At 46.4% G+C, this 575,168-nt stretch overlaps 8 protein-coding genes and 4 long non-coding RNA genes across 36 annotated transcripts; 4 read left to right on the top strand and 8 right to left on the bottom strand.

Moving 5' to 3' along the window:
- Positions 1 to 4,768: 4,768 nt before the first annotated feature.
- Positions 4,769 to 84,097, bottom strand: GTF2I (general transcription factor IIi). Of its 6 annotated transcripts, none has more exons than XM_026107171.2 (35): positions 83,795 to 84,097; positions 74,394 to 74,499; positions 72,812 to 72,950; positions 59,157 to 59,291; positions 58,281 to 58,464; positions 58,073 to 58,101; positions 56,811 to 56,859; positions 56,007 to 56,050; positions 54,459 to 54,536; positions 47,497 to 47,556; positions 46,656 to 46,712; positions 43,276 to 43,338; positions 41,255 to 41,356; positions 36,205 to 36,270; positions 32,535 to 32,718; positions 30,608 to 30,666; positions 27,239 to 27,310; positions 26,291 to 26,474; positions 25,906 to 25,964; positions 23,678 to 23,749; positions 22,966 to 23,149; positions 22,404 to 22,462; positions 21,698 to 21,781; positions 21,154 to 21,249; positions 19,466 to 19,531; positions 18,461 to 18,644; positions 17,774 to 17,826; positions 16,404 to 16,514; positions 15,564 to 15,647; positions 14,559 to 14,742; positions 13,433 to 13,461; positions 11,969 to 12,034; positions 10,639 to 10,677; positions 7,856 to 7,931; positions 4,769 to 5,837 (listed from the first exon to the last, which is right to left on the bottom strand). In XM_026107171.2, exons 2-34 carry the CDS (start codon positions 74,490 to 74,492, stop codon positions 7,873 to 7,875), a joined length of 3,033 nt encoding a protein of 1,010 aa, XP_025962956.1. In that variant the 5' UTR covers positions 74,493 to 74,499; positions 83,795 to 84,097; the 3' UTR covers positions 4,769 to 5,837; positions 7,856 to 7,872. The 6 variants fall into 6 exon arrangements, with proteins under 6 accessions (XP_025962956.1, XP_064379517.1, XP_064379514.1 ...); XM_064523447.1 differs by lacking the exon at positions 83,795 to 84,097 and adding an exon at positions 77,779 to 77,821; XM_064523444.1 differs by lacking the exon at positions 83,795 to 84,097 and adding an exon at positions 77,779 to 77,797 and having other exon boundaries at positions 47,497 to 47,553.
- Positions 66,363 to 70,083, bottom strand: LOC112987326 (uncharacterized). Its single transcript, XR_003260245.2, has 2 exons — positions 69,272 to 70,083; positions 66,363 to 68,951 (listed from the first exon to the last, which is right to left on the bottom strand). It is a non-coding gene; the product is annotated as an uncharacterized LOC112987326 (long non-coding RNA).
- Positions 84,098 to 95,529: 11,432 nt separating the features above from the next.
- On the bottom strand, positions 95,530 to 193,806 carry GTF2IRD1 (GTF2I repeat domain containing 1). Of its 5 annotated transcripts, none has more exons than XM_064523439.1 (29): positions 193,536 to 193,806; positions 174,166 to 174,273; positions 155,991 to 156,119; positions 153,102 to 153,243; positions 146,260 to 146,406; positions 141,455 to 141,638; positions 139,750 to 140,060; positions 138,842 to 138,931; positions 137,858 to 137,941; positions 136,898 to 137,081; positions 134,950 to 134,975; positions 132,559 to 132,679; positions 126,848 to 126,885; positions 125,209 to 125,289; positions 123,221 to 123,310; positions 122,462 to 122,524; positions 120,378 to 120,443; positions 118,417 to 118,600; positions 116,884 to 116,942; positions 116,603 to 116,665; positions 114,988 to 115,071; positions 113,689 to 113,872; positions 112,741 to 112,769; positions 105,897 to 105,944; positions 101,673 to 101,750; positions 98,021 to 98,213; positions 97,166 to 97,203; positions 96,401 to 96,537; positions 95,530 to 95,780 (listed from the first exon to the last, which is right to left on the bottom strand). In XM_064523439.1, the coding sequence occupies exons 2-29, from the start codon at positions 174,253 to 174,255 to the stop codon at positions 95,712 to 95,714; spliced, it is 3,012 nt and encodes a 1,003-aa protein (XP_064379509.1). In that variant the 5' UTR covers positions 174,256 to 174,273; positions 193,536 to 193,806; the 3' UTR covers positions 95,530 to 95,711. The 5 variants fall into 5 exon arrangements, with proteins under 5 accessions (XP_064379509.1, XP_064379510.1, XP_064379511.1 ...); XM_064523440.1 differs by having other exon boundaries at positions 122,462 to 122,521; positions 193,536 to 193,805; XM_064523441.1 differs by lacking the exon at positions 105,897 to 105,944.
- An 11,298-nt stretch (positions 193,807 to 205,104) lies between these two features.
- CLIP2 (CAP-Gly domain containing linker protein 2) lies at positions 205,105 to 293,703 on the bottom strand. Of its 7 annotated transcripts, none has more exons than XM_026107185.2 (17): positions 293,652 to 293,703; positions 275,642 to 275,862; positions 250,006 to 250,544; positions 238,810 to 238,934; positions 233,360 to 233,573; positions 232,147 to 232,344; positions 230,739 to 230,842; positions 228,477 to 228,537; positions 223,365 to 223,469; positions 220,800 to 221,744; positions 217,558 to 217,615; positions 215,841 to 215,924; positions 215,186 to 215,342; positions 214,490 to 214,649; positions 213,539 to 213,724; positions 209,880 to 209,942; positions 205,105 to 208,953 (listed from the first exon to the last, which is right to left on the bottom strand). In XM_026107185.2, exons 2-17 carry the CDS (start codon positions 275,751 to 275,753, stop codon positions 208,942 to 208,944), a joined length of 3,123 nt encoding a protein of 1,040 aa, XP_025962970.1. In that variant the 5' UTR covers positions 275,754 to 275,862; positions 293,652 to 293,703; the 3' UTR covers positions 205,105 to 208,941. The 7 variants fall into 7 exon arrangements, with proteins under 7 accessions (XP_025962970.1, XP_064379504.1, XP_064379500.1 ...); XM_064523434.1 differs by having other exon boundaries at positions 293,640 to 293,658; XM_064523430.1 differs by lacking the exon at positions 293,652 to 293,703 and adding an exon at positions 293,220 to 293,428.
- A 41-nt stretch (positions 293,704 to 293,744) lies between these two features.
- LOC135330335 (uncharacterized) lies at positions 293,745 to 296,075 on the top strand. Its single transcript, XR_010392306.1, has 2 exons — positions 293,745 to 294,391; positions 295,194 to 296,075. It is a non-coding gene; the product is annotated as an uncharacterized LOC135330335 (long non-coding RNA).
- Positions 296,076 to 298,048: 1,973 nt separating this feature from the next.
- Positions 298,049 to 313,819, bottom strand: LOC112987334 (uncharacterized). 4 transcript variants are annotated; one of them, XR_010392303.1, is made up of 7 exons: positions 311,402 to 313,819; positions 310,362 to 310,437; positions 309,699 to 309,854; positions 308,509 to 308,651; positions 303,289 to 303,431; positions 298,800 to 299,429; positions 298,049 to 298,332 (listed from the first exon to the last, which is right to left on the bottom strand). It is a non-coding gene; the product is annotated as an uncharacterized LOC112987334 (long non-coding RNA). The 4 variants fall into 4 exon arrangements; XR_010392304.1 differs by having other exon boundaries at positions 298,049 to 299,111; positions 299,339 to 299,429; positions 311,402 to 313,778; XR_010392305.1 differs by having other exon boundaries at positions 299,339 to 299,429; positions 311,402 to 313,778.
- Positions 313,820 to 313,890: 71 nt separating this feature from the next.
- RFC2 (replication factor C subunit 2) lies at positions 313,891 to 323,902 on the top strand. 2 transcript variants are annotated; one of them, XM_064523436.1, is made up of 11 exons: positions 313,891 to 314,106; positions 314,680 to 314,749; positions 315,408 to 315,449; positions 315,834 to 315,940; positions 317,181 to 317,282; positions 317,887 to 317,987; positions 318,622 to 318,779; positions 319,147 to 319,212; positions 319,652 to 319,732; positions 319,942 to 320,055; positions 323,257 to 323,902. In XM_064523436.1, the coding sequence occupies exons 1-11, from the start codon at positions 313,991 to 313,993 to the stop codon at positions 323,329 to 323,331; spliced, it is 1,032 nt and encodes a 343-aa protein (XP_064379506.1). In that variant the 5' UTR covers positions 313,891 to 313,990; the 3' UTR covers positions 323,332 to 323,902. The 2 variants fall into 2 exon arrangements, with proteins under 2 accessions (XP_064379506.1, XP_025963042.1); XM_026107257.2 differs by lacking the exon at positions 323,257 to 323,902 and adding an exon at positions 320,774 to 321,088 and having other exon boundaries at positions 313,893 to 314,106.
- LAT2 (linker for activation of T cells family member 2) lies at positions 322,889 to 340,828 on the bottom strand. 2 transcript variants are annotated; one of them, XM_064523437.1, is made up of 13 exons: positions 340,309 to 340,828; positions 335,672 to 335,778; positions 335,189 to 335,228; positions 333,334 to 333,404; positions 332,329 to 332,386; positions 331,674 to 331,717; positions 331,031 to 331,069; positions 330,863 to 330,893; positions 330,628 to 330,683; positions 328,082 to 328,147; positions 327,157 to 327,225; positions 326,262 to 326,334; positions 322,889 to 323,758 (listed from the first exon to the last, which is right to left on the bottom strand). In XM_064523437.1, exons 2-13 carry the CDS (start codon positions 335,757 to 335,759, stop codon positions 323,740 to 323,742), a joined length of 654 nt encoding a protein of 217 aa, XP_064379507.1. In that variant the 5' UTR covers positions 335,760 to 335,778; positions 340,309 to 340,828; the 3' UTR covers positions 322,889 to 323,739. The 2 variants fall into 2 exon arrangements, with proteins under 2 accessions (XP_064379507.1, XP_064379508.1); XM_064523438.1 differs by having other exon boundaries at positions 333,361 to 333,404; positions 340,309 to 340,826.
- A 7,057-nt stretch (positions 340,829 to 347,885) lies between these two features.
- Positions 347,886 to 360,169, bottom strand: EIF4H (eukaryotic translation initiation factor 4H). 2 transcript variants are annotated; one of them, XM_026107191.2, is made up of 7 exons: positions 360,023 to 360,168; positions 354,069 to 354,250; positions 352,998 to 353,062; positions 352,793 to 352,892; positions 352,047 to 352,112; positions 349,928 to 350,086; positions 347,886 to 349,800 (listed from the first exon to the last, which is right to left on the bottom strand). In XM_026107191.2, exons 1-7 carry the CDS (start codon positions 360,079 to 360,081, stop codon positions 349,664 to 349,666), a joined length of 768 nt encoding a protein of 255 aa, XP_025962976.1. In that variant the 5' UTR covers positions 360,082 to 360,168; the 3' UTR covers positions 347,886 to 349,663. The 2 variants fall into 2 exon arrangements, with proteins under 2 accessions (XP_025962976.1, XP_025962977.1); XM_026107192.2 differs by lacking the exon at positions 352,047 to 352,112 and having other exon boundaries at positions 360,023 to 360,169.
- Positions 360,170 to 362,228: 2,059 nt separating this feature from the next.
- Positions 362,229 to 423,290, top strand: MYBBP1A (MYB binding protein 1a). Its single transcript, XM_026107313.2, has 27 exons — positions 362,229 to 362,500; positions 362,632 to 362,727; positions 363,406 to 363,489; positions 363,891 to 363,965; positions 364,675 to 364,782; positions 365,855 to 366,045; positions 366,327 to 366,494; positions 367,836 to 367,953; positions 370,331 to 370,620; positions 371,369 to 371,476; positions 372,109 to 372,234; positions 373,476 to 373,682; positions 374,350 to 374,458; positions 374,854 to 374,941; positions 375,747 to 375,898; positions 376,612 to 376,704; positions 377,370 to 377,510; positions 378,094 to 378,258; positions 379,303 to 379,460; positions 380,339 to 380,473; positions 381,761 to 381,872; positions 384,138 to 384,269; positions 386,135 to 386,203; positions 407,627 to 407,740; positions 419,282 to 419,383; positions 420,582 to 420,706; positions 422,683 to 423,290. Exons 1-27 carry the CDS (start codon positions 362,291 to 362,293, stop codon positions 423,167 to 423,169), a joined length of 3,963 nt encoding a protein of 1,320 aa, XP_025963098.2. The 5' UTR covers positions 362,229 to 362,290; the 3' UTR covers positions 423,170 to 423,290.
- A 3,996-nt stretch (positions 423,291 to 427,286) lies between these two features.
- On the top strand, positions 427,287 to 431,482 carry LOC112987340 (uncharacterized). The gene is made up of 2 exons (XR_010392301.1): positions 427,287 to 428,028; positions 428,818 to 431,482. It is a non-coding gene; the product is annotated as an uncharacterized LOC112987340 (long non-coding RNA).
- LOC112987339 (SPNS lysolipid transporter 2, sphingosine-1-phosphate) lies at positions 430,163 to 574,902 on the bottom strand. Of its 4 annotated transcripts, XR_010392299.1 has the most exons (14): positions 574,480 to 574,902; positions 537,984 to 538,049; positions 507,830 to 507,966; positions 487,122 to 487,273; positions 484,815 to 484,881; positions 481,834 to 481,976; positions 480,501 to 480,653; positions 478,719 to 478,908; positions 471,447 to 471,512; positions 463,834 to 463,932; positions 452,689 to 452,852; positions 452,029 to 452,111; positions 437,474 to 437,520; positions 430,163 to 434,957 (listed from the first exon to the last, which is right to left on the bottom strand). XR_010392299.1 is itself a non-coding variant. In XM_026107199.2 (13 exons), exons 1-12 carry the CDS (start codon positions 574,772 to 574,774, stop codon positions 437,478 to 437,480), a joined length of 1,575 nt encoding a protein of 524 aa, XP_025962984.1. In that variant the 5' UTR covers positions 574,775 to 574,902; the 3' UTR covers positions 430,163 to 434,957; positions 437,474 to 437,477. The 4 variants fall into 4 exon arrangements, 2 of the variants coding, with proteins under 2 accessions (XP_025962984.1, XP_064379499.1); XR_010392300.1 differs by lacking the exon at positions 471,447 to 471,512; XM_026107199.2 differs by lacking the exon at positions 452,029 to 452,111.
- Between the last annotated feature and the right edge of the window lie 266 nt (positions 574,903 to 575,168).

Raw genomic sequence — 575,168 nt, 5'->3', positions numbered from 1 at the left:
CAAGCGCATCCCAGCCTGCGGGTCCACTGGTGGGCCCGAGCGCTTGCAGCGAGTCCCCCGCTGCTTTTCCGCCTGCCTGGCTTTGCACCGTGGCCGTAACCGCCTGATCCTACCTCTCACAGTCAGTTTCCCGCAGAAACACCTCTAGGACTTTAAAGCCATCTGTATCCGCTGAGATATCATTAAAGCTCACCTGTTTCAACACCACTTCTGACAGGAAAGCGCAAGGCTCGTTTCTCAACCCCGGCAGCAGCGTTATTAGCGACATCCACAACAGTACAATTTTCGGCCCTCTGTGGCGTTTCGCCGCCCAGCGCGAGAGCCGGCCGTGGGCGCAGCCGGGTGCCCTCGCCCCGGGTGCAGCGGGAAGGCGCCGGGCCCCGGGACGCCCCCGGCCGAGGGCTGCTGCTCCCGGTGCAGCCGGGCTCGGCCGCTGAACGGCTCACAGCTGGGTAGTGTAAACCAGAATTGTTTTCCCACCTTGGGATAGCGGTTTGGGCCGGGGGTGGGATGGTGGACAGGGACTGTCCGCACTGCCACCTCCGCAGGATCGCTGGCGCAGGCGCTGGCATGGGGCAGGGTGTTTTCCCCCGGCAAGTCCGCTGGGATTTCCCCCTTCGCTCCCTGGCGCAGGGGAACATCCCCCGTAGCGTCTGCCTCGACTCCTGACAAAAGCACGGTAGCCGGGATAACAACAAACCCGGCCGCGTGGCAACTTCCCTGGTGTTGCAATAACCAGAAAAGCCATGGGAATGCCACCAGCACTGACAAGTGCACCGTGACCGTGGCGACGTAGGAACAGGAAATTTAAAGAAAACAGCCCAGGGAGCTATTTTTTCCCTTCCGGCCCCATGCCTGCAACCCGAAGCCCTGCCCTGGCTCTGCGGCCTCCCGCCTCCCGCCAGCATGCCCCGTGGAGCGGCCGGTGCGCGAGGTGGGCAGGACCGGCCTTGCCGACCCCCGCTGCCCGTCCCCTTCGCTCCTGCAACATGGAAGAGGGTGCAACGCCGGGGAGCGAGGCCTGTCTTGCCGCGCTGAAGGTGCCCAGCACAGCGGATAACATGCTCCCCAGCTCAGGGAAACCAGCACCGGCCTCTGCCCTGCCCGGGGACTGTCCAAGCTCGCGCGGGGCTAACTGCCCCAGCCAAAACGGCTGCAGGCAGGACAAGGCAGCAACTAGCCACGTGTGCAAGGTCCCTGGCCCTTGCACCGGTTTCCTTTCAGGTACCTGAAGCTTCTCAAAAAAGCATCCCACGGGATCTGCTGCCATCCCCCTTCCTTGGGAAGGGCAAGAAAGCTGTTTAGTCCCCGCCCTGGGCACCCTCGGCTACAACAGGCGCCAGCGCTGTCCCGCGAGGCGATCGCAGACCCCGTGCCCCCTGCCCACGCCGCGGGCGAAGAGCCTGGCACAGCCCCCGGGATACGGTACCCAGCCTCTTGGGGGTGATGCTACCCGCCACAGTCGCAGAGAGGCAGCGCCCACAGGGACAGCGTGCCAGACCACGCAACCGTGCCGTAGTACACACCACGGGCTCGCGATTGCATTCAGGGATATCAGAGGAAAAACCTGAAACGATCAATTTTCCAACGCTGCAAGCAGTGACTTGATGCTGCGACTCTCGACCCAGGAGCTTTACCCACGCTGCTGGATGGGCTAATACCCTCGTTAGTGCCTAAGACAAAAAAAACCCTTGCTTCAGCTGCAATAAAAAGATTAAACACTAACCACAGCTTTCCCCTGAATCTCAGGCATGGTGCTTTGCAGCTGTCAAGACGCTGAGACACAAATACGCTAATTTAAAATCGGCTTCTTATTATTTTAATATGCAGCAGACTTCTCTGTACCTGAGGAAAATCATGCAACAATGTAACGTTAAAAAAGAAAAACAAAAAACCCTCCAGGTCTATTTGGCTTCTGCTGTTAATAGCTGCATTGCTGCTTCATATGCAGAACTACCAGCAACTTTTTCATGAAAGCTAATTTCATAATTACCATTGTTTGTACTAAATTTATAGCTGAGTTACATACAGTTAGTCCATTACTGGAAACCACTTAATTCACATGTTTCTCCCCGTTTCCTCATTCTTCATCTTGTGATATGAGAAATGAAACAGCCTGTAGGCTCTGCTTGGTGATGGGTTAGTTTACTGTGAGATGCAACATGCAACTCGGTATGATACACAGCTCAGCTTCTCCACTATGTCCAGTAGTTACGAGACAGGAAGTAAGATAATTTTAGAAGAAAACTCTTAGAGGACCATCTGAAAAATAAGCTGTTCCTTGTACACTAAGCCCAAATGATTCATGTTTTGAAATCTGGGAAACTGAAGGTTGGCATCTGAATACAGATTTTGAGAGCTACCAAGAACTTCCCTTAGTCTCAAGAGCTTTACATTGCTGCACTATGAAGAAACGGGCTACTCATCTCAGGGGCATGTCAGACTTGGTTTAAAATACTACTTCCTTCCTCAGTCTGGAGCACAGGATTAATAAAAGTGTTTTGCAGCAATGCACAACTGCTTTAGAGTGAGAACGGTGAATACAGGACTGAGGCTGACAGATTTCTGTACAATTAACAAGGTCATTGAAGACAAAGTGCTGGAGGTCTAAAATTTCTTAGGAGAACGGACTATCTTCTTTTTTGCAGTGCCACATCCCTAACTAGTACCAAAAACTCCTGGAAATTAAAAGCTGAAAAATGAAACGCTACCCAGTTTTGTTCAACAAGTAGTTTTTGATTTTCAGTAGTTTAAGCTTAACTCAATCCACAGTAAAGGGAACCCTTGTTTATGTCACTGATGACAAACTGTTCTGTGTACGGAAAGTATTAAACGCTCTGCTGCAAAATTACCAAAATTTGGAGACGAAAGCCTGTCCTCTTCCTCAGTCACTGATGAGACAGATATAAAAAAAAAAAAAGAAAAGAAAAGAGTTCAAGTTTTGTGTACGGAAATCTTTACATCTCAAAGGAAAAACACCGGCCAGCAGCGGCGCAGTGGAAGTGCTGGACCTCATCTGACACCTAGCGGTCACCACGGGGACAAGCCCCGGGCGGTGCCATGCTCGAGAACGGCCAAGCTCTGCTCTAAAAACCTTGAATCCTACACTATTTAGAGTCAAAACTCATATTCAAGAGAAAGGATCTGGCTTAAGGAGCACGACTGACACTTAGAGCTCAGTCTTACATGGACAACACATCCGTGACATCTACTCCGTCACCACAGAGTTTCTCTGCTGGAACAAAAAATATTCAGAGTCCTGGTAGGTTGTCGCAACTTCATTTATTTACGTGTTTATTAGTACAGCCAAGGCTTTTCGTAGGGCATGATCACTCAATACCCGACGAATTGAAATACCTCATGTGTTACTGGTTTGGAAATGAGTGTGATTTTCATACACGGTCAACATCTTAAGTTTGCTACCTGTTATGACTATATGTAGAGATAGATAGATAATACTTTTATACAAAATTGATATTTGGAAGGTATAAATATCGGTGCAACTATTTTGTCAGTCCAATTTCCTTCTACTGGATATAACTCAAAATGTCTAAGACCAAAAAGAGAATTCAGTGTTGAACGCTGATGTGTACAGCAGCCTTACCACAAAGCCATCAGAGGGATGGACACAGTGCACCACTACCCTAATTCCCAATATTACACAACTACTGCAGTACTTCCAGTAAAGCCACTGCATTGGTTGTTCTTTCTTTTTTTTTAGCTCTTGTATGTGTGTTACATGATACACCTGCAGGATCCCCACACTCTGCCATTTTATACTTGACCAAGGCCTTAGCCGGAGGCACTAGTATTTACAGTTCTTTCAACATGCTGCCAGTCCCACATTTTGAGTCAGCACTCAATTCCACTAGCAATACATAGCCTTGCCAGAGGGACAGCTGTGCAAACAGTGCCTGCCAAAGACAGCTGAAGGATGAAGAAAGGATGGACCATCCTTCCCCTTTTGAAAAAAGGAGAAGTCGAGTGCCAGCTCAAAACTCAGGGAGAGCTGTATTAATGTATTTCCCCATTCTAAAAACTTCTAGCAGCAATCAAGAAACTGGCCTTTGCTCTGACAACAGCATTTATCATGGTAGGTTAACGGAGCACGTCTACGAAAGTAATCAGCAGTGAAATACTTCAGTGGTTATAATTTGGGACAGTACTCATACAGTTTAGAGTTAACAGTTAGCAAATTCGATGGGCGAATTCACATGGGACAGAGAGAGAGGCTGTCTGCTGAGCCAGAAAGGCAGCGCTCCCTTCAGTTGCCACTGATTCCCATCCGGAGAGCTCGCTTTGCAGCACTGTGCACTCAGACAAGCGTTTTCAGAATGACTCGGCATGGAGCTAACGCCACTCCTACTGACACCAGGAGCACAACTTCCATGTGTTTAAGCGGCAGCATCTAGACCTGCACTGAGCAATTTTGAAAGAGCGAGCACATGTTTTACAGCAATCCCATGCCTCTAGAACTGCAGAGCCTGCCTCGTTCTGCACCATTCGCAGAATCTCACGGCGCTTCTGCCGGATGTTCCTGGGGAACATACAGTATATCCTGTTGAATTCAAGGCTCAAAAAATTTTCCTTAAAGATGCAACAACCTCAGCCACTCAGAGCTCAATTTTTGTCTGAAAGGCATGACTGGAACTTACTTCTTTCACTTGAATTAGCAACTATACTAAAAGCATATCCTACCTGCCTACAAAATTACTGCCAGAACGTCATTTGTTGTAAAGTATATAAATGTATACTGCATGGACAGTCATGAAAACATCAGAAATGCCTTTATTTCTTTATCAGGGAATAAGGTTTACCATTTGTGCATAATGCAGTCATCCCAAACTCATGCCAATGAAAGAGAAACCTTTACAATAATCTGTATTTTCTCTACAGAGGTTATCATATAGCCAGAACTTTACATCTCCTATGGTTTGTGAAGCTTCAAAAAATGCTTACATTTGTCTCTTACATGATGTGGGGCGCAATCAGGACTATAGGGGACTTACTTTGACATAGTAGGACTTACAGCAGCTTAATTGCGTATGTTTCCATAACTAGTTCTAGATGAACAGAAGGGCATTACCCCACAGTCTTCAGCAGGAAAGCTCTCACAGGTCCATGTGAGTTTTACCTACATTAGGACTGCAAAACCAGACCCATCATACATAAACCATGTGATATTGATAAAACATGCAATTACTACTTTGAATTAGCGGAGCAAACTGTAACAGGGTTTCATATAAATTGGTTCCTAATCCACACGCTGACATACTGACCATTTCACAGTCCATTTCATCAATGCATACTAACGGTCAGGTGAACCAGTTTATCTTTTATTTATGAAAAACATATTAATTGTGATAGATACCATAGGAAAAATTAGTTCAAATATACAGATACTATTGTCCAATCAGCCATTAAAGGAGTAAGAACCAAAAATTAATTACTTTTTTTCAAAGTAAAACTAACAAACTGAACTACTGCAGGAACTCTTCTTCATTATAAAAGCTGAGATGCGTTCAGATACAGTAAAATTCAGCTTTATTGGGAAATGTAGACAGCCTCTGTTTAGTCTCCGTTGATTTTAATCCCTGTCATCTCTCCAGCAATGCTGCATCGAATTTAGTCCTTACAATATATTCCAAAGTAAAATCAGCCATTCCACATCTACAGTCTTTCTTTGCTTTAAGTCAATTCACAGAACTGCTGAAAAAGTAGACATTTCTATCTAAAAGTACAAAAAGGGTTTGTATAGAAGGTACTTCTCTTATACAGTTATATTACACAGCTGAAGACAGTCCCAGCAAGCTCTTCTCAGAACTGGATGCTTCTGACTAGATAAGAAAAATTACGGAAGTGAGTTAGTTTCATTGCAGCTCTGTATCTTATTGCAAATACTAGTAGTTGGGACACATTTTTGAGTTCTTTAGGCCTAGATTTGGAAAGCACCTAGAAGATGAATATTGACCTCAGTAAACGTGAGACTAAATGTGTGTTTGAGTGCTCTCTGTAAGAATTTAAACGAAGTATTTGCTTTGGTATAAATTCGCTAGGTAGCAGATAGCTTAGAGTATCCGGAAATCCAAACCACTGCAGCATCAAATTGTGCAGCCATTGCTCAAGACAAAATTTTGATAAAATGTAATGGTCAAGTCAGATAGCTTTATATACCTCCACCCAATGAAGTACTTCCAATTACAAACAGAAAGTTTTTCTTTAATTTATTTTCTAACGCCATGTTCAGATCTATGAAAAATATTTCCAAAGCAGACTTCACCAATTTATTTAAAAGATACTGATGTATTTACAATTCTCAGGACACGGACAGTTGCCTCTTTGCCAGACTAAAATGACCAAACTCAACCTTCCCTGGCAGGTCATGTGCTCTAGCATCCTGACTGCTCATGTCTTATGTTCAGTCAGGCTGTTCAGCTGACCTTGCTGATTTGACAACCAGGTCATTCATCCAGGCCATCGAGATGTGTCAGGAGCACTTGAGAGTTGCTTTCTGGGAGCCCAGACACATTGTTCCAAATCCCAAGGGAAGTGGAAGACCAGAGAGAGAAAAATTTGCTTTCCCTTAGCTGAAACCCATCAACTTGGATGTACCTAAGCATACTGCCTTCACCTGGGTGCTAGAAGCACCAAGAGCAGACAGAGGACATCTGCCAGGGAGCACCGTTTCCTGGAGGACACTGTGGTTACGCTGCACCTGACAGAGGACATGGCCTGGGCTGTCCTTGATTCCAGAAAAGCCAGAAGGTGCCAGGAGACAAAATCCACGTGCTCCCCCAACCACTGCCTCAGATGAGCTGGCAAATTGCAAAATTAATGCCAAAATTAATGGTGAACCACTGGAGTTTGGTTTTGCCAAGTGCTCGTCTGTGCCCTCAGAACTGGAATAGTATTCACAATTTTTCTTCTCTGTGATGAAGACAATCTTTGTGTCTTACTACAGCTAGACAGATTACAGCTTGAACATACCCGATCTTACGTCAATCAAATCAAACTACCAAAGTATCAAAAAATAAACAAGGAAGAAAATACTTGGTTCAGAGTATGATCAAAAACCTGAAATTGGAAAAACTAATACAGATCTGCTACTGCTTAAAATTGCCATTTTTTCTGAATGAAGTACAGTTCTAAACTAACAACTGTGTGGGTAAACCTCCTTATATTTGGTTACGTGCCAAAGTCCCTTGCACTGTCTCCACCTCCACCAAAATTTCATTTTAGCAATGAGTGAAGGAAAAACAGTTGAAGAAAAGATACAGACACATTTTTGGATAAACTAAGCTTTTTGTAAAGTTTATAAAAAAGAAACAAAACTTTTAAAGCAGGTTGATTTTTCATCACAGCTATTATTTTACCAAGTGTCCCAAGGTTAGACAATATTGAAATCCTAGTGAACAGCTTTCCTGCACAATTACAAGTTGGAAATATATAGCCTCTACCAGAAACAATTATAATACTCTTTCACACAGGCATGTCACAGCTCTTCATAAACATTAATCCCCTAAGCTTTCATTTACACTGCCTCTAAGATATGTAATTACCATCATCCATTTTTATTTATAGGCTGTATTATAGCCCTCATTTTCCTAAGACTGACTGTCTCACAAATTCTAACACGGTATGCTTTACATTACATTTGCATGACGTAGTTAAAATGTTCTACATTTTACAGTTATGAGAACTGAGACAAACAAAATAATTCGTAAGTCAAGCAAAGCATTGGTGTCTTCTGGCATTCAGTCCTGTATTTCAACCATCCCTCTTCCCCCCACCCCAAAATATAAAAATACTATTCCTTAACAAGTGTTGACTCCCAACAAGCAATAAATCATTTTACCCTAGTATTGATGAGGTCTACCACGTTGGGTCCGGTTCTTGTTTTATTTGAGAATTTTCTTCTGTTTCTGTAACATCTGTTGAAAAAGCAGTAACGAATGAAGAAAAAAATAAAAATTCTTTACCAGTTCTGTTGTCATTGTTGTACTTAATAAGAAAAATTACAGAACAAATAAGAAAAGCATTCATTTACCATTTTATACTATTAATGATAAATTAATATCTATTCAAAATAATCTGATTCTATGGAAATTACCATGTTGACTTCAATGTAAAGCAGCCTGGAATCAAAGAGAACTCTATTTTTTAAAGAATAGAAATAAAAATTGGTATTGGAAGTGTATGAAACTTAAAAATGCTTTCTATGTAGCTGAAATACTCACTGGGTGAGAAAGGAACTTAATCCAAAAATGAAACAAAACATAATCAGTTAAAAAACATCAGATATATCACAGTTTTGGTCTGCAAACATATATTACAGCTTTGTCTGTATCCTCACTGTTCTTCAGTCCTCCCCTTTCTTCTTTGTCATTCCTCAGGGTCGTTCTTTCTTCCATTCACTTCACTTGATATGCAGTGTTTGGAGAAGCTTTTACAAATGCTCACAGGTAAATCTATAGCCCATGACCACTAATGTAGTCTCAGGTAGGGCTTCCTTTACTAGAAGCTTAGGGTATGACCACTGCTTCACATTTTTTAAGATGCGGTCTTCCAAAGCTAGTAAACAGCATCTCAACCTAGCTGTGCTCAAGTTACGCCTTCTGCAATAATGATCGAATCAACATTCATTGCATGAACTCTTTTTTTCCCAGCATTGACCAATTTTCAGAATTTTTTTTTCCATCTGCAGGACTGCTTCTCTTCTCAGTTAGATACAGACTTCTTCGTAACTGTATTTCAATCTGTCCAAAACAAATTCTGACTCTAGCTAATTTCTCTTCTTCAACACACAGTATCAAACAGAGAGGTATTATCACATGCTTTAAAAAAAAAAAGAAAAAGAAATCTGGTCTTGTTGGCTACAGCATTCATTGTCTTTTGATACAATTTTTTTCATTTCCAGGAGACTTCATTGCACAATCTTTGCCTTTTCTTGTTCACAGTGACATTCGGAGGTAAATCAAAGAAATCCTGTGTCTGTACAGCACTGCCTGTGTGACTCAGAACTTCATTTTGTTCTTTTATAAACAGAGAATATGATGCTGGAAGGAAACTGGTTTTTCACTGAAGCTGTTTGGAAGGTTTGGGGCTAGGCTAATTCACCACTACTAAGCCACACCACTTCACCACATGATTGTTTTATACCTCCCAGACTAGTTCTGAAGTGATTTTGAGTTCTTTAGCAATTGCATACCTTTTTTTCAAGATCGTTTCTCTGGTAACTGGATCTGAATCCAGTTTTGGATGACAAATTCAAAGAGGTGTTTGTTTATTTCTTCAAAACTATTACTTCAAAGGCCCATAGCCAGATTTCCTCTGCATGAAGGTACTCAGGAACAACTGTCTCACTCCTCCATCACCTAACATTTTCATTGACCCCAGATACTTGGCAGCATAAAGACTGTTTGATGTTTCGGCTTTTAATAACTTGTGAGCTTAAAATCTGCATCTTAGCTGTTTTGTTACTAATGCTTGCTTCCTTTTCAACAGGTTCTTTTCTTCTTGATTACTGCAGCAAGATTAATCTATGTTTAGAGAAAAAACCACTGAAAACACTCAGAGTGAACCTGTAGCTGAGCTTATAACCAGTTTTGGTTGAGCATTTTGGATTGTCTCAGAGTTCAGTGACATTTTCAGGGAAACTGAAGCAACAGAGATGGCAAAGGGCATTTCCCTGGAAAAAGGACAAAAAATGGGAGTGCTACGGCTTGCTATTTGCTTTTCTGGGGGAATCTAAGCAAGATTAGAGAGTGAACTCGAGAGTTTTAAGAAGACAAGTACTGATGCCCAGCAGCCTCCATCCCACTGCTGCTGGCTATGATGCTGTCAAGCTGTTACGAAAACTTCTGAGAGATGTCAGATCCCACAGCCCTTCAAAGTGACACATTCAAAGTGACATAGCACTTTCTGATGACCAAAGTCCACCACTGCAGAGGCAGACACAGCCATTTAGGGCCATAAAGAAAAGCTGAGGTTAGCCAAGGCAGCATTTACAGGACCAGAGCACACAACAGACACCAGAACCCAAATTCTAAGATCAACTCAGTATTTTAATGCGCCAAGACTATATGCAAAGGCATAAAGGGAGTAGAACTACTACACTCTATCTGGCCTCACATATATCAACATCTGAGAAAGAAACAACTCAAGTATATTCTTGGACAATAGGAAGGTTGGATATTTTTCAGAGCTTAAGTTCTGGAAGAACAATACCCCTTCTCCCGACAAACACTCACAGTAAATTCAGGCCAATATGTCGTTTAAATTTCCTGAGGATGCCAATCATTCAGTTGCACAAACTGTGGAAACTACTGCTCTTAATAATAGCTAGATGCATCGCTCAGGATATGAACAATCACCAAAACCCTATATATAGCCATGATTCACCAACCAAGAATAACAATTCATAAAACTCTTTTGTAAAATTATGTGAATAACAACTTCTGCTGCGGAGTATTTTTCACATGATGCAGTATGATATTAATATAGACAAAAACATTTCCTGGGAACCAATAAGGCCCTTCTTTTTGTTTTGATTGACCCTCCTCCTCTAAAAAAAGGATGCAGCTTTGTTCAAAACAATTTAAAAATACTTGTTGATAGTAACTGAAGACAAAGACTTACCTCCTACAGATACTTCTATTTGGCTTGGTTCAGCTGGCTCTTAAATGAAAAAGTATACAGCCAAATGAATATGTATATAGTTTTAACACTATGAATCAGACAAGTATCTTAGCAAAACTTGGAGAAAATAAATTTTCCCTGAAAAAACCCTCATTGTTTTTCTCTGATAATCAGACTCAAATATGTTTGTCTGAGATACAGATCTGTAACTTGATATACAGTCTACAGAAAAACATAAAAAAATTCAAACATTTATTATAATACAGTAAGTAACATTTCCTCTTCAAAGTGTGATTCACTGTGGTGGGCATATAACTGAGTCCTAGCAGAACACAACATGTGCTTGTACAGAACATAAGAAGTTTGGACCAGTTGTATTTAAACCTCTTAAATATAAATCTACTACTGTTAGGTCTTCAATGGTGAGTGAGTGTGTTTTGGGGCAGAGTGGGAAGGTGAAGAATAGAGGGCAAAGAGCATATTTTGATTCCATAATGTTTTTTCTATTACCTGTGTAGATAAACAGGTGTTGGGAAAGCTTCACAACTTATTAACTGCTGCATTTAAATTAACTACAGATAGACTACAGGAATTTCATTAATAATCAACAGCTGGTTTTTTTCCTTCCCATCACTTCCAAATATAAACAGAGGCAGCAGTAGTTTCCTTTATAATTATGTCTACCATACAAGTGGTCACTTGTCCCTTATTCTTAAAATGTTTATTGAATTGTTTTCACTCTCTTAGTTTCTCAGTTTCGTTTGATAACAGTTTATTTAGCCAATTGCAGAAGTCTTTCCTTCACTACAGGCAACCTTATTTATTTATTTATTTATTTTAACAGGCATATTTTTAAAAGCCTTTTTAAAATCCCAGCAGTGGTATTGTGCGGGGTAGTGGACAGAAATTCAATCAAAACTTCCATTCCGGGTTCCTACGTATTACACAGGCAAACTTAACTTGGCTGAACTTCTATCTGACACAGGGACAGACATGCACATACTTTGAGTTACACAGGTACTAATAAAGAGATACTGAATTAGCTTTATGTATTGCTTCTACTAGTCCTTCTTTTCAGCTCACTCATCATCTGCAAAAATCATATCAAGAAAAACACCAATGATGCAGCTTGAACGAAGCAGTTTTTTTTTCTGTTAATCTATTAATATTTAACAGCTACAAAAGTCACCATTGCACAATCTTTCAAAATAAAACGGCTCATCATGAGCAGTGCATACCCAAGGCATGACTGCTAATATCGTCTGTCAGTAAGATCTTGAATTCCACACCCTACCCACTCTGAAAGGATGTGTGCTACCCTCTGCATCACCTGGGAGTACTGGCGCTGGGGCTGGTGCCGCTGGTGGCGCTTCTGCTTCAGCTTTCTCCATCAGCTCTAAGATTAGATATGATCACTGTTTAGCTTTACAACGAAAATGGTCCCACACATTCAACACAATGGCAATTTTACTTCACTGTACATTCAAATCCTGAAACTGTTGCATGAAGAGGTTGCATTCACTGTAATGGAGTCGCAGTTCAATTTCTTTTTTTTTTTTTTAAACAGAAAAAATATTCCATATCTTGCCTTCAAGCACCATAAACTTCCTCATATGTTCTTTAGAACAAGAATAATGCATTATAAGCAGTAGGCTCAGAGGCTTTCAATAATTCACCTCACTATCTATCAATATCAGTTCATCTTGACCATAATGAATGGACATGGATACTGCACAAAAATTACTTGTTCCAATGACCAATCCCCCCACTCCAGTGATGGAAGATGATCAGACATCTGTGTTGTTCTTGTTCAGCTAGCCTCAGTCCCATTGCCAATTACATGCTGACAGTCGGTTTTTCATAGATCCTTTCATTCCTAATTCAATTCTCTGGAAATACTATGAACTATTTATCTGCCTGGAAGGTTCCCTCTACAAAGTGACATCTTCCCCACCTACAAAGGTGTGCCTAGGACTGATGAGCAGGTCAATGCAAGTTATTAACTAGAATATCTTCCCGAGATAACGTCACACTTTCAGTTCATACATCTCGGCACATCAGCTGGAATATACTGGTGGCTGGATGCAAACCAATGAATACTAGATCACTCCGGCTTAATCATGATAAGGCGAAACTAATGACACTAGATTATTTGGCCTCTGACTCTCTAATCTCACATTGGCTCAGAAACTACATGACACAAGGGACACTGTAATGACTGTATTTTTCAGTTTGCTTTTTTTCTTTAAATAAGATCTAGAAAACAAGGTCACAACTATTTTAGGCAACTGAAAATACGAAGACATCATTTTCGCAACATGGCCAAATTCCACTTCAGCTAATTACACTCTGCCTCTCTAAACTCTTACTATTTCAGCAGAATGCAGATTTTTTCACTGGAACACAGTTGTGCAGCTATCGGAAAGTTCTTGCTTATTAAGTGCTACTGCCATGGATCCAAACCTAAAATGTAGAGACTCCCATGCAAGTCAGTTGCTCAGTCAGGGTCCTAAATCTCTTTGTGACTCTGCAGCTGAAAAATACAAAATCACTAGCTTGCATTTTCATATCAAAGTTAACACTAATCTTACACCATTCTGCAGATGTATCGCTCTGCTCTCGTGTTAACTGAGCATGCGTGTTTAGTCAGGAAATTTCAATGAGATAGAAACAGACAAGAGAGATATACTTAGAACTTACTGCTGTGGAGCCTCTGCTACTAAGCCAAAATGTGGAAACTAATCTTGGTAAGTGACAAAAATGCATTTGACATCGATGTCTCATAAATACTTACGGTTGTTAATCACAAGTCCTGGAAATGGTCTGTAAAAAACAGAACACAACATTCACTTATTCTAAGATCTGTTGCATAAGGCGTCCCTCCCAAGGCAGCCTCACCTAACAGTTCCTAACAGAGGTCATACCAAAAGAAGGAACAGAAAGTAGACGAGAGAGGAAGGAACCGCCAGAGTATCTCTTGGGCACTGTGGTTTGGTCGCTCGCATTTTAAAAAGTGACATGCACAGAAAGACCTAAGTCCTTCCCTCGGTCACAACTAGTTAACAGGGGAGTCACCTCTTCTTCATAGCCCAATTAATCCAAAACTGATAGTGAGGAAGAGTCCTTCCAGTTTGGAACTTTTCAGAGATTAACAGTCAAGAATTCAGACTTCTTAGTAAAATTACATTTTAAAAATTTCTCTCTAATGAAAGTAAAGCTTTTAAACTCTTGTGAGGTGGTCTGTAATTTGAGGAGTTACACAAATTGCGGAATTTTTGCTTTCAACTCCTGAACTCCTTTTTAGTGTGGTTCCAAAGTTCTTTCTATTCTGCTTCATGAATGAAAATATCTCCTGATAAAATTCACTTACACTGTAATCGGACAATATTAGATTGTTCAAATACTGTAGATAAATTGATTTTAGAGGAAAACACATTTATCAAAAAGATTATGTTAATTCAAGTATCTTAACACAACTGAAGCACTTTAAAAATATTATTAGTAATACCACCACAAACATACTATTCACTGTCAAAAGCCAACAAGTTCTGGACCACTGAACTGTCTTGTATGAAGCAAAGTCAAAGCTTGATCAAGGTTATGGGACAGCAAGGCCCACTACATGTTAGGACCGTGTTATATAATATGAATAAATTGCAATTCAAATGATAGCTTGCTGTAACATGCAATATTAATGCTATAACTTTTGTCATACCTAATTGGGCACATCCTCCAAAAAGTTAGCATCTTCACTCATGCTATGGATATCTGGGCTTCATTTGACCTGCTTTAGTTATTCAAAACAGTCAACTTCTTCCACTAGAGGAACTGAAATTTCTGTTCTTTTGAATCTCTATTTATTCAAGTTACAGGGCTGTCCTCACAATACGTGTACAATCTAATCAATGACAACTACATACCGAATGACAGTAAACTTGATAAACTCTGCTGATTCCAAAATCTTCCTCATTGAGCTGATTTCCAGATAACTGGGAGCTTTAAATGCCACACCAGGAGGCATTCCATCCACCACCACACAGCCAGGGTTGATGGTGATTTTTCTGTATGGGACTTTCACAGGGAAATTCATACCAATTGCTTCACCTAAGTGAGAAAATTAGGTCATGTTTATTTTCAAGTCTACATATTCATGATTAAATTGAGGGAAAAATTCTCAGACAATTAAGAAACTAAATGCAAAACCAAGCCATTTTATCAGATCTGTAACTATAAAAATCTACTTGATGATTAAATAATTACAGTGTTATTTTTCAAACAAATAGATGTTTTGGATTACACTCATGAATACCACTAAGAGATCCCTAGTTCCAACTCCAATTCTAACATGTTCACCATATAAAGAACCAAGATTTTGCTTTTACTAAAAACGGTATAGAACAGGATATCTAAGAAAAAAACTACAAGAATGGAAAACAAAGCAATTCTGGTAAGGCACACAAAAATGCACACATCCAGATAAAGAATCTCACTAAGTTGTTACTGGTGTCCAAAGCAAATACACAGTAAAATTAAAAAAAAGCTATACACAGGAAAAAGATAAGTTGGATTTAAAAAATTACTTCAGTTTTGAGTATTAATAGGTCAGGACTACATAGTCCTAAGAAGAATCATAGTTTGCAAGCAAAATAAACATTTCATCCATGTTTACACAGAAAAGAGGGAGGAGCAGGAAGGGAAAGAACATAAAGCAATCTATATGCGTACGACTTCCTTTGTTTAAAACACCAAGCAACCTACGTCCCTTATAAAAGATTCTTTTTGAAGTTAAAACACAACATACATATGCAATTCTCACATTTGTTCATTTTAATGATTGCATATATCATCCACTGTAAGTGACAACTCAGTAACATCAACATGAACAACATTAGTTACATTCACATCTGTGTAAAAATGGGAATTACCAAATTTCCGGCTAAACAGATCATTTACTTGTTCTCTCAGTTGTCTGGCCTTTTCTACTTTTGACAATCGTTCACTTTCATCATCTGAAAGAAATTGTTAGAATAGCATCAGAATTAAGAACTTTTTTTTTTCCTGAAGGTTTAGCAATGCATTAACGTGTACTTGAAGCAGGTATACCTGAATGCTTTGAAACAGGCACTTTGTTCCTAGTTTTATCATTAACACAGAATTGCATAAATAAACAAAAATGCACAGCTGTTCAGAAATCTATAAAAGGCTTCAAATTATTTACATGACGAACATTAGATATATTATCTAAAAACGACTTTCTAAACTTATGTAAAAACACGAAGTACATCTAATGGTGGGCAAAGGTAAGAGTAAACTGACATTCAATAGGTAGACGTGGTGTTCAAGGTTCCCCAGTTTCTAATGAACATAACATATGTCCAGGTAAGTAGTAATCAGTATTGTTTAAGACAAAGCAGTTCAGCCTGCATGGTTATTAAATTCAGTCCAAGTCCTGGTCTCCTGAAGTTGCCACACAAGTTGCAAATCAATATTTAATTTATTACATGAGGAATAAATGGAAAAATAAGGATACTTCTTAACTTGGGACTGGACCAAGAATGTTCTAGAGATGTCACTGAACTGACAGTCATAACAGTTAGAAAATATTTAACTTTTCAGGAAAAGCAGACCACTAAATTATGCTCTTTATATACTGCACTTGTATTTCAGTAAACCAACTCGACTGTAGGAAGAAAACTTCAGCAGACAAAACAAATATAAAAATAAGAGCACAAAAGGTAAGATGTGTAACCAGACAGTATACACACCTGGTATAGTTACTTGAATGATGTTAAGATCTTCAACACCAGCGGCTGTGTTCACCACTGTATTGGTTGTGGTGCTTGCTGTAATGGCCATACTGGATGAGTTATTTTTTCCTAGATGTAAGAGAATGAATTTCAAAGACAGTTGTGGAGAGCCCAAAATCTTGCAAGCCATATACAAAGAAAATATTGCAAAGTAACAGATACAAGGCAACATTTTCAAAACAGACCCACTCCCATTTTCAAAATCGGACCAGCTTTCAATGAGACACACCATACCTACTGTGGGTACACAGTAGGTAGTGTGTACAGTGTGCATCTTTCCCGTTACCAACCCAAGAGGAGAAAGGACTAGATTAAAGCTTATGCTAATCATGATCTAGCAGGTTTTCTGAAAAGACTTCAAAAAACAGGAAAAAAGTCTATGTGAATCACATATTTTGTTCTTTTTAGTAAAGAGGAAAAAATCATAGGACTTGTGGTTAATTTAGTAACATCTACTGATCCGTTTATTCACTGCATGAAATCCTTTAGAGTTATATTTGTGAGTCGCACTGTCCCGGGGCATAAACCAGCATAGTTCAACTAACTCAGTAGAGTTTTGCCAACCCCTAATAACAGATAACAATATGACTCAATTCATTTAATCCATGACATGCCTTTTGCTGACACAATATTCTACTGGCCATCTTCACTCATTTCTATGGAGCACTTCTCATTTAGAATCACCTAGGCATCAGGAGTAATTAATTCTTCTATAGACCTGAATTACTTCTGCAAATCGCACACCATTTGTCACATTTTGATAAGAGGCAGTAAAACACAGATTAGAGATAAGATTATTTTATTGTGAATAACTCAAAAATCTTACTACTCCCTTGCCAAAGCTATATGCAAACTGGCAATGGTTATTGCCTTCCCCATCTCATCAGTGTAATTCAGAAGCTACGATTTTTGATATACCACATTCTTTTGTTAGAATGAAAGCACCGTAACATCTGTATAGAACATAAGCAGTGCATCTAATACTGTTGTAAAGTATTCAATTACAAAAAGCTGATCAGAAAACCAGAAAGACATGTCAGAAGATGGAATAATGCAAGAGTTAGGGAACTATGCAGAAGACAAGAAAATATAGTAGTCTTACAGTCCTGAAAGTAGAGAGATCTACTACAGATAGGAGCCAGTGGCACATAAGACTGTGCCTTGAATTCAGCTTGTTAATGCTTTTCTTTCATCTAAAACACCCCCAAATCAACCACAATATAGAATGAAATTTTCAGGAATTCATTAACACCAAGCAGCACTTCTCATTTGTATTTAATCCCTGAAAGAGACTATTATCTAGAATGTTAAGCACTCATAAAACTCACTTTGGGGGCTTCTAGCAGAACTTTCCTTAAGTGCTGCCTCAAACATCTCAGGCCTGCAAACAAACAGATTGAAGATTTCAGGTACAACAAAATTACGTTCATTTCATCAACAGTAAAAAAAAAAAAAAAAAAAAAAGCAATATTCTAATATTTATATTTTAAAGACGGGAACTGATACTGTACACACAGCATTCTTCTAGGCCAAACAGACGATCTAGGATGCAATGGTTAAGTCTCCAGAACTTCTCTTGCCACTGCCTCTACACTGGAACACAGATTTAAGCCTATTCTAGATGAGAAAAATCAGTTCTTACAACCCCAAATATATGAATCTACACTTCTCTGCCCTTAATATATTGCTGCCAAGTTTTAGCTAAGAGTAGCCTCTAGGCGCTCCATGTAATAGGAACTAAACAGTGATGTGATAACCGAAGTGAACTCAGAAATCTGGACTGGCTCTTCCTCACTAAACAGGCTGCGACTATCTTTCAGAACAAGAGAGATGAATGTGTCTTGCTCCACATATATAAATGCTTTCTGAAAATTTCCTGGGTTACCAAAAATATTCCAGTGTGTATTTTAGACCATTCAGAAAGGAAATTAGCAATTCAAGGAAATGAATTTTATTTCTCAGGCTACAGTTCAGTTCTCATAGAACAGATTATCAGAGACACATGGGAGTCTTACTTTTTAATAATGAATTTTATCTTAGATTTGTTTCTCAGGATCTTCTCTAGTCTTGGAATTCCAAAGGTAGAAGGTCGACGGAATGGCACTCCCTCCGGTAAGCCTTCCACAAAGAAATCTTCTGGGTAGGATTCAAATAACGCAAATGGGACCTTCACTGGTTCAGTCAGCCCCAGTGCTTCCCCTGAAATGCAACAGAGCAAATAAGCTACCAGCTAGACCACTGATGTGTCTTATAAACAAAACATATCAGGTAGAAACTGTACATAATAGTTGGCACATACATACTAGATTAGATGGAACAAGCAGGCTTTGTTTTTTTTGCTGATAGCTTTGAATAGGCAGGAACAAAATGCACATGTGGTACCTTGAACATAACTCATTCTCTTGTGATAAATTAAACCACAATTTGCTTTTCAAAATATTAATATTTATAGACAGCTTATGCCCCTGGCTTGGTCTACATTCAAGACTTTCCCATCTGCACTCTGCTTTATTACAGACAAGGTATCCTGTCTCTATGATAGAGGACTGCACCAAAACCAGGTGACATTACTGCTACTGTTCCAAAAACTGCACTCACAAGAGTGAAGACCTTAGTTTCCAAACAGCGTGCAGCAGAAAGAGACTGAATATGATGGGTTAGATGTTTCTCCAGATACCATCCATGACGAATGAAGTCATGCAGCAGCTGAAATCATGCAAATTCTCATTCGTAAGTAGAATGAAGAATTCTTAGAGAGATGTGCCAGGATGGGCAATGACTAGGTCTCCGGGTCATTAAAAAAGTAGCAATCAAACCACAACTTCTCCATTTCCAAGCCCAAATAAAGTAAGTGGAAATTTGACACAGAACTGCAAGCAAGCTATGCAAGAATGAGAGAACATAGCCTAGAGCATGCAAGGATTGTAGGACTTTTGAAATAAGTGTATGAACATATCCATGACACGTCCAACTGCGTGTTCATAAGAAAGGCATCTCAGTAAAGGAACTGGTAAACTTACCACATTTTTCATTAAAAAGATTTTCAACTTTCTGCTTTAGGTCAGTAATTTTGGCATTCCAAGCCTCTGGCAAGAGAAAATGGGAAGAAGTAAATCAACATTCACAGAGTGAATCTGTCCCCAAATAAGGTTTTTATAAATGTTTAATAAATTACTTATTATGCCTGATAACGGATTATCATTAAATTAAAATGAACAAAATGGCTATCATTCTGCAAACAGCATAGAAACATTCTGCCCCAGTCTAAACCTATATCCATACAAAGCTTCATTTCCCTAAAGCTTTGAAAAATACTAATAGATAAAGGAAGGGCATTTACTGAAATTAATCCAAAGGCAATTCAAATTTACAGGATCAGGAGACTACAAATTACTTACCCAAACCAGCACCCAAATTACTGACAGAAAGCTCTTCATTTATTCAATGACCTAACCCTAAGACACATGCTTCCCCCAGGAAAACTAAGCTCTAGAATAATTTCAGCCACAGTGGTAAGATTAAACATCCACCTAGCTAGACATTTTGCTGCTGACACTGGTCAGCAGCAATTCCTAAATTGGTTTTCTTGTGGCTGTAGTAAGTGATCCACAGCTGCTCTACAAAACTAAAAATTCAGTGGAAAGTTTCAAATGGTTGCAGAATAACACTTAAAAAATCTTAAGTTTGACAATGATGAGAATATTGGAAACAACTGTGAACAGTAACATTGTCCATGCCAACAGAAATAGCCATTCCAAAGCAATATCTTACATGCATTCTAAACTCTGGCTGAGTATGAGTAAGGAATTCTTTTATGACCATAGGGCCAAAAAGAAACTGTGGGGGACAAAACAAAGAACAACAACAAATTCCTATATATGATTTGGGTGATGAACTCAGGATGTAAGCATGCTGTAAAAAAGATTTGACGACACTTGTGAACTGTTTACAATTACTCTGAATTCAGTGGGGGAAGCTACAGGTATGGCAAAGTAACCTTGCTGTAGCTGTAAAGATGTCTGTGCTAGACGAGTGTACAAACAGATCTGGTCCTGCATGGTGAAAAAGCTCAGACCCAAAGCTCATAAACACAACTATATGGCTTCCAGTGCTATCTGGCTTCTCCTTTACCGATTTTCTGGAGTTAGCAGCAGTGGAGAGGTGTAATCGTGATCTCCCCAAATCAGCTCTAATAGATCACGGCTTATTAATGTTAGTTCAGATCATCCTACTTCCCACATAGCTACTCGGCTATCTCTACACAGTGATCCTTAATATTCAGGTGTGGGGGGTCTTAAGCTTACGCACAATATGAGATCTGAGCTGGGTGTCTGCACTCTGGTGGTACAGTGCACCAGGCAGCAAAGCCTTGAGGAATCTGAAGCATTGTGAAATAACGTAGCAGCCACCCACATATTCGCCAGGAGACAGCAAAAGCCTGGAAGGGGTGATTCTGAACAGATTCTGAAAGGACCTCATGGACCTTGCTGCATTTGTACAGCATTCTCTGTACATCACCCAGAACTTCTCAGATGCACATTACTCTAGATGATGGAGAACTGAATGTACATGAAAACAAGAACTTCAGTCATTCGCTAACTGCAGAATAAAACATAAATGCAAATAATCTCTGATACTACAAAATTGCCAAAATTGTCAATGCTGATATTAATAGAATGTATGCATGCTAAATCCCATAAGTATTTACCAAAAGAAAACTCTCTTCCTCGTGGCTTGAAACCCATATTGGATCCATTTGTTTGAGAATTAGTTCGAATGTCTGTTGTTTGTGGTTTATTAGGACCTGTAGAAACACATTACATACATATATGCAGAGAGCAGAAGCAAGCCATCATATGAAAAGGATAATATATCACACTACTAGAGAGAACTTAAATTCTGGATTAAGAGTGGAATAAAAACCTTCTTCAAAAAGTCTTTTAGGGTTGGAATTAAGCATATCATACTGTTCCTCACATCTGTCATTCTCTGCTCAGGACTTCATCAGTCCCACATCACTACTTGGAATAAAAGGCCCAAGAAAGCTGTCAAACTTGACAAAAACATCACTTTCTCAGAATCTAGTATTATTCAGAAATGAGAAATAAAACTGTATCTAAGTTGGAGTGTATCTGGAGTCCTGAAATGAAACAGTCTGCTACATGAGGTAAAGATTAGAACTTGCATAAGTTAATTATGGGGTATGAAAACTTCTTCCACTAAAATAGTATATATTAATATTTGTTCCATACCTTCTTCAACAGTAACTTCAATCTCTGGGACCTTTGAATTGCTTGCAGGACTTCGTGACCTTTTTGAACTCTTTGGACTCATTGCTAAAAATCAACATAATACAAGCTGTAATGAACAAACTTTCTGTAAAGTGTACTCTACATAGCCAACAAAAACTATCTGTATTCTGAAAATTTCATCAGACTAAATAACTTGTGCCTGTACTTAGTATAGTCTGCATTGTAAAATCTGAACAATACAGTGACATTGGGAAAGCTGTGTTTAAGTGTAAGGGAGAGCTTTAGCACATTTTATTATCTAAAAAATTCAGAAGTTAGTAATTCAGAAGTAATTTTGTTATTATTAGAGAAAACTTAATTTAAAAGACTTTTTAAAAATTATTTCCGTAAGAAACTTCATTGTTATTTACTTCAATTCACAGGTAAGTTAAATAACGCTTTTAATAAGCAAAACAGAAGTTGTAGAAATTGTATAAATTCCATTTTCTGCATTTGAATAGTCTCAAGTTAAAAAATCCAAATTTATTGTTTTGAGTAAATTTTTTGATAATAGTTAGTTTAGAGGCTACTATGCACGTTCATCTTAAGTAATGCCTTTTGTCTGCAATCCCTGTATTTTCAACACATAAAGATCCCTCAGTCTGCTAAGAAAGCAGAAAGTGCGTATTTGTAAAGTGACAGCAACAAATAATACTTAAGCATTTACCTTTAGTGTTTATTTTACTAGCCAATCCTGGAGGCAAATAGGAAGTGACAAGCTCAGGCCTAGGAGTTGAACAGAATACAATCCAATCAATTACACATGCAAGAAAAATACAGCATAATACTACATATTTACTGGAATTCAGATGAGTTCAAATTTATATAACACCAACTGTCTATAAACTCCTACTAGAAGTAGAATAGTGACTCTCCATATACTATAACCAGGAGAAGTTAGAAAATATTAAGCTACATATTCTACTCTACAATTTTCTTCTGAGCTTTTTTCAGGCAAAAAAAAAAGGGGGGGAGGGGAAAAAGAAGGAAAAAAAGCTTCCAGGTACAGGGCCATTTTTTTCTCCTAGATCCATGACTCATGCACACAAATTATGCATTTATTTAAATTTATAAGGAGGGTATATCCTTTCACAAGATAAAACATATGCAAAATGTTCTTTCTGTTTCATGGAAACAGAGTTTCGGTAGCATTTAAAACTTAAAATTGCTGAGAAGAAAATCAAATAATTTCAAAATCAGGAGTAAAAATAACTGAATTACAAACATACTTTTTAACAACAAATTTGATTTTGCCACTCCCACGGACAATTCTTTCAAGGCGTGGAATTCCAAACCATGTGGGACTCCGGAAGGGGATTCCTTCTGGCAAGCCTTCGACGTACAAGTACTCAGGGTTTGATTCAAATACAGGATAGGGAACTTTCACTGCCTCTGAAAGCCCCAGAGCTTGGGCTGAAAATAAAGATTTAATGATAGTTTACACACTCAAATGGGTGGTATTTTATATTAAGTGATTTTAAGAAGCCTGGCTTACAGAAGCTCTTCTACTCAGAGATAACAAAAAAAAAAAAAAAAAAAAAAAAGAGAGAAACCTTTAATCAGATTTTCCACCATTTTCTGTAGAATCACTGCAAATGGGGACGTTGTCCATCTTGTTACAGTCTCCTTACAGCTGTCTAAATCTGCAGTATCTACTATTTTCCTCACTGAGAACTTCTTTGATCCAAAATCCTTTTGTATACATACCACTATCACTGTCCTACAATTGAAGAAGTATGGCCTAGGATGGTGTTATAAAGTCATTAAAGTCAGTTATAGGGAAAAGTCAGTAAAAATTAGGTAAGAGAAGTCAAGATTTCCTTTCTCCCATTCTAGCACACTTTTAATCTTTAATTATGTACAGTAAAATTTAAAACTCTTTTACAGAAGAGTTTTAATCAAAGCAGCATTATAATATAGTTAATTTAATATTTAACTTACCAAATTTCATATTAAATATCTCTTCTACTTGCTTTCTCAGTTTTGTGATTCTGACATTCCAATCTTCTTTCACTGAAAACAACAAACGGATACATGTTATAGAGTATTATCCAATTTCTAGATAAAGTAGTACATTTGAACACATTTCTTTCAATCCAAGAACTTGGAAACTTTCAACACAATCACATCAGAGTAGACAAGGGCATGCATGAGTAATGATTATTAACAGCAGCTTAAGTGATGTATGTAATTCCCTATACATAATGGAAGATCTGTCTAAATGTAGTTACAAATTTCAATCATGGTCCCAAGTGGGAGAACTTGCTCTTCAGAGCCTTTCGATGCAGGGAAGTATTATGCTAGTAGCTCTGATACAGTTGGAATTAGTAATGAATTCCAGTGCATAAGAAAAACACTCCTTAAACAGAACATGAAGATTTAAGGAGTGCTTTGCTGAACATTTTGATTAACATAAAAAATCATCTTCAATCCCATTTTCTGCTATAAATGAAAGTCGATTATAGGAGTGCCAGCCAGAGCAGACAATTTGTAGCTCAGGTGGAGAAGGAAGCAAAGGACACACTAGCAGAAATAAAAGGCACTTCTTTCCTGACAAACAGCATTAAGCTCATTACTTTTTGTCATCACCCACAGATAACAATTAACTGCTACTGAGCGAATACCACTCAGAGCTGTAAAAAAAACATAAATGAAGGAAGGTATACAGAATTTTTTAGGTTCCAAATTATATTTTCAACTAACAAATTACATGATCTGGTTTATTTCTAGCTTTTTATATTATCAAGGTGAGTAGCATTAATACTGTTTGCAATCTACTCTGCTTATTTCATAGATTTCACGTGAGCCCCTGTTCTGCCAGTGTTTAACATTTGCATGTATGTTTATACCTATTCATTGGTTGGAGTCTAACTGGCAATGGAATTAGACTGAATAATTTACTTAAAAAATAAAAATGCTGTTTGTAAGCTATCTGTTGGGGGCACCAGATTATTACTTTGCAACAGAACAATACTTTGCTTTAAAAAAGGTTAATATTATTCTTTAGCCAGGTTTGCATCAGCACATAAGAAGATCCCTGGCCTTTGCCTGAGGAAATGACTTGCACTGGGTTCTAAGCATAAGGGAACATTTGCTGTGTTTCCCTGTCTGACATCAAACCCTAGACCCTGCAAAGGTTTGTGGGCAACGGCACTACCAGACTTACCTAAAAGGTAATGAAAAATATGATAATCAGTATGAAATAAGAAAGCTATTCTGAACATTCAAATAGTTTGGATTTTAAGAATCATGACCACTGCATGTCAGTTCTTTCAGAAAGATGATTTTGCTTTCGTTACTGCTATCATGTCTACTTACTGCTATCGCTATATTGTCAGACTGTCAGTTACACTGTTGTATTTGACAATATTCAGGGTTTTAGAGAGCTGAAAAAACAGGTGCTGCTTTTCTCTTTTGCTCCACATTTAACACAATCTTTTCCACTGAGCTACCCTCTTGCTGAATATCAACCCTTTCCTAAAGTCTAAACAGAATCCACAATATGTTGTGATGGTATAAGGAGACTACCGACTACATGATTATATCACATTCTCTCCTTTTTCTTCCGCAGAAACCTCAACAGTTATCTCCTGAAATCACACTTTGTTTATCCAGTGGCGGGAAAAAGCTAGGAAGCCCTGGATCTTGGTTTGTTATTACCACAAGCAGATTCATTCTCTTAAAAAAAATAACAGGATCTGGGTTATACATTTCTACAGTAAGAGAACATCAATACGCTAAGTCATAACGCTCTCTTGTGTCAGGAAATAAAAGAAAGGATTAATATGGATTCTCCTCCTATTTTAAAAGCACTTCATGTTTTCAGCAGTCATTATAATTCCTTACCAACAGAGGCCTCAAAATGCCCAACACAATCAGTGGTAAAATGCTACAGGACTTCAGAGCTTTAGATCAGGCCACAGTAGTAACTCTAGTTCTCTTAGGTTGCAAATGTGATCCATTCTAGTAATTCAAAGACAGTTGGACTTTAGCATAATTCAGAAAGCCATTCATCTGCATAATGATCAATTTAGGCTCTTAAAACCTCATGAAGAGCATGGCATACACTCGCCGCAGAAGGATTACTTCTTTAAAAAATGATTTATTGATCCACATTTGTTGTCCAACCAATTCCTTACGTTCCCTTTTGGAGACAATATCTTCCTTACCTGGTGTGTTTGACCTTGGTTGAGTAACTTCGGTTGGACTGACAGTTAGCAGTTCTGGCCTGTAATGAGAAAGTACATAATCTATCCACTCTTAACACAAATTAAATAGTACATACTTTTTATGCTAGTAATTGAAAAGTTTGGATTTTTCTATTATATATCTCACCCTCTTGTAAAAATGCTATAAGGACAGTTCGGGAGATTCTTATCTGGACTGCAAATATCCACTTCCTTTATAACACAGAATATTTAATCTGCCCATCTGGTAGCCAAAGACTGAATGCTTTATGACTTAATGAAAGCAAGTGCCTGATTAAACACAAGACAAGTTTGTTTGCTCCCCCCTCTTCTTTTTTTAAGTTTAGGCATTAAACCAAATACTTACCTTTTGATTACAAATTTGATTCTGTTGCCTACTTGAATTATTTTTTCAAGGCGAGGGATCCCATACCAGGATGGGCTCCTAAATGGAATGTTCTCGGGCAGACCTTCGACATAGAGGTCAGTAGGATGTGCCTCAAATTTCTGGTACGGAACAGCTTTAGGCTCAGTGCTCCCCAAGGCCTCGGCTGTTAAAACAAAATAAATCTAGTAACTGGACAGTTTGGCCATTTATCTTTATTAAAAGCCAGCTAAACTGCAAAACCTCCAGGCTATTACAATCATAACATTAGAACCTGGAACAATACAGAATATTGAAATCCAACAGACTCCAAGCTTCAGCACATCAAAAACATAAAGAGTTATCACATTGTATTATGTTACATTTCACATTTTATTATGTTACATTGGGCAGTCACAATGCCAGACTGAAGATTAATAGGTTCTTCACTGGGACATAATGCAGTGGTTTTATCCAAAGTTTTAAATCTATTATACAGCATCATGAAACAACATTTTATTCTAGCTCTTAGGAAGCTGACCATTTTTTATACTGAGGAGGACATAAAAATTCAACAAACCCAGAAATGTTCCAATTCTAATTTGAATGCTACTGCAATGGATATAGATAAGTAAATGGTCCTTTCTTCTTCAGAGAAAAAAAATCCAAATAGGAAAGAATTGAAAGCAAATAGAAGAACTTTACATATGAGATTTAGAAATCTTTCTTTTACTATGAATTTAGCTTGTTGTATAAACAGTAGAGTAATACTTTGTTTTTTCACTCAACTGCCAGGATTTTAAATATTTGGAAATCATTGGATCAAATTGGATATTTGGAAATATTTGGATCAAAGGTCTAACTGATATCGATGTTCAAGGGAAGTAATGAAAGCAACCTTCAAAAAACAGAAAGCCAAGAGAGAAAAGAAAGTAATAGTATTGTGCTCACCAAACTTTTTACAGAAGAGTTGATCTACCATCTTCCTCAGCTTGGTGATTCTGGCATACCACTCCTCCTTCACTATATTTGAGAATGACACAGAACAAAGACAACACTCCCTAATTATTCCGGTTATCATTTTCAGTCCTGCAGTTTATACCAGGCCTATCCAATCTCCTTTAAAATACTGCTTTTTAAACACAAATACTCTCAATAAACTATGTTTTCAGGTAACCCAAGTAATACTATGCTAAAGTACAGATTTAACTAGGAACCAGAAAAAAATGATCATAATTCTGTGAAAGATGATCAAATTTTAAAACTGTAGAAAATTTTCAATCAAGTCCATCGAACCAGAGACACCACTCTTGTTGCAAAACACACCCTGCACACTGGCATCCAGAACTGCAATGCTTTCACCATCGCCTCCGATCTGCAGGTCCCATTTGGCACTGGAAATAGTTTTTTCCCAGTTTCACTTTCTAAAAATTTATCTAGATATTCGATGCACAATTTGGCATGCAGAGGTGATGGAAACCTGCTTTCATGCAATTTTCTCTACGCACCAACAACCCAAATGCAAGTTTTTACAATAGCAGCACATTTCATCTTGCTTCTTGCTGTATATTCATGTTGAACTTCCTGCATCCATTTCTCTCAGTTTTTGTGGATAGTATTTTTAAAACAGAGATTAATGGCTACATCAAATGACTAATAATTTTGTCCTTCTTTGGAAGACAAAAAGCGTGTTCTAACTCTCTGAAATGTTTCCTTGACACTATTTAAGACATGAATTAAGACATAAACGTGACAGCTCTGTAGATCAGCATATCCTGGGTGAATAAAACAAGTTTAAATCCAGTTTGTCATCATTTAATCCCTTGACCATTTCTGCTCATTGGCTCACACCTAAGCATCTTCAGTAGCGTTCTTGAGACAATGCTTTCCACCTGAAGATAATCATGGCTTTGAGTTTTGCTCCTCCAGCAGAACAACAGCACAAAGATAAAGTTAGCTTTGTCATATTCAGTAGTAGGGATGGTAACAGCTTTTGTTCCTGTTTTGTCAAGTGTGCTGTCGTTTGGGATCAAAGCACCGGGAATTTGGTCCGTATCATACAAATTGCTTCCTTCTTCTGAATATTTGCTTGTCACTAACAAGTGGAAGCTCATCAGTCTTTCTAACAAGCTACCAGCGAGCTGCCATGCTATGGGTTTTAATTAGCATGCACATGCAACAGCTTCTGCTCCAGAAATGCATGGCACCAGCCTCGGCCATCTTTATAGTCACCCACTTGCACTTCCTCAGCCATTTCCTGAGCCTTCAGACAAATCATCACTGCTTGACCAGTTTGTCTTGGAGCCAGTATCGTTCTTCTCGGGGCTTCGGGGCTGAGGCTATGTAATAGAACCATCTTGATCATCTTTCTCCTGCCAGTCACAAACACAGCTTTCATCCCCACGGCATTTCCCTCCCGTGAGGAGGTGTGAGCTAGCCGAGGCTGTTAAGAAAGCAGGACCTTGGTGGTCCACAGCTCTCCCTCTCCTGAGATGGCCATGGGACCTGCTCTCCCCAGCAGGGATGAGGAGCAGCAGAGGGGACGACGAACTACGGGGAAAGAGGGAATCCAAATAGGGAGGAAACCGAGGGAAAGGAAGCTCAGAGCCAGCTGCTGGGTTCTGAGATGGGTTCCCAAACTGTTATCAACAGCTCTCACACATTTGCTGTTCTCTCAGAAATAACCCACAGGTTACACATGAAAAGACAGTCGTTCCAAATTTGTAAAGACAGGCAACATAAAGTGACTGTTCATAACACAGTGCAATCAAAATGGGTTATCACTAGTTTTCTTAGCCGCAGGGTTTTTATGGGATATATAATGTACCTGATTTGTCTTCATAATCAGTATAACCATATTAAATATGGCACAAACAACAGAAGAGGACTAATTTAAAAACCCACATAAGACAACAGTTAAGTATAGGACTCAGTCATTAACCTAGCTACTATTTTTATAGTCAGATTTGGTGCTCTAAGGAACAGTAGGTTATTAAGATTTAAAACAGTAGGTTAACTTATAGCACAGGAAAACCTTAATTCCTGCACACACCTTAAAGACAGACATAATTTACTTGCTTAATTTAGATCCTAATGTTCACTTTAAGCACAGTCTTTGATATTCTTTTTATAACAGAAGATTATGAGTATATAATATAACATAACAGTGCTTCAGTAATACAGATAGTACCATTTTTATGCTCTTGTATCCCTGTCTGAACTAAGAATTTCTCAGATATTACTGAAAATTCACAATTCCACCAGGTCAAGCTTGCCAGTCTACATTCTGGGGTTGGGAGCAATTTGTTTTTTACCACAGCTTCAAGCTTTCAAAACTCAGCTTACTAGGACAATCAACAAAACGCAGCCCTGAAGGACTGAGAATAAAACTGACAGGAGAATAAAACCGAAGAGGAAAACAAGTCCGGGGAAGTAATTTACCAACTATGACCCATGCAAAGCCATAATTCCTTCAAAACTCGATTTTTTTCCATACTAAGCATTTTTTTTATTCCAGCTTGAGGCAAAATGAATTTATGGATGCAACTGTAACAAAAATCAATTCTTGCAGTCTTGTTTTTACTTGGCAATTTTTGTTACCTTTAGATGCACACTAAGTGGAAGCAAAAAATGTAAGAGCATGCACCTGCTGAAAAGTATTACTTTCAGCAGTATGTAAGTCAAGTGGTCAGAAAGTGCAAAGGCACTAGTGCATGAAAATAAAGACTCATCATCCAAGCAAGTCACATCCTACAACAATAAATGTCACTATAACCAGAACGTTCATTACTGCAGTTCAGCTAATCTTATTTTAGCAAATACCAAATGTAAGCAAATGGTGCAGACAGTTCCCTACCCAGTAAACTTTGTCAGCTATGGAAACTATTGCCTTTTCTCAATATCTCAACAGACTAACAGCTCACTGGTTTTCTTTCTGGACAGCTGAATCAAGTCAGCTGGTGGAGTGTTAGTATTAGTACAGTACTTTTAAAGACAAAAAGACAGGCAAGGCAATATAATTTTTCATATCCTACTTGATCTTCCTCACTTTCCTTTAAACATTTCTAAGTCACCATAATTACATTAATTTAGAAAAATGTACTCTTGAATAAAGGACAAACATTGAGAATAACTGCTAGACTTTCAAAATATTTTCAGGATTTGGGAATTTTACTGGAAAATTGCTAAGTTGTACCTAAAGAAAATTCAAAACAAGAGGAATTATTTGCAATGTGCTATTAGTAAAAACCAGACGGTAGCTGCTACAGACAAGTAGAAAATCATACTGTATTCATATAACTCACACATTTGAAGACCTACCTCCTGCAACTGGCTTGTCCAACGGTACGTCTTCACGTGTTGAATTCAAAAGCTCATGCCTACAAGATTCAAGATACATGCTTCAACAGTGATATACACTTTTATAAACCAGCAGTCACAGCCTATAGTTCTTTAGCAAAGACAACTACCAAATACAACTTACCACTGCAGGATTAAAAAAAAAAGGGGGGGGGGGGGCTATTGATCCCCAACATTAAATTACAATTCACACCAAGAAATTATCAGAGCTGGTTGGAATCCTTCTGACAAAAACACTTCTTATTCCTGAGATACCCATATCTGACTGAACCATAATATTTCTTGGTAACATACAGATTTCATTAAAGTTATCTCTGAGGTTCAAGATGCACTCCCCAGTCAAAACTACCATCAGAAACTAAGATCCAAATTGAAAATTTAACTGTTAAAAATAAAAATTTAATAGCAGATGTTTCTGTTTTGCAAATACATATAGTTTTATCCACACTAGAATTAAGAAAAGCTTAGAAAGCTTAGAAAACTGGCATTTGTCACAGAGCTGAAATGGTTTTTGACCTGCTCTGGTTACCACTGATCACTGGACTGATGAACAGCATAAATGAGTTACTGTGAATAACTAAGACAAATTTGACAGGAACAGGCACCAGCATTACATACATACCTAAATCTGTGCATATTGTCTGATTTTAAGTGAGACAAAAAGTGGCAGATTAACATCTCTTCCTCTCTTCTGGTTATCTGCAAGCTTTAGAATTTAGACAGAAACCAAACACATAAGCTCCAAATTTGAAAAATTAACATCAGTGCTAAAGGTGACATGCACAGAGGCAAAGGCTGTCATTTCCACTGATGAGGGGCTTGACCACTGCAATCAGCAGATTCCTATCTACTTCAAAAACTTTGGGATTAAGCCTGACACCATTGAACAATAATAAAGTGTCAGCTGTTACTCACAGTAACTTCATTATACTGTAAATACATACCTGTGGTATGTACCACCACATTTGCCTGAAGCAAAGCACCAAACTATAAAAGGTAAGTATCTGCACTCTACCAAATTTGCATACCAGTCTATGCCAAAGTTGTGCCCGCTATGCTGGACCTTCAGGTGCTCTGCAGCCCAGGCTACCACTGAGATCCAGCACTCAGCATCCATATAGTCTCTCCCTGCGTATTCTGAATTCAAGATGGTTTCAGGCTCCCTTCAAATTCCATCTGCCTTTGTAGCAAGCAAAGTCAGAGATCTTCTAGGAAAGACACCAGGGTGAGAAAGGAGAAAAGGATAAAGACAAAAGCCCAGATATCACATAAGTCGGACATCCTCACTTCAAAGGCAGATGATACACTGCCTAGCCAGACATGGCAGGCAAGTAAGTGCTCTAGCAGCCTCTACACACATATAAGGTCTACCTTCACATATACTACCTGACATATCTCATGATGACCCCAAGGATGCATATGCAACTAAATCATAAGAACCAGTAACTATTTTGGCCTCAAGCCTGCCCTGGGCAATATTCTATATAGATAGGAACATAGACACCTTGAAACAATATATCAGCAAGAGAAAAATAAAAGCACAAGTGAAAATTAGGCCAGGATCCCCAGCTACCATAAAATGGGACAGTCCCAAAGTCAATGGCTTTCAGCACATATTACAGTAGCTGAGACGAAATATTACGAAGAGATCTGCCCGTGATGTAAAGTCCCTAATATTCAGGAGATCTGCCCAGGTCTCAGCCACCACTGTGGTGCTTTAGTGATCTGATAAGCTGAACTTATCATCAGAGTGAACCTGAACTAAAAATTACTCATCAGTACTGCAAAAGAATGAAATTGATTTGGAATTCTTGAAGACCAAATGAAGCAGACTAGAACCAGAAGAAAATAATGTGTAAAATAGAGACAAAAATGCAAAATTCCTTACTTCTTAATCACAAAGCGGATCCGCTCCTTTGCTAGAAGTATCCTCTCAAGACGGGGAATCCCATAGGTGGATGGCCTTCTGAAGGGAATTCCTTCTGGCAGTCCTTCCACATATAAGTCTTCCACGTGTGACTGGAAAAGCGGGTATGGGATAGACACTGGACCTTTTGCTTTTATAGCTTGAGCTTTAAGAGGAAAGGAAAATACGAATGTTAGACTAGCTTGTAACCTTACCCAAACTATCTGTTTGATACCACTCTGAAAAGCATTAAAACTAGCAGACAGACAATAACCATCTCATCACTTTCAAACACTGATACTTGCATTTTCTTTTCTTTTTTCTTTTTTTAAGCAAAATCACTCTAATTCACAGTAAACAAGGTGCAGGTCTACACACATATGAACCCATATATATATACAGCTTCTCCTCTTCTCCCTTTAGTCTGTAAATGTTGACTAACAAACTAAACTATTAGAGTGAAGTTTCACACTATTTTGATTTTGTTTAAGAAAACATTTTGAAACATGAAATTATCAAAAATCTTAATTACAAACCAAAGGGGTTTCAATTCAATAGCTCTGATTATTGTTATTTATTACAATTATTGGTTTACAAGACTCATTAATGCCTTGTGGGAAGGGTGCACATCCACTTTTTTGGTTGAATTCTTTGGTGCATTTTAGAAATTCCAGTATAGTGAATTCAATATACTTTAGGAATTCTAATCACTAACGAAGAAAAACAACACACTTTATAACACCATCACAAAAAGCATGGCCCTACTAATAAAATCTTCAAAGCGAAAGAAGAGCAAACAATAGATTCACCCACAGGAAGAAAGCAACCTCAATGTATTTTTAATTCTAAATTAGAGGACCACATCAATACACCTATCATAATGGCAAATACTGGAAGATGGCATGATGGTTTGTAAACATAAGGAGGGCTAATTTCTTTATACTCGCAAGGGTACATTAATTTTGCAGGCCATGCAAGGACAATTCTCTATGACCATCTGACTGATCTGCAAGTAGTTTAGTATGTTCTGTTGTTTTGTCACAAAAATTAGATGCAAGAAATTAACTGAGGAGCAAAAGACTTAAATGGACCAAAAAGATGCCCTTTGATAACTAAATACAACTTGTTGAATTCAATTATGCATCTGAGGGGCAGCATTTGACCTTTAAAGTGCACAGCAGCATGGTTACTGAAGTAACCACGCTTTGAAGATAGTTATCAAACCATAAAGCTTCTCAAGGATTTTTAAATTAACAAGGACAGTGCACTCATAAATAGGTTTGTAGTGATTTATCCCAAGTGGCTAACTCAGCACTTCACGGCTCCTACGACTTGTCAGAAAGGCCAGATTCTTACAGCAGAGAAGTCGGCAAGGGCAGGACAACACGAACAGGCTACACTCGTCCCTTCAGTCCTTGTATTGCCTCACTCCAGCAAAACTTTACACGAAGCAATTTTGTTACACTGGACATTTTGCCAGTAATTTAAAGGGAGTCTAGATGAGGTCTAATATCTGATCACAGAGTTAACTGCAAAATGAAGCAATCCAAGTAAACGCCAGATTAGAGTACGGTGATGCTGCGGCAGGATTTCTGAAAGCAAACCTACCCAGGACACCTTTTCAAGCAACATAATTCAACGTGGAAACAGCCAGTGGTTCAGACATACAAAATGTTCACAGTAATCACAAATTCTCAAGAGCAATAAAACAATTAAGGTTTTAAAAGCATTTGGCTAACATCGTTTCAAACATTTAGAAGCAAAATGGTTCTAGGTATGTTTATCAAACAAAAGAGGAAGCTTTTACTTTATATATCTTAGTCTTATATTCTGATAAGCACAGACTATAACAATGTTAGAAAATTGTTAGAAAAATGTTAGAAAATTGGTTCCAACTGCTAAGCATGAGATGGTCAAAACCACTGACAGAGAATATACATACATATATATATACACAAAGAGAGGAATATGAGCCTGAAGATGTCTCTTTGCAAACAGACTAAAAAAACCTATTAAACCTGACTGTCAGAGAAAGTTTCAGGACAATGACCAGATGTGGTGTTGTGTATGATACTAGTTCTTCATTAAAGTAGATTTTTATTATGGTCATCTATCTCTTCCCAGAAATTCAAAAAAGAAAAAAAGACCATCACAATGCCCAGGAGGCTGTTGGGAAAACCAGTGAAAAGCACAATGAATCCAGCAGACAAGCTTCAGATGGAAATAAGTGTTTGTGAACAACAGTTGGCCACAGGGAAAAAAATCAAGTGCATCACTAAAATCTAAATCACTACACAGCATCAAGTGAAAACAGCTTCAGAGTAACAAAAATCCTGTTTGTTTAAATAACTAACTAACAACAGGTAAATTTTTACAAGCAGAAGTCTTTATTTTTCTTAAATCAGCAAATGTTTTAGCAAATACTCTTCAGACAGACTAAAGACAATCAGCGTTACAGTCTGCAGTGAGATTTGGAAACTTAAAAGATTTTGTATAGAAATCCTAATGTATATAGATTTTGTTTTTATAAACTAGTCTATACTAGTGAGCCAATATCTTGTATTTACACTGTAAAACATAATTTCTTTTACTTGACATATAAACACAAAAATGAAAATATTTTCAGACATGTCAGTAATGACTCACACTGATATAATACCTTGCAGCTCCAGAAGCTCACAAGTCTGAGGAGCATTCTGGGAATTCCGGACATCCATAACTCATTTCAATAAATGAGAAATGTGTGCCCATACAGATAGAAATGAACTGAAATCTGAAATGGAATCGGTTTATTAATCAATGAAATGTTGTCACCCACAGGGAAAAAGAGGGTGATTTAATATTAGACAGTCTGCTATGGAAAGCCGGGAATAGCTCTGTATTCAACAGGCACTACAGATTTTTCAGGGAGGCTATGTGCAAACAGCAAATTCAAAATTGAGGCACTTCATCGAGACTGATGCTCCTTTCTAAAGCAAAAATGTACTAAGAATCACATTCTGAGCTGTTTTTACTTGGTGTAGGTTGCTTTAAACGGGCTGCTTAAAGGCCAGCTGATTCTCAAGGCCAAAATACATAGTAACTCCAACAGATCATGGGTTCAGTTCTGAAGATATCTCCACTTTTTATGACAGAAAAGTTGTCATAAACTATTTATTATGAAATTTTAACTAATGTTGTTTGATTCTGTGTTATGTGGACACAAAATACATCTAGATGTAACATCTGGAGACAAATTCCAAAGTCTAACATGTGTGCTTCTTTTTCTCTCCAAGAATCACTACCGTATAAATATTTCTTCATTGCAAATCAATCACGATCAGAAACAGAATCCATCAGTGGTAACCTCCCCAAAAAGGCCAACTCTCTTAAAAGTGGGTGCCCAAGACGTGAGCACATGGGAGCTCTTGGAAACTGAGCACAAGTGAAAAAGAAATTCCAAGTTTCAAACTTAGGTGCCAAATATAGGCATGCAATTTTGAAAATACTCTCTGCTCATCAAAGAAGCTACTCTCCCTAGTTTCTGTGATATTTAACCCTTTGGTGCTGTCAGTCCTGGTCTGCTCCAGAGCCAACAACAAGATGCATGCCAAAATGCTGTGACTTCCGACATCAAAAGACTAGATTGTTTGGAAAGCAGTGTAACACATACCATATTTTTTTTCAAACAGTTCTTCAACTTGCTTTCTCAAGTCTGTAATTCGCGCATTCCATTTCTCTGCAAGGAAAAGAAGAGGACCTGTCAGATTACAGATGAAACTGAGAATCTCTTGCAAAATTTATGTTACTACTAACTGAAATATGCAGCGTGCTTTTGCTGCTCACATGCATACAGATGCCTGCAGGGTATGGTATAAGCTATATCTCAAAATATATGCACACATTGAGAAAGAAAAAAGATAGAATAAAATGTTTAAGATTACCTCCAAAACTTGTGCAGGTGTTAAATCAAGTTTTAAAAAAATAAAAAGACAAAACCCAGGCTAAATAAGTCCAAAAGTGGTTTCTCTTTGACAGCTCAGTCAGCAGCTCTCACCACCATCAGGGGTAAACTCAATTTCCAACCACTTGTGATAGTTATCTAAATCCAGGAACTGAAAAGCTTAATTAAGGGAAGCTTGATAAAGCTTACAGTGAGCACATGAAGTTGTTTTGGTGCAAATCTGTACAACTATATGGGTCAGGAGGCATCATGCCATCCTCTTCCTTAATCCCATATTTCCCCAAATCCTGATGTTGCAAGACATCCACATAATTCCTATTTCTGAAAGAAGATGCAGGCTGCAAGAGAGAAGTTATCCAAATCCAACTGTGTGGTCCATGGAGAACTGGATTTAATGGCAGTATTTTAACATCTTATTTTCTGCCTGCAACACTTTCTTCTCACAGCTTTTTGTACCATCTGAATTCCTTTAGGAAAATGTCACAACTCTTTTGTAGACTGTACCAGATGCTGGCTGGACTTTAAGAACAAGTTAATAAGCAAGCATAGTTACACCAAGATTTTAGTCTAGTAACTGGAAAGTTCAAAAAGTGAGGCCATTCAAGCTATTACACTTGCTGTTGTCAAAAAATTCTTGTATTAAACAAGACAAAATATTGAGTCCATATCAAAAGGGTTTTAAATATTCATTTTCAGACCGATGTATACAACTTCGGTCACCACGTTTAAGCTTAAAATTTTTTAATGCAATTTCATGGATATCAAGAGGACAGTGTGCTTCAGATGTGGGAAAGAATAAGGCCTTGTCTACAGGGAAAGGGTTTTTCTGGCGTGCTGCCTTGCATCCACACATAAACTCCTCATTCTAATTACCTGGTGTACCTCCTACATCAATTAAGCTGTTTGGAAAGCAAAATTATTCTATTCCAGAAACAATTTTATATTTTAAAATAACACCCTTGTGAATAAATCTATCTACATGCCTCTGACACCTTTCCTACTGCTATCCAGCACTGCATGGCTTCTTAGCTGATAGACATGTCTTCAGCTGAATATTTTCTACTCCAGTGTCACTTTGACCAAACAATATTGCAGTCTTTAATGGCAGATGCATAGCCAAAGGAACTTCTTTCTCATTCTAGCAGAACCACAGACTGCATTTTGTGTTGACCTATAGGAACAATGCATTAAAGGCAGCTCTACCAGGAAGAGTCGGGAAAATGGGAATTAGAGTTTACTGAGCTAAAGGTGAAACCCTGCCTTAACCAACTGAGCTGGTGAACACACATGGACAGTCCTGGGACTGGGTTTGGAGGGGCACCAGACTGCAGCCCTGGGGAAACTGTCACAGAGCTGAGATCTCTTCAGTTCATCAAGCTCAGAGGCAGGCTCAGCAAAAGACCTCCTCTAAAACGCGGGCTGGTTTTCTTCAGAGGGAGAACAGCCAGAAAGAATGTCATGCCATGCTACAATGCAACCGTATAAAAGTATTTAAAATAACATTGTTCTCAATAGCGGTTGTTGCTATTATATTATATTATATTATATTATAATTTTGAGAGAAGTTGCTCATACCCAGCTTCTCTCCTCTGGTCCTCTTAGCATGATCAAGAGAGCATTCTTATATGAACCATGAAGTTGTCAAGGGTTTATTTTTCTCAGTTTTTATATTCTACAACCATGGACCAAATATTCAACACCCCCTTTCCTGATGGAAACACTACATGGGTTAACAGTCAAACACACTGCAATGCAAGCATGTTTATTTGTAATGGTGGATACAGAGAGAATAGGCAACTGAAAAAAAACATAATTTTTGCTCACATTTTGATCAGCACACTGACCTTCTGATCAGCACACTGACCTTCTAGCTACTTCTGTATTTTACAAGTAAATTGCCAGAACTAGGGTAGAGAGACATTATAAAATTGAGAGGGATTATAGGTAACTAGGGTTATTTTTAATCAAACTGTCAGCATTATTAACCCCTTGGATTCAGACCAGTTACTGAAAAAAATCCACGCTTCTGTCACACACTTTTTGCTTGTGTAGCAGAACTGAAGACCTAACAGAAAGCTAAGCTGATATTCTGTTTTGGTAATCACTCTGCAAAGCAGTTTAGCTTTCTTGTAGACACCAAGATAAGTGGTGTTTTTCTTCCACTCCTATACCTTCTGATACCTGGGAAACACCATTCTAGCTTAATACCAGTCCTGAACTCTTCCCCAGCCTATCCACAGTCTTTTCGATTTAGACCACTCTCTGCTACTTGGGGCATGCTCCAGATAACACCCACTGGAGTAAGGGCAGCCTGCACAGTGCATACAAAAATATGCAGTTACTAAGCACGTTCCTATTCCCGTTGATAGGCCACTGAGTAACTGCTGCAGGGAAGTAAAACAGAAAACACACACCAAGTGTAAGTACACAGCCAGACTGCAAAAAACAGTGTTCAAATGCATTTCAAAATGTGGAAAAACTATATAGACTTTCCATCACTCTTCGCACATTGCTCTCAGAGAGATCACCTTGAGACTACAGGTAAGGGGATTTCTTTCCTCTAAAATGCCATGACACAAGTGATCAGAGGTTTTGATCCTTGAAGCTTCTGAGCTTTAGATAAAGTCTTTAAGTAAAGCAAAAAAAAGTTGTAGGAAGAGATTTTCACTGACAATGTTAGCACCTTTCAGAAAAGGTATTTTTCACCATAAATGGTTGGCTCAGAAATATATTTGAAATTCAACCTTCCTTTCCAAAGATTATCAATTTCTAACACACATTTTACCAGACATTTTTCATTCCTTCCCCTGGTTAAAATAATTTGGTTTTCCACTGACTCTGTTGGCATGAAATGAAGAGCACAGCTCATCACTGGCCTGTTTCGCTTGCCACTTGGGGTACCTGACCTCTGACTCCATCAAGACACACAGGAAGTCTCTGCAACCCACAGCTATCAAACTTCTGGGTCACATTAATGGTATTGAAAATACTGAAAGCACTTATCAGATGAGACAGGACTTCTCTCTCATGCATCTATACATCATTTTCAGTCTTTTATGTGCCCATGCTATTGTCATTCTGCAGCTACTCATGATATAATTAAACATTTCCTTACTCCTGTCTAGTTGTCTAAGAAAAGACTTCATTAGACGGGCATGCAAGGTCTTCTAAAATGTTCAAACAGCAGCACTGTAACCACCAAAAGTTGCTTTTTCCTATTACAGCAAATGAAGTCTATTTCTCCAAACCATCTCAAGTTGATTTTGTGGTTTAACCGGACTTGTTGCACCACAGAGAAATACCACTTTCTGTAGAAGCCCAGAAGTTAATAGGAGGTGCAAGAACCTCAATGCAATTTAGGAAGCCTGGTCATAAAGATCTGCAAATAAACTCCTGTGAGCTGCAAAACATTATAATCTGGCTGAATAGCACGTGGTTAAAAGCAAGATTTTCCTGAGAACAACCCAGAGAAGTAACCTACCAAAGTCAACTTGGAAGCAACCGTGAGTAGGCAAGCTGGGAGACGCTAAATAGCCATGCTGTTCTTTAACTGGCATTCCAACACTGCAAGCTCAGCACAAGCTTCTACCATCCTAACGTTTTATTACCTTTGCTGTCCATGTTTAGTCAACATCATGATCTATTCCCTTCAAACACTGCTGGCCTGCCAAGCTTAGATGCTGTCTTCTACTAAATGAATATATTTTAGGAAAAGCTCCTGAAGTATAAACTACTCCATATTCTCATACTAATGTCGCCGTAATGTTTTCCTGACCCAACCAAAACTAACTAATGCTACGTGTGGAACTACCTATTCATATTAATGATCTCTTGAGAATACAGCTCTCAGCAATGTTTTATTCATGTTTGCTGAAACTTGCATGAAATTGTACATGGTTCACGCAAAACAGATGTCAGAATAGGTTCCATGAGGATTATTCATTAGACCCCAAATTCCAGAATTCCTAATAAGCATCTCCCAAACACTGTGGCAAAGGACAGATTCCTGATTGCACAGGACCTTATAGAAGAACACATAACCATGGGATATCTGCCCAGAAACCAGTCCAGAAAAAAAAGCCGAAAGGAGAGATACGGGTTTGCAACAATTTACATGGGAAATGTCTTAAACTAGAATACCTACAGCACGTGGATGTATTTCTGCAGTGAGAATGCTACATGAGGTACTATGAACGAACACTGCTAAAATACTCCAACTTTTTTGTGCCCACAAGGATCAACCAGGCTACTGGGTCTAATGGAGTACTTTCATTCCTTGAGTACTTTCCCGAATGTGGTTCCCCTCAGCACACCTTTATTGTTCACAGGATGTATCAAGAAAAAACAGCTAAGACAGGCTGCTGACCTAGGGTCTGCTGTAATTCAGTATGCTTGTGATCTCAGTCTGATCTTCCCATCCAAGAAATCAGTGGAAAAAATTCTAAACTTGTCTTTATTTTGTTATGTTATCCTGTTTCCAACCTTTAAATTGTTTCTTTTTCATATACAGCAACTTCTAATGGCTCACATGCTGCATTGACTAGTTTGCAGTGACTATATTAGATGGTCACTCACTTTGACTAATGAGAAACAAAAGAGGTAGCCTAAAAATCATTCTACTGCTGCAATACATCTACAAAGAGCCCTGGGCTCTTAAATGAATACTGCCACTGATGTGTCTCACTGCTGCAGTGTGAAGTTGTCTAATACCATTTTAGAAACAAGAAAGAGACAAAATAAGCTTTAATTTTAACCTTACCAAAATTGAACTCTCTCACTTTTCTTCTCCCAGTATTGGCTGCTTCATTTGCTGACTCGGTGTTCTTCGGTCTCTTGTTAGGGGGCAAGTAGTCTTCATCGTCTTAAAGAGACGTAAAATACATCACTGTTTTAATGTCCAGACAACTATGTGCAATGTTGGAACTGTTTCAAACTTCAAAGCTCTAATGCAAGCATTGATCTGTGCTTCATTAGAGGGCCAAATTTTGCAACAAATTACTTATCTGAGTAGCTTTTGAAAGCTACTGGCCTGTGTATGAACAATCTGTGTAAGTCAGGGAATCAGCACAAGGCAAAAGTTGGCAAAAGCAAAGGTTTGTCTCTATCTCCTAAGGAAGACAGTATCATTTTCTGAAACACAAGTGGTCATTTCATGACAACAAAATGACTATACAACAGCAAAGGAAACTGGAAAGGAATTGTGCAGATGTAGATTTGACTTTTTATCTAATTGGAAGTATCATTCTACCAACAAGTCTTGGAACACACTACCTATGTTTGATCTTAAAGAGCTCAAAAGCTGTAAAAACAGTTTCAAACCAATATAACTCTGATGGACATAAATGAAATTCATTTAACAAAAGGTCAGCCCTACCCCAAACACACAAAAGAGAGGGAGGGGAGAACTTCTCTGTAACTCTTAATTCCTGGAGATTCACAATATTACTGCAACGAAGCAGGAATGCAAGATTCTGACTTTCTCCTTTGTGTGTCATAGAGCTCCCTTCTGGGAGACTGGTTTTGATCCTGAAGCCAAATTCACCTATCAAACAAAAATGTGGCCAAGTCAAGCAGCTGAAGACAGACTTCAAATCTTTTCGCTATAACGAAAACCAAGCAGACATAGAAATGTTGGTTAGAAGAGATCTCTGGAGGACATCTAGTCCAATCTTTCATTTAAAGTAGCGTTATCATCAGTGCTATTTTAGGTCAGCCATGGCTTTGTCCAGCCAAATTTTGACACCTGCCATGGATGGAGATTCTATCACTTCTCTGGATGACTTGTTTCAGTGCCTCACTGCCCTCCTAGTGAAGAACCTTCTCCTAATGTCCAGTCTGCACCTCCTAATACGCAAGGGACCATTGCTCCTTGCCATATCATAAGCCACTACCAGAAAGTGTTTGTTCTTTCACCCAACTCCCTTTCAAGTAGCCATAGGCTCTCACTAGACCACTGCTTGCATCCTTTTCACTCCACTAAACAAGCCAAGCTTCCTCAACCTCTCCTCATGGGCCCTTTGCTCTAGACTCCACACCACCTTCACAGCCTTCTGCTGACCTTCAAGGTTCTCAACATCCACGTTGAACTGGGGAGCCCAAAAGTGGACATAGTATTCCAGGTGTGACCTCACCAGTGCCAAGCAGAGGGGCACAATAATCTCTCAATCCGGATGGTCATGCTTCTTCTAATGTAGCACAGTTACGTGGTTTGCCTTATAAATGATCAGAGCACATGATTGGCTGATATTCAAATTGGCATCCACTGTAACTAGGCCTGTCCACTGCAACCCCCTGCCATCAGTATCAGACAAACTGAAGCTTCACTTAGACCCCCTGCAACACATCACTTCTGTTATGGTATGATTCTTCCCAGAAGCTAGTGTTAACTAGAAATTTTACATAACTACAGTATGTTTACAAAATGACATGTTCTTCAGAATGCATGTTGTAAAAGCTTTTTAAAATCTAAATTAATTGCTTTTAAATAATGAGTATTCTTCAATACTAATGCTTGAAAAATATGTGAAAGATGAACATCTGTCAGTCATCATTTCAAAACTGGCCCAATGAGTCCAATATGTTTTAAGTATGCTGTGGTTTTCTAAAGCTTCTGGACTAGATATGTTGATGAAGCAGTGCACACTTCAGACTGCAGTCAACATTGGCACATAATCCTATTCATTCAGTGCCAAGAAATACAGACATGGGTGGGTGATTGTGAAACGCTTCTTTGACGTGAAAATGCCCAACAGACGGAAATCATGGGACCAGAGAACTAACCTTCAATGGTGACTTCAACTTCAGGATCCTCACTTGTTTCTGAAGGTGCATGCTGGGAGGAGTCTGAAGGGAGAAAAACAGTACTGTTGAGTGCTGGACACAGGAAAGATTTTTAACCAACCATTCAGTGATTTTGTATTTAAACTTACACTTGTCAAAGCAGCCCTCAGGCTCAGTGAAATATTTTGCATTCACAGCATGCAACGAAAACAGGAGCAAAGATACTTTACCCTAAGCCTTTAAGCAGTTCTAGACAAGGCTAAGGAGGTAGGGATTATACATGCTAAATTGTGTGTGCAGCAGTGCAGAGTTGGCATTGATGGCAACAGGAAATTCCTTAGTCCTGGCTTAATAGCATTAATAGAATCATAAATATTTTTCTCTTTGTTATCAAGAATTGTTGAAAACATAAACAAAGACTGTGTGCCATTGCCAGATGATGTATTTCTTTATCATTTATAACAACTCAGAGTGGTAACAATGATTTTCACAACAGGTTGCAAGGCCAACAGTGAAAAATGACAGGGAAATTCATAGTCACAGTGCTTTTGTTGGGGTGGTGTGCACCAATATAATAAGCAGGATTAGGCCTATCAACACTCAGTGGCAGAAGGAGCAATCTGAATTTAATTTCAGTAAGGTTAAAACAGTGAAGCCGATTATATTAGAAACTATTGGAAAACTTAAGTATGAGCGTATACAAGAATACATGCTAATTTTTCTGGCAGGAGGAATATTTTCTTTCAGATCTCTAAGCTGGTAGTTTAGTGTCACGTTGGTAGCAAGTCTGAAGGAATCTCCCTTTTTCACCGCTCTTCACATAACACCATGTATGGTAGAGAATCAGCAGTATCTACTGAGATTATCTTAGCTGGAGTACATTTGAACTATGCCAAATATATCATCTAGTTCTTGGAAAACATAGTATGATGTTTTGATTGCACTCAGATCGAGTACAGGGTAGGTAACTCAACAAATGCAAAGCAGAACAAAAGGAAAGAATTATGAGGTAATGGTCTTTCAGCATATATGAACAGAAAGTATGCTCACAGAAATAACTATCACATAAACTGATCATTTAGAGCCTTTTTTGAGAGCATCAGAAAAGTTTCATATTTTTTATATAGTTGTACATATGAAAGAAGTACAATTTTGGTAAATTTTGTGGAAATTTAAGAATAGCCACAAAGACTGACAAATAGTCCATCTAGCCAGTACCAAATCCCTGATGAATGGTCATAATTCAGAGAAACATGCAAAAAAAGTCAAAGCAGATGGTAACAAAGTTCAGGAACAAAGTTCTCAGATAGGACATTCCTTCTTAAACCATATCCAACTGACTGGTTTTAACACTGAAGTAAATCTTTTCTAATATAGCAGTATCATCACTAGATTTTTTTTGACCTCTTAGTAGTTCATGGCGCCAGCAGAAGGTTATGGTAATAAGTTAAATACAGCAATTCTAAGCAGCAGCCTTCTTTACAGTTCTAAATGTTGTCATTCACTGGCACTGTCTCCTCTTACTTGCATGATTATAAGAAAAAGAAATTGTAAACACTGAGTTTACTTCTCCTGTATCCTTCACTGCTTTGTCTCCTACCTAAACTAAAGAACAGCAGTGCTTTCAATTTTTGATCATACAGAAGCTCTCCAGCTTTCTAATCATTTTTGTTGCCTCTCCATATTATGCTGCAGACAGGCCACCATTGAACATAACCTTCCAAGTGAAGACATACTACCTATTAATATCATATGAGCACCGTATTTCCATTCCCAAGCTTTATGCATGCAAAAACTGGGGTTTGCCTGAGAGAAGAAAGAGGACAATCACTGCCAGCTGGACACATCCACCAAGGTATCTCTAATGATACTACCGTGTCTCCAATGCGATTTCATTCAGTTTAAAACAACTATTTTTGATGCACATAACCTTGACTTTGTGAAGATTGAACTTGAACCACATCTTTCTGCCCACTCATCCAGCCTTACTAAGACCTCAGAAACTTGCATCAGCTACAGCTAACCCGGGGAATCCTGTCTACATGTGAATTTTGCCACTTCCTTGTTCACCATCTTGTCAAGATTACTGGAGAGAAAAAACAGTGAAAACCACCATTGACATACATCGAAAGATACTCTATTATATCCCTCTGGGGGGTAAGGTATCTGCAAATCTTCTGCATTATACTCTGTAGCTTTCAGAGCAACCCTCAGAAGAACTTTAAATATCTATTAAATGCATTTCTTTAACAACAGTTAAAAGGATATTTGTCAAAGACTACATAAAATCCAAACACTATCAAATGCTTTTTCTTCCTCAGTCATTTCTGTGAGGATCAGGAATAAATAATTTCCTTTTACAGAATCCAGGCAAGACTGTCCACACTGTATGCTGATTTAAACAATAAATTAAACTTAAGTCAGACTGTTGCCTGAAATTTTTAGAACTGCCTGTAGACTTTTTCACAAATGCTAACCTTCAGAAACAACAGATTTTTTACTATTTAGCAGTAACAGGGTGTAACTGTCCATATTTCTTTGACATAAAATCATAAAAGAGAACATATTTATGAAAAGCATGTGTAAAAAAATCATATTCTGACACACAGGGCCACACTCAGCATCTGTACCCATAAAATTCTAAATAGCCAAAAATAAAGCAAAGTCAGAGTCTCGGTCCTTTCACATCACTCTTTCCTTTCCTCAGGCTTTCTCTTCGTAATTGGGCATGAACAGGTCATGGCATTACGCTTAGGAAAGTGAAGTACTCAGATTCTTTCTTTTCAAATAAGGAGTGTTAATAATGCACTCAGGAAGAGCAGAGAATCTTATTCTCCTTTATCAAGAGACATACTTCTAAATTTCATATAATGGTTCCATTAACTACTGTGATTATTTACCTTCAAAGCGAAAAAAGTGAGATTTGCAAGAGTGAGTATTGCTGCCACCATAACTTGCCTCAACACCCAAAAATACTCATGAAACTGGTTTGAGAGTCAGGTGCATAGAATGAAAATAGCTGGAGTATGATGCACGTTTGACGTCATGTAAAAGCATTAAATGCTGGGTGACAGGCACCTTATTAATGCAATTTATGGTTTAAAAGAATGACCGCTTCCATCACAACTTGCCTACAGCAAGCCACAGGGTGTCATGATTTAGGAGACTAAAAAAAAAAAAAACCAAACAAAAATAAAGCCAGAAAAAACCAACCATGCGGAAATGTGGAAAGAGAATGGTTGGAGGAGGAGATAAATGTACAACTTTAATTAAGGCACCACCTTTTCTTTAAAAATATTTATTTAAATAAATAATATTTCTTTAAAAAAACATCCAACGATGTTAATTCATTTTCAAGAAAAACGTGTCATATCTCTAACCTTCTACCGGTATTTCCACATCTGTTCCTTCACTGCAATCGGAACCCTGGTGGCTTCCTTTAGACAAATATAAAGTAAAAAACATACCATAATAAAAATACAAAAGGAACTTCTTTTAACATCGACTATTCAAAGCAAGAATTTTCATAGGCCAAACATCTAGAGCTATAATGTTCTCACAAACGACATAAAGAAGGCTCAATTTCCAAATCTTAAAAATTCATGACAGCAGGACCACTCTGACCTTATCAAATAATTCAAAGCTTGAAATGCAGATTAGTTTTTTCTAACATTTGCAAATGGGCAAAACAGTATTTTTAATACAAATCTGAAAAGGCTGAAAAAAAGCATAGAATTTTTGAACAAAATCATTTCAGATGTTGTTCAGATCCTGTAAAGAACTCCTTCCACTAAACACAGACTTCCCATACACTTGTGTTCTGTATGCGCCCGTTCATCTCACACAGAGCTAAATGAAAGAAATGATCAAGTTGTAGTCAAAACACATAAGCAGAGGTTTATTAAAGGTTATAACAAATTACAAAACAGACTGAATTTCACAGGAAACATATAAACCTTCGGACTTTCAAGAATCACCAGTGCTTTAAAGTAATCAACCTGATGATCCAGAGATCTTTTCTAATTTAGAAAAGAAAGCAATTAGTTTTCCTTTTGTATGTATCTTTAATTGGAAATCTGAAAATTAAAGCAAATGAAATTTCCAATTGTTTTAAAATTTAAGTTCCAGTACCCTAACTCAAACAAGCAGAGCCCTGAAAAGTAAAACTCACATATTCAACTTCCAAAACAGATGTGAGAAAAATACAACTAAAAGATCTACCTGTGTAAGTTTTCGCAAGAGCAATTTTTTCATCAATCTCTGATGTTTCTGAAGGGCCTGCTTGGGAACAAAGAGAACATCTTTTAAATTGTGTCTCACAACAAACACACTTTCCCAGTCCATAAAGGAATTTGTCAAATAACTCTAAACTTCGTATATCGTGTGCGTATTTCATACTTTCCAGAAAGGTGGACTGGGGGAAGACTGAAAAATAATCTGTAAATCCTTACTCAGTTCAACAAAATAAAAACTTTGAGAGGCCAATGGAAGAAGGTGTGTACATTTCTTGGATTACTGAACAGTCAGAGACACTCATGCAGAACAGCAGGTTTGGGATTTTTTTGTGTGTTAATAACCTAAAACTTCTTTTCAAACATGAAACATTGATAGTTATACCTTTTTAATGAATTTTTAATCAGCTAAGTCTTTCTCCTGTGATTCGTTAAAATCTGCATTCCTAGGGAGTCCCTTTTGACTAATTTGTATCTACATTAAAAAGACAAATTCTGAGAGATTAAAATCATTTACAACACTGCAAATTTATTTGCTTTTAATCACAACAGCTCCTTCATTGGCAATGTATGAACCACTTTAAAAAGGCTTCTAAGGAAACCAGCACACAACCATTCGAACGACACTTAAAAGATTAAATTAACACCACCGAAACTCCATTGCTTAATGCCTTGGCACTACTGCGGTTAAACTGAAAGACTGAACTCCTTACAGCACAATTTGCTTCACGCTGAGCAAAAGATCATTTTATACAACAGAAACGGCATAAGCATATCAAACTAGCGTTGTGTGTGGCATATGGGAATATCATTCTAGACCTAACTAGAACGGAAGGATTTGGACTAATTGTTCTGGGTAAATGGCATCATTGCTGGGATCATTTGCGAATACAGTCTGCAGGATCATACAGCTCCCCAGAAATTATGGCCATATAGTGGCAAGTTTAAAAGCTTGTTAACAATGGATATGAATAGTTTCACAATAGGAAAAAACTATTGTTACACATAAGGCAAACAATATTTTAAACTCGCTTTTTCATATACATACTATATACATACATACAAAATAATAGAGCAGAAAACTGCTGTCATGAACAGGCTTAATGAATATTTCATTTAACTGAATGACACATAGTTCATTAAATACCATGAGCTGTTCAAGAAAATGGAGTATTTAGGGATTATATTTTTTAAAGGAAGATAGCTCTGCTTAATTTGACTGGTCAGATTTTCAAAAGGATTTTAAATGAATGGGATTTCAAGCGAGGAATCTATACAAGGTTCTTCTATTGATGGGATTCCAACATTACTAACACTGAAGTTTTACATGCATTTCTTACACTAAGTGCTGTTTTAAGCAGCTCCTGCCACTTCTTTGCTGGGTGCAGGGCCTGGGGTTATTTTTGGTTTGTTTAACCCAAAGAAGCTCCCTGATTTGGTTCGAAACATGGCTCCACCAAGAGCTGTACTGGCACAACTCAGATGAAAGTCCATAGAGAGGAAAAAGCAAAGGGAGGAAAAGGAACAAGGCAGATGCCAGAGGATATTGGCACTGTTGTAAGACGCAAGGTAAGAAGTTCTCATCAAACTAGACTGTGATTTGCAACTCTTATGGGTGGGTAGGAGTAGAACATAATCCATTAGATGTCCTGGAAAATGCTTCCATGGCCTAAATTCGCTTTTATTTAAATAAATATATTCAGTGCATGCAGCCAGACAGTCATGTCATTTCCTAACATTTCTATAACATGCAGTCACTATAATTCATAATGCACTGAGACATTGAAGCATGCACCCCATTACAAGCAAATGTCCTATTGTAAAGCATTTATTTTTGTGTCGTATTCCTTATTTCAGAAATCTTGGACAGGTCTGTTTTACCTACATATTCTTCAATAGTCTCTATTTTGCATTATCTTTATAGCAAATGCATGTTTCAACACACATAAAAATGGCAAAATAAAAATCTTCGTCTTGTTCCTGATGTGAAAAAAGATTTATTTCATTTAAAAGAAACACTTACTAGGCTTACAGCCCCTGGGATTAAGCACAGAAAACTCAATCCTCTCAGCTTTAATGTCAATAGAAGTATTTGTAGTAAATCCATCAGATTTTAAAAAGTGACTCATATAGACTGTTTCATGGAACTTGAAACAACAGCTCTTTTTCATATAAGGAAACTTTGGCAGAGAAAGAAACAGTATGAAAGAATTGTTTCAGAAAAATGATACATTCTGCTGGTTTAACTTAGTAAAAACTAGAAGATGGTATTTACAAAGAACTCTGAAATTTCTATGACCAGGAGATGTTAAAAAATCTGATACACTTCAATTTTAAAGCATTCATTTACATGACAGGCAGATACACACGCATCACATTTTCTTACTAATAAAAATAGCTAGAACCAAGTAAGGTGCTGCCTAGCTCCAGAAAAAAGAGCTCCATCCAGGGATAAAACTATGTAGGAAATCATAAAAATGAAAGCCAAGTCCAAAAAACCCCCAACAACAACAGAAAACTCAAGAGATGAGAACTTAATTCCACTGCAGTAAGTACAGTGGAGGAAGGATGGTCACAAAGGTGGGAAGTCTAGTTACTAAAACCACCAGACTCTCACATCAGAAGTACCATCTTCCAGCAGGGCTAAGCCTTAGAGCCTAAGCTAGAAGATCGGAGGACAGAGCCAAAGCAGTTATATTTCATACCAAAGAAAATCCGAGGTACAGTTTTCACATAACTCCCAATTTTCCTAGGCAACACAGACCCACTTAGAAGTTCTGTAACATTCAGTTAGATTAAAATTTTACCTTTCCTGAGTAGATAAAATACCCAAAAGACCAGTATGCCCAAGTCATATATTTGGGCTGAGATGCTATATTGAAGTTAAATCTTTCTAATGAATAGCTACTGCCATAAATGGCAAACCTCTGAAATGCAGCCACTATTTTAGCTTTTAGAATTTATTTTAAATTATATTCTCATACATATTAAATAGAAATTTTAATAATATGTTTAAATTTTCATCATGCAATTTATTTTTCTCTATGCCAATTTTATTTTTAACACCAGCAGAAAAAGAAAGCCGCAAGAGAAATTTTACAAATTTCTTTTGTGCAGCATGCTTGTAAAGCAGTAGGGCAGACAGAACATTCACTGGCACTCATGTCAATATTTTTTATTCTCAAATGGAAGGTACCAAAGATTTTTTTCATTCAGATGTTGTTCCTTCTGGTGTTGATTACACTTTTGAACATATGCAAAATTCTACAGTAAAATTACAGCTGTGATACTCTTATTGTTTTGCAGCTATTGATCTTGGAATAAAAGGCTGTTTTTGTTAGGCTTGCTTTTAGAAAAAATATTATTTCTTGCTTGAAATACTCTGTGTTCATTTACTTATATCTTGCCAGAAAGTACAGCTATTTGATAGTTACTTAATTTCCTCAGGAAGCACCTTGCAACATTGTGGTTTGTTGTTTCTTCTCTGCATATTCCAGCTTTCTGGATTTTTTTTTTTTTTGAGATAGTATCTACAGGCTGAGTCTTACACTACTGCGGTTTAGGTGTTGCCAACTTGGATTTGCAGTTTTAGCTATATTAAAACGGACATGAATTCTAGTATTTTGCGCAATCTCCAGTTGGGAAATACTGTTGTCAGAGACATACTAAAAGATGTTCACAACTTCCAGTGCTCCCGAGTGAGAATAAAAGTACAGTTTATATTCCAAATTTGGGCTGTTTTTCAAACTGAAGATACTTTCATCCAATTTCATTTGGTTTTGGATGAATGTCCCATATTTTAACTGGCTCACTCTAGCATTTCCTGAAATCCCCAAACTGATAGTACTATTCAACCACGGAGTATTTTAAAGAGAAAAGATGTTAGCAGTCATTTACTCATTTCTATCTGGTTTATAAACCGAACCGGTCAGTTCCTAGGACACATTGTTTACAGCCCTTTTCTTTTTGCTTTCAGTTCTCTGTTCTAATTTCAAGGCATCACTGGTAACTTTGAAGACTGGCATCCATAAAACTGATGGGATAACCTGCTTCTTGCAGGTAGTGTTCAATACTTAGTCAGCAAATTACTCAGTACAAGCGGCGTGACTCCAAAAATCCTTGTTTTACTCTGTGCTGAAGAAAAGGAATGAAGATGGTACATATCCCTGAGGAGTTTTCTTAACATATTCCTGCTTCTTTGCAAAATGAAAAACATATTATGTATAGCTCTTAATTCTATTCTGTTAATTGATTCAGAATTGATTTGATTCAGAACCGTTCTCGTTTTGGCACTCATTTTTGCCAGGAAAAGTTTTCATCAGGATAGCTTGGGTCTTGCGGACAGCCTTCTGGTAAGAAGCCAAGCAGCGTGTTTGCTGCTGGTCCAACACTAACTTTTTTTCTGAAACAGGCAGTCTTTGGTGTCATCCAAAGCATTTAATATTGCAGTGACCTTCTAAGACACTGCAAAGAACACCCACTGACAGACTGCTAATATGCACGGACAGAAAACTGCTCCGATACTCTATCAAAACACCCACCTCAAGTTTCTATGGACAAAATTCCTATTCCCCAGTCTTCTTACCATGTACTGGTAGAACATTTCTAAATTTAGTAATTCAGTACTAACTGCTGGCAACATGTAAATGCTGCAGCCTACCAGACATTTCTTTAATCTCCTCTTACCTCCCATCTACAGTTGTAATTCTCCTCCTGTTTGATTAACTGAGGAATTTTGTGTGCTACCAGGGAGCACACAATTTCAGTTAGCATTACAGATTGGTGAGAGGAAGCGAATGTTCATAGAAAAACAAAAAGCTGTGAAATGTCACTGGTAAAGCATATTATCCAGCAAGCCTTGGGCACGTTGCTCTACTCTAACAGTTAAGTTCTTTCTTCTCATAAACCAATAAGCACGGCTACAGCTGGGGCTTTGAACTCTTTTGGTAAGGTACTTTTAGTAAGAACAATTACCCTAGTCATTTTTTGCTGCAGCAGGTCTCTACAAAGATGTTTGCACATATTTATGCCACCCCTCAAAGCCACAGCTTAGTCTATAACTTTTCTAAGGTTTACTTCTCTGCACAACACCATACACAACTTGAACGCCCTACGTGCCTCTTGAATTTGTAACTGAATGCACTTGGTACAACCTTTGCTTCGAATCTTAGTGGTAGGATCTCCAGGAAATGAAGGGGAAGCTACCTTACCTTCCAGGGAAAGCGACACAACATGACAACTTTTCTTTTTGGCTCACAGCACCCCATTCCTTCTACCAGTACGCTCAGTTTTGTTTCATTCTAAATGCGAATCTGAAGAACTAAACTGGGTGTGGGGAAAGTGACAGTTGTTAATCGAGCATCAACTTAATCTGAAAAAATACATATTTAACTCTTCACCAATCAGAAGATTTAGAAGTCTGAAAAAAAAGACAACCAAAAACCCTCAACAAAAAGCTACATTACTTAGACTTCACCTCACTGCATAAATGGATTTTTTTTAGCTCAGACAAATGTGCTGCATTACAATGGGTTACTATTTTATAAGTAACTAATTTCAGTATGGATTCTTCTCAAACGGGATCAGATTACACTTCAGGCTACTGGCCAAATTCTGACATTGTTACTAGGCATGAAATGGAAACCCGCGAGGGGCTGGAAGGCAGAAAGATGACAGGACTTGGGACTTGGCTTTGGAAAGCAATGCTGATTCGGAGGTCTTCAAAATATGATCTGTTTTTATTACATTATATTATACCTGTAAGCCCATGGCCCCTAAGGCTAGGCAATGTACAAATATGAAGAAAAGATAATCCTAACCCCAGAGAATTTATCTGTCAAATTATGAACATGGATAGTGTCATTTCGCAATACTGTGTGGTTAAGATCTCACTGCGCAATGTTCATATGTTACGTAAAATTTGTCAGTAACAGACTATTCATTCTACCTATTCTATTCTATTCATTCTACTTAATCCTATTAATACATATGTTGGAAAGTGACCTAGATAATATTTGTGTCTAAATATGCACAAAAATGTTATTTTGATAATATATACCATTACAAAAACAAAAGAAAGTGGTGGTTTACACTTCTCTGGTGAAAATACAGCTATCCCTCAGAGATTTGTGATAGCTTTACTGTGTTCTTTTGTATTGCTCAGATAATTAACTTAAAGACAAATGCAAACAGGCTGAAATAATAAATTTAGGGTTTTAGTTATTTTATATTACCATTTGCAGTCAGTCCTTCTTAATTACTGTTCATTTCCACCTACAGAACTAATGATTTGTTTTGTTTTTCAGTCCTAGTTGAGGTTAACATGCAGTATTTCAGCCAGATATACAGAGCTGAGGCCAAGTTATAAGTAACCGAAAGATACTTTAAATCATACATAGAGCCTGAACCACAGACATCACGAATGTTGCTACGTTTTGTCTATATAAATAGACCTTTCGAAACAACTTTGACGCATATTGCTCACTCCATACAAGGAAAGTGATTGATATACTATGAAATTTATTGAAACTCTAAACTAAAGAAAAGGTCCAACCAGCTCTGTAGCTACTATCATTTGCAAGGCTTCTTTGCTGTTTAAACAGGTCTTTGGAATTGCTGTCTGCATATTGGACCCTTAGAAAAAAACAAAGGGTTCAAAGACTTTTGCCACACATTTTCCAGGGAAAATGGGTCTACTAGAGTAAGTTCACCTGCAATTTCTCCTTCAACCTAAACACACGCATATGGGTTTGCTGAAATTGTACCTGAGATCTCTTCCTGTTCTTCAGATTAACTTTAATGATAGCCAGCATGGAAATTTTGTATCCAAATAAACCTAAGCAGTTACATTTTTAACAGAACAGGAGAAAGCAAAGAGAGGTACAGCAAGAATAACACTTAAGCAATCAAGCATTTTTTGAGATAACCCCATACGAAAGTTAGTATCATTACCTGGAATATTATATTGATAGTAGTCAGGATCCTCCGATTCCTCCTTCACTGTTACTGTTGCCATTTCCAAAGAAATTCCTGTAGAAGCAACAGAGGAATCAAATATGGACACTAATGAGAACTGGATTCTTAAACAAAAAAACAAGCCCCCAGGATTCCAGCTGGTCTCTATTCCAAAAAAGAAAAATGATTTGCAAGTGCTGAAACGAATGACTACAACAACAAAAGCAAAATGACATTCTGGTGGTTCTGTTTTCATGTCCGGTCTGTATCAGAAGGGACTCAGGGACACCTTCCTACAAACTAGGCATCCTTGCAAACACCATCTCAGATATGAGGAATTAAAACCCTGTTCTTCCTTTTTGCCCACCATCACAGCCAAAAAGGGAAAGATTTTATGACCTTTCATGCTAAAAGCACTACTTGACCTACTCCTGCTCACTTCTCTATACATCCAAGTTCAAATACACTCTAGATCAAATTGCACTGCTGAAGGCAGTAACACTACCAGCCTTAAACCGCTCTTGGTTTCATTAAGCTGAGCTATTCTCTCCATATGCCTTCACAGCATTCCCTAAATGTTTTCAAAACATTCTGACAAAAGAAGAAATTACTTAAAGTGTCTACAAAGCAGCACTGGAAAGCATTTACCTATCAACACAGACAGTAAAGAGTTGATTCCTCAGAATCTTTTTTGATGGACTTCACAAAAAGCTAAAGTTAACTCTTTGTATATGTTAAGCTAAAGCATGTAAGTGTGATAAGTGTGAAGGCTTAACCTATTAAAGATAGCCATTAAGGGTTATCAAACCGCAAGTTTAAAGTTATGAAGTGCTAAGAACTAAGGCAGAAAACAGGGCAAAACATTAACAGCTTAGCTCTGCAAAGTGCTGAGGAGCGTAGCCCAACCCAACAAAATACAAAGTCAGAAGCTTATCTTCCAGGCACACCTGCAGTCTCACTGGCTTTAATGGGATTATCCATGCATTTATTTTAAAGCATACACTTTAGTATTGCTCTGCTACACACCGTAGCGCCTTGCAGGATCATGTCCTAACTGCACAGGAACTTATGAATGCCTGATCTTTTTTTTACAGTAAACAACACATTTTATTATTTATTTCCATTTTAGCTACAAAATGGTATTCAGAGTTCTGGCACTTTCTGTATTTTAGCAATATTAAATAAATCAAAATTTTCTCTCCACATCAGAGATAAAATCATCTTGAATTAAAACAAAATAGAAATCAGGAATTTCCTCTTATCATTTAAAACTAAATTATTTACAAAGATAAAATTATTTAGCCTACAAAATTTTACAAATCTTCTCCATCTAGAAAATGGATCCTTTGGCTAAGCTTAAATACTTGATAAAGTCTGCAACTGAAAACTGGCCTTTTGTTAGGAGAGAAAAGCTTCTCTTTCTCACAAAGGATGGCTTTTTGCTGCTTTTTTTGTTGGTGCTTCCTATCCTTGCTTAAATATAGCCTTCTGAACAGAAACTGATTATTCAGTGTTTTGCAAAGAAGGACAAAATATTGAACATACCAGAATCCTCATTTGGTTCCGTTTTTACTTGAATAGGAGGGCAACTACAAAAATAGACAAACAAATCAAACACATTTACAATATAAAGAGTAAATGTCACATTTTGGGACGGTTCCTTAGTTATACATGCTGTCTAGTAACATCAAACCCACTGTATTGCTTTAAAACTAGGAAAACAAAAGTAAAAGATACTGCATGTTGGCTTATCTGAATTAACTGAAGGGAATTGCCAGGAATCTCCTTAGACACATTCTCAGGACATGCACAATATTCACAGCGTGTTTACCATTTCGTGAGAAGTGCACTCAGAAGCACAGAAACATTTGCTGTTTGCTCCCTGTTTTCACATTAGTCGATTTCTGATTTATTCCAGATATAATCTGTTAATTTGCTAAAAAAAATTTCTTATTTTTTTTTTTAACTGAAGGGGAAGGAAGGAACATTACATCTGTTCCCCATCACTGCTCTATCATAAAAGATGACAAACTTATCACTGACTAACAGACTTGAATTAAGAACGCTCACTGGACTAATTAAACTGAGGGGAAACTTTGTCATCTGTTTAACTCATAACCATTTCCCTACAAACAATGGTCAAAAAAAGAAAATTCAGCTCCGTGCTTTTTATGATCCCAGGCAAGCAAAAGTTATCCAAAAGTCAGTTGGACAAAAAAAGCACATTACAAGAAAGATGTCGTGTGAAAATACACAGCTGATACCAACTCACACTACACAAACTCATCTGTTTTTCAGTAGATGAAATACTTGAAGACGGACAAAAAAACTACATTATTTTAAATTCACCTTCCACCTGGAGGTATAATTGAATGTGAAGGATCTGTCACATGAGCTCCTAAAAAATTAAAAGACAATCTGTGAGTTTCCAGTACTCCATTTACCTTAAAAACAAATTGAAAAACATCAATTTCATGAAGAAGTAAACCTGTTCACATCTTACAAGTATCTGTGCATATTTTCTGTATTTACATAACTAAAGGATACATCTCTCATTAAATTGCTTTATTAATCTATAAAACAACTCCAATTAAAAATTACTTCAAATGTGCACAATCACTGTGCTTTTCACCACACTGGCGTGATGCTAAGTGAAAATCTTTGGAAAAAATCTAAAGAAATCCTTCATGTACACTCTGCTAAAAGACAATGGATGATTTAATATTCCTTATCTCTATGTTACAGCTAGACACAAATAGATTATGTTTTTGCAAAGTCATTTAGCACACTGAAACCCTGCCTTGTCTTTTCAATATAAATATTATTGGAATCTCTGTAATTTCTCATTCTCTAGTCTTCTTACTGGGCACAGACAACACATTTCTAATTTTATGAATTCAGCAACAACAGCTGGCTACCTGTTTCATCTCAGAAAGCAAAACTTTTCTCTTTTGACTATATGCCTACAGAGATTCTGGTAACGAGCATTCTTCATCTTCTTCATAAAACAAATTCTCATATTTATGAATGTTGCAAGCAAAGCAATGTCATAAAAGGAACATAAAGGGACTTCTTCTAAGCTAGAAGTGAATCTTTTCAGTTTCATAAAAGTCATTCTAGCTCAGACTTCTGTAAATATATAGGCTTTCATAGGCACTGTAACACCTAACCACTTTAGAAGATTAAATCAATTTTTAAAATGAGACATAAATATCAAAATCAGCTATGTATTGGAACACTTAGCACAGCAAAAATCTATGCATCTTCTAAAAATGCAGTGCACAGTCTTTCATCAGTTCAATTCTCCTTTCCCTAAAATGAGGCTACTATTTAATTCATATTAAGCTTAAATTCTGCAAAAGGACAAAGAATGCAACAGAATAAATTTTCTAATTAGCTACTCACAGCAGAATGCATAAAGGAAAAGGTTATAGTTCCAAAAGTAAGGCAAACCACAGTCCAAGAATTCCTGCAATATTTGGCACCCTATCCAAATGTTCACATCTTGTATCACTATTGCTTCCCTGCTAATTACTGGACACAATATTAATGTATATTTAAAAGCAAAATTCTAATCTGTTTCTGTTTAGTCCAAATAAGTGCTAACTTACCTAGGTGCTTCTTCGGCTCTAGGAAAGGCCTGTATTTAAACAAAAAAGAAAAATCTATAGCTTTAGCAAAGACACCATTACTTACTTGGTAGTATAACATTAAAGAGGTGGCACTCCTGTTCAAGTGAAACAGGCTGCACTATATTTAACTAATAATTTAAGTCCAAAAAAGTAAGTGAACAGACCAGTAGAAGGGTGAGTAAATAACCTTTTGATGATAAATGAGATCCCTGACTTGTTTTCTAAAATCCATTTCAGGGTTGAAACATCATAATTTGCTGGATGTTTAAATGCAAGTCCTTCTGGCAGGCCCTGCACTACCACAGCAGACTGGTCCCGTTGAATCTTCTCATATGGCACAGGAACTACTGTTGACTTTCCTAAAGCTTTACCTAGAAACCAAAGGAAATTTGTGAGCAGTCAAAAGTACGCAAGTTACCAAAAATTCATGTTTAATCTCTCCCCACTGTTATTTCCAAGCCCTACAGTTTAGAAGCATGGCAAAAGAAGTGCTCCTTGTCTAGTAGAACTTGTTTTCTGCTTCAGTGAGGAAGGCATGAAGCTATGCCTTTAGAGCCATTGACCAAAGGCAGGATCCATGGAAGAAAAACAAAACAAAACAAAACCCAACCCAATGCACACCCATAATGCTGTGACTTCTTTGCTAGAAGATGAATCCTTCAAAAAAACCCTTACTTTGCAGAGGAAACAAGCCTCCCCTTCAGCAAACCAAAACCTTGATATCTGTGCTAAAGGTAGAAAAAGAAAAGATGCTTATCTGTACAAGAAACCAAGTATTGCAGGTGTTAACATGCAGTGGAACCAACTGAGACACAGGCTTTCTTAAAAGAAAACTAAATACACTGTTCTCTGCAATATTCTCAAAGTTCACATCCTGCAAAACATGCACAAGAATGAAAACTATCCAAAATATAGGTGTGTTTTGGAATTGATATTAAACGTTAAGCTTATCACATTGACGGCAGTAGAGTTGGAAGGCCAAGACCATACAGTACTTTCCCTCCAACTCAAGCGAAAATTTAGAAAGCTAGAACAGCTATTCCAAAGACTTAAAAGCACTCACCATAGCAAAAGCAGAAAAAGTCCTCCACAGACTTTCTGAGAGCTTCCAGCTCCACAATATCCACTGTCAGTCTGTTTACAGGTGATACAGTCTTTGTTTTCTGCAGCTCTGCAGCCCTCTCCTCTTCTGTAACACCTAGAAGTTATTTATAAAAATAAAATCAAATAAAAAGTAATTAAAAACCCCAGTACCAAGTTGCTTGAATTTGGAACGGACACTTTACAGGGTTTCCTGCTGGAGATCCATAAAAACTTATTTGCCTTAGGGGCAAATGTACTGATCTATGCTGATAATATATGGGCAAAGGGTAAATTTACATTTACACCCTAATTATTATATGCTGTTTATGACCTTCACAAATATCACCCTCTGAGGTATAAAAATGATGATGAATTAAGGGACACATTCAAGTAGACTGTTTTTGCATGAAGAGGTAGAAAAGACTGTATTAATCCCAGGAGGACATAATACAGCAGGAAAAAAATGCAAAGCTGACAAGAAACAAGGACTGAGACAGCCACTGGAGGAAAGTTAAAATGCCTGTATAGAGGGTCTCATAGCTCTCTAGCGCTACTCTTGATGTCTTATTCAGCAGTTGTGTTATATCCTGTTCTGTTTATGCTGTATGTGCTTAACTGAATTTTTTATGCAAGGGATCTGACTTTTGGTACAACAGCTCTTTCATCTTTCAAAAGATGTTTTTAAGTACATATCTCTAATGGCTGGATAGGAGGAGTTGCAATCAAGCTGTTAGCACACAGCACAGATAATGAGGAGATCTAAGCCCCCTATACCTTCTTCTTTCAGCAAGTCGTTGCAAAAGGAGTGAATGAGTAACAACTCTTTGAATCTTAAACAGCAAAAGGAAGTGATCCGTTTCAGGCTGTAGCCTTTGCTTTGTATCACTCAGCTCTTGTAAAGATTTACTGAGAATCACCCAGCAAAAATGGGCAAAAATAACCCAGATATACTCTGCATATGAAAGAAAAAGCAAGGAAGATTCATGTTCATATAGGCAACAGAATGCTCGATGTTTAACTTGTGTCATGATTTCACAGTGAGCAACACAGTGATAAGTTTGAAATACTGCAATTTGCATTATAAACACTGCTAGCATAGTAATTTTAGGCTAATGCAAGAAAGCAAACATTAATTTGAAAACTGATAGTAAACACATTGTGAAATGAGTTGAAGAGGCAATACATTTAGTAAAAACGCATTTATCATTTTAAAAACTCGTAACTTCGATAAAAACATCTATTCCTTCCTCTACAGATCACGTGTCTGCTTTGTGCCCTGCAAATCCACCTCCAAATGACTTAAATCTCCAGCTCTTCGAGCCTGAAACTATTGCAGTCTCTGGGGATAAAGCACACGGGCTATGGTAGGGCCTACCATGACACCAAAAACGATGCAAAAGGGAAATACTATTTACCCATGACACAGGGGCTTAATTAATGAGAGTTCATAAGATCTGCCTGTAGACTCAAGGATAGACTATCAAAATTTCCACATACCGTTACATCCAATATTGCTCTATGCTTTTTCACATAAAAGACTAATTCACTGAAAAAGCCTTTATTGTCAGTAACTTTTCAAAAGCATACCAACATATTCTAAAAAAATAAAACAAAATCAGGAAGATGACACTACTCATGTGCTATTAAAAATAAAAAAGATGAGACACGAGAGCTTTCCTTCTTATCTAGAAAAAGGCATTATTGTTGATTTTTATTACATGATCTTTATCCAATTTCCCGAGCTCACACGGTGCACGTTTGCCCCCCTAATCTCTATTAAATTTGTCAGCCAGTTGCAGTCAAATTTGACAAATGAGATCAAGTCCCAAAGATAATAAGTTTGTAGAAGAGCTCTGCACAACAGATCAAACCCAGGAACCATTTGTTTCCTCCTCCTCCCCTCTCCAGCAGCAAAATCCAGTTCAATCGACTTGGCCCACTTGCCGGCCGAGGGAGAGCGGCTAGCTGGCCAACAGCAATGCAGTAACACTTGGCCAACTAAGCATGTTCATACAGGCTAGTCGACCACCATACAAAACGCCTAGGAGCAGCCAAAGTTCATACTGCCTCTTGTCTAGCTGGAGGCCAAAACTGATAGCAAGCATTGAAGTATTATTCAATTGGGTAGGCAACCTCTTTCAGAATTGTAAAAGAGGGTTATCAATGTATTATTGAACACACAGGTTTAATAATGTCAGTAAAATCTTAAGGTGACTAAATTCAGATGCTTTTATTGTAGACAGGGATGTCCTGCTGGAGTCTTCCAGTTCAAATCTGATCTAGATGGTCATTTTATCCAGTCCCAAAAACATCAGTTTAAGCAAATGCACACAGAGATCTTGCCACTCGAACAGCACAAAAAGTTGGTAGCACTGGCAGGGAGCAGCAACTGCTCTTCTGTTGTGGCTTCCCTCATCTCTTACTGGAGGACGCACAACTTGCAGGCTGTGTAGAAGCTCTCATCACAATTACTAGAGCACCAAGAGGAGATGCCTGAAGCAGGAGCCAGGCTAGATTCAGAAGAGGGGACACCCTGGGCACATGTTTGGTCAATCTCACCAGGAAGTTAACTAAGGTCAGAGCATCTGTGCTTCACAGCAGCTGTCTAAAAGAGCTAAGCCACAGCCCTATGGTGGTGACACTAGGGCAGGACAGGGGATTTGGAGACATCGTCAAGCCCAGGGTAGCTGCCCCCTTCCTCTTCCCCTGCAACCCAAGAGATTCATGGCAAAGAGGGGGATGGAAAGAGTAAAGGACCGAAACATTTCTGCAACAAGAGCTAGAAGGCAAGTAGGGGAAGGCTATGCTTGGCAGCTGTATTTATAGGGTATGTGGTTTGGTAAGGGGGGAAGGTTTTATGGTGAAAGAATCACATTGCACACAGCTGGGAACACACCATGGTGCTAGTCCAATTGCTCTGCAAAAGCTAATCCAGAACCAGCAGGACTACAATGACCCAACTACCAACCATCTCAGATGGCTGAGTGTCTCTTATCTTCTTGCATTATCAAGGTGGTTTGGTTATTTAGAACGTCCTACCCTCTTACTTGTCTTGAGCAACAACAGACTGGTTTTCATAGTCCAGTCTACCCTTGGGCTAGGAAAAGAATCAGTCGAGTAGCATGCAGCTTTTACCAGCCTTATGAAAAGGACAGGCTTTTTTAAAAGCCTGAATAGGCTGTTTTAAAAGGAAAGAGTTCTCTTACAAAAATTCTAAGTATAATTTGTGATAGCACAGAAAATGGAATACTTGGAGTGATAAAATTTCAATGTGACCATTCTTTCCTGTAGTATGGCAGCAATTAGATAGCTACATACTGACCTCTGCACAGTCAGACTCTCTAACTTCCTGTCTTAAATAGTGACTATTATGCTTATAACTCAATGAAAAGATTTATAGCTCAGAAATATTATAAGAAACCTATTTTGAAGGTCCACTAAAGCAAAAGACATTCTCCAAATACAGCAGAGTAAATCAGACCCTAAAGTACATGCGTCTTCAAAACACAAGGGAGAAGCTGCTCTTTGGAGGGGGAATGCTGCATTTTTCCTATGGAGCAAAGCATGCCAAGCAGGATATGCTGTAGACAGACAACGTCGAAGGAGCACTGTCCACACCTCACCCAAGAATCTGAGACAAAAACCTCAAGTGTTAGCAGATGAAGAGTTTAATCAACTGAAAAGCTCCTCAAGAATGTGACTTGATGATGAGATGCCTCACAAACTACAGAGAAAAGGTGGCAGGACTGAGTAGCTGAAGTTTACAGAGCTCCACGCTCCTCTAACAAGAGTTAGTCCCATGGTATGTAACGCATCCTGTAATAGTATCAGAAGGTTTTTAATCTCCCAGGTGCATGTCCAGAAAACCTGAAAGTGATTATAAGAATATGAATGTCATCTATGTGGAGATGCTCTTGGAGGGAAATTCAGAAAAAAAAATATTAAAAAAAAAAATTCCTGCATATATATTTTATCATTTGCGCTTAAGGAAAACTACTCCCTGAAAACTGTCAACCACCAAAGACAGAAAGTGTGTGCACATATGTAAAATAGTGTTTTGCTTTGTTTTGTAACACGTCAGCCCAGGTCATCTGCAAACTTTAGAGGCCATCTGATTCTGTAGCTACAGAAATTGGACATTAACCTCAAATTAAAGACAAATCATGTTATGGTTATCAAAGGTTCACTTAAACCACAAGCAAAGCAAAACTCCCGAGGCAGATAGCTGATATCTGGCTCCTGTATCTACAACAACTTTGTTTGTTTGCAACTCAGAGAAGCAACAAGCTGGGTGGTCTCCACTGAAATATTAGTGAACTTCCTTAGCAGCCTTTTTAAACTCTTCCCTTCATAACCCTTCACTAGCTAGCCAGAGACAGAAACATGGAAGGTTTCTACTAATCAACCCAAGCAACCCCATCTCCAGTAAGGTCTCAGAGCCTGCCTTTGCAAGAGAGGTCAGGTACCCAGATCTGAAACAAACCTACAGAGCGTAGAGCCTTGAGCAAGCCAGGGCATGGTTAGAGCCAAAGGTGCTGGAAAGAAAAGGAGACTGAACTGGCACATGAACAAGAGGAATCACTGTTCCTGACATAGCCACGTATCTAGAGAGACAGAAGATGCCCAAATTGTCAATGCTTAATTGGGCTTGCAGGTCAAAAAGGCGGGCTGGCATCCAAAGGCAGTGAAACCTGCACCTTGTTACAGCAAAGCAAGCACTCTTGAGGAAGGCAGGCAGAAAATGATCTTTTGAAATTCTTTAAATGTAACTTGTGTCTATCCTATATAACAGAAATCTTGAAAAATGCTTTTGAACACTTGGGAAAAGAGGTAAAATTAGTTGTAAGACAAGGCAAACCACCAGCAAAGTAAACCTTAAGAGAAACAGATTAATTCAACCCTCCTACTATGAGAAGAGGGCTGCAAAGGAGACTGCCAAAGAAACAGATGGCTAGCCAGGACTGACCATCACCCACTTCAGGTAAAGCCCTTTTACCAACTTGGGAAGTGTGGGGGGTGGGGGGGGTGGGAAACAGCTCAAAAGTTACATTACATTTCAAGCTGAACCATTTAAGTGATGGAGACCCCGGGGGGGCGGGGAGAAAAAGCAGATCTAGCTCAATAACAAAGACAACGGATATTTGCTTTGTATTTATTGTTACTAATTGTAAACTACAACTATTTGGTAAGTGCTAGGAACGTTATCTTATGTTTCATCTGGACTACATCTTGAAATAAAGATAAGCTGTCATTTATTTTGAAAAAACTGACCCAGCCATTAAGGGTAGATGATGTACTAATAGCTACATTTTGCAAACAGGAAACAAAGTGGTTGAAACATAAACCTTATATAAGGAGTCTTGTGGATTTCAAGACTAAACACAGCTCAGTTTTAAGACTGCAACAGGAAAAACAAATAACCCTGCTCCAAACTAAGGGAAAGAGTGGAAACAGAGGCCAAATGTGAACTAATGCCTCTGCTAAACAAAATGACATAAATGCTTTGAGGCTGGGACAGCAGTAGTCTGGAGTGCTGGAGGTGGTTGTGATGCTTGCAGAAAGTCTAAGCTTTCCAGTAGTAACATTAGAAACTGCATAATTTTTATTAAAAAAAATGGAGAAGGTACCTTGCAAACTTGAGTGATGAGGACACTCCATACATCTTTGTAACATCCTAGGAACATAGGAACTCCCACAACTAACCCACTGTGCTAGGATTTTAATCACATAGAGGCCTAGGCACAAACACCAAAGACCACCTTACACAGACAGCTGCAGAAGAGCAGGAAAGGAGATAGACGAGAGCGCCTGCAGTCACCATGCCCACAACTTTGCAAAGCAAAAAGGATTACAAAACTCCAGGCAGTCAACCAGGTTAGCGTAACGCATCGCTGAACAGGCATGGTGCAACCCAGCTGACAACATAAAATGGACAAGGGAACACTTACACGATCCCTTCCACTAAAAGGAGATGCAAGGTCTCTACTCCTAAGCGACGAGCATGGTAGGAGCAAATGCGTTACATTAACCAGTGCAGTAAGCCCGGGAAAGGGTGATGGGCTGCAGTCAGGTGGCCAGGAGCAGCTGTCTACATCTCTTCCCACGAATTGCAGAAGTGCAAATTATTCCAAGCCATCTGTTGCAAAAAGGGAAGTGAAACTAAGGAACATAACTGAGAGCCAGAGCTGAATAAGCTCCCATGAAAACCGACGGGGAAGGGCTTGTTCCAGCAGATACTCAAAACAAAACAAGCATTCAGCAGAGGTTGCTTTAAAGAGGCCACTCCCAAATAGCCGAAAGGAAATCTGGCACGAAAAGAGCCCGAGAGTGAGAGGTGTAAAACCGCTCTGGTTTGGCAATATTAAAGCACCTAGATAGTTTCACTTTTTAAAAGCCACTATACCAACATCTTTTCTTTTTGGGAAGTATTGTTAAAGTGTCCCCATTTTAAACTGCACTGGAACAGCAAAGCTGAAACAAGAGGCAGAGTAGATTCAGCCCCCAATCTTCATTTAAAATAGGTAACATTAGTGATGGCAGGCATGCAAACTCCACTAGTGTTTTGTCAGGATTAATTTTCAGCCTGACTCTTACTGTTTTTCTTTCACAGACGATGTATGTCTAGTGATTTAATGAATCCTTTCTCTTCCAAAATACTCTGTAGCTTCAGGAGCAGCAAAGCCACACAAGTCTCAGCTGACCACAAAACAGTTCAGGGGCCAAACAAGGGACTGTGGGAAACCCATTTCCCCACTGACACATCATCAAAGAAAACCAGTATTTTTAACTAGCTACATTAGTATCAAGGGATTAACCTCCAAGTGACATAAGGGCAGGGAAGAGAGGGAATGTTGACTAGTTACAGAATGGTATTTTCACTATTTGCTCTGGCATATAATCAAAGACAGAAGTGAAGATGAAGATTGTCCTTTAGGTGTTATAACAAGGACAAGCAAATCTGAATCAATAGCAATTAGACCCACTAACAACTTCTACTATTAAAATATTGAAAAGAATTTTTCATGCAGGTCAGTGGATCTGTTCTGCACTTGATTTCAAGTCACATACATCCCACTTAATAGATGAAAGGCTAAACATCCCATTTATTTATTATTGTTTCTGAATTAACACAGGCAAGACAAGCAAGAAATATAGAACAGAGTCACAATTGTTAGGAAGAAGCAAATCAGCTGTTCTAATGCTTTATTTACATCATTGCTACAGCATGCAAAGAAAGTATCATAGAAGGACTCCGTACAGACCAGCAGTGGTAAGCAGCAAAGCCGCAGTGTTAGGGACTATCTTAGCAGACTTAATCAGAGACATTTTTAAGCACAAGTCTAAAATTCACCTGATGCTACTGAGTTAATAAAAATATTCACACCACTGTAGCTCAACTCCCACATACCATCTTCCAAACACATAAGGTATACACATGATACTCAGGCCTGCAGCAGCAGTCTGTTCAGCTTTGCATATGGCCAAAGTACATTGACAATACACAGCTAGGATCAAACATGTAAATAAATTCATCCATTAGAAAAAAAAGCAGCAAACCATGCCAATCACAGCTTCAGCATCTTAAAACTGTATATTTGTAAACAATACAGTATGAGGATATAAAGTTTAGAGCTCTAGTTAAACAAAAAAACAAAAAACCCCACACATCTGTACCTACACCGTGCTTTTTTTTGCATACCAACAGCTGCAAGGGCGGGTCCAGAGAGGAACACTACAGTTCAAGACAAAATACAGGATTTATGAGCTATTTAGATGCCTACAGATAAGTGTCATGGAGACTTTCAGAAGCACTGCTCTACATTTTTTAGGCACCTAAATAGCTTTGTAAATCTGGCCCTGTTGGCTAGCATTGCTTTTTTTATTGCCAATACTGGAAGTATTTGCAGCTGTGGTCACGCAGTGGAGAATATTAACACCTTTTAAACCTCAACTGCAAGAGAGTATCAACTGGATTTCACCCAATACATATAGTTTAAAAGAGGGAAAAAAAACCCCACGAGACCAACACTTATTATGCAGGCTATTTGCAGTGCATGTACCTTTTGTCACTAATAGATGGCATACAAGAGGTTGTGACAAGCAAATAACAGAAGGAAGCTGCATGGAAGCAACTGGAATTTTTGGGTGTACTATCCATGTGTACTTTTCCACTGGGGATGACTCCAGCTAGTGCCACAAATTCCTCCGGAAGAAAGTCATCATGCAGACAGCAACCACAGAGCTTGTACTCACTGCTGCCGAGATCTCTTGAAGGAAGCAATGCCATCACTGCTGATGAAAGCACATCCGGAGTGTTAAAAAAATTCCCTTGCAGCTGTCCAGGATCTAGACATCATATATGTCATACCACCAAGCTGGCCCAAGTCCTGGTGGAGGGCACTCTGTTCACTGGTAACAGTTCCCCTGTGCCTGTGAATATTATCACTAGAGACAGAAGACCACCTCTTAGGACATCTGAACAGCTTTGTCCTGTGCAGTCGTATTTTAAACATTAATGTAAGGGCAACCCAGTTCTGTCACTCAAAGAACGGCAAGAGTAAGATTTCATAAGAAGAACCCCTAGAAACAAAGAAAGCAAGCAAGAGAGGAAAACTGAAATAAAGAAGCGATACATTCTGTTTTCGGTGTCCAGTACAGACAGCCCCCAGTCTAGCAAAATTCTAGCACTGAAGCAAACACAGAAAGCAAAGACAAAAGTAGTGAGTTATACCCCTCTGGCACAGCTGCCTGGAAGACAAAAGCAGAAAAGGAAGTCAAGGCAGCATCCGACTTGCATCTAGTCCTACATAGGCACCCTCCAGGCTATGGGGATGAACAACTAGGGATGAAGCTGACAGGCTCTCCAGCGTAGCCGATAGATCTACATACTGACTACTCAAAAGCCAGTACACACGTCTAAGATTAAAGGATTGCTCTACAGTCCTTCCGTGCATTAGAAACCTTATTAAAGCTAAAAAGCTCGCTCTTTACCGAGAAGGAACCCTGCAAAGCAAACAGCAGCTTCTGTGGAAACCAAAATATGAAGTCTGGATTGTCACTGCATAGCCATAGTTACAGGAATGGAGCAGGAAGCCAGCATCCAGCAGAGCAAGACCCTGGACATTATGTGACCTTCTGCCAGAGAGATGCTTAATTCTCTCGGGAACCTAGCGGAAGCTACTATATAGACGAGGAACGCCAACTTCACAAATTACAGTAGGATCCCTGAAGTCCAACAGTTGGCAAACCAAATGAAGACTTGCCATGTTTTATGTTTGCTTTTTACACCAGTAAGATCCAGTCTTTCAGGGTTCTCTTTTGTTTGCTTTTTGTGCTCTAAACTGCTGAAGCTTTTCACAAGCTACAAAATCAGAGAGATAAGGGAATGCAATGTCAGAATAAGAGAGAAAAAAGAAAGGGCAAAAATAATCCACTCTAATCCCCAGAGAACCTGATACTTTATATTTGTTCAGAGATGAGGAGGAGTCAAGAAGATAGAAGCCTAGTCACAGATCTTCAAGCAGGTCCACAATAGCCTAAATTATGAGAAGAGTCTTTTTACTTGCCTGCAGAAGATCGTAGAGGATATCCAAAAAGGAACAGTAATCCAGTGACCAAAGATATTGGGGAGCCAAAGCTGAGTACTCTTTTCCATAATGTCTTTGGAGCACCTTGTGTCATTTGTTCATCATGAGCAGGAAGAACAGCTGTGCCCATTACAAACATTCAGATTCTGATCATTCTCAAAGCTACAAGGAATTCTTGCAACCTGTGGCTGGATGGACATGGAGGTACAGATGAGAAAAGTGAAAGACTCTGGGCCAAAGTCTCTAGCTGGACTTGAAGCAGAACTCTGGCCCATACCAGACGCATTGCTAAAATCAGCACGGAACCCCGAGGCCATGAGAAGGAGAACCAAGGCTTCTGAAATAAAGGACTTATCATCCAGGATGAATAGCCTGCAGATGTAAGATGGCCCCACCTCAGGCAAGTGAGCCCAGAGCCCTGACACCAAAGAAGAAAGAAACAGCGTGACTGGCAGAGGTGAGAAAGCTGCAGAGCTAGCAGGACTGTGCTTCAGTGCAGCCTACATACCAATGGTGCAACAGCTGGTGCCAGTGGAAATGCTAGCAGAGGCAACCAGAACTCTTGGAGAATAATCAGGTCCTTCGGAGATGCAACGGAACACACAGTGCTGGGCGATCTCTTTCAAAGTCCAGAGCAGATGACCAAAGAGGCGTTTCCATGTCAGAAGGCCCATTTCTGCCAAGCAAATACGACCAGTGGATGAGCTGATGGCTCTTTTGCTTTTTACCACCTCCAGCTCCATTTGAATGACAGCCAGTTCCACAGAGCTGGCATCAACCTTGATCAAACCTCAAGGGAAACTGCCAGGATGATAAGGACAAAGACATGAAGGGAAGAGTGCTCTTGAGATATCCCAGGCATAAGTCTCCTGTTCAGGATGGCTCATAATCCACAATTCCACAGCAATCCGAAGACAGCAACAAGGCATTTCATCTTGCTGCAGACCATCCAAGAGGAACTGAGGACCAAATAATACGCTTCAGCATGAAACAGCAGCTAAAACAAAGGGGTACTGGCAGGGTAAGAGGTGTATAACGACCCCGATAGCTTACAGTGCTCAAGCATCCATGTTTGTTCATATTCTGTATGTGAACAGGCACTCAAAGAATATATTCTTTTTATGTACAACAGAAACTTATACAGGCTTAGTATAACTGCCATTGCAAGTTACATATCATGCATACAAGTACACACATAGTTTTATACTATGAGGTGTGACTGATACCATTTCACTGTAGCATAGTGTTCACAGCCATCTTAATTGAGCACAATTCAAAATATATTGTCTGACCTCATTTTAAAATCAATGCCTATTGTCTGTTTCTTCAACATTCAGTACGTAGCACACACTAATGCTAAAAATGCATATTGATATGTGTCATTTATTATAAATGTATTTATTAAAAATAAGTAACCAGCATTTTTTTTTTAAAGGTAAGAAGGTACACAAGATGCATGCGTCTCCTTCCTCCCCATGCAACTAGACGTTAAAAAATCTACGTGGGAGAAAGTCGTTATGAATGAAAGCCACAGGAAACCAGACTTCAGTTCTGAACCAATGTTATTTTTAATCAGACCTATACTGCTAGAAAACACACATGCTACTTCCTTCATAAACCTGTTTCATAATACATATTCCAATTTAACCCACTAAATCATACTCATTACTAAAAATAAACAGCATGTCTGAAACCTTAGCCCTCCAAATTCTGAAAACTCTTCATATTTGCATGAAATAAGATGGGGCTATGAGAAAAGTAGAAATAAAGACTGAAAAGGGCTTTTAACAGAAGGAAAAAAGTCAGACATTACCAGAGGAATACTTAGTAACTACACTACCGTTTACATACTTAAAAAGGAGAGATCCACACAAGTGCTCTATGCATAGATAATTCTCAATTTTGTCAGCAGCACAACACATGTTTCAAAGACTGAAGTTGCAGCTGAACTTGTTAAAGTTTAACAGCAATGGTAAGAATCTCTTGGAGGCCTTTATTAATCATAAGGGAACAAAAAGGGCATGATTCCAGCTTATAAAAAACAGCACAGAACTGCTACCTTCCTGATTTTTCTGAAAAAACCCTAATAAAACAGCAGCTGACATAGTCTACTGCTAACTTTCACATTTAAGTAAAGAAACAAGGTGTGAGGGAAAAGGACCTGTTGCCTCCACAGTTCCAAACTTTAGATCAGCTGTTAAACTATAAGCTTCATGACCAGCTCAAAGTTGTCAAAAGTGGTGATGGAATCAACATTACCAGAAATATACGACACTTATTTCTAGAAACTGATGTTCTGAAATCAACTTTTCTGGAATATCAACATCACAATGAGCAACATCTTTGTTAGCAGCAGGGGAAAACGAACTCTAGCATCACAATTCCCAGGAACTATGGGGGATATGCACTTAATGGAACATGAATGCCTTGAATGTGAAGTTAGTCAGCTTCACTCACATAGACCTATACAGTAGCAGTGTTCTGGGGAAAGTATAATGAAAGCACTGTTTTCAAAGTGGATATTGTTTAATCTGGTCTACCTGGCAGTATAAAAACGCTTTCCAAACATAAATATCCTGTAACTAAAGGAACACAAAGGATCTGGATTATCAGAACTAACAGAAGATTTAAACATATGCATGTATCTATAGAAACCACAGCTGATACAGTCAAAACACAAGCATAGATAGGATGCCAGGACCTCCCATGGTACAGAACCAGAACTAAGACTGCTCTCTCTCCCTTAATCACAGATCTAGCCGGGAAGATCAGACACGAGTTACCAGATCTTCCAGATTCCTGCTCTACAGAAGATGTCCCCAGTTTCACTATGTAAGTATACAGAGCCCCTGGTATATCAGGATCTAGGAAGTGCCACTGAACTGTCAGTAAAACAGTATCTCTAGGCTTTCAGGGAAGCCCATTAGGAAAATAAGGTCAGGTGAAAAACTGAAATCCCCATAATTCAGAAAGTTACTATCCAAGCATGTATGACAATGGCAAAATCCAGAGCCCCACCATGAACAAGTGAACCCTCCAAACAAACTCTTCAGGAGAATTTTAGCTCCCAGCAAACACATTTTTAGGAGCAAATTTCTGTTATAGATTAAACACAGTTGCCTTTCAAGCAGTATTTAATTAGTCAAGGCACAACATTTTACAGCTATTGTTTTTAAATCCCCTCACAGACTGATTCCTCCCTCATACCCTGCTCTGGACCTGTATCTTCTCCCTTCTCTTAGGCAGATGAACAAACATTTCTTTAATGAATAAGAAGTGTCCCTCAGCAATACTTTCCTAAATGAGCACAGCAACACTGCCCCAAAGAGTCACTAAATCTGTGAAAGCTTGCTCTTAAAAGATTGCCTTGTACTCAATGCACCATGCCTTATATGCACAAAAACTTCACAATTTTACTGTAGCAATGCATTTAAAAAACAAGTTGTTAAAACAGTACAGACATAATACAGATGTAATCTTATGTATCCATACCATAATGGCTTATTTCTGTCTACTAAACTACAGTGACAGAAAAAGCCCAATGTTAAAAATAATAATAGTAATGGCAATAATAGATCCAAAATATGCATCTGCTTTAAGGAAACAAGAAGTGATCTGAAGAACAAGGACCATTTGAGTTAAGTCCTCCACTATCTATTCAATGCCCTGACTAACCTTAATGAGAAGAAAAAAGGTTGGGGAGACAGGAGGGGAGGATGCAAAGGTGAATTAACATGCACTAACAAACAAAAAAAATACTGTTAGGGTGGACAGTCTAATACTTACTGTTATACTAGTTTGTCATATTCTTTAAAAAAATAAAAGAGAAAGGAAAACCCAAAAACATTGTCAGCCAAAGTTGAAATAACACTCTAAACAAGACCACTGTTAATCACGATTTTTTTTAATGTTCTTGAACAGCTGGTTTTGCCACAGCTAACATAGCATGTGGCCACGATACACTGAACTGTGCTCCCAAAAGATACTAGTATGATGCAATATACATGAGGTAGCTTGTGAAATACAAAAATGCAATGTTGAAACTTACAGTATTTAACAAAATCCTTCTGAAAATCTTTCCTAGAATTGACAAAGGCTCTTCCTCTCTCAGTTCCAACTACAAACACATCTGTTTCATATACAGCAATACAGGCAACTTCTGCCTTGGACTTGGCAAGTTCTTTACACTACAAAGAGAAAAACAAAAAAGCTTTCATTACCATAGTTAAGAGTACAGTTAATGGAAATGTATGCAGAATCAAGTAAAACAGTTTATTACTTCTGCAGCCACCATCCACCCCTCAGAAGGTGCTGCAAGTAACACATCACCACCCATTAGGTAAAGGATAATTTATACCTCTGGAGTGCTTTTCATCAAGAATCTTACAGCATTTCAGAAGCATTCATAAAATTAATGCCTCGTCTAGACCGAGCAATTGTACTGGTTTTAATTAAAATGATTTATTAAGTCAGTCCATTAGAAATTATCACTTCCCCTTTGCACAGTCATATTGCGTGCTTTATACCAATTTCAGCTTTCAACAGAGCACATATGAGTTTTGTTCGTTCACAGCACACCGTGCTAACACAAGTTGTGTTCTGCTCGGAAAGGTGTGGTTGCAAGCAGGAAGGCTGCCTGCAGTCTGCCTTACTCTGCCTGCTGCGTTCTGGCTCAACTGAAGTCTCTAGAGAAAGGGAAAGATTGCACCTTCCCCATAAATAACGAGGTGTGTTCTGCTGGGAGAAACTTCCAGCAGGCAAGTGAGGCAGGAAGCCTGCAGCGCAAGGGTCAGACAGGAAGATCCTGAGAAAATCAGTGAGATCATCATGAAGTGACCACAGAAAGTCCACTTCTGCTAGGAACTCAATGATCAGAGTTTGCTGCAACCTAGAATGACACCAACAGTTGCTGCACCGAGAGAAAAGCCTGACACACAAGGGCTGTAGAAACAGAACATACCCATTGGGAAAAAGAGTTTGAAGCCAGTTTTCTTATTTATAACCATACCATTCCAAGTTTCATGCTAAAAAGAAAAGCTTGTTCTTGTTTGTTTTCTGAAATTGTTGTATTAAACAATAAAGTCTTTGACAGCGTCTCAACTTTAAGGAAACAGTGCAGGCATTTCCCCCTCAAAGTTCTGACCAACCTGAAGTCCCACCACACAGTGGGACTAAATTTCCACAAAACAGGGGATATGCCAACTTAAATACAAGCATTTTTTTGAACAAACTTTATGGAAGTGTTATAGCATCTGAGGACAAGGCACAAACCTCCAGACTGATTATCCATTCTATTTTACAGATGACAAAAAGTGCAAGGTCACACCAGAATACATTCTTGCCTTTTAACTATCCTCTGATCAATCAAGAAGTATTTCTAGTTTGTTTCTCATTATGCTGTGATTGTTTTAACAATTCTTGTGTCAAATAAACAAGGCAGCTGTTAAGATCACTCTTAGCATGGATTTCCACAAGCAGAGAATCAATAACAGGCAATTATGTAGCACACCCTAAGGTACAGGTATAACATCACACTTTTTCCCCCACCCCAGCAGGAGACAAGACACTGGTGTAATCTCGCATGTGCCAAGACAGGGGTGTGACACAGCTGCTTAGCTGTCTCTACTAACCATTGACTCAAGTGCCGACATGAGAAACGTAACCACCATTCTGCTTTCAGAGGAGTCCTCATCGTGGATGGACATCGCCGGTGCGGTAGCTTGGGCCATTTTCCCCCTATAAAATGAAATATAAAACCTATTCAGATATACACAACAGTGCAAGAAAACTAAATCCTCTTACGCAAATAAACAAGGGGGATAAAAAAGCCCTTTAAAAATCCAGAATGCCCCCGCATGAGCAAACATACAGAGAAAGTAACAGAAAGAAGGGCTCACTTTTCCATTCTTTCATACTTCCTGCCGTTTCAGGCAAAGCCAGAAGTAGGTGTTCAAAAGTTATAACATTATATCATGATGAGACCGCAAACCCTTTGTGCCTAGAAAGATGCATATTAATCGATTGGGTGATTTTACATTGATTTTTCTTTCTAAGCATGCTTGCAACTCCAACAGTCTAGATAAGCAGTGCAAAAAAATTCTTTTAAAAAACAGGTCAATGGTATAGTAATGGTATAGTATTGCAAAAGGAATAACAAAAAAAAAATGCAGTTATGACATAGGTATTAGAACAACCTTCCCTATAATTTATACCATACATTTATCACAGTGTGGCAAAAACTATGGCATCAGAGACTACAGTATCAGCAACCAGAATGTGACATTTTTATCTGCACGGTATTCAGTTGTGGGATTAGTTTCAAAGCTAAGTAGTCCCAATTAAAGTGCTAAAATTAAAAACTGAGTTTTGGAAGTGATACAAAAAAAAAAAAGAGAGATTTAAACCTATTTTCTGTGTGTCATTCAGGAGACTTTCGGCTTACTTAAGACACAAGTAATAATCAGGACTTGTTTATGCTTTTGCTGGCAGAATTATCTATAGAAAAGAATGAATATCATGAGAATGAAGTCTGAACAGCTGCTAAGAGCACATTTTTCTTTTGGAGTGTTGCAACTTGTTATGTTTACATGTATTTAATGCAATATCCTAATATGCCTGGAGGATGAAAGAACTGGTAGAGATTTAGCTGTTACAACTCCATGTGCAAGTCTTAAGAAAATCCCCTCAAAATTCGAGATAGCTCAGATAAATAAGACACTTCCCAACACGTCTCAAACACTTTGCTGCTCCTGCAGCGTTCGGACCCACAGCATGGCTCAAGATTTTAAAGGTGTATCCTGTGAAACATGCAGACAAGTCAGGGCAGCACAAACAACCACTGCATGTGATAATACATGCATAGTTTGGAGAAAAATGGTACTTCGTTGTTTGAAAGGATTTAGAGCACTTCAGATTACATTAGGAAAAAAATACTAGCACTCATGAAGGAGCTGAAGAGCCTCATTTCAAATGGATTAAGCCATGCAGCGTTTTTCCTTCAACATTGACCCTGCAAGCTGACAACAACAAACACCCAGAAGCCTTCCAACTTGCTAGACACAAGTCAGCAAGGTTTAAACAGCTTTAAAAGTACGTTATGGATAAATTGGCAGTGACACAATCAGCAGCCATCTGAAGATGTAGGCAATAAAAGGTTTAAATAATAAGTAGTAGAGTAGATGCACAAGTCCTCCTTCGGGTCTGAAAGAGAAGCTATCCTCCAAGACTGAGTATAAAGGGAAGAACAGATGTTGAACAAAGTTGATCACTTTGATGACCTGCGATAAGGTCCCCCTCTCCCCCTTTCCTCCTGTGCCTCTACTCACCATCTGATGCCGTCCTTCTGATCACTTTAATACCTCCTAAGCTAGCGGGGCCTGGAAAATATGCAACCGGCCCATTTCAAAGAGACCTTGCTCCCATTCCTGGAAGGTTGTTTCTGCTCGGCAGAAACACAGTTAATCGAGTCAGGCAGCTTATCCAGGGAACAGGGGAGGAGAAGGGCTCTGCAGGACCAGGCCCTGACCTCATTCACTGCACACAACTGTCCTGGCACATCCTAAGCAGCCCTGCTGTCAACTGCAAGGCCACAACCTCAGCATCTGGGACTTTCATGTGGGTCAGAAGTTGAGTATAGGACTAATTTTCTAATACAAGTGGGAAGGCTCTTTCCAAAAATTATGAAGTCTAGCGTGCTGTATGTTTAAGATAGTCATTCTTGTTTAACCAGATTGCACAGCGACAGATGAATACTGGATCTAGAGACATCCTGTTGCACTGTGGCAGCATAAGAATATTTATTCCTACTCACTCAACAGCAAGTCACATGTGAAAGATTTTTCAAATTTCACCAGTTTCTCCCTTTCAAACATAAGTTTTTCTCCATTATCCCCATCTATACCATTGGGACACTATTTTTAGAAAGAGTAGGATACAGTTCAGTAGATCTAATGAACCTGGCTGTGTTTCCAAGATTAGGCCCTTAAATGTATGTGACAACATGATTGCCCAATGCAAATCCCCAGTGCAAAGCCATCAAAAACCATAATACCTTATCCATTATCAAAGTACTACACAAAGAGCAACTTAAATTCCTTCTTTGAACAATTATAAGCTGGCAGCTGCTTATGATGCACCCATTAGCCTTAATCACGTATTGCCAAAAAAGAACTTCCAGATCAGTTAATATTCATTATAAATATCCATAAATCCTTTGGTGTAACTGTGCCAAGATCGCCCTTTGCCCAAGTAAGGGCTTGTCACAAAGAATAAACCATTACAAAAAACACCGGTAGATGACCAAGGATGTAGCACCTGGAGCCATCCCTGCCTGATAAGGTGGTCACCATGCCACGGAGTTCATAAATCTGTGGTTTTCCTTTTACAAGGGGTAAAACAATAACAAAAACAGTAGCTTTCAGGATGTTAAATCAAACCAAGATGTATCTCATTCCACATGCTGCTTGCTTGCTTCTGCTTTGGGAGCCAAGAAATAAAAATATTTGAGGCAAGCAAAAACTAAACCACAAGACAGAGTTACTTTCCATCTTCCTTATGCTCATACAAGAGCACACACACACCAATCTCGATAATCCCACCAGTAACAGATACCCTCTCTAACAGTCGCTCAGCAGACACACAGGGAAGCAAAAGAAAGATATCAGCTTCATGAAGAAAAGTTATTTAAGCATACAGAAAATACGCATGGAAAAATTAGGGGGGAAAAAAAAGGAATATGCTCTTCTTAGAAAAAAATTTTAATACACAACAGCAAAGTATTTTTACCCTTCACCAGATATAATGCAAATGAGTATTCCCAAAATGACAAACTGTCTCTCCGCTGTCTGCTACTCTCTAGAAAACTAGCTGTTTAATCACAAAGCACATTTCCCTCTACTAACCCATCGCCTCCCATTAGAAACACTAAAACAAACCCTGCCACACTCGTAGAAAGGACGCAGTTCCCGAGAACGCCAAGATACATCTGGATGCGAGTCTGTCTGAGCTCATCCTTACATGCCACTGAAAGATTTGCTGCTCCCTGGGAGATAGAAATGCAGTCACTGCTAGACCACCATGGACCAATTTTGCTCCTGGAAGGGAAGTATGCACTTCATTACAAAACTGCAACAAGAAGCAATATAACAAAATACATCATTAAAAATATAACTGGAAGCCAGACTGGGTCTTGGCTTCTTGGCACAGATTTCATCGCTCAACTTCTTCACTTTCTGGGTCTAAACATACTTTCAGTGTATTTACTCTGGCCAAATATTGCCCCTCTGATGAAGGACTGAGGTTGGTTCTTTCCCATAACAGCACAGATTAATACTCACAAGCTAACTGTTCAGTGCAAATGAATCTTGTTAACAGACTGAGCTCCGAATTTGTATTTTTTTTCTTCAGTATAGATCAGTGATACTATGTTTCAGTAAGAGTTAAATCTGACATTTCTTAGCTAACCTAGCACAGAAGCTTTGCTGGCGTGTGAGCCTACCACCATTGTTTTCTCCGGTTTCACCTAACACATTCACTCCAGCTGCAGGAAAACCAGGGTTAGAAATTTCTCACCTTCACCCCCCAAGAGTTTGTTCATAGCTGACCCATGCAGTCTAGATAAAATGATTTCTTTTTGCTTGTCATGACATTTCATGAATCATCTTAAAATTACACAAATCTCATATGCAGTTTTCAGTTCATTCCTAGCACTAGTGAGCTCATGCGCAGCACAAATGCGGCAAACTTGATGACAGCAGTGCTTAGACTGACGACACCACTTCCAAATACACACAACTTTTTTGAAAGAAAAATATTCTCACTAGCCATAACCCAAGAGAAATAAAAGCAAAGTATCTGGGAATTCCTTCACAAAAACACTGCCAATTCTTCACTACCTGCATTCAGCTCATCCGGATTATGAATCAACTTGGATAAGCAACATCCAAGTTGCCTCTGTGGAGAGCTAGCCTGGCCTGCAATATAAATCCCACTGGACCACACCAAACAAAAGCAGCTACAGATGTTCCAGAGGCAGCTCATAGCCAAAGCAAAGAAGCAGAAGTAGGTCTGCCAAGGTATAGCTTTACCTACAACCTACACCAATAACAAGAGGGAGAATCAGGAACAGCAAGGAGAGGCAATGTGCAGATACGAGGCCGCACGTAGTCAGCTCAGATCCATCAGGGTTTATCTCCTCTGGTTTAACGTCAACAATTCCAGACATGAGCTGGCTCATTTGGCAGTACCTGGGTGTCTCTGCAGCACGTACCTCAAGAACCTGGGCCCATCAGCTGAAGAGCAGTGTCACGTAAATGCACGGGGCCAGCTCCTAGCTAGTACTGCACCCAGGCTAGTAACCCCTGCTGCAAAACCACACTCCCAGGGAGAGCAGAGCAGCCCTGAAGAAGGGCTAGCGTGCTGGGGAGGCTCCACACATACTCCCTGAGGCATCTACATTAGCTTTTTTTTCCCCCCAGCCTCTGTTATCAGGAACAACAGAGTGGCTGATTCAGAAGTCTGCAGACCACAATTAAAGCCAACCTTCTTGCTCCTTTCCTAAAAATTACGCATCTCTCTAATCTTAAGCTGTGTTGCTTTTGATACTGCGATACCAGGAACGCAGACACACAGCACCAGTATTCACCAATTTGATCCAAGTAGCAGGTTTCTTGGTAAGCACGCTCTTACTGCTCATATATGACACCATTACAAGCTCAGCAACAGTGACCCATTAAACGCAGCAGCTGGGACATTTGCTGTCGCCATTTCAATCCAACTCCCACTGCAGGGATTTAACCCGCAGCAGCAGAACCAGCGAGACGCGGCACTGCGTGAAGGTGGCTTACCCAAACAAATCAGGCCAGCAGCGCTCCTTACAATACCCTGTCCTGATGAAATTCATGAAACAATTCACAGAATCGTGCCAGCCACAGAAATACGATCTTTCTGTAAACCAATACGCTGCCCTAAATCCCTGCTGTAGTGTTCACAGATTGAAACTTTCATTCTTTTTCTCCTAGGGCAGTCAAGCAGAAGGTTAGTAACCAAAGGCAATTAGGAAAGAACAAGGGCCCCTAACGTCCCAAGATCCTAGGGGAGACACCTGGTGCTCGGCACACCCAGTAACGCGAAATAGCAGAAAATTACACTAAAACAGCAGCGCTTTGCTGGGGGAAGGGGTTGACATGGTTCATTACATAGCTCCAAGACTCACATAAAAAGAAAAAAAAGAATTAGTTCCCATTCTGCTAGGTACTCTTAGGACACTCAGTAACATGCAGTGACTTTTTAAGCCAGCTTAGATGATTCCTATCTTTGCTACCCTTAAGAAGCATTAAAAGAATAAAATGCATCTCCAACAGCAGTTACTTTAAATGCACCTCCGATTTCTCTCATTCATAAGCCTGCATAACCATGTTTGCAAAGAGATACTTACATTTGATTTTCACTATTTCTAGCTGTTCTGATACAAACTTCATAATCACAAGATTTCAGATAAAATTAAAATTCAGCATCTAACTGATACCTCGCTAGGCAATTAAGTAAAAATGGATGCATCACCTAATTTGGAGTAACTAAGACGTTAGCTGTTAAGATAGAACTTCATTTCTGTATTAACGCCAGACAGACTCAGAGAACAAATCCACTTTAAGCATGCAGACTGTCCTACAGCAGCACCCACATATTCATGAATTATAGTTAAACCATGTAAACAAAATGAAATATTAATCACAGCAGTCTCGAGCATCTGATAATTTCTGTCTTTACCAGTGTAATTATATTTACTTAGCCAACATGATGATCATGTTAAATAATTATTAGTTTAGTTCTTTGTGTCCATCAGCACTAACACATAATATTTGAGAAGTGAATTAGTCTAAACTTTACTGCTATTTATCTAATTATAACAAAATTGTCTCTGGCACCTTTTGCAGTGTGAGAAATTTTTGTCCTCACCGGTGCAAGCCAGTCCTTCGGATTTCTGTGTCATACTGCAACGTTCACAGGAACAAAGGCTCCATCAGTCTAAGGGAAACTGGAAATCCCTTTAATTCCTCTGGGGTTCTCACAAAGAGCAAATCAACACTAAACAGCCAGTCGTGTTTTAATGCCTCGCATTTAAAAAAATATATATATATCTTCCAAGGAGTTTTTAAGCCAACATCTGAACAGCACACCTTTGCACAAAAACTTGGTTTAGTTCAGCTCAAGTGCCCATAGCATGCTGTGCTGTCTATCACTGCACATACTAGTGCACTCTGGGAAAATCCGTGAAAACAGTATTCCTATCACTTCAGCAGCAACCAGTCCCCTCGATTTGGTCATTTAATTCCTTCTGCATCTCTCTCCTCTTTTCCTATTATCGTGCATTTAACCAAATGAACCAGAACACTGATTCCCATGGCATCAATTACACATGTTCTTCCTTGAATCGCAGCATCTACCTTGGTCCTATTAGAAATTTCTCTTTCACCTTGCTAATAGGATCTAAGACACACACACACACACAACGGCAATTTCATAAGCAACAGTTGGAGAATTTGTCAATAATTTTTTGTCAGAAAAATACAAATTCACACCCTTTTCAGAAGGGCACAAGTTGCAACCAAACTTCTCCAAAAAGGTTCTTATGTCCAAACAAGAGGACAAGGAGTGGCCGACAGCCTATCACCAGGCAATACACTCAGGTGATGAGAGGTCCTGGACCAAGCCACTGAGCTGAGTGAAGCACAGAAAAGACGTAATGTCTGATTTTCCAAGCTGTAGAAGCACCAGGACTGCCACGTTGGCTAGTCTGAAGCACTACACTATGTTTTTGTTTTTTTTTTTTAATCTTTAAAAGACCTTGATTTTGAACTGATGCACAACAGGAGAGGTTTGTTGTTTCTCTCCTTTTTTTTTTTCTTTTTTTTTGGGGGGGGGAGTGTTTGCAATTGCATAGGTAAATAAAACATTGTTGCTAAATTCCAGAAATTCTCTATACTGCAACATTTTGCTACTCTTCAACAAATGGCTCAAGCAGTTTAGTAAGAGATAAGCTTTTTCAAGATTTGTATACAATATTCTCAAAGCAGTAGAATTTTAATACACAGCAAATACTAGAAATATCTTTCCCCACCCCTGTTAAATTGCTTGCCTCTATGGAAATCTCAAACTCCCAAAACAAGTGTTCTATCTTTAGCAATAGATTTAACCATCACATTTACGGGGATAAACTTTTCTGCCGTCAAATTCACTTAACAGATTCACAAGCTCTCTTTTTCTGTATATTTTATGGAGCTCTATTATTTTAATTGCATAGTGAAGTTTAGACAAGCAGAAACAAAAATTACGCACATTTAAAAAAAACATAGCCTAAAGTTCCTCCTTCTTATGAGATATTAACCCAAAGATTTATCCACACTGACAACGATGCGGTTGCAAGATTAGCTTATGAAGGGGAGGTTGCATTCATTAAACAATCACCGTGCAGGTGTTTCATGCGACTTCCGCACCAAACCTTTGATAGAAGTCTGCAAATAAAGAACTGGAACACAAAAGGTCATACCCAAAACATGATGACGTTTAAGAACATTGTGACAAGTCCCAGAGAGGTAGCTAACGTAACATATCCAGACAGGGGTACGACTGGCATATTGACCTCCCTCAGACATCAGGTTGAGAGACTTCAGTACCAGCTCTTCACTGCTGGCTGTGGAAGACCTTGCTGCTGGCTACTTCGCTGCACAGAGAGAGTCTTTGCAGGATTTCTGCCTCAAACACCCCAGTTCCCAGAAGTGAACTCTCAAGTCTCCTAGCAGAGCTCTCCTCTCCTCATATTTTCCCCCCGGGATCTGCTCTCCTTGACAATTTGCTTGCACGTAGATTTGCCACCTGCAAGGTGAAACCTAAGTGCTAGACTGAATTCACAGCTAAGCTGCCTCGTATATAGAAAGTTAAAAGCTAAACAGCTCTAGATTTTAAGGTGAAGAAAGATAAAACCCTCTAGGTACTATCTGTAATAGCATGTACTCCATACCGTATATGACCGTACTTCTTCTGTCGACATAGCCTAAATAGTTCAGACTTTCCCAGGGGAGGGGGCTCAGTTTTCATCCCTGTACTCACATGCACAAATACACTTTTTTTCTCCCCTAAGTGACATCATTTGAACCGCTACCATCAGAAACTAGAGGACAGAACGATATTAAAATAAACAGGCCAGCACACTCCACACGTCCAACCCCAGCTGCAACTGGCATTAACACTAAGAGCATCTGGTGATTTCATACTTTAAGCGCTTGTCCAAAGGAACAACTTGAATTTTGAGTGTTTTTTAAGTGGGAAAGCCAGGCACCAACAGGTCCTCAGGAAGCGGGAGGAGGGCGGCCAGCTCTGGGCAAGCGAGGAGAAGTCTGCGCCCCGCTCAGCGAGGCCTGCGCCCCCACAGCCCCCCGCCCCCCCGAGCCGGGCACCCCGGGGTTCCTGCCGCCCCGCCCCCCGCCTGCTTTGCATACTCCGCCCCGCCCCTTCCCGCCCGCACCCAATCGCCGCCGCCACGCGCCGGGATTCCGCACGTGCGCGCCCCCCTCCAGCCAATGGGAGGCGGCAGCACCCTGGCAGCGCCCCGTCCTCCCAACGGCCGGGGACCCCGGGGGAGGGGGCGGGGAGGAGGGGTCCGGGACCCGCGGGGGGCGGGGCGCGCCCCGGGGGAGCCCCAGAGCTCCGCCCCCGCGCGCGGAGCTGAGGGACGGGGGTGCCGCCCCCCCCCGCACCGCACCGCACACAAAGTGGCGGGGAAGGGCCGCGGAGGCAGCACCACCCGCCCCGGGCCGCGAGGGGCGGCGGAGGAGGAGGGAGCGCCCGGCGCTGCGAGCCCCCGCCGCGCGCGGTGCCCGGGGCAGATGTCCGCCCCCACCCCGCCCCTCGCGGACCCCTCTCCGCGCTCCCGGGAGCGACTAACGGCCGCGGAGGGGGGAGCCGCGCCCGGACAGCAGCCCCCCGCCCCCGCCCCGGCGTGCGCGGGGCTCGGCCCAGCCCGCGCTCCACTCACTCGCTGCCGGGAGCGGACAGCCCGCGTCCTGCTGGCTCGAGGCGAGAAGGCGCCGCCGCCGGGCGCAGAGGGAGGCCGGGCGCAGCGGAGCCGCTCTGCGAAGGCGCTTTCCCCTCGCGCCCCGCGGCCTCTCAGCGGCTCATCGGGCGCCAGGCGAGGCGAGGCGCTGGGATCGGCCCGGCCCGCACGCGGCCCCTTTCTCCCCCTCACCGCCTCTCAACCCGAACCCAGCACCGCTCCGGGGGAGGGAAGGGGGGAGGTTTTTTGTTCGAGGAGCCCCAACTGCGCACGCGCCCCCCTCGCGGTGCCTGCCGGGAGCCGTAGTCCGGCGGGGGCTGCCGCGCCGCGCTGCGGCGGGGCGGCGGGCGGGGCGGCGGACTACAGCTCCCGTGGTGCCCTGCGCGGGCAGGGAGGCGGGGGCGGCCCGAGGCGTGCGCCGCGCAGGGGAGCGCGGCGAGAGCGGCGCTGGCCTCTCGGGCGGGCGCAGGCGAGGGGGCCTGGGCGGAAGATGGCCGTGTGCGGGGGGGCCGCCGCGGGCCTTGGCGGCCTGGCCGCTGTCTTCCGCCGCCGCCCCCGGCCGCTGCGTCCCCCGGGCGGGGAGGGAGGGAGGAAGGGGCCTGGCGCCTGGCGCCGCTGGGCCTCGGCGGAGGCCATTTCCCTCCCTCCTTGCCTCCGGCCTGGCCCGAGGCGGCGGCGGGGTTTGTGTCACTGCTCGGCCCGCTGCGGCCCAGCGGTGCGGGCACGGCGGAGGAGCGAGATTGGGCCTCGGCTGCCGCCTTCCCGGGCGCAGCTCGGCTTCTCGTGGCCGGAGGTGCTGTCTGGCGGGGCGCTTGCGCTGCCTGCTGAACGCACTCTCCATCTGTGAAGGTGTCTCTACGCTGAAGCATAAAATGATGCTTTCCAGTCTGCTGTGCTGGACCTTACTGCACGAGTTGTGCCCAAGCCGTGTCATGTAGCAGGAACCCCGCACGGCCTGAGCTCTGTTGACCCATAACGTTCATTCTCTCTATTTACTACTGCAAAAATCAGCCACGTTTAACGTAGAGAGTTGTTCCCAAACACAGTGCTCTCAGGAATCGACACGGACAGCAACAATTTCCCTTCAAGCGCGAAGCCTGGCTTTGGTTAGAATAAACTGTAATAACATAATACAAAAATAAATTTTCCATTGCTGTGAGTTATGCTATTACTTTTCCCCAAAGGTGCTAAGCATAATTGATACCATCTATTTTTAGAGGTCATTCATAACCAGGCAAATGTTTTAGCTGACATAACTTTTATTTGCCTGGGAGTTCAGGCTTGATGCGGTAACTTTGGATGGAAAATGAAGTTTCCATTCAAAGGGAAATGTTGCATTTCAAAATTTGTTCTGAATCAAAAAGCTGAATGCTATTAAAAATAGCAAAAAAACCCTCAATATTAAACTATCATTTTGATAAATGTCAGAATTTTGTTTAGATTCTTGTTTTAGTTTTGATTTTGTTTATTCATTTCATTTGGACCACTACAATGTGTATAAAACCATTAACTATTTTGGGAATGTTAACAATTTGTTTACAGTTGGTTAAGAGTAACCACAAAACATTAAGATTTCAAGTAAATTTCATTTTTAAAGGGACTTGAAAAGTGTTCAATTGAAAGCATTTAGCTTCCTTCTCGTTACAATAAATACAGATAAATCAAACTAGGGAATAAAACTAAGACACTATCTGCTGCAAAAGTATCTCTGCAGGAGAAGTTACAGGTTTTCACTGTCTTTGGTAATTTTGACTGTTAGTTTCCATACTGTCGCTGTTAGGGCAATAGACTTTGTGCAAAACAAACGCCTATCCACAAACCCCACAGCTGGAGTGGTTTAAGGCATCGTGGCACTCTCAGTGGTTCCTTACCAGTTTTCTGGTGGACATATCTGCTTGAGAGTGGGGAAGAAAACACAACCATTCAGCAGTGGCCTGGCATAAAACCCATATTCATCACCACCTAACCCAGAAGCTTTGGCCCTGCAGCATGCAGGTGGTTCCTTTTTCCAAGGACAAGGCATAACCTCTAGCGAAGGACTACCCTAAGTGGGGACCATGACTTCCTAAGCTGCCAGAACATACTTATTTTCTAAGTAAGTATGCCAGTGCCCCAAATCCCAACATCACTGCTGGGATTTTGTTCGGGAGCTGTGCCCTGACCCTTATCCCACAGGTACGGGCTGCTCCTGGTTGCAGGGCAAATATGTTTTTGTTATACAGCACCATGTCATGATTTATGATGAGTGGTATGTTGCAGCTGCTTCCTGCTGGCAAGCCCATAGTTACCATGGCTCATTTGCTCCTATGTGGATCTTCTGAAGAGTAGGAATTTGGTATTCGGGGGGGGGGGGGGGGGGGGGGAGATTCTTCCCACTCCTCCATATCCTTCTCCACCACCTGACCCAGCCACATGAGCTATGGTACTGGTTACTGTTTAGGAAAAAAAGATACATAATGAGAGTTAACTTAAGTCACGCTTTATTTGGAATAATGTTTACCCATTGTGGTTACAAGATGACTAACCGAAAAATTAGTTCCTTAAGGCTGCTAACTGCATCAGAGACATCCCTTCCAGCCACTGGATGTTATGAATCAGTACTCAGACTAGAAATAGCTTGTATGTTTTTAGTAGCTAGAGTAATTAACAACTGCAACATATTACCATGGACATATAAGCAGCTTCCTTCTAAAAGAGACACTTGACTTGTTGCAGAGCCTCCATGAATTTTTAGCAGCAGATTCCTGAATAGACTGTTACCTTTAACATGAGACTAGCTAATCCTGATATTCTTTCTAGGTTTAAAAGTTAAGGAGCAGTTTCTGGAGGGAAATACTTTCATCTAAATTCCTTGGGTTAAAGAATTTTGTATCATATCACTTTTCCCTCTACTAGTTAACCAGCTGGGCTTCAACTACAGATTGAACAAGATTTTCACACAGCTACAAGGCAAGCAAAACATTTCTCTTAAACAAGGAAGCCAGACTGTAAAAGCACAAACATTGGAAAAGACAAGTAGACTTCAGAGTTATTTTTATCATCATTAAAAAAAGACAAATTCCATTTCAAGTTCCTACTCTCCTTCCGAAAACAAATTGAAACCAATACATACAATTTTTTTTCACTTACTCATTAGTTTTGGAAATTATTCTGTTTCATCCCCAGAAACATGTATTATTCTCTTTAGAATTTAAAAGTTTTAGGCCGTCTTTATCAGAAAGTTTCACTGCAATACATGCAATGAGTTATAAATGTAACCTCAAGCTAAACATAGCGTACAGGATTTCAGTCAACTCACATTTAAAGTTTCTGTGGGTAAATCTAAAGATTCTTGACAGCTTACATCTAAACATAAAACATCTAAGAGTCCTAAAATCTGAGCAAATGCCAGTTGAAACTATTGGAGTCCTTACAAATTTGTGAAGGGGCGTTATGCCTGAAGGCAGTGATAGCAGTTGAAAGCAGCCGGTCTTTCCCTGATCATCATGCACCTGCTTTTCCAAGCAGTCACCTCTTCCCTGAAAAACTTCCTGTGTGTCTGTCGGGGCGAGGGCTTGGATCAGATCCTAACTCTTTTCCCCTTGTATTGCCTTATCTTTGTGCAGCACGGGATATTTGCCTCAGTTTGCCGGCCTTTACTTGGTGTTTTGCCATCTCTTTCTCTAAGAGGTTTAGTTTCAGGATTCACTGCATAACCTTTGAATAGAGAGGAAGGGGGGGAAGAAAGGAGGGATGAAGTCCCAACCTCTCAGAAAAGAACAGTACAGAACTATATTGTGCTTTACATTTTGTGTAGGAATTAAACTTCAGTGTCTGGAAGCCACGTGCAAATCTCATAGACCCTTAGAGCATGGAGTTCATAGTTCCCTGATGTCCACTGATTCTTTTATATGTAGATATAAACACTTCCTTTCTTCCAAATTATGTTTAAATTTCAACTCCGCAAACAGTATAGCTCCACTATACCCCAGGAACAGCAAAGTACTCTTTGTATCAGAGACCATTAGCGATGATGGACTAAATAAGACTGTGCATTGATGGACTATGCAACCCACATTTTTCCAGAGCAAACCTCCAGATAAGCTTATGTCATGCTCCTTCATCAAATTTTCCTATGCTCCAGTTTTCTAGATTCCTCTGCAGTTTTCTTTCACTAAGCTTTTCCTCTGTTAAAAAGTAAATAAAGACATCCTTTATCTTTACTTTGAACATGGTACTCATAATAAGGCTGGTGAACACCTCTACAACACAAATATTTGGACAGTAAAAGCACAGGCACTGTTTTCTCCTATTATTTACTCCTCCGTGCTCAGTTCATGATGTTCTGGGAAGTTTAACATGAATGGCTCTACTAGCCCTAAACATCTGAAAGCTCTTGGTTCCCTCCCACCAAATGTTTGCCCCGCTCTTCCCTCCTCATCCTCCCAAAGTGATGATCTTAAATCAGGAGCCTTCTCTTATTATTGTTTTTATATAACTATATAAACTCTACAGAGCAGGCACAAATTCTGCACCTGCTTGCATACTGCAGTTTTTCAAGAGGACAAGGAAGCATTTAAAAATAACTCACTTTCTGTGATAGAGGATTACAGCGGTAGTAAATATGCATCGTTCCAAGTGTCAGGATTAAAAAAAAAAACCCTTTATGCTATCCAAAATGTTAGGCACCAGCAATAGGTCACGGGTACTCCCCTCAATGCGTTTATTTATAGCACAAAAGATGTTGCCTCTTTGAAAATACTTGGCAAAGCTGCAATAAGATGCTCTGACGAGCACAGCAGTGAATACGGGCATTAAAAGTATCGGCGGCTGCTGAGTGGTTGTGCGTGTCTCAAAATGATCACTGCACTTGCGGGCTTGTACCGCATCACCTGGTGTTTCCCAAAGCCTCCTCCGGCCACAGCAGGCAGGGAGCGAGCGTTTCTAAAATGACAGCCGAGGCAGTGGCGCACAAGATGGCAGAGCGGGAGAGGTGCCAGCATCCCGCCACGCGCTCCCGGGGCCCCTCCAGCCAAGCCCCGCGCCGAGGCTTCGGTCTGGCGCTGCAGCCGAGGCCCGGGCAGCAGAAAGGACAAAGTGATCGAGCACGAAACCTGATAGTGCAGATCCAGCACGGGCGCACGACAAATTAATTCAGCGAGAGACCCAGTGTCTCGAGTAACGCAGAAGCCAGCAGCACTTCTGCCTCGTGTGTGCAGCCAGTCCCTCGAACAAACTCAGCTAGGCGAAATTATTTTTTTGCTCCTAGGAGGAAATTAGATGGGGATTTTGCCAGCGAAGCTTTGTCATCCAAGTGAGGGATTTTTTCCCCCCGCTCCGTGCTCCTGACCAAGAAATCTTTGCCAGCATAACTGTGGAGCCTAGACCAAGCTGTTGACAAACCGACCAGCAATTTGAGCGTATTCAATATGAATACCCATAACAGCAAAGTCTGCAAAGGAACTCTTGTGTTTGTTTGCAATAAGAGAAGAACAATATTTCTCCCTGACCTGCCTTTCTAGAAGAAAAGGGTTTAGGAGCATTTTTGCCTTACATTACAGAACTATTTCACTGGGAGCTGAACTGTAAAAATGTGTTTATATGAAAGCCAAAAAAAAAGAAAAAAACACCCAACAAAACCAACAAACAATTATGGGAATTTGCCTGTATTGGGTGTATGAATTGCAGTCTGCTTTTTTTCGGATGCTGTCTCTCCCCCCCGCCCGCGCCTGCATTCACGAGGAGGCCGGGAGGAGGGCGCAGGGCAGCGCGGAGGCGGGCAGCCGTCGGCCTTTGCGCCGGATGAGCCTTTGAGACGAGCACACACGAGCCGGGCTGCTCTAAAGCAGCAGCCAGAAGCCCCCCCAGAGCAGAGGTGACGGCATTCGACGCTGAGGAGCGGGGCAAGGCCGGAGCGGGCAGGAGCGGAGGCCGGCCTGGGAGCACGGCACTGACGCACCGCCCTCCGCAGCGGCTTCCTCAGCCGCACCCCCCCGCGTTTACTTTCTTATTTCTGGCTGAACACTGCCAGCTCTCGCTGTCGCTGACCCGACTGCAGCTCCGTCAGCGCGTCCAGGCGTGAGCAGCCTCGTGCGTCCTTGTCGCCCGTTACTCTGCGCTCCGGTCTAGCGACACTCGGGCCCGAAGAGGAGGATGGCTTTTGCTGTCCCGACCGCAACGCAAGGCAGATTTACTGACGCAGACATCAGCAACCTACACAGCGGCTTAAAACAAGCCGTTAATATCATTAGAGGAGCTGCCGGGAAGCTTGCCGCCGTAGACAGCGCGGCAGACACGGCTCTTCCCAAGGATTTTACCACCTGAGACCTGGGGCCTGCAGGCAGCTCCTCACGTTTTCTTCCCTTCTGGGTTTGGAGACCGCTTTGCAGCGGGACGGCAGGCGAGAGCATCGTCACGGGCTGCGCGTCTGGAGAACCGGGGAGAGCAGGCGTCAGCCCGGCCGGTCTTTGCCTTTCTAAGAGCCGCTAAGCGAAAGGAGACAGGGGCCGGGCATCCCTTCGAGCACATCGACTGAACCCGGAGAGAGACCCCTCTCCCAGCCGAACGCAAGCCGGGGGGGTTCGGCCCGTCCATCTTCGGGGTGCCCCTTTCGTAAGCTGATTGGGGAAAAGAATTAATAAATAACTGTAATGACGCGTCACAGAAGTTCCTTCCGTGCTTAAACGCTACCAAAAAAAATTACCACTCAAGAAAAGATGTTAATCTTACTTGAAGACTGCGCCAGTTCGGTTCAGCTACATCAATCTGCCTTTATACCCCACGGATCTGTTAATTTGAGCCTGAGACAGCTGTTTAATATATTCATTTAACAGAAGATTTAGACACTGCACTGGTAGAGTCCTCACGAGACACTGGAAAACCTCCATGGCTGTGTGAGTTTATCCCCACCGCATTAGGAGCGGTTTTACTGCTGAATTCCCTATTTTTCCTCCCTGTGCAACGAGACACTGAGCAGAGAGTCATCCAGCTCCCCGCGGTCCCTCCCGCAGCTCTGCTCGGAGCTGCCACCACCGGCAGCAGCAGCAGCGGGGTGATTTTTCCCTTTCCGCATCCCGGATCCCAAGCAGGTGCTGGCGCACGGCGCTGCACGGAGGAGACACCGGCGCGTGTGTACCAGCCGTTTTCCCACAGCACCTTTCCCCGCTGATGTCTAACCAGCATCGTTAGCGGCTTGAGACGGGGGCGGCGGTGCGGGCGTGCTGGGCAGAGGTGCTGCTCCCCGGCTTGGCGCTCGCCGTCATCTCGGAGGCAGCTCGCCGAGGAAGGGCTGCTCGCGCTGGCGGGTTGCTTGCCGAAATGCTCACGGCTCCGATGCCCCGCTCGCCCCGTTGGAAACCAGCCCGGGAGAGGGAAGGCCCTGCCAGCGCAGCCTCCGCGCCTGGAGGTGCTCTCCACCACCGCTTCTCTTTTCCAAGATACACGGTCCCAGGAACAGCCGGGCTTCTCCACAGGGCTGGCGTTCAGCGGCTCTGTTACAGCGCTGCGCCTCCATCCACCCCGGTCTGTGCCGGCGCCTCTGCTCTCGCTGCCAGCCCTCGGCGCCGGGATCAGGCCTCCCCTCCAGCCGCACGCTCGCACGAACATCCCTGCTTTTTTTTTTTTTCCCTCCGGATGAATCACTAGGATTCCCTGCTTGAGGGAGCCAAACCGTGTTTGAGCCATTAACTGGCGAAAATAATCTGGAGGGGGGAACGGGAAGCTCCAACCATCCTGCGGGGTCTGAGCCGCAGAAAAGCACCTCCCCGGCGGTGCGGGATCGGGGGCTGCCTGGGCCCGGCTGGCTGTCGGCCACGGACCTGGACCGTCCTCGCAGCTCGCAGGGAGAAGCGAGCCGTGTCTCACGGTCACAAAACTTGCAGCGTGTGAAGCAAATACAGTCCCTGAAAAACCGCGTCGCCGCCGAGCTGCTGCCACCCCCTGGAAAGGCTCCGGCTGTGCTCCCTGCCGGGGAGGCAGCCCGCGCAGAAGCCTCTGCCCGTTTCTCCACCGTGACCACAGGCATTTCAGCACGGAAAAGCATCCTCGGGGCCTTCCTCCCCCTTGCACTGGCCTTCACACCGGCACAAAGCAGCCTTAAACAGCACTATGGCCCAGAGAGCTGCCCAAGTCCCGATGCACAGAGCTACCAAGGTACCGAATCCCTCTGAAATCCGCGGAGCTGCCGCGTCGGCCCGTCCCGGGCGAACCCGCTCGGGTTTGGCTCGGTGGAAATGCCAGGGCCCAGCCTCGAGCCGGTCCGAAACGCCCCGGGGGCTGCCGCTTCGCAGCACCGCTACCCCCGGGGGGAGGCCAGGCTGCGATGAGCTGCGTGCTATAAAGTACCGCACGTAGCAGTGATGTTAGTCGCCTTGTTCAGCGCGGGCCGGACAGGGCTGGTCACTGCGGGGAGGAGGGAGGTGCAACGACACCCAGCAAACAGAATGGGACTTGACTGCACTTGTGTCTCGCATCAAAGCTCGCTTTGGCATCAGCTGAATTCTTCAAAACAATTAAAAAAACCTCAAAAAGCTGCTGCACTCAGCTAAAGAACCAACACAAACTCTCTCTTGGTTGCACTATTAGTTTTCTAGGGACTTACCATACCGTCCGGGGGGGAGGCTGTCTGCACGCCGCCCCGCCGACAGCTCCAGCCTGGCGAGTTGTAGCTGACAAACTCGTGATTTCACGGAAATGCTTTGCAAAGTGTTTCCTTGCAAATGGATTCTGGGGTCTAAATAAAAGCACAGATGCTGTTTATGCTGTTCTCTAGCATCTCAGTGCACTATATTTTTAAAAAATGATTTGAATCAAAGCTCTCATTCTTTAATTAAACTTCATTTAGATGCCATCTGCCTGGGATCAAGATGGCTTCATGTTTTGCAACTCTTAATGAGGATTGTTATTGGATTTGTAAACACACAAACAACACCCCCCCCCCCACCAAATTCTTTGAAAAGTAATAAATGAGAAACGTGGCGCAAGTGTTAAGATCTGCTTCTTCAGGCTTCTAATTGTAATGGAACAGACTCCACGCAGCAGATAATCACGTTATACACAAAACCGGGGTATAAAAATACCCTGCAACTGCAGGATCAAGATTAGGGAAAGTGCTAGAATTGCAGCTGAGCGAAAACAGTAATAAAGCAGTAATTGTCACTTTTCCAGTGCGGGAAGGGTCTGAACTCCTGTCGCACGTCCCTTCGTCTCCCACAGCTACGCTGGCTGCAGCGGTGGGAATCTTCTATGCTGGCCGTGGAAACCGGGAAGTTGAGTCCCCCTAACTCCCAGAAATCACAGAGGGAATTACTGCTGTCCACTTCAGAAAATAAAACTCTTAGGAGAGAAGGGGAAAGGAGGAGGAAGCAGGGGGTTTGGCGGCGGTGGGCCGGGGTGCAGGGCAGGGGCACCCCGCGCAGCCCCCCAGCAGGGACAGAGCAAAGGCAGAGCAGGGTAACGGCCGCGTGCTCCGTCCTTTCTTAACTTCCCTTTTTTTTCCCCCCACCTTTTACAGCCTTTATGATTCCATCAGGCTTTCTGAACTAAATCATTAGTCCCTAGTGTAGCTCTGATGCCCTAATTTAACTCGACTGCCTGACTTCACCCTTGCCTTTCAGCACAAGTAATTAGGGCCCCGTGTACTAGGCAGCGCATTAGGTCTGCATCCTGCGAGAAGCCTCCCCCCACCGCGCGTTCAAGGGAGCACCGAAACCTGGAGCAGACCCAGGGCAACGTCAAAGAGCTTCACTCATTACCGAGCCACTCCACTGCCTTCAGTGTCACCGTATCAGATTCTTTCTTTTTTTCTGTTAAAAAAAAAGTCAAAATATAATGAATGTGCCCTATTAGGAGACACCTATGTGTGGCTTGATCTGTGAATAAACCCATTTCAGACATTTCAGAAGGGAAAATTGTATTTTTACCTCTGAATCACATTTCTTTGTTTCCTAATTGGAGATGCCATGGGTCTGAGCATCAGGCAGAAACATGAAAGACTTCAGATTTTGACGCCTTCCGTTCAGATGTCAAACTCTATTTCTAATTGGGGTCACTGATATAGATTTTTGCCCTTCCTTTGGCTGCCAGCTTTGTGCCTTCTCTTACATTTATTTGGGCTTTTATTATCTCGTGTGATCATTTGCATCTAACTCAACGGCAAATGGAAGTCAAGAACATGCAAATAAAATTGCAGCTACTTTGAGTTCTGCCCATGATCAAAATCCTCTGGTGGATGAAAAGACAAGGACTCAAGCAGATTGAAAACCCATAAAGCAAATAAAGAAGTGCATTACACCAGGAAGAGCTGCCACAAGTGACTCTGAGCCCTGCATCTGCCACCGTCCCCTTCCTCCCCGAGCACATGCAGAAGCCCTGATGACCGAGGCAGCTGCTGTTCAGGGCAGCAGACTTGCTCAGTGGAAAAAGCTGCAATTTGTCCTGAAGCCTGTACGGACATCTGACGAGCAGAGCCCAAGCTGAGCAATGGTTACCCAAAAGTAATTCAGCGTTTTGTCATTTGGGCAAAACAGAAGCAAGCCAGAGGCATCTTGCTTTACCGGGTGGTACGAGATTTAGTGGGGAACGTGTCTGCTGGATGCGCTGCCTTTCCTCATCTTCCCCATCACAACTGATCCTCAGGCTAAGATACAACCCGCAACTGCCCTTTCGGAGAGGGCCAGGTCGTTCCTACCGTGCTGGCTCAGCGTGTGGGAGCCACTTCTTTCAGCGCCGCATTCGGTATTTACTTCCCAAGCCGTTACATTTATTCGAGTTGGCTTCTTACACCACTCTCATGCCCAAAGCACCCGAGCGTTAGCCACCACGCTGTCTCACCTGTGCGCAGGTCTCCTCCGATGTAAAACACCAGTTAAAGATGCGTGCGGGTGAGTAATAGCAGTTGGCCGCATTAGCCTCTGCTGCCAAAATCCACTGGTGATATTAAAGTATAACTGCAGAGAATTTAAATCAATTTACAAATTAAGATAACTTAAAATTATTTATTTTCCTCAATTTACTGGGCTGCTTCTTTTTGTTCTTACGGGGCAAACTGGACCCAGACATGCAGCGGAGACGCCGGGGCTGCAGGAAGCACGTTCCCGCATGTCTTTTAGGAACAACATGAGCAACTTTTGGTCCAGCGTTACCAAACTAGTCTAGCATCAGAGAGGACAATCTGTATTTACTCTACTAGTTCTCCTCACTCCTCAAGGCACCAAAATGTTTTGGGAAATCACAGATGGCGAAGAACGTCATGAAATGAAAATCTTGTACCGTTTCAGAGGATGGTTAAATGCACGTAACAGAAACTGCTTCTGAGTTTCTAAGTCAGGTGGGTGCTAGACACGACACCAAACAGGGCATCTCACTCCTTGGTGGGGATAACGTGGCCTTAAACCTTCTTTCTGCTCAAAACCTTTCTGCTAAAACCACTTCTGTGCTACTCACGGGCCCAGGTCTTTGACGCTTGCAAGCATTTGGTCCCTCATCTTCCACAGCAGTGCGATTTTGCACCAATCCTCTTGCATCTCTGTAAGCAAATTTTTACTGAAGACATCAGTAGCAAAGGAAGCATTAAAGCGTGTCAAATCTCCTGGTTTCAAACACCGACGACACTAAAGACTTTATTGAGCAGCCAAAGCATGACAAGAAGGTTTGTAGCTGTCTGTCCGCAGATGCCCTCCTGTACTTACTCTTACCTACAAATGCAATTCATAATTCAATAATATGCGTAATAAAATAAGTACTTTTAAGAGCAAGGCAACACTTTTTATTTTTATTTAAAAAGGCCTTGATGGCAGGAATATAGTGTAAAAATCATTGGAAAAACTAAAAGGCATTGATACATATTGGAATATACACTTTTTACATAAATTACATTTATTTATTTATTCTTTCATTTGAGGTTCTTATTCGGTATTGAGGTCTAATAGTTAATAGGTCCTGGGATCTGGACGTTTAGACCACCATAGTCTAACATGTACATGGGCCATTGCTGAAAGAGAGGGAGAGAAAAGAAGGCAAAAGTCTCTGTTAGGACACAACACAAAAACATGCATGCATCAAATCTCCAACACGTTCAGACACGGGCTGTTGCTCCCACTTTCCAGATAAGATTAAAGAACCAACCCAAAATCAAAACACCACCAGGAAACCCGACAAAAACCTTTAAGTTGGTATTTCTCTCTCTCTTTTTTTTTTTCTTTAGCATTTGGCATCACACACGCCTGAAGCCAAACCCTGAGAACAGGTTGCACATCCACTGATTCCACTGACTGTTTTTACAGCTGTGATCCGCTACCTGACGCAAGGTTTAGTTTTTTCTCTCTCCCAGAACAACCTGAGCCCGAGCGATGCCGCGGCTGGGCCGCGGGGGCCCCTGCTCGCCGGAGACCACTCCACTGACAACCCCCTAGAAAGCCAGGAAGAAAAGGCAGCTCCAAAGCTGCGTCCCCCTCCTTCGCCAAACCTGGTCGGGCCATTTTACATCGCACTTTACAGCGTTTGTCAGGTCAAGCGAAGGGAAGTGGTGCTGGTTCGTAGAGAGCAGAGAGCAGCATCCTGAAGCGGAAAGATAGGTAGGCAGTAACCCGCTTAATATTTGGAAGGCTTTACCACAAGTGAGATCTGATTTGTGGATGATGTAGACTCCATATTGGAAGAGGAGGAGGAGGAAGAGGAGGAAGAGGAAGACACGGAGTTCCCTTCGGAGATCCTCTTCCGCTTCCGCTTGGGAACGCTGCTGTCTCTGTCTGCAGGGAAAGAAGAGAGACATGGGACATCCGAACCCCGAGAAAGCGCTGCAGGTGGGTGGGCTGTTTCCATGGCCTCCTACGGAAACACACTGAAATCTTTTCAAAGCCTGGCCGTCAGGCACCTCACCTCCACTTGTAGGATCTTAATTATCTGTAGGGGACGCTAATTCTGACACATTGGGTTAAAACCAGGCTGAAATTTATTGGGGAGGATGGGACAGACATAAACACACACAGAGATCACAGAGACCTTGTCTCCTCAGAAGCTCACATGATAAATGAAGAGTCAAATTAAGGCGTTTATCCAGTGAATAAACTGCTAACGGGACAAGGACAACCAAATCTCCAGAACACGGCAAAAATTTTAATCAAACAGTACATGTCTCTCCCCAACTCACAAAACCACAATCATCTACGAGGACGATTCGTGCCTGAACGGATGCTGACTCGGTGAGGGTTTTTTCCCCCAGGTAGGATCTTTCTCCCAGCCTCGGCTGGCGATGCCGCAGAGACAAGCACCTCTGCACGGTGCCGTCTGCCGCCCCGCGCGTTTCGTGGCACAGCCCCTATATTCTCCCTGCCCACCACAGCAGAGCCACCAGCACTCTTTTAGCAGCCCGCTTACCTGTTTGTTTGGCCTCAGTGCAGATTTCGGCAAATGGTCTGCAAGAGGAATGGAGGGAGGATTAGAGCGTGCACGTGGCCAGGCAGACACCCGCGTTTCTCCCAGCCACGTCTCCGCGGGAGGTTTCTGCTGCCCAAGCGTGGGGACGCAGCCCAGACCCCGGACTTTGAGCGCAGATGTGGGGCTGCCTCCCTGTATGGCAATGGGAAAAGGGAGCTTCCCCTGCTGCCCAGGGCAACCTGTGGTAGCTCCGTGGGTCTCTGAACTGTCCCCTGGTCCTTCTTGGGGACGGGAACTGCATGGCCAAGCAAAAAGTCACGGTCAGGGTCTCCATTTCAGATTCTGAGGATGTCGGGCTCCCTGCCCTCGGTGGGCAGACACCGCTTCCAGTGAGGAATGGGCACCTCTCACCTGGGCAAGCTGCCCCGCGGCTGCCCCAGCTCTCCCATCTCCCCAGGGTCCCCTGAGCCCATTTCTGCTGTTCCTCGCTCCCACTCAGGCCAGCCTGCGGGTCCTGCAGCAACCCCAGGTCAGCAGGAGCAAAAAGACTCCTTCGCTCAGACTCCTGGACTACCTCAATGAATCTACCAGATGCCTTGGCACTACGTCCATATGAGCCCACCTTCTCTGAATCGAAACAGGGCTATCACATTCGCAATGGCAGTACAGCCCTGTCCAAGCTCTGAGCTCCTTAGCAATGTGGTCATCTCAAACAGTGGGAAGAAACTCACTGGGCCCCGCATCTCGAGGCGATAAATTGGGACCGCAGTGGTTTACCGGACTAGCAGCTGGAGAAACGAGGGTGACATTTAACGAACAGAACAATTCCCAAGTCCCAGAACTAGAGAAACTTACTGGAGCTGGTTTATAACCACCATCCGGATGTTCTCGCGGGCCTTCAGGATCTTCTCCAGCCGATGGATGTCGTAGGTGTTGGGGTTTCTAAACGGGATGTCGTCTGGCAGGCCAGTAACCTCCACGGCATCAGGGCTGTCCCGGATGAGTTTATAGGGCACCATGACGGGCCGGTTCAACCCCAGAGCTTCTCCTGTAAGGGCAGAGCAGGGGACAACGAACCAGTGACCATGTGCCGACCAGCTGACCTGCCCTGAAGCTTTACCACACTCTTCTCAACACCAGATATCTTGCTCCATGAGCTTTCCTTGAAATTTAAAAAGGAAAGCGCTTGCTAGAGAGCACAGATGTATCACACAGAACAAGACCTGCCATCAGTGGCTGGAAAGCCTTCCCACGTTTCAGCTATTTCCGCAGATATTCAGCCTTCTCACAATGAATCCCCTCCCAATGACCACCGCAGGGCGCGGGATCAAGCCGACTGCAGGAGCGAGAGGCCCGGGAGGAGACTGGGAAGCCAAGGCTGCCTTCACCACGCGTTCCCAGCCCTGCTGGGGCTTTGTCCTGGTGACCATTGTGCTGCTGAATTGCCAAGGCTGACCTTTGCCGCAGTACACCAATTTATTGCCTGCTCCATTAATCCTTAGCTAAAATCTTGCTATGAAGCTCGCAAGGGCTATTTTACTAGACCTATAGCCTAGTACTTATATACGCATCTCTGCTCTGTAAAAGACCACCATTGCCATCTTTGGCCAACCCAGCAAGCCCAGCACCCTGCCTTCGGCTGAGTCAGGAGCCAGAGCCTGGGAAAGGCATAGGAAATAGGGCAAATGAGAGACATCTGCCTATCCCTTGCTTATCTCATCTCAGCTTCCAGCTAGCAGCACTTTGGGGGCTGCAGCCCTGTGCTGCAGAAATCTGTCTCACCCGTTTTTTCAGCCCCCTTATTCCTTTGGCCTCCACAGCATCCTGCAGCAATGCAACACCACAGTTTAATTACGTGCTGTGTAAAAAGTACTTCCTTTAGCACACCGCTGCCGATTTCTCCAGGTACCCCGTGTAATTCCTGCACAGTGCAAAATAGCAAATTCTCTCACATGAGGAAAGGCTGAAAGAGCTGAGAGGAGAAGACTGAGGGGGGAGCTTATCAATGTGTGTAAGTATCTGAAGGGAGGGTGTAGAGAGGATGGGGCCAGACTCTTCTCTGTGGTGCCCAGTGACAGGACAAGAGGCAACGGGCACAAACTGTAACATGGGAAGCTCTGTCTGAACACAAGGAAAAAATTCTTTACTGTGAGGGTGACTGAGCACTGGAGCAGGTTGCCCAAAGAGGTTGTGGAGTCTCCTTCCTTGGAGATATTCAAAAGCCACCTGGACACAACCCTGGGCAACGTGATGTAGGTGACCCTCCTTGAGCAGAGGGGTTGGACTAGATGATCTCCAGAGGTCCCTTCCAACCTCAATCATTCTGTGAATCTGTGACTCCCACCCTCCTCGCACTCTCCGGGCCATTTCTGATTTTAAAGACCTGTCATCTCCAGCCATGCACACACCTATGGGTGCCAACAACATGCTCTGCTGCCAACGCTGCCCTCCGGCCAGAGCCACGAGGCTGGATCCCAGCCCCAACCCAGCTGCTTGGTGGAGCAAAGCTTTCCAGTCTCCCTCATTTCCCACTAATGTTCTCAGCCTTCCCTGGAGCCTGCTGTGAAGCAGAAAGGGAAGGGGAGGAGTAGTTAGACCTGCTCTTGCCTCACGTTTTTGCAAGCCCCAAACCTACGCGCTGAAGGTGTGAGTTGCTACTCAGCCAGATTTCTTTACAGAGAGTTCATCTCTGATCTCCACCTAGCATGAGCCCACCTGGCACTTCGTGTTTGATCAGCACGTTTGCGCAAGGCACAGCTGCGGGTTCGGAAGCATTTGGATTAGATTCATAACCCATCTGACGCGTATCGTGTCTCTGACACTTGCCGGTAAAAACAACTTGGGAGAAAAAAAGATGCAAAAACTCTGCAAAGCAGACACTTTGAAACAACCTGGTCACCAGAGGCTAAAGCAAGCCTGCAGGGATTGCTAAGCAGGACCCGAACTCTCAGAGCTGCATTTTGACCTTAAACACCCAGCGCACGTGAGCACAGCCCCTAGCGACTTCGGCGCAGTTACCTCCCCTTCGCACTTCTGCAGCTGGGGCATGACTCAAGTCCTGTGCCTCAGTCTCTTAACACGCGATAAACACATTATACAGATAGATTATGAGCAATAAATAGAGAGTGGGACAGTGATTATTTAGCAAACAGCTGTTGATTTTTCAGCTGGAAGGCTTCCAGCAGCAGCCAGATTGCATGTGCGTGCGCACATAGGGGGAGCGGGGCTCTCCCATGGCTGCTGCTGGGAGAGCACACCCTTTCCATCACGCCCCGTCTTTCTCAGCAGACACAAGCGCTCAAAACAAGAGCCTGCCTGCTCCCCTCCCTGGCCCCCAGCTCCTTATGCTTCACTTCTTTTTTTTATTTGGTTTTTCTCTGCAGCTGTTGCAAGCCAACGTGCTGTGTCAGAGCTCTGTTACTCCACGTGCAACCTCAGTCCAAGGTTTGCTCTCCATTAGGACAAGCCCAAGGCTGTGCAAGCAGGTGCAGAGGGGCAGCTGGGAAGAGCCTACACAGCCTGGTCACTGGGACGTGTTGCGTGCAGCATTAAGCCAGGGTGATGGCACAAGGCATGTTTCCCTATGCTTTTACAAGCCATGGATGTAATAAAAAGTTCTCATAGGAAAACTGTGCTTATCAGAAGCTAAGAACAGCACAGCCTGACTTGAATGTTTTGAAGCCCAACAGCAGAAGGAGACCATTGCCGAGTTAGGAGGGCTAGTTACACCAGAAGTCACGAGGCACTTCTTCTCCAACTGCATCTAGAATAAAAACCTAAGCTTGGGCTAGGCAATGCTGTGTGCAATGCCAGGACTTGTATGGAAACGCAGGCTCCTCTGAAATGCAGGGCGATTGCTGCCAAGACAGACTGGCTGGGGTGTCCAACTGGGACAAGCCAAGCTCAGGAGATGACATCAACAACATTTCACCAACAACTGGTGAGGAAGGATGTTCCTTTTGACTAGGCACACAGAGAGCCTGAGAACTGCATTTCCAAATCTTCTTCAGTGTCTTGACCTGCTTTTCTGCTGCACCTCCAGCAGACACCAATGCCCCATCTCTGCACGCACCGCGCTGGGCTTTATGCTGCTCTGCAGCCAAGAGGCAGAGCGGGTGGGAGAAGCTGCCTGCCAGGAGCTCGGCGCACAGCCGGCATGTTCAGTGCACACACTGCTGCTTGCACTGGCTCAGGGCGTGTTAAAAATGCATTCGAGGTTGACACCAGACTGAACAAATCCTATTCTTTGGATGCATTTTTCCTTCCTCCCTCCCTTCTTCAAGGAGGAGATGTCAACGAGAAGGTCACGGTCCCAACTGTCAGCACTAGATGTGGGAACATCCCTAGGGACAAGCTGCAACGTGAAGCAGTGAGAAGATACCTGTGCTGCAGCAGGCTGCTGTGAGCTTGTCCTATAAATAGAGGCCTTCGATGTAATTAATTTTAACTACGGCTGCTGTCAGCAAAAACAAACTCTCTTTGCTATGTGTGCAGAGGGGAAACTCACCGTATTTTTCATTGAAAAGCTCTTTCACTTGTTCCCGGAGAATCACCTTCTCTCCAAGCCTATTTGCATCATCCTCATCTGCAAAGCAATAAGGGGCAAGGAGTAAAACAGCCTGCTTCATTTTGACCCCTGCAAGACCCACCCCACTGCCGTACACAAGAACGCACTGCCGCACGTCAAGGCCCTCCTCTGCCCCGGTGCAACGCGGGGACTCCTCGGACGCGGCCGTTCTTTGCTTGCACCTTGTGTCACCTTTCAGAGCTGTGCAACGTGGCTATAAAATGCTGCCAGATCTGCATTTGCCACGCACTTACACAGTTGATAGCATTTTACATCCACTTTGCGGTGCTGTAAATGACTGCAAAATACGCAAAGCAACAGAGACTCAGGCCCTTAGTGCCACAAATGCTCCCACAAGTGATATCAAGGAATGAGATAGCAGTTTTATAGCTAGGCTCCTAAGTACAGTATTGTTTTATAATATGCCATATAATCAGCTTGGCTTTACTAGCTTTTTTAATTATCCTCATCATGCCAAACAGTTTCTTCTCTATTCTCTCATTTTAAACGATGTGATTGTGTCAGTAGACTTCTCCCCAGCTATTCAGCATCCTCGGGGAGGCGCCGGGAAAAAATGACTGCATCGATACCTGCCCCCTTTAAAGCTTTTCCACCCCACAGATAGAAAGGACCAACTGGAATAATCTTTTCCGTCTCTCCTTGCGGTTCACCTATACAGCTCTGAGATACACAGCCACATCTAGCATCCAAGGTGTGCCGGCACGCGCAGGCCTCTGTGCAGCGCCAGACGGGAGCTCCCGCTGCGAGGAAGCAGAGGCCGGTGAACTGGGACGTGCATCTGTCAAGATTACACGGGCTTTTAATTTGGCTACTTATTTACGGTCTGCTCAGCGGAGAGCGCAGCCCAGCAGCGCCGCAGCAAACCTCGCTGCACCCACGGCAAGCATTTTGGGGGCTGCTCTGGACCCACGGCAAGCATTTTGGGGGTTGCCCTTCCTCCCTACTTACGCCTGCGTCCTTGGCGCAGCTGCAGAAGCAGTGCTGGCCCGGCAGTCGTGCTGCCGGCGGTGCAATAAGCTTTTTGCACCGGACCGCGGGCGTTGGGGTAAGCTGGGCTGGTGGCAGGGGACGGCCGCCCTGCAGCGGGACGGGCGAGCGGAGCCGCAGCACGCCGCAGCCCTGTGCCCCCCGGGCGGCTGCCGAGCCCGAGCCCAAGCCCAAGCCCCGCGACGGCACCGCTGCCCAGGCCGCTCGGAGAGGCTGCGGGGTCTCCGGCCACCGTGCCGAAAAGGCAGAAAGCCGGGTGCCTCCCTGCTGCGGGGCGGCTTTCCAGGTTGCTCCCAAAGCAGAGGCAAGATCAGTCCTTCCAAATCCCTCAATTTTGGTGCTGCACGAAACGTGAGCTTAATAACAACAGCAATAATGCTAACAACAATAATAGACATGATTTAAATTTTTTTGCCTTGCCTTTATGCTGCCCTACACTACATCTTTAAGGTCACTGAACAACCACACGGCTTGAAATCTTGTTTTAAATACAAGCTGACAACCTTGCACGAGCCCCTGCCTCCCGGAGCTGGGCTTCCGAGCAGGACGCTAACGCCACCGGCCTCGCGACACGAATCCCGCGGTTCGGCAGCGCCGCGGCTCGCGCTCCTGGAAAGAAGGGGGTTATCCCTACGGCAGGGTACGGCCTCCCGAAAGCTGCTTCTCTGAGCAGCTGTGCCTGGAAAATAGTAGTTTGGTAAGTCCACGTGCAACTAGGAGAAAGGGAGACGTTTCTGTGAAGGAACCTCAAGGCCAAGTAGCACTTCAAATTCAGAAACTGCAGCAAAGGAGCTTGAAAGGGAGCTAGCGAAAAACCAAATAGAATAGAATAAAATAAAGTAAAATAAAAGTCCCTGCGGAGCTCTGATTTCAAGAAAGAAGCAAGACTCTCCTCTCCGCCGCCCGCGTATGGGTGCCGTTCCCGGGGCTGCAGCGGGCCCGGGGCACCCGGCCGGCCCCCGCGGGCTCCCTCTGCGACCTCCGCGTCACTTATGCTCAGCTCCTTGCACGTGTATGTACAGCCGTATGGATGTATAGATGGTAGCAGACAAAGAAAGAAACGGCAGAATGAAGCATTTCCACTTGCTTGATTTCGCAGTGGTTCCATTTCCCTGAGACTGAAAAACGCCAGAGCTCTTTCCCTGCCGCTAATGCTCCGGGCGACCCAGCTGAATTTCTTCCCTGCCTTGCCTCCGTCCTCAGACATCTTTGGGCGAGAGAGATCTTGCGCTATCGTTTTAGACCTTTGACACTGTACAACGGTTGATGGAAGGAGGCCCCCGGCACCCCTTGGATGTGCCAAGTCCCTGCCGTAAAGCGGGGTGATGCACGCTCTCGGGTTCGGATCTGTGCTGTCAGCTTTTCTTTTTTTGTTGTTTTTAAATTAGAATAAAATACGGTAGCCAGTTTGCTGAGTTTCTCCAATCCTGCTTGCCTGGACTGGGACCCCCGTTCCCTCCGTAGACACTTATATGGAAGCGATCATGTTTTTAAAGCACCATTTGCTGGTTTTCAGTAGGGCTTGTCGGAGCTCAACGTTTCTTTTAGAAATGCCAAGTCCTACTCAGTGGGCATTAAAAAATGTAGCTTAGGTGTCTTATTAGGATCCAAAATGTAACCTATTTTTCTAGTCACTTTAAGAAAACCCAACAAAACCACATCCAACGTGTTCCACTGGTAAATAACATCTCTGTTGGCGATGTCTCTTCATGCCCCATGCAGAGACCTGGTCTCCACGGTGAAACCTTAGCATGGCCAAACGGAGAGAGCACCTGCGACCCGGGTCTCCCGCGGCCGAGCCGAGCAGCCACCAGTCCTGGCCGCCCACTGTGGGTGCTGCTTGGAAAGGGGGCGAGGGCTCAGGGTCCGCTTCTTGGCCATGCACATCTGTCCATGGGTCCCTACCAACGCGTTAACCCCTTGCCTTGCTCCCGTTAGAGACCAGGGAGAGGCAGCTCAGAAAATCTTGCCTGTTACAGTTTTCTCAGCAGATCAATACATCTTTCATCTCACGCTTAACTTCGTGACTTATGCTTACACCTGCACTAAGCGCGGCCACAAACGTACCAGGCAATGGCTTGGCTACTACCAACGTCAGCAACGCCAGGGGCAATCGTAACCCCGCGGCACAGGGGCGAGCAGAAGTGGCTGGCAGTCTTCCCGACGCTCCAAATAACCATCCGCCACCGTCCGCGAGGCTTGGGCGCCCACGCTTCACAACTTCCCGTCAACTGAATAACCATCGCCCGACGCACCTTACAGCGGCAGCGGCTCAGATTCTGACACCCTCGTCCGCAAGCCGGCAAGTCTCCTTCAGGCACCGACCGCACTCGTTTCAGAGGAACACGCAGCCGAGCTGGGCAATCGGCATGCTCGAGGGTGTCAGAATTTGGCCCTGAATCGCAAGAGGATAAATACGCATCTCCTCTCGTCTTCCAGCGTCTTGTCAGAGCGCGATTCAATTACACCAGTGTGAATCTGGAATAAACCCGCTAACTGTAATGAGCCTATTCCACAGCGACACTGCTTTAAATACAATTAGAATTAGCCTGACATATGCATGTTTGCTACGTGCAACTATAAACTCGGAGGAGCATGCAATTAACATCCAGACACGGGGCCAGGAACACAGCTGACAGGAATAAGCCCAGCTCTGCCGAAGCCAGCTGCACTGATATACCTTGCCGTGCAAGATCTGCAAAGCAGGCGAGCTCTTCCTTACTCCTGTAAATTATTATATACGTTAAATGCATGGAGCCTGCCCTTCCGTGCACCAGCTCCGGCCCACCGTGTGCATTAAAGCAAAGAATCCCCCAAAGTGCTTGCTGTGAATTGCAGATGGACTTTTTAATAAATTCATTGCTTGGACACGCGGAGGAGCCAAGCGTAACTTGTCAGGGCAGTTTGTCTAGAGCGGAGCTGGCCCCGACGCTGGGGCCTGCAGCACCAGGGGCTCAGAAACACATGGGGGATTAGCAAGAACAGCCACTGTTAAACACATCCTGCATCGTTCAGTTCTTGGTATCACTGGGAAACAGAGCAGGGAGGAAAAAATACCTGGAATCGGGGCCTTTTAAGATATTTTCATTCCCACATTAAAACACAAGCGCATTTCTTGTCTGCTACCATCTACGATGCATCAGCTGAGCTACGTACCATTCAAGGCAGCATACGCTTTTTCCAATGACGTTATCCGTCTAGGGGCTACAGCACGAGTTAAAAGAAGAAAAAAAAAGGAGAGAAAGAAAAAGAGAGCAATGAGTGCTACAGCTTGGTTTTCTTGTTCACAAACAAAAGCAAAACCCAGGATGACCCTGTTCTTAACCGCTTAAAATTGCTCCGCTCCCAAGGCCATTTGGCATCAAGATCAGTTGTCCCACTGATTTTTGCTGAGCTATTTTTGCTGCTTGTCCGCGCACCAGCCCCGCGGGCACCCCGCACGCCCACCCCGCCGTCCTGGCAATTTACGGCCGGGCAGGGAGAGGTGGGCGGCAGCGAGGGCTGGAAGGCACCGAGCACGTGTCACCCCGTCCCGTCCCGTCCCCCGCGGTCACTCGGGGGCCAGGGCTCACCCACGCTCCGGACAAACCCGCTGCGGGTGCTCGGGGGAACCATGTGCCCCCCAGCCCAGCACCTGAATCGCACCCCAAGAGCAAAGAGAGAGCTCCCATCCTGGATGCGACATCCAGAGCAAAGCCTCCAATGGGAGGTTGCAAAAAAGAAAAAAGAGAAGCAAATTCACGGGTTAAAGTGGATGAGGAGTAACCAGGGTGACTGTGTCAGTTCTGCAGCAACGGGGAGGAAAACGGAGAAAAAGGGACCCCTGCGGAGATGCTGGCTCCAGCCACCGGCTACAAAACGACGAGGGATATCAAAAGGAAACGGATTTCCTGGGGAAAACCAACAAGCTTAAGAGAACCAGCCATCACAGCAAACAAGATAAAACAGCTCTGCCCAACGCACACGTTTCCATAAGCTTGTGCCTAGCCATTCGACGGGGAATCTTAGTTCAGTAGCATCAAATCGAACAGAAAAGCCTGGTTTTGGGGCCAGGCAGCTGCAATCAGACATTTCAGTGCAGAAACAACTCAGCTCGGACCCGTGGCGAGCCGCGCCGGCCACAGCACAAACGAGGACGGATCGACCGGGAAAACGCGAAACGCCGACGCTGCGGGGTACAGCAAGGAGCAGCGGGGCGGCCGGGCGCTGTGCGGCCCAGCCCTGCACGCAGCCGGCTTCTCAGGAGCCTGAACCAAACGGTTTGGAAGGGGCGGGGGTGGCGCTTCGTTTGGCGGAAAGGCGCTCGGACAAAGGCGTTTTTGTCACTTCACCTGAAAATTTCAAGGTGCCTCTATTAAAGCAAGCTGATTAAGAAAGATAATTGAATTTTTTGTCCTGGTAACCCACATGTGCTGCACCTTAAGCCTGGGAGTCATCTCACCAAAGTGGCTGCAGATGCTCCTGGCAGCCAGGGAGAGCGTGTGCGCAGGCAGAAGCACGGTCCCACCACCACCATCACATGTGGGCAGGAGCAGGGTCCCACCACTGCCATGTGTGCGCAGGAGCACGGTCCCACCACTGCCATGCACGTGGACAGGAGCATGGTCCCACCGCTGGCACGTGTGCGGGCAGGAGCACGGTCCTACCACCACCATGTATGTGGGCTGGAGCACGGTCCTACCACCACCATGTATGTGGGCAGGCATATGGTCCCACTGCCACCACATGCATGGGCAGAGCCATGGTCCCACCACCACGTGCAGGCAGAAGCACAGTCCCACCACCACCACGTGTGTGGGCAGGAGCACGGTCCCACCACCATGCGCATGGGCAGGAGCATGGTCCCACCACCACGTGTGCAGGCAGGAGCACGGTCCCACCACTGCACGCAACGGCAGTGTGAGAGAAAAGGGGCTTTCGGGGTTCTCCGAAGGACACGGAGTCGGGAAGAGCAAAGGGACTCCGGTGCCTGGGACCGGCTGGCCCCGTGGCGCTACCCTCCGACGCGGGCGAAGAGGCGGCACGGGCACGCGAAAGTGAGAAGCAGCAGCAAAGGCGCAGAAAAGGGTGATGGGAATGGCAGAGGACGAGGGCTAGGTGCTTAAAAAAAGGCTTTGGAGTCACACCACTATTTACACTCGCTGTTCGATTTTCCACCTTCGGACCAAAACCAGTAATCGATCACCTTAGCATCACCCCGGATAAAAGGAACGCAGATAAGAAGCAGCAATAATCCGACTGCCCTCGCACGGGTTAAGCATCGGGACGGAGGGAGGGAGGGAGGAAGGAAGCGCGGGGGTCTGTGCTCCACACAGCAAACAGGCGAAGGGACGAAGCCCGCTCCGCTCGGGTCGCCGTCGCATCAAGTGCTTTTCCCTTTCCATTTGGAGTTTCGAATGTGAGGCACGGCTCATCAAAGTCTTGCTGAGGATTGTGCTCTTGTGATTAAAAAAAAAAAAAAAAGGATGCCTGGATGTGTGGTTTTTTAATTAAAGAACACTGCCTGCCCTACTTTATTAATTGGAGTACGGGAAATAATCTATCAGTGCGGTAGGGAGTTTGGGGAATAGGACAGATGGAGCCGATGTACATTTTCAAATCAAAGCACATAAAAATTAACATACAGAAAGATTTTTTTTTTTTGCTAAATTACTTACGCTTGATATTTTTTTCAAAGGCTCAAATTAAGCCTGTTTTGTATCTCCGCGCCTCGGGAAAGAAGAAAAGAAAGGAAAGTGTGCATTTACGGTGCTGGAATTTCAACCCTGCTCTCCTACCGCTGTTACGACGCTGAAAGCTCGTGTCGTTTTAAAAAGCATTTTGAAGGTCTTTTGCGCAGAGCCGATAGCATTGGCAGAGAGAAGAAAAAATGGAAAACAAAATGAAAATCTCTAAAGGCCAAGGGGGTTGTGCTCGCTCGGAGGGCTTTGCCCAGAGCGCCGGGGCCCTCCGTCCCCAGTGCCGGTGCCACCACTCTGCCCGGGACTCTGTACGCCACAGCTCCTAAATCTACTTTGTTTTCTCCAGAAATGGCCTCACTCTCAAAAACACCTTCTTCTGAAGGCAGAAAATACAGGCTACGCACATGAACGCTCCCTCCAGTCGTCTCGGAGCTGATAGGATTGGAGTCTCACCCACGCGATTGCGACCCATTAGGGGAGAGATATCATCTTGACAGCAAAATTACAGATAATCGCGAGGAAAAGAAGGCGAGGCGCTCAAGATTGCATTGCAATCCTGTTATCCGCCGCTGCAGCGTTTAAAAAATTGCTGCCCCAAAAGAGGCAGCGAAGGAGCCCGGCTCTGCGCAGTCCTGCAGCTATTTGCACTGCGCCCGGGAGCCAAGCCACGGCAAGGCGGCCCAACGCGGTTACAGCGAACAAACTCAGCAGTTTAACTTCCAGGCAACTACTATCCCCCAAAGTGGTTTTAAAAAATACATACATATGAAATTTTCCTTCTCCTTTACAATATGTATTATTCCCGCCATTTCTAGCTAAGCTGAACCCCAAAGGTGTAACTTCGGGTACATCTATAAAGAAGCCTCCTGGACTTTCCAGCTCTTACCGGCTTTGGCAAGCTGTCTGGGGAGTAAATGTTGCTTTTATTTTACCATTCTTTTGAAAAATAAAATGATTCCCATCGATTTTCTTTTAATGCCAAGGATGCACTTCTGTTGGGCTTGATTTTATATAACAGGGTTTTAATACAAGAGATGGAGGTAAAAAGAGCATGACAACTTCCCTTATATTTTGATTTTTTATGGTCTACGGCTATTTTGAAATTAGTAATTTTGTTGAGGCAGATGAAAAGCGATCAAAGCAAAAGCGATATATGTACCACTGTGTTGCTACCCTCAACTCAGGTGTAATAGGATGGTACAGCGGCAGAGAGGTTAATTGCTGTCAACGGGGTTTTAGGGGGGAAGATAAAAAATAACCTTTTTATTGAAGACACATTCCAGTGGTAGTCTCGTTATTATAAAATAATTTCAAGTTCTTGAATCGCCTCCTAAGATTTAGCAAAAATATGAATAGTCTATAACAAATTGAGATGTCGGGTAAGAAAAAAAATCACTCGTCTGTAACCGTTCTTACTCAAAATGTGCTGCCTACACCTAGGAACTGTGAGGAAGGGACATAAAGCTGGTGCGAGGGAAAGAAAAAAAAGCTCTCCGTAGAAAATAAAATTAATTTCCTCTACATCTCTTTTTATCATATTGCGTTTCCAACTGAGCTGGCAGGTTGAAATATTTGCCTTCTGATGCGCTCCTTGTTAATGGCATGATTTGTGTCAGATCAGTGTCCCTTAATGTAATTATACAGATTACTGCAGAGGAACGGAAAGACAAGACATGGCTGGAGGATCAGATACATCCTTGGGTTACTCCAAAAGTATATCCCTGTAATTCCATGGAAAACTGGAGCTCTGCAACACTTGCACTTTACCGCAGTCTCATTAGAGATCCAGCCGATGTGAACTGTCTGGGAACATGGCGCTCTGGAACCAAAAGCATCAAGTTTAATCCAAAGCCTGAGGAGGTCTCTGGGGACCTCTCCAGGGACTAGGCTGGGCAATAAATCGCGTTCCACAGGATCAACCCATAGACCATGCCCTGGACTGAATTTCTCAGACAGATCATCTTCTGTCAGAGCTGTCTCTGGAGTCTAACACCTCTTTTTCAGATCCCAATAACAGTATATAAATGTTTTCCTGTCTGCCGTATTTTTCTTCCCTAAATTGTGCCATCTCCATGGAGGCTGGCCAAGGAAATGGAAAGCCATCAATACAGAAGACAACATTTTTTGCACCCATCTGTACTCCTCCAACAGTTGTAATTACACACATTTAGAACAGAGACAGGCTTTTAACCACATTTCTAACAGCAAGCTATCTTTTCTGGGGAGTCGGGAAGCAGGAGACTGAGTTATTGCAATGGTGCACGGGCAAGGAGAAGTTCCCTGCAAGGCCATTTCCGCAGTTTGGCTTCTGAAGCCTGGCGCGAGTTTTGCTCAGCTTGTCGAGGTAAAATCTGAGGATGGGGTCAAAGTTGGGGCGACCAGAAAAATGGGGCCACAAGTCCCATTGCACCAAGGGAAGGCACCAGCGCGGGAGCACTGCAAAGGGCAAGGCTGACCCGGGGGGAAGACAACTCCTTGTTTCCTTTTCTGGAGATGTTCAAAACCCACCTGGACGCGATCCTGTGCAACGCGCTCTAGGTGATCCTGCCTTGAGCAGGGGGGTTGGACTAGATGGTCTCCAGAGGTCCCTTCCAACCTCACTTCTGTGATTGTGTGAACTCCTGGGACAAGCTGAAATAAGCTGAGTTGGGAACTTCACATCCCAGGGCACAGGGACTGTAATTCATTTACAGGTTGAAATGGGGAAAGCAGTAAATTCAGAGAGGCAGAGGTCAAAGGGGTGACTGGACGAGTCAGGATCAGCGAAGATAACTTGCATGTTCCCAAAAATGGAGCAGAGGATTCCCACGAAGCTTCAGAGGAGCTTCAGCTCCACACGCACCAGCGCCCCTTCTCCCTCTCCGAGCACAAGTTCAGCAGCCGCCCTGCTGCCCTTCAATACACCTTCACCGACTCTACGGAGCTGGGAAAAAAGAGCCCTGGAAACACTCGGTTCACGTGACGCTTCAGCGCGACCCACCAGCAGGACCCGTCTCCGGCCAGCGCCTCGTGCCCGCGGCTCCGCGCTCCCCCGCTTCTCCCACCGCAGCAGAGGGACGAAGGGGACAAGTCCCGCGAGAAAAATCCAGGAGACAGCGAGGAGCGCCAGAGACCCGCTGCCGAAGCCGCGCCAACCGGCGAGCCCAGCGAAAGCCCTGCCGTATGGACAGATTTTGGGGCACCGTATAGCGAGGCCGCCTTCCACGCTAACCCTCCCAGGAGAGAGGGGCAAGCGCCAGCCTCGGAGGAGCCTTGTCTTGCTCGGCACGAGCAGTCCCAACGCTCCCAACAGGCACCGGGGAGCCCAGTCTTGAGCCCACTGCGGCCCGGCTGGCTTCGACGGCGCGATACCCAGCCACGATGCGAGAGCGGCAGCGACGGGGGCCCACGGTGGGAAATGCTGCCGGAATAAGGGAGCAGCGGACGGGACAGCGATGGGGATCCCGATCCCCCGGGCTTCAAGAGAGGTTCGAGGCCTCTCACACACCTTCCACTGGGCATTTGTACAGCGTGAGCAGGGAAATGCAGGCAGCAGCTTCAAGTCTTAGTGGTCAGTGCTTTCTTTTTTCCGCCTAATGCCTGCATTTGAGTTTTTCCACCCAGTTTTAAAGCCCAGCAAGAAACAGCTCACCGAAAGCAGAGCGGGAGAACCGAGCTCTTTGCTACACGGCCGACATCCCCTCCGGGCGCGCCAAACCTGCCCCTGGGTCCCCAGCACCCGATCCAGCCACGTCCCGCGCCCACCCGGGGCGGCAGAGGAGAAACAGAGACTTACAGAGCCCACCCAGGACCCCGCTCCCAGCGCCTCCTCCCCGCCCCTCACCCCCACGTTTCACGCCGCTCTCCCGGGCACGGGACGCTCGTAAATCGGAGGGGGCTTTCGCCTTCACTTCGCCGCCCAGCGCTTCCCGCGGCTTGATAAACAGCCCTGCCGCACACGCAAGCAACCCGCTGCTTTTTATAACGCAGCTCCGCCGCTTAATCAAGCGGCAACGCTCATCGCCGCCCCCGGCCCGCCGACGAACCTCCCTCTCCAGCGAATCTGCCAGCTAATTGCAACAGATATTTATTTTTAAGAGCGTGCACTCTCTTAAATGCAGAACACTGATTCCTGCCCTACACCAGCTCTTGAAAAATGCAAGGCAACAGCAACAGGGGAAACCTCGAGTGCCCCGAACGCGCGAACCGGGGAGCACGGAGAGGTGCGGTGAGGGCCGCTTCCCCCCAGCTGAAGAAGGGAGCACACCACGCGAATCCTGCGACTCCCTCACCACCAATAAACACTGAATCGGTGCGTTGCTTAGGCAAAAAACGCTTACCGGGTTTGGGGATGAGTCCTTGAAAAGGCCTGTAAAAAATAAGGAAAAGGGAAGATTTAAAATGAAGCGCCAGGAAGGGGACGCGTCCGGACTGAGCACCCTCCCGGGCGGCGGGGGCTGCACCAGGCCCTGCTCCGCGCTTCGGGCCAAGGTCCCCCCGGATCCGTGGGGCCCTGTGGGGCGGCGCTCCGGCAGCCCCGCCGGCTCACTCCCCACACCGGGGAGCACGTATGTAATTTGTAAGAAGTCGGGCCCAGCCGAAATAGTGATGGATTTGTACTTAAAGCGTCTTGTTCCCACCCCCAGCTCTGGCAGCGACCTGCTTGGATCATCCCACGCAAGCACCTTCCCGCCCGTCTCCCCTCCCCGCTGGTGTCCGCCCGGCTTGGCTGCAAACCCTCCGGGACGGCGACCGCCTCTCCTCCGCTGCGAGCGGGGTCTCCGAGCTCGGGGCATCTCAGCACTGCTCAGGCAAGCAACGCTTTTCTTTTTCCAATCTCGAGCCTCTCACACAAGAGGCCAGGATTTCTCTGCTGCCCTTTACAGCCGAGGAGACGGGGTGCCGTTTCCCGCAGCAGGACCCCCCGGACCCCACGTGCCTCATCACGCCAGTGTTGCGTTTTCCTCCTCCAACCCACCTCCCGGGGGGCTGTGGACCCGCCGTGCCGCTCTCGGCGCCTTCCCGGGCCCCGCGCTGCTGCCGCCTCCTCTGCACCCACCTCCGCCCCGGGCAGCGGTGCGGCCCACGGGCAAAAAGCAGGAGGACCCTCTAGTTTGCAGTTCACTCCTTTCCGGCAAATTATTGGCTTCCAACTTGGTTGGTGCCTCTTGGCCGGCTGCAAGGCTGCGTTTAGCCCTGGAGCGAGCAGGGGCACGGAAACCCTGCCGTGGTGCCTCCCTCTCCCCCCGCGGCCAGGCAGGGCGGCGAGCCGCTCTGCGGGAACCCACCTCGTCACGGTGAACTTGATTTTGTCGGCCACGGCCAATATCCTCTCCAGGTTCTGCGAGCCGAAGGTGCACGGCTTGCGGAAGGGGATCCCGGGGGGCAGCCCCTCGATGATCACCGAGCCCGGGTTGCTCTTGATGCGCTTGTAGGGCACTTGCACGGGGTACTTAATTCCCAAGGCCTCCCCTGGAAGAGAAGCGAGGTGCGAACACACGTGACGCTGGGGCTCAGCGGTGGCTCCTGTCCCCGTCCCCCAAAGCGCCGCGCTGAACCAAATGAGCCGCCTGCTTGACGCGGCACGTCAGGCTTTGGGTGAAGGACCAACATTTTCAGGCCGTCGCCCCAGGGATGATGGGAACGGAGGGGTCAAAGGCAGCCGCGCGGGTGCAGAGCGGCAGCACGGCCAAGAGCGGACGGGACGGAGGAGAGGCACGATCGGCTCCCGGGGCCGGAGACGCCCCGCAGGACAGCAACACTGCTGCGTGGCAGGAGGGACGGAGAGGTGGGTGCCATGTGCTTCGGGACATTATTTGGACATAGTCTCCGCTCCGTATCCCCTCTCTGATGTCTGGCTGCAGGACTAAGGGCAGAGATTTCCTTGCAAGGAAATGCTCTTGCTTGCTGGCTGCTGCGAGCAGATACCTGGGGACCAGAGCAAGAGTCACTCTCACTCCTGTCTATAAAATGAGGACAACAGCCTCTCCCTACCTTGCTTAATAAATACCAGATACTCCTGAAGGAGGCCACAAGAACGCCTTGCAGAGCCCAAGCGGGCTCCCTAAGAAGCCTCCAGGCGAGCAGGAAGCACGTTATCTACCTGCCTCCGGTGGCTCTTCCGAGCGCTCGCCACGGTCCCTCTTTATTCTCCTTCCAACCTCCTCCGCCTCCTTCCCCTCCACCCCCTCTTCCAGGCGTTCAGACAAATCTCTCTGGCTCTACAATGCTCCGCTAATGAAATTAGCATCTTTGTTCTTCACGGAAGGGGGGGGGAAAAAAAGAATCTGTCTAGGAACGGCAGGCAGCGTTAACAAATGCCGCCAGCTCCTAATCACGAGGATCTTCCTTGCTGCGCAAGAGCCACCTACGCAACGAGAGCCTTCGGCAAAAGCCACTTATTTCCCACCTCGGGAAAGGGAAACATCGCCACCTCCTAATCCCCAACCGGAGCACCGCGTCCCGCGTGCGCCCCACAAAACAGCCGCAAATTCAAAAAGAAATCGAGGGGATGGGGACAGAAAGGGAGGGAGGAAAAAGATTTAGGGAAGAGGGGAATAAAACCAACTCCCACCCTGCTTTCTCACCGTATTTCTTATTGAACAGGTCCTGGACTTGTTCCCTTAGTGTGTTAGCAATGTCTATTCTGGAAAGCCTGGCATCATAATTTTCTGTAAAATAAAGAAACAATTATGGACTTCTGCTGTTAAATTAAAAGGCACTCTGTGACTTTTAAGTAATACGATTTTCTAATTATAGGAAAGTCCTTATCTTGCAATTAGCTAATCTCTGGAGTAGGCCATTCAAAGTCCTTAAAAATAATCTAAACAGAAATATGGTCCCCCCCTCCATTTGCCATGAATAAAAGCTGCATGAAATCGAAGATTCAATTGCGATAATTGCTGACATTAAAACAAAACGAAATGAAAAGCATATCCAAAAATCCTTTGCGGGCCAGGGCCGCTGGTGCTCTCTGCCAACCCTGGCGATGGCCGGCTGGCGCCCGTGGGATGGTGGATTGCCCTGGCACGGGCTGGGGAAAGGGAAAAGGCGCTAGGAAAAGGGGCGCTCGAGCTCTGCGGCACTCATCTTTCCCAAGCTCCTTCCCAAATCCTGTGCTTTAAATCCCCAGCTCTTCCTCCCTCACATTTTCGAAGAAGCAACGGCTTCAAAAGCAAAGCCGTACGTGGTGGGGGAAGGCGAGGGACGCGCTTCGTGCGACAGGTCCGCGAGGTCTGTGCCGAGCGGACAATGCGCCGTAGATGGGATTTATACAAACATCATCTGGGTGCAGAAGCCACAAAAAGGCAAACTGCGAGGCTTAGAAGACTTAATTACACATCTCGCAAGGTCAGATGGCAAGATAACCAAAGCTGTTTAATTAGGACACCATGCAGAGCACTTCTCCAGTCGCTGGTCCGGACCCGTGAGACTGCCCGCCCCGGCGGCGTCTGGCTCCGTCTTGACTTTTGGTTGTCCAGTCTCTCCTATCCTCTCACCCTCTCTCTTCCTTTTCTTTTCTCCTTCCCATCCTTGCCTTGAGTTTCTCCTCTACCAACCTGCCAAGCCCCCAAATCTCACAACTGCTCCTTTTCCGCATTTGTGTTTAGGCAGCACTGCCCCGGCCCGCACCCAAACGGCACGTGCACTGCGGGGAGAACGCGGCAAGCGAGACGAAGAGTTTGGGGCTGAAGGCAGCAGGGCAGCCCGGGGCCACGTGTGCCAGATTCTGCTCCGCAGTCGGCTCTGTACAGTCCCGGAAAAGTCACGCAGTGTTTCAAGGCCTGAGTGTCCCCACCAGGGAAAAGGGGATGATAAAACGTCCTACCCTCCCTGGCAGGCACCTCCCCTGGGCTGGGAAAGGATGACTGCCGCTGCGTCACCGGTGCCTGCGATGGGCACAGACACCAGGTGTGATCTGGGTGTGCATCCGTGCACCCATAGCGGGACTAGCTCTTGTTCTGCAAATGCGATTGCTTGATCACTCATTAAAAACCAAACAATGACGTATCAACTCTTTCATTTCATTTTCCCCACCAGAAAAACAAACTTCCTACTTATGATTCAATTTTCTGTTTGCTCAACAAGAGCTCCATGGCCTAACTCTGACCAAGCGTCCTCTGCAGCCAGGCCATGACGGCTCTGCAGCGGTCGGCACACGGGGCCGTGACCTGCCGGCTCACAGACCCTGCCCGTCCTCACCTTGAAAGCCCTGTCTCTTCACAGCGTCGTCCACGAGCGAGTCGCTGGTGTCCCTCTCGCCGGCTGCCAAGACAGGGGACATAACAGGAATTAGGATTTGCTGCACAACCAAAGGAGATGAAGCAAGAAAGTGATTTCAGGAGGCCCCAAATACCAGGGCTCTCTTTGCACAGGCCAAAAGTGACGTGGCAAGGGAAGGAATGATGGGCTGCAGCAAATGATTTCATTCCCGTTGCAGCTCATTAGTAATGGCCTGGCTGCTGCACGTTTCGGGAGCCTACCTTTGGCTCCTGGGCTGTCAGAAGCAGTCTCCTTAATTCCCTCAGCCAGAAGCTCTGGCCTGGAAAACAGCAAAAAGCAGACGAAGTGCCAGTGAGCTTCCATTCCAGTAAACCATCAACATTTTACTACTCCATCTATCACCTAGGATAACACTCCTCCATCCGCAAACCCACTAAACATATCTGGCTAATGCAATTTTAAAGCTGCTGCAATACAGCAGGGGAACTTTGGAAATAATTTTCACGCTGACAGACTCTTTAGTGAGCCAACGTAACACTCTATGGGATAAGATTAAGCTCTTGATGGCTGAGTATCTTAAATCATCAGCCAGGAACGGTTACAAGGTGCAGCCTCCCCTGCCAGGGAGCGCGGTTTTCCCAGCCGGCGCTGCCCGGAGCGGCCGACGGTGCCCAGCGGCACCCGCGAGCCCATGCCTGGCCAAGGAGCAGCCACACGCGCCGGGAGAGAGCATGCGCCCGCACCTATGGGTACTGCTTTTCAACGTACTTTAGGCACAAAAAACATCTCTTGGGCATCTAAAGATAAAAACACACAAAGATCTGATACTAAGACTGGTTACAAGCCCTTCAGACCTATGTTTGAAGCTATGCTGCAAAGAAACAGGTCTGGGAACGGGAGAGGATGGGGAGAAATCCCAAACCCACTGCTGGTCTCACATGAGAATTACTGGTCTGATGCCACAAAATCTCCATGCTCCCAACTTTTATTTTCTGTTTCAGCTGCCAGCCAGAGCTGATTACATTGCTTCTCTCCTCTGTAAGGGAGAAGTTTTTCCAACATTGCTGCTAGCCAGAACTGAACCTGTGTTCATGAGCCAGAGGACAAAGAGCCTGGAATTACTCAAAGCAACAGCAGGAAGCATCTGAGACAAAAATGCCAACCCACACCTGAAGTGTGCAAGGCCAGGGAACTTGTTCCTTCTCACCTAATCAAGCTTCAGTGCCTCAGGGGCTTTAAGTTAAACCCATGAAGAAGAGCAGATCAGGTTGCTCAAGCAGAACAGGGTTGGACTGAGGTAGCATTTGGGTGAGAAACCTCCACAAAACACCTGGAGGTATTTTAAAATCCAGGTCACTTGTGCTGGATACCTTTCCTTCACCTGGACAATAGCAGGGAACTGCATAGGGGCTGCACTCAACCCTCCTCTTTGCACAACGATGCTTTATTGAGATACCAAAGATGTAAGCGCCAGGTGAGACCTGAAGGCTAAAGGTTTGTACCCTATTACCCATCCTTTGGCATACCCTTCTGTTAAGGCTGTGCCTTTGCAAAGGCAAGTTAAAAAACAAAAAGATGAAGAGAGAGAGACTGACAATAACACCGCTCCTTGTTGGGAACAGCTCCAACAAGGTAACGTCATCTGATCGCTTTTAATCAAGCAAATTTATTGAATGTGACCACCTGATGGATGTTTTCCAGGACTCTTACTCAACACCTGTTGCAGCCCCAGAAGCGAAAGCTCAAAACAATAAAGTCCTCGCCAGAGGTTTTGGCTAATCGGCTCTTCTTACCTTTTAATGACAAACTGGATGTTGTTGCTAGCTTGTAGGATCTTCTTCAGCTTTGCAATACCAAAGCAGTTCGGGCGCCGCAGTAGGATGCCTTCTGGCAAGCCCACAACAAACAGGTCCTCGGGGTACATCAGGAACTTGGAGTAGGGCACTTTGACCGGCTCTGAAATTCCTATGGCTTTCGCTGAGTGAGGACCAAATCTCGTTAGTTTGTTAAGCCTCCCAGTTGGGTGAAACCAAAACAGTCATGATACATTATGGCTGAGTTTCATTACTCTATCCATGGATGCAGCGCGCTCCAAGGATTCGAGGGAAAATCTATGCAGGAATCAGGAGCTGTCTTTGAATTTGCTGGTTTAATGTAACCTGCCTCTCAGCGACATTCTTGTCAAAAGGGCTTTCTCAAAATGCTGCAAGCATCTTTCCACAAGAAAGAGGGGACTCCATGTCTAAACCTTCAGGGACATCCCTCTGCAGCTGCCAGACTTGGGCACGGCAGGCAGAAGACGGGGGAAATCGGCTGCACCACCATGGCACCGCAGCACCTGAGGGTTGTTAGCCCTACCTGCCATGGGAACTTGCTGATGAGGACCCTCCCCTCTTAGAGACTGGCCTGAAAACATGTAAACTCACTACATGTAAGGCTGGACTTTCAACAGCAATGCTTGGCATTGACAGCTCCTGGTCCCCATCCCCTGAGGACGCACCTGGGCTTCCCCACTGGCCACTCAACAGGGCTTTTGCTTGCTCTTCTAAACTTTGTCAATAGGCAAATGGACAGTCACTGTCAAGTAACAATTTTTGGTCAAAGATGAAAAAACAGGACCAAAACCCATGTTGAATTTGGACAAAGACTCCCAGTCTATTACTAAACTGGGAACAAGCAAGTACTGGGCAGCAGCCCATTGCTTGGTCCACAGCTTTTAGCTTGTATCACCGGAGCACAGCTCTGCCCAGGGAGCGTCTCAGCCGTTCCTGAGGACAGCAAACCCAAGCTGCTTCAACACATCTTTCCAATGGGCTCCACTTATTTTGAAGATTTCTTCTGATTTGAAGCTACAGTATTCAAAATCAAATGAAACGCTTCTAAATTTAGGAAAAAACCCTCTCCTCTTGGACAAATCACCTCCAAATCCAATCCGCTTATAATTTCTCAGAGGAATGAGGGCTTAATGTTTGCAAAAAACCATTTTCTCATCCAACATAACTGAAGCCCTTGCTGCCACGAAGGGCAATTCTCCTTTTAAAGGAAAGCCCAGAGCAACTCCTGCAGCCTGAGGACCGCAGCTCCCAGCTCTGCCTCTGGCATTTCTGGCTTCTTCATCAGCCCTGGGGACGGACGAAGAGAGCTTTGTCCCAGCTCCTGACAGGCTGAGGAAACTTTCTGCCAGCTCTCAAAACGCATGTGTGATTTCCCTTGCATTTTTTCTGGGTTAAGCAAGCTTTACAAAAAGGGAAGGGACATTACATATTTTTAACTGTACCCCTCCAACACCCTCCTGAACCCAATTAAGGCATGAGACAAATCCCTAGGCAAGAAAAGCAGGTAACACCTCGGGGGCTGTTATGCAGCCCAACAGCGTACGCTCCCCTCCCGCACCACGACACCAGCCAGGGCCGTCGAATGGAAAAAGCCCTCTCCGATATTTCAAACAACTGGAGGGGAAACCGCTTTAGTCCTTTCCCTCCGCAGGAGAAGGACTGAAGGTCACCGAGGCAGTTCCTGGGCAATAGCCAGCTAAAAGGCATCGAGGAAGCCAAGAGGAAGAGCTGCAATAACAAGGCCCGGTGAGACTTCAGATGCATTTGTAAGCCCGGCAGACAGCAAATGAACAAATTAGATTGCACCTTTAGTCAGCAACTGGTCTGGAAATAGTAGGTGACAGTTCTCAGCAATTAGAAGCTCCCTAAGGCAGAGACCAGCATTCAGCTTTAAGAGCATTTGTTAATGACAATCTTACCATATCTGGTGTTGAACAAAATCTCAACTTGTTTCCTCAAATGACTTAAAACGTCCCCTACACCATCTGCAGAAAAGAGAGAAATATACTGAGAAACCAGCTGCCTCCAAGGCAGGAAGCACACAGCAAGATGAGGATTGCCTCGGCCTTGGCTGGGCTGGTGACATGTTCTTCGCTCCCTCTTGGGGCCTCCAAAAGCAGTGCCGGCCCTTGGGCAGCTGCCTCCAAACTCACCGCCCCAGCCCGTGGCAGCGCAGAAACACTGGCCATGCCCCACACTTGATGAAGGAGCAGAAAAATCAGAAGGCTTTTGAAGGCAGCAAGGCTTGCAGGACCTCCCAGGCCGGACAGCCCTTTCCAGCCTTCCTCCATCCTCTGCCAACATCCAAGTCCCTGCAAGGCACCATGAGACCGGTGGGACGGTAAGTTATAGCTGCCGCCTTTGGTGCTGCACCGGACAAAGCAGAAAGCCTGGGGTGGCAACAGGCGCGTGGAGGGGCAGAACAGATTTCTTAATGAAACGTTTCACATCTGCATCAATCTTGGTGGTAACATGACTTATTTCCCTTCTCGTGCTCTATTTTATACGCCTAGTAGTGGACATAAATATGTACTGATATCCTTTTATCTCCCCGTCAAGTCATATGACGGAGATCTAATAAATAGAAAAGGTCTTGCTTTTCTCTGGAGATCCTCCGTATTTTCTGCCCACGCTGCTGCTGTTTAAACGGCCTGTCTCCCCCGCTGGGTGCCACCGGTCGATATTTCTGGGACGAGGACCGGTGGCTGTTATTATTCATCCAGCACAGTGCTGTTAGTCACGCTGCTCTCCTCTGGCTAACTAAAGGCAGAGAAAAACCTTCCATGGAGCAGCACTAGCAACCGTCTACGACCCCCTCCAGTGCCCAGCAGCAAGGCGAAGAAGAAAAAGCATAGAAAACCCAGATAAAAGTCACCAGCAATTGGAGAGAGGTAAAGATATAGACCTCCTCCTCTCGCGTTTAGGAGTCCTGCATGGAAACAGTTTTTTAAGACAATTACTAAGGGACAACGGGCAGATGGAAAATAATTGGGAAGGGGCAATGGGATCAGAGCAGCTCTGCTACTGAGGTGCAGCGGGTATCTTTTCCCCAGGATTCGCTTTGTATCGCACCGTATCTTCAGGCCTGCTGGGCTCCAGGGCCATGAGCCACGCGGTGCCTGGGGACCTCCCTGCAGCCCGGGGAGGCAGTCGCGGGTCCCCGCTCCAATATCAGCGCTCCGGGGCGTTGACAGCGCGGAGCAATGCGCACCTGCGGGTGACAGTCCCCGTGCGAGTGTTCACCAGCCTCCGTAGGGGTTCACCAAAAGCACGGGAGGGGGAAGGAAGGGCTCAATTACAGATTTCACGTGGCCTCAATTGAAGTTTGCAATTTTATCACATTCGTCTCTGATCTCGCTTCTCTCTTCCCATGTGATCCCGCCTCAAAGCGAGAAGACTTCACTCTTTGACCCACTTAGGAGTGAAAAGGCCAGGGATGATCTGAGCAAAGCTGAGAAGTTGTGTTCCAAGCCACAAACAGTTGTTCACACTTCTGTTGCTCATTTAATCTGCGCGCAGCAGCGGTGAGGAACGTGTCTGCGGCACTGCAGCTAGCCCTGGACCCTCCTTGGCCATGGGCGAGCCTCCTCCTCCAAAGGGCTGGGCAGTGCTGCTCACTCGGAGCTGGCTCCCACTTACGGGCAGCTCCACCACGGAAAGGAGCGGGCACAGGATCAGGGAAACATCCCAGACGCATCCACAAAAGGAAACAGCTTCATGAAAAATGCAGTCCTACCTCTGGCACCAGCACTGGGAGTGTGAATGCACTGGGACCCTCTCCCAGCTTGGTTGCATGTGCCACCAGGTGATACCAACGCCCATCAGCTGAGCATCAGGCCCCCGAAATACAGAAGTGCCCCTCTGCCCTGAGCTCTTTGGCGGCTGAATATTTTGCAAACCACCAGAAAGCCCACCAGCCTCAACTCAAAGCACATCTGCGTTCCTCAGGCTTCTAACACCCTGGCAGAGTATCAGATGCTACTCGGGCTCATCGCAGACTCACCTGATCCCTCCATCTGCTTTTCTTCGTGCCGCGAATCCTCACTGGGCCCCTTCTCCGTACCTGCTGGCGAAGAGAAGGGTTGGCAGCGCCCACAGCAGAGGGTGTCAGAGCCTCTTGGCGCACGTGGGAACGTGCCCGAGCCGGGAGGGAAGGGGAAGGTGCCGTCACGGCGCTTCCCAGCACGGGCTAATCTGGGAATAGCGCTCGCTTGCGACAACGCAAAGCTGGAAGACACAGGCCATGCTCTTGGAAATGTTTTTGCCTGATCTCCAGCAAGCGCCTTGTCAATCAGCTCAGGACCAGGTGCATAAAAGTGGGACTAGATGTGAAAAGTCACTGTTTGGGGGGAAAAGCTCATGAATATACTTCCCCTCGGACCATCTGGTATCCCATTCCTCTCTCCTCGTCACCCAGCAATCACCCAACTCTCCCCCCTTTGCCTTGTCGAGGCAGGTGAGGCCCAGCTGTACCACAAATAATGGCACAAAACACCTTACTGGGGAGAAAACCACATTTCTGACAAGTATTTTGTGCAGATTCTTGGACTGGGCTACCAGTGCTCCTGGTTCGAACGCAGCTGTCCACCCCGGTGATAAAAGTTTAGCAAACACGGAGATGTCAGAGCACTTATTGGGACCACAGCTTGGGAACAGGGCTCCTGACTCGGAAATTGTGGCTTATAACAAATACTCTGCTCACTAATACATGCATGAATACCAGTGCTTCTGCACAGTATCCCTGATGACTTAATTTTTTTACCTGTTACTGTTTCTAGGATGTAGTTTGACTCCTCTGAAGCCATGTGTGTGGCCACCGGGTCATGCATTTCATCCGAACTGGGCGATCGGTCTGTGGACAAAGCACCAAAGGCAGTTTGTGCTTTGCTGCTGGGGGCACCACCCCTCAAAACCCATCTCAGAGGGAGCTGGTCCATCAGCAAGGAGTGCGCGCGCTCCACCCCACCGGCACGCTCGCCCGCACGGTGCTTGGGTGAGGAACGCCGCGTCGCCTCGCAGGCGTGGGACACCAGACCCTGGTCCACAGCCCAAATGTCTGGCTGGCAAATCTGCCCACTTCCTCTCAAATGCCTATGAGGCAACACCAAGAGCTCTTCCAAAAACACATCCAAACTCCCAGACTGAGGGAAAAGAGCATCATCTGCAAAAGCTTGTTCCTAAACTCCACAGAAGGTGAACAGCAAAAATAGTTCAAAATGACTTAACTGGCTTAATTCCATCTAGCTACTCAATTCTGGCTTAAAAAATTAATGCTACTTGACTTAACTACTCCACCTTAGGAAGACCATTCTACAGATTTGCTGCCTTTCTCCACAAAATAACACCTCCTTAAATTTCTTTTGCATATGTCTGTGGGCCCTCTTAATTTAAACCTGTATCTCCTAATGCTGGACTCTCCGGTGCCCTCCAAGAGATATCCAAATTTAGTTTTAAATAGTTTAGCTAGTTTAAATACTTCAATCGGGTCACTTCTTAATCACCTTTTCACAGGAGAAATAATCCAAATTTCATCAATTTCTCCCTGTAAGTGAGCACCTCTTCTCTATTAATCATCTTCAGTGCCCCAAGCTGTACTTGCTCTGATTTAACTATATCTATCGTCACATAAGGTAATAAAAAGTGGACTCTGGACTTCAAGTGAGATCTAACCGGCCCCAGAGAAGTGATAACACCTCTTCCTTACACGTCCTGCCAGCTCCCCACATATTAACTTTCCTCCCTCCCATTACCTGCAAAGTCGAAAATTAAAATGTTTGATCTAACAATATGCCTAGCTCCTTCTCCCTTCTCTGTATTAACTAAAATTTAAGTCCATTCTAGTATAATTCCAGCGTGACTCCCTGGATATCGTCATATTAACCCCAGCGCAGTGGGGAGTGGTGCAATTTGGCCGCAATTCAGACCCGCACAGGCTCCGGTCGGGCTGGGCATCATTTCTAGCCCGAGCATCGCTTGGCGCTCAGACACACTCAGAGTCATGTTCCCACTCAAAGTCTAGCGAGATTATTAATTAATGTTTGTAAAGCACACTGAAAATGCAAAGTGCTAACTAACCACTTGCTAAATCCGTATGATCGCTCTACCGTTCGGTTCACTATCCAGCTCAGGTAACGGCTCTAGAAACAGCAGACCAAAGACGGTTGGGTCTCAGGAAAGCTAATCTCTCGGCTGGCCCGCAGGAACACAACCATTTCCATGTCCTGCCGCAGGGACCACTCGTGGGAAGAAACCGGGGGAAATACCTCAGTGTCACCAAATCCAGTACATTTTCAGCATATGCTTAACACTAAACCTGTTCTTATGAGCTCTTCGTGAACAGACTGTTTTTCTAAATTAGGGACCTCATCAAAACACCGCGCACTTGCTATCTGAGATCCTCCAAACCTATACTTCAAGGAAAGCCACTGACGCTCGCTGTCTCTAGCTCCCAGCTTAGGGAAAGACAACATTAAAAAGCAGCCAAGGAGAGAAAAAGAGCTGAGAAAGAACGAAACAACCGACAACCCTGGAACACCCTTCGTTATCCCCAGGAAATCAGCTGACTTCTGATGTGCCTCTTAAATTCACTTTCAGAGTAGAAAGATCAGTGCACACACACGGGGGGATCGATAGCACAGGGAGAAACGCTGCAGACGTGTCTTTCAGCGTTCAGGTGCCACGACACATGAGACCAGGCATCCTTAGCAATCCTTAGCGATTGCTCAAGTGCCAGACGAGCGCAACATCTACCTGGAACAGTGATTTGAATGATGTCTAACTCATCCGGCTCTATTTTGATCTGTCTGATCCCACTCAGCTCTCCTGAGGTACCTAACGGGGAAAGAAAGAGAGAGAAAATCTCAGACACGAACCGGGGCTGCAGCGTCTGCCCGCGAACCCTCCCGGCGGGCGGCGAGAGCTTCGCTGCCGGCGAGCGAAATTCTCGACAGCGGCGGATAGCAGCGCACAGCGTTTCTGATCTCGGGCCGCTCGGCAGCGGCACTTTGGCACCGTTAAGCCCGTGGCCCAGAGGGAGAAACTCGGGGCGGCCGCAGCACAGGATCCGACGCAGCCGGCCAGAACCCGGCGGGATTCGCGCCCACGCGCGAGGGTGCTGCCGACCTTCTCCCCGGCGGCGAGGCGGGCTGGCAGCCCAGCGGGTGCTGCGGCTGCGTGTCCAAGGATATTAATCACGGTGATAAGGTGAGCTGTCGCTTATCGCAAGGCAAATTTCCTCTGCTTAGGGTGGGACTAATTCACTCCAAGGGGCTGAATCATGCCTTGCCGCCTGTACGCTCGGCTTGCCGCGGCTTCACCTATCCAGGCATCGGTCGGGCATTTAACCCAGGATCATTCCTTAGGCCCAGGCCCCGGAGTGAATTAGCCGTCTGTGTGACAACCTTATCCTAAGGGAAAACATGTTAATTTGAACCTCAGGGCACTTACTGCTCGTTTGCAGTGGTCAGAGCATTCACAGTCGATCCCTACCGTTCAGCTGATGTGCTTTGATGCAATCATGTGTCTGCTTTTAGGTAGAAGGGAACTTAGAGATTAAAGACTTCATTTAGCATCACGTTTAAGCACATGCTTAAGCCCCTAGTCTCATTCTTTTCAATTCATGCATTGTTTGGACCCAACTGGAGGGTCATATGATAAGAACCTTTATCTCCGTACCTATCAGACAGGGATAAAATACTGAAAACTGCCCCTGGGGATACCCTATAACTAATGTCACGTTTCCAATTACATTTATAGGCTACTTTCTCTTACGGCTCTTCATCACAAATTTATTCTGGCTGCCAATACAACCAAGCTGTCAGACCACCCAGACACAGAAAAGGTTTAGCCTGTTTTCCCAGGCTTTCACCCACATTTATTTTGCTGCATTAGAGGGGGGCAATCTCTTTGTTACTGCCCTTTGCATTTTGTTTTAATTTTTTTTTAAATGACACCTCCTTGCACAGCGGGCCACCAGACGACTACGTGTGGGAGGTACCACGCGCGTGCTTCACATCAGCGCGTGCGTGCAGCCCTGTCCGGTTTTGGCTGCGTTTGCGCACGGACGCGCACGGCGCTCACCAGAAGCTCGGCCGCAGCGATAGCACGCTGCCCACGCACGTCCTCCTCCCGGGGACGCGGCTCTTCCTAGAAAGCACTCGATAAAGCTCGTGCTGCCTCCCTGCCTGCTGTGGTTCAAAAGGCTCCGGCACGACGGCTCCGGCACGACAGCTCCGACCGCCCCGCGCCGCAGCGAGGCCGGGTGCACGGCCAACCGTGTCCCGCGACATGCCGCCACCATCGCATTTATCCGCTCACAGGGTTAGGCGTAAAAGCCTCCCCTACCCTGCATCGCCGTTTTCCAGCAGAAAAGGAGTACTTCTTTGCTCACCTGGTTCACAGCTTTCAGAAACGCTACACTTCTCAGCCCTGCAAGGGAAAGGCAGACAAAAAACATGGTAATGGAGCGATTAAATGAAGCTTAAAACCGATGTGCACGCACGTAGCGCTGCTGGATGAACCCGGAGGCGCCGCGGCGGCCGTTTGCGTGAGCGCCGTCACCGCAGCGCGGCTGGCTGAGCCCCCCCTTCCCAATGTGTCCGCCCGGGAAATCAGGGCTGGGATAGTTTTCCGAGTGTGGAAACCACAGAGGCAATTTTTGGAAACGCTCTCAAGGTAGGTAGCTTGTAAACTGAGCTTGGTTTTCTCCCATAACGTGTTAATTTACGCTCGAGTCCCCAGAAGGACTGGGCTATCTCCATTCCCCATGTCTAAAGTGTTGCAGGTGCCCAGGCCCTGTCTGAAGATAATCTTCCAGCCGTTGCCTGCTCCCGACTCTTCCCTCGGTCACACACCAACACTAATCACAGCCAGATCCCTAGGGACCAATGGATATAACCTCAGCGAAAGGCTCCTGAAAGCAAGAGGAGTTTTAACAGCCCGAAACCTTGCAGGCTCCATCACTTTGTGGTAGGGAGAAGTGCATAAAGTATCATTACAATGTGGTTACTCATGCAGCTAAAGCAAATATGGAGAAAGGAAAAAAGTCAATTGATTTGGTAAATATTTATTCTGCTCAAAGCTTTTCTCCCCTGAATACTGGGCACCATCCCAAACTTGTGTCTACAGTTAACTTAGCACACTTAGAAATTTATACAAGGTATTCAGCATCTAAATTAGATTACTTTGCATGCTCAGGACTGATTTTCTCTCTCTCTTTCTTCTTAAAGAAGAACTATGGCACTTTGGCAATATAGGAACCAAGGAACGGCACTGGGAAACGCAGTCCACCACGATGCCGGTCCTTCAAGGGCAAGGAAGAAACAGCCGAGTAGCTCCACATCCATGTTTGTTCAGGGGGATTTTCAAAGCGCTCCTCGCTTGCATAAACCCACTCTCAACAGCAGAACACACTACTGACAAGGTTAGATTAACATGAAGCACTCTTGAAATTGCCTTCCTAAAGGTACCGTAAGGACCAATGGGCAAAAAGGAACTCTAGACTAACAAATACTACATACATACAAAACAGGAGCTATGGGAAAGGTTTTCAACTCATATTTCAGGTCAAAGTCAACTTTTCACTACGGAAATTTGGGAGTAGATCGTCCCCGAGGAACAGATTACCCCTCTGCGATATCTAGCACCTTTCCCTTGAGTATTTGGTCCTGCCCTTTCTCTGAAAGTGGACTCTGAACTGGGTGGACCACTGGTATGGAAATTGGTGCGTTCCTATCAGGGAACAGAAGTTTCCTCGTGTACAGGAAGGAGGAATAAAATGGGATTTGAATATCTTTCAAGTATACCTATTCTTTTCATGCAGATATGTGTTATCAATACATTTGGAGGTTTAACTTACACATGCAAAAGAGCAGGGCAAGTTTTGCACCACGACTGCACTTTGCAATTCCCTTTGTAACATGTCAGAAGTTAACCGTGGTGCGCACAAAATTCAGGATACGCAGCCCAATTCATGCACACAGCATAAGTCAGGACCAACGTAAGCCAACTAAGAGAAATTCAAAGGTGACCCCAGTGACTTCTGTGGGTTGCGCCAGATTTGCCTAGATGGAAGAAGGGGACGGCCCTGCGGGGCCCACATCAGAGCAGCATCACGGGACACGAGATCCGACTCAGGCTTGGCACAAACCACCCCGCAAAATCTATTTTTCCTCCACGTGATCTTCTAAAGCGGTTTTATTGTTCTGCGTTACCCCTAAGTGGCTCCTGGCAGGGAGCACCCAGCACGCGGCTGGGCCAAGACGGGGACCATGCCATGCCGGCGAGGGCTGTCCCTGGACCGCGAGCCTTCCACTGTCCTTGATGCCCACGGCAGCACATCTTGGGCCAGGCACCAGCCGTGACATCGCCAGCATGCTCCGACAGACATGCGGCCGTGGGTTTTCTATCTATTGCTTTGCACAAATTAACTCGGCATCCCTCATATCCTGTCTCTCTGCCTGCTGGTCTTCAGTCACACCAATTTAAGTGCACGGTGGTATTTTCTGTGGCAAACACTAAAATGCACTAATTGCAAATGTTAACAAATGAAACGAGAACCAACAGGCCAGATTTAAGACCCGCGGCATGCTTTGAGGCCAGCGGTGTTTGAGACCTTAGGTTTTCCCCTGGCATCAGCAGCGCAGCAGATGCTCAGCTGTGCCGCGAGCCTAAACACTTCCAGCACTCAGCAATACGGCGAGGTGAGGAGAGAAATCCAGAGCGGGCTGAGAGACGGTTTCACGGCTAAGCCCTAGCTCAGGTTTCTGGAGATCTGGGTTCGGTTCCCACTCTGACACCGGCTCCCGTAACTTCAGCCAGGTAATTCAGGCCTGGCTTCGCCCCAGCCGAGTTTCGCTCTCTGCAATGCAGACGTCTCCGGCTGAGGCTGCCAGCTGGACTCCCTCTGCCATCAGTGGAGAGGAACAGGCACTTTGGGGTGCAACTCCCCTACCTGGACCTAAATGCCTGCCTGGGAGAGAGATGACTCACCCTCGGGGCGCTCAGCTCTCTTCGTTGATGATAAAAGGAGGCTCAGCGACTCACTCAGACCCACAGATGCCACGTGCAACGGTGCAACGAAGCGGGGCCGGCGTCCGCGAAGCACAGGGAGCAGCACTGCAGCACTGCGCAGGGCATGACTGACACCCACCCCGGTGCCACCAGCACCCCTGTCCCTGCCAGCCCTGCACAGAGCGGGGCACAGAGGCCCAGGGGAGCACTGGAAGAATTTGGCTTGTTTCATTTGGCAAAATGACGCCTGAGAGAGGACATGGTTGGTGTCCCTCAGCAGGAGAGCAGCAAAGTTGGGAAGACAGATCAAACCAGTGGAGAAAAATACCCACGCAGGATGGATATGAGCTCCAGCGGCAAGGCGGGGGCTTCACAACGTCAGAGGTCTCGGCCATCCCAGCTGCTTTCCTATGGGGCAGGAGAAGTCCTAACCTGGGGGTGAAGCCAGCACTCAAAACACGCAAACTCTTGAAGAAGGGCCGTGGCGTCCCCTCCTGCTGCTTGTAAACTGCCACCTGCAAGCACACAACTCTACATGCTGGACGTCAACCAAGTTCTCATTCCTCGAACGACAGAAAGGACCTGGACAGCCTGCCGAGGCCCAGGAAAGCTGCAGCTCCCTTGCCTCGCTCCTGGCACCCATCCGTGTCCTGCGAGAGCAGCCACAGAAGGGGGATCTCTTCCACCCCAGCGCATAAAATGGCTGGGCAAAGGGCCACCCAGCTCTGCCAACACCGCAGCACCTCCCAGTACTGTCAGACACATCTCGTCAACCTCCAGTGCCACAACACTCAGAGATTTCAGCGCTCAGCATGTGACAGCAACCCCCGACAAAGAGGCATTGACATCACGGCATCACAACATCGCACTCGCACCGACCACGTGCCTCCTTGCTTGCTGTTAGCTCCTTGCTCAAACACCGCCTTTACTGACGTGGTGGCTTTACCCATCTTGGACAAGCACGACTCTAGGTGCCTGTGGTAACCACATCCAAGGAGACATACCTGAAACGCAGCCGGGGAATCCCCGATCCTGAAGCACACTTGAATCTGTCACAGACTCATTTCCATTAAGAACCAAGGAGAGAGGGGAGTCAAACATGCCATGGAAAAGGCTGGAGCAAGTTAAGACATCTCCCCTACCTGGCTTGCAGAAGTTTCTGACCCAACAGCAGTCAGTCTGGCAGCCCTGGCCGAACGGCTGATGAAGGTGTCGATGCTGTGCTGCGAGACTTTGCGCTGCGGCGGCTGAGGAGCGCTCCTACATCCCGTTTCACCAACCCTCCTTGGAGATGGCGACCTCCAGCACAGGGGCAGGAAGGACAGCAGAGGAAGACAACTTCTTAAACTGCTCCCCTCTGTCTGCCAGAGTTGTGTCTATAAATGATATCTATGCTGCTCATTTATCTTGAGTTAAGCCCAAGTTTAACTTGGGACTTGCAGCAAAGCATGTAGATAATGTTAGAAGAGCACCCAACTTCACCCCTGACTTTACGCTCATGGTTTTCGCATTTGCCTGCAGGTGCCCTGTCCCACTAGAGCAGGGCTGGTCTGTCCCATGATGGGAACCCCGGGAAGAGCTCTGGAGGAATATCAGCCTTCAAGTAATTTAGTCTGCAGCCTCACAAAAGCTACCAGGGAAATGCAGTCTGAGTTGAAGTAGGACTTCTATCTCACCTGCAGACATCCCAGCAAAGCTCGTTTTGCTGTAAGTACTTCTAAACCCACAGAAATCTGTGACCTACTTGGACGAGCGGAGGCTAGGAGGCAAGGCCAGGGAAAGCATCCTTCACCTGCGGCACAGCCATGCCCGCGAGCACCTGGCAGATCACAGCGACAAACTTGTTTCCTGGAGTTTCACCACTGCAAAGCGCTGCATCACCTCTCCCATTCAGAGGGATTTAAAGGTAAATGTCGGGGCTAAATGCTGCCTGGCTCCTGATCAACTGAAGCTAAAACGAAGGAAATAACTGGCTTGCTGTCTTCTGGCTCTCCCTTTTGCAACCAAGCTGGATTTCTGGTCTCGGCCAGCAGGTCCGGTGTGAGGGCTACGGGAAGGCGAGCTCCGTGGGCACTGCAAGCACGGTACAGACCTGCCCGGCTTGCAGTGCGGCCAGCTCCTAACCGCGCCAGAAACGGGTGCTCTCACAAAAAGCGTACTGACCTGCTGAACTCCGTAACCCTGCCCTTCATTAAAACATCAGTCAATCTGCTATTAGTCTCCCTGCGAGCTCTTTATAAACAAATAACACTTAATTAGCAGGGTGTTTTGTTACGATGCCGGCTGGGGGTGAATCCTTAGGCCATGCTTTAAACACCACAGACCGCTCCTGCAGATAACCGCATGCGGCTTGTCTGGGCATGGCATCGATTTCATCATTTTTGTACGAAACCAATGATTCCCAACGTTGCGATTTTGGCATAAGCTCGCTAAAGGATGGGAATGCTCTGTCTCCTCCTGTGCTTGCTAATTGTACAATCAAAGCCGATTTTTACGGAGACAGTGAAGCAACGCCCTTAAGGCAGCTGGCTTATGCGCCACGTTATCTGCACCATCTTTCTGACGCTGCATCTTTCTGAACTGCACCCGTTGCGATTCTCCTTAGTCATCCGTCCTTCTGCTGCCATGAAGCAGCCCTGCGCGCCGGGATGCCAGCCCGTCCGCGGCGTTTGCAACGCCGGTGGAGCAGGAGGCAAAGCATGGACCTGCCACCCCTCACTTCCCCAGCCCAGTGGACGATGACGTGTCCCGTGATGGGCAGGAGAGCAGCCAAAGCTGCTGCTGGTGTCCCTTGTCCCCGTGTGAACTGTTGTGCCTACGAGGACCGCCGAGGTCCAGCCAGCGAGGCTCCCGCAGCTCACCCCGTGGGAAGAGGCGGCGACGGGGCTCGCGAGACGGCGTTTCCCCTTGGCATCACTGTGGGAACGAAGGCAATTCCGCTCTCCCAGAAGCAGAGGGTTTCCACAGTGTTTGAATTAATGAGAAGCAAAGGTACTTCAGGAGGGGTATTTCACAGGGAACCAAGCCGCCTCCGGCGGGAGAGCTCCCGGGGCAGCCGGGCGACGGGCGCGGGGCGAGGAGCGCCGTTACCTGCTGTTCGCCTGCGACGTCCCCGCCAGGTCCAGGGCGGCCGTGCGGTGCGGCTCGGGAGAGATCTCCCCCGGCGGGCTGGCCGGCTCCAGCTTCGTTGGATCTTTGGTAAATTTGCTTCCTGGTCCCCATTGCGCAGCGAGGTGGTGTAATTAAAAGCAAAGCCAGAATTAACGACCCGACAACTCCAGCGCTAGCAATGCAGCTTTTCCGCCGCCGCTTCGCCCCGCTCTGCACCGCGGCCCCGAGGAGTTAAGGAAGGGGCTCCCGGGATGGAGGCCGGCCAAACGCAGAGCGGCCGCCGGAGCGCACCAGCGGCCCTGCTGCGAAAGGGAGCCCCGTTCCCGGGTGCAGGAGGGAGGTGGGAGACGGCACCGAGCCCCAAAAGCGGTCCTCTGTGCACGCAGCGGGAGAAAGGATGCCATAAACCGACAGGGAGGGGGAAAACAAGCATCTAGTCACCACGAGAAACCTCCTCCTTCCCTTCCCCGTCCCTCAGCAACCTGGAAGGTGCTGTAACGAAGCCCCAGCAATGACCCTGGAGCTGAAAAGCGTGCTCCGAAGACGGGGTAGGAAATGAAAATCGGGCAGGGAAGGTGAAGGAAGAGCTGGAGGATTTGTGCTGGGGGAAGGTGGGAGTGAAATTTGGCTGCATGAGGCCCTTCACTGGCCTCGCAGCCCCTTGGTGACATCCCCACCCTTCTCCTGAGAGATCCCACCCATGGGAACACGAAGCCCTTCTGCCTTTGGGCTCCAGCCTGCGAGGAAGGGCAGGGCTCTGGCAACAGGAGCAGCAGCCGTATAAAGCCTTAAAGACACTATTTATCTACCGACAGTCAGAAGGCTCCTTTTAATTTGTGCTTTTTATGGACCAAATCTTCTTCTCGGAGCAACGAAGCCTGCCTGAAGCAGCTACCCAGGGGAGCAGCAAAAATAGGTTTCCCAGCAGTGGCGGGTATTTTAATTAAAGGGTGAACAAAACTGCACGGGGAAGCTTTGGGATACGTTAGCGACAGCGACGTGAACGGCAGCTCCGCTCCGGAAAAGTGTCTGTGCAAAAATGGCACCTCCTGACTCAGCAGACCTGCCCTTCGCGCTGCTGACTCGAATCACAACAACACAGTTTTAACGCGTTCTGCTGCCGCCGGCCCTGCGGGGACCACGCGGCAAGGGGGATGGGAAGCTGCCTCGGCTGCGGATGGCAGCCCCGGGATCGCTTCCCAGTTTCCCTGCCCGCCACGGTGCCTCTCACCGGCCACGATGGAGAGCCGTGGCATCACCCCACCGTGCAGCTGGGGGACGGCGGGAGCCCGGCTGGGATACTCGCCCTGGGACACCGTGCGGAGCGATGATGGATTTACGAGGACAAACCCAGCACGTCCCGAGAGACAGCTCAGCACGCCGTCCTCCAGGCGACAGGGCTGGGCCGAGGCTTTCAGAGCCTTTTCTTGAGCAAGACGGCAGTAACGGGGCTGCGGGGGGAGAAACCTCCCAGCCTGCTCCCCGCTCGGCTCCGGGGCTGGGGGGAAGCCGCCGGCCGCCCCAAAGGCTGCGGCAGTGCCAGTTCACCCTGGTGGGACCCCCGTTATCTTACTTGCAAAGCCACCAGCTTGCGGGGTTGGCAGCTTGGGGGGACCCCAAGCCTTCACTCGTGAGCCAGGCCCCAAAGATCGGGGACCAGCGAGGGGTGATTAAATTCAGGAGCAGGGGGTGCCACTTTTGCAGCCACTTCTCGGATCGGCGTCAGCAGCTCGGGACGGCGGAGGCCGCGGCAGTGAGCTTTTCTCTGCCTCCCAAAGGCAGGGTCAGGGCTTATCAATACCTGTCTCATTTTATTTGCTAGGAACCACTTCGAATGGCTGCTCTTCAACTTAAAACAGAAGGATTAAACGTGTGTGGGGTGTGTGGGGGGGAGCAGAAAAAAATCCCCAGGATATTATCCCCGATAACACTGATTATTGTTCTTTTATTTTAAAAACAGTAGAGTAGCTGGATAACGTTAGCACTTTCTAGCCCCCCAGAAAGGGACTAATTTACCAGTGAGGAACCCAGCAGTGATTTTTCTTCCTCATGAAAGCACAGAAATATGTCATGTGCTCCCTGTAGATGAAATTCGCCCTGGCGCAGAGAGCCAACCCAGCCTCACGCACCGTGTATTTCTCACTTAAACCTTCAAAACGCTATTTAAGTGGTGCACAGTGCTTGCACTGATCCCAGGCAAAGGCAATCTTACCAGGCCTGGGTGTGATGCACAGACGAGGCTTCTCCTCGCTGAACATAATTACATATGTCCTGCACTTTTGCTGTTTACAGGCAACATTATTTCAACTCTACTTTTCTGGGCAATCTGTCAATTTGCAGGCAATAAATCAAAGAAAGTGAAGAACATACCTGTAAAAATTCTCTCATCGAACATCCTAGGAGGGAAGAGGAAAAAAAAAAAAGGAGAAAAAAGAAAAGGAAAGAAATACGTGCTTCTAATGACTCAATTTTAGATTTTATTTATGAACAGCATTAAACCAAGTCAAAATAGTGTTATTTTACTCATCCCATAAAAAAACCCTTCTAGCTTGTTGTGCAACCAAGTAATCTTACAGCATGTGCTTTTTAACTAAAGTACCTTTACATCTGCTTATAAGTCATTCTCTTCATTTAATTAACTTATTTAATGAGGCTGTTAGAAGCTGGCTTTACCAAAAAGGGAACCAAAGTAGCTGTTGCTGGATTTTTAATTCAGCTATTCATTGTAGACTATTTACCAACCTCCATTACAGCAAAGCAGAAATATTCACGCTCTCTTCCATCTTCGGTACATACACTATTTTGGACATCAAGTTTCTCCTGAAGGTGGTATTTTAGAGCCACCCAAGAGGACCTGCGCAAAAGCGCGCAGAAAAGCAAAGTGCGTTCAGATAGGAACTGGCAGTGAAAGCGGGAAGGAATCGAATCCCAACCGAGTATACAGGTCACTTGAAACACTTATCAAGAAAGATACGTTTTGGCCAAAATTTCTTTTTTGAGAAAAAAGATGATGTCTGCAATGAGATGTTTTGTTTTTTCCATTCAAAATTGCAGTCCCCAATAGGAAGCAGTAATCGCTTTTTGAAGTTGATTGACAGAAAGCATTTCCACCTTCTTTAAAAAAAAAAAAAAAAAACACAACAATACACCCTAAAAAATGTTCACGCTCACTACAAAGGAGCTTTGTGGCTTGTTTCCCTGTTCAGGAAAAAGCCAAATGCTGACAACCCTCATGGAAAGGATCGTCCCGTCCAGCCCATCTCTTGCTGCGGGGACCTGCCTTGGTGCGCTTTTAAGGATGCCTAATTCCTACTGATTGCAGTGATTTTAGTACCCTTGAGAACCTTCACCTTGTTTTTTCCGCGCCTTAGTTGCACACCTCTAACATGGGAACAACACTACTTCGGCACAGGTGGGGACCAATTAAATATATTACGAAACAGGTCTCTCCAATGGAGAAGTAAAGAGGGACTGCACTTTGCACGCACAATTGGGAAAGCTCCCACTCTCTTCCTAGGCCAGTGCAAAAGTAGAAACTAGGATACAACACGCTATACTTATATAATGAAAAATATCCAAAATATGGGAAAATATCACCCCACAAAAACACGAGGTGGAGGGGAATTCACTCTATGTGTTTCCATCTGGAGGCTGACTGTCAGCTGACAGCACAAGCTGCGCTGCAATCGAAGGGTCTTGTGGCCATCCGAAACGCTTAGGGTGGCAAAATCATTGTCTGCCCAGCCTTACAACCGCATTACCGCGTCCGCGGGTGTCACTGCAGGGGCGATTGTGCTCATGGGGCTACTGACAGCCGTGTGACTCGGCTGCATCATTAACAAAAAGGGAAAGAGAAAGGGCAAACCAGAGGTCCAGGGGAAAAAAAAAAATTTAGTCCCCTACTTATTTCTGCCTAATGGCCATTTAACTCTTTCCCATAAAGAAGGACAGAACAAGCTTTGGGTGGAAAACACAAACTCTGAGCAGAGAGGGAATAGAGTTTTTATTCCCGAGCCGCCCCGAGGCCTGGGCAATTCCCACCCTGGGCCGAGGACATGGAGCCATCTCCCAGGACGTCGTTCCCCAGGTGCCTGGGCAGCAAGCTGGCTAAGCCAGAGCCTGACAGCCAAACAGAGGGGAAGAACTAGACAAAGTGAGCCAAATGCGCTGTAATTATGACATTAATGTTGAATATATCACCACCTAGCTAATGCCTAGAGACTACATTCGGAATAGATTACTTGCGACAGACGACGGCTAATGCAGAGGACAGAATTCCCCGCGCCGCTGCCTGCAGCGTGTCTGGCTCGCCACGTACCTTTTGATGACAAAATGGATGTTGTGCCTCTCCTCCAGGATCCGTTTGAGTTTGGGGACGCCGTAGGTACAAGGTCTTTTGAACGGTATTTTATCAGGGATCCCAATGATTTCTACCGCCTCTGGGTCGCACGCAATCTTCCGGTACGGTACAGGAACCATGTGGTCTAACCCCAAGGCTTCAGCTGGAAGGTGAACACATGGCTTTAGCTTAAACACGCACTTTTTCTTTTGCAGATGATAAAGAGAAGTTCAAAAAGCTTTAATTCAAGTAGGTCTGAAAAGCAGAGCAATGCCTGCTGTCCTGTTATCCCTTTGCCTGTCCCAGAAACGGATCCCCAGGGGGATGCGGGGAGCAGCATGGCCTGCCTCACCTTCCCCGCTCCGCACGCGGGGAAGCGAAAGCAAGCGCTGCCAAACCGTGCGTGCTCAGACACCCCTCGAATGCACCCCGGGGTGCTCAGGCCAGGCGAGAGCCGCCCTGCAGCCCCCCAGCACCTCCGCGATTCCCGCGGCTCGGAGCAACATCCACGAATCGAACCTCCTCGGCCAGGCGGCCCCTTTGCAACAGATTTCCCGCGCTTGCAGGTGAAAAGAAAGCAGCTGGAATAATTACAGTCTTCTGGTTTTCTGCCACGTTAATTTAAAATGGTGGCAGCAATGCCTCCCCCGCGAGCGCTGGCGGAGCTCCGGCGCGCTGACCCCCCGTGCCCCGTTTCGGACCCGGGCCATTTTACAGCCAACTTATGAATTCCTCGACATGGGGGATTCCAGAGGGAAATATTGACATAACCTTAAATAGGCAAAGATTGGAAGCTGCTGGGCTAAAAGCGTTAAAAAGAGAAGGGAGCTCTAGCATATGGCTTCTGCTGCTGTGTTAGGGAACAAAAATGATTGCTATATAATGATATGCAAACCACAAGCGCTGCAGATGCATAATGGGATATTAACTCCTACTCACCATATCTGCTGTTAAACAGAATTTGCACGCACTCCCTAAGGGTGTTGATATCTTCAGTTTCTTTTATAAAACTGTCCCACTTATCTATCAAAACAAAATATAAGAAATAAGGAACTTCCATATGGTTCATACACAGCAGATGCACTTTTCTCTTGCGAGGTGTTAAGAACCAGGAACAAGATTTTGCTGCTTTAAAAATAATTATTTCCCCCTTCCTGCGCAAACTCTGCCAGCCTGGCAGATAAGGTCCGGGCTTCCCCATCCCCGGCCCAAAGCAACCTCCTCTGCAGCCGTGCACGGGCCGAGCAGATTCCTGAGAAATGACCCCATGAAACATTTCAACCCTGAAGCGAAAGACCCTTGAGGAGAGAACAAACTCAAGCTGCAACGCACCCTTGAAGCACACAGCGATTTCACAAAGCAGCTTTTTCGTGCCTTCTCTTTCTCAACTTTCCCTTTTTTTTTTTTTTATTTATTTATTTATTTATTTTTTAAGCGCAGGGGCGAGGGTTTTGATGTAAACACGTCAGCATTTTTAAATTGCATGTTCCTTGGGTGGGGCCGAGGTGGGCAAGTGGAACAGTCTCCTCCTCCCAGGAAACTGCTGCTCATCCTCCAGGCACTGCTGGGGACCAATACCCGGGGTCAGTGGGTTTCAATCATTTTGAAATAATGCCAAGGTCACGGCTGGTATTTGCTGTTTTGCAGAGCCAGGCAGGCCCTGGGCGAAAGACGTGGCCTGCGCTGTGTCCCTGTTTCTCATGTAGGAAGCAGGGGTGGCATCTCCCTACCTCCTTGGAGCAACAGGAGGAAAATTAATGCTGGGAGACATCCGGCATCGAGGTGAGGAAGGGCAGCTGAGCAGAGAGAGATGTCTCAGCTGCTCGGCTGAGATGGCACGAGAAGGGAAGGGAAATTCCCCACCGCAACACCTACAACCTCCCCTGCCCCCGGCTCGCGCCCCAGCGCCCGCGGGACACGTACCTGTTTTGTCATGGACGATGGAGAAGAGGATGCGCTTCGAGGAGTGCACGTTCTGGATGAGGGGGCCCCCGGAGCCGGCTGCTTTCTGTCCTGGACACAAGGAGAGACAAGGCCAAAGGCATGGTAAGAGGGGAGTCGCAGAGGGCACGCAGGGCAAGAGGCACTCTGGGACCCCCGGCTGTCACCCAAGGGTGATGCCAACCACTAGCAGCACGCAGGGTGGCCACGGTACAGCACCCCTCAACCTGCGCATCATCTGAGAGGGCCACCAAGCCCAGGAGTCCCACCAACCCCCAATGCCTCTGACCTCTGTGACCAGCTCCCCTCTCCTTGCAGGGCAGCACCCATCACTTCAGAGTGAGGTATGTAGGCACCCAAGTGCCTCCCATTAGGACCGCAAACGCTGCCAGGAAACAGCTGAGGACCTCAGGAAGCAGCAGCCTGAGGCCATGTCTTGGGAGACTGGGAGACTATGGCTGCGCGAGGGGTAGGGCCAATCTTTTGCAGCCAGGAGACCAGAGGTATGACCCAGCCTCTGCTCCCTCTGTCCTCCCAGACCAGGGCAAGCTGGAAGAGAAAACTGCTTAAATCGCTCTGCAGGGTCGGGGTGGTCAGGCTGTGCCCTCAGACCAGCGGGAGCTTCCCCCTGCCATCCGCAGCCTCGGCTCCCCCCGCCAGCTGTGCCCAGGCTGCCCCGGGACGGCGTGGAGGGCCCTCGGCCACGCGGGGCGGTGAGACCCGCCTGGCTGCAGAGACGTGTGGCACGAGAGAGCTGCGCTACTCCGGTGCTACGGCAGGCTGGTTTTTGGACTGATCCAAAGGCCACCAAAACGCACGGGTCTGTCCCCTTTCAGCTTCGGTGGGCTTTGCACCAGGCCCTCCTCTGAGAGCAAACTTAAGGCTATTACCACAGCAGTCGCTGTACTCCTGTGAGGAAGGCACCTTCAGGTCTCCTGAGGGCCTGGCCATCAGCACCTCGCTGGCCGCATTCACCCCGTGCAGACTGGAGGACACCTCTTGCTTTAGGTCCATGGCAATCTGCGTAGGCAGCGAGACACCGTATAAGAAATTGGTCATGGCTACAGCGGATGGAGTGTCTTGGCTGGCGGATTTAGCGATCTGGTTATTGGCACCAGACTCCCGGCTGCCCTTGGACGCTAGGGAGGTACAATTCAACTCTACACTAGGGTTCGGCTCTCGGCTGGGTTCATCCGCTGGCCTGAATGGGAGAGAAAGAAAAGAAGAGGAAAACACAGGTTCCTTTGGGTCCACACACTGCAACCAACTCAGGCAGTACACGCTGTGACCCACGCACGCCGAGAACCACCGTCCTGCCTAGCTCCTGCTGCCAGCAGGGCAAGGCTTGTTTGCCACCAAGATGCCCTGCACGTTGGAAGCAGGAAACTTCTTGACATGACGGTGAAACATCTGGCTAGAAACCTGGCGGGGGGCAGCAGTTTCAGACAGCAAGCTGGGTTTAATCAAAGCTGCTCACATTGTCTGCCTTCTTGGGCCAACGTTTGAGGCAGATGCAAATAGGACAAATAAGCCAGACAAGCAAAGATGTGGAAGGGAAAAGGACAGCCTTCAAAAGAGTCATGTCCAGGAGGATGGGAAGTTCATGCTGCACTGATGGCTGCCTTGCTCTTTTTTGCTTGTTGTTTCCAAAACTACAGCTGCCACCTAACCTCTTCCCAGTTCTCCTTCAGGCATCTGCACCATTTTCTCCAAGGGCAGGTAGGTCTCATGACAGTTCAAAAGAGTTATTAGCTGGGACAAACCAGTCTAGCTCCATAGCTTGGTGCATTTAAGGAGTAAAACAATCAGTGGCACCTTACTGATTGACATTGTGGCTATTCTCAGCTCTGAGGACTCGTAACAAGATCAACAAGTTCCTCAATCAATCCAAGGGTGAATTTCATACCAAGGACACGCATGCTCTACATGAGACATGCAGCCATCATTTCAAAAATAGCTCAAATCGTGTGTGTCCTACTTTTAGCTATCTCCGCCTGATTTTTCAGAAGTGCTGAGCCTTCAAAATGAGTATTTGCTGGTGCTCAGCATTTCTCTGAATTGAACCAAGGTGCCTGAAGACAGGCAAACTCCAGAAGAACAGCATCCAAATCTGACAGTCCCTTGTGAAAACACGGCCAAAATAGCCTGGAGAGTTCATCCCCTCCATTATCCCAACCTTTCCTTGTCGTCTGGGGTAAAATATTCATTTCGGCCTAGAAAGAGGTTTAAGACGTTTATATTGGAAATCTCTTTGGTGATGAGAAAGCACTTAGCTTAACACAGATGAAATTCTGGCGGAGGCACGTGAAGTAATGTGGTTAACCTTGTACATTTAGATGCACTTATTAGGTATCTTTCTTGTTTTCACTTCACAGGAATAAATAAAGAATCTCAAGTCCACTAGACACTGATAAAGCTCTCTCAGGAAGGCTGGATTTTGCAAGGCTGGACCTACGTTTCAGGGTTTGGGAGGTCTGCCGCCGCTCAGATGGGGGGAAAACAGTGGCAGGCGGCTAGAGGCCAAAATGCTGTGCGCGCAGCCGATATCCAAGGGCCTCCCTGCCCTCCATCCCCTCGGGGCGCTCCTGAAGTTACCTTTTTAGCCTGAACCGGATACTGTGGCTGTGCTCTAAAATGGCCATCAGGGATTTCACGTCGTACTCCATGGGTTTCTTAAAGCTGATCCCCTCGGGCAAGCCAGCGACCGCCAGCAATCCTGGCTCTTTCAGGAACCTCTCATATGGCAAGGGTACCACGCTGCTCTTCCCTATGGCTTCACCTGGGGAACGGGCACAATGACACACTGCGTAAAATCACTGGCTTTTCCAGACAAAGTTTGCTACCTCTTGCAGCCGACAGGACTTTAGGAGTAGATGTGACAGCAAAAAAAAGTGACAGCACCAGCGGCAGCAGATCACAACCATTCTTTCCGATGATAACATTATTAGAATAAAACCATTTCCTAAGTCAGCATTTAGCATTTAAGGATCTGCATGCATTTTATAAACATTAATTAATAAAAATCTCACCAAATCCAATAAGCAGAAGTCCCTGGGTTTCACCATAAAACCCTTAGCTGGGGCCACTTGGCGCAAGCCCACCCCCCTTGGAGCCGTGCTGGTTTATGCCAGCAAAGGACTGGGCCAACACTGGAGGGAGCTGAGATCTGACAAAGGGAGGATGAAGGGTTTGCACAGATTTTTATCTCATGTTTACTGAAACATTCTGGGGATCTTACTTTCAGTAGTTTTTCTTATTTTACTTCCTGGAAGAAAGGAAAGTACTTTCATTCCTATTGCTGCTATGTAGCCTCGATGCACTTGTGAAAGCAAGAAAAATACCCGACAGTTTCCTTCCATTCGACAATCCGAAAGCATTGCAAACATCAATACGTCTGAATGCAAAATACCCTTCAGTAGTCAAGAAACCTCATCATTTCTGCTTGGCAGATGGGCACATAGCTCATCCACATACGATAACGCATATCCCCATACTGGCTCAGTGACACGAGAAAAGCACAAGTATCTTTGCACCTTTCACAGCAAAATCACCCTGAGGAATGGGGAACAAGCTGCTTCCACTTCCCCCGGCAGCAGAAGACAACCATTCCCAAGAGAATCACAGCTGCACAAAGATTTTCTAAAATGGCTAGAGGCTGGGTGCCCAAATCTGGCATGCTTAAGGGAGCCTGATTTCCAGACAAGATACTTCCTGAAAATCAGGCCCCTCTAAAGTGTTTCGAGAGGAAGAGCCAAAACCCTTGAACTGCTCTCTCTTAAAAAATTACTTTGGAAACGAACCCAAATCACTGCAACCAATAAACCCAGTGCACAAAGCATGAAGCAGAAGAGAAGAAATAGCCGTGCATGAATGTGACCTGTCTGGCAAATCAACATCCAGATGCAGAACATCTGGCTACATGGCAAGGTTTCCTCTCCTTTATCTCCAGTCCTTTGGGGATCTCAACCCATGTTGCAGCGCTACGGTGAGGGGCATGCAGAAGAGAATATGGGACCTTGAAATAGCTGTGAGATTTTATACTGCTGATTTTCTTTAACACCTTTTTTTTCTTTTCTTTTCTTTTTTCTTTTTCTTTTTTACCTGCAAAAGATCTTACAGAAATCCTCGAAATCTTGTGGCACTGTCAGCAAGTCCTTATTAAAAGTGATTTCTTCAACATGTTCTTTGAAGCAATGCACGATAACTAATGATGTGTGACTTGCACAAGCCATCAAGGTTCCTTATAGCCGGGATGGATAATGTTTTAATTAAGCCAATAACAGAAGTTTCAAAACAAACCTTTGAACCACAACACTGCAAGTACACTTTCTGCAAGCTTGAAAGGTACTAATTGATTCTTTGCCTCAATGCACTGGCTCGAGCGGGTTTTCATTTCCCACCATCACCCCTCTTGGCCTCCCTGGCACTCGTGATGGGGGAAGAAGTGTGCAATGCCCACAGCGACTCCTTATCTATGCGATACTCGGCAACTCCCTGAATATATTTTTATGGGGAACGTGTTACTGTCAAAGTGACCTTCAGCAAGGCTTGCGCTGCCATGCAGAGGCTCACGGTTTAGCTAAGGAGAGACAATAATAATCATTAATGCCTGTTTAATAGAACTCGGCGGTAATCAGTCATTCTGTTGGTGTGGAGATTACCGGGCTCTAGAGGGAATATGTGATCTTTTTGACTGAGCGTTTTCTAAGATTTTTGTTTCCAATCCCTGTTGATGGGAGGCAACTGAAAGGATAAAAAAAAGAAAAGAAAACAGAAGAAAGATAACTGTTAATTTCTAACAGCCCTATCGGTACTTGAAACAGAATCACCCTGAGGAACCTGCTATCTTCAGCGTTAGTCCTCCAGAGTCAACAAGGAGACAGGCTTTTCCACGAGAGCAGCATGGCCTCGTTGCGCTCGCCGTGCAAAATGTGACTCGGGGCACACAGGGCAGCAGCCCCAGAGGCAGGCGTGCAAACCTGCGGCTTGATTTTCAGGAAAGCCATGTTGTCCCGTAAAATCAATGGAAGATGCTATTGCTCAGCACCTAAAACCCCCCCGAGCTAACGTTACCTAGGTAATGTCAGAGACTCCTTTGGCTAGGTGAGGAGATGCCTGCCAAAGGTGAGCCTTTGCCCAGCAGACTTCACCATATAAAGACCCAGTGAACGCGGAAACGGCTTTTCCTTTTGAATTAGTAGGAAAGCACCGATGCCAGGATGCAAACCTACATCTTCTGGTGGCAATGCCAGAGCCCTAACCACCAGCCCAGGGACCTCCAACCTTCCTCTGCTGTGTCCTGCAGCTAAGGAGCATCTGACACTACCATCAGCAGCGGCAATACCCAGCGGCATGAGGCAAGGCATCGTGGTGGGCCTCGGACTTCCCTGCTGCAAAGGGTTGCTCCACGTGGGGCCCTGTCCAGCTAGTCCCTGCTCTGCATCAAAATGCACACACAGATCCATCATGCCTCGAAAATGTAAAGAGTTTCTCCAAACTGCTCCTAATACAAGGGTTTTCTATTCCATACATCCACACACAAATGCACCCTGGTCAGGTTTTTTTATATAATTAAATATTTATATGATATAATATAAGAATAATCCACATATTCTCAAGAGGCCTTTAAATCTTAGCTCTCAGTAGAAGGATAACAAAAACTCCTGTTCAGCGCGGGGATCTAACTAGCTCTATAATGAAATTCCTAGCTCATTCGTTTGGCTTTTCTGCACTTCCCTTTCCTTGCGACTTGAGCTGAACCTTTCAAAGGCAGAGAGAGGATTTGATTACTCCCTTTAATGGGAATATCGCATCCAAGTCCTTTAAGTGGTTTTAGAAAACCTCAGCTTCCGATCATTACTGTCCTTCCCCGGGGGGAAGAAATGTCTCCCCTGTCTGTCTGCAAAACCCGCAGTGCACAGTTGTTGGGTGATCTTTAAAAAGCAAGTAACACCAGCAAAAACTGCCCCAATCCTGGGTAGGGGACCAGGAGATGCTGCTGAAATGCAAAGCTATAAAACAGTAAGAAACCTGGGCTTGCTGAAACACAGCCATCGGTCACCGCTCCTCTTTAGGTAGGCAATCCATTTTCTTTTTAAACAAGCCCAGACTCAGTGGATGATCCATTACTGTCCTCCCGCCCGGCTGCAGGGAAGCTGCTTTCGAGGCGATAGCCCTGCTCCCAAAGCCGGGGCTCGCACAGGGGCAACACCCGCCTCGTGCGGCCCCGGCCGGGCTGGGGTTGGGGCTGTGTTAGCCCACCCCAAAGCCGGGCTGTTTAAGGGAACCTGCACCCAGGAAAGCAAAACACCCGCTTATCCAGCGGATCCGTTCAGCCGGGCGAAGCCGCCCCGTCTTGAAGCCGCCGCGGTGCCTGTGCATCGCCGCGTCCCCCCGAAGGGCCGGGCCGGGCGAAGGCCATCTGCCACCGAGGGAATATTTGCTCGCGCCTCCCCCGGTCCCTGGCCCAACCTCGCTGCTCCTACCCGGCCCCGCACGGCCCCGGGGGAGGGTGCCGAAAGGCGAAGCGGGAGCCGCGTGTCGCTCTCGGGCAGCGCGGCCGCTGCGTCGAGCAGCTCCGCAGGGCACCCGAGCGAGAAGCTCCCGAGCGAGAGGCAGGTGCTGCCGCAGCTCGCACTCGAAGCCAAGGCAGGGCTGTAACAGGCTCGTAACCTCTGCAGATTGGGCCCAGAGGGAGCTCTGCAACCCAGTGGGTTACATATCAACAACCATATGGTCATCTACATTTTAATTGCAGAATCTTTATTGCGAGGGATGATGCATGTGCTGGAATGGGACCAGCTTGTCTCTCGGAGCCGAAGCTGCGGGGCCGCCTGCTAGAAAAATCATCTTTCTCCTTTTAAATAGACTTGCTGTTGAAATAAGTGAGAGAGACACTGCAGAGCCCCAACACAGTGCTTGTAAAAGAGGTGTTGTAGAAGCAGCGTTAGGGATAAAGGTGCATTTAAAAATTACACTTGGAGCACAGCAGAGGCTTCGGACTGCTGGGGGAGACAAAGCGGGCTTCCCCCGCAAGGTAATTTAGTTTTTGGCACTTAATTACCAGTTTGGGGAATAGCTTCTTTCACTGTCTGCCTGGAAAGGAAAAGGCCACGGCCGGACCCAATTTCAACGCAACGTTAATGCATAGCCCACTTCTACGTAGCTCCTGAGCAAGAGCCGGGTACAGCGCTGCTAAAAAGCACGTGCTGCGGTTGACTCCTGTTCAGCAGCTCACTTCGTCCCTGGGAGCCCTGGAGGTGCCCGGGGCTGCAGGGCCATCGCGCCGGGCACGGGACGGACCCGTGCTGGCACCCGGCTCCTCGGCATCGCGGCTGTCGGAGAGACCGGTCGCTGCGGCTGAAAGCAAAATCCCCAAATGGAATCGTGAAGGTTCTTACTATAAAGCACATCAAACACTTCCTCTACCATCTTCCTGAGGAGGTAAACGTCTGATCCCTGGTCCGGGGAGACCCTGAGCACGTGCCGCCCACAGTCCTTGGCCTTCCTCGGCACGTCCGCCTCCTGCTCCTTCCTCTGCTGGAGCCCTGCGGGAGAGAGAGGACACCGTGGGAGACGCTGCAAGGACAGCGGGTTCAGCGGGGGGTTTTACATGTATTTTTGAGTGGCTGCAAGGTGCTCAGAGGTGAATTCCTCAAATGCTACAGCCTTAAAACTACTAGAGCCCAGGCCTTCGGGGGGCTGAGCGCGATGTCAGCCAGCAAGAGCCACCATGGTGGCAGTGAATCAAGCCTGATGTCTGCACCTCTCCTCTGGCTATGGGAAGGGACGCCAGCTCAGATACGGGCAGGCAGAGCCCACGTTTGCTGCAGCGGCGCGGGAGCCGCTGCCCCGCGGAAGGCCACAGCGCAGGAACGCTGGCACGGCCGGAGCCGCGGTCCGGCAGCCCTGCTCGGAGCAGCCGCCGAGGAGCTCCGCGGCTCAACCCGCACCAGGGCCTCCTGCAACGCGTTAAAATCAGCCGCCGGTATTGCACGGACAAAAGTTTGCCCGCCGCAAGCCCGCTGCTGGCTAGCAGGCACAGCACTGCTCACGCTTCGAGGAAGGTGCCCCCTGTTCAATTAACGCTTACTCCTTCCATCCCCACCCCCAAAAAATCCCACCAGAGACGGAGGACTAAGTGACGGCAGGCAAAGCAGCCCCAGGGAAGAGGCTCTCGCAGAGCCCGCGGGAAGAGGATCGGCCCTGCAAAGCCGCCGTCCCGTGCTCCGTCGCCCGCCCGCAGCCCGGGCAAAGCCCTGCGCTCGCAGCCCTCCCGGTGAGCGGCGAAGATCCCGTGCTCCGGCCCCGCGTGCATCTCCCTGCCCCGGATTTTATACGCTCTGCACCGCTGAAACTGTTGCGATTAATTGGCCGGTGTATTTCTTTTCTCTGGTTTCAATCTGCTTAGCCTTCAATCTCTCCGAAAAGAAAATCCGCCTTTCTGGGAGGCTTTTTTACCCTTCAGTGTCACGTAGCTCAGTAATACCAGCTATTTCCTGCTAATTTCCCCCATTAAACCTCAAATAAAGCATATCTTCAGCAACGACTTCCTTGCATCTCTAAATACACAGAAAATTAAACACTACAAGTGCATTATTGCCATTCTATCTAAACCTATTCACAAGGGATTTTCAGTGGCAAAGGACTAATTCTTTCATCATACTCTACAGACTCTTGCCAGTGATCCGCCTGGATGCTGCTCGACTGCTTAAGGAGGAACTCGCAGATCCCTTCTGCCGGCGTCGGAAACAATCCCCCATGCAAAGAGGAAACCCAGTTACTGCTCTTCAAACGTAGCTGTGGTTAAAAACCAGCTGGATGATGTAGGAGGGCAATAACCAGATGGTGCTTTGCTGAATAAAGCTCCCATTTCGGCGCAGCATCGGAGATGCTGAGCTGCAAAAAGCATGCGAGGCTTAGGAGGGTGAAACAGGCAGCGAGGCCAGACCTGCTTAACCCAGCAAACGTCGCAAATATCTCAAAACCAGAGACGACTCTGCTCGGGATGATTAAGCTGGACTTTGGCCCAGACAACAGACCAAGCTGCCCTGGTTGGGTTAGAGTTGCGATCTCGCAGGGATGCACCCGCGGCCCCGCGGACGTGGTCTGCACACCATCAGCTCGCCCGGGGCTGCAGATGTGCAGCCCGCAAACAGCTGGGCTGGCCAAAGCCCAGCTCCCAGCCAGGCGCTGCTGCCCCGCGTCGCTGACGGCACGGCCATCTGCGCGAGCGCTCCTTGATCTGCTTCCAAGCAAGCTCACCTGGATTAGCTTAAATGTTGTAAACAGGTCTGGGGAGCCAACCTGGTCGGTTCTGGCTGAAGGAAATCGGTGTGCTCACGGGAGCTGCCATGGCCAGCAGGATGGCGGGGACGTTGCCGGCCACTGGACGGACGGCGAGTGCCCAGGTGGTCCTGTCACCAGCCAGCGCAACCGGACACGGAAAAGGACATCAATCCCCATCTCTCCAGGCAGTCCACACCACACACACCCTCTGGACATGGCTTGTTAAGGCATCTCAGATGCTTTGTAGCAACAGTTTGGATGCAAAAAGGATGGGAAAACCCTCTGGACGTGGCTGCCCCACATTTCGAAACCCTTCCAGCTGCGTGTGAAATCAAGACACCGACTGCAGGAGCGGTAATGCAGACAGGGTCAGGCAGATCTGGACAACAGCCCACCGAAAAGGCAGGTGACCCCTTCGTGTGCCCAGCCGAGGAGCCGGCCCATGTCCCATTTCTCCTGACCAGAGATAAGATCCACAGTGGAAAAGACTTAAAATAAATAAATAAATAAATCACTGCATGTATTTCTCTACCAAGGTGGGACTGCTCTTTGGAGACAACTGATGCTCTTGTGGTTACGGCCTCGCTATGGGATCTGAAAGCACTGGGCAGACTCTGCTGTAGCAACTCGCTGTGGCATTTGGCAAGACCATCCACCAGTACAAACCAGTGCCTGGTTCCCCCCTTCCACCCCTTGCTTGCATTGGCCCGGTCAGTCTGCTGGCTCACGGGCCGGGAAGCGCTCGGCGTTTTGAAGTCCTGCTTCTAGCTGAGCCCGCCGAGCGGCTCCGGGACACAGATGGCATCGGTCAATATTGCAGAGCGTGGTGCAGGGGAGGAGACGCACCAGCACGGCTTCCTCAGGACACGTGGGAGAGGGAATCAATAGCTGCCAAATGCAGGGAAAAGAAGAAGCCCAAGGAAAGAGAAACGCAATTTTCCAGATTCTTATGAGATATTAAAACAAGAGAAAATGAAAAATAAAATAATGAACAGCTATACACGGGGAGAGAGCGCAAGCCAACAGTCAGCAGTGCTTTTTCATGTCTTCCTTGCCATTTGATGTTCGAGGCTTTATCGTTTAAAAAAAAGAAAGCTTTTCATGAAGTTAACTTAGAACAGACTTTAATGTTCCCAGCTGCATTTTACAGTCCTCTCCAGTCATCTGTTATCTCTCCGATCAAGCTGTGCCGAGCCTCAATACGCTCGGCAGCAACGCAGCCCGGGCACGGCGCGGGGCAGGAGCAGGGCAGCACCTCCGCGGCCGCGCGGCAGAGATGCTCCCCGGGGCAGCTCTTGGCACCGCGCCGCACTTGCCTGCTCCCCGGCACACACCGCCCCTTCCTCGCTGGCAAAGGTTGCACCTGCTCGGCCGCTGCAACCCCACTTTTTAGCACCCTGAACTCCACCTCCCCACGGCGCAAGCGTCCCTGCCGTCTTTTGGGAGGCCATCGAAGACCCCCCGGCTGCACTGGACCACCTCCGGTGACCGCAGAAACCACCCACAGCTCCAGCTACGCCGATGGAGGGACGAGCAAACCTGGTCCACGAGCCACAGGGGAGAGCACCCTACTTTCCCTTGGGCAAAAAAAAGGGCTTTTTCTCCTCCGGTACATTATTGCGAGCTCACCGTCGTTTCTCAGCAGCATGGGGAAATGGTCCCTCAAAAACTTCTTTGACCCTTCTGCAAAGGCTCTGAAATCCCTCCAAATTCACACCCTTCCACGACTCTCCCCTTCTGGCCAGGCACAAGTTCTCTCCTCTTTACATTAATCTTTATAATTGTCAAGTCCCCTAGTATGTCAGGAAAGGCTGGGCTCGAGTTTCAGATAAATGAGCATGTTCGAGTGAGGTCTGTGTGCCCAGAGAAACACGGCTCGCTAGATAAGAGGCTTCTTATATCTTCCAGTGATGTCTGGTTTAGATTATTTTAGATTCTCTCTAAAGGGGCAGCTTGCCTATAAATCAGAGGCATTTCCAGGGATGCTTTACAATGCATGCCAATTGTAAGAGCTTTATGTACTGGAGTTGAGCCTTGGCCATTTATAATTCAAGACAGAGTTATCGCATTTCACCCTGTCTCATGTATCAGCTGCTTTGTCAGAGCCCCGTCATCAAAATTTTGTGTTTGGTACCAAATGTTACAATCTCATTTTTACGATGGTGTAAATTAAACAAAAGGAGAGGAAATCTGGACTTAATTGCAAGTGTCTTGGCACATTTAGGCTTGCCCCAATATAGTGGTAGGTCACTGGCCACAATATAGGTATACACATATATATACACACACACATTTCTAAATGTGAGATTTGCAGGCAGTCATCAGATAATGTGAGCTCTAGAGCGACACAGTTAGCCTTTTATGTATTAGATTTAGCTTCCCCATACTGACTATCCTGTTGCAGTTGAACCACTAAGTTGCTTTTCTGCCTTCTGTACATGGTGGGAGGTGGTAAGAGAATGAGACAGAATCACCCACAAACGCAGGAAACTTTCTTGAAATGTCTCCTGTCCAAAGAAATCCTCTTGCAAAATTAAATACATCAAGATGGAGAATAATTAAAGGTGGATTTCTTGGACCTAAATAGAGTAGGACAAATCTCAGCCTTTCCACCCCAGAAAAGAGAGGATGAACAGAAACCAAAGGAGCTGCTACACGCAGGGAAGCTCTTCTGCAAAGCCGACTGCAGAGGCTAGATGAGACTCCAGGCAAGCCTCGCTGGGGCTCCCAGCACATACGCAATGAATAATCCAAGCAGACAGTGACCCTGGCAGCTTTACAGGGCTAATGTTTTCACTACAATGAACTGTGCTTGAGCAATTTCTCCAATGGATTAAGCACAAATACGGTTTCCATCAACACCAGGCCAGGCATGCACACACAGCCGCAGTTTGTGTCCTTCCACCCAGGTCCCACCACGCAAGGCTGTAGCGTTTAGTGCAGCCAGCGTGTACAAACAAATCTGCTCTCCATTTGGGCCCTGCTTCCTGTATTCCTCCTGAACCACTCCGCTTCAGATGCAAAAGCACAGAAGCTGTTTCTGACCTACGCAGCCTCTTCTGCAAACCCAGCTGCAAAGGCACAAACCACGTGAACTTGGGGCTGCTTTCTAACATATGGCTTGTAATAAAATCAAGCCTTTCCTCCTCTCCTAGCTCACGACTGCAGGGGGGACCCCGGGTGCAGAGCAAGACGCCAGGGCCAAAGGGCTGCGGCATCAGGCTTTGAGATCAAACAAACCAAAGCTGGCGACGCGCTGCGCTTTTAATGCCCTGACCCGGCGATGGACAGGCGTCACACCGAGCAACACCTCCGCGGCGCCTCGTCTCTCCCGCTGATTCACCCTTTCGGGCCTGAGCTCATCAGCACAAAGCAAACTCCCTCCCCATCACGTTGCCCGTGACAGCGTGAGAAAGAGGAACAACCAGCTGGCTACAAAAGTACAGTCTCTGAAATCTGCTGGATCTTCCCCGGCTTAGGGGAGAAAGCTTTGACCTTGCTCCTCCGCCAGGGATACACTGTACAGCAAAGCGCGGCAGTTTCTTCTCCTCTCTAGGATTGCAAGAGCAAGGGATAATGTCTCTTACCTGTCAATTTATTTTCGGAGAGACTCCAGATCCACTGAGCTGGCACTGATGGGTCGGGTCCCTTCCTGCAGAGCACGGAGGCAGGAGGGCCAGCAGTCACCCACTGCCCTCTGCATGGGCTTGTCCGCTTCTGCACGTGGGGGTCCTCCAAAAGCCAAAATGCTGATCATAATGTTAACCCCAAAACTTTGGCTTAATTAGCTCAGCAGGCAGCTAAAAACACTCCATGCAATTTGGTCTGATTAGAAGGGACAATATCCAAAACACTACATAGTAATGGGTGCGGATCAGTGGACTTGCAGTCGTGGAGAAAAGAGACTGACAGAGAAGAGCAATGTTCCCCTCTTACTTAAGACATGTTCACTGATGTGGCACTGATGGGATGCGACTAGCAAAGCAAACTCTGAGTTCGCAGGGAGAAGACAACACTGATGGAGCAAAATCCTGCTATCCTCTTTCCACGGGAGCAAACTCCACTCGTGTCCCAGAGGACAGAGCAACATCCCTCCGAAAGCTCTGCCATCAAGCGCTCCCTGCGCTCCTCTGCCTCTCTGGCCACCAGAGAGCAGTTCCCAGGAGACCCGCTTTTACACCCAGCTGCAAAGCTAGGTGTCTTCCATCCTTCTAAGAGAAAACCCAGCCCAGCACCAGGCAGAGAAGCCCTCGGCTATTGCCACACAAGAGCACGTGTCACGGTCACCGGGTATTGAGCCGAGGGGCACACGAGTTGGTAACGCTGTTCTGAGACCTGAAGCCTGTGGTTTCTGTTTCCCTTCCCGCACGTTGGCCCAGAAGCAGCTCACAACCCCACGACCGACACCGCTGTTCCCAAATCTGCTCCTGATCTTTCTGTGAAGGCGCAGAACCAGATAAAACTCTCAGCCCCAAACTCCCTGCTCCTGATTAATCACTAGGACAAGTCACCAGGACTAGGACTAGCTAATTCCTGAAAATCTATCCTGCTGGCACCAGCGGTTTTGCCCATACACTGACAGCCCTCCAGGGGAACGGCCATGAGCGCTTGATGTCCTTCTAGCAGGGCCTGTCCAGCCCCAAACCCTGCAGAATCCAGCGGGGAAGGCTCCTCTCCAGCCCGTCACCCGGGAGGTTTTGGCACCACTCAAGCAACGGTTTTGCTCGGAGGTCCTCGGAAGGGACCTCCACAGACAGAAGTGACTTTTCGGATCCAGCTGGATATCTCTAGCTACGCTATCTCTGTCGCCGCAAGAGCAGAGACATGCACGCCCCGACCCCAGGAAAGAAATGCCATCCACTAGCAGGCACGGCCCGCGAAATGCACACGTCTTACGACCTAACGAATCCGAGCCGATCACTTGGCTTCGCTGCTCAGGTGCAGGGATACTCACGGCAGAACTTCTGGAAATCCGCCTGCAGCTCCTTGCGCGCGCCCATGAAGAGCCTCCCCTTCTCCGTGCCCACCACGAAGGTGCTCTCGTCGTGCACGGCGATGCAGGCGACCTCGGCGTTTAGCTTGGAGAGCGCTGAGCACTGCGGGGAGAAGCACCCGGGTTAGAGCGGGGCCCGCGTAAAGCCAGGGCGGGGGGTTTGGCTGGTGGAAAGGCTTTTCCATCAAAAGGGAGGTTCTTGCTTTGATCAGAATTTTCTGTTTTTATAACTTCTCAAACTATTCAAATGCTTGAGCAACTTTACTTTAGGATGCCATAAAGCCTTAGATACAAGAAAGGAACTTTGTTTTAGTTGAAAACTATAAGTTTTTACCAATCATTTTGTTTCAATTTTTACCATCATAAAAGTAACCATTTTATACATTTTTCTTTTAGAAGAAAACACTTCTATAAAGAAATCATCTATATTTTTTCCACCAGCTTTAATAAAATAAGGAGCATGGGAATCTTATTTCAGCTGCAGAACATTAATGGTCCTATGGTCAAAATCTGGATTAGGCGAATGATTCTTCTCGTACAGTTATGCAAAACATTAAGGAGCTGGAAAAGACTTCCTTCATTAATCTGTTTTACGTAACGCGTGCTTCCTGCTATATGTAATATACATGGATACGCATTTTTATTATTATTTTTATAATTGTTACGTAGCGCCTGCAATGAGTCACATCCCCATAGCTACAGCACGAACGCTGCGCAGACGGCGCCCAGGGCACAGGCTTTGAGGAGCTAAAACGCCGGCAAGCAGGAGCTGCCCCATTGCGGAGCGAGGCGCTGGGTGAGCGAGGACCCAAACGGGACTCCCGCACTCAACACCGCAGGGTCCGGCTCTCCCCGCGGGGCTTTTGCCCGCCTCAAGAGGGAAGGGGGGCTTTCTCGAGAGGAGATGAAAAAAAATGCAACACCAGTGCCCAAAAGCACAGTGGACCCGCAGAGCGGAGGAGCCTGCACGGAGGCTGTGACCGACCCTCTGAGCAAGACCCAGCTCTGCCCGGCTTCGACTCCAGAGGAGCTGCACGAAATTGCATGGGGAATTTGGCTAGGAGAGCAGAAATTTGGCTGGGAGAGCCCCCACGGCAGCCGGCGAGCCCGCCCGCGCAGCGCCCAGGATTTCCCGGCCCCACGGAGGTCCGGGGCCGCCGCGGCACCTTCGCGTTGCCTCCCGGCAAACCCTTTCCCCTCCCTGAAAAAGCGCCAGCTACAATTAACATCAGCGTTTAATCCGCCATCAGCCGGTGCCTCCATCCCTGCACCAGGCACAGGGCTCGCTCTGCTGCGCTGGGGATTTGGGCTGTAGTGGGGTGGGGATTTGGGCTTTTTTGGCCATTTTTGGCCCATTTTCTCCCTCCTGCGGATTTGACTGCAGTGTGGAATGGCCCAAACTCCCAGCGATCCCAGCGGACACCTTTCCAGATTTTGACCCACATCAAGGTGGACCCCGCGGGCTCGGTCCCGCTCGGCCCTGGCACCTCCGCAGGCGACGACCGCAGCTGAGTGGCTGGAGGACACCGTAATTTCTGATGGGCAGACAAGGACATGGCATGGATCAAACCCGACCAGAGCTAACAGCTTCTTTCCGCTCCTCAGCATGTATTTACAGCGATTTTGATTTGCTTGGGCTTAAACGCGTCTCTTACGTCCAGTCACTTTACCTTCTGCTCAGCCTCTTCAGGAAGAGGGCTGTTCATCTCATCACTGAAACGGGTATTTTGAGAACCCTCCTTTCAGGCACCCAGCAGTAAGCTGAAGTATTTTGGTCAAAAAAAACTGAACCACCATCCAAAAAAAAAAACAAAAAAAACAAACAAAAAAAAAACAAAAAACTCAGCCCTACGTGACGGTACATATATAAACTGTCAAAGCCATGTTGAGTGCTCCAGCTCTGGGCAATCGCCTTTTTAGGGGGGTGCAGATTTTCAGAAAGAGGGAAATTGTGAAAAATACGTACATGGATAGAGAATAGGATGCATCTGAGATAAATATACTGAATAAGACTTGGCTTTAGAAGTGTGGGCTATTTAGCACATCACATTTTATTATATGTTTGTAACTACACACACACTTTCCTGTCTTTATCACATTCACAGTTAAAAATAAGATTAGCTCTGGTCCAAGAGACTTAATCCAGACAGTTATCTTGTTTATGTAAGCAAGGCTGACTTATGTAAGATTTCCACTGGGAATTCTACGTCAAAAGATATGGAAGTTATTTTCTTTGTTCTCCGAGATAAAAGCCATTGTTCTCCTGTTGTGTAAAAGCTCCCAATAACATTGGTAAAACATCAAGAAAAAAAAAAAACCCTACATTCAGTTGATACCAACATAAATATTAATGGGGAAACAATACACATCTGAGATTAACTTTAGCTGACTTTATGATCCTTGTGACTGGCAGTATGGGGATACGATTTTCATCTCGCAGCTCCAGCGTGATGTGCTTTACCGCAGTGGAAGAGCCGGCGAGGAAGGCGATATCCCTCCCGCTTAAATCCTGCTCTTAGTCAACCCAATTAAACCGGCGGAGAGTGAGCTGCCGGGCGGCAGAACGGTTTCACGATGGGCACCGAGCCCCTCGGCCTCTCCTGCGAACTCGGGGGCCGTCCAGCCTCTGCGGGCTGCTGTCAAGGCTCTTGAAACGAAGATGGGGAGTTTGCCGGAGCCACGTGCCCAGGTTTCGGATTTGGGGACGCGGAGGAGGTGACGCTGGCGGGCGTCAGCCAGCGCGAGGCCCAACCAGGCACTGCTCCCGGCAGCCGAAAACCACCCAGAGCGAGTGGCCGGGGAGGGAGGGAGACAGACAAAACAACCCGCCGGCACGATGGCCCCGCTTACCATGGAGTCTAAGGCAGACACTAAGCTGGTGACGATTTCGTCTTTCTGCGGAAAAACCATGTTCCACTGCTCAGATCTGGAGCTGCTGAGAGTCACGTCTAAAGGCTTCCCTGTCAGGGCCATGTTCACCTGAAAATAGAAAAAAAATGTATAAAAAAAGAAGAAAAAGCAAAAGCCCAAGGTGTGTATTTGTGCTACTGCTCATGGGGACCTGGGGCACCCACCTCCCGGCCGGGAGCTGCCAGGGGCACAGCCGATTTCACCACGGGAGCGAAACCCGGCGCCGGCTCGCGGAGCCGTAGTGCGCCCGTGGCGGAAAACCAGGTGGGAACAACAAAAAGCAGCAAAACGACCTTTTAACAAATAGCAGGCACAGCCCCGGCCTCGGGGGGCGGCAGGGACACATGAGGGAACCCAAGGCACCGAGCGGGGCCAGGGCTGCCCCAAGCCCAGGCCGCTGCACCGTGCTGCAAACGCCGCGATTAAAACCCCTGGAAATCGTGTGCACACCCGTTCACCACATCGCTGGCGGTTGTTAGAGGAATTTGCAGAGCCCGTCGCCGCACGCGACAGAGCAGCAAGTGGAAAAGGAAATAACAGCGAGTTAAAAACCGCATGAGCTTCGGTTATCCGGCAGGGGAGGGAAGGCAGGAGGGCGAGCTGCCGCGATCCAGCACAGCCCGCCGGCGCCGCGGGAGCCCCGCGCTCCTCCAGCGCAGAGCGGCTCGGCGGCAGCGGGACGCAGCCCGTCGCAGGGGACCGAATGAGTCAGTTAAACCAGGCAGAAATGGGTCACCGTGCGATGCGTCAGACGCGCACCGGCGCTCCTCGCTGCTTCGTTCACCCGCTGCAAACCCCACGCGCTGCTGCCGCCTCCTTCCCCGCGCCCCGGGCCACGGTGGCCCCGCGCCTCGCTTTCCTACGAATCCGAGCCACCCCGGCACGTAGGCGGGGAAAAGCGAGAAGGCGAGCAGGGAAAAAAAAAACAACACCCAACATGCAAATGATTTCATTTCTGCAAGAAACAGGAAAGAAAAAAGAAATCAGGTAATTGCCGGCGCGGCAGGGCAGAGCCCGGGGCTCCTTCCTGGCTGTGCCAAGCCCGAGGGCACGGCGGCATTTCCAGGGCGCCCGCTTGCCTCCCGCCGCCTCGCTCCGCTCCGTGGGCACCGCGCAACGAGAGCACCCGGCCTCAGCGCCCGCGCTCAGCCCTGCACGGAGGGGATGGGAAGCCTCCGCTCCGGACCGCGCTGCTCGGCGCCAAGGCTCTCGCACGGGCCTGGGAAGCGAGGGTTGCCTCCCCCGGACGCTCCCCATGACGCCGGGGTCACTGGGAAGGTGCCACCTTAAGGCAGGAGCCACCTTAACGGGGCATCGCCCGAGCGGAGTCGAGCAGCACAAATTCCACCGAATTTTCTTCCACTGGATTTTCTCCCTCGGAGGAAGCCCCCAGCAGCACCAGGCCACAGGCGACGCAGGTGCGCGGCGTCGCGGCTGCTGGCCATGAGGGTGGCCGCCACGCAGCCCCGGCGAGGCAGCTTTACCGCCCGGCGGCTTGGGTTTGCCCACGCTGGCGTCCTCCCGCCCCAGCTGGACACTGGCAGATTCCCCTTAAAAACCCGCACCCGCGTCCGGCGCGGGCCCCGAGTGGGTCTGACCGCCCGGAGAAGGGGGCGGTGGCTCCTGAGCCCCCCAGAAGCTCCCTCGGGCAACGCTGCCTTGCTGTCGCGTGTCCGCAGGGCCCGACACCCCCGACGGGGCGGGCACGGGCACGGAAACAAACCCTTCCCGCCCGCGGGCGAGGAGCTGCCCCGGGCCTGTTTGCCCTCTCGCCCGGCGGGACCCCAACCAGCCGGGGCCAGGCCGGCGCGGCGGCCAAGCGGGGCGCGAGGCCCGGAGGAGCCTGCCTGTCTGGGCCGCCGCCACGCTCCAGCCTGCCGCGGGCCCGGGAGCCCCGCAGGTGCCACAGCCGCTCCAGGCACGGGGGTCCCCGGTGCCCCGCTCCCCCGGCGCCAGCTCCCCGCGGGGGATACTGAGGCCCAGCCCAGGGCCGCCCCCTCCCCTGCGCCCGCCGCGGGGGTCTGCGGGGGTCTCCTACCAGCTCACGGCACGCGCCGTCCCCTCCTGCGGCTCTGCGGCCGCCCCCGAGCCCCGCGCCACAGCCGCCCGCCCGGCGCAGAGGGAGGTTGGGGGGACGGTGGGTGCGCGGGGCTCGGCCATGCGGCAGCGTCCGGCAGCCGCCGCATCCCTCCATCCGTGCAGCCCCAGCGCTGCCTTCCCGCCGGAGCAGAGCGGCGGTGGATATTATTTAACGGCAGCTGCAGAGGAGAGACGCGGTCAGCTATCGCCCTGCTGTCAAATCTCTCGCAAGGGGCAGTGCAACGCTACTGAGCTTTAATTTTGCAAATAAAGGGTGGCAAATTAGACAGTAATGATTCCGAGCCATTCAAACCAGATTGTAAATCATGTGCTTGAAGCTGCAAGCAGATAAAAGGGGCCAGAGAATTTCTAATGAAGCAAGATTAGAAACCAGCTGAGACTCGGAGGGCCTGCCTGGAGAATATGAATGAAGCTAGCTGTACTTAACTCGATTTGCTACTCAGACAATAACCGCAGAAGGCAGAAACTCGGCAGAGCCAGAGCAAACCCGGCCGCCTTGCTGCAGGCCCCGGGACCGGCCTCTCCCGAAAGCGAGCCGCCGCCGCCGGCAGACAAAGGAGATCCCGGGAGCCGCGCAGCCGGAGAGGGGAGCCGCGCTGCCTGGGCACTAGGGAAAACAGAGCCGATTTTGGCCGGAGACAACAAGTTGTCTACGTGCGTGCGACTCTGCAGGTGTTTAAGCACAAATACCAATTCACACGCGGCGGCGCAGGAGGATTATCTGCCTCCGACGATGCTGCCGGAGCGCAATGGATGAACTTGTACTCAGCCATGCGAAGCCGAGCTGTTATTTGGGCATGAAATAAGTTAATGAGGGTGGAGACAATTCCTTATTAGATAAATGATAAGGACAGAATTTCATAAATTATATCCACATGCTCTCGCGGGGACCTCCGTGCCTGCTTTCCCCGCACGTCGCCTGCTGCCCACAGAGCATCTCTATCCCCTATGGCATACGCTTGGCCAGAAATCGTCTCCTCTGCCAGCCTGTTTGCCTGGTCCCGCGCAGCCACGTGGGGGTGAGGAGCACGGACCGACATCCTCCGGCGAGAGCGGGGCGTCCTCGAGCCCGCGCGGAGGCAGCAGCCCCGCTGGCGGTGCAAACACCGTGCGGCACGAGCAGCCGTCAGGCTGACCGGGGGAGCACTCCCCCCTTTAATCCCCAACCCACACCAAGGGAAAGGAAAAGCAGCTGGTTTATCCCCCAGGACTGCAGAGCTGGGTCCACGGTGCTCCCCGCACGGGCTGCGTTAACCCCGAGCCAGGCGAGTTTGCTGACTGCCAGGAGAAGCAACGCGGCACGGTGCAGGCTGCAGCCGAGGATTTCCCTCTGCTTTTGCAAGAACAGCCGCATTCAGCTCAAAAATGGGACCAGAACAACGGTGACCCCGTCTGAAAGGTTCCCGAGGATTTCCTGCCGGAGCGGCAGAGCACGGCTGGGAGCAGGCGAGCGGAGGGACGGTGCCTTCCTGACACACGGCAGGAGGAAGAGGGCTTCCTCCGCAGCTTTTGGAAGGCAGAGATGTGATTGCTGCCGCGCCAGCACTTCTGCTGTGCCACGCCAACTCTGACCCAGAAAAATCCTCTTAAAACCATCTGACATTTCCTAACAGTGCTGACTGCCCAAACTGAGCTGATGGCTGAGTTTTCTCCCCTAGGAGAAAAAATGTAAAATAAAGCAGGAAACTAAACGCACCTTCTGCAGACTACCTCGGTTAGCAAAGCGCAGCCGCCTCCGATCCAAGGGCCGCGCGTTAGCCGTGCTCGCAGGGTGGCCTGCCCCCACCCCGAGCGACCCGTGCAGGCTGTCTAAACGGGCAAGCGGCACCGAGAACAAAAGGGAAACTCCTCGTTTCTGCTTTGGAGTCAAATCACTGGGCTTAACAAGACATCTCCAGCTTTCCTGGTCAAGACAGCCTGCAGAGATCCCGGCATAACACGGTCCATCCCGCTCCAGCCTAGCAGTTCTCGGATGGATGGGCAGACGGACAGAAGTACCACGTCACGGCGAGCTCTGGAGAGCTGGCACGCGGAGCTGCTCCCTGGGCAAAGTTCAGCTGCATCTGTTTTGGATGGGCTGAAGTCAAGACCGATTCTTTTAATCAAATTAGAAAATCCCACATTAAGAACAGCCGTCTAGTTATAGGCGGTACTTACAGCAAGGCCGCGGCAGACACCGACACCCAGCCTGCGCGCCTGGCTCTGCGCGCGCCCCGCCAGCCCCTGCCATTTAAAAGCTTACGCCTGACCTCTCGCTGCCCGGAGAAATCGCGTCCCCGGCAGAGCAGGCAGCGACCCTTAGCTGGCAGAGCCAATGCGAGGCCCGTCGGCCACTTCAGCGGCAGAACCAAGGGGTCCCCAGCGGCCAGGGCTGCCGGGGTTATCGCTGCTGCAAAAAACCAAGCTGAGAGGTGGATGCAGACACAGAGGGGCAATCGTAAGGACGCAGGTAGAAGCAGGGATGGAGCGGTGCAGGGTCTCTGTACACCAGCTCCCTACCCACCACCACCGCCTCCTTGGCTCTGCGGCAGGCCAGCACACAAGAAATGCCTTTCACCTGGCTAATCATTTAATAGGGACAAGGGAGAGACACTTAAAAAAACCAAAACAACATAACAGAATATGACCCAGCTAATGCAACTGGATTTTCAAAACTAATAGGGGGGAAAAATATTCTTATAAAGCTTTTAATCATTTACAGTCACAAGTAGCAGTGACAGCACACTTGGGGGGGGGGGGAGAGAAGGCAAGAAAAAACTTTATGGCAGGCAATAGGCTTATTCAAATCAAATTAAGACATACAGCTTGAAATTGTTTGCCTAATCAAAGGGAAAGTAATCTTTAGGAAAACTGGGGTAAACCATTCTTACACTCGTTAAGGCTGGCTCCTGGGACAGTGGCCCTCGTGGCGCAGGAACGCAGAGGCCAGGCTCTGGCCCTGCCACCCTCCCGGGCCGCCGGCTCAGCCGCTCACGGAAGAACACGACACACGCCTGCTATTTAAAACAGAATCAATGGCACCGACCGACAGCTTTATTTACCAGGTCCTAAGACTTGCTGTAAACAAACGCGTTAGCCACCCGCCTCCTGCGTCTTCCCGCTGCGCGGGGGGCTCGGGTTTTGCAGGGGTGACCCCGGCGCGTGCTCCCTGGGCACTTTGCAGCCCTGCGGTGCGGTGAGGACCCGGGGCCCGAGCGTGCCGGCTCTGCACGCCCGGCTGGCACCGGAGGACACGGCCGGCCACCACCACCGGGAAATACAGCCCGTCCGTCAGTCCACGGACATTAGGCGCCTAAATCCCTCGCTAAACTCCTGAGATGATGCACCGAGGTAACAGGTGGGTTGTAACGATATGACTCACAAAAATATCCGTAGCAATGAACATCCTGCACCCGAGCACCCGGCTGGCGAGGCCGGCTTCCTTTCACCGCTGCCGGCGGCCGCAGGGGAGACCCTGGCGACCCGTGGCGAGGTGACGGGAAGCTCCAGCGTCCTGGGCGCCCGGCGCAGCCCCAGGCCCTGCGTGACCCAGGGATCGTCACACCGCTGTCACGGGGCCAAGGCAAACGCGTCCTCCGTCGACACGGAGGGAGGGACTCTCCGCTCCCTGGGTGGCCGCGGAAAGGCCCCGGCAGGCTGGGCCACCGCTGCGAGCCCGACCGGCAGCCCTGGGGCGAGCACCGGCCCTCCAGCCCACGCTGCCCGGCCGGGGGGAGCCCCACCACCCGCCCCACGCTCCCCCCGCCACGGCTCCAACTCACCAGCACCCACCACGTCGTGCAAAAAGGCGTGATACTATTCAGAAAAGGGCCGTCCTCGGGTTTTCTTTCCCTCCCGAAGGCGCCTCTAAGGGATCTGGGTGGGAAGGTCCCCGTCCACGGGGGCCTGCAATGTCCCCGGCTCAGGTACACCGCCCGCACGGCCCTTCGCACAGCTCCTCTCTTACAACATCCTCACTTCTCACTTCGAGAAGTCTGGAAAGGATTATAAATTTGGCCCTGGGGAGTTTCACTTGTGAATCACTGGGGCCACAGAGAAGGAAAACCAGGCGCCGATAGAGAAAAGCGTTGCTGAACCACCAGCTACAGTCAACTTGGGCTACCAAAAGCATGCAGAGATCGTGAATCCGGCCCCCCAAACTCCCCAGCTTCAACAGCTACGAATCCTGACGGCCGGTTTGAACACTGCACTCTTTGGTGGCTCGCTGAGCGAGACGCATCACCTTTCCACCATGTGGATAATTACAGCAAACTAGTATCTCTCCCAGAAATAAACATCCTCAAGTTTTGCATACTGCGTCACTATTTCCAAACTGTTCAGAGCAAACAAAACAGAAGAAAAAAAACCCAAAGGAAATTTCCATGCAGAAGGCTGCGTTATTATATAATTCAAATTATAAACAGGTACCCGTTAAATTACAACAAAATGAGTAGAATTTATGTAAGCCAACATCTGAAAGCCAAGAAGTTCAAGTATAGCCTTAACTCTTTTCCCCGCAGTTTCACACCACGCAGCCAGACCTGGGCAGCTCAGCTCGCGTCTCTGGGCCAGGCCCTATTCTGCACAGGTAGAAACAATTTCCACTTTCACAAGACACTTCCATTCTGCAGGCACAGTTTCTGCCTGCAAATCAAGTTTCTGCATGCCTTATTAATTGCTTGTCAGCGCAGATAAGGTGGCGAGAGATGCAGCTATTCCAATTTCTTCCCACAGCTCCTGCAGCAGTCGCCAGAATAGGCTCTCCAGCTGTGCACGCAGCAGCCGCGCCGGCCGCAGCACACCTCCTCGCGCCCCGCGGACGCCGAGCGGGGCTCGTGTTACAAGACACAGCAGCAATACCTGCTTCCGAGGCCACCCTGGGCCGATTCCAGGTCCTGTTTGATCTTGCTCGGGTGTTCATGACAAAGGCTATAGGACAGGCTCTCCATAACGCCAAAATCGAGTGCTTTAAGCTCACAACACTGGCTTAAAGACTGGAGGACTCTTCTATCCACCTTCTTTTTGCTCTTCTTTTTACGCCTTAGAGCAATTTCCAGCTCTCCTCCGCAACCAGAAGCGACACTTCTCTATTTTCAAGCAGGAGCTGGTATTGCCGCTGAATCCCGTGAATCCAGGAGATGGAGCCTGGTGAAGGACATCAACTGCTGCCACATCCGCTCCGATGGGGAGAGCCAGCACCGCGCAGGACCTGCTGTCCTCTGCCCGGGCGCCTGCTCGGAGCAGCACCGGGCGGACTGGTGACCTGCCACATCTCACAGCACACGTGTGCTCCTGCAGACGCTGGTAGGCCGACCATGTGTTTCGAGACCTCACTGAGAGCATGCTTAGTCCTTGTCCACCCCGCACTACTTTAACGTCTGCAAGGAGGAAGGTGTTATTTAATGTAAGACCAAAAATTCAGTTTAATCAAACCCTACCTGGGCCTCCTTCAGGCACCAGCCTAGGAGTTGTACAACTTGGTTCAACTTCTCACCATGCCACAGACTGTGTGCGCTCTTGGGCACTTCCTTCAGCTTCTCTGTGCCATGCTTTCCATCAGAAAAAAGGAAATAACCTCTTTATGGAAGTTACACATGACTGGGAGAAGTGTGGGTCCACACGAAAACCCAGAACAGATCTGTACACAGCAGGCACCTGTGAATACCTGCACAAGGGGAGATAAAAGCAGCTGAAGGCTCAGGAGGGACAGAAGAAATTCTAGATTGGCTTCTTGCACATCATAAGTACAGGTTTCTAACAGTACAGGTTTTAAACTGAGTTGACTGATTTTTTTTTCCATTGCACTTCTACTGTATCTTCAAAATGTAACCCCAGCAATTTCCACTGCATTAAGTATCTTCCATAATGCTAATCCAAAGATGACACCAGACCACTTAAAAGTATTTCAGGGGGAAGTACCTGATGCCCTGTGCTCGCTAACCTCTGAAAGGCCCAGATCAAAAAACTTCGAGAGCTGAGGCAGGCGAAGACACTGAGACAGGCGACGAGAGCATCTGCCAACTCGTCCTTTAAACCAGCAACTTTATCAAGTGGCAACAAAACAGAGAAGAACGGCCCACCCTCAGCAACCACGGAAATCTTATTAACAAAGGGGTGGTTTGGACTTGTGATGTGCAGCCAGGTAGAGCAAAAGGTCAAACCTGGCTCCCGCTAAAACCCGTGGCAAAGGTACTGATTTCCAAGATGCCGAATTTAGCTCCCCCTTCCTAGATGCTGGGGACCGGGGAGCACTCACATGTAGTTGCCCCCATTCGAAAAGGATTGCCACGCTGTCGCTACCGAATGGCACGTCTCTCTGCCTGTTATGCAATTAGCTTTTTCAACTGTGCTTAATACCCATGACTCATAGATCTGTGTCCATGCATCAAGTCTCATCCCTCTCATGAGTCAAAGTGCCTTTCAGAAAAAGCACAGAAGGAGGAAGAACAGCCAGGGAACATGTTTTGCCATTTTCCCCCTCATTGCTTCCCAAAGATTTCGACTCATTTCTTAAATTCAATTGAAAGAGTGGACTTGGTACCAAGACTTCCACTATGGCACAGACCCCCAATTAAAGCCAACCTCTGTATCTCCAACCAGAAGCAGGATATCATCTTCATCTGTGTTCACAGAAGGTTGTCCATCACAACCGTCTCAGTTTGCTCTGCAGTCATGGGAGAAGGGATCAATTTTGGCAGGGCTGCCCATGTGCTCTGAATTCGGATGCATGTCCCGTGCCGTACAGACCTGGGCATCATGTAACTCCACCATGGGAATCACCCCCGGATCCAGGGTGTTTACAAAGCATCCAGAGGAGCTTGGAATCACGTTCATGTTGGCTGGTGGTGCATTGCAAATGGTACCAGGAACAATTCCTGTTTTCAGACCCATTTGCCCATTCGGGGAGAAACAGAGGGAGCGCAAAGTGGCCCCATCACAGCCGTGCAGAGCCAAAACGTGGTCAGAACCAGGAGTCCAACACAGGTGCAGGTGGGAATTCAAACCATGCTGCCTCTTGTAGCTTGTCTTCGCTCAACAAGGATTTAAATTAATGAGAGCTTTGACTATTCATCATACTGGGGGAGGGTGGGGAGACACCATCATGCTGGTCCTGTCTGCAGTTACATAGAGCTGCTGGAATTTTTCCACTCATAAGTTTTTCCAGGAAAAATCTTCCTGTCCCTTCACCAGTCACTGTGAGCCACGGTTGCTACAGAACACCAAACAAGCTAGCCCCAATTCCAGCAGCTCCTTTCCTAACCCAGACTCCTCTACATCTGGAAAAGCAGAAGAATCTATGTGGAAAAGGGGTGTTTACCCATCCTGGGGAGGGGAAAGGCCACCTCACACATGCATTAGAGCAGGAAAAGGGACTGCCAGGGAGCTTTAGTGCTTTCAATGCATAGTAGCCTATCAAAAGTGGTATTTGGGCATCTTGGTCATTGAGGTTGTTTCACCCAAAACGCTTGATAAGTCAGTGGAAGTCAGGTACCACATTCAACCCCCTTCATCCCTGCTCTCCAGAGGGAGCGACACCCGAGAGCCTCAGCTCCTCCCTCTATGTCACTGGAACAAGAGCAGCAAAACCGAGACCTTAATCCTGCACGGCCGGAGAGAAGGAACGCAACACTCACGGCCAAAGTATTACATCTATAACGATGAGATGACAGTGATTTTATTTGTAATTGTCTTTTACTCCAGGCGGGCATATTTAAAGGAGATTTTAAAAATGACAGAAGCCCTGGAGGACGCTTAAGTAATTAGCCCTGGCTATTGTTAAACACACTTCAAAACTCGCAGCAAGCTGTCCCGAGAGGAGCCGAGGGGACAAACTGCACCACACGCGATGCAGACTGTCCATCCCACTCCGGCGACGCTGTCCCCATGCCAGACGGGGTGTCCTGGGAGGTGGCAGGAGCACGCGGCCCTCAGGGTCCCCGTGCGGTGCACCTGGCCATGCACCCGGCCGCGCACCTGCAGCTCGCTGGCCGACCGAGCCCGGCTCCAGTGCCGGCTGCGGACACGAGGCACACAAAGGGCAACACTCCAGTTACACCTCCGGCTGCTTTGCAATAAAGGGAAGTCAACTCTGAAGGCGTTTTATACCACTGACGCATCTTTGGGACTTTTGAGGTAGCTTCTTCGGCAGCTGGCTATTAGCACGCTAATAACAACAGCTAGGTGTCAAACAAACTGGCGTCTCTTGAGGAAAAAGCCCTGGAAACCACATAAAATAGACCAGCAAGAAAGGGCGCATTAGAGACCAGACTTGAATTTCAACTTGTGGTTTTCCTAATCGCTTAAGCAAACACCGGTATCAGCAAAGCCGACGGATGCAACCGAAGCCGACTCCCCCGAGGAGCGCAGGAGCGCCACGAGCCAGCCCGGCCGCAGCAGCTCGCTCCGCCGGCCCGGTGGCAACCACCTAACCAGCCCCTGGTTTTCAGCCCACAGCAGAGGTGATTTCTGCTCTGAGCTGCAATCGGAGCAGAGGGCAGAAAGGCTTCAAAACGCACAATTTACCACTTTGCAGCCGCGCCGCTCGGCGAACGAAGCAGAGACACAGATGCTCTGCGTGACCTGCCGGCTGCAGAAGGTCCCCAAGTGCTCCTGGCGCGCTGAAGTTGGCATCCTCGTCCGCGACGCGCCCGCAAGCCCTTAGAGCCCCATCCTTTCCCTCCTGGCCGTCACAGGGAAAAAAGGGGCTTGAATTAAATCACGATCAGAGCGGTTTATTGATTCATCAACGGCGCATCGTTAGCAGGCAATCGGTGAGCTCTGCGTTCCAGGTCACCGTTGGTGGCACGGCAGATAAACCGCAAGACTGGACATTCGCAAAATGCCCATAAATGCCTTCAAATTCCTAAACCCCACAACTAATCCCCCCAAAACTAATCCCCGCTGCTCAGCTGCTGCCCCGTCACCGCGTGCCCACTGCCGGCGCGCTCCCCACAGCCACAAGTTTTCTCACTTCTTTTCAAGCCAGCTCCTTTCTGCAGCTCCCCCCAGTTACTGTTTAAACCAGCCAAGGGGCAGCTAAAGCAGGTGTTGTCATTACTAATTTCAGTATTAAGGGGTTTTGGGCAAACATCCTCCCGGCACGGATTGGGGTACTCCAGCCACACGCACAGTTTGCACCAGTCTCCCGGCCGCAGCCCGGCGGTGCTGCCCATGGTGGCTTGCGCAGACTGCCCTACGCCAAACCACTCCTTTTCCACTATGCAATATTCAGTGAAACAGATTCATGCTTCTTTTGTTGTTTTGTTTTACTGGCAAAAACCAGGGCACCTGCTGGAAAAGCTCCCCCCATACGTGCCAGCAAGGAAATGAAAATATTCACAGGCACCGCAGCCCGAGCTCTGCTTTCCCGGCCGGGCCGTTGGAAACCTTGCTTGGTGCAGTTTAGCTCCCCTTAGAAAACAAGCAAAGAACAAGCTAGACCTTCTCGCAAACATCCCACCCTCCCTCATGCTCTTTAAAATGAATGCATTTCCAGCTCTCCAGGAGCCCTTCAGCTCAGAAGACATTTCCACAGCAGGAATTTAGCTTTTTCCTGCAGCCTATGGAAATCAAGAGTATAGTATTTCATTCTTCTGTTACCTTTATTTGCTAAAGCTTGGTCTACACACAAATAAATTACCGCATGCTTTTTTATGCTGCTGAGTTATATCACTATAAAACGCCTTTTAGAAGTCTAGTTCCAGCTCCCCCAGGATAAACACTTTTATATCATCGCAACTGCTAGACGGCTTCCCCCGTTGCAATTCGGCCACAGACTTCAAGCAGCGCAACTCTCGGCAGCACGACCTGCAAATGCAGACGAGTTCCCGCACCGCAGCCTCACGACGGGCAGGCTCGGAAAGCTCTCGCTTTGAGCGACTGCCTCTTCATTTATTAGAAAAAAAAAAGACTGCAAGTCTTAATCAGAGCGTTCCCGGCGTCGCGGGGAAAAGCGACGCTGAGCATCGTGCATGGAAACCAGCTGTCGGCAGAGCCGGATCCTGCCTCCGGCGCCTGCAGCCCAGCCGTGCTCAGCTGGACGGGCGGCCGGCCCCCCCGGGCCCCTAGCGCAGAACGAAGACCAAGGTGGGCCCAAGCCCAAACCCAGGCCCATGGGACGACTCCGGGGTTGGAGGACGAGGCACCCGCGGTCCCCGTCGTGGGACGTCCTGGCACCTCCATCCCTGAAACCCCGGGGGAAGGGGAGCGCCAGGGCTGCCTCGCTCCGCTGCGGATGCACGCGGGGATTGCGCCCGAGCACGAGGGAGGCAGAGGACGAGCTCAGCGGCACCCGGAGGGTTATTTAGCCCACGGGCATGCTCGAAAGCCTCAAAAGGCCTCTCCTGCCCGCCTCGTCCCGGGGAGGAGGCCCCCAACCCGCAACAGCGGCAACGCCACGCCGGGAGGGCGCAGATCCCCTTCTCGCACCGACACCGCGGGATCTGCTTCACCGTCGGCTCAGGCGGCTTCCCAGAGCGCCGGCACAAAAGGCGCCGGGCGGCTCTCGGCGGGAAGCACCCAGCAAGGGTTGTTCACAACGCGGCAGCACCTCGAAGCCCTTCTGGAGATCCAAAGCTCAGCTATGCTCGGCACTGCACGCGCAGGCAGCGCGTGACGGAGACCGAAAGACCTCGCGGGCCAAATAACCAGGGTGAATAACGCGGGGGCAGAGGAAGGCCCTGGCCAGGGCACCCGGCCCCAGAGCAGGAACCAGACACCCGTCCAGCACCGTCTGGGCCTCCCCGGCACAGGAGCACCCGGGTGAGCCCGCAGAGGTGGCTCCCATCACCCCTAGAGCGGCGGGAGCAGACGAAAAAGGCACTTTGCAGTTCCTGGAAGAAGAGCCGGGCAGCGCCAGCGCGGCATCGCAGTCCCCCCGCACCGGGGAGGGATTAAAGCGTCCCGGAGGGCGGCACGGCGCAAGGACTCGGGTTGCACTTCCCAGAACCGGGCGGCCCGGGAAACTAAAATTAGTAGGAGGTGTTAGGAGACTAATTCTGCCTCTCTGCGCGCTGCTGCCTGCCGCTGCGCCGCTTCGGTCACTAATCAGGAATAGTTACTGCTGGTTATCTCAAGAAGATAATAAAAATCCTTGTGTTAAAATGAAATAACCCCACAAGCTACAGGCCTCTTTCAGGGCTCCCGCTACGGCAGGTGTTTTGGCCGTGCATCAGCGCAGCTAGAGCGAGAGCAGAAACGCAGACCGGCCGGCAGCTCGTTACAAGGGGCTCCGCTTCAGTTAGCCACATCTTCCTTAAAAACAGCGTTTTCCGCAGGATTCCTGGGGTTTTTTGAAGCAATGCAGGACCAAAACCTTGCATGCGTGCAATTCCCAAATGACCTACCAGCTTCGGCTGAGCAGCAGGGATTTATGCGGGTATGACCGAAAGCAGGATTCGAGCCACGTGTGCCGGGCTTCAGGGAAGCCCGCTGCTGGCCCCGAAACTCCTCTAGCCTGGAAAATAACATCGGGGCAATACCGACCCTTCCTGCATCCCCAAACACAGCAGCACCCATCTCCGGCGGCTTGCGGGGGGGCTGCAAACCCCGAAGCGTCCCGCAGCCACCCCGCTGCCGAGCGCGCGAGCCGCAGGGCTCCCGGCGGAGAGGAAAGGGCGATGGGGAGGGGGGAGGACGAGAGATACAGTTTCCAGGCGCTGGTTTCTTGGTATGTAAGCTAACACTCGTGTTATTTAAAGCCAGAGTTTTAACAGCGTTCAGCTACTGTTTGCGTGATCAGGATAAAAAATCGCAATCCTAATTCCTGGCCCCCCGGTGCCTATGGCAACTGGTATCCGTCTCCTTGGAAACTAATCTCGTGGTATTTGAACAATGTAACAAGGGCCTTTAATCTCCCAAACACTGTAAATCTTTATTCTAGCCTGCTTTCCTAGGACCAGAAGGGCCAACATAAAAAGCCCGTTGTTTTCTGGGCAGCTACAGAGCTCCTAACTCGAATTTTGTATTACACACGCGCACGCCTTTTTTTTCCCCCCCCTTCTTTCTCTCTCTTTTTTTTTTTCTTTTCCTCCTCCTCTAAATTAAAGAGGAATCGATGTCCCTGGTGCACAGAAGCCCTACAGGGAGATAATTTCTCCGTCTTCGCTCAAGGAGGACTCCCCTCCCGTGGCGGCAAGGACGGGCGGCCGCGATGGGGCAAGGCCAGGGCATCCCGGCAGCACGACCCCCTCCCGCCCGCCCGCTCCGACCCCACCGAAACATTAAAATACTTGTCCAAAGGCTCCTGTGAGGATAGCCCGACCGGGGGGACGGCAATGCTGCAGTGGGGGCGAGCCGGTCCCAGCGTGACGGATCCGGAGGCTCTGTGGTGCTGGGGATCGAACGACACCTCAGTGCCACGGGGGTGGGGAAAAAAAAGGGTTAATCCAGATATTCTCCCCACTCGAAAATTTCCACATGGCCGTTTCGCAGTGGGGCAGCACTTCCAACCCGAACAGCCCGTTTTACTTCTTTTCAGCCCTTGGTTGAACCACGCCGTTGCGGGGTCCTTCGTGCGGCTGTTGGTCCGTCCTGTTTATACATCCCAGGACGATGTTTGCTTTTTTCGCAACAGTCCGACATTGTTGACTCACGCTCGATTCCTGCTCTGCTCTAACCCCCGGGTCCTTTTTCTGCACGGCTGCAGCTTCACCGGCTATTCGCCATCCTCTGTTTGCGCAGTTGATAATTCTTGCCTGCCTGTAGTATTTGGTGCTTGTCCTTATTGAACTGTGTCCTATTTCCCCGTCCTGACTATTCTTCCAATTTGTCAAGATCATTTTCAATTCCAGCCTCGTCTTCCAACAGGCTCGCGGCTCCTCCCAACTTGATGTTGTCTGCAGATTTAATAAGCACGCGCTCTTTTCCATCATCTGAGCCATTAATGAAAATATTGACTAGCGCTGGACCTGAGACCAGCCTCTATGGACCCTTGGTGCATACATCTTGCCAGCTTGACAGTGAACCATTGATAACTAGTGTCTGAATTGGGTTCTCCAACCCGTTCTGCGCCCGCCTTATAGTACTTCCATCTAAATCAACGCTTCCCAACCTTGCCTTGTACAATTTTCTAAAAGAATGGGAAAAAAAAATCCTCCAAACCACAAACAAAGAAACAAACACAGCAGGAAAGATTAAAGTAATAGAGGAACATAACAGATGAATAAATGCAGGACTTGCCAACAGCCTTACTGCTCAAGCATCCCCAGCCAGGCTGGGGCGGGCTGAATTTGCAAGGCTCAGCTGAGCCGAGCGGGGTCCGCTCCAGGGGAACGGCGGCAGGAGACAGTGTCTCTGCCTTCACGGGTGGAGAGGGAGCCAGCCCCTTGCCTCTCCTTTCCATCCCTCCTGCTTGACCCGCTTTCAGGATGCAGAGAGGGGACCGGGGAGCCACTTCTTGGCTCCTGCAGGAACTGCCGGGCTCCCTCCCTCCGGGTCTCCCCGAGTCACTCTTGCCTTGTAAAGACGCTACTGAGGACCAAGCTGGTGCCTTTCTAAAGGCACCAGATGGCATGTTGCTTTTTAGAAAGCTCCCAATAGAGAAAATCCCCAGGCCTGCTTCTGCAGGTGACTCCAGCTGAACAATGCCAGAACACAAGCAAGAGTGGCGGCTGGGTTTCAGGAGCCCACCACGGGGAACAGGTGCACCGAAAGGATGAATTCCTTCATCAATTAAAACAAACACAGCTCTCCCATGGATAAAAATAACACCAAGACCCCGGACCCGGTCCTGCCCCTCTGCTGTCTGTGCGTCGCCTCTATAAGAAGCCCGCTGCCCCTCTTCAGTGATGCTCCTTTCCAAAGGCAGCTGTTTGCAAGGGCAAAGGAGGAAGGTGTCTCTTTGCACTGCATTAAAAAGGAGACATATATAACTTGGGTGATACCAGTACACAGAGGGAAGTGTGGCAATGCAGGGAACAGTTGCATGCACACAGGGAGGTATCTGAAGCTGCCCCTCTCTCTGTCCCCCTCTCGCAGGGGCTGCTTGAGGCCAGCATGAGGAGGGCGCAAGGTCCTTTGCTCTGAAACGGTGGTCCTGTTGTAGCTCTGACTGCACATATTGCCAAGCCCTTTTCCTTCTGCCTCCCCTTGGTGATCTCACTTTGCCAGCATCCTTTTCCTTCTGCAGCTCTGCATTAGATCTGGCTAGGCACTACATCCTAAACATCCTCCTGACATCACCTTGTTTTAGTCCTCCAAGGCTCAACGCTGACCGCTTTTCTTTTGCAAAACTACTGTTTATGGGCAGATGCCAACCAAAGTTGCATCTAAGTGTGGATGGGAGGATGAGGTCCTTCCTCTTACTTGCTTAAGAGCAGACTTTGTTCCCCCCTTCACTCTCCCCAGAGGGTTATTGCACGGGTCAGCTCTCCTCCGACAAAGAGAGCAGCATCTGCTGAGCGGAGCGCAACGCCTACAACACAGCCTGGTCCTTGCATGGAGGTATCACCCTCCCCATCCCCACCATCCATCCACAGGATCTGCCCACAACGCACCACAACTGCGCAGTATCTCAAGGAAAGCAGCCTTCGGTGGGATCCTGGAGGGGCAGAGCCCTTCCCGAGCAGCTGGGGAGGAGATGCAAGCCAGCCATTGCCCGCTCAACGCCTGATCCCCAAAGTGCCAAAAGAGCTCGTCGGATGAGGCCCAGGGCACCCAGGCCGATGGGAGGAGTGGGGAGGGGAAAGCCCCGGGCTTGGGGAAGGCAGGTATCGGATATGTGCCAACCAATTTCACAGGGCAATTTCTAACCATTATCAGCCGTGACCCACCCCTGAAGACAGGCCACCGACAGACCAGATGCAGCACGTGCCCTTCCTGGGTGCCAAGAGTCACTAACCCATCTCCCCCGGCAAGGACAGCTACCCGTGCTCCTGCACCCAGGCAGGGGTGCAGGCTGGCCCCGCACCTCCCGTGCTGATCCCAGCCCACCGCTGCGATGCTGCACCGCCACCGCTGCTAATAATGTGCTTTCTGCGCTTCCCAGGTAATTATCTCTGCATAAGGAGGTCTCTGATAGAAAAGCCACTACCTAATCTCATTACATTTTAATTTTATCTCTAATATTTCAGTCCTCTGGTTATTGTTGTTTCAGTATCAAGCCTTCCCCGTGTTAGAGGGCATACTATTTGCTAACCCGGTGCCTGATTCTACTCCACACAAATAAGCTCAATAAAGCAAGCTTTCCAGAGGGATTAAAGAAAGCTCAGAGGCTCCCCAGTCCCCATGCATGGCCGCCAGCGGAACCGGCACCACGCAGGACACACATAAAAGCAAAGCACTTTCCTGCTGCTTCAAACCAGATGTGACAGAGCAGCAACGGCTGCACCTTTAAAGCCTTCAGCACCTTGAAAGCCTGAGCCACAGGCCCTTGTTACTAATCTAGGGGATGCTGTAGCACAGATCCCAAAGTGATTAGCTAGATTTCTACCCTTCTCATGGAGGTCGGCACTGCTGCCTGTGCTCTTTGTGAGCTGCTGGGGACGGGCCACCTCCATCAGCTGGCACAGGAGAAGAGCTATCAATTAAACATGGCAGCATTTGATTGCACTGAGCTCCTAAATCCTGCTGGGTTTCTTCCCCCCTCTTATTTAAGAGGAGGAGCTAGAAAGGCGAGTGCAGACCCCACGCAGGCCGGAATTCCCGGCATCCAGCCAGGGTCTGGGAACGGCCCTGCAGCGCAGACCCCTCTGCCTTTTCAGTGCAATCTCGAGGGACGCTGCCGCACTACCGTCATTAGCAGTCAACTCAGGGCTATGGGGAGGCTGCACTGGAATATCTGCGGGGCGAGCGCTGGCACCGCATGCCTAATGTGGGAGGCTGCAAAGAGGCAGCAGCACTAAGGCCTGAGACACAGCAGCAGACCAACATGCAGGGTTTTGTCCCAGCCTGCGAAGAGCTCCCCCGTAACCTTTCAGAGAGCCAGCTCTCTTCCCCTTTCAGCAACAACCTTCCTGCCCTTTCCAGGATGCTCGGGAACCCGCGACGCTGGCCGTGCTGCCCCTGTCACGCGGATCACCCCAGCCCTCACACTTGCCTTGTATTTAGGCTGCGAGCTGAGCGGCGCTGGGAGCGTCTTCTTGTTCCATGCTTCTACCGTGTCCAGCACAATGGGGTCCTGGTCCATGTCTGAAACTCCTCGGCACTACAACAGACAGAGAGAAAGCATAAGAATAGCTAATTCAGCCAACCGAGATGTGGCCACACTGGTGATTCTGGCCAGTAAACTTCCTAATTATAGAAGAGATGCAATGACCTTTCTTACAGCCCAACTTATATAACCAGAAATAACAGACAAGCTTTGGAACTGTGACACCACCAGCACCAGGCAGGCAGCACTTTGCTGCATCCTGATTTCAGGAAGGTTGCCGATACTCTCCCAAAAGAAAGCAGAGAGGTTTCATTTGGAGAACATCTGCCAGTCACACGTCCACCTCTCCGTGCTTTGCACTTGCAGAACAGCCCCCAGCAGCAAATGCACGGGCTGAAAGACGTTAACAGCTTTCACGTGTGATCTTCACAAGAGCGCAGCAAATGCTGAGCGTGCAGCTCCACACGTTGTCCCTTGCAACCTCAACACTTCAGAAATGGGAATCCCACGTGGCCAGAGGGACTCAGAGAGGGTCCTGCGCGGAGCCCCCACCCAAGGCAGCCCTGGCCCCTGCAAGGAGAGCCAGAGCCCTGATCCTGCCCCAGAGCCCAGCAGACACTAGAGACAGGGCATTTGGAGAACATCTGCAGGTACCCTGGACCAGCACACACAACCTCCCGTCCCTTATAAAGCACAGCATGAATCTGCAAGGGACTAAGTGACGCAGCCCACAACTCAGCACCTCACACCACCAGCCCACCCATGCAGAGCTGCCCTGGCCAGGAGCAGCAAGGAAGGCTCCAAGCGATTCCCTGGCAGGGCTCCTGCAACACGCCCTGGCACAGGGATCACCATTTCCTTCTGCCTAGTCCTGGGTAATGTCTGAATGTGGCATCAACTCCTAATCTGCTGCTTCTCATGCAAAACCCAGCCATTATCAAGGCTTTATCAGGGTTCTGCATCACCACTAGCTGCCAGACAGAAACAGCCCGAGGTGCAGCTCTGCCCCCACCCACCACACCAAGAAATTATCCTCTTCATTAAAATTACACACCACAGCCTGCTTGGGAGCCTTCGGGACTGGCTGCAAAAGGCGCCGGTTCTCCAGACCCCAGCACCACTATGGGGTCCCAACAGTGGACCCTGCCAAGACACATTTTCACCCCAGGAACAACAGCTCCATAATCACTCACGCAAAGGACACTTGCTTTCCCGGGGATCGCTGGCCCGCACTTGGGCTCTCCAGGGTCTAATAAAGGTGTGCACCTCCAGCAGAGCTTTCCCCACAGACGAGACAGTCGCAACAGCTCTCTTATGGAGATTCTCTGGTGTCTAATATGGCTCAAGCTCACGTCGCAACTTCCCCCCCCCCCCCCCCATTAACAGGGTCTTGGCTTCTTCACAGTGCCACACTTTGTCATGACCCTTCCAGACGCCGAATACCTTGAGCCGTGCTACACCTCTGCCTTGTTTGGTGGAAGCTGGCCAGCAAGCTAAAAATTACTAGGGACAGACAGGCAGACTGTCAGGGACAAACACACACCCAGAGACAGAGATTACATAAACTTAATTTCCAAATTATTGATTCCAAGCCAATGGTTTTCCTCCTTGGGGCTATATGGAAAACCTTACAAGCTTGAGCTGAATGTAAACCAGCGCAGTCACAGTCTGCCTGTCTGCAGCGGGAGCGCCTGCGGTGAACGGCCCGCGACCGCGCGGCACCCCCCCATCCCGCTCACCGCCGGGGCCTGCGAAGCCGGGATTCCACTTTACACGTAAACATTTATCACAGCTGATTTGAAAACAAAGCCAAAACCCCCAAAACAGGATGGGGCAAACTATACAAAAAAGAACCCTCCCCCCCAAACTGAAGCGTCTCGTGGAAACACCCTGATTTCAACACAGATGTTGCTGCCCCAGCCCAGGAAGGGTCTCGAGCCTCAACGTCCCGGCAAGGTCCCCTCCCAGCGAGCTGGGTGCAGGGCACTAGGGCAAGTTCTCTCTCCCCACCGGCAGAGGAAAGAGCCCCCAAAACTCCCTGCTTGCTGGCCAGCCCGGACGTGCTCCTGTGCAGGCAATGACGGTCGTCACCAAGGAGCAGAAAGCTCCATGGGAAGAGACAGGGTGGAGGATGGGGAGGAAAAGGATCTCAGGGCGGAGGCTCCAGCAGGCTGCTTTGATAGCTGGAGATTTAAGCCATGACTCAAAGGTTTGTAGTCCACGCTTGAGTCTGGGCAGACCTGTGGGTATCACTGCAAGGGCTGCCCCAGGTCCATGGACAGAGGCGGTGAGGATCCGGCCCTAAAATAGAGCCAGAGCCTCTCCCACATGCTTCTGCTCAAAGTCACCAAGACAAGGTGACCTGAAGATTGCTGCCTCCTCTCTCCTGGCCCCATGGGACACAGTGATGCTGAGGCCATAAAGCAATGGCCTGGGCCAAAATTTCTCCTCCCCTCTTCTCTAAGATGTCTCTTTTGACACCTTCACACTTCAGATCACACAAACAGCTCCTTTAACAGGGAAAAGTCCTCTCCTTTACTGGCTGTTTAACCTTAGTGTGAAGCCTCCACGCTTCTCCGTCCCGGCCAGCCATCTCTCAGATGAACATCCACCCCTGTGCATGGAGAAACCCCGACGCGCTGCTCACCACTGTCACGGCAGGCACAACCCCGCGGCATGGGAGGGCCCCCTGGCTGGGCTGCCCTTGTTGCATGTGCTGCAACCTCTTGCTGGTGGGCACCTCGAGGCTGCTCAGGGCAGGTGGTTTCTCTGGTCCCCCCCCAGCTCTCCCAGGTGGAGACTCCCCCGTGGGCTTTCTCCAGCCTCCAGCCTGACCTGCCGAAGGTGGCAGACCTCCTGCCCCGTGCAGACCTGCGTGCAAGCCCGCCTCAGCCTTCCCATCAATTTAAAGCCCTCAGAAATGATCAGCAAGAATCCCTCGAACTCAAAGGCCTCGGGACAGAGGGACCCGGGGAAGGCGATGCAAAGCCAGCCATGAGCACCATCCAGCTAGCGAGCACAACGGGGAGCGGAGCGCTGGAGCGGGGCGAAGAGAAGCTCCTCGCCCACACTCTCACTTCCCGCGTGGTTCGGCTCTCTCGCTCTTCTGTGTTAATGAATTTATCTCAGCTATTAAATGCAGCAGCACAGGGCTGCAGAGAGAACGGCTCCCGCGGACTCGGGGCTGCCGGGGCGAGAACGGCAACAGCACCCGGGCAGAGGTGCCATCGGCTCCCCAGGAACCCCCCGAGCACGCGACGGCCCTGGGCACGGGGTAAGGGGGCACCCGGCCGAGCTGGCGGCGGTGCACACCACCGGCAAGGATGCCGTGGGGCAAGCAGAGTGCCGGGCCAGCGTCCATGGCCCTGCATGACAGCATGGGGGGCAGCGAAAGCCACCACGGGCGCAGAGGGGGCCTCGACGCGAGCCGCAGGTCCTGCGGAGACACATGCCCCACACTGAATTCCAGATTAATTCCAATTTCCATTGTGTTATGAAACACGTTATCTGTTGAAACTAAGTCAACAGTTGTTTGCATTTACGTGTAAACACACTGAATATTAGGAACTGGGCCAGCATTATATTTGCATACGAAATGCAGCCCGCACTGCCCTCTCTCCCTGGCTTTTTTCCATCCCTGCAGTTAAAGATATGGGGAAGTATGGAGATCAGGAAACCTAAGACCAGAGCAGTTCAAGAAGCAAAAACTGTTTTTTTTCCTTTCCGTTTCTATTTTTGTGCACAAGAAGAAAAAGCATCTCTTTAAAACTATATAATGTACTGACACGCACACCCCTTAATCTTGCACCCAAAACTAAACCGCTTCAAATTCTCAATGATACGCACATCTTATCGAGCCCACTTTGCATATCGTATAAATATTTATTTGCTTTTAATCCTGCAAAGCAAACCTGCCTCGTGGCACATTTTCCTTTCAAGCAGCGAGGGGAGAGTTTTAATCGGGAGTCGCAGCGCCCGGCGAAAACAGAAGCGGCGCCTCGAAGGCAGAGCCCGCCCGAGGTGGAAGGGCGAGGGGAGGTAAACAACAGATTAGCCGCCGCGGCCGAACGCCAAACACGGCCCATCCGGCGCCGGGTGACGCGGTCCCGCTCCGAGGACGCCCTCAGTGCCCTCTTTGCCGGCTCTGAGCTCCTTCCAGTCACCCAAGTTAATGGCAGGCCCGTCGGTCCTGCCCTTCCTCGTGACAGCAGCCAGGAGCACGATGGCCGCGTGCCTCAAGATGGCCTCAAGATGGCCGTGCCGCCATCGCGCCCGCCCGAGGCTGCAGCGTTTGGGTTTCCCACCCCCGTAAGGCCAACCTGCCCCCTCCCGCGAGCCGGCGGGGACCCCGGGCGCCGCTGGGGCTGGTGGCGGGGGAGGCCCGGGGTGCGCTGGGGGCCACGTTCCTCATGGCGGAGCAGCAAACTGCCAGGCTCGCCTCCCCCTCGACGCAGCGCGGTGGGGCAGGGCTCTGGCCTGATGCCTCCTCGCTTGCCTCCAGCGGTCACCTTGGCCCCGATGTCTCCCCATCCTGAAGGCCACTCAAAGCCGGCCGCTCCCTCGGCCAAGTGGAGGGCGGCCTCAAAGCCAGCGACGTCTCCCCCCACGAGCTCGCCTGCGCCAACCAAGGGCACCTCCGGCCCTTTTCTGGGGGAAATCTAGCCAAAAGGGCTGACCTAAACGCAAACGCATCCGTCTCCGCCTGTGTAAATCTGAGCACAGGAGTCTTGATCACCCAAACATCAGAAGTACCTTAATTACCTCTTGCTTCAGACAGATGGATGGAAAGCGCCATGTTTGCCTGCATCCATCCCCACACCGCAGCGATCAAAGCATTCAAATCGGGATCTATGTCGCCTAAGATTATGAATTAATTTCTTAATCAGTTCCCCTTAAATGGGCTGCAAGCAATTAGGTAATCTGAGCGAGTCACCCATCAGCGATGCTGCCAATGTGCGCGGAGCCGAGCGAGCGCCTCGGGGAGCCATTCCAGGGGAAGCTGGAGAGCTCTCTGCTAAGCTCTTCACACACCGCGCACAGCCGCAGAGTGGGTAAACACAAAGCTACTTTATAATGTTAAAGTAAATATTTAAATAGGCGTTTATTTCATCTGCTCAGCTGCAATACCTCGTCCTCTGCAAAATCTCCATCGCGGGCAACGCGGCGGCCCCCCGGGCTCGCCCTCCCCTCTGCCCACCTTTGCCCCGGTGGCAGGCAGCTGCGCAAAAGCCTTATCGGAGGCAAAACACGGTCTTGCACCCAGGTGGGACACAGCACACGCAGGTCACTGGCCTCTGGTGGAGTTTAAAGTCGGGCTCCCCATACAGACTACACAGCCTGGGAGCAGGGAAGGGCAGGAGGGACGGGAATCCCGGAGGGGCCTGGAGATGAACCCAGTCCAAAATAGCGTCTGACACATCACCAAACACGAGCAAAAACAAGGGAAGAAAGAGCCCTGCCAGTTCTTTCTGGGGCGAAGGCGATGGTGCTGGAGACGCGCTCACGCAGCATCGCTGCCCAGCAGGGTCAGCAACGGGGCTCCCGCTGTTTCCCTTGAGAAAACGTCTAGACAGCCATAAGAAAGGTCTTCCCTGGTATTCAGGCTACAGTTGCCTTGGATGATGTTATTTTACTACTCTTCGCCACCTTCTTACCCACTCGGAGAATAAGCTTTTTGCAGCAGGAACTAGCCAGTTGGCCGCCTAGGACTCCAAGGCGCTACAGAAAGACACCTTGAGTTAAGAGCCAAGAAAAGGCCCCTGCAGCCTCTCGTGCAGACAGAGGTTGGCCTCCTCTTCTCCCCTCCACTACAGGGATAACAGGATGCTCCTGCATTTTGCAAGCACCAACGTCTAAATACAACCTAGCAACGTTACATTTCTGCACCTAAAGCCACCACTACAGTAGGAGAATACAAGAAGCACTCCTTCCCCTCAGCCCAAAATAGGAAAAAGTAAGGTTCCCACATGGTACTGGAGCTAAGTTCCTGTTTAGGAACCAAAAAGAGTTGCTGGGTTTTCCAGGAAGCTCAGCCAACCGAGACACAAGCTCCTCTGAAGATTTTGCCAAAGGTGGAGCTGGTCATCTGTGGTCCCAATGCACCTGGGTCTTTGAAAGTCTCCCCTTGCATCTTAACTTCCCAACATCAAGCAAAAAGAACAAAAGGGCAAGTTTTGTCAGGAGGCTTAATGTTTTTTGATTAGCTACACTGATAGAAAAGGCGGGGGACAGAAGCTCCTGGGCACGCAAGGAGGTCCGTGGTTTTCCGAGGACAGCAGCATGCCTAATGAAAGGTATTGCCCCAAACCTTGCCTCTCTTATCTCCTTAGACTATCACAGCTCCATTACAGACTGCAACAAGGAACAGAGGTGTTTTTGAACAGCGATACCCCATGAATTTCTCCCTCAACCCCTATGTCCAACATCTCTCCGTCAATAACATAAAACTCTTAAAAGAGTCAATCCAACCCTCCCTGTTCTCTTTTCAGTTACTGCGAGTACCAAGGGCAATAAAGTGAGGTTCAAGCAGAAAGCAAAATCAATACCAAGAACGAACATTCTGGGCTTAAATGCCTTTTGTAACATCACAGCTAAAAGCAGGTTAGTCAAAGAAGGAGGGGAAGAAAGAAAGGAAAAAAAAAAAAGAAAAACCTCTCTGCAAATCCACAACACATCAGTTTAAGAAGAATTGCATCTGCTGTAAGGCTTTTCATAGATATAGCTAACAATTTTCAGGCTAGGAGCACACACAGGGCTACAGACACAGCAAGCCATGGCCACCCAGCCCGTCATTCCCCCTCGAGTGAGAAATAACCTCGGCTGAGCTGTCATGGAGGGAGGGAGGAGGAAACCCCCCCGGCACCCAGATCCTCCCGCAGCACCCGCTGTGCAGGCGCCCTCCGAAACACCAGCTCCTCCCTGGAGCGATGCCGGCTTGCAAACACACTGCGTAGGGCTGCGATTTCAGTGTCGACGGCTGCAGGGGCTCCGGCCGGGGCCCGAGGTGAGGAAGCTGAGAGCAGAGGGGGAGGCAGCACTCAGGGAAATGCTCTCCATCCCTCAACCGGCGCAGATGCCAGGAGGGAAAACCACCCACCAAGCGCTCTAAACACCCATGGGCTTGCTGCGGCTGCCCGATGGTAGCTATTTTCTTTCCTGTTCATCTGGTCTCTCCTTTCCATGCATCTCTAACACCTCCAAAGGGCTTGCTCCGGCTGCTGATGGACATCTGTGCTGCTCCTCTAACAAGCAGCTACAGAGGCACCAGCTTCCCTGCCTAAGAAAAAAAAGAAAAAGAAAAAAAAGGGGAAAAAAAAAAATCAATGCTGCCCGGCTCTGTGGCAGAGCTGCAAAGGCAGCACAAAGTGAGCTGGCCCGCGCCAGCGCCTTCCCAACGCACGCCAGCCAGCGGGGTCCCCCGCCAGGGACGAGCGCCCGGGCCGGACCCGCTCGGCACCCACGGGTGCCCCTGCAGTGCAGGGTGCCGAGCTCTGGGAGCCAGGCCTGCCAGGGATGTGGCAGGAGCCCCGAGGTGACAAGTGCTTTGGAAGAAAGCTGATTTAAGTGTGAAAATGAGAGCACAGCGCCTTGGAAAAGCTGTTTCCCCCCCCTGCACCGCAGAGCCTCGATAGCCTGGCTTGCTGCCACCACATCAAAACAACCAGTATCCAAAGCAGAGACAATCTCCATGTTATTTTAAATTATTAGATTTAAAATAATAAAGGAGGCCTACGTGCTCTAATACATCAATGACAACACAGTAAAATCCCAGCTGCATTAAAAATAGTCATTTCTACAAGAACACGGCTGCCAGCCAGCCACCTACAGAAACTCCTTTCACCCCTTCCAGCATTACGGGAAGCATATTCTCCGCTCCCTCCAAAGACACTGTCAACTGAGATCTTTTACAGCATGCCAGAAGGTCATCAAGCTAGGAAATACATATTTTGCACACACAAAAATCAAGCAGGAACAAAAAAGATAGTCCAACAGCAGAAATAACAGGATCTATGATCTTAAGGGAGAAAAAGAAACGACAAGTACGAAAATTTAACGGCAACGAGGCAATAAAACAACCAGTCGGCTTTCAAAGAGCATTTAAAGATCAGGGGATTTGCGTGCTGCAAGGTGCGGAGCGGAGGAAATCTTTGCTCTAGCTGGTAGCTAAAGCAGAGTAAACTTTTGTCGCGCTACCACGGCTTTTATCATGGAGTGCCTCGTGCATGTATCCATTGATACGGCTGTATTTATGCAGGTGTAATTCCCACGGAGATAAAGACCTTGTTTTTCAACAAGCAGCAGCATCATACATAAATTACAATAGCAAACATCAGAAAACAAAGACATTTTCAAGAGAGCACATAATCCTTGGAGTAGCAGCTTGGGAAAACCTGAAGGATAGCACTGTCTGCATGAAGGCTGCAGGAAGACAACATGAAAGAGATGCTGGCAGTTTACCCACAGGCCAAGGAATAATCTCATCTTCTCCTCCCACCCCAGCCCCCCATAAAGGAAGTACCTTTGGGCAGGTGGAAAAATCAATCGATCCGAGCAATACGCATCCATGGGGCCCAGGAAGCCGTTGGGATTTTCACAAACTCCAGAAAAACCAAACGGTGTTTCCATAGCACTTTTTGTTTCCCCTCGTGTCATCGGGCGTTGCTTGCTCCGTGCAGCTGCTTGGCGCCAGCTCCCCCCTCGCTCGCCTTCAGCGGGGCCAGGCCTTTGCTCCGGCTAAGCCGGCCTGGCTGCAACGAGCTGCGCGGCAGCAAGCGCGACCAGCGCAGGTAGGACCAAAACGCAACAGGCAAGAGCATCCCAGCAGCTTGCTCCCACGAGCCCCCCAGCAAACGGCTTCACAGCCCCCCACGCTCCCGTCAGTGAGTCTCGCCTCTTCCCAGCGATCTCGGAGGTGGCGTTTTAGCAAAAGCATTCATTGGGAATGGGCTGGATTTGGCCACGTTTGGGCGGACAGCAGGACAGCCAGCCCTCATCTCCTGACGCAGCGGAGCACGAGACTGCCAAGGCTCCCACCGTGGTGGAGGCCCCACCGGGGTGGTGGAGGCTTTGAGAACAGACGGGTGCAGACACCCTCCTTCGCACCAGGCTGGGTGCATCCAGCAATTCCCACAGCCGCCCCAACGCACACGCACATGCCCCCCGCCGCTCCCGGCGAGAGCTTCCCCACCATTTTCCCCTGCTGCTCTACCTGGGAGCTCCCCACCCCCGGACAAGACCAGCGGCACAAAGGGACAGTGGAAACCTGAGGTCCCCAGGCAGCTTTTCCACCGCACTCGAGAAACACGTCCCAGCTGCGGCGGGGAGGTCGGGCGCTCCCACCCGCACGGCAAGAGGTGCCGACCCAGCACGGCTGCAGCCATCGCCTTCCAGCACACCCAGGCGGGCCGTCGCTCCGGGGGCTCGCGTAGGGCGATCCGAGGGCGCTCGGCCCCTCGGACAGGACCCGGCACCAGCAAGGAGCCCCCTCCATCCCCTCCCATCCAAGCATGGGACGCGGCAGCCCAGCACGGGGACAGACAGAGGGGACACAGGCACGGGAAAGGAATTAAACCGACTCAATCATCTCCCAAGGCCACCGTTCTGCGCTCACCTTTTCCACGCTAGCTGAGGCGGCTTTAAAATAAATAAATAAATACATACAACCTGACACTAATTCTAATGGTTTTAATAAATGTTTAATGTCTTGTTAAAGGTCGCCCGCCTCCTGTTCTCGCTGCAGATTTGTATTAATAGCACATGGGCCACTTGGTTTTAACTGTGTTGTTTCATCAGGATTTCAAATGTTTGGCATACTCTTCTCCCAAGTGATGTATTTAAAAAAGAAACACACAATGCACTACATAATAAACTGTCAGAGAGAACAATGGCACCCGGCCAGCTCGCGCGCTGGCAGGGGACGGCACGGATTAGCACGGACGCGGGCAGGGGAAGGGGCCGCTGGGCCCGCGCGCCGCCAGCCAGCCCCCCACCACCTCCCGAAAGACCCACGGCGAATCCCGGCTCGTCCCCGCGCGGCGTTCCCGATGCGGCAGCGGCAAAGCACACTCGGCTCTGCCGGCCAAACTTCACGGTGGGGAGGATGCACGTGCCGCTTGGTTTTTTCTTGGGAAGGGGGCAAACAGGATTAAACTATAAATCAGGACAAAACACCCCTTTCGGAGGGCTGGGGGAGGGGGTGCAATTTCATCCAGGGGTTTCTAGGCATTTGCCCCTGGAAAGGCGAGATGAAATTGCAGCACAGCCAGGCCCCTAAAGGGTGCGGAGTAATTTATTTCCAGCGATCCTCTTCTAATGAAGCTAATTTATAACCTTGTCAGAACGCGCACGACAACGCCGGGCCCCGGCGCAGCGACGCGCCCTCCCCATCCCGCGTTCTGCACGATGAAAAACGCCGACCCGCACCCCAACCAGGATGTTTATCTAAGGCCCCAAACCCCGAAGGCTGGTTGAACAAGCAGAGCTCCTCACACATTTCCCCGGCTGGGATCCTCCTTCCTCCCAGCCATCGCCAAAGGGCTCCTGCCAGGGCCTGCTCCCCACGGCATCGCCCCCGAGGCTGCCCCCATCCTCAGCAGACCACCTGCCCCCCACAACCAGCTTTCGAGGAGAGAGGGACCGAGAAAAGGTGATGAACGGCACTTATTAAAGAGCGAGTGTTGTATTACAAGAGGTCCACAACCAAATATGAGCTGCGTGGGAGGAAGCATGACCTTGTGGTTACAGCAGAGCTGCTTATCTGCAATCGCTCCCAAGCTCTTTGATGGGCCCTGACACACTTTCTGGCATCTCAAGAAGTCCCTTCAGAGCAGGTTGCACTCCTTCAGCCAGAGCTGCAGGTCTTCAGCAAGCCTTGGAGCTACGGCTGCTGCAAAGAGCTTGGGTCATCAAATCTCTTTGCAGCAAAACCAGGGATCTTTGGCTCAGGAAACTTTGACTCTTACTCAGGCCCATCCGCTTTCTGGGGGACTTGCTAATGACCCTGATGAAATACCAGTCTCACCCCCAAAAGCAAGTAACCGACTAGAGTGAACCAAATCCCTGCCCTGATCCTCCACACAGCGACATGTTTGCCTCAGCCGCTGCTCCAGCTTCAGGAGTGGCGATGGCTGCTTTCACCCAGCCATGATGGAAAACCTCTGAATCAGAAAACCTTAAGAAGTTCTTTAGCACAATCCTGGTCTGGTGAAAAGGAAGGAGTTTATTAGAAAAATCCTTTCTCCTTTTGACCATAAAGCCAACTCGTTTCTACTAGGACACGCAAGATGAGAACTGGACATAGTTTCCTCCAGCCCTACATCTGGGGTTTGGTTCCTCTTCGCTGGCAAGAAAGAGCAACTGCAAAATTGTGCAGCAAGGCAGTTACCATCACTCTGTGCACCACAAGTAATAACTGTGCACTCGGCAGTGCTTTAGCAGATGGTGTATTGTAACATCATTATATTTACCTAACAAGATTGTTTTATTGTATTCCTGCAACAATAAAGAGATAGCGCCTGAAGACAGAAGCCAACTCCTGGGCTTCAACAACCCAGCTGCCAAAAGAAAACCGCACAGACAAGGGCCTACAGAAATATAAATAATTTCAGAGGTGACATTAATACACTTAATTTTTTATATTAAAACCCACATGACTTGTATGCAAAGACGTGCAATCACATTCCTTAACTGCCAAATCTTCAAAACACTGAAGAAGGAGCTCCGGTAGCCACGAGGGCCATGCTATAGACAGAGTGTTCAGCTCCCCGTTAAACTGGCTCAGGATGCACCGCTTGTGCGAGGACTGCAGGCTCTCCTAGCCAAAGACCATCTTCTGCTGTTTGTGCGGCACGTGGCACAACACGGTTCTGGCCCAGGACCGGTTCTACCCAATACTAATGCAATACAAACAAAGATAATTCCCACATACTTAATCATTACCAGAGCTTGGGAAGAGCTCTGCACAGAAGTGATAATCAGGCCCCTTCTAATTAGACAGACACACATAATCCTTCCTTTCCTACAGGTTTTTCCATCTCTGCCTTGTGCTCTACGACAACAAGTGCAAGAGGAGCATTACTTTAAGGGGAGCCTAAAATAGGTCCACAAAATGAAGTGCTGTGGACACAGCGGTGACCTCAGCACCACAGTGCCCCTTCTCAGAGCACCGGGCCAGGGAGCCACATCCTGTGCAGAGCAGTGTGCATAGGTCTAAACCGCCGTCCCTGCGGACTCAACGCCGAAACCCAGCCCAGCCTCCAAACGCAAGCCATCAACGCCCCTTCCAGAGTCGGTTTCGTCGAGGTCAACACAACAGCATCCGAACAGGAAAGTTAGATTACAATACATTTGCATTACAATGCATTTCCCTCTCCGGTCTCCACATTGCAATGGGGGATAGGAGCAGGCAGCACAGAAGCTCATTTCAGGCCTCATCCCAAATCTATTGTCATTCGGGAGGCTTTCCATGCCCGCTTGCAGCGTCGGATCACGTCCTTTGCAGGGCAAGGGAAGAGCACAGCGCTTCAGCCCCAGAAGCTGGAATTACCATCACTGGTATGTGAGCGAGTGGGTGGGAACGGCTGCTCCTAGGTGCAGTCATCAATGCTATGTGTCACGAGCGCTCTTGGCTCCTGAAAGCTTTAGAAGTTCCCAAGTGCAGAGCCCTTGCATACTTTGAACTCTCTGCAGGGCCTTTATAAGTGGCTGGGCTTAATTTCAAAAGCAAGGATTGCCATTAATTAGCAGCAATACTTGGTTTGCTTCTTTCATCTGCACATCACTGCGCTGGGGTCAATATTCCCTCTGCTGCCCGGATGCTGCCCACCTCCGGCCTCTCCTAGAAACCATCTCCATCCCAAGCACGGGCCGCACGAACCACCCAGACCCTTTCCTGCTCCACCTAGGCAAACCCCTTTATGCCATTAGAGCTGGATTTGAGACAGTAGACAAGCAACCAAATGCTCGCTGTCACAAGATGTCTCCTCCACATGAGCAAGGTCATATAATACAAAAAAAAGTACTACGGAGTGGGTGGTTTCCTAGGGGATGTTGGCAAGTAAACACTGCCAGAAGTAAACACAAAAAGCAAGCTTCCCTGAAACACAGGCACAGAGCTATCTCTGCCCCCTCACTTCATCCTTTAAGGATGGGCAAGGTATGTTTTTCCACCGCAGCCCTAACAAAACCAAGAAAGTCTTTCTTATCCACTGCCATGATTTTAGCTTCCCAAAGGTACCTTGCTCCAGCTGACATTCTCTCCACCCATCATGAGTTTTTCTTATGCCAAACAGACCATCTTTAAATTCTTTTAACCATCAGTGAGAAGCAGATGTTGGTTAATGCCTGGGACTGCCCTGGCTGCAGTGTGCAGGAGACTACACGCCTGCATGCTATGGGTTTCTTATGTTTGCACACAAGTGGGAGACCATCAGTAGAGGGAAAGCTTTGAATATTTTGGTTTTCTCTTCTTTTTAGTGGAAAACCTTGATAGCAGCTCTTCATTGCTGAGGTCATTATTCTTTGCAGCCGTGGCTGTGTAGGTGAAGAAAAAAGCACAGTGCTCCTTGATCGTCTGTTTTTCAAGTGACACCATTTGTGGATGTAATCCCATCCACTCATCCTCCACCTCAGCTAGAGGAAAAAGTCATACTTCCCCACAAGAGGGAGGTGAGAAGAAATCTGTCTACAAAACACCTTTTCTCATTTAAAAGGCATTCTCAGCCGCCCCTTCAAATTACACTCAAAAATGCCTAGCTATTATTATGGTCCAGCCACATCATGTCTCTCTTGGAACCATGCAAGTCCCTCCAGCCTCTTTCATGCATCAAAGGGGAAGATTTTTCCTTAAGGAATATCAAAACCACTCAGCTAAGCAGGATGTATAATATCTGACAGCAACCAGCACCCTCACGTGCCACAGGAAAGTGCAAGAAACACTCAAAAAGAGTTATGAAGTGTCCTGCCCGCAGGTTTTTCCATCCCTTTCGTCGTCAGACTGATTTATGCCCCAAAGCACCTTCTAAACATCTTGGTTTTATTCCCTAACACAGCTACAGATCTTTAACAGGTTTGTAGTATCCACCGCGAGCCTTTCACGCACACCCTCCCTCCCCTGCTAAAATCTGGCCACTCGGATAGCTCTGGCTAATTGTCAAACTGTTGCAAATCTCGCGCAGGACATAACCGACGGGCGAGGGACAGACAACTTGGCTGATTTTGTCCCTTTTAGGCTTCTAGGCTAAATGGGTAAAGAGTTCCTGGGAGCGTCAGGAGGCCACGACTTGCAGACGGGCTCTGGACTACACACTTCAAGAATCCAGTCGGTCCTTTCCAGGTTTGCGTTAGTCTCTAAGCAGGTATTTTCTCCTTTTGATGTTGCAGATTTAAAGAAAACGAAGACAGAGCAACCTCATAATTCAAGTGAAAGGTGGAGATTAGCTTTGAGGGAGAAAGCCCTGGTAAGGGATGATGATATCTTTGTGAATTTGCAAAGGCAGAGCAATAGTGTTTGCTGGTCTCCTATTCATCTAGCTGAAGTTAATTCTCTTCTTAAAACAGTCCTAATAGCACTGAGCAGAGACAAAGCAACACAAAGCCACAAAATTCAAACAGAAGCTGTTTGTATATATAAATGTAAATCCCACCAACGTGCAACCTGCTCTTGAGAAGGTGATTCCTGTACTGAGCACTTTCTTAACATTTTACCTATGGGGAGAGCCTTACTGATGGAGTAGGAACAGTTCCTCCAAAATCACTGCCAAAGTGCTCAAGAAGCAGCGTTTGACTACTCCTTGAACTAAGACTGCTCCGGAAACAAAAAGCAGTAGATATTTTCATCTGCATCACACAAGGATATATTATTATAAGACCTCCGCAGCCGATGAAGTACAAGCTGCCTTTCGAGACATTCTTAGACAGCTGCCCACCTTCCCACGCACCAGCGGTCCCACGCAATTAGTCCCCAACCATATGCTCCAGTCTGGGCAGAAGTCTCAGCACCCAGCTGATCGAGGACCCAGCCGGAGGGGTACGTCTCTGTCAGACACTGGCTTCGGACCAAGTCCCGTGTGGGAAGGGAGACTGGAACCTCAGCCACCCAACAAAACAGAGCTCCATAGCTTCCACAGCCTACGTGAAAGCGCTCGAAATTTTTCTCTTGGATTAGAAAGAAAATGAATGAATCAGGCTGTGTTAAGTAATGCAGAAGAAACCATTAAGCCAGTTCCTGCATCCTCACTAAAAACAAACAGCAAAAAACCCCAAACCCACAATCTATAAAGTCCATCTGAATCACTTCCATTGTGCCCATCACTGTGAAACCCAGAGTCTCCCACAGGTTTTGGCCATACAAAGGGCTCCTGACCTCTTTTTATAAGATAATGTTTTGAGAAATTAAAAAAACAGCAGCAGCATTGTAAAGTGAAAGGCTACAACTTCCACCAGATAGAGAAATGTCTCTGGGAATCCTTGCTCTTGTCTGCAAAGACCTACCACCTTCTGAGGGCTTTCAGCTGATGCCCAAGTTCACCTTGAAGCCTTGGGAAGCACCTTCCCTTTGCAAAAAAGGTGCTGCACAAAAACATCCACAGCAGATCATCCCGAGCCCAGCACGGGGAGCAGCACTGCTGCGCACTCAGCCTGTGCCCAGAGCCATCGGCCGCTGCCTTAAGCCCAAGCCCTGCTGCCCTGCCCAGCACAGGGCAGCAGACCCCCAAGAAAAGCCTCCTTTTTCTTGAGGAAGGCCACTCGCAAGAGCATTTCCATGTGGCACCTGTATTCAGAAACTGCCTTCCAGCAGCAGAAGAAATAAATAGCCTCTGCTTTCCAACTCAGAGGTTGCTAGCACCAAAATTCGTGCCAGCACTAAGGGTCAAACCTGTAGAGGGTTACAGAGAACGAGGCTGGGCACTTGGACGAAGTCCCTGCACGGCAGCACCGAGCACGGAGCGGGGCCGCCTGGGTGCAGCTGATGAAATTCCCAGAGGAAGTACACTGCATCGATAATTGCCCCAAAAAATCTTAGCTATTTCCTGTGGGAACAGCCTATGGGAATCCCCCATTAGCTTCCACCATAACAGATTATTTAAACCACTATTTTGGTCTGTTTTTTTCCCCAATTTAAGCGCAGCGTTGCTTGATGCATCTCCTGCAGGTGCCAGCTCAGGACAGCCAGAGCTGTCCCTTCCGTGCCGGGAAAAGGGCAGAGTTTCAGTTTTGACACGCTTCTCGCTGTTTCAGCCAGCAAGTTTTAAGACTAAACTTGGGATCTGAATAAGCCTTTTAAACACCGCGCCAAGCGAGTCTGCCTTCCCAAAACAGGCTCAGGTGAGGCACCTCCTTCCTCCGCCTGCCAAGCGACAGGCAGCACCCGCCACGCACCCGCGGGTGCCCCGGCAAGGCCAGCGCTGGGCAAAGTCTGCCGAATCGGCACTGCCGCCGGAGGGATCAGATGAGGTTGCAGGCTGAAGAAGGATTAGCTTAAATAGTATTCCCCCCCACCAATCCCTTGAAGAGATCTAACTACATATGCTACATATATGGGATGCTTTCAAGGATAAGCAGCCAGCTCTGCAAGCTCTCAGAGCATGAGCGGTGCGCGAAAGCTAGCGACGCTTGGACGGCGAGAGCGCGGCTCCGGACGCGTGCTGCCGCGCGGCGAGCAACCCGCACTGGGCGAGGAGCAAGATGCCCCATCACGGCGTCCCAGGCACCGCGTTGCGCTCTGGCGCTGGGTGTCATCTCACGGCCCCGGCTGCGATCCTGCATCTCTCAAGCTTGCACAAAGCTCCCAGGATACTCATCAGAGCAAGCAAGGGCAAACCGCCTCTGGCATCGGGCTTGTACGGCAAGTTGCTAAATATGTCCCCAAGCAGGTTCTTTCCCTCTTCTCCTGGCTTTTCACTAGCAAGCCTAAGCGAGCCAGGGATGTTGGAGCCTCTGATCCCCGGGACAGGGGACAGCAGCAGAGCTGGAAGTGGAAGAAGTGGCAGAAACACAGGATTGCTTTCCCCAAATAACCTCAAAAGCAACAGGTGGCTTGGAAGGAGGCAGGTGACAACACGTGGACAGGGAGTGCGCCGACGAGCGCACCGCATCCCGGCCTCCGCAGGGACATACGGACACGTTTCCTAGTGGGGAACATTCTGGACATGGCAACCTATTCAACCCAAAATAGCTCAGTTCCCCTTAGGAAAACATTTTCTCCCTCTCCCCACAAACAGGCTCGCGTTGAGGTGGGAAGATCTGCTTCTCCTTACCCAATGCTTCCCAGGGCACCGTTTTCCATGATATCAAACAGGCCTGGTGGGAACCAAAAAACAGCAGCAAATATCACCTTGGGAACCGGAATCGACTTTGTGCCAGTGCCAAAAACACCTTGAAGGACACAAGAACATCCACTAACAGGAGCCAACATGCCGGACACGGGACGATTCCCATGAAGATGAGCACTTTTTTTGGTCACCCTCCCGATTTTGCCACGTGGGCAAAGACCCCACGACAGAAAGGGCTGGGAGCCACCAGCTCACGGAGCCCAGACAGACTTTGCCGCTCCGTTTGCTAACCGGCCCCTACTCTCGGCTCTGCAACGCCGGAGCAACCCCGCAGAGCCCGGGGCGCCCACCCCGCCAGCCCGAGCGCCTCCGCGGCAGCGGACGCCCAAGGAGAACCTCCCCCGTGTCCGACAGCAGCGCGGCCCAGACACGCTTCATGCAGAAAACGCAGCGTTTGGAGGAAACGCCAACTCAGACACCAGGCGGAGGCAGAGACGTGGTGATAAATCAGCACTAGAGCAGAAAATGAGGCTGCAAACACGAGGCCGACAGGCAGGTACAACTTGGTACACGAGTAGCCCCAACAAGGCCAGAGCAGATGACAGCTCCCGAGCTTCCGACCTGCAAGGCTGTCGCAATCCAGGGCAGCACGAGGGATGATCCGCAGCTGCTGGAAGTTTTTAGAAAGTCAGCATTATCCTGCCACCACATCAGGTGCTCGAGCTGGTGCTAGGAGCAGCTCCCGCAGCCGGGGCAGCTGCGCGGGGCCCCGTGCTTCGGCCACGAGGTGAGGGAGCTCGGGGGGTCTCGTGGCTGAACCCAGCGGGGCTCAGCGTGTGGGCGCTGCCAAGGCCACGTCTTTTAACGCCCTCGGCACCTCTGAGGAGCCTCCTCAGCAGCCATCAATGTCTGAGCCGAAAAAGGGAGTTTCTGCACCGCTTTCTAATTCCGGAGCAAGCGCCGCAGCGATTTACCCAGCGCTGGGAAATTCCGCAAGCTAACGAAACCGGCCCAGCCGCACCAGGAAAGGGCACAAGGACCTGGCTCTGACCAAACGAAAGGTGCTCACGTCCGCAGGATCATCCTCCAGCTAGTGCGTTTGCACGCAGCTCGTCTGTCAGAAGTAGCACGGCAACTAGATACCTCGAAGATCAGGGATCCCATTACACGAGGCTCCATACAGACATCCCGAGAGATGGTCCGGATGTCCTGGAGCTCGCACGCCGAACGGGCAGGGAGACAGTGGGGAAAGGAGGCAGGAGCAGGCAGAGGGACTTACCCCAGGCGCGCGGGAGCTCGCGGCAGCCGGCAGTGACGCCCCCGATACCCAGCCCTCGGCAGACGCCCTGCCCGTAACACGCAGCGCGGCCACCGATTCGGGGGCAGCTCCCGGCGATACCTGTCCCCCCTGCTACGCTGCCCCGGACGAACCCCCCAAAAGGCTTTCGCGGAGGCCTGACCAGCAGCGGCCGCCAGCGCCCGGCATCACCCGCAACGCTCCGGCTCCCAACAAGCGGCGCCGCCGGGCGCGAGTGTCGCTCCAGCGCCAGGCGCAGTAATAGGATCAGTCTGATTTACAGCTTATCCTGGATAAGCCCAGCACCATCCCTCCGCGCCGGAGGACAAGGGCGCCCAACTCCCCGGGGAGGAACTTTCTCTCCGCCGGGCTGGCGGCACCGCGGTTCCCCCCGCACGCACACACCGAAAGCCGCCCGCTCTCCCCCCCCCCCCGCCTCCGCCGCCCCCCGCGGACCCGCACCGGCAGCTTCGCCCCCGAAGAGCCAACGGGCCGGGCCCGACCCCTCCGCCAGCTCCGCTGCAGCCGGGCGCGGCGGCTGCGCAGCGCGGCCGGACGGAGCCGGGGCAGGTGGCGGCCGGGAGCCGCCTCAGCGGGGGGGACCGCGCTGCCCGGCGGGCGCCGGCGCGACAAACCCCCGCGGCCCCCCCGCCTCTTTGCCGGGGGGGGGGGGGCGGCCCCACGCGTGTCCGCGGCGCCCCACGCGGGGGCGGCTGCCCGCGGCGGGGGGGGATAAAAGTTTCTCTTACCGCAGGGCTCGGCTGCTCCGGCGCGGAGCGCGGCGCTCCTGCCGCCCTTTAATTAATCTGCGCGGGAGCGGGCGGGGGCGGGAGGCGGCGGGCAAGGGGCGACTCCCTCCCCGCGCGGGCGGGGCCGGGCCGGGCCGGGCCAGGGGTGCTGCCGGCCGGGGCGGGCCGGGGCGCGGGAGGGCCGGCCGGGCAGGGCGCCCTGCTCCCGGGGGCTGCGGAGAGGCTCTTTGTTCTGTAATCCCAGTAAGATTGCAAGCCATTCGCCCCGGCTCTAATCCCAGCCCCGCTCAACAACAACATCCATTGGCTGCGATTTACATACAGGATTAACCAGCCCGCAGCCCGTCCGGGGGAGGGGACCCGCGCCGAGCAGAGCCGCGCCGAGCAGAGCCGCGCCGAGCTGAGCCGCGCCGAGCTGAGCCCGGCCCGCCCGCGAGGAGGGGGCGGCGGGGGCGCGGGGCACCTCGGCTCGGTTCGGCTCGGTTCGGCTTAGCTCGGCCCCGCTCGGCCCCGCTCGGCCCGGCTCGGCTCGGTTCTGCCCGGCTCGGCTCGGCCCCCGCCGGGCGGTCGGCGCGGCCCCGCTGCGGGGCGGGGGCGGCGGGGCCGGCGGCGGCAGGGGCACCGGTGCCGCCGGGGGGCCGTTCCCGGGTGCCTGTCGCCACCTGTTGGTGCCGGCTCGGCTCGGCTCGGCCCGGCCCAGCAAGGCCTGGCTCGGCGTGGCGCATCAGGGCATGTCCGGGGGGACACGGCCCCGCGGGGGAACCTGGCCCGGCTCATCGTAGCATGGCCCGGTTTGGCTCGGCTCAGCCATCGGCGCGGCCCGGCGCTGCTTGGCGGCTCCCGCACGGTGAACTTTCCCCCTCCTCCTCCATCAGGGCGCCCAGCAGCCCCCGGCCTTGCCCACACAACCTGCCCTGCGTGTCCCCGGGGCAGCGCTACCACCACGCTTCACCGCCGTGGCCGGCCAGTGCGCTGCCACGGCCGGGAGCACCCACCGGACCCGCTCCGTCGTTGGGCGTGAATCCCGAAGGCCTTCCTCCTGCGAGGCGTTCCTCACCGAGGCATTCCTCATCGACAACACGGGGCTGGGCAGGGTGACGGGGAGCCCGGCCCCGGCGAGGCCGAAGAGGCCCCGGCCCCGGCTCGCGGCGGGGACAGTGCCGCGGGGCGCTCGGCAGCATGGGGCTTCCCAGCCAGAAATGGCTCCCAGCCTCGTGCGCTTCCTTCACGTCCTTCAGGCAACACCATCAAGGAGCCTGGGGAAGAGGTTATTTGAAGCATCCCTTCATTTACCCTGCCCCAAACCCCTCTTTTCCCTTATATTAAAAAATATACACATATTTGGCAGCACAACGTGAACCCCCAGGCCCCCACGTCCAACGAAAGCCACCAGGCCGCAACACGGGGGACTGTGGCAGCCTCTCGCTGCCCAGCCGCCATCTTCTCCAGCCTCCGGACCTCGGGAGCAGGCAGCTCATGACCCCGCGGAGCAAAGCAACGCCGGTCGGCGGCGGTCACGGAGGCACTCGGGTGGTCCCGCTGCCGGCACGCGGGTGCTGGGGGGCTCGGCCTGCCAGCGCGGCGTCCGCGCCCCGCGGGTGGAGCCGGGGGGGAGACGGCCATGTCGCGAGCGCGCCGCGAGGTCCTGCCTCGGCTGCTGCTGGGCTCGCCCGGCCCTATCCGAAGGAGGAAAGGGAGAAAAGTGCGTATTTGCCGCCTGGGAAAACAGTCTGCGAGGAGGAAATTATTATTTTCCAAGTTGCTCGCTGCATATTAAGTAATGGCAAATTAAAACAAATGAAAAACTATTAAAAATAACTTGACAGCGTTTTAACCTCTAAAGTTTTGAAACTGCTGATATATTTTTTTTCTTTTGAGCATATATTATGCAGCTGCTCCATTAGCTGGATTTTGTTTTAAATAAGTGATGATCTATTACAGCTCCAGGGCCAAAGGGAGAAGAAAACATTTTGAGAGAAAACACTTTCTGGAGTTTCTGGAGGAGCGCGGAGGGGTTTTAGCCTCCACCGAGGCATTAGCCACCCGATGCCGTCGCGAGCGCAGGGACCGCAAGGCAGCGGCAGCCCGGCTTTGCTTGAGACTCAGCTGAGCCTGGCTCTGCGGCCAAGTCCAGGTGCCCAGCTTTATTGCTCTTTGCAAGGACAGCGTTTGAAACACATGCCAGAAACACCCCAGGCCCTCGGCGAGCTGGCTTTTAACAGGCTCAGCGTCACCTTAAGTAATACTATTAAAACAAATGGAAAAAAGGCAAACCCCAAAGACCCAGACACATAACCGCAGCAGCAACGCAGAGCTGTGGTGAGCCGGCAGCGGCCGAGTGAAACCGGGCGGCCGAGGGCTCTGCCTTGCCCCAGCCTCGCACCCGGCTGCGGTGGCGGCGGCAGCCCCGCTCCCGGACGGGCTCTCGCCCTGCTCCCACACGGAGCTACGGGGCAAAACCGGGAATTTGTGATGCACAGGGCACCAGCGAGGGGTATTTAATCAGCTAGCTAAGGACGGAGGTGCCGGACAACCCCATCTGGGCTGCGTTCCTGGTCCCGGCAGGGAGGCACCGGCTCGGGAGGAGGCACAGCCCTCCCCGGTGTCACTCCAGGGAAAACCAGGCTGCTTTCCCTTGTTTCCAACAACATGCAGAGCCATCTTCAGCCCAGCCTCTCCAAGGCTCAATGGCGGCGGGAATCAAAGCCGGCGGCGGCTCCCATGGGCCGTGACCCACTTTGGAAATCGCTGGCTGGTGACGTCCCTGGAGGCGCCGCGTCCCCGCGCGGGTGAGCGTCCCCGGGCACCGCGCTCCGGGCGCTGGGGCTGCAGGCGCCATGGCTCCAGCCCCAGGTTTCCCCCCGCCCCATCCACACATTTTGTTTGATTGCTGTTAGCAGCGCGGCTAATTGCTGCCCCGTTACCAAAAACACCGGGATGCTTCAATTTTAGGGCTTGTGCTGCTGCAGGCACTGTTCCAGGTTGCCGAAAAGGAGGGTTCGGGACGAGAGGTGAGAAAGCAAAGGCAGAGCGGCCCCCGGGGAGCCGGGACGGAGGGTGCTGGTGCCTGGGAGAGCACCCAGGGACGAGCACCGAGTCCCTGCGCGGGCAACGGCCCCGGTGGCATCGCAGACCCCGGGACAGGACGCATCCCGCCAGGGACCGGGACACCATGCGCAGGTCGGACGCTCGCGCCCTGCCGGGCTGGCGGATCAGCTGTCCCCAGGGCCTAAATAAAACGTTTGACGACTGAAAAGACAAGCCTTTCTGAATAATTAAATGAAAGATCTTACTCAGAAGAAAGAAATCAGGGCATCTTTTGGCTAATTATCTTTAAGCCGGACCAAAAAAAAAAAAAAGAACAACAAAATTAATTTAATTAGGTCATCTGAGCACAGGAGCCAAACAAGGGAGAGCGTTGCTGGCAAAGGAGGCGTACGTTTACGCTTGGAGCTCTGCTTCGCCCCGCTCTGGTCTTTGACTTTCTGCATTAACTCTTCCACCCCACCGCAGCTCCGCTGCTCCCTCCCTCGTGCGTCCGTGGCACCGAGGGGCCGAAATCCAGGACACTTGGCCAGAGAAGCCTTGTGCAAAAAAAAAAAGGGAAAGGGAAAGGGGTTGGCACAGCCGGCAGGGGTGGCTTTGCTAGCGCATGTCTGGCAGCTTGTCCCCTGCGTCCCCAGGAGGGCTCCTTCGAGTCCTTCGAAGAACACCGGCATTTGGAGAGGACCTTTGCAAAGAGTATTTTGAAGCTCTTTTGCCAAAAGGCCAAAATGTGACTTACTGCAGAGGCATCTTCCACGACAAGAAGTCCTCAAGCCAGCAGAGCTCCGGAGAAGTCGTTGCACGGTTGAGACCTCAGAGGGCGAGCTCTTGGGGCTGGTTGCTTTTCTTGCTGTGATGTACCTTACCATGTGCACTATGAACCTAAAACCCCTTCTGTCCGTGAAATAACATCAGCGATCTGCAGCTGCCTTCTCCTGCCAGCGGGGCTGAAGAGAGACCCCAGCCACCACTGCAGAAGCCTGTCAGAGAGAAGTCACTGCTTTACGCTCCCACTTTGCTACAGTCGATGGTGCATAAAGTACTGCTATATATATTGCTATAACATTTAAAAGCCTCAAAGTGAGATCAGAGCCCTCTGGAGCTGGGCTTTAAACATATATGATCCATTCCTTATTGTCCACAGGTGGCTTTTTTGGGTTTCAGGAGAACCAGGTCACTGCCCAGGCGCACACATGCTGGCTCCTGGGCTCCTGGCCCAGCTGGGTCCAGAAGAAGGGTCACTGCCTTCATGGCCCTGCAAGCTGATACCCCGAAAGACAGAAATCCCGGGGCCAGGATGTGCCAAGAGCAAGCGTGGAGGCTGTCCGCGCTCCGTGTTGCTGTAGATGGAACCCCGAAATGGGGTCAGCTAAGCCCAGAAGGCCAGGTCCAAGCTGCGAGCTCACTCGGCGTAGTTGGGTGTCAGAGTTCCCTGCGAAGACTTCGGGATGCAGCTGACAAAATTCCTCTGGGGTCTGGCCTCCGGTCAGCGTGTTCGCTGGTGAAGGGATGCTGCAGACAGCCCCAAGCAGGGCCGTGAGCGTCTGGAGGGTGAGAAGCCAACATGACCCTGAAAAGCTGGAGAAGTAGCCTGGAAATTCAGTGCAGATGAGGGCAGGCAAGAAAATTCAACTGCAGGAATACGGCGTGGGACAGGCTGAGCAGCAGCTCTGGTGAGCTGGTACGGTCCCAGCTGGGAGGCTGCTTCCAGTTTGGGGCTCCATGAGTCAAGAAGGATGTAGACCACCTGGAGGGAAGCCACGGGGGAGCAATGAGAAGGACAGGGGAGCCAATGAATTGGCTGTTTAACCTGAAAAAGGAGGTACAAGAGATCCCTGAGTCTGCAAAAGGCTGTTGCAAAAGGGAGCAGTGCGTGTGCGATGTCTGCAGTGGATGAAGCGAGAAGTACCAGACCTAAAACAGCCAGAACGGAGCATTGGGGTGGATGGTAGGGAAGAAATCCCTACAGTGGGGGCAGCCGAGGCCTGAGCGTTTCCAAAGGATGTCCAGGACACCAGCCCTGGACATCCTTTGGAAACGCTCAGGCCAGAAGGGCGAGGGGAGGGCTGGGCAAGCGCCATGGCCCAGATGCTCTCCAGATGTTCTGCAGATGGAGGCACCAGATACTTCGGTTTGGACTCAGCCCCTCACCCCGAGCATCCAGCCAGGCCTGTAACAAGGTGATCGCTCCTGTGGGGGCTTCCATGCTTGTTAAGAGGACTCCCTATGTACCCAGGGGCTGAATGCGATGCCTTAAATACTCTTTTGCAATTTTAACATCTATAAAAACCTCTGAAGAAAAAAAAAAAAACCCACCACGATAGGATAAAAGTACATAGGCAAGAAATTTTATTTGGGGGCCGAAACAATGAGCCATACAAAACCATTCGATGAGAAGAATGCTGTTTGATACGGATGTTTTAATCTGATCTATCTGTAGAAATAAAGAACTTCCTTGTCACAGTAATGACAAAAGAAAAGGCAACATAGGCAGAAAACAATTATATCTGCATAAAGATTTCTTTTTTTTTTTTTTAATTTGTTAATTAGTGACTGCTGGGCATCACAAGAATCGTTGTTTTCTCTGATATGCTGATTTATTCTATCTCTCGGTGGAATTGGAGATCACAAAAAAAGAAAAATGCCGCTTCTTTAGAACAGGGAATAGGAAAAAAGTTTTAGTAAGGTCAGGAGGAATTTAATTGAAAGAGCGAGTTTATTTTTTCTTTCCTAAAGGGGAGTTGTATTCTTTTGCTACAGCAAATTGCTGGTAAAAACTACTGATGCAAAACAAAATGGTTTCTAAATTATATATCAGGAGCGGGATGTTTTCAAAAACACCCTGGATCTCGTTGCCCCAGACCGCTCCCAGGTAACTTGTGCAAGAGCCGCGCTGCACGGGGGATTCGGAAGACTTTCTCTTTTCGGAGAAAGCAAAGGGCAGAGCAAGAAACCACACGAGAAAAAGCCCAGGAGAGGACGTATCGGAGTGCGGGGCTCTGGGTGGAAAGTGGTGTGTGCCACCACTGTTAAAAAAAGAGCAAAAAAGACAAAAAAGCCTAAAACAAAGTGCTTTTCAATGCATCACATCTTTCATACTTGGAGAAATGAGACTTTGTCCACTCTTTGCACAGAAACAGGGATGCATCCAAATACTCCTGTGAGTATCTGAGCAAAAATTGGCAAGAAGTCCCTGCAAAAACAGAGCGGATATCTATTGGTCCCAAACACACTGGAAAGATCAAAATAAAAAGTCTCTCCCTTCCCCTGCCTGCTGGGGCAGCGAGGCTTGCTTATATTGAATATTTACTATATCTATGTGCATTTAACATACCTATCTGCGCTGCCAGCTGTCTGCATTTCTGCAGCTCTTTGAACGCCACGCTGCAAAGATCGCTTGCTTCAGTGCAACAGATAAAATGGTTTTCCAGTGGCGTTGTGTTGGCTTCCTTGACTTATTTCCACGCTCACGCAAATAAGCGGCTCACGGAGGGGTCTCGGCCACCGGTTCCTGATGCAATTTAACCCCGTCCAACTCTGAATCCCCCTGGATGCCGGGGGCGGGGGCCAGGCAGTGCCCAAGGTCGAGATAATATTGATGCATTTTTAATAAAGCCTGTGGCTAAGGTTACAGCCAGCACCTCCTTCCAGCCTGTAAAATCTCCACGTGATTAGTAGCGAGGTGGATGAGGGCCCAAAACCCCCTCGGCCGGCCCCAAGCCGCTGCCTTGCACCCCGACGGCCGCGGGGGTCCCGCACTGGCCCGCTGTTGGCTTTCGCTCCAAAACTGCTGTATCTTTAGTTGAGCCCGCTGCTATTTTTAAGACAGATGCCTTATTGAGATTCAAATGAACGTTTCAAATCCTCACTCCTTTGCATAATTCTTTTTAATTAACACTTCAAAGGTTTAAACACTGGAGTCGTGTTATTTCCCTAACGAAGTTGCATGAACCTCCTCTACCCCCGAGCTCCCCCCTCCCGGCACTCCCGAGGGCTGACGCAGGGATCGGGCCCCCGTGCGTGGCAGGGGACCGGGGCACCGGTTTCCCCCTCTGCATCCCGACAGCGCGGGATGGGGCAAAGGGAAGCTGGCTGGGGCGAGCGGACGTGCTCCCCGCTCTGCGGTGGGCCACAAGCGCGTGGGGACGTGCGGGGACAGCATCGAACCCGGCCGTGCACAGCCGGGGCAGGGTAAATCACTGCCATCCTCGCCCGCTGCAGTGACTCCCGCCGGTGGCTGTGCCGGTGCTGGCAGCCCATGTCAAAACGGCACCAGCTAAGTAAGGAAACTGCCATGGGATCGCCATCAAAATCGGGAAATTTAAAGTAAAGACGGTAAAAACCTCTGCTCCCCCATCCCCTGCGTCGCCTGCTGCTGCAGCACAGCCCACGTCCGTGCAGGTCTACCAAAACCAAATGAAGAAATCTCAGCCTCTGAGGTGCATTTCAGTCACGTTTCCAAACTTCTTGGCAAGCAGAAGGCCAGGAAATGCCTGCCTTCCTCCTTAAATTGTGCTTTTCAAATGAAAACTGAAATTTGCACACGATCACGTTTGCTAATGTACCACAGGTGCGGGATGGAAAGCGCGAGCGCAGGTCCCCGTCCCACCACCGCCCCGTCTCTGCGCCCAGCGGGAGCACCGGCCTTGAGCCGGATCAGCCTCGATGCGCAGGATCCGGACCCCGAAGATCGGCACAGCGCAACAAAGGGGGAAAAAGCTTCGGTTTTAATTCCTGCAAGAGCAGAAATGATTAGACACAACAAAATTGTATAATTAGGATTTAATAAGACACTGTCCCAGACATGCAAAAGAAGTAGGTTAGACAGTGGCCTTTGTTCAGCTACAAAAGACGTTAATTTGCAAATGCTCTTAATATTCATTTTTTGTTATTTAGACTGATGTTTTGAAAGTCTCCGATAAAACGAGAAATCTGGACTACGCATTCCAGTTGCATTTCCAAGCACAGGAATCTGGCTTTGATGTTCCCCTTGATAACATCTTTTTAGAGCCTTGACTGCATCAAATTAAATTCTGATTACTCTGATAGTGCAACACAGCTTCCAAATGTATTCAGGTGACTTTTTGTTCTCAAAGGAAATTAGCTATTTTGACGAGGATACTGGTTAGATAACAGAGATGGAGAAGAAACACCCTTGCGAGAGCAGGAGCTTCTTCCCCGCCCATGAGTCGAGCGCTGGGGCCGCAGTCTTAGGGTGCTCAGTCAAGCCAAACTCCTTGGCCAAGATCTGCACCATGCTGGGACACGCTGGATGTGAAACGCATCCCGAAGCGCCCATCGCAAAAGGATGGGCTCCCCACCATGGACAGGGAAACGTGTCCCAGGTGGATTTCAGGATGAATTGCCCCTTCCAAGCTGCCAGCAGCACCGGGCTGCGTCCCTCATGCCACCGCGATCCCATCGTGGTGCCCGTTCCTTGGCCCAGGGCTCCCCTGCCCTGGAGCCGGCTCCGCTCCGCGGCTCGACGCTAGCACGAAAATAAAGTGCAAATATTTTTGTTGGCAGAGACTACCAACTCCCTCACCGCGATTTAGGCATCTTTAAACTTCATGTTTTATTAATCTTCACCGTACAATTAACGGCACCGAGATGTTGTGTCTGCAAACAAAGGCGCGCGCGCTACGGTGTTATCTGTACGGGATGCCAGGCGCTCGGGCACTTGGTGCAAACAGGCACGTTAACGAGGTGCAGAGCGGAGCTAAATGAAGGGGAGCACAGAAGGCACCTGCCTGAGTGCCACCTCCTGCCGCCGCGAGCCCCCAAAGTGCCACGTCCCTCCGGGGCAGAGCTGCCCAGCCCCAAACCTTCGCCCTTCCCCATGCAGCTGCCTGGGCAGGGACCACGAGCAAAGGGGACGTGCTGGGGACTGGTGGCCGTGGTGGGGATGTGGTGATGGCAACTCGGTCCTCGGGAGTCCCCAGCGCTAGCGGCCACTTTGCGCCCGGAGGTTTTTCCCATCTCCGGTTTGAGTGCGGATAAACCGTTCTCCTTCCAGCCGCTGGAGGACACTGAAGCACGCAGCAGCCGGCGGCCTCATCCTCGCCCTTTCCCTGTTCTGCAGATGAGCGACGCGGGGCAGCGGATGGATCCTGCTGTTCCAGCAGAGCCTAAAACTGCACCATACGCGGAGTGAGCGAGCTGCCGAGGTCACACCTCGGAGCAGAGGGTCTCAGGCTCTCTCAGCCCGTAACACACACCTGGAGAAGGCAAACCAGCAGGACAGGCCGGGCTTGCTCTGCAGGCCGCTGTACAGGGCTGAAGTCAGACGTCGCGGCCAGGTTTCGTGGTTTTACTGCCGGGCGCTTGGGTTTCCCTCGGGCCTCGCCCTGGAACGGAGCCAGCGCGCACAGACCTCGGCAGCTCTTCGGAGGCAGTTTCAAACCTCCCAGCCATCCTGTGGTGGGGAATATCGTAAGAGTCCAGGGGGAAGAGCCAGAAGCCAAGGAAAGAGAATCCCATTTTTCTTCTTAAGCCCTCACAGTGCTTTGTCCACCAAAGCAATACTGAGCAAACCCGGCCTTTCCGAAGACGTTGCGCCGTGGAGCTAAGCCCCAGGAGCAGGCCGAGCCCGGAGCAGAGGGCTGCCGGCTAAGCGGGGCCGTGGGCTCACGAGTGCGGCCGAGGAAGGTCCTGAGGACAGGCGGGAGCACGGAGAAGAGCACCAAGGCTTAGATCAACGGCGCTGGACAGGCACAGGCAGTGCCGCGACGGCAGTGGTTGCTCTCTGCTTTGCCCGGGCATTGCTTTGCTGGAGGCACGCGGCCAGCCCGGGTGCCGGCTGACGACCCCAGGCACCTCCGTTTGCACTCAAACACACGTGTGCACGCACACACACACGCACGTGCATGTGCACCCCCAGGTCTGCCTGTGGCTCCCACCCTGCAGCCTCTGTCCGTCCAGCCTGCAGCCTGACCTCTCCTTCCTGAGCAGCTCCTGGCTGGCCCAGCTGCCCTGAAGCATCGTGTATCCTTGGTCAAGGCTTCCAGGTCACCCTCCAGCCTCTTCTTTTCCTTTAACGCCAAATCTGCCTTCTTCTCTGCACTTCCGCATTTACTTTCCAAAGCTGAGAGAAGCAAAGGATACAGGGAGAGGGGAAGGAAAGGTCGCTTAGCCCTTGACTTGCTTTCCAGTCCTGCTTGCTTCCTTTCCTAGTCCCAGTCCTAGCTGCACTTGCCTGGTTAGGTCTCAGCCGCACCAGCAGCCACGAGCACCACGAAGGCCGGGTGGCACTCCGGATCCGGCCGTTTGGGGGAAACCTGACGACCAACAAACCCAGCTGCGTTTCTTCCTTCATCCCAGGGCAGCCCCGTGGCCGCGCGTCCCGCGGTCCTGCCCTCCTGGGCGCCAGCGTCACCCCGCCGTGCTCTGAGCTCCCACTCTGCACGGACCCTCGATGGAGACAAGCGGGAGCTGGTGGTGGCACCCGGGGCTCTGCCACCGTGGCAGGCTGCGCTGGGGAACCAGCAGTGCCCTGAAGGCAGACGCAGGTCCCCACCGGCACCCGCAGGGATGGACACTGCGCTGGCCGGATCCTCGGCCCGACCGTCCCTGCCTGCGGCTCAGGGTGTGAAGAACAGGCGCCATGTGCCAGCTCCCGGCATATTTTGGCGCTCGAGGATGGTCTGTGGCTTCTCAGCCACCCACTGGCTTGCAAAGGCTGGTTGCAAAAGCCTGCTCACGCTTCCCGCAGAGCCCAAAGGCCGAGGGCTCCAGGCCAGGGCCTGCGCTAGGGGCGATGGGGACGTGCCAAAGCCCAGACTTGAGCCCCGGAGGCAGAGCCCTGCTCGGGCTGGAGCCGCTCGGCACAGGCAAACCTGCCCTCCCGGGATCTTGGGCTCAGCCCCTGCAGGCACACTTGATTTAGTTACAGCTCCACAGCACTCGCCACCTTCCCTCCGTGCGTTTTTTCCTACCCTGCTTAGGCCTGTAATTAAACATATTAGCATGAACATTAGCATCTATAAGGAGCCAGTTAAAAAAAAAGTGCTTTAAACACATGAAGCCCGATTTTTCCAAGAAGAAACACTCAGTTACCAGCAGCCGCACTTCTGGATATCAAACTCTGTCGGGAAGCCGGTGGGAGCACCGGGGACGCCTCTGCTCCGGCAGCTCTGGAAGCTGAGGCCGGGCCACACTGGTTCAGACCAGCATCCTCCAACGAGGAGGAAGGGACCAGCCCCTGGTCCTGCCATGGTTGTGCCATGCATGTCACCATCATGCCACACTTGCCAGCACAGGACAGTGCTGGCAGGGCACGTGGGGTGTCCGGGCTCCCTGCAACCCTGGGAAACGGCCGGTGGGGTCCCTGGGGCAGGACGTGGTCCAGCCTGGCGGTCTGGACTCAGATGATGGAGACTCTCCATTTCCACCTTCCCTTCATCGCAGCGTCCACCTCGACGTGGCCCGTGAACTACCCCGTCACTCCCAAGACAAAACGCCTTCCGCACACCAGGAACAACGCACAGGGCTGGGGGGACAGGGAGGGACAGCAGCGCCGCGGTGCCCAACTTCAGCCACAGATTTTATTGTTTAGTAATGAGCTCACCACAGCAGCAAGCCAGGACAGGGGTCAAGGGTACATGGTTACATATTACACAGAGTGAGATTTGTACAGCTTTTGTACAGAGGAAGAAATAAAATGAATCAAATAACAAAATAGACATTAGCAATCGAACCATTTTTTTGTGTGTTTTTTATCATACTAACAAAATCTGATAGCCAAAAAATGACTAAGCTACAAAATTGTAATACATAGTGTACGGGTAAAAGGTTATCATCCATTTATACATCTAGTATCATCCTTATTCTGGTAACGTACATGAGGCCTATAGGAGCTTAGTGTATTAATAATTCCCTACAGGATAGCGTTGAACTGCTGAAGCTGCCGAACAACGGAGAGCAGGAATCTTTAAGACTTTCGCAGTGTCATTTGCATCATTGTTTTAATGAAACCCTCATGCAGCTCTAGTGAAAGCCAGAGGAAGCGATCGTGGCCGGGGGGGAGGCAGCAGCTCTGAAGCCCTGGCTAGCAACGGAGCACCCGTGGTTGAGTACTGCCCCTTGCTCCAGGTCTCCGGCTGCTGGAGGAGGGATAAAGCTGAAGTCACCATCCAAGACTGCATGATTATTTTTTTTTCTTCCCTTTAGCCAAGAGGGTTAGAGAAGAAATCGCTAAAACGGAGCAGGAAGTTTTCCTACCCAGCATGGGGACTTTATTCAGCTGATAATTTCTCAGCCTTCGGCAGAGAACCATCACCAGCCACTGAAGTAGCACAAGTAATAGCAAGGCTGGTGCTGGTCTCGCCGTCGCTGTGCCGGTGCTTGCTCTCCCGGGAAGGAGCGGGAAGGGCAGGCTGCCGAGCAGGCACGCGGCATGGGGCTAGCTCCCGCGCACCCGGCCCCGATCCTGCCCTCGTCCTGCCCTGCGGATGTTGGTCCGAGTCACGCTCTGGACTCGGCTGCAGGTGCAAAGCCAGCACGGCACAGAGCTGAGGGCCTGGGGAGGAGGCAGCCCCCCACCGCGGCTTTCAGGAGATCTAGACAAGAGCAGCAAGACTGAAGCTGAAGGGGGAGTAAAGGCACAAACAGGAACCAGTCCCTGACCGGCAACGAGAGATGGGTGCATCAGTGTTTAATGCCCTTGAAAAAAATCTCCCCCCAAGAATGAAGCCAGTTAGATCAAATATTGTGAAGTACTTTATACATCACCACATATAGGCAAAAATAGCAATTAAACTTACAAATAAATAGAGGGGCTAGGGAATCTCCTCCTTGTCCCTTTCCAGATTTCTTCCCAGTTTGGTCTCTTACAACCTAGGAAGGCCCCTGGCAGCCCTGCAGAGCAGCAGCCAGAGGCAGGTGCCCTGGGAACCCTACGCTTACAGAAAACCCTGGAACTGGAGACAGGCACGACTGCAAGAAGCACCCAGCTTTATCCCAACTCTGCTGCCACTCAAGCCAGTGGGAGTTGTAGCACTGATTTCTGAGACCATTCGGGCCAACAGCAGCACTTAGGGGAACATCAACCCCAACTTCTTAGGAACAGCAGCTCCCAGCTGAGATGTTCATTGTTCCAGCTGTAACAATGAATGCTCCCTCTGGGATTTTCTTAAGTGTATTCAGCTCCCTCCATCACTTACCAGAAGGCTTTTGGAGTCCACTCCTAAGATCTCTTGAAAGTCCTAGCACTAGCCAGTGATTGCTGTCAGTCTTCCTGGTGATTAGTAAGAGCTGATTAAACACTTCCACAAGACAGGATGGGGTCCCATCTGAATTATTTCTAGCCAGTTAGCTTCCCCACCCCTTTCCCCCTGCAATGAGCCAGACTTAAGCTATGCTTGTTGACCTGCTTTACTGCCTTCAAGTCACCTCCCTCCCTCTCTCATCATCTCTTTGAAATGAGGGAGGATGAGAGAGGATCAATCTTGCATCAAGTGAGCAGGGCCCAATATTTTATCATAGTCCAGAAAGAGATTCAGCAACATCCTCCTCATAGCAGAATTAAAGCCATGAAAACCAAGTTGTTTCTGGCTGCCCATCAAGTAAGAGCCTGGTAACCCACTAGGAAAAAGTAACACTTTCTTAAAAAAAAAAAAAAAAAAAAAAAAAAAAAAAAAAAAAAAAAAATCAGGGCAAGAAGCAATGAAGCTGACATGCTGTGATACTCATCTGCCTGTGGTCTGGCTCAGATCTCTTCTCAGCAGCCTCTTCTACCTTGTCCTCTTCCACAGATGCCCCATCCTACCAGAGGAGCTCCTGGAGGATGGAAGAGTCTGACACTAGGGGAAGCTTGGTAAAACATTGCTACTGCTCTGCCCTATGGCTCTGAACAGTGAGCTCGACTCTTTCACAGGGTGCTATCTCATACCTTTAAGAGCATATTCTCCCCTTACTCCATCCTAATGTCCCTGGGGAACCATGGTACAAAGACAGAGGGAAGAGTAAAGCCTTCAGAAAAAGAAACAAGACCAAATAAACCACATGCTTCCTTTGCAAGGCCAGCTGGCACCCACTGAGTGGCCACGAGGAAGAAGCAGCACCCACCGTCTGCGCTGTACGCTCACCCACCACGGGTCCCTTGGGCAAACCGTGGTGCTTGCCGGCGCCTGCACTGCTCTGCACAGACCTAGAGCCTTGTGGGCCCCAGTCTTGGGCTGGCTACAGCTAGTGAGCTCCTGTTGTGGTCAAGGCCTTCTTTCACTGTCACACAGTCACGGGGACAAGCCACTAGCGCACGAATGCTCGCAGCTGCACATCAGCAGCTGGTCCATCCCCAGCAGCAGGGGAGGTGCATTATGCCGAACAGCCACGGAGAGCTCTCGAGAACGGCCAGGCGATCCCAGGCGAGCTGCCAAATCGGGCAGGCAGGGAGGGAACCATCTCCTCAAGGCATCTGTCCCACGCTGACAGCGGACAGCATGGAGCTCTGAGGCTGGCGACCCTGGGATCGGGCTGTCCGCATCGAGCCTGACACCCAGAAAAGGACTAAATAGGACGCGTGCGAGTCAGGGAGACCAGGCTGGGCCGCCCAGAGCACCAGCAGATCTGCTCAGCGATCTCTGCAGGCAGGAAGGCCAACCGCGCCCGCGTGAGGTGCACCTGCCCCTCCGAACTCAGAGCCACCACAGATCCCTCCCCAAACAGCAGTGGGTGAGATAAATGAAATAAATATCGCTTTGAAATCAGATTAGATACCACAACATGCTATTATACAAGGACTAAGTGAAGCCTCCACGTTCTAGAACGGAGACATCTTCTACACAGGCACAGAGGGGAACATTTCCCCACAACCCCGTCTTCCACAGCCTACACGTACCACCATCAACAGTCAAGGCCAGCAGATCTCACCTGCTCGGGCAGTTCTTCAAGACACTGGGGTGGGTAAAAGGGGAGGGACAGACCTTGAGAAAACCGGGCAGCCCCTGGGCACGTGCTTTGGAGTTTAACACCACAAGCAAATCCCTTCGCAGTTCCTGGGGAGCTACTAGGACTCACTGACATTTCAGGCACCACCCAAGGCAGCTGTCACCCAGACCATGTCAGCTGGTGGGAAGAGGGCAGCTCAAGCAATACAAATTCCACAGTCAAAAATCAATACAGGTAAGAAACCAAACCCAGAGAGACCTTTCTGCTCCTCCTGGAACAATGGCTGTCTTGGAAAACCGGATTCCAGGATTGTCCTGATTATATCAGTTAGTATATTATAAACATTGTCCTGCTTTAAAGTGAAAATACTGTGTCTAGTCTTTAGGAGGTGCTAAAGCCAGATGTGGTATCGTTTTTCCTGACTGCGCACAGGAGCTGATACTGGCATGAAATGATCCTCTTCACCTCTTCTCTATCAGAGCTTCTCCTGGAAGAAAAGAGACCTCGTTAGGGAAAATGGGGAGCAGCACCTGATGCTCAGAAGGAAGCAGCAGCAGTAAGAGATTATCTGGTTAGTCATCCACAACAGCAGTTGGTCCTACACATCCAGAGGGGTTAAAGGGGGCAGGCAGGTGGTCTTTATTTTTTCTGCACAAGTGGTAAATCTGTAGCCATCCACAATAACGATCCTCTTCCACAGCACTTCAGTCAGTATCTGGAAGCACTTTACAAAGGTGTTTTTACAGAAGGGGAAACTGAGGCACAGAGTAGGATGGCCTCAGCAGACCAGGACTGGAGAACGCAGGCCCCCAGGTCCCGACCCCCTGCTCTGCCCAGTAAGCCACACTGCCTTCCTGCTTAGGCTGGCCATCCTGCCTGCGCAGAAGCAAAGTCTGAGGCCACAGATCCTGCCCTACGTCATGAAAACAAGGGGAGATCAGGACAGCATGTCCTACAAATGACATCCACGTGAAGGGGATGGCACAGATCTGAGACCGAGCAGGTTCTAGATGGTACTGCCAGGGGAAGAGTCGTACAGGCACCGACCCGGGACACCGAAGTAGGGCACCTGCTGCATCTCAGCACGCATCTTGCTAGCATCTTCCTGATGGCTTTGATTGGTTTTAAAGGTAAGGAGAGGCTGTGGTGGTTGGAGGCAGCTCCTACAATAGCTAGGATCTGTCTCACACCCCTGCAGGCAGCACTGGCTGTGGCCACAGCGGCGCTGGGGAAGCTCTTGCACCGCGCTTGGGAACAAGCGCTGCACGCGAAGCCCCTCGTTCTCACCGTGGGAACGACGCGGTCAAGCTGTGCTAGCAGAGCTGCCTCCATCCGAGACCTGCCCCCAACACAGCAGGCAAGAAGTCACACGCAGCAGTCGTGGCTTCAAGGAATATTTTGCTCATAACTTACCTCTTGCTTGTGGGATTTATCCTGCTGGTGAATCCCGTTAGCAGACCCAGAATTTCCAACCGTCTGCAACAGAGAACAGACAACACTTACTTTAGAAGACGGACACAGATAAAGAGTCCACTGTTCGCCTGCAAGCGCTGAGATCTGGCAAGGCTGCCGTCTCCTCCCGTAGCAGCCCGGCGTGCAACGGTTGCTCCACGCTGAGAAAGCGGAATGCAAAATCCCACACCACTTTCTGCAAAAAGTTTCATAACCTCTGCATCCTGGCCCAATTCCCATGTGGGCAATTGCATCCTTCACAGCTATAAAATATCCTCTGGATTTCCTTATGGACACAGGCTTGATCTTCACTTCTTATTCTCAGAGCCTAATAAACAAATCAGCAGCCAAGGGCAGAGTTAGCTGCAAAACCTGGGACAACGATCATCAACGAATGCCATTCCCCATTTCCCGTCTCTGGGGACAAGCCTGGCAGGCAGGACGGGCTGTTGTTCTATCTTTAGAAAACATAAGAACTTCAAACATTTATAATGTTTCTTTGGCATGGATAATACGGAGTCCTTCAGCTTCAAAACGACAGTATAACCAGCACAAACAAGGGAAGAAAGTCACAGCACGCCAGATTTCAGCTGACAGGGCTCAGTGAACTGCTGGTGACAGGGAAGCCAGAAGCTATGGGGAGACAAGGCTGCAAGGTTTCAACCTCATCATTTGAGGAGTTCCAGGTACCCAAATTTCATTCTTGCTGTGGCCATAAAAATGCATAATCAACTCTACAGGACAGTTTTAGTTTGGCAGGGGAAGCCTAGACCCAAACCGAGCTCTGCTTTGAGAGCCTGAACTGTTTGCCAAGCGGTGAAACCCAACTGAATGGATGGCAAGACCACCACCACGGTAGCGGCTTAGCCCTGGGGTGCGACACCCACGCTCATAGGTGGTACCGCCCTGCACAAGGCCTGTGTCGTCCCTTGGCTGCAGCACACTGTGCGCGTGTGCACCAAGAAGCTGTCAGATGATGGGAATTAGGCTTGAACTCTGGTTTCAGTACATGGTCATGAGAACAAACATGAAGTGTTATGGTTTGCTTGAAATTAAGTAGAATCTCACAGCAGTTACTGCAAATTCTCTGAGAAGAGTCCTGAATGCCAAATCCTTGCCCTTTCCTGCAAGGCTGCAAAATCTGGGTCTCCCAAGACACAGAACACAGAGATCCTCCTCTTCCTGTATCACGGGACGAATACTTCGCAGCTGCAGACATGGAAACAAAGCAGCAACTACCCGACGATGAGACAGAGACATACAGTGCCGTTACACCCCTAACTCCTGCACCTCCATCTCGTAGCCAGGCCAGGCACGCACATGGAGGACTCCAGAGCGCACCGGCTGGCTGAGCCCGCACAGGCAGAGCGGCAGCAGCTTGCGGTAATGAGATTTCCTTCTGGAGCGTGCCGCAAAGCGCAGGCTCTGCAGACAAAGCGAGAACAACGCCAAGCCAGGTCCCTGGGCGACAGCTACTGCCGTGAGAGGGGAGGTGAGGGGTGAGAAGGCAGTGAAGAATGGGTCAGCGCTGAGATGTGCCTTCTAGAGAAGAGCCACCAGTTCTCAAACTAGCACATCTGGATCCTTTAGGCCAGCAATGTCCTCAGGCTCAGTCTGAAAGCCCCCAGTTAACAACTCCCCTTCCTAGGGAAGGGGGGAAATAGGGAACAGATACCACACAAACTAGGGAGTTTTGATCCAGACTTCCTTGTAACCCAGGAACTTCAAGTCTGACATCAACTGAAGTTAGAAGCCTGACTTCCCTTAATAATCTTCTGTCTCTTATGCCTTCAACTACCAGAGGTACAAACACTACCTTGTTGTATCTCTACAACTTCTTGGGCATGGAAGAGTCAAGTAATACCTGGGATGGATTAGTTGACCTCATGAGGTCCCTTCCAACTTTTCTTTTTCTTTAAAAGATTAGTTGTTTTCTACAGTAAGGGAAGAAATAATCACCTGTGTCACCACTAGAGGGAACGTGAGAGAAGGTTTCCAAGCTCTGAAGGGGTTTAGCATTAAAGCAAAGAGGTAATAACTTTCCCTGCTCCTCCCAAAGGTTACAACAGATTAGAGTTGTCATGATGCACTCTCATTTGACACATGGCAATTACAGCAAAAACTAAAGTCACTCTGGAGATGCAGACAGGATTATAGCACATCTTAGACTGCCACAAACCTGTCATCATGACCACAGCTGTGCTGTCTGGTGCTGGCAGGTGGCTGCTGCCGCTGCACGGCAGGATGCAGAGACCGTCTGCAACACACGGCCCCTCGGCTGAGCCAGGACAGCTTCCAGGGCTGCGATTTTTACCTTGCACCTTCCTCCTGACTGCCTCCCGCCAAGTACCACCGCAACACAGACTGCATTCTGGAGCACCTACACGCTCTGCAGAAGACAGCGTCACGGGAGGAAGAGGAGGCGTGATAACCCACATCACCTGCCACAACATATCTACACCTACGTCAGGGTAAACAAACTCTCCGCTCACCTGCATCTAGTGTTTCCCCCCCACCCCGTACAATCCTACAGTGTCTGCCTCATTGTGAATTGTAAGATAAAGATGTTTTTCAGCTATGAATTTACATAGGTATCAGGTGAGCACTGGAGCATCTGGCCTCTAAAAGCCATGACCTGATTGCAGACCCAAGAAAAAATACAGAAAAAAAAATGTACAGAGAGAGGAGGAAAAAAAAACAAACTTGGCATAACAGCCAGGTCACACCACAGGTAAGAGACAGAAAAGGCCAAACACGCCAAGAGATATCGAGCTTATTGACATCAAGCCTCCATTTTCACAAGGAAGGACATGACCTTCATAGCAAAATACTAGGAGTTGTTTTGCTTTTCTCAGAAGAAAAAAAGAAGAAACTGGAGGAAGCCGGGAAGGGAAGACAGCAACTGGAATGGGAGCACTCAAGGTCCAGCAGCAAACCTAGATCAGGCAGAGATGGACCTCCAGGAGCTGCTAAGAGAAATGAAAAACCTTTTCTCAGAGCCACCTCCAAAGTTTGTGCTTAAGGACTGCAAAGAAATAATTCTCTCAGCAAAGAAAAGAGATGACAAACCCTTAACTTTCACACATTAAAGTGATTTTAAAGGACATTATCAATTAGTTAAAGAATGTCATTGCTTGCAATTTAGTTTGTTTTGAAATCCAACAAGAAAGTCTCATTTGTCTCTTCAGAAGTCTGTTTGAAAACGGTTACAGCACTTTCTGAAGAACTCACCAGGCCATTATTTTTCTCTTTAAAGGAAATGCAGCCCTTTCTGGGTGAACTTAAATTCTCCTCAAATCTCCTCCAGGAACGCTGTGCTCGTAGGGTAAAGACATGCATACACCACATCACATGCCTAGAGCAGAACAGTTACTCGCATTGCAATTTTCCCAAAACATCACATTTAGTAACTGTTCCTGCAGAGTGCAAAGGGGCCCTTAATGACCCAGTAGCAAGTCTTGTTAGTTTTAAGCTACACCCAAAAGAGCGAAGTCTTGCAAAGCTGTTTCCAGCAGAGGTAAAAGGACCCAGCCGACCACATCAGCTCCCACAGCACAGGGCAAGATCCCAGGAGACTGCCGAGGGCTGAGCAACGTGGGAAACAACGGCAGATGCTCTACCTGCGTTTTCTCCGAGGAAAGCCGCATCGCTTCCATGAGCTTCTCCATCTGATGGCCCTGCTCCAGCGCGTTGCGCAGAACGTCCTCCGTGCTGACGAGCCGGTGCTGCAGCCGGATCACTTCCGACTCTGACGAGGGGTCGATCAGGGAGTATCGTCTCTGATCTGTTACTGACTTTTCCTTGTCCTTCACACAGCAAAGCGAAAATAGGCGCATGTTAGATTTAAAAACGAAAACCGTAGAAACTAAGGGGGTTACAAATCCACAGTAGCTAATATAACTTTATTTCGATTTCAACAGTAGAGGGGGTCAGAGCAACCCTCTGTGAAGACACTTATATCAAAGGCAACAAACAGCAGCTCCAATCTGTTCAGATTATTCACATTTCTACCACTGGAGGACACTGAAGTACACAGGAATTGGAGGACACTGTTTTTACTTATTCTCTGATCTAGGAACAAGCAATGTGGGGTAACTAGCAGACCAGTTTCTTCCAACAATTTCAGCCCTATTTAGCCATGGATCTAAATCCCATGGGATACAACACTGGAGAAGGAGAGATGGACATTTTGTGCTTACTGAGGTGCCTGCTAAGCTAGGCCACAAGCACAGTCAAGGAAGTTCCCCTAAGACAGCAACATGAAAAAAGCATTAAGGCTTAGCTTAAGGGCCACAGGCACAGGACCAGGTACGTGCCTGTGCCTTGCTGCTTCCCATAGTCCCTATGTGGCTGGAGATGCACAGCCAGCCCCTGATCTTGGGCATTTTCAGCAGCGACTGAACATTTCAAGCATCTCCATTTTGGGGGCGCAGGGGAAATCCAAAGCCAGCATGGCAAATAGAGGCAACCGCTGCTTCTCCTCCCGGACACCCTGAACCTCTCGACTCATCCCACCTGCCCCTGGAGCAACACAGAGCCCCCCAAGCCCAAAGCCAGGACAGCGTGCTCACCAGCACAACCAGCTTCTCCCGCAGCCCTTTGATGTCATCCTTGAGCTTCTGCTCCTTCAGGCGCCACTCAGCTTTGTGCACCTCCCGGCTCAGGTCCCGCTCTGGCCCTGGGGAGTGCCGGTTCGCCTCCAGCAGCAACGCTCTCAGCTCATTCAGGCTCCTGCGAGACGCGGCACAGGAGAGCAAAGGTGGCTGCAGCGGCTGTACACCGCCGGCACTACAGCGTCCGACCACGCTCCCCCCACCTGGGCTGGCACCGACCGAGAGAAAGACCTGGCAGCAAACCTGACCCAACTCCCACCACTCTGGGGGCTTCGGACCCCCCCCTCCTCCCCGCCGTGCCAGCGCTGGAGAGACCAGTGCCCGCACAGGACACCACAGTTCAGACAGCACAGCAGCCAGCTCAGATGGCTCGGCAATAACTTCTTTCTGCCCCTACGTGGGCACCAAGCTGTGTCTTGAAGGTCCTGGTGAGCAGTGAAAGGGCAGTGCCTGCCGTAACCCATAGTCTGATTTGAACCAAGCGCCCGCATGAACATCTTTAAGCAATACAAAAGCCAGGGACTGGATTTCAACAATTTAGCCCATAGACTTCTTTTGGCAGGAAGTTACAGCACTCAAACACGCACGTGCACCCCCGGGTCTGTCCGCAGTTCCTGCCCCCGCAGCCTCTGTCCGTCCAGCCTGCAGACTGACCTCTCCTTCTTGAGAAGCTCCTGGCTAATCAGCACCAGCTGCCCTGAGGCATCGTGTGTTTTCTTGGTCAAGGCTTCCAGCTCACCCTCCAGCCTCTTCTTTTCCTTTAGCACCGAATCTGCTTTCTTCTCTGCACTTTTGCATTTATTTTCCAAAGCTGAGAGAAGCAAAGGGCGGGGGGGCACAGAGAGAAAGGTCACTTAGTCCTTGACTTGCCTTCCAGTCCTGCTTGCTTCCTTTCTTAGTCCCAGTCCTAGCTGCACTTGCCTGGTTAGGTCTCCACAGCTGCGTGTAGCAGCCACAGAGGCTTAGCAACACTCTGGATCTGGCCCTAAGGGAGATCTCAGAAACCTCAAACCCAGCATTTATTTATTTCTCTATTCCTTTTGGCTTCTAACATTCAGTGGGTCCAGATCCCTCCTCGCAGGATGCAAACAGCTTTTACTGCATTTGTTTTGACCTCCTGAAAGAAGAAAGACTACAACTCCTAAGCACACATTTACCAGTGCGGTCTACTAACAGACGAGCAGTGTCCTGTTTCGTGCACGCACGCTGCTAGGCCCCGTCAGCGCTTGGGCTCTCGTGCAACAGAGAAGTACCAGGGACAAGCATGGAAACGCCTAGTTCCCACCAGCGCTGGATTAGGGAAACTTACCACTTACTTGGGCCCTTAGAGTTTCGGTCTGGGAGACCAGCGACGACACCTCTTTGTCTCTTTTACTCAGCTTGTCTTGGAGATCTTTAGGAGAATGAAAAGAGGAAAGATTAGAATTAGATTATATTATTAGATTATTAGGATTAGAAGCTTGGAAAATGCCTCATGCAAGTCAGGAAGGTATCGACTGTACAGCAAGGCAGTCCACCATCCAGGCATTACGAGGCAAGATATATAGCTAGGAAACCATATCAGACAGATAAAAGATAGCAACTGCAAGGGAAATAAACCCTCCAAGAATGAAACGTTAATAAGAAAAAACACAGAAAGGAATCTTCAGCACATTTCCTTGTGTTACCTACTACAAGGGAAGGGAGAGAATTTTAAAAGACATTTCCACGCTCAAACGGAGCCCTAGACTTGCAGCGTGATGCTTTTTTGCGCAGGTCTGAGCTGGCTGTCTTTAGCACATCCTGCCCATGGTCTGCGCAGGGTGGAAGCTGCACACACGGCCCGAGTGGCCACTTCAAGAGCAGTGACTGCTGGTAGGTGATGGAAGAGGGAACAGGACCCAGTTCTCCCATCCTCCCTCATTACTCAGGAATCACTTTCAATCAACACATAATTTGGTATAACGTGTGTCACCCCGTACCTGCAGACAGCAATGAAACAGGCTGAAATAGGGCAGAGCATCTCTGCCTGAACCCACAAGCAGCTGGAGCAACACTCAACTAACCAGAGTCTCTATTAAGTGAAATTTAAGCCCCAGAAACCTCCGTTTAGACTGCTACATCCTCAGCAGGACTTTTAAAAGGGCTTTGCAGGAAACAGGCTCCTTCGAGGTGAATAACTGACTAAAAAAAGCTATGTCATTGCAAGCCACATGCTATTCAAAAATAGAAGTGACAAGCTTAGTGCTTTAGAGATCACCTCTATGATCTACACAGGCAGGGCTTTTTTGTTTGAAAAGAGCCCCCACCAAGGAAGAATAAGGAAATATAATACAGCCTCCCAGAAATGAGCACGAGGAAAATTTGATCTGGAAGCACCTTACACGGCTTGGAATAACCCCGAACCCTTCAGAGACAACCAAAATCATACGCCATGCACAGTGCAGCAGTAGGACATCACTGCCAACAGAGACCGTCGGGGCTGTTCAGCTCGAAGCTCGCCAGTTCTGCTGCTGCTCAGATCAGGGGTTACGGCTTTCCCTCTTTACGAGGGGGGCTGACTGCAATTCTGTTTCAAAACCACTTTATACAAATTTTCCCAAGTGCATAAATTCAGGGCTTCACTGCAAGGATAGATTTGATTTAAAGTAAGTTCAATAAAAAAGTAAGCTCCATTATTTTAGCCAATCACGTTAATATCTGCCATTAGCAGCACTCTCCTAGAAAGAAATGACACTCAGTGGACTGGATTTTACCTGCTGTGGATGGAAGGGTGCCCACTTCCCCAGATCTGTCCCCACCCCATACCATCTGTGTGGCGAGCGCCCAACACCAGAACAAAAACACCCTCCCCTGCGTATGCTCAGCTAGCTTAGAGGGGAGAAAAAGCAGACTACAAATGCCATCTAGCAAAATAAAGAGATGAAACGATCTCCTGAGCCCCCTTCCGCAGGGCTGTCCCTGCGAGAGCAGGGAGGCAGAGGAAGGGAAGGCACAGCAGTCGCTATAACAGGCTCTTCCACGACAAAGACAACGAACTTTCATACCTTCCATAGTCTGCTTCATCTTTATCTTTTCTTCCGAAATATCATTCGTTTCAATCATCTGAAATAAATTAAGATATCAGATATCTAACAGTCCTTTACCCAAAGGTTCAAAACACAGTCAGCAACCATGGACTGCAGCCCCGTCCAAAGCGGTAGCTGCGTAACCAGCATCCAAGTTATGATGTTTTAGAGTCAAAGGAACATCCATCTCGGAGGGAAACAAAGGCTTTTGAGGAACCACTTGTACAGTTAAGTATTACGGAAGGTAAGCTGGTATTATCTGAGTGCCCACAACAGCAAGACTCCCTCGCGAGGGGGAAGAGGCCAGCCTCTCCCCACAAGCTCTGGGTCCAGCTTGCAAACACCCTGAGCGTGCACACAGCGATGGAAGAGCTGCTCTGGTTTGCATTGGTCTCCTGCAGTTAATCAGGACACGTCTTCAGCTGAGACAAAGGCTGCAAATGGCTCTTTAGCATTCAGCCTGAGACCCATCAGACAGCCAGTTCTGCAACTTCCAGAAGACCTGACTGTGCCCAGAGTTATAAAAACATTTAAGAAAATGCTGGTCCAGAGAGAGGATTCTGCCTTCTCCCCACCCTCTTTTGTCCAGGCTGCAGTGAAATACCTAAAGCCAGAGACCAGAGCTCGCAATGTTGGCAGCAGTTTAACAGCCACCAACAGGGCTCCATGGGGTGCAAGGGCCACAACAGCAGTATGACAGTGTGTAGGTGCTCTCGGGCAGTCGGTGCTCCCAGTGGCATCGGTATCAGTCCTGTTGTATTCGTACCTACTGTTTGGACACCCGCCAGAAGCACTAGTCATCATCCAGTTGCGATTCCTGCCATTTACATCCCTTTGCATCCCTCCCTCCCCGAAATCCTATATTGCACCTCTCAAGCCAGTGCAAATGATGTCCCAGGGGAATCCCAAGCTGCTCTGGGAGAACTGGGACCATACTGCACAACCCCTGAACCAAGGGAGCTCTGCCCCATCCCAGGAAACATTACACTGCTCCCAATTTCTCCCTGGACAAGGAAGCATCTTCTCTAACAACCATTCAGGTATACACCATTGCCTAAAAGCCCATCCCCCAGTTTCCAGAATTAATCTCAAGGCAGGTCCAGATCAGCAACGGGCAGGAAGTTTTGGTACATGACCAATTTCGGTCCCATGTAGCTGCCAGCCCTGGACTCCAGCAGATGACAGCAGTGATCAGAAATGAAGCTTTCCAGAGCAGAGGCTCCAGTTCAGCACTCGGAGCATGTTCATCCAGGTGCCTTCAGCAGGACCTCAGCACGCTCCTGACATCAATCAGTTGCTGTGACTATCACTACTGAAAGCACCGAGGTCGGTCCCCAAGAGTTCACATGGGCTGCAAGACATAAATATTTGCTAACTTGAACAGAAGCAAGAGCACACACAAAGAGGGAATTCACTGCCTGATGCACTTTTGGTAGGGAAAACTCCCTGCTCTTTGGAAACACCCTTATGGTTGTCATTTGAAGACCTAGGAAAGAATATTGGTCACAAGACATTTGTTTGTTTAAAAATATTTGGATAGTTAATACTGCAGTCGCATTAAGTTAGCTAAGATATTTAAATAGAATTTACTCTATGATACTCAAAGGCTTTCACCCATGCATTTCTTCCCGCATTTTCTTGATTTGAATCGACACATAGTTAAATTATTTCAAGACTCACTAGTTCTAGTTGACTACCAAGAGAATCTGAGAGCCTTCTCATTTATTTTAAAGGGCCCTAAAACAAGCCTCCAGTTTCTTCCTTTGCACTCACTCTTCCTTGAATCTCAGCTGTATTATGCTGATGTGACCCACCTTTCCCAGGGCCCCGGCTCCTCCTCTCAGTACCACTGCTCATCTCCTGCTTTTGCATCTGTGTACTTACTGTCCATGACAGCCTTTATCAGCTGAAACATGCTAAGCAATCCTTGAAACGCCATTAATGCAGTGGACTCCTCCTGCTTTTGCCTCTCCTGTCCGATAGAGCATGCCTTTTTGCAGGCATGAAGCCCTGACTTGGCCAGCAGTAATTCATAGCTGACTTTGCTCCTAGTGGTGCAACTGATTCCAGTGGGGCTGTTCGTGGTGGCAAATTAAGCGAACCTTATATTCACTTGACTGGTACCTCACAGTCTAGAGCAGGGATGTCATCCCTGCTCTGGATTTCAAACAAATATTCTGAAGACATGCACGTTTCAGGACTTACTTTCATTCTCCACATCCCCATGGGGGCAAGAGGTACCTCAAGCTCTAAGTTAGCTTTTAGCCCATTTCTTGTGCAAAATCCAAACACAAATAGACATCCAGTCTAGGGCCATGAATTGCAACCTCCCCCCCTCCATTATCTAATGCAAAGGATGTGAGCTAGCCACAAGCAAACATGTCCCTGTGCCATCCCACGAAGGCAGGCTGACATCCTGTGACAAAGTCAAAAGAAGTCAAGAAAGTAAAAAGATACAGAGGCCACAGAAAACTGACCTCTTCATGATACTAATGGTTTTACTCTAGTCTTCCCCAGAAGGCTCAGGACTTGCACTTAGTCATTTTATTTCTCAGGCCTGGTGCCATCCTGTCCCTTGCTGGCAGCTTTTCCACTATAGTCCCCAAAGGCAGCACTTTCCATGTCTCCTGTACATGCTGCCGGGCCTCCTGCGCTGTCTCTGCCGCATCGCTGGCACGCATCTTCCCACCCAGCTAATCAGTTCATCCTGGATCATGCTCCACGTGCCAAGCAAGCCACATGCCGTCTCTCAGCATGGGCAAGGCATCTCTCTCCTCTCCCTGTCCCTCACCTACCCCAAGGGCTTGGCAACACGCTAGGGCTGCTGCAGCTCTTTGGAGGACAACAGCTGTATGGTTGAAACGATGCTTTTTAAGCTAAGAACGCTGCTTGCTCAGGGTGAAAGCCCATCCCTGCCAAACCACTTCAAGGGCCCTGTTCTGCCGCCACAGCACTAATGTGGCTCCAACCCCAAATGTGGCTCAGCTGCTTCTCTCGCCTCTTATTTCTTCTAATTGTGCCACTGCATTGGTTTACAAGCACAGGAACACACCCTCAGCATGGAGATGCATGCAGAAAAACACACTATCAATAGAAGGTAAAAAGCAGTCAGATACTCCGAGGCATAGAAGCCTCAGTGAATTGCACAAGACAGAGGCTAGCCCTGGGAGAGGTTACCAACAGTGACAACATAAATAAGCAAAATGACCCAGAAGTCATACATTTGCATGCTGAGAAGGATGCAGGGCCTCCATGGACTGCAGTTTGTTTTCTAAGACAAGCACTTTTTCCTGCAATCTGTGGACCTCCTGTTTGCTCTGGGCTTCTGTTTTCTGTAGCATTTCATAGTCCAACATCTTCTTCTCAGCCAAAGAAATCTGCTCTTTCAAGAAAGCTATTGCTTGTGTTTGATCTTTATATTCACCATGAAGTTTCTCCAGTTCATGCACCCTCAGCTCAGCATCTCGACACTTGTCCTTCACATCCTGGAGTTCCAGAAGGTGCTGATTGCTTTTGGTTTCCAGTTGCATTTGCCAGTTGCTGTTGCTTTTTTCCACTTCATCCACAGCCTCCTGCAGCTTCAGTTTCAGACTCTCTTTCTCCTTTATGTGAACAGCCATCTCAATGTCATGCTTTGCTTTCAGGTTCTCCATCTCAAGCTGGTGCTCCATCTTTATACTCTCCACCACTGCTTTCAGTTCCACGATCTCCTTGTGTTGGGTGTCAGGCCCTGTGTTCAATGTGGCTTTGAGGTCCTCCAGAGACTTCTGGTGGTCAGAAGCTAGCGTGTCCAGCTTGGACTTCCAGTTATCCATGAGTCCCATGTTCTCGTTAGTGGCTTGCTGAACCTTATGCTTGAGGTCAACTATTTCCTGCGAGTACTTCTCATTGGTGGCTTTCAGCTTCTCCATCTCCTGCTGGTATTTCTTCAGCGTCTTCTCATACTTCTCCTTCAGCTGGCTGCTCTCCTTCTGATGCTCCTTGTTGGCAGACAGCAGTTGATCTCGCAGGCGAAGGGCCTCCGACTGCAAGCCAAGGTTATGCTCGGGGGTTTCTGCTTGGTGAGAGCTTCTCAGGCACTGCCGGAGCTCGTCCACCTCACTGCGCCTGAGGCTCAGCTCCTCCTCCAGCTGCAGGATTCTGGACTGCTCTGCCACTGTGGTTAACTGCAACATGACAGAGAAGACAAAATCAGTCCCTGCCTCTCACTGCTGCGTCCTCTCTTTTAGTAAACATGCTCCAGTGGATATGTAACCAAAGTACATTAGTCGAAGTTTAAATAAAAAGGGAAAGAAAACCCAACACCCTCTAGTCTGAGTACAGTTTTGCACCAGGGTAATGATCACTGAGACTCCAGCAGCTACATTTTTGTGCCAATTGCAATTTATTTTGCCAACGTGAACCCCTCATTGTCAGCAGAGGAAAGAGACATCTTTGAAACAACCCCTGAAATTTTACCTAGAGCAGAACAACGGTTTATTAAAAATAATGTCCTAAAAGACCATTATATCTCCAGACTAGGCATCTTGCCAGATGATGCACAGAGGAAATGTGACTGCACATGCAGGAGTATCACGAGCATTGAAATCGGCATCAAGCATATCATGTTCCCTTTATTGCTCAGCAATCCTCAGCCTACAGACACCTTTTCTGCATTACGGTTTGTTTACCCTGGTGTAAAAAGGAAAAGGGATTTTACACGAGTGCTTGTTAGAGTTTATTAGCAAAGTAAAAATAACGCAGTAGGCTAGAGGATGCACAACAATAAATTTGGCCATGGTTAACATTGAGCATCGGGCTATGGATCAGTCTCGGGCTATGGATCAGTCTATGGATCAGTCTCTTACAATCTGGACGTAACCTAACAGGGCTGAACTACCTGCTAGTCTTGGCGAGTTCAGGGTGGCTGAGGCTATGGATTTAGAATAAGAGATTTGACTGGACAAAGTGTTAGAAAAAGGCAGAAGAAACAAAGAAACCGAGCAGATCTTCCAGTGTAAAGGCCCCAAGTGACCAATTCCATTTCATTTCAATTGACGTTTCCCTCACTCATCATCAGCCCAGGAGGCCGAGGAGTTTTGATTTTAGATGGGAGGGAGGGGGGCATAATATTTAGCCCTTTTGGAAAACCTCAACTTCGCGTTTTCCACAATAGTAACAGCTCCATTGAGGAGAAGCAGGCTCACTTGAACAAGTTAACCGCTTCCCACGCCGCACAACACCGGCACGGACAAGCCTTGCCTGCTTCTGGGTGCTTTAGGATCGGCTGCACGGCTTGCCTGGGCAGCGGGAGGCTTAGCCTGCAGCCATGCCCAAGGACCAGAGCTGTTTCGCCTGGACTCACCACCGTTTTCCGTCTCAAATCACAGCTCCCACAGTGGAAGGGGGGCCGCGGGAACGGCGGCTGCAGTGCTGTTGCCTTTTACAGCCTGGGGAGCCTCTGGGCCGCAGGAGTTGTGCGGGGTGCAGGTACCGCTCAGGCACATTAACTGAACGATGAATTGCAAAGAGCTCGTGTCAAATGGTGGCAGGGGGCAGAGAAGCAAACTCAACCTGAGAAACAAGGCCCCACGAAGAAGCAGAGGCAGAAGTTATGTAGTACTACTGCTTCCAGGAGGGAGAGCAAACAAAAACCAAACGAAAATCAGGGAAGCCTAAATTCAAGCCAAAACCAAATCAATCACACAAACCAAAAAAAAAAAGAAACCCAAAGCGAGGTGTCATGAGCATCAACGCAGGGGGCAAGCAGGCTGTTCTGCAGGCAGGGCAGGTGGGGTTTGGATTACCCTGGTGTCCTCTAATTCTTTGAGGAGTTTCTCAGCCTGTGCCTTCTCGAACAGCAGGCTCTGCTCGAGCTCCCGTATTCGGGCATGCTCCAACTGCGTCTGAGTCTGGTCACACATAGGGAAAAAAGAACAACAGTGGAGATGGAGGGAGGGAGGAAAGAGAGAGAAAGAGAGAGAGAGGGGGAAGAGAGAAGGCTGCAACATCATCTTCAGTGTACAAGACAAGGAAAGGCAGTTCACAACAGGAGGAGACTAAAAGATCCAAACAAGCAGGAAAAACCCATCCAAACAGAAAACGATCGCTACAGGATTTTACACGGTACTCAGAGCGGCTGTTCACACGAGAACGGCCTCCCTCAGCTGGGAGAGCAGCCCTCGGCATAACACACTTGCTTCAGTGTCTTCCTGCATCAAGCCTAAAGTGAAGATACTCCCTAAAAAGCAAACCCACCCCCGCCCAAGCTGCAGCCCACCAACACAAGACCCTTGCACCACGTAAGAGGTTGCAGAGACCTTGCAATGGCTCTTCACATCCCTCCTCAAGAAGGGCCACAGGGAGGACTGAAAAGAGCTGGAAATTCCCATTCTCTTTTTGCTCTGGAGACAGCTTGAGCCCTGCCCTTGGCAAAGAAAAGCAGCTTCTGCTGCACCCAGCACATTGCTAACACCAAAAAATGCGCCACACAAAACAAATGAAAGAAATTGAGATATCAAACTGTTATATAAATCAAGGCTTTAGGTCTGAATAGGACTGCCATGAAGTTCAAAGCAATTTTCAAACACAGACTCTCAACAGCCTGGTACAAAAGACAACAGAATTATTACTGTTTTTAACAGGTGAATAAACCAAGCACAAGAAGATTATGTAACCTGCTCAAATCCAACGGCTGATTCGGGAACATTGTTTCAGGGCCCTTTGCTTTTGGGGCAGAAGTATCATCTAGCTGTACCTAGGGCTCCGCAACAGCTACTGCAATATCACGTAAAGCTTTCCATAAAGAAAAGAGGAGGAGAGATATGGGGAAAATGCATGCAAACTCTAGCCTTCACACCTTTAGCTTACAAAAACCTCTTCCTCTGAATCAAACTGGATACGTCAAAACAAGCAAGAGGATTGGAACTGGATTCCCCCCATCCCCATTTTCTGCCCTTCATTGCCATGTACTTATTTTTCTTCCCCTTTTCAAATCAGAACTGACTTTCAGGATTTTTGCCCTTTCATACAACAGAGCAAGCTTTGGTACTTGTCTTGTGAAACTGAAGTTCACAAGAAATCCATGTTTTGTCTTACAGCTTGAAGGACATCATTTTTATTTATATATATATAAATATAAATATATATATAAATATAAATATATATATAAATATAAATATATATATAAATATAAATATATATATAAATATAAATATATTTTTCATTCATATATGGTAAAGATCTCAACTACCAGATATATTGAAACTGCTCCACATCTTGTGGTCTATCTGACCTCAGGAGGGCAAAAAAAGATGTGGTCTCAGGAACTCACCAAACATTATCAAATATCCCAAATATCACTGAAGTGTAAAAGCTGGTTGAATGTGGTATAATGCAAAAAAGGAGAAAAGTTTGATTTTGTGCTAAGTGGCTTCTCCCACTTTCTGCACAGCTCAAAGATCCACATCTTAAGATGAAGCTCCAGGCCTGATTTTATTCAGGGGGATAATTATTCCACTATTACTAATAAGTTTTCATCAACTTATACTCGCCCAAAATCTCCAAGTGAAACTTCAGCAATACAGATTTTTGAAGTTCCCTTAACTGGTGGCAGTGGGTCAGACAGAAGCTACCTGAAGATGCTGACCTACTGCAAAACTAATTTCAGTCTCCCAAGGAGACTCTCTCAAGCCTCCCGAGATCGTCACTCAAGTTTCCAGTCAAGCTATCCTAACTCAACCTGATACTCTTGTTCAGTATCTACCAGTCCCGCTATTTTCCAAGTCTGGAAAAACATACAAAAACAAAGAGAAGGAGAAAAATGAGGAATGAAAGTTAAATCAGCCGTTTTGCAATCTTTAAATATAGTACCATCCGAGCATCGCATGAAGCCCTGTGTCATTTCCTATTCTGTGCAAATTGGTCTGCCTAGCCAGAATGAGTCAGAGCCTCCAACCCAAAACTCCCTGCACTTTGGGGAAGTTCAGATCTGAATTTCAGAGTTACTTCTCAGTATTTTACTTAAGTTTATCTGTAATTGTAACTCGTGGCTGTGTATGAATTACCATGTAGATTCCAGCAGAAAAACAAGAGAGAGTCCCTTGAAGAGCTTAATATTTCCTATTACACCACAGCCCTCCACTATAAACAGCCTTTCTTACTATCTTTGGCCTGCAATTGCTTCCCACCTTCCAAAGCACTATAGCACCAGCATCGCAAACCAGGATCTAAGACATGTTGAACCTAAAACAACATTTCAAGGCTAAATCCACCCTATCAGAGGTCCAAATGCTAGACCCATGTCTCCAAATGTTGAAGAACTCCAAATTTAATCCAAGTGTCGAGGATTAAGTGTCCTATAGGATTTGTGCCTAACAGTATATGTCAAGAACCTCTAGACTGCTTTGAGACATGCTGGATTACGAATTCTGGAAGAACAAGAATGAGAACATGTCCAATGGGGAGCATATTTTGTCAGCAGAATGAGACACCTTACAATTATCTCATTTACAGTAATCTGATGCACAGTGAATTCTATTATTGGTTGTTACTTATAACATACAGCGTCACAATCCCAGAGCTAGCACAGTATATAAGCATAGCAAAGTCATATGACATTGTCCTTGTCCCCGCTTGTGAACAAGAAAGATAACCTGCAACTTCCCCAGAAGTAAAACTGCTGACTCAAATTAGAGGTCTTAAAGATCCATTTAACCCACTTGAAACCGCACCTGGCCACACCATCTGCCTGCTAGATAAGGCTCTTTTTACCCAGCACTCCCAAACACAGCGCTGGCCTTGCTCAAACTAAAGCCCTGCTGAACATGTGCTCAGGTAAGTGCCACAATCACTTGGTTTGTACAAATTGCATGATGTGGCAGCTATAACACAGACACCCCAAAAGGATGGGCAGAAACACCACCTCCGTGCTAGGAGGTGGCAGCTTTCAGACGCACTGATTTGTTCAGCCACACAGCTGGCAGGGATGCTGCCTGCCACGCAGAACACCCGAGACTCCAGGCTCTATCCAAAAACTACTTGCAACTGCTGGAAACATGCTATGGGACTGAGCCTCGCCTTCAGCAGAAACCCTTGATCTAGAAGCCATGGAGAAGATACTCTTCTGACCATCATGCCTGCTCCTGGCTGTTACACGTCTGCTGCAGAGGCACTGTAAACGGCCTCAGCTGAGAAACTGAGGCAAGATAAACATTCATAAGAGGGCACAAAAGCAGAAGGGGAGAGGACTGTCAGTAGGGTTTTTTGTTTGGTTGGGTGTTTTTTTGGTATTCAGTTAGTTTAACTCTAACTGAGGATGCTAAGCGCTGTGCTAGCAGACACTGGCTGGCTTCCTAGGAATTTTGCATGAAGACAAGAGTGTCAGGAACATCCAGTTCCCAGGAGTGCACTCTGCAACATGAAGGAGCACTAACCCCACCGATTTCCCATGGGAGATTTCTCTGCAAGCGAACTACTTGCTTCTGGAAATCCTAACTGTCTCCACAACAAACCAGTAAGGTGAGAATTAACTCCCGTGAGTCAATCATTCAGTCTGAGCATCCAAATTAGACAGGACAGGATGCCAAAACTGGCCACAGCAAACCTCTCAGCACGATGACCGTGTCACGGCTGGTGCTGGACCTGCAGGGGAACGTCCCCAGCTCTCCGGGTTGCAGGAAACCAAACTGCTCCATGGCTCTTTGCTAGCAAGTTATTTGTTCTTCTGTTCAGAGAAACATGGAAGAGGGCAGAGGACCCTGTCAGCCCTCAAGCAGCTTGGCTCTGTCCTCACTGCAAAGCAGCCCCTTTCCAGCCTGACTGAAAAATCAGATGATCGATCATCCTCACTTTGGGATCTGCAGCCGCAGGAAAACTTGTGCCTCAGCAGTTTATCATCTTGCTAAAACACGTACTCTTATACTCTATCTGCTAGCTAGCCCTGGTTCCACTGCAGTTAATCCACAACTAGATTTAAATGCCTGAAGTTTATACAGGGACAACTCACTGCTCTCAGAGGGAATGATGGATCAATTGCCCTTCTTGATGCCCTGGGAAAAACCAAACATCTAACCCCAGGAATTTATCCTCTGGATAAGCCATTCTGCTTCCCCCAAACCAGCAAAATACTTCGTTTCCTAGTTTTTACATTTTCCTGGCTTTTTGTGATTGATGGTGGAGCACTGAAGCAGGTCACCTGACACTTCTGGCTGTTTCTAACGTAGCTCTCTAGCTTCCTACGAGGGAAAGAACAGAACCTTGCTTTTACAGAAATATTCTCCTTTCCTTTTTCCGCACAGAAAAACCTCACACCTGAGGGAACTTCCCAACACCACTTCCAGTTTGCATAAATAACGTTCCCTGCAGCAACACTGCATAGAGCGACAGCACTTCCAAATGAGAGGGTATTTCAGCGTCAGACCCTACACTTGTGGGTGGAAGACCCCACCAGAGGGTCTTGCAGGTCAAACGATCCTTGGCATTTTAGCCAGAAGGGAACAGCATCTAGCTGCTCTCTCACTTGACCGGGAGACTGCGTGTACCTCCTACCAGCCACTAATAACAAGGCACTGCAGGGACCGTGACTGAGCAATCAGATCATCTCTGCAGTGGAAGAACATATATTAAAATGCATTCACATCCAGTCAGATTTTAACACGGCTTGGCAACTCAGGGCGACATTTACAGCCAAGCTGGCTGGATGTGATCACTTCTAGGTAGCTCCTAGAATCACCACCAGCGACTGGGTAACAAACCAAAGAACAATTTTCACAGTTTACCCCACTGCGTTCACGAGCAGGCCCACAGCCATCAATCAAACGTGCTGTTCAGAGTTAAGCAAAAGAAATTACTAACGTGAGACCACACACGTAATTTCAAGTTTTGACCCCCCCCATTTTGGTGACAGTGCTGGGAATTACCTCCAGATCCCCCTTCGTAATGGATTCTTCCTCGACACGGAACTGCAAGTCCTCCACTTTCCTGGGGAGGGGAAAATACATAGAGAGCAATCAGAAACACCCAGATCAGCATCCCATCTCTAAGCAGCCAATTGCCCATGAGCCTGCCCTGCACAACAAGAGGCCGAGAAGACAAACATGCAGACAAATTTTATATGCAAACAGCTCAACAGAAGCTAAACACTAAGACATGTGGAACAAGACAGTTAATAAGACTTGTGCATAGCAAACATTTGCCTTCATGCCAGGTACATGCTCACAGACATCACTTCTCAGCAAGCACAACTGCTATTCATTGACTCTCGGATCCTGAAAATACGAAAGCAACAACCCGGTTCCACCGTGTTACTTAGTCCCCTGTTATCCTGCAGCCGAGCGCTGGGCAAGTCCTGTGCCATGTGCACAAGGCCCCCACAAAATACGCTAAAGGAAACAGAGCCTCTGTCTCCCTGGCAGGCAGCGGGCAATGCTTAACGTTTCCACAAAGTGGAAATGGTGAACTACCCTGGCAGAAGAGCCTGCACCAGACACTGCTCAGGTCAGTCATGCATAAACACACGTAAAACCACATGCACAAACGCAGAGTGCCCAGAACCCCACTGCAAAGTCTAAACAGATAACCCAGCAATGACACCACAGTAATTCAATCTTCTGCTAAACTCAGTCTTTTGTTCTCTTTACTGATAGGTAAAATAAAAAAAAAATAAAAAACAGACAATAATGAAGATGTTGCACTGGGAGCCAGATGCAAGGACTCTGATCTTCTGTCACAGATAAAAATAGCTGTGCGTGTATATATCTAACTTCATAAACAAGCTTCCTTGTCTAAACCTCTGCTAATTAGAGAAGGCATCTGTTGATATTTAGGAAAGACTCAACTGTCTTGGATTAAAGGGTCTCCTGCAGCTGGGAAAGTGAGCTGCCTACAAGAGGAACCGGGAGACTCGTGTGTGAAAGGACAACTTGTCTTCAGGAGGGGCATCATTCAACTGAAACCAATGCTGCTTCACTGTTTTTCTTTCAATTACTAAACACACAGAAATGTCTTTCTATTCCCACTGAACGGTTTAATTATATGTATATATGGGGCAATTTGATTTCAAGAACAACAAACATCACTCTGAGAAAAAAATACATATGTTTCAGCATATATACGTGGATGATGCCTCTGGGATGTGGGGAGACGTGCACCATACTACTACAGGGCAGTTCGACTTCCCTTCCTCAGAAGGAACGTCCTCAAGATCAGCACATCACGAATAGGGGAGAAAGTCTTTTGCAAAGCCAGGTTGCACAGGAAGGTTAAGGGTTTGGGACTGCCTAACCTGCAGCGAAAGCTGTTTGTTTTCCAGGATTGTTATTTTATATCATTAACCAATAATACCTGAAGGCAAGGCTTTGCCACAGACCATGCCCTTGCCATGAGTCAGTCCTCCCTCTACTGAGTAATTCCAGTTTACACAGTGCAATTTGAGAGTTTGATCACGGTATCAAATTCCACCAAAATTACTGATGCGACTGGAGAAGCGTCTCAGATCCTCATTTCTCCAGACTAACAACGCTGTCTCCCGCTGCTCCGTGTCGGGAGCCTGACAGGACATGGCTGGAGACCCTCGGTCACTCAGTGTCCGGCAGGAGCCCGAGACTATTTGGCCTTCACCGGCAGTGGCAGATTGTTGCCTGCCGTTGTGTTGTCAGTGCAACATTTGCCGTGGTCAGGCACGCGCGGTGTGCAAGCACCCTGTCAGGTGCTCAGCAGGGTCATCACTGCAGCGGCAGCGCTTTGGAGTCACGACCAGGAACGCAAGCGGGCAGCGTCTCCTCTCCAAAGCGCTTGCCGCATTCGGCAGGAGAGACGGAAGCGTACGAGACTGGTGTGAAGTACTTCTGTTCAGTGGGGACGTGCAGCAGTTTGTCTGCAAGCAGGGGCAGCTGCCGTGCTGGATGCCTGTCCCTAGGCAGGAATGGTATTAGATGTGCAATTATGGCAACCCTGTTCTAATACTCCGATTACGAGAGGCGGCACACTCCTCTTCCTCCGTGCAGGCAGAGTGCAATGCCCAGGACAGGGAAATACGGCATATTTGAATACTTGAAGTCAACCAAAAAAGCATCTCCCAGTCATTTTCTTTTCCTTAGACCCAAGGAATAATGTTCTCAGGTGAGAGCTTCATCTTCCCCCACGACACCACCTCCTACCACATCCATCCACTCCTGCTTTACCTCTTCTCCTCTTCCAGTTGGTTCAACAGCTCTATTTTCTCCTTCTGCATCCCATCCACCAGGGCACGCGCGCGCTGGAGGTTCCCCTCCGCCTCTGTGACGTACTGCAGCGAGAAAAGAGCCCCAGCCCCAGAAGTTAGCGACATCCGAAGCACAGAGTTGTTAGAAACAAACAAACAAAAAAGCAGGGGATCAGGACAAGGGATTTCAAGGTTTTGATGATCCATTTCGGAGGCTGTTATTTTAAAAAAACCCCTAGATTTTCCAAAATGCCCAGTATGTAAGCATCAAAAAAATGGCTGCTGGAGACTGAATAACTTTGAAGTGGGATCCATGTCTCAGAGCCTCTTTGTGACCTGAACCCTTTGGAGAATCCAGCTCTGATTAGAGGACTAAAGCACTTTGAACCTGAACAGTTTTCAAAATCTGTTATGAGGTTACTAGATTCAGTTCAGCCCTGGTCATGAGGTCAAAGAGCCATTTCAGACTTGCATTAATTCATTTGTTATTGGTAGTTACTGGAAAAACACGTTATGCAAGAAGCTTTCAGCTTGCAACTGGTTTGCCAGTTTCTTCTGCCTTCCTGACAGAAGAACATGACCCACCACAGAGATACGCAGGGCTATTCCTGCCCCCGAGTAGCTGACTAGGGTTTATAAACACAAGCAACGGATTTGGGGCACAAGCGGCCATGAAAGAGCCACACACTGATGAACAGCATAAACTCATAGTTCCTTTCTTTAAACATTCATGTGCATAAAATGCCACCTGCATAGATGCTTGTGGAAAAAAAGATGCCAAAGATGATCAGTCCATTTTCCTTATAATTCTTTTGACCCCATTAACATGGCCAAAACATATTTCCTTTGGCAGCAACGCAGTGACATATGAACTGAGTTGATGTTCTCAGCAAGTGCCTGATAATATCAAAACCCCTGCAATGCAGTCACAGCCAAGGCCAGAGCAGGTGGCTGAGAGAGGAGTGAGTTTGTCCTCGGCATTCGGACGTATTGATCCACCACCAGACAGAAGCCTGGACAACTATCTTCTGCCCTTTTTCTGGCACGGCTCTTTCTGCTCCATGCTTGGGGCAGAGAGAGCACGTGTTGCACTGGCAGGAATGGAAACACAACCTCAGCGTGCGTTTTCAGAGCATCCGCATCGCGACTTTGTGCTGTCTGGGACCAGGACGCCAAAGCCTAGTAAGAACAGTACAACACACGCAGAGTGTGTTCCCACCATGCAGGCCGCAGCCTCCATGTGAAAAGCAGAAATTCAGAGCCAAGGTTTCACATCAGGAAGCTGTACAGGGTTAGCACTGTCACAACCTGAAGCTTTCAGAGGATCCCAGATCTTGGGGCACTGGTGATAAAGAGCTAAGGATCCCAAGAGCCGTGTCACTGCCTACCTGCTCGTGCTGGGCCTTCATGATGGCAATCTCTTTTTCCACCTCACAGATGTGGCTGGTGGCTTTTGCAACCTCAGCCCGCTCCAGGTCACGCTCTGCCAGCAGCTGCTCAATGTGCTGCTGCTTCTCCTTCAGTGCCTCCTGGAGAGCTGTGGTGCCCGAGATTTTTCGGGCATAACGAGAAGAGGTCTCCGTCAGCTGGAAGAGAGTTAAGAGAGACAGGGGTAAAGCTGTGCGCTCCCCAACCTAGAATGGCTTTAAGAACTCCTACTAAATCTGGAATGCAGCTCATCTACTATCGCTTAGGCTGCACGGAGCTTGTAGTTCCTGCTCTGGACCCTAGAGGTGGCATTAATGAGTCTGCAAAGCAGATCTGGAAGCTGCTCTCAAACTCAACAGCTCTTCCCCACCGCAGCGGAAGGGAGCAGTGTTTCCCAAGGGACAGGATGTGGTGTGGGAACTGGGACAAGAAAGATCATGATTTATTGTGTCATCTGCCTTCTTAAACATACTTTGAGGTCAGGCATGGGTGCAGTCCCAAACTCGTTGAGCTCAGCTGGGAGGACTGATCTCAACTGGAGACTGGTATGGCCTAGCTGGATCCACTCCCAGTAATGGACACCGAGCCTCTTCCCCCAGCTGAGATGATGGAGGGACTATGCAGCACCCTTTATACTTCAAAGTTAGAGGGTTTTATAATATTGGTGCTGCTCTGGTGTCCACCTTCTTGAGCGCGTTCCAAAGCCCAGGATACGCGTCCCAGGAGGGTTCCAAAGCCCAGGATACGCGTTCCAGGAGGGTGCCACCCCTCCAGGGAAATGCCGTCGCTGCAGCAGGTAGGGAGGACAGCTGTTTAACACAGCACAGTGCTGCACAACCGAGGGGGACAGGAAGCAACGGCATGTTTTGCAGAGAGCCTGTACAAAACCAGCTCTGCAACGGTGGAGTGGAAATTCATCCCGTTGTCAACAGCACTTCACGATCTTTAAGGGCCACAACTGCTCAGAGCATCTTTTACACCTCTCGTGCCCAGGGAGGAATTTGATTTTTGAGGTCGGTAACGGTAACCCACGCTCCCCTTTTCCCATGGACAGTGAAGGGGCAGCTGCCCTAACGCAGCTGCTGAAACCAGACTCCAGCCCTCCTGCTTCACAGAGCCCGATCGCAGCAGACGTGGATCCCGGCGGCACAGTCCGTGCAAAAAATCACTTACCAGCCCGCTGCGGCTGGGCCTGCCCCCAACGGACGATGCCACCGAGCTGACGGAGCTAATGGAGGAGCTGCTGGGGCTGTGGGTTAAGGCAGACACTCCCATGGCCATTCGTTTGCTCTTCTTTGCCTTGGCCGGGCTGGTTGACGGGAACCCGATCCGGATCACCTTGTGGATGGGAGCAAAGAGGCCAAACTTGGGGGGGCACTGAAAATACCTGCAATATAGGGGACACACCACGTCAGAAAGGGTAAAAGCACACATCTCGCCCGAGGCTCAGAGCGGCACTGCTGAGCCACACACAGCCCTGGCCCTCAGCTGATCCCTTCCTGGTGCTTTGCTCTGACGTGATTTCCCACGTGCAGGTGGTTGGATTATTCTCCTTTCCTGCCTCTTGGCATATGAGATTATCATTTCCTATTTCAGGAGGACAGGCCCCAGTTTAAGTTTGCTTCAGCTAAAGAAAGGTGTTCACACAGTGAAATATATCCAAGTGTTTGCAGGGACTGAGAAATATGCATTTACATTATGTTTCCTGCCAGTTTAAAGGCAGGGAAGATTTTTGCTACCTTTGGGTATCAGACATTCACCCCAGCATGTTTTCCCTATCAGCTCTCCAGATGGAGATGTGACACCGTCCAGTCAGAGGTCACTTTCCAGCTAAGAAAAGAAACAAATGAGCAGAACAGCTTGAGAGAGAAACTTCTTGGTCCAAATCCCATTTCTATCACAGCATCCATATATAATGTGACAGTACAGAGGGGCCTTGAACTTGGAAGGAATGCTTTTCTGTAATTCACTCTTTCAACGTGCTGGAGGGAGTTTTAGTGCCAAGGAGCTTGGGACTTTGCATTTTTACATTCTTCCAGAATACTGAAGGATGCAATTTCTCATACAGAATTGAAGACCACCCATAGGTTTTGCTACAATATTATAATTAGTTGACGTGGCTTGATAATTTGATGCGGCTTTTGCAAAGGCCAAGCAAAAGATGCATCACAGAGTTGGTTTAATGGGATATTGGTCCTAGCTCTGCATCTTGAGAGGGTCTTTAACAGACGACATGACCTAAAAATCTCAGAGGAGCCAAGACTGAGTGCTTGTGGGCCTTTGCAGCCTGGATGCTCCAGGGAAGACCTCTGCTTTACGTTGCATTCAGTCGTGACAGGGATGAACAAACCCATCCTGGAGGGACCCAGGTGTGGGGTGAGCAGGCCCACTGCCCCATCCAGCACTTGCCATGCTTAAGAGGAGGTATTTCTTAAGAGAAGGCTCACTGTGACCTGCTTCTAGTTTCCACAGCCCCACACTCCTATAAGCCCTGCTGCTGGAGGGACGTAGCCATCTCCTTGACCACCCAGTGCAGACAGCTCCTGCCTGCCTTCACTGCCAGCTGCAGCGTATTGCAGACCTTCAGCTTCTCTGCCTTTTGCCCCAGCCATCACCACATCCACCCCAAAGCAATACCTAGCACATGGCAGGCCCATTTTAGTAATAGTATGATAGTCAGCTCAAGGTATAGGCCTTGGTACATAGGTGCTATCTGCTAACAGAGACAAGCACTACGTAACCTGGCATTTCTGGCCTCTAAAAACTCCAGTACCACCCCCGAACCACCTTGCATAAATAGGGGAAACTCAGCACAAGTAAAACTAAGTGTTTCGACCAACTTCCAAGGACTTCGGATGAGGCCCAAGAGTAAAACCCTGGCGACCTCCGGGTTTTCCCGCTTATCATGCTTGCGCCGGGAAACTCGAGATTCAACTGCCGTGAGCTAGCTGCTGCACACTTTGAGGAGCTGCCAGAAAAGGCCCATCTGGTAGTCTGGGGAGCACAAAGATCCCGGTTCACGAGCACGGTGGGAGCACAGGCACTCCTGCCTTACAGCAACAAGCCAGCCTGCCCAAAACCTGCGTTCGCTCTCTACCCTGGCTCGCAGGGACTTCACAAAGCAAAGGGTGTCTAGTAAAGAGATCTGAATCACGCAGCGCTGTATAATGTTCCATGGGGTAAAAGCCTTCTCTCCCAAAACAGGAGGTGAAAACGGCAGTTAACTTCAGAGCTAAAAAACCCCATTACACCAAACTCCACTGTCTGCCATCTCCTCTAGGTAGCAGGAAAAGGGAAACTGGTTCCCATGCGAACAAACTTACAGGGCAGCCAGCAGAGATGGGTGGATCAGCTAATTACAGTGCAGGCTCCTTTCCACGGTCGCAGGGAGCGGGAGGGTACGGCCTCTCCGGAGCCTCTTTCAGAATACAAGCAGCCCAAAACCCACATCGCCGGGCTTGGAAACCCCTTCGGAGCTTGGGCCGCTCTGCTCAAGCCAGGGTTAATCTGTCACTTGTCTGCTGCGCTGCAGCAAGCGGAACCAGACAATCTCCATGTCACCTCCCCTTGCTGCAAGGAGCAGCCAACACAGAAAACAGCATCTGCTTCAAGGGCTCTTTCTCAAAGGCTCTGCAGCAAGGCTAGCATAAAATGCTGGGCCATAAAAAAGAGTTTGTCTCATATTAACATAAAAACAGATCCTAATGAATAAAAACTATGAAGCAAAGCATTTTAGTAATGCTGAACATCAAATCTAGCTTTGCTAGCACAAGTCATCTCTCCAGATGTGAGCAGCTGCTTCCCAGTTGCGTTCCACGTTTAAGTGCTGGCAGCCGCGCGGCTGTGTCACAGGCAGATCTGTGCACGGAGGGCAGAGGAGCCTGATCTCCATCCAGAGGAGAAAGTGATTCATTTTCAAGCATCTGTTCAAGTCCAAATTTTTTTTTCCCAAAACCATCTTCAAAACAAAATCCCACAACCCAAAACACTTAGTCCCTTCTGCTCGTTGCCAACACAGGCTCCCGGGTTTGGAAAACCACCCGTACCACAGGCTGACCTCGCCGCAGAACGGAGACCCAAAGAATAGCAACGTGGCCTCGTGCAAACCAGCCAAAGCCCTGCTCAGCGTCACTGAAGTAGGCTCAGGAGGACCAACAGCATGACGTGGCCCATGCCACAGGCATAACTGGGCTAAGCACAAGCTGGCACGTGTGACTATACACTAATACCGAAGACTAAGCCCACTCCCCCCCGCCCCAAAGTCCCCTATTGCTTTTACCAAGTCCAAACTTGCCTTGCCCCATGTCTGCTCATCTACTGTTAGCCCAGACTAAGTGGTTGCAAGTAGCTTTTGTGGCTCAGAAGTAGGAATTGGTCCAGATTTGACAGGAAAAACATCTGCTTGAGCCAAGGGTTGCTCGCAGCTGGGAGCACTAAGGAGCTCTATAGCCTCATTACAGAAAAGAAAAAGGAAAGGAAAGTGGTTTTGTGATGACAGCACAAACTGCAGGTAGGAAATTGCATGGACATACTGGAAATATATAAAAATAAAGTCTTCAGCGTGCAAGGCCTGTGGCTGGCATGTTCCACGCCTTACGCTAAAGCAAAGCTAACAAGCAGGTCAGTGGGCAAAGACTCCCATAGGGGCAGAGGCAGAGAAGGAAGAACAGCAAAATACGTAAGGTTAAGAAAATAAAGATGGAAAAAATGCCACTAGATGGCAACAGCCGCCGGAGCCAAGCGGCCGAGGACTCTGGCCTGCCTCTGCCAGGACAAGCGCAGGCAGCGTGGGAGTCCCGCCGAGACGGTCTCAGGGGTGCAGCCCACGTGCCTTCCCCAGGGCACCCGTTTTATCATGCTGGCTTTCCTCCAAACCCTGCTGTTGAAGTCAGCACACGCCATAAGCTGCCAGTGACACATTTGCACTGCGGAAGGTCAGGAGGCTGGAGGAAGGCTCAGAGGACCAAGAGGGACGGCGCTATAAACCTACAGCCAGGTCCCAGGCGGGGCCAAGGGGACAGCCCAGACCTAGCACTGCTGTACCGGCTGGTACCCAGCACTGCTGAAAGGTCTGCACAAACAGGCTGGATGCAGGGAGCACGGATGTCTCACAGGCTTCCCCTAATCCTCCCCGTTTAATCAAAACCTCTTAATACAGCTCCTCTTGCCTGCTGTCCCTGCTCAACCTTTCTACTCCTGACCTCCTGACAGGAAGCCTTGCAGACAGGGTACACATCTTCACCCACGCCAACCTCGACCACGATGCAAGTCCCAGAGGAAAGATCGACTCCAGAAGTTAGGTTTGAGACACAGCAACGAGAACGTGAGGACAAGAGGCAGCGAGCCCTGGAACACACTTCTACTAGCGGCTACTTTCCCCAGGCACAAAAAAAGTAAATAATTTGTGAGCACTCTTAAGATAAAGCTTACAGATCAGTTATACTGCACAATAAAGAAAGCAGGACCTCAGATTCACTCCATGACTTTTTCTCCACCACCCCAACTTTCTTCTCCTGAGAGCGGGCTAGAACTCAGCCGCTATCTGCTGCCAATCATTTACTGCTTTCTTGTCCTGACATTGAACAAGGGACCATTTCTCTTATTTTAAATGAAAACACATGGCCACTGGGCAAAGAGAATGACACAACACAAGGAGTGTTTATTACAGAACCTGAGCTCTAACGAGGAAGGAATTCTCAGATCCTCAGGAGCTAAAACGTTACAACTCGCCTCTAATGTAGGATTCCCTTAAGAAGCTCTGAGAAATTACCAGTATTTCCTACTAGGGGAACTTGTGAAGCATGAGAAATCAGTTCTGCCATTATTTGAAGCAGGGTCAAAAATGTAGCTGTATAACTCAGATCTGAACATCCCCAAACTCAAAATCTGAGGCTAGAGGTCATTCCTTTATCCAACTCACACGTGAACCGAAAAATGACCTTCCAGAAAGCTTGCTAGATGTCCCTGCCTAGTTCTACAGATACTAACAAGGGCTTTTTTTTGAAAATAAAGTAGTGGAGGGGCCTGTGGAGTCAGAGCTGGTAAGGTCGGTTAGCAAACAGGCATCATCCTAGAGAATCACTACAAGGACAAAGCAACGACCACCAACTGTTCCTTCGGGACTCTGGGAATTGGTCTCCAGAAGAAAACCACCATCAAGCAAGGGAAGAAAAAAAAGTCATAGATCTTCATTCTGTATAGTCCTGAAAGGGTGAATTACAGATAGAGTGCAGGCAGCACGTTTATGAAGTGAACGCATGTTTGCGAGCTGATCTAATACCATTACACAATGCAGACTAGCAAAAACTAAACTCCACTATAAGTTATCTTCTTTTCCTATTCTCTCCTATTCCCTGAAGCCACTCAGGTTACAGACCTTGTCTGATCCTGCTTTAAATTATTCCAGTGATGAGGTTTCTACAGATTTTCCTGAGAAACTATTCTGAAATCTAAAAGACTCCAAACTAGACTCTTCCTCTGAACCCACAAAGTCCATTACGCGCACATAGACACTCCTTAAACCACCATGTAGGCCCTGGCTCTCCTCTCCAGGTTTCAGCTCCAAGTCTCCCCTGGGAGGTGGGCAGAACCCATCCCAAACCGGGTTCAAGCGAGCACAGTACCTTGTACCGGCGACCGCCCCGTCGTTCTTCCCCAGGGGCTCGTCCAGTTCCACGCCACACCACTCTCCTTTGGCAAAATCCGTCTCCCCCACGTAGCGCACGACACCTGTCTTCGTCCCGCCAACCTGTTGGAGATCAAAACGCCGGAGGTTAGAGGCAGAAGCACTGGCACTACTGCAAAGCAAAGAGCTGGAGAGAGAAGGGGCGGGGAGAGGAAAAAAAAAAAAAAAATCAGCATTTTCTGATTCTGATCTAATGAAACCAGCTCATATCTTTCACATCAAGTTCTCCTAGCAATAAAAATGCCTCTCCAATAACTACAAGCAAATCGGTCTCCCACTTTTGGTCTTGCCTGCCTGGAAAATGCCAGGACAAATACAGTGAAAACCTATTTCAATGCATCAGCTAATTGCAGTTGCTTATGAGGCCATAAAGGAGTTTTAACTCCTCCAAGCACAGCTTATCCCTACCTTCTGCAAAGAAAGGACATCTACATTTACAGGGTTTCAGTTCTACGTCAGTGTATGATTTAAATGGTTTTTAGCCTATCTCAGGTAAAGTTTAGCTTTAAAAGGGAAATGCTAAAAAGTAATTTTAAAATTAATTTTTCAAATTTATGTTGAATGACTTTAAATATTAAATTTTCCATAAGTGGGTACTCCAGCATCAGAAGACCACCCTCCTACAAAAAAAGTCATGATAGTTTAACCCAGAAGCATCTAACTTTGCCTCAATATTCTCAGGTGGGCATGCAACAGGTTTACCAATTCTGGGGCATGTGAATAATTAAATATTCTGAAAACTGCTTACGTAAAGGAGAATGAGCTTTCCCAGCCTAAAAATAACTGCAGCTGGATGGACTAGAAAGCACCCAAAGTCAGCACGTTACCTCTGGCCCTGGAGACTGAGCTGCAGGATACCTAACACAGTGTGCAAAATCCAAACTCACCAGAACACCCCCAAAATTTGTTCTCAAGACTTTAAAGAAGAGGAAGCAGCCAACAGCAGCACCCAAAGCAGCCCAGCCTTCCGACTGCCTCACACCTTCTCTCATTTTTGTAAACTAGCACTTTAATGTTAAGGCTGCCAAACACACGCAGGCAGCACTGTGAGCAATCACAGCGTCCACACAGAGATGACTCTGAAAGAGGTGGTCACCAAGTTTAAGAGCCCAAAAAGCAGTGTCAGAGCACTCTTACAGGGTGTTTTGTTTTCCATAATGGAAAGTCCCCCCAAAACATGAGTTAGTCTTCTGTAATTTCTCTCATTAAGGATTTAGCAAAGTGCTGCTTATATAGAAAACTGTTGATGTTGTTCTCTTCGCTATAGGAAGCAGGAAAACATTTGCCAGTAAGAAGAGTATCACAAGAAAACTTTCTGGTCCAACAGTGCAGAGCATCCGGGAGTGAGAAGATAACTTCAGTGTTAGGTACTTGGCAAGTACCAGATCTGAACAATTTCAGTAAAATTCTTTACCTATCACTCATGATCAAACAGCAGTCTCCTTTTTGATTTATTTGAGTTTATAAGGAATTATTCTTTTAATATTAATGTCACAGTTTAATTCTATTTTAACATATTTCCTTACCTGCAGTTTGAACTCAATTTTAGGAGTAATTCATCATAACGTCCTCTATAAGAGCTTACCGTTGCTGGTAAGCCCAATTTTATTTTTATTGAGTTTTAATTAGGGATACTGAGACATGTTTCCTTTAACAAGGCATAATCCTGACTCCACAGAGCCTCATGTAAATACCTTAAAAATGAGCTCCCTTGATTAGTATGACTCTCACCACGTTACTCGCAGGCCTCTGCTAGAGGACCACACTCCTCTGTCCACACAAATAACATGACTCCTCAGTTATGTCCCCGCAGATATTACGTATTTAGGGAAAGCTCTTCACAAACAAGAAAGGAAACAGCCACCTCTTGGGCTTAATAGACACGTATCAAATTGCACCAATACCGTAACTGCTTAGTAAGAAAGCAATGTGTGTTCCTAACTCAAAGACACAAATTGGTGAAAGTTTTAAGTGAAGATCAGGTCTAAAACTCCCCCAAACAGCAACATGACTGTTTGCTTCCAAAATAATGTATTTAATTTTTCTTGAGGGTTAATTATTCTGACATCCTTTCCATGAAGTGCACACTGATCATACAGGATCACCTTCTGTCCCAGGCTGGAGCGGATGTGCCTGCCCCAGCAGCCTGGGTCCTCTCGTCCTCACGGGACCAGGAGCGCGGTCAGGAGCCAGTGCTGGGCTGTCCCGTTCACGCATCAGCACCTGAGCTGCTGGCTGAACTTCCCATCTTTGGGCAGAAACACAAACTCTTATGGATGGAGCACCTTGAAAATTCATCCGACTTGGACATGCAGATGTATTCAGTCTTGATAATCTGCTAATGCTGCTAAAATAAATAACGTATTTTGGAAAAAGTCAGCTAGCAAGTTGTGCATGAAATGAATAGTCTCAACAAAACAGAAGCGCTCGTTTGCATTGGGTACTTCAACAGATCAGAGGTATCACCTCCGAAGGAGAATAAAAGGCTATTTGTGAAAGCCAGAAAGGGTGGCAATGGCACACCGTAAGTCACGGGACCTCCGAGTCTCTCCACCACCCTTTTTGTCCACATCTAGCTTTTATAAAACGCGCCACAATCCAGGGGCAAAAGCCAGCTGAGCAAGGCTGGCTCCTACTTCTCTAACGCGACTGCCATCGTCACAGCAGAGAGCAGAGGACGTCCGTCCCACAGACGTCACGGCCTGCCATCAGCATCACGGCTACCCCGAGCACCGAGGCCGTGGCTTTCCCTACAGGAAACATTCACGAGAGCCACCGTCGCACCTTCAGCTACCTGAGCGTACAGAGCTACGGCAAGGCCAGTCCAGCCAGGGCAGCCCACGTCATGGCAAAAGCACGAGGCAGCGCACGCTCAGCCAGGGCGCCCGGCTACCTCCGCGGCACAGGGCCCACACGTCGTGGCCGTTTTTCAGAAACGACAAGCTTCAGTCAGAAACCAGCAGAACTTCCTTTTTCATGAAAGCCTTTTTCATTTCCAAGAGAATGGGATTTTACTTACTGAAAATGTTAATATTTTCAATGAAAGTTATAGCTATTTTTGCAAAAACAACAACAACGAGAAACTAGAAGCAGCTCACTTGAAGCCTGAAAAATGGAAGCAATAGACACAGTGGCACAGGGGTTTTGTTTTGTTCCGGAGGGTTTTTTGACTAGCATTAACCTCCCAGGTTTTTCAGCTTCAGGTAAAAACCCTTTACACTGACCTGTTAACCAAGCTCCACCTCGCTAAAACAAGCTGCACCCTCGCTGGCTGGAGTCAAACAGCCTCGGGGCCGTCGGGCTCCTCTCTTGGAAAGTTCAGCTCCAGGCTAAAGTCCTCTGCCTGAGCTCCTGTGCCCTTTCCATGCCTTTGGCTAAAGGCCGTCCTCCCAACCTGGCCTTTCTTCAATGAAAGATCTCTAATAGCTTCAAGAAGTGGTCTTTGCCTTGACCTTCATGACCAAATTTAAGGATCATGTATCTTAAGTGGCAGATAAAAAAAAGCATGGTCATAGAACAGACATATGTCCACACTTCTTCCATGCTAACTGTAGTATCACTGACATCACATTTTATTACGAACTTCTCACCGAAATGACAAAATTGGATGCAAACCAGTATCCCAGGGCTGAAAGACAGTGATGCTAATCCTTCCAGACGCTGTCTTCATCAGAGCTGCTAATATACCATTATATCATTTAAACGATTTACCAGACTAGCACCAGGCCATGTGTCAGGCTGCTGCAAGCTTCTTGCTGCGAGGCTTCTTCTCTCAGCAGGAACCTCCTAACTGCTGCCCTCGACCCAGGACGCGTGGGCAACGCGCTGCTTTTTGCCAATACTCTCCGACATTGCTCAGGGAGAAAAGAAACAAGTAAACGTCACTCAGGCCAACAGGGACCGTTCCCCACGATGCCGTGCACAGCTCGAGGGCCGGCAATGGCTGTAGACCCTCACTTGAGCACATCCCCAGGCAGAAAGCAAGGAGTGGTGCTGCGCTGCCTGCTTAAACTCTAGTCTACTGATCCAGATTTATCTTCCTCAGTTGCTTGCCAAACTACTTCCAGTAAGACCGAGTGCTGCTGATTAGAGGGTCGAGGTAGGAACGACAAATGCACGAGTACGGCATACTGCCACGGCTCCTCTGCAGGGCTCCCACACCTCGGGCTGGGTCCTTACAGAGCTGGTGAAACTCTCACCTGCTTGCCTGTGGGAGGAGAAAGGAAGGGGAAGGTGGGGAAAGGGCAGACACAGGACACCTCCTTTGCTAAGACCTTCAACTACTTTTAATGAGCAGCTCATGAGCTTACTCTATTACTAGATTACTCTATTACTAGATGACGCTAACAAGAAACTGGGGCTCATCTTTGCTGCAAAAGTGCTCCTTGCTCCTGTTTGAGCCACAGCTGCAGGCTGTAAACTGAGGCAGCCATCCTTTCTCTTGGTACAACAGGCATTTCTTTTTCACACACCTACCCAGACAAGGGGCCTACCTCCTCCCGCAGCTGAGCGTGGCAGACGCCTGCGTTCCCATACCGCACGTGGTCCAGCTCTTCCCAGTGCTGGTGGCAGATTTTCATACAAGACTTGATTTACTGAGGGTGGTTTTTGCAGCAATATGAGAGCTTGGGTCCAGGTATTACAGACCACGTGAAATAATGATCTGTAAGCGTAATGATACCTAGAAGAAGCACGTCACCACTCATTCTAGATGTGTCCTGGCTGACACTGTCACCAGCCAGGCAATGGATCCAACAAGCTGGTGATAAGGTGGAGATCTGGCTGGGGGTCAGGTTTGTCTGCAAACGCAACTCATTTCAGGTGGCATCTGACCATCAGGAGTTTCATCTGACCAGGTACTCACGACATGGTCTCTGAAAGCCAGAGGTGGCTGCCAGGGTAAGGGGCAAAGAGTCAGCCTAGAATTACAGGACAGTTGTTTCTACATGAATTTATAGGAACATATATATATATAATGTATATATATATTTTTTTTTTTTAACCCAAACCCTAGCTTTGGGCCTTCCCATCCCCACAGGTGTTGCACAGGGACAAGCCTGACAACACTGCAGATGCAAGACATTTGTGCACGTGCATCTTTCTGGCACCAGAGAGGAAATAATGCCCCCAGGATGCAGTGCAAGTGGAAAGCCTAGAATTGCAGCATCCCCTCCTGGGGCTGCCTGTGACAAACTCCACCCATGTTAACAACAGTTTGTTCCACCGCAGGCTGCTTTAAGCTCCTATGTAATGACAGATGCTGCAAATGGAAGACGAGAATTGGCCAACGCACCAGCCCAAATGAAGGGCTATGAGGGTGTGTGTGCCCACAAAGCCTCAAAGGGTTAATGTGGCCGCAGCGCAGCTGCTTCGGGCTGTTCATTTCCTCTTAGCTCCAGCACATGACGGGGAACACCAGCTTCTGTGGCAACAGCAGTCCCACCACACTTCACACCATGCGAGAGCAGCAGTCCTACATGGTGAGGAAAGAGCTCGGACTAGGAGACCTACACGTTTTCCGGTCTCTTGAATCCTGCAACTAACTAGACACTGTCCTTGCCATTACTGTCACAGCCCTCTGCATGGACCAGAGACCCATCATCCTGCAGAAACCACGTGCTGATGGCTTGGGGCTCCGCAACAACCTCAGACTCTCAGGTCTGCAGTAACTACTGCTTCCTTAAAGCAGTCCGGCTGCCAAAGGATTCAGACTCCAGGTGACTTCTGCAGTCTGGGTAAGGTCTCCCATTCAAAGATGCGTTTAAAGGTGTTTCACAGATGTAATTTCCTGCACTAAGAGAAGAACCCTGCCTAAGCAGGGGGGAAAGTGGCTCCTACTGGGAAGGAAGAAGACAGCGTAAATAGAGTTGACTTGTTCACCATCCCTCGAGTTAGATGTCCCCAAGACCAAAGAGCCAGCCTGAACAGAAGCAGAGTTCACTTCCACACAAAGGGACTCTTCTCCCCCATTCACATTGCGGTTAAAGCTAACCGGACCCACTCGTCAGCACGACCGAGCAACAGCCGCTGTCCAGATCTTCCACGGGGAAAGCCAGAGCGGAGGTGACGGAGAAGGGTCTGTGTTCCTGGGCAAGGTCTCGGTCCCTGCCGTACTGCTGCGCTCCCCAGCCAAGGCACAGCAATCCCTGTTCTCCCTACGGACTGAGCTGAAAACAGGCAATGAAATATTAATTACATCTTCTCTGAAAATACTACCTTGGTGGAACTAAAGGAATATAATCATCTTTTCTTCACAGCTTGGTTTCAACTCAGAAAAGGCACCTTGTTATTGCCTTTCTGTAAAGCCCATACAGGAGCATTTCTGCACCTGTAAAACACAGGCAAGTTAGGAGAGCTCAGCCCATTTACTAAGAAAAGAAAGAGCACAAATTGCTCCTGCCTAACACCTCACATGCCTTCACCGCAGCAAGACTTCAGTCTCAGACACCGAAATAACTCAGCGCAAGCTGACAACAGCAGAGCAAGCGACCGTCTCTGCCCCACTGCAGCTCTCCTCGCTGGGGAGCTTCTAATGGAAATGGTTTTTCACCCAGGCGGTTAAAGGCTCTCTGCAGCTTCAGGCTAGCACACCAAGGCTGGGGGTGTAGCAGCAGGGGACTTAAGAAAAGAATGTGATTAGCTTATTCATGAGAATTTTCTGTAATTTGCCAGGAGCCAGAGGTTACAATACACCACAAGCAGAAACACTTTGCGGCTGACAGAGGAGAAAATGATTAAAATCCCTCGCACAGGGGTGAACCCAGAGCACATTGCCACCAGGCACAGCCAGCCTGCTGGGCTAGTCCTTGCCCATCATTCAGCCCAGGCACCACTCCAGCGTCAGCTCAGCGTCAGTGCTTTCTCTGCTATTTAAACACTGATTTTTGTGAAAAACTGTAGGTGGCAAAATCAAAAATCACAAACCTAGAATCCACCTGAAGAATATTTGATGCAACACCCTACAATAACATATTTAATCAGCAACGAAGACAACCCAGACATTAGTCTTGTTTATTACTAGGTTTCATTACTGAGAAGAGCGCTCCGGGTTAGGAAGCGGAAGGATGGCTGAAGGGCATGACACTGCTAAGAGAGCATGTCTTCATTGAACTAGACTGGCATATAGACACCACTCACCTCCTCCCCATCCTGCTTAAGAAAGCGACCACGTCCAGGGTGGAAGGAGCTCGGCTGCTGACCACACATCCTTCCCCATTCCCCACTAGACGCACGTAAAATACATTTTCTTAGAGGAAAAACAGCATAGAGAGATTTTCTTCCCAAGCAGAAAATGCTCAACCGTTCCATCTCTCCGTTTCCATCCTTTCTTCCCCTGAGCTGGAGGAAGACAAGCCAGCCTCGCCTCAAGAGCGGTACTCGTGACGATCGCCCGCATTTGCGTACTGCACAGATCACACTTTGGGAAGCTCCATTCTTACTAAAGCAAAGGTTAATTGTTCCACTTTCATGTGCCAGACTTCAAGAAATGATTTCTACAATATTAAGGGGGTTTTTTTCTTTAATCTTTTTAATGCAGTTTTTGCATCTCGGGGAAAGAGTCCAAGTTAGATAATATTTGCCTTTGGCACTTTCTGTTTCTTCTAATGGAAAGCTCCATTAAGTCACTTTTAGCAACCGCTGCAGAGTCAGAATGGGTCTCTGAACAAAGTCACTGAAAAGCAAAAAAGTCTTCAAGCTATAATGGACTTTAATGAAGTTAAAGAAAGCCACTGGCAGGAAGGCGAACCGAGCAGAGCACTAACGTCTACAGCAGCCAGGTGTCTATCTGACAGGCCCCAAAGGGCCTCCACAGCCTCGAGCTCTGTCGACAGAGCAATTACTAAAAATGCATGTCCTCCCTCACTTGAAAAGCCTTTGGTGGATCCCAGCTGCTTAAAGGACACTCTCAAATAAAAAGAATCTTTCAGGAAAGCGCGCAGTAAGAGCAATAAAGACAAATGAAGTCGTACTGCTCCGCGTAGGGCAAGACCAAAGATTTACTAGGGGAATCTGGGGCAACCCAGGCTAAACCAGAATTACTGTTTATGCATTCAATTATCAAACAGGACTAGCTGATGTCTCCATTACTAAAAAGGAAAAAAGAAGAACCCACCATCTGCCAAGCCAAGCACATATTACTGCTCCATAATGGCAAACGGTTTCTGGTTGTTATCATCAGCTGTTCACCCCCTGGACCTCTGCTACTGCCCGCAGACACTTCAGCACGCTTCTCCACGCCGAGCGCTCCTAGGAGAGCCGGGGAAGCGCTAAGCTCATTGCGGACTCGCTCTTTGGAGCTACTCTAATGCAGCAACAAATCACAGCACGAATTATTTCCACCTCCCAAAGCTGTAAAATATAGTGACAGGCAGGAAGGCAAGGTTTTTAGGAAGGCAGCTTTGTTTAAAACCATTCTTCAAAACCAACAGAAACCAAGGGAGGAGATGCTAACAATCTGTGTTAAGTGTAATACAAAGTGTTGGCATGCTGAGGTCTGTCTGCACAGGGCCCCACTGAGCTAAGCCCCGTATTAAATGGGCAGATACTGCCTCAGTGAGCTCGCAGTCAGGAAAAAAGAGACGGATTAAACAATTAAGCAAGATTTGGAAAAAGTTAGCCCATTGCCTGGCTGGTTCACAAAGAACAGAGCCGAGATTACTGTAGGTCTTTATATCTGGCAGTTTACCTTACACGACTGCTGGTGCTGAAATGGAAGGTTCTCACTTTGGGCCCTTCCACCCACAACAGGTGAAGCGGAAAAGGGGAGCAAACAAACCAAAGGAGGCCTGAATTCCCGGGGTTCATCTTTTTCACGTGTGGCTGCTTTAACATACCAACTTTGAACCATCAGTGTGTTTGTAAACAGAAAGCATCTCTGCCACCTTTCCCTGTCTACCGCTCCCCAGGGACCAGCAGGGACAGCGGCTGCTTTGCCGATGGTGGGGACGGGGAGGGAAGAGAGGCAGACTCCGGAGGAGCGAACTCGGGAAGGAGACACAAGCGATGCTGAAAGCCCTGAGCAGCAGTCAGTTTGTGCCATGATGCTGTAGCTGAATGCAATGAGCTTTCTTGAGAAAACCTGAGAATATAAAACCACTTCTCACCTCTACGGCTAGGCCTGCATGCCCACATATTCAAATTAGATTTACCAAATGTCTTAGCAGGTGGGCACAGGGGGAAGCAATCTTCAGTCGTTCTTTCTCTGAAAAGGATTAATTTAATTCAAACTATTTAAATAAAAGAAGAACTGTTGGACAACCCACCAGTGCTTTGCAAGTGCACTGCTAGCTCAAAAAGTGTATTTATAATTCCAGAGACGTCTAACATTTGGATGCAATGTATTTTGTGATCCTCAGAGCAGATTGTGCCGTGCGCAGTTTTGACTCGGAAGACGCACGGGTGGCCTGTCACAGCTGCTCGGTGCTCCAACGGCCACCCAGGGCGGCTCTACCTCGGCCCGGCTGCCCGGAGCTCCCCAGGGACTGCGGAGAGCAGCAAAGACCTCAACCCCCTCAGCTAGTGCTGCAGCCTGCGATCCCCAAGGTTGCTGCTATCACCAGCAGAAGCATCTGCTCTCCGAGACCACGTAGCATATTTGAGACTGCACCTGGCACCCTCTTGTGCACACACACTCCTCCCCAATTCAGATCGGCTGAGAGACCTGTTCCCAAACCAGTCACTGCCACCCAAAGAGAGCAGTGCGTCCATTGAGCCCTGGTGTGAGGTTTTATAAGGCTACTGTTAGCAGAACTGCTGTGTCAGATGGCTCCTCACAGAAAGCTCATCAGCACAAGGGAAACTACATGTAACTGCTAAGCGTTTGGCCCTGAATAGCTCATCTTTCTCTGGTGGAGACTGGCATATTTTAGGCCAAAACATTACTGCTGGCTTAGTCTAGATTTCAGTCGTTCCTTTGGTCAAAAATCTCTACTCACCCCAGCACAGTCTAGGAGTGTTCAGAAAACTACAGAACATGTCACAATCTACCAAAACCCTATTATTAATCAGATGGCAGAGGTGTATTTCCTACCATAGACATCGGTATTGGAGACAGCTGCCCAAAAAGGAAACGCTACATAGCTAAAACTTAAGAGGCACCAGATTGCCTAGGACACACACAGACTAACCTGCCATCTCTGTCTGGTAGTTTCCTTCCTCTTTTAGTTCCAGTGATGTTGCAGGAGCTACTGTCACAAAAGATCTGTGCTTAAGTGCTTTATCCCTCCCAATATTTGATATCACTGTGTGCATCATACATGCTAAAAAGAACCACTAAACTCTATTTTACAAACTGTAGAATCAAACTCAACTTGTCCATGATTTGATATTTTTATTTCCTTTTTAAACCTCCACTTATGTCCTTTGCTAGGACATCAATGGTGACAAACTTGATGACAAGCTTCCATTAAGCTATTTTTAGCCCAGTTAAGCCATTTTGTCTTAAAGCCATCAGGTATTCTATTTTAGATGATGAAAACATCACCACACTCAGACTTGGGAGAATCCATCTGTAAACACAATGATCTAAAAAGTTCTCCTGGTTTTTAAAACTGACCGTAAGCTCCTTTCCTTATGGGAAAGGAGTTAGTGTCATACCCGACATGTAAAAATGAAAGTATGAGAAGGGGCGTGATTAGCTATGAGAGATTCTTGCAAATACCTGCAGGCTACCTACAACCACATGCAACAAGGCTTTTTTTTTTTTTTTTGGGGGGGGGGGGGGCAATTCTAGGAAAAGCCCTGATACGTGCCATTGCAGACTGTATCAAAATGTACGCTGGGTTAGAAAAGAATAAGCAAAGATTTTTCTCTTTGCTACTTCCCTCTCAGGTTTCAATTACACTTTCTGATGCCACGTTACCGCTCGGGACTTGTCCAACACAAAAGCACTCTGGAACAAGGTGTCTTGCGTTAATCTAGAGAGAGCTGTCTGCAAGACACAGCATCCCCAGCAACAGTGAACGCAGAAGTTCAAAGCCTGCTTGGTCCAGGCACCTCTGAGGACCATGTGCACACCTCGCCCCACCATCACCTCTCTTCTCCTTTCTTCTTGTCCCCAACCTGACCAGGGACACCTAGGGAGGGGACAAGTTCTCGTCCTTGCCTTTCCAGGGGGACCCCATGGTCAACTCACCAGCACGCGATCTCCAAGCCGCAAGTCCTTCTCCCCTTTTTTCACGGACCCGCTGTCCGACAGGTTAGATCCGGACTCGTTGCCGGTCTTCATGGCGCTGTTCAAGACGCTCTCGCGCAGGGGGATGACGCGGGTGGAGAGAGGTGGCGTGGCCGTCCCCGAGTGCAGCGACAAGTTCTGAGCCGTGAGGGAGTCCACGGAGTGGGCGTCGCTCCCCGAGCCCTCGGCCACCGGCTGCCGCGTCAGCTTGGAAGGTCGCGTAAAAATCCCCTGCAGCGGCTGGCATTCAAAGTACCGCACTCCGCCAACAGAGCCGTCATTCTTACCCACCGGGTCATCCAGAACGACCCCTGCCCACTGGCCCGGAGCGAACTGCGTCTCCCCGAGATACTGGATCACACCTGGCTTCACTCCGTTCACCCAGACACGCTCGCCCACCACAAAGTCTCCCAGGAAATCATCGCCCACCTCGGCAACCTTTGACCCCGACTTCTCGGCGCTGGCGGTGGAGGTGGTGCCCTGCTTGTGCAAAGGCGAGCCTGTGAATCAAGGGAAAAGAGGATTTGGTATGAGGAGAAAGCCTAAGGCAGCCAAAACACTAGGAAAGGGCATTAAAAAGGAAACAGCTGGGACCACGACTGGGTTTGCAGATTTACACCGGGCAAAGGTGAGAACCCGAGTAACCCCGTTACTTACACGTCCTCCTCGGCTGGAAAGCAACCGGCACTGACCTCTCCACGTTCTGCCCGGTTTCTGCAGGTCTCTCACACAACAAAGAACCAACCCCACCTCTTCATCCCCCTTTATAACACCCACTTACTCCCGGCCCCATCACCACACCGAGGGAAGGTTTGCGTGGTAGCACCAGCATAAACAAACTCAAAGGGGCAGGAGCGGTGGTAGGTGCATAAGGTCCAAATGGAGGCCAAATGCCATCTTTGAGGAAAGTTGCCAAAGTCAATCTTTCATCAAAAATGAGGGGGAACTGATGTTTTAGCACCTGGTACTACAGGAACCCCACATGCCTTGATGCCAGCAGTTAATCCAAGCATTAACAGTCCCATCCAAGGGTGTTAGCAGCTCCTGCAGGACCTCACAGCTGGCTTTGCAAGTTACTCAGTTTGCCCAGCTGCTGATACGCCCTTTGCAGGAGCAGAAGTCAGCAGTAAGCAGGCACCTGGGTTATGTTCACTATAAATGGTGTGTCAATAAACAGGTATGAATCCGCAGCCTTTCTAGGGCTGACATTCACTGCACCAGAACGCAGTAAGACCTGCGATAAGGAGCACTATGGTTCTGGTATCAGCCCATCAAGCACAACCTCCAGCTGCTCTGGGAGGAGGAGAACTGCAGATGATGCCAGAAATTCACCACCTCGGTCACTTTTTTTGAGATACCTTGATCAATCCGCCATAGTACACTAATTCTGCAGTACGCAAGGAGACCCTGAATTATGAGACTGGTGTCCGAGGGGGCACAAAGACAACCAGAGCAAGCTAGCTAGCAGTCACCACAACAGTTACTGACCCCAGTTTCAAACTCTCCCATCACAAGCTTTATGCTTTCAGCCTAGGTCCAAAGGGAACTAAAACAAGGAACATATGGATTTATTAAAACATGCCTAAGGCTATAGGAGGAGGATAGGTAAAGCCCTAAAACAAACAAAACAAAAACAACAACAACAAAAACATATGTATATTCCCCCAGAACAAAACCCTCCCTAATGGATTGAAGAACTTAGCTTGCAAAGCAAGATCCAGCAAGTCATATGCCCTGGACCTTTGGCCATCTTCAGCACTTTGCAGCACTGAGCTCCCAAGCGTTTCTCCCTCCTAGCTGGCTTGGGGCACACGTGCATGAGATGGTCTGACGTACCCTGGGCTTAGAGGAAGTTATCTGGACCCTTTAGCCAAACTAAGTTAAAATTTCTGGGGTGCCATCAACCACAAAAGCCCAAGGACCCCTGTGCTTGAGTTTGAGGCTGCACCTCAACGCAGCACACGAGTGCTCTAGGTTTCCAGAGTGCTTGGTTAACTCAAAGTATCAGCTAGCTGCTAACAGCAGGAGCTGAGGGAAAGCCCCGGGGAGAAGCCAGCAGCACACCCAGGAAGGACGTTGCATTTGCTGCTGGACAAGGGTGATGGAGGAAGTCTGAGCAGCTGCACAGACGGGTCAGACTTGAATGTTTATTTGAAGTGAACCATGAAACTTGTTCAGCCTCAGCCATCACCACTGTTCAGCCTGCACCACTTCCCCACCTCTTTCACAAGTAACAGGCCTGATGGATCAAATTCAGCTCCTAGAAAGCCCACAGAACAGAAAAGCCCTCACACCAAGATACTTGCTACAGGCCTAATATCAGCAGAAAGAAAAGAGCACTTGTGCTAGCATGGAGAACTTAGTTTCTGCTAAAACAGCCACATTAGGGAGTATTAATATTGATGTTTTGGTTATCATTAGACTCCAGAGTCACTACACTTGATAAGTCACTATGGAGCAATTGCATCAGTTTGTTTTTGTCCCCGGGAAGACAGTACCTCTGGCTGGTCCGAACTTGATCTGAACTGGAAGACAGAAGCAGTTAAGCAATCAAGCTTAACTATCCTACGCTATCCCTCTAATTTCAGCCTCAGCAATACTACTTAGCAAGCACAAGTACTGTAAAACCCATCCAGACGGCAGCCCTTTCCCAGGAAATCCAGCTCCGAGACGGGCTGCAGGCATGCCCGGCACCTCACGCGGAGCACAGTCCGGAGGCCCATCCCACGATAAGGGGAGGAAGGCAGCGATGGAAACGGCATTCCCGGCTGAACAGGTTAGCTGCAACCGAGCAGCATCGGTGCTCCCGATGGAGCTCAGCCAGCCCCCCGGGAGACAGGGATGCGCTGCTGCGGCCACTGCTCTGCCTCCCTGCTGCCCTTGGAGCCGGCTCTGACACCTTCCTTGGCTTCACATGTCCGTCGTTAATTTTCTTCTTTTTAGGGGCTGGGCAGGGAGCACAAATGCCCGACTTACAAGATGAAGTGGAACGCAAGCTTGCGAGAGGCAGCGCATCAAAGAGCTCCATTAGAGGGGACGGCATTAAATCTGAGAACCAGTATTACATTAAAAACTGAAAAACAAGGATCATAAGGACGCTTAGGGCTTCCGATTGCTAGAGAAGGCTAAATATAGAGGAGGCAGGGGGGAGGATTTTATCTGCACATGGGAGCCATAAAGCAAAGATAACCACAAGCAGGGAGTAAGGCCACTATTCTCATCTCGGTGCTTGCGAGTGCGAGAAAGCACAGCGGCTGCGTTAGCAACCGGCAAGTTACATTTGAGAGAATCTTTTCAGTTTAATACCTTGAGATGGCTGCAGGGACTTATCACCAGCAGTATCTACACTGTGACTATGCTTTCTCCTTTGATAGGAGCGTGAGAATGAACTAAATTAGGAACACAACTTGCTTTCTGGTTTCGCGCTCAGAGTGCCACAGCGCACATCTCCCGCAGCCAACGCGTTTACGACGGCCACGCGCAGCGTGCCGAGCCCAGTCCGGCTCTGCCGAGCAGCGGGCAAGAAGCACAGACACCTGGGGAAGCTGCGTTCACAAAACACCAGAGCTGTTTGTGTCGTCCCAGGTATCGGTGCCCAAGTTCCAGCCCACGAGGAGATTTTCTGTTAGGGCTGTGGATTAACAGCCAAGACGCAGGTTACGTCTCCCACGGCTGAGCAAGTGGCACAGCAAGGCTCAAACTATCTCCAGGCTCACTGTATCTCACTCCAAGAGCAGACACCTTCAAAAACTGACTTGGATGGGGAGGTGCAGGCAGAAACAGTTCGTTGGACTCCTGATACGACAACCTAGTGCCCCTAGAAAAGACAAAATCTTAGTGGGACTTCACATACTCGGCTCATTTTTAGGTGCCCGCCTGACAACTGCGACTGCCAAGTCGCAGTAATTACCGCCTCTCAGGGAGACAACCTAATTGCCGAAACCTAAATGCAGTAATAATCCAGAAACACTGGCAGAGGACAGACTCCCAAACAGAGCAATGCATTCAGAAACATTATTATTCCTTAGCATGAGGTGAATGATTCAAAAAGATGGGATTTAAATGAGGAACTGGCGTAAGGCTCACCTTTTTCATCATGACCACGTTCCTGGACCTTGGTATTTTACCTAGTCTTCATCAGCAGCATATACAATAATTACTAAGCCACCAATTTTTAAACAAATCTCAGACAAGTAACCACATGGTCATGCTTCTGGGAGACTGCCCTTCCTCCCCGCAGCCCCGGATGGCAAAGACTGGAAAAGTCATCAGCAGCCTGCAGGGAAAAAACAACTAAATTTCCTACAATGCAGCCAAGAGGCTGTCGCTGCATTTTCAGAGAAGGTGCTGGGAGTTGCAGTGGTCAGACTAGATCCATTCTCCCTGGCTTCAGGTTTGACAGACCCAGCCATTAATTAGGTGACCAGGCAATATCTAGAATAGCCCAAGTAGATTAAGCCATGATCCTCCCAGCCCAGTATCTCATAACTGGCCCTTCAGCAGGCAAAAGGCAGTGATGAGCAACTTTCCTTCAAGTCCAGAAATACCTTAGAACAGCCCAAAGCCGAAGTCAGCTGACAGCGGGAACTCGTGCTAGCTTCTGCTGTCTGAAGGGCGCTGCTCTCCAAGAGCTGTCATCTGCAGATACCTGCTCTCCAAGCAGCTCCTTCAGCTTAGAGAAACCCACCCAAATACAGAGTATTCCTGAGCCTTCCCCAGCCTGCAGCACCTACACATCTGGTCTGTTCCTGCTTCCCTTGGATTTGTTGCTTCTGGGAAAAAAAGTTTCTTGTTAGATTCCCCAGTTAAACACGAAGAGCCAAGAAAAACCTACTCACAGCAAAGCAAGGGTGCAGTTCTCAGGTATGAAGTTGAGAATAAAGTCACACGAGAGAAACAACCAGCAAAATCCAGATGGATTACACTCCACTCCAGCCTGACCCTCGGTAGTCCCCTGGCGATGCCAGCGAGGGTGCCGAGGGGACGCTGAATGCCGCGATCGGCGTTTACCCTCAGCAGCTCACCTGGAAGCTGGCGACAGGAAAAGCTCTCCTCCTCTGCTCAGGGGCTCGCCGCCTCCCTCTCTCCAAAGGGACGGTGAGGACAACTCCTCCTCCCCCCCCCTCCTCCGGGATCAGGCTCCAGGGCACCCACGCAGCGGATGGGCTCTCCTCCGCTCGGGCTTCCAGCCTCACAGCCCCATTGTGTTCAGAAACCGAGAAGAATGAGCCGGCTAAAGTCGTTTTCCTGTAGGTCACAGCACTTTCGGGACCGAACAACAATCCGTAAATCAATGTCTCGCGCAGCGTCCGCTCCATGTGCCTCTTATCCAGCTCCAAATCTCCACTTTCCCTTTAGCTTTTGTAGGGCTGCACGTGATGCACTAACACCCACGGGAGACCTGGCACTCGGGGCCCTTTTTGCAAACTCCTCCTGCCAGTTTTAGGGGCCCACATGGATGGGGCACCCCACACTGCTTCAGGCACCGACACACCTAGACCCTAACAGACTCCTCTGAGCCAAGAGCTGAAGAGGCTGAAGACCACCTGAAGCTTCAGCCTGCTCCCACGGCTCCTGTTCCTGCGTCAATGAAAGCCACATGTCCAAAACCCCTGGAATTGCAAGGGCTTCTGCACAGAGCAGACGGACTCTTCCAGCTCCTGGAGGCTTCTGCTGGAGGAAGGGCTGAAGAGGCAGCTTTGCTGCGGCACAGGAGCAAGAAACCCCCCTCGAACAAGCTCCAAAGGTTGAAGCAGGAGGAGCAGAGAAAGCACACTCAACACCAGCAGGAATAACCTTTGCTGCAGGATCCTTCATGAGAAACTCAGCCCCATGTTATATTTAAGCACCACAACTTTAAATGTATAAATATATATTTTTATAAAAATATAAGTCCACATCCAAAGGAACCAGGCATCCGCTCACTCCATGTATTTTGTCATTCCAAAGCACTGCAGCACGGGCACGGCTCTGCATTTCTCAGCGCCAGGCAATTGAAACAAAGGGGGAAGGACTTTTTTCCCCTGAAGGGCAGGCGGGAGAGGAAGCGAGTTCAGCATGAGAAGCCGCGTACCGCGAGCGCTGCCCAGGCATCCGCTACATCCTGCGGGACCCTTTTGTAATCCTATTGCTCCTGAGAGATGCCAGGCACCCGGACTGCCCCAAGAATCAGAAATTCAGCAGCCTGTTGGGTTGCCATGGGAATCGGGAGACAGCCAGTTAATTGATAAAAAGTAAGCACATCAGATTAAAAAAGAGAAAGAGAGATACCAGAATAGCGTCTCATGCCAGGAAGGGAGGGGAAAGTGAGAAAACGTGTGATATTTACAGAAGAGCTTTACAGTGCCCTTAGGAGAAGCCTTTTTCCTTCTCTATTCTAATCTTCAGACTTTTTAACCACAGGGCAAGTGAATAGGTCTGTACCTAATAAAACCCCAACTTAGCCTGATTAAGGAGGCGCACCGCGTTCCTTGGCTATCTGACAGGTGCCATTTCTTCGCCTGGCCGCAGCAGCCCACCCACCTAGCCCAGGAAACCACATTCAGCAAGTTCCTGTCGGAGGTGTGACCACGTCGCTGCCACGGACCTACCAAGTAGAGCCGGGCTGGCAGGCGGCATCCGGAGCGGCAGGTCTTGTTCTCCACGTTGGCAAAGCAAGGAACCTACTGCCTGGGACTTACTCAGCCCCTGGCCCCAGGGGACCGCAGCCGCTGTGTTTTTCAGTATTTCTGTATTCCTCAACGGCCGCAGCTACAAGACGGGAAACGTAACAGCCGCCTCTCGAAGACGCTGGGAGGCTGAAGCAGGCAGCGTCCGGAAAGCCCACGCTGACCACGGCGAGCGAGCGGCGGCTGCTCAGAGCCTCGGGTGCAGCCTCCCTCCAGACAGGCGGCTGCGAGGTGACTCCAATCCTGCTACACCGTGGAACAGCCGGACACGCTGTGCACGATCGCCTGTCCAGTCCCAGGCTGCGTTCCCTTCCAGCGGCTGTCAATAAGCTTCTTATCCGCTACAGGAGAACTAGCCAGCGGGAAAAGCTGTACCAGCCAGGCAGAAACACCCTCATCACACGCCTCAAAACATCAAACCCTCCTCTCCCCGGCCCGTGCTGCAGATGTGACTAAATTGTGAGGGGGCACCGTGCCCTGGGGTGGTCATTGCCCACGAATACACAGTCCTGCAAGGAGAATAACTAGTCAAAAGACTTTTGTACCGGTTCTGCTCCCTCCCAGCCTGGGCAGGGCTTCAGGACAGGTCCATGACCAGGGGACCTCAGGGGCAATTTGAAGCCAAGACAGAATTTGTGAGGTGCAAAGCCCTGATGCTGGCTGCAGGGGTGCCAGCTAGAAGCAATAATGTATGTTTTTACCGCAGCAAGGACTGCGTAAGAGCTTAAGAGACACTACAGCTCTGAGTGCTCACCTCTCTGCTTGGTTCAACGCTCAGGAGATGACGAGGGGATCCGGTCCCAGCTGGGACGTCAGGCTGCCTCTGTTCAAACCGCAGCTGCACTCGGGACGCGGATGCGATGGATGACAAACTTTCCCATTCAAGAGACCACCACCTCCCACTACGGGCTGGGGAATATTAGCGCACTAGCTCTACAATCACGTACCTATGAGCTTCTGGCTCCTTCGTTTTTACCCACTGCTCTTGCACTACAACTACTTAAGTCTCTCTGGATCTGCAATACTCTTTCACCTCTACCCACAATGCTGCAGAAATTCAGTAACTGATGGTCAAACTAGAGCCTATGAGAGTCTCCCATTCAGAAGATTGAGTAAAGGACAGTACAGAGCATCAGCTGAACTGAAAACTCAAGCGTCAATCCCTGTGGCTCCAGTAGCTTTTCTGCCAGGCAGGATACAAGGAGATGCAGCCTGCTGCATTTCCAGGAGCTGCTGTCTGCACAGGTAGAGATGCAGCTCCATTTGGCAGTGACCACAGCAGCCACCCAGGGCGACAGTGTCTCCCATGGGAAAAGGGTGGGATGCCTGCTGTCTTCACAGCGCTTGGCTACCAGAAGGCCTCAGTGCACCTATTCCCAGATTCCCACACAGGAACGGGAGCTTCTCGGAGCAGTTTGGGTTGCATAAAAATGACATTGCTGGCAACCATGTGAAACCCAGCCCATTCCGCCATGCCCGACTCTAATTATCGAGCACAGCAACGAAGCAGCTGTTTGCTGCGAGATTTATCACGGTCCTTTCAAGCTGCAGGATAAGGCAGGAGGAGAGAGGGAAGAGGTGACTGCTGGAGAAAGCAATGCCTTGCAGGCGCGAGCTGAGTGCCTGGCAGAGCACTACGGGGGAAGCAGCCAGCGAGATTTACGGCTGACTCGGAAACAGCAACTGAAAGCTCTCCAAGTGGAAAGCTGAAAACTCGGGACTGTAATCGCCTATCTTATGGGACATAAACCTAATGGACTGGCACAGGGCAAACTCTGCATCTGGCATCCTGGAAACACATTGTCCGTACTGTTCCCTGGAATAATCCCCGTGGTGGGTATATTACGATCGGATACCACTTGAACATCACAAGCAAAGAAGGCTCTGGCTACTTTGAAGAGAGGAAGACTAACTAGGAAGCAACCTCACATGGAGAAGAAAGGCAGCGAGGACAGTAAGAAAGAGGAAAGGCAAGCAAAAGTGAACGAGGACTGCTGTAAAGTGGCTTTGCCACTGAATGAGAGGAGATGCCCAGACAGATATTTGTCTTCACGAGGGCAGCTGGGCAGGGCACTGAACCTCCCATAGCCCTGTTGAACAAAGACTTTCTTTTAAAGGTCTCATTCAAGAAGCCGACTGGTACGAGATCTGCTCTGCGACGGGCGAGACGTGCGTTCTCGGTGCCCGCTGGAGATGGGAGGGATGGAGGACCCAGGGTTCCTACTGCGCTACGCCGGATTAGATAACATCAGGCTAGCTGATTCAGTATAATTTTAAAAAGAAAAAAACTGTGAAAAACAACGGTGTTCAACAAAATACGCAAAGCGGATAGACCTTGGCAGCACAGGGCAAGAGAGAGGTGAGTGACGAGCAGAAAATGAGTAAGATCTTTCACCGGGGGATAATTAACTCACAGCATGTGGATGGATCTATTCATCCCAAAATTATAGCCTTTAGTTTCTACATAATTATTATTTTTAAACCACAAGTATATTCTTTCATCATTCATGCCTCAAAATGCAATTCAACATTTTCCACTCTGAAAACAGGGCCCATCTAGCACACCTTTGGAGTGGTACCCTGCTTTCCTGGAAAATAATAAAAGAGCCCTGCAAGTTTAAGGCTGTTTCAAGCTTGGTGGAAAGAATTGAGCCCTCATGCCTGCCTTCCCACCCTACAACAAACCTCAGCCTCTAGAAATAAGTCACAAGCCCATCTTGAAAAGCTAGGGCTATGCCAAAGCAATCCCTGGTATAAGGCTGCATAAAGACTTTAAGAACAAACAACAACAAAAATCACTTCAACCGTCAAAAACTTCACTTGGAAGCATCATTCAGTATCGCTTATTCTAACCAGAGGGTATGTTTTCCCATTTAAACAAGCCCTTAGCTGTAAAGATTCAATGTTCCCCCCCCCCATACCCAACCTGGCTCAGACCACCGCATCCAGAGTACTTAGGGACAGAAAGGAGCATTAGAAAACACCCCGCGGTAGCTCAGTGCTGTGGTATCCCGTAAGACGGCTCCGAGAGCGAGAGCAGCAACTGGGGGAAGACAGACAGACTTACAGGGACGGAGCCGGCCGCGCGCAGGGAGCTTCCTTCAAGCAGCCCAAACGACGACCCGCAGAACGCCGAGACCGCTCGCGAGCCAGCGGCACGCGCCCGCGTCCTCTCCCTCTCCCCCGTTACGTCGCCGTAATCACACCATACGGTCCGCTTCTTTTTAACCGAGCACAAAGCTAACTTCTCAAAGTCTCCTCTTTTGAAACAAGCACAAAAAAAGGCGCTTTGCAACAAGCTCGGCCCGAACCCGCCATGGCCGCAAGTGCCGGCTCGCGCGCGCAGTTGTCCGCGATTTCGAGGGCTGTGGGAATCGGCTAAGTCGCAGGCACGGTGCGGGGGGCTGCTGTTACGGAAGCGAGGACAGCTGCTCCCAGTAAGCTGATCCGATGACAAAAAGAAAGAAAAGGGGCAGGCGCAGGTCTTTAATGAGACATTTATAAATGATTTCCCAGACAGAGCGCTGGCGCTAGCACAGAGAGGGGAGCGGTCTCAGGACACCTCCCGAACTGGACAAATTTATCTTGAGCACCAAACGTAGCAAAGAGCAGCCAAGCAAAGCACAGTGCTTTCTCTTGACCAGAAAAAGGATTAAGCAGCAAGGTTTTGAACTCAATTTGAAATTTCACAGCCCTCCGTGCAGGATTTTTGCCCAGACATTGCTCCCGCATGACACCCGCTCGGATGGGCTCTGCCACCATTCCTACCCGGCTACGACATGAGCTGCAAGAAATGAGCAGCCAGCCAAGCAGCACATTGCTCAAGCAGGTGTACGCAGAAGGGCCACGGGCTTATTCACATGGAAATGATGGAATTAGCTCACTACCAGTGAAACTTAGAAGTAAAGGTACCAGAAAACAGCCTGGCTTGGTCCCTCAAGAGAGTAATCATGAGTTTATGATTGCACTGGAGCTGGATCAGAGGATCACCAGTTTCAAGGCCCAAAGTCTGCATAAGGAAGGTGACAAAGGAGATGCTGCCGTATGTGCATAACTCGGGATATTTGCTACGTGGACATCACCTGAACAGCCACACGCAGCAGAAGGGCCACAGCTCCAACAGTCCAAGGAAAGGAAGGTTAATCACTTGAGTCAAGAGAGCCTAGCTCAATTTTTGACATAGGCATAGACTGCCTTCAGGCATCGTACGTACTCCAGCTACCTAACATGCATTTCAAGCCTTTTATATCACAACAGTGCTCAGACTATCTGGTCAGCTCTTCCCATCGCTGCCTTCTCCGTACAGCTGGAGACATTTACCTTGGACAAGTCAAGTAGCTCCCTCCTCTCCCACATGCCCCATTTTGGCTACCTCTAGCAAGCATGCCCCACCAAGAAATTTGGGACGTTTTCACAGCAAGAGCAGACCCAGGCTACCCCATTCAAATCAGATTAGCTGTGCCGTAGCGCTGCATTTTGCCTGGCACGACAACAGCTGAGCTGTGCTGTTCACACCGGCACTCCTACCGCATTACCAGCTCGGGACCAGCAGCACTTTGGAGATCACGTCCATGGCTCAACCTTAAAGCACCACTGAATTCAAGTCAGAGGCGCATTTGAGCGGCTGGAAGTTAAGCCAGGAACACCACAGCACCTTCACGTGCCTCTCCCAGCCCGAGGGGCACTTCAGCGCTCATGAGGCACCTGCACCTCCAGGAATCCAGACCATGGCAGTGAACGTGGCAGGGGCGGGAGCTGGAGCAGGTGCTGTGACGAGCAGGGATCCAGAAATCCACTACATCTGCAGGTCCTGCTGTGCACAGGGCCACGTTGCTCAAACTGCTGTATAATCAACCCCGTCTCCTCACCCACAGTGCTGCTATCCAGTCGCAGGAGTCCTGTCCTTCATCTATAGCTTGAAACTCCTGTGCACATCAATGGGCATTTACGTTCCAGTGTTTAATATTTACTATTGCTGAGCAGCAGCTTCATCTTTTGAAATGCACAAAACACTGTTTCGGTCTCCCAAGCAAGCTCGCTATACACCAGGCCAGGCAACGAGCCCTGCCGCTCACCAGTCAGTGGGACTGGGAGAGAGCCTGAGAGCCCCAGCACATCTTTACAGCACCATCACCCTAACCCCCACCAGCACTGAGGAGCCATGGAAACCTCTTAAAGAGGGAACCGCTAACTAAAGCTGAAGCTATTTCTGTTATCAACCTTGCCAGTCCCCAGTCTGTCCTGCTGCACTTCTCTTATCATGTATCACTTAGCGTAAACAAAAATAGACCCTACCAAAACAGAGCGTTACCCATCCTACTTTCCCCCTGCAATGAGCTAGTCACACTGCCACAAGAGGTCACCTCGGGCTGAAGGCAAGACGACTTCAACAGCACAGACCAGCCTCTGCCGCGATAGAAAAAGAAAACGAGGAAACTCGGCTGCCTTCTCTTGCGTGCAAGAGACGACCGAGCTACCCGCTGCTCAGCGAGCGCCGCTGGAATGCGCGTGGGGATCGCTGCCCAGGCCTCCCCTCCACGCGAGCTTCTGCTTGTTAATCTTCCCAACGAAAAGTCCTCTCTGTAAAACAACCAGTCCAAGCCAAATCCTAGAACGAGCTTTCACAGCTCACCACAAACCCTGCACAGCTGTACCACATCTACGCAGAGGCTTAGGACTAACCAAACCCTTTTCTGGCCAAATCTATTGCTAGTGCAGCATCGTGCAGCGATATGAAGCTACTGTTCTCCACTGAAAGCCAAGCAGAATTCCAGGCCACTTGCATGAAGAGCTCAAACACACGATCCAAACACTCTGCAGTCAAAAGCAAATTTAAAGAAGACACTGATTTTGTGCATGCAGTTTCCAGATTCAAAAGGGATGGAAAATTGAGGGTTTTGGCCAGCCCCCACTCAGATAGGGAGCAGGACTAGGAGTTTAGTATCCCCAAGCTGTCCTGACCCAGCTAAAGATACTGAACAGCAAGCTCTCCATTGCTAACAAACTCCTTTTCTAGTATTACCAGACTCTCATTCCTTGACATTTTAGTTTTCAGTAGCTGGAGACAGCTCACCCTGTCACTGGTTTTTAGTCCCACTTGCACAGGAATTACTTCCTCCTTACATTACAAATGTTTAACTGTGTTTACTACCCAAGAACAGCACAAATAATCATACCTTCCCCCATCCCCAAAAGACTCCCTACCAACATCGGAGCAAGGGATCTATTGTCTCACAGCCTCTGGGACCTGGCCAGTCAGAAGAAAACTGAGCAAGGTAATATCAGAAACCCAGAGAAACTTATGCTTGTTCACAGGGAACGTTTTGGAGGTTCAGCAGGCAGGAACAAGCAGTTGCTGTCAACCAAGGGAGAAAGAGAGTAGGGCAGATGTTATCTATGTGGCTTATCACTACATGTCTAGCTCTTAAGATAGGAAAGACCTACCCAGTGCCAACAGAGCACTGCCTGAGCCTACAGTTGCAGATGACAGCGATAGCTTTGAGAGGCAAAACCTGCCTCTGAACTCCTCCATCATATCTCGACGCCAAACGAAGACAAGGTGCGCTCCAGCAGCCAGGCGTTTTTCCACTGGCGATCACACTAATTCCCCAGCCAAAGGCTCTACCCGCTGGACAAGCTCTGCCTCTCGTACGTACAAACACAGCACACGCTCGCACGCAGCGACCAGCTACAGCCCATGTCCTCAAGCCCTACGTCTGCTCCCGCACTGGCCTTGCAGCCTCCCAGCTCTGACATGGGGGCCCTTTCTCAGCCTGAACGTGGAACAGACACATCCCACCGCTACAGGCAAGCTACACGAGAACTCAGACAAAACCCAAAAGCTCCAAGTCATTAAGCAAACACTCACTGCGCTTCAGGGCACCCCGGGATGTCATGCTCGGAGGGCTAGCGGAGCCCAGCACAACGATCCCGCGGCATCCAGGGAGCGATCCCGCAAGCTGCTGTGGAGCACGCAGAGCCTCGTCACCGAGGGGAGCCAAATCCAGCTTCCATTCACGCCCTTCCGCTTAGCGCAAGGTCCAGTCCAGCTCTCATTAGCCCTGGAGATGAACTAGTGACACATGTTCGTCACAGCGATTTCTCTTTGCAGGAACTCGCAGCCTGTGGCCTCGCAGGCTACTTTCTCAGGCCCCGTCCTGCAGCTTCTCTTGAGGGGAAAGTGCAAGAAAACGTAATCACCACCATGTAAGAGGAAAGGCAGGCACGTGGTTAGACCCTAATCAGCATACCAAGAGAGGCCTGCTTTCTGAGCAACCAGCTATCCTGGAGGACAGCAGAGAGTGAAACGGCTGTTAATTGAGCCACTGGGACGGCAGCAGCAGAAGAGGCAAGCAACACGCTGTCCATCTTGCACGTCATTTTTTCTTTTCAGTAGAAACATTACACCAAGGCAATTACACCGTTCCTTTGAATCCTCTAACTTGCCTGAAAGAGGGACATTTCAGGAGGCCTTCCGCAGTATCCCCAGGATCCCAGGGGAATTACGGGAGCAGCAAAGACCACCACCTCTTAATTGCCAAGCAAACTTGTATACAACCCTAGGGCTACACTGTGCTGAAACACAGCTTTGATTCATTACTTCATCAGCCATTGCTTTTTGCAGCCATACATCCATGCACAGATAGCTCAGGCTACACGTCTCCCTCGAAGGTCGCACAATAGACCGATTGTGCACAGATCCACACTACGCAGGGTGCAGAATTTGTTAGGTTGTTTTTGTTTCGCCTAATCTAATAAAAAGGATTTTTGGAGAGCAGATTAACATCGAGTCATCTACTTTATTCCAAATATCTAGCTTAAACAGCTAAGTATCCAAATCAAAAAATAGCGAGTTGTACATGAACAGGCACTATCTGAAGGGGAAAAGCAAGTTACTTACGTGCAGCAGACATCCCTTTTGGGTGGGGGGGTCCCCCCGGTCCCCCTACATCTTACTGGTTCGAGGAGGTCACATTTAAAATGACGACACCCTCTTAATCCACTTCAAAACTTCATTAGATGACCAGTTTTATGCTTTTGTCCCGCAAACACACTTGGCCAAGGCAGCAGTCAATCAAGGAGGATGTTGTCACCAGCCTTCTTCTCAAGTCAGCATTTTCTCAGTGTAATACCATCTTCATTTGAATTTTTGTGTTCAAAGCCTGCATTAAGTGCTCCTAAATTCTAGCACCCCTTTAAGCAAATACCTCCAAATGCAATCGTCTGCAATAAGAAATTCTGTGAAATAAGCAGTACAGCAGAAGCGCTCCCCTATATTTCAGGAAGTTTTTCTTTCTTTTTTAATTTCGTTTTCAGGAATCCTGAACAACCGTATGTTTAAAGACAAAGTCAGACAAGCCCAGGCTAAGTTCAGGCCGGAGACACTTGCCCTATATGCTCAGTGACTTGCACACGCAGGCAAATCCTAAATGCACTAAAGCTTGCGGATACATTACTCTAGTCAATGAAAGGGATTATGGGAAGCAGTGTCGCAGAGGGACGCTGCTGCTCCCGGTGCCCAGGGTACAGAGGGCGAAAGGCTAGAAAAACCTGCCGCCCAGGATAACCGCTCCATTTTCACCTCTGACTCACAGCACGGCATGGGACGAGACCTAGTTCTCTGCCTCGGCTTTCTCATGTGTAAAACACGGATAATACTGACCTACATCGAAGGCCTGGGCTTCACAGGTGGTGCTGAAACATTTGGAGAGTCTAGAATAGAAGAAGTTTCAAATGCATATAGGAAAAAGAAAAAAAAGAGAGCGACTTGCAGGTCGCTCAGGGTAAGAGTCCATAAAGCAACCTGGGAACGCGGCTGTAGCAGGAATTCACCACGGCACACCATTGCCTTGCAGAGCAGAGCACTTTCAGCACACTAGACCACACAAAGCAGTTCCCAAAATCGATGTCGGTTCATTTTTGAGACGTTCTCATGGCCAAGCTCATCACAGCCTTCCTTTGCGAACACGTATAATTCACAGGCACAAGAATTTCCTTGTTCACAAGGAATCCTGCAGACTAAATCCATGCAAGTAAAGCCCTCTGCCACAGCCGCCAGGTCATCTACGACCCAGCCACAGCGTAACAGGACACTGTTTTCCAGCACAGTAAATATGGCCACATTTTGCAGTATGGAGACCATCTGAACTGTGTTCTTAAGTCACACACAGCCTAATTTCAACAGCTCTCACTATTCTACAGTGAATACTCTGAAACATAGAGTTAATCTCATAGACCTCACTGCTGCTCAAAAATCTCTTCTTTCTTTTAAGAGGATAGTATTTTCTAGCATTGTTACCAAAAATAAGCACATAACCTAATAAATCCAAAATAAAGACAGCAAAATCGAAGCATTTGAAACATTAAGGCTTTTGCAGAGGTCAGTTCATGCATCCAACTGCTTGCAAGGAGGATGTTCACATGCAGGGTCAGTGCGCGATGGTTATCTCGGACCAGTAGTCAATACTATGTAGCAACAGTCTGATGCCACTTTAATCCTACAGATTCTCACCCAAAACCCATCTATGCCAAGGGGAATCCTTCCTTTGATTTCAGTGAGTATCGGCCAAGGCTTCTAATGATTAATCTGCTCTTGCAGGATTAGTTCAATTGTTCAAGGCAGAATATGCAGGAACAGATTCTGCCCCAGAGCTGCACCCTGACTTCCACGGCTGTAGCCGTAACCGTACCGACGCCACCGCACTTACACCAGCCAGGCTGAATAGGATTTGGTTCATTATATTCAAACCACCATAAGCTGAACATCTGTGGGAAGCAGATTTTCTTCCCCTGCTGCTCTGTGAGGAGCTGCAGACAGAGAGAGCAGGAGGGTGTCCGACCTCCATATGCCTTCAGTATGCGCTCGCATCTAATTCTACCATGAGTGCACTGAATATTAAGGATTAACTATATCAAATCCTGCTAAGAGCATCTAATGATTAAGACAATTAAAAGCAGGCTCCCAGTTGTCTCTCGATGTCACCTGTGAAGCCGATTAGATCAAGAGTGATTCAATACCCTTTTATACTGCTTGGAAAGCATCAAGTCACCTCTCTTTGGGAGAGAAACCCTGCCAGAGACCCTTTCCCTCTTCAAGTGAGCAGACCGAATCGGGGGGAGAACCACCACCACCACGCACACAAAGACGTGGTACAAAACACATTCCAGATTGCAGGACGGCAGACAGAGCGGCTCGTGAAGGGGACGTGTGAGCTGAATGCAAGTGCTACGCAAATAGTCAAGGGGTCGGTCCACTGTCACGCCAAAAACCCTTTGGCTTCCGTGTCTGCAGCCGGGATTAGCGGCAAATACGCAAAGTCTCCCGAGAACGCTGTCCGTGAGCGGGTGGATGTATGCGGAGCCACGTGACCGGCACGCAGGCCATTTCGGTCACCCCACGGGAACGATGGGGGGGAACGAACATGCTCAGCTCTAATGATCTCTCAGAAAAGCCTCTCCAGGGGATGTTGCTCTTGCCCACACCTTAGCTACGCTGACCATCAGCCATCACACGCCTTACTCTTCCATCCCAGCTGTACCCCAGTCCGAACAAGCGGACTCCCAAGCAGAGCCACTAAACGAAGAGCAGAAGGGAGCATTAACGCATACCTGCCTGCGCGCTCGAGGCACGCGGACACCAGCCTGCTTTGCCGGCGGGGCTGTCCAGGAGACTCGGGTTTGCTGCTGCAACACAGACGTTCACGGCTCACAGCGTGGGAACGCAGCATTACACAAACCCCAGGGATCAACGTTACTGGGGAAGGGGGGAGAAAGCTGCACTGGCTGCAGAACAACATACTGGAAGGTATCTGCCTCCTCCTGCCCTCCGAACAGTTGCATTCAGTTGTTGAACACAAAGTTAAAAAGATATTTTAGAAGTACGCCATAATCCATTCCCAAACAACCTTTCAAACACACTCGGTAGCAAAATATTTCTCTCAGGTCATAAATTAGCAGACCAGTAACTCATTAGCAGTTTTTCCTCTGTGCAGCCCTTGGAAAGGCACTCTTATTTTCTTTCAGATATTCAATAACTTGGTGAACAGATGACCGCCTGTGTGTAAGTGATACTGTAGCTGTTGCTACCAATTGTTAAATAACCTGTTGACACTGGAGGAGTCAGGCACGCGATCTTAAACGATGCTCCTTGGTACCTCGTCCTCCCCATCTCCCCGGCAGCTAAAGATGCCGTGAACGCTGCCCGACAGAGCCACCCCGATAACGCAAGGCCTCATCGGACTTTACAGACACTGACAACGCATTTTCAGTAATGATCCCTAATCAAACCTAAGGACTATCCACTCACGCTTGCAGCGCGGATTTAATTGAGGACACGACTTGGATCTGAGAGCTGACAGCGCTGATCACTCCATGAGGCCTGAAGCAAAATGGCAAAAACAAATGTTTGCTAGAAATAATAGCCGCCTCTGGCCCCACGGTGAGGGGTCTTTTCTCTCAATTTGTCAGTGACTAACACCCCAAGTTAATATTAACCAAGAGCCACAAGCCTTTGTATAAACAAGAATTAGCTCCCTGTGCCCGTGCCAGTCAATCAGCTGCTCCGGACACCACAGTCCCGTTTCTTTTGTTTCAGACAAAACAGTAGTTTAGTGTCTTTCATATTTATTTGAAAGTGAGAATTAATAGATTGATACAAAACCCAGCAGCCTCAGCACTCTTTTTTCTGTTAAGCTGCAAGAAAACCACCACACACACCACACGCTAAGGCAGTGCTAAAGTACCAGCGATTACCCAAGAATAACGTGCCCGAGGCATCTCGTACTACCGAGGCATAAATTCCTTATCAAGGACTCATTCCCTCTATCCATTGTATTGCAAAATAAACCTAGAGGCAACAAAAAATTACTTCTTACTATGTGTCCAATTTACTCCAACAAAAGCCTGAGACTCTTTAGGGGGCAAACAATTTATTTCAAAGTTAATTTACCAGTATGGTGCTGTTAATCCTCCTGCAGAAAAATGAAGAGGAATGAAGATTTCACACCGAGAAGGGGAAGAATAAGACAGTAATCCTACAGAGGAGCTAAGGTGGTGATGAGACTTGTACTCCTCGGGCAGGATTCATGCGAGTGTAGCTCATTAATGGTGGTGGCACCTCCATTTATGCAAAAACTGGTTTCTCCGTACAGAAAGGCCGAGTCTCTGAAACCAGAAGTCCTCCAAAGCTGGTTGCATTTGTAGAAAACAAATCAAAGTGTATGCGTGTGTATAAACACTGTGTGTATATAATACACACACAATATTAATTTATACACACACCATATAGCTACAGCAAAATTTCCCTTCTCCCGGAAGACTCAAAGTTTCGTTCAACCTCAGGACAAAGATCATGCTACGCAATTTCTACAGGAAGCATTTTTACTTGCAAAGAGGAAGCTAGAACGTAACCCGGGGAGTCCAACCCGTCCAGCCCTCTCTGTTGGCCTTTTTGCTTCGTTCTCAGGACTGAGGAGCTGGTTGGCAACGAGGTCCTCAAAGAGGCTGGAGCAACAGCTCTGACAGCCCCAAAGCTCTGGTCACGCATCCCACCCAGCACAAACTGCATCCAGCTTCACCAACGAACCCATCCCAGCTGCTGGCGGAAGAGAGGAAAGCTCATCTTCCCAGCGGGATGCCGGTGGGATCTGTCACTAAGAAATCATCCAGGAGACCCAGTTCAGCACACATGGAGCGCAGAACGGGTACGAGACTGCAGCAACTGGTCCCCAGTACACAGTCAACCCAAGGCAATTAGGAACCAAAAGCCAAACACAAACAACTACCCCGTAACTAGCATGGCTCAAGCTCATAAAACGCTCATTGCAACTTAATTACTCTAGTGAGCCAGTCATCTATTGCTCTTTAATGGCCTTGAGTGCTGCAGTCCACTCAGCTTTTATTTTCAGTGAACAAAAGCAAACAACATTTATAAAGTTGAATCCAATGCCAGGAAATATTAATGGCCCTGGGCATTATTTTCAATGAAAAACAAATGTGCATGCATTTATATGAAAATTAGAAGGCCTTCTCAGGCTCCTGGCAAAGCTCTTACGCAGCTTAACTACTGGAGTACAGTTTTTGGCAATAATATTGGACACCAGCTGAAAAACAGTTTTGATACCCAGTAGACATGCCTGAATATGATACTCAGGTCAGATATTTGCACCTGCCCATTCAGAAAGACAGGATCCATCTGTAAAGCTCCAAATCTAGGCTGGGCTCAGACTGGACCTCTTTAAGGCTTGCAGGAAATGAAACGGGTTTGGGCTCCTTCGCCTGCAACGCTGAAGTCCCCAGCATTAACGCAGCTCCGTCTGCAAATACTAGTTTTCCCTCTTTTCCTTTTGCCAAAATTCTTTAATCAAAGAGAAGATTTAAGGACCATGAAAAGCTTTGGAAGCAAAGCCAGCAGCCAGAGGAAAAGAGCAGGAAAATGCGGTATGAAATGAAAAGACTTTCTCCTCTAACCGAGTTACTCCAGCGCTGCCCTGAGCAGACGAAAACACGCCGAAACGCAAACGCTTCCCTTCCCAGGGGCTTTCACCTGTTCCAGCAGCTGGGAGAGCTGTGTGGCCCCATTCATCACTGCCGCGATTCCCTCTCCATCCTGCAGCTCCAGGCAGGAGGAGGGGGTTGGGAAAGAAACCGAGACGCGAGCTTTTTAAGTTACAAGAAATCCAGGCACTATCTCCAGCCCTTCACCAGTGACCCACACCTTGTGCACAGAAACCTCTCTTGCACACAGCACTGAGGGCAGTAACTTTCCTTACTTGAAGTATGGGAAATTAGCCAGAGCATTTGCGGGAAATCCTCTCCCAAGACAGCTAGAGAGGAATTTTCAGTCTGATTTTAAGAAAAAAAGTCTCCATTAAGAAGCAGAACTTATTTTTTTCCATTGTTCCAGCCTTAGGGGAGAGAACGGGAGGGGAAGTCAGCGGGGACGCTGCTCGTCGAGGCTAGCATTTCCAGAGAAGCCAAGTCAGGTGCCTGTCTCCCACTGACTTTCAGTGAAATCCTCATCTCTGCTCTGCTTCACACATATACACACCCCAAAATACCACCGCAAAACCCCCTGGCACCTCACAAGTCTCTGAAAGCACCAGCTCAGGTGGGAGATGCAACGGCACTCCGCACTAACCAAGGTCCCAAAAAGAGGACAACTCAGGGAGCTGGTAAGAAAATGGAGCTCTGAATAGCAGCTCTCAGAGCAAGCAAATCCGATACGCTGAGCCAGCTTGTCACACGTGCTACAACTACATCTTATTTGGTCTCTATGGAAACCCAAAGTCATCTCACGGATTGCAGGAAAAAAAAATATATATACACACCCAGGCAGCCCCATTTTGTATACATATACACGTTTTGAACCTGTATCAATCATCTTTTTTGTTATGTAAGATGTGAGCTGTCAGGAAGACGCAAGTGTTTCCTAGGGTACATCTGCCTTGCCTGGGAAAGGAAGGGTCAGATGAGACGGCAAGATGCTTGACCTACGAAAGAACGCAAACGGAGTACTGGAAAAAAGAGAAAGACGAAATCAGAGCATCTGTGTGTACCCCAGACCAGGAACAAAACACACCTCACTCGCAGACAAGACTGATCAGTTTATGGGAAGGCAGTAGAAAGAAAAGGTGAAGGTTCCCAAGTGGAAACCGCTTAGAAGATCCACTGGCATCAGCGGCTTTCTGACAACGCCCAGGTACAACTGGAGAACGAGCACCCAGTCTGGAAGACGCAGCCTAGGTGGGGTCTTTGAGCTGGCCCTTGCCTACCACAAACAAGGGACAAAGAGCCAACAGACTGCACGCTGCTGCATTTTAATTCTGTACTTCGTTAGATGCGTGGCTTTCTTTTGTAACTGCATTTCAAATTTGAGATTTCCATCTTCCCCAAAGGTAATGAATTCAAACAGAGCAATGCTGCTGCCCTATATTTACTAATCCAAAACACACTGGATACCTTCCACCAAACTGCAGGGCTCAGTTGGGTCACCAAATGCCTAAGAAAATGAAAGTCCCTTTTGGCATGAGTTTCTGGTAAGAGGCAGACTGTGGAGAAAAATCCAGTATTCCCAGATCTCCCCGGAGTCAGGCAGCTCCTCACCGACTCCCACGAAACACTGTATTTATGGAAGCAGTTCACAGACCCCATGCAAATGTTCAAAGACAGCCCAGAGCAGAGCTCCTGGTTTCTGCAGGGCTCCTCAAATGCCTCACGCACAGCTTCTTTCATGCAGCTTTTTAAGATCTGATATGAAGTTTGGTATAGGATTGGGTGTAGGATCCTTCCATGCCAGCAGACACCCCAGTATATCAGGTTGAGGGTGTTTTCCTGGACAGGAAAAGGAAAGGGAAGAAAACCAGAGAAAGCTCTTTGCCATATTCACTTCAGACACATAAAAGAAGAAAAGTCATTTTCACCCTCTCCATCCCTGCCCTGGGCCCTCAGAAGGGCCCCGACGCTGCGACACCGGGAAGGGTGCTCCACGTTGACTACGCGTCACCAGAGCTGGTCGGGCCGGGGTACGGTCACCTCCTCCCGAGCAAGAGCAGCCACCAGTGCTGCCGAGAACTAACGTCAGCAGTGCACCTATGGGCCAAAAGGCGAGAGGATGCGGGCAAGCAAGACGGCCGAGTGAGGACAGGGGGGACCTCCCTCCCGACGGCCGAGCGAGGACGGGGGGGACCTCCCTCCCAGCGTGCCCACGCCTGACCGGGTCCAGGAAGGGAAGCGTAGTCCAGCCTCCAGGCCGGGCCGCCACCAGATCCTTTGGCCACAGCTATCCTCAAAGTTTACGTCAGTGTCTGCTGTGGGGAGGATTTTAGTGATGTGGACGCTTGGCCACGAAGCAGAGAGACCACTTTGACAGATGAGAGAATGTTTTCTCCTGTGGTTTCCCCCCGCGTGGCTGAATCCCTCCATGGTCGGTGCTACGGCCGGGCCCCACGGCCAGCGCAGACGCGCTGCTCTCAGCGGAGAGGCACGCAGGCAGGCAGCGGGATTTCGGGATGCACGCTTGGCTCATCGCTTTGGAGCGCTGCTGAAAGGAGAGGAAGAGGAGGCAGCGAGGGGCCGGCCAGGCCGCAGGAGCGCTCCGCGGGAGGGAGAAGGCACAAGCCACGCGCGCGGGAACAGCAGCTGTGCCGGCAGCCGTAAGAGCGAGCAGCACACTGCAGAACGAGGCCCAGGGACGACGCGACGAGCTCCGTCACAGCCGTCCACGGAGCCCGCACTGGGTAAACGGTCCTGTCGCGCTCTGTCCCCACCTCCCAGGCAGGGACGGCTCTGTGCTGCGACTGCTTCGGCAGCTCTGCGATTCCCGCGTGGCTACGCAAAGCCCTCGGCACCCCCGGAGAGGCACAGAGCATCGTCCGCGCGGCCCTGCGGAGCGGCAGCCCCGTGGCTCACGCCGCGGGAACGGCGGCCCGAGTCGCAGGCGGTGCGAGCACTCCCGGAGCCACGGGCACCGGGCCACCACGCACCTTCTCCCTCCGTCACCTCCTCCGTTCAGACTGTCACGGCACCAACCCAGCACCCCAGGACTTCCCCCCCTTCCTCCAGGCACTCGTTCTTCCAGGAATAAAACTCGTTTAAGAGCTTCTCCGGCAAAGGTCAAAGGCGGCTCAGGCGCAGACTCTGCCTGCGCTTGGCTGGCCGTCCATCGCCGCGGCGGATGGCTGTAGCCGAACAAGGCACAAAGCAGCTCCAAACAAGCGCTGCTTTCAGCCGCAGGCCTGCCTGGGACCGCTGGGCTGACTGTCAGCGGTGACTAACTCTTTCATACCGCAACACATGCTCCGACCGCCTTTGCCAAACGCCTCTGTGCAAAGCCTCGGAAGGGAAGACAGGCCTGGGATCCTTTTCCCCCAGTTCCGTTTATGATTAAAAAAATCACCTGCAAATATAATCGCACATGTGGCATGGATTTAAGCCCAGCATGAAGTGCCTCGAGACTTGCAACTGGTAGCTAAAAAGTCACTTCACTGGAGTCCTTCAGGCTCACCCGATCGCAGCTCCGTGCTGGGAGGAACAACGGGGCGGTGCAGTGGGACTAAGAGACAGCTTCAAAATACACAAGCCTATAAACCCCGTCCTAAGTTTCCTCTGTCAGTTTGTGCTTCCCTCCAAGCACAGAGGGAAGGAAGCTTTTAATGTCTTTGATTTAGATGCTAAATCAAGTGACTCTTTCTAATACTGGAAACTACTCAAACACAGAAGAGCTCAATTTAAATGTTTCTCTCAATATCTAGGGCCAAGTTCCCAGCTGAGGGAAGTCAGGGATGCTCCACCCCCCACAACGCTGTCTGACACTGAAACATGTGGAGTTCAGCCCAGATCTCGTGTGCTCAAAAAGACTCATGCATGTGCAAGAGAGAAAGTTAAAATGTTATGTTTTCACAATATCGTTCAAGGGAAGAATTTACAGAGCAGAAGAGATGATGTATACACACTGGTGGACCCTAGAAGGAGAGAAAGCTGAGCTGAAGCAGCCTGTGAGCAAGCCAGAGCTACTGACACATGGTAAAGAAGTGCAGCCGAGGGGTCTGTACCTGGACGTCCTTTGCACAGGTAGTGCCTGAACCAGAGCACGGAGGGAGCTCATGGGCCAAGCACACACATCCCAGTGCAATGGAAACTTCACATAGAGGGTCCCCCGCTCACCCCCCAAAAAAACTAATGCTTCTGCATTACCCTCACAAGAGGCAGCATCATCTGGTGACAGAATAATTTGTCTTAATGTGGCAAAGACAGTCTTTGTGCAGCATTATCCCTGTGCTAGAAATATTGCCATGCCAGCACAAGGCCTTTCTGCTTCTGCCAGATACTGTCTGTTATTGAGGGATGAAACAGAGCAAGATAACGAGGCGTGTGGGTAGTGGCATAGATTATTATGGGACTAGAGATACGGGGCAGATTAAGAGAAAGTCAGCAATGTTCTCAAGAGAAAAGTTTCCAATGTAGTATAGGGAATGTATCCTAATTCACAGGATATAGCTCATTCTGATGCTTTTTCCCCAAAGCTAAGAGAAAAGCCTTTTTTCGAAGTGATAATCTACCTAAACAACAAAAAAACCCCAAAACAAAAAACCCAGGCACTCAAAGAAGCCAGGAAAGTGAGTCCTAAAGACAATGCATGATGAACTCCTTTCAAGTGTTAATGACACTGCACAGTGCTGGTCTGTATAGCTTACGCATACACTGCATATAGATCAGACAGTAAAGCATCTGTATCTAGGTATCATTATTCATATCCCAGTCCTTCAAATGATTCTGTTCAAACAAATGCACTATTTGAGATAGTCAGCGCAGGACAAACCACTTAAAGTGCCTGGCTGTCATCCTTGCATCACGCCAGAAGCAATGGCTATAAGGTGTTTAAGGTGGTCATGGGTGAGGTTCCCATTTACCCAATTATCACCAGCCCTTCAAGTGTTCATGTCTATATATTCACACTTCCCTCCCTGAATGTCTTGCAGTTGTATGAAAAGGACACTACAGTGCAACACTTAGGCAAAACACCTCCCCCCACCTTTCCCCCCCCAACAACACATTGTCAACTCTAATTCTGTCCATATTTGGGTCGGGGGCTATGCATCTAGCAATCCCATGGTTTGCTGACAGGTCCAATTGCTAGAGCAACCACACACACGTGAGCAAGTGAAAGGGGAGGTAGCACCTCTCTATCAGCAGTAAACCCTGGAGGATCCATCTGTCTTCCACCCACTCCACAACCTGTCTGTTTGGTGTATTATTTGGGAGAGGGGCCGTTTATTCACCCCATTACACTTGCTTTGATCCATGCTCATGGTCAAGCTACTCACAGATGGGGAACTTCACACCCTGCTGAACACTGGCACCATTGGACCTTTTCCCTTTAAATCAGGTAATCGTCTGGGTCAGCTCATGCCCCTGCTGAATCACCTCCTTACCTTCTTTTGAGCCAGTGGTGACTGCAGCTGCAGCTGTCCCCGACGCCCGTCCCACCGGGCTGGAGTGCTTCCCCGCCCTGCCGGGGATTTTAAGTCCACTTGGCTTCAGCATGTTTGCTGTCTCCTGTATCTCAGGCTGGGAACTGCCGGTGTTGGAGAGCTGTCCTGGTATCACTGTTCAGGCTTCTCGATGATGGACCCTTTCTTCCATCGTCACAGACCTGGAAGAGGAGGAGAAGAGCATGAGGAGATCAGAAGGGCTGGGAGAACACCGAACCAGCCTCCCAAAAGCAGCGCCCAGCTCCCCGGCCAGATCCCGAGGAGTCAGGCCAGCCACCTCAATCTCCCTTTTCTGCACTGCTGATAATTTCCTTTGCCTCCTATTTTAACGTCACATTCTTGTTCCCTGACACTGAAGTCTCACTTTGACTCTGGATCAAAGCCGACATCTCCCACAACCACCGAACAAAAATTTAAACTCACTGTGGGATTTAAGTGACTAAAATTGTTTATTTGTTTTAAGCTCTAAAGGTTCAGTTCATGCAACAGTCAAAAACCAGTTCTGCTGCTCTATGAAAACATTGTCATGGCCTTCACCAAAGGCATACCACGACCCTTATCACTTGAGTTTTCCTGCAGGTCCCCATTTTCTAAAGACTTCAGGGCAGCCTTCTCAAATGGACAGGAGCAAGATGTAGCCACTGTCTGAGATGGGGCTTTCAGCTCCTTTCCTTAGGAACAAATCCAAAACCTTAATGCAGAAAAAGGGCATCTGATCCCATGGATTTGCAATAAGACTGAAAACCAGCATTCTGAAATCTAAGCACGGCTTTACCAACAACTCCTTAGTGAAGTCGCATAACGCTTCCCTACGCCAGTCCCCGCCTGGTAGGCAAAAGAAATAAAACCGCCAAATTCCTTGCGAGCACGTTGCATTAACAAGCACACAACTCCTCAAGAAAAGAGTTTTATAACAAAAAAGAAAAATAAAAGAAAGGAAATGACTAAGTGGCTCAAAAATAGAGCAAAAACATTGCCAATGACAAAGAGAAACAATCACAAAATTGAGACCATCAGCCAAAAGGGTACTAAGGTTGGCTGACTGAGCAGACTGGGAGGTGGATGGAAGAAGGTGGCCGCAAAGTGAGCCAGGGACAGTGCTGGCATGAAGGGCAAAGGGAGCTGGAAGAAGAGAGCCCCAAGGAACGGCTAGAAGAGGGAGGATACCCAGGTCTGCTTCCCAGGCCAAGGAAGGGGACAGACTGCTGCATGCAGCACTCAAGGGAATTAACACAGCAAAGACTTGCAGATGCTGCGAGGGGGGAACTGCAATAGCAGGACGGGAAGTGATTAAGGCATGAGTAAGGGTTTCGACAGAGGCTGGATCGGAGCACGGGCGGGCTGGCAGCGCTCCAGGGAAGGCTGCAAGCAGACACAGAGGAGGGAAAACCACAAGGAGAATGCCAGAACTGTATTCCTGAGGGCTCACAAATATCTGAGACACCAAAAAGTGTTTCAGCAACTGAGTCAGTCGTCCCACACCAGCTTAGAGACACAAGGGAAGGAGGGACCAGAAGAAGGTGGAGGCTGGGGAGATCCCCCCAGGGAAAACCCAAGGGTTTGAGCCCTGTCTCTTCCTCCCCCCAGACTCTCCCCCCAAAAGCTGCTCCCAAGAACGAGGATGGTTGCAGGCACCTACAAGACTGCAACATCTGGGGAGGATTTATCTTACACCGACGCCAGGGCTGTTTGTAAGCTGGAATCTCAGATCACATCACCAGCAGCAGAAACAACGAACAAGAGCAACCAGTTCTTGCTAAAGAGAGAAAACAGTCTTCCTGTGTTTCAGCCAGCGAGGACCAGGTGCTGTCACAGAGCTGGGCTTGAGGCTGCCTGCAATTTCCAGCCCTGTTTAGCATAAATCAGGGAGACAAATGGCAATCTGGAAATGAGAAACTTGGATCAGCCTGGTTACACTCCTACCTGTAAAGCCATTGAGCACCTTCCGCCCTCCCTCGTCCCCACTCCAGGTGATACATCTTGCCTAAGGCTAGTTTTGATTTTACACAGCAACTTGACTTCTGACTCTTCTCCAGAGAGCACACATCATGCTCCAACAGATCTCGCCCACCTCAAAAACCTTCAGGCTGAAGGTTTTTCTTCACAAGACGCCCTTACGCCTCCTTCGACGCACTTCATTGCCTGCTCCCACCTTTCAGTTACAGGGCTTGTTGCTGAATTTGGGCTAAAAAGGCTGGGGATGCCACTTCTTCCAGATAAAACACAATGGCTGGTTGAACCCACACCCGTGAGTCAGGCTCACATTAGGGGAAAAGGATAAAACAAGAGAAGAATTTTAAGCAGGGGTGGGAGGGAGAAGAAAAGAGATCTTACAGTTCTGCAGTCCTCTGATAGAGGGAGTCTCTTGATCCAGAGACTTGCAGCAAGAACCAAACTTTAGGAAGTCAATTGCTTTAGCCCGTTACTCCGTTTTGCTGCTTATCCACAAAGGGACAGCGACGCTCAGGTCATTCTCCCTCAGCCATCCGTTCTTCCCGAAGTTCAGCTGGCCGCACAGGTCACAGGACACGGTTCTGCTCCTTCTCAGGATGACCGCATTTTATTTTTAAGCAGAGAGAGAGAGAAATAGGAGGAACTGCACTGTGACTGCACAAAAATTTCTGCCAGAAACCTTTATGCAAATGCATTTGCTTTCAAGATACTGATGCTGAACAACAAATGAATGCCAAGGGCTGCTAATTAAGCTGCCCACCAAACCAGCAGCTTCTTTTATTCCAGCATACAATGACCATACATCGTGCACGGCCACACTCGCTAAAGGCCCCATGCCGCACACTAGATCCAAGGAACTTCCGAAGTGCCACCCCACATCACACCCAAATAGCCTGCGCCCACTACACGTTCATTCATTAAAAAGTCCAGTATGGGTTAATTCATGCGTCTGAAAAGGTTCATTTTGATCTCCAATAACTGCAGATGGATCAAAGCCTGGAAGTAGGGATGAGAGCCTTAGTGTCTATCTGCACACGCCTTATCCCACACAAGGAAACAAGAACGAACTCGAGTAAAGCTTCTCTACTACAAACATGGCTTGTTAGAAATACATACATAAAAGTAAGCATCTGGGCAACTATTAAAGTCGTTTGTACATGCTGCTAGGGCCAGGTATTCATAAAGCTTCTCCCCTGCCTCAACATAAAAATACAGGAGCAGGTTTTCAGGAAGCTCTGAGCGCTGGTCACGGAGCTCTTCCTAATTACACCATTAGGACATCTCCACCACCCAGAGCAGCACTGCCCACAGCTATCCAAGTCCCACATTAGCTCCCAAGTGGTGCAACTTCAGTGTTGCAGAAAGATCCTAGACCTGGGACACGGGCCAGTATCTCCACAGGGCACCGTCCTGCTGCATTAGAGATAACAACTTGTCCCGAGCTCCTGTACTGCACAGCTTTGATGTACCTTGAGCATCCCAACAGCCTCTATTAGCAGAGCCCTTCTGAAAAATCTGTCTCCAGCAGTAGATGCTGAACACACAAATATGTTGCTGCACGTAACAGATAAGAAACGCATAAGCTATTTTCTTTCTTATTTGCAATATCGTTTGCGCAAGCTATAAGCTACAGAAATTTGACCTTCTCCTGACAGTGCCAAAAAGAAAAAAAAGTTTCCATCTCACTCTGTAGATACTCTGGGGCCACCAGCTTGGATTATTTTGCTTTTCTTCCTCTTCCAAGATGACACACACCACAGAGATTTTCTAGATCTCTGCTAGATTCTTCCCACAGTCTTTTCATACCAGGATGAATGGTTCTGTGTGTTCCCACAACCAAGAAAAACATCCCAGGAATGCACAATATCACAGCCTGCTTAAAATGACCAAAACATACTGTTCTCTGTCTTTCCATCAGAGAGGGGGACAGCTGAATCAGAGTCACCTGGACAGGTTTACAGGCAAAGAAAAGGGTGAACAGTTCTCAACTAAGTACAGACGTAGCTCCAAAAAACAGCCTTGCACTAGGAGCAACGTATCTGGATACACAAAGTCTCCACAGCGCTGACCACGCATCAGAACAGCACACGAAGGCCAAAAGAGCAATTGGTGGTGCTTCCACTACTTCAAGTGGGACAGGGGAATGACACAAAACAGACTAGAAGCAAAAATCTTCACCAGTCTTGGCGACAAAGCTTATGTGCAAGTTTTTCTACTTCTGCCATCCCTCCTGTCCTCAACAGGGCACAAAGATACCTGCTTGCCACGTGGCATGCCATCCCGTTCTGGAGCGACAAAGCAGAAAAGAGACCAAACCGAACCCCTTCCCTACTCCCAAAAAAGAAACCCTCATGGGTATGTTACAATCTATGAATCTGTTCACCTCAACATACTGAGTGAAACATCTGCAGAACAAGAAATGGGTTTCCAGAGACCAGATTGAGTTGGCCTAATCCCAACCTATGCATAGCACTTCCTTCTTCGTGGATCCACATCTAAGAAATGTTTACTCAACATGAACTTCTAGGCACAGGGACTTCATTCTGAACGTGCACCTGAGCAGGATTAAGACTGGCTATATCTAAACAGTACTGTAAAAGTTGTTTTTATACAATATTGTGGGGGGAATCCTTATTAAAGTTAAGCACATAGACAAAAGTGTGTCAAACTTTAGGTTTTTAAAATTTTAAATCCACATTTAAGAAATTAATCAAAGATATTTTGAAGTTTATAGTCAGTCACGGGCACACCTGTTCAGGACCAGGGCCCAAAAGGAAAATAAAAGGTAAAGAAAAGTAGTTACCAGACTAAAGTCTGGTATCAAGGTCATCATGTTGCATGGAAGGTTAATGACAAAGACATCGCAGAGAAGCAGTAAAAACCAGGTGGGTTTTGTTTGTTTTGAGGGTTGTTTTTTTTTTTTTTTAAACACAATCTTGACTCATGCAAATAGTCACAGTGACTTCTAAGGCAAGTATTTGGGTAGGAAAAGGTTTCCACGCTCAAGTCTTCCTGTTTTTAAGTACTCCCACCTAAGATACTCTTTTGAGAAACTGTCTGCATCATTATTTAACAACAGCTTTCCTCGTGTGAATAATAAGGATGGAGAACAGTAGGTTTTAATACATGCCTTTATGGGAGCACATTTGCAACTGGGAAGGATGCAAAAAGTTTCCAAGTGGGGAAGATGTAAAGAGTTTCTGCCATTTTTAGGGCTATCATAAGAGCACGTGGTGGGGTCGCTGAGCCTGCTCGAAGACTCTGGCATTAATAATACGGGGAGCTTGAAAGGACCAGGCAGCCTGCGCAGCTGCTCTGACAGCGTAATAACAGCAATTCCATGTGCAGTACTGGAAGTGCATTTTACGCTTGCATGGTCATTCTCCATCCTCCACAAGAAAGGCAAACAACCCCAGGTGCTGCCATGACACGTGTCCTAAGTGCCTTGGACTTTCCTCAGCCACACATCCTCTGCGTGCATGTTCAAGGCAGGCAAACACGAATGGAGGAACCTGAGTCTCCATCCACGTTCAGGCTTTGCATTTGGGGAGAAGAGCACAGAGCCTTCAGCAGGTTTCTGCTTTTGATCCCCAAGCTTCTGTCATTCAAGAGTCTCTGGGACTCTAGAAAAGAGTGAACCCACCTAAGTACAATAAGCAGACGCAGATCCTGAGGACGATCCCTGCTGCCTACAAGAAACACAACTGCCCGGTCCTGCAGTTCTCTTAGGTGCACAGTGCTCCAAGCAGAATCTGCCAACTGAGAAGAGCATCGCTGCTCACAGACCTTCACCAGTCAGGCTCTGTAAGCGTCAGAGCTGACAACAATACCTTTAGCCTAATATATCCCCGAGAATAAATTACTAGAGCAGAATTTGGTCCACTGATAGCTGGAGAAGCTATCAGTGATGTATCTTGAGCTCACTTCAACAATAAGCCCAGAGAATAAAGGCAAAAAGCTTTCAGTACCTCCGGCCTAAAAGATAATGGTATTTTAAAGTTACATAAATCATTTCATTTCTTGCTTCTGAGCATTTTGGATGCATCCACTTCATTTTTTTAAGTATTGCTGCACCCTTGTTCTCCCTTTCAGAGAAAGTTGAGAATCTCACGAAATAAAGCTCCATCTCCTAAAGTCACGTGAGATACGACACCAAATATCCTGGGGAGCTGGGACAAAACAGAAGCTTGCATACTAAATTCACTAGGATGTGCTCAAGATGATTAGATTTTTGTCTGGGGCAGTTTGTGCTTTGCTCAGTTTAATGTATGGTCCTTTTCACTCTGTGTCAGCAGTCTAATATCACTATATTTAGCAATTGTAGCAGTGAAAAAGGTTCATTCAAAATTAAGATTTAGAAAACTCCTCTCCTGCAATCCATTTGATGGAGATGTCAGGCCATTAGATTTCTGTCATGGCTTAAGATACAAGATTCTAGATTGCTAAAAACAGAGCACACCGTGTTCACAAATATTTAAGACATCTAGTAAATGGTTTTATTCCATAAACTGAACAATAAACTACCATATATTTGTTTTCTTTTTCTTCATCGGTTCTACACATTGCTCAAAGAAACAGTAGTATTATAAGACGCACGTTAAATCAACGACATGCTAGGAAGATGCTACTGTGTGTCTTTGTCCCAAGATCAGTTTTCCCAGTGCTATTCCTATTTTAACATGTGCACCAGACACCAAGAGAACAGAGACCCCAGGTGAAACTGTGACCCTTTTAAAGTTGGCAGAGCTCTCACTAATCTCAAGAAAAAGCCAAAGAAAAATCCTAGCTGGGCCTTAATTACACTAATTTCAATGCAACAATCAATGAGGATCGTGAAAACCACAACACAACAAAATACTAAGAATGTGTTTCCCAGCTACAGTGTTCAAATATATATTACTGCCTAATTGCCAGCCTGTACTTGCTCATGGCACAATAATATTTTGTGCCCAACACTCATGACCCCAACAAGACTAGGCAGGCTGCAAAGCTGGGCTGGGGTCCTAAAAACAGCATTTTGCCTTGGAAGCAAAATCCAGAGACCAGACTCAAACTGTTCAGCGTGTTAGGAGAAAACACAGGAAACTAATCCAGTCAAAATAAAGATGGCAATCTGATCAAACCAAACCGCAGCTCTGCTGATGGAGAAAAAGCTAATGCCGAAAACAGAACAGTCATATCGGTCATTCCTTAAGACGCACCATGGGATCCAAGACAATCACACCATCACCGTCTCGCTTCTCTGATTAGTTATTCCTCCTCACAAGCGATCAAACTTATCTCTGAAGCACAATCAGATTAGGATTAAGTCCTTTTATTTAATCAAAGTATAGGGGAAATAAAAGATGCCCTTTCTCAATTAACGTCAGACCTCTCTAACATGAAAACATTTCCTTCTGCCAGAAAGAAAACAGGAGGCAGAACGTTTCAGGAGTGCAGGAAAGGAGTGCGTTACCTTTGATTACACATGGAAAAAGCAAGGGAATCCCAATATCTCCTGTCAACCAGAAGTTTTTCTCCATTGCAGTTGAAGGACTCACCAAGGTTGCTCATCCAACCCCAAAGCGTTGCTGTTACTAAGTAGTTTCACTTACATGTCAAAAATATTTTTAACCTCTCAAAAAAGCCTGTGTTTAGTCCTTCTTACACCAGTTTTGTAATAATTAGCACAGAACGCAAAGGGAAAGCCTAGAGGCCTTTTCTTTAAGCTTAATTTTTTTTTTAATCCAGTTCTAACCACTATGACAGACTAATCACCCTGTGATTTAGGTATAAAAAAGACTGTCGAAGGAAGAGGGTACAAAATCATCCCACTGCATTCTGTAACTAAAACCACAACACAAAACCCGAGGCAAAGTAGGAAAAAAACCAAAAGACATTCAAGAAATCATCATAAACAAACTGGGGAGTAATTACAGGCTTGTTGAAGAGCTCCCACTCCCCACGGTGGCAAAATGCCTGCCGAAGCCTGCAGATGACACTGCTACAAAGAGCACCAATTCTGTACTAACTGCAGAGCAAAACTACCCCTCTTTTGTGGGAGGAATGCTGCGGATGGTCTTGGAACTACACGCGTTTCCACTCCCTGGCACTAAGCCCTGGTGGCAGGAGACAGTGTCCCTGCAAGCAGAAATTTGGGCATGACACCAGGACTGTGCGGTCCACACGGGGGGGGGGGGGGGTATCAAGCACACCCAAAGGCTTCAGAAGTGCTGTTCTCCTGGGTCAGTTTAGCCTTGATCCATGAATTCCATGGGAAGGTTTCTATGCAATTCAAGGGGCTTTGACAAAATCCACATTTTTCCATTCACAGAAAACATTTGTTACTTGTCATAAGCAGTACCTAAAGCGGAGGGGGGGAAAAAACACCCACGATAGCAGGCAGAGCACAGGAAAAGCAATGATACATAAACACATTCCATTAAAATGACTTAGTATTTTGTCACAACTAATATACAAACAATTTCTGCAGTGAAACATAGGCTCCGCCATGCTATACGTTCTGCATGAGGCTGCAAAGAATTTGAACTGGTGCAATACCCTAATGCTGCACTAAATCAAGCGGTCAGAAAAGTTCACCCCAGCACATCATCTGCTCTTCACTGGAGCTCGGGTTTATGCACGGAGTTTGATTTGTGCACGCCTGTAGCCTACGCTCTGCCGTGGATTTGGCTTATGAAGCAGAACCGAGGCTCAGGTCTCTCCCACCCCAATTTCTTCCCCCTGTACAACCTGTACCCGCAATCAGGACCTCTCTACAACTGACGGCTGGCCTGCGGTGTAGCTGAAAGACTGGAGCCACAAAGGGCTGAAAACCAGAAACAGCAGAACTTGCTAGTTTCTCCTCTTCCTCTTTGCATATTTAAGGTTGTTTTGAATGTAGAAATTTTGATTTAATTTTCAGTGTGTGTCACAGCAGCCTTTCTGACAGCAGTGGAGTTGCAGCCCTTTAAATTTGGCCAAAAGAGAGCAAAGAAAACAGGAGTGGGACCCAGCCACTTCTGGTGGGACAGAAGACACTCACCTGAGGACGCACCGAGTTTGCCTTGACAGCTCCCCCCCACCGTGCTCCACTGATGCTGCTGGAGACCTATCCATTCCCACTCCCTTGGTGCACTGGGAAAAGACACTGTTGACGCAGTGAGCGTGACCCGGTCTGCTGCGGAGAGACTTGGCCATCGTGGCAGGAACAGGAGCAAACCCTTGCCCCAGGCCACCGGCACCGCAGGTGCAAGGGCTACTACAGAAACGCCCCCGGAAAAGCTGCAGCGAAAACAAGGTCATATAAGAGAAAACTGACCCTGTCTTCCTACGGGCTGCCGACACTTCAGACAGGGACGCAGGACAGGAAGGGCTTTCTCGAATCACCACCTGATGCAGCTCCTTTCTTTCGGCTAAGAAACTAAAAGCTTTTTTCTCCCCACTGTTCTGCACAGTGTTAGACTGGTTTGCTGGCTAGGAACCCCCCCACCAGTCACCAGCCCAGATTTATTCAGTCCTACCATCTGCCCACGTACCCACTCTGCCCTTCACTCAGTCTGGCTCTCTCCGGAGGTGTCTAGCCCCCAGGGAGAGCTTTGTCCTTTCTCCACCTTCACTACGCCGTGCTGAAGGAGCAAAGCTCCCAGTGTCCTCTCCGAGGAGAAACCCACCAACCCACGGTTCATCATCCCAGCAGCCTCTCTCCAAACCTGCATCAGTTGAATTCAGTCCGCTTTCAAACACGGACAACCCAAAATGCACACTGCACCCCAGGCGAGGTCCCACCAGGCCTTGGACGATCTGTGCCAGATACTATGAGTTCACTCCTTTCATTTCTTCATGCAAGGTAACTGTTCCCGAAACTTGAAAGAATAACTAACTTATCTCCACACTGACCCCCCAAAGCAGACTGAGATAGAGCAGGAGGCAACCCGGCAAGGAGGCACCACAGCGTCGTCTCCTTGCTGGAACGCAGCACTGGCAGCTGGGGCTCCCGCACACGGGTTAGGAACCTTTCTGCCACACAGAGTGAAGGTAAAGGTACTGACCTCGTGAGCGGAAGGGCGCGAGACCAGGCGAAGGACACCACTGGTACCTACCGAACCATCTGAGCGCACCAAACCAAAGGTGCTGAGGAGGAGCAAGGTCCCTCCTGCTCCTGAGCACTAAGGCACCATGTAAGCCCCAGTCCCCCTAAGCGCACTCCAGCATCCTGCTCTCCTCGGCTCCAGTGGCATCACCACGCTGGAGGCAGCTCTTCCCGGCAGCCCCCTCCCCTCCCCGGCTGATCCACCAGCCTGCACTCAGCCTCCCACACTGGGGCTGATGACCCCGGGGCCACGTGCTCCGTGACGGCTGCCTTCTTCCCGGGCTGTGACAAGGCTGCCAGTTCCTCACATCACAGCTCGCACATCTACACTACTCCCACCACAACCCGTGGTGGGGACAAAGAGGCCGGGAACCCAAGCAATTCGCCTTCAGCCAGCAAGCATTAGTTGCATACAGTTTTCTACTCTACCACCTGCAAGGCCACTACAAAGGCAGCCTAGGAAAGCTAGGAGGTCTGACAGCTCACAAGCTTGAAAGCACAAGAGGGAACAACTCTCTTACTCAGACTACACCCATAACAACCAAAAGCCATAACCATTTTGGCAAGTTGTATTAAATTGGTTTGGTTTTATCAGTCAACATTTTTACATTATCCCCTCTCGCTTTGTGCTTCCTCCTCTCATCCTCACCTTACGGTTTGCCTTCCGACTCTGGAGTCTTTGGAGGCACAAGCCATCATTTACCTAGCTCAAAACCTCTAGAGACTAATACAACATGAGCCACAGCAGCACCATACGATGGCTACCTCGTATACGATACAAGAGGAGGTTAGCAAACACGGTTTCTAGGGGATGAACAAAAACCACCATCCCACACAGTCAGATTGCAAAGTAGGTGTGGAGCCCGAACACGCTCACTGGCTCTGCCCGTGCTCCAGAGAGGCTTGTTTGGCTGGATAAGGCAAGAAAAGCTGTAACAGCAGGCAGGGACTGTGCACATCTGGGAAAGACTGGCAGTCCCAGCCTCCTTCACAAGCAACAGACTCTTTGCAAGAGCTGTACTGCTCCACAGCCTGTTTTTAATTACAATTTTCATCCATGAGCTACTGTGCCATTGGGAAGCACACATACAGCAGCTCTTAAAGCACCGATGCCGGCAGCCAAAAGGAACAGGTCTGGCTCGACTGAGCGCTGCTAAATTGCGATTTTACATTTCGTATCTCAGGAGACAAGAGTGGCGCTGACGGGGAGATCCCAGCCTGCCGGCAGGTAGGCAGGACAGATGGATCAACCCACCACACTCCTGAAGGCCCGAAGCACTACATGTTCTAGGCATATCTTTACAGTCACCACGTGTCCCTAGTTGTTCCTCTGCTTCTTACGTAAACGGGTTGTCTCTATACCACAAATGTTGTTAATCTACCCTCTATCGCACGCAAGACCACAATCATGATTTTGTAAGGAGACCAAGATATAATCTTAATTAGCCAAACAAGCACAGAGCAGTTACAAACAGCTTGAGTACATTATAACGCAGAGTGCTGGCACGATGTCTCTAAAGCAGACTGGTCCTTTTTTCAACCAAAAAGGAAGAACAAAAACTGTGCTGTCACCTCTCCTAACAAGAGCAATCTCTAAGCTCCAGCACCCTAAGGCAGAAGAGACCATAGCATTCCACAAACCTTAAGCACACGATCACCCAAAAACACCTGCTTGACTTTGGTGTTCCCATGTCAGTGCATTGGAAGTGCTCCCACCCCTTCCTCCTGTCTAGCCAATGTGCTTCAGGTGGGGAGGGATTCAGAGATAAAATGGGATGAAGCACTTGGAGATGCTTCAGAGGCATCGAGATTAAGCTTGCAGGAGGCATTGCTATTGCCAGTACCATTTACTGGAACATCTATACAAAAAGTCTTCCTATGGAACAGATTTAGCAAATTCAAAAAGCTACTTCATGGATCACAGTTAAAGCTTAAATGAATGGGCATGTTTTGCTTTATCTAGTTAACTTCTGCCTCACCAGCATATTCCGCACAAGCCTGCCCTTACAGCAGGCATCCGAGCAGCCTCTTTGCAAGAGGCCTCAGGTGGTCACACAACAGCTCTAGCTCTAACAGCCTGGTGGCCTTTGCTCCTTTGGAATATAACATATACACCAGTCTGCAAAAGCGAGAAATACAGACTGCTTTTCATACCTTGTTTCAAACGTGGACCTATTTTCTTATTCCAAATTTGGAGACTCAATGCCAGCTACTACTACTCCTCCAAAGACACAAGAGCAAGAACTGCCCCAATAAGGTTGTTTAATCTCGAATTCAGAGCCACCTCTTCCTAACAGCTTTGGCCAAGGTAGCTCCTACGGTGCTTCAAAGAATATGCCTAGGAGACACAACCCTGCAAAGAAGTATTACTCCATCTAATATTACACTCCTTGGACATCAGTAAGTTCTGGCAGCATGTGACTAAGTTCCCTTCAGCAGACGACAACATAAGTATACAAAATGCAGAAACATCCTTCTGTCATTCCAGGCTGAGAAATACTATTTGTGCCATATTGTCCATCATTAAATCTCCATTAGGAATGGCTAGTGGATTGATTATCAGCTAGAACATTCCCAACTTACCAGCTGGGAAATTCCAGAGAAATGAAAGTACTTATTCAAGGTTGCAGAATGACCTACTCCAGTTTGCATGGCAAGGAACTCAGTTATAAAACAAATAGCTAAATATAGCTAAGGAGCAGACTTTAATCACTAGGATAGGCTTCAGGTAGACGGCTGACAAGAGCCACTGACGTAGTATTACACACAATACGTTAGCTAAACATGAGGCCAAAAGCCCATTTAATACATCTCATGACCTAACTGCCTTTCCATCTCCTCCAGGAGAGGCCTCCTTTTCCAGGGAGGTTTATTCCCCAGCTGGGACAGGTTCTGCGTCCAGGGGCCACACTTGCAGGTCACAGCTGGGAGCATTTGCAAAGGATGGGAAAGTTCTGTGTGTTTCGACAGGCAGCTGCTTTTGGAGCCTGTCAGAATTACTGACAAACTTCCAAGCGCTAATTAGCGGACACAAAAGTTGTCAGAGCATGATGCAACAAATAAAGGGGAGAGATGAGTCAAAGGAGGAAAAAAAAGATTGCCCAAAGAAAGGCTTCTTAGTGATTATGCCAAAAGCTGCCGCGCTGGTTTGGATGTGTGGGGTTTTATTCCCTCTCCACCCCCCAAAAAAGACATGCTGCAGAAGAAGTTGTGCTGTTGTACCTGTCCGTTATTGAGAAAAGGAGCACGTACGAAGGTGTTTGATCGACAAAAACAAGAAGTGACAATGACAACGAACAAAACCATCAAGGGGAAGACACACACTCTGCAACTCTAACTACAACATTAGTGCAAACTCGGCTAGACTGTCCAGGGAGGCCGGAGAACCTCCCTCACTGACTAAACTATTGAGAAAAAAAGAATCCACACCAACCAACACACACAATCACCTTCAGACCTCTGTCCTGAATGACAGAGATGACGATGGACTTAACCCGGGGCAGACAGATGGACTAGGCTACCTCTTGAGATTTCTGCTACCCCAAGTTTTTGGGAGTTTCTTCAAGCGTTACCAACATCCGTACAGTCTTTACGACACTGTACGACTTATTTGCTCAAACAAGTTAGGATTAATTTAGACCAAGAGATCTGGCACGAGCCATACAATTCTATTTCTATTATCTTTTTTAAAGAAACTGTATGGAGGAGCACAGGAGAGGTATTAAAAAGCACCTAAGTTACAAGATCCAAAAACCCAACATCCACAGAGCTTTTCATTCACAGATCTCAAGGGAGGTCAGAATTGCAACACCCATTTCGTACTTGGCAGAAACAGAGAAGGAACCGATTTTCCCAAGATTCCTCAAAAATACAGTGGCAGAGATGAATGGTCACCCGACTCTGCCAGGCACCACTATCTCCCTTAATATACAGCACATCAAAGGACTTGGGAAGTCTTTCTGAAGTGTTTACTCTATAGACATACAGTATAAATAGTTTTTAAAATAATCAGTTGGCTTTCCCAGGCAAAAATGGAGTTATCAAGGGAACGAACCCCAGAGTTCAGAACATTAACACGCAAAACTACCTGAAGCTCCCTTTGCGCTTCGGCACAGCTAGCGCAGAAGGCAAGGCCACCCCTTCCCCAAAGGGGCCACTGTGGGCTGCACTGACGGTCAGGAGAGGGGGGCTCAGTCGCTGGCTCCGGCACACAGCCTACAGCGGGTCCTTCCCTGGTCTGAACCAGGTTTCCACAACCACTATCTCGGTGGGTAAGCACCGACATAATAAAAATAAATCCCTGGAATGAATGCACTGGGTAATTTCAGTGCTGCTTCAAGTCGACATCGTATTTGATTCCATCACAATGAAGTAAAAAAAGCCTTAGGCTGTGACAAGGAAACGTGACAATGCTCCGCTTCATCTCTTCACACATCTTTATTCGCTTGTGCTGTGTCTGAAACAATCGTGGCTATTTTCTAAACGCACTTTTACTCTTTTTCAAAGCGCTAACAAAAACAGGGTTGTTGCTTGGGAATTGTTTCCAAAGAAAGTCTGATGCAGAAATATCATCTTTTTTTTTAAATGGGGTTTCTTTTTTTCTCCTTTTTTTGTGCTCAGGGAAAGCAGTAAGTATCAATTTAAGGTGCCAGACTCAGAGTCACATGCAATGAAGTCATTTTTCCAGCGGTAGCTACAAGAAGAGCGAGTGCACACTAATAGAAGAGCAAGAAATTAAACGCAGCTACAAAGAAAGTGAATTTGATGCATCTGCTTATCCGAGTCCAACAAAACACAACACACAAACGTGGTACACGGAGTCTCCTCAACAGAGCACTGGGAAATGCTCCGAGAGCATGATCGTACTGCAGAAAAAGACTCCGTGCACTAACGCACCAGCAGACTCCTACGTTTCCCCGGCAGCATCGGCCACAAGGGCAGAGCCTTCGCGTGGGACAGAGGACGGCTGTGCGGAGGAGGCAGGTGGAGTAAGCCTCAAACACCGGGTCCACCTCCTTCCTCTAACCTGGACTTCTCGAGTGACCTTGGGCAGGTTTTCCATCTTTATCCAGTAACTTACCTTGCCTGATTTGGTTGTTTTAGGGGACTGACTAGTACAGCAAATCTCCAATCTTGCTTCAGTGTGACACTAACAGTAATATCAACCAAAGCGCTCTCCCAGGCAAACAAGACCTGAAATTCTACTGCAAATATCACGGGAACAGTGATAAAAGAACAACGGCCAGACGTTCTTGGCTGTCTTTAACTCAGCAATAGAGCAGCAGAAAAGGCAACGCAAGGTGCTTTCCTGCCCCTTTTCAGCACCTTCCTCAGTCGTTCTTGTGCTCAGACCCCTTGGAAGAAGGGGGTGGAAAACAGGTCACAAAAATATTTATAAAAAAAACAGATATCTCTATAAATACCCTCCAAGATAGCTGGTGTCTAACATGTAGGTTAGCAACAAGTCATGCTCAGGCCTGGCTGGCAGTGCCAGGGCTTTCCCAGGGCCTTAAAAGCGAGTATATAAACCTTGCCATGCACTGCACAGACTCTGTAGAGCGGTACCAACACCACGTGTCCAGGGGCTGGAACTTGCTTTATATATTGTCTCTTGTCCCTACCAGGCTGATGACAAAAGCCGAGGTTTATTGAGTTCCCCCTGAGCTTCATGGGCTGAAGAGACATTTTGATAAACTAAAAATAGCAGCCTCCCACACGAGGTAGAATCCATACCCTTATCCATTTTAAGCACCCAGTAACATAAGGGAAGAAGAAAGAAAAAACAAGCCAGGAACTGTTACTTACTGGAGTAAATTATGGCAGCCTCCAAGGCTAGAGGTGGCAAGAAGCCAAACAGAAGAGACACACACCCGCCCTCGGCCTCAGCAGATAATCCAGTCCATATTTATCTCAAGAGCATCCCTTGAAACGCACAGGTTTTTCCCTTAACTGAAGGCAGGCCCCACACGAGCGCTCCTGAGACCATAGCCCAGCTTCTCCCCGACGTGCCTGCAAGGCTGGTGTTTGCGTTTTAACCTGTGGCTTGCCCCAGAGCCGTGCCTTGGACGTCCCGTGCTCTTGGTGGCTGCTGGAGGCGCGGGGACACCTTTCGGGGACAACACAGCGGCCTGACGTAGACTCTCCTTCCTAGTCCTGGCAGGATCCGACAACAGGGAATTTCTCGAAACGCCAAATCACACACCCAAGCTTAAGAACGGGCCAGGCAGCGGCTCAGCGTTTTAAGCATCGCCTCTCCAGCCACGACGGGGTGGGACCGACCTGTGCCGAGCAGAGGGGCTCTCTCGGAGCGCTCCCGGGTTGAGGAATGCCACCGACCAGGCGACAGGGCAAAGGCTAAAGCCAACAAACCCAAATGGGCACCAAAACCATACTGGTCTGCACAGAGACCAATTTGTCTTAAAATGCAAGTCACCCTCTAGGAAGCCCTCCCAGCCGAGGGTGCCGGCTGGGCTAACGAAACTGCCCTCTCTCCCCAGCAGGACGGGTCTGAGCTGGGGTTTGCAGACCCACGAGACTGACGATCAGCAGAGCAGCAGCCCGTGCTGACACGGTGCTTTGTCTCCCCGCGGCTCCCAAACGCATCTCAGAGGTAACAACAACACGTGTCTCCGTTTCTGTCCCTGGGCTTCCCCGACGCTTCCCCAAACAGACCACTTGCTATTTTGTACCAGGAGGAGCGAGGGGCAGAGCTGCTCTCCCTGCCCTGCCACTCGCAGCCTGCAGCAGTGTGCGAACGCCAACAACCTGACCCGGCTGGGCCTTCCCCGGAAAGGCATCGCCTCGCTGCAGGCAAAACCACAAATCTTGGAGTACGCGGCTAACGTCGATATCCAGATTATTAAAGAACAAAAAGCCGGAGAGGAGGCTGAGCTCAGCGAGCAGTCCAGCTTCCCGCAGACAAAAGAAAATCCCCGTTTCAAAACCAAAACTCACTTGGCACCAAGCGACTGACGGTGACACCCAGCGCTACCTCCATCTTCCCAGCATCAGCCCCGGCTGCTCCCAGGCGGCGACAGCAAGGGACATTTGCCGTGACCCAGCGGGCAGGTTTGCCGCCAAAGCAGCCCCAGCCGCGCCGGTACCGGCCCGGCCCAGCCCGCAGCCCCGCGCGTGCAGGCGGGTGCGCCAGGCCGGACGGGCCGCGATGGGCGCCGCGGCACAGCCCAGCCCTCCGGGCGGGACCGCTGCAGGGCCGGGAGGCAGCGCGGCAGCAGCGCCGCAAACCGCCGCCCGGGGCAGGGGCAGGGGCAGGGGCAGCGCCGCGCCCCAGCGCAAGGGCAACGCTCCGCCGTGCGCCAGGCTCCCGAGGGAGGCGAAACGCTGAAAGCCAGCGCTGACAACGCCCGAGCGCCCCGGCCGCCGCACGCCTTCCCCGCGGGGACCCGCGCGGCTCCATCCCGCCTCTCCTTTGTTGCGGGCTCGGAGTCGAGCTCCCCCCGTCCCCGCCGCACCCTCCGCCGCGCTCCCTCCTACCTTCTCCCTCGCTGCGCCCGGCTGCGGCGGCTCCGCGGCGGAGGAGGCGGCGGCGGCGGCGGGACCGGCCTCGCAGCGCCGCACTGGCCGCCCGCGGGGCGATGCCGGGGCCGCGCCGGCGCCGCGCTCCCGCTCGAACAAAGGGGCCGGGCCCGCGGCCGCGGCCGCCCCCCGCTCCGAGATCCCCCTGGTTGCCGGGCCTGAGCGCGCCCGGAAACCGAGTGGGAGGGCGCGAAAGGGAGGCGCGGCCGGGCGGCGGCGGGAGGCTGCGGGCGCGGCCCTCTCCCGGCCCCCGGGCACCCGCCAGGGCAGAGAGCCGGCGGCTCCCCCCGCCAAAAATAAACAAAGAAGCAGCTTGGCTTCAGGCGGCTCCTGCCCGAACATCCCTTCCGCTAAGGGAAGGAAAGAAGCAGCACTAACCATAAAACGCACCTTCTGCTCAGCAGAGATGTGGCCTCCTTCCTCCTCGCGATGGATCTGGTCAGTGGAAAGGAGGAGCTCTCCCAGCACACCTGAATTTACACCGTAGTAAATGTGATTGATGTGGGAAGAGCAGGAGGAGGTGGAGGGGCTTCCTGGAAAACGGGGAAAGCCCCAATTAGCAGGGAGGTCCTGGGGAAGCCCGCAAAGGGAAAGCACCTGCAGCCTGTGGCAGCTCCTGCCTTCAAAGTCAGGGATGAGCTGAGCACGTAACCCTCGCTGGTCCCCTTTGCTGACAACTCCCAGGGCTGTGGCTGGACCGACCTTGGATGAGACGTACCATGCAGGGTCAGAGATACCTAGAGCCGGTCACCTGACCTTGCATCTTTAATTTGGACAGGAGTCAAAGTGCTTTGTACCAGGGCCGCAACTCTACTCCATGTACAGACATCTCGGATCAGCCAGGAGGCTGCGTATGAGATTTTGCCTATCAGATAAAATAGTGGAAGGCCCTCGGCTGTGCAGTAATGGACTACAGCCCCAGCTGGCAACGGTCCTGTAATTTGGAGCCGTAACTCTGCTCCGTACCTCCCGTGCCAGGCCCAGCATGGGTCCCCAAAGCACTGTGGAGATGCGAGTGAAGGAGATGCTCGTGGCAAAGCAGGGAAGAACCAAGCGGAGGTCAACTGAGCATCACTCAGAAGATGAGATTTGACAGCCGTGGCCTCAGCAAGACAACCCAGCCGTGCGAGGTAGGCAAGCACCTCGCGTCCCATCCCGCAGAGAGGAAGGTGAAGCGAAGCGAAGGGAAATGGCTGGCCCAAGCCAAAAATAGCACCTGAAGCACCTGACTGACGCCTCTGCTTTGACTGTTAGCTCACTGTGTTTCCCTGATATTTCCCCTACATCCAAACTCAAGTCATTGCTCTGCAGTTCTGGATACGGGATTTTTTGTCTTCTTTCTAATCTGCAGTTGCCTAGGGAGACAGTATGTCACCGGGAAGAAATGAGCTAGAAGAGAAAGTGCCTATGGAAGCACACACTGGCCTCCAACGGGGGGGCTAGGTTGTCCCCCCAGCTTTGCCAGTGGCTTGCCATCTCTGCCAGTTCATGTCCTGAGGTCCAAATTTCTTTCCTCACCTATAAAATGGGAACAGCGATGGTGACCATGCTTTCTGGGCTCCAGAGAGACTAACAGAAAGCAGCACATACAGCCATGCATTTTATGATGACCAGTGTGTCTTTAAAGCAGCTTTGAAAAAAAAAAATCTCTAATATTTCCAGGTGCTTCAGGGTAGGATAGTTCAAGTCAGATACTGCTCAGAAGTTAAACCTTCTCATTTTTGATCAATTGCACAATTTTATGCTGCATCTTATATATCCTAGTTTGTTCTTATTACTAAAACTTCCATATAAACACTTAATTTACAGTCCCATGTCTACATTACAACAAATAAGGTCAGCAAGCTTGGGGTTATACTTTGTCTGCCAGTAGTTTGTGGTATGCACAGTGGCCGAGTGTCATTTCCTGTCTTCGGTTTCGTATTATTACAGGACCAGGTCCCAGGACTGAAACGCTTTCAAGACAACTACGCTACGAGCTGGGATGTTCCTGATTGGTTTTACATTTCAGCAGCAGAAGCGTTGACTTCTAAAAGTACTTTTCTTCGTTAAAACTCAGTTGTCCCAAGGGCTTCTTGCGCAAATAGCTGTATGTCACAAAGACTATTATTTGTTTTGTGCTACCGTAGTGACTTGAGCCCTCCTAGGATCTCAGGCCGTTGCGTCGGGCGCTGCATGCGTGCAGAAGAAGAGGCAGACCTTCACCGCTGAGTCAGATCCCCCTCTCACTCATGCTAGCGTGACACTGATGTAAAACAGAGGAGAACCAGGCCCGCTTGCTCCAGTAAGATGAAGTTTGAAAACTTTCACAGCTCACAGTCATTTCCTTGAATCATTTCGACAAATCTGTCTCTCTGACTAAACTTTCTCAGAGGAATTTCCAGGGAGAGAGGGAAAGATCATCCAGGGCCAGAGCACTTGCCTGAGAGGTGGCCGAAGTACCCAGACAGCTCTCCTAGAACGGAGACTTGCATTTGTGTCTTCGCAGTGAAGCTGTCGCTTCAGCTTTCATTGCACCTGCTCTTCACCAACAATTTGAAAAGCTCCAGGATGAAAATAAGTTTTGAAATCCCATCTTTCCACAGAGCTCCACTATTTCCCAATAACTATTTATTCAAAGGGGCTGCAAGCAGACAAACAAGCCTGTGCTGATGATCGCAGTAAAGGAGAAGTACACAAGACACTTAAATTTCAGCCTATGAATATATGAACTCTTGTTAGTTTTACATAGGTGAGCAGGGCCATGAATTTGAATTAAACGATTATATGTAGGAAGCTGGAAGGCCATCTCTAATGTTTCTAAACTATCACATTTGTTTGATAAACCTCCTGGCGTATACCAGCCTCCTGTTCTAAATGATAGGATATATATTTTTTCTTGAAAAGTGGCTTATTGCAGATAGTCAAAACTCTTTCCACTTGACTGATAATTTTGATTTGCTGACTATTTGCATTAGCTGGGATCCCTGAGAGGCTTCACAGCCTTTTTTTCCCTGAATTATCCTGACAAATTGAAGCATTACACAGATAAAGTAATGTAAAAACCAAGGGAATATTTTTGCACACATCTAGGGAAATAAAAACAAATACATTTGTGTTTGCCATACCTAGGTTGCTATGTCTGAATACAGATAGAAGATAAGAAATGGCCAAAATAGTCAAAAATCTTGCCATTTTATTACTCAGCACCAAGAGAGGAAGCACCTCTCCAAGAGACCTCATGAGACAACTTATCTGTCATTTAGCAGTAGGTTGTGCTTCCTGAAGTCCTGATGGTCTTATAGTTATTCCCAAAAGGCAGCCAATGCTTAAAGGCTGCAGAGGGCATATACAGGCCACCTGAGGAGGTGACCTCAAGACCTCAGAAGTCGACGAAAGTTTCAGATTCAAATTCTTTCAGTCTTTTCCCCACCACATGCCCAGAAATTCCTGTGAAATATATCCTTTCCCTGCCATTGTACTTTGCGGGACTGATGGAGTGAGGGCAGAAACAAACATACTTGGAAATGTTGTGTAACTTCACTGCTGTCTACTTTCAGTTTTGTGATGTGATTTCCATCATCTCAGAGATGCAGCCACAAGAGTGTAAGTTCTTCCTATTCATTCAAGCTGACGATATAAACAGTCTGCTGCATTTAGTGGCAGAGCACAAAATGCCAACACTGCTGGGAGAAACAAGATTAAAGCAGTAATTTAAAGAAAAGCTATTTTCCTTTGATTACAGAACTGCTGAAAGAACTTATCTTAAAGATCAGTGACTGCTTTAGGCTTTATCCATTCTAAGCCAAGAGTAAAGTTCAGAAACCTCTTGTAAACAGCTTTTAAACTGTTAAGAGCTTGCACATTTGTAACAGTTCAGTCCAGTGGCGCCACATTTTCAGGCATTTGCTGTCCAAGAGCCATGGCAAAGCCTCTAATACGCAGCAGATTTTGTTGTGACTCCTTAGGTGAAAAAAAAAAATCTCTCTCATCTAGCTTCAGACATCTACATCTGAACCAACAGTCTAGACTTCCTATATAACCAGTGCACGGAAACAGGTACTTCTGGGGTGCAGCTCCCCCCATAGCACCGCAGGCTTCTAAAATAACTCAGATTAATTGCTCTCTAACAACGCCTGTTTCCATCCATGAATTATAGGGGTGGTTTAGAACTATGTCAAATGAGATGTTTAAAGTTATGGGATATGAATTGCACTCTTCTTCCTTCCAGAAATGCTCAGCATGACTGATCATGCTTAGTTTGGTACAAATAGGTTAGACATGCATTTTAGATATGTTCTTGTCTTAAGGCCTGACTTTGTTCTATTTCACTGATGAAAAAAAAGAAAAAAAGAAAAAAAGAAAAAATTACTGCTGGCCAGGATTCAACAGGAGCAAGATCTGGCTCCAGGACTGTTCAGGGCAGTGCACGTGGCTTGCACAGTGCAACTGAACGTGCTCTGAAAGAAGGCTTTCTGCTGGGTTGACTGCTGTGCATTCCTACACATTTGTTAACATAAAAGAGAGTGTGGGTGGAAATATATTGAAGGATCATGGCAGTTCTCATTAATTATGAAGATCAAGAGGAACTTTTACTGCCATTTTAGTATATTTCCATATTTCCTATACTGAAATTAGTGCATTAACTGTTATTTAAACTTCAACCATCAGTATAATTTAATCATTAGCAGTCTAGTTCCTGTTGTTCTACATTTTTCAAGTAAACTTCCTTGTAGCAGTAGCAATGATTCTGAGGAATGTGAGACAACTCCACACAAATACAACACAATAAAATAGACCACACTGTATAACCAAAGAAATACTGTAATTTTTGTTACAAGGAATTTTCCCTGTCCCCCAGCCCAAAAGCAAGTGAGTTTTCAGAGAAGCCCAGCATTTAGTAAGTGGAGCCTTCTGGAGTTCTGTCCTCTGATACAATCCTTGTCCAAATGACCTACATAAGATCACACTAGCAGTAGAGAGTTTGGAATAGCTCCTTTTTAGTCAGTAGATTATAGTCAATCTTTTCATCAGAAGATCTCAATTTACCAAGATGAGGACTATTATCGGCTCTTCTTTACAGATGGAGTAACTGAGTCATGGAAAGAAAAAATAATTTATTCATGGTCACACAGCAGAAACAAATATGTTGGTTGTCATCAGCACTTTCAGTGTCAAACTTCTTTTAATTAAGCACGACCAAAAGACAGTAACAAAGGAGGCTCAAAATATGGAGAGGCTGAAGGGATATTGGGCACTAATGAGTGTAACAGCTTATTCCTGATAGAGAGGAGAACAGAAAAAAAAAAACAAAAACCACAAAGGTTAGGTAGTGGATAAACCATTCTAAGCAGCCCTCCCATCCCAACACAGTACAGCGTATTTATTTTCATTTCTTTTCTTTTTTTTTGTTATTGACCTGAAGTTTGTTGCTTGTCTGAATAAAGACTAAAGAAAAGGGCTGTACTTTGCTTAGTCCATTTTCTTAAGGATCAGGACAATTGATAGTTGCCCTGAGCCAGGCTTGCACTAACAGAAAGGACTTTTACACCCACTTACCTCAAAGGCAAGTAAATAGCACCCATATTTTGACTGGGAAACTGAAGTTGGGAGGAATTCACTTCTCTTCCCAAGGCCCACATTAATTCAGTAGCACAGCTGGGTACAGAATTGAGGTGGCCAGACTTCGGTCATGATAATGTTGTGCTTCCACTCAATTCATACATTTCTTTCTATATACATTCGAGTCAGAGAAGAAAGCCTGCCATAGATCTCCCAGCACAGTACACTCTATTCATTAGATGAAGCTGCAATCTATTTTGTAAAGCCTCTGGTAATTCTCTGGTTCCTCTCTTTCTAGCTTAGTGTACCCTGGAGAAAATACGAGGGGAAAAAGATCAGCAATAAGGAGGCAACTATGCATTTTTCCAGTTGCCAGGCCATCACATATACCAGCATCAGTAGCTTGCGAACCATCCGAGTTGTGTCTCTGTGCTTTGGAAAAGAAAATTACTTCTGGCTCACTGATAAGGATGATTATTTTTCACTATATGTCAAAAGAATTATTCCCCTCTTCTGCTACTGCTCCAAGTACGTACCATCAGAGTCCTCTCACTGTTGTCAGGGCTGTGAAGATTTGTTGCCTTCTCTGCCCTGGTAGAATGGGATTTGTAACAAACTGGAGCCACACTGTAGAGCAAGAAAAAAGCAGACTATTTTGCTGTTGTTTGGACCTGACACAAATACTATTTCAGATTGAATAGAAGCACCAGATGTTTCTAGTACTAGGGCTACAGTGTGCAGGGCCTGTGGGAGGCAAGAGAGTCCCATTTCCTTTGGATAAACTGGAGTGTGTTAGAAGATCAAAGATGAGGAATGGGAGCCAGGCTGAAAAAGTTTCCTATTTGTGGCTAGAATTGAAAGAAAGAGGGGGGGAAAAAAAGATTTCAGTACCTACAAATGAAGCTGTATTTATTCAAGGAGAGGAGGGGAGGGAAACGAGCTCCAATTTTGACACTTAGAGAAAAGCCAGACTTTTTAAATGTCTTTAGCGTGCAATGAATTGAGCTGTTTTGGACAGCTGGCCTGAGTGGAGGCACCAACCACTGAAAAAACCCAGTCCTGCCACTTTGGTTTCTCAGCCTTTAATTCTCCAGAAAAGCAAGGCCATCTCCAGAAAGAACACTGACACTGTTATTTAACATAGGGCTCCCTATCTCAGAAGATCCCAAAGCACACAGGAAACAATCTTCAGAGACTTTGCAGATGGGAAAAGTGAAGTATAAGGAAGTTTAGATGACTTGCAGTCCCATGCAGCATCACCTACAGTCTCCTAATTTCCAGTCACTAATCTAACCAATAAGCAAGTTTTCCCAACAAACTATGTACACTGAGACGTAAGCTCAGTTAAAGATAAGGCTATGTTGGTGAGCTCTGCTAGAGCTGTGCTGGCTCCATATCGAGGTGTGGAATAATAGCAATATTCTTGCATAAGACAGGAAGAATATGGAAAAGGTGGGAGCCAATCCACAGTACAACTAGCTGCCCTCTACTTCCCCCAAACATACATGTTTTTAATTAAGGACAGGTTTCAACCAAAGACCCTGAGTGATCTAACTTAAATACTACAGTAATGGGCATAGTGTAAATACACAGCTCAAAATGCACAGCAAATCCTGTTTCAGCACTGACGCAGGGGAATGGGCTGCTATCCTGCCTCTGGGAGAGTGCTGGATGGCAATTAAACTGCTTTTGTTCTCTTTCCACAGAAAGGTCCATTTGCAACAGAAAGATGCTATTCTGGTACAGAGGAACTATCTACCATATGTTAGAATTTCAGTTTTCCCACCATGATATGTTTTCATCATCAGCTTGTTCAACCATCCACTGCTCCCAGCTGTCCTTTGTTAGGAAGACATTAACAAGTTTGAAGAATCAGTGTGATGTCTTTATAAGAAGGGCACTATTTCTTTACGCAGTTTTGCTGTGACAGCAGAGTAGCAAGACGCCCCAAATGACCTGACTCTGTGACCAGATACTGGTGCAGTGATTGCCAGAGGGAAGGGGCAGACATGACTCCCAAAAATCCAGTCTTCCTACAACGGATATAGAAAGGTTGAGAAAGGCAGATCCTTTGCCAGGTGTTCCTTTTCATTTTACAATATTTATTACGGAAAATCCTTTAGAATGTGTATTTTGTTGATCACATGCCATGATATAGCCCAGATCCAGGAACTCCACACACACTTTTTTGAGTTTCCTGCTAATTTAGTTCTACTAATTGCACTAAAGAAATTACACAGTGTGTTCCCATAAGAAAGAATCACAACTTGAAAGCTGCCAGTGTGGCTTCCTGTAGAGCAGTGTACTGGGACACATGAAAACTAGTCTTGTTTTTAGTTTTGCTGCTGGTGTAAAATGGAAACTCAGAGGTGCTGCTACCCATCCAGCTCAACAACTGTTTTCACTAAGAGCAAAAAGGGAACGATGATACTGACGTGATCTGTAAAGTGCTTTGAGATGAACAGACTAAATGTGGTGGGTATGCATTAAAATAGCTTATGGTGCAGACTCTAATATTTGTCTCAGCCCTAAATACTTACGGTCAAACGCAATGAAAACTGCAAACGCTCAGTCCTTCTCAGTCATGTTGGAGCTGACGGCTAGTCCTGATCTTTAAGGTGCACTACAGCCTGTCAGTCCTCACGGTGCCCTTAAGCACACACTTATCCCATTTCATAACAGAAGACACATCCACACAAGAACTACATTTAAAAATGGGGGACCCGGTAATAACGTGCAGCCTTTCTAAGGAGACTGGGCACATAGAAAGCACATGGCACAAGCAGCATGTTCTCTACTGCTTCAAAGAAGGTAACAGTGACTGTACCAAACACCCCCACGCTTGGAACAGGGTGGTCTTCATGTCAGCCACAGGAGTACCTGCATGGTTATTATTTAATGAAGTAGCTTATAATCTATGTCACATATAACTAAAATCTGAGTGTTGTTTAACTTCCTGGAGATGTTTAAAACAGCTTCCCTTCTCGGAGAGCAACCAAAGCAAGGGGTTCCTGGACACAAGGGCTAAAGCTCACTTTGTGCATGAAAAAACTACATACAGCCCAGTCTCTTCTCAGTCCCTCTCTGCATATGTGAGGGATCAGTCATGCAAGCATGCATTACAGCCCTAGCTTCAGACACTGCAAACACACCATGTGTGCCTCAGATCTGGCCAGTGAAAAATGTCAGCTTCTTAGTTGTGCAGATACAAAAGAATGAATGGAAGGGAGGTGAAATGCGTGTTCCTTTACCTTCTTTAGAAGTAAGAGAATCTGAGAAGGATGCCAGCAAATATAAGATTAAAAGATGGAAAAATACATTTAAAATAAATTAACCTGTGGAACTCAATGCCAGGAGATATTAAGGATAATTAAGATAATTATACTGCAGCTGTAGTTATGTTAATAAGAATTAAAATTAAAAAGTAGGAAACAATCTTTAATTTAATTAAACTATTTTGGACAGATTCTATAATTGTTGTTTTCAGAGTTAGGCTTGTATCTCTTCCCTTTAAACCTATGATAGAAGTCAGCTTCTTAGAGGGGATGTTTGCTTTAACAGACCTCTGGTGTGATCCAGCAAGCAATTTGTCTGTACCTTTCATTTTATATTCTTTATATTCTTTGTGATATACCTAAGAATGCCTGTGGCAAAAGAACAGAAATAATGGCTTACTATCTGAGATATTTATTGAAGAAAGGAAATAAGAAATGAGAAATTAGCAGACTTTTTGTGAAAAAGACTTCAAAAATATGAATTAAGCCATGTCACACTCATCTAGCATGCAAATTGTACATATTGCTATTTCTAAAGTGGAAAAGAGAGAGAGAGAGAGAGAGAGAGAGAGAGAGAGAGATAAAGATATTTGCAAAACTAGGCTCAAAGTGTCATGGAAACAGCTCCCCTCTCAACAGATTGAAAATTTCACTTCTTGCTGCATATAGGTTAGCATGGCAGAGAAATCCACCCACATGCATTCTTACCTACCACGCCAAAAGCTATGATATTTAAACAGACTATAAATACTGACCAAAGTCTAGCAAACCTAACAAATGATCAAATCTCACTGTTTTTCTTTTTGCCACTGGGCTCATTGTAAGAGATTATAAATACTTTGTGACATCAAGGTCATAATACAAAGCCATGACCATATTGCAATTCCAGAGAAGATTGCCTTTTGAATGACATACTGCAATGACCTTCAGCTCCTAATAGTCAAGGAATTCAAGTCTGACAATTCCTGCACTTCCAGGCTTCAGCTCATGCAGATCACCTGTCACAGGGCCAACAGGACCGATCTGGGGAAGAACAGCCAAGATGTGCAATGCAGGGTGCTGTCCAGCAGTCACTTACATGGAAAATAAACAGGATATGAGATGTTGACCCCTGCACACTGATAGCACTGCAAACTTACAGGCCAGTTTCATTCTCCCTATTCCCACAGCACAATAAATACATCACTGTATTTAAAGTTCAGTTTGTGTACCTGGTAGATCCAGAAGAATGTAAGCAGATCAAACTGGGCAGTAGATGAAAAGAAACTTCAGCCTTAGAAAGGATTCATTCCACCTTTGCTGCCTTGACTGTATAATTCTGAGAAGTGTGGAATGCACAAGAAAAACAGTCAGCCTGTAACACAGAAGCAGACAGAATGGTGAAATACTCCTCCCCTACTAGTGGGGATCTGAAGGGTACTGGTGTCATTTCCACCACAAAACAAGACCTGTCCCACAACAGTTCTTGCATCTGTTCTCATAGGAACTGTGCCCAGTTTGCCAGAGCCACAGACTCAGCCAGGACATGCTATCACTGAGCTCTCTTGGAAGCCAGAGACTCTGATCTCTGCACCAAAAGACTATTTGCAATCATCTTCCACCTCTGCAACCCTCTGGCCTACAGCACACCATCTTATCAGGCCAATATGAAAGAAGCTTTTATCCCACACTGCAATGAAATGATGCCCAAGCACCCAGTCCTGGGAAGTACTTCACGCTCCCAGCTTATTGATTTAAATGGGAACTGAGGCCCCAATTTAGCAAAAGTCTTAAGTGCAGGTTTAACTTCACACGTAGGCGCAATCCCTGCGAAATCTATTAGATTAGACTAGACACGTCATGAAAGTCAAGCCTGTACCTGTGTGCACTGTGGCTTGCAGGTACATGGCCTCCATCAGGAACAGGCCTTTCCATGCACTACATTGCTTTGAGGCAGCAGAACACAGCTGCAACAGGATGCCACTAGAGACAGCACTAGGATTTTAGTCTGAAAATCCTTTATTTCCTTAGGAAAGCTCTGCTTTACTGCAGCATCTGGCTTTCCAATGACATTCCTGCCTTTTAGCTGATTTTCCAGCTGTACTGATCGAGCCATAAGAAAGCCAAAGACCTTTCTCAAGGTTACATTGACTGATGCACTGGGCAAAGAAAGTCTATTTCTGACTGCCGAGATGTCTTTTCAATCAATTATTTCCACACAATTCCAGTTCTAATAAACCAAGCTATAATCTACAATCCTGCCAAATGAGGTCTGTGGCTGATGTGTACTGCTTTCACACAATATGCATGTATCTATATGCACACTGCATTCTGTAGCACCTTTAGCATAAGTCTATTTTCAATGACATCATTCCAAGATGAGATTCACCAAGTAGAATTTTGTTTGTGTATTATAACGCACTGAAACAAGGGACTTTCATGAAGGGCATTTTGCTGTATTCTAGCTGTATTGCGTCAAACCTTCACATGCATTAGCAGCTAACCCCAGTGAAGCAGCTGAAAGATAAACTGTACAAACCAACCAGTTTGTATAGCTGCTATATTCATTTTACAGCAAAGATTAAGTGTGCAGCTCTCAGTCCTTCCATATTCCACTCCAACCTGGCTCCAAAGATAAATAACTTAATGCAGGTTCGCATTTGTTTCACTGTATCATCAATCTATAGGAGATGAACTTCTGAAAAGCAGAGAAAGTCGACAGCTCGAGCCTAACACACATTCAGCCTAATAATGGTATATGAGACTTGCTGGTCTTTCAGCACCTTAATCAGCTGGCGTCAGCATACACTTCAGGCGGTTAACTAAGAATTCACTGCTCAGACAAAGAGGGTTGCCACTGAAGAACAGTATAGTCACGGAGGACTTAGAGAGCATTCGAGTTTAGATAACCCTATCTGCTTGGGAAGCAGTTTACCTGATTAAGAATCCTCCTCTAGTGCAGCAGTAAACGCTACCTTACATTAATGATTGTACAACTCGACATTCAGCTGGACAAGTACAAAAAAGGGGAACACAAGGAAAGATTCCTCTGCTTGCCACAGTCTGAAAAGGGAACATAAGCCCATGATGCGCTCCGTTCAATAGATACATCACGGACAATTTCAGTTCAATCATTTAAATTTGTCAGAGTTATAAACTGCTTGAAACAAGAGCTGTTCCTTGGTATTAACTACAGGCAGCACTGCTTACGTTGGAAACAATCAATAGATTAAACCCTAAGGCCTGGAATTGTTTTCTCTCTTCTCCAGTCTCCCTGTGTGCGAGGGAGGAGGCATCAGCAACCACAGCAATAAAAAGCAGCGGCCACACCAGCTGGCAGTGGTTTCCTCCCTTCATGGCTCCTGAAGAACAGCTCATATTTTATTCATGAAAAATGAGGCCTCTGGAAGACTAAGCAAAAAAAACAGGAAGTAAATATTTCTTGGGGGCACCCGGTCGCGATCTGGCAAATGTCCAAGATGTCAAGAACCAGAGGAGGGAGAGGAGGATGGAGGCACGAAACCTCCCTTTCTAACAGCCTTCCTGTGATCGTAGGAAGGAGGCTCACAAAGGGCAAACGGCACCCGTGGTGACCCAGCAAGTGCAGTGGGAACAAACTCTGCTCACGTCCTGCATTAGAGGCCCATCCTATCGAGTCCCCGGGGAGTCACTGCACTGCAAGGGAAATGCACTCTGCAGGGTCAACATGGAAGCAGGACAGGACAGGATCCCTACAACATCCAACATCCCCCTCCACGTCTGGGCTCAGAGCAAGCACCTTCCTGGAAAAAGGGATCTTCTCTGCTTACAGAGCCAGACAGTCCTCTTCCATTTCCTTGTGTCCCCAGTACAGTGGTGAAAACCACCCTAATGTCAGTGGGGAATATCACAACCTCCTGCAATCCTTCACTTTCCTGAGAAGACTGATGTAAAGCTGCAGGTGTCATTTATAGGCCACTAACTGGAGACAACAGAAGCATCCTGTAAATTCTAATTGTTTGCAGAGGAGCAACCATCATTCCCCTCGCAGTTCAGACCTGACGCTTACACAGCACAGGCTCTTGCTAGTTTCCTAAGCCTTACCATCAGCACGGACTATTTCTGAACTTTATTTTTCACAGGACACTATAAAAAGACCTTTCAATACGGAGAAGCCCGGGATGCTTCTTGCAGATTTCTGGAATCTGTGGAAAAGGGAAGAAGCTTCCTACTACCTTCCAGCAGACATCCTAAGGAAGACACATACCAGGGAAGCTTTGTCCTTTGAAAATTACAAGAGAAACATAGCAATTTACATTAACATCAGTTCTTCATTTTTTTTAATTACCACCTAATGAACATTAGCCCTCAAAATATCTCCCCTACTGAGGGCTGAGCAAATGAGAAACAAGTCATAGCGGGGCAGTCAGAATGAAAGGAAGGGAAAAACAAGACCATAAAAAACTCGCACATCAAGAGAGGCAGAGAACTGCGCCCTGGGATGCAGCAGCCAATATTCATTTAATAATGCCAACATTTTATATGCAAAGCTTTCCTGGGTGTCAGTAAAGTATATGGATTAATAATGGCATGTGGTGGAATAAGATGAAAAATAAATTAATGTCTAATATGACCTTTATGGTGGCGGGGGGGAGGAGAAGGAAATCACTTTTTCAGTGCAAGCATTGCTAAAACTACTATTGCAGAAAGAAACTAAAAACAAACAAACAAACCCCAAAACCTAAAGAGATACCAAATTAAATGCTAGTTTTATTTAAATCAGTGGGAGTTTTCTCCTGTACTACAATAGGACTAGAACTTCATTTATTTCTCTCTTTAGTTAGCTTATTTATTTTGAAAAGCACACTCAAATGTACGTAGCTGTCTTGAGTATGTGAATGCTGAAAGCCCATTGGAAACTGAAGCTTAAGCAGGCAAGCTCTGAGCTGGCATTAGAAACCTCAGCCTTCGGGGGCCGAGACATTTCTCTCTTCTTCAATTACAGTCAGTTTCTTCCCTACCAATGTGTGCATCCCAATTTCCCCCTTCTATAAAACTTATTCATAAATATCTGCAACAGAGATTAGGAAAATTAGGAAGCTGATTATGCACAGTTTCTACAGAACCGAAGTACTTTTAGATGATTTTGGATGCATGAAACAAAGGAGACTGATACTAAGCTTTTCTCTTCCTGCTACCGTTAAAGCTGCTTTGAGCAGGTGCAGATAAAAATAATAGAAAAAAAATCAAAGAAATATGTAAGTTAATGTTTAATTTTGATTAGATTAAGTCTGTTACTTTGATATACCATTAAACCAAGATTTACTGGATACCAGCTAGACAAGAGAGGCAAGCAGTTTCAGTTTGTTTATAAAGTCCTATATTCTTGCATAGCACTTAAATGCAATTTCAATGAAGTGACAAGTTACTCTGCCGCTTAAGTGGAGCTCTCTCTACACTGTAACTTACTGACCTTTTCTGTTGGGTTGTTTTTCAGAGGAGCTTTACAATGGGTCAGTAGGAAAAGCGCAACCTGGGTGAAGGGAAATCAGGTATTCTCAGGGAATTCACTACGCACCAAAAGATACTCAGGTCTGACTATATTCAAACTTACAGACAAGTCTCACCTACCCAGTAAGGCCCTTTCTGATACAATTCCTTCACTGGGAAGGGGCAAAATGGAAATCCAAATATCTTTAATATAGGAAAGAGAAAGTTTTCCTTCCCCTCTCATTTCTCAGCAGAGTTCTTCTGTGATTCCTTTAGTTCAATACTGTAGCACCAGCAGTAATCAGTGGCAAATGGCTTGAATGGGAGATTACACTAAACCCAATTAAAGGAAGGGAAATTTAAGGAGACAGTCCTAAATTTAGGGAGCTAGCTGAGGTGGAAGGGAGTATGGATTCCAGGGTTAATACCCAAAGGTTTACCTCCACAGGAGTGCCCCTCTCATGTCTTATCCAAAAGACACTGCCTGCAGGAGCAGGGCCCCTCCTGGCACCACGGTGGACTGCTGCCAACTCAAACCAGACAATGCCAGCTAGGTAAGAACAATCCCCATTTCATACAGCACCTGGGTTTAACTAGAGTTTAACCCCCTAAAAAAAGAACTAATCCAGCGTCACCCAGTAATTCAGGACCATTTCCTTTCATGCTCTGTCAGACCAAGAAAAGATTCACAAGCAATTTTCCCTTGGGACAATGAAAGTTCTGAATGCTTATTTTGGTGTTATGCTTAATATCATCTACCAATTCAGCATTTAAATCCCAAATTGGTATGCAGCCACTAAAACCAATCTGAAGAGGATGAGTCCTGTTTTTCACAGTATAGTTGTGCAGAAACACACCAAACCTTTGGAGAAAAATTCACCCATATGCAGACACGTCTGAATAACCACAACCATCTTTTTGTCTGATTTTCCTCACTTTCTCTATCACTGAAGCTCTACAATGCAGCTAGAGTGCACCCTTACCTTAATTTTTCGCTAAAATCATTCTTTATGCTTTGAGCACTTCCTGTTTTGATTACTGCAGCTCTTCCTCATGACATTTCAAAATCCATGCTCTGCAGACTGTGAAGAATCCAGAGTGCTACAGCCTGGTAATTCTTGGGCTCCTGATAAACAATGACATTATTATATTTTCATCTTTTATGTACAGAAAATGAGCACAAATGGATTTTATTTAAGATTTATTTTGTTTCATTCAGCCAAAAATTGACACTGATCAAGTTTCGCCCAGTGTTTAAGAGACTACATACAAATGAAATAGATTGCATAATGTCATGCAGTACCAATTAGCGGCAGTCAGTGGAGAATATTACCAGACTGCTGACGTAAGGAATGAGCACAAGAAAGTACAAATGCTTGATGCACTAAACAAAAGTATCTTGCTATCATGGCTGGTTTGTGTTTGACTAAAAGTAAAGCAACACTGTAACTATTAAAAAACAAAAATACTTGGTAGAAACTCCATTGCAAAGTTCTTTCAAAATCTCTGACAAACTTCAATCAAATGTCAGTTCATATTCCCATCGTCGTGGGAAAATGAAGCCACAGAGGCTAAGTGTTATGTCCAAAAACACAAATAAGGTGGTGCACTGGTAAAAGAACGGACGAACCCAGGCTACCTACCTCCATTTCTAAATACTGGATGTTGTCATTCACTAAAGCTGGCTTAGCTGACACAGTCCCCAAATCTTTCACATGGTTTTGCGCAGGCCCAGGGCTGAAGCTTCCAGCAGAAGGCTCACAGACCACAGAGCCATCAGCTGAAGCAAAAAGATCCTTCCTCTTATGTCAGAGAGCCCCAGCAAGCCTCTCTCTGCTGCAAAATGCTCTTTGCAATGCCTACATTTGGCAGCTAACATCATGCACACAATTGCTTCCTCAGCATCCTCAAGGAAATGGGAGGAGTCCATGCCCTCCCTGGAGGCGGGCATTTATGCAAACAAAACTCATTACACAGATGAGAAAAGGGATTGCTCCTTGCTAGCCACAAACTGAAGGTGTGTGTGGCCAAAGTGCTCACTGGGTCACCGCTGAAAGGATAAATACATGACAAGCACAAACGAGCATTCTCTTCTCTAGCAGCTTTATCAACTGCGTTAAAATCCAATACCTTCATTTGGGCCTCTAGAAAAACGTATGCTGAAAGGAGTTACCTTTTCTGGAGACAAAAGAAGTCTCGTAGAGTCTGTTCTCAAGCTGTCACGGGTAACCCTGTGTGTCCTTCAACAGAGGTGTCCACACTCCCTCTGCTGACTGAAGCTGTAACCACACGTCTGGTCTGGTGCTGGGTCCACGGGGCCTATCATGTGCTTCAGAAAGAATGGAAATTTCAACAACATTGTTAGCCTTAAGCACCCAAAGACCAAGAGCGTAGGCCTTGCAAGCCAATGCTCTTGAACCCTGTTCTTGTATCCTAAGCATTGGACAATTTACATTTATTCATCAACACATGCATAAATAAGTCACAATAACACTTCTCTAGCTTTACATTGTGGTGATCTAAATCCATTCTTTTTAAATGGCTATAGGAAAGAATTTTAAATATTCACAATATGACATCTTCCCGATAGCAATAACCTGATATTGATCTTTGCATCTACTTTTTTCACAGTGGTCAATGGGCTTCAGTATGACTAGCCTGGCTTCCAGCAGGGTGAATTTGTTAACCGCAGACTAAGACAGCAAGCTCTGCTACTGCTTGCAATTTCATGTGACAACATAAAAAACATGCAAGATACTTAAAACGTAAAAAGCAATTAGAAGCCATAAATAAAATTGCTCAGGTGATGGAGCTGACAGATTCATGCTGTACTTACCCAGGTTACTCTGGTGAGCTGCCATTGCTCTACAGCCACTAAAGACGCTCACATGAGAATAAGGATGAGGCAGTGGCTACGGAAATAATCTAGATGTTAGTGTTCTGATGGAGCCTGAATGCGTGACCTCAGCCATATTATTTAGGAACAAATTTTAAACAATACACATAACTTGCACTGATCTGAGTTCATGTTAACTAATAAATAATTCTAAAACAAAGTAAATGTACCTCCCAAGGACATTCTACAGATAAAGATATTAAAAGCTGAGGGGTGCTATGATGCTACAAGAACAAGGACAAGTTAATACCCTGTGTACAGTCAGAGCGTCATCACTCTCTTCGCTCTTAGAGCTCAAACGCTGCAGCTCTACAGGAATCAAGGCCCCCGTCAGCCTGGGCCCAGATGTGCCAAGCCCAGGAAACCCACTAAAACAGTGATGCCGTATTTCACAAAGCACCAGCCCAGCCTCCCTGCTAACCTTCCCATCATTGCTTTCACTACGGGTATTTGTACCAGCTTTGCTTTATGCCTTCAATCTCAGTGAGCACAAGATAAAATGGTCGGTAGCATCAGAATTCATCCCACTCTCTCCGAGCTAGCAGCGTGAGAGGAGGAGAGCAGGGACTATTCTCCAAGGGGACTGCAGGCTCTGCGTTTCGCTGGCAGCACGACCATCTGTGCTACGTGACCTACTTGTGGGGGCTGAACAACAGCACGCTGCAATGGGAGGTGACAGCTTTAAGCTAGACTGCAGGGCTGGTGGGGATGAGGAAGGAGCAGCTGAAGGAACTTTGCACTTTCCCCAGCGCTGTAATTTAAGGTCTCAGCCCTCAGCCTTTTAGACCTGCTGGATAACGAATATCAGTATTAGTCCTACCAATAACAGTAAACTGGACGCACAGTGTTAATCCAAAAGCAGAATGACCTTGAATATAACACTATCCTCATCTACCCCAGAAAAGATTGTATACAAGATTTTTATTACTTTTCTGTAGCGAACATGCAATACAGATACAGATTTTTCACTAATGACTTGCCTGAAGTTAGCTGCTTCTTTGAGGCTTTACTTCTATTGCCTTTTGGTTTTTACACTTCACACACCGTCGTTTCATTGCCGTCACTCTTCACAGTCTTCAACTTCTGCCTCACTTTTAGTGTCTTTGCTAGTCTCACCTTCTTCAAAGTCTAACAAACCATCTTCGGTTCCCACCATGGCATATGATATACAGGATTTCTTAAACCCTTTTTGCCATAGCTTTTGCCTGACCACTGACAAGACCTGCTATACCGGCCTTCTCCAGCTTCCCTGTAGGGGCTAGAGCATGAGCTCTTGACCAGAGCCAATCTGAGAATAAGGACTCCAAATGGTCTTTAAAGGACTCATTCCCTGCTACATTAAGCACCTGCAGCTGGGACATCATTGCTCCTGGGATGACCACAGGATCTGCGGTCATTCTCTCTTTGGATGCATTCCAGACAAGCATTTCTCTTGCTAACTAAATTGTTAGTGAAAAGTGTGTATTTGTTCTGTAGAACAGATATTTAGTAAACTTTTTGTGCATATGTTTTGGAGGGACAGGCAGGAAGGAATTGTCTTAAATTCAGGATCATTCTTTCAGCACAACACACTACATGTACTGCATTCATGTGCGTTCATGCATCTTTGATGATACATCAAAAGAGTTCTGCCTTTTCAGCACTGAATTTGGAGTTCATTTTATCCTGAATGTATCCTGTGATTGCAACAGAAACTACATTAGCAACAGTACAAGCTCTGGGACAGATGGTTTTTAAGTTTCAGCTCAGGGTACTGTGACATCTCAGCAAACTAGGTATGCCCACCCACCTGCCATGCATCACTATTAATACCTGTGCCCTCAACAAATATTTGTTCTGCGTTTGACAAACTAGAGAATCACTGTGGAAATGTGAAGAGCTTCTGTATACATAGGGGTGCACAGGAATGCAGTGCTTTAGCAGACCGTGCTCCGAAGAAGCGCATATTGCAACTGATTAGCAGAAACGTATCGCAAAATCTGTCACCAGGCTCTCTGCAACAATTCTTATGAATGGTCTTTCTCACAGTCCTTCGGGTGCTTATCAGCAGCAATACTGCACATATAATGGGAGAATTAATGCTGGCCAGGAAAATTGTATCTTATCTAGAGGCTGGCACTTCCTGAGAGCATAACAACTGCTTAATTTGGCAAGAAACCAAAGCATGTCCAGCGTGTTATACTGACAGACTTTTACTGCCAGCAGTGCTGTATGCAGCTGCAGTATTTCACTGTCTCATGTTCGCTTCTGCTGAACACTGCAGTAAGCTAAATCCAAAGACAAGAGTAACATAGCAAGTCTGACGTATTGCAAGAACAATGTATTTAGCCAGTGTGTGTGCTAGAAAGTCTAAACACTGAAAAAAAGAAAAAAAAAAAAAGACTGTCTTGCCCTCCTAAGCCACATATTCATGCACTTTACCCCAATGGGTGAAATCCACAGTTAATTTAGACAGCCACTTAAAGCCTGCAGATCGCTTACAATTTCAACCTTATATAACACCTATCACAAAACCACTAAGAACTGCTTAGAGCTATTAATAAAAAAATCAAACAAAATTAAACCACCAGCCATCCTACCTACATAAAAGCTCAGACTATACTTTGCAGAACAGAAACTGCACCCGCCAGAGTTTTGGAGCCTTACGAAAAACTCAGCAAACACGATCACTGCCAGGCTGCAGGCAGAACCAGATCCGAAGGCTTAAGGCAACGCTTTCACCTGCAAACACCCAGGTGCCAACCTCAAAAGCCAAGCAACAAGCACCGGCCCTTAAGATAACTACACTCGAATGCAAATGTTGTGGCAAGCGATGCAAAGCCACCCTCTTAGAGGAGCATCATCACTCACACAGGGATTCAAATACGAGCAGTACTAAATTCCTCTTTCACATCAATCTTACATTAAAAACACTTCCCAAGGGATTATAGCCCAGCCTGAAGGACAATATAGCCCAGCCTGAAGGACAAATCCCCTGCTCACTAAACCCACAGGAGTAGCATCGATCCTGCTGAGCACAAGCAGAGCCCGAGGAAGTACCGAGACCCCAGAAACCACTGAAGTGTCAAACCACCAAGTGCTAACGTTTCGCAGCATCACCACGACACCCACCTGCACTAACATAACCCACGGTGTTTTGCAATGCATTTTTTATCGCTTTCATTTTACATGGGAAAATAAGGGGAGCTAGAAAAGGAAACAAGTGTTTAGACCCCTGAGGTGCAAACATATTGCCTTTTTTAAGATGTGGTAACACTCAACCGGTCAGCAAGGGGAGAGGCACAGCCAGACTCCCAAAGAGCTGGACCCGCGACCCCCCAGCAGTGCTGTGAGCGGCCCCGACCTCTAACCGCCCACCCCACCACAGCCAAGTCCCTCCCCCGGCCCCCAGCACCGGCGGAGAGCGCCGCCGCCGCCCGGGAGGCCGCTCCGCGGTGGAGCCTCCTCTCCTCTCCTCTCCTCTCCTCGCCGCCCCGCCCCGCCCCGCCGGGCGGGCCCGGGAGCGCCGCCCTCCCCTCACAGCGCCGCGGGGACGGCGGGAAGGCAGGGCCGGGCCAGCTGCCGCCGGGATGGAGGCGGAGGCCGCGGAGGGCGAGCAGGCCGGGCCCGCGGCGGGCGAGAAGCGGGGCTCCGCCGAGCCCCCGGCGGCCGCCGCCGCCGCCAGCGGCCATTACGAGCTGCCGTGGTGAGGGCCGGGGGCGACCGCGAGGGGAGAGCGCGGGGCGGCCGTCGGGCGGGCGGGGGAGGGGCTAGGGAGGGAGTAGGGGCCGAGGGCGCGCGGCCATTGGAGCAGAGCGCGGCGGGAGGCGGGGCTTGGCGGGGCCTAGCCTATGGGGCGAGCGGAGGGGCGCGTGGCAGCTGGCGCCAGCGGAGGGGCCGGGCAAGGCCGTTGGCGGGAAGGCGGGGGCGAGCGCCGCGCGGTCGCGTCGCCTCAGGAAGGGCCCGTGAGGGGCCGGGCAGCGCCTGGGGCTGAGAGCGGGCCTACGGGGTGTGCTGGCGTCCGGCCTCCATCCTGCCTTCCCTGCTTCGTCCTCACAAAAGTTACTAACTGGAGCAGAGCAAGATTTGAGGAATTAGCGCCGTGGAATAAAGCACTGGGCAGTGGGAGGAGCGAGACCCTCCAGGGTTTTTACATGAGACACATCAAGCCATCTTTGCTGTGTGCTGTCTTAATGTAATCCTCCTCTTGTGAACGGTGCAAAACACCATTAAAAGTTTGATTAGATGTGCTTAAGCGTCCGGGGTTTTACTTTTACAGGGTAGAAAAATACAGGCCCATGAAGCTATGTGAAATAGTTGGCAATGAAGACACTGTGAGCAGGCTGGAGGTGCGTTGCTGCCCCTTTATGTTTTATAGGTTAGCTTAGAAAACGTAATTCCATCTAGATCCACAGACCAAAAAAGCATTTTTGTGTTTCTAGGTGCCTACTTAAGTGGAAGAAACTTTCTGACTTAATGTAGAAATCGTATATTTTAGAACATACTTGAGCGATGTTATAAAGAAATATTCCTTCTCAAATTGAGATGTTGCTTAAATTGGCCCTGTTTTGATGCGAGTTAGAAAACTTGTAGCCATGGTAATAATACTATTTCAATGAATAAACGTAGCTTATACTGCAATGGAAAGAAGCATAATTAGCGGTTTTTCTACTGAAAGAAAAATATTTTCCTTGATAAATTAGTTTGTGAATGCAGTATTTGTTAGCAGAAAGCTCGTACTAGCAAATAAGTAGTTAAAGCAATTGGAATGGAAAGGCAAGAGTACTAAAAACTGTGATATTAAGTGCTTTTAAGTCTTTCCATGTTATTCTAGGGGTTGACTTCTAACTGATCAGTTAAAAAACATGAAAACAGGTTAAAAAAATGGAAGCAGGAGGGAGGAAAAGAAATGATTAGGTTTTTCTCGTGGTTAAAATGGAGTAGAATTGGGAACTATTTGGTCCCAGTTTTCTTATATCAATAATTTTTTTTATTGTTTTGTCTTAGGTCTTTGCAAAAGAGGGGAATGTACCAAATATTATAATTGCTGTAAGTATTGCTATGCTGTACTGTATGTTGGTCTTAGCTTCTGAAGTTGATCACAGTAGCCTACCAGTGTAGATTTGAATGGTTCCCAAATGTATGGGTAAAAGAGATCTTGATTATATGGTCACAAAGCAATATTCTTGGCAGAATACACAAGAAATAACCTTCTGTTGAGAATTAACTTAGCCTTTAGGTGCCTATTGAAGCATGTCTTGTGCTTCTCCCTGCGGTGTTTCTGTCCACTCTTGGAGGCTGGATTCTGAACTCAGGCAACTCCTAGTCTGGTGTTCTCTCTCCACTGCAGCTATTTTTCATGATTGGGGAGCATTGCAGAGAGTACAAATTAGAAAACGGCATAAAACTTAACAGCCATTGCTGCATTCCTAGGGTCCTCCAGGAACAGGCAAAACCACCAGTATCCTCTGCTTGGCTCGTGCTCTGCTTGGTCCTGCATTAAAGGATGCTGTTCTGGAGCTGAATGCCTCAAATGACAGGTGAGAATGAGGGCTGTATAAATCTAGTCATAGCCTTAATGAAGAAGCAAGTATCCATTTTTATTTTTAGTTGAACTCAGGCAGCCTTGATAGGCTTATTGCTACAGTAAAGTCTCTAATACTTTTTTTTTTATGCAGTTTTTCCAATTAAAAGTTAGGCGATCTTTAGCTATCCATCTGTTAATGTACCAATTATCACCTGATGTTTTACGAACTTGATAGATACTTTGAAACACGAAAATATAAACAGATGGTGTGCAGAATCTGTAGTGGTACTCTCTTCTCAAATTTACTTTAAAGAGTTATCCTTTTGCACTCATAAAGATCTTCCTAAGAATGAAAAGAGAATGAGTTGTTTAGAATGGAAGTCTTCAGTGCTTAGGACAAAAAGTGATAGAAATTAGAGCTGTAAAGGTAGTTGATTAAGCTGGAGGATGAGTGCGTTATGTACATAGAGGACACTGAATCTTTTCCAAGGATCAGGTGCTAAAGCCTAATTATAATATTTCCCAAGTCCTTCAGCAGACCCTGTCCTGAAGCATTCTGAGGATGATAATGGAAGGTTGTATATGAGTACAATACATTGTACCGCCTTTGTTAATATCAGTTATGGAAGAACTATAGAAGTATGACATTCATTGTTCGAAGCAGAACAAAAATAAAATCATTTATTTTTAAAAGTAACTCTTTGGTGGGACTTTGTCTAGAAAAGTGTCCATATTGTGCTAGTATAATGCAGTTTGTCCAGCTATTTCTCTTAAACTGTTTTGAGTTACAGCTGGGTCTGTGGACATAGCTTTGTAAAGTATTGGCAGAGTGGCAAAGCAGTCTTAAAAGCTTCTGCCCTTGTTCACTTACTAACCTTACCTTTTGCCAAACGTAACTGCTTTTGTGGCAGTGCTGTAAGTAAGGTCACTGAAATAACCTTTTAAATTATTTTTTCAAAACTTCCAGAAAGGAGGGCTATTGGGGTTTAAACCTGAATCAGTTAGGCAGTCTGGCTTACAGCGTGGTGACATGAACAGTTGCACTGGCACAGCTGATGGGACAGGAACAAAACAGGGGGGGAATATGCTTGAGCAGGGGGGTTGGATGAGGTGATCTCCAGAGGTCCCTTCCAACCTCAATTCTGTGATTCGGAGAATGGGGAGCTCAGGAATGCTTAAGCCTTTGCTGTGGAATAAGATCTATTCTGTAACTTCACCCAACTGATGTTGAATTACTTGAATTATTGTTCCAGAGGCATCGATGTTGTGAGAAACAAAATCAAAATGTTTGCCCAGCAGAAGGTCACACTTCCAAAAGGTCGGCATAAAATTATCATCCTTGATGAAGCAGACAGGTACATTGTTTTTCTCTTGACCTCAGCTACCACATGAAATGTGTTCTGCCTATCTTCTGTCTGCAAAGTGGCTGTCAGAGATAGTCTCAGCTATTTCTATCAGGCTATCAAAAACAGTTTGGTAAGACATAGGTATGCATGGAACAGCGCACTTAGATTCCTCCTATGAAGCAGAGACTGCTGTATTTAAAGGAGATATTGAATACTGGACTCTGGGATTTAGCTGGACATGAAATATCATCCAGTTCAATGGCTATTTTTGTTTGAAAAGAGTCTGGCTTACTGTAGACACTTAATTTCACTGGATGAAAACAGGCACATTCTCCTGCATCTGCCTATCAGTAGTAATATTCTTAGTGGTATTATCCGGAGTATTAATAATTTAATGTTAATTTTGTATGTTAGTTTTATGGAGGTCTCAGTGACTGACTATTGCGGGGTGATCTGCTTACATGCCTAGCAAAAGCTGCTTAGTTTACGAAGCCAGAATATCAAGTAATTTACAAAGCACCATCAGAATAAATTCTGAAGCCTGTACAAAAATAGTTATTAGGCTGCAGTTAAAGAAGGACAAAATCTGTCCTAACTCCTTTTTTTCCTCCAGCATGACAGATGGAGCACAGCAAGCATTGAGAAGAACAATGGAAGTTTATTCCAAAACAACGCGCTTTGCACTTGCATGTAATGCCTCTGATAAAATCATAGGTAAAGTGCTGCCAGTCCCTGCTTCTGTAATGTGTTCTCCATACTGTTGGCTAACTTTCAAAGTAGTTTTCAGAAATACCTTGAACCTGCTTATTGTCAGAAGCTGTGGTACTTTTGAAACTCAAACCACGTGAAAATCCAGCTTATAAAAAAAGAGCATATTTGAGTAGCTGGTGAACCCTCTGAACAGCTGTTTTTAATGGATATGTTATGCATCTCTGCAGAAGCAGACTATTAGTACTCTGAGCTTAATCTTGTCCAGCTTCTGAGACAGTTTAAAATGTGTTTGGTGTATTGTTTACTGGGTATTAAGCCCTTTTGTTGTCCTGCTTCCTGTGACAAAAATCTTAAAGTTTGCCTACAGGCTAACACATAGCAGAGAGACTGTTTTTGTTTAGGAGTTAAAATAGCATGATAAACATCTACCTTTAGAAAACCAGCAGAATAGAAGCTGAGCTTGATATGTATTTGCACATACCACAGCAAAATCAAGTAGTGCATTTGGGCTCGAGTGAAGGACTATGACATAATTGTATATGCTGCAGGAGACATTATATTCTGTTTGGAGATGAAAAGAAACTTTTTTTTTTTTTAAGAAAAGAAGAAAATGTTAATTATGCATCTCTATCCTCAGAACCTATTCAATCTCGGTGTGCAGTCCTACGTTACACCAAGCTGACAGATTCACAAATCCTTGCAAGGCTACTGAAAATTGTTGAGAAGGAGGATGTACCATATACAGATGATGGACTGGAAGCCATTATTTTCACAGCCCAAGGAGATATGAGACAGGTAAAAGAGGAAAAGCAGTGAAACCTCTCTTTCAAACATCTGTTTAAATCAAAAAACTTGGGGGATTTATCTTTGGAGAGGAAAAGCAAAGGGAATGTGATCTATGGCACAAAAGTAGCTAAACTGTTTAGTTTTGCAAGGCTTAAAAGTGGATCTTGTACTTAAAAATTAATTGATGAAAATCAGATACTGAGTTGCTGGAGGAAACAAAATCTCCATACATTTGCACTTTATTCTGTTGTCTGATTGAAAGCTGCTTATTTGACATAATTTCCTGAGAAGTCTATATTTTCATCCTGAAGAGAGAAGCTGGAAGTAGAGCACTTCCTTCAGAAAATAGCTGACATTTTAATTTTTCTTTTCACAGGCATTAAACAACTTACAGTCCACACATTCTGGATTTGGCTTTATAAACAGTGAAAATGTTTTTAAGGTTAGTAATAGTGTAAAACAGTGATGCCAGAAGTCTAGCACCTGTAACTGTGTGAGACCTTCCTTGAGATGTATAAAACTTAGAAAGTGCTTTGCCAGTTTGCAGACAGGGAGCACTTGCAGTCCCTAACAGCACATCTGAGACTTTTTGGCTTTACATCTATCTCAAAGCACATGAATCACATAACTGGTGGGAAACTTCACAGTGGTAACTCTTGAATCTATCACTTGAGTGATCTTATTTAGTGCTATTGAATCTGCCACTGCATGATAGCTATGTTACCAGAAAGTCACATTACTTAAACTACAGTGATTTTAATCTGTGTTGTAGGATAAGTCTGATTCAATACGTCAGCTGTACAGAAGCTTAGTGAAACTACTGGAATGTCATAGTGCAGGATGTTCTAGCATCTTGAAATTTAATATTCTCTTTGACATAGGTGTGTGATGAGCCTCATCCTCTGCTTGTGAAAGAAATGATACAACACTGCATCAATGCAAATATTGATGAAGCATACAAGGTTGGTTTTCATGGATTGTGTCTGTGTAGTCAAACATCTTTTCTCTACAGAATGCTTATTTTGAAGACTTCACAGCATGCTTTGCTTTTTAAGATAAGGGCAAAACCATGCAGATGAGCTGATGAATGCAGCTGTCACTAAAGTGAACACAGACTTGACTCACCTGATAAGTTTTTCAGATAAATGTTGAATTATCCTTACCTGCACAGATTCTTGCCCACCTGTGGCGACTTGGATACTCTCCAGAAGATGTGATTGGCAATATCTTCCGTGTGTGTAAAACCTTTCAAATGCCAGAATATCTGAAATTGGAATTTATCAAGGTTAGTAGTAACATAGTTACTGATGGGGTTTGGGGGGCCTTTTTAAAGAGACAGTGCGATCCATAGTATAGAAGCAGCCTCAGAGTTTTCCATTTGAGATTTGCTAGATATTAGTGCAAAAAATATTTCAAATATTTTATTAGTTTGCTTTCCCACTCTGCCTCATCTGTTTGTCAGTAAGAATGGTCACTTGAAGATTAAAGTCTAATCACTGCTGTCACTTTATTTTTCAACTAGAATTAATAACAAATGTAAATAAATTCAGACAGCCATTACATCAAATGCTCAATTAACTTTTTGAGAACTTTCTTCAAGAGCAAGTTCATTCTAGTCCAATAGATCATAAAATATTAAATAGTATTGACAGCCAGTTGACAAATAGTAAACTGATGTAATGGAACCACTAAGATTTAAAACCTGTCCTCAAATACATGCACCTTGCTCCCTACAAAGGAAGCAGGGAGATACAGACTTTCATAAGAGAACAACGTTCCAGTTGGTCTATCTGAAAATGTGATGGCACTATGAGTGCTACAGTGTTTATTAGAAAATATACTATTTTTAAGTTCACATGACTCTGAAGTTAGTCTTTTAGCAGAAGATGATATTTAGTGGACTGTCATTAGTCTTACTATATGTAGACTGTGAGACCAGAAAATATTTTGCTGATGAAACAGACTAAGAAAAACAGAAGATTTGACCATGTCTTTACCACCAGGAAATTGGGTATACTCATATGAAGATAGTGGAAGGTGTGAACTCACTCTTGCAGATGGCTGGCCTGCTGGCCAGATTATGTCAGAAGACGGCAGCCCCTGCAGCAAGCTAGAGTGTTTGACTGAACTGAAACCTGCATTCTGGAAGGTGGAGGAATGGTGTGAGAGATCAACAACTCTGTGTGTGTCCTGAATTCTGCGTGCAAAGAGCCTGTTCCCCTGGTTTTACTAAATGCCAGAAAAATAACCAGGTTCTATTGTAAAAATGATTTGTACTTTTTTTTTTTTTATTTAGACCAATAAAGCTTTAGAATCTACTTTAAATGAAAAGCTCTTACCCATGGTATAACTGAGGTGGAGGAGAGGACCGTGATAGTCCGGAGTAAGGAGGAACACTAAGGTTCTCTCTCTACTACATCAGCAAAACTGCTTATGGCAATAGTACCCAGACCTAACAGCAGGCAAAACAAAGGTTTAATCCCTTTGTTAGTGATTATATATCACAACCGCTATCAGTGGTGGTCTTACTGAGACCACGAAGGAAATACTCTTATGGGCAGAAAAAGGCTCTCATTTAATGAAGTTACAAAGGAGGTAGAGTGCTGCAATTGGGTGCTGTTTATGGGCTGTGGGTAAGTAAGAAAATTTCACCAAGTATATATAGAAGTATTACACATTTCTTGAAAGCTTGCATGGTGCAAGCCATTTATTTTGGATTAAAAAAAAAAAAAAAAAAAGATACCAAGTTCTGGAATGCTCTGCATTTGAGTACCCTCCTCTGTTCTTACCTGTCTAGGTTACGTAATATCTTTTAGCTGTAGTTTCACCTTACCAAAAAACTACAGCTTTTCAGTTTTGGAAAACACTTGTAAGCATAGAAGAGCAATAAAGTGTGAAACGCAGAGCAAAAGCAGATATAAATTGAGTTTGACCACCTCCACACTAACTCTGAGATACATCTCCCAGCAGAGCCATCTTAATAGAATTAAGTCTATTCTGACTACAGCAGTCAAGTTTTGCTAGAGGTATAAGTTACTGCTGTCTGCCATTCACCCTGCCCCTTTTGTTGAAGATTACCACCCCAAGCGTCCAGTTGCACACATCACAGCCTCTTCAGTACCAAATCGATCTTCGCTGGCAGCATAAGTCAGCTTCGGTCTAAAAGACTGGGCCTTGCGCTGAAGCAACGACTGGGTACACCCTCCTTTCTTCTGACTCAGCTGCAGGGGTAATGACATCTGAAATTGCCCCATCAAGACTTCCTGAAGCTCATCTAACAGAGCCTTAAGACAATCCTTTTTAATTCAGAGTGCAGGAAAGCAAATTAATTGACAGCTAAAGCACAGACATGTTTGAGCTTGCTCCTGAGTGGAATAAAGGAAATAGCTCTAAGAATAATGGATGCGATACTCAAAGTACTTTCTTCTTCCACTAAGTTTTATCAAAATTACCTTTTGATTCCCAGCCAGTAAATTATCACTAGTAGCGCAAACACTTAAACTATGTGATTAATAATTTAGTAGTAAGGGGCTTGAGCTGCTGAGCCTTTTACAGACAGAGCATCACAGCTTTTCTCCCCAAAAGCGTGAATAAGGTACCTTTAAAGAGTAGGCTAATTTTCTTCTGGCTATACATTCCAGCCAGCCTACTCTGCCTTTGTGTTCTGGTTTAGTATTTTCACTGTTAAACAGAAGGAAGAGGTGTTACAGCTGCAGTTTCACAAAATATCAAACTTGCTCTTTCAAATACAGAGACACAGGCAATGGCCACCTGTGTTCTCATTAATTCTGCTAAAAATACAGCCAAGTCATTTGTAGCAGGAAGCACCTGATGTCCCCTTCTCCCACTCCAGAGCTCACTCGCCCTTACCACCGCATCTCCTCTGCTTGTTCTTGTCAATGATGGGGATTTGCAGGGTAAGCCATGTCCCTTCTTGAAGCACAGGAGCTTTCTGAAGCAATTTTGAGAAACGAGGCTTTAAAGGAGCTATTTTTTTACTCCAAGTAGGACCCTGCACACCATTCTACGTCATTGCTACACAGGCTCCCACCTCAGTCTGTCTCATCCAGTCAAAAAGACAACATATGCATCATATCAAACTGTAATAAAACACTGGATTTTCTTTGAAGGCTTTTTGCTTTTAATAAATAAGTGGAACAACAGTGACAGATCTGTGCATCAGGGCTCAAGAGACAAGGGGTAAGTTCCGGATCTGATGTTCCTACAGCAATTCTGAAAGACTGGTACAGTTTCTGAGGCTGGCAGTAACAAATCATACCTTCTCAGTTGTTAACAGTGTCTTCGTACTGCTATAAAACAGATACTGATGCATAGGGAGAGCTGCCATTGATAAATACTATGAATTACTAGCTGTCGATAAAGCAGGGATTTAATCCTCTTTAGTCTTTAGCTTTTGTGAACATTTGGTGTCTTATTTAGCTCCAGAAAAACCACTGCTGTTGTAAAACTGACCTCTTCCTTGCAGGTTCCACTTTTGTTGGAAACGGCTTCTGAAGGGGAGTGTAGGAACTACAACAGAACCATAATCCTTATGTTTTAATACCACCTTGCATGACTCAGCCTGAAAAATTAAGTAGTTGACCACATTATTGCTCAGCAATTTGGAGATTCATTTCATGCTTGACAGGAGAAAACTTTGCACAGACTAGCCATCCTCCGTCAAGTGGATGTGCAGGGAAATGAAGGAGGATAACGAGCTCTTGGCTTAGCCCTGGAAACTGCTGCACTGATCAGCCAGGATTCACTGCCGTGCAGAGTGCTTTCTCCAGCTCCGTGTTTGCAGTTGGAGTTTTGTGGTACTTCAAGCAGAGCATTCCTCCCCTTCAGCTGCATCCCTTCTAAATAATCTTGGGCATGATCTGGAGAAAAGATTGCACTGCAGTTTCGAAGGCTCTCCTTTATACACATGTTCGCTGGGGATGCTCTTACAGCTTGGCAGAAGACTTCTTTAGATTTTACGTGATGTACTTGAAGTAAGAGGAAAAAAAACAAAGTGAGTCTGCTGACTTTTAATGCCCACTTTCACCTTAACTCTGCTGCCTGTTACATTGTCTTTCCAGTGGTTGGTAGTGAGGTACATTTCTGAAGCACTATAAAATTTTAAAACCTAAGCAGATGTCCCAGCCACGTTGCCTAATGATCATCCCTGAGCAGTGCAAAGAGTCTTGAGATGCCGGGAGTCCATGTAAGAATCCATCCTCCCTTCGTGCAGAGCTTCCATGTAAGCCCAGTAAGGGTGTGTGTGTGTGTGTGTGTGTGTGTGTGTTACAGCATTACTGTGCCAATTCACTTTTTGCCATTATAATACCTCCGTTACAGTTTTTGCTAGCAAATTTAATTGATTTGCAGAGGTGCCATAAGTTATTTATAGATATTGCCACAACAGCATGCTGCTAGAGTTTACAACTGGAGGTTTTCCCAGAAAATCTATACCACCAGCATTTCATAGGACAGCTATTTCTCCCTCTTTTACCTGCCCAGTGTCATTTATCACATTTGGGGGTACTTTTGAGTTAGTCCCATGCTGCTTCGATATTTGCTCTCCAGAAAGTCTGGAGGGCCAATACAGTAGCTTTGCTAAACGTTTTGGGCATCTATCAGTTCTGATTGCTGCTCTTTTTTCCGCAAACCTCCGAACGAGGGAGGCACTCTCCATGTTACAAACAGCAAATGGAGCAGCCCGGAGTGCCCAGCACTACGCAGCCATTATCAGATCAAGAAGCTGCATGACCATGCTGCAACTAATGCAGAAACATAATCCCCTCATCCTTGAAATTTCTCCGTGGAAGAGAAATAAATGCAGAACTGCTTATAAAAGTTACCCTACGGCACTTTTCCTATCTTGATGGAGAATCTGGCTTCCTTCTCTCCAGATATTTAGCTAACAGAATGCCTGGCAATTCCATAAACACCTTCCAGAAAGGTTCTTCTCTACAACCCTATCTGAAACAGTCTATTTTTACAATATTATTTTCACTTGCTCCATCCAAAGCAAAGAGAGACACCCAGCATTGCAGTACTGCTGCAGCTGGGACAATGTTGGTGGGGCTGGTTCCCACGTTCAGCTTGCTCAGGGAGGAGGCGTTAGCACCCTGAGCTGTATCTGCTGCCCAGGCAGCTCTTCCCCTCCCTGGGCAGGGTGTTGTTGGCCAGACCACGTGCGTGTGGTGTTGGGAAGTGACTTGCATGCCACGCGTGGTAACACACGCTGAAGTCCTTGACCAAAACGTACAACCTGTCTCTGTTGCAGCTTCCCCTCTAGCAAATTCTCTGCGAGTAAGAGTTAATGCTGCCAGGGACAGAATACTCAAGTTCAAAGCTAATGCTGAAACGTGGCCTAGCGTGACTATGCTTTGGATGGTTGGGGCAATTTTTAAATATTTTGCATGGCTTCAGAGAGATCTCACTGGGTGGTGGCTGCTCACCATGGGTGCTCACAGTTTGGTGCATGTAAATTCCTGTAACTGGAGAGGTCAGCACTTGTCGTGAGGACAATCACACTGGGCCTCTGCAGGTGCTCAGAGAGTAAAACCAAGAAAAACAGGGTGATAGTGGCCAAGCACATCTCCCAGCTGGAGTCTTCGGCCAGTCTGGAGCAGGGTGGTGAACACTATACACACTAACGACGATGCGGACACACCACAGGTTTATACATTAGCACAGTGCTAGGGTATTTTCTTCCTTTCTTTTCTAATATACATTTGTCAGCTTTTTTGATTACTGCTGAGAGCTCAGCAGATGTTCACTGAGAACCCATCCAGAAGGACTCCAAGAGCTCCTCCTGAGCTGTAATAGCTGATGCAGAACCTATTGCTGTGTATGGTATATCTGGGGTGGTTTTTCTTCCATACTTTACCATGCATTTACTCACACCGCATTTTATCACCCACTCATTTAGTGCCGTGAGATCTTTCTGCAGCAGGTTTTATTTTTAACTGCCTGGAGTAATTCAGTATCATCAACATCAGGTTGCTGCTGATAACAGGGCAGGATATGCAGTACTGCCAGAGCAGCTAGCGCTCAGCTGAGCCCAGGGAGTCCCTCATGGGGCTCTACCTCCAAGCTGCACAAACCAGAGGGGTTTGGAGGCTCCTGTCTGCAGCACATTGGCCACAGGGCTGCCCAAAGCTGCTCTAAAGCACCTTTGAATTCCTGCGTGTTGGAGAAGGGCAGCGCTGGGGCTGGGACATCGACTTGGACAAATTTGTCTCCACAATCTGCGTTATGCAGCTTGGCACCAGCCAAAGAGGTAGCATGGCAGAGAGCAGGCCGGGGCATGCCCGGGGGACGGACTGAGCTTCCCAGACAGCCCCACAGGCTGCTAAAGACTGTCTGACATCGCTGGTGAGCGATACCAAGAAGCAGGGCTGCAAAGCACCACGAATGCTCTTTGCTGTGAGTACCAGTCATTCCTAGGAATACACACGATCCTCCCACCCTTAAGTAAACTCAGACATTTGGTCTCGTTACCTTTGCTTTGACAGAGGTGCAAGGCCTGATGCAGGGTCCGTGTTAACATAGTCTGGCTCATCATCCTGGCTTTCTATATTCAGAGTTGTTAATACAAGAAAGTACTGATCAATAAGTGGGTTGATCTAAACACACATACACAACATATGCATACAGTGCATCCCAACAATATTTTTAGCCTTCAGTGTGTTGACATGGTGGTGAACATGGTGGTGAACATGTTTCTGTGTCTGGGCTAAGAAATGCCGTATCAGTGTTGAGGTTTCCTTGAAGGGCTTCAAAATAGTCGTAACAAATTTGCAAACATTCTGCGAGCAGGTATTTTGGACAGTTTTTCAGAGCCAAACACGTGGGCTCAGATTTAATCTAGAGAGTACACAAACAGGATAACAAGAACCAGTTTGCTTAAGCAGCTTCCACACCAGACACAGAAAGGTCTTCAATATACATATATGCATCCACCAGCACCTCCCAGGCCAGGCTACCTCGTACGCTTCACAGGAAGCCCCATGTTAGATTAAACTCTGTTGTTTAAAGGTTGTCTTAAGAAATAATACCAATAATTACTGCAGGATATTCACAGTATTGTCACTTAAGAGGATATAAGACATGAATAGTGACATCCCTCTGTAGCAGCTTGTGGTCAGATCTTAGGCCTAGCTGCTGGGAAGTACCAGAAACACCAGGTCCCTGTCAGAGTAGATGTCAAAGTTCAACTGCAAGTGTGTGTAGCAATTTGCACATGGCCTTAAATGTTTATCATGGATGACTGGGGAAAAAAACACCTCAGGACAGGGGTGATGTCTGCATCATCATGGTCTATACTGGTCTAGCACAACGGGCACTGTACCCACGAGCCCTATCCATACATAGTAGATAGCTGCTGAGAACATACCTTCCACTTGCTGCAGTTTCCATGTGTGTATCGCCGCGCTGTTCTCATAGTCTCCTGTGTCATCTGTGACTAAGAAAAGTTTGGACAGAATGATGCTAAACGGTAAGTGGACTAAAAATGGGTCTCTGTGAAATCCCCTTCTACCATCTCACCCAGTGACAGGCACATGGCTGAGTTTCCAGCCGGGCGCATGGCTATGGCTTCCAGGCTGCAGCCGTCCTGTGCAGGTCTCCTGATGCTGCCTCATTTATTTTCCAGTCCTGACCACGTGGCTTGGTTTCTGCAAGCTTGGATAGGGGTCAGAGTGGCTCCCGCTACTCCTGCCTCCTCTAATCACTCCATACAAAGCTACTCAGGAGCAGGTGCAGGGTTTATCAGTGCAGGAAACAGTGTTACTGCACTGAAGGAAACCAAAGTGACTTCCTGTTTTGACAGCAACATCCCAGGACAGACGTTCAAAGCCCTTAAGCAGACACTATGGTCCAACACCGTGCTCCAGTGGCTCCCTGGCTGCAGCCTTCTCGGGCTGGAAGCGATGAGAAATCTGTTGGGGCCTGAAACTGCATTAAATCTTGGCTGTAGCAACACTGAAAGGACTAGAGATGCAATGCAGAGACCAAAGCTCCCGGATTGCTCCAGAGACCTCCAAGTCAAAGGGATCAGCTCAGAGATAAACTGACAGCTGATAAGGTCTCATTACTGTGTATTTCCCTACAGAAAGAGCAAAATGTTCCAGGCCTGTTTTGTTCCAGTTGTGCCTCTTACTGCACCAGTCACCCACGTACAGGATTTCCCAGCATGGGGTTCATGGAAAGAGCTGGGTCTGAAGGAGTCATTTTTCTCTTAACTGAGCAGGTCTTGGTCCATGCCTGGGCTTCTAGGCACCTTGTACAACACATGTGAATCATGGTAGCAACACACTTACCCAAATCGAAGCTGTGAGATGCTCCAACGATGACATTTTGATAGGAATAGGAATCCTCCTCTTTTTCTGGCAGAAAGAAGAAAGAGGGAAAAGGACTTCAGAAGCGCAGGTGATATAGGAAGTGCCTGCAGGGCTTTGGTATCACCTGCCCATGGGAAAGGGTTATTTACCACAACAAAACACACACATTAGCTAAAAAAGCATTAGGTGTCCATGACAGGCCATGCTGAACTAGGGCTAGGGCATCTCTAGCATGGCCAAACTGGGCAAACTCTGCACCACTGAAATGGTGTCGCTGACTCCACTGGCAGCCGGCTAAGCCTTGGTTTGCACAGTATTTTCTTCTGAGTGATCTGAGAGCTAGGAGCCAAGCTAGGAGCTCCTGAGAATAAAGGGTCTTACAAATGGGAATAAAAAATAAGCAGAGTTACTAGCCCTAAAACAGCTCTTAAGGTAAGCAGGAGGAGACCTGGCTCTAGAAAGTGATACATCTCCAGGCACGGAGTCCAGCTTAGCAGTTAGGGTAGGGTTTTTCTTCCTGGTGGGTGCTGAGCTGGTGACTGTGGTGTTTTCTTGGGCTTCTTCTCAGCTTCTGAGAAGGAACTGAGATGTGGAGGTGTAAAGAGACTTGCCCAAGGTCGCGTGGGAAGTATGAGGCAGAGCAGAGACTTGATCCTGCCCCTGAGCTGCACGCTAGCGCTTTGCCCACGGCACTCAGCCACTCAAACCTACCCCGACTCCTCACCCGGAGCAAAGCCCTGTTCTGCAAGGCCGGGCTCTGTTACACCCACGACCACACGGTACATGCAAAAGAGCTGCCGGCTTTTGCTCAAGGCGCATCTGATGACACTGTTCTCCTACAAATGGAAACCGGATCCGCTGCCCTGCCAGCTCCGCTCCATCGTCGCACTGAGAGACATCCGCCACCCTCCTAAATCCCCGGCAGCGTGGGGCTCCTAGAGACACGAACCTAATAGCGTTTGGAGCCAACATCTATTTAAAAGAAGAAAAAAGAAAACCCCAAGCGCTTTGGTATGCTGCTGGTTATTTCAGCTCTCTTGGGCAGTTGAGCCATGTGACTAACTGCCAGCGTGTTGCTACCTCAAAACTCACATCCACGGATGCCAAAAACGCAACCAAAGCCCCAACAGTGGATGTGGTCTCAGCGCCTAAGCCGGAAAGGTTTTGCAGACGGGGTAAACACAGCCGCCGCTGCCCAGCCTACTCCCACTCGTCTCCAAAGCTGGCCGAGTGCCGGTGGGCAGGCGCACCGAGCTCACGGCCTCGGCTCATCCCGGCGATGGTGCAGGGGGACGGTCAGTGCAGCGCGATGAGGGCTCGGCGTCCCAAAAACGTGCCGGGTCAGGAGAGGCGCGAGTCAGCCGAGCACACTGCCCATGCCAGCACCATACTGACCACACACTGATGCTACCTATAGCTACTTCCTTGGCTGCTACAAAAGTGTTCAAATTGCTAAAGGATACAAAACCATCTTCATTTACTGTCTCATAAACCAGGAACACAAAATATTTGAAGGCCTTGCTTGGGTGAAAAGCTTTTGGGAGAGGACGCACCATTTCCCAAGCATCCGTGCAGGACGCTGCAGGACTGTAACCTCTGCTCACGTCAACCACAGCTGCAAGAACAGGCGGACGGCCCTGCCAGCCCGCTACGCTGCCGCAGCGATGGCCATTAGCAGATACCCAGGGACGACGATGAGAAACGGGGTGAGAATAGAGGGTTTCGTGCAATCGGCAGCTTCCTGAGCCAGAGACTGCCTTTGGACTGTCATGTTTGAAACCGGCTGATGAACCGATGCTCCCTGAACTCCCCTGGTCCCTTTCTGAACCCACCCGTGGTGCCGGCCATTGCCCCAGCCTGCCCCAAACACTTCTACCCCACAGCAAGGTGCAACCTGCTGCCCTGAACTTTCACTGTTAAATAGATAACTAAAATAAAGAAACAAAAGGATGGTGTCTCCTAAGATGTCCCCCCAAACTATCTCACACAGCTTTGCTGTAGCTTTAGCACCTCATTCTGTCACTGCCCTTTTGGCACACTAAGGGCAGAGCGGGAAGAGACCATGTGAGAGCATGTGGGTTTGCACCAGAAATCCCTCACTGCTTTTGCACCCATTGCTTTTGCGTTGGTGGCCCCAGCGGCTGTGACCCTGGGGGAGATGTGGATGTCCTGGGATCCCCTATGCAGACCACAGCAGGTGCCCGTGGCCCTGCTCTCGCCGAGCCCCGAGTGCAGCCACTGCTGATGCGTGAACCCTGCCCTGAGATACATCCCGGCTTTTCCAGGGTGCTTGCACTTCTCCCCAGCTTCTGATGGCTCTTCATTCACCCCTAACGCCCAGAGAGGTGGCTACATTCCTTAACTAAAGTGCCTTTTTGACTCGGGTTTGCTTCAGGCCATGCAGTAATAAGGCACAGATCTAGAAAAGGGAAATGTTACGGGCGCCCCAGAGTCCACGGGACGGCCTGGGTGGCCAGGGCTGGCTGCTGCGGGGAGAGCCGGCCCTGCCTGCGTCGCGGCCTTACCGTTCGGGGGCATCGGGAACTTCACGCAGTTGTAGTAATCCAAGGATATCGGGTCACTGCGAGAAGAGAGACCTCCGTTAGCTCCATCCTCACGTGGGCCGCCGCGGCCCGGACAGCGTGCCCCGCTCACGGCCGCGACACCCGTGTCCCAGCCCCATCCCGGGGGCACGCGGCGGCCACCTTCTGCCCCTCTAGTTCCCCGGCCCCCGCGCCCCTAGGACCACACGCGACTTACACGTAGGTGGCATCCCCTTGCAGATGGTCTTCTGCAGAGACAAGCGGTTTGCCATTAGGACACGGCAACATTGCGTAACTTCAACCCCCGTCACGAAACAGAGCCGGGCGAACGCCACGGCTGCGGCAGATGTCCCAGCAGCCAGAAGTCCCCGGCTGCAGCATTTACCTTTCAGGAAGTTCTGGTACCTGGATTCAGCCCTGCTCCCTGGAAGAAAGCACAGGTTTACCTTACAGAGCCCTGGGAGGAGTCGGATGATGGAGCCACCAAACATTTCGACCTTAGCAGCTCTTCCTCTGTGCAGCTCTTCAAGCTCGCAGAGCAGCAGGCTGCTGGGGTGGCCACGCACCCGCTGCCTAACGCACGCGCGGCAGAGCCGGGGTCAGGCGGGCCGTGGCCACCCCGGCACGGACCACGGGTGAGCCAGCCCCATGCAGGCTCAGGGCTGGCGGGACAACCACTGGATTTTAAAGTCAAATCACGTCTAGTTCTTATCAGCTGCCCCTGGAGCCCTGGGTAGATCAGCCACAAGTATAATGGGCAGGTACCAATAACAGGAGTTAATTTTATCATCATCCAGCTTGCTTCCAGGATCACCTCCCACCATGCCCTCCCCAGGGCCTGGGTGCTGGCAGCGGGTGAACGTCCTCTCGGAGGCTCCGTTCTCCCAAGGCTGCTGGGAGCGCCCAGCCATCGCCAGCATAAATGAGCAGAGATTTGCAATGTTCCCATTTCTGAGCTTTGCATTAGGTGCTTCCCCCACTCCTGCGTAGAGCTGTAAATAGATGACCGTCTTGGCAGAAATACTCACCACTTCCAACACAACTTGCAGCACTGAGTTCCTCATTGGTTTTCCTGAAAGAGAGAAACCCGCTACACACTTCTGCAGATGCTGCTGTGCATCTGCTCGCAGCTCGGACTCACAGTGAAAGGGAGCTAAAAGCCCAGGTCTGATCAAACTGTCTCCGATCCTACAAGCTACAGCAATGACTAAGCAAGGAGGCTGCTCCATGAAACTCCCTGAGACTTTATAACACACCAAGCAGCAGGCCCTGAAGAGTTTTGTATAAAACCCCAAGGTGGGAATAACTATGCCTGGTTATTGCAGCAGAGTTATTTTTGCTATGTATTTCCTGGGGTTTTAATAAGGGGGAAGATGAGATTTCTCATGTCAAACTGGTTATAAGCAAAGAACACCAGTTCCTTTTTCATTGTGGGCCTGTTGTATATAGTGACAGCTCATTTCCTTGCTTCTGATTTAAATAGTTACTAGTAGAATTCAGTTAGACTGAAGAAAATCCAGAAAAAGACTAAAACCACTACGGACTAGCAATAAATTCAGAATAGCCCAAGCCAGATCTGTAGGATCCAGAACCCAATCCCAAATCCTGAACATACCTATATTTTGGGTAAACTTCACCTAACCTTGGCTCTATAGCTAGGTTTTGTTTTGCTCATTTACCTACCTTGTCACCAGCAGGTTTTCTGGTTCCTTAATTTGTTCTAGCCTTCTCGTAGCTAGCACTAAGAACAAAACCAGATGTTAGGATTACAGCAGCAGATGTTTTAAAGTCAACATTGAGCATCAAATCTACACGATTTCCAGGTACTGGAAAGCATTTATCTAGGGCATAGTGAAATAGCTTCCAAATAAATCCTCAGAAGTACATGATGGGCCAAGACAGGAAACAAATAGAAGAAAAGATTGTGTCTATAAGAGCAGCAGAGCTGGTAAACACACATCAGAGGAAGCTACGGTCCTAATTGCTATCTTATTTCCTGACCTGCCCCAAGCTTGCTTCATTTGCTGACCTCTTCTATGCTTCGACACCCTTCCCTTAAAATTACAGATGTGCCGCTAGTGCGTGAGCTTTGGTCGCAGCTGCCGTCCTCCCTCGGGAGAGCTGGAGCAAACGGGTGGGCGCGGGGCTTGGCCCCCCCGGGCTCCGCTGCAGAGGCGGCGGCCCCGCACAGCTGGCTTGCGGCGGCGGGACTGGGGACGGTGACATTTGCTACCCGCCCCGTTAGCGGCTTGCATCAGGATAAAAATCAAAGGTCAGCGTGTAACCAAATTTGTTGCAGGAAACAGTAAGAGGGCGACGATAGATGAGTCACACTTATCAATTCAGGTTCATCCCACACCGCCGTCTTGACAGCGTGAGCAGAGGGTTTTGAGCAGCCCAAGTTAATAAGCTTCTATGTTTCAATGACATCAGTTTGGTGACTTATTTTCAACGTGAAGGTAATTTTTTTTAGTGTTAGGAATTCACATTCCTAGAAGCATCTGAGGCTGCTTTGAAAATTTCAGTCTTGTGTGGTTGGACAGCCTGGTTTTGAGGTCACCTTCTTCTTTTTAGGGCAATATTCGCCATTCTGTGCACTGAAGGCTTTTGACACGAAAAGAGAGGCGGGCCGGCGCACCGCAGCCTGCCCGGGGCCCTTAGGCAGCAATGCCAGCGTCAGCCACGCACCGAGGGGCGTGCAGCCCTCGTACTCACTGGAATGGGCTCGAATCACCTCAAACCTCTGCTGGTTTTCAAGCCTGGAAAAAAAAAAAAAAAAAAGAGGAACAAGGCCAGCTGGATTTGGGGGCATACGACGAGGAAAATAGAGGCAAGAGGCTTCCCTCTTTGGCAAGCAGACGGAAGCACAGCACCGAGCTGAGCTGAGCTTACTGAAATATCGAGCTTATATCACTCAGCACGTCACGCAAGGACCCAAACAAATTGGGAGCAGCGTCCCTGCTCTTTTCCTTGCTATATTGCCCGAGGTGATGCATAGAGGTCTTCCTTTAAGTCTCACTTTGGCCTCCTCTTCTGCCCTTTAGTCTACAGATCATTGGCAGAGCAGCCTATGTCAGCTTGGGGAAGGACCAGGGATGAGGAAAACATCATTTGTTAGGATTAATTCCTACTCTGATGCTTTATGCACCAATTAAGCTGTATTTAAATTACTGAAGTGCTCACAGACTGGTGGCTCACTTCCAAAAGTACCAAAGGCAAATCCACAGGGCCCAGAAGTAATTCAAGTACTTCCCAAACTTGGGGTGTAGCTTGTTTGTCTTGGAAGGCCAGCATCCTGTTTTCACCCAGAAAAACTGGGTGTTAGCTTGTGAAATGGCTTCAAACCCTATTGCCTCACCTCAGCCGATATCCCTTCTGCTCCCAGGATCCCTTAACATTAACATGAAGTAACATACACCATCAGTAATCCTCTTTACTCTTTAGTTAGCACCCGAGGGCTGCTCTCCAGAGCACAATGGGATTCAGCTCCCGTTCAGCTTTGGGTGGATATAAGCACTCGTTAGATCTAATTTTGGGACCTTGGAAGGGTCTCTGTTCTTTTCCCCCCTTTATTCCGGTCGCCGGTCTTTCTCAGGCTGGTGCTGACGGCGTAGGGCTGGTGGGGAGGTGAGCTGCCAGTCAAAGCACTTAATTGCAAAATCTGCAAATGCATATAATTAAATCGCTTTGCTTGCAAAAAGCCCAAACTAAAAAACTTATCTAGAAAAAGAGCACGCAGTATCATGAGCCTGAAGTCAAACGACCTAATTCAGATAGGAACTTCGACAAGTCAAGACATTTTGGCGGTAGCCCGCAGGGGGACGGAGCCTGGGCCGGCTTCTCCACGGGCGTGCAGCTGACCACCCTGCAGCCCTCCGCGCGCTCGCTGCCGAGCGGGGCCGAAGCAAACGCCGCCGGCCCTGCAGAGGCCTTTGCAGAGCCCTTCTGCACCACGTCTGCTCCATTGTCAGAGGTTAAAAGCAGCCTTGTCTTTTCTCTTTATATCGTGTATTAGCTGCGGTTTGTCTGTTACTGAAGGAAATAAGGGGGGCTGCATGTGTGCGTGTGTACAATGGTGTTTCCTCAGCTGCCGGTGCTGCAGGCTCGGTGGCTGCCTCCAGCACATGTTCCGACTAGCACCCGTCAAGCGCAGGATTGTGTCGGTGAAGTTATGAGCCTCTCTGCCTCACCTTGGTATGCGATGGCACGAGATAAGAATTTGCCCTTCCTCTTTTCCAGAGCTTTTTCAGCCTAATTAGTGACTCACGGGCCTCCGGTTCAGAGCTCCGATCTCTTTCGGATTACTCTTTTTAAAGGCATTACCACTTCACCGGAGCCTCTGCTCTAATCTACGCCTAGGGTGTGTTTTCCTGCACACCTGCAGCACAAGATGCCGGGATTTTCTTTTAAATAAAGCCTCCGGAGGGCTGTTCCCCCTTGCAGCCGGGACGTGCCTGGCCGGCAGACGTCGGAGCGCGGGGGCCGGGAGCTCGGCCCTGCGTGAGCCAGATTTGGAGAAGCGCGATGGTGAAAGGCAACTTACTGACTCCTCCGTTCGCTCTGCTTCTTTTCTCGCTTAATAGCTGAAAGAAAGTTTAAAAAAGGTCTTAGAAGAGGGTAGTTCAGGAGTTAAAGACCAGAGAGGGACAGTACAACGGGGTCACAGAAATTCCTCACTGGTAGTGTGAGAAGACCGCGGAGGCAGAGACCAGCACTCGCGGTGGGTTTTTGACCTGAACACCCATGAAAGTGGCCACGTAGCATGGTCGAGAAGTGCCAGGCTTTGCTTCGGAGGTGCCCACATCCCTGCCGGGAGCTCCTGGAGCAACGTGGGGGTCGGACGGGAGCTGCTTTTGGCTAAATCACTGCAGCTAAGAAACCTCCCCGGGTGCTTCCCGGCCGCCCCTCGGCCTCCCCCAGGCCACGCAGCGCCCATCCCTCCGCCCCGGGGAAGCCACCCGTCTTTGCAGAGCCCCCCGCCTGCCCCCGGCCCTCGCCCAGCACGGCGGGCCCCGCGGCGCCTTACCGGAGAGCTGGCACCGCACGCAGGCGCCCACGGCGGCGCCCAGCAGCATCAGCGAGGCGGCCGCCCACAGCACCTCCACCTGCGCCATGGCCCGGCCGGCGTCCAGCCTGAAACACAGCCGCCGAGAGGGAAACCCCTGAGACCCAAGGCCGGATCCGCCGCCCCACGGCCCACCAGGCCCAGCAACGCCGTCCCCCGGCCCACGCTGCCGTCGTTTCCAGCGGATGCTTCTTCAGTACCCAGGGGAGATGGAGAAGGGGAGGCACAACTGATGGGCTTGGAAGTACTCAAAGCTGGGAAGACTCATACCAGGTTATACACCAGGTTTCCCGCTCTGGCTACTTCCCTGCAGCATGTTTAGCTTGTAATTACTCTAAATGCCAAATCCCCAACACTTTTTTCTGCTTCGAGCAGGCTCCAACGCTTCCCCTCCTATCTACAACAGGCCAGCGCACAAGCAGCAGCATTTCTCCATAGTCAGCATGAGTCTGCCGGCTTTCCTGCCTTCAAAATATGACATGCTCTATAAATACCATAGAAAACCAGGGCTGCGGAGATTTTGACCATTTCCCAAGGCCAGATTTTCTGTACCTGAGGACATTTCTCCTGATTTTCGCCTCTGGTCCCTAGCGACGGAGATGTTATGACTCGCCAAAGGCCAGAACATCGCTACCCCGCGGGTGGGAAGCTTCCCTCCAACCCAGCCCCGTCTCCCCTGTTACAAGTCAAGCCCGTATCGCCGCGTTACACCCACCGTGGCTCAGGGAAATCGCGTTAGTAAGAAGCTACAGAAAACGCAGGCTTGCTTCTGCCTCACTCAGCACCTCCGTCTGTGCACGGACCCCCGAGACAACGACAGGCCCGTCCTCGGCCCAAACGCCCTCCTGCGTCCCCGCCGCCCCGCTTTAACGGAAAGCTCGGCCCAAACAGCTGCGGTCCCCTCCGAAGGGTCCGCAGGACACAACTGAGGGACAACAACCCAACGCTAGCGGTCAAACGTCACTGCGCGAAGGCCCGTACCACTGCTGGGGGTTTGCGGTTGGCTTGTTTTTTCCACCGTCGAGGAAGGGCAGGAGCTGACAGGGCCTGAAAACGCGGCTCTGGCTCCCCTGTTTGTAGGGCAGGTCACCACCTGCGCTGGCGGGACGGCCGCGTTTCCGCCGCGGGCCGGTCACGTACCAGCAAAACCTGGGGCCCCCGTGTGCGCGGAAAGCTGAAATGGGGTTAGCGAGGGGGGCGGCCGAACAGGGCACCGCCATTTCCCTCCTCGTGGCAGCCATGAGCGCAACGCCAGGCCGAAGGCCGTCACTCGTATTCAGCCAGTGCACGAGCCCGTGAAAGTATGTTCTCTCGCTACAAAGCCTCCTCCCGCGAGACGGGAAATATTTTGCCGCTGGGGTATTGAAGGCACCTCACGCACCTCTGGGGCTCGCCGTCGCCCCGAGGAGCTCGCCCTCGGACGCACGGGAACGCCCCGCTGCGCTACAAGGCCTCCCTAAGGTACAGGCAGGTCTCGTTCCCCAAATAAAAATCAAATTCCTCAGCTCAGAGGGATGAGAAACCAAAAAACCAAAATAAAATTAAAAAACCACTCGCTATCCCAAACCTCTCTCTGCTCGCACATCGTGAGGATGGCACCTGGGAGCGGGTGCACGGACCCCGGGCATGCTCGCTCCCACCTCGGGCGCAGGAGACGGGCTCCAGCCCTACCGGGCGCCTCGGCCATGACAGCCGGGGACAGAGACAGGCGCGCAGGGCAAACGCCTTTCTGACGGGGCAAACGCCTTTCTGACGGGGCTGGCTTTCCTGATGCTAAATTCAAACACAGAGGAGAAAAAACAGCTCCTACGTAGTTTCAGATCTTCAAGAGTGAAATTCAAGAGTGTGTCAAAATGGCCTGTGCTGTTTATAACTCTTTGTTCTCTTTTTTTTTTTCTTCTTCTTCTTTTTGCACCAGCTGAGGTTTCTCCTTGCATGAGGAAGCCGATGCCAGCGACGGCTCACGCGTCTCCCCCGCGGGCTCGTGCCACCGAGAGCAAGCATGGCCCTGGCGTCCCCCGGGAATGGGACGTCCCCACAACCGGCTGCAGCCTGGATAAAGCAGACGTTCCTGCAACGTGAAGTCACCCCAGTAGGGGAAAGCCCGCTTTTGCCAGCGGGATATTTCTCTGGACACGGGATGTGGTTTTTTTTTTTTTCCCCAATGCCCTCAGATATTTTTAGAAAGCAAATGGAAAGATTTTTGTGTAATGGGAAGAACTAGAAAACTTGCAAAAGCTCGTCCAGGCTATACGTGCTAGGTGCTTTCATCCAGGCTGCTGCTGCAGAAGGTTTCTAGCCCTAAATTAAGGGTTTAATCTAACAGTGAAGTCCCAGACAGTCCCCAGTAAAAGGGCGCGCTATAAAAGTCAAGGGAACCGAGCATCTCTTTTACGAGTGGAGACTGAAAGGTCTCAGGTTTTTAAGTCTACTGAAGTGAAGGGTGAGAGCACTTTAATGTGCTTTATCCCTGTATCTGCGAGAGAAATACCAAAGCGACGGGAGCTATTTCAATTTAAATGACACACTGGCGTAAAAATGAGTGGGTATAAACTGAATATTGATATGCACAGGGTAGAAATAAAATTTGTAATCACCACAGGGAGGGAAGTTCTGGAACAGCTTTCCAACAGCAGGAAAAAGGGCAAAAAACTTCCTTTAAAAAACTTCCTTTAAAAGTACTTAAGAATTATACTTAAGATTTAAATTTTTTGCTGAAAATCCACAAGGAATGTGTTGGTGTGGCCATCTGTGATAACAGCTATTTTTCTGTAAGAGTATTTCTAGTTAAGTCTTTTTAATAAAGTCTTTGCAGATGTCAAACCCGCCCTGCGAGTTTACACTGCAAGCTGAAGACTGAAATTGCTATTTTAGGTCAGGTGTTAAACCTATTAGTCAAGATGTCCAAGAGGCAAATATAAAACCGTCTTCACCTTTCCCCTTCAGAAAGCCATTTTCACGGCCTGCACTCATTTGCAATAAATTAAGACTAACTCAGATGGATTGGGTGAGTCACTGGAATGAAACGTAACGGGGAGAGTTTATTAAAAACCTGCTGTACGAGATTTAGCGCAGGGACTTACTGAACCGATGCAATATTCAGCTTGACTCAGTGTCTCTAACATTTCTAAGAAAAGAAACACTACTTTTTGCTTGCCGACATCACACACGTTTCCACAGAAAATCAATTTAGAAATTAAAAAGTGCCAGAACAAAGGCAGCTCCTGTGGTTGGAGCCACTTCAATGACCAATTCTGAGCCTTCTGAAAGGCTCCTTTCCAGAGGTCTGTGCGTCCCTTCTGCTACCACATCTCACGCTAGTGTACGTTTCCTTAGGAAAGCTGCAATCAAAACAGACTTTAAATAGAGCAAACTCTGTTTTTTTGCCAGGGGAGCAGTAGATGCATTTCAGCAGCGCATAGGATGGGAGAAAATTGGAATTCATAAGTCAAAGCTTTCACAAAGACTATCAATTTGTAAAATGCTTCAAAAATCCAGCTAGAGAATACAATGCAAAATCCTAATCATAATACGCATGTCAATATGAGGAAATAATTCATGGAAATAGCTTATAATTGTCCTTAACTTCCCTTGTTTCAGGCAGTATCAAAGCCATGCAGCATATTTCACCATTGCTGCGGAGTCTGGGTCAGACTCCAGATGAGGAATTGCAGATATAGACAGTGTGTACATATATAAACATCATATTTAGTCCAGGGCAATGAAAATGAACCAAAGTCGCACAAGATTATCCCATAGCTACCACCAGTTTTGCTAGAGTTTCTACCTCACAGACCACATTATAGCGAACATTGAGCAAAGAGAAAAGCGGTGCAGAGACAATACACCTTCTTCCGTCTAAGATTACTAATCTCAAGCATCCACATGCAGTAAAGTAGATGCATTTGTACAGAGGATGCCAATCAAACCTGAAACTGGGGGGGGGGGAAACCAGGCAGGTGTAAGCAGAAGTGTGCTGTCTTTGGAGCGGGCCTCGGAGGGGGAAGCGCGGAGGCTGCAGTGCTCCCAGGAGCTGTAGCCATGCGGGAGCCAGAAGCAGGAAAGACCAGTTTTGAGATGAGGGCAGCTCCTCGCAGCCTGCCTGTTGTACGGGGACCCAAAAAAAAATTCTGGAAGTTTTGGGGATGTAAGTGTACAAAAATTGTAATAATAATAATAATTAAAAAAAAGAAGAAAAGGTCAAGATCTAATCTGCAGATTGGGTCGGGAGATGTAAAAAAAGTCATTAGAAGTGCAGTCTAGGTTGCAGTGGACAGACTGTCATCTCTGGTTCCAAATGGGTATAAAATGCTGCAGAGAAGGTCTATTTGGGCCATTTTCATACCTTGGATCTTGGCAGGTGATAGTCTTCTTCAGCCCCAGCAGTAGCGAGGACAAGTACCATCCAGCCGCGTTGTTTTGCAGAAGGCTTTTGCAGGGATGACCCCAAGCCCTCTTCCAAAGGGTTGCCGAGCTCCAGCCTAGTCTCTCGAAGCCCAGCGAAGTCGGCGGGCTGACCTGCTGCTGCCCAGAGACGCACGGTGACCCTGTCCCCCCGGGCGCCTTCCTCTCCCCGTCACCTCCGGGGCCCCTCTTACCTGCAGCATCAGCCGCGCTCACCCGGCTGCCCCATCGCCTCGCTCAGCTCACGGTGCAGCCACCAACGCCGGAGCCGGTTCCTCCGGGGGATCGTAAACCAGTTTCTGGTTTCCTGTCACCATCTGAATCACCGACCCCAACATCCGCCGCTCGCCTGGTCAGCCCCTCGCTGGCTGAGGGGGGGCCGTGCTGACACCAGGGCGTCCCAGCAGCTTCGCTCGCGCTCTCTCTGCCGGGGGGAGAGGGAGAGGGAGAGCGCGCGAGGGCGGGGAAGGCTGCCCAGTGCCAGAGCCCGTCCCCAGGCAGCCCCGGCGTCTCGAGGTTTGGCTGGTGTCCCTGCAAAGAGCGGTGCCAGCAGCGACTTCCCTTTTAGCAAACAGCCTCAGCAGGAATTAACTTTGCACTAAGCGTTCTTTGCTGGGAGCAGCAGATGCTGCCTGAAACCCTTCAGAGCAGATAAAGCAAGAAGCAAGCACTTGCTTTGTTTCTACAGAGAGGAAGAGAAAGGCTCAAAAACGCAGCCACCAGCCTGAGGTCACCGCTGTAACGGCAGTGCCTGGAGCTGACCCAAGATGCGTTACTGCCCAGAGCTGCGAGCACAAACATCGCCTATGCCTCAGCACTGATTTTTTGCAGATGCCAGACACAATTTTACTGTGCTCTCAAAAAGCAGCTCATGGATTTTCTTTTGTGTTTGAAGAAAATAGCAAGGCTTTATGAATAACAGCAGATTTATTTACTGGCTTGAAGCCCTGATGTGGCACATGAGAACTGTATCCCGCTCCAGGAATAGGAAACGTCTGCATGTGCACACAGCAGTCGCACGTATTTACAGCTGTCCAAGTGGAAGGGACAGCTACGCACACGTTTCAGAAGTGCAGAGACAGAGATGTTACCTGCTGCTGCTCATTAAGCAAGGAAGGGCCCATGATACCGCTCTTACATACAGCCATGTAAACTATTCAGTAAAGGGAACAGATTTTTGTTATATTTAATATAGCTGGGGCATTCTCAAGCTGTCACAACCAGTTAGCTGCACCCGTCTCTCTCATCAGGTAGGTGGCATTTTCCTATCCTAAAAACAATAAAAAACCCTCAACTATTTACAACATTTGCAACTGGGAACTTTGCTATCAAGCTTCCAGAGGAAACATCACTCTGTTAAGAGAGTTAACCAATGTTTGCACATATGCAAATACATTTAAACACGACCTATTCCAACTCTAACCTGAGGATCAAAGATAATTGCTTTCATGCTCCTCCCAGAATGGTTCCCACACAATCTCCAGGTGCAGAGGACTGTCTTGAAATCAGCACACATATTCTGCACCAGAGCCAGGAAGAGCAAGGCCCAGCTTTGAATTTGCTTGTATGGTTTATGGCTGGTCTCTCTGGAAGGGATACCACATAACCTGAAATGCATTTTCTGACTGCTAATAGAGCTATTGGAGTACCGGCATATCTATCTAGCAGAGGTTTTAGCTATGAAGCACTTTGTTAGGTGCTTTCTGGCAGTTTTTAACCTATTTAAACATAAGCTGGTGATAGAATGATGATAGAAGATTTGCAAAAAGGTTGTTTAGAGCAGAACTGTTGCTCTGAACATGTTGGAGATGATTACAGTTGGTCTTTTTTTTGTTCCTATTCTATTATTTTATTAGGAACAGTCGATACTAAAAAAAAAAAAAAAAAAAAAAAAAAAAAAAAAAAAAGGTAACATTTACATGCATACAGCTTCTGGCTTGTCTTACAGCTCCATAGATGACTCATTGCCTCGATATGGAAGTTACCACCGTTGGCAACGGTTGTAGCAAATGCACCTTGTTAGTCACCTAATTGCTCCCAGGGCACAATGTGTGTGACGGTCCCAGCTCTCAGGAACAGGTAAGAACTGTCTCCGTGCCCAGACAGCAGCACTGTTACCAAGGATTACAGACTGCGCAACGCGGGGTCACCCGGAGAGTGTCACAGCAGCTCTCTGCGAGAACGATGCCCTTCAAAGGCATCAGTCCCTCTGAAAGGCTGACCACCTTGGCTTCTAATTTTGATCAGACCACAATTACTGCAGTAATACAGACACTCATACAGACACTATTATATCATTATAGCATTATCATATTTCTCATAGGAAAGGCTTGATTTACCTGTTCAGTGTCCCAAGGGTCAGAACACAGCCCCTATTCCAAGCAGTTACCAACACAACCAAAATTCTGCTTTTTGTGAGGCAAGAGCAGACCTTCTCCCTACTTGAAGTGCAGACAGTAACTGTTCAGCATCACATTCAGCTTGCATACCAGACTCTACACCATATCTATCCTCTCTCCCCTGTAATCCCCGTGCTTCATCTAGGCTTGCTGCCAGAAACCATTTCTGGTCTGATAAAAGGTCAAAGACATTGAAGCAACATACTTTTTTTCCCCCTACTGCAGTAAGTTACATAAAATGCCTCACCACAGTTCCATCTTTCTTCATCCTTTTTGAAAGCTTATCCATTTCAGCCTTTTTTTACTGAGCAAACACAGAACACTTGTTCCTTTAGTCAGTTTTACCAGTTAACTGAACTTTTTTTTTCCCCCTCCTCCTCTTTTCCTTGCGATGCATAGCCAACCAAGCACAGAAAGCCCTCCTAAGGCCAGCTCCCACCCTCCCTAGTTCACCTGCTGTGGCTGAGAGCAGCAGGCTCTAAGGCTCTTTGGGGCTAGATTACATCCTTTCAGATATAGGTGGGGTCTCATCAAAGATCAGCTGCATTCGCTTAAAGCAGATGCTATAACTAATGCTGATCACAAATTCTCAGTGAAACAATAATGAGAAAACAAGGAATCACTGAATCATCTGGCTAATCCACAACAAAACACTCTCTGCAGGGAGTTTTGAGGAAAGGTTTCTGAGCTCCAATGACCTCTTTGTCCCAGAGCTGATAAACTGGCTGAGCAAAGCATCGCCCGCTTTGCGAGAGATTAGCATTGCTGGAGTAAACTTTGGGACTAGAATTAACGTGTCTCATCTCAGTTACTAGCTACCTGATTTTTGCCAAATATCCATGAAAGCTTTAACGAAAAGCTTTACCTTAGAAGAAATTTTTTGACAAACTGAAGTAGTGCACGCATATTTCTGTAAAGGACAAGCAGTGGCTTTCCTCTTAGGTAGAGCTGCGTGAGCATTTACCCAGCAGAAGAGGAAACGCCACCTCCTTCCCGGCCCCAGCTGCACGCCCTGCTGCAAATCTCATCTCATCGCGGTGAAACTGAAAGCTGCTGCGTTACAGCTGAAGATACATTCTGCTACCACCCAGTGGAAGGAAAGCTCACGGCTAATATTTCTAGGTGCTTTGCAAAAAAATTGGCCAAATAAGATTTACAAAGACTAATCCTGTTCCTCCCTATGTTGCTATAATGCCTCTTCCCGTTCTTATCCTCCTTAACTCATCCTTGAAGGCAAAATAATTCTTAAATTTGAACACAAAAAAACTAGAAGGTTCGAATGCTTTTATTCAATTTTTATACAGCAGTACAAATTATACAGATTCATTACAGTACAGATTTTGCAGGGGTTTATAGAGGTACTTAGTGATTTTTGGTTTATTTCAGATAAAGAGGCAGATCTTGGGAGCACGGTGGCATGAACAAAACAACCTCACAGTGGGAAGCGAATCCCTACATGCTGCACACTAACCTGGCTGAAACCTACTCGGCGGAAAGAAGTTGGCACGACTACAGGCAGCGTTCCCAGAGCTCACGTATCCAAAACAGCAACCCTGGGATACTCTACGGCATTACAGGAGAACTTGTGAGTTTACAGGTAAGCAGATTGCTTCTGGAACAGTGCTGCAGATCCTCAAAGCCCGTGGACGCCCTCTGCTCCGAAGGGGACAGAAGGGAGGAAAGCCAATGTTAAAATTAACTTGCTGTTCCAGGTTATGTAACAGTTGTTTCAGCCATGTAAAAGGAAACCATAAAATGCTTTAGAGTTAGTCACCCAAACAGCTACAGTAGGAGGAGGAACATGACCTCAGACCTAACAACCGTGACACCGTATGCATACCGTGACATCATACGGGCAACCCGAACCTGCTCTCCCATTTCTTAGGCCCCTCTGGGCTTCCTGTTCCAGTCAACAGATACAGGGGGGCAAAGCAATACTCCCTCACAAACCTCAGCGAGCAGGAAAGGTCCCAGCCATGCGTGTATAGCTTTGGTAGTACATTTCTCCGGTTAGTCTAGAGCATACAAAGGTATCAGGGTATTGCTATTACTAATGTGCATCAGGCTTCAGAGTCAAGTGTTTGGCATTAAAAGATTAAATCATTTCAGAAAGCAGTCAAAGAATGATTACATCATTTTAAATTCCTGTAGTAAGTTTGGTTTAATATCACTATAGTGAGTGGTATCACAAACAGCAGAATAAATTGCAGAATATGTAGGTAAAATTTACGCACCTAGTAAAAGATGGTCCATGCTACAGAAAACTGCTGCAACATTATATATACTTGATTCCTTAAAATCATGTAATGGGTAAAGTGGCATTTAAGAGGAAGGATTCAGCTACCAGATTAGAAAATTCCTATCTCAGCTGGAAATCAAATTCCTCTTCAGCCACAGCAACTCCCCTTTCTGAAAATTTAAGACAAGCAACACCCAAAAATTGCATCTCAGGAATCAAGTCCAAAGAAATGCCCTTGAGAACTGCAAAAATAATTGATTCTGCACTGGAGTATGTCAGGATAAATGCTAACACCCTCATTCCTTCAGAGCCTTTGCTGCTAGTGAAACACAGTAAAATACCACCAGAATATAAAGCACAAACTTCAGCACAAATGTAAAGCAGCCCGCAGGTAACTGCTCATTGACTGGGTTCTTGCTGAAAGCCAGTCTGAAAAATCACAGGAGGTATTTCCACACAGCGAGAAGGAATGAGGTCAGTTTAGAAAACCAGTGACCTATGTCTGGCTTTAAACTGTACTGTTTGGAGCAAACTTGACACGCGCAGCGTTTGTCCAAGGACATGCTCCAGATGAACAATGAGATCCCTGGGAAAAAGTTGCTCCAAATAGCTTTGTTCAAAGCAGTCGGCAGGACAAGGGCTGCTCTGAGAGTTACTACCCTTGACTGCTGCGATGAAGGGGTCACTCATGCACTGCAGAATTCTGCCCGCTTTAGTATTACATTTTTTCTACAAAAAAGGTAGAGTTGCAATATCATAGGATTTGTTCTAAAATACTCAAGATTTTATCTTTTCTGAAGACAAACCAGCAGCTAATACTACAGGTAGCAAATATGCTCCTACTATACTCTGTGCTAAAGTCAGGATTGAAACTATAATAATATTAACATAAAGATTGAAAAAATACCAGCATCATCCAAAATTGCACTGGGACAGTGAGTCTTGGTCAAGACCTCTCTGTCACAACCAGCTCTGGTACGCCTAGCAGAACTTCTGAAATACATGGTCGACGCTGGAAACTCATTAGTAGTCCCAGTGTATCAGTGTATCTTGGTAGTAGGCTAACAACATGTTGCTGCTTTAGAAAAGCAAGTAAGTCACCCTCAAGGGCTTAATTTTGACTTGATTCAATCACCAGTCCATCATTTGAACTCTTCCACTTGTTTCTCCAGCCAACAGAACAGCATTCACGACCACAAACATGAAGAGCCTGCTTGGATGCTGGACCAGACCTCCCAGCTCAATGAGCCGGCAAGCCACACGCAGGGCCAGTACCAGACTGCTGCGATTAGCTCTCCCGGGACCACTCCTGGGTTTGGGGGCTCAGTGTTTTTTTTTTTTTCCCCTGTGGTTGAGAGTGTAGTTCAGCAGCATGTTAGATGCTACTTATTCCTGCAGTTTCTCCCTCAGCTCTTCCAGAGATGCCATACCAGCCACCTTCACCAGGTGCAACCCAATTGGAGAAACAGGATAAAGCACTTTCTGTGGTAGCAAAGCAGTGCCATGCCTTAATCAACTTCAGTTCCAAAACCTGTCTGCCACATTCCTGACATTTAAGCTCAAGCTTCAAGAAAGTTCTGCACAACCACCAAAATTAACTGCGAGAATACAAACAGCCAGAAAGTGAATTATCTATTTGTTGGCACTGCTGGTAACCTTATCGGTCAAGGTTTGTCATGCTATGTTTAGCTTAAAGCTGCAGGTAAATTATGTCACAGTCTAAGCATTAACCGCATTTTGCTGGTAGGAGGGAGCAAATCCTGCTTCTTCCTATAAAATGTAAATGCCATGTTCATAAGAAAATCATTTTGTCAGCTGCCAACATGAGCTACTTTGATATTTCTCTGCTGGAATAATTTAATTAGTTTGAGAATGGTGATCAATTAAGCAAGTCTTTGAAGAGGGAAGAGAAAAAGGAATGGAGGAGTCTGACCCTAAACCATAGAAACATAAGGCAGGATACTCCAAAGAAACCAGGCAACTCATTAATGCTTGCATCCAAGGAACACTGTTCAAAAGAGATATTAAACAGTATCTCCATCAAGTGCTTTTCACTACTGGGAAATCATTGACCAAACAAGGATTAATAGGTACAGAACACTATTTACTGGAACAAGATGAGCCATTTTTCCCCTCTTTACCATCTCACAAAACAGTGTTGTTTTTCTCCATGCAGAGCAATGAAACAGAGCAATGCTTCCACCACTACAAGGTTTGAAAGACCAGCTATGAGCAAGTCTTGCAGGGGCGGCTGAACTACCTTCCATCTCCAGCCAGCTAGCCCTACCCTTGCACCTCAAGTCTATTCATATAGGACAGTCAGGTGCTAGTACACAAGGTCTCAGCATGATGCTCCAGAGCAGGATCTGGACTCTTGGCTCAAGCTGTCCTAAGAGCAAGTCTAAAGACAGAGGTTGGACTGAATAGCTGGAAGGCAGGCACACTTTCCATCCTTTCATGCAACAGAAAGCATTAAGTCCAGCAGGAAGGTCAGAGCTTGTTTCCTCAATAAAAACATGTCTCTCTCTCTTTTAACTTACCCTGCAGCATGCACTACTCCAAAGACAAAAGGCAACAGTCTCATTAACAGTTATGTCTAGTGGGAAAAGACTCTGCCAAAAGCTTGGGAGAAACTGGGAAAAGTATCAGCAAACGGATCTTTTCACTTTTTGTCATAGCACATGAGGACACTACATTAAACTGTTCACTACTCAAATGGGGAGGTCACACAGTTTAGTCCTTTACCAGGCAGAGGATTTTGTTGAGATGTTAACAGAACCCAGCTTCTAGAAAAGAAAGGGTACCAAGAGCTATACAAATGGCAAACTATAAAACTTCCAAACTTTGCCTAGCAATTGCCTTCACAATATAATTGAGGTTATACAGAAGCCACAGGACAAAGAACTTGGGCTTACTTCCATATGCCCAAGTTTTCTGTCACCTGCACATTCCCAGCACTTGTCTAAATTAGATTCCTCCTGCTTTCTCCCCTCCCACCCTCCATGTGTATAAGAAGTGGGGCTGGTACAGCTGGCCTGTAAGATTTAGGCAACCAAATTTCCAAATTAACTCAGTGTTGGAGAATTGGAGAAAAAACAAGCTATAGCAGACTCAAATAAAGACCAATGTTAAATATTACTTAATGTTTTCTTTTATTTAAAAGATCATTCACAAAATACCATATCCATAAATTTATTTTGTTATGAAGCAGAATGTGTTAAGTGTTTGGAATTTTTTTTTCCTTTTTCTTTTTTCTTTTTTTTTTTTTACATTTAAAAGTCAACTGTCTTGACTAGAGGTGAGTTTTTATATGGGAATTTTGTTCTTAAAATCTTTTCCACATTGAAGATGTAAATAGGTCAATCATTGGTTTGGAATACAACCACACAAATGCATGTCTGTCTTAAATTAAGTATTAGTGTTAGACAAATGGTTCTTATCTCAGAAGCAGATTAAGTGACAGGCAGAAGGAAGGAAAGAGTAGTTCTGTAAATTGCTGGGACTCTGATGTGACAAAGTTAACTTTAAGGAAGAAATTCACTACTAGCAGTGAGGCTCGCAGCGAAGCAGCCATGCTTCCGAACTCCTCTTGCAAGTACTCTGGTGTTGGCTGCTTTATCTGAAAGCTGTCAGCACTAGCAATAGGGGCCCAAGAGTTCTTCTCATGCAGACATATCTACAGAGTGTTTAGATCCAGGTTTTGTTTTTAAACATGAATACTCTCTCCCCCTTTGCTCCAACCTCCCCTTCCCCTCACCTCCCTCCTCCCACACACACACTCCCAGGAACAGTGGCGAGAAACATTTCTAGTTCAGAGAGATGTGGCAACTAGAGATGCTTTTTACCCAAACTTCTACATGAGCAGAACCTAAAGCATAATGAATTCTTATCTGCCCATTTTCAAGGTATTCTGAAAGCAGAGGTCTTCAAACTGCACACCACTGGGTAAAGAAATAGAGGATAATGGCAATTACATACTGCATGGCAAAGTATACACTCCTTAAACAAAAATAAAAAAGTCAATTTTATTTGTAGAAACTTCATTTAAAAATTTACCAAACATGTAAAACCCAAAGAAATGTAAGCAGGAAGAGCCAGTGAGGAGTTGTGCTCAAACAGGCACTTTTTTGCAGCACTAACCTTGAGCTCAGAGGTGTAGTATTATACCATTTTGAAGTCAATAGCCAGCCAGCAGCAAGTCTACTGGCAGATGCTTTATCCAGAGAGACTCCACCTATTCACCAGGTTTCTTCTCAGCTAGTTTTATTTGCATCTATTAAGTTGGTATTTCACAGTGAACTGTGTAAAAGGGCAGTTATCCCCCTTAGTTTTATGAAGAACTCTGCTGTATACAATAACTCTTATCATCAGTTGTCAGAAATGGTATCTCACTACATGGTTAGAACTGTAAGTTACTCTAACTGTTCAACCTGTCTGGACTCTCCAGCTTTCCTCTTCAGAGCCACAGCAATACAGAACAAGACATGCAGGTCAGAAGAGGAGCACTGAGGAAGTAAAAGGAAACAATACAGGGTAATAACTAAGTCTAACCTGTGCTTCTAAAGTAAAACAAACCCAGAAAGGAGGAAGTGAAGCAGCACCTTTGTCCAGAGACCACACTGGTGGAAGCAGCTACACTGCCTTATCTGCTGGCAACTGTGCTGCTCAGAAGGAAACAGAAGAGGGAAACTCAGCACAAAGCAGGCACTAGATACAGCAAAGCCAAGAACGTACTAAAAACCACTTGTTAACAGCTGACATGCATTCACAAGCTCTGTGTTTTCGGTTTCAAAGAGGACAAATGCCAGATGGCAGGAATGGTAAACTGCAGGGTTGACATTCCAGCAGAGCTAGTCACTCTGTACTGTCTTGCTTTTTCTCCCGCCTCCCCATTCCCTCTCAACCCCAAGCTCAGTCGTGCTCTTTTACTACTTCCTCTCGGGGCTTGGCTCCACCAAAGATAGCAGAGTTGGGGTTGGCTACTTGATTGAGGGGAGTAGCAACTGTTCGAGGTTTGAGCTGAAGTCGGGGCCGCTGTGCTCTTTCCTCTGAAAGAAAAAAAACATCAGGATTAAGATTTGTCTATCATGGATAGCTGCTTTAACCTAAGGAAGAAAGCAGGAGTTTCCTTCCTAAAGGAAGGCAGGCTGAATTACAGAAGATTTTCTGGTTTACCTTCTGTTGGCTCTCTGAAGTCCATGGAAGATCCACGAAGGGGAGGCATATCTCTGAAGCGACCAGTGCCACCAGTTCCCATTGAGGCACCAGGTGGTCGCCGGTCTCCAGGACGAGTTCCTCTACCCCGACCTCCCAAGAAGTCATCATCTTTGAATCCTGAAGAAGGAAGATGGTGAATTTAAAGAACACATTTTACAATGCTTCCAACCTAGATTTTTTTTTTATCTGAGTGACTGGAAAACCTTGCATGTCATTGTTGTCAGTCCAAGATGCTGCATTGAGACTTTACCAAGAGCCTTTGTCTGTAGACAGATTGCTTCACAGATCTCTAATACAATCTGGAAAAGTCATACAGATTCCATCTGAAACCAAGTATGCTATCCCAAAGTTCAGAGCCTGCTTTATCCATCTAGACATTTATTTCATACTCAATCTTCGAGAGTGAGAGTCACCAAATGAGGTTAAATATGACCTTCAGCTTCAGACTGTTAACACCATTAGGTGAACTCACAGACTACAGTAGAAGCAGTTTGATCACACTGGCTACAGCCTTAACATAAAATTTATAAGAGCAGAGCAAATGAGAAAAGAGCTAGGAAGAAGTAACACAGATACAGTCCTCAAAAAAGGAGCCTTTAAAAAAGAGACCAACAGACCACCAGGGCTTCCCAGTTATAATATGACTAGATGTCAATGACCTTTGAAAAAGTGAAACCTCACAGATGTTTTACTACACTAAGCAGACATTTACCAGACAAGCGAAAGTTAGAAAAAAACAATTCAGACTAAATATGAAGTTCACTGCATTTCTTCAGTGTACGTATCAAAAAGGAAGGAAAACATCAAGAACTGTCACTGACCAGAGTTCCATTCTCTGTACCAATGACTATTTTAGCATATCTCCCTCTGCCATCTGCATTCAACAGGAGGAAGATATTTCAGACTAGCAGGATACCAAAAGGGGAATATATTCAGTTTTTCAGAAGCTTCCTGGAAGAGAAAGTTGTTTTGTTCCTATCTGAGATTTTTCCCCTGCACTTCAGAATACTTGGCAGAGTTGTAGAACTGTTCCTTCCTTCTGTACCAGAATGGCAATCTCTGAAGACCAGATCCAGAGCAAGGCAGTATAACCTGAGAAGAAAAGCTTCTGTAGCAGCTAAATAAGACTTAGATGCTAAACTTTTGGTGCAGAAGTGACTCACCCAGCATCTAACTAGCTGAAATGTTTGTATTTAAAGAAGTCAACAAAAAAGGTGCAAGGCTAAGGCACCATAATGCTTAGCTATGAAGGCAGGTTAAGCATAGCACTGTAGCAAGCTTTCTTTCTCCAGCACCATGCGTCAAGTTTCATGCTAATGGAGATAGTATGCTTTGTTATCTGCTCCTTGTACTTCATCCATTCCATTCATGCAGAGACAGACATCGCAAAGTTAGCGCTTGCCAGCATCTCCCCATCAGAAAATGGACCAAACCCATTATTTCAGAGGACATAAGCAATTGCATTAATGTCACCTGAGTCTAATAACTAGGAAACTGTTTTGATAACCAGAAGCCAAAAACAAACATGGCAGCTCCAACGCTACCTTTGACTCAGCAAGCTCAGTGGTGTGCTGCCATAACAGACCTAGAGCTTTCAGGAGCATTTTGCATTTAGAAGTGCTTTGGAACCCTGACATGTCCTTGAAGTCATTTATTATTTAATGGATGCACACATAGGGATGTTACATCTCCTTCTAAAGACAGTGAAAGCCTTTGCTTCAAGAGAATACAGCACTGGTATCAGTTTTGCTCCATGATTTGTCTGCTTCTGCTACTATTCAGAAATGTACTTTGTCTTATGTCTGAGAAATGTAGTCCTTAAAATCTAGGCAACATAACTACATCCGAGAAACTATTCTACCATTTAAGATTGTTTCATAAAATTTACAGTCAAGACCTTCTTCTGTTATAAAGCAACAGAAGTTTCCCCAGAAGGATCCCACTGCAACTGTAGGATGTCTAAAGTTGGCATATAGTAAGTCAAAACAGCAAATGGGGACAAATGTAGCTGACATGAGAATGAGAACATTTCTGTGCTTTTTAGGCTGCCTATCTGTATAAGTGTTAATACTGATACCAGAATTGAAGTCATCTCTGGAATCCCATCCACCTCCTCTGGATTCTCGGGAACCTCCTCCCATTCCTAGGAAAAAAGTCACAATTGTGTTCAGATCTGAAGCTGTGGGAAAGACTGATCAAGGGGATACCAAACCAAAGTTTCAGTCCTTTAATAGCCAAAGTCATGCTGCTGGAAAATCCTTTAGTTTCAGTATTTACCTAGTTCCACTGGATAGTAACAAAAGGTGAGTTTAAGTTAACCAAGAATGTGTGGTCAGAAAAGCTTCTTTAATATACAGACATTTAGAAATGTACTTGAGTCTAGTTCCAGTAGGCTTTATGACTATGGCAAAGCCTATTTTTTTTTTTTTTTTACACTGGAACATGAAACATTACAAGTTATTTACTTGTATGTTTGTATTTACTTAGCTTACTCGTTTTCTTAACGAAAAAAATAAAATAAAATAGTAGCAGATCAGACTGTTGGGCTTATGATCGTCCTCTGCAAGACACCGTACATTACTAGGGGTATTGGTCTCACTTCCTGGGCTAGGAGCAACAACATATTCAGCTTTTGGACACAAAGCGCATCTATTCCAGACATCTCAGGAGCAGCAACAACTAGGTTAGAAAGGAATATATACAATTTCTACTTCCATATACTCTTCATGGGAGATTTACTTGCATGCCTTGTCTTAGCATTAGTTAGCATCAGAAGTGATAACTGTTATATTTAAAGAAAATATTTAGAAAAAAGAAAGTCACCTCTGTCATCAGGCCCACCACCTTTTCTGAAGCCAAAACCACCTTTATCCTGTTTTCTGCCTTCTGCTATGTCCACTCGGAGTGATCGGTCACCCAAAAGCTGTCAAATGAAAGAGCATCTCTTCAGAACTTGCCAGATAAGCATCCAAGGAGTCTGAGACTTGTGCTCATCTTTGTTTCACAAATTAATTGGAAGTGTACTTACTGCACCATCATACGTAAGAGCTTCCTTGAGTGACTCCACCTCATCAAACTCTACGTAACAAAATCCTGTAAGGAGAGCCTCACAAGTTAATACCAGCAATTGAAGAGCCATTTATAACAAGTTTCTCTTCCTACATATCTGCTAACAGTCTCCCTCCTTTCAGCCATGAGCTAGGATAAGTGCAAGATGTACACCACTCAGGAACCAGACATCACTAAGGACAAATGTATTACCTCTGCCTATTAACAGCTGGGACAAATCCTGCAATATAGCTCTTCATATGGACACTACACAAATGCTAAGACTTCAATTAGTTTCCTTTACCACAGGTTCTCATTACAGATTAGCTTTGATCTATGCCTTTAATCAGCTATTTAGTTGGACACTGATGTTTGATTGCTAGCATGTTTTAACAAGAAGCTGAAGCACCTGCTCAAACAGCAGCCTAATTTGGCATCACCACATCATTTAGCGAGTTTGCTATTTCTTTTCTGAGACCCTCTGTTACCCAAGTTAAGCCTTTTCCTCTTTAAAGAAATAGCTTAGAAATAATATAGTCCTCTTCCCATGGCCACAGCTCCAATGGAAAAGCCTGACACCTACCTAAAACATTTGCTTCCTGTAATACTATTGCCTGAATGGCCTAATTGCTTTTCTTCCCTACCCACCAAAAGACACAGGGGGATCAACGGGAGCCTTGAGCTAGAGAAGACTGTGGGGGTACTCAAGACTTTAATATCATGGAACTTAAGCAGGTCAGGCACTTCAGGTTTGTTATAATTCGTACAAGACAAGCAAGATTTGAGAAAGCCCTTTTAAGGCAAGGCAAATATTAACTCTTCTCACCTGTCTTAATTTATATCTTAATATGATGGAGGTAACAGTGAATCTCACTCAAATGAGATGTTTGTTAGTGAAAGACAAACCTGCATAAGCCAACATGGAAGAACAAACCCACACTGACAAGCTAACTGGGCTTTAGAGCAGAGACTGAAATTCACCACTAAAACAACTTTAGAAGTACATCCATTTCCCTGTATTTAGCCATCTACAACAGTTCTGAATACTCACCTTTAAATTTGTCTGTTTCCTTGTCTCTGACTAGTCGTACACTCCTTACACTGAGATCCTTGAAGATAGCATCTATGTCTCCTTGAACAGTGTTGAAGGGTAGATTTCCCACATATGCTGTGAAAGGGGGTTCTGTCGGCAGCTCTTTCTGTTTGCGGGAACCAAGGCCACCACCACGAGACCTGTTGAAAAAGCACAGTTAGTCTCTGGCACTTGATTCCCAATACAGCTAGTAATGTAGTATATAGCATGGTTCAGATGCTGTTTGACTTTGGAAATGGAGTTTTCCACAACTAGTTAGTTGTTCCATCCTTTTGCCTGCACCTGCCACCCCGAGTATTGGCCAGCTCCTTTTTAGTATTGTCTGATCAGTACTTCAGGGGGTAAACAAATGAACAGTATCTTTAAGTACGCTGCAGGTGAACTCAGTAATGAAACAATGAACAAACTTCCTCTTATCATAATCCACTGAAAAGACTGCAACATAAAGTTATCTGCACTGTCCCCATCCATTCCTTGCCCCCCAAAATACATTCCAGACTGAAACATAAAAATAATTCACAGCAGTAAAGAAATAATTGCATGGCACAGCCTCTTCATCTTATTCTGAAATTAAACTAGACAATGCTTTCAACCACATAGTATATTATCAACATACACTCCACAGCCATCTAAATTATTTCAGCAGTGTTTAGCTTAGCAGAAGCATCTTCTAGCTCTGAAAAGTTATTGCCAGAACCAGCTGTCAGATACCTAAAGGGTGCCTGGGCTGGAATGCTCTAACTGAACACACAGTAAAAAGCTTAGTTGAGCAAGACACTCCAAAGCAGAGTAACCAAGAATTTAAGGGATACTTGGAAGTTTATTTCTTCTTCGTGGCTTGTGAGTTACAGACTGAGGAAGATTAGGTTGCCCTTTCCTACCTTTTCTCTAGTCTCAGTTAAGGCTATCAGCACTGGTTTGCTGAGAAACTAGGCTGTATCAACTGAGTTCTTTACTCTATTAACACAACACATCCACAGGAACATTCATTTCCTGTAGAGCCTAAGCTTTTAAAGCTAGCTAACTTTGATCACCTTTACAGGGAGAGGATAAAAAAACACTACAACACCCCCTCCTCCCCCACACACAAGATTTTTATCATGGGCACAAGGCAACCTTAAGTCAAAACAGCTTTGCAGGACTTCTAGACTAGATGCCATTACCACTGATTCCAATAGCTTTTCCCCTGCCTGAGCAGCATTTTGACTTCTTGCCAGAGATGCTTTGTGTACTACTTTGCTCATGTTCTGTTCTTTAATACCTTACTTTTACTGGGTTTTGCTCATGTCTGCACCCTTCCCCAGAGGCTCACTGCACATTTAAGAGCACAGTGGAACACAAGGTGTACCAAACCAGGATGAGCTACTGTGACATGGACTGATTAGACTTCTTTAAGTTTAGTCTGCCAAAGGCCTATCCAGTAATTTTATTGTTCCAATTTATTCTGGCTGCCTGCATGCATACTGCAAGCAATGTAATTGTTGTCCGTCTTTGTTTTGCATCTCAGAATAAGTATTCTATTATTGCTAATGAATCCGATAAGAAAACTTATTCAAAATTTCTGTTAACACTTTGTAGACAAGCCTGTCATTTATGCCTATTCCTAGTAGCAGCTCCGTCCAGGAGTCAATTGACACCAAAAGAGCATGCTGCTACACATACAGAATTTTTAATATTAGTATCCACTTAAGTTCATAAGTTTGCATTTTTAACTATATTTAGCTACCTTTGTCTCATCCACAAGTAATCCGGAGTCAGAAACATACTCAAGAACAAAAGCTGCCATTGTTCAGGTGCTTGTATATGTATAGCAGAATTAAAATAAAGCATTCTTATGACTAAAGTTAAGAAGGAACTCCAAGAAAGCAGAGCTATCCTTCTAAAGAGTTCTGCAGCACGTAAAATCAGTTCCATGACTTCACTCCCAATGCTCACCTGCAGGCTTATGAACAAACTATTAAAATACCACACATTTGGAATACAAAAATTAATATTTTGGCTATAAATTATCAGGAACATCAGAATCACTTAAAGCTTAAAAGGAATGTTCCCTTCTGTGTGTTCTTGTCATGTTCTTTGGACTGCCAGGCATTTCAATCAGTGAGCTGATTCATCTGAAAACTCACCCTAAAAATAAATGCTCAGCCAGATCAATGAGGTGATCTGGCCAGCTGCAAGGCACTTGTGCCAACACAGGAGGAAAAGAATGAAAGCCAGGGCAGCCAGGGCAGCCAGGGCAGGAACTACAGCTTTCAACGGCAACCTCTGCTTGGATCAGTTCTAACTGCTTCTGAAACCACACCCTCAAGTTCACAATCAACAATCCCTAAAGCAATTTAATTTTGTTCTGCTGATAAACTTTGTTTCTACTAACATACAAGGATTTCGGTGGTGGTGGTGGGGTGTGCAAATCAATGCCCTATTATGCAAAGCCTACTGATATTAAGTCAGGAAAAAAGTAGTCTGTTTTAATTTGATACACTCAGACATCAGTTATCAAACGTATATATTAGGTATTTTGGTCTTCATCTAGCAGCAGTGGTTCTTACTTAGGTTCCAAACTGAATTTCCCACAGAATCTAGGTATGGCTACAGTAGTTAAGAAACTGTTTCTACGCTTCCCTACATTTTTTAAAACAAAAAAGAGCCCAAAAATAAAACTGACTTCTGATATCAATAACCAAATAATGAGGTGGAAAGACACTCATAATAATAGGACAAAAGTCAACCATAATTAAGAACATTTCTGAACTAAGTGAATCAGGTCAACACCAAAATGTTAAATGGGTATGTGATATCTCCACTCGGTATAACTTTAGCTCAAACAATTATGTAATAATTATGTCATCTTAACATGGGAGCCTTAAGAAACATGGAACACTGATTTCTTCTTTTTCAGAAAACTGAAGAGGAAAGCAAAATAAGAAAGCTTGCTTCTAGCAAAGGCAGAAGCAAATATCTCTAGTGGGGAAGGAGTAACAATCCAATTATCATTTTGAAGCAACTGTTTTAGAAAGTCTAGGTTATCCTCTCCAGGAACCAAAATCTGTCAAAGGCTCATCTTTTGGAAAGCCAGTATTTGAGTTTAAAAGCCTTTCGACTGAGGATCAAAACAATAGTTCAGTATTTATCTTTTTATTATTACAGAGACAACAACCTAATCAGATTCCAAAGTTAGTATTTTACTACAGATGCCATGAGGCTCAGCAGGATGCAAGTGTCAAGAGTCTCCAGACTATAACTCTAAATATGCACTTAGTTTATTCAAGCAATCCAGTACATCTGTACAACAGCATCACAAGTCTTCTCAAGAAAAGCTTACTTGAGCCTACAAAATTAGGAAACATTTATTAACACTAAATGGGTAAGACACAAGTTCCAACATGCCAAAACAGACTGGCTCTCTGTTTCCACTTACTTGTACAACACTTCAGCAGATGACGTTCAACCTTCAAGTAAAGTCGCCAGCATTGTTAAGCCCAGTGCTTAAAACCACACCTAACTAAACAGCCTGCCAGCAAATCAGGGTTGACAAATGCTCATAGTTGCCTTCAACTCTAAGAAGCTCTACAGATGTTCAGAGAGTCTCAGCGAGGCCACAGTACTCTTACATACAGATTTTGGTGTCAAATTCTGGACTTCAAAACACCAGCATCTTTTATGTTAAGCCTTCGCTATTTAATGTTAGCGGCACAGCTTCCATCTGGAGTAAAGTGGCTTTTGCATAATGTGAAGAGCAGAAGCATGATACTATTAACACACTACCAGACATCTCAGAAGCAGCAAAATTTCCAGTATCATCAGGCCACAGCTATATTCTTTTGTTTCTTCCACAACAATTTTGAAAAGCCTAAGAGATGTTTTAGATGTATTAGAGCTTGCTAGGAGTTAATCAGTTTTCTATGCATCTCACTTAAACCTTATATTAACTCTCCATACAGGTCAATTGTTATTTCAAATGCAAATTCAACAGAAACCATTAAGTCTCAATTGAGTTTACACCATTCCAACAGTTCTACATGGTCTAAAAATGGGTAGAAGTCATTTTAAGTTGAGAAAGGGTCCTTTAATCAGAACCTTCAAGGACACAATTCATGTTTTCATTAAACTATGCATATTACAAGACTTTGTACAAAATACAGGGACCCGTTAAGGTCTGACATCATGAGTTTGTTACTAGTGACTAGCAAGAGCAATAAATAAGATGCAAGTAGAAGTTGCATCCTTTTTTAATGTTAGTAGCATCCAAAGCTTAAAATCACAGCTAATGCAGTGTGCACTCTTCCTCATCTGCAGAGGCATTTACTGATCAGCAGGACACCTTTAGTTCACCAAAACAAGTATCAAACTTGCTCTCAGGCAAGGCTTGAAGTACTCTATTAAAGAAATCTGAATGTTAAAGTAACATTTTAACTTTAGTTTTATAACTCCATAGAACATGCCTACATTGTCTAACATAGACTGTACAGTAGCATCCAGATTTATTACACAAGTGCCACTTTCAAGGTCATTACAGAATATAAGAAATACCAGAATTATAAATGGCTACATTGTCTGTTTATTCTGGGATCTCTACACAAAGGGTGTTTGAACATGAAAAAATAATTTAAAAATTAAGTTTACAAAACTTGTCAATGTTTCTAAAGATGAGGAAAACCATTCCTGTCATGATCACAGTAATAGCTCCTCCCTGTTGCCTAAACAGGCTCAAAAACGAAACTAACATTCTTCTAACCACAAGAAAGGACAAGAACTCTGTTGATCCAGAAATGTGTCTTGGAAGATGAGATTATAAAAGCAACATATTTGTTAAGATTTGTTTGGAAAGATAGTTTATTCAACAGTTGTATGGCTGTTTTATTTTAGTGTAGACAGACACTTGCACAGCACCAACCTTCAGAAAACTTAACTGCTACTTCCATCTTCCTAGCCTGATTTCAAGCCAATTTAATAATTGCTAGTTTTTGTTTTTGTAGCTCTTAAAAAAAGACTAAGTAACACAAGTTCAGAGGGAGCAGAGCTCTTAACAGCTCAGTTCCAGAATCCCCCAAAGGTGGGTCTGGCAGGCCCTCCCCAAAGGGTTTTCTGCAGCCTCAACCCCTTCACTGTGAAGGGGAGGTGATCCAGACCCCCAAGGGCCAGTGCCCCGGAGTCAGCACCCGCGGCCCCGGATAACGCAGAAGCGCAGCCCTCCCCGACCGGAGGCACCGCAGAGCCCTCCCATTTCCTCCCCGCCGTCGGCATCACAATGCGGCCTGCCCGGGGGCCGCAGCAGCTCCCCCCGCCGCCGGGCACCTCGCCGTGCCGAGCAGAAGCGAGGCCCCTCGCCGCCCTTCGCGGGAAGCTCCCTCCTCCCCTCTCTCGGTCTGTCCCCGCAGGGGCTCCTCACGGCTCTGCCCACCTTGGCTCCGTCCCAGCACCTCCCTAAATCCCCCCTCCGTGCGCCTCTTGGCCGGCGGGAACACAGCGACACCCTCCTCCTCCCGCCCCTTCCCGGCGCTCCCGAGCCGCCAGGCCCTAAACCCTGCGGCACTCGCCCCCCGGAGCGGGGAGACGGCCCGACCCCTTCCTGGGACGCCGCAGCCGCCTCCTCGCCTCACAAAGCGGGGCCTCCAAGGCCGCAGGGAAACGCGCCCCGCCGGGCTCACCCCACCTCCCGGGGAGGGGAAGTGGAGGGAGGGCGGCGGGGGGAGCCGGGCGCGGGCGGTTCCGAGCGGCGGCGCTCCCCCGCCGCGCCCGCCCGCCATCTCCCCAGGGGAAGGGGCAGGCTAGGCCCGGCCCCGCCGCGCCTTCTGCTCGCCCGGCCGGGGGGAGCCGAGCGCCACTCCCGCCTCCCCCCTCCGCTCCCCGGGGAGCCCCCAGCGCCGCCCCGCCCGCCGCGGCCCCGGCGCTGCCCGCGGCGCCGTGCTCACCCCCGGCCGCCGCCGAAGCTGCTGTAGGCCCGATCGTCGTAAGGATCAAAATCCGCCATCGCCACCTCAGCCTCCTCCCCGTGCGAGCGTGACAGGACCGGGCCCGCAGGACCCCGCGCCACTTATATACGGCGCAGCCCGGGCCGGGGCTGCCCCGCGCGCTGCCTGTCTCCAGCTCCCCGCCCTGCCGGGGCTGCCCGCGCTGCTGCCTGTCGGAAAGTCTCCGCGCCCGGGCGCGCAGGGGGCCGCGCTCCGCCGCGCTGCGCCACGCCGCCGCCGCCGGCCCCGCCGCGCTGCGGCGGCGTCACAGGGCCGAGGCGGCGCCGGCCCGGCCGCCCTTGTTGCGGGCGGCCGCGGGCGGCGCGGGGCTGAGCCGCCGCGGAGGGAGGCTCGGCGGGAGGGGAGGCTCCGGCGCGGCGCGCGAGAGCGGCCCGGCCCGGGGCGGAGTGTCTGCGGCCCCGGGGCTGCGGCCGGGCCCGGGCCTGGGCGCCTCCGCTCTGCCCGCCCTGGCTGCAGCCTGCTGGAGGCTGCGGGCGCCGGGGCCGTGCGTGTTGCTTTGTAACGCGGGCCCGGACCTAAAGCTCATTTTAACTTCTTTAGTCTTTCAGTCACCAGCCTCTTGTGTCCCCAAAATTGTCCTGCTGTCGCTTACGACTGGATCAAGGACATGGCAATTTTTGTGCTGCGGGCATTATGTTTATTCCCTATCCCCTTGCTGCTGCCTTGAGACGAAGGGGGATTTTGAAAGGGAAGGCATCAAATGTCAGGCTTGTTTGGCAGCTCTGCATGGCATCCGGAGAGCGGTTCCACTTCTTCATTGTAAAGAAAGATAACAGACATAGCTAGATGTTTCTTAGTGCCCTTAAAAATGCATCCTTTGCATTCACTGATGTGTTTTTCGGACCTTTCAAACGGCCTTTTCCTGGGCCGTTATTTCGTGTTTAACAATAAAAGTATAAGATATACTGATTTTTCTGCAGTGACTTGTTGTGCCAGTAGGGCTGTTGCCTGACCCCGCTACTAGACCACTGCGCTTCAAAAGAGCCAAAGAGAATAGCTTTTCTAGTGCCCACATCCACTTCACGGTTGTTTTAAAGCAGCCTAACACATGCGGACGCAGAGGGACCAGAGGGGCGTCCGCAGCGCGTGCAGCCTCGTGCACCCGCAGGAAGCTCCTGCTTGGGTCAGTCGGGGCTTGAAATCACCCGTTGCTCTTTCGGTGCTTTTTTAAAACAAGACTAATACTAAAATCGCTGTGAGCCCATCCCGGGGGCGCAGGCCTCAGCGCCAGGGAGCCACTGCTCGTGCCGTGCTGGTGGAGGTGACAGGGACGGCGGAGGTTCAGCTCAAAGCATGCGCCGCTGCCACCACCGGCGTCCGTCCTGTGCAGCAGCCTGAGAGGAAGGAGGGATGGTTTTATACCAACAGTGGGGTTTTAGGCCTCTTCCCCACACAACCCTGCTTTTCACCACAGGGAGAGGATCGAAACAGCCCCCAAAAGCGGCTAACACTCAAACCAGCTGGGCAGGACACCGGGCGCGGGGAGACTTTGGGTCAGGGACCGGACGAACAAGGCCTGCGGGTGCCGGTCCTGCAAGGAGGGGAGCTGAGAGGAGCTTGGGGCTGGGGGGGCCCTGGGGGGAGGCCATGGTGCTGTGGGGTGGCCACGGCCCCGAGAGGAGCATGGGGCTGAGGGGAGCGTGGGGCTGAGGGGAGCGTGGGGCTGGGGGGGGGCCCTGGGGGTAGGCCACGGTACTACGGGGTGGCCATGGCCCTGAGAGGAGCATGGGGCTGAGGGGAGGCCATCGGGCTGAGGGGTGGCCGTGGCACCGAGGGGAGGCCATGGTGCTGAGGGGAGCGTGGCGCTGAGGGGAGGCCGTGATGCTGAGCCGTGGCCATGGGGCTGAGGGGAGTATGGCCCTGAGGAGAGGCCGTGGGGCTGAGGGGAGGCTGTGGCGCTGAGGGGAGCGTGGCGCTGAGGGGAGGCTGTGGGGCTGCGGTGGCTGAGGGGAGCGCAGCCCTGAGGGGAGCGCGGCACTGAGAGGAAGCCATGGCGCTGAGGGGAGCGCGGCGCTGAGGGGAGGCCACGCGGCTGAGGGGAGCCCCACGCTGAGAGGAGGCCGCGGCGCTGAGGGGAGGCCGCGGCGCCGAGGGGAGCCCCCGCGCTGAGGGGAGGCCGCTGCGAGCAGGCCCGGCCGGGCGCTGCCGCGCTGCCCCGGAAGGGGCGGGCTGGGCCGGCGGCGGCCCCACGTGCGCGGCGGCGGCGGCATGGCGGAGCGGGAGCCCCAGGGCGGCGGCGGCGGCGGCGGCGGCATGGCGGAGCGGGAGCCCCGCGGCGCGGCGGGCGCCGACCCCCGCGGGGTGCTGCGGCAGGGCCGCGCCTTCCTCGACCTCTTCTGGGACATCGCCAAGCCCGAGCAGGAGGTGCGGCTGGCCGCCACCGAGAGCCTCCTGCGGCACCTGCGGGACGGCGGGAAGGTGAGGCCGCGGCCGGGGCCGGGGCGGGGGGCGGCGCGGCTCTTGCCCCGCTCCCCGTCGGCGGCGGCGGGGCCGGGGCGGCGCGGGGAGAGGCGGAGGCGACCCCGCCGCGGCCTGGCTCTCTCTTGCAGGCCGACGAGCTGCAGTACGCCCTGCGGCGGCTGGTGGAGGGACTGGCGGCCACCCGCGAGGCGGCGCGGCCCGGCTTCAGCCTGGCCCTGGCGCAGGTCAGTGTTGGCGGGCGGGCGGCCCTCGGCGGTGCCCGGCTCCTCAGAGCCCCGCAGCAGCGGAGTTGCGGCTCGCTGGTATCGTGCTCACGCTGCAGCGCCCTTGTGCTGCTTCAGGGGACGCCCTGCATTTGCGAGATTTGGCCGGGTTTTGAAACATGCTGCGTTTAGACCTGTTGGGACTTCCTAACGCGGGCTTGCTCCTGGTGCGGGGATGCTTTTTGCGGGAGAGCTGGGAAGGCGGCCTTTAACGTATGCTGCAAAATGTTTTCTGTGCTCTTTGAGTATGTGGCATATCCAGGTGTCCTGGCAGTTGGGTCATCAGTGGGACTTGACCCCGTGTCACCCAACAGGTTGATCACGCAGAAGAGCCCGTGTCCTTCCCGCTTAGATCAGGGCCTTGCCTGTGCTGCGAAGTTTGGGTGGTTCTGTTTTGGGGTCGTGCAGTTACAGCAAAATGCTCTCATGTCATAAAAAGAAAAAAAAATCAAATCAGCCGGTGTATTTACGTCTAACTAGTTCTTATTCTGACACACATTTTCCTGATCTGGGCGCGCTCTGTTCTGGCCTAATAAAGCAGCACGTCTCGTGTTCTGTTCAGCTCGGCTTTGGCTGAACTCCATAAAGCATCTTAGGATGTAAGGACTGCAAACTGTAGCACCTCATCCATCTCCCCAGGTTTTGCAGGCTTTTGAGGAGATTCCAGTGTGCAGCGTCCTGGAACAGATAAAAGAAAAACACAATCTGGAAAAAGTGAAAAAGGTAAGTGGGCTCATAGCAGCACCAGCCAACAGCTAGGTTAAATTAAGTGTTTTCTGTTCTTTGAAGGTTTGACATCTGGATACCATAGCTTATGGATTTCTTTCTAGGATAAATGACTATAACGGGACTTGAAATATTTGTAAAAACTGGAAGTTGGTGGTATTGTCACGTAGCCCTGTCTTAGCTGAGATTTACAGGCGTGACTGAAAAACAGTCTAGGGTAATGGTTCTTAAACATAGTGCAGGGGGTTTGCTCTTGGCTGTGTTATCTCTATATGGAAGGACATTCAAGACCAGATCTTCCAGCCAGTTCGTTCTACTGGTAGGAGCTGTAGATGAATGTGAGATCTAACCTGTCAATGGGGTGGATCACTACTGTGATTTTTTTTTCTTCTTTTCAGAAACTTGTGAGAAATGCTGCTTTTGGAAACTTTTTTGGAGTTATGGCTCTGTTTCAATCAGGCCGGCTTATTAAGGTAACGTTAGTGTTGTTATGGTATTTGTCAGTAATATTTCTGGAGTTGTCTTGAAATGGAGAGAGGATCTAGAGAGAAAGGCTGGCTCACTGGCTAGTGCATGAGATGAGACTTTGGAGCATCAAGTGCAGTTCACTTCTTTTGCCTTTTCTGTAGGCTTTTTATGCCTTTTAAATGTCTATTCCTGATTCGTAACAGAGGTGTTAGCATTGTGTATTTGGAAGTGTGTGGCAAGAATCAGTTGTGAGATGCTTTGATGCTTGTGTAGAAGGGATCATATGAATCCAGAAGTTAAGAGCTGGTCACCAACAGCTTAAGCTTCATGGTAGAAAACTGTGATGTTCTCAGCTGGAAGTCAAAGATGGGAAGAAAAGAAGAAAAAGGATGTTGAAGAAAACTTGCATAGATGAAATAATAGTAAATCAAGTTTGGGAAGACTGGATGAAGCTGGGGAGGTAGATGGATTAGGTGATTGCCAGAAATGTAAGAACTGTGTCGGATAGTACAGGAAGTCCCTACTTCACCTGGAAGGAAGGGTTCTTTTCTCATATACAGCCAGAAGACACCATATTGGAAAGAACTGAGTTGTGTATCAGGAAGCAATTGTGTAGGCTTCTTACTGTAAGTAGACATGTGAGTCTCAGAGTGTATTATTAGCTGAGGCTTCAGCTTAACCTTAGATATATATTCTCTATTTTTGACTTTCCAGGACCAGAAAGCTCTGCTGGAGAGCATCCAGCTACTTCAGCAGTTGGCACATCACCAAGCACACCTCAGAGATCTCCCTGGAAAAACTCTTGTTGACATCCTTTCTGAGGTATAGACGCCGTATGTGTTGGATGGCAGGGAGGACTTTGCTTAGACGACTGCTTTTTCATTGGTCTGTTCATAGTTGAAAGTAAGAGGAGGGGTTGTGGAAGAGTGAATTTAAAATGCAACAGCTATTTTCTGTATTTGTCTGTGGGCAGATGCCTTTATTCTGCAAAGGAAGCTCTAGTTTAGCTTAGTCAGCTTTTGTCACGGACAAACACTTATTCTGACTTTTCCCAGTTGACTTGTTTGGGTGGCACATTAGACCCTCTGCTCTTTTGAAGACAGATGTGCTGAAAACTGTGGACAACAAAGCTCCTCGTATGTGCCCCAAATTTCTAATTCGTTATTTGGGCCCAAGGCTGAATTTTGGGCTATCGGGAGTGAAAGGGATGTAGGAACAGGGAGTAAAGGAAGTCTGAGTGGGTAGTAAAAGGAAAAAAGTGTCTGTTTATTTCCTTGGTTTGCATGGATATTGTTGGTAGTCATGAAGACTAACAGCATTAAATCAAAATTAAGCAATACTTTATATGGAAATATTCCTGGTCATCTAATCTTGATGTTAGGTTTTAATGTATTTTGAATCCTATCTTTTAATAAATACACATGAAAGCAGTTTTTATGCTTTTTCTATTTTACTGAGGAAAACATTAGATCCAGTTTCCTCTAAAACATCCAGTGCTGTTGTTTACCAGTAAATCCCATTGAAATAAGTAGCTCTTTTTTGGGGTAATGTAATCAGAAGCTAATAGAAGAGTGTTTTGTCCTCCCATGTGCTGCATGACAGTACAGACAGGAGCAGTTGCAGCTGGAGTCAGTGGACAGAATTGCTATTTAATGACAACATGTTGTCCTACTCCACATGGTTAAACACTTGGGGCCTGTATGGCAATACTGGACACAAATTCACTGTTTATTTTTGGCTGCATCATCATTAAGAGAATTTCTAAAGTTTCCAGAATAGCATGGGTTTTTAAAACATCTGCATGGTAGGGCATTTTACGAACGTACTGCAGAGTGAGGTGATAAAACACCGTCAGATGTTTCTTGCAGGCTCTCTCATCTGCATTCCTGTTTAGGTTCCTGAAGCTGTGTTTGAGGAGGTGCTGTTTGGCATCTTGCAAGCTGACCTCACTTCAGCCTTCAAATCTCCAGAGAACTTGCATCTTTTGCTTGTGGGCATACAGAAGTTCCCTGGTGTTCTAAAACCTAAAAAACTGAAGAAGTTGTTTGGCTCACCTACTATTGTAAATGAGGAGAACATTCCCAGGTAAGTTTTTGTGTAAGGAACATAAAATGCAATGTCCTCAGCCTCTTGTCTGGCAGTGAGAGAAATGTAGCTTTCATTCTGATACCTGCTTGTATTCACCAAGTGCTAAGAGTTAGCTACTCACTTTTGCACAGGTTCCCAAATTATAGCTCTGCTCTTCCTCCGAAGAGGCACTGGAAATGTTCTGCTCCCTTCAGCAGGATGAATTTGGCTTTCATCAATCCTCTTCCAGGTCAGATCTCTCACATTATATGTTTTGTCTTTATTTTTTTTCCCCCTAGACTTGTAGAACTTCTGCAAAGTGCCGCCAAGTCTGAGAAGAAGGACAAGAAATTGCCCAGCGTAGGGTATGATTTGCTACAAGTTTCACTGAGGGAAGGTGCCTTTGAACTCTTCTGGAAAGAAGCTGTGGAGAATGGGCTAGCCAAGGAGAAATCAGGACCTGTGAGGTTTGTTTAAAACAAGCTGTTTTTTGTTTTCAGTATTGTCTGATTATTATGTTTCTTGCGCTAGTCCTTCTGCTGCTGTGAGGTAGGATGGAACAGATGATTTTTCATGAAAACCGTGAGAACATATGCTTTTGATTATTCAGGTATTCATGGGAAACTGGATAGGAAACCTAAATCCAGGAGTTATCAGTAAAACTTCTGTTAGAATTGTGACATATAACTACTTTGGGCTTAAATGTAATTAGGGCGATGCATAAAGGTGATGAACTTCATCAGGTGTAAAGGTGCTAGCTTGCTCCTGCAAGACTAAGCAGAGCTGTCTCTCTCCAAGTATTTGGGAGGGACAGTTGTTCTGCATTGCTGTTTTAGCACTACAGCACTACAGCTTGTAGACAAACTCTATTTCTAAAATTTGTGTTTAGTATTGCTGAGTTTATGCTTTGTTGGGTGGGCTGAATTGAAATGCCTAGGTATTATTGGGCTCCTCTGCTTTGGGGTCTGACATGGTGCATGTTTTTAAATAAGATATGGCTGTGATTGGGAATCATAGCAAGTAACTATTTCAGCTTTTTTTAAAAGACTAGATATTTTTAAGATTCTCTGAGATGTCTGTTAGGTCTGGTGCTGTATAAAAATACTGCAAAATCTTTTAATACAAATTTATGATCATTTTGGAAGAGCATCGTTTAATTTGGACCATAGCAAGGCAGTCTGTGGCCTGGTTAAAATCTTTCTTAGATCAAGAGTTGAAGAGTTGTAGGACTGCACTTCTAAAGAATTTTATTATTACATGAATGTCACTGTGAAAGGAAACTGTTTTCCAAGCCTGGGCAGTTTAAGTCTCGTGTTACTTGGCTCAGATCAGTATCTAGACAAGTCTAAAAATTCCCTTTGTGTGCTCAAAAGTATTGCTTTTTTAGCCTGGTTTCCTAGGAAAATGAGGCTGATGCTGTCTATCTAATAACTCAACGCTATTGGGCAATTTTGGTCAAATTTGGCAGCAAGTTGCGAATGTAGATAAGTTCTTACAAGGTCTGTGGAAATAGAAACCTGGGGAGAAGAAATCCAGAAAGTGTCTTGATTGAAGGAGGTGCTGGTGAAGACTCATCTATTTCTAGAGACCAGAGGACACGTTATGGGGAGAGATCTTACAACTTTCCCGGTCACAGGGATAGCTTATGGCAGTAGGACTTTTGAACACTGGTGGGCGGGGTATTTTTGACTTTCTTTTTTGCATGCTCTGTGCAGCCTACCCCACCACCACTTTTTCTCTGTCTTATCTTTGTGTGTGATTTTACCGCTGTGCCTCTACCTGAGGGAATCTGCTTTGTTTCCACGCAGCTACATGTGCTACCGGTTGCTGGGCAGTGCTCTCCCGTTGTTGTCCCTGGATCAGCTACGGATGGTTCTTAAAGGGAGGGTGATGCAGCGCTATGGAGAACATGTGGTAACAACTCAGGTAGGTGTTCTGAGAATACCGCGTGCTTAGGGTTAAAGGCACTGTATTGAATACCAAATCCCCCCCTCCCAAATCCCGGTTACTGATGTTTTTGTATAAGTAAAGTTTAAGTGGTTTTAGACCTTTGACTTTTACGAAAAGCAGGGTTATTGTATGACTGGTGGTTGTAACAGGCTGAGTATAGACTGTATTTGATCTTCATTGCCTATTGTGTATTGTTATTCTGGCTTACTTTAGGGGGTTTTGAAATTGTTCAGCACTGACCCACCTGCTTTCATCAATGTTGCTGAGAAAGCTCTAATGATGGTGGAGGCAGGGCAAGGGCTGCCCTCAGCATATTGACAATGTCGTACGTCAACCTTTAACAGTGCTTTTGATTTTGCATGTCCAGAAGCTTCTTTTTTAGCTGTCATTGTGCTGGATGCTGCATGAGCATTTGAAGGCAAAAGCAAAGAGGGAGAACTCATGCTTTTGTGTACTTCACTGCTGTTTTTGCTTAAATGCAAACTTGATTTGGATATTGGATTTTGGAACTCCTCCTCTCTCCCTCCCTCCTGGGAAGAAAACAAGCAGCACAGCCCTGCAATAAAGGGAGGAAGAATAAAAGGGAATACTGATAAAAACAGACTTTGGCTTGGCTTTTATTGCTAACTTAATGCTAATCCCTCTGATGTGGGCCTCAAAGTTGTTGCCTTCTTTGGGAGAGGAGGAACTTTGCAGTCTTTCTGTCCTGGTACTAAAATAACAGCAGAAATGCAGTTTTTCTCTGGAAAAATGCTTACCATGGTGCCTCCTTTAATGGAACAACTTTCTCCAGGGCTTATCTGCAGACTCAGTTGTTTTATTGTATCTTGTTTTGTATGGCTCTTGCAGAGTGAACTAGGCTGTGTTCTTCCATGTGCATCAAAAGATTTGTTAATTTAATTTCTGTCAGAAACATACAAACTTGCTGAAGACTAAAGCACTGACTAAGCTGAACGTGATGCCCTGAGTACTGGTGATGATGGGGAAGTAGGAAAGATCTTAGGCTGATTTTTTTGTTCCTTAGTACGGCTGTTTATTTTGGAAAGCAAACACTGTTATCTTACACTTTCTTCTGGAATCCTGGTTGGTGTTGGCGATGGAACTAGATTAAGCTTTAGTCTGATATTGATTGACAATTATCATCTTCTCAAATCCATATTTTTAACAGGGGAGCACTTGATTTGCTTTTATTGAGAGATGACTGATGAAATCCCTGTTGTGAGTTATTAGCCTGTTTACAGTAAAGATTGTCCTGGAGTTTTTCTCATGGCTTTTTTCCTGATGCACAAGTATGGACTTACCAACAGAGTGAAAGCAGGAGCTTGCTGGGTTGTGTTTTGTATGAAGTCTCTTGCAGTGGTATATGTGTTATGCTTGGATGGATTTGCAGTTCCTTAGGTATTTATAGACCTCTTATTTAAAGAGCAGTGTTCTCTAGACTTTCATTACCGTTTCTGCTCCCGCCAGGTCACTATATTGAACATGACACTATACAAAACAAGTTGGTTTATTAATTTACTAAAGTTTCATTACATTTTTGGAAGGAAGCCACAGCTTGCCCTCTTTAAGGTTTCTCTAGTTATACTTTTGGTTTTTTCCAGAACAAGTGAATGGGGAATGAACGCTGCGGGCTGTGAAAGAACACCGGGAAATGGGACTGTTGGGTGAAATGGGACATGTCCTGGTAGTCCATGTGCTGGTGGATGATATTCCAAAGCCAGCAGCCAGCCATCTGCACGCTACACAGAGCAGTGGCAGGACTGAGGATAGGCCTTTGCACAAAACAGCAGCCCTTCAGAACATGGTTTTTAGGTTTAAGTTGAACCTGACAATTCCCCCCTCCTTTCAGAATACCTCACCACTTCTGAAACAGCAGAGAGAAAAGATGGAGTTTCTTCTACGCACTGCAGGTTATCAGGCTCCAGAGCTACTAGGTGAAAGCAGAATTGATATAGGGGCATTTTTTGAATAAAGGGAAAAACAAGACAGATGATGTGAGAAACTTCTGGGGCTCTCCCCCAAAATAAGAATCGGTCAGCCTATGAGCTTACCTGCACTGGCCAGCAGGTAGTCCAGCCTGCTGGAGCTTGACTGTTTGGGAAAGTCCAAACTGAAGCGTTGACATTGGTACGTGCCAGGATTCTGTGGCTGCCTCCTGGTATGTATGTGAGGAAGCAGCTTGGCTGACCGTGAGATGAAATTGATGGTTTGCAGTATCCCTTATGATAAATGTTCAGACAGATGACTTTAATTTTCACATAGCAATCAAATCTGTACAGTGATTTGAGTTCCTATAGACACTCAAGACTCAGTACGAGTTTTCTAACCTGCTTGTTTGGACTGTGTGTTTCAGCTTCCGGACCGATTTAAATTTGCTCCAGAGATGGAAGCATATGTAGACACATTTCTGAACAGCTGTGATGATCCGGAGAAGCAGCTGGCAGTGATGATTGGCTTCTCTACTCTCACCAGTCAAGGTTATCCGGTGGTGCCCAGCATTTGGAGGGTGGTGAGACACCTGCAGCCAGTGGCATTGCAGAAATACATCGATTGGCTCAAAGCCATGTTCCTTAGGCCAGATTTGGACTGTTGTTTAGACTTTTCAACTAACCGGCAAAAACAGAACCAAGAAAACGTAAACATGTGAGTGTATTAGTGATGCACTTTCCTCTTCTTTTCCTGACTTATGATTAAAACAGCCACCTGTGCGAAGTTTGGTTTGGGCAGCCAATGTTTGCTGTAGCTGATTCCCTTGCCATGAGCAGGCCATGGTCTCTTGTTCTGTTTCCTCAATCCCGGAAGATTTAACTCTGGCATCAGACTCTTTTGGCAGGGCAAGACAAACATAGCAGATGACTTAATTCCATGTCCCAGGAGTAGCCTGTAAACATTTGCTATGTGTTAGTAGCAGTTTCCTGCTAGGAAAACTTCTCAGAAAAATGCTTTATCCACCTTCTTGGCACTGCCCCTTTATGTTGCTGTGCAGTGAATATCCCAGCTTGGTGCTGTGGGTACTGGGATGCTTGCGGGCAGGCCTCTTTCAAATGATGTGAACTGTTAAAACAGCATGTCTCTGTGTTAGAACTTGTCAGTAGAATGAAATTATAGGTGCAGTACTGCAGTTTTTGAGGTGCTTTTTGGTAGAATGCAGTACCTCAGTGGAGTAAGATAGACCATCTTTTGCATAGGGAGAAGGTTATTTCTCTTCTTTTTTACCTGCTGGTTTCTTACTGCATGACCCACTTTGCCATCTTCACCATAAAGCCTCTGAAGGGCTGAAAGTCCCCACAGAACTGCATCTGGTGTCACCTCTTGCTGTAGTTGACTGTGTGGTTTGTGTAATTCAGTGTAGTGTTCAGACTACTGATTGTGTCCACTTGCTTATTGAAAGAGCTCAACATAAGATGTCTCGATTAAGAAAATGGATCATCCACCGACTTGTTAGTATCGTTGAAAGCCCAGTGAAGAAAGAAGAGAGCCTTGTGATGGACATTTCCAGGTGGGAATGATTTAAAGACTGTTTAATGTCACATGTAGTTGGAATAATTCTGTTTAGCCGAAATAGTGATATAGAGCTAAATTGTCTCCATGGAACTAGACAAATCGATCAGTGGAAATATTCCAGAACATCTAGTCATTTAGAAGACCAGGTTCTGTTTTCAAAAATAACTTATGCAAACTTAGCCATACTCTTGGCATAAGTAATTTAGGCACTTAAAATCAACTCAGCCTCATTTGTTTTCGGTAAGCTTTAGGTTCCTAGTTACCTAGAATGTTTTGAAGATGTTATTTCTAATCCTTGCATCAAATCTTGATGGTATTTATCTATCAGTTTAAATGTCTTGGAGAATATGATGCAAATCTGACAGCCTGAGATGGGTGCTGTACAGTGTTGCCTGAAGTGTTGCACTTCTACTTCTGTGAAGTCCTGAGCATCCTTCTCTTTTTACCTTGTGTACCTTGAGGAAAGGGGCTTATTGTAAATAGTGACATTTTTCAGGATATTCTTGAATAAAAATGCTAGGTAAATATGTGGTTTGGTGTTCTGTTTGGTTTGCACACGTGGGCTATTTTTGCTTTATTATTTTCAAGCTGACTCTTAATTTTTTTTTCATCTTCTGTCTGTTCTAGATTTTGCTTCTTCCATGCTTTCTTTGAGACCAAGAAAAAAGCTTCCCAAATACCTGAGACAAATGCCCTTCCATCAGAGCCCCTAGATGAACAGGCTCATTCACTGGCAGCAAACTACTTCTTTGGGTAAGGATTTTGCTTGCATGATTTAAGCTTGGAAATTTCTCTCCTTCCCTAAGGATAAGATCACTCCTGCAAATGGCATGGCAAGAGGTTTGGGCTTTTGAGGTGCTATTGGAGTGTTTCTTTTTGACTCCAGGAGCAGGAAATTACTTTTTTTAAAAAAACCTTAGAAATATTTCCCAAAGATCCTTAATCTGTGTCCAACAAAACTGTATTTTTGTATGGCAAACCTGCTGAATATGTGTGTGATGATCAGGTAGATGCAGAGTTGAGCTGGAACTGCTTTTCCTCATCTGATTTCTCTTGCCTCTGTTGCAAGCTAGAGAAGAGAGGTGGTGGCGACATGTGGGTTGCTGTTGGCTTTTTGTCCGCTGCGCGTGAGAGCTGCTGATTGATCCACAGCCCTCCCTGTACTGAGGGAAAAGGAATTGAACAACAGAAACAGTACTGTAATAATGCGTTTGAACAGGCGATTCCTGGGAAGGTGCTCCAGCCACAGTAGAGGGACAGCACAGGGCATGGTGGGACACAGAATGGGGAACACTTTCAAAAAAGGCAATAAATATATTTTAATTTATTAGTAAAAATGATTAATTGTTAATTTATTTTAATTTAGTGATTTAAAATATATAAATTCACTCAGTTTCCCCTGTGTTCCTGTTGCCAGCTGTAAGATGGTAGTTCTTTCCTTCTTAAGCTGAAATCCCAATGAGGAGAGAGCTAAGAAGAGGCAAAACTGAGCTAGCTTTGGGTCACTGAGACATGGCATAGTGCAAATTAGGCTGTAGAGGATAGCTGTCATTACATTTTGCGCTGTGGAAGAGAGTAGCTTATGAATAATGTCAGTCAGTAGCTTGACATGTCTGTTTAATTCAAGAACTGAGACCTAGATTTCGAGTGCAGATTCCACTTGGCACCTTGCTTTGTGTTTCCCATGACAGAGCAGTGAATAGAGTCAGTTGTTGGCACTGGTCCCCAGTTTGGCTTTGACAAATTTGGGTCAGCACTAATGACAATATGTTATAATGTTTTTTACCATAATTTTTGCACCAAAGTGGTCCATTTGAAAATGTGTCCTTACTGTGCTTGGATACATGCACGGGTTGAAACTTAGGCCGTGAATCTGGGTTGAAGTGTGTGACCAGAGCTCTGAGGTGAGAGTGCTGTACCTGTCTTGGGTATTTTGAAAAGGAAAAGGCCATCTGGTTCCTCTCATGTGAACATGCTGGTTGCTTCCTTTGCAGGTTACTTCAGACTTTAAACACCCTAACTGTCCTGGGGGATACAGCAGAGGCTGCAGCCTTGAGGGAGAAGCACATCCATGGCGTGACTGCAGATGGGAAGCTGTGGATCTTTCTCCTTGTTGAGTATGCCAATGAGCTGCTTTCCAGTGAGAAGCATGTCAAAGCTGTGAGGCCTTTTACCAAGGTGCAGAGGGATGCCTGGGAGAGGTGAGAGGCTTGGGAAGCTGGGTGCTGAGTTGGTGGGATGAGGAAGGTGGAAGAGCCCTACTTTTAGCCTCTCTTTGGGCCAATATCAGCATATTGCCTGTATTTTCCAGTTCTCCTCTAACTGTCCTGATTGCTGTAGTAGAACCATTTCACAGGCCATGGCAGTTCTGTTTCTTCCCTTTGTTGAGGATGCAGCACCTGGGACTGGGTTTTGGGATGCCTTCTTGTTCCCTCTCACCCCACTCTCTTCTTGTTCTTTCTGTGTGTTAAATGTCTGTAGGTGGCCATGTCCTTTTCTGTTTTCATTCATAGTCATTCTCCCAAACTCAATTGCAAGTCTGCTAATTTTTTCTCCTAGTGACGTCTGTTCTGAGTTCCCAGTGACTCTTAACTTGCCCTTTTCTGAACTCAGTCTCCCATGAAGGTCCACACCTTGACTATAGTGTTAAGAATTCAGCCTGTGCTCAAATGCAGAGGTTTTCATAAGCTGCACAGAGGCTGAGATGCTATTGTTAAGATTTTGTCCTACATGTGTAGGCCCAGTATCTATAAATTAAATGTCGAGTACAGAAAATGGTATAGTGGCTGTGGCTTTGGTTTTAGTTTGATCATAAGAGAAGATTCAGTGTTGTAATTGTGAAAGACTCATGAGCGTTTCTTTCCTCAGAACGCTCCAGTCTGTGAAGAATCTACAGAAGAAGGAAAATAAATCAGACAGTGCCAAAATCTTTGCTTTCCAGCAACTTCTGCTTTTAATGGCCATTCATCTTTTCAAGGTAACACCTCTGAAGCATATTTGAATGGTGTACAGTGGGCTGATAACTGCTGCGCTTTCTGAACACCCAGCTAAAGAGTTTCTTTGCGTTCAGAGAGCCATTGTTTTGAAGCCTCTAGCTTCTTAAATGGACAACTGGCAGCTAATGAGCTGCTATTCTTGTGCTGGCTATAGACATCAACTTATGAGGGCAAAGTTTGGCCTGAGCATTGGTTTTGCCCTTGACTTGTTGCGTGAGTGGAACAATTCCTTCTTTGTTTCATGTTTTTTTCTGCAAAGGGGTCATAGTAGCTGTACCTATCCAAGGAAGAAATGTTTGGATACAGGGTATATTCCTTGTGTTGCTGTTGGTAGCAGGGAATTCACAGGGCGGGGTGTTTGTTTGCTGTCAAACAGAATCCAGCTGAAACAATGGAACTTCTGAGTGACCTTCTGGACTGCACAGAGAGGGCGTTTAGCAAGGAACCTAAGAAAAAAAAGACTGGTGAGTCCTTCCTGCAGAAAGAGATGGGGTGGGATTATTGATGCTCTGTCGAAAGACAGACAGTGGCAGTTGTGCATTAGTGAAGCACTTCGGCAGCATCAGTCCTGGCTTGGTGCACTTATCTCCAGGAGAATTGCTCTCTCCTTACCTCTCCTTCCTTGTCTTTCCAAATCTCCCATTTCCTCCTCCAACTCTCCACCCACATCCCAAGTGGGTTGCACTCCTGCCCGCCCCTTACAGGACAGATGGGCTTCAGAGCTGACTATCAGTCAGATGAACAGCGGCTAGGGGAGTTCACTCCCTTTAAGTCATTGATCTGTGCTCGCTGAGAACTCGACCAAAGTGGCGGTGCCTGCCTGCCAGGGCAAAGCTAACGTGTTGTGGGCTTTCCTAACAGCCAGCAGGCCTGAAGCTTGCTGCTTTCAAAGCTCAAGCTCTGGGCAATCTGAATGTGCCCTGTGTGTGGATCCAACCTGTTAGCTGCTTTAAGCTAGTCCTGGTTTAGGGACTGGGGAGCTAGACTGAGACTTGGATCAGCAAAGAGCCTGGCTTGTTCTTATGACTTCCTCTCTAACTATGGTCTTACTGTTCTCTTTAAATCCCTGTATAAATTTGAAGGTACTGTGAAAATAACACCTATAGTTCTATGAGGGCTTGGTTGTATGTAGATCAGGGTTCCCAGACTTTTGGACTAATGGATCACTCTCAAACCCCAGCACTTTTCATGGTCTGCTACGATTCCAGATTTCATTGGAAACACTATGAAATAATATAATTTTGCTGACTAGCTGTTGTTCCTGTGCAGAGAACTCAGAGCCAGGATGGGTTGAGGTGATTGTGGAAATCCTTCTTTCCCTCCTTGCCCAGCCCAGCCTGCTCATACGTCGGATCTCCAAGAGCGTGTTTGGAAGGATATGCCCTAATCTGACGAAGAGAGGCCTGCAGCTGATCTTGGATGTAAGTGAGACACTTGACAGGATTTTACTGATTGCCTGGCTTGGCCTTAACAGATATAGAAGCATGTCTCCTGGCTGTTCTCTGTTTTGGGATTTAATAAAAGACTCCTTTATTTAGAAAATGCGTCTGGCATATGCACTACAGAATTTTAGAAGAGGTGTGCAAGACATTTTCTTTATGGGAGCCAGTGATCTGTTTATTTTTGGCTGTATTCTTTGGTAGTTTTAGGCTGAGGAAATTCCTGGGTCAGTTTTAATAGCTGGTAGGTTTTATACATGAGTATAAATAGTGACCTTTCTTTTTTTCTAGACAGGCTAAGCACAGACGTGCTAAAAATAGCTGACACTGAAAATCTGAATTGGTCACATCACTGAGTAAGGTGGTGTCTTCTGAGACCAGGATTGCAAAGATCAGCCGTCAGGCGCTTTATATGATGAATTTAGTACATAATTTGTAACAAATCAAAGTAATGATCTGTCTCCTATCTCTTCTGTTTTCTCCACCTTTTTGTTACTTAAAGAAAGAACTTAACACATCATGGGTTTCCATAAGTAGCTGGTACAAACATGTCATTTTAAGCCAGAAAGCTGAATGCCATTACTTATTATGTCATCATTCAACTGACTCATTGTGCTGAAATTAATGTCCATTGTGCACAAGAAATGCATCAAAATAAAACACTTTAAAAAACAAACAACCCCCCTTTTCTGCAGGTTCTTGACCCATACCAAGATCAGGATGAAGAAAGTGCGGTTGTTGTGATGGAAGAATCGGACAAAAAGGTCAAATCTGCACCGGAGGACACGGTAATTGATGCATCATTACTTTCACCAAATACTTTTCAGACTGGAACCATTTAAAAATAATCGTCCTTCTGATCTGTGGTAATAGACGTAATTGCATTTCTCTGTCTTAAATAAAATGGCTGCTGCTCTGTTAAGATTTATTTTCAATGTGCTAAGTGCAAATGTCATGTTGAAAGTGCATGTTTATTAGCCTTTTGGCCTTGAAGGAAAATGCTGTTGAAAGTATGGCTGTTTGAATAGATGACCTCCTGACAACAAATGACCATGTCCTGCAACTAGTACAGGCCTCTCTTTTTTGCAGCCGCAGACTGAATCATTGCTGTGATGCACAGCCATCTGCATTCAAAATCTTGAGTTTTAAGAGCTGCAAAGATTTGACTCATGAACTATTGTGAGCATTAGCAAAAAGGAGAGTAGGATAAAGGCTGTTACTACTTGGAGGCTTCTTTTTGAGATTCATTTAATATGTCAGAGAAGTCTGTATTATGTTCTGGTTTTAGGTCTTGTGAAGACCTGGTATCTCTCTTGTCTGGGGTGTCCTTACTTGTATCTGAGGGCTGTAGGCAAGGGTGGGCTTGTGTTTTTGTTTCTGAACAGTGACGTAACTAAGGATTGAGAAGGACTGGAAGAACTGTCGGCTCAGGAGATGAACTTTTCTTTCTCAGGATGATGAAGGAAGTGGGGACTCCTCAGATGAAGCTGGCTCTGAGGAAGAGAATGACAGTGGAGATGAAGATAAGAATGAAGAAGTTGATGAAGATTTTCGCAGTCAGCTGATGAATGTTCTCCAAGCAGGGAATGCATTGGTACGTTTTCACTGTCTGGCTTGATATGGATACGAGGGGAGTGTGGGGTGGTGAAAGATTATCTAATGCCCACATTCTACTTAAGCCCTTGCAGCGAGAGCCCTGTCAGTCATCTTTGTATGGCATTTGAAGCAGGAGGTCGATACCTTCAAAGAAAGCTGTGGGAATTAGTCACTTGTTATCTTATTTAATGTTAGTGGGTCTCGAGTGCTTTTGTTTGTCAGTTTTAGCCTGGTAGCTTGGATTCCTGCCTGTCATAAATGAGACTGATGGGAACTAAAGCACTGAGATGCTGCTGTATGGTGTCTGTATTGGCTGGCCTGTGCGAAGGAATGTGATCTCTGTAGGCCATCCTGGAGACTTCTTGTAGGAGGGTTGGAGTGTGGCTAATGATTTCTGTAAAGGCTACTGACATGGCAACATGTTAAGCTCTTTTACTGAAGGGGCAATAGCAGCCACTGTCAAAACCCCAGACCTCTTCCCTCTCCCAGTCATCGTCTCTTACGACTCTCAAGAGTGTTAGGAACTTTATTTTTGAAATACGTGAAATAACGTGTATTTTTTACATTCTAAAAAACAAAAGGGAGGAGATGAGAGCGATGAAGAGCTGGATGATGAGGCTATGATGGCTCTTGACAAGAACATCTCGGCCCTCTTTGCGGAGCAGCAGAAACGGATCCAGGCAAAGAAGGATGAGAGAGACAGGATACGGAAAGAGAAGATCCTACGGAGGGATTTCAAGATTAAGGTGGGAGATCAGTGTTTGATACAAAGGCCTCTGGCTTGCTAGCATGTTAGGTGTAGTCTACTGCGTGCAGTGAGCAACTTAGACTAAATACCGTGGACATTTACTTACGTTGTAAGCTTCTGGAGGTTGGGACTGGATTGTGCAGCACCTGGCACAACAAGATCATGGTCAGTGAATGGAGCTTCAGATGCTTACTTCTAAACAAAAAGCAGTAGATTGTCTTGTCAAAAAGTGAACAGTTTTTGTTTGCTAAACAGAAATGTTTCAGAGTATTAGCTCCCTCCCCCACCTACCCAAAAGTGCCTGTCAGTTTTTGTAAACTGGGCAAACTTGATGTACCGTAGCGTGACATGCATAAAACCCCTCTGGTAACTTTGCTTTCCTCTAGTTTGTTATGCTAATAAAATCAGGAGGATTATGGTGAGATTTCCCCCCCCCAGTTATTTGTGTCTGTAATACTAACCTTGGGCCACCTGGTGTCAGCATGGTCTGTCCAGGGTATTCGGCATCCAGGGACAGCTCCAGGCACTCTCTTACAGAAACATCTGGTATCAGATTAGGCAGGAGACTGAATGGTGTAGCAAGCCATTGGTTTTTCTGCATTTTTATTCTGATCCTGTGCAATAGGAAGCTGATTTTACACTCATGCACTGTCTGGAAGTCAAAGGGGGTTTGCGGGGGTGTATGTGTGAAAGCCATCAGTCAGTGGAGCTAGCAGAAATCTGTGCCTATTTACAGTGACTGCAGGTCTGGCCAGGTGGCAGTGATTCTTGTAACTGCTGTTGCTAAATGGTGTTTCTGCACGAAATAGTTTCAAACTTCTCATCTTCAGTTTCTCATGCATTACAAGTAACAGTGGAAAGTGCGTGGATCTCAGCTACAAGTGACAGTGGAAGATGTGTGGATCTCAGCTGCAAATATGGTCTTCTTCACCCGCCTCCCCCTGCTGTGTGCCCTGCTCCAGTCTGAAGGAGCTGCTCTGGATAGATCCATCATGTTTCCCTGTCTGTGTGAGTTCCCAGCTCATTAACTCTGTGTTTGCAGGTGCTGGATCTGATTGAAGTGTTCCTGAGTAAGCAGCCAGAGAACCCCTTGGTGTTCGACGTCATTGAGCCCCTGCTTCAGGTGATTGAACAGTGCATGAGCTCAGACTCTGACAAGCAGGAGGTCGACTTCCTCCAGAAGACAGCCCATATCTTTACGTAAGTGTCCTTAGTCCTTCAGTGCGTAGGCAGGGGCTTTTGATAGACACCAGCAGTCTTGGTTGAACCCCCCTTCCTGGAACCGGGTCTTTTTAAGATGGGCGAGAGCTGCTGTGCTTATGGATTATGTAGAACTGTTCCCCATCCCCAGTGATTAGTCATTACCCACAGGAAAACAGTCAGTGTTTGTGTTCTGCAGTCTGAGGGACTTCAGGTGCCAAACCTGTTTGCAGGTGGAATCCCATAGATCAAATGGTTGGTATTACAAGTGTAGTACTGTGTTGCTGAATGTCTCCACAGGCCTCTGAGCACTGAGTCAGACCCTGCAAGAGCTCCCCACGCTTGCAGAGTTGCTGCTGTGGCTGGAATGAAACTGCCCACAGCTCATTATTGAGCCAGGCAGAGTGCAAGTTCTCTCTGTTCACGGCCAGAAGTGAGGCACGATACAAGCTAGACACAGGCATACTGCATGTTGTGTGATATGATGTGTCATCTGTACATCACTCCCTGCCATCCCCGGCCCTCCTGTGAGGCATTTTCAGCACTGCTCTCCACCCACTGTTTGAGAAGCAGTTCTGTGGTGGCAGTGTTTGAGGCAGCCACTTTTACTTTGTGTGAGTTTTGGATGCGAGTTGACTCTGCTGCCTAAATAGCTGCTTGAAGATGAAGAGCAGTGAGTATCCCCACCCTGCTTGCTGCAGCAGTAACTGCATCTTTTGTTGCCCACAGCTAGCACTGGTTTTATTTTCAACAGTGGGAGACTCTGGGTTCCTCTAAGCCCAGTGACAAGGGTCCATAGCCATGGTTTCCACAGAGCTCTTTCTGTAGGTAATGGCTTTGGGTGCTCATGGCATGGTTTGTTCTTAATGCTCTTTTAGGAACTCTTTGTGTCGAGCTAAGCAATACTGCAGGAGACTGGATGCCCTGCAAGAAGACTTGCATGCCTTCGTGGAGAGGCTTGTGAAAAAAGCCTGCAGGCACACTGACTCTTCAGTGGCTCTCTATTATTTCAGGTGAGTGCTAAGAAAGAACTTCTCTGCTCTGTGCTGTGGGCAGGGCTGTGACCATGGCTGGTCTATAAGCAGGCAGTGTTGGACATTAAAACACTTCACACAGGTGAGAGACTTCATGAAAGCTGCATGCCAGCATCTCTATATTCCGTGAGGAATAGTCATCCTGGCAGTTTGAAGCATTTCCGGAGATGCCCTTTTTGTGGTGATCATCTTCTACAGGACCTGTGATACAGAAATGCTCTGGTCCAGATTTGCTAGGAGTGATGGGAAGGACTCCCTTGAGGCTTCATCAGGGAGTGATGAATTGCACGTGATTCAGATAGGGACGAGTATAATTTAGGGTCCATCTGCAATGATCATTCTGTAAATACTGTGTTTACCTGTCTCCACGATAGCATAACAAGGACAATAATGATTGTAGTTTCTGTCAGTACATACCAGTACTCGTTCCTTTGCTACTGAATGCAGGTGAATTAGGAGTCTCCCTGATAAGGCTGTGTATCTGCTAGGAAATGTGAGCAATCTTGCTGTTGCCTGGTGTAAAGGGAAACACCGTTTACCAGCAGGCTTTCTTGTGGCTTGCAGGCAGTTTCAGGAGGACTTTGGTACTCCTGTTTGGGATTTCCCAACAAAACTCGCTGTGTGGTGGGTACCATATGCATGTCAGCCTAGTGCCGCTGGGTGGCATTGGCTGTGCAGCACACCGAGCTCGTGGCTGTGCAGGAACCGTGGTAGTTCCTGGCAGCACAGCACTGGCTGCGTGTGTGCTGCACGGTCCCTGACGGCTTCCTGGTGGTGCCAGTCCTGAGTGGAGCAGCCTTCTGCGTGCCCAGGTAATGTGACATTTCTCAAAAACAGCAGGCTGTCAGCAGGCGCTCTCGGTTGGTCTGCCCGTGTTCCCAGGCCCGCAGCAGCCCAGGCTGAGAGGGCTGCGCTGCTGATTGGGCTGTGCAAGTCCTGAAATCCTGGACAAATGGAGAAATCCTCAAGCTGTGCTAATCAAAACTGACAGTGAGCAGCATGAATCTGGGGAAACCAGGATGTGAGGCTGATTGTGGGGTTGTCTCTGACTGCAGTGACAGACAGTGAATTGATGCTGCCTCCTTATATTTGCCTTTATCTCTGGCAGAGTGAGTGGGTTAGCCTGAGGGTCCTTGCAGGCTCTTTAACCTCCCTCAGTACAGAACAAGGTGCCCGCTTCGCTTGGTCTCCCTCCTCAGGTGGCTGGGTGGTGGCACCGTGACACTGTGGTAACTGCTACTTTCTACTCTTCCGTTTCTGTTTTAGTGCATCCCTATACCTGCTCAAAGTATTGAAGGGAAATGTGTCCGATAAGACACCGACTCCTCCTACCCCTCTGCCAAAGAAACAGAGCAGCAACACCCCGCAGGCTTGTCAGGTAAGACAGCAGGCTGCTCTTGCGGCCGTGTTTTTGCCAGTAAGCTCGCATTACCCTGTTTCTCTGAGTGGGCATCACTTATTCAGGCTCGCTCTTCCTGCTGCCTGCAGATACCCATCCACAGGCTTTCTTCCCCATCCCCTTCCAGCCCCGTCCCTCCTGTCTTTGCGGTGCCTGCTTGCACACAGCCACCAGGGGCTGCTGATGTACAGCGGATCTTAGGTTAATTGCCTAAAAAACGTGATGGGTATTTATGCTGCTCACCTGGATAGTTTGCTGTTTTTCCATTAACCTCTTCAGTCACTCAGTTTTTCTGGGAGAGTGTGGAGGAGCAGGGAGCCATGGGACAGTGATGAGTAAGAGTGAACTCCTGATCTCTCTGAGGTCTGGGCTGAGTTACGCAGGGTGAGGAGAGTGTGGAGCAGCCCTGATTTCAGTGGTAGCTGCATATGGGGAGGCTCTTCATCCAGTTGTGCTATCTGTGCTATCACTCAGAGAGCCTTACTGTCTTGTTCCCTTTCATCTACTGTCTCTGCTGAATTTCACATGTCTCTGAAGTTTGTGATCCTGTAAACTGGGTGGCCCAGGCCAGTCATCTCCACTAGAAGCTTAGGGAGCAAGATTTCTCTGCCTGCTCGTGCCTCTGAACTCCTCGAATTGTGTGCAGGAATTGGTGCCTTAATCCTATTGACGTTTTGTAGTGGAGGAAAGTAAACAAGGTTACCTCATGACAAGAGAAGAGCTGGAAATTCTAGACACTGAGACCTTATTTGGGGCTGAAAAGGTAGCCAATGTTTCTAAGGCTTAGTGAGAGACCAAGAGTGTTAGTCTGAGCAACTCTTGCTCTGTGCTGGGCCTTCCTGGTAAGAAAAACAAAGTGGGAGCTTTTGGTAATATAAACAATACACTTGATGTTGAGGCTAGGTCAAGAGGATGCTTCACAGCATCTTTGCGCAACTTCTCAGGGAAGGGTAAATGTGGAGGGACAGGGCTGTGGTCTTGTCCAGCCAAAGACGCAGTCAGCAGCTGAACTGAGTTGCTAGTTTGAGGGAAGTGACGCAGTTTGATGGGTGTGGTGCTGTTGGTGTTGATGTTGGGTTGAGGCTGGTGAGGCTTTGCAGGAGGGCACTACAGAGAGAAGCGTGACGTGTTTTCAGTGAGCAGCACTTTGCAAGCACACTCTAGAGCTTTTCAGTAAGCAGCAGAGAGATCCTATGATGCAGTGGCTGAATTTGGGGGAAAGTCTGTGACTACAGAAGAAATTCTATATACTAAGCAAGATCTGCGTGGGAGGGATCCGTTTTTTTTCCCTATAGATACACATCTCAAAGAAGTCCGAAGTATACTTCACTAGGAAACTGGGGTCATATATTTCAAGATCCACCTCCCATTCTCTGTTCTAGCTTGTGTCCAGCTGGAGCAGCAGTGGGAGTTTGGCCTGTGAACGGACACAACGTTAACATGGTTTTAGCTTGCTGCATGGCCTTGGACAGATTGCTTGGGCGGATGTGCACAGAAGACCTATCCACTGTTGTGAAAATCCCAGCCTCAATCTTCTGGCCTTAATTTTTCTTTCTCCCCTAGAAAGCTGTGTTTCACTGGCAGTAGGATAACAGTAGGGAAGGTCAGGATGTGATGCTGTGTTCCTTGTTCATCCCTGTGACATTAGTTTAGGTGTGTATGGACTGTGCCGGTCTCAGTTGGCTACTGCGTGTCTTGGTTTCTTATTGCCCACCAGAGGGGGACATTAGAGTATTTTACACACTTCTGGGATTTTTGGATCTCTGATCAGAGCTGGGGTTTGTCTGCTGGGTACCTAGAAATCATGGATATAGCTGCTAAGTATATGTAGCTCTAGACCTACAGATTCAGACATCACCACGGCTGAGAACACCATGCGCACAGTGCAGCTGCTGCAGGGATGGTCTCTGAGCGTGATGTCAACCTAGTGTGTGCCAGATATGCCCATCACAAACCTAGGAATACAGCTCCCACACTGCATGCTGTGTATGCAGTCTTATTGGAAAGCTGTGCTGCACTTCACTAACACGATCATACTGCTGTTGGCACTGCCATGAGACAACACTGGGGCCCACTTTGGCAGTTCTTCATGGCGCTGTGGCCTATGTCGTAATAAGCTACCAAAGGATATCTCGTTGTTGGAAAAATTTCAATGTGCCCTGGTAGAAATGATTTGCTTCATTGCTAGTGATTCATCCTTGCATTTTATTGGTGGTTTTTTTTTATTCTGCTTTTTCCCTTCAGCTTTTGAGCACAGGCAGTCTGGATGTGGACAGGGTGACTGTAATATATCAGGAAGCACTGACGCAGTTCTTGTCTAAACGAAACAGTGCCCTTACAGCCTCAATGTTCCTTGATCTTTTCAGCCGCTTCCCGGTAAGTGTTGCTACCTGTGTGGTACACTGTCTTCCAGTGGCTCTGAAGTGGAGTTGTAAGCCTGGAGAAAGTAGGGGGAGAAACTTGCAATTTATTGCAAGGCTTTTAAAAACTGCTCTAAGATTTTTGAGGATCTTCACCTGCTCAGCCTGCTAGTGCTGGATGTTTTGATGTCACTGCTGCAGAAGAGCAGGATCTCAGTTACGGCTTGGGTTGGGGATGTGCATGGAGGGTGCAGGTGGACAGAAGGTTGCTCTTTATAGAATGCCTTAAGAAGCCCTAATTTTCTACCCATATTCAAGACAATGTGGATGAACAAAGCTTGCACACAGGCAGCAGGGGCCAGCTTGGCTGAACAGCTAATGTAGCTCCTGTCCAGCTTTGCTCTGACTATGTGCACGCTCATTTTTCTTCTAAGGAGGCTGTAGGACATAGAGTCTAATTGGGGTCTAATCTGCAAACTGGATGTTCAAACAGTGTCAGCGTCCAAAATCTTTGGGGAATTTCCTGCAAACTTGACCCATGCCTGGACCTGGCCTCCCTTATGAAGACAGCCAGTTTTTAAGCAACAGGCCTTGGGTCTGAGTGTGGTGCAATACTTAAGGGGTTTTTAGGTCAGTGAGTGTGATGGGGCCAGTTGCCAAAAGCCCTTTCTCAAGCATCATCGACCTTTTAGAACTGATATCTGAAGGGAGGGTGGGAGGAGATGTAGGCTTGTGTAGCTGGGGGAGGATGATCCATACTTTCAGACTGCGAGGGAATCCATCCAAGAAAGAGTTCTTTTGCATACCAAGTTTCCTGGGACACCAGGCTGGGATAACACTCACACTGGCTGGTGAAACAGGAAGGAGAGGGGTCCTGTGTTGCTGACTGAAGCAGCATGCTTAAGATCTGCAGGTCTGCAGAGCTTCTGATTCTGTTCCTTGCAAAAATATATTTTAAATCTTTGAGCACTTTTATAAAATAAAGCTAATGCTTTATATATTGGCCTGTTTTAAGGTGAGGTTTTAACCACTTGCTAGATCTATCTATTTTAGTAGTTTCTTATCCAAAAAAAGCCATTTTGGGTAGTGTGGTTAGTATAGCCATCCACATAAGGTGTGAGGTGTGAACTGTGCAGCAAACTGCTGCGCATGCCTCGTCGGGGCCACACCTTCCACTGTGATAGATGGCGTTGGAGGTCCTCAAGCAAGGTGTTTGTAATCCGCTTGCCTTCTCATTTCTTGTGTCATTTTCTGGCTTCCTTGTGCCCCTAAAGCTTGAAGAATTTTACCTAGGAACATAAAAATTGCTTGTTTAGGACAGATAAGGTTCATCAGACTTAGTACTTTGTTGACAGTGACACCTTCCCTAGAAATTTTTTGATCAAGATGTGTTGCAGGCAGCAAGTTTAGGATAGCCTGTGAAGCTTTGCTCCTGAAACAGTTGTTTCTGGCCCCTTTTTCCTCCCATAGCATGTGGGATCAGATCTTTCCCCAAGCTCTGACATTCTCCAGTCCAAGTCAGCAAGTTCTCCTTTGCCACTGGGACTGGGCCTCTGCATGGAGTGAACTGCCTACCTAAAGTGTCAGGCAGATGCAGACTTAAATCAAGAACAAGGCAGAACACAGGAGGTGAAATCTTGGCCTGATTTTTCCAAGTCAGGAGTCTTGATTTTGATTTCACTGTGATCAAGATTTTGCCCAGGGCTGGTGTGAGCAAAGCTGTTCCTTTTCAAATAAGCTGTTGCTAGTCTCTGGGCACTTGTCTCTCTTGTGGCATTTTCTTCTCGGTCAAGAAGCTGTGTGAAATATAGATCGTTTTTCTTGAAAAACAAATTTGTCTGTCAGCAAACCACTAACAGACTGGGTCTGTCTTTATTACAGATCATGTGTAAGCCGTTAGTAGACACTCTTGTCAAGTCTATCACTGCAGGAGCCAGGCAACATCAGCAGGTAAGAATGAATGCAAACGAACAAAACTGTATTGAACAGTCGATTGGAGAAGACACTTCATCACAGCATCTCAGATGATGTTTAATACGCTTATTGCTGCCTTTCGGGTTGCCCTTTTTTGAGAAGTGAGCTTCCTGGGAGGAGAGCTTTTGCAGACGTTGGCTTGCTGCTGCAGGTGCGTGACTGAAGCTGTGGAAGTGCCCTGTGTGTTCACAGTCACAGACATTCCTTGGTAGCACTTCTTTTAAAAACTGCCTCATTTAAAAATCTGTAGCTTGCAGGACCGTAGCTTGTTAGATGTTGCCTTCAGTCATCTTTGCCTTGATTACTTTCTTATAGGTAAGGCGTTCCTCTGTATTAACGCACCATGCTGTAATTCTGGTCCCCTAATACTAAGTCAAGGTTTGCTTTGTGAGTCTGTTCTGTGCCTTGCCAGCTGTCCTGCATTTTCTAGGCCATGTGAATCTGTGTCCCATTAAAGACCACCTGTACTATAGATCCAATTTTTAATGGTTGATTGCATGTGCCCGGCTAACACAAAGTGCGTGGAGCCTTATCAATAAAGCATTGCAGGGTGACTGCACAGCTCACTGTTGCGTGACCAGGGAAGGAGGCCCGGCTGGATTTTCACTGCAGCATCCGCTGCGGCAGGGGTGCCTTCCGTGCAGTTAATAAGCAAAACCCCTTTAGGCCACTAGTGTTGTGTCTTGAACTTTCCCACCCCCTAGCTGTAATATGCATCTGTCCCCGCAGAAGTGCATCAGGATTGACCTTTCTGTTTCATAAATAGCTGTTTTATTGTTTCTGATGATTAGAGGGAATGTGGAAGGCTAAGTATGTGTTTACTGTAAAGCTGCTTTACACTGTTAGTGCAAACTGCAGTTATTTCTGCTTTCAGGCTCTTTTACCCAACAAGAATGGCTCTGATTAAACAAAAAAAAAAAAAAAAAAGAGAGAATTAAGCTATTAGTAATCTCAGTGGACAGAAACAAGGATGTGTTACACAAATAACAAACAAACTAATTAGAAAGCACGTACTTGAGCCTATCCTCAAGGGACCAGAACAGCATCCTCAGCAAACAGCTTCATTCATGTGGATATCTTTGCTTCCCCGCAGGGAATAGCACTGTCCTTCTCTCAGGGCTCCCACAGTTATCTGCTCAAGCTTCGTTTCCAGAGTCTGTTTATCTGTGGGTGGGAGGCATGAGGAAAGACTTGCAGTGCGCTGTGTGTGGGAGAGTGGATAGAGAACATGGATATACTACTGTTTAAACAAAGGCAGCATGGAGAGTAAGCCGTGTAAAGCCTTTGGAGTTGCAGCTTTATGTTTTTGCAAGCTGCTTCCTTTTCAGGAATTCTGGCCTCTCCCCACCAAATGCCTAATTCGTCAGGTTTAGGATTAAACTTCCCCACTGATTCTCAGTGCAAATGTTTCTTGGTGGTGTCCTAAGGGATAGGCAAGCGTAGGGACAAGCTAGATGGGTGTGGGTGGCAAGGTGACGTTGTGGGTAGAGCAGTGGGGTAACTTCCCTGGAGATTCTGCAGCTCCTGGCAGCCTCTGGGACGGTGAGGTGGGCATGGAGGGGCTCAGCTGTCGCCAAGGACTGTCCTGACTTAGACTCCTAAAGATACTGAAGGTCTCCTGATACCCTGACCTTGGCCAGCCCCGATGCTCCAGAGGCAGGTGGGTTGTCTCCTGTTTTCAGCTCCCAGATATTGGCCTCTAATCATTTAACCACCTTAATCCCTGAGACATGAGGCCTAATCCTCCTTCTAACACTTGTATTATTAATTATGATCATTTTGGCTGTGCCTGTTGTATCTGTATGAACAGCTAATCCCACTGTGAGTTTAACTCCTGGGCTCCGCAGCTCCCTTTGGCAGGGAGTCCCCAGGCCCGTGCTGCGAGGGGAGGGCTGTGCTCTGCACGGGAAGGCGGAGGCCCACGGCTCTATCCAGGTGTCTCATGGTGGCTAATGGACCCCGGGTCTGTGGGCTGCTCTCCCAGCTGGCCCCTGGCAGGCCCTTCCCAAGGAGGTAGGGAGAAGCGGACGCACCTTCAGATCAGTTTTATTAAGTAGTTTTGATTGAAGGGAAAAATGGTTCATGGGGAGGATGGAGAGAGGGGTTCATGTCCAGCTCTTACCTCAAGGAGCTCTGCTCGTGCTAGGGCCTCTAGTGTAAAGGAAAACTTGGACGCTGACAGCCCTGCACCAGCCTGGCCGAGGTTGCTCGCGGCACGTTCTCCTGCGTGCTCAGCCAGCTACCCAGCCTACAGTGAGGACCCGCCTAGGCTCTTGTCTGGAAACAGCAAACCCTGACTGCAGGTGCAGTGCTGTCCCTGCGCCTTCTGTCGTGAGCTGCTGCAGGTCCGTGGAGCTCCGTGTGCCAGGCAGTTGTAAGTGAGAGCTGTTCCCCTGGGAAATGCAGGCGCTGTTCAGACGCTGCTCCGCTGCCGTTGCCTTGGAGAGGAGCAGCCTGGCCTCTCCAGCCCCAGCCGTTTGCCCTGACCCCGGGGACCCGCTCGCTGTCTAGTGCCTGAGTATTCGTGCAGTCCTTTGGCCAGACATGAGGATGATTTGGCTGAAAACTTACCTTTCCCCTGGACATATACCTTTTTTTTCTTTTGCTGTGTTAGTTTTAACTCCGATCGTTCTCTGGTCTCGTCCGTGGCACAGGGATGGTCAGTGCCAGGGCAGCAGCGACTGGGTGAAAGCTGGGCTTTGCTTCGTCCAGCGGTAGCGTTCGTCAGCGTGAAGCTGTGGCTCCTGCGGAGCGGGTACGAGGATCTCTGAAAGCAGAGCATGTCTGGTGTGGGCGGTTGGTTCTAGCCAATGACTTGGGCACCTAGGTCTTGCGTTGCCACAGCCTTTCTGTGCAACCTGTCTGCCTCAGTCCCCCTCCTTTAAAATACACAGGCTATCGAAGGGTCTCCTAGGCAGATTGCAAGGCAGGTGTATCAGAGGGTGCATCTCTATGCAGAGCTTAGCAGGAAAAAAAAAAGGAAGCTGTAAAAATCTGATTTTAAATAGTGTGACTAACATGAAGTTAGCCCCTTTGCCACTGTGCCACATGCCTGAAGCAGCAGTAAGGGTCTTCACCTCCATAGTGAAGTACTTTGTGAGATAAAACAAATAGCATTTGGGGGGATGAGAGCTCTTCAGGCAGTTTTAAACCCAGCGTATAGTGGTTGGGTTGGTAGACTTTTCCAGCAGTAAGCTCAACCTGTATAACCTGTTTTAAACTGGCATGTTGAATTTGCAATGGCCTAACTGAGACTGAACTTGAAACTGCAGCTTGTACGTGTAGCCAAGGCCTGTCCCGGTGATGCTAGTCCTGGCGCAGGGATGCCTGCAGGGGACACTGGTACCACGGTTTCCCTTCTCGGGAGCTGGACAGATTGGTGTTCACACGTGGGGAAGGAAAGGCAGGGCACGCTTGATCTGGGAAGGGGAGATGTCAGCCAGGCCTGAATTCACTTTGGTGCCTGTCAGAGCCTATACGTCAAAAAGAGAAAGGGTGGAGATCTGCGTGACAGCGGACCGGCAAAATCACCTTGCATGAGGCAGTGCGTGCAGCTGAGCTGGGCCTCCCTCCTCGTGTGAGACCACCCTGACTGCAGGACACCGCGGCTTGTATTCTGCTGCTGGTTCGAGTGCGCTGCAACTCCCTGGCGCCTGGTGCACTGAATGCTCAGTGTTACAGTTTCAGCCGTTTGAATGTTTTTCATTTACTTAACTAGGAAATCTTGGGGGATTTCCTGTGTCTTTTCTTTTTTTTTAACCATAACAGTCAGAGTCTTTTTCCTAAACTCTTGTTGGTGCTTGCTGTCTCATATGTGTAGGTTAAACCAACATACAACTTAAAGCTGTTGTGCACGATCTTCTCAAAATATGGCCTGCTGCGTGTCGGTGATCTGTATGAGTTGCACTGTTGTCTACAGTAGGAAAAAATGAAGAGTAATTGTATGAAATCACTAGATTGTAAGTAGTTACTGCAAAGCTTTTCAAGATAGTCTTTAATATGTGAGAAGAATGCTGCAAGTTAAAATAATAAAAAGACAAGATGGTAAGGAAATAAAACTTTTTGGAGGGTCTAATCCAGCTTGTTGGATGCAGCTCTGAGGAGAGAGGCCCTGAAAGTCAATCACACTGTTTATGATCTTGTACCCGATACAGCAATGAGGAGAAATGTCTTCAGCGATAGGACCGTGGAACCAGTGCACACGCCAGAGTTTTGTTGTACGTATTGACAGATTTGATAGCTTTCTCTTAGAGACCGAGCTTACACTAAAGTGTAGCTGTTGTTTTGAGAATCCCTTACGTGCGTGCATACCCACATACACACGTGTGCTCCAAACAGATTAAGTACCAACAACAGCTGGGAATGTATTCTTCAGTGATAAGACTAGTATGGGGAAATGACATGTCATCAAAAACAGAGCTTGTGTTAAACCTCTGCATTGACCTAGCGCTAATAAATTGCAGAAAGCTTCTGGCACGGATGCTCCCGTTGGCAGTGCAAAGCCTTGCAATTAGCCAAGCAGAATGTGTGTTGTGCTAACAGGTGGGGGAGGCTCGTGTGCTGTTTTGTTGACTAAGGATATTGCTGTCAATCTGATGTCTTCTGCAAGCACTAAACACATTCTGTGCAATTCTGTTTGGAAATAAACGTGCGTGAGCTTGTTCTCACTTCCTCCTTTCTTAATGCAATTTGATCTTACTACTGCAGTTGTTTTCCAGGAGACCCTGACTTTCAGGTTGCTTCCTTGTGACCTATTTCGGTGGGTGCAGTGTTGCTTTTTCAATACACACAAACGGGTTGGTTTTTTGGCTTGTGCTGATGGAGTGTAAACTAAGGAACAAGATGTGTTTAATTTAATGATTGTCGCATGACTCAGCTACATACCAGAACCCTCCTGAGCCTTAGGTGAGGAATGTCTTCCTGGTTTATTTTTAGCAGGATGTTGAGCGTAACTGCAGTAACATCTAGTTCGGGAACTGTGTGTGGTCTTGGGCTGTCCCTCTGAAGCTGTAGCAGCACAAACCCTTTGGTGATGCCTTATCAATGATGGTGAGGTTTTATTGCAGTTCCCCCCTGCCCCTCCATACACCATACACATTCTCATACATGCAGGTGCTGCCAGAGCGCTGGATGAGTCAGTGAACTAATGCTTTTTCCCTAACGATTAACTTTGTTAGTCTGAGGATGAAGTGAGGAAGGAGAATGTGTGGCTGCACTGCAGTACCCAGGTTTATTGCTGATGCAGGCTTCTGCAGCAAGAGCATGCTCCAAGTGCCAGCTGTGAACTGGAAATGGGCTGAAGCACAAACCTCTCTGGAAGCCTGGACTGGAACAAGCATGTTTTTCCTTGAAAAGTATTGCTTGCTGACCAGCAGGACACTGCTGTGGAAAGCAATGCGCGTGCGCATGGTAAGACCCTGCTCCCAACAGAGCATTCACTGCGGTAGGAAGGTCTGGTCCTTCTCTCCTACAGGGATGATAAGTGGTTGAGCTCAGAATTGAATCCTGATCTTCTGAGTCTTAAGCCAGTGCTCTGACCACTGGGCAGTCCTCCTGCTCCAGCAGCAAAACTTCATCATTGTGACTCTCTGTGGAGTTGTTCTAGGCTGCTGGACAGCATCTCCATGGAGCCTTCTTGATTTTCTGTTCTAGAAATGGTCTTGTTAGTTGATGCACTAACAGAGTAGTCTGTGCGTTGTGGTCCATTAAAATACAGCACCAAGCACTTTGCGAGGCCATACTCCCTGCTGCTCCTGAAGCAAGCTGAAATAAAAGAGCATTTTGTTTTCAGCACAAACAGTTGAGCATACCTTACTGGTGTTTAAGTGGTAACCTCTACAGGGAAATCCTTTAAGGGTTGGCTCTTCTATTGTGAAGTTTAATTAAGCGGTAATGGCTCTGTGTATCAGCTGTTGTGCAAGAGCCTCTTAAGGGTAAGTGGCTCAACACAGGCTCCACCTCTTTTGGGTTTGATGGCTGATGAAAATTTTATTTATGGTCACAGCCAGTTTGGAAATGAAACATCTATTACTACCAGAGCAAGATGTTGTGCCTGCTGCAGTTGTACTGGCAGACACCTAGACCGCTTGCAGTCTGTAACTTTCTCATAGGGTTTAGGCAAATGAATTGGTACCTCTCCCTTGCCCTGTTCCTTTGGGAAAGGCACTGGGGTACAAGTATTTCAACACTATTGCCGAGAGCCTTTGTAATTACTTTTGCACTGTGGTCACGAATCAGTCTGAGTGCATCCCTGTGTTGTTTACTTTTAAAGCTATATTGATTGAGGATGTTGCAGTAGCTGGGAGCATAATGATGCTGTATTTGTCCATCAAGAGAGTTTCTTTTTCATAGTTTGGCTAGAATTCTGCAAGGCTGATGTAAACACAGAGCTGTCACGAAACTAATAAAAATCATTTTACTTAATGGGGAGATGAGAATGAGCACTGAAACAGAGTTTGAAGTGTCATCTTTTGTCGTATAGATTCATTTATGTTTCAAAATATGTTTTTATAAAGCAGTCTGGGACAAGGAACCCTGTAAGATCTATCTGATAGTGAGTGTATTTTAGGTAGGTTACTAATTAATCTTGGTATTTTGGCAGTCTCCCCAAAGGGACTGAACATATATAGAAATCATTTTACAGAACTGAAGTAATTCTGTGCCAGAGCTGCCATCATCAGAAGAGTAAAATATGATCCCGAAGTCCTGCCAAAGTGGTCTTGGCTGGTTGACAGTTATCTGTCTGAGCGGTTTATGTTCTGTGTAAATATCTAAGTTAAAAAGTAATTAAACTTTAATACATCAAGAGCCGTAAAAGCACTGCACAGCATCAGGACGCAGCACTCCCCGGTGCGTGTGCGTGGGAGCCTTCCTCCCCGTGCTGTGATAAACGGATGGGTCGCTGCGTTGCTGCGCCGTGCCTCGCCTGCCTGCACACACATCGTTTCCAGCACGCGGTACGGGAACGGCTTGGTGCGGAATATTCTGCGTAAGTTGTGCCGAATACCGAAGCAAAACAAACCTCCCCCGATGAGTACCAGCACCAGCTTGACTCCACCTCCTTTCTGTCCGAAGTGAGAAGCAGGCTGCTGCTGTTAGCCGAGCAAAAGGCTTGGTGACCGAAAGGTATCCTTCCTTCGAAGCCTCCTCCATCCCTTCTCTGCAGAGGCAGGACATGCTGCTGTGTCCTCTGCAGAGGTGGCGTTAGGCGGAGGGCTCGTCCCAAGGTCCCACTGAGGTGAGCAGACCTTCAAGAGTGAACCAACTACCCAGAGGCAGCGATGGCTTCTTTGTGCAGTACAGTGTTATCGTGGCTGTTGCCTGCAGACTTCTTCCTTGTCTCCCTCTGCCCCGCGTGCATCCTTTCTCTGAAGACCCCTCCTCTTGCAAGAAGAGTCGTTTGCAGCTGGCAGGTGTACGTTGAACTGACCTGCTTTTACCCCAGTTAGCATCCTGCTTTCATATTCCTGTTTTTGTTCTGTTTAACGAGATGGGCAAGGAGATCTGGTGTTTTGTAAGGTAAAGCTGAACCAGGGGCCTGACTCCTGCAAACTTCTGAGCCATCTGGTCGCAAGCCAGCAAAGCCCTGTGACATGGACTAGCTCTAGGCATGTAAACGGTCCCTCTGAAGTCTAAGGGGAAACAGTTGAATGCTTAAGTGCTCTGCTGGGTCAGGGCCAAAGTGCTCTACATTTTAGGACCAAGCTTTGAATTCCTAGACCTTTAGGGTGGTTGTGGATGTGGATTATCACAGCCCAACTTTTCACTTCTGAGAGCCTCTGTTGCAGTGGGAGAGCTCAAGAAACTGTTTTCCTTTGGAGGATGTTGACAGCATCTATAAATAGTCTCTGATGTTCTTTGGAAAGGTGTCTGATGCCACAGTGAAATGTAGCTGTCTGGGATGAACTGCTTTATAAGTTGTGTTTCTCTCTCCTTTTCCTTGCACTTGTGTGAGATGGTTGAAAATTTAAAAAGAGCCATTTAAATTTTTCAGCTCCCCCTGACTGCGGTTAAGCGGAGTGCTTGAAATCCCCTGACAGGAGTTTTTACTTATATTTGCATTGCAAACTTTAATGTGCTCGTGTGTTGCATTTCAGATGGACGAGGGACCCTGTCATTGTGTCCGCGCTGGTCGCTTGGGAGCATCCTGCGTACTGTTGGCTGTACTGCTCTTCCTTCAGATGAGGGTATTTCTCGTATGGCTTGGTGCCTTTCAATGGCCCCTGTGGAAGTGTTTTGCAAGAAACGTCTAGCAAATAGATATCTGCGTTGCCCACATAGAAATCCATAACCGTACCAGGCATTAACTGACTGGCAAAGAGAAAGTGCCCTGTTGGTCGTCCCCGTCTTTATCCCCTATTCCACTGTCCTCGGTGCAGCACAAAGAGAGCAAGAAAAAGTTCCTGCTTGCCTCTTTATTCTGCTTCCTTGGACATCAGAAATATTTATTCTGTTCAGCTGTTTGTGTTTCTGACCATGTAGCAAATCCGAAGTGATGGAGGAAACATACTTCTAGTCCTAGCTGGGAAGGCATTAAGAAAATTAAAAAGTCACCTATATTTTACTTGGTGCTGTAGACACAGCTGCTGGCAAACACCATCCAAGTTGGGATTGAACAGTAGCATTAACAGCCTTGCATCTTGGATAGGCTTGCTGAGTTAGACGTAGTCCATATTGCAGTGATTTCCCAAGACCGGGTAATTTCCTAGCCTGCTGAATTGCCATCTGAGCCGTGGGGAGTTGATAGTTTTTAAGAAAAGTGCATCTGAGTAGGTGCTTTCAGCCCAGCCTGCCAAAGAGAACCCTTGGGTCAACGTGCTGAGGAGATAGCGGTGTGGAACAAACGGGCAAAGCCTGCTTGGAGGCAAGGTCGTTGCCGTGTATTTAATAACAGCTTAACAAGAAAAAGGAGAGGGAAAAAAGCCTGTGGTTGTGATGAAATGGTGACTATCGCAATCACATGGGCTCGAGTTGCAATCGTGCTACAAAATATTTTTAAAACACCAGGACAGAATCGTGTTTTGTTGAAGTTTGGGGTGATGTTTGCTGCTATGTTTGCATGGGGCTATTGCAACTTGGTTTGGAAATAGCAGCAAGCGTGTTGGAAGGTTGTTTTGTTGGCAGGTGAGAAAGATGAGGGCTTCTGCAGTGTAAAATGAAATGCTGAGCTTGGTAGTGGTCAGGGACAGAGCTGGTCTGATGAGCTCCGGTAGAAGGTTGTAGGTCCTTTTCTGGTGCTTTTTAGGGGTCAGGTTTGGCCACTTCTATCTATGGTTTCTCCTGGCTGCTATTAAGATGCCACCCTGCAAGAGTTAAAGCATAAGAAAGAAATTGGGATTTCTGAGCAATCCCCAGCAGTACAGGGCCTCAAACCCACGGCCTGCGTGCCCTAGGGCAACGTGCTGCCTGTCGTGTCGCGCTGCTTCTCTCAGTGCCTCTTGCAAAATGAAGAGATGCGCTGGCGAGTATCCGAATCGATGAGTCTACAAAGTTCAACCCAGTACAATTTCCAACTTTTTTATTTTGCTTAGCAGCACTGTTTATTTCGATGTTCCAAGCTAACAATTTTACTGACGTGCGAGGAGTACTCTTTTTTTTTAATACGGCTTGAAAGGTAAACTGCAGTGGTTGACGTTTGAGTGGATGGAATTCTAATTTCTCATTATCTGCTGATAAATGTTCTTAAAAGATGAAAACCTTTGTCCTTGCAACAGCAAGACTGTGATCTGGTAAACTGGGGACTGCAGCTGAAAGGCAGACAGTGCAGAGGCAACATTGGCTTTTTTTGAATACATACTGCTCTTAAATCTCTTAAATTATTAAATTTGACCTTAGCAAAGTCTCTTTAAATAGACTGCATTATGCAGTAGCTGCCTTCTAAATAGCCTAAGAAAATCCCAGTGCATGTCTCTCCTTATTTGGGGAAAAATGGCTTTGTGGTGCAGAGAAGATGTCTGGCTTAGAAAGTGTTGGGAGAAGCACTCATAGTGGGGGATTGGAGGGGGCATCTTTTGGTTTTGGTCTTACAAATATGTGCAGTTAACTTGAGGTGCCACAGGAGTTTCTTGGTTTTTGATCGTGTGCGTGTGAGTAAAATCAAAGTTGACATAAAATCAATGTTGACAGAATAAAAGTTTACGGGGTGCATTTTGTTTTCCAGAGGAAAGCCAGGATTGAGAGAAAGGATAGTGCCCCAGATAATGATTTCATAAGAGGTTTTGTGATGTTTGGCATGATTTCTTTGAACCTCAGCTCCTGGATGTTCTGTGAGACTCTTTGCTTTCGTTTTGTAACAAAAAGACATTTTTAGCTCCGTTGTTCAGACGGAAGAACTTGTTAAAGCAAAGTGGAAATGCTCCAAAATCAACAGGCCCATATTAAGAAACCAGATCGTCTTAGACATTTTTATTTATTGTGACTTTGTTTTTAACTTTGGAGAGTAGTGCGTTTGGGAGCGTGGAGGGAAATAAACGTATTTCCTGTCCTTTTTTTTTAATTATTATTATTTTATTTTTTTAAATGTAGGAAGGGAGAGGCTTGGATGCATTGCATTGGCTCCATTGCTTTTTTTTCTCTTCTCATCTCGGTACACCATGTGATACCAATATTCCCCACTAATATATCAGTCCTGTTCCACAGGGCGTTACAGGGAGGGCACTAATCTGTGTTCTGCTACTGATTTATCTTGTTTTCTCATGCAAGTTGTAACAATTATGGCATCTTTTTATTTTTCAAGAATTTGAGATAATAAGCTATTGACTTTTTTGAGGGAGGCATTAGGGCCACTTGGCCCTTCTGATATGGTAAGTGGTTACCCCAGGGAGAAACGAATCCTTGTGTTCACCAGAGCAGCAGACCAATATCCGGCTTGTCCTGTATGGGTTGCTGTGTCCTGAGGGCCTGCTGTTGGCCTCTGGTGGAAGAAGAGCATAAGTAAATAATGTTTTCCCCACTCCTGCATGCTCACTAGCTGTATCTTTGTGTTGTGTGTGATGAAATGTTCAAAGCTAGTTTCCAGTGCCATCAGCCAGGCCTGGCCCAGGGGTCCCGTGTGTCATATTGTATATTCTTTGTTCTGAATGCCTGAGCGTCCTGCAGACCCTTCATCTCGGGCAGAGAACCTGCCAGCGAAGGCCAGCGTTTACTGTGCAGATACCCTCTGAAAAATTGCAGCGTCAAATCTTCTCCTTGTGTGTAGTGACTCATATCTGCTGCCTTTAAAGTCTAATAACATGTTATTTCTGTCACCAGCTTCTGCTAGATCGTGGTGGCTGTAGGAGGGAGCTTTGATTCTTTTCTTTCCCAGCTGCCAGCAGAGCGGTGCTGAAGGCAGCAGCCGTACTGGAGCGCAGAGCACAAGTGTCCTGTTGTGACCCTTGTCGTGAGCAGGCTCTCGCCGTTGGGCTCCTCTGGTTAGACAGGCAGAAGACGAGGCTTTTCTTCTGACAAGAGCATCCCCCAGAGCACTGTTTGCAGATGAACCGAGCGTGGAAAAATCCGCTCCTCGGCAGCAGTGGAGAGGACACTTTCCAGTGAGTGGTTCCTGGATAGCCAATAATTAATGATGTTTTAGGGCATAAAGAAACTTTTATGTAAGCGAAGACTGTGTGTATGCCTGGGTCTGCAGGCAGGCTGCTCCAGTGTCTTGACTGCTACTCCTAGATTTTCTGCTGGCTCAAGTACCTTTAAAAAAACCCATACTGGTGTGTGACTTTACAGTGAAGGCAATGATGGTTTTTACCAGCAGGGCTGAGGCTGACACAACTGTAGTGTAGATGCAGTTGTATTATATAAAGGAGGTTCATACTGAGCATAGCTCCCTCCTTTTTTTTTCAGCCAGATTGAGCAATGGTGGTTTAAGTGCTTCTGTCTTGGAATAGCTATTTTCACGTTGAGGAGGAGGAGGAGGTGCCAATAGGAGAAAGTGTATGAAAGATGATAAAGATTAAAAAGGGAGGGTGGGAGGAAGAGTCAGCAGGAAGGGTGGAAAGATGAAGATCTCTTCGCATTTCTTTCCAGTCACTTTTGCTTCAGTTGCTATCTTCCCAGGCGCTTTTGCTCTTTTCCAGCAAGTAGGATAGCGAAATATCAAATCCAGAAGCAGAGCTACCAAAGCAGGACTGGAAGCACCAGTGTTGTGTGTGTGGTTTTCTGCTACTTGCAGGCATCTTAGCCAGAGGTTTCCAGCATCTCTGAGACATTGGTGCTGAGCATCTCTCATGCAGGTGAGACATCCAGCTCCCCGGCTACCTCTAGGGACTTAACACTCCACCAAGCAGGTGACGGGCCGGTGATTGCTTCTCCATTTTCTGTTTCTCCTTCAGTTGAGTATTGCTGTGACTAAAGAAAGTTGGCTTGCGCTGGGAATCACTGGGGCCATATGTTCCAACTGCTTATAAGGACACGCAAACCCTTGTGTTTGCACACTGCTGTTTAGCTTTTTTTAGAGACTAGCTGGAGAGAAGGACGGTGGCTATTTCAGAGGTTTAGACATAAAATAATTGACTTTAAAAAAACTAAAATTAAAAACAAACTCTGTGATAATATTTTGCACTCAAGGAAGGCCTAAACAGATAACCTGCATCTAGTAGAGGAGCAAAATGTTTCCTGTGTGTCAGAATTTTTTTAAAAGTGGTAATATGCAAGCTGTTGTGAGTTATTTAAAGGATCCCAGATGGAAAGCATCCTGCCATATCTGTGGAAATCTGCATTATTGTTAGGAAGAAGGAGCAGGTACAATCTATTTCGAATGAACCTGGGTTGCAGTACAGAATGGCTTCTTCGAAAACCCTGAAAACTGCAAGAGCTTGATGAGCTAGGATGTTTGGTGGGAGGATGCTGAGCAAGATTGCCTTACTCATCAAAGGCTGTAAAATGTGATTTAGCATTCACTTAAATGCTTTACATGTCGTAATTAACCAGCCTTGCAAAATTTTTCTCATCCATTTGTCGCAGGAACTTAATTTCAGCTGTAAAATACCGTTCGTTCTGATGGCTTTTTGGCAAGGAGCATTCAGCTCTTGGGCATGGAAACCTCCTGTTTGGCAGGTTTTCAGCAAGGCCGTGCTCCTGTGCAGCCGTTGGGGAACCCTGGCCGTTCCAGCTGTGCTTCGATAAGAGCAGGTTTCGATGAGCGTTGCGGGACTATCGGCTTCGGCAGCTGTAGCTCTGGCCAAGAGACTTGCTCCTTCCCGACCCGCGACGTCCAGAGCCGGGAGACCCTGCTCCATTGCCTGGGCCTGTCTTGCTTCAGCAGTGCTGAGGAAGCTAAAAATGAACGTTTGTTCTTAAAAATAGTCATGTTAAGCTGCAGTCAGGGCTTCCTTTTACCCGCCTGTCCCCTTGAATGGAAACACGAATGAGGCACGTCTGCGGGTGCTGCGCGTGGACTACTGCAGCCACCGCTCGGGCCTGGGGGGAGCTGATCTGGCAAATGTTTCCTAGTTGTCCGTGGGTTTCACTTTTTACTCCAAAAGCCTTCAAATAAGATGTTTTTGTGTTTTAAGTAAATAGTTGCCACTTGATGCTAGTTCAATGACTAAGGATTTTGAAGGATCGTTTTTGGCATGTACTTAATTTAGGAAAGGGTCCATTTTTTTCCCCTGCCCTTCCCTCCTTTCGGCTCCCCGGAGAGTTTGCCGTTTGCTCCCGGCGAGGTCAGCGGGCTGTGTGAAACTCCAGGCTCTAAAGTTCACCACGAGTTTAAGCGCTCTGTTAAATACTGCCACAGCAGTTCCTAGCAGAGTTGGCCATCTTGCCCGCAGAGTTGGAGAGCTCGGTGGGTTATCGCGATCTTTTAAAATTCTGATTATAGTGTGTATACGTTATACACTGAATTGCTGTTGCTTCTGTACTGCATGCTGTGAATTTGCTCTACGGTACAGAGCGCCACTGTTGTTGGCCTGTTTTCCTTTCACTCATAATTTATCCTTTGGAGTAAGCTCCTGAGCTCCAAGGCTGTTCCTGACTTGGACTCTACCTGCCAAACGGTCGGCAAACAGCCCTGGAGCTTGTCGGCACGGAAATGGTAGGATGCACAGAACAAATGGGGCGGAGAAATGGAAAGCAAGCCCTGAAACCCCAGACTGCTCTGCTGGAGTCTTTCTCCATCCCACACCCGTGCAAGTGTAAAAATAGAGTAGCGGAACTGTGGGAGCAAAAACGGGGACAGTTTGGCACTTGCTTCGTGGCTTTGTGTGCCCGTCTTTCTTTTTTGTTTGTTTGTTTTCTTTTTACAGATACTTTGACAGTAATTGGAAGGGACTTTTGCCCTGGGGCTCCAGTGTCCTGCGCAGCGGTAATAAATGGCAGGTTATTCTCCTATAATCGAGACACTTGTTAGCTGGAGCTTGCTCTTTGTCTTGTTTTAACATGGAATAAACTGCAGCTAGCTGGGAAACTTGACTATTACTTAAAATCCAAAGAAAGCGCATGTAGCACTTCCCACGCTCTTGGCACACGCTCCTTTACCCCAGCTTCCCAGGTGACATTTGTCACAAGTGCAGCACGTGATCCAGTGACTGCAGACTCCGAGGGGGCTTGCTGAGGCTGCGAGACCTGGGGGTTGGCAGCACCGGGTTGCAGTTAGACTAGGAGCTTCAGCCAAGAGCCGAGCGTGAAAGCGCTGCTGCTCCTGTAAGCTGGTGGGGTTTGGAGGTGGGCTTGGAGGGAGGGCGCAGTACATGAGCATTACTTTGGGTGTGCACCAGCACAACGGAGATGAGAATTTGACTCTTTCACTGATTTGTTGTGTGATGTTAGGAGAACGGTAGGCTTTTGTTTTCTTGCCTGTTTTTAAGGAAGGGTGGAATGAAAAAAGGTCTCCAAACTCTGGAAAGTGAAAACTTTAGTATGCTTGATTATTAATGCCCTTCTTTCCCCCTCTGTTGGGTTTTGCAATGACAAGCGCTAGAGAGGGGTATTTCAAAGTAGAAGAAGAGAGATGCAATTTAGTAAGAAGTGTATTTTGAAAACCCATGTGTTCAAATGGACTTGGTAGGTGAGAATTTTTAGAAGTGCCCTTAGTTTTCGCCATGTGCCTGTGGATGCAGAGTGACCTGAATGCTGGAGCTGATGTACTGAGGGCTGCTGTTGCAATGTGTACGGTTGCCGAATCAGATGCGCGGGCAGGTCAGGTTATGCTGTAGCCTTGCTGCCGTAGCTCATGTGCTGGGAAGGAGACACCTCTGCTCTGAAATACCCCTAGTCTTCGTGGTGTCAGAGCACCTGCGTGTTTTTGTCTCCTGGACTTCCAAGAGCAGTGAAATGATCAGCAGTAAAGCCATTGATGCTTCTTCAGTCCTAAAAAATAGTGGCCTGCTTCGTGTTGATAAAAGTGTGTCTACAATGTAAAAAAGACAGCAATAAGGTGGCAAAATCCAGCTCGGTGTCTTTGGTAAGTTTTCAAACTCTCCACTGCTACTGTTGTGACGTGTGAGGTCTGACGTAGCTCCAATACTGCCCTGGTCCAGACCTCACAAGATTATTCCTGTGCTGCCATGTGCTTCAGGCAGGCCAGTTAACCGAATTGCCCCTCTTGTGTGGGGTGGAAATGCCCTACGGGGGTTGGGAGGGTTAATCAGGTGTAGCCCTACAGGCGTTGGGAGGGTTAATCAGGTGTAGCCCGCCAGCTGCTTTGAGATTATCGGGCAAAACGGCTGCGTGAAAATTCAGGCTTTGTGCCTGCAGTGCTGTGATGTGGCTACACCTTCGGTTTCTTGCTCCTCTGATGGTGACACTGGGTGACTGCTGATTTTGGTGTCTCCGATGGGAGTGTGTTTGTGTGGTATCTTTTCTTTCCGCTTGCTTGCAAAGCCTCTTCCAGCTAGCCTTGCAAAACCCTCAGGACTGGAAACAAAAGCTTTTCTCTTTGCATCAGAAAGAAGTGTCTTGCTATTAGCAGCGGGCTTTTCTCTGCCAAGCAGCCCTGAATTTAGGTCATGCCTGCATCTCTTGAACGTTGCAAGCATAGTCTCTACATCGTTGCAAAGGGTTGTTTGTTTTTGGCTTTTCTCCTTCACGACTGCAGGGATTGAAAGACACCTTGGTCTATCCGCAGCAGCCGGCTCTCCTGCACGTGGACCTGGAGAGCTGCTGCTCTGACCTCCCCGGCTTCACCTGCAGTCGATGTTTGCTTTCAACAAAAAAAGAGCAGCTGAAGTGGTAGGGGTTAATCCGTTGCTCGCCTTTTTAAATAGTCAGGCTGTATGTCTTGTCCTTAGTTACTGAGAAGGGTAAAGGCATGTTGTATACCCCAGCAAGCCACCCGGACTGCTCCCGGGCTGAGCTGCTGGATGCGCTAGGTGAGCCCGTCGGGGAGTTACCAGCACAGCTCAGCTACTGCCTGGCTCCTATTTTGGAAAGAAATCTTGACCATTTATACCGAGTGACATTTTGTGTAATCACTGTAGATAAGAAAGAAACAAACAAAGCTGGCAGGAAAACACCGGCTTGGTGCTACAGCTGGTTCGTGTTCGTGCTCTTCTCCCACACGGACTGATAATGAGTGTTTCTGCCTTGTTTAGTCACGTGGGTGATAGATATCTGTGGGGGTACATGTATGTAGCTGCTATCCTTGTTTGAATAGACTTTGCTTTTATTTAGTGTTGTACTATTTTATAGTCTTTTTTTTTTTTTTTAGCTGAAATTAAGGAGAAAAGGCTTTGATTAAGGAACTGGGTGGCTCTTAGGGCAGAAGATGGGCTGCAGCATCCCCCCTTCCCTTAAAGAGAAAAGCTGTCATGATTCGCACTGCTTGTAGCTGTTTTCGCACATTTTCATTTCAGAGGTTGTACGTATGGGGGCCTTTCTTTTCCAAACCAGACCAGGATTTAGTAGCTGGGAACTCCTGGCTCTCCTGCTATTTCTGATGGTGTGGAAAGCGTGAAGGATACTCGCGTCTCATAGGGCCGTTGGGAACTCAGCAAGCTCAATTTGGCGCTGAGCAAATGCAGAGAATCCTCTACGGTATCACTGGGAACAGTGGTGTTCTGGCAGCTTCCAAAAGTGCCAACTGCTTGTAGGATGTCCAAAAAATTAGTGGTGCTGGGAAGGGGAGGGAGGCAGCGGGGCAGAGCTGGGGGGTTGTTGGGCTCCAGGTTTGTGCTGCATCTTCTGCGAGTACTTTTCCAAACTTCAAATCGTTGCCAGTCCATGAGGTGATGGCAAAACGTGTGCAGCTGCTCCATGTATCGTGTATAAAAGGCACATCACGAACATGTTAAGGGTAGATGATGGTCTGTGAGAAGTTTTGGGGGTTAATAGTATCCTGATGCAAAAGCTCTGTACTAGCTGGAATGACCTGTCTCCTTATGAGGTGCTGTGTGCGTGGTCCTGCTCTTCAAAAGTCTTGGTCAAGAGGTAGGAATTGCCTGTTCGTGCAAGGTCGGTGCCTCCTCTAGGTAGCACCTGGACGGCTCCTGACTGCTGCTGAGGAAGCTGTAAGAAAGTAGACAGGAGACAGGCGTGTGGCATGTACATTGGGAGTGGTTTTTTTACTGCTGCTTGACAAGAGGAGGGCTTGCATCTTGGAGCATGAACTTAAAAAAAATACTGCTTAGTTTGTTTGGTTTTAAGTGCGTGTGAATGAAAACATCTTGCGAGCACATCTTGTGTTTTCTTGCACGCATGCATTTTCTTGCAGCGCGCGAGTACTGAAACCTGTTTCGCAGAGTAGAAAACTGTCCCAGGAGCACCACCAAATGACGGTAGCCTGTGTTTTCAGAAGTGACTAGCAATGGAAAGAGCCTCATTCTGGGAGAAAGCCAGCTTGAGAAATCCTCTAAACAGCCTCATTTTTAGAAAATGCTGAGTGACGGGGCTCCCAAAAATCAGGTTGCTGTGATGTGTCAAGATGGGCAAGCAAGATGGCTCGTCACCTCCAGGGGCTCTGGCTGACCCTCCGAAGCGGGTGCTGGGTGGGAAATGAACACTCGCTTCCAAACGTATAGGCGCTTACACCTCCAGTGTGTCCACTTTCAGCTGTGTTATATCCATTTATTTGAGAAGATAAAACAAGGAAAATGAACTGCAGAGTGAGAGCTATTTCTTTGTGACCTAAAGGAAATGGTTTGTAGAGATTTGAGTCACTTTGGGTCTCATTTATTTCCTTGCACAGTGCTCGTATTCCTACTCCTGTTATATTAGGTGATAAAGAATATGTTGCCTGGAGAAGCTCCTGGAGGTCATGAAAGCGATTCCTCTCTGAGCATCTAAAATCTTCTTTGTGAATCCTGCCAGGTGAATCCAGCTGCTCTGCGGGGAGCTAATGCCCTTCCAGCCGGTGGCTCGACGTTGCTCAGGAGGGACGTGAGCTTGTGGCTGCAGGTCCGTTGCTGAGGACCGCTGATTCCCAAGCTCATGTGGCAGCTTTGTGGTCCTTGTTGCTAGCTAGCTTTCTCCGAGGATTTCTACTCATTAAGCAAGCTTCTGATGACATCCAGGATCCTTTTTCGCATGCCGTTAAGTGCCATGAGCAAGGTGTGACAGTTGTGCCCCTCTGTAAAGAAGAATATTGGTGCTTCTGCTATTTTGATTTGAACTTGTTGGGCTGGGATGACATCTGTGGGAGAAATGTTGTTTCTGAGCGGTTATATCATTGGACTGGGATTGAAAAACAGGGTTTTAGTTTTGCTTTAGTTTCTGCCCCTGAATTTTCTAACTGACTCATTTCAGTTCTCCTGCCTGTGGTTTAATTTTCTCCATTTGCAGAAGGAGTTAACTCTACAGTTTGCTCTGGAAAAATAGCCTATATGAGAGCTACGTGTTAGTTATTAGCTCCAGTAACAGAGTCACCAACTGCGTGATAAATATGAAAAGCTTACACTACAACACACCACGAGTACTGGGCACTGAGGAAATTGTAATTATTAGTCACATTTACTCTCTGGCTGAGCTGTTCTTAAGGTAAATTTGATTCCGACAAACAAACAAATCTTTTATTTTATTTTTACTCTTTCAAATGAGAAAAGGGGTTCACGCTTGGTACCAAATTATCATGAAGTTAAAAAAAAAACAATCAGGAAACACAGGAGTGCTTTGATTACAGCAATAGCAATGTTTTAATTACGTGAAACAAAACTTATTTTCTCTTTGCTTGAATCTAATATGAGCTGGAGGCATGAAAGCCATATGAGTGTGACAAAATTGCTAAAAAGTGATAGCAACGGCCAGGCTTCTCAGAGACTGGGGATTTTGACTTCCTGATTTATTACACACACAAGAATTTTTCTTTTTTTCTTTTAAATCATTTTCATGATTGATGCTTACGAGGCCTAAGTCCTTTTTAGGGTCTCTTCTGCCAGTCCAGCGTTTGAGTCTCAGGTGTCCAGGGCCCTTTGTTCCTTTGGATGGCTTTGATGTCTTCTCATCTCCGCTTTTCTCACGGACTTGCAGTGCTCCCACCCCTGCTGTCTGGTGCGATGCCTGGCCAGGCCCCTGTCGCTGTTCCCTCCGGCCCTCTGTGAGCATCTTGAGTAAATCTGGTGTCCTGAGATACCTTCAGGGTTGCTCAAAAGGACCCTTCTCTTCGCTTTGCGCCCATACGCAGTATGAATGTCTTTTGTAGTTGCCGAAGAAGAGATGGTGCCTTGAGGTTTCTGACCCTGCCTGAGCCTTTCCGGATGAATTACGGCCTTTTGTTTGCTCCGAGGGTCATGCTCTCTTTGTACTTGAACTGACGTGACTCTCCACTGCGTTTGGTACATGCATGCGGCCATGCCGTAATTTCTTCTGCAAGACCCGGCCTCCCCGTAATTCCCAAGTAGGTAAGCTCGCCTGCCTGAACGTGGCGTTAGGGCTCGCTCTCTCCTCGAATCAGCATACATCTTTTGACGTATTACTGTTGTTTTTTACCCGTTTTCCACCCGCCAAGTAACGAACAGAGTTACTGTTTGTGAATGAGGGCTTGTTCTGTATGCAGAATTCTCTTCCTGGGCTATACTGGTGTAAACTGGAAGTAAGCTTATGCAGATCCGTTATATTACACCATTATAACAAAAACATGAGCTCTGGAATTACCCGGTGGAGACTCGTGTGCGATGTTCTGTCCCTCCAGCAACGGCCAGCAGCAGATGCTTCCTTACAAAAAGGCCGCGTTTGGTACCTGCCGGGATACCTGGGCTCGGAGAAATTCCTGACCCTCAGTCGCAGAAGCCTAGAGTATGTGTTGGATGGGGAACACAGCTTTTGGTGTGTTGTACCTGATTGCCTGTAACTTTGGGTGGTCTTACCGCTCTTGGGAAATCCAGGGATTTCTTCACTTGCCTCCTCTTTGAATTCTTCAATCAGTAGTTTTAAGCCTCCTAATACAGGTTTTCTAGGTTGCTTCCCTTGGACCCCAGGGGTATGTGGAGCCCAGGCTGGGTATTGTCGTGCTGATTTTTTTTCCTCGAGGCCTCTTAGACTTTTGATCTCAGTGGTATCTTCAGTGAAGAGTTTGACAAACTCTGCTCGGTTGTTGTCTCTAGGGTGGGCTCAGTTGCAGCATGTGGTTAGAAGGGAGCAGCCCTTGCTTTCTTTGGGTGAGATTAATTCTTGATATAATTCCCAATGATTTTTGGTGTTTATACCTGTATTCAATTTAGGCCTGTGTGATGGCAGCTGGAGGCAGCAGTTTGTCTTTATATGTGGGTAAAATTTGCTTTCTGACTCCATGCTGTTAAGAAAATGTCTCCTTTATATCCGCTGAACTGTTTGCACTAATCCTTATTAGTGTATTCTCATGTGTTTCTATGACTTGCTTTTATGCATTGTTGCATTTTCCTTATACCTAAGAAAGCCTTAAAATAGGAAGTCTGGGATAGAAAAGGATGTGTGAGAAGACTGCAGATTACTGCTGGTTTTCCAGTGGCTACTCTTTTCATTGCTGTGCTAACATATAGATTTAATGAAGGAGTTTGACTCCAGGGCAAGGCTGAGCGCTGCTCTGAGCAGCGATTTCCATCTAGGTTTCCTGTGAAATGATGCATTTGCTACCCTGCCAGCTTTTATTTTTGTTTATTTGTGCCTACTGCATTCGTCAGGGCGCAGTAAAGAGTAGAGTCGCACCAAGGGCTGCCTGAAGGCTTTTGGAGACTGCAGGTGATGCACTCAAACCAGCCACTAAAACACGTTTCGGATACTAACGCCTAAATCTAGAAGCAGGACGACCCCTTTCCTCCCCTTTGGCCCTTTTAAACATGTGCCTTCAAGCAAAACCCTGCAGTGAGGAGTGACCCTCTCCGGGTCTAGAGGGTGTTTCCTAACAGAGTTGCGCACGTGTTGGGGAGGATACGTGGCATCTGCAACATGGCATTCTCCAGATACGGTGCTCGGCTGTTTGTCTCAGTGGTGTATGTGCACTGGAGGCTCCTTCCCGAGAAAGCGCAGGGTTTCACATCTCCTCTCCCCTTTGTCTTCCAGGCCCAGGCGTGTTTGCTTCTCCAGAAGGTTTTGCCGCTTCGTGAGCTGAAGCTCTCCATGACGGAGGAGGAGTGGGAGGAACTGATCAGAGAGAGCATCAGCCAAGTGACAGAGGTAACAGGCTTCAACACGTTAAATGTATGGATAGCACCTAATGGATGCAGGCATGCTCCGCTTAACTGATGTTAGTGGAGTTGTGCCTGCCTGCACCAGGTCTGAGCATGGACTCCAGGGTCTCCCACCAGGATTAAAGCATTCTTGTAACACTGCTGTTCAGATATATTTATACAGAGTGTCAGAAATGTGCTTGGTACAGCTCAGCCATGCCTGCATATGAATCCAAGAGACAGAGCCTGAGATTTAGGGAATATGCTTGTACAGGCCAATTTTAGGTGGCTTTCAAAATCAAGTTTTGAATTGGAAGCTATCATGAATATTGATTTAATTTCACAAAGTATTATGGAAGTTCTGTGTTTGGATAAACTTTTGGGTCAAAGAGAGCTGAGGTCTGGATCCCTAGACTTCAGCTTCCTGGTACATTGCAGGACTTCTGAACCAGACTTTCTTGCTAATACTGTTTAGCAGGGAAACCTTAAAATACATTGGCAAATAAGTTGTACAGAAAAAATAGTGATGCAAAGATTGCAGGGTTTCCGATGGAGTTACAAGTGCAAATTGTACCCGAAGACAGCTTGTGGGTGCAGCTATTTTGTAGGAGCTGATCTGTGGGGCAGGAGTCTGAAGGAGCAAACGCCATCCAGTTATACTTGTGGGGATTGGCATGGGGGGAACCAAACAGCCAAACTAATGTTATGGTGTGGTGACACATCACAGCTTCAAACTTGATGACATGGGAGTTTCCAGCCTTGGTTTTCCTACGTAACTCTAGTATTGCCCTTTCTAAATGTAGCTTTCCTTCTTTACTTATTTTTTAAATGCTGGTTACGGGGTAATTTAGGCCATTCTATAATTTGCTATATTGGAACAGAACAATTAGCTCTATTTTCCTTTGTTTAGGAGGAACAAAATCTAGGCAAATCTAATTCAAGGAATTCAGAGGTAGTGTTTATAATTCTTGAGGAAGCAGGTAATCCTGGGTTTCGTTAAATAGGTTTTATTTAATGATTGCATCAGAAGCCCAATAGGTGGAGTCAGGTATGATGTTATTTTCCAGCTACATAAAGCGTGCCACTCCTCCCAACCCTGTCACCTCCGTGTTTCTCTCCAGCAGCTGAACACCTGTAGGAGTCGGCGTGATTCACTGGGAAACCACAGACATTTACAATGCCTTTATGTTGTCCTTGTCAGAGAAATTTTAGCATCTTGCAACCCATCCAATATTTTAATGAGCTTTGCTACCAAAGCTTCCGCTGTGCTTCTCGTTTCTGTGGTCATCTGTGCTTCAGGAAAGATTCCTGGGAAATACCGTCAGTTTATTTGGGCTGTCTGAGGTATCCTGCCAGCAGCAGGCCCTTGAATACTGTTAACTGGCAGTGGCATTTGGGTGCTAGTTGTCTCTTCTGGTTGCTCCCAAAAAGCCCTGACACAGTGTTTTTTAGAGTGCTCTGTAGGTGGAGATATATATGTAAACTTCTATTTTTTGGCTCCCTTCCTCATGCTCCCATGTCGCATTAAAATGGTACTGGTATGACTCCTTGGAGTTGGTGCAGCAACTCCTCTTTAGATGTTGCTGTAATTACTAGGGGTGAAGGACCTTGCATTCCATGTAGCAATTTTAACTCATGGCCGAAGGTTGATGCCTGTGCCATAAAACTTTCTAAAGTTGCAGAAGATATCCTGTGTCTTTTTTGGTGGCTCAGAAGCACAGATTTAGCTGAGTAGCAGCTCTGACAGTCCTAGAAGTCCATGCATGCCTCCGCACGTCTAGCGGGTAGGGAGGGCGCTTGCAGAACTGGAAGTTTCTCTTGTGGTTCAGTCTCGGTCCTTTTCAGCTGAGACCTGTTTCTGTGGGCCATTCCAGATCAGCCATAATTTCGGAGGCAGGTGCATAAGTAGGTGGATGTTGGCATGTGTGTGCTTACTCACAAGGACCTGGACTGAGAGCAGCAGTTTGTTATGCTGTAGAAAATGTTAAATGATGAAGTTTTCGTGTCTCACTTGTAGTTGAGAGCTCTGTATTTGCTGTCATTGGCCATTACTGCCCCTATGCATCAAAAGTAGCTGTTACAAGAGGAAAAAATAATAATGCAGAATTTTGTACCCTCTTTTGACCCAGGGAAGTCTGAAAAAACCTGGAAAGTCCAAGTCTTTACTGTACTGATGTGTGTTTGTAGTTTAAGCAGCAGTGTTGTTCGCAAGGAAGCTGTGACCTGAAGGCTTAGCTTCACTCTCTATCCTTGGTCAGGTTTGCAGCTATGGAGCCGGTGGCTTTTCAATGCAGGTTTGCCATTGCAAACGTAAGATGGGATGCTATCTCCTGATACCCGTTTTCTCATCCTGTCTTGCCTCAGTGATTGATTTACATACCTACAGATCTCTTGGTGATGAGCAGGGAGCCTGGGATGGTTTTAGGCCGTGGTATGTGCTGGAGTTGGGAAAGAAGTAATCTGAGAAAACTGCAGTCTTGGATATCACTGAATTATTACTGTAAAACTCAGAGGCAGATGAGAGAGAATCAGTGGCTAGGAGCTTTAAATGAAGAGACAGCTTCCTCAAGTAGCAGCTCTGGCTGCTGCAGGGCAATGGCTCTTGTGCTTTCATAAGCTTACTTGACCTTATTTGTTCCCAAGATGTTTAAGCGTGCTTATAAAACATACATCGCAGTCATGAAGGATTCATGCTCGCCATCTCCTTGCTTTTGGCGGGGTAAGTCTTGGTATCCTAGCAGGTACTTCAGAGTGGATTTGTTCTTGTAAGAGCCCTGCTGCTCTTGGTGCTTTTGGCTTGTTCTGCTGGGTCACCGGGACAGAAAAGCACGTCCACGGGCCCTGGGGCTGCCCTGTGATCTGTTTGTACCGGGCAGCAGCCAAAGGTGAAGAAGTAGAGAGACAGCTCTGGCACTGTTTTGACCTCCCAGATCCTAAACAGATTACAAAAAACAGAGCCTTGCTGCAGCTGTTCAAGTTTATTTTAATGTTGGAAGTCTGGACAACTTGGTCGTGTTTATGGCATAAACAAATAGCGTTGCTTCATGTTGCAAATGACGGCGCCCGCCTGGGACGCTAGAGCACCTGACAGAGACGCCTTCGTCTTGCGTGAAGTGCTTTGTTCTTTTATCGGTGGGTCTCAAAGTGCTTTACAAAGGAAATTCCAACCAGTGACTTGTTGACGTAATGAAGAATGTATTTTGCAGAAACCCAAGAGCTGATGTGTTTAGTTTACTACAGTTGTTCTCCCTGTTTTTACAGATTACACACTGGGCTGGGAGCTGAAGCAAAAATCAAACTCAGGTCTCCTGATTCATCCCAGAGACCCTCTTTCTGCTAGGACAATCTGACTGTTTCCCAACTTGACTTCAAAACAGCCCAGCATGTTGGATAGTGATCTCCATCCCTGTGTTATCTCTGGAGGATGCTGTAGGTTCAAATGAACTACCCAGAGTCATGCAGTGAGGCTAGTGGCAGAACCTGGGAGATGCAAATTCCCCGTCCCACACAGCCCTTCACAAAATTTTGGCTAGTATCTTCATAGGGCTGCCACTAGGGCTCGTACACAATGTTTCTGTGACCTTATCAAGCTGCTCTGACTTTGGTCTTTCAGCTCAGCAGAGCTAAAGGGTCTTTCCTCTTTCCCAGTTTTCCTTGTGGGCATGTTTTGGTTTTTGTCCCCCTTGCTGGTATGCTTCTGTTTTCTTTCTGGTATCTTATATTATTGCTGTCTTGGCTTTACAATGATCCTGAAGGCATGCCGGATTTTTGGTAACTTATTGACAGATTTGGGGCAGGAAGCTCCAGGATCTGAATACCTGGTTTCCCTGCCCTTTTATGGCATCCCTTTCCCAGGGACTGGGTTGCTCTCCTGCACCAAGGTACCTCTGTAACTCCTCTGACTAATGCTGAAACTCACAGTTACGATGTGAAAGTCGGGGAGAAGCGAAAAAGGATTTTGAGGAATAGTCCAGAAAAAGTGTATTTTCATGACTGAGCAACTTCAAAACAAAGCAGACCTCAGAAAAAAACGCCAGTAAAACTGCTTTCCATGGAGTGCAAAGAGCAGTTTCCTGAGGGTTTCCTTTGTCTGTCTTCTGCAGTAAGTACATAATAGGAAAGGCTCAACTTTATTATGGTTTTTTTCCTTCCCCTTTTTGTCGGTGTTGCATCCTGCACGAGGGAGGGGGAGAGCAGGCGGTGCTTGAGTTGGCTGCTTTAAAACCAAGTGAGATCGACCCATCCTGGCATGCAGAAATGCTCACAAAATCTGACCTCTGACCAAGCCTCTAGAGCGAGACCGAAGCGCTTCCAGTCGCCAGTGCTGGAGACGTTCAGATAAATATGCACATAAGCCTAACGAGACGTATGTGATGCCTCTTTCCCCTTCAGTGGTTATTTAGACTTGGACTAGGTGGGAAACCATTTTTGTGCAGAAAGGCATAAATGTAGATGGACATGGGATTACCTAATGTCATGTGATCTGTATAAAGGGTGGTATAGGTAACCCAAGACCTCTTTCTCAGGATTTAAATCCTCCGAAAGTTACAGTACGCTCTCTGAAGACTCATTGCGTGGCGTTAGAGGGTTTTGTAGAGGTTGTGGTGGGCAGCAGGAGGTTTAGACCGCTTCGATGGAGCCACTCAGCATGTGGGGAGGGGGATGCTGTGTAGTCTTCCAGTGTAGACATGTCCTTCTTTCCTGAAGGACATCACATTTGATTATCGGAGTATTAATTTGTATGGAGATAAATTATTAACAGTGACTTCATCAAATCTCTAAAAACGCCATTCCTCTCTTTTTTCCTTGAAGATTGCCTGAGCTGTTATCTGTCCATCCTTATAAATTCTTAATTCATTGCCCTTTCTCAGCCTCTTAGCTTGTAAAATGAGGCCAGTAGTGATTTAGCTGTTATCTTTGACATGCTTTCAGAGTGCTGCATGTCTCTGTGGAGAATTCATTCCCCTCCGTTCCCTCAGCTGTCCTGTGTGGTTTTTCCCTGCTGCATTTTCTTACGGTCTATGGAAAAAAATTATCAGATCTTTAAACTTGGGAAAGCATTGATATTTTCTGTGAGAACTGCTTCTCGACTTTGGACTCCTCCCTCTAATAACAGCCAAAATAAACATTGCAAAAAATGCCCTTTCGTTACACCCTTCAGCATATGGGTCTGCTCAGTCCCTTACCCTCTCTTTCTCCCTCATGGCCGGGGACAAAGCAGGAGCTTAGTGGTTTCCTTCCCAGTTGAGCATTTCGATGACCTGTTTCTGCTGGTTCTGGGTTTTCCAGACCAAGAAACCCTGTGGCTGGGTTTTGCTCTGGTGCCTGGTCCGGTGTCTCTCGCCTCCCCCCCCCGGCAAGGTGTGTGCACGATGCAGAACCTTTCTTCACCCCCCACTTCAGGATGCACGTGGGCTGCTGGCTGGTGAAGAGTGCTACCTACCTCTGCGGTTTCTGCAGAGATGCAGGGCAATAACATTTGAGCATTTGGAGCTTCAGTCCGTAGAAAATTCAGTGAGGGAGAAGAGAGCGGGGAGGGATTTTCCATGGCTTTGTTCCTCCTCTGAGCTCTCGGCAGCAGCTGCTGTTTGGGCGGATGGTGTGAGAACCTCTCCCTGCAGACCCGTGCCCGTGCCCCTGTGCACGTGGGGCTGGTAGGGGGACCTGCCTCTGTCGCTGGATGGAGACCGCTAGGAAACGCGGTACTCTTCCCTTCTCCCCTCTTTGTCTTCCGTTGCGTGGCCCTCAATTCAAGCCTGGCTTCTTCTGTTGTATGGTGACCATCGTCTTGAAGGGGACTAGTTGGAGGTGGCTTGTCTGGGTTTTGAGGAGCTCGGAGTTGGTTCCTGGCTCTGTCACAGCCTCCGTGACTCAGGTGTCTTACTTAGCCTCTCAGAGCCCTGTAAAGCGGAGGGAATAACGCCGGCTTACCTCTCAGGAGCAGCGTGGGAATAATTACAGGTGAAACGAAGGCGCTTACATAGGATAACAACAGGAGCCCTAAGCACACAGAGTACTAACATGCTTCATTTGGATGTCAGCTTGTTATTAGTCCCCACATAGGAGAGGAAGGCTGTGCCCCTCCCTGACCTCTCCGCTTGCCTGGATGTTGACCTGGGAAATCCTGTGCTTTGGCGCGTGGCAGGGCCGGTGCTCCCCGGGCCCCAAACCGCTCGCTGGGGCCCTCCGAGTGCGGCTGCCCCGTGGGGAGCTGGGCCACAGCCGCAGCAAAATGCCGGGTTGTGTCCCGGCCCCGGCACACCGCACGCGGCACGGAGCTAGGGCACAGCTTTAGCGTCTGCTGTCAACGTGTGAAACCGGTCGGCATCTCGAGTTCGGACCTCTCAAGCCGTATCTCGGCATGACCGTGGATGTTCAGTAGGGTGGAAATCTCGCTGAGCTCCGCGCTGCTGGGGAGGAGAGTTCACCTGAGCACCTCGGGCCGTGCCGGGGGTGTAAGGCTGCGCGGGGTGCGTGGAGGTGTGTGTTTTGCAGAAGCGCTTGGAACGGCGTTCAGCCATGAATCTGCACGTTCATCCGTCAGCGTCAGGGCTGCGATGTGGGAGGAGGGGAAGGATGGAGATAGCGCGGCGTGCGGAAGGAATGCAGGTTGGCCGGGGCTCTGCGCTCGCGGAGCAGTGACGGATCTGTCCGGCCGATCCCCCGGCGGGGAAGGGCTGTTTGGTTTGAACAGTGAGGTAGGCTGAAGGACGTGTTGGGAATGCCTGATTATTACCCGGTGTTCAAAGGCTTGCCTGGGAAATGTGCTCCCGTCTCTTGGTAGCAGGGTGCTCCTCTGGACTCCGAGATACTGCCACGCAGCTCAGGGATCTGGGCTAAGCGTGTGCCCCCCCGGTACCGGGGAAAGGAGAAGAGGTGCAGGCAGGCTGAGGTTGCAGGGCATGTGAGACGTCCAGAAACATTGCTTGGCTCCCTGTAACATCTTGTCACTGTCACGCCTGCAGGGCTGGTGGCTGAGATGCTGGCTTTGCCTCTCGATGTACGTGCCCCACCTTTTGATCTCCTGGAGACTTCTGCAGGGTCTTGGACTTGGACCTTCTCCTACCTGGGAACCTGAGGCGTGGAGCTATGCAGTTAACACCCCGTTTTAGCTATAAGCTCTCTGTCCTGCTTGTGTGACTGTGTTACGATGGGTATCTGAGCACCTCATGTCCTCTAACAAATATTTCATATGGACGTTGTGCAGATGGAGGACTGCTGTGAAATGCAACACGAGATGGAGGAGTGAAGGTGAGATGCTGTAATAGTTGGGTGACCTGTGTATTTGGCACAGGAATTAGGAATACAAGAAGAAATACTGATTGATAAGCTGCGGGGAGGTGCTGTTCTTCATGTACAAATCCTAGAAGCAGAGGACATCCGATTCAGGAGCGCCATCCCCCAGAAACAGCCCAAGGCCTTTGGAGGCAGCACACGTCTGGCCTGACAAGCCCAAACCATCCCTGCCAGCCGAATCCACGTGGGGCGAGGCAGGAACTGTGTTGCTGGTTGTTGGCTTGAGATGAGATGGGAGTCACAGCTGTGAAAACTGCCTTTCTATTTTTTCCTTTTGGAAAATGACCTGCCCAGATACGCTGACGGCTCAGATGTACAGGAACGTGTTTGCAGGTATCGCCGAGCTGTGGTTCAGTGTGAAGTGGGACTGGCTGTTCCTGAAGCAGCACAGTAGCAACCGCAGAAAATGGCAGGAAAATAATATAATCAGCAAGCGCTGCAAGTATGGCTGTTGAGTATGTGCCACGTGCTCCCTGCTTCCAGTGGGAATGACTGGGTTATTTGACTCCTAACTTGGTCATGTTTTTAAAGGGCAGGGAAAAGGAGGGTTTGATACCTTTGCAAACAGCACATGGCAGAGCATCATAGAGCAGCTGGTTAGACAAGTTCTTCTGGGTTTTCACTTAACTTTCCACCACTGACCGGTAGCATAGCTGGAAGGAAAACCACAGCTTGGTGCCTCAGTTTCGCTATGTAAAATGGAAGTACTTGCCAACCTTGTGCAAGTCTTCTGCAACCTAATCAGTGTTTGAGGCTCACTTAAGGATGCTGCAGATCACTGAAATACTTTTTTTCTTTCTAAGGCATGTTTGCCATGCATTGCAGTTCACCATCTGTTACATAATAGCTTTTGCTTTATTTTTATGATTGTATTCTTTACGTTCTCCAAGTGAGATTGCAGTAGGCCTGTAAAACGATTGACCTGCACAATTAGAGTGGCAATGCTAATTGCATCTCTCAGATAGCTGAGTTACAGTGCAGACCAAAGCAATCAGCTTTGCAAACCTGCGGTGTACAGAGAATAGTCAATACTGTATGCAGCAAGAGTTTATGACAAATACTTGGGAAAGCTGTTCCTGAGGCTTGGACCCAGTCCCTGTTGAAGAGATTTGGGATTTCATTCCTAAGCAACGGTCACCCAAGGCAGTTGAAAAGTCAGTTTTTTTAATGTCACCGGAGCGCAGCGTGTTTGTATTGATGTCACACGCTAACACGTACCCTGGGGAAGGAAACGCTCCGCTGGGTGCCCTCCCGGCTACGGCAGGGTGAGAGTGAAGCAGTGCGTGGCAGAGGATACCATCTTGCGTGACACGTAAGGGGAAAGCGCTCTGAGATAGTGGCGATGAGCTCAGCCTCGTAAGTGACCCTGCGCTGAGCAGGAGTTGGACTCAAGCTGTTAAGGAGGTTTGAGTGTCTCAACTAGACCAGATGCAGAGTTGCAGGAGTTTTTGTGCTCTTTGGAGTAAATTTCCGTTATGCCCTTTGTAGCAAAGGAGAAAAGCATATATCGAGAGACAGAAGGTAAAACTTTATTTGGATGCAGCTTCCTTAAAGCCAATCCATCCAGCTTCTGGACCAGAGAAAATAGTGCATACTGTAGCAATTAATTATCTGCTGCTGCTTTGCTGCTTCTTCAGCTTCTCCACCCACGCCCACCTGCTTCCTTGTTCCTTCCTGGTCTTTGAGAGCCATTTAAAAATTATCCATTTTAGTATGGAGCTGTTTGTTTGCACAGCACCTACGTGGCTATTTGTGCTGATGCTGATGTTTCCAGGCTCATGCAAAACACCTCCTTTAATTTAGATGTTTTGTTTTCCTGCACTGATGTTGCTGGACCAGTGGTGTCTTCTGTCTGCAGCTAGGCAAGCCGCCGTTTTCGTTCTGCAGTTTTGCATGAATTCGCTTGGACACACCAACCTAGACGCACGTTCCAGTTTCCCAAACGCCAGAGAACTGCCTGTGGACTTTGGGGGGAAGTGTGAGTGTTAACTGCTTCTGAAAGCAACCCCTCAAGTGTTGCTCAGAGCAGTAGGACTTTTCTGTTGACCTCGGTAGGATTTGCTTCAAACACTAGCAAACTTCAGGGTAACCTGAGACATGGGGATGGCAGCAAGAAAAGACATAGTCAGACCTGCATGTTTTAAATGGACGCCTCATCTACGGGGAAAAGAAGATGCAATTTATGTTTAACACCTTCTTAATTCTAAAATGTTTGTGTATTAAAAAGATCAAATGATAGTTGACTTCCCTGTGGCTGCTCCTCCCACAGCTGCCCTTCTTCCTCCAGTTTCTGTCCTCGAGAGCTGCCAGTCTGCCCTGACTCTCTCTCTGTGCACTTGCATGCAGTGTAGCGTGCTAGGGATCGGAACGTAAATAGCATCTGAAAGCTAATTTAACGACAAATAATGACTGTTAGCCTGTTGTTTTTTAACACTGCAAAGAAAATTTTATGCAAATCAGTCTGGCTTTCATAATTGATTTGCTGATTATTATTATTATTTACTGCAGTGAGTGTAATGAATGGAGTGAGTGTGGCCCATGGGATGTTGTATCCTGCGCGTGCATATTTTTAATCACATACCCTAATGTTTGTTTCTCCTTTTACCTGAGAGACTTTCGAGCTATTGAGTTGCGTGACCTTGTAGGTTAAAGACAGCTCTGGAACAGAGTTGTAGCGCTTCGGTCTGTCGGGAGGGAGTAATCAGCAAGTTATTGATAGTCAGATGAAGCTGCAGCATGAATTGCAGCCAGCAGATCATGGTGGCTTTCTGATACAGGGCTCGTGTGACCCATCCTGGCCAAGAAATGACTGTTGTTTTATTATGTTAAAAAAAACCACCCTTCCAGGGTGTGGAATCCTGTACAGCTAGTGAATACTTCTATATGAAAGCTGCAATTTCTGCAGATATGTAATCTGGTCTTCCCACTTTTTCTGCTAAAGACATACGTTAGACTTGCTGGCCATCACATTCTCCGGTTGTGCAAGTCGTTACTCAGAGGAGCTTATTTTGGGGAATAAATTCCTCACTCTTCTCAGTGTCTGTGAGGACTTTTTCTGCTTTATGCCAATATAGACTAGAAATAACTTGCTCAGAGTCCTTAAAATGACCTGTAGTCTGAACGGAGCGAACTCTGTAGTTGGTCCCACGAAAGAGACTGCATCTCCTGGCAGACCTCGCCCTCCTGACCGGTGGGTTCGGTTTTGGTGCAATGACTTGCTGGCCGCGCCCGATTCCCGAGGCACCGAGGAAGCCGAGTCTGGGGTGACCTTGCCCATCGCGGGGCTGGCGAGTTCGAACTCCGGGCAAGGGAGGGCTTTGCCACCAGTGCAGCCTCCTTCAGAGAAGTAGGCCTTGACGGGACACATGGAGGCATCGTAGCTCAGGGCGCACGATGCCCCGCACCAGTGTCAGTCAGGCTTGGGGCACGCTGCTGTCTGGGATAAGCGTGTCCCCGCGAGTCCCATCGTACCGTGCACACTGCTGTGTGCATTCGCGCAGAAACGTAACGGGGAAGGAAACTACGGCGTGAGCAGGACTGCATGGACCAGCTGCGGGCAAAGGATCAGCACCCCTGAGCCGCCTCTCTGATCCAGCTGCCTTTCGGTGGCTATTTTCTACCCTTCTCCACTAGTAAATAACTCTGGCTTTTATTTGACCTATCTCTGGAGTGATTTGCCTCTAAGCCAGACCTTTCGGTGTCTCAGGAGCCTGGCAGCACAGAGAGGAAGGATGAGATTTTTCCTTCAGTCCTTTTCAGTGAACTTAGGCTTGATTGACAAGCCCTCTTCCAGCCTGGCCGCTGGGATCCCCTGGGTGTAAGTGTTAATGGGTTTCTGCGCTAGTGCTTTGCGTGTAAATCCCAGCGTCTGCAGCCGTCGCTGGTTGTCCCTCAGATGAGGCCATCGTTTCGTAGTCTCCTGGCCTTTCCGTGGCGGGGGTATTGCCTTTCCTCTTTTTCTCCAGGAGGCAGCAACATGTCTCCTGTGCCTTGGCTTAGAAAATAGGGAGAGCAGCAGGGTTTTGCCTTGCTCTTGTTTTGTCCAGTTCATTTGTAATTAACTTGGGCAACAGCAGCTTCTCCCACTTACCCTCCTGAGCATTTCCAGAGTTTGCTGGATTTTGCTGTTCCAGAGTTGTTTTGGTGACATGTTAATCCTGCTAATCGCTCACTTTCTGCTTTCTCCTGAGGAGGGTGATTTGTTTCTCCACTTAATGTATGTTCCTCCTCCACCTCCCTCTTTAACTTGCAGAGTTTGAAAGTGGCTGACCAGTTTCGGGGGAAGGCTGAGAAAGAGAAAGTCGCCAAGAACTTGGAGCTGCTGAACTTCCTCCTCAAAACGGTGACTCAGCAGGTGAGTGCGTGGCCTGATCCTGGGCAGGTTTGGCTCCCTACCGCAGCGGCCGCGTGACGAGTGGCCCTTCTCCTTCTGAACACCACCGCGGCCTCTTTCACCTGTCACGCCTGAACTGTACCACACGACTGCTCCATCGCTCCATCCCTCCTTATTTCTCACTCAAGGTAGGCCTGGAGGGACTGCCTAGCTGGGTCTGAGGAGAGAAAGAGCCCTTGTGTCGGAAGGAGCAGTGTGTAGCTCTCGTGAGCTGTCTCCAAGTGCTTGCTAAAGGATTTGTGCAGAGTTCTGCAAACGCACGTGGCATCTCCTTTCTTACAGAATTAGGGTCTGGGGGACGGTGAGAGGGAGCTGGTTTTTGTCCCGGATGAGGGCTCTTTCCTCCCCGCTGAGGCCCAAAGGTTGTGTTGCTGTTCTCGCTCAGGAACTTGGTGCGTGGGAGAGCGGCTTTGTTCTGGGGCTTTGTTTTCCCCGATGAGAAGTGGCTTTTTCAAATATGTGAAGATTTTTCTAATAGGTGACAAACTAAGTCTCCAGTGTGGTCTTATTTACTGCAGCAAAATAACACAAGCAGAGTTGCTGAAGCCCAGTGTCCTACTGATGAGTGCTGAGTTCACACCGCAGCCTGTTTCTTTGTGAAGAGCTAATAGGAAAGTGGGTGGAGGAGAGAGATTATTTCCAAGGCTTCTGTAGGAACTGAATAGCCTTTGAGATGCCCTCTCCTGTCTGCTTTGCTGAGGTTGCCCAGTGGGTCACAGAAGCTGTAAGAAGCAGTCAGAGGCAGCGTGACTGCATCCTTTAGAAACCAGACTGAAAACGCTGCTGCTTTTCTTTTAGATGGGTACGTAGTCATGTGTCTCTTCCCTCCCACCCCCAGCCATGGGCTGGAAAGGAGAGAGGACCAAAGGACCATTCAGTCCCTTTGATGCCAGTGCAGTTCTAGCTGTTTGACCCATGCCTCTCATGCTAGGGGCCCAGTTTTCAAGCACCTGTAGCTGGTGGCATGCTGTGACTCACTAGTTCTTGCCTCCAGATTAAATGTTGCTGTGAATGGGCTCAGGACAGTAGCATGGAGGAGCTGGGCAGGTCTGTGTGTTCCTGCCATCGTTTTATCTTGAGGATGGCCTGTGCCTTGCTGCTGTGAGTACCCACTCTGCGTTTACTCTGAAGATTGATAGTTTGCACTTGTTTCTTGCAGAAACTGCGTGTGGAGTTGGTGGAGGTGGACAAGGTGCTGGTAGCTCTGAACCAGCAAGAAGGCATTGGGAAGTCAGCACGTCTCGACTCTCTGTACTGGAACGTTATGCGCTGGCTGAATTATACGTATGTATGCCTGGCATTCTGGCCTGGCCCCTGGGCTTGCCTATGAGGCCAAGTGCCTGTCCTGCTCGTCTTTGCTGATGTGGGGAAGGAGGAGGAAAAAGGAAATCAGGGTGCTGAGCTCAGGCTGGAACTTGAGTCTAAACAGTGCTGTTGAAGTGCACCCACAGGCTTCTTGTTTCAGGTGCTTACATGCTTAGGATTCATCCTTGACAGGAAAAGATTGTACGGTGTGTCTGGTCTCTGACCATGCTTTGCTGGTGGAGGTAAGCAGGGCTGATCACTCAAGTATAGAGCACCTGCTTTCAGGGGTCCTGAGTGGTGGCTTGGTGTAAGAGCCACCATCAAAGATGCAGAGGAATTTCTGGTCTGCGATGTGCCACTCAGCTCTTACCACGTCACTATGAATTGTTTCTGCAAATGTGAAGCTGGAGGGAAAAGCAGCTGCCCTGGAAGGGGACTAAACACCAGAGATTACATGCTTCAATCCTTCAGTCCCCTTCAGTGATTTTTGGGGCTCTTAGTGCCTGAATGCCCAGACTGATGCTTGGAATCGGTGCCTCGCAGCTCTGAAAGCTGAAGAGCATTCAGTCTTCATGCTTAATACACCTGCGTGAAATGCCGACTAGATTTGACTTTCGCTCCAAGTGAAAAGAAACACAGGATCTTTTCCTTCTTTCTCTCTGTGATTTGCAAACAGACCTTTCGTTTCCTGTGCCCGATGGCAGCACTTAACAGTGCACACAGCCCTAAAGAAGTGCTGGGCACTTGGCTAATGGCTGGGAGCTGTGGCCCTGGTTTCAGTGTGGGGGTGGCCTGAGCAACAGCAAGAGGCTCTGGGGAAAATGCTTGCACACCACTCACTGTGCAAGGACTTGCAGACAGGGAGGAATCACGTATGGCAGCTGAAACTGTTTTCCTGTCCCCCTCTTAATGCCTTGCACAGGCTGGCAGAGCATGCTGGCCTCACCCAGCCCTGTGACACAGCCCCACGGCAGCTGGTTTGTCCTTTCTCCCTTTCCCAGGCTCACGCGGGTCCCTTGACGCTGTACTGCCATGTTTGGCCCGAGGACAGGGCCTGTTTTAGCAGCGAGCAGAGACTGCTGCTGGGAAGGAGGGGGGTTGCTAAGGGTCGGGTAGGAAATACCGAGTTTATGCATGCTGTGTGGGGAAAGGATTGAGGTTCGGGGGCATAGGCTGCTGTCACTGTTGGTGCCAGCTTGCTTTGATGCCCAGAGATCTCTGTGCAGGTGAGTTGAACAAGCCTACAGTGGTGGGAGGGTTGTGGCCTGGACCCTGGCAGAGGTGCTGAGAGGCAGGTGTTGACAATAAGTCACTGAGGCAGCTCTTTTCCACCCTGAAGAGATGCAACTTGAAAAATTCTCCAAAACGCTTCACATAAAAAAGATCAGGCCATGGCATTAGAGCTGGGTTCCTTTTCAGGATTCTTCTTTGGGGGCTGAGCTGGTACAGAACGATGTAGACTGGGTGGTGGCAAAGCCATCGCCTGGTTCTGCCAGAAGAGAGCAGAGGTGGCCACCTTGCATGTGAATAGAAGTTGCCTAGATGAGCCTGGTGTGGTCTGTGGCAGGGGGGTTGCTGGAAAGATCTTCTGGGATTGTTAGTGCAGTGAAGGCCTTGATGGGACTGTCATCCTGGACAGACAGACAGCGCCTTGATAGCTTTGCACAGGCCCAAAGGTTTGTGTGCTGGAGAAAGCGCTGAGTACAGCGTTATCTGGTCCATGGAATGGGTGCCTTGGTGCCTGCTTGCATCCTGGTCCAGCTTCCTGCAGTTCAGTGAGCCACCACGCGCAGAGTGAGGACCATCTCCAGGGGCAGTGCTCGTCCTTGCAGCGTGCCTCTGCCTCCTGCAACGTTCTTGTGCTTCTGCCTGTTCATGACCTGCCTGTAGCATGGATCCCACTGCTCCGTGGCTGTAAACTGAGTTGCTCTTGATTTTTGGTGTTCTTTCTGCAGGAAACCCAAGAAGGAGAAGACGGCAGTTGCCAATAAGGCTGCCCAGGGAGCGGAGCTGCTCAAGCGGAAGAAGAAGGGCTTCCTGCCAGAGAGCAAGAAACGCAAGAATCGCAAGAAACGCGTCCAGGAGAATGGGGTAGCTCCAGTAGCTGGTGAAGACGGAGCCACAGCAGCCCCAGAGGAACAGCCCGAGGGAATAGACACCCCTGAGCAGAAGAAAGGCCTTGTGCCCAATAGCAGGAAACCCAAGAAACACAAATTGGCAGGCAGTGGGGAAGAAGCTGTTAATGGAGAAGATGCTGTGGCTGACAAGAAAAAGAGGAAGAAGAAGAGGAACAGAAAAAGGAAAGGTGATGCAGGTAGTGAAGCTGAGCAGGTTCCAGCTGCAAAGAAAGCCAAGGGGAACATCAGCCAGGAGACCCAACCGAAACAGGGCAAAGCCAAGAAGAAAAGGAAAGTGAAAAAGGCTCCAGTGCTGCAGGAGTAAACTCCATGGACTCACCCAGGCCTGACAGGGCCAGTGTGGCTCAGAGGACTGTTTTAATACCTCTATAACTATATTTTTTACACCCTCCTTGAATAAACCTTCCATGACGCCGATCTCTAAAGCTGAGGGACTGTCTTTTGTCTGTGGTTCAGCTAAGTGCAGGGAGCTTCAGGGGGTCAGAGCCCCTCCAGGCTCTGGCAGATGCCCGCTTTCTCTCCTCTGTGCTTGGGAGTACGGGCTCCATTTCTCACGTTTCCTGGAGGCAGAACACGGGGCTCTGCCGGCCTTGCTGGCTCTGCCGCCTGAGAGCCTTGCTTGTGTTCCTTGGGGAATAGTGGTAGGTGTTTTGGCACTGCTGAGTTGCGGGGTTGAGCCCTGTGGCAAGCTCAGAAGTGACCCCTAAAAGGACATTACTTTCCTGCCTGGACCCAGCAATGCTCATAGCTTTTCCTGCCTGGGAGTTGCCGACTCCCTCAAACGCATGGGGGTTAAATGGGCTTGCATGCGCTTATTGTGGGGTTAAATGTATCTAATTTGGGCTACTGAGGCATCATCAGTAAGTCCCATGAAACAAGTGAAATGGTTAATTGGTTTGTCTGTCTGCCAGGCCGGCAGGCTCTGTGCAGCCGTGCAGGGCACCTCTTAACAGCCTGAAACGGTCCATGAAGGTGACTGCTTGCAAATGCATCTGCTTGTCTGTCCAGGATCTTCTGAACGCCAGAACGCCGTCACCCCTTGGAGAGCACCAGGACCAGGTTCTCCGATGCGTCGGGTACCTGGTTCTTGCTGCAAATGGAGTCCCCAAGTGTTTGAAGCTCCGTTTGTGTTGCGGTTCCCTCTGAGGCCTCCTTACACCACCCGCCTACCACCTCACTCCCGGAGGCTGGGCGGTGTGGGCCGGTGGCTGGCCTGCCCCAGCACTGGAGGGAGAAGGCCCCGGCTGGTTTCACGTGCTCTCCTTCCTCCTGCAGAGGAGTCTGATGCTGGCTCCCATCGGAAGCAGGCGGCTGCCCCGGGTCTGGAGCACAGCCAGGGGCACTGGAGCCGGCTGTTCCCGTTGTTCCTTCCAGCTCTCCTCCTGCAGGTGTGTCTGCACCAGCAGACCCAGATAAGGGTGCTGGAAATGTCACGTTGCTTTTGGAGAGAGAGAGTGAGAGAGGAGCCACAAAGGGCTGCGTTTGCCCATGGCTGTTTATCTGCCTTTGCAAGGACTCCTTTCTCGAATGGCCTAGCTCCCCAGGAGACCGCCGCTGGCAGCAAGGCCAGCACGTTCGCGTGCAAGCCCCCGGGTAGGTACAGCCCTTTTTGCATCTTCATGTCGCAGCAGCGATGGCGCAAGGCAGGAGCCGGCCTGCTGCGCTCCCCAAGGAGCCCGTCAGCAGCAGGAGAGGGCTGGAGCTCCTGCGCTAGTCTCTTGGCAGGGCTCAGCAGTGAATGTCCTCCTTTTCCCTGCCATTCGCTTTCCTCCTTTGCAGCCGGCTTTCTCTGGCACGCGAGGGAGGCAGGACTGAGGAGCAGTTTGTCATTGCCGTGGTGGATGCAGCCCTTGTCTGTCCTGGATGAGGAGAGGCGGACGGATTGGCGCTGGACTCTGTAAGTCACGCTGCCTTCAGGAGCAGCACAAATGGCCTCTCTGGGGCAGGAGGTGAAGGGGAGCTCTGCAAGCCAGGGCCGAGGCCTCTTGGCCTGTGAAGGACAGCTTGGTTTTAGCCCATACGAAGCGTTTGCCTCCAGCCTGAGCAGAGGCTGAAGGCAGCTGCTGGTGCCCAGGCAGGATGGAGGCTCACGCTGCAGGTAAGTGCCTGTGACGCTGCCCAACAGAGCTTCGATGCAGTGGCTGCTGCTTCAATGCCCCCACGCTCGTGGTGTCCCCACCAACAAATTCTGAGCAGTTTAGGGCTTGACTCATCCTACCAGACCTTCCTTTCCAAGCCCTTTATTGATCCGACGGTTGCTGTAGGGTCTTGACTGGTAGTGCTGTTGTTACAGGCTGCAGAGTAGCTGCAGCTGATTGTCCCAGGGAGGAGATACGTGGTAATAACAGTCCATCTTGTCCCCAAGGAAAAGGGCTTCAAAGGGGACTGTGTGCGCTGGGGATGCCGCCCTGCCTCTGCGACGTAATGCTGAGAGCTGGTTCGTTGCCTTGTTAAAATCTCAATCCCAGCTAAGCCCCTGGTCCTTGATGCTCCGCAAGACGTCTCCTGAGGGATGACATTTCATATATTATGCAAACGCAGCATACAAGAGGTCAGTAGGTCAGGGCCGTCCACGATTAGTGATCCAAAGATGTTCTGAATGGGAGCAGAGGTTTCAGACTTGGATACTATCTATCTTCACTAATGATTTTTTTCCTTCTATGCCTGTAAGAGGGATATCCTTGGTCTTTGCACAGCTTCACCTGCGTATCTAGAGGAGAAACAGTGTGTGGGTGTGGTGAGCTGGGAGGCAAGGCGAGCACACAGGCGTGCGGGTATCTTGGGAGTGGATGGACAGCACTGGGTCTCCCTGGACTGTCTCATTACCCAGCTTGTCCGGGTGAGCAGCAGGGCTGCAGCTTGGTCGTGCCATGGGGGCTGAGCTTGGTGCTCCCGTCACCGGGGCTGCGAGCAGCCTGGAGCAGTGCCAGGGCTGTGCTGCGCTGGGTTTGGGTGATGCCATCCCTCTCCTCTGTGGGAACACGAGCCTGCGCATGGGCCTGGCAGGTGATGGGCAGGGCAGGTACTGTGGGTTCACAGCAGGGGCTTCTGCCCAGGAGCCTTTTGGGGTGAAGCCTCGTGGTGTTTCCCCATCCCAGCTGGCTGGGGCTCCTGCCTCGTAGAGCATCCTGGGTTGTTCTAAGGACCGGTTCAGCTCCCCGTCACTCGCGTGCTCGTGCAGTTGCAGCCGTGCTGCAGGAGAGCTGGAAGTCCTGGTGGAAATAACGGCGTTCTGGAAGGCCTTTCGTGGTGCTCTCGGCAGAGCTGCCACAGCAAGCCGACATCTGCTTCCCCTGCACGGCGAGTGGCAGGGCCAGGGCTCTCGCTAGGGACAGGCATTGCCCTCTGGATCTGCCCTTTCTAGCTTGCTGCTGCCAAGCCACGACTGGTGTAAGCAGCAAGCTTGGACTGACTGCTCGCTGGAGCAAGCTGGGTTGGAGACGTCTCTCCAGGCAGCGCAGCCAGCCAAGGGTGGGAGCCTTCGGCTGTCTGCGGAGAGCGCGTTTGCTGGCACCCCACAGCCACCACGCTGCTGCAGGGGCCACTTCTGCCGGTGCGTCCTGGGCCACAGGGATGAGCCGGGGCCCCTGAAGCTGGCTGAGTGGCTCCGGAATAGCTGCCGCTTTCAGAGAGCCCGAGCGTTCACGCGAGTCAGCTTGTCACTGTTCTTTTGAGGAAGAGACCAGGAAAGGGCAAGGCTTGAGGTCAAAATCCTGCCACTCGTTTTTCCTGACAGAGGAATAGCGACTGGGTCGTGCCAGCTGTCGGCTTCCAAGCTAGAGTTTGCTTTAACCCTGTCCTGGCTGTGCAGAGGCTGCTGTGCTCGTGCGTGTTTAGCCTCCAGCATTTGAAGAGCAGCTAAGGGGAGATGGGGCAGCGCGAGGCATTGGGCAAGGTGTGCTTGGGTAACAACTCTGTTGCCAGTTAAAGGGCCTGACTTTAGCTTGGCTTTGATGCACAGTTCATAGAAAGCAGTCACTAATCTACCGAATCAAATCTTGTTTCACTGGCACTTACTTGTGCCTTTTAACAACTGCAAAGGTTTCGTTTTGCTTGATTTCATGTCCTTTCTGTCACCGGACCTTCAGGGCTTTCAAGGAATAGAGCAAGCTTTGATTTTAATGAAGCCTTTTCTTTTCAACTGTCCTGGGCTCAGAAGCTCTTTGAGAGTGATAAGAGCTCAAGGGTTCTTCTGTGTGCAAGAAAAGAGCTGCTGGGGCCCTCGAGCCCAAGAGAAGCGGTGCTGGTTGTCTCTGGATGCAGCGCTGGAGCATGGCCTTTGCCCAAGGCACGTTCTTGATCTGTCCATGTCTTTCAAATTTCTGCCACGGCAGCAGCTTCTGCAGGGCGATCCAGGCAAACAGTGGCTCCGCCAGGCAGGGCAGCAAGGGGCAGCTGGGATGGGGAGCTCGGTGCTCCAGACAAGGTGGCGTTGGGAATGGGAGGGTGGGAATCTGGAGGGTGCCGGGGAGAGAGAGCACGTCATAGGGAGAACTGCCCAACCTGGGGCTGTTCTGGGAGAAGGAGCACCTACGACTTACTGATTATGTAGTCCTGTTCTGTCCCCATGCGTTATCTCTTGTGCTGCTGGGTTGTGTAGGAGTGGTGGTACTTGTGGTTTCCCCTCCCGAGAGCAGAGGCAGAGCTGTGAACAGTGAGGACAGGGAGTGGGAGGAATGCTAACGAGGCTGGTGGGACATTAGTGGCCCTGCAGCTGGCAGGGATCCGGTGATGCTGGCAAAGCCCGGGTTTTTGGTGCCACCGATGTGTTCCTGTGGGCTAAGAAGTGTGATATGGACGTGCAAAGCACTAGCACTGATGTGTCATTTGTGGCCAGGATGCTCTTTTCCAGCATAAGTGACAAGTTCGGAGCTGTGAGCCACTCATCAGTATCCACTCCTCTTCCAGAAAAAAAGCAGATGCAATAACTTTTCTCTTGAAGAAGTGCATGACAACAACAACAGCAACAAAAAAAATAACAAAATAGCTTTCTGATTTTGCTGTTGCTGCAAAGTGATGTTACGCCTATTTCCAGCCATTCCAGACTTACGGACTGGGACAGGCTCAAGATGTACCTAGGAGACACCTAAAAGCAAGGAAGATGCACACACCTGGTCTTGCTGTTGTTAGAAGCATGTCACTGGGAGTCCAGTGTGCAAAAGGGTGAGCTGTATTTTTTTTCTTCTTCTTCCCCAAAGGCAAACCCAGACTGTACCAAACTGTCCTGGGGTGAGGGGACCTCATCACCTGCACTCTGCTCGGCTCTGTACGGCCCTAGACCAGCAGGGGTTATTTTAGTCTTTGGGATGGTGATACATGAGTCTTCCAGCCCAGGTTTTGGGTTGGCCTCCGAACCCAGGTTGAGGTGCCTCCTCCTCCCCCCCCCTTCAAAATCTTAGCAGAAACAGGGCTGAATGGGTGCATGTCTCTGCGCTCTCTTAAAGCTTTAATCCCTTGAAATCAGGAGCCCTAAAGCTACGGAAAGTGGCTCACTTCTGGTGCACACTGCTGATGCTACTGTTGGTGGCCCTCGCTGCCTTGACTGTGAGCCCAGCGAAAGCAGCCGGGGGCCGGGCTGCCTTCCCGTTCGGCGGGCGGCCGTCAGCGGGGCAGGAGCCGCGGGGCCGGGTGTACTGGGGGCGGCAGGATGCGCCCGGCTGTTTGTGCTGGTTTGGTGGTTTGGCTTTGGGCAGTGGCTTCGCAGCGGGCTGTGCTGCGAGGGGGCGTCCGGGGCGTCCTGCTGCTAGGTTCACTTGGGGGCTTTGCTTGGATGGGGACAAGCCTGGCCACAGACATTTCCTCCTGACCTGCCTTGCAGCTGCTGGCCGTGGCGTGTAGCCATGGTGAAAGGTGACCGGACCACTAGTGTGGTTAAATAGTGTCCTTTTCATCATATTTTCATATGCTAACTTTAATGTTTTCTTCTGAAGTAATGCACTATGTATCTTACAGAGGTTTTTCACTAGGGACAAGAGGAGATGGTTGCGGTGTGTGTTGGAGCCGATTAGGAGTGAAGGCAAGACTGCGTCCAGGCCTGACGGTCAGACCTTCCTTGCACAAATGTGGTAAATGACTACACCAGCAGTCAGCCCTGGACGCCACCCTGGTGAGCTGGTCACCTAAATATAGATGACATTGGCTTGTGCAAACCATCCTGGATTTCACAAGGTGAGGCGCTGCTCCAAGGTCAGTGTGTTGAGATTGTCAGAGGAGTGACCCTGTGCAAGCCCAGGCAGTGAGGCTGTTGGCTATTTGGCAGCCTGTAGCTGGCCTTGGTAAGAGCTCTAGGGAGGATTTAAGAAAAGAAAATGCCAGTGGAGCTGGAGATTTGATATTTATCTATATCTGTATTCTTCTCCCTCAGTCAGCAGGCACCTGGGCCTGCTAATGAGTGCTGTAACACTTGCCACAATCAAAAGAAAACGTGAACGTGCATGCCACATTAGTGGTTGCTGTTTGATGGAAGCTAAAGCTGCTGAGCTTCAAAGCTTAGCTGCTGGAACATCAGAATTTATAAAATTATGCTTAATCAAATGATTAAACAGTATGATTAAGCTGAAATGCTCCTCCAAAAGGCGGTCCCTAAGGGCTGGTAGCTGGTACGCAGAGGCACCTGGACTAGTCCCATCCAGTGCCACCACGGCAGAACAGGGCAGGAGAGGGGGGGTGTGCTGGAGCTGAGCTCTCTTAAACCACCCCGTCCAGCCCCTCTGCTCTGTCTTTTGCCCACAGGTGAGCCGCTGCCCTCCTGTGAAGCTGATGGGCACGGCTGGCGCAGGCTCCTTGGAGAGGGCAGCCTCGCTGCCTCCCATGGCTACCCTTCCAGGGTTATTTTCCTGCCCTGCTTCCTCCACCCAACCCATCACCCCGTGGCAGCCTTCCTCGTTGGTCAGGTCACTCAGTTCTTCCAGCCCTGGCACGCGCTCTTGCCGTGCGATGAGAGGGCCTGGAGGGCACCTTGGGATGGCAGCTGACCAGGGTATGGAGCAGGACCCCGTCACTGCCTCCTTCCCCCAGCTCTGCTCCTTGGCTGGATCCGGGCAGCCATCTCAGAGGAAAAAAGGCGGCTGTCGCCACCACCCCTCTGCTCTGATCATGTTGTTACTTTTAAACTGGCTGTGGGCAGGCTGGTGTCTGAGTGAGTTCAGCGCTACCCTCACCAGGGCTGTTGGTGGCCGGAGCAGCTGTGACGCTGTTGGAGCTCGGAGCAGGGGTCTCGCAGGATGAGCCCCGCGGACGGCAACCGCAGGAGGCCGCAACCGGAGCAAGCGATGACACAGGAAAGGGAGGCAAGGCGTATGTTTTAAATACTTTTATTTCTTAATTTACATAAAGGTATATATTTGGCTTATTTCTCTTTTTCTTATACTCTGAGATTCACAATCAATTGCTCTTAAAAAATAAAATAGCCATTTGCTTCTGAAAGAAATCAGAAAACTATTTTATACTCCTCCCTTGTATAACAAGAAAATACACTATATACTCCCATACATCACATAGTAGAAGTGATCGTAAGTGCTGGTTTACCAAACAATAAAGCAAACAGAGAAGAAACCACACAATTAGGACAGAGGGTGCAGAGAGGAACTCTGCTTTCCAGAGTACATCTGTTCACTTGAGAGGGTTTTGTCACCCTGAGGTTCGTTCTTAGCTAGTATATAAAAGGCTAGAGGCTGTTGGGGTCTCCCAGATTCTCGCTCTGTCAGCGATGGCAGCCCGAGGCATTACAGTTACTTAGGTCGGCAGCTCGCTGCTTTTGGGCCACTTCTCTTGCCTCTCTGTGCAGTTCCCATTACCTCTATTCCTCTTGCTCTGTACAAGCAACCTAATTGCTTCTTCTGCGGTGGGTGCATTGGTGCAAATGCAGCGTTAGCTGTGGAGGGAGTTAATGATTGCTTAAACAAACCCATACCCTTTATGAAGCGGAGCAGAAGAACGCCCTCATGACCAACTGAGCAGCTTTCCGTACCCTCCCCAGCGCTCTGGACACCCCACCCCTGCACGCTCAGGCACGGACCTGGATGAATGCAGCGGGCTGCGTGTGACGCCGGAGGACCCAAAGAGCGCCGAGCTGTTGGAAGGAGCCTGCGTCTTGCGGCAAGGCATTGGAGACGATCGGCATTAAGGCAGAGGTGGGGAAGGAGCAGAGCACCGGGCAAGGAGCAGTCATGGCCCCGAGGAGCGGAGTGAGGCAGCAGGTACCGGGGAGCGCGGGCGATGCACGACGGCACCGGCCGATTACCTGAGCACCCTTCTCCTCCCTGGCTCCCTGGCCTGAGGAGACGTGTACGTGCAGGGAAGGCAGGGCATGTGTGCTGCTTTCTCCCTTTTGGTAGTATTTTCCTATCTGCTTTCAAATGAAGTCAAGGGCTCCTTTTTATGTACACTAATGTTCAGACGTTCATGTGCAGTCATTGATGTGCAAGAGATCAGTGGCTTTAAAGGTATTTCTGTCCTTATTCGGACTACTGAATTTTATGTTGAAGCTGAACCACAAACATAACCTTGATGACCTGAACAACTGTATATTTAAGTGATAAGCTGGAACCTTGCTTCATTTGTTTTTATGGATGCTAAAATATGTGGATTCTTGATTAAAATTTATCTTTTCCTATTATCAGTCTGTCTTTATTAAAAAAAAAACTAGAAATACTAATTTTGATGGGGGCTGTTATTCAGCTTTGATATAAGTGATATTTAAACTCAGTAAATGGGTCATATTTGCAGATTTTACGCATTTCAGAAATGCTTCCTATGCATATACCAAAAATCTTTTGATTGCTCCTACACTGCTCAACAACCAAAATTGCCCTAAAAGCTTCCAAGCCTGATTACATCTACACCTACCTAAAATTTTTACATGTGGAGTCATAAGGGAAATGAGTACAATACTGCATGCTAAGCCCAGAGCTCAGCATGGTGTAAGGCAGTATGCTAACTCATCTTCTAATAACGGGGAGCGTCTGACCTCTATTAGAGTACAGAAGCCCAACGCTGCTTGTTTGTACAGCATCTCAGCGGTGAGCATCTCAGTTTTGTACATACAGAAACTGAGGTGCAAGTAGTGACTTTCTGCAAGCCCCACACTGGTGGAGATGGGGCAACCTAGGACAGGAGACAGTATGTTGCAACCCAAGGAAGGGAACTTAAATGGCAACATATGCCCTCTTTCTGTTCGATAATATGTACGCTTCATGCCCAGACTTGTACCCGTTAATGCCTTACTCCCAGGGACCTTTGATCTAAGTGAGCTGGTGTCCCTCTAATAGACAGAATACTTTATAGAAGCTCTAACTGAACAGTTCCTCCAGCTTGGAATACAGACACACAGCTAAAACAAGAAACACTCATCAAGAAACCAGCCTTTCAACTGCTGACTGAGTGAATTTGGGTCATCAAGCCGTACAGGGGCAGCAGCGTGTGCAGGAGGTGGAAAGGCAAGAATTTTCTTTTACCTCTCCTGTTGCTTTGTCTTCCCTCTCTCAGCCTGGAACACGTGGGAGCAGGGATTCAGGGGCCCCTCCTTGGGGTGGACCTGCTGCAGGTAGGACTCACTTTTTCTGCTCCCTTCCCTCTTTCCTTCTTAAAAAGAAAGTCACAGCAATTTCCTCCATATTCACAGACGATAAGCTAGCCTCCTGTAACAGCGCTGTGCTGCTCTGACAAGGATTGAAGCTTGTCATAAACAAGGAGAGCCAGTGAAAATCCCAAAACACGAGTTTCCTTTTCATTTTTGACTGCTGAGAACTAAGTTTTAAGACAATTCTTAACCTCTGAACTTTAGCAGGAATGCTTCATTTTTGTTGGCAGTAAATGCTACAGCTGAAAGACAGCCAGTCAGAAAAGCAACTTAGAAACGTGGCTAATCTTCCTTTGGTCTCTGAGATGAAGTGACTAATTGCTGGGTTGCATTTTGTTTCTTTTTATAAAGCTTAACAAGGAACTTCTTAATGGGAATCAGAAATTCACGTGCCTTTAAAGCCAGGCATTTGGCTGCTGGACTACAGAGTCGGCATTTCCCCTACCAATGTAAATAGTGGCACGAGCTGGGAAATGAAGCATTGTTCTGGATTTGCTTTGCTTTATTATTTCTAGCAGGCATTTGCTGTTCTCCAGAGGATACCCAGAAGCTCGAGGAAAATTTCTGGCTCTGGTTGTTTAGCCAAACCTTAAAGCCATTGTTAAGGGATTTTAGGTGACAGAGCAGCCTTTGCAGAAGAGTCCTATGGAGCTTCACAAGGAGGAAATGTTTATATTTTATAGGAGACACTGTTAAAACACATCTACCTCAGAAGAGACTGGCTGTTGCTGTGAGTATTGACCAGTCTGCTGGTAACTGGAATTACTCACCATCTCTATTACAACCCTGCACCGTAGATCACGACACGTACTGGAAGTGAGTGGGAGATTTACTAACAGTACCTTCCCGTGTCTCTGTGAACAAATTCATGCCACATTCAGGATTACAGGAAAGTAGGTAGCCTACAGAAAGTAGTAGCCGCCTTCCAGACTTACTTGCATCCTGTCCAGTCTCGGTTTGGCATTTCCTTTGCTGATTTAGTCCTACTTGTCCCCCAGCTGTGGCCACTTTGTTAAACATGAGCACAAGAGTGAGGTACATTCACCTATCAGAGGTGTGTGCCAAACTGGAGGGAAGCATCTAAGCTACGAGAGACATCTCCAAAACAGAAATAAGGGGGTGGGGGATCACTGACCCAGTGCCCTGTTTCTGGAACCTGGCTCTTTCTCCTGGGCCCGCGCTCTCCTTCCTTCCCCAAACTGTCACAACTTCAAGCCGACACAGTGTAAATTTGGCTTCTGGAGGTCAAGTGCAGGAAACAAGACTCTTCTGTGAAATGGCACCGACTGCTTTACAGACACACCATACTCCTCTGCATCTAGGAATCTAAAGGAGTTCAGACACTGGCTTCACATATTAAAGATCTCAAGTGCATCTTCATTAAGATAAAAGTGACTACAACTGACACCCCAACGTGTGTGCATTAAAACTGTGTGTGCATTAAAAGTGAACCATTGTTCCCAAGGGAACAGTTACTGTAGAGTATCAGCCACCTGCTTTGAAAATACTGACGGAGGGAGAACTAGCATGTACGATACGGGTAACATGATATGCATGTAAACAAAGCATGTCCTCACTGGCACAGCAGTATTACAATACCAGGCCCTAGGTAAAGCAATTCAGCCCTATACATTTTGGTATTTTAAAAACCTGTCAACCTCCCAGGCAAGGCTGAATTTAGTATACTGAGCAAACGCTGGAGCCCCTAGGTATTTCTGTCCAAGGTTCTTCGGGGTCTTTCTGTAACAACGGCCAGCATACCCAGTGCAGTGAAACTCTCTCCTCTGTCCCATTGCTCAGCCTCAGGTGACAGGCTGTCATCCACCGTAAGCCCTCCTATCGTGCCTGGTACCAGGGCACTGAGATGAGGAGATTGTGGACGTATTTATGTCTGGTATGGTTGCACAGGCAGCTCCAGATTTCCAATGTTTAAATAAAAATTGTTTATCTAAATATATATATATAGAGAGAGATAGATATCTGATATCTAATATATTCAGTAGAGATAAAGCATCTTATGACATGTTTAAATTAAAAAAAAAATAATCTGACTTGAGCCTTCAGTGTTAAAGAAAAGGTGATGTACAGAAAAGGTTCCCAACTAGTGCAGTCTCTGGGTGCGGGAGTGCTGGCAGAACAGCAGCATTCAATAGGACGGAAGTTGCCCTATAAATAATGCGTACTTCACTGGCTACAACTAAAACCGTATACACAATCTACAGTCACTCACTTGGGTAGCACGTTGTGGGTCCGGCGGACAGTTGTTTTCAATGCTCAGAGGAACCTGCGAACGTCCTTATGCTCGAGAAGCACTGCGTTCCAGGCTGCCCCGCTCATCTCCTGGCACCTGAGCCCACAGGCTGGAGCAGCGTGATCGGGTTGGCGCTGGATAACCCTTCCAGGGTGGCTCGCAGCTGGAGGGTCCACCCATTTCCAGTACGGAGGGGCTTTGAGCTTGAGATCGGTGTGGTGGTGGGCGCAGTAGTCCACGTGTGGTTTCCTTCATTGGCAACTGCAAATGGGAAGAGAAAAAAGTGGTTAATGGGACAGTCCCAGGAACTGCTTGGTATTGGGGGCAGCATGCACCCAGGCTTTGTGGCAAAGACCAGGCTAAGAGAGCCCTTGCCTCTCTGCAAGTTGGAGGATAGCACAGATTGACTGGTGTGGAGACAGCGGTCTGGGATGAACATAATCCTGTTGGCTGTTGGAATGGGAAACCTAGAGATACTGTGATCAGGAAAAATCTGCCTAAGGAGCTGCCCCACTATGAGGCTTAGACTGCTGCCCATAGTATTTAAGGGTGTCAGCCATGTCTTGTTGATGGCAGTTGTACAGGTACAACTGTTCGTGGTGTGGGCTGAAACAGCTTAGGGACTAACAGCATTGATTTTTTGGTAGACTATTTTTAACCCCATCAGTTCACCAAAGAAGAGAGACTGCTTTTAGCAACTCCACAGAAATAAATGCTCAGCCGCTTAGTCAGCCTCAGGTGCTAACTGAAACATTTGCTATTACCTGCCAATAGCTCTTAGGAAACAGAGAAGGAAGAACAGGGCTTTTTTTTCCAGCTGCAAAACTATTCACTCCCTTAAATTTTTTTTGCATCCCCTTTGGATGTGCTGTTTCACTGGAGGATAACCAAGAAAGATGTTTTTCCAGTGACTCTTCAGATTAGTCACCAAACTCAAACATGTCCCTAGAGATTTATCAAATTAACAAGAAACTATATGAAATTTTATCAGGAAATCTAAATTGTACTAGAAACTATCATATAAAAAATCAGCAGGGAAAGGAAAATGGGATCTCCCTTACCCAGAAAAGGTCTCTTTGTATTTGCAAATGATGCAAATTCCACGCAAAGATGCCTGGAGAGCAGCAGCCACAGACCCTGATAGCACCTTCCCCCTTCCCTTCCGCCTTCTCAAATAGCCATTTTCAAAACCGCGTGTCTGCGGCGTATCTAGGCGGCCAGCAGCTCTCCTAGATTTGGTGGATAACCAGCTCTCTCACTGCAGGATTTCCTGTGAGAGGCTGTGTGCTCCATGTTTTACAGGAAACTGTCCCTGACCTTAAAAATCAGTGACTGCTGGGTTATGGAAAAACTCCCTGAATGGATGGCCTGGTTTCTCTCAACTTGTATAAAACTGGACCAAAAGAGAAAAAAGAGTATAGTGAAATCCTCCACGTGCACAGGAACCAAGTATTCAGTTAAAAGGTGAGTCTCAGCAACGTCATCTAGTATTTTCTCCCAGGCATTTGAGGCTTTTTTTTTTTTTTTTAAAACTTTGTGTAAAAGCTGCTGATAAATGACAGTGTGTGAGTATACATCCAGCCCAAAGACTGCAAGGTACGGGCTGGCCTATTATATCTTTAACCTATACCAAAATATATTTCCCTCTGTGGAAATAACACATCTGCTGTACTTGAAATTGTATTAAATCATTTCCCCCAAAAGGCCATTCTTAAGTGTGTTACTGAGTTCTGATTTTATGATTAGTCTTTCAATGCATTTAATTTATGGGAAAGAAATCTCCTCTTCAGAAACTTGCTTTAATTAATTTTGGCTACAGTCAAATGCTAGGAAGTGTTTATCAATTGCCGCAGCTCTGAGCTGCAGTGCTGCGATTGCTGGCTAGTGATAAAAATAGCAGGAACACAAGGGAGGAGCAGGGGTGGCGGGAGAAGGGCTCTCCCTCCGGCTCACTGCAAAGCCCTGAGATCCGTCGCCCCGGATCGAGGGCTGCAGCAGCGACAATCCTAGCAACAGCAGCGCACAAGTTCTTGCGCTGGCACGAAGCATTTTTCAGCAGAAAGGTTTCAGTCTGGAGTACGTTAGGAATGGTCATGGGCTAGTGAGCAGATGCTGGGCCAAGAGCAAAGCAACAGCAGGTTTTATGTATATAAGGTACTTCCAAGCCGAGCCTAAATTCTGGCTTTGGACAAGCATAACTACCGCTGTTCAAGTCGATAGGGGTTGATAGGGGTTACATGGGCTTATCTGCTCAGCGAAGGGAACACCACGTTTCTGGAGGAAACTCAGTGCAACAGAGGACACTTGACCCCTCGTTTCACCCATCTTGATTTATTCCTGTTTGGGTACAGGGTAGCAAAGGTGCAGCAGCATGGCTGCGTAAGGTTAAGCCCTTTCCCTTGACAAGAAAAGAAGTGATTTGCTAGGAGTCTACCAAAAACTAATGCTCGCTCAGGAGAGGGCCACAACACTGACAGCCAAGAAAGGGGTTGGCTTAAGGTGACACCAACCTGCAGCCTGAACAACCGTGCCCGGCCCAGTCCGTCCATCCCATAGGGATGCCAGTGCCCTCGCTGTAAAGCACTGAGATATGGGAGCCTCAAGTTTCTGCCTTTGCTGGCAAACACTGGCATGGGGAAGAGCATATGGCCCCACAGTGAAGGAAGGTATTTCAGCAAGTGGACTGGCAGAAAGGAGAACCTCCTTCCCTAGCGCCACATCTGCATCCCCAGTGCCACCCCGGGGAGGGACAGCAGCTGCTGGTTTGGGTCACTCACCGTCTCAGACTTTCACGGAGGCCGGTGGCATCACGAGTTGATTCACCCTGGTGGAGGGAAAACAAGAGTGACATGTGAGAGCTGCAATTAGCCAAGAAACAGGCTCCTACAAACCTACTAGCCTGTTAAATCCAGGTTCCTGCTGCTTAACAGTTTCTAAAGAGACAGGAAATTAATAACTGTCCTGCACTATAATATAAAGCTGAAACCCTTTCACCGTGGTGTTTGACAGCATTTCTGACGATGGCTGGAACATGCCAAGTAACGTTGCTGACACTAATTGACAAGGATGCAGGAAGGCCCCACAGGCGTTCAGACCTCCAGCACTCATTCCCCTGAGCCAGTAAACAAGACTGTTTGTACGGCGGCTGTTGAACGGTGTCCTTCTAACTGACAGCAGCAATGTAAACAGTCACCACTGATAACATTTAAATCAAGAAGAAAGTAGTTGTCCTTCCATTTGCAGCCCTTGAAGACCTGCTGCGGTTCCAGGCAGCTGCTGCCGAGTGATGGAGGGAGGCCGTGGTGCCACCAGGCAGGAGCTGCTCGCTGTGACACACTGGCCGGTGGGCAGTGATGCCAAACAGCTCCCGTTTGCTCTGTGAGTACCCAGGGAAAAGGCGGCAATGGTTTTACAAAGTCCATCCCTCGGTCCCGCTCTCCATCACAGTATGTGCCCGGCACGGTTCAGCCCTCCTCATCAGCAGCTGGGACCTGGGACTGCCAACCACTGCCCTTAGCCAGCAGGAGAAGAAGAAACCTGAGTCACAGAAAAGGAGTCTTCTTATACCCTTTGGCTGTGCTAACTTAAAATAGCAAATTAACAAAAACTGGGGTGTTGCGCATCTTAAAGGACTGAGGCAGCATTTTGCCATTAGATGCCAAAGCACAGCTCCTTTTTGAATCCCTGAAGAAACCTGGACAGGCTTATGGGGAGAACTGCAGAAACTGCCCCTGCCTGTGGTGCTACCAGGTGAGAACTGCTCAGTAAAACATCGTTCTCCTTTGGAAAAATGCTGATTCACTAAAACTTGTCTGTGGATCTTCACCGGATTTCATACCTGACCCCAAATCCCCTTTTCGCTGGAAAGGGATGAAGCTGGATTCAGGCACATATACCAGGATGACTAGTAGTAACCAGCGGTTAGGGGACACCTTCCAAGGACAAAACAGAAATTTCTGCATCAGAAATTGGCCCTACTGCCAGTTCAGCCTACAGCTCTTAACTTCCCACCAACCGCACAGAAAGTTTGGCTCCAAGATATGTACACAGCTCCTGTGCGTTTTCTGCCTCTCAGAGAAATAAACTGAAATATTCCTGGTGTAGGAGCTGACCCAAATTTCTTTGTAGCGTTATCATTCTCGGTAACTCTGCTGCATTGGACATCACACTCTATTGAACATTTTAGCTGTGCTTTAATTATCAGAATACATCACAGATATAAAACATATTACCTGGTAATGCTATAGTCAACTTTAGAAGTAGGAAGTAAACTATGATATTTTATGAAGCTATCATAGGATACTAAAACCCCAGATGTTTGAATGCTCAGTAATGTTGTTTGAAAGTAATGTTCCTGAACAAGTTACTCATTCCAAATTTTTACAAGCTACAGAACATATAGAGAAAATGTTAGTTTTGCCATTACATTATCCTAAGTGCAGAAAATCCACCTACATTGCTGACAGATGAACCGTGAACACACAGAAGACTTTGCTTCCTATATTACTTATTGTGCAGGCTGCTATGGTATAAAACCTACCTCCCACATAAGTACTTATGTTATCCCAAGTCATCAGAGTTATTTGGTCTTTGCATTTTAACACATTTCTCTCAACTTTCACTTTATATCCCTTTTACAGATGGGAACGGCGGCCTAGAGCGGCCAATCCTCAAACGTGTATAGAAGATTGCTGAGGAAATCAGACCCCACAAGACTTAAGAACCTCCTAGGGACAGAAGAGACTTTCAGGGTTCGCATGGGAAACTTGGTGAGCAAAAGAGAGAACCGAAATAGTCTCCCAAATTTCAGTCAGGGCAGTCGTCATCCTCTGAAGCGCTATGATGCGCTGCCTGGCAGGGCTCACTGGCTTACACACAGCCTGACTGCAGCGAGGCTCAGCCTACGGCTGGCAGGCGGTCAGCTGTGATTTTTTGTCTTTTTTTAAGCAAAAATGCTAACAATAAAGTTTAGATTCTCCTAGCTGGTGAAGTGTCATACATGGACTTAAGCTAAAATGGCTCAAGAGCATCTAAATCCCCATTTAAGTGCCACTTGCCTTTGTAATAATGATAATCCCACACTGAATAGGTTGTCGCTTCCGACTTGGGGATATCTGCTGACTAAACATTGGTTCCTAAATTGTTCTATTTTGTCTGCAGTGTTTTCTCAAGATTGTGAATGTTTTCATTCCTTGAAGAGAGCGGGGTGGGAACCACTCTGTAATTTCCTGAGGGGGAGGAAACTTATCCAAATTGCCTCTCCAGAACAGAAGCTGCACAGACTTTTTTTGGTTGTTTGTGTGGACTCCTCCAGCAGTTAAAAATGAGGCCAACTCCTTCTCACCCCACCGTTTCCTCCCCTGTCAAACGCAAATATTTCTCCTAGATCCTATCAAACCATTTCCATGTAATGTGACAGCATCCATAATTCTAAAGTATTTATAACTCTGGCTGTTTAATATTAAACTACATGCTCTAACGCTATTAAATATTTATGATATGTAAAAAGGATATAATTTCACAGCACCTCAGCCTACGAGAGAATTGTATAAGAAAAGACCAATTTAGGGTAACAGATGAGTGGCCAGGACCTTTTACAGGTTAGTTATGCTCTCGTTTCAGTTTTAGAAACTCTGCAGAGATTTTCCATATGCTCTATCCCTTTCAGTCTAGCTGGTCCCAAAGCCGATAGATCCTGGAGATCACAGTTGCTAATAGAGCCAGCACTGCTCTACAGGTCCTAGCACAACCTGGGCCTTACCAAGCTTTTCAAAGAGGTTTTGCTGCCTGCATCCAACCCACAAATGTCCTGCTCCATCCTGTGCCAGCAAGAACAACCCCCAAATCTCCCTTCCCACCTGCAGCTCCAACCTGTTCCAGCGATTTAGGGTGAAGCTGGAAAACTGGGGGTTGTATGTCCCCCTGACTTTCCATGAGATCTAGGATCCACACGGTCAAGCTCCATGAATTAATCATCTCCATCCAAAACTCCAGTGAGTAACAGCATGTCAAGAAAGGGAATGCACTGACGCCAGTATCTGGGCACCGTCAGGCACAAGATGCCTAGAGAAAAGCTGTGCTTATATAAACCAGTGCAGAGCGCTTTTGAGAATGCTGCCAGTGCCCTTTAACATTAAGTTTCACACATTAATTAAACAGAAATATTTCAGTATCATGCAGATTTCCAAAGACCCCATTTTCTTGCTATCTAAACAAGTCGGACTCCGGCTTTGGTAACAGAGTAAAGGAAACGTATTAGGAAATAATGCTCTAATTTTTTCCAGCCTGTTGTACTTTACATCACTTAACTTTTATGACCAACAATAAAATTCTTCAGTGGGGTCCATCTAGCCTACAAATAATTCACTGTTTGAATAGCAAGAGCTCATTCAGCAGTCAGAGTATTGGGGCTACAGGGGCAGCTAGATCACTGTACTTAGCAGCAGCAACTCCCGCCTGTGATTAAGAATCCTTCGCCTGCCTTCATTTCGCTGTAGAGACTTTTGTGTTTCTGAAGTACCATGCAATATGCTATAAAGTGTCCATTTGAAGCAGAGCTTTAGGAAGCGATACCAACATAACAGCCACTAATGGTACCCTTCAGCAGATTCCTCTCTATCTAAATTTTCTCAGCTATTGCTTGGGGTAAACATTTCTTTAATCAACAGATGAATTTTGAAATCTGTTTGGGAAGTGTTTCTCTGGGGAGCAGGTCTGATGACTGGCCTTAGCAGAAAGAAGGGTAAGACCTGCTGCTAAAGCTAAGATAGGAAACGCAAGGCCTAACTGAGGTTTCTGGTGAGAGCCATGAACACTGGAAGCACCGTAGCTTGGGTGGCAGCCAGTGGTTCCTCCCTGGATTACTGGGAGGCTGAGGTACATTTCCAAAAGGCCTCGCGAACACACAAACTGAAAATTTTAGGTGATGAAATACTCACATGGACAGACAACCTTGAAATCTAATGAGTTTTTATGGCCTTAAATCTATAAAAAGCAAATATTTCCTTTAAATACTACAGCTAATTGAAAGGTCTTTTATGCTCTTTTGCCTCAAAGCCTAAGAGGCAACGACACCCTTCCCTCGCGTAGCAGGGTGATGAGCAGCCCAGCCGGGGCAGCCTTCTGCAAACCCACCTACGGACACTCACCAAGAGCATGACAACCTAACGCTGCTGTCTGAACCTCAGCGAGAAGAATACAGGCTCAGGATATTGCTCCACACCTGTATGACTTGGGGATGCCACAGTGAATTTTATGAACTGATAAATGAACGCAGGAAGTTACTTGCACGAGGGGTTTGCTTAGGCTGTTATCGCTGTATCCCTGCAGGTACCCGACCGAACAGTTACAGCATGACATAGCTGGGGCATCCTTTCACCTTGGCTTTCTTGAACTTCAGATGGACACAAGCTCAGGTCCATCAGGTAAGTTAAAATGCGGGGGTAGAAGTAACACTGTCACCGTGGTCTGCCTGGCACTTAGAAGAGGGCAAAATGTACTTGAAGCTGGAAGGAAGAGAGGGGAGTTTTCTAAGGCAGAGGAACATAAATTGGGCTTAGGCCCAGGCAAAGTCTTTCCTCTGCACAGTAACCACCTCCTCATTTACCAGCTGTGATTCAGAAGGGGGGCGAAGTTGGAAAAGCATGTGTTTCACAGGCTCAGCTCACTTCATCCAGCACCTTGCTATTGCAGGGATCACTTGCATTAAGTAAATCCTTGCTCAAGCCACTTGCCAAGACACATTAACATTTTGGTAGAATAAAGGAGGGAAATGGACACAAGTTTACAGACCATCCCACACATATTTTCCGCCACTGTCTGGATACTGTCAACACCCTCATAAACACAGTGAGCTCCAAGAGGATTTAAAGCTTATTGCGGTTGGCCTGCCAGCAATACAAACAGGTAACAGAGGATCAGGAAATACTGTGTTAAAAACACAAACCACCATCCCTCATAAGTTATCACACCTCATTCGCACTCTACACAGACCCTCGTGCTTTGTTTCACCAATATTTCACCACAGAGGGATTTACAGTTGCATTTGACGGGTTTTGTCATATTTCCCTTGAGCACTTTGTATCAGTCAAACTCTGTTAAGTGCACCAAGCCTCATCTAGTAACGCCCAGTGCTAACGAGGCTGTGCATATGGGCACTGCGTTCGTGGAAAGACTGCTGCCCCAAAACAAATCAAAGTAGTCTATGGATATTCTACTTTCTATTATTAATCTGGTCACTGCAGAAGCCAAACCCAGCTGTCTTACCTACTGCAGAGTGCTCCTTCAACTTGGCTCTCTACCACATTTGTGTAACACACTGGTTCCAGCAATGCACCACCCCGTTGCCAGACACTTCACCAGTAGCTAAACTAGCAGGGCAGAGTCCCCACTTCAAGTATGTACGTTTCAAACCCTTTACTGCATAGATTTTTTTAATCAAGCAATGCAGAATGTAAACGTGTTAGCCATTACCGTAGTTCCAGCTTTCCCCTGCAATTGGTACAAGCTGGATTTGGTTCCTTGCTCTATGACAGACTTTGTCTGGGATGCTGAACACACTGGTTTGTCCGCCTGTGCCTCCATCCCCTTCCAAAAAAGAGCTGCGGAGCATTTAACCTTAACACAACTGTTTACCTCCTGAGCAGGGTGTAAGAAGAGCCAAATTAAGGATTCCTTCCAGAGAACATATCATGTTTTAACTGAACTCAAGCTATTTTGATCATTAAGTCAGTAACTTGGGGACATGACACACAAGATTAACAACATGCATTACTGCATACCCCTTTGCTGAAACTCAGTGCTTAGATTCAAAAGATTTCTAGTATGCTGCAGTTCAAAATGATGACTGAAGATGCAGGAAAGGTGAGCAATAATAATACATCAACCTAGAAAGATCCGTGTGAGTGGTACAGGGACAGGACTGGCAGAGCTAAAAATAGTCCACACGCTGAGCTTCCTGATGCATCGTGACAGGTTCATCCAGCCTCCCAGGAACAGGGTCTGCTTGATGAAGCTGAGGTCAGTCTGCTAAAGAAAAATGACGCTAAGCACAATGCTAAAAATTGTTAACGAAGAAGTGGGCATAGGAGTAGTGTGTGTTGGAGTGGCAAACCATTGCTTAATTTAGCTCTGCTGGCTGCTTATGCTTATTCATTTCTAGCTAGAGAGAAAGCCTGGGGCTCATGTTAAAAAAAAATATATATATATATATACGCATATATATATTATATATATATGCACACACACAAAACCCACTCCAAATGAGGCTCAAATAGGACTCAGTTGTGTGCAGCCCTCCTGGCAGCCACTGGCGCAGAGGTCCCCTTCCTTTTGGGGACAGAAACGGTGACTCATTCTGTACTGAGCAGCAGCCCTCCCAGGGAACAGCCCTATGGGAGCTTCGTGCTGGTGCTGACAGGTGCTCCAACAGCTGCACGGAATTGGCTTAAAATCCCTTTTCTTCCTGTACGTCAGTGGATTTAGCGAACGGAATATGATGATCATGTACAGCAAATGCATTTTTTTCCTCCTTTTTCGGTATAGTCCCTCAAAGCTATGCAGACTCCATGAGGGTTTTCCATCTGTGGATTTAATCCAGGAGCTGAGCATATTTGCCTCTAGAGGAAGAAACATAGGTCACTTTCTATTTTTCCTCTTTTGCAGATCTTGACAGAGGAGAAAACTGGCATAAAGGAAACGATCAATAGCCCAGGCAGCTGCAGCACAACAGTTCTGAAGATGAGACTTAGCAGCACTCGTTAGGTATCAAGGATCTGGAGGGACACGAACCCCAGGGATAAGCCTGCTTTGCTGCTCTGCAGTGGTAGGCTACGTGAGGCTGCCAAAGCCGCACGTCTCTAAATGCTGCAAAACTTTGCGCCTGAGTCTGTCCCTGAATACCTAATTCCGCCAGATAAGGATGGCCTCAGAATTAAGGTGGTGGGAGTTTTAGGGCTAAGGAAGATGTGGGTAACATCATGCTCTCATGTCCATTGAATGGAGGAAAGAGGAAGTAGAGGGTCTTGCTTTTTTCTTGGCATGATTTAATGGGGAAGGAGATAAAACGTGACATATAAAACCAGATTTCATCTAAGTAAATCTCCAAAACAAAAAATCCTGTAGAACTTCCTGATGCCACTTGATTAGAAACACACTTACTAACCTCCAAAATAACTGCCCCATGATACAGCTCTGTTTTCACCAGCCTCTAAGCTACCAGCTACAGGGCCTGTCCTTCCCTTTTGCTGCACTGTAACAAGTCTGGGCAGGCCCCGCCTGGCACGCAGTAATGGTCTGGCAGCGTCTGTAGGAATGACCAAGCCAGGGCACTTGGGACTCCTTGTAGAAGTAATGGAAGCAATAAGGCAACTGTTCTGGCCCTGTTTCACTAAAAGATGCCACACGGGCCAAGGCCCCAACCACAATTAAATTACGCTAACACGTCCACAATCACAGCTTGTGAAAAATCTGCCTTGCCAAACACGTCTAGTCCAGTTTCAGAGTGCACAAGTCCACTGACTTCTGTTATACTAAGGGTGAATTTGTCTCTTACTAAAACTGTTGCCCTGAACATGAGCATGTGATTCTCCACATGAACAGGTCATCTGCTACTGGTAAAAGTGAATGCTTTCATACCATGTTCTGCAGCAGTGACAGGCTTCAGGAAACGGACTGGCGATGCTGAATTTTTCATGATTTGTTCTTCTATTTCCTTGCGTCAGGAAGGGTTTCAGGCTTGGAAGGCTGCCTTCTGTTCAGTTACTCCAGCCACCTGCATGGGATCCGATCAGATTTCATATCTGTGCCTGCGTGCCCTCAGCAAAGAAGCTCTCTTAGCCTGAGTTTAAAATATCTTCCTCTGCGGAAAGTCTTTGCATGCCAAGAACTGTCCTTTGCAATGACAATGCATCATATTCAGTCTGTTGTGAGCATATGGTTTAAGTGCCCTTTACACCTTATGGATAAGTGCTTTTAATCCTCTTTCACAGATGGTGGGCATTTTAGGGATAGCATCCATCTTCTTGAAGGTCACAGCAGAGTCCGTAGCCAAGATGGCACTAGGCCTCCAAGGAGTTCCTGATCTGGTGCTCTTCTAGGACAAGCAAGCTTTGCCTTCCTATAACTTCAGGCACACAGAGAAATTCTCTTCTTGTTGTAGAACAGCACTTAAGTAGCTAGGAATGGTCTGGGGACACCGTTTTCCTTTCTCCATGGCACAGGGGATTCACCTCTACAGGGCAGTATTGATGGCTTGGAGAACCACAAAGCTCTGCCTGCAGCCTCTGCCACAGCTTGCAGTTAGCAAGAGCTATGCCAACACCAGCTGGCTCAGTCCTTCTGCCTGTACTTAAGCAAACCTCCTGCTGCCAACAATTAACTTGAACAGCATATTTCAAACGCCATGAGCGTTTTGCCTGAGTAAGGACCGCAGTTCAGCTCAACATGTCTTGCGAACAACCGTACTGACCTTTGACACCTTCCTACACAACCTGCAGGAAATCCACAGGTCAACTACAGCGACAGAACAACGCGGTAATTTTATGATATGAGACCGTATTTTCCATCTGCGTGAAACCAGCAGCTCCCATTGAGGAAAGCAAATTAGCATTAAAAATGCAGCCAATCCCACGCCATTACATTCTTATATCTGCCAGCTGCATTTATGGAGTAACAAACATGCTAATAAACAGGGGAGGAAAAAATGGCTTTACAAGCAGGCTTTTCTACCAGTGATAAAACTACCTACACTTTCATCACCTCTTCTCTTTATGTTCCCAACCCTTCAAATTCACATGAACCATTTGATACTCTAACCTTATTCCATCTGCAGTCTATGCATCTGTATCACACCGTCCTCTAATTTCCCAAACATGTTCCTTGACACTCTTCCTCCATCATCACAGATCCTCTATGTCCTAATCTGGACTCTTCGCTCCAAGTTTCACATGCCTTCAAAGGCCAAGGGCATCTTATCTAGGCTAGAAAGCATTGTGAAGTATATCACTATAGGAAGGGTTTTGTTATTGTTCTTCTTTGGTATAGTAAAAAAAAACAAGCAATGCAATCATGTTATTCCCCGTAAATAGCTGAGTATCAGAAGTAGCAATACCAGCAATATCAGTAACTGTTCCTCAAATATCCCTTTTTGGGAGCTGTGTGATTAAATCCAGTAGCTGGCTCTGAAATCCTCAAATTGGAATTCTGTTTCAATGCAGCACTGAAACATCACTCAGAAATAAGTGCCCAACTTCTTAGAAGAAAAAAAAAAATCACAAGTTCCTCTTAAAATATTCCATGGAAGAAATATTCTTTTCAGCAATAAAAGCTACCAGAATGGAACATGTTGTATCAGTCTAACATATCAGCTTAATATCTGTCCCACCATTAATGAGGGGAGCCTATCCTGTGCTGCCAACAACACGGGGTCATCTGATGGGTCTTTTCTGTCTCTAACTGCTGCCACAGAAAAAATCAGAGAAAGGAGGGCTGACAACTCGGCAAGTCCTTCTCTGCCCCACATAATAGAATCTGCAAAGCAAAAATAAGGTCAGACACTTTTAAATTGCTGCAATAGGAGAACTGGGAGATCATTTTATATCTAGTTCTAGAAAAGGCTAAAAATAAGCCCAATGTGAAGCAGAAGACAGAGCCTGAAAATGGATTATTCTCATTTTTCCTGTAATGTAATTTGCAGATGTGCCATGTTTAAGACAGCAAGGAGGGGTGTATGGACTAGCAATTGCTCTTTCTGTCTTGCACTATCTAATCTGCAATATAAGAATATTCTGTCTAGTGTTTGTACCAGCTGCTTTTAAAATGAAATGTTAATCACCACTGCTACTCAGCTAGAGTCTCCACACCTGATAAAGATATTTAGAGTAAAAATCTTTTTCTTATTAAATGCTTAATTTTAATTTTTAGGAGAGAGGGAAAACCTATTAGAGCTGTGCAAGTAGCCTGATTCTTTACTAGTCGTGTACATAAACAGGTGAAGCATTTATGCTTGCAGGTCTCTGAAGTGCTGAGTGCTAGCTAGTTAAATACCTCTACTCTTTCGTTCTGACCAGCTGCATCAGTGCAGTTATTTATTCCTATTCATGTCTGCACCAGGGAAATATGCTGCAGTTGCATCCTGCTGCCTGATCTGCATTGCTGTATCTTTGGCAAAAATATCCAGCATATACCATGCAGAATGCAGAGAGACACTGAACGGTTATGAACCCCGGATATCCAGCCAGGGCATCTTTTAGTACCTCTGGAAGGGCATGGGAAAGAACAGAAAATCTCATGCTTTCAGGTATAAGATCAGCAATTAAATAAGAAATACTAACTTAAAAAAAAATTCTTTGAGGAAGAGGGGTAGATTTTCCTACACCTGCACGTGGTGGTGTTTCCCAGGAAACACCTTGGTGGGTTTTCCCTCAACAACAAGTGGAAGTGGTTGTTGTTGGAGACAGGACACTGGACTGCAGAACCACCCTGCGTCTGCTGCAGAGCGTCAGCGATCCTCGGGTCTGTGTCGCTGCAGAGACGAGACGAGTATCATTGCTCAGCAAAGCTCCAGCTGCTTAACTAACTCATGCCAGAACAGAACCACATTACCCACTAATTACATGACAGTGATTTATATGCCCTGGCACCCAAAAGTTGTCATGGCTTGGGGAAAGGACATGTTTTTATTCCTTTTCATAATAAAAAGGATACCTTCTTCCTAATTACTGGTGAAGCCATTGCTTCTAGTAAGTACTAATGTAGGCTGTTCTTCTGCATCTCTAGGGCAAAGCTTTGTTTTTTCAAGTTCTGTGAATTATGCGTGAGGAGGAGGACCCAGACGGGTCACAGATGCAATTCTCAGCAGTGCTGAGCTTTTACTTCCAACCAGTGAAGTACTGGAAGTGCTGCTGACCCCCGAACGTTGCCTCCTGGCCGATAGCTGCCGAGGCTGCTCAGGTATCAGTGCTGGAGCTAGAGAGTGAGAGGGACCTTGCTACATTTCTGATCTTTTTCTGCAGGGCTCCACCATGGCCGGATACTGCACTTGTAGATACTGTCTTCCAGAGGATCTCCCATCTGGAAGTCAGGTCTTACAGATGTTCATGAAGCAGATAAGAGAAACACAGTATGGAGTGCAGCCGTGTTTGGAAAGAAAAAAATCACTGCTTTAACCCTCCACCACAGTAGTACAGAAAAGGATCTACAGCATAATCCAGTGAGATCACAACAGGGATTGCAGTTGAGCGATAATAAGGCCAACAAAATTGATACACTAGTCCTTTCAAAAAGAGCTATGAGATATTTATTATTACTAGTGCAGAGGATCTCTTACAGAAACCATTTTCTAACCATTCTCTCTCTCATACTTTGGAAGGGTGGGATTAAATTTGTATTAAAAATTGCACCAGAAATTATTAGATTATATGACAGAGTGATTTACTGGGTCATGCTCTGCTAGTCCTACATTTACTAAAAGCCTCTTTAAGCTGACAAATTTCTGAGGCAGTATGAAAGTAATTATAAAAGAACCAGGACTTTTTAGAGAAGAGTTGCTTTATGAAGAAATTTTTCTGATTAGCCTTTTTGTGAGAGGGGGCATCTTATTGAGTGGAACTGCTGTACTAAAAAAGTAATCTGCAAAATAGGCCCAGAATTGTGGCAATGATAAAAGCAGCATCAAGACACCACGAGGCACTGAAAGCCTGTAAATTCTGTTTTTGAAAGGAAGCATGGTGGAAACAGGAGGAAGCTTTACAGGAAAGAGAGGTTGCTATCCTGATACTCTGCACTGCCTGGAAAAAGAAATTATCTCTAAGCAAACACCCAAACAGAAACTGTTACACAAAGGAACAAACAAACAAAAAAATCCTAACAATAAAACCCCGAATTGCTTTTCACAGAAGCCTGGAGATTAAAACCGGGAAAGCTCTATCTCCATAGGCAGAGCGGGGCTGCAGAGACCAGCGTTACACTTCCTCGCTCCCGTATTAGTTCATTAGAGAGGTCTGCGACATCTGGCCTGTGCGCCCTGACCCTACTCGTGATGAATGGCTTTAATCTCTGGCGTGTGACACCAGCGTTTGCGATTCCCGCAGGTTAATTGATTTCTTTTGGCAAAGTGCATTTCCAAGTCCTGTTGTCTGAGCAGCACGACTGACTGCAGAGGGAAAACAAGGCGTCTTGCAGCAGAAATTCTCCCGGAGGCAGCCAGGAGCAGGTAGGATACGAGCGGGGACTGGCCAGGCGGAAAGCCAGCCTTGCCAAAGATGCGCAACGCCAAGCACAGATGGGCTGTCACACAGGCAGGAGCTCGACATCAGATTTGGCGTCCAGCATGGAGTTAGTTTCAAGATGCTAATAGGAAAGTGCTCTGTTGTCTTTTCTCTCCCAGGCAAACGTGCAGCTGATAACAAATCCTCCCCTGTAAATTCTTCCGAGGAGACCACTGAACCTGTCAGCAACGGCAGAGAGGAGCGAAGCGACAGCACAGGCCCACTGCAAACCTGAATTAAGCTGCGCTTTCCAGGAACCTGAACGTAGAAGGCCAGAGTGTTTCTAACATGGGAGTGGGCACGTCCAGAAGCAGTGCAGCAAAAGTGATTTGGGAGAAATTACTTTGTTGGCCATTATTTATGACAACTGCTCTCCCTCTGCACCTGAGCCGGTTTGCAGGAGTACACGAAGGATCAATAACTGAACAATATAAAGTTCATAAACAAATGCAAACCAGACAGACCAGGAAGGGGAAGGATGCTGAAAGGGAGCAATAACAATAGGTCTGAAGCCTGGATTTGTTTCTTTGCTACGTGGCCTGGCAATGGTGGGGAGTTCGTACGCTTTGGGCGTGAACAGAATACAACCAAATCTGCTCAGGCTAGATAGCAACGGGCTGGAGTAAACACATTTATGCAGGAAAGCAGAGCTGTGGGATGTGATCTCTCCTCCCACAGTAAACGTTTTGCACATAATCAGGCACTCCTGAAAACCGAAATCCTCCTCCACAGCCTGAGCTGCTGCCGTGCTGTGCTGGCAACACAGGCGGTGCAAAGGGACACGTCTAAGCATGGTAACTGTGAGTAGGACGAAAGAGGAGTCTCCCGTCTGAGTAAACTGCAGACAGACACAGCGAACTTGTTCCAGAAACAAGTGGGCCCCTCAGCAAAGGCTAACCTCACGGCCAGGCACGAGGGCGATTTCACCTGCTGTGTTATACTACTACCCTATCACAAATGAAGCTTTTGGCTCCTTGCAACAATAAAAGCCATGCTGAGCACCTAGAAACTTCTGTTCATCTTGCCCCATCCCCAAGTGATTGCTGCCAACGCGCACCATTATAGAAACCTGGCTGGAAGGCAGCCGGAGATCAGTTCCCATCCTCCTGCTTCATGATCAAGCCAGGGGCCCTCAGGAACCAGGGCTGATTCCCCAGACAATCTGCTCTAGCATTTACCTCCTCCTCCTCCTCCTCTTAGGAAGTTCCTCCTATCATCTGATCTCCAGTTGCACTTACTGCAGCTTAAAGGCCTTACATGGCGTGAGGACAGAACCATGTCCCCAAAGCCACACTGAAGTTCAGCTATGCAGGACTTAACCACCTTACAAGATACATGATGAGGTCCTATCTTCTCTACAGTGTTTAAACACCTCATTAGAGGTGGAGTGCAGATACCTATGGGCACCGGGAAGCAGAAAACCTTTCCTTTCTCTGGTATTTGTATGTGTTAACAAAATGGAAGGTGGAACAGCTCGTACGTGGCCACTGCACAATCTGTGGCACTGTTTCCAAATCTCTTGCCTCCATTTGATATGATTGTGTGAGCCAGAAAGTATCACCCAAACAGTTTGCACACTTATGTCCACTTCCATACACCTTATTTTCCTTCTAGCTGTCTCGTATCTAGCAATGCTGGGGCCTCTCTTTTTAAGGTAGAGCAAAGTCAACTCTGCGCTCTCTCTCTTTGGCTGCAGAATTACCGAGGGCTCGTAACATCTCTTCATTGTAGTTTTTTGCCAGCCTATCTACATCTCTTGTTAAACCAATGCAAACCCGTGTGCAGATATAGCGCAGTGAGATTTATAAAGACAAAGCCTAGTCACGCAAAGTTCACATTGCCGTCGCTGCCTGACGCAGTGCTGGTGTTACAACGGCATGCCTGTGCGGTTGTTCTTGAACCAGTGCAAATGCCTCTCACAACCACGCCACAAAAGTCTCTCCTCCCAGTGGGAGCAAGGCAAAGGCAACTTGCAGCCACACCAGTCTAGGCACCTGCCCACGTATTCAGCATGACATTATACATAGATACTCTTATTGTTCAACAATTATGAGAAAAAGACTAACCCCAGCAGTGTGTATGTCATGTGGAAGCGTCTTCTGAATTACTGTAGTTGCCAACCGTGAGGTGGTCCGAATCGGTTTCTTTACTGAAAAACAGTAGCTTTTTTTTACAAGCTGCAATGAGGGACTGGGAGAGACTATCTTTAATACAGCCACCCTTGAGCGTATATATCCCCGCATACACAGCTTTCTCCTTGCCTGATGCCTCTGTATATTGGAGGTAGTGAGCGGGGCACAGGTGGCTGAGACGGGACAAGGGATCCAAAGCTGACCACCAAGCTCTGCAAGGTATCTCTTGCTCTTCACCTAGCAGTCCACAGGCTCCCCCACGCAGCAACCTCTCACCGCAGGAGGCCTGACCTGTGGCATGCCCACGCGAGGGTAAAAGGGGCCTGTGATCTCACATAACATGCTCCCCTCAGGGACATACAGCCAACAACTGAGATCCACCGCAGCAGAAGCCTGTAAAGGATGCCCAGCCAGCATGACCCAAGCCCCTGCACTTCGTGCAGCACCATGCACTCCGCTGAGCTGAGGTTCTTAACACAAAGCCCGACATCCTTTACCTGAAGGACCAAGGCCCGGGAAAAGAGTACAAGCATAACGTTCAGGAGAGAGAACAGGCTTCTGTACCTCCCCATTTGCGATTGCCAGGTTACTCACTGTTGTTCAGCTTTGGCTCGGTCACTTAGGAAGAAGAGGGCTGTGGCCAGGAAAAACATCCCTCCTAGGACAACGACAAACGGGCAGAGCATGAGTGCGTACCCCAAGCTGAGGAACTCCCAGAGCGGGGACTCCTTTGTGCTTTGTCGTATCAGGTCTGAGATCTAGAAGAGAAGGGCAAAAAAATTAGTCACTTAGATGAAAAAGAGGCGTAATAAAGATGAGAGAACATGTTTACGGGCTAAGGCGACCTGCATCTTCCAACAACAAAATAATGCAATTATATGAAAGTGAACACAAGCTTGCGTTGACACAAAAGAGGAGTGATGTGCAATGGCAGTGTTTAGTCTGTTATGAAAAGCTTTTGCTAAAATACAGTAATATTTAATGACTTTCTGTAGGCAAAACAATCACATTTTAATATTCACTGGCCAGCAAACAACATTACTCTCTACAAATCCAACAGAGCGGTAGCAATAGCGGGGATGACTCTCAAGACATGGGGTATTTAATTATCCAGCTCTGGTTTTGGCTGTGACCTTTCGTTGAGACAGAAACACTGGTTTATACCAAAAGACAGCAGGGAGTTTGCAGGATAAAATCCTACAGCTGTCCACACACAGAAATCAGCTCTAGAAATATTCAAAGGTTGTACAGCAACCCCGAACGGCTACATTAGTGCTAATGAAACAGGTGGCCTTAGACACAAACTACAAGCAGAAAACAACGTTCGAGGCTTAAATCTAAAGACACGAGTTAAGTTAAGTGAGGAAACCTCACAGCCAGGAGAAATCACTGATTCACAGCCCTGCAGCCAACTGTGGTGACCTGGAAGGCAAACATGTGTGAGCAGATGCCTCAGCAGAGCCTAAGCACAACAGGTCACAGAAAGATGATGAGTTTCATGTGAGAACCAATTGGTAAAAAAGTCTTTTGACTGAAAGGCAAAAACCGGTGGCTATTCATCTGAGGGACTTATTTAAAATATGGCAACAAGGCTTGAATGTGAAGAGAATGCACCCTCAGGCAATCAGCAGAACTGCACTCAGGAGATGGGGACCTCAGTTGGTAATTTATTCCCTCTTGTATCCAGACACCTCGGTTCCCAGCATCTCCCTTACTCTTTATTATGAGCCAAAATTGGGCATTGGATCAGCCCATCTGTGTGCAATAACCAGAAATGAGGCTTTGCATTTCAAAGCGTCTTTCACCTAGAAATTTTAAAACACTTTTCAGTATTGGGAATGGATACAATTATCCTCCAAAAGGACCAAACAATAAATCACTCAGCAAATTCACATGATAAATCAGCAATAGAGGATGAAAAGCTAGGCATGTGCTCCTGATCGCTTTATCTTACGGATGACATGACATCCCAGAGCTTTGAAAATACAGACTCTCCAGCAAACAAAACTTCCAATGCAGCGTTCCCCACACCTTTCCTTCTAAGGCATTGTATCAGTCTTTTATATCAACAAATATTGTTGGTATTAAATCCCACACCTTTGTTATTTTTAACTCAACATATTCTCCAAGTGCACATTTTAGGAATAGCAGTGCTTCTTCCCATCCCAGGTACCATCCTTCCCACCAAACCAACTAAACTTCTAATCTAGGTTTCATATAACTCCCTCACCCAACTCTGCATCTCTTAATTCTTCTGCAGCTTTACTGGGTCTCATATATATGCTTTTGCTGTTAACTTCCGCAGGCACTGTTCCCTGTTGTTTGTTCCACTCTGTTACAAGCCACCTGCTAAGACTGGAACTTTGGCACCTCCTCTCAAGAGGACACAGGACATAATTAAACACATATGTTCCAAGAATGACATACTGTTTGCCAAATGGTCTGCTCTGTATTGCCAATTTTTTGCCTTTCCAGACTCCTCACAACGATAGCATTCTGAGTTGTCTCCCTGTGATTTGGCAATACCCAATCTAGTGTCATATTTGGTACCTTCTCTCTGTCATGACTAACAAAAAGTGGGGATTACAGGCACAGTCAGGGCCAGCTCTTCGGCACTGACTCACGTTTGGGATTCCTTCTTTGCTGCTGCTAATTGGTAAGTGGTAAACAACTTCCAAACTTTTACCCAAACCTTGAAAATGGAAATCAGTAAGGTGGCCCTGCTGTTGTTTTGCAGTCTAATCAAAAGTTCTTGACGACATCTTCATTTTTTTTAAAAGTTCACATCTTTTGCCTCACTGTGCAACACAGATCTCGGACCACGAGGAATGACTTCTCTAAATAAACTTTAACTCATGGCATTTTTGTACTGGAGCTTGCACGCAGCAGATGGCAGCCAAATGGATGGAGTCCAGCCAGAGAGAAAGCCCACTTTCCGCAGTACGAACAGTACGGCTCCAGCGGGCCTCATCCAAAACACCAAACTCTCCGCGACTGCGTCTCAGTTTCAGTCGAGAAGACGATGCGGGAAAGGAAGGAAACTTCGTCACCTTTGCTTTGGAAGCCTGTGCCGTGTTTTTTGGAACACAGGACGAGCTATTGATACAGTAAAAGCTCAGGTGCGTTCAAGTACCGGAAAGATGGCTTGCTCCTGTGTTACCCTCCCTCCTGAACGGCACAAGCAGTTAACTTAAACAGATTTCCTAATTAGACAATGTAGCAATGTTTAAATCCTCTTTGAAATCATCCCATTTCACCCACCTTGGCTCATTGCTGAGTCTTACATCTCATCTCAATTCCTCTGCAAGTGCTTGATTTTACTAAATTTCTGACTTTGCCTCTCAGGCACAAATCTTGCTACATAAATGGATATTTCCAGTGCAGTATCTAGGCACAAATATCTGATTTCATTACCAATTTAATGCAGGCCAGGTTCTCCCTGGCTTTGTTCTTCAATACAATTCCTTTACAGACTGCTCCTTGTAACCTCACAGTGACACCAAATTGTTTGGCGGCTCTCCCACTCCGAATTCAGAGATGCATGCAGAAGGTTTCTTTGGATTTTTTCAAAATCAAATATGAACACAAACGTAGACTAGAAACCAAAAATAAGGGATTTTATAAAGGAAAAGTAAGTAATTCCACAGGCCTGTGGGGGAGCACAAACATTTATGCAGTGTTAAATGGCTTGAGAAACACATTATAAAAAGAGGAAATAAAACTCATTATTTTATATTAGTTCTGAAAGCTGCAGAAGGAGAAGAGCAATTATATTCCAAAAGTTATTTCACTTTTAACACTGGCATGTTTGGATGATGGGGAAAAAAGCCAAACCCCTGCTCATCTTAATTGCGTCCCGAGATTGCAATCAGATTTACCAGTTGGCGGGTGACAATGTCAGTATCTTGGATTTGTGCACGGTACCTGAGTTTGCCCAGCATTACCCATTGCAAAGACTCCTGTGCTGCTTCCCTTGTGGCAGGCTCATCTGCTTATACCCTCATTCCTGCCCAGGATTAGCAGACTGCATTAAGTAACTGGTGCGTCCTAGAAAGCTGCAGTAAATTAAGAGACTCAGTCAAGGTTTCTGCTTGCAGTCCTAATGGAGTTAGAGCAACACTTGCTTCCAGACAACATTTGCCCTGGTTAACAGGAGAGGTTTGAAAGTCAACTTTCTTCATGTCACCGGCTGCCTTTCTCTTCAGGTCTCTGGTCTGCCCGTGAATTTTGTAATAGATTTGACTTTCTTCTGTCCCAGTACGAGACCCCCTGTGCCTTGGGTAAGGTGGAAGCAAGGAACGTGGCTCACATGATAGTGCACAGGTACCCAAATGGGTAGGGCTGGAGGGTGCCCACTTACATGATGAAATAAGGTCTGAAGCACAAGACCACAGTTTGGGAGCTCACCCTTTAGCAGTGTCCCTGTCCACAGGGAACTGGCTTAGGAGACACATCTCTCCTTGCAGCACAACCCCCTTCCCGGACTGTATGTCCCAAGTGGAAAAAGTCACGAGACCAGATGATCTTCTCCTGAAATAGGGCCGCAGCATGGGGCTGCAGGGCTGCGCTGCCCACGCCTGAGCTCTGGGCCCCATGGCGAGAGGACACAAGCCAGTCCCTGAGGTTACACTGGTCTGTACACGCTGCCGTTACTGCCTTAAGACTGTAAACTTTATGCTGAAATTGTTTTAGCAGAACAGTCCCAACTGCAATTGCAGCTCTGCTGGGATGAGGACGATTTACACTACTGTAGCTCATTCCTTATGCAGACAGGGCATGAGCCAGCTGTGCGTGCTTTCCCATGAGGACCAGCTTCCTTCTGCACTCTGATTTCCTAGGGGACAGATGCCAATCACCCTCTCCCCTGTTGCTGTTCACTGGAACAAGCTTATGGCTTAGCAGCAAGAAGGACTTGCGCCTTCCCCCGTGCTGCAGAAATTAGACACCTGAGTCTGCAAGGTGCTGAGCACCACCAAGACTTTGTATTTGCACTGGGAGTTTGAAGGCTCCTTGACAGCTCAGAGAAGAAAGCTCCTTATCGGAGATTTTTAGTGCACCAAGGAGAGACAGAGCAGATGGGACATACCTTGAAATACCAGAGGATGAACAAAGATCAGCTCTGGAAGTTGTTCATTTGTTTTTTCTTGGCAGAAATGCTGAGTTTTCAGAGTGAGTTTTGGAACACTTCAGAGACAGTGACAATGATTTTCTAACCATTCATTGTTACTTTAAAAATTCCTTCATTCAGTAAGACGCAGCTGTCTGTGGCAGCAACATACTATGGAGTTAAAATGGTCTTGCGGCCCAAACAGAATCAAACTGTGCTCATCTTGTGTGGCATTCAGATATGTATTCCTGACCATGCTGAACCCAAGCTGACACCTTTGAAAACTATTTCTAAGAGCTTTAGTGTGAATGGAGCTCATGTGAATTCCCGCAAGATCCTCACAGTCAGACCACGAGTGGTATTTTTTCCATGTCCAGTATGGTGATACTGGATTTTCTTTAATGGGATTCTTTCACTTGCTTTAAGCATCCACTTTTTAGAAATACCCAGAACCTACATTTCTAACCAAAGTCACAGGAAATGACAGGTGCACAGCAATTCTGGAAAAATAAAAAATAGAACAAGCTGTGAACCCTTGGCAAAGAGCATTTTATATATGAGAAGTCATTTAGCTTTTAGGGCAGATTTAAATCTTGTCTGTTGCTGAATCAGCAGAAGGGGAAAGCTTGTTAGCTCATTGCAATGAGTAGATAAATCCTATATGCATTGATCTCCAGGTGCTTAATGCTCCCCTTTTTTTGCAGCTGCCAGCCATATCAAAGATTTGGGTTTTCCATGCACTATGAAAAAGGCTTTTAATGACTCAGCTCAGCCAGGACCAGAGAATTCCTGAAGTTAAAAATTATTGCTTCAGAGAAGAGAGAATAAGGGTGAGGGGCTGGGGTCTCTTTTCCTAGAGACTATTACCCTGACATGCGTACATGAGATGTTAGACCGCAAGGGCAAGGTCCATTTAAACCATCACAATCTGGGTCATGTGCAAGCATGACCGTGGGGGAAAGCCTTTAGAGGAGGAGTGATCCTGTTTGGGCTCCAGAGCAGCAGGCAAGCAGCTGGCACTTGCTCATGAATCAAAACATGAATGTGTTTCACGTGTCACCCGCTATCTCCATCAGGTGATGGAGGATGCTGCCTAAAGGCTGAGATGGGTGAAACAGAGATGATGTATCACACATACACTTGTATATATTATAAATATATAATATATATATGAACACGACTGTGCACTAGAATACTACAGTAAGTCACTTGTGATAGAAGCACTCCCAGCAGTGCTTCCCCAGCCACTAATCCTCATTACCACCAGCTTAGTGCCATCATGGGGCCGTGATCATATGATGGAGAAAGAATTCAGGCTGAAGACAAACTTCCAGGCTGAGCTTTCAAATGCAGTACCAGCGGCGGGGTGGGACAGCTCTTAAGAAGCAGTATCTGATAAATCATTATAAGAAACACTCACTGAAAACTTAATTTTGCTCTCATAGGAAGCAAGTCCTGAAAAACGAACAAGCTCTCCTGGTGACACTCCCTGGAAAGTGTCCTGGGCCAGAGGGGAGGCGGCTTTCATGAAACCCAACATGCTGCAGGAGCTACCAAGAGAGACGCCTCTGCTCCATCCCTGAAGTCCTACAACAGCAGTGGAATAATTTGCACAATTTTGCTACAGTATATGCTTTGCTTCCTTGAACTGCAGTTCATCTCCCCCTCTGCTCTGGCAGAGGTGCTACGCGCTCACTAGCAAGCACACAAAGGGCCATATTTGGGGTAAGGCTGTACAGGTCAGACAGGGACAAAAAGCCTAGACTGCAGCGTCGCATCGCAATGATCCACTTTGCTGTGCTACCCTGCTTTTAAGTCAGACAGCAGTGGATTTGAGACCCAACAGGTAATGAGATTTTAGCCTGGTGGCCTTTTTTAATCTAGCCAGCTGAACTGGAAAAAATGCTACTCCAGAGTAAGCATGTCCACAGATCTCCTGTAGAGTAGCCATAGCATTTAAAACCATACTATACAAATTTTAAACCAAAATACATGAATTCTACTTCCTCAAACAGACAATTCTTTACTTGCAGAACTGCTTTCTATAGGTATTCAGTATTTACTTGGATAGGTAAGTATCTCTGAAAGTAAATCATCAAAAGGCTGTCTCAAACTGGGACAAGAAGGCTGTGAAATCTGCAGCTCCAATTATAACTTTCATTAAAAAAGTATCTCAATTGCTGCATTTACTACAGTTTTCCTTGGAATGCCCCTAATCAAATGCGGATCTGCCTTGCTGATACTCTGCACCAGTGATAATTAACACTGTTCTGCTAACTACTTGCTAAAGGAAAGTCATTAGCATTCTTGCTATTTAAGTGGCTCATTAGATCTAGTTTATCAACCTATTCGCATAAGAAAGTTGAGGAAGGGAGAAAAGTGGAGGGTGACAAGCGATAGGCTTATTGTTAAAACTCTGCCAGGAAATATTAGGAGTTGCACAAAACCCCTTCAAAACAAAACAGCTCAGATTTGCTTACGATTAATTGTGAGGCCACTCACACTCGGACTTCGTTTTCAAAACAAAGAGCAGACGCCTCTTTGGACCCTTGCAGTCCCTGCTGCCAGGGAAGACAGTGTGCTGCAGCGCTGGGAACAGCCTTCGGCCCCCGGTCTGCTGAGAGGAGGCCGTCAGAGACCCAGCAATTCAGCTCACGTGCATAACTAGAGAGGGACAGATGGGGAGAGCCTTTGCAGGACCGTCAGCACACAGACGGGTGATCTGGGTGCCTCCTCGCAGCGCGGAGCTGCAGGGCCTGGCCATGCTCTCCTCGGCCTGGTGTGGCCGGGGGTTGAGATCCTCAGGTAACACTGAAGAAGCAGGAGCTGAGGTGGCCCGGATGGGTGGGTGTCTCCTCCATGACTACCAGGAGGCAGCTTTTAGCCCATCAAAAGTGCTGCTGGTGTAAGAGGCACCAGTGATCCCTGGCACTTAAAATACCATTCCTCACACCTTGATGCTACCGGGTGACAAACACATATAGGCAGGTTTCAAGCCCTAGACCTGCTGGACAGGGAGCCAAGAGAGAATTTAATAAAGCAGCAAGGTAACAGGGGAGACAGCAGCGCCAGGGCACCAAGGACAGCACGTGCCTGCAAAGGCAACTGCCTGGCACAGAGCGAGCGAGCAAAGCCTGCAGCAGGTGCCGTTTCTCAGCAGAGCCAGAAGCGGAGCAAGGACGGAGGAGGAGAGCACGTCACTGCTCACGTAGGAAGCAAGTCACAGGCCCAGAGGAAGAAAAGAAAATAACAAGAGTACCAAGGTATGGCCTCAAAACAAAAAATGACTGTCTGCACTGGGTTTGACTGAAGCAAAAGACTGCGTCAGTAAGTGGAGGAAAACTGCTGTTTGCGTGAAGAAATAACGCAGTCCCTGAGCGGGGAAGACAGGTACATGTATGCATGTGCACAATGCACACACACGCACAGACCCACTGGCACTTCTTTTAATAATTTGAGTCTACAGGACAGCAGAGGTATAACCAAAATTAATAGTACAAAGAGCTGGAGCTGTGATCCAACACGGGAAGTATTAACTGCATATAAAATGCTGCTCTTGGCTACCTCCACACAACTCTTCTGAGTTTGAAATGTGGCCTCGGAATTAGGGCACAGGAAGAGCAGTTAAAAGACCTTTATCTGATCTTTTATATTTGTGGAGGATTGGAGGTATTTCTTTTAACTGCTTTGTGCTTCAGCAACCATGTCTGCACAGTGGGACCTTCAAAAGATGGGGAAGTACTAAAGATATTTGGGTGTAATGCACTGAACAGGTGAAAGTTCTCACTAACTGCCTCAAGAACAAAGCATGGAGTTATACTCCAAGTCGTTAAACATTATTTATTTAAACTCTGCAGGTTCTCACAAGCGTCTTGAAAAAGTTACAGCTATCTAGGAATAAAAGCTATCTCATCTAATGAAATACTGCAGCAATGCTTCTTGTTTATGAATGAACAGGCAGCACTGATTTATAGTAATTGATCTCACTGTTTGGCAGGTAGCAAATTACAGCTGCCACCCTAAAACCTGCATTTGCATAGCTTCTTTGCAAGACAATCTTAAGACTTTTTACCATAATAAAACACCATCAAAGTGATCAATATTTAAACAGACATGAAAAAACCCACACATACAAGCTTCTTTCCACTTAGCTTTTAAATGGCAACACATACTTGACACTTTGGGTGATTGTAAGGAACTGCGTAAATGCGGAGCATGAATGTTACTGCATTGCAAGATTTGTAACTCGGGAAGACTATAGAAAAATCGGAGTCTGACCTTCAACTCTTACGGCACACCATAAGACAGAAAAGCACTCCCACACACAGGAATGCAGCTGTTAAATACCTTCTGCATTCCACATAAGGATTTTAAGATCAGTATAACATTTATTGGTACCCAGCAAACATACAGAGACAAATGGCCGAGACAGCTTAGTCCTGCAAGGACATGGGTATCTCTGAGTCTGTGCTAAGAGCACCACTAGAAAGTATCTCACTGTGACCTCCCCAAAACAATATAAGATTCCAGCCATATCTGCATCAAAACACTGCTCATTTAGTGAGGGAGTCTCAGATGGATGGTATTTTGTAAGCAGTCAGAAGAAACAAAGAAATGGCAGATCTTGGGGATCACCGAAACACCTCAAGTGATCAAGAGGCTGAACTTCACTAGGTGCTGAGCATGCCAGTTACTGAGGTTCATTTGATCTATCCTGCCTTCTCCCTCCCTCTCTCTGGACCTACATTCTGCTCTTGGTCTACCGCATGGTAAGTCTGGATTAACAGCAATTTGAATTGATGTCCTTAGGCTGAGGATTGCCCGAGTGAGTTTTCTATCCTGTGTTAAGGTCTCCATCCTGGAATTCAGCTGGATAATTCCAGGGACAGGAGCCTGCGGATTTTAACACTACGAATTGCTGGCTTGTCTCAGACCTACTGGGGAAGCCAGCTGTTTGCCCTTTCACGTTAAATAGTATTTGCTTTTTGGTGTTATGTGAAAGCTCCGGTTGACCTTTCAACCGTCGTAGCATGGGAGCGTGAGCCAGGCCAGGCGGCAGAACTGGATGCTGGTGCTGTAAATGCTTCAGTCCCGGTCCCCTTCCACAGAGGCTTGTGCTTGGATAGTCTCCTCTCCAGTGACAACTGCCCAACAACTACAGCATTAGAGAAGGCTAATTCAAAATCATAATTAATATTTTCCCAGTCTAAAGAAAGCCCAGGGCAGCCAATTAAATTGGCCTTATACATATTTCAGACAGGCGTCCTTAAGTAACTCACAACTCGCTTGGTCTCTGAACACCAGTATGGCAAGGCACATTATTTTCTACAACCAAAGTCCTTTCTAATCTGTGACACTAAAGAGCCCTAGGCAACTTTCAAGATTAATTGCAATCATTGAGGGTCCTGCCCCCCTCTCTCCTCGACGTCTCTCTTTGGTAACGAAAAGAAAGAACACGCGACGGAGTCACCCGAGACAACCCTGCCTGCCTCCCACGGCCTGCGCCCGCCGCGCCAGCCTGCCTACTCCGTTTCCCTCCTCGACACCCTCTCCCTTCCCCGCCCCTGCGCAGAGCAGTCTCTCCCAGTGATTCGCTCCTTCCCACCACTTTCCAATACTTTCTAGAAGATCATTTCTCCTGGGGTGAAAAGCTCTCCCAGAGCTCTGAAGTACATAAAGACTAAGCTGAGTTATACGTATTTATTCTCTTGGGATATTTCTCAGTTCCTTGGTCCATTCAGTCTTATCTGCATCTGTCTCTTCAGGTAAGCTTCAGAGGAACTGGGTTGTTTCTGTGAGTTGGCATTCAAAAGTAAATGTGTGTATATATATATATCTAAACATACATATATATATGTATATACACACATACATACATACATATATGTAGTGTGTCATCTGCAGCCTCCTTCAGTGGTGAAATATGTGCCCAACATCTATGAGATGTGTAGAAGAGAAATGTTTGTTTAAAAAAAAATTACATTTCTCAAGGTTTATATTTTGAGCTAGGAATGTTTTCTGATGGCAGCTTTTGCAGCAGGTTCTGTTGTTTTGCTCCACGCTAGGATTGTGCTGGACTAAGAAGGGTCTTTAATCAGACCAAAGCCAACAAGTACAGCAGCAATAGAAAGCAATACTACTAATAAAAATGAAACACACACATCCATCCTGCCGTGGATTTTGTACCATCATTTATAACAACACAGAGCAGATTTAAAATATCAGCAGATCAGAACAGCTGCATGTTGTTACTCTCAAGGAAATATTTGCCTTATGAGACCAGATACATAGTTAAACACACCACTCTCTTCCAATCTAATTCCTAATGGACCTATGTCCACACCACAAAAGCCACCACTCTTCTCCATAAACTTTACAAATGCCCTAGACTAAAAAGATTTAGAAGCTCACTTTGCCTCCCAAAGTGGTCCTTCCAAGTTTGAACTCTAGCCCACAGATAATATAACCATGCAAGAAAGTTGCACTGCTGCAAACCATCTGATTCCCATTCCACCGATAAATACAGACCTGCCTTTCCCAGCATGGCTTAACTTGGCATTTTAGACAAGCAGTTAGTATATAGAAACAGACTTGGGCAAACAACCCTGCCAAAACCCACTGTGAACACTTACAAATCCAATCAGATAAGGACTGCCAGCATCTCCCAGGAGGTGTGAGGTGAAACTCTGCAAGGCCACTGCGGTTGCACGACGTGTTGGAATGACCACATACTGCAAAGAAGAAGGGGAAGGAAAATAAATACGTAAGGAAACTTGGCAGAAGAACCTCTCCAGCTATCTTGTACTGCTCAATTTATGTCCAGGTTGGGACAATGTGAAGAAGCTCCCCCAGATTTCAGCGGCAGACACGGTGCCGTGGGTAGCTTGGGCAACTGGAAGGCTCTGCGACCACTCCTAGCTTTCCAGTACTGCAGATGGCAGGTGTTTAGGAGAGGAAGCTTTGTCCGGTCTGCACCCTTCCTCTCAACCACACTGAATGCATGAAAGTCACTAACAACACGGGCTCCGAGGTGTTTCAATACATTGCCCACAGGGTTATTTTTCCATCAGGCAAGTATTTTGCTTGGCTGATGGGGCAGCAAAGTCTGAGATTGCTCAGCACTGTCAGCCTTCAGAACGAGGACTTTGCTGAAAGCTAGGATGCTGTGTTTTTTTCCATATTCAAGTTAGAATTTTATTTTCTAAGCCATAAGCAATTCAAATTAGTATGGAAGGCCACACATTCTCACCTCCATCTCTAAGTGCTTTATTTTTCTCCCAAGAATTTGGTATTCCACTTGTGAAAGTTAACAGAGACACATTAGGGAAATTATCCAGAGCCAAGATACTGTAATCTGGTCTCCAGTCCTCTTAAAGGACATGGCACCCCAAGCCAGATCACACAGTATCAATTTGACTCCACAGTATCAATGGAAAACAGGTATTCATTTCTCCATTAAGGGATCAGACTTACAGAAAACAGGACTCTAACCATGAAAGGGGATGAAAGATTCAAACAAACAAACAAACAAATATCCCCACTAACACCCACAGTCCTGTGGAAATACCTTAGTTCTATACCACACATTTATGAGCAGAAAAAAGTAATTGTCTCATGCATAAAACTTGTGAAACAAGCTGGCTAAGAACATCTGCACCAAGCCCATATCTCCCAGTGCAGAAAGTGAGCCTGTCTTGATTTAAAGGCTGTAAGTACTGAAGAATTCACTAGGTCCCTAAATGCAAGTGGATTTTTTCCACTCCCAACAACTGAATCTTGTTCTGCCTTTTCTGTTTCTTTGAAGAGCCATCTACCCTGCCAGAAATTAGTCTCTTGGTTAGCTCGTTGCAGGCTGTGATCCCTTTTACTGTTCCCCCCTCTCTCTGACGGGCTATCTTTAGTCTTTCTCTGGAAGGCATGCCTTCCCAGCCTTCAGCTCATCCTTGCGATGCTTTCCTGAAGCCATTTATTAATTAAATGTGACATTTCAGGATTGGTATATCTCCAGCTAGAGCTACACAGGGATTAATTTACCTTACGTGACTGAGTTATGGAGAACTAACTGCTTAACAGTGACATATCTCAGATCACAGAATCTGAAGCACCGTTTCAGTGCTGATCACTTCCTTTCAGGGAGGAAGATGAGTTGCCCATTAAAAAAGAACAGCATTGAGAAAATCCACAGTAAAAGAGAACTCATGCCTCTTTACAATGATCATCTCATTTCAAACAGACACATTTTGGAATTATGGGTAAAATTAAATGCTTTTTCTTAGGATTTTACCATATGCCTTGAAAATGACCTGCATTACTGCTTTGACAAAGCTGCAAATGCACATTGCTAATGCAGTCTGATGCCTCACGCTAAATCGGTGCACTCCCAAACTCCTGGGCTGCCATAGAAGAACGAAGTACGATTAGCTCCACAGCAGCCACACGGCTATGGATGTTAGACGCTATCCTCCTTTTGCATCAAGGAGCTCAAAACAGACTTGAAGGCTCACAGAACCCCCAAGAGGAAAATAAGATCTAACCTTTATTGGAGGCACAGAGCCATACTGAAGCTCAGACTGTGAAACAGAAGGAGAGCAACACAATTCATTACCATTCCCCAAAGACACAGGGTAATGGACACAACCTGAATAGATCAGACAGAAGGAAAAAACAAATGGATTACTGTTGTTCTTCCAACCTGGCCCCAGTTCCTACAGGTGCAATGGAGCAGGATTCTGCAAGAGTTGTTTGGGAAAAAGGCATTTGAGAAGATAAAGTGAAACTCTACCTAATTCAAGAGGGCAGAGCTGGACAGACGTGAGAAACAGTCAGTTTTAAACTTACTTTAAAATATTTTTCTTGCTATAAAGTTCATGAGAGCTAAATGAGAAAAGAAAGCCTGCCTGGCTCTACATTCTGTACATTTCTTAGCAAAAGGACAAAGGAAGTTGCAAATTTAGTCAAAACATGCCATTTTCAATGAGTGGCAGTGAATTAGCTCCAGTTGGAGAGAGAACTTTGAATGATACCTGCATCATATATATGTGTATGTCTCTGTACAGATACATACACAAATATACATTCACACATACACATATTATAAATAATTTTGCATGCATATCTGTATTATGTATACATTCAGTTTTTCAAGTAGCAAAACAAGTTCCAAAATGTTTTCATTTTGCCTACCTAAAGAACTTATTGATGGTTGAAACAAGACTGCCATATACTTTATAGTGCCAAATAACTTCATAAGTTTAGCCTGGAATCCTAGTGACCAAAAAAGCATGCAGCAAACAAAGGAACATGAGATTTTTCCTCCTCCTCCTCTAAAAGGTTGTTGGAGAGAAAAAAGGCTCAAAACAAGATCACCAAAACACAAAAACACTCCACCCTTATTCCTGCTTAAAAAGTATTTTATTCCGATGGGGCGGAAATAGTTGGCGGCAAACATTAGCTACTGTTCTAGGAAGACAGCAGTAAATTACAGCCCTAAACAGGCATTTTGATACTAAAATAGACCTAAATTCAAACCATACATGGCCTGGTTTGAACATCCCACAGAAACTGGAGGTGGGAGAGCCACAGCAGGCTAGGCGGAAGTCTGTGGGATGGTCCTGGCGCATCTCTGGCTCCAGGTTCAGGCGCACACAGCACGCAGGCTGGGCAAGAGGCTGACCAAGCAGCTCTGGCAAACCTCGCCTCTTTAAATAGAGGTTCAGAAAGGCCGTGGTTTACTGCTGACATTCCCTTCCTGTAGTGAAACCAGCAGAATTAGTTGTCCTGAAAAAAAGTGAAGTTACCCAGGAAAGCCAAGGTGTGATCACCCTCCCCCAGTGAGAGGCCACGTGCCAAAGAGGTAAGTTCAGATGTTTGAGTCTTTGATAGAAAACTCTGTGCTCTAAAACAATTTCACACTCTTCTGGGTCAGACAGGAATCTTTGAGACATCGCCCGTAGATTTCTTTCAGCGCCAAAGGCAAAGGAAACACACTCCTGGCCACTGGCAGAGCTCGGGAATAGCCCAGGCGTCCGAGTTGTAACTACCGTTCAGAAGAGGTAAAGGCTGCGATCGAGAGGAACCAGCCTGAGAGTGACCCTTCACTAAAGCTAACAACTCACAGGTAGACACTGTCTAAAAGAATACTTTAAAATCAAATAAAGGAGGGCTGGGCTGGTCCCTGAGTCAAAGCACAGCAGCGAGAAGCGTGCAGCTCTCTACAAGCCCTTGGCCCCCAGGGGCATGCAGAGATGCCCCTTGGTGCATCCCTCCCGGGCAGAGCCGGCACACGCGTTTGAAGCAGGCTGTGTACTTTCATTCATAAGCATTCCCCACCCTGCCCTAAAATCTAATCCACAGCGCTCTATCGATCAGGGATTACCAGTGTGTGGAAGCACACTGAGAGAAGCAATAATGAGAACTTCTGGAAATGCTGTCTCTTCACTGGTAAAAATAGGACACTGTTTTATACTGTAAAAACAATTCTCTTTAATTTATATGGAAGGTAATCAGAATAAAAGCATACATTCCCCCATGCCTGCAGCACGACCATGCACCAGTCAGTCTACACCTGTTTTAAGCCTAAAGGCAGACTTTGACTCCACAACAAAACATTAAGGCTCATCTCCTCCATGGCAGCTCATGACCACTTAAAAAGAACTAATGTTATAAAAGAAGAAGGAAATATGGGGAACATTTTTGCATGAGCATCAAGGGGCTTTGCATACACTGGAGGATGGCTTTTTTGCAGCAAAGACCTAAAAAGATTGTGATCTCAATAGCTGAGGCCCTTTAAATTACCTACTGGCTCTTACACAAAAATGCCATCAAGCCTCTATCCATCATCTATATTTCTGAGATGAGCTATGGAGGAAAAACCCCACTATTAAGACTAGATTCTACAAAGTCCTAAGCACTCAAGGATGAAAGCACTCGGCATGTCTCAATGTTACACACTTGCCTGCTGCACTGCAGCTCATTCATTATTGCTGTTACAAGGCAGTTTTAATGCTACTTTGGGGTTCTGGTAATTTTGAGGCCAATTTGCAAAGATGGCTGATAAAATCTGTTTCATAATTAGCATGCACCATAAGAACCACCCGCCCCCCTTCCCTAAGCACCATCTGAGCATGTGCCTGGGAGGAGATTTGGAGAGTCGTGCTCAGGAGAATAAGGTCTGTTTTGTACAAATTTGCATTTGGAACAAATATAAGCGTTTAAAATCTCAGGCAGGGTAGTACATTCTGCAGTGCTGACAGTTTATCAAATCTAGCTGTTACCACCTTTTACTGCAGACAATTTGAGGAGCTGCATACAGACTGCTACACCAGCAAGAAGAGAAGAGCAGCAGAAATGTGAAGCTATGAAAAGCCAACATTTAAATATGAAGATAATAAGCAAGCATCCTTGTTTTGCCAGGGAACTTAAACTTGCAAAACCTCTGAAGCTCCTTACCAGCTTGCCAGATAGGTCTCTTAAGCAGTCGTGAGATTTGTAAATCCTGGGACAGCTGTGATAAATCACTTAGGCTGCAGTCTCCGAAAGCCTCACTTCTGGCATAAGTCTACTCTCCCTGAAATCCATGGGAACAGAGTTCAGCCTATACTGAGAGCTTTTTATCCATGAAAATGGGATAATATTTATGTACATCATGAAAGTGTTGTTAGGCTTACACTAATAATGCTTTTAAACTCTTTACCAGCCTCAGGCAAGAACTGACATGCATCTGATTACACAAAATAAATAGTAATCAGTAGAAATTAATTTACCATACATTTAAAGTGCATCTAGCTAAAGCCCTTCCACACCTTTCTCTGGCTAGGACTTCTTATAAAGCTGTCTATCAAATGAGGTTATAACCCTGGCTCTCACCTATCGTCTGACTAAACATCCTCTCAAAACCCTTATGTAATATAAACATACTTCAGATAATCTGTTTACAGGCTTGTACTGATCTGAGTGGATGTTTACATTTATTTGTATAGCGCTTTTACAGGCCTTCTCACCATGATAATGCATTGAACTAAGCATTATATATGACAATCAGTTCATTTATCTATGTGGACAAAGTGAAGACCTAGTTCAAGAGTTGGCATCAATTACCAATTCCAATTTTGAACATATTTGTAGTTTCTTCTTATGCTTTCTCTCATTTGTAGTGTTTTGGAAACAGGAGCTTAGAAATGATTTCCAACGATTTCTTATGGAGTTCCTTTACACTAAAGCAACATAAACTGCAGACGCATCCCTGCAAAATGCAATGGAATATATGATGCCAGCCACATAAGACAGATGTCAAACCCCATAAAAGCTATTAAAAAGCTTCATCCTGAAGTCACATTGAAATCTACACAAATAATCTTAATAATTAAAATGGGAGAATGATTGCATTCTTAGCAGATTTGATAACAACTAAGTGTTTGTGAGAAAAACACCTTCAAGGTATTAGCTTGAGATAATGTTAGTCCAGCTGCAGTTCTCATTTCTGGTACAGATTTTCTGAAGGACCCCGAATGTGTCTGACAGGTACCCTCTGTCCAGCTGAGCTATGCTGGCACCAGAGATTACTACCCCAGCTGCTCATGGAGAGTCCCTGCTGCAGGACTGCAAATGTGCCACGTGGCCAACCCCTTACCTGTTTCAGCCAAAGCTGGTGAGGATATCAAAGAGCTGCTGTTTAAACCAGTCCAGCTAATTTTGACCAGAGAGAGTTGGGACCACTCCTGTGAACATCACAGCCAAAGGCAGGATGGGAGGATAAGCTCTGGCAGGAGGCAGTAATGAGCAACTACAAATATTGTACCATAATTTCCTCCTCAGCACAGCTGTTTGTAGACTGCACATCTGTCTCAATGTTCAGGTACAACTGAATGGATGGCCGTAACAGCCCTGAACGTGGCACAAGCTGCAAAACCCGCATTAAGTACGTGGTAAACACCCGTTCTGCCTATGAGGAACTCCATCATGCCACAGCTGAAGCGGTAGGAGGAACCAAGCTCTGCAAAAGCGATCTGAGCTACCGAAGTATATCTACAGCCTATGTTTCTCTGTGCCTCACACCCATCTGAGACATGTGGAATTAACGACACTGCCCTAGCTCACAGCACGGTCTCTGCACAAACGAGTTAAAGACTGAAAGTTCATCAGGTAAGGCAGTTCTGGCAACTACAGTGGTACCTTAAATATATGAACACAGCCTTTAACTTAAGTCTTGCTGAAAAGAAACAGAATTTAAGCAGAAGCTTGAAATTCTTTGCTGAAAGAATGTATCAACACCGAAGCCTTTATATCTAGAAATACTGAGCCCGACTGTTTTTTCATTGACATTTGCATAAACAATGAATACAAGTCAAGGGAGTTTTCTATGGATGCCAGCCTAGTTATATTTTTAGCTCTGTCAACAACCTGCCAAAGGACCTCAGGCAAGTCCTGTAATGGCTACGTGCCCTAATATCTTTCTTTTTCATACAATAAGCAACAAGTAACCTCCCTCACAATGGGACTTCAAGATACGACGTATTTGAAAGGTTCTGTAATCCTCAGATGCAAGCATCTAGAAAACATGCAAGCATTTCTAACAAACATCCAGACTATTTCGCATGAAAATCTAGTTGCTGAAGTCAGCTTTCTGATTGGAAAGACTTAAAAAGCTTTTTGGTGGACAGAGAATGGAAAATGAAGGACATGAGGTGAAAAATCCCTGACAGTTTCCTCTTGGAATAGGTGGACATAGTCCAGAATTTCTTTATACTTTCTTTTCCTCTCTCCTCTCCCAGAGGTGGTTTTCTATTGTGTATGTGTTGAATGCTAAGTTTGCTGGAGTTAAGCCAGAGAGAGAGGGAGATGGCTGCCTTTGTGGCCAGAGGAGGGAGGAAGGGAAGGATTTCCTATTACAGAACAAAGCCAATAGGGATTATTGATAACAAAATCCAATAATGTGCTGACTATTCAGAAAAGCTGGCTGAATTCTTTGTATGTGGAGTTTTGCACAAATACTTAGAATTTGGGGAAACTATTTGATGGTGTCCCTTCTGGACACTCACTTTCCTTGTTGCTCAGAGCAAAGGAAGAGAATTTCTCTTTCCTTCTCTCCATCTAACTCTCCTTTTCAGCAATAAAAAAAGGCAAAAATAGAACAGGCTGAAGCTGGGACTAGGCATTTGGAAGAAATGTGAACTTCAAGTTGTTCTTATAAGCTGACAAACTGCTCTGGCCCCCAAAGGAGAAAGATGCTGTTCCAATGTACACTCACCATTAGTATGTCTGCTGTGATAGCCCAGTTTGAAAACAGAAGAGTTTCTCCGATAAAAATGCAAATCTGTTGTAACAAAACACACAAAAAGGAGAAGATTTATTCACTTGACATTGAAAGGAAAAATAACCTGTCACAAATTTTCCTTTGTTGCTTATTTGTATCAAACCTACTCAAAGGATTCTTCTGTACACAGTACATTCCTCGTTACTGTTGTGGTTTATCCCAAACGCAGAAATCTATAGATTTTTATCTGAAGTCTGAGGGGGTTGGCCTGCAACTTCATTAGTGCAAACTGTTTATGATCTACAGAACAGCTAAATAAAAGGCTGACACCTTTGCTGACAGCTGAACATGACAAACCAACAAGAAGAGACACTCTGGGGATTCCACACTTGAACAATCAGTTTCGGAAAGCGAGTTAGAAAGGGCAAAATGGCCACAATTCCCCCAAATGCAGTCAGTTTCTTCACTAGGAATCAAGTTGTATGTTGAGCTCTGCAGCAAACCAGATGAGGTTCTCTACTCGCTCCATGCAAGACTCCTTCCCGCCCCTTCTGGCACACCCATTTCTTTTTTGAGGGGGACATAGTTCTAGCCATTGTAAAAACAACTTAAGCACTATATTGGTTAATACCTGTGTACAGTCAACAACCTGTATATAGCTACAGTCAACACAGGGCTTAAGTATGGGGTTTGCAGCATCAGTCTGTTACAGTGAAATGGAATTCTTGGCTCTTTGTGGAGACAGTCAACAAGATGCACTAAAAGCCCTATGGCTGTAGTTGGACAGGAGTATTTTTTTCTAAGTGTGTGGTATAAACAGCCACCATGTATCCTTCCCATGTCCTGCACTCCCTCCACACTTACTCTTATGCCCAAATTGTCTCCTCAGTTGTGCTGGTACAACTGTGCCAAGCAGGGAGTCAGGTAACTGAAACAGCAAAGAATCTTTTCTTTTAAAGGGGGAGGAAGATTTTTTACTTATTTTTAACCCAAATCACTTCCCTGATGCAGTTCACTAAACGGTTCCACAAACAGCTATAGCAGTTGAAGAACTGGCAATGGTCGTCAAGCGGAGAAACTATGAAACCTGGTCCTATCATTGAAAGAAATGTTCATCAAACTGCAACCTAATGGAGCAAGGGTGACATGGCTTCAAGGGGAACACTGCCTCCATCAAAAAGCTTCTTATACATATTTCGATCATCAACATTTTGCTTTTATGCTGTAGCTTAACAATTTAACAGACATGAGCTTTCAAAGAAATGTAGGTTCAACAGGATGAAACAAGAAGAGAAAGTCTTCCACGCACACTTTTCCATCTTCCTTTGAATATTGTGAAGAGCAGAATACATAGATGACAAATTATTTGAATAATTAATCTTAAAAGTATCAACTCCCCCCCAAGAAGGCAAGCAAAAATCATTTACAAGATCTTCCCCAAAGGCTGTTCTTTGCCTAACTAGCCCTATTATTTCATGTGGCAGGTAGAAAGAAAATATTACTCCTGGAATCCCTGTTGGTAGACAGAGATTAACAGCAATGGAGATCTGGATTAGGTAACTGAAGATTCCTCTTTTAATTATCCTATGTTCTTTCATATGTTCAGTTTTTGTTGTGTTGAACAAGGCACAAAATTCATTAACAGAGTAAAGCCAGCAAGAAATACATGGCGCACTTGGCTTTGAGGAAAAATTCAGATGGATAACATTTTTGCTTTTCTAGTGAGTTTTGACAGGCTCTGATAGTCACAGCCACTGCCCCAGTTCCTGTTGCTGGCATATGCAGCCTGGGGTGAGGGAAGTTGGTGGTTATGGGTCTGATGTGACTAAGGCATTTGTCTTTCCCTCACTTCTGGCTGAAATTGCCTAAACCCCTCCAACCATCATGTCACTGCCACGAATAGTTTGCTTTATTTAGCCTAGTCTTACGCACTGACCTACAGAAAGCTTCCTCTATTTGTTTCTAAAATTATCTTTGTTTCCCATACACTCCCCTTCCCTATTCCCCTCTTTTTGTGACTGGCTCTGCTTCCTCTGTGATGGTGTCTGGGCCAGTCATTATGGCCCAGCTGCTGAGCAAGGAAATCTCCCCCTTCCATTTTCCCACTGCCCACCGGTCTGCCTTGAACTTGGCTCTCACTGGAGAGGACAACTGCTGACCCAAGAAACACAGATCCAATGAATCAAGGTGCTGACAGAAGTTGAAGCCATGTGTCATGTAGTAAGGGCGTACCAAAGCCCCAGGTGGGCTCTCATGGCCACATTGAAATTGTCCTATTACAGCTTTAGAGCCACTCTTGCTGGATAGATTAAAGTAAGCTTGGGAAAGATGCAATCACACTTCCGAACGCAGTCTCAACATGCCCTATCTTTTCATAAATTATTATGAACAAGCAACTGCTTGCCTTAGGGTTATATAAATTACACACATACATACATATGAATTATTACATACAGAAAGTAAACCTTGCCCCCTCCTGCAGGAATTCAGCATAAGCCTTGTGAACCACAAAAATGTTACAAACTTCAGAGCACATCAGTTTTGAATTGCTGAATGTGTATTTCACCCAACACATTTTCATCAAACGCATGCTTCATATGTGGATACCGATAAAAGAGAAACAGGAGGAAGATCAAAAATCAGGACAAAAGATACTGACATTAAAAAAAAGTCAGTCCTTCGGCTGCTAATGGGGATTTATAAAAATAAGTTCTCCTACTGCAAAAGGCATATGAGGATATGTGACATTTCTGCTGGAGAGAGGCTCTAGGGATGCTTACTTCAAATAGGGCAGCCTCCAGAGCAGATCAATAGCTCCCAAAATGGTCACAGTTTTGACTCCTCACACGCTTTTAGAATCCTCATTTTACACTGAGGTTTCAGCTACAGAGACGTACTGTATCTTCTTCTCGATCCAGCTGCATCGTATAGTACCTCACCAATTTCATTTGGTGTCCAGTTGCTCACCTCTGATGAGCTGATAGGAGTTATGTCCCCATCTAGTCTTTCTCAGGAGCTGCTTATGTGATCAGAGCTAGCAAATTCTGATCCCCAATAATGATAAGTAAAGTAGATTTTGGAGGGTTCACACCAGCAGATCTTCCAGCTGATCTAAGCAGGTTATAAACTATGGCAGATAAACTGCTTCCAAGGCTATTTGCAAAGTGCCTATCTGTCTACATCTTCATTGTTTGAAGTTCTCTCTGACATGGGGGTAAGACTCCCACATGTACTCTTGAATCTGAAGCAAGTCTAACTCCATCTCAGTGTTGGGCAATATCGATGCCTCAGAAGCAGATAAGTAACCAGCACCATGTCAACAGAAAGTTCCCTGGAGCTGAGACTGAGAAGCTGCAAAAGCTCTATGGCAAGGATTTAACCTGGGAGTTGCTGTTTCTTAAAGATCATAAAATGTCTTTGAGGAATTGAAATAAATGCTGAAACTGAGGTACAAAAGGAACTTGGAACAACGTCAAAAGGAACACAAAACCTCTCTCTCTAGTCATCTTGAGATTTAAATGAAATGTTCAGTCTGGAATCTGCCGTTCAAATGTCTGAGCACTGTGATACAATGTTGCCATAGAGCTAATGGGTTTCAAGAGACAAGTTTGAAAACCAGCATTTAAGAGAGTATATATTTCAGATAAAGTGGGACCTAAAGATAGGCAATTACTATTTTAAGGAGCTGGACAACAATACAGAAGTACACATGCTGCAAAAAAAGCAGAGTAAGAACTGACTGGACTATACAGCAAAGCAAGATTGTAAAAGGCAGAAATGCAAGTGTCTGGGCAGCTAAACCATACAGAATGCTGTTTCGTTCCACCTTTCCAGCTAGTTCTACCACAGCAAATAATATGCTGGATTAGTATGAAAAGATTAGATACAAAAAAGAAGCCTGTCTACTGCTCCAAACAGGAGTGGCTGCTGCAGAACAGGAAGAGCTGCTGCCCTCAGGGATCAAAACCACCTGCAAGACAGGACTGAGCAGGAGAAAAAAAGTACATGCATTCAGGGGAAGAAGAGAGCAAATAGTTGACAGTCTGTAAGGGACAAGGTGACCATGCTAAGGGATATGTAGGTATTTTCCAGAAAACCAAAAATGCCAAGAAGTTAAAAAAGCAAGGGCTCTGCTGATTCTTCTGGAGCACTGAATACTTAAGTAAAGTGTCACCACTATCAGTTGAAATTGAAACTCTGGATTGCTAACTAGAGCAGCAAGGGAGATGGTGATCTGCTTACCGTCGAAGCTCAGTGTGACAGAGCCCACCTCTTAGGTGTCCATATGCTCAATGTCAAACTCCAAGTTTAGGCATCTGAATGGATGGAAGTGATAATTCTAAAGTTCTGAGCCAATGAGATGTGCAAAAGCAGTGACCCGTCAGTTTTAGCATGGTGTGAACAGTGAAAGAAATCTAAGGACAGTCACAGTACAGAAGGTCTGGAAATGTCACCATGATGGGAAACAGACCAGAACATTGCTCTTGCCTTTCACAGTCATACAGAACTCGCAGACACTGCTGGTCCTCCCTGTCCCAGGACATAGTTGTCAGGGAAGCTATCAAAGATTTAAAAATCCACCTAAAAAGTCTACTGCATTCTTTCCAGGACAAGCTACTATCATGGATTTTGAGATAAGGAAGGTAACCTAATCCATCAAGCTGTCCCTCAAATCTAGGTTTTCCAACTCCGGAGTCAGGGAATGCACACTCCTCCATTTTGGTCCAATGACATTTAAAACAGATAGTAATGGGAAACTGCTACAGCCTGCAGCCTTGCAAAATAGGTCTCCTAGTGAAGTAAAGGGAATTAAGCATGCTGGAAGCCTGTAAGATTGCAATAGCTTTAGATGGTATGGAAGAACAAGAGCCTACACGTTTGAAGCTTGCCTCGAAAAGCCAGTTCAGCCAATACGTAGCACCACCACGGTAACTCCCTGTGTTAGGTTGGAGCTAGCAATGTCTCATAAGACCTGTTTCTCAGTGGGATTAGCACCTGTTACACTAAATAGCAACAACAAGAGGTATTGTGTCACTGTTCTTCACTCATATGAATTTGTAGCGGATGGCTTGTCTACAGACCTTCTAACTTGAGGTGATTTACAAACATTAATGATCTAAGCTACCCTGATCCTCCATAGGCTAAGAATTCTCATTTTTCAGAGACAAAACAAAGTTAAATAACTTGCCCACTGTCACATGCAGAATCTATAAAGAGAGTTCAGATCTCCAGTTCCCCAATCACACTTTAACTAGACTCTCTTATCCATTTTGCACATTAGTCTCCAACAGCAGAGAGAAAACAGATTTAGGGCTATGGAGAGGCAGTGTTACCTGCAACAAATGTGTGCATCAGCAAAGACATTTGTATTCTTCACACATCCTCCATATGCAGATACAACTTCCTTTGTAAATCATTGACTCTTTATTAGATTTACTGCTCATGCATCATAAAACAAATTGCTTCTAAGATTGGTTAAATAATACCATCTATATTTATATATTCACACAATGAAGAATGGTCACATGGAAACATAGCAGCTCAAGAGCCACTGTCTCGCAATTAAAAAAAGACGACCTAACAGGAAATAAAAATGAGATCAATAACCACCTTTTGTTGTAAATTATCTGAAAGTAGTATTTCCAGCTTAGAAAGGGAGGATTTTCTGCATAAAGATACTAATCACCACAAATGAACATCTGTCATCAGGTCTGAGAAAGGAGACAATCACAGGTCTTGCTGTGCAAAGAGCTGGAGGGAGGGACAGGCAGAGGGATGTGGCAGATCTCTTCATTCAGAATCGGCTGAGAATGAAAGCAAGGTTAATGCTTTGCCAACCAGTAGTACTCCCTCACAGGTTGCCTGAGGTGGTCATTTTTCTGCTGATCATTGAACCACAGGTTAGCTCTAGACCATGCTGGGAGCCAGATGACTGGAGTCTTCTTCTGACACCTTCTAAGTAGCTATAGTACATATTCTCAGGTCTGTCTTTATGTTTTTAAACTTTCATTCTTTCTTCTTGTGTTTCTCCATAATTATGGCAGCTATTGGAATATTATGAAAATTACCATGGCTAAAGCACTGCTTGATATATACAGACAGAAGAAACTGCAGTAGATGGTTTGCTTGGTTCATTGTAAATGAAGTTCTTGTTGTTGGATCGAGCGTACTCTGCTGTGTGGAAGCTACATAGGGGCTTTCAGAAACGATCCCACTACACCCGCCTTCTCAAGCTGTCCCTTCAAACAGTTACCAGGCTTCTCTCTGTTACATCAAAAGAAAACCTCGGACCTTTTCACTGTACTGGATTTCTACTCTCTTCACTGAAAACAAGATCCTGGCCTGAGGCTGGATGGGGGATGGCTCCTGGAGCACTGGCAAAAGGGGAAGGGAAGAGCAAGGCATTTCATCTCTGCTGATTCTGAGCCAGTTTGAGTATATCTGCTCACATGCTTTTGCAGTATAGGTACATCGCAATTACTATGTACTCACGTATTTTTCACTATGTCACCACTAATTCATCCAACTGAGAAGTTAACTGCACAATTGATTTACTAACCATCCCTTTGGTAGCTTCACTGTATATTATCTCAAGTTTTCCTTCCCCCTGCATCTGTCTGGAAGCATCTGATGTGTTTTATATATACTTAAGATTATAAATACTCTGGGAGGAGCCATTTTTTTAGTCTGTATTTGTGCAACAATAAGTACTGTGGGTTCCTAGGTTATGACTAGGACTTCCAGGTGCTGTGATAATACAGATAACAACAAATTGAAATTATATGGTAGTTACTGTTGGTCTGCAGCAAACTACCTAGTAATGGAAATTAAAGGTAATTACAGGTAGCCAAAAGGATGCCCACAGACAAATTATACTGTAATTATAATTTGGTACCACTGCAGTTACAATACCCTTATTATAAGGGAAGCTATTTTCCTAAACCAAAATATTAGGCAAAAGCAATAGCTCTATTGATAGTCACAACACCACAAAGGCAGGGAACTGCGGGTTTCCATGCATGAGCCATCCACAGGTCTGAATTCAGATGGCATTTGGTGAGAGGGGATAAGCACTGAGATACCATTTTCCCTCCAGGCACATACGGATAGTGCCAAAATAGCAAAGAGCAAAATAAAGGACATTCAGAATGGAAAAAGCAAGACCAACATCTCAATCTTCCTGCAAGGGAGGAGGCACAGAGTCTCCTAAAGAGTTAGGTGGAGAGAGTAAGAGTGAGACTGGCTCATGCCCACGATTATACTTACATAGGCTCCCACAATGCTGCTCTTGGCAGCAACGAAGATCAGACAGATGAAGATGGCTGATCCTAGCATGCCAACAGCACAGACAAGAGGATCAGCTCGCTGGGTTTTTAATCGGCACCATTTGGTTGCCCCGGCCCCTGTGATTACACCCAGGAAACCAGTGAAGCATGTGATTGCTCCGAAGATCAAACTATTAAAACAAAATATTGAGAGAGGGTTATTTTTTTAAGTTTATTAGGGTACACTGACTGATGAAAATCTGCACATTGGCTTTGCAAGCTTAAAATAAAACAAATGAGCCTCCTGCTGAGTGCCTGTGAATTTCAGCACCCTTCCCCTGAAATTAAGAAAAAGACCGCAGATGAAATTCAGGCTTGTACAAAGCCTTCGATCAACACCCAAAGAGACGCAGAGGACTCATGCTGCTTCTTTGTGTGGAACTGAGCTTCCTATAATTTGCATTGTACAACTAATTACGTACAAACAAAACTAAGTAATAACCTGCGCATTGATCACGTAAGGGAAATCATGGATAGAGCGGGCACTAGGAGGCTTAAGAGAGTGGAAACCTAACAAGTATCTAAATGCCATAGACATACATAGTTCGACTTTCTAATTCCTTTCAGCCCACTTCAAAAAAGGCTGATTGGATTCTTTTGCTGTTGTATTACATATTTGAAATGTTTTTATTTAAATTTAAAGAGCTGGTACCTGTCAAGGATTCTCTGTATTGTATGTGCATGACTTGGATTATAGAGTCTTTGGCAACTACATTAAAGTCGCTTCAGGCTGGCTGAATATATATAGGTGTCGTCAAGGAGTGGAAAACTTCCCTTTGTAAACAGCAGATGGGCAGTCTGACTGGAGCTTTATTTTCTGCTAACTGCATCTTTGCGGAACTGAGTGAGGCTGCCCGCTGGGCTCCCTAGTCAGTGGTACTCCAAGCCACTAAGTAGTTCACTTGTGACGGGATTGTGTCAGCTAGAGCAAGAAGGTTTTCCTAACGTTATTTTTTTCTCAGAACCTAAAAAGCAAAAGAACTGGCAAAAGGCAGTTTTTCATATCTTTTATTCACCTGGAGAAATGCTTTTTTAGGATTTTATGTTTTGTGCCATCATGGTAAAGCACAAAACAATGAATTACTTTGCACTGCGTATGTGCTGCAAGCTAGGTTATATAACTGGGACTGAAAAAACAAACCACCATGTAACATCAAGCAGTCTAGACCAAAGCATCCCAGATCTTTGCACCATTCTTTAGCAAAACCCATCACACACAGCAGTACACAGAGCAAAGAAACACACTGAAGCCCTCCCTCCCACAGAAACAAAAGTCTTCACAACCAGTCCCCGCAGCCCTTAGGGGAACCAGACCAAGCCCTGAGTAGCCAGACCATAGCCGCCACAGCAGCTACCCCAACCTGCCAGCTGATTCTGCTGCTGTCACAGAAAACAGTGAGAGCCTTAAGAAACCTCATTCTCTCTCAGCTCTCCAAATATATTCTGAAGAAGCAAAGACTTAAAAATCTCTTCTTTAACTGTGTACTAGGGTCTGAGAACGAAGACAGAGCTGAGGTCATCTTTTCTCCCTTGGTTTCACTCCATGTAATGAAGAAAAGAAGAGAAATAAATCCCAGTTTACAATTCCAGCATTTCCTACCATTGTTGCGAAGACCTAGAGGAAATTACAGATATTCTAGTAACTTGACTCCATGGGACTTGCCTGTTTCCTCTGGGAAATACCCTGCCCCCAGTCTTTAAAGCAGTGGAGCATGAATCTCACCTATCTTTGGTGCCACAGGGCTGTGAGCTGCAGGTCTCTGCTGTTTTCTGCACGACCTGTGCTCTATGAAGGTAGAGAGGGATCCACATGCCGAGTGCCCCTGTAGCAAAGGAGACAGCTGAGGTGGCCAACGATGAGAAAACGTAGCTGCGGCTGTGGAGACACAAGAGGCAAATCTGAGGGAAGGTTTAGTGGAAAAACCTGAAAGAGCAGGAGTCACAGGAGAGGAATTGGTGCTTCAGTGGAAAAACACAGCTTTCCCCCACCCTACCCACCTCACTTTGCCAAGGGGTAAAGCTAAGATGATGTACAAAGCAATGTAGAATAAGACCTAGGGAGTATTTCTTCATACATGATGCTGTATTGATAATAACATGCTTAGCTCTTCAGTGGTGCTTTTCAAAGGGACCATTTTTCATGGGACCACTTCAGAAGACAATCAGTACTCAGTCACTGGGACATGATGTGTGAATTACAGTGCTATCACCATAATACCATCTGTTTACCTGGATTACCAGTTTTCCCTTACCCTTCCCATCCATGGCACTGGGCCATTGCTTTTGGATAAACTACCAAAATAATTGAGACAGAAATACTGGTAGATTAACCATCATCACTCTTCATAGTGCTTTGACACTAGATGACAATACCAGGAAGACATCCTAGCCAGCAGTTCCAAGAAGAATGAGACTCTGCAAGATTCTCGTCAGACTTCAGATGTTAACTAAATTCATTCGTGCAAGTATTTGCACATTCACAGGCAAGCAAGTGCAGCTGCTTAAACACTTAGAAGCATATGATCTTTTATGCACATATACAAGTGACCTAAGGACATTCTATGCACGTACATTCAGTCACTTGTGTCACAAGTTTATATATATACAAACTCGCCATGTTGTGCATGCTTTTGTGTATTTCCTCCTCTGAAACTGCTCTGGTATTTAACTCTCTTTTTACCCTCACAAGAGTAGCTCTTTCAAGGAAGAAAAAGGGTCTAAGCATCTGAACAAGACTGGCACAACAATTAATACAAGAACACAGCAATTTCTACACTTCAAAAGCCTTGATTTGTCTGAAGTATGAGCCAAACAAAGCGGGCTCTTAGATCTGAATCTTGGAAAGGTTAGACCAAAAGCTGGAATCCTTCTTTGTCATTACAGTCAATACCTACTAAAAACATAACTGTTATTTTCTTTCCTAGCTCCACAAATCAAGCTTCCTGCAACTCCTTGCACGTTGCCACATTCCCGTCTCAGAGTATTAAGAAGCATAGGCCATTTAATGCTCAAATAAAGCATTAGAGGCAAAGTGTATTTGAGCAGAGTGCTCTTACTTTCTAATCAGTGCCTTCATGTCTCTTAGCCACGAGGTTCGAGCTTTCAGCTGTCCCCCGAGTTGTTCAACATTTCCTCTTTTAGCAGCAGGTACGAATATCAAGATGAGTGTCCCTGTTATCATACCCAGGAGTGGAGATACCTGCAAGAAAGGAACAGGGAATTAGCACAGGAAGCCAGCAGTGTTTGCTTTGCCTAGTCAGTAAGAAGCAGATTACATCGGTTTTGTTTCAGCGACCCGACTCTTTACAGCTAGCCAGAATCAGTGTCCATGCTCTGAGGCATCTGCTCCTTTTCTTCCTCCCTGGCATTCCCTGGGCTCTCTTATCTCACTCTGGAAGCATGCAGCTTTGAGAATACTCTGATTAAGGCAATCAACTTCTTTGTATTATTAAAGTACCAAAATTCATCTTAGTACAGTTCTTCGGTGATGTTTAACTCTTTGAAAACTTACTCCCAGCTGGGCTAAGAGGCCCACTAATTTTGGGGAGAATATAGATGCTTTCTAAGGTCATTTAGGCCAGGTGAAAGCTTTGTGGAAGTAGGGAGCATGCTGGCTTTGAATAAAAAGCATCCTTGCTTGACATGCATCCCTTTCCATGTTCTTCCAGCTAACCCACACCGGCTTTCCATTTTGAGGCATCTCTCTCGGATTACCACAGTGTGCAGCAGGCCAAGAAATCCTGAAAATTCAGGCTGGAAGACAGGAAAATGACACATTCAAGGGTTAGGTTTCCCAGTCTCCAATCTCCTCTCTCAATCACTAGACAAAGTGCAAGGATCCCATGGTGCTTTATGAGATACGAACATGAATCCTATTTTGACACGGAAACGCCATCATTGTTAGCATGAAAAATAGCTCTGCTAGGAGAATAGGAACATGGATTTTCACCAAATTCTCTCTTCTACACATGTGATTTTCAAAATGAAATTCCTGTTCCCCCAAAATGTGCCTCCAATAATAATCTGAGAATGGTCTATAACTCCAGAGCAGTGTTACAGGTCCAAAGGCGGCAAACTCAAACCTCTTGTAGGAAAGGGAAGATGAAAATATTTCAGAACTGGAAAGTCAGAAAAATCCCTCATCTAGGGATAAATGAAGACTGACGCGATCCTTATCACAGCTGAGCACAGGGCACAGTACTGTTAAAAAAAACAAAACAACAACCCCCCCCCCCCCACACACACACACGGAAATGCCTGGGATTTTCTAGGACCATATAATTTCAAGCCCCTCTGATTTTTGTTTGATGGCTTCCTCCTCCGGCAGGACAATATCCCTTGATCGCTCAGTAATGAAACACTGACATAACTGCTAGATCCAGAGACAAAGCTGCCGCCTGCTGAAGTGCCCTTCTGTCTCCTTCAGCCCATTGAAGTACTGATTATTCCTGATCTCCCCTGGATTTGGAGACCACAGGAGATCATAGAGTGATTCTGAGGGAGATCCTAGCACATCTTGCAACAGTGCAATGATTGCCACAGGGATGGAGGCTGCTTAATGCTGATGGCTGGAAGCTTTCAACACATGCTGTTTTACTAGGAAAAATAAGCAACTCTGTCCTAAACAACTCTCATGGAAGTGTGCAACTTCCATCATAGATTCCTTATGGTTTTGCACAGTCAAGGAACCATGCATCAATGTGTCATTTTTAGCTGAAATCATGAGCCCATAAGACATACGACCTTGTGAATAGCCTGGATTAGTCAGGACAGCTATGGAGATGGCATCTGAAGAGAAAGACACTAGTGATGATTTCTTGCACAAAGCAACCATTTGGGGTTTACTGACAGCGAACACCAGATCACTCCAACGTATCAATCTCATTAAACCCCACTGACCAGAAGGAGGGGCTCTGGAGTTTCTTCTTCCTCGTGCTGGCCTGTGCTCAAAAGTCAATTTTACCCTTAAAGCATTTCTGCTGTTGAATGAGGTAGCCACCTCTTTGGTCCGAAGCTTCAGGCTATTAAACTTAATTGCTTATATTATAGGTTCATAGCTGGACTCTACTCCCCACTCTCCTGGCTGCAGATGAACTAATCGCTGTGACTTTCCTGTCTTCGCTTACCCTTGCTGGACAGGGAAGGAGTTGTGTCACAGACAGGCCCATTTGCTTGAGGTGAGAACCCATATATTTTATCACCTGCTGTTATAAATGATGTTGGCCTGGGCTTCATGAAATTCATTGTCTTCATGAAATGCCAGAGAACGCACCTCACTGTGGCTCATGCCACCCAGACTGCCAAAGGTCAGGGAACAGTTTTGCTGGCCCGCTTCCTGCCAGCTCTTTCAAGACATCTTTGTATGCACAATCTGTTTGTGCGTATGTGAGTGGAGTGTATTATCTTTTCAACACATTTATCAAGGTCTCAAGAGGTTAAAATAGAAGGAAACCGACTGTCTCAGGGCAGAAAAACAAGCGGAAACTGGAACAAAGTGTTTTTTCCTCAAAGCAGGAAGCCATTCTCAGAGTTTCTTGACAGCAGGGGACTGAAAGACTATGGAGTTGATTTAAGGCCAATGCCTCATCTTCCCAACCCCATCAAGGAATCATGGTTGACTGATAATAAAGTGCTTGGAAATTTGTTGCTCCCAGGCAGAGAAAAAAAACAAGTACAAGGAGCCAAATACACATACCTTTCCCATTTGCTCAGTGAATGCATCTGCTATTCACTTAATATCCTTATATGTAGTTTCCAGTCCTTCACCATCTATACATAATAACAGGTTGAAGATTGGTGTGATACAACCCTTTTCCCTCCAACATGGATCGACAGATACTACTGTTATTAAGACGTTATTAAAATTGATGCATAGGACTGAATAAAGCCTAGGGGAATCCTCACAAAGGACTGAGAGAGAGGTTCCCAAGAGCATGGCTGATGCTTACTGAAGGATAGTTGGGAAAGTTCACAATGCGTAATTTTACTGAGGAAAAAAAATTGATGTGTTATCAAAAAAAGTAAAAATGCTACTTGCCCGCAATGCCCAGTGCCAGTCTCCAGCAACCTGCTTCACACTTGACCCAGTGATGTATCCCAAGCCACTGCAAGTAACACAAAGATGAGAGTCAGTTTTAATATAGTATCACAATAATAGATGTTCTTAGTAAAGATAACAGCATAGTCGCACTCAATTGTGCATCCTAGTCTCTCTTCTCCTGCAGGAAGAAACACGGGGCAGGTGATGAAGTGGATGGTGGCTAATACATAACTCTTCCCAGCACTGTTGGTCTAAAAATGCTTGAGTCTGGTGGAAATTCAGACACTGACATGAAATTCATGGCTGGTCCTTCAAACAGTGGATGGAAATAAAGCCCCAGAATGAATTTGTTTCACAATTCAATTTCTACATCACGCTTTTCTGTGTACTAATATGAATGCTTACAATGACATCTTCAACTCTCAATTAACAAAGTGCCCTTCAAGGACACACCATACTCCATCATTAAATTGTTTTTTTATCATTTAATAGAATTTGGTTCTAATTACCCACGAAGAGACCATTTTCCATAGCCTATGAAAAAAACAAAAGGTACATGCAACACAGTCTGATGGGAGAACATCAGACCTGATGTCTGAAAAACCTGACTAGAGATAAAGGAGCAAGGGGACCCTCAGCCACACGCTCAGAATTACACTGTTGTAACAAAAGAAAGTTCACGAGAGACCAGAGAGGTGAATGCAGCCGTGCTTCTCTAAAACTGAACTGAATGGATGTGAACAGCCTTCTTTCAAAACTGCAGCATTTGTTGCTGAGATTGCCTTTGCTAAAAGCTGCCAGGACTGCTGCATGGCAGCTGTCAGTTGTCTCATGCCATTATTGAACAGTCTTCTAAGTTTTGGAGGTTGCCATCAGTCGTCACCCCAAAACTGGGCTATTTACAGAGATGAGACCCAAAAATCAAACCGTGGATCCAAACATCCCCTGGATATTGAGATAATTAAGACCCAGAGTTGGGCTGAACAGGTTGAATATTTGTCATTACAAATCATGTCTGCCTCCAAGACACTGATTTATTGCTAGCTGTACTTGAGCTGAATTCTCTCTGGAAACATTCACTATCTTTGGTCCATTTGGATAAATGTTCTTCCTACCAGTTAAGGACTTGGCTATCTCTTTTTCTTCAAGAGCAAAGGGATGTTTGTAAGTTTTATCTCAAGGGTGACTGCTCTAACTTGTAAAATGTATGTTACCACCCTAAACCAGATGTTTTTCTCGACACTGGGGGGATTTAACTGCTGTCCAGGTTTTCCCTACTGGAAATGAACTCTCAGTGCCACTTTTCCACAGGAAGTTGTCCACCTCTGGGAATCGGCATGCAAGCTGTTTGAACCCACCCTGTCTACAGCCTCACAATAGAGGGTCAGCCATTAATTTAACATAATAAAATAAAAAGAATTATAGAATCCCTCCTGCCCCAACAATCAGATACTGCATTGGGCTGATAAGGGAACTCGTTTGAAAGAAAGTGCCAGAGGAAATAATTACTCTAAATCTGAGTCTGTCTGTTGCATTCATCAGGCGTCTACGGGTTTGGCTGTCCTCCACTGCTCTGCATAAGGTTGAGCATGAACACTCATTACAGCTTCTCTATTCAGCCTTGTCTACACTAGACTTAACAATTTCTCTTCGTTGCTATTTCAGCAGCAAGAGCACTAAAATGGACTGGCCTCTGCTGCTGCAACTACCAAGTCATCTAGACTGACTCACATTTTTCACACTTAGATTGACCAAATTCAAAGTTGAGCAGAAATTGAGTTTAAACTAAAAATATTTTGAAAAGTCAAATTTCAAATCATGTGTTATATAGCATATCTATCTTGAAACCACAGATACTTATATTGCCATACAGAAGCAGGCACCCATTTACCCGCTTTGAATACAGTCCTGTGTCTTAACATAAGAGATCTTCTAGATTTCACAGTGACCTGAAAGATGTTGGCTAAAGGAGGCTTAGATCTCAAATGAATCAAAGCAGCAATTAAGAGAACCAATACAACATTTTTCAGACAGAGAATCTAATATAATAGTGCTCCAAAAAAGAGCAAGTCAGCAAGGGGGGGGGGGGGGGAGAAAAGAACTTCCCACTAATTCCCCAAAGTCACACATGAACCAGGAACAGGGCTAGAATAAGAAAGTAATTCCTGCAACAAATTAGTCACTGCTCACAATATTTTCCTGTCTAAACCATTTCAACAAAAGACAGAATTATCTTCCTTAGCAGCTTAAGACTTGTGCTAATTTAAAGTCAAAAACAGATGAAAAAAGCATTAGGTCACTTACCTGCCAAGAGGAATTGCAAAGTAGAAAACAGACAGCATAAGGGTCCTTGTGTTTTTGGTGAAAAGGTCTCCTATGATGGTTGGAGCAATAGTGGAGTAACTTGCTTCGCCGATGCCCACCAAACCTCGTGACAGCACGAGAAGCCAGAAATACTGAGAAAAAAAAGTAAAACATCTTACAAGGATCTCCTTACCTTTTTGGATTCAAGATGGACAATAGTGAAATCCATCCGAACAGAGAAATACCTGCCCATGTGATGCGAAGGTGACAACCTTGTACCTTTTTTTTTTTTTTTTTTTTTTTAACCTCAGCCTCCTTTCATTTGTCTCTTTCTGGGGAATAGAGGGGTTATAGTTTTTGCAAAGATTTATAGGCATGAAGGAAAAGTACTGATAGTACGCACCTTTACCCAGTCACACTTGAGAAGCTATTCTAAGGCAGGCAGAAGACCCTCGCTTTGTTCTCGGGAGGTAGCTCACTTGTAAGCCTAAGTGCCAGAAACGCTGCACTGCCGGAGGAAGGTCTGGGGAGGTTGGCGAGCTATAACAAAGCCTCCTCCAAGGATCCAGCAGAAGCAATACCTGCTGAGCGCAATCACGGCCTCCCCGGCATGCCAGGGGACAAGGTAAGGCGGGTGAAATTCTAAAGGCTCTTCAAAGCTGAAAAGGAGTTGAACCTGCGGTCCCCAAACTCATGATTTTTTCCTTGATTAGAAACTACCGAATGAGGGAGGATTTTCAAAAATGCTAAGCACTGATTTCACTCCACTTCCCTTGAAAACAGCATAAATCTTCCCCTCACAGCAGGAAGGCAGACATAGCCAATACTGAACACTTCTGAAAAACCTCAGGTTAAAAATTGAGCTGAGATGCACATGGCTATGAAAGGACGACACTTGAGCTTTACTGGGAGCTATCTGAACATAATAGAAACACCAGTCTGCTCAGCAAGCAGTGCCATCAGGTGCAAGATTCAGAGCCACCCTAGGCAACTGAACCTGTTGCAAAATCATTGAGCTGCCTAGAGATTTAAGTGCCCTCCTGAGTAGACGGTGATCCTCAATCAGTACAACACAGCCTAAAATGGAAGAGAAGGAATTATTCATTTAGTAGAATTTTCTCCCTGGCCTGTTACCCCATTTCAGCCATTTTTGTAATCTGCAGGGACCTGATTTTCAAGCCTACCTCTTTTGATATACTTGCAGTTTTCTGGGTGTCGCTGTTTGAAGGCACAAGGCATGATACTTTGAGGTCTAAATACCTGATACATGAGCACAATCAAGTTCTTAGACATTTAAGTAACTTGAGCTACACCCAGAATTGCCAGTGCAAAAATTCAACAATAATCAGTTGCAGAAAGCTATAAGCACAAGAGAAGAGCAGAGAAACCTATTTCTACAAACGTAACCTTTACAAATCCTCAATATACTATAGATTGTTTGTGAGAAGGAGAATAGCAGGGATTATGGTATGTCCTTAAACATGGAAGTATTTTAAGAACAGCGAATTGCCGATTCCCCTCCAATAAACAGGGGAAAGTTCAATAATGCAAAACGACTTAATCTGTACATACAGCAAACCTGAGCCAGAATTTAGGGGTCTCCTTCACAAATATGGAAAATGCCATGTAGACATCAAGACACAATACCTTGGTCACTAATACATCCATCAACAGGCAAAAAAAATCTCTACCACTGGTATGTTTCCATTGTTTTCCTTACTCTAATCCCCAGGTTCAAAAGAATTTCTTAAGGATTCCTACAGCCACACAAAACAAGTGATTTTGCATAGTCTTCACTTCCTCTTCTTTTGACATAAATCCTGCATCAAAACCTTTTTTCTGAGTGCGTACAAGTTCCTTGTTTGGTGGCAGGGCGTTTGCAGTATCGCTATCATTCATGCATCTCCCACAAGCTGTGCATACTTAACAGACATATGTGGGTGTGTGCAGAAAGGGCAACACTGACTCAAGCTATTTAATTTATGCCAATTGCCCAATGTAAAACCACTCCACGATACTGCAGAAATATGCTGACAATTATTGGTGCACAGGTAACCAAAGTATTTGGAATGAGTGACAGCATCCGTAACGTGCCGAACAACTTCATCACGCAGATTTAGAAAGAGGGGAAACTGGAGGCTGATTTTGATTTCCTGAGAGGTTCAGATCTGGATCACAGAGAGGCTGACAGGCAACACGGGCATCTCTCAGGCCTGGAATGAGTGTGCAGACAGGGGTAGCTATAGCTGCAGAATGACAAGCTTGTGCATGCGCTGGATGTTCCTCAGATTTGAGACACCTACATAAAAAGACCACGAGTTTGTACTCACCAGCCAACATCACTCCCAGTAAATGCATTGTACAGGGATTTCCTCCAACTAACACTGCTTTAAGGTTCTTCTCACAAGCCCTGCTTAAAGCAGGAAAGATTTCCTACTGCTGTGAACAGTGGCTTGGCTCCATCACCACTGTTGGAGCAGAGACCTAGTACACTGAAAACATCTGCAACTAGCAACATGTTCATTCCTCTCCCCCAACTCCTTCTCAAATCCTTCTCCACGGCCCGTCCCATGCTCACACACTCCAAATCTCTATTTAGTATACAAACTATATCCTCTGAAGCAGAGGCATCCAAGTTTAAGAGACGAGATTCTGACCTTAGATGGCAATGAAACTAATCTTATAAAAACATGATCTACATTAAAGACATGAATGGTATTGCCATTCAAGACTATGGACTAGGCAGCTATTTGGGTGTAATGACCAAACAGAACATACCACAATCTAAAACAAGATTAGGGATTTATTTATTATCAGTTCTATATTGTGCCTTGTTTTAAAGCTCTGTATCTCTGGATTAAAGAGCTAGTAACTCTTCCTAGCCTACTGAAAGATCTCTTCTAGATCTTTAGCTAGCACACATCCTCTTGGTATCTATCCAACCAAATTATGCAGCAATTTGAGTAAACTAGAGCCCCCAGTCTTCCATTTCTAATCACAGTCAGAGGTGTTTTCATCATCTCTGAGCAAAGAAAGCTAGGTAGCTCCCAGGATAAAAAGTGGTCCTTTCAGAGAGGGGCCTAATCTTTTCCTTGTCTGCACAGGACAATAAAACAACAATTAAAAAAACCCCAAATTCTTATGTTACTACTCATTTGGGGCACAGATATACCAGGAATCACTTAGAAACCGGTCCCCAGACAACATCTATGTATGCAAGAGAGACAGCTGCCGTTGTGCGTGTGCTTGTACACATGCACACATACACATTTGCGTGTGTGTGTATGTGAACATGACAACCAACATAAACAAATGGGAGAGAAAGGCAGATAACAGCCCCAGAGAGGAAGCGCTGCTCTCCTCCGTAGCTGTAACAGGACACTACTGCCATTTCCTCTACAGTAGGTTTCTCCCCGCCAGTTGCTTTTTCCTTTTTGTCCAACCCCAGGACTCTCAGCAATTTAGTGAGACAAAAGGGGCTGACACCAGCCAAACTCTGCTCTGTATTTTCTGCCTTTAAAAACAGTACAGGCAGCTAAGACAGGGAATTATTAACTAAATTTCCCCAAGCAGGAATTGGCATATATTAAAGAAGTTTATTCCTACCTGCATTACTTTGGAGCTCTTCTGTAATTTGTTCATCTGTGCAAACACCTCTCACCGGCAGGAAAACTGAAAAAGCCTGAGTCAGCTTTCAGCACCTAAGCTTATTCCATTCCCATAAGTTAAGGCCAGCAAACTCAAGGTTTCAGTGTTTTTTTCTCTCCAAGTCAATCTTAGCAACTTAACAGTTTTTGGAAACGAAGGGCTATTACAGCAAACTATTTATGTCCTTAAATTTGGTTAACAATCACACCAGAGATGTTGGCTTCTCCATGAGACTTGCCAACAACCTCCTTGTGAAGATGCAGTGGGTTTCCAGCACTGGAAGATACCCCACAGAGAGCACTGATGCATGCACGCGTGGGTAGACCCATCAGTCGACCTGCTCTCTTCTTGCCATCTCTTAACTATATAGAACGAAAAATAGAAGGAAAAATATGTCCTAGCTCTAAAGCTGAGGACTTTACTACTTTATTATTTAAAGATTAATAAATGCAAACCAAAAAGGCAAGAAACCCAATTCCTCAAAATAGATATGAGTTTGGAAGGGATGTAAAACCTTATGCCTCAGGGGAAGAGCTGATCTCTAACAAGAGCATACTACCTGCTAACTTTTCGATTTCTTAAACTATCAGCAAACCCTAGATAACAACAGAGCAAGAGCTCAGAGTCAGCTGGAACTGGTCTGATTACTGTTGCCAGTGCTACTATCCCACCACAAGCTACAGGCCATGATTTGAGTTAAATGTTTACAGTATGCCAGAAGATAGTTCATGTATTTTCTTTGAAAAGTATGACCTGATTTATGTTCATATTTTCATACAGACTTAACTCAATCTCGTGCACACACCAATGTTTGATGGCCTCAAGCACGTGATTAGCTTTAATCATGTTTGGGCAAACCTCCTAATTACACATTTATCCTAGTTGTACAGACCATTACAGACCATTGAGTGAGTAATACTTGTTTTAATAGGTCTAATTGCAGCTTTAACTTCTTTCGCTTTTTTTAATTAGTTAACAAAAGGAATTAAGCTACAGTTCTCTAAAAGATTAGCTGTTAGTGATAAACCCATAATCTGCCAAATATGTGTACAATTCCAAACCACCAGATTTACTGTCTAAAGAATCATGTGATCCTTAAGCATGGGTTATTAAGCATTTGCATTTGAATGTGGAGTAGCTGGTAAGTGTCCCATAAAACAAACTAAACACATGCTTCTTTCAGATTAGGGACACATGGACCAATGAGATCACACAGATAGAGTGAATCCAGTTCAAATTGCTAGTATGAATGCACAACAACAGTGCAGGACATGTTTTCAACTGATGTTGCCGGTCTGAAAGACGACTGCCACACAGCAATAGCACCTGCACCCATTTCCCATATGAGGATACTGGGTTAACCTCCCACAGATTCCACAATTAGTTTGTTAAAAGAGGGCTCAGCACCATGAAATTCCATATTTGAACTGCTGAGGCTTGCAATATATTCATTATTTTATTAGCTAAACATCATGCATCAAACAAGGATATAGCATCAGGGTTTGCATCCCTGGAAAGATGACATGCATGCCACTGGGCAGCTAGGATTGCCACATAAAACCCAGAATTCACACGGCACAGTTTGTGTGTGGAACGGCAGTAAGCTAAGAAAAAAGCATCAGGGTTGATTTAATTTCCCTGAGTTTCTAGAGCAACCTCAGCTGAACTGTACTGCAGTTACATTCTTGTATATCTGCAGCGGGCAGGGTGTTGTGCTGGCAACACCCAGGGTACCCACCTCCCGTCACAAGTGAGCAGACCAGCAGAAGACAGATAAATCCAACAGACTCCAGGAGTCAGCTGACTGAAGTAAAAACCCGCAGAGCTCACACATACATTCAAGGGCTGCACGACAACGGTCCCTTTTGTCAGATACTGCCTTTACATGCAAGCATTTGCCTTTCCCAGACAAATCCTGTACTTCCTGGCTAAACACCACTTCTGGATGCGCTCCAGTAACAGTTTTCCCACCCATATCAGCAGCTGGCTGGGTCCTAAATGGTTAAAGATGACACACCACACCCCTCACCGCAGGTACACAAAGATGTACCATTAATCACGATGCAAATCAAAAGGGGAACACGCTCCTGAGTATCGGTATTGTGACTAATGGCATTGGCTTCTGTAAACTCACAGTTCAAATTCCAGCTCATCAAGAGCTGAGCAATGGCATGACCTTACAAATGCAGGTGACATATTTGCTTAAGCACCAAATGCTCCATTTCTCTTAGCTTTCCCAGCAATGACAGAGTCCCCTTAAGAATCTGAAAGTTTCCAAGTCAGACAGGGACATTCACCTAGCACAGAAGGTAAGGCGATGTTAAATGCCAATGGTGTTTTAAATTACATTCCGTGTCTCAGCAGGACGACAAAGGTTACAGCGGAATAGACAAGTTCAAATACATCTTCCACCTCTGTGCACCCCTAGAGCTTTACAGATTTTCTATATGAATAAACAAAGACACCTGGCTTCCACTGGTGGACACAAGTCCTGGCTCCAAACACACTCGATTAGAATGGTGAGTCAGATCTAGATATGGACCATAAGGTCACATGCCTTACCTTTTCATACGTGAGTGATGCTAACCCTCCTTTAATAAAAGGAGAATACATTTTGTGAAGAGCTGATGAGGGTAAGTATTTAGTACTGGTGAATGGTACCATGCTGACAATCCTGAAGGATGCTTCTTCCTTTTAAGTCCAGCCCATACTTATAAGTAACTGAATATTCATGCCAGATTTTGGCCATTTGGTGTCCTATGGTCTCAGAGATCTTTGTGCAGGAACAAGAGAAGATGAGCGTTCACCTATATCTATAAGCTGTCTTACCTAATCCCCTATGAGGATTGTCAGCAGAAAGACCAAAATACAAAAAAGCCACAGGGGCAGAACGGTTTACTGTGATGCTTTGTTGGTAGGTACTGTCTTCGCCCATTAATGGATTGGGTAAGCATTGTTTTCAGGGTTTCTTACAACCCAAAGGATTAATCTGCATGTGGCATAGATAGAGACTAGCCAGGATACATGCCTGGCGTGAGCCTGCTTGGCGACAGGTTGATGAGATATCAGCTCTGACTCCATGCTGTGAACTACCAGTATCTTATCTTTTTCCCATCAAGATACAAGTGCACTTAGAGGTTCATACTACAGTTACCTGCCTGGCAAACACAGCTATAAACTACCCTTCTCGCCTCTTACAAGTTGTTCTTCCCTTATCAGACACAAGTCGCACTGGCAGGGTAGGTTGGGAAAAACTCACTGCACTTGCTGGTTCTTTTCCCATTTAGCCAGCTGCAGACAGGTGATTGAGTTCAGACTCTCCTTTTCTTCCCTCGTAGCATGTGTCATCACTTAACCGTAGCTGCTTTTCACTTCCCATCTCCTCACAGTAAAAAAGCTTTTTCTTATGTTTAAATGGAATTTCCTGTATTTCTATTTGCGTCCATTGCCTCTTGTCTTTTTGCTGGGCCCCACTGAGGAGTGTCTAACTCCATCTTCTGTACTGCTTCCCATCAAATATTTATGCCCTCTAAACCTTCTCTCCTCCACGTTTGAGGCCATATGAAGTATTCAAAGGGTTGACAAGGATGTTGGGCTCTGCACTCCCTTCAAGTCCAGGGGCCCAGCAGAAGGGAATCGACAAGCCATACAGCCCTGTCCTGGTTAATGCATGACCCCCTACGCTCTACATCCTACTCAGCATTTCTTACTGCAACCTTGGACTGGATCAAGCCTTTGATAAAACGCTCTGAAAGCAAAGCAACCCAGCAGGCTGCATCTGAGCCTCCCCAGAAAGCTATATGCTCCTCAGCATTGCTTGGTGACATAGAAAAGATAGCAAAGTTTTGTAAGAAACAGTTTTTAGGTATAGTAACATATGTCCTCTAAGGTTTTCTAAACACTTGACCTCAAAAGGACATTCTGCCTCAGTTTCACACCAAAATTGTTTTGGGGCACTTCCACTATCCCCTGAATAACATCCATTTTGACCAGGTTTGCTGTGACCAGGGCATAGACAAGAGCCTCCCAGGGGCAGAAAACATCTCATCCAATCTGTCTCTGTTGCATTCACTCTAAACAGGTTTTTCTTCACTAGGTTTCTTTGAAGCCTTCTTGGACATAGGAAGTATACAAAGTTAAATATTTGTCTGCTGAAGGAGGCTTCTTTTACCCAAAGGCTTTCCCCTGAACAGGGAAAGGCAGCGCACTTTCAGGTTAAACACTGCAGTGAAAATGCCCTGGGCATTCCTTTCTCTTAGCTCAACACAAGGTTTCAGCCTGTTTCTCCATGTAGGCAGGTACGACAAATAAACGTATCACAGAATATTCTCATATTAACCACACATGCTTATTATAGGCTGGCTAGAGGTTATAAGCATTTTACAGTTAAGACCAGTACACCATACTAAGGTTTATTAGCACGTTACTGAGTTACTAAACATTAGTACATTCAATTAATCATTTGCTCAAGGGTCAATATATAAGCCTTTTACAGTTAGCATGGACTTTTGCGATAGCTTCTAAAGCAGATCTAGTTCTTCTGTAGCATCCATCTCCACTGTGTCCAACACACTCGAAACTTCAGTCCATTTTGGATGCAGTATGTGGCCTACCAGCTCTCAGGGCTAAGCACCTCACCTTCGAGCAACTCCCTTTCAGGAAAATTCAGCAGGTATTCAGAGCCCTACAAGAAGGAGAAGAGCAGAGCAACAGCAGCAAGGAGAAAGAGAACAAAGTACATTTAGATATAGAAATGAGCACGAGAGATGAAATAAAGTCCACTTGCCTTTCCTCTGATCGTCTCCATAGTATTTGTTAATAGCTTTAGCTCTACCAGGTGACTTGTTCAGTCACACTTAATTAAATGTGGAAGGTTTTATTTGGAAATGTACTTGACATTCTGGCTGATTAAAGTCTCCCTTTTTATGAGATTTATACTATTATTTAGTATGCAAAAATAAACAGTGAAGACTAAGGTATTCTTTTTTCACTTCTGGCACCCTTCAGTCAGCAATGAAGTGTTTAATAACTGGATACTTACAGTTTGGCTCTAAAGTGAAGCACCTAATTGAGCACTCTGGAGAAAAACAAAAGCATCCTGGAAGCAGCAAGCCTCCAACAGTGCTTCCCGGAGCTGCAGGAGCTGCTGTGTGCTCAGCAGTTACAAAAATCAAGACCAAGATTTCCTTAGCTGCTTACAAGTCTGAATGCAAAATTCCCTTTCAGTGTGAAAATTGCTGCCTCAGAAACCCAACTTCCCATTGCCATCCCCCCTTCTAACCTGCAGCAGCCCCGAGAGACTCTTCTTTTACTTTCAGTCATTTTGGGGCAGCACAAAAAAATGAAAAAGCCCAATCCCCGTTCTCTATTCAATTAAATAATGTAATTACAGGATACTTGGTGATGAAGCATCACCCCCAGGTCCTGACAATAGCGTCAGCTAAGACGAAGCAGCGTTTCAGCTTACTAATTGAAGGACTTCTCATCTGATTGACCTGTGTGCAGTGAAAATATTACATGACACTCAAATGGTGAGATTTATGTTCTTTTCAATTTAGTCTCTTGGTCATTAATATCACATTAATGACAGGGGCCTGGAATTGTAATTGGAAGGAATGTAACAGATTAGCTTGCTTATCCCCCAGAACACCATCCGGTGGAGTGTTACACACCTAGCTGCTTAGAAAGCAGACCTTACAGAAAAAGGTTTTCTCTCCAGATAAATCATTAGGAACATGACCACTGGGGACATTAGGAGCCCCATGTTACCAGTGCTTGCTAGAACATTGAGTGAAAGCACTTCTTTTCACCTTTGCAGACCTGGTTTAAGACATAAACAGAGGAGTCTGTAACATGCCACGTGGCTGAAAAAATGGTCATTTATCTACGTTACAAGACCATTACGCACAGCTCAGCCAGAATGTACCTTCCAAAACTGTTCCTCCGAGACACCTTGGTAGTTCTGGGTCAGAACTGGTCTTTTTTTCAGACCCATCAGGTGGGGAACACTATATTAGCACTTGCAACAAGCATCTCTGGCATTAGCCAGTCTTGCCATTCCCTTACTGAGATGTGCAAAGACAGTCATAACATAATCTCAAAAAGAGGGACTGGGAGACTAAAACCATATCTTTGCAACTGTGGAAACAATGTAAGGTTCTCGATGCATGAAGAAAGTAGCCACAAAGTTTTCAAATATTAGTACCTGGAACATGATCTAGAATACACATGTCTAAAGGATACTCAAAGGCAGTAACAGGCTATAGTGTTCCAGCCGCAGAGTGAGTCACAAGCAAAGACCGAATCCAGGCAACCCAGCTGTGAAGAGATACCTGATTTTTCAGAACAAAGAGTTTTAGGCATCTGAACATAACACTAGCGACATCTCCACCTTAAACAATACCTATAGAAACTTGTGAGATTTAACCACATTAATCCAATGGGTTGTCTTGGCTCAAGCACTCTTTGGTTTGGACCAATTTTTAAACTGAAATTTGGCCAAATCCAACAGACAGGCCTGATTCCTGGAGAGCAGAACCCCTGTTCCTATTCCCCGAGACAATTTTGGAAGCTGCGACTTCTCAGCACTTTTCGAAAAAAGCTGTAGTCAACTGACTCAGACACCCGAGTGTGAACGTTTCGTCCTAACTGTATGCATTTGCAAGGGTAACACAATTTTTTGATAGTCCGTGAAGGACACATTTTAATGGAACGCCTCAAGGTTTAAATGAAATTATCACAAACTAAGTTGCTCACAGTCAGCATTTTTACCTGCACTGTTCGTTTAACTGATTCTATGCATATTTCACTTTGTACGCAGTACACTATTTTACTTTGCACCTAGCATACATACTAAAAGCTTAAGTGCACCAGCAGGGCAGGCACCGTAGGCAACTTGGCTAAAAGAAATCAGAATCAATCCAAACTCTGAAAAGCAGTTTTTCTTCCTGCTTTCTGTTTTCACACTTCTCTGGCTTCCTGATCCAGAAGCACTCAAGTACCATGAGAAAGGCTGGCCTTACAATACATTTACCCTGCATCTGAGAAATGTCTCACTTATAGCATCAGCTGTAAAAACATGTACAGTTTTCCAGAGAGAAGTTGATGCGCCTACTAATTCCTCCTACCTAGCTTCTTATTCATGATCTTCTTTAAGCAGTTGTTAAATTGCAATTTGAAGTGTTATTAATTGGCAAAGTTTTGTCATGCTGTAGCTTCATCCCATTCTCTAAAATCAGACTATTTGACAAAATTGCAATGCCATTTAACTATATTAAATGCGTTTGCATGTTTTGTCACTATCTTCTCATGAGACTACTTCAATCATGTATTCAGACACGACGATCAGCACCACTTCCAGGGATTTCCTGCTCAAAACCTATTACATGGGTCTGAGATTATCATCCTAATTCAATGTTATCTGAATTGCAAATCCAATGTTTTGTGTAGCATGTGAACTTTATGCACTTAAAAAGAAATATCAACACTTCAAAAGACTAATTTAGCACCTGATACCATAAGACATTTCCCATCTTCACGCTGTGTGTATGTTACTGTCAGAACACAATGAGTCTCCTTTCCAGCCTTTATGCATGGCCCAGGAGGCCACGAGTTGCGTGTGTCATTACACTTCCCATAGTATAAGCGATGCTTTTGCATTAGCAGGCAACCAAGAGCTCAACCAAAGCACACTTTCCTTCCCTTTTGCGTCCTGCTTTTCAGGACAATATGCCCAACTTTCAAAGGCCACCAAGGCCCTGCTAATAAAAGATTAGGTTTGCTTCCAGGCTTCCTAAAGAGCTTACAACTGGTTTGAATTAATTGTTTGTTTTCATTGTTTGTGAGGCATCATTAACCAAACTCTCCTGAAGGATCATGCTTCTTTCCAAGTCAATAAGCCGCAAGAACACAAGCCATAAGCTGCCTCGTTTACATCCATACCAAGTACATGTCAGCTTGTAACCTTAAACAAACAGTAACATTCTTCCAGACCTATGTTTGAACACCCTAGTGAAGCATCCAAGCCACTACTGAAACAGTGAGCCAGGGAAGAGCAACAACCTTTTCCCATCTATCTTGGAACAGTCATCACAGATCTAACATTGGGGCAGCTTCAGTTTTCATACACCTGTCCTAACAATTGGTTGTCTACTGAAAAGTCTTCAGGCTAGCCCACCTCTCATAGCTTCACCCTAAAGAGACAAACACTTCCATGTTACATCACCTACTCCAGTGGTCCTAAAGGAGGCATCATTACCAATATTGACAATAATGTCTGCAGATAAGGACAGACTGGTTCTTAGCTCAACCCCAGCTCACGGGCTCTGCGTCACATTTTATTGTCAGAGATCTAGGACCTTAACTCTTAACCCTCAGCCCTCTTCCAAGGTTGTGTAACACACACTAATATACGAGAGCTCTTCACTAGAGGAACTTAAATCCAGGCATATGTGCTGCCCCACCAACTTGGCATCCTCAATGCCACCAATACTCAGTTATCTGGGAAACTTATTTCCAAAGGCAGAGAATCACTTGGTGCCATCCAGATACTGCAGCATAGTGAACTGCTTTGCCTTCTGCACTCATTTGACCAAGCCAGACTTCCCCAGCACTGGAGCACAGCATGCAACAGTGGAACATGGCATCAGAAATGGCTTGTGTTCCTCACATCACAACCGCCACTGCAAGGACCACATTAGGTTGGCAGGAAATTTTATATTTTCTTAATCTGTTTTACATGGAGCATTTCTCTTTTCTTTTACTTGCTCAGTCCCAGTCTATTTAAGGAACAGTTCCCCTTTTCTCCATTCCAAAGATGTTTTAAATGAGGCTGAATTTAAGAGGCTATAACAATTATTTATAAAGCATAATGCTCTGGCATTATAGGAACTTTCAGTGAGACAGGGTTGAAGCAATAAGACATCCTTGTTGTGCTCCATCAGCATGCTCTGGGGTTAGGCAACTGCTGCAGTATGACAAGCAGAATATATATTTTAATAGACAACACAACAAGAAAGAATGTTTCTAAGACACACAGCCTGGCAAAGGAATAAATATGCCCTCTTCTCTCTGCTTCCTCAGCAAGTAACTGACCCAAGTGAGATTTCCTCCACAAACACTATAAAAGCAGGACAGGCAGGATGATTGTTATAAGCAGTCCTTGCTTCCAAACCTTCTATTAACTGGCAAAGCAGCTGAACTTTCCTACTCTTCAACTCAGAGACTGTGAATGCAGGTTTCTGCATAAAAACAGGACAAAGCTGTACAGGTCTTTGGCCTGTAAAGATCTTGCATGCCTGCACCACAGTCCCCAGCTGGTGTCTCTAGGCATTATCACGATGCGATGAAACAGCATCAAATATAAGCACGTTCATTTAAAAAGATGCAGGATCTGATTCAGCTCCCACAAGGACACAGAAAAGTTTCCCACAGACTTCCAAGGCACCGGAATCAGAGCAACAGTCACAGACCCCACGATAACAATTTCAACATCTTCCAATAACCTAGAAAACTAATGGCTTCCTAAAAAACGCAATTACAGAGAGGCCTCACTGAGACCCATAGCAAATGAGGATTTAGCCTCTAGCCTATTTCTCAGCCCTCCTCCACCACAAAGCTCTGTCCACCTGCTCCAGAAAACACCTGAGCTTGGAGCAGCAGTTTGGACATTTCAGTGCAAATCACCACCTTCATTCTAGCAACCTGGCAACAGCAGCCTTCGCAGCGGCACGCTGAATTCAGCTGAGTTATCACACTGAACGATAGGAATGTCTCCTCTTATTTCAGCGTGCACGATGCTTGATTCAGATTTTGCAGGACATCAGACTAGCTAGCAACCTACAAGCAGGAAACAGAGCAGGAAGCACACCACTATGAATGTAACACCACTGCACATGCATTAAAATCTATCTGGGGTGATTTCAGAAGCTTGAATGGGACGTGGTGCCCAGCTACCTCTACCTCTAGGAAGCTGAGACTCTGGTGATGTACTCGTGACTGCACCCAGTCCCTGGAGGTGAGCGCAGGACTGATCCCGTTCCAGACACACTCCGGGGGGAAGTGCTATGTATGACAGAGATACTCCTTACGATAGTTTCTTTAAGCATTTTTTCATCACATGAATAAGCTTTCTGAAGAGCTATACTCTTTGTCCTGACTACCATCACCAACTGGGTTTTCAATAACTTTTCCTGAGTGCTATACAGATATATAGATGCAGATACTAGGGGAAAAAAATAATCACGTTGAGAGCAGAAAACACAACGGTTCCATTTCTGGTAACGCCTATGAAAAGCGTCCTCCTCTCATAGCCTCCCGGTGTGAGCCTGATGCTGTGAGTACACCCTAACCTGTTTTTCATTTATAGTTTCCCTTGGAAGAGGGACAGGTAGAAAGAGATAGGTAGGGATATACAGCAAATAGGAGACAAACACATAACATAGGAATGCTTTCTTTTTCAGCAGATTGCTACTATTACATTTATATAACTCTTCTCTCATCCCTGATGATTTAGGTCAGCAAAATTTGAGGGAAAGGTGAAGACCTGAGCTTCGAGACTTCAGATCATTGCATTTGTCTGTGCAAGAAAAGATGCTGCTCTTACATGATAAGGTTGCCATGCAGTATTTGGCATCAGCTGTGCTAAAGATGCTAGCAGACTCAACAGATGTCCAGAAGGCTTTAAAACCAGCCCAGCCAATGCTTCATTGTTGAAGGAATAAGCAATAAATAAAGAACTCTTTTCTCTAGCCCATCCCACATGGCCCATATCAGAAAATGGAAGATACTGGGAAGGAACAGCAGGTGCCTTCTTGCTGGAGAGGAATCCAAGAAAATAGTGTCTTTCAGTTCCCACAGAAACTCTCATATTTCCTTGTCCAGGGAGCACAGATTTTGTTATCTCTCCATCTAATCCTAGCTAGAGCTGGAGCGTCAACTAGCTGCAAAAACCGAGAGGGAGCTTCTCGCAACAGAACTGCTTCAGCAACATGACAGCTCCTACTTTCCAAGAGGTGCAGCTTTAAAAAGTTACCCTTGGTGGGATAACCCCATCTCCAGCAGACAAGTGGTGTTGGTACATGGTAACCAGACTTGAGGTATGTTCATCTCTTCTACTGCCCAGCAATGCCATCACCAGCACCTTGCAGTGCAATTAAACCTTCTGCACAGCAGACCGGTCTGCTGCGGCAAGGAAAGAGCCCTGATAGCTGGGGGACATGGTCATGTCCCGCCTCGGAGGAGCAGAGGCAAAGTGGGACTGGGCTACAGCAACCGGGCAGTGCGTGGGGCACTACACCAGCATTATGCATGCTGCCATTATAGTAGCACTTCGTAATTTGAGTGTTGACACCACTGACAGTTAGATTAGCAATACTGCTAGAGTGTATTACCCACCCTAATCTCTTCCTCTGTGATAAGAGGATAGGCAGTGGACTATATTTTTCCTGAGCAGTCTAGCAAAAGGGCAAGCATGCACAAAGCCAAACGTCAATAGCATATGCCCATCTGTAGGATCCTGGTACTGCATTAAAGGCTGGCAAAATACACCAGAGCCAGCTAACAACCCTTGCCCATGAACACACCATGCTAAATCCAGCACAGATTTCTTTAACAGCCACACAAACTGTCAAGGACCTTGTATTAAGCCAGGGATCGGGTATACACCCAACACGGCAGACTTCACAACAGTACATGAAGAATCTATTTTGTGTACTTCCTAAAAGAGATTTCCACTCAACTATACTGGGATGTGATCATGGGACATAAACATTCCAGCTTCAAAGATAACACTCAATATCTTTCTTACGTACAAAAAGATGGCTTGGGGCTCTTAACTTTGTTTGTTTCTGTTTTCAAATTGTGAATTTATCTCACACCGTAGAAGCAAAGCAATAGAATTGTATGTTTTATGATACAACTTCTGCCAGAGCACTGCAGCCTCAAGGCTTTGGGATTTTTTTTTGCTTGGAGTGAATCATGTTGTGTGTAAGGGGAGAGTTGGTTTCAGTTTACTTTTTTTAAAACTAACTCAGCTAACCATTTGTTTTATACTGCACATAATTTGCTGTTTCTCTTTTAGCACTCCAAGAAAGACAAGGATCTGAAATAAATATAGATCTGGCAAGCCTGGAAGAGAGGACTTTAACGAGTACTGCGGGCTAACTATGGTTCCACAGTGGACTGTTTGCTTTCTCTTTCAGAGGTAAATCAAAAGAAAAAGAAAACAGTAGTAGAAATACCTACCAAGCTATATCAGCATTTAAACAGAAATGAAGAAACAACCAAGGAAGGGGAGGATTCAAAAGCACATTCCTGGTTTACCTTGCTATTCTCCGCTTTTCCGTTTGCAGACTTCACCATCGACAGCTCTGATGTCTCCCCACTAACCCTCATCACCACAGCCTGATTTGGTTGATTATTAGTCTTCTACCCTAGTGGAGCCAAACTGTTTAGCAGGAATACTTTGCTCATCTGTAAAATAGCATCCTTATCACACAGAAGTCTGCTTTATTCAAGTTATTTACATGGGAAACAGCAGGATTTCACAAGACTGACAGAACAGTTTGCAACTTCCCACTTCCCAGCTCTTTCTTGCTTTGAGCAATTGCTGCTTGCCTGCTAGGGAGGGGGGTCCTGTTCTCTCAGAAGCTGATGCTAAGAAAGGTGTGGAAGGTTAGCATCAAAAGCAAGATTTCATCTAAGACAAATTTCTGGCCAAAGTAGTCAGCTGCAAGAACTGTTATCATGGCTAGCAGAGATGGAGACATCTAAGCATCCACAAACAAACTCTCAGCACACGGCCTGATCAATCCTGATAACTAAGTGGCTTCACACAAAGCTATTTGAAAAGCGAGAAGTGGAGTGACTGGGGCTACGTACTCCCCGCAACGACATCCTGGAATAGAAACCAGCCCGAGATGATCAGCCACAGTACAGGCAATTAGGCACTGTACTCATCAAACTGTTATCTGGAGAAAAGACTGATTACGTACTAAATCAGAGTTTATATTGATTCAGAGGGAGACAAACAAATATTTAGCTGTTTGTGTGGATGGGATGTGTCAGTAAAGAAACATCATGGAGTTTGTGCATTCAGTGCCCTTCTCTGGGATATGACTACGCTGCACAGCAGCTCACTTACTTATTTAGCTCGCTGATTTATTACAGTGCCTGAACCAATAACCAGAAAGTTTTTCCCCCAAATGTTTTCCAAAAATCAAAACAAAAACTTTTTCAGGTGAAAATATAGAAATGTGTATATATTTGTATATATGCAGGTGCAGAACTATTTAACAGGAATGCACAACGGGAGACAATTTCTAAGCAGGTGTTTGTACTTATAAAGCACAAATTATGGTGTATACATACGTTATTGATGCTCCTATAACTAGACTTAGCCTAGACATCCATCTAAATATGTACGTAGTTTAAACAATTTTGGATTAATGAAAGAGTTTGTTAATGACTTCCTATGCAACTTTTATTTTAGGCAGCGCTAAGAAGTTTTATAGAGTAGAAACACGTAACTATCAAAGACGAAGTCCTAATCATTGCAGGAGGGCTCTTTTCTTGTTTTTCTAGGGAAATGTTGTGTACTAATATAAATTGTTAAATCGCTTTATTTAGCAGAATAAAAAGTGAGCTTCTCTATATAATCCTGGGCATATTACTTCTGATTATTTTCTTTAGTTAAATTCATCATGAGCTATTTGCATTCATGAAACCAGGTGTATTTATGGGATTACTCTCTGATATGGTATTTATTTGGGTTTCTCATTTTGGTTTGTTTTGAATGCACTGTACAACCTCATGAACAGAAACAAAAAATTTGGGTGTCTGTTTGACCTCTTGCTGTTTTGCTAGGCATGAAATCGATGCATTGTTATTTTCCCGTAACTACCACCTCCCATATACTCTGCAACTATCCCTTTAATTTTGGACTGATTTTCTTTTTTCCTATGAGAGCCTGTTATTTAGTAGCTACTAGCAGATGAGAGATTCATTCTTCATTTATTCAAGGTTCATTATTTCTCTTAAAAGCCCCAAGATATTTGGAAATAAATAACTAAGGATATTTTAATAAGCGGTTGCAAGCCTTAACGCAATGGTCTAGCAACGACATGTCTGTATGGCATACATATCCAATCTCCTGTTTTATCTGTCAATGTTCAGCCAGTGACACTCTATAATTTTAACCCAATCAGCATGAAATAGCATTTAGACAGTATCTTAGATAAACTGCACGCTATTGTGCTCCAATCTTTTTTTTTTCCCCCGGATCAAAACTCATTCCTCGGAGGTAATTTTTCCTCTCCAGGTTCTTTTCTTGCTATATGGATATTTCTTTGTTGAACTGAAATGTCCTTTTCTGTATGCTTGTTTCCACAGTAAACTATAAATAATCTAGATCTGCACTCAAACTATCGCATTTTGATTATTTTCCTGTAAGTGTCCAAATTTTAGTCAAGAACAAGTATTATCAATGCACTGCAAAAATCCTTTACAAATTAGGCATCTTCAGCATCCACCAGCCCTGCAGCTGCTTTCTGCCTCTGTGAAACTGTCTCCACTTATAGTCCAAATGTAAATGATGTGGCTGCGTACTCTATTAATTACATAGAGATAACATGCACAAGACACTCAAAATTCAGTGAAAGGCAGTCCCTGAAATCTATTTGCTGTTTTTCCTGAACGGCTATTGTTTCTCTCCTACTTCAGTATTTTGTTGTCACCCCATAAAGGAGTTTTCTGCACAAAATCGCTATGGGTTCAGCCTGTGCCGCTTGCTCCTTCTAGCCCTGTGTTTTCACAGGGTATGAGCACTCATCTGCTTACAGTGGCCTCTGCCACTACTGCTTTTATTCAGGCCAAGGTTTTTCATAATTCAGCCCCTAGCCCTCCTCCCTGCCAAACACACATACTGTCTTAAAAGCAAAAAATATTGGGGAGAATATCCAGTGTTTTCTCCTTAACTGGATGTTAGGAGCCAACGACCAGGAAAAATGCCTAGTTAGTCAGTGTATAAACAGAAAATGCTGCACCAGCTTTTTTCTGATTCTTTTCCTCATTAGTATTTCAGGAATTCACCTTGTTCAACATGGCATGTCTCCCCAGTTAGGGATCAGACCTCCAAAAAGAATAGCAAAGCGGCAGGGATACTCTGTGGAGTAATGATTAGGCTTCTGACCTTGTCTAAGTGCTGCAGCCACATGCAGTAGCTGCAGAATTTTCCATAACCTGCTGGGCTTGGTAACAAGAGCTGGGCATGAGCCCTCTGGCTTAATAGGAAAGTTTTATGGTAAAGCTGAAGATCACAGTAAAATCATGACATGGAAGTTTTCTCAGTGTTGGGGAGTTTATGTCCAAGGTTGTAGTTTGGGCTCAGAATTAGTGCTGATGCAAATCCAGGAGGATTTTACCCAAAGTCATGCTGTTTTGATCTTGGCTGCCTTGTGACTTCCAAACAGTTGGGTTTGGAGTTCAAACATGTTCCAGCTTTATAAATATCATTCTCTCTTCCTTTGGCTAAAAATATGCCATTTCCACTCTGAGCTCTGTACACAGATATATATTAATCCTTGAACTACTTCAGCTAATAAGCCAAAAATCCATAAACTAAAAATCTACTCCGACAACATAGCTTACATCAGTCCAGTTTCAGTTCTCGGTGTCTACTCCTCCCATACTTGTAACTATGGGACTTGGTCCATTGCAGAGAGACGAATGCAAACCTGAGCAAGAACGCATATTCCCCACATGAGAAGTGTTCATAAGCAGGTAAGTGTTTCCTTCAAAAAAATGTTTCCACCTTCTTTTGGCTACGATCACTACCGCTTTCAAAGCATGCTATTTAGAGAAACTTAAACACAAAACACTCCTCTCCTCATTTTAGATGGGAGACATTCTTTCTTTGGAAAGGATGCTTCCTGGCCCGTTATAAACCAGAACAATTTACCAGAGTTAAAGGTGTCTACATTTGGCCCTATGCATTTTTCTTTATAAATGCAGCAACAATCAATACAACATGAAAGCAAGACAGACGCGTGACCGCCACTGCCTGCTTTAGGTGGAACCTCTCTTTTATTAGAAACTGTGGCGCATGTGTGAGTGGGAGGGAGCAGGGAGGCGAAGTTTAGGCGCTGGCTGTCATTCCCTAGGCGTGACCACAACGCTGCAATCTCTGGAACGCAGCTGGACGGAAAGGCGGAGGGATGCCCCTGCCTCCCATGGGGAAATCACTCTGACACAGCCAGGAGCTGTGATTTGTCTCTCCAGGAATGTTGCCACCTGCAGTAATTAAACCTTCTCTGTAATATGATTTAAACAAGGAAATATTTTTCCTCAGAAACTGCCAAATCATAGTTTTCTCTGAATTCTCTCTGATGGGCGAGAAGGTGGATGCAATGAGGAGTCCTCAAAATGGGGTAGTGTGGCTGTCCTGAAAGCAGGTGAGGGACGCTACGCACAGCTCGACGAAATTAAGCCAGCCTGATGGCTCCACCACTGGTTCTCCAGACATATTCATCAGCTAGTGTAAGAAGAGCTAAAACTATGCCTGATCTCTACGCTACCAAACACCTTCACTGCCTCGGAGGGAAAGTAAGCAACGCACATATGTAAAACCATTACTGGATGCATTTTGTCATTCCACATACTGTAAGCAGACTTCCTAACTAACTCCAATGGTTTCTGTTACAGTATCAGGAGACAAGAGAACCACTACATAGCCATAGACTTTTTTTTCGATCTTTTTAAAGCCTTTTTAAAGTTTCTTTAGGCTCTCCATCAAAACAAAGCCCTTATATCAACAGGAACTCTTGCTTAGACATGCTTCATTTATTGTTTTTATGAACTTGCATGATCAAAGAATAATAGCTTTCACAGCTAAGAAGAAACAATTACACAGCTCACACTTCACAGAAGCTGAGATAATGCAGCATGCCACAGGTCAAATACCCCCCAGAGGGATACATCCCACTCGAGCACGCTGCGATGGGGAGTAGGGATCCAGAAGGCGTCTGTGCAGGACACCCAGCAAAGTGCCGTTGCAAAGATCTTACCTGTTCAGTGATGAAGGAGCTTGAAAAAGTGACCGCTGACCAAAAGAAGATCCCACAGCTGAGAATTATCTTTCTGTTGAAACGGTCACCGAGGTAACCAAAGATAGGCGCTGCAACCATGAAACTGCAGATGAAAACTGCAAAGAGGAAGGAGAAAGGGAAGAAACATTTAATAAACATCAGGCTAAGAACATGAAAACTAATTTTCTGCAAGCCAAATCCTCTAGAGAGCAGTTCCATTTAATTAGATGTTCTGCAGCCCTGACTTACAAAGTTACTCAGTCTGATAGGCTTTCAGAAGACACAGCTTCCTTAATCAAACAGATTTTTCATTCCCAGAGAAACTTCAGAGCAGTGAACTTGGATTGCATTTGAAAGCCTTAGCCCCTTGGTCTACTGCAAGCTCAAAATCCAGGGATAGGCAAAACTGGGACAGCATAAATTAAGAGCCTCTGCCCAAATGTCCCTGAGAAGGTGAAATGAAGGTTGGAAGGAATTTTAAACAAACAGAAAGCAAGCCATGGGCTCCTTGGTGGCTCTTGCGGCAGAGAGAAATAGGCCACAGGAACTGAAGTACTTTCATCCATAAATTTTAAGGTGAAGTGAGGAAAAATAGTCAATGCTACTATTGTCCTAGTGGCAGCAGCCCTGTAGTTAGACAGAAAACTCCAGTCTCCTTATCAGGTCCCTTCACCAGCACTGAACTTGTATTTAAACCCATCACTGAGTAGCTACTTCACTAAAAGAAACAGTTTTAACCTACAAAATCCTAAGAGGCCAGAGATGTCCTTATCGGACAGACTGCAGACCCACCTTTCCCCTGTGCTTCTGTCTCCCCAAAACCAGAGCATTAACCCAAGGACTTCTGCCGAGCAGGAGGGAGCTCCTGCGGGGATATTCTCTGCAAAGTCTCCTCGACTTCAGACTTCACCTCTCCAGCCCAGCTCAAAACAATCTGACCAGTGACACCACTGAAAACACCTGAAAAAAGGCAAGCGCACTGCGCTCACCATTGATTTGGAGCCTTGACAGAAACTGTCAATCTGTTTATACCTGGCTTTTTTTCTGTCCACATTAGAGATTTGGATGAGAGCAACTACAGTGATCTTACTGCAATTTAGTTATCCCAGTATAACCTCTTTGATTTTCACTGACTTTCCGGGCTCAGCAAACCCAGGAGGATTTTGGTTGGACACTGGAGAGCCTGGAGATCCCTCTTTAGTCACAGAGTTATGACTCATATTAATTATTGGGTGGTTCCTGGAAGGCCAGGTGGGCTTTTGGCATTGATGAACCCTAGCAATCTATTTTTAAGTGTACAAAAGGGAAAAAAAAGAAAAAAAGACATTCCTTTGGGTGCAATGTGTGTACAATATTAAAGTGGTTAAGACACAAATTATGACTTTTTCATGGTGGTACACGATAGCCAAAAAACCTGCAGGTCCTGAACTGGGAAACGACCTGTATGTCTCTTCTTTCTTAATATACTAAGATGTCAAAGCTGCTTCATAAATAATATATATCCATTTGCATCTATGTTTTGCAAGACATACCATTCTGTATATATCAACTTTGCTCTGTGATGTTTATGATAGGAATTGCAGATTTACTCTTTGTAAACATTTACAGTAAAATAAATAAAGAGACAACAAATACAAAAATATTAAGAAACAAAAAGAAGCAAGTGCAACGTTATATCACATATATTTCAATAGTAATGTTGCAGACAATGTTGCTGTTAAGCTAGGGCATAAAACTTACTAATAAATGGAAAGCTCGGTCCCTGTATTTATCCTGAAATCCTAGTGCAAACAAAAGCTGCTGAATACAGCTACTGGCACTTGCACACACACCATTTTGCATCTCCCCCCATTTTACAGAGCGAGGAGCACAGCAGCTTGCCTGAACCCCGCTTTGGCGCTGCCCCCCAGGCAACGCGCCCCGGGGTGAGGCCGCGGGGCTGATGCCTCCTAGGAGGGCACGGCAGTGCGGCAGTGCGGCAGCCCCTTCCCCGCGTGCACGCTGCCTGCGCCGAGCCCCTCCTCGCCGCGCAGAGCCCTCCAGCCCAGGGCTCTGCTCCGGGGCTCCCACCCCCGCTCCACCGGTGCAAGCGATGCCCGGAGCGGCCCCAGAGCCCCGCCGTTCTGCTGTCCCTGGTCCCCCGCGTTTCCGCAGGGCAGCGACTACCTGCGTAGGTGCTCCCTTTCCTGCACAGGGCATTTTGTCATGCCCACCAGCCCCTGCAGCGCAGCCCATCTTCCCGGCTGTGCATCACTGGAACCCTTGATCTACAGTGCGGCTGGCTCTAGCAGACCAGAACTGGATCACAAACCTCGGCTCTGCAGGGGCCTAACTGCGCTGGCCCCCATCCAACAAGGCACTTAAGCACATGCTTGTATTAAGCATTTTGGAGTCATCAACTCCATGATTAAGTGCTTTTCTGAATTAACACCAAAGTGCTCGGCACCTTGCAAAGCTGGTGCAGCAACCTGCCATAGGGATACAAGACTGCTTATGGCGATGGAGAAGCAGAAAAGGACTCGGGCTAGTACCGAACGGCACGCCTATTGCAATCTGACCTTACCCTCAGAAGGACACTGAAATTCATTCATCTCACAATCAGATATTCTGCCATTCTTATGATGTAAAGCGACATAAAGCTAAAGAAAGCTTCTAAAGGGAAAATTAGAAACATCCAAGTCAGCATTCCACCACTGCAAATATCAAATAACCTCATTAATTCAGCTGTGAGACATGGAGGGTATGATCCAAAATTCACATTAATCAGCGGGATTATTAACTTCAATGACCTCTGGATTATAAATGGGAAGTCTAATTTTGGAATTTGGGCAAAAGTAGGCGAAAGGCTCAAGCCTCCTCTTTCCAATAAAACAAACCAAAAAAGATCATCCCGTGCCTCCCTCCTAACGCGCATCCTGCTGTTACTCAGATCCTTTCAGGGAATTTATTTTTGGAAGATTCTCTTCTGAACTAAGCTATGAGCTTTGTCACTAGTAAACAGCTGACTTGACAGCTCCACAAGGTGTAAAACAAAAGGATAACAACCTAATAAATAATAGATAATGGAACAAAGCTGTCATAATAATAAATGCAACTCATACCAGAATATTTATGACCCAAATATGCATCAAAGCATTGATTGACTCAGACAAATGCAGAATATGATGGCTGTGTGATCTGTCAAAAAGGATCTGCCCGTTACAGGCATTTCCCATGAATCAATTTTTGCAATTACTCTTGCAAATGACAGATGCGACTCCTGAACAATAGGCACAGGCTCGACAACAGTAAAAAAGTGACTTTATAAACTTACAACCTAGGATGACTGAACAGACTCAATCAAGGGCATGTTACCAGGTGGGATGGAAACCCAAGTCACTCTAGACCAGGAGCTGAGGTTCTGTGATAAATAAACGTGAAGGAAAGATCTTATCCAGATAACAGAAGGCTGCCGGTGCTTCCAGCTGGGGAGAAAGGTGGTGGAAACAAGACTAGTTTGCAGAGAGAGACGGCAGCAGCACAAGGCAGAAAGAAGGACGCATTGCAGTAGAGAAGCCTCGCGTTTGTGCCAGTCTCCTCTCCTATCTGGCTCCTCTCCTCTCTTCCACAGCCTTTTCTGCTCCTTGTATTCACCCACTCCCCAATTAATACCCAAGTGACACCACAGCAGCCACAGCTGCTGCCTCTGGCCAACCCGCTGCCACAAATCCTTTCTATTAGAGAGGGCTGTGACAGCGGCTGGCATTTCATTTCTCTTCCCAGTCAGCAGCTCCTCTTCCCATTTACATTTAAAGCCCTCTCAGGATATTACCGACTCCTGAAGAGGTACACAGTGCAAGGCAGGGCAGAGTTAGAAATCCACTGGGATTTGCTATCAGCTCCTGAAAAGGTAGGGATCACGTTCGGAGCAGCTGTGGGCAGGTACAGCTATGTCAGTGGCCATTAGGTATGCCACACTAATTTCTCTTAGTAAACGATCTCCGACAGTGCCAGCAAAAGTGGTTCAGTCCCAGCACTGGGTGGAGCCGAGATACATTTCTGCAGAGGCAAATTATCACCTGAGCAAAGGATGAATAAATAGACATGTAATGAATGCCACCCCAGGAGGGAGGTTCTTTTAAGTGCAGGTATTTTCAAAAGGAGATCACATTTGTCTTTACACCTCCCTTTGTGGCTTAGCCGCTAAAACACCGGCTGCAGCGAGGAGTCAGGAAGAGCGTAATTGCCCGAACAGGACGGCTCGGTGTCCATCTCTGCCGCCGGACGCCCGTCCCACCCAGCACAGGTGCACGAGCACCTCAGCAGCCCACGCTGCCCAGCTCCCTCTGCGCACAGCTGGCATTACAAAAGTTGTAGCTTAAAAAAAAAACACACCATAAACTGCTCCCTCTCCTCTCCCCAAAGCATCTTCCCCGGCCTCTGCTGTCGGCTTCATGCACCATGGCCTTCAGGGATTATGGCCAGGGAGCTGCCGTTCAGCCTACGCTTTCCCCCGTTCACAAATAGCGAGCTGTCTGCGTACCCAGCGGAAAAGAGAAACCCCAGACACTGGGAGCAAAGGACATGAGGGGAGAGAGAGAAACCGTAGGCTTTATACTTAACAGCCACAAAATCCTCCTGGAACGAGACTGGGTGGCTGTTGTTCTTCTCTCCTTTCCCTCCAAACACAAGTTTACCAGTCTGATCCTGCAACTGCGCCCTGTACCAGCACTGAGAGGCGGCCGTAAGCTTTGCGCCCCCGGTTCCCGAGCCGCTGCTGCCTCTGTCTCCCCTGCTCTTTTCTTTCCCGGACGGATCGACCTCGCATCTCGGAGAGGGACCACTCCTGCCACCGAGCACCCCGGTACGCCCGGGAGGGAAGAGACACATGGGCGCAGGGGCTGCGTTTCCTCTGTTACTAGAAGGCTGAGAAGGCTCATAGGCACCGCCAAGAAAAGATCTTTTCTTTTAGTTTTGACTTCAACCACACACGGTTTATTTTTTCCTAGCAGGAATAATGTTAGAAAGGTCCAGGCTCAGGCAAAAATAGCTCATTTGCACGCTCTCTCTCGCTGCAGGGATGCTCCACATGAAAATATAGTGGCTATCTTTGAGCTCTGAGTCAGCACGAAACCATATATACGCTTGCAATTGAGTGCTGACAACGTGTTTGGCTCTGTGGAAGGCAAACCCAGACGGCCCCTGCCTCCAGGGACTGGCAGTCCACTGAGACGCAGCAAATAACTCCGTGCTGTGAGGTTGCTAACATTTTCCCCATAACAAATTTCCAAACAATGAGAACACCTGAACGCCCGGCTCGCTCCGGCTGGAATAATTTACGGGTGTGTACAAACACCGTCCTGCTCTTTCTGCAGGAGGCACGGCCCTGCCGGGATTTATTCTGGCCACTTCTCCTCCAGGGACTTTTGCTCATGAATGCACTTGTTGCTCAGGCTGCTCCTGGTATCAGCTGCTGTCACCTGCAACGGTCAGTAAAGGCTCTCACAACAGCACAACCAGCCACGCTGTCTCAAAGACATGTTTTTCAAGTGCCTTTTTTATTATTTGCAGTAGAGCTCTATGCTCTAGCGACATTACTCAGCACGTACACAGCACATTTCATCACAGCGAGGCTTGGGATGATTTACAAAGGAAGTTACCTGTCATTAGTTTCTACTTTAGGGGTGAGAAAATTAAAACGCAGGAAGGAGAGTGACCTGCCCAAGATGTACTGCAGAACCCACGTGAGGCTTCCAGCCTCAGCCGTGTCCTCTTTATGGGACCATACGTATGCTAAAGGTATTTTTACAGGTCTACAATCATAATTAAGAGCAAAATTTTTCTTGTAGCACCATAGAAGCAGGAACAGAGATCCTTTGGTGCATTGAACCTGAGGATTCAGCCACAACATGGTCATGTGAACATGGCAAAAGTGACCTCTAACTACAGGGCAATCTAATGCTCTGTGAAATCTCTGCAAGATGACTGAAAACATTGACCTTTTGATGGAGGATGAATTCTTCCAACACAATTGCTCGCCCAAAATTTCAGCCTTCGATTCAGCATTATCACAAACTGCACTATAGGTACACGGTTACACCAGTCTCTCCATGGATTTTGTTTTACCTCCCTTCCAAGGCAACAGCCAGATCACGTTACTGCATTTTGCCAAGTGAAAAACACAAGATCGCTGGGTTCCAGGCTACCAGGCAGACTAGAAGTTTCTGACAAGTATAAGGAGCTTTGAAACGGCACCATATGTCACGCAAACCTGTCATCTACTCACAGCATCAAACACAGCAGCGCTTTAAGAAAAAGGCCCAAGAACACAGCAAATCAATTGGATTGAGGTAAACAAATGTTTGGTTTGGGCTGCAATGCCCAAATTTTGACCATGGCTGAAATGCTCTCCCAGAACAGAACACAAGACAAGATCCAACAGAGAATTTCACAAATGCCTCACTCTTGCGTGCTCGTGTCCTTAGCAAATTAATGAGAACAAGAGCAGCGCTTTGCAAGGCGTGAACCTGGTTACGCACAGTGATTGCATCTCCCTAGTCTCTCCCTGGCAGGACACTCCACGTTGGGTCCTCTCCCTGCAGATGCCACTCATCCAAGTTCCAGTATATCCTGTCCTCTCCGCAGGGAGCATATTGCACCACAAAGTGCCAGTTTTTCCTTAGAATAAACTATATAAAATATAAGCAGCATGTTTAGGATGAATATATACACACGCACAGTTGACATACACATTTACATTGAGAAGGCTGCTGTACGATGCCGCTTGACTTCATTTGCTGTGACGGGGTCAGACAGATGTCACAGCCTAGTTACAAAAGCAAACTTATGGAGACAGACAAGGCCTGAAAACACAGTTTTCCTGGCAAGTTCACGGCTGACTCAACATCACACAGGGAAGAACTGAATACTGATAATTCCAGCCCTTTTCCTCACTGCGGAAAATAGCTTCTTCCAAGAGTTAGTTCCTATATTCCCAGCAAAGGATATCCTGAAAACTTGCTTTGTTCACCTTAGCCAACAAGAATAATTGCTTCGGAGGGAATTGCTGGGAAATCCACTCCTTGGAAACTGAAAGCCAGATAAAAACAGACAGAAATCTAGTTCAATAACACACTAATACCACCAGGGCTTTGAGAGAAACTGTCCTGGGCAAAGAGTAACCAGTGTCAAGTTGTCAAAGATACATAACTACTTTCAAAATTGCCGTACATAGTGCAGTATACCACTGATTCATACAGTGCTAATGCGCGATGTTACGGATTTGAGGGATATTTCATTCACTCCGTATGGCATTGTTACACAGGGCTGCAGAAATACTCCTCTTCAGCCCCCAAAGCCTAGGCAAGAGCTAAAAGAAATAGTTCTTTTAAAAGTTAAGCCCCAAAAGGGAAATAACGCTTACACGAGTACTGTTGGCCACTGACCGGCAAAGACTAGAGTCCAGTGGCCGTGGTCTGCAGTTTCTTACCGAGCTGGGTTTACAAAGGCTTACAGACAAAATCCTTTAGTCGCAAATCAAAATATAAAACATTCACCCAACAAATTCATCTGCAAGCACTGGTGCAAATCTAGTAGTGGAAGTAAAACCATGGCTATAAGACATGAACTACCATCGTTCTGGTCTTCCAAAGAGCCCATATTGAGAGCAGTTCACAAGATAAAGAGTTTGGTCACTACCAGTAAGAGGTGGTTATAACCAGTGAGCTGTCAGCTGGGGGCTCTGATGGTTATTGCAAGTGCAGGGTTGAGACAGGCGTATGCCTGCAGCTGGCCAAGTGTTACTGCTCAGGACCAGAAGACAGAGAGAGACCAAAAGGGAGATCTAGCAGAAACAACCAGGTACAAAGTACTGGAAAGTGCTAGAACCCTGCTACAACGTACGCAGCCTCCCAAGTAAGCTTAAAGCAAAGACAACGACTCCAGCTTAATTTCCATAGGCCTAACCTATGGAAGGTTAAGCCTATCTTTATGGTCCTTACCTCTATGGTGCACAGCATATTAATACTCCTTAAAACAACTAGTAATGGCACTCTTCTTGCTTAGACCTTGCAAATACTTCTATAACATTTTAAGCAAAGTTTGAAATCAGTCTTGGTTTCCTAATTCAAGCAATCAGTATTTCGGAGGCAAGAAGAAAAACGGCTTTGAATTAGAAGCTCAGATCTAAAACAGCGCTCACATTTTTCATTTCTCTCTGGATTCATTTCCAACATGATGTCAACAACTATTTTCCACATCTACTGAGGACCAATTCTATCACGCTGTACTTCAAAAATTTCATCTAAGTATACAATGAAAAAATTAGCAATTTACTGCACTATTTGGTCTCTCTGGATGTCCAGCAAATTTACTTGGTGAAGAAGCAAATCTGCTGCTAGATTAAATTTAGAACAGTTCTATATAAGCAAAGTAATCTAAAAAGAAAGGAGGAAAAACCCAAACCCACCTTCTGCTTTTCACTTTGGGAATCACAGTGACTACATTAACATTGTTTTAAGGGACTTGGGCAACCTGAACATCAATAACCCACATACTGTGGTACTGGAGATGTGCTTCGTGTTACAATGCTGCAGGTAGCAATCGAAAGGAAGAGTTCTGGTGTGCTGCTGGCAGTCCACCACCTCCTTTCAGCCTTCGCTGGCACTTGCCTGACCCCCACAGTGGGCTGGTTCTGGGATACCAGCAGAAAACTAACTTTTGCCACAAAAAAGGAATTGTCTTTGTTGGCAGCTTTTTTTTCCTGTGGCCACACAGTGTACTTGATCAGGAGATTAAAACTTACACAGAAGAATATGTGAGGAGGAGCAGACGTCATCCTTCTCCATCAATTAAAAAAATATGTTCCCATCTGGGTTACTTCCACAGTCTGCATCATTACATGGTGGTCTAAAAGAGGAGGCAGGAACAGGAGGCTGTGGCAAAAGCTGCCTTGGTGGCAGTGCCATACTAAATGTATGCAAAACTATGGCCTGAGACAGCTTTGGACCACTGACACTAACATAGGCAGAACCAGAACATGAGCTTGTCCGCCAGTGTTTAAACTCTGCTTTTGCATTTCTTTCAGTTTGGACAATGGATGACTGAATAAGTCAGATCCACTTTTGCTTTACAGCCACTTCCACTTTGAGTTGTACTTCCGCAAAATGCTTTTTATGTAGTTTGATTTAGACTCCTGGCCAATGTCAATGGAAAAGCTCCCACTTGAATCAGTGGACATTAGAGCTGAGTTTTTTGTTTAGATATAAGCGTTTATGAAGCCCCAGTGACAGCCGAGATCACAACCTCTCTACCAGTGAACACGTTTTAGTACTTGTAGGTTTGCTGCATCCCTATAACATAAAAGGTTATTACTGGAAAAAGTACATAGAAGGACAACAAGAACTGTCAAAAGGACAGAGCAGGTCCTTTTACAAGAAAATATTAAGAGATGACTGATGGGGGATATAGAAGAGACCAAACACCATGTGTAGAATGGAAAAAGGGCGTACCAATCCCCTCCTCTTTCAGAAGACTGACCAGGTGGCACCAAATAAGATTGGCTGCTGTGAAATTCAAATCAAAAGATTTTTGAGAGACATTTCATGCACAAAACTTAACTAAACATTGGAACTTTTATCACGGGAGCTTATTGGAGCTCAAAGTCTACGTTATTTCAAAACAGGACTGGACAAAGTCTTGGAAGAATACTAATTTGAGGACTATTAAAGATAACTCCTCTGTACCAGAAAGACCTCAGCTATCCAGTTTAGAGGGTATACAGGGGAATTATCACCATAATCTTATATATACTATTGATCACAACCAGAAACAGGATAACTTACTAAAAGGACCTTTGGTCTGCACTGGTACACCTATTTCCATGTTACTTTTAATAAAAAAACTAGGAAGACAAAATTGTATCTGCTTTATCTCCACCAGCTTGACTAGCTAGTGGCTTATTAGTCTGTTACCGAATTGCAGCTGGAATAATTTCTAAATGCTGGAATGTGGTTGACCAAGTTACATTTCTAAAACTACAAGGGTCTTTTGTCCTCGTACCTGCACACTCACAGGGTAACGTAATGACGTACCTACTCAGGCAACGGGAGCTTTATTCTCTTGCAATTTCTTCTCCGTTTGACTGAACTGACTGATGGTTTGAGAAATCTGCAGAGTGGAACAAAAGAGGGCCTCACCCCTTCCTGACTGCAGCCTCAGAGCCCAAACAATGTGGGACATGGGTTTGTTTGCTGTTGTGCAGTTAGTTTCAGGAAAACCTCACTGACTTGGCTAGCCAGTTAGGATGGATTTGTATTCATCCTGGTCAATCCTGAATTAGACATAAGATCCTCGAGGTATGGAGGTTGGTCAAAAGTTTTGCAGCACTGCAATATCGTGTGTGACACTTCTACAAGATTGGTTTTGCCTCAACATGACTACAGTAGATGCAAGAGAATCTTAACTGCTATTACAGAAACAGGCAGGAATCTCTCCTAGCAGTTGTGTTGAAGTCCACATCTGAAAGAAGAGTAGTTTTGCATTTCCTTTGTGCACAGTCTTTCAGGGCATTCTGCGCACATCCCATCCAACTGAGAGCTTCATTCACAAATTAAACTCCAGCAGGGAAGAGGGCTGCTTTCATTAGCAGAGTAGCCAGGAGGATGGAGTACTCCACCCAGGGTTCAGGGCTAGGGAAAGGTGTCCTGAGAAAAGCATTTAAATAACCGCAAAAATGAAGGATCTGTTCTCCTCCCTTCCTCTACCTGCAATCTTTATTGTTGCATTGCAGCTGCGATACCAGGCACACACCACAACTGTATTCACAGAAGCCTTAGCAAACAAAGGCCAGATTTTTTGAAAGGACTAGTAAACGCTGGATGCCCTGTTCAGACCCCACAGAAGGGCTTCAGCACCTGTGTCCATTAACGGTCTCGAATCAGGCAGCCAGAACTAAAATAACCATCAGTCACTAGTCATGGGCAGTTCTGGCCCAAAAATGGGCCAGGGGTTTTGCTGGGGGGTGGGGGGAGGAAGGAAGGATGAAGAAGAAAGCAAAAAGGCTGCTGTCATTTGCAGAGAGCCATATGAGGCTTTTCTTAGGCAGTGGATGTTTTGAAAACTGCTGTCCAGATGCCCCTGGACTCATTTGATAGAAGATGATCCCTCAAACTTGGATTGCTTTTAGCAGGAACAGATACAGTCACCACATCTGCAAGCTACACACGCCAGATACAACACTAGAGCAGGGACGAAACCCCCCAAACCAACCAAAAACCAATATCCAGCATGTGGGGGAGAACAAGAAGGAACAGCAAATCGGTTCCAGGGCTTGGATGAGAAAAGGCCCACAGAGATGCTTCCAAGATGAGTTGCAATGTAGCCAGGTCCAGAACAATCCCAACCAGAGTTTAGACAGGACTCATTCCCAGTAGGGAAGACAGTTTTTTAGTTCTCCCAGCCTGTGGTTTCATAATCACTTTAAGATGCTGAAAGGAGCGGTCTGAACTTTTCCTTCATCTGAGGCTTTCCCTTGTGCCAGTACTAGAGCTTGTGTGGCCACGTGGACAGCAAAATCAGGGAATTGTTGTGGACTGGAAACTAACTCCGTTCCTTTTCTGGTGAGTTCCCTTATCCAAGTCACCACACAGCAGGGCAAGTCCTAGGAGGACAGTAAAAACACGTGGCCAGAAGCGAGTTTCCATATAGCAGGAACAGATATGTGTACCTTTGCCCACCAAAGCCTTTTTGACCACAAGCGTGCACTTGAACACACCAAGAAATGACAGCCTAAAGCTCCTGAGATAATGCAGAATAATCTAAATCCCTTGATCCCCCAAATCTGCATTGAGTACCATGAACTAAATTTACCTAGCAACAGAATACTTCAAATCATTTTTTTTCTTATTGGAATAATACATCATTTGGGCCTGGTACAAAGAGAAACAACCTTCCTTGTTTCCAGTTTGAGATGGAGGAGGAATGCTGTCTTCTTTCTAAAATCAGGTTTACCAACCCTCTTTACCACTCGATCACTAATCTTGCATCCCCTCAAAAACACTTCAATCTCAAATCATATACTAGTATGCAATAGGAGTTACTCTGTTTCAGAGAAGAGATCCATCCCAAAGCCTGCTTCCTGCAGCAATGAGAAAACAGGAGAAAGAGAAGACACACTGGAAATACTGTGCATTACACATAAATTCTTTGCTACATCTCATTTACCAACAGCAGCAGCTTCCGAAGAAAAACAGTACAACAGGAAGTGCTTCCCCTCCTTTTCATAGTGGAATCAAGAGCTTCTCATGCTTGGTGCTCATGGAAACTTGCTGCAAGAAATGTGCATCAGATATATTCTTATCCCAGAGCTTTCGTCAGACTTCAGGTTTGCTTTGGTTTGTTTTTAAAAGGAAATTCACAAATAAATGACTATTCCACAGCAGGAATTAACCTCTAAATATGAGCTCCTAGTAGCTGCTGGTTGTATTTACAAAGCTGGAGAAACCCTGCAGTGACCAAGCATGTTCTTCATAAACATGCCGTATGAGCAACGAGGGCACAGTCTGGCGAACTCAACTGCTGTTCCATTATAGGGAAAGGGATTCGGAGAAGGCTGGTGTGTAGCTGCTGGTTTTGCTGATAGTCTCAGCCAGGTCAGAAAGAGCCCCTCAGCCATCACCTTCCACCAAGGCAGCGAGCTCAGAGGGTTCAAGCTGTGAGTCCTGAGGGCAATGCCAGTGGCATCCGAGGAGATGCTGAGAGTGACAAGAGTGAGCTACATCAAAGCCCTGCAAATCCACACTGCACTGCTTTGGGAACGTGGGGAGGACACAGGTCTCTGCTGACATTCTCCCCAGGCAGCAAGTGGGACTGATTGATTTTTTATTTTTATTATTATAGTTCTTTAGGGAGCTGTTGTACCATCTATTGCAGGTTTGGTAAAACACATGCTCCCTCTTTTGAGGGGAAAATGGCCATACTCTCATTTTAATTATGCAACCAACACAGCAGTGACAGCCTCATTACAGACGTTTTCTACTCTGGCCAGGAGAGAGGTATGAAATGAGACTTTGCTCAGGCTTTTGAGGTAGCTGGGCCACGTAACTCACAGAACCGTCTATCACAGCCTCCACCAAAGTTGTCCCACTGCGAGTCAAAACCAAAAAACTGTCTGCAAATTACACAGTCTAGAATTGCTCGAGAAAGAATAGCATGTAAACACCTGGCAAACGGACAGGAAATGCTTTGGGGTTAAATAAGTGCTCTCCAGTGTTATCCCCAAAGCGCAGGAGCAGGGCCCAGCGTCTGAAGGACAAGGAATCACATTTGCAAAGTGCATTAGCACATGTGCAAATAAAAGCATGTCGGGGTTTGAAAGCAAGCTCCTTTCACACCGTTCTTTTGCAAAACTGTTATCTTTCCAATCCAAGACATACACCTTGAAGAGTGCTCTTAGTAGGTCAGGAAAACTGTGTTTTTAAAACCAAGAAAATCACACTGAGAAAGCAAGCAATCTGTAGGGGAAAAAATGCTTTTTTCCCTGCGTATACTCAGCAAGTACAATCTATAGAGATGAACTGATTCATCTCTATAGATTGCAGCCAACTTCCTTCAGGAAGGTGAATTCAAATCCTCCTGAACTTCTAAACAGAGTAACCTCACCCTGGTCTTATGCTGTCTGCCTCTAGTTATCTGGAGGAAGGCAAACATTTATCAGATTAAAATGAATTTTAAGGAATGAAAATGTATTATGCCTTACCACAAGAGCTTCAAGAGGATATGTGAAACATCTGATTTTTATTCACTTCCTAGCTCTAAGACATACCCACATAGGGTATTGCTCTTAAAATCCTGCTGTCTGCAACTTTATTCTAATTCACTTTTTTTAAGAATATAAATAACTGTGGAATGAGAATATGCCATAATTCACAGAAGATGTGGATGTAAAAGAAATTGTATGTAATTGCTTTTGTTTGATGCTAATCCAAAGACCTGGGATTGTCTCACTTTCCTCAAAGGTTTTCCTCCAAATTACCTCCTTCCCAGGGATCTTAGTGCTTGGTATAGGTGAGAGATTCACATTTATTTGTGGAAGCAGTACATAAATTTCTCAACTCTGCCCATCAAACTCTTGCTTTTAAAAAGCTGCATGCTGGTCACAGAGGGAATTTCAATATTTTGTCCTGCTTGACTCTCTGCCTTCTTCTGAGATGACCATCAAATACAACAGTGTCTGTTGCAATGACAGCTCGTACTTTATAAGCTACCACCCATTTGAGACTTGACCAAAACCACATTTATTTTACAGAGGAACTGTCTGTAATGCTGGCTGTGTTTCAACTGAAAGCAGCAACACAGAAGGAGAGAAAAGCATTTCTCTCCAGAATCTCCCAGTTTCTCCTTAACAGCAGTGTCTATCTTTCTGCCTAAGGCACTGGCAAGGTATAAAGAATAGCAAATCCCCCAATAAAACATCTTTCATGTAACCTCAGGAGACTGCTTCATAAGAACACAAGAACAATGGCAGCAGATCAGAAAACTGTGTGGTCTCGTATCCTGCCTGTGACAGTGGCAGCAGTCAGATCCTTCCAAGGAAAGCACAAAATATTCCTACACGAGCTGCTGAGTTGCTCAGAGGCTGGCTTAAGCCCTCATGCTTTAGGATTTATCTCCCTCCCAAGAACTCCTTTAGACTATTACTATAATGTGTTATCCACATAAAGATCTGGTCTTCTTTAAAGCTCTGGCTAAGCTCCTGGCCCTGACAACACCGCTTGTGGCATTCAGTTCTACGGACTAACTGTTCACTAAACTCCTTTGGGAAGTTTTCAGAGTGCTCCCTTACACTAAACTCGCTCGTACGGATTGTTTCTGTATTATGAGGAACACATAAGAGAAACACACAACCTACCTTTATAAATCATTCTTCATTTTATGTGCCTTTAGCATTAGCCCCCTTATTTTTAAGAATGATCAAATTAATAATATAGATTATCTTTAAAACTGTTCCTGTAAGAAAGGAAGTGACTGGGTTATGGGTGTGCATGTGAAGACAAAATGTGAGTATACACAGGAGCAGGGGCTGGCGAGCCAAACGGAGCTAGACACATTGGTCAAGAGTGTCTTGTGTGCAAATGAAGTTGCTGTCTAGTTTCAGTATGAGTCACGAATTCTCCAAAAGGCAAGGAAGAAACCATTTGTGCTCTTACTTATCCTGTATCTTGAGCTAATTCTTATTTATTTTAATTCCCCAAACACTATACACTAGGACTTACACAGCCCCAGAAATGCTATGTGTAGACAGAAGGAATTCAACAATAGTTGCAATGGCCAGGAAATAAAATGGTGAACCATTAACCTAGATAGATCTACAGTATAAGCTGGGATCAGGGAAGAGTCTGGATACACCATGCAGCAAGTTAAAACCTTTGGCCAAAACCAAAGCTCTAGACTCTCAGCAGTTACCACATTGCTTTTTCTTCCTGTTAAAGTATATCAGGTAACTCCACCTTTGCTTTGCTTAGGGGTTTCTAAGCCATCAGCTCTCTTGGTGTGGACTCTACTAGAGACAGACTTTCTGGGTGTTAATCACCAAAACCCATGCTCCTAGCAAGATACATGTGTGAGCAACAGAACTTAGGAACATGATCTTGTGATATCCAAAATATCCTCAACTGCCATCGCTTTGCATGTCCAGCAGGCTTTGGAGGGAGTCACCATCACTGTTTAGGAAGAAGTGGTCTGGGCATAGGCTGAGGGTCGTAAATATTTCCTATTTCACATGCAATTCCATTCTTAGAGGATGCCCACCAGTAATTAAACAACACTCTGCCAGGGGACATAGCCATGGGCTTATTCATTTACTTTTTCAAATGCCAGCAACATTTCAATAGGCTTTTGTACCACAAAGCAAATACAAACAAACATTGCCATTGACTGCAATTTGCAATTACACATTGACCAGTAGGACAAGAGAGCTGAACAAACAGCAAGGCACACAAACACCTACAGTGACAAGCAGTCTTCATCCTACAATGAAGAGGGATCACAGAGCATGTAAGGAAACCTCTCGCACAATTGTAAGAGGCTATTGCTAGTCCACAGAAATTATTCACTGATTCAATTTTGCTGCCAGTATTTAGAAATGCTCTTGCCTCTTGTTGTTATAAATGGCAATTCAGACAAAGAACAAGTGTTTCTCAGTGGCTGGGTGGCCTTCAGAAAGGAATAAATTCATTTAAGGTAACTGTTAAAATACTGGTGTATCTCTATGTTTAATTTGCCATTGTTTGTTAATGGAAAAGAATCGTAATTACGCTGGAGCCTGAATGGCTCTGTCTGCTTTACAATTGTTATTTCTAAGACTGAACTTCCCAAGTATCATCCCTGACTTGCAAAAACACTTTACCTAATACCAAGCTCTGCTGCAGTTCCAGGAGTGAGGTTTGCAACTCAGATGCATTTCTAGGTAAAAGGACATGACCTCTCTACAAGATCCCAGGGCTAACAGTAGTTTCGATAGCCATAGCGTGTCACTGAACCTCTGTGTTAAATAATGCCTGCTTTTAAATCTACTCTGAGTACTACCTTTTGGTTGAATGAGTACTACTGGAAAAACATATGTTGAAATGAATACTGCAACGCGCAAGGTTTGCAAATGCAATGCCTTCATGCATCATCAATTACATTAATGTAAAAAAAAGAAAGAACAATGTTTGGTGAATCCTGGGATTGGTAGCACATTAAAAAAAAAAAAAAATCAATCAGGTCTAAATATGTAAAAGGTGAGACGGATGACTCAGGGGCCCATCTGAATTCAGGTTGTGTTCACTGTCTATCCCATTCTGTTCCGTAGAGAATGCACCAGCATAATATCCCAAGACGCCAGCTGAGCTGCCTTATTAGCAGTGTTGTGCAGCCAAGCACTGAACCTTGGGGGAAAACACATCACGGTGTTGCCAGCAGTTTATTTGTCTGGTGATTAGACAAAAGGCTCTAGTTTCTCAACTATGAACACATCAAAAAAGTTCAATAAGAACAAACAGAAAAAAATAACGCGTCTTTAATACAAGATGCAAACATTTTCTCAGCACAGTATGTCATATATAGTATCGCCCGAGCCATTGGAAGGGTATAACATTAGCAGCTGGTAGAAATATCTCACTGGGGAGCTCTTAGTGAAAATTCAACACTCACTGTATAATATCCTGTGTCATCACCTCTGCTGCCATAAAACGTCCTCAGTGGTAACGAGGGAAGCTTTGGACAACCTGTTTTTTGGGAAAATCTGTTCTCTCTCTTCCTATTTTTTGAGACTTTCTCTTTTAATATTTGCTCGTTCTCTTGTCACCCTTCCCCCTTCACATTTTGTATCAAATTTGCTGATAATTTGCCCTTCTATTACATCCATGGCTTTCAAAGCACTTAGCATGCACCATGTTTGCTATGTTAGCCAAAGAGATGGAAGTAAGTGAAGGCTCTGAGAGGAAAAAACAGAAACAAACCCACCGGCATCTCCAGACCGGTGGTGCCAGGTGAAGCAGGCAGGGGACTGGAACAGACTTGCCCCTCTGCAGGGCACAAAGACCATCACGGGTTAAACACACATCGGTGCGTTTAGCCTCACTGCCCTTAGGAAGAACTGGAAGGTCCTGTTTCCAAAGCACACTGGACTCTGTGCTGCGGGTCACACACCCAAACTTGAACGCCGCTTATGAGCAACAGATTTTGAACACTAATGACCCCCTGCACCCAGAACTGGGCCAACGCAAGAGCCAGGGCAGAGCACCAGGGCGCTACGCACAGAGGACCAAAAGCTGCGATTCTCACAAACCAACGGCAGCCAAGTGAACTCCTCACCCTAAATGGCCCTACTGTATTATTTATATCAATTGGCCACATGGGCTTTCCCATTAAAGGAGCACCCGCTTAACTAAACTTCAGGTGATGTACACAAAGGTACAGACAGCACTGAGTCAAGTAATACAACATACAGCTCCAAAGCAGCAAAGTCGCTCTACCCCTGAACCACAACCACCCTATCAAAAGACCCCGCTACCCGCTCCACATAACTCCTGATGCTCATATCGCACAAATAACAGCTCCCTGAGAACTGAATGACAAATCTGGAAAAGATAATGCACCCCATCTTTTCTTCTTGCTCTCACATCCATTTTTAGAGACAAAGAAAGAGGCTGTTTATACTGGACTTCCAGGCCCGAGTATCAACTCAAGCAGTTCAGCTCCAAATCCAAAGCAAACTGAAGCCCTTAAGGTTTTTAAGTGTAGCATTCCCAGGGACAGCTGTTACAAGGGAGTGCAAGAGAGATTTGGGGCCAATTCCTGCTCTACCAAGGTTCTAGCAAGATGCAGGGACACCAACCAGGGCTTTTACAGTGCTGCAATTCCTGTTAGCGAGTCAAAATACCCATGTGAACAGCTGTCACACTCCTGAATACCGGGAAAGGAATGATATTCCCCACTACTCTTGTTAGCACAAGGTGCAGAGCATACCCTGTGTGTTGAACATGGAAAGGGAAAAGTAGAAACAGCCCATTACTAAGAATCCATGGTTTCTTAGGGTGCATCAACTTGCATAGAAGCAAGAGCCCCTCATAAAGGTGCCTAAGCTTCCATATTGAACCTGCTCATTTCTGTGGCCAGACACTGAAATGTCAAATTCCTACTATGGAAAAAGGAAGTCTGCAACCTGCAACACTACCATAGATCATCATTTCAAGCACTGCTGCAAACTTCCATTGTAGCAATTTTTATCATTCACGTGTTTCCACTTGCAATTACATCCACACCTAAAACGTCTAATTACATCCACACCTAAAACGTCTAATTACATCCACACCTAAAACGTCTAATTACATCCACACCTAAAATGTCTGTCATATGCTAGTCCTGGGCTGAAATTATACCGTAGCACTCAGTAGAACAAGAGCAGCTCCCTATACAGTCCACACAGCGGATGCTGAATCTTATCCAGCATCTAGCATTTGGCGGTCTGCACTGTGTTTTAACAGTCACTCTTCAGCCAACAAACTCCAAGTACTTTCATCCTAATACCCATCTTGTAAGGTTGGCTTTTTGACAGATAATGACTGATATTAAGAAAACCAAACATCTCAAAGAAGTTTTTTTTTTTTGACAGAAGATCTCACATTTTATAGGAAACTCATAAAAATAACCCTTACAGATAGGTCCTCATTGCACAGCCACATGACTAAGCAAAAGCAACTACATGGCTGATAATTTAATTTTGGCATTGTAAGCTGTAGCAACATAGCAGTACTTTAGTTTTACACATTCTAGCACTGCTCCAGAGAATTCCTGCTTGGGGCGTGTCATATGGACAGTGTAGTGATGGTAGAAGACATCAATTTAAAAAACAAAACAAAACAGGGAAAAAAAAGAAGAAAAAATGGCTAGACATTTTCATGTTCCTGTGGTGCAATTTTATCTTCAAGAAGGTCAATAAAGGAGATGGATTTATCTTGTCAAATGCTTACATGGTTCTCACCACAGTAACTCTTTACATCAACCCTTCTGAACTAATATCTATTTTTAGAAGCAGGTTTTCAAAGGATCCTCAACTCAGTCACCAATTTTGAGCTCTCAATTTTCCCTGGGAACAATTTTGCTGGTGCAATTTTTGCCATTTAGCTACTTTGATTTGCAGCCACAATCAGTAAGTTAAGCATGCAAATATCCTAAGCTACACCTGTTAAATTGAATGCTGTTTCTAAAAACAGCCCAAATGCTTAAATTGAATGCAACTCTGCTCAGTTGCACATGGATCTCTAAAATCCCCTGCATATTCCAGATTAAAGCTAAAATAAAATAAAATAAAAATCTTCCTTTTTTGTGCCAAAGTTATTCTTTAACTCACCCATCTTCCTTACACGGCTCTTTTCAGTGACTAAGGCTCTCATGAAACAGACTGTATGTTTCTCTCTCAGACTTTGCCAGTGATTTCTAGTGCTCAAAAGGTGTGGCCAAGGGCACTCAGGCGCTTTTAGTATTATTTACATTTCTGGACAGGCTCAACAAAAGGGCAGTATGCTGAATATAGAGGCACAGAGCTGACAGCTATCTCCATCAATTGCTGTGAGGAGCTGGACCATTCAGACCTCAGGGTAAGGAGAGGCAAGGAAAAAAAAACAGTAATTGCAATTAAGGCAGAATTAAAAACAAAGAAGTTGGAGCATATTTCAAGCATTATTCCAAGAAAAAAAAGGAAGACCCAATCCTGAAGATTTCATTCAGCCAAAACTCCCAATAAGGTTAACTTTAATCACTTTAAGCACTTCCTCATAGGTCTACAGGGTAGCTGGAGACAGCCTTGTCTCTACAAACTGGTGATCTAAATGGGGGAAAGGGAGCGGGGAAGAGGCACAGACAACAGAGCGCCTTGGCCAGCGACATGAGCAGACTTTTGAAAAGAAAGCTGAAGTTCAAAGTGCTTTATCTGGACTGCCTCCCTAATTCACTTCCAAACCCACTCTAATAAGAGTTTACTGTAATAATCAATTTAAAATGACTTACTGTATCTCCAAATAAGCAACTTAAAGTTATTACAACTTTTGGTTCATTTGAGGTGACTCTTGCAGGAAGGGTGTATTATTATTAATGTTCTCAGTGCAACACTACTCTCCCACAATAGAGTAAATGAGAGTTGCCACACTTCCAGTCCAGCTCAATTACAATGAGGAAGGAGGATGATGCAGTAGGACAATATGTAAAATAAATCTTGTGTCTGCAAACATCAGTGGATTAAAACATTGGAAGGAGGACATGCTCAAAACTGTCTAAAATGTTCAGTTCAGAAGATCTTGAGGTATAACCGAGTGGAGGGAATAAGACAGGTCAAAACTAATCTTTTTCTGGAAACATCCTTTCCACTGAAACAGTGCATATTTCTGTTTTAAATTAGCTCCAGGTCCACTGCTGAAAACTTAATTCCTGATGAAAAACAAAACATTTTCCTGCTTGCAGCAGCAAAGAACACAAAAATGTGTGTTGACCCCTCCTCCTACTATCCATGCCATCAGATAAGTATTTGTTTTTCATCCGAAACTTGATAGTTAAAAAGCAAAACCATCCTATCATTTGATTAAAACTTGAAAACTTCTGAAGAAGCTTTTCAGACAAAAATGTTTGTGTTCATTTTCATTTTTGTGACTGGGATAAGTAGAGACTACGGTCAGTAATATTTCATCTCCAAAAAACAGATCTGCATACAGAAAAAAGGCAGCGCATTAGTTCTGAGGGTGGATTTTTTCACGCTGTTTCCAGAGCACTTCAAATGTGAACTGAAAACCAAAGAAAACCAGCTGACCAGCATGCTATAGGTACCAAAGGTGACTAAGTTTGTTATCATAGCTAATTTCAGTTGCTGCAACAACATGTTTCCAAACCCAGCCTCAGAGACCTCTGATAAATGTAGATTAGAAAGAAGTCTCACGATTTTACTACACTGCTGTCACTGATCTCAACCAAATAGTTATCCAGAGGCTGGGGGCATGGAAGATGCAGAGCATGACATCAGGACAGTTTTGACCTGGATTCCTTTTGTAAATGGAGCAAAGCAAAGACTTCTCCAAAATTAAGTGTTTTAGGACTGGAATATGTGCATGTATTCGGGAGAAAAGGAAGGAGGAGAGTATTGGGAGACTTCTTGTGAATTAGTGCAACAATACCCCATTCATGCAATTCGGACTTATTAATGTTAATTGGAATCCAGTTTGGCAGGCTGCTAACACTACTAAATACCAGCAGGAAAGGAATGCTCACTTTTAGACAAGCTTTAGGTAGTAGATGCCCTGGAATTCATTTTCAGAGTCAGTTTTCTGTGTCTATAAATGAGACACTCCTTTCCAAGAGTGCATGGGTCTACACAGAGGAATCCCTGCAACCCGTACTGAAACACAGCTGCTTCTGCCAGGCAGACAACACCTCTTTCAAAAGCATGCAAGAGTTAAAGGCCGTGGTTCCCAAAACGGCGTTGCACAAAGTGCTTTGCAGCTGGCCACACAGCAAAACTGCCTTTGTAGTGGTCTGGTGTTAAATCACCATAAAAATTTGATGAAAAGGATGCACAGTGGCCTGGTACACAGTCCAAAAGGTTTTAAAACCAGTGCTTTGGCGCAAAAGCCAAAGAATACTCAGATCACCTGGAACTCAAGACGCTCTGCTAGAGAAACAAAATAATCACATGGACTGGTCTCTGACCCCAACATCTCCACTACTACAAAAACACGCTGGTATTTCCAGAAGCTGCTAGATGCCTACTGTATTGACAACTGAGAGCAATGCTTCATCTCAGGACGGTACCTTCAGTGCACCGGTGCTCCTTCACATTCTGCCGGACTATTCGGTCTATCCGAATGATATCCGTCTCTCAAATCAAACACCTCCTCCAATAGCAATGCTTCCAACTATACCAAAGTCACTTGGAAATTTCCCAGCAGGCGCAGACCAAGCCTGACCTCTTTATCACCTGATCTCAGATCCCCGTATGAATACAGCTGCCTGCATTTTTCACAGCACAGTATATCGCCCTGCAGAACTGTAGGTTTGAGCTCTAAGAAAATGAGAGTTCTGAAGGTGCGTGTGGGGGGAAGGAATCAAGGCAAAACCAAAACAACCTTAAAATAAATTTTTTCAGAGAGAAAAGCATTCATGGCTCCCCTGGGGTGAAGCACATTAAATACACAGAATGCACTACAAACGTCAGTTCTGTTTTCTCACTCTCAGTTCATAGATGTCCCTGATCTAATTCTCCTTAAAGTCAAGGCATAAATTCTTCCCCTCTGGGCTAACACTGAGCTTTAAATAAGGCCCCATGGGTATTAGCAGCAACTGCGTGCACAGATCCACACCAGCGGAAAGAGAGGGAAAACTGAGCTCCTTCTGATTTATACCATAAACAAATACTTCTCTGCTCACCACACTTGAAAATTAGACTTACAGGCTCAGTGGAAAGCAAGTGTCGAAGCCAAGCAGGTTTCCCACGTAATCCAAACAGCTTTTAGTGGCATTGCAGAGGGGAATGAAAAAGAGTAACTTAACATGAGGTCTTAAATATAAGTACACACCTCTCTCTTCCAGTTACTGGTAGTCATTAGATGTTTAATAACACCACCAAAATAACTGTTAATGTAACTCAAATGCTCATCCCTCTTTCAAAAGTCCACATATGGTGTTAAAAAATAAACACAGGCAGCAAGTCTAGCCCTTTTGAACTGTCTGTGCACGAAACACACAGTACAAGGCCAATGTCTGCTATGTTAGATTGCACAGCTGGCATTAAGGATAAGAAGCTGTTTAAGAGCAGTACATGATACCCCAAAAAATCCCATCTTTCACTATAAATGGCTTGAATGAAATTCTGAGGTTTGAAGAACATGTAGGGGTGGATGGGAAGGCGACATTAAAATCCATTAGGACTCTGGGTAGAATGATAGCTACTTCTCTAATATCTGTGGGAAATCTCTCTGCTCGTTATTATAATAAATTACAGAAGTAAACACAACCTTGGCAAGAGGTGCTTGACCTACAGCCTTAGGGAAAATGGGGTCAACATCTACTTACAGAACAGACATGCCACAGGCAGCATGAGTGCAAGTTTCTCTTGCAACAACCAGCCCAGGTACCTGCCCTGAGAGGCCAATAGTCAGGGCAAACGTTCCTTGTGCAAAGCAGGAAGATAGGATGGGAAAATAAATTGTTATGTTATAATACTGACCATGGAATATCATAAAATCAAGATCTTAATGAAGACAAGACAGTCTGGAGAGTTTCCCTGCTCTGGAAGCTTGCGCTCACCTGCTGCCACATGCAATAAAAAGACAAAGTGCCCCACTGCCTCAAGCATTTACCTCCCATTAACAGGAGGTAAGAACATCTCTCCTTCTCCTCCCTCCCCAGCAAAGATTATTTACTTTGCAGTCTAGGGCTGTCTAGTCAGAGTGCACACTGTAAATAGCATTTTTATAGTGTAGTCCTTAGTGTAGGGGGGACTGGGCTAGGGCACAAATGCAGTTTTCCATAACCTACTTACTGATTCAAGAAAATACTTTCATTCTTGATTGCAAAAGGATTTCAAAATAGGCTTAACTGCTTTCATGAATCAGATGCTCAGATTGCCAAGCCTTCTCTGCATATCAGACACCCTTCTAGCAGAATGAAAAAAGGACTCACAGACTTATGCTGACAAGAAGCAGGCTCTAGACTTCCTCAGCTCACTCTACCTTGATAAGTAAAAGACCTGCTTGTAGGAAGAAGGTAGCTGAATCTTCTGTTAGATCACACTGCAAAATACTCCAGCGTGGAATTTGTATATTGGAAAACAGACGGTGTTTCAGTCCACATGGATCTGAACCACGGGCTTCAGTCTGTAAGAGTCTGTATGCAGTTTCCAACCCGAGCCAATTGTCAGCCATACATTAAAAACAGGTATTAGTTAAGATGTTCTCAGACCTCCTAACCAAAGAAAAAGCCTCATCGATCCTATCTCAGCACCCACTGTGCTCCAAATAAGGAACTTGCTTGGCATTCAAGCAATAAAGGAGGATCAATTTAGATAGAGGTTCTCCGTGTTATCCTTGTTCCAAACATTAATCCAGGCACATTATTTGAATGCAGAGCCTGGCTTCTTCATTTTTATTGCTTAAATTGGAGCTGTTCTATACAAACGGCCTCAGTCCCCAGGCTTCAGCATCTTGCTACAGAATGCCAGGGAAAGAGAAATGGGGAAAGTGGTTTTACTCATTGTTTATAGGACTTTGAGGATCACCTTTTGGCAAAAGGAGATCTCCACCTTGCCATGGTCTTCAGAGTCCAAAAGTTCCAGTGAAGTCCCCTGGAGTTACAGGTGCTTAGCATGGTTGGGGAAAGAGAAGACAACAGCATATGACCTGCTCCACAGCATTTGCAGTCATAAATAACAAAGAGCAACTGCAAAGCATTCTGTCTTGCCTTCTGGGCTGCAATAGCATTGAGTGCACAGAATGGATACAGATACAGACACCTGAGATACAAGGGCCCTGAAAGGTGCTCTGGTGTAATGACAAGTCATTCACTCAAAAGGAAAACCTACGAGTTTTCAATAGAAAATAGGGAGGTGTACAGAACATGACTTACTCTGTTCTACCAAGGTAAGAACAACAGATAAGCAAATGAGGGAGAAAATGGAAGATAAAGATTTGATCCAGTTATGTGCAGGAGGGATGGGGAGAAAGACTATTTATGCAGGTGGAAACTGATGATAGAAAAGAAACATGTGGCACTTACAGCTCATGTAACATACATGTATCCAGGGTTAGCATGTCATCCAGAGGCAGTGCTCTTTGTGTGGAGAACATAAGAAATATCAGATCAGGAGAAGCTAGAGAGCAGTATGGACTGCCATCATAAGCTGATGAAAAGAAGATGGGAGCCAAAGGGAAATGAAGGAAAAACTTCTGATATAGCAAGTCTGATTTATCTCATCATTCCCACATGCACTCCACTATTTCAAGTACCCCACTCACTCCGCAAGCCTCCAACTTGGTTGGTACAATCAGAGCACGCCAGTGCTGCTAACATCTTTGCAAGAACACACTAGGTAGAGTCAGCAGATAGAGGAACTCAGATGGGTAAAGGTTTCGCTTTTCAAATGAACAGGGGTTTTTGACCCTTACAGGAAAAATGAGCCCACGACAAGACTTAAGAAAGTACCTGGCATTTCTAGGCTTCCCAGGAAAACCAGGGACTGAATGCCCATTTCTCTCCACGCAGGAAGGGTTCTTTCAGAGCCCCAGATATCTATGATGGTTCACATTTAATGAGTCCTTCCAGACTTCTCCCTTCCTTACATTTCCTTGCTTCTGACCCGATGGTATGAACTTTCGGTTACCAGAATTTCCTCTAATGATATCCCTATACTCTTTCTGGAGAGAGACACTTTTTCTCTCTGCATTTCAATGGAATCCCTGCCATAACCTCCATTTAATGGCTCAGTTTCTGCTTTCAGAAGTCCCTGCTGTTTTATGTGCCTTCCCATGAGCTTGAGCTGACTGGGCTAGAAGATGAGGGGGCCCGTTAACAAGGAACAAATCTCTGGGTCTAACTATTAACCTGGTTGAATACTGTGCGTTCAGAAGCTGGACCATAATTCTCATTCTGGCTCTGCCTCAGGCCTGCTGCGTGACTTTGGGCAGGTCATTTCTCCCATCTGGCTTTCTTAGCTTCCCCATCTGTAGAAAAGGGCAAGTCTCATTATCCCTCCTATATAAAACATCCTGAGATCTACAGAAGACAAACTGTATTGAGAGCCAGGCACTATTATTATTAGAGCTCTGTTCTGCTAAATAGACAGTAGCAAGCGATACAAAAGCAAAATACATCCAAGGGCAAGGAAAGCAGACAGAGAGATAAAGCACAAAAACTGAAGAAAGAATGGAAAAAAATCCAGGGAAAAGCAGAGTACAGCATTGGGTCAAAACTCCTGTGGTCTAAGTATGTATGGAAAGAAATGTGATTTAAATAACACTAATTTGAAGTACTTTTACAAACCCAGTTCTCCCTGCTCCCAGTCTTTGTGTTTTATTGATGCCTCAGCTATAGCTTTTTCAAGTCCAAATTGCTGCTCCTACCCAACTCCACACAAAGCAAACAGCTTTTGAATGGTTCGGCTTATAACAGTATTGACTGATTACAGCTGCGCAGCTCAAGTAGACAAGGAGATGCTTTATCATCTTTTGAGATCAGCCAGGATCATCCTTTCTCCAGCTGGGAAAAGCAACTAGTAAGAAATGAAAAGAAACAAGATGATACAGAGAGCGTGGATGTACACCTGTAGTGTAGTTAAGTAAACTTTACTGTTATTTATACAACTGTGTATGTAGTGCTTTAAAAATGAAGATCAACACAGAATTTTAGCATCATCAAGAGATAATTGAGGCTCCGGAGTCAACACGGTTATGTGCCTGTTACTCTACAATGCTACTGAGCAGGCAGCAATTGCGGTCCATCTGTCAATGTGTCCTTTGCTGTCACAGGATCCTTGTTACAGAGACTGCCACATTCTGCTTCTTTCCATTATGGATGAGACTGGAGTGTGCCTGCGATTTTACTACACAGATAGTTACAGTGCCCCTCTAACCAGTTTTCATTACACCTCCTAGGCAAATAGCAGCTCGTATCTTGGGAATAGTACAAAACAAGACATAAATTCAAATTCTGTCTTTGCAATTCCTAAGAAACCAGTCACCTCTGCTTTCCAGAGAGCAGCAGAAGCTCGAGTGCATGAATTGGCTTTTGAATGTTTGGAGTGAGTGAGCTGCGAGACGGGCTGTGTCTGCAAAGAATGGATCATGGTATGAATGCCAGGGCATACATTGCCTTTGCTTGATTTCTTTTCCCCTTCCCCTTTGAGTTTTCAGTACCATGTCCTCCTAAAGCACTGTGCGCAGCCTTGTTTCTCAGTTAAAAGGATTTTCTTTACCATTTTTAAAGCCTGTTCGATGAGTGATATGAACTAACAGTGAATACTACATTATTTTTACTCACCCTCATTAACATCGTAAATTAATTTAGGACTCATTTAGATGCAAGATTAACAACCTGAAGACTAATCCACTCTTTATTCAGAGGACATATTCAGGATGAACAGCCTTTCGTCTCACATCACTCAATTAGTTAGCAGGACCATCTCCTGGGAATGAGATGATATTTCTGTCTCTACTGCTTGAAAAGGAACAGTTCAAGGTTAAGGCAGAGGTCTGAGAGATCCGGTCCCAACTTCACTATAGGCTTCCCTCTGCATCCTTGGTCAAGCTGCTTTTACACATCTACGTCCATTTTCTCCAATGTGCACATTTAGAGAGGTCTTGCATAGAGGGCAGATATAAGATTAGAAGTAGTGTTAATGATGGTTTAAGGTTTATGCAGGGTTAAGGATACACAGGCCATGGGCCAGCTGCCAAACAGAAACTTGTTAAGCTGAAGTAATACAATTGTTCCCAGTTAGGTGCCCTTACCCTTACTTACTTGAAATGGTGGTTTATTTTGTGAGCAGTCGTGTCCTGTGACTGACAGCACTGTGATTAAGGCGTTATTACCTATATTGCAGGGGCAAAGTCAAGCCTTAAGTTTTCAGATCAGCAGAAAACAAGAGAAAATGCTGCTTTTCTTAAAGCAACATGTATTGGTTACAAAACTCATGACACACACTGCAGCAACCTTGCAAGATCTCAGTGAAGCTGTTTTCAGATGCCCTGTATGTTCACTAGAGAAACAGATAACATTTCTTGCAATTAACAAATGAAATGCCCTACTGGAGCTTAGCTGTTACTTGCTGTCAGTAAATCACCTGCAGAAGGTTTTCATCCACTAAGTGGAAAGAAGATTTCCACCAGAACATTTTGTTGAAGTCACTGAGCATCTAATGACACATTGAGGATCTGTTCCTCTGAGCACAATAAATAAGTACAAATAATTGTTGTAGAAAAGAGCCTGACAGACACCCAGTGCCACTCTGGGCATAACTGATTGATACTACTTCTCAGCAGTAACACTCGTAAAGGTCAGGCCTTCTGTTCTGGACACATCAGCCTCGCTGAACTCTGCCATTCCACAAGGAGAGTGGCAGGTAGAGACTTCCTCTAGGAAGGAGGCAGGAGGCTGCAACAACAAGGGCCTAATCCAAGATGTTACAAAGCATTTTTACCACCACCGTCCCGCCAAGGAGGCCTTCTAACATCTTGGGAATTGTTTTTCCCACGGTATCTGTTAGAACCGGCCTGCACGCTTCATAAGCAAACAGTAATGGAAAAGCTGTTAGATTAAAACAGCCGCTATTACCACTGGAATGGCACCAGGAACATTTTTAAAGCCCTTGTACAGACTATTATTAATTGTTTGTATTGCAACATTACCAAGAAGCTCTAACCACAGATAAGAACCCTACTGTTCTAGGGGTTGTCAAAAATAAAAAAAGAGGAAACACTCCAGTGATTCACATAGTCTGAGATCAAAGGACAACTGACAGAGCTCTGAAGTTTTTGTATCAGCCTCCAACGTAGCCTTAAAGAGTGAACAATTTTATACACTTTTTTGTTGGCTATGACTTCAGGGACAAGTTCCTGACTGGCATTTGGCATCCAACATGATAGCATAGGAGACTGTGCGGGGAAAAAACTGTCTTTCTGGCACACTATTCCTAATCCTATTTTCCAGAGATATGTTCATTCCAGTGTGGCTCCCTCAGACAGAAGTACAAAGACAGGATGACAGCACCACACTTCCACAACTCCAACCAATAATTCTGTAGGAAGTTTCCAAACCAGATTGTTTCTCTCCTTAAAATACTGCATTTGCTCTCTGACTAATGATTTCAACTCTCCATGAAGGTCCAATGTGCTGTCATAACCACTTCAGACGGCTACTCAATGTCATCAAATCCAGCCTCTTGACAAAGGCACTCCTCTAAGCCACCTCAGGACCAGAGGCCATAAATGCTGTGTTTGCCCTGGGATGCACGGCTCTGTCTGCAGACATCTGCAGTGTTTAAAGGAGAGGCATCAGAACGGCAATAATCCTTCTCCCTTAAATACAAGGAGAGAAACACCAAAATCACAGAGGTATCTTTGATCAATGAGTTAGCCTGACTGCAACAGTTGTTAGCCCTTCCTGCAGTTTTCAGTCTGAGGTATTTGTCCTGATGAGTTTTACATTTTCATGTCACACTGTACTCCCAAATTCAGCAGACACTCTTCAGAGCACAGGAAGGGCATCAGGCCTTATACCTATTACCAACCTACAGGGAGCGACTAGAAGCGAGAACAACAGGACCCTGCTGTTGCTTACTATTATCTTTGTGATCTGGGGGAGGCAGCCCTCTCTTATTTGAATATTGTTTCCATAACTAATATTATCCAATTAATTTGCTCTTGGCCTATTCTGCACTAAAGTCATTCTGAGCCATGATCTCCTGCCCACCAGCAAAACCAAAAGTCCCCTCATCTTCACTCACCTTACTAGTAAGAGTATACTTTACAGCAAATGTGTCCAAAGGAAGGCAGTCCAACTTTAATTCAAGACATTTGAAAGCACCCTTCTGAAAAGAGGAAGGTTACAAAACCAGCCAGAAAACAAATACTCTTACCTGTCTGTAACAAGCCAGCCCCGCTGTCTTTGACTCCAAAGTGCTGCTGGATGTCTAGTAACACACCTGTGAGGAAACCAGAGAGAAGAAACTCAGCACCTTCAGATTTTGAAGAGCATACAACTCCCTCTCTTCAGGAAGCATCAGCAAAGTCTGAAATCCCAGTACTTTAGACTTATTACTTCTAAAGTTTGCACATTGGTTTCTTTTCTGTACAGGCAGACTCCATAATTTCAGGCTACTGTAATAACAGCAGAGGTCAGCAAATTAAACATCACGCGAAGAGTTTGAGAATGAAATCCACATGCATGAGGAACCAGTCTTCCCTTCTCAAATAAGATCGGGGTTTCTATAACAACACTGCAGAATCCAGATCCCTTACATTTGTTATTGTACAGAAACACAGGGAAACTGACTCTGCACCTTAGGTGCTGCAAATGGCTCAACAAGATGACAAATTAAACTGAACCCAAGACTAGCTTTAACCAACCTGTTTTGAGGAAATAAAATTTTCTGCTTAGAACCAGACAGCACTTGTAATAGTGATAGGAGTTTTCATAGCTAGATCTGGGGGACTCTCATTTCCAGAACAAATGGAGAAAATAAATTTTAAATAGAAGCTTAGTAAAGGTGGGGAAGTGACCAAATACTCAGCTTCAAAACAACTGCAAGCAGAATCAAAATGAACCATCTCTCTTCTCTGAACCCTCAATATATTAATTGGCATAAGCAAAATTCACGGATTTTGTAGTATTCACTTATTCAGCTGGTTTCAGCACTTGGGTATCAAACATATAAATGCATGTATGTAGTGTCCATATGAAGAGTGTTGCATACATCAGCATTCAGACATGCTTTTGTAAGCCACTAGCCAACAGTGAAAACGTGCAGAACAGAGCTTTTGTAACTTATAAGAGACACCTATTTGCCAAGCTAGCTGTAGAGGGTCCAGCTGGGTCAGATACAGATCCAAAGGCATGAGTGTTTGTCTGTGGTCTAAAAAAACTGTACTTCTGCTTCTCTGGTCTGGAAGAGAGACAGTTGCTCTCTTAATATCTGGGCCTACTGGCTTCTCCAGAACTGAGGAAATGCAGGTCTCTTTTGTTAAAAAAAGAGAAAATAAAGAAAAATATCCTCCTCCAACTATACTGAGCACCCATAAAAGTTCAGCTCCAGTTCAAAATTTGATCTGAGGTGTTATCCAAACCATTCTGCTCATCACTGCAGGTCACAAGAATCAACTAAGCACAAACTTGATCTCACTCACCATAAATATTTTAGCTTTTGGAACTGCCAGGATCACACTGAATGACAAACACAGAGAGATAAAAGCCCCAGAGACAACTATTCCCAGAAGGCATCTGGTACAATGCCAAGCAAATAGACATAAATTAAAGGTAGCAATGGAAAAAAGGAGACTGAGAGGAAGAAAAAAGCAAGAAAGCCAACTTGTCTTGTACCATACAACTTACGCACCATCTACTCAGGGCAGCATTCAGGACGGCTTTTAGACTACCAGCATCTGCCCATGAACACTAGTTTAACCTCTAACCCCCTACAGCAACTCCCCCTCACCTTCCATTCTCTGCCTATCAGGAAAGGCTGAGAGAGCTGGAATTGCTTAGCCTAGAGGACAAAAGGCTCAGGGAGGATCTTATCAATGCGTATAAATACCTGATGGGAGAGGAGTAAAGAATACAGAGCCAGACTCTCCACAGTGGTGCCCAGTGAAAGGATAAGAGGCAATGGGCACAAATAGAAATACAGGAAATTCCATTTAAACATAACAAAAAACTTCTTTATTGTGAGGGGGGTCAAACACTGGAAGAGGTTGCCCAGATAGGTTGTAGATTCTCCATCTGTGGAGATATTCAAAACCCAACTGGACAAGGTCCGAGCAACCTGCTCTAGATGACCCTGCCTTGAGCAGGGGAGTTGGACTATTCAGTCTCCAGAGGTCCTTTCCAATCTCAACTATTCTGTGATTCTGCAAGTTTCTGAAGTATTAAGTGCCTCATTACATCCACTCTGACACAGTTTTCCCCCGACCTTCCTTTGCTTTTGAAGCATTGCTGCCTACCATTATTCCAACAGGAAATTTCTAGCTTGTTGTTGGATGGCAGATTGACCTCCATTTTCAAAGTGTCTTCCCTGGCCTTCCTTGGCTGTCCTTCCCTCGTGCTTTGCTGTATGTCTCCCTCATTTGCTCCATTAATAACTGAGACATCATTAGCCTGCCAATGTCTGATGGATAGAAATAAATTTTGCATTTGCCTAGCAAAACCCACTCTGGTTTAGATGACTTACACACTCCCCCCTTGGTGTACCACTCTACCCCCCAAAAATGGTTCTCCTACTACCTGAACCTACAGAGCTTACTTAGTAGCTTAATCAACTCTGAATACCTTCCATTTGTGCTACATTGTTGGTCAGTCCCGGGTTGCCCACATTAGGTGGAGCTCAGCAGGTCAGAACAACTTGTGAGTACTATAATCCCAATTTTATAAAAGATAATCCCCTAAACATTCACAAGAAGAACAGGAGATATTGGCAGAAAGGGAGGAAATACTGAATACCAGATTTCTTATGCTCTCCTCTCACCATTCAGTTGTGCTGCACAAGAACAAAATCTCCTCCTAACTCCCTGCAACCGAGTCCCTGAACCTCTAGCTGGAAAAGTTAAGTAAGAGAGGGACCCGAGCTCTCATTGCTTCTACAGATCCATTCAGTACAAGGCCTAACCTGAACCAGTACAACACTGGATGGTCGAGGTGATGCACACCTACCTCCTGATCCATAGCAAATTGTTCTGTGGTAGAGATCATGCTCCTATTCAGTCCATCACCTTGCAGTTTCTTTTAACACAGGGCTAAAATATGCACCCACCCTTCTTTCAGGATGGGGGGATCAACTCCCACTGACATGATGATAGATTTTTATTTTAATAATTAAATAAACTCTCTGAAATAGGCTACCTAGAGGCTACTAAGAAAAAGAAAGTAGCGAAATTCTAAGCCAGGGACACTGCAAGTGTAGCGTTCCCAGCCAACACACTCTAGTTAGAACTGTAACTGATGAAAAAAATTACCATGAAGCTGGTGCTGACAGACTACCCCAATGTCCATTCCACAGCAGAAACCTCCTCGCTGAAGCGATCACCAAAAAGGATTCATACCTCCTAAACTGAGAAGTGCACAAGGGCTAAGAACCAGCCATCAACAGAATCTCACCTGTGCAAGGAGCAAAATGGCACAACCGACTGTCTTGCCACAGGATACCAAAGGGACTGATTCAATGATGCGGAAAGGGAGATTAAGAGATTCTAGCCCTGCCTTATTAAAACTGTCTGATGTGGCAGATGCTTTGAGCAGGGAGGTGGGACTGCATGATCTCCAGAAGTCCTTTCCAATCTCAACTGTTCTGTGATTCTGCGCTCCTAATCACGTGATGGAATATGCCTGCACATGCACAGCTCCCTCCACCACCATGCCGGCTGCCAGCCCTGCCCATGGCAACATCCTCCCAGCCATGCCAGGATGCCAAAGAGGTACATTAAAAACCTACTAAGAGGAAGAGACTAGGATGCAATAGAAAACACAGCCTCAGAAATAAGATTTTTTTCAGATTTGCATCAGAAACCAGAACAGCAAGTGCAAGGGATTATAATGGTGCCTACACAGTACAGCAGAGGAGGTCCTTCTATTCAAAGAATAGAAAGAAATTATCTATTCGGTGACAATGTCTTTACAGTTCTACATTGCTTTTCTTTGCAAGAGATCATAACATGTTTTACAAGATTGAAAGGTCATAGCCATAAACTAAATATATTTAGGATATTGATGTGCAGCCACCTTGAATTAAGCCTGCAGCTTTATTCTGATGAGGGAGAAGGAAGTGGGTTCTTTGGATAGTCTGTGCAATAGAACAATCTAGCACCACATTTACGGGTCCTGTGTAAGCTTGGAAGACAGTCTCAAGTGATTCGGAGAGGTCTGCCTGTCTAATTGCCATGAATTTCCTACTCCACGTAAGTTTATTTTGTGTTCTCTTTGGACTACAGGTGTTTTCATATGGGATTTAGAACATTAAATTAGAAGCAGTAGCAAGCAGATGATGCAACATGTGTGGAGTGATAGGAGTTTCTCTGCTGCAGGAGTTTCCCTGCTCACATGCTCACTCCTCCTCTATTAACCTTCTCTCAGCTCTGTTTATTTTCATCTGAGAATGGCAGTGACTCACCCAGAACTTTAGTAAGATTTAGAGATACAATTAAGCAATGATAGACCAGGGGAGAATACATAAAATGATAGAGCTTTGGACTTTTTCTTCTTCTTCTAGATGATGGGAAGGCAGAGGGAGCTGGAGCCAGGCTCCAGACAATGATCACATCACCTGGGGAGATGTGCTCCTGCGTGTCTCACTGGAACAAGACACCTGATGCAACCGAAGAAAAGGAAGTCACCACGTAAGGTTGGCAAGACCTTTCTAATCCAAAAATTCATACCTACATCTCAGGAGGAGCCGGGAACAGCCATAAGCCACGATCAGTTAGGAGCCACCCGTCCTGAGATGGCCTCTCAGCAAGGCTGACGGCCATTTGGGAGGTCTTTATGATTACATGGACACAGATTAGTGATATCTATCATTTTTTAAGCACGCTTGGCATTCTCAGGACTGAACAAAAATATAGGAAACATGGTGCCACCTTTCCAAAGTATCTCACCAGCTGAACTAGACACTATTAATGCTGGTGCAAAGCTTAGAACCCCGTAAGACGAAACACAGGCAGCACCTAACCTGGAGCGCTGACTACCTGATCAAGATGGGCACAGGGACAGGATGCATTGGGAAACCCAGACAGAGGAATGACTAGGATTATTTGTGGGTTTCGTTACTTCAGCTCTATCTAGGTCACTTTACCGGGCCCACAGCTCTGGTGTGTGAGTACCTGACAAAGACAGTGAGGCAGTTATTGTCTTCTTGTGGGCACTGTGCATGAAGAGGACTTCTAAGAGTAATTTGGAGGATAAAAGGTCTTTGGGTGTGGAATGTTAGATAGGGAAGGAATGCCAAGTGAGCGGGGAAGAGGAACGCAGCTAAGCTCGTCTACCTACAGTGTCAGAGAGTTTCTAGGATCTAGTTCAGGATCCAGCATACTGTTGCCTCCCATTCTTTAATGGCCATTTCACAAACAGTGAATATAGAAGACCTGACTCTGGGGCATTTGGAATGCAGGTCCACATTTTATGGCCTATGTTATCTCTGATTTAAAGGAAACACTTTGATTGGGAAAGGAGAATTTTCCTGGAAGTGCACAGCTCAGGCTTCAGACAGGGAGGTAGGTGATCAGGCAGGAGCCAGGTACTTGCCTAGATAGACCTTGTGTTACCGAACAGCGCTACCACTAAACAAGAATTGCAGGACTGGAAGGTCATCTGATATGGAGTAAAAAGCTGCTCTGAAAAGAAGGTCAACCTAGTTCAGATGTTGTGTTGTCCATCAATTATAGGACGACCTCTTAGCAGATCAAACATCCAAAGTGCCTTTGTTATCCCTGATATTTAAAGCTGGTATGAAATGAGTGCTCTTCATCTAAAAACTGCTACATTTTCACATGAATAAAGAGTCACCACGGTAAGAACCTGTGTTCATAAGCTAAGCCACAATGAAATCACAATTTCCAAACCAAAAAGACATTACAGCTTTCCCTGGGAGAATGCCTTTTCCACTCACCAAAACAAAACATCAGGCTTTGATTTCAAGCTACTTCCAGAGGCAGGTGCAAAAAACAGGGTCAAGCTGGGCATGGAGTGCAAAGCTACAGAAACACAGCGACAGTAGACCAAGCCTTGCATCAGTAACTCCAGTGCACATTCTTTAAATACTGTTTGTGTGCTGCAATACTGCTGGTCAAGTCTAACTATTTACTTAAAAAGCACATGCATTTTTAAGAGTACCTTTCAATGAGGAAAAAAGTGTTTAAAAGGAACCAGCATACAGCTTTCTATACCACACATCCTGGGCACTGATAGCAACCACATGTGCCCCCAGCACCCTCCCTTCTGCCTCAATGCAGTCCTGGATTTGTACCTCTCTTTGAGGAAGCCTGAAAGCACACTGAGGACAACCCAGTCTCACACACTCCCCTGGCTCCCAAAGAGCAAGAGCAGATCCCACACTAACACCTATTTTTCCTCCATTCCCTGTTGCTTCCTACCTCTCCTCCTTACCAAGGCATTTTCCCTTTCTGAAATGCCTTTATTCACAGGCTATGCTCCCTGACTATTCAGGGACCAGCTCCCTCAGGTGGAGCTAAGCGAACAGGGACAGCAGAGCACTAGCTCCCGAGCCATTAAATGCACAAGGCATCTTTTTATCGTCAGGCTCTCCCTTATGCCTGCAGCCATACTCAACCTGCTTCAAATAGTGCATTAAGCAGATGTAGGAGTGGTGTACACACCTGTCTGCTCACAGACATGCGAAAAGATTTGGTGGAGAGAAGTTTATTCTGAGGTCTCTGCGATTATATCTTCACTGCAACTCCAAGGTGTGACTGCAGCTCTCACACAGATCCATAAGCTTCAAACAGGTTGGCTTCAGCTCAGACACCCACTAGCTATTAAACACAGGCTTCACAGTTTGGACCCTAATTAAATGCTTAGCTGCTGAAAACCCAGGTGGTAGCCCTGACGCTATGTGTACCTCAAGATAAATTCCCACTGCTACCACAAGTAGCTAGTCTAAAACTAAAATGTAGTACACCCTTCTTTTGATTGCCATGTAAACATTCCCTGTCTTACGTGCAAAAAGCAGCAATGCAATCCTTTAAGTATTGCTAAATGAATGGTTATATCTTGCTTGAAAAAGGTTGACAGGAGCTTTCTTAATGTACACAGACTTTCCTTCTGCAAAACTAATTTCCACTATTGCATGACATGACAATATGCATTGATGAAATAGTCTGCTTCGGTTTTGAAATAGCATCGCAAGATTAAGAAGAATATAGCAACTATACAAATCAAAGCAAGGATTTCCAAAGATCTGCTCACAATGGCATGCGAGACACTCCTGACCTAGAAAGCATCGAAAAGAAACACTTCTGAACCCTGTTCACTGCCAACACCCACAGTGGCATGACTAGAAAGGGGTTTTCCTGAGTAATAAAGAGCAGCACTGTGCAGAGACAAACGCAGCACAGCAGGTCAAGCCGAGGATCAGAATGAGCCAGGGTTCCTGGGCCCAGTATTGTGATCATTCACAGGCCATAAAACAGTCTCTTAAAAATCTGCTACCACAAGCTCAGAGCAAGTTCAAAGCCTCCACAGACACTGATAGCCTCAGAGACGGGCGAGGGCTCCCACTGCCTGCACGTGCTGCAAGGCGACTGGGTGAAGGCTCATTTCAGAAGACTGTGTTTGAAATGGAGTTCAAAACCATAAGGACAAACACCTGTAGTTCTGACACTGAACAGGATTTGCTGTTTACCTTCAAAAGCCTTTTCCATGGGCTTTCAGTATGATAGGTGCTATATACTCTGCTAAGCACATTATTGCTTGGGGAGAAAACAAAATGAAAGTTTCTGTCTGCTTTGCAGTGATGTTCCTACTCTGAACAGAAAAACAATGGTACCTTCAGAGACCTGCACCACCTGTCACACCCACTTTTGCCATTCAATGTTTTTATCATTATTGTAATATCAGCAGGGAAGTATCTGAGCTATTCATTCATTCCCAAAGGCGACTGGCTTACCTGCATGGTATGCAACACGTAATTAAGCACCAGGAAAAATAACAGGGGGGAGGAGGGGACACAGGAACACAATCAGCCAAGGGCTGAGAGAAGAAAAGATAGTAAAGAAACAACAAAAACACTTCTCCCTCGCTCTCTGGCAGGGACAAGGTAGTAATAAATGATGGCTCACCTAACATTACTCCATTGTAATGCTGCATGCAAATGCTTAGCACAAAATTGCCTGCAAGAGTGGGAGGGGATAAAAGAAAGTTCATCAGTTACAGAATCTATTTGCACAAGTCAGCATTAACAGAGGGTCAGGATGTCTAGAGAAGGCAGCGCAGGACAGCTCGTCCTGCTCAGATTTAAAAAATAAAACAAAAAAACAGGAATTTGAATGCAAGCCTGGCTGCCAAATACTGGGTGCCTCAGTGGCAAGACCACACCCTAATCAAATCTCTCATCTCCCTAATTACAGTGTATGCCTGTTCCCAGGAGTATGGCTGGGAAGGAAACCCTCATCAAATGGAGAATGTGGGATACTCAGCCAACATGAGCCCAAAGAGCTTAAATAAATTCCCAAACATGGAACAATTTCTGTTCACGATCCAGCAAATCAACAGCTCGCATCATTAAAACTGCAAGGTAGGGTGGGTCAAATCTGAGACTAAAGTCAGTGTCACTTTGCTCTCCTTTCCCCCCGCCATACAGCTCCCTACAAAGAGATCCTTAATTTCAGCCCTACCTCCTCCTGCCCCTTTGAGGCTCCTGCCTTAGTCCATTTTAACTAGCCTTGCAATTCCCACAAGCCAAAGAAAGACTTCAATTAGAGATAAATGAGTTGATTTGGCTACCAGGACAGGTTAAAATGAATTGGCATCTAGACCCGGACTTAAAAACAAATTTGTTCTTTGAGACTTGGAAATGTTCCTTTTGCGGGAATGCTGAAAATCAGAACTCGGTACAGCTTTAAACAACAAGCGGAAACTTAGGTAATAGCTAAGGTTTACGTTAGCCATCCGAAATGACAAGAATCATTGACAACTTGCAGGTAGAGTTGGCCAGATCTTCCTCCCATAGCCAACATCTCTACCTCAGGACCCATTTCGAATCTTCTTTCTAGCTTTTTAAATAAAAAGCAATGAAGCACAGAAAAAGCGGCAAAATCTTTACTGAGGGAAGAAACCACTCCTATGACATTTCAGATCTAATCAGAAACCTTAACAGATTTCCAGATCAAACAGCAGTCTTAGAAAATACGGACATTGTTGCCTCATTTTTCAATTCTCTGAGTTCAAAGACTCCCCATTCATACTCTCCTTATGCGCGGTGTTGCGGAAAAAAAGTGGACCTGCCACCGAGAGCTCTGGCTGTCTGCTGGCTGGCTTTCTGATCTTCACGGAAGACTAGCAAGTCTGGCTAATTCATGCAGTGAAGCGTATCTCAGAGACTTTGTGTATGAACTAATTAAAATAAACAAAAACAGCGCAGATAATGATAGAGCAAATCAAGTGCATATGAATTCAGCCAGTGACTCACAACTCCCTTGTTTTCCTTATTGGAAAACTTGGCATAGCACAGCACTGGAGCGACAGTGAGTCAGGGAACTGGCACAAATGTCAAGAAAATGAACATAAACATCTACCAAATCTCTTTTTGGAGAGATTTTAGACATTTTTGCTGGTTTGGATGGATGCAGCTATGTATTTCACAGGTCTAATCTCACAGTCTTCTGGCTGGACAAAATCAATGAAGCAAATAGTCATTTACAAGTTCTTCTAGAGACAATACATAATGATTAGGCTCTCTCTCTCGGAATCAATTTGATGCCTCTGCTGTCACATTTTCTTGCGTATATTTTAACCAAACACATTTAAGTCATATTACTACAGCCTATTAAATACCTTATATCACTTAGCTAGTAATGAATATTACTGATTTGGAACCAGCCCAATCACTCGTTAATATTTTAACAATAGTAACCTGAGAGCTAATGGCATATACAACACGAGGATAATCATTCTCAACCTAATTCTACGCAAGCACAATCTACAACCGGCCACTTGTTGCCTGCTTCATTCACACAGACTACGCAAACTTCTACTGTCATCTTATCTTCTGACATAGCCCTGACTGGACTGGAGGTTTACAGGCAGGGTGGGAACAGCTAGTCCACCAGATAGCCTGTGCCATCTTGTGCACCTTCTCTACATCATCAGCTCTTTCTCTGGGGCTGTCAGTACATCACATTTCACTATCATAAAATTCAATTCAATAGGTTAAATAAAAAAAGTTATTTGGAAAAAAATAAAAAAATGCTTTTTTATTTTTTAATTTCTGCTGAAGCAATTGAAGGTACTGAAGGCTGAGGAAAGAAAACCTCTGTGATTGCCCCTATGATCTCCAATGACATTGATGAGCGAGGATTTTTCACCCTCTCCCTCCCCCTTTATAGGGGCACATGCTTTTATGGAACAGAAAAGACAGCTGAGATATGGGTACGTGTGTGGGATAATTGGTGACTGATGATTTACAGCAGATGACAGCTAATTTCTCCAGTTAAGGAGATTTCTATCAAATCTGTAGAAAACTCCACTCAGATTGGACATGCTTCCAAATGACTGCCTCTCATTTCTCATTTGCATTTTGCTTTGCAATGCCTCACAGCTATTTTGGAACATCACAAGCTGTCTCTGGGCATGCCGTTATGTTCATATGTAATTGTAAGGGGCTTCTATCTCCTTCACTAGCAAGAGTGTTTTATAAAATGCAGGGGAGATTCTGGACACAGAGGTATCCTGTGCAAAGTGGCCTGCAGAAGAACTAGCAGCTAGGTGTTAAAGGAGCCAAGCACGGAAGGTCAGATAAATTCCAGGCAAGTTTCTGCTGTGCTGAAACGCCACTGTTTCTCAGTCAAAGCACAGCACACCTGCTACCATGGTGCTAGGCAAATGAAGAGTTTTGCTAATATGCCACTATCGTGATCAGAAGCTTACGAGTGCATCTCCAACACTGCTGCCAAACTGCATATTGATTTTGCAGCATGGTTCCACAATGTTAGTTAACAGCCACTTAGCGATTCTCCCACTGTGACTTCATCTGGATGGGAACCCAAAGCTTTAAGTGCAAAAGCAGGAAAAAAAGGCTGGAATGGCAAATAGTATACCCTCCACAGATGAAAACTCAGATAAAACAGCAATGCCAAGTTGGTGCTGCAGCCTACTTCAGAGAAGAAGGGAAATCTGTAAAAAAAAAACCCCTACTATTTCAAGTAGTTACCTAAATCTTCTTGTTTTAACTTACAGATGAAAATACTACAGATGCAAATATCTACCCTAATTTTAGCACTCCCAGAATGGCCCCTACTATTATATATATGCTTTAAACCTCTTGGCACTACCATTGTTGAACATGGCAAACCGTTTTTGTGAGTCTGTCATCCTGCGCAAAGAAAGGATAAACCTAGTCCAAGTCCACCTTTGCAGGCTGCTCCCTTTCCGCCGCCTGCTTTCACTGTTGTCTCTAGAGCACCATAACCACAACTTTGAGTCTTCTCAGCCCTCTTGCGATCTGTAGGGCAGCATCTCCTACCCAATGGACAGTCCCTTCCTCCTTCCCCCTGCCCATTCTTGTATTCAGCTCAGGGAACTCTCCCACGACGTGTGCATTGATCTACGCAAGGCTCCTACTATGTGGTGTGTTCATGTATTATGCATAATGTAAATAAATCAAAGGTCCTGTTTAGAGGAGCTCTTTTCACATCCTCACGTGACCTGAGGGAGACATTTTTTCCTGCAGCTGAGGCTTGAGGATATATCACTGCCAAAGCAGTCTACTGGAACCTTCTTGCGTTTTCTTCCACAGCTACCTAAAGCAGCCATCGCAGTCCTCAGCGCGTTGGTTCTAATCATGGGTATTTTCTGATCTGTATATAGCTAGAAAAGCCCTTCCATCATTGCCCACTTCAGCATTTCTCATTGACCGAAAATATCTTTTCCCGAGAACGAAGCAACTTGACACTCCCCCTCTACGCACACATACGCACCCACACACGTTTGCATGCATCTCCCACAGAAATGCACTGAGTAGTCACCAGCACTTCATTCTAGGTCCTGGTCGTTCTGTGGTGGGAAGTGATCAAGCACAGTGCACAGCTACCAAAGGGCAGAGTTAGTTATCCCAAGGAACACGCCTTTAAATTTATCTAGCTGATGAGGCAAGTAGCTTTGCACAGTTAATTAGTAAGACACACAGGTATTTGAGACCACCTGCGCAGGGCCCAAAAAGCTTGTTAAGGAATTCAGGGTTTACATGCAGCACTAACAGGTAAAGGACAGAAGAAACCAGCTTTGGAGTTATCACAGGACATATCTAAATGCATCAGTTTAGCTTCTTAAATATGACCTATTAAAACTTTTACTGTGTTCTACAATAGCTCTATTGCTGATAGAGCAGTAAAATCTGTATACACACTCATGCAGATGTAAGGTTGTATGTACTTAGATGAGAACAGTGCTCTAAAATGAGCTTGGCAGCTAGGGCTTCCCTGTAATTGGTTCATTGGTGTAGCCACACTACTACAGTGATATCAGGAAATCCTTGTAGCTCAGACAGGGCTTGTCTCAGTGTTTTATTCAGTACGATTTGTAGCAATTTCTGAAGCTAAAGCTTCCAAAAGCTTTAAAAAGCCTCCAAAGCTAATTTTTTTTTTTAATTTTTGCCTAGCTGCATTTGCTTCAGGACCTCTATCAGAAGGGCTTTGTTAACAGGACAGTGATGCACAATCCTAGATGACAGACTCATGTTGCTAAAACTTGAATGCAACAGAGGCCTAAGAAACAGGCCTGTTCTGTTCCCAACCCTGACACTACATCCCTATGTAACCCTGGGTAAGTTATTTGACCACACAATATTTCAGAGTCCACATTAGTCAAATGAAGATAATAACAATAATCACATGTGTCAGATATAGTAGGGCTTGGTTATTATGTGCTTGTGAAGCGCTTAGAAGGTCCCCAGATGAAAGGCAATTTAGATGGAGGAAGATTAATTATAAGACATGTGCATCCCAAATAAACAGACGGGAACATTTTTGTTGTTGCTGTTATTAGAAGAGAGAGTCTCTCTGATTTAGGGCAGCCTTTATCTCCTTGTTGGTAGAACAGACCCATTTTAAACACTTTACATGCTCAAACTTTATTTGTTGATTGTGGGTAGGTGATAAGGCTGCCGAGCCTCTGCCATCGCATACATAAAGGGCCTTTGATCAAAGGTCTGATTTTATAGTAACTGCGCCTGTGATATGACAAAGCTGACAGGCCTGCCTCTGTTATAATTGTTGCAAGGCAGAACAGGGAATCAAAAATTCACTGCTGCTCTGAAGCAAAGACTAGGACTGAAGAAAGGGAAAAATTTCCTGTGGATAAACACACCATAGAGAGCAGAGTTACTAGTGAGCAATGTTGCAATGAGTTTATATTACGAAACACTTGGGAACTTTTTATCTAGCAAATACTAAGTACTTATCAATTAAGTCGCTATCATTACCTGTTTTGCACATGGGGAAAGTGGCACACAGATGCAGCAATACATCTGAAGTCATATATCACTGAATAGCACAGCCCAAAAAAGACTCAAGCTCCCTACCTTTTCCAAGCCTCAGTCTAGACTACAAAAGGACATAGCTTTCACTTGTTTAAGGAGACACTGAAACACAGCTAGCCAAAAAGTTTGGGTTCCCCGCAACAACTATACATAAACAGCAAACGGCTCACATTCATTAAGCCTCTGCTCATGAAACATGCATTAATTCCTTAATGACATGTGCATCTCAGAGTCAGAACAGCGACCAAGAGTCACCTCAACCACAGCACATAGCTCACAAAAGCCCACATCTTTTTCAAAGAATGGCTTGGTGAGGTCCCATGAGCCAGTTCTCCCAGCAAGTTCATACCAAAAAGTTGTCTCCCAGAAGCAGAACTAATGATGCCTGTTTTCCTATGGCTTTGTGTCTTCCTGAGATTGCATTCTCCAAGCTTTTTCAGAGATGGCTGGTAGATATTTAAAACCTCTTTGCCCCTGTGGATTTTTTTGAATCTAATAAACTTTAAGCTCACATTACAAGGATTCTCTCATTTCCCTGGCTCCAGATTTTCATGAAACTCCTAGAAGCTTTATGTCTTTGAGAACTATCCTTCTTCAAATGTGGCTGAAATTGGCCAACTGATTAAAACACTAAGGAGAGAGGGGAATAAGGAACAACCTAGAGAGAGACTGACTCAAAAAGATATCCTCAGTTTAAAAGAAACTGCTTCCATTGCAATTCATTTCTTCATTTATTGGATTCATGGAAAACTATATGCGTTATACATCTGAAGAAGCCAGGTATAGTGGCTTTTCCTTCTCTATATAAAAGAGAATCAGCAGTATTACTTCATTATATCTATAAATGTAGAAATGCATGTGTTACCCTGTGTTAGTTACAGCTCTCACTTCTGTTAGTCAGTGTTACCAGCTTTCTAGTAAGGTAAGGCAGCACACAGCATAGGGAAATGAGGTACCGGAGGAGTTACAGGTGAAAACTGGACATCGCAAAATTTCTTGCAATGATGTTTAATAACCTGAAGTTTCACAGCAGGCCAATAATTCATCATTTTCAGGAGACACTCTGTGTAACTCTCATTCCTTGTCTCAAGATGTTTTCACAGATGAAGTGGAAAACTGTCAAATTTTCAGAAATAATCAAGGTTGGACACAGGTGCTGAACATAAGGCATCATGACAAAAATAAAGCAAGCAATAGTCATCTTTTCCCTCCCTACCCACACCTTACTTTTGCACAGCCTCCAAATGCTATGTATTACTGTGTTATTAACAATAATGTCTAAACAGCTGAAGGGATGGGGACAGGAAGAGAATACTTAGCTACCAAACTTGTGCAGAATATAAAAGCAGAGCTCCCTTTGAAGAAATGGTCTGTTGGGGTCCTGTGAGCATGCTTTCTCATTGAATTGATAAGAAAAAATAATTTAGTTTAAAATTAAAAGGCAACTGAGACCTCAGTCTGAACAGTTTTTTGTTCTTTTGAACAGTTCCATGCTCTTTGGCCCTGCACTTCAATCACTGGTATTAAAAGGTACTTCCTTTAGGACACATGTCAATCCTTTTGATCATTTATTCTTGATTTAGATGTTGAGCATAAGATAAAGCATCTCTCTTTTATGTCCGTTAGAACACTGCATAATATAGAAGAGATTAAATGAAAAAGCAGCGCCTGCCTTTGAGGCAAAAGAACAAATAGGCCTTGCTTGCTCAATGCCCTTTGATTATTGAGAGTAATTCAGAAAAGTATGCAAAGCGCCTGTGTGGTCAGCAGATTTAGAGTGCGTGAAGGTTCAGGAAGTAATGCAAATTCTGAGCACAGAAATCGATGCTCTGAGATAAAGCGATTCTCAGATAAAAGAAGCTCCTTGTAAAGCATTCTACTGTGGGGGTACACATACTGCAAGGTGAAGAGCAGACTTGAGGTCAAGCTTCAGTGTGCCACGCCCCAACGCCTTTATTCCTTCTGTTCATGACACTGGCTGGAATAATGCTGGACTCCAAGTACCCACATGGCACTTAAAATACTCGCTGGGAAGCTGGGCTGTAGAGCACCTGCCGATGGCTGCACCTATGCCAACCCCTCAACACTGAGCCAACAGAAGTTTCATCCGAGTGGAAGTGCAGAACACGTCACGGCATAGATACAGTCCACCACTGAACATGCGTTGGCACGCGTGGATGGTAAATGTGGACCTGCAAGGACCTGACGAGATAGACATTCCAGCTACCACAACATAAAGAACAACCTTAATTTCAAGCAGGCAAATGCCAAGCTAGTGAGAGTGCTTTCAGCTCAGTCCAAATGTCACCCAAATACCAACAGATAGCTCTGTGCAGGTCCAAACAGGCACCCCAGGTGTTCCCAGGAGATGCACACTTTACCAAGGCATCTGCAGAACTCCTCACCAACTGTCACACTGGAATGGTTTTCAGATGGGGTCCCTGAAGTCATTTACTCTGTAAGCTATTCCTCGCAAAAGTATTGCAGATGTTAGAAATGACAACAGGAAAAAGTTAATCTCTTCATTAATGTAGAAAGATGTGATTCATGATGCATAGCAAGCTTGCATAAATAAATGGCACTGTTCTAATTCCAATCTGCAATTAGGCTTTCAGCCAGAGGTTTTCAAAGCTGCACTGAGAATACAGCATCTAGTTGCTTAATTTATTGTTATTTTAACTAGGTATTGTATGCGTAACTGTACACCTCGGCAGATTACATCTCAGTTTAAGTGTTTTGCTACAGGTAATTTTGACTTTTTTTTTTCTTTTTTCTTCTTTAAACATAATTTTCATGGCAGCAGCAACAAGTGGAAGGAAATTGAGCAAAAAAAATCCCATCTATGCTGTCCAATTTCTTCCTCTGTTTTTGGCAGATCTAAAGAGACTTATGCACAGTGGCAAAGCCGTGAACTCACTGTGCTCTGCCTGGCTTGGCACTACCCATGCACTTTCACTTTCCTGAGGTGAAAGTGGAAGTGAGGAAGGCCCAAATACCAGTTGTTTGGCAAGGTGAACAAAGCAGTGGTCTGTCCTAATCAGCCATGCATGTCTTGGAATATGAAGAACTGCTCTACATGCTTCTTCTGCTCCCTGTGTTAGCCACCTGTTCAGTACGACAATGGTAATTAATAACGAACAAAAAGTCATACCTAGATCACCTTGAAACTCTTGCTCATACTTCATCAGCCTATTGCCATCACCATTACCTAAACTTTATAACCCTCAAAAATGTACAGCAAGCTGTAAGTTCTTGAGGGCCAAATCATCTGTGCTGATGCATACATACATCAGGAACATGAATCTGCTTAGGAAATACGTGTTATCGCCCCGCTTGAAATACTCCAAGCATGCTTAGAAGGCACCTGATGATTCTCAGGGAGACTGATGCAGTTTGGAGGAACTATCACACAGCTAGTTGTTCTTTAAAAGTTGGATGGAGAATGAAAAAGGCTGGAGAAGTACCTATCACGTATCTGTTGCTTTTTAATACCTTTTATCACAATGCTGCAATGTTATATGAAATCTAAGACATATAGCAAATACATAGAAAATTAGCCTCCTATTAATACATGATATCACTGCTAGTAGCCAGGAGGATCATCCTTGCCCATTTATTCACTATGGAAATTAAAATGGGAAAAGATTTACCATCTGTCCTTTTCTCAAGGCACTATTTTAGCCAAGAGAAATTTCTAATTGAAATTATTCTCAAATCCTAAAATGCTGTACTTGCTAAGACTGTAAGATACTAAGTATTCAGAACAAGTTGTTCCCCAAATTGCTTTAACTTTTTTTTCTGCAGCTGCTAAAATACCTGGACCACTCCTCCCTCAATTAAGAAACCTGATTTTCATACCAACTCAAATTTCCATGCATTGAATTTGATTTTGCTTTCTTCTCCTGCTCATATTGCTCACACTCTGTGATGACACTTTTACTCTGGGGAATCAAAACTGTTCTACTCTACGCACACTAAAACTGAAACCAAATACAGTGGTTCTTCCTTCTCTGTTCAGAAACAAGAACCAGCAGTTTAACTTTTATGCGACCACGACTTAAAATATACACATAATACTATCCAATCTTGAAACGACAATTTCAAATTTCTTTTTTTTAAAATTAGCTGTATTTTTTTAATTAGCTGTATTCCTATCAACTCTCTGCTGGAAGTAAGGCAAAGTTTGGAGACTTTGGAGAATAACATTGACAAGGCATCCTAGACAAATACTTTTAAATAATCTGGAATTTCAGAGAAAAACATTAATTCATCTCCTCATAAGTAGGGGGCACATAAGGTGCCGTTTCCTGTGTTCTGATGCTCTAAGGGCCCCGAGGGGGACTGTAGATATTTGGAGATAACAGAAGATGGCCAGCAGGTGTTAGAAATGACAAAGAGATTTGCCAAATGCAAGCGTACTCCATTTTTCTCCTGCCTTCTCCCTTTTTGCATAAATTCCTAGTTTTATGATATCATTATTAATGCCACTTTACTGGGGTAGGAGAAAGAGTAGCCACCTCAGGCAAGCCACCCTAGGACACTGCAAAGAGAAAAGACTGCATGAAACAACCACAGACATAAGGATCCTGCTGTGTGCTGCAGGCATAATCTATTCAGCTAAATGGTACAATAGAGAAGGGGAGAAAAACTGCAGAAATTGCTTTGAAAACAAAAACAAAAGTGTTTTCCTAGAGCCATCATCAGGTTCGCTTGTCAGCTCAGATGCCTTATTTTGTGCTCCATTGAAATGCAAAGAAAACGTTTGAAGAAAATTGCTAGTTGTGATATTTACACCCTTTCACATGCAGCTGGAGTGAGATTTCTGCTTTGGTGGAGCAACAGTATCAAGAAAATAGTCCAAAACTAATGACGGTCATACTGCAAGAACTTTTTGAACATATTTGGAAAAGGTTTCTCAATTTCCTAATACAGACTCTCCAATGGACCTTAATGTTATGCTTATATGACGTTAGGTATTTACTTTTATAGCAGGTTTTAGGGAAACAGGCCAATTGAGGGCCAAGCTTATGATCTCGGAAAATGGACTGAATGAAGAGGTTAATGAAAGTAGATAAAGCCATGAGAAACCTTCCGCACACTTCAGCAAGGAAAGCGGAAGCCCCACAGAAGGCCACTGGTAAAGCTCTTTCGGAGGATGCCAGCAGACATTCGTCTTGTTTTAGCTTCCCCTCTGACACCACCATATAATCTACCTCATGCTGTGGCATTTTAAAGAAACACTTACAGAACCAGTCTTAACTTTTGAAGTAGGGTTTAAGAACTGCCGTCTCCTGTGAGTTTATTTAGCCTTGTGATATTTAGCACTCTCCTTAAAACAGTGACTGCTACTGCAGCTACTGAATTTTGTTAATCTGTACTCTTTAAAACCTTATGCTTATAAAGAAAACCCTGAAGGCAGAAACAACAGGCTTTGAGCCCAGAATACACCTAAATCACACCCAAATGTACTTATTTCTAGATTCCATGGCAAAAGGAAAGGCCTGCTCATTATGTTGCCGCAGTTGTGGCAATTATCTGTAGAGTATAAGTTTCTAACAGGTCCCATCAGAAACCCTATTTTCTACAAACAGAACAATGACAATTCCTAATGCAAAGAGCTTGCACAGACATAAGACAACAAGGTCACAGGTTGACAGAGTGACAAATGAAGAGAGAATTCAAGAAAACTTCTTTTCTTCACTTCTGTTATTTTGACAGGTACTCTGATCTACACCATAGGCTCCTTTTCACTTAACTGATGTTAGACAAGCCCAATAAAATCTTTGGCCTGTTCCTTCACTACCAAAATACTACTGGGGTTATCGGGCCTGTTAAAGGATAATTATTTGCCTGTTTACATTGGTTTACTTTTCTTATTTCATCAGCAAGGTGTCCCACTCCAGCTGCTTGTTCCCACCTGCCCACCCTGGCCCTTTCCGCTTGCTCCGGCTCCCTCAGCCAGCTACCAAAGCAGTCACTTGAGCGACCGTGGCCTAACTGAGGGGAGCAAAAGCATCTAGAAGGGAAAAAGGAGGAAAATAATGTGTGTATTTTTGTTTTACTTTCCCCTCCCTGAAGAAAACAATAACTAGTTTTCCTTAGAAGAAAAAATTAGCAATGCTTCTGCCTACAAATATTCAAGTTAACCTTCAGAAATGACCCAGCATGTTATTTCAGTAGAGGCAGGTCCAAACATTAGTTTCTATTGGTCCAGCTAGATACAGGCTCATCCCTGAGCCTCCCCAAGTGCTTCCACTTGCATCAATTTCCTCTCCAAATCCTTCCTACCAACTGACATGCTCTGAATTACATCATTAATTTCTGTCAAAGTACATGCATTCAAATGTCATCCATCATATTTTTACTTAAAAGCCCTTCTCCTCCTTTCCTTCTCTCCCTCTTTTCAAGCATTTTTCAGGGAAAGCTTCATGTTTTAATACACGCTGACATCAGCTGCCAACAAGAGGTGCAAGAGGAAATTAGTTATGCAACTCATTCACAAATTAGCTGCACATTCATTTGCAGGAGCACAGTGCTTCACCACATTGGAAACTGCTTGCTGAACAGCAGGCAGGTAGGGGAGCATCGGTGTTTCTGTGGCAGTTAGAAAATAACAGGAGCAGGCAGATGACGGTATCTTTGTGTCTCTGAGAAGCCATTTCAGGATGCACCTCTTCTAGTTGCTGTTCCCAGTTTTCCAGCACAAAGCAGAGATCATCATCATCGTTATAATAATATTTAGCTAACTTACAGGATCACTGTGAGAATTGATTATTTACTGTATGTAAGGAGTTCTTATATGTTAGACACAGCCTTACTGTATTAGCTGGGAAAGCAGAATCAGAGAGGCTGGGCCTGTTTATCTAGGAGTCTGCAAGTCAGCAGGTCAGCCGCTCTAGGAGACAGGCAGCTCACGTTTTTCATGTGTTAATGCTCCCTCGACGTGACTAAGCCTCCTCCCCGTCCTTCTTCTCTTTGCAGGCCACCTCCCACCACCACTTGCATGGATACAGCAGGGTTACAGAGCATACTGACTACTGCAATAGGATCCACTGTCATGAACCTTAGGACTCAGCTATAACATAAAGAGAAATACCTTACTGCAGTGCCCGAAACCTCACCTGAGCTCTCTATTCCTTCTTCTACTTATCCTTTTTCTCACCAGGGGATGTGTGGGTGCAGGTGTGTGGGTGTCAAATCTTGATCTCAGTTGCAGTGCACAACTGCTCTGCATTCACGCTAACATGAACAGACCTCAGCCCAGCTATTTTCCTTACAAACTCTCTTCCCGCATTACTCAGCTTTGATAGAGGTATGAAGATCATTTACTCTCTAAAACTTTTTCAACCCTAAATAAACATTCCTCCTTCACAATCAAAGATTTTTTATATCAACCCACTACTACTATTTCATAGTACATTTGAAAAATAAATGGTTGCAGCCTATCAGATAAAGCATCTTTAAATTCGCCCTCTTTTATAAAATTACATGATATGCTTTTGTATTCTTGCTCTATTAGCGACTGCACAGAAATGCACTGCAGCATTGCTACGGCCCCACACGTGCACTCTGCAAACGGCTTGGGCCCAGCCTTCTGCTCCACATCAACCATGAAGAATCCCACTAATTTGTTTGGAAGCACAAACAACAGTGATCAGCCCCATCAGTTGAGGGCTGCCGATGGCAGAGAGAGCCCTAGTATACACAAGGAAAGACCAGTGAAAGACTTGCAAAAAAGTAGGGCCCAGATGATCCATGTCCTCCTGACAGTCATTTTTATTAAGTGTCTGTACAGAACACAGCACAATAGTCCTTAACTATAATTCTCAACTGTAAATGAAAATAATATACAATTAGTGTATAGCCTAAAAATCCTTCCCCAGGCATTTCAGACTTGTTAAAAAAAAATCCATGAGTATTTGAAAAAGTATCAGAAATCCTTTTCAGAATTGGGTAGAAATCTCAAAATATCTGGAATTTAAAGCATCTTTGTACATGGTGTTTTTAGCATAAAGTCCCATTAATTGTCATGAAATTTACTTTCAGCAAACATCTCAATTTTTCCTGCAGTAGTTCTTGACCTTACACTTTGAAATGTCCCAAAATAGAGCAGCCTGATTCTCTAGCATGCATTTGTGTTGGGAGGTTACGCTGCTATCTAAGAACACAAACTTCTCTTGACAGCCAACAAGTCTCCCCAGTGCCTTCTGCGCATATGCAGCATGCACCTTCTACACCCAGCACCCCGGTCTTCACCACCTCCTCAGAGCTTCTCAGTCCTCTCAGAGAGGCAAGAGTCTCCATCGAGATTAAACATAAAAAGACCATGCTGAGGAGTTTAAAACACTCCAAATTCCAGCTCAGAAAGAGGGAGCTGCCAGTAGCCAATATTACTAAGGGCAAAATTACAGCATGTGGGAATTACAGATCTGCAGACAAACCAGCAATCTGTGAGGAATTCAAGTCACCAGGAGCAACAAATCAGGACCACAATGCTAACAAAATTAGACACAGTCTCCTTTTAACCTCATCTCTATTTTTAAGGGTTTTTCTTGTTTTTTTTTTTTTTTTTTAAGGTTTTCTATTTGTTTGTTGTGTTGCTAAAGTTTCTGTGAAATCGGGCTGAGAGCAACTGTTTAGGAACAAAGTTTCCCCATAATTTACTCTCATTACTGTAGGCTGTGTGAAATTATGCCCATGTGTGTGCAAGGAGGTTTCTCTCAGCAACTTTAATGAGTGACAGAATCGCACAGCAGAGAGAAAACTCAGTAGCAACATGAAAGTCTCCATAATCTCTGCAAATGTGCCACCTGAGAAAAGGATGTCAGCTGGGGGATTTTCTGAAGTTTCCTTGCATGCTTGGGTCTTCTCTCAGATGAGGACACTGCTAAAGCCAAAAAGCAACTCTTTCCTAGAGTGACTCTTGCTCATCTAATTCTCAATAAACTGTGGAAAAACAAAACCAAAAAAGCCTGTCTCCCCTCCATCCCAAAATCCTAACAGCATATTTAAAACCCTGCCTATTACTCTACAGTAACTCTAACAGTCCCATGTGAGCACTGCCTCTCAGCTCTTTTCTCCAAAGGAGAAACCAAAATCTGAAGGAGAAAGAGGAAACGGCTCATCTGCTGAATACAATGTTCGGAAACGCGAGGTGAACATTCCTCACCAAAGTGAGATGAATGTTCCCACCCGAGCACAAAGAAAGGGTTCATACTTCATATATTTTCCATTGTTTGTGCTTGCTTGCACATAAGTAACTACATTTAGCAATCACCAATAGGGGATGTTGAGCAGCTAAAGAGACTAATGTTTTTAACAGTGCAGTAAGAGAAGCAACAAGGCGGGCTGCACACTGTTTGGTTCTAACAACATACTCCGATTCTGACCCCATTAGCCCCCCTTCATGGGCACAGTTACCTCTGTAGCACCCCCCAGCAAGATGTGCAACACCACTACCCAAATGAAAGCATCACATGCAAGTGATCCACAACAAGGGGGCTGCAGCAGTGAACCCCAAAGGAAACCAGGTGTCACAGTGTGCTCCGCAGTCGAAGCAGGCCTGTTAGAAAGCTCCGCTGCACAACGCTGTGTCAAGGATTTTCAATGATAAAAAGAGAATGGATACAGAGTCTGCACGGAACATCAGGATTCTGGATTGAAACAAACAAATGCTCTGACATGAAGGACATTTAAATGAGATGGCTTCATAACCTAAGGAAATATCCTGCAGGCACTGATGGAGGCAACAGTTTCAAATTTCCATATTGAAAAAGCGTTTGCTGGTTTGAATCCAAGGGGGTTCCTCAGTGCTGACACGATGGGAGGACTTGTGCAGAGCAGGCAGACCTGGCAGGTCTCACACCCCCGTGGCCGTCCCACACTCGCGTGCTGCTGCACCTCGCTGCTGCTCCCCAGCGCAGCTGCTCAGGCAGGTGTGTGTGGCACACAGGGTCCAGCGTGGGGGAAAGGCAGAAGCTCTGTAGAAGGCACACTGCCCAGGAGATCTGACTCAATACATCAAGAGAGGCTTTTACCAAGCTGTGATAGATTTCAAATAGAAATCTGCAGTGCTCCACAAGTGACTGCCACTGTCTCAAATGACCTGGCATCCTTGCACAGCTGTCACTTGATACTCACTGCTGGTGACTGAGGTTGCTGCCTTTCTTTATATATTTAACAGACACCTCATAACGCTGCCCTTTCTAGCTTTCATTACAGCCACTGGAAAATGAGACCCTGTAAAGATATAATGCAGACTGTTTATGGACAAAGACAAGACTAGCAAGGAAATAAGTGTTCTTAAAACTATTAATTGAAATAGAAGGAACAGGGAACACTTATCAGCACAGACTGCTGGCACACAAGGTCAGATCAGTAGCCAGCAATGGCAGGTGCAAATGATGAAATCTGTGTGCAGATTCTGGAGGGACAGCTTTCTAACAGAGGAGCTCTTCTCCGCTGGGGCTTGTGCCACTGCTCAATTTGATTACACACACGTGAGAGTCAAAGAGGGAGAGAAGGAAAGAGTGCGGACCCTCTATGCACCCACGCTCAACTTAAAGGGGCGCGTGCAGCTGCATTTGCGGCAGCAGGGGTTCTGAACAGTGGTCCATAGCAAAATTACAGGGGTATCAGACAGCTGACATGGCATGGTCATTTGGTAGGCAAAAAATTACTTGCTTTCCTCTCAGCAAACCACACGCTGCATAGCAATTTTGCCTGCAAAGACACTATCCCAGATTTAAAGGGAAACAAATCTTTTAAAAGAAATACACCACAAAGCAAGAGAGCCTGGAATCTGCGTGTGAACAGGGCAGTGCGGGTGTGCACACCCACATGAACTTGCAAGCATTGCACTCTTCCAGCCCATTACCAAGTCTGCATTTGCTGCCATCAGTTAGCATCGCTATCTCTTGGGGAACACTTAAAAAGTCTGGCTCCTAAAGATGCTGCTACACTATAACATTCACTATTTCTAGTTACCCATTAACCTTTACCAGTCTAAGCACAAGCAGGGCTCAAATAGCTGGGTGACTATGTCTGCTACAATTATTTGTAACACCAGGCCTTAAAGAACTGCCATGAAACACTAATGGCATCTTGTCAACTAGAAGTGCTCAAAGCACGCTCTTGCTTGCCTCTAGCCCTGAATCCTTACAGAGGCAACCTGGGGCTGTTTCTTTATGAGGCAAATCAAATTCAGTCACTACTACATCCCAGATTTAAAACAATAAAATAAAGAGTTCAGCCTAAAATCAATCCCTCCAGATTAAACCCAAGAATATATCTAAAGAAGAAAATTGCTCTTTTCAAGATATTGAGGTGTGTTATATATATATATTTTTAAACCTACCTTAAAATTGTCAAGACACTGCCTACCAGAATCTAAATTATACTTTCAAAATTATATGTATTAATATTTAAAGTATATAATTATAAAGGAGCAGATATATTTTTAAACCACCATACTTACAAACATTTTTTTTTTTAAATAGAAACTACTTGCATGACTGTCACGTCTATCTTTTAGGTCTCTTGCCTTTAAGTCTCAACACCAGCAGGGGCAACTGGAGTGAACATGTTTGATCGTAAGCTGCAAACATAGTGATGTTCTTCTATATGATGTCAATAGTATTGATAAAAAAAAAAAAAAAAAGACAGGGCAAACCATATTCATGTGGAGTAGAAAAAAGCTGAAAACAGTGGTAAAACTGTGCTGCTAATAGGTTTTCTTCTTAGCAGCTTCATTTAAGTCTATTAATTCATGATATCCATATCATGACTGATCCTACCTGCTGTTTCTTGGTAGTCTCTACATAGAGACGAGAGGCTGAATGTCCATGACTACCCAGACACAAAGACTGAACCCTTCCACTACTGGGCTTGTTCTGCAGACACAAGTCTCTTACTACAGATAGCAATCCCATAGGAAATCTCTCACACTCAGGATTGAAACAGCTTGTCATTCCATTGCGCAAGCCATCCAGTGAATAAAAACAAACATCTTCAGGTTACTAAGTCCAGTAATTGCTAAAGGGTGCTGAATATATTTCATATTCACAAAGTAAATGCAAAGAGAGAATTAACAGAGCTTGACCAACTACTTAACTCAAGAAGGATAAATCCTGATTCAGATTGTATTGGCTGTGCTTATGGATAGAAACCTCTACCCAGACACTCATATAACATGTATTATTATTCAAGAAGCTTTTTTCTAATGTTGGCTCTACTGCTAATTTATTTTTGCTAAGTAAAATGGCCTTCAATGATGCAAGCAATTTAAATGCAAGCTTGTGAGGCAGATGTAAGCTTGCAATGACATAGAGAGTTTTTGACATTTATACTATGTTGAAAAAACATATAATGGTAAGAATGCAGAAGCATTACAGATTACGGGTCATTTCCAAATGAAAAGAACAATTTTCACAAAAGCAATGAAACACCAGGCAAAAGTGATTTACCTGTCTTTTCTTCAGCTACTATTAGAATCCCTCTCAAGCCACAGCCCAAAAAGTTGATTGTTTTGGCAGCTTTGTAATGACTTAAAATACACCAACCGCATCATGAGTAGGTGCCAAAAATGAGCCTTAATTTCACATGCATCTTAGCACACACTTACCTTTGAGCATAACGGTAACTTTATCCATGCTTGGGAAAGTGTTTTGGCATCTTGAGTACTGTACTGAAGCACAGAACCCCTGGAAAGGCATGCAATGACTCAAAAAATGTGTTTTCAATAGAAATAAGCTCCAAGAAGCACAGCTGTTAGCCCCGGACTGCACCTGTAACTTCTGAGACATACAGATTTATCTGATCAAGAATGATGTCCCATTTCTCCAGTGGCCTCAATCCCAGTGACATGGGGTACAACTCAAAATTTATTTTGGTAAGAAATGAAAGTTCTACTCAATTCCATAAGAGTTAGATCACATCTAAGACAGTGTTCTAGCTTCCAAAACTGGTCACATATCTAAGCCTACAAAATAGCTGCAGGTGATATACTCTTAAGCCTAGTTGGAATTTGCCAACAAGTGTGTGATTATGGTTACCTAAAAATACAGGTTTTGTGAAGGAAATGGCAAGTGACCCTAACTTGTAGCAGTGCTACCAAGACACTGCTGTAATGAAAAATAGGCAAGAGAACTCATTTATTTTATTGCTTTTTCATTACTTCTGTACAGTTCAAGGTACTCCATGGAGCTGGAAAGCACACAGCACTAAGTGCTAGGAAACTATTACAAAGTGCTCATAAGCATCCAGCATCTGCATAAATATAAAAAGTAGATTAAATGAATGCAGACATAGATGAAATCAAGTTGGTCATTCCCTTAACAGCTAAAAAATGCTGCTGGGGAGGAAGGAGGGGAGTAAAAGGCGGAAGATACAGTCACTGTGTGGAGCACTAGTGGACAAGCATACAATCTTTGGCCAGAATTATTATCCAGCACACTCACGTTCTGACTAGTGAGTGACTCAAGATTTTCCTTACTAGGGATTGTGTAATTGTTTATGCAATCTGTATGCAAACAGAGATGAAAGAAACACCAGAATTCCTCTCATTTGAGGGAGAAAATTTCCTTTGCATTAATCCTGCTTGGAAAGAAAATGCATACACACGGGCTTTTTAGCATCCCAAGCTTCACGGCTTAATATTGAGCATCAGAAGCTCTGGAATCTCAGTACGTTGTTATTATAGTCAAAACAAACAGCTAGAAGCCCACATCTTACTATTTTCTGTATCTTAGTATAGCCAAAACATCATGGAGAGATCTGTGTTTGCACTTCCGAGCACTCTTCCTTGGGTGTCCTATTGGTATTTCTGATACTGGGACAAGAGCACCTCCGGGCTACAGAATCCTTAAAATTGCGAAGAGATGTCATCTCTCATCCCCTGATATTATCACAACACATTGCTTCTGTCCCCCTTTTCTCTTCCCCATCAAGAAGGGACTAACATTTCCAAGACTGAGTTGATCAGGAACCCTCATTTCTAATCAGAGCATTGTAGCTGTCACCAGTGGCCCTTGGGGACATCTGTTCCTGAATATATAAAGATCGTTATCCTTAAAGTTAGTCAGCATTTCTGGCTGCTAGGAGAAATAGCAAGACTACTATAAATGTTTTAAGATTAGTATAGCTGCAGCTGTATTTGAGTTCTAATAGCTTAACACAAACCCCCCCCCAAAAAACTCTTTAGGAGCCACATTACTGTATTAAGAAAAAAATGAAGTAATCGTTTTTCCTTAAACTTGTTGCATAGTTCATTTCCTAACTTACAGAGCTAACATTTATTAATAGTGTTGCAATTCTAGACTAATTATTGTTTAGCACTGACAATATGCTTGGAACTGCACAAAATTGATCCCTGACCCAAACTGCTTAAAGAGTCCCAATTTAGTGCTCCATAACCAGCATTTCATACAAAAACCTCCTCAATTATTAAAGCTTGGATAACAGTACGTCTTGGTCAGCCCATGTCACATCAAGTTATTTAGCTTGTGCTGTTGAGGAGAGGCAAGCTGCAGTGCATCTAGCTGGAATACAGTTTACAAGCACAAGCCTGTTGGAGAAAACAACCCAGCAAAGCTACTAGCAATGTAAAAAGAAGAATCCAGTATCTTTTGGGTGATCTCAGCATCAATATGCAGGAAATCAATATCTCATTACTCTCACATTTTCAAATTAAATGTCTCACTGAAGAATTACACAGTAAGAGGACACAGCTGTTTGCAGACTTCCAGACCTGCGCACCTGGTAGTACAACTTTGCTAAAGCAGCTATATATGCCAGCATATACACAAAACATGCAAGCTCATCACTACAACGCAGGCACAAATCATTAAATAAATAGGTGGCTGACAGAAGGAAATGAAAATTGCAGATCAACAATGGGCCAAGACCCTTTCTTCACATCTGCATTGCTTTATTGCTTTACTTTCCCAAAGGATCGTCTCTCTGAAATGAGAGTACACAGGGAAAGCAGATCATCAAATTGTAGGGCAGCCATCTGAATCAAACCTAACTTTCAGACAGGTTTAATTTAAGCCCTGCAGGCTTCATGCAAACAGGAGTCCTGTTGGCTCTGTCATTTCACCCACTCTTGTTTTTTCCATATTACCAAGAACACAGGGCTCATGTTCTAAGGTAATAACAACATGTGTCTAATAGGAATAAAAGAAAATTGGAAACTATGAAACAGAAATAATTAACTGTGTTCTATTATTTACATAATTATTGGTAGAAGCCTGAACAAAGAGTAAAATGGATTACAGCACTTCTGGTTCAATGAAGTCTTAAAATTAAAAAAATCTTCATCACATGGCAAGGCTAAAAGGATTTCCATTCCACCGTGTGCTTCTCTCATTCCATCAGCTAAGCTCCAAGCTGCTACTGCAGCTATGCCCTGTCTAACCCTGATCTTTTCCCTCTGCTGTTCTGTTCAGCCACTGCAGTTGCTGGCCACCAGCAGAAGCACAGGAAAAGTATTTACAAAAACCAGTAGGAGACAATACTGTTCACTAACAACATAAGCCTGGTACGTTCATACCACTGAAGGCTGAATTGAGGTCTGGCAAGGCATAAAGCTGAACACAATCTAGAGTTTTTCTTCTGTATTTCTCTCCCTTCTCTTCATTTAAAATTGTTCTACGATTACAGTTTTGGTAGAAGATTAACAATTCTGGAGAGGGACGACTGACATTTATTCCCTCAAAAACATACAAAGCACAAAATGGGTGAATGCAGCAACGTTGCCCTCGCAGCATGCTTCGCTGATGCCTAGAAGGATCAGCCTGACAGAAGAACTCAGTGGTTTTGTCTGTCATTTCATATTTTGAGAGATAACACGATGGTTCCCAGCCATAGGTTACGTAGAGGCTTTCATGAAGCACACACCCAGCATCACGAGAAGCATCATGAAAGAGACCACCACAGAGTCCTGACTAAGTCTAAGAGCCCTCCGAAGGAAACTTTCAGGCACTCCTCACTGGGAATAGGACCAAAGTGATGACCTAAAAGGTGAAGGATTCTACCTCCCATTAGTCATCCAGCATCCCTTACATTCTCACTTTCCCAGTTATTTTTACTGCTGCAAGAAGCATGGAAATTAGTGTTCCCTTCCTTTCACTTCCTCTCCCTGCAACTCTAGAGAAATGGCCGGGTTACACAAGGCAGAAACACCCACAAAACAACAATGAAAACAGATGTGTCCAAAAAAAAGAAAAAAGTGTATGAAATGCCTATCGTATGTGCCAATTTGAAGTAAAGTAGTCAATCTATGAATAGCATGGTGAACTATTTTAATAGTGCACAGCTCAAAGGGAGGTTCTAATAGCTAGAACTCAGAACTAAGGTTTGGGGAGTATTTTTCTTGCTGGTTTTTGTTTCTTGGTTTTTTGTTTGTTTGACTTCTTTTGATTCTGCCTTTACTTATCTCAGATTTGCCGTTTGACTTTCAGACCAATAATTTCAGATCAATTCTCCAAGAATGCAATTCTCGAGAGCGCCAAGCAAGTTCAGTATCCAAATCTCTCTGGAAATCAGCAGGAGTTGGATGCCTCACTTATACCTCTTTGGGCTCTCAGCCCAAGCACATAACTCTCATTAACTTCCATGGTACCTTAGGCACTTCACAGATCCTTCACAGACCTGATTCTGAGCATAGGTTATTTTTTCTGTAACAATCATCACCCTACATCCACTCTGCCAAATTCTAGAAAGTTCTTAGACAGAAGTGTCATCCTCTATTGCCCATTTCCGACAGACAACTTCATGCTTTCTCCCGTGATGCTCCTCATGCTTAGTAGATGCTCTCTGTAAACACGTGGTGAAAGATACCCCTGTCCTCCTTGAAATCCTTCATTCAGCCTTTGGCTGTGCTGCCTACCACATAGGTTGTAGAAGGTAATTTGCTGGAGCTAGGGTCTGTCACACTAACCAGCACTGGATCTTGTCTTCTCAGACTCCCCCATGTGTCAGCCTTCAGCTGTCTGACATCTCTTGACACACCTAGATTATAAGGACCCTGGGTGCACCATCTCCTTCACTAGAAGCTGCACTATGAGGTCCTGGTCTGTAAGACTAATAAAGCAATGATGATGTAAAGAAGCAGCTCAGCAAAAATTCTGATCTCTGAATTTCCTAATTGCTGCCTGTAAAATAACATTATGATTTTTCCACTGAATTTCCAGAATCTGTAATCTGAACCTTTACTAACAGTTATGAAGTACCTTAAGATCTTTGCATGAAGCAGGCAACCAAATGGCAATGTACATAGTCCTGCCATAGTTATTCAAACAACTATTTTCAGAAAAGAATTTAAAAAATACAATTCAACCTGAGGAACAACCAGCAATCTGTTCCAAAGAGTCTCCTACATGTATCTATACATCCCATTAGTCATCTATAAGTAAATAATATTTTCCAAGAAATTTTTAAGATCTCACTTATATGTTGACAACAGATTTATCATTCAGCAAATGCAGGCAGTGCACACTTCTAACATGATACTCCTAAACAGGGCAAACTGATCCTAGGACTGCTACGTAGAGTGCAGTTTAGTTGCTTCTAGGGTATAGCCTAGCAGAAGCAATAAGGAATACATGCATAATACATAGGGACAACTAAAAACAAGTTGAATGGTGGAATTTAACCCTGTTGCAGCTTGGCACGCTGTTTAAAAAAACCCTGAAGGAATGATCATAAAATTCTTACACTTTTGAGCACAGAAGCTTTACTACATGGCTTCTGGTATTGATGGTCTCAGAGATCAAGGGACTAATCACATTATCACACAATTCTTAAGAACACACTCAATATTTATGAGGATCTTAACTCTCTGTAATGAAGGCCATATTCACAGACTGTGATGACTTGGATGCTTTAGGGATAAAATTAATCAACATGCATGAAAGAGGATCTCAGAGTCAAACAGGAAAATCTGCACGTAAAAACAAAGATAGTAACTATCTGGCAAACTATGTTGCAAGGAAGAAAAATACTATGATTAGACATAATAAGACTTCACTTGAAATGTAAAATTCTCTGGATCAAATCCTGCCAATTCGCATAAGAACTGGCAAACAGGAAGTAGCTGACTATGCAATAACAGCCATCACATAGGGGAAAAATATCATTGGAGAACTAGACGATGCTACATGGTCCTTGTAATCGTGCTGCAGAGCGCTTTCTACTGCATGTTTGTGAAATGCATGAGTTTGTCCTTCTGGCTTTTGCTCACAGTGCAGTGCTTCTCAAATTTTGAGCCAGTAACACCTATTTCTCAAGGAAACCATTGTTGTCCGTTTGCAAATCCCCACTGCGATAACAACATGCCTTGCACGAGCTAGTGATATTGGCTAGAGTAAGTTTTGTCAATATTTTCTTCTAATGTTTTCCAAAATTGCACTCCTTCCACGGCTGAGCCCTAGGTAATAGTGAGATTGAGATTAGCTCAACAAGAGGTGAAAAATGAAGAGCTCGCCCTGCCGTTTAATGGTTTCCTCCCTCAAACTATAAGCACCAAGCATAGTCTCGTTACAACTGGGATAAGAGGTTCTCTTTATAGCATTATGTATTTTAGCTCTTAGATTGCACGAAGATCATTCAGTATGAAATACGCTTATAAGGTAATATATTACTATTACAAATGTGAACTCAGAAGTAATAAAAAGCAGTTTTGGCTTAACTCTTGAATGTCTTTACATTTAAGAATTAGCATTGAACCTTCCCTAACCCTTCAGTTACAGCTTGTGCTACACAGTTTTAAACTTGACATTCAACTTTCAATAATCATTTGCATTTAAGTATCTTTAAGTATTTGCAACTATGTATTGTAATGAGAGGCTAATTAACACAGACACGGTTATTAGCAAGTTACAGACACAAGACAAAAAGAGCAGACCAAAAGCTCCGGCTTACTTTGTGTCACAGAGATACAGAACCTCAAGGACGGACTAATACCAGGCAAGACTCTGCCACTAGCTACACTACTATGAGCAAGACACTGACACTCTGCAACTCTGTTTCCCCTTCTGTAGTGGAACTGTAAGACTCATTTACTTTGCTTGGTTCTTCAGCTTAATTAAATCATTACCTTTAAATTAAAGGCATTACAGAAATGCCAGGAATTAGCGTCTGAATTAGAAGGTGGAGGTGACACCCTAATGAAGCAAGACTATTTTCATTGTCAACAGCAGGCACAGTAAAAGGTCATCCATGGCATAATTGTGAAACCACATTCCAAGCTTCTGAAGGTAAGATGACTTTTCCCAAAACTTCATTAAGGAAGAGGATATGTCCCAGCATCACTAAATGGCTGGAATGCTGTCTTGTAGTTTCACAGGTGATCTATAATGGTTTCATTAGTTTTCCCATTTCCTTACTCTTTCTTTTCCTAATAGCAGCAAAATATCACAGCTTCTGAAAGAATGCTTTTTCCACAGGCAACTGTTTTCAGTATGATCAAAGACCCATTAAGAAAATTGCAGAGGATCATTTTCCTTCAAGACAGTAACATTCAGCACAGGGTTTTCAACCTTTTCCTTAGAAGAGCCACAGCAGAGGCACTCCAACCTTTTTTTTAGGACAGCTTCTCTCAAATATCATATTCTGACAATCCCCATACAAACTGGGAATTTCCAGTATTGGGTAAACGTAAAAACGTTACTGAAAGATCCCCTGTTACTGCACAGGCTTTTTATTTTGAAACTATTGGAAAAAAATTATTCTTAAACTGCAGGAAATAGGCCACTCTGCCTCCTTGGCAGAGGCCTCATTCCATCATGGATTCCCAAAAGAGTTGTAACTTAGTCTCGCGTACGAAGCTGCATATGTCCCACATATCAGAAACTGCACTGAACTTCTGTCATGCAATGTCCCAAATACGGAAAGACACATCTCATCCTAAACTCGTTTCATCCGTACTGGGGAGTCATTGAAACCAAAACCAGGGAAACAGGCAGCTACTTCCTCATTTGTTGCACATGAAAAAGATTAGCCAAGACTGACGCGCTCTAAACAGTCTCCTCATATTCAGAGGTAGGAGTGTAAACACCAAGAAATATTGCATTTGCTGTTTGGAATGTCTTTTAGCAATGAGGAGCAAGATGTATTACAGGAGGGGTTGGCCGAGAGTTTTCCTTCTATTACGTAAGGGCTCCTTGCATTGACTGGATGCGTATTATCTAACTTCTGCGTACATACGTTAAAAAATTATGGAAAATGCTCAGGAGATTATATTGGCAACAAAGAACTCCATATATCTTTTTCTTTTCTACTGATTAAAGACAACTTTGCTTTAAAAACACACATTGGTGACCAGGAAGGCCAAAATGGTTGCAGTAAGTTTTAAAATGAGATCTGATAGAAAGTGCACATGTAGAATAGTGCCCATACAACTGTGTTGTCTGTTTACTTACGTCTGTCTGTCAACTGCCTGCTAATCACTTCTGAGGCCACTGACCTGCTTTGACTAAATTTGACAGCAGGAAGAACTCCCAAAGCTCCCGACACTTTCATTTAAAAAAAACAAAAAAAAAAAAGTGGGGTAGAGAGACTCTTGTAAGACAACAAGAGAAAGGTTAATGACAAAGGTCAACTTTTATTTGACGTCAGAGATCCCACACGAGGGATCACCCCAGAGACACAAATCCTTAGGAACCAATTTCCATTGGCTCCCACTGCTCTTTGAACACTTGTTTCAAGTAGCAGGAGAATAGCTGGAGCCAGAAATTAATTCTCGTTCTCACAACAGTTCATTGGCCTAGGTAAGTCATAACTTAGATTCTACTTCCCCTGCCATAATGTGGCTAATGTTAAACTCCCTTATTATGTTGCTGCAACAATTCATATTTGCAAAGCACTCTGAAGGTCTGAAGAGCTGTATTCTCTAATTATTACCGGTCTTGAGACATGAGCTGAATATTCAAATGCTAGCCTGATTCATACGTAAGTGCACATCATATATGCGTGCACTGAAACTCAAAATATAAAAGTAAAGATTGTTTTTAAAGAACACTTTACAGTTTTGAGACCAACAACCACATCATTTTTATTACCACAGCTCTTTTATCAGATTGGATTTAAATTATTCCACATTTTGGATTTGCACTTTATAAGACATCAGTTCGAAAAATAAATACTGACTGACAAAACACAGAAATATTGTGCAAAATTTGATTCCCCCCCACCTGCCACAGAGGAAAGTCTGTTGTCAGATCTTAAACATTTGATATCAAACAGAAAGCTAACAGATAAGTTTCACAGGGCAATTACTGGCTACACCAAAACTAGAGCTTCTCCTAGCAATACCAGCAACCACAATTTAGGACTGATGATACCGCACTACGGTAGGCAGATGTCTGCATCCTCGCTTTGGTCGGGCACTTTCCAGCCTTCCCACAAAGGAAGATAATTCTTCCCTCCCTTGTCAGAGCATCCCATGCCTTCTGCTCTTGCTGGCAGAAAAATTAGATGACATAGCTCTTTGCTGAAGCTACTATGGCAAAGGGATAAACAAGATAATGAATTTTTTTTCCAATATATAAAAATACTGAGTGTACATGAGGGTGGTGGGAAGGAAGAGTTTCCTGAAAAAGAAGCCTTCCGTGTATTAGAGAAATGCAGTTCTTTGCGGTCAATCTCTCTTCCAAAGAGATTCCTATTTGAGGGTGCAGGAGCAAACTACAATATCCTTCAGTCCTTGCATCTTCAAGCATCCTCCTGTAGCATGCTTAGCATCAAATTGAATACTCAGTACCTCCCAAGACTTGGCCTTTACATTTCCTTAAAGAGCAAGCCCTGTCTAAAAATAATAATAAAAGAGCCGCAGCAACTGTGGTAGCTAAGTTTTCTTTCTAATCCTCCCCACGTCCCTATCCCAAGCAAAACAAAACCAACCTGGCCAACTTATTCTGACAAATGACTAGATTTATGACCCTAACACACTTTTTCTGCCTTACAAATGTATATTTTTTAATATAGTATAAACATATGCTGATTTGTTTAATACAGTGTTTAGTCCTAGAGATTAAAATACCTATATGTATATAGTTACCTATATGTATAAAGTTAATACATGCACAAAGTCCATTCACAAACTCTGAAGATAGAATTCTCAATATTACCAAACACAGAATATATATTATTTTTAATTACATAAGACAGTTGAATATCAACAAGCCTACTTCATTCCTAATTAGCAAAAGTTCAATAATCATTTTCCTCCCTGCTGTTATTGCCTGACAAGAATAAATGAGGAGTCCCCTCTAGGGACTGTACAGTAAGCATCCTAACACGCATTTGTTTCAAAACCAAGCTTCACAGCAGTACTAATCACTGAGGCACATAGTGCCTTTCACGCAGTACAGCTGGCGAAGTGCATCTGTCGGGGATCCCGTACGTGATTTCAAAATGTTTATCTCAAGAAAATAGACACTTTGCAAAGTGCACTGCGGCTGCCTTGCTGCCGCTTCTGCGTATCACCCACCACCAGCCAGCAAGAACTACCAGGCAGCTCTGCTGGCACCTACTTGTGAGTTCTGCAGGGAAGGGACCCTCCTTGCTAAAGGACTAAAGGACAGCCTGGTTTTCCAGATTAGAGTCACTCTGCAAAAACAAAGCCGAGGTGATCTGCTTCCGTGTGATTTTCCTCTAAAGACACAAAAGTGAATGCAATCCCATTTCCCCCCTTTCCCAGCACATTGTATTTATCCGGCAGCAGCTGCACCTGTCACCCACAGCATTTATACCGTTCCTAGGATCAATAACGCTTCTCCCATCAGTCCATGAAATGGCACAAAGTACCCTCCACGTTTGTCAGCGCCACACAGCATCAGGCCTTCCCCCCCTCAAAATAATAATAATAATAATAATAATTACCCCACCACCGTGCGCAGGAAAACAAAAGACACCGCTTTTTATTCGCCATAAAATTAAGGCAAACTAGAGAACAATACCGAGGGTCCGCACAGCGGGCGCTAGCCGCAGCCTGCTGCCCCCGCTGCCGGCTCGCTCCAGCGGGGCGCCGCGGTGCCTGCCCTGCCCTGCCCTGCCCTGCCCTGCCCGCCCGGCTGCGCCCCGCGCAGGAGGCGCCTCCCGCCGCGGCGGGCGCGGGCACCGCGGCGCCCCTCACCGGCGGAGCGGAGCGGGCCGTCCTCACCTGCCACCGTGTACCGGTCCAGGTAGTTGAGCACGTTGCCCACGCTGAGGATGCCCGCGGCGGCCACGCGGGCCCGGCCGAGGCTCGGCGCCTTGTGGCGGGCGGCCGGGCGCTCGGGGTTCTTGGCGGCCGCCGGCGGGTTCATGCGGCCCGACAGGGTCTGCACCTCGCCCTCGGCGCCGCGGCCGCAGCAGCCCCGCTCGCCGTCCTCCTCCTCCTCCTCGTCGCCGGCTCGGAGCCGCCCGCCGCAGCCCGGGCTGCTGCCGGAGGAGCCGTCGCTTTCCAGGCACATCATGGGCGGCGGGAGGCAACGGCGGCGCGCAGGAGCCCGCGCGGAGTGGCGGCGGAGCGCGCTCAGCGCCGCATCCCCGGGCCGCCTCAGCCCCCTGCCTGCGGGACCGGCCGCCGCCGCCGCCGCCTCTGACAGCTGCCCGGGCGGGGCGGGCCGGGGCGGGCCGCGGCCCAGGTACCGCCCCCTTCCGCGCGCCCCGCCCCAACGGCCGCGCGCAGCCGCGCGCCCCGCGCCAGCAGCTGCTCCGGGGTGCGCGCGCCCCGCGCCAACGGCTGCCCAACGGTCGCCGCAGGGGCCGCGCGCCCCGCGCCAACGGTCGCCCCGGGGGCCGCGCGCCCCTCACTTCCCGCCCACACCAGGGCGAAGAGCGTCTCCCCCCCGCTGCCTCAGGCTGCCT

The sequence above is a fragment of the Dromaius novaehollandiae genome, chromosome 19 (assembly GCF_036370855.1).
Source record: "Dromaius novaehollandiae isolate bDroNov1 chromosome 19, bDroNov1.hap1, whole genome shotgun sequence".
Taxonomy (NCBI): domain Eukaryota; kingdom Metazoa; phylum Chordata; class Aves; order Casuariiformes; family Dromaiidae; genus Dromaius; species Dromaius novaehollandiae.
This window is presented reverse-complemented; position numbering and strand designations above follow the sequence as displayed.

Coding starts and splice junctions, on each gene's coding strand:
- LAT2 (XM_064523437.1), bottom strand. CDS start 335,759: ATGGCGCAGGTGGAGGTGCTGTGGGCGGCCGCCTCGCTGATGCTGCTG. Junction 331,070..331,673: donor TGCAAGTTGTGTTGGAAGTG/GTGAGTATTTCT, acceptor GCTTTCTTCCAG/GGAGCAGGGCTGAATCCAGG. Junction 330,894..331,030: donor GTACCAGAACTTCCTGAAAG/GTAAATGCTGCA, acceptor TTGTCTCTGCAG/AAGACCATCTGCAAGGGGAT.
- CLIP2 (XM_026107185.2), bottom strand. CDS start 275,753: ATGCTGAAGCCAAGTGGACTTAAAATCCCCGGCAGGGCGGGGAAGCAC. Junction 232,345..233,359: donor GGCCCAGCCGCAGCGGGCTG/GTAAGTGATTTT, acceptor ACTCTCTTCCAG/CTGACGGAGACCTCTTCTCG. Junction 217,616..220,799: donor ATCCTTCTCAGCATGCAAAT/GTATGACTTCTG, acceptor AATTTATTTCAG/ATGATTGAAACGAATGATAT.
- LOC112987339 (XM_026107199.2), bottom strand. CDS start 574,774: ATGATGTGCCTGGAAAGCGACGGCTCCTCCGGCAGCAGCCCGGGCTGC. Junction 484,882..487,121: donor TTTGCAATTCCTCTTGGCAG/GTAAGTGACCTA, acceptor TGTTACTTGCAG/TGGCTTGGGATACATCACTG. Junction 471,513..478,718: donor GCAGCATTGTGGGAGCCTAT/GTAAGTATAATC, acceptor TTGTTACAACAG/ATTTGCATTTTTATCGGAGA.
- GTF2I (XM_064523447.1), bottom strand. Junction 36,271..41,254: donor AGTGAGAGAGTTCAATTTTG/GTAAGGTTAAAA, acceptor TTTTCCTTGCAG/AGAAATGGAATGCGCGAATT. Junction 25,965..26,290: donor ATCAAATTTGTAATCAAAAG/GTAAGTATTTGG, acceptor TTCTCATTACAG/GCCAGAACTGCTAACTGTCA.
- EIF4H (XM_026107191.2), bottom strand. CDS start 360,081: ATGGCGGATTTTGATCCTTACGACGATCGGGCCTACAGCAGCTTCGGC. Junction 354,251..360,022: donor AGCTTCGGCGGCGGCCGGGG/GTGAGCACGGCG, acceptor CTTTTTCAACAG/GTCTCGTGGTGGTGGCCTTG. Junction 352,893..352,997: donor CTCTTACGTATGATGGTGCA/GTAAGTACACTT, acceptor TTCATTTGACAG/CTTTTGGGTGACCGATCACT.
- MYBBP1A (XM_026107313.2), top strand. CDS start 362,291: ATGGCGGAGCGGGAGCCCCAGGGCGGCGGCGGCGGCGGCGGCGGCATG. Junction 380,474..381,760: donor GTGGCTCTCTATTATTTCAG/GTGAGTGCTAAG, acceptor TTTCTGTTTTAG/TGCATCCCTATACCTGCTCA. Junction 384,270..386,134: donor ATCTTTTCAGCCGCTTCCCG/GTAAGTGTTGCT, acceptor TCTTTATTACAG/ATCATGTGTAAGCCGTTAGT.
- RFC2 (XM_026107257.2), top strand. CDS start 313,991: ATGGAGGCGGAGGCCGCGGAGGGCGAGCAGGCCGGGCCCGCGGCGGGC. Junction 317,283..317,886: donor ATCCTTGATGAAGCAGACAG/GTACATTGTTTT, acceptor TTTTTCCTCCAG/CATGACAGATGGAGCACAGC. Junction 319,213..319,651: donor ACAGTGAAAATGTTTTTAAG/GTTAGTAATAGT, acceptor TCTTTGACATAG/GTGTGTGATGAGCCTCATCC.
- GTF2IRD1 (XM_064523439.1), bottom strand. CDS start 174,255: ATGGACCAGGACCCCATTGTGCTGGACACGGTAGAAGCATGGAACAAG. Junction 138,932..139,749: donor GGAGTACAGCGACTGCTGTG/GTAATAGCCTTA, acceptor CCTTGTGTCCAG/GACAGAAAGCAGCCGGCTCC. Junction 120,444..122,461: donor AAAGCAGATGGAGGGATCAG/GTGAGTCTGCGA, acceptor TCTTTTCTGCAG/ATGGTGTAGGGGACGTTTTA.